Genomic DNA, 576,716 nt, shown 5'->3' with positions numbered 1-576,716 from the left:
TACAATGAGGGCAACGGAAAATATATGAAGTGTTAGCTAGGTGACTCTTACAAATGAAGCTGGCTCATGTAATTCCCATTGCTATTAATTATTTATAAACATCATTCGCTGTGCAGAATTGGGGTGAGAACTCTCCTCTCCTCAGCATAGGAATCTTGCATGTCCTGAATGGTGTTAAGAGAGTGGTCTAGGGTACATCTGAGAAGCAATGGGAGGGCGATTCTGCAGGTATATGGAGAGAGAAGGGTAGAGTTCCAATGCAACAAGGTGGCCATGAAGCTGTACATTCTTAGAGATTTGCACCTCTTAGAGGGAATACTGTTCTTCCTGAAGAAGGTGACAGAGGTTGGAATTAATTTACTTTGAATCTCAAAGGATAGAAGCACTGACTGTTATACCTACAGCATGGCTGAGATACAATAGTTCCTTCCATATGGCCTACTTCTAAGCATACATGAAAGGTCACATACATACTTGCTTTTTAAAGTAAATGCTATGCATTCTGTCAAGTACTTCCAAGAACACCAGTCTGTTCCATGTGCAGGGCATGAGAATATCATGTTGAACTCTCACTATTGGCAACCTTTAAATGGTGGAAATGTGTATTATATATACATCAACTGTCATCTGAGGTGAGAAAACGTAGCCTATATACAAGTTGGTCATGGTAAAGTCTTTCTGGGTAGTAATTGTGAAAGACCTAACCAAAGGTTTAAAACTATAAACTTTATCAAAACAAAAATAAAAGCAAGAATCAATCTTACTGAGGATTGATTATAAAAAGTCCAAGACACTTGCTATGAAAATCTCTATAGTAATGAATTGCTTGACAAAATATTGTCACACTCTTGTAACAAATAATGTAGCAGAGACATTTAAGTAGCTTCCACAGGAGTGTTTAATGGAGTGGTAACTTGTTATAAAGAATGTGAATTATAATCAATAACGTATGTTAGTTAACACTTCCATTTTATAAAATCATGGGTGTATGAACTTCCATACTGTTTTCTGTAATGGCTATATGAATTCCCTGTGGGAGCCCGTTTTTGGGTTCCTCGTGGCTTTACCCAGCATGTCTGCATAGAGGATGATGAAGACCACGGGCCTGAGTGCAGGTGTCTGAGATGGTCTGCACTTGGCTGTCCTGGGGAAGAGGCCTTTGCTCCACCCCTTGGAGTCTCTATAAAAACCCTGGGGCAGAGACAGTCGCGGCCGTTGGAAAAGGTTTCAGGCCCTCTCAAGGCTATCTTTTATTTTCTATCTATCTCTGCAATATAAATCCTTCTATCTAATATTTCCTGCTGCTCACACTCAAGAAAACTCCGGGGAACTGTGGGGTTGGTGGGTAAACACCCCACAGTTCCTGCAGCCATTGACTGCATGGAGGGGTCCCTCTACGGAGCCTGTTGGTGGGGTTTAGGTTGACATTAGTATGTGTAATCTTGGAGTTCCAGAATATAGACAGGAATGGCTTGGAGTCTTGCAAGGCAAACTCCAGTTGGGACAAAGCTTATGTCATTGGCAGCCTTTTTTATAGAGCTACAGGTCATGGATGAGAATTTCTATTCCCTAGGAATAAGCTAGGGTGACTCTTGGGAACTGTGTATCAGCATCTATAAGTCTGGCAGCCATGAGCTTGGAAGAAGACCTTTATTAGTTCTACTCAGACTAGTTCAGGTGATATTGAGGATTAGGGTCACTGATGCTCATATTGCTTGAGCCCCTAGCCATAGCTGGGATCTTTTCCAGATTCCAACGGACAGGCAACAGTAAAGTCAGAGCTTTGCTATATTTTCAAAGAGGTAGGCTTGGGAGGAGACCTTCCCCAGCTTCCATGGGACATCTGAGAGTAGAACCTAGGCTTATGTCTATGGTGGCCACTGAAGCTGTAGATATAGCAGGCTGCCATCAGCCCACTGAGGCACAGTTTAGCCCTTAGCTTTGGAGAATGTCAACAGACCTTCTAGGCAGGTGGCACTGGCAGAAGAATTGCTGTAGCAGCTTGGGCTCTGGGAGCTGGGGAGACTCACTCAATGTCAGGACCAGCCAGATCCCAAACTGGATTGGAAGCTGGTGAGGACTGCAGAACACCCCTGTAGTTGGGCTGTCTGTGGCTGGCACTCTTTGTTTTATTTTTTTTCCTAACAGTATGAGGGTTTCCCCACAGGGGTGCAGGATGGAAGCCATGCTCTCCATCCTCTTTCTTCTAGGCTGCCTTTTTAATTCTTCATACAGTTCAAGGTTCCTGTCACTTCCTTGCTGATTTCTAAAATTCTCCCTCAATCACTCTCTAAGAAAGAGATATTCTTTTGTTGCTTTACTTGCTCTCTGTGACAGTCACTGCCTAGGGCACCTCTACTCTGCTTTTGGCTTTCATCCACCTGAGGTAATTGCTATTAAAATGCATAGATTTATACATATTTATAGACACATTTAAATATATGAATACAGTGAATTTAAAATATAAATTGGAAATGCATTTTCTCTGTGACTTTTTGTCTCAATATTGTTTTTCCTGCCGGTTATACCGGTTCATAAAGGTGTGCCTTGCAAAAGGAATGCAGATTGTTTTCTTTCCTTGATGGGTTAGAATTTGTTCAGTTATCTATAGCTGGATATTAGTTGGTTTGGGTGGCTTGAGATTATTTTTATACTGTCAATAATATTTGTATTTTGAACAATTTATAGTACTTAATTTACTTGATTATGTGCATGGTTTAGGGACATATCTCTGAAAGATTTTTTCCATTTATCCTGCACTTATTCATGTATGCAGGATGGGTGCTTCTTGAGTCAATTAAGAGTATTTATTTTGATGAGGCCTTTCCATGCAATAATTAAGAGAACTTCATGTTCACTTAAAAATTCATGGAACAAAACAGAACAGAACTGGGTGATTCACTCTCTTGACAAACATCAGGACTCCTTCACAAATTTATGATGTGAATTTCCTCTGACTTCTTCTAAGTAAATGCAGTATTTTTTTTCTTTTTTAAATGAACCCTACTTCTCTCTTTTAGTGGATATTATCAGTGTTTCACCTTTAAAAAATAAAGTATGTTCATTTTAGGAGTGCAAGATCATTTTTCTAGATTGCTGAAAAGATAGTTCAGCTGGTTTTTTGTCATAAAAGAATGAGGTTCTGCATTTGGATACCCAGAACCCACATGAAAAGCAGGACACAGAGATGCATATGTGCAGTCTCAAATCTGAGCAGGCAAGGGAAAGCCAGTTGCTAGAACTCAATGGCTCTCCAGCCTAGCTTTATTGATGACTTCCAGGTTCAACAAGAACACTGTCTCAAGACAATAATAACAAATTGGAGATCAATTGAGTAAGACAACTGATATAAACCTCAGGCCTCCTCAGGCAAAAGTTTACAGGCCCAAAGCAAACGGTTCCATACCCCCCCCCCACACACACAAATCCTCCCTTTAATATTGGTCCAAAATTGATGTGAAAATCTATCTTCCTGCAGGGAACAATTGATTGATCTTAATTATGATCATACATGAAAAATAAAACATACTTGGTTAAGAACTCTTCCCTGAATCATGTTTCACATTCCCTATGTTTTTCACGCATGAAAATCTTAAAGACAAAACATTAAATCTGCACCAAATTTTTTTACAATGTTTTCCCAGAAACCCTTTGGAAATTCATATCTTTGGCAAGATATTACTCACACATTCTTCTTAAATTTTTAGTGTTATTTTTCATTTATGTATATGGGTATTTTATCTGCATGGATGTCAGTATACTATGCACATCCCTGGTTTCTGCAGAAGTCAGGAGAGGGTGTTGACAGCCTTGCCATGGAGGCTATTGTTGTGGTTCATGGATGTAGCAGCTAGGCAGAGCTATTGATGGCTTTCCTCCTTTGTGCATAGAACTTTCTGGTACTATGGAAGGTAGACCATACAGGAAGGAGGCTTTCAGGTTAGAGCTATCTCAAATCTTCTGAGTCCTGTGTCCTTAAGTCTTCTGTATCTTCAGCAACAGGGACTTCTGTTCAGGCTCTGAAAGACAAACCAGGGGCAACAGCAATATTCTATACTGCTTTGGGAGTTACTTAAACTCTCCAGACCAACAACCCCAAAAGAAGTTTTTCATGTCTGGTACTGGGTTTCTGTTATAGTCTTGTAGCTGGAGAGTTTTCTCTCCGGGTCCCATCAAGCCCTGGTAGTCCCTTAACCCACTTATAAAATAAACATACAGACGCTTATATTATCTAAACTGTTTGGCCATTAGCTCAGGCCTATCATTGTCTAGCTTTTATTCTTATACTTAGCCCACTTTTATTAATCTGTACTTTGTCGGGTGGCTCGTGGCTTACTGGTGCCTTACATTTTTCCTGTCTTGGTGGTGGCTATAGTTTCTCCCTTACCTTCCTCTTCCCTCAATTCTCCTCTTTGTTAGTCCCACCTATACTTCCTGCCTGTCTACTGGCCAATCAGTGTTTTATTTGATAACCAATCAGAGCAACACATTTGCCATACAGAACATCCCACAGCATAGTCTATGTCTCTTGCTGGGATCCTTTTAATGCCAAGTAGCATCACTTCATTCATACACATACTCTTATAATTATTGTAAATGATTTGTGTAAATATACAATAAAATGGTTTCTTGAAGCTTTAATCAAACCACCATGGTGGTATTTGTTCCTCCTCCATTCCCCTTCTGCATTGACCTCCCTTCTCCCTAATTTAAGCACCCCCTCCCCAGATATTTCCCATTTCCCCTTTATATTTCCCAGTTTCTCATGCCTATATTTTTTCCTGCTTTCTTTTGTACTTTTATTTATTTTTGGGCCCCTTATCCCCATCTTATGCAGAATAAACTCTAGCTTCCTAGCCTTCTAAGTAGGAGGATTATGTACGACTACATTTAGTTTTTTTTATTATTTACTTATTATTCTATATTTATGGTTTTGGTGATAGTGATGTCTTGTTTTACTCGTTTGTATCCTTCAATAATTTTATTTTCATTACATTATAGCTACTTTGTTCTGTGTTTGGTTTTTGTTTGTTTGTTTGTTTTTCCTCTTTAAACCTTTCTAAATCTGTGGAATTCTGAACAAAAGCTAGAATGGGGGTAAAGAGATTCAATTGTTTGTTTTATTTAACAGCTAGTAGTCTGTTCAGAAATCTTTCCCTCCTGTCTATCCTCTCTTTTATATATTATATTAGTTCTTTATATGTTTTATATAGTATGTTTCAATCTCATTCACTTTCTCCCACAAGCTCTTCCAAAATTCAACCGCCTCTTCCCTACCTACCCATTTTTATGTCCATTTTTAAAAAAATCATCAAGATCAATTCACACTGTGCAAATATTATTGGATGTGTGGTTTTCAACTGGAGAGTGACAGACTTACCAGGGGCCTATATCCTGAAAGGAAACTGTCTCTATCCTTGCTTCAGTTGCTAACAATTGCCACTAACTTCACAGCTTAGGGTGAGATTGTGTGCCTAATGTTCCACTCCTTGCCAGGATTTGGTCTGTCCAGAACGTGCATAGGTTTTGTAGATAATGCCACAAGTACTGTGAGTTCATCTATGTAGCTGCCATGTTGTATGTCTGTCTACTGCCTCAGGTTCTACACATTTTCACCCCCCAACCTTTCACAATAATCCCTGAGCCTTTGGGGGGGGGGAGATGCAACCTATATATTCTCCTTATGGCTCAGAATTCTACATTCTTATTCTCTGCACTTTGTCAGATGTATAGCTGCTAAACATTTTCCCCCATTCTATAGGCTGCATCTACACTGGAATTGTGCTGTCCTTTGCTGTAAAGAAACTTGTTTTAGGAGGTCACATATATGAATTTTGGTCTTAATGCCTATGCTATTAGAGTCCTCTGCAGAAAGTTCTCTCCTGTGCCAAGGAGTTCAAGCATATTCCCTACTTTATCTTTCAGAGTCAGGACATCAGGTCTTGTGTTGTAATCCTTGATCCATGCAGAATTCAATTTTGATCGAGAGGAGATGTGACTATCCAGTTCAGTTCTTCTACATGTGACTATCTGGTTTGACCAGCATTATTGTGGATGGCATTTTGTTTTCTTTTGTGTATATTTTTGGCTTCTTTGTTTTAAAAAAAAGAACAGGAAAGAAAATCAGTAGGCTATATGAGAGTGTGAGCTTATGTACAAGACTCCATTTATATTCCATTGATCAATGAGTCAGTTTTTACATTAGTAATATGTTGTTTTCATTACAGAACCCTGCTGTATAACTTAAAGTCTAAAATGATGATATTCCAGCAGTGTTTTTATTGTTCTGGGTGGTTTGAGTTATCTTGTTTTTGTTTTTTGGTTTTTTCCTTATGATATTTAAGATTTTTTTCAGTTTCTGTGAAGAATTACACTGAAATTTTGATGAGGATTGCATTGAAACTGCAAATTACTTTTGGTAGGATTGCTATTTTTCAATATTAGTCCTGCCATTTCATGAACATGGGAAGCCTTTCCATCTTCTGTCATTTTCTTCATTTTTTTCCTATGTTAAAGTTTTTAAGTCTTTTACTTCTTTGATTAGTCTTCTTCATATTTGTAGATATAATATTTACACACACATATATATACATATATATATATAATTACAAATAAGACTAATATTGAATTTATGATCTTTTTTACAGCCAGTCCTGTGAGTTCTTTTTCTCATGCCTATCTACCTCATTTTCCTTTCCATTTAATAATACTTGGTTTTTAAAATTAATGTTTGGATCTTAAATAGATTACTTTTCTAGCTGATCACAATGCTATTTCTGTTTTCTTAAGACCACTTAATTTTAAAAGACCTGATTCTTCTCTTTGATTCTTGTCTATAGAAGAACCGCAGTATAAATTAGATTGGATGCAGGAACTACTTCATCTATATTATATTTCACTTTTCAAATATGGATTATGAGGTAACACTACATTATATATGCATCCTAAAACACCTATAATAAAAGTAAGAAATAAGCTAATACTTTATATTAATTCTGTACTGAAGAAGAGGTATTTAGTTGGGGCTGAATAGCCACAAATTCTCTGTTGAAGCCTTAATTTCTTGGACCTGTGTCAGCTTTTGTCAAATTGTTAAAATTGTTTTGTTGCCTATTGTCATTGAAATTTAAGGAGCTGGTTATAGCTAAGAGAACTCGATCTTGCTAATTTGGGGAAAGGTCACCAAAAACTTAATAACAGGAAGTGCTTATCGCTTCTGGGCTCCAGGTAAGACTTTAAAATTCCCAGTTCCATGGATTCAGATTCTTTAAGATGCATTCTGTGTATAGTTTTGCTTTTGAGTTGACTTTTCTCAAAATGCTTAACTCATATTTTAAAATGATACCATGGGTCCCTTTTTATGTCATCACCAAGCATTTTCACAATGAGATGCAATTGAAATCAATATGTAACGTTAACTCACAGACCCTCATGTTTCTTACAAAATTGTCAAGGAACACTAGACATCATATGGCACATGGCAAATCTTTAATGTCCAAGATCTCAGTATATAGGCAAACATAAAAACGGGGTCTTTAAAATCACAATTAATGTGGAATATTTTTGTTTAAATATTTAAGTATTTAGGATAAGGTCTCATACCATATTCTGTGCTCACTTGCACCATCATTGTAGCACTGGTAATCCTCAAATTTGTGACAATTCTCCTGCCTCAGCATTTTGGGTGCTTTGATGACAAATGTCCCACCACAACCTGTTTAATGTTGTATATGTAATACTGCTTCCAACCATATACAACTGGTATCCTCATCACAAGAAGAAACAGCATAATCATGTGTGTGCAGAGAAGAGACAAGTCAAACTGGAAGTCAGGCTGCTAGATGTCAAAGAGAGGGACCTCAGAAGAAATCAGATCTACTGACACATGGCTCATCCAGCCACCAGACAGTGAGGAAACAGACAGATAGGTCAGAGGAAAACTTTTCAAAGGCTGGTTCTCTCCTTTCATCATATATACTCTAGGACTTGAATTCAGGACATTGGATTTGGTGAAAGATGTCTTTACCTGCTGAGACATTTTACTATTCTTTAAATTCTTGGGAACTACCACATTGTTTCCCATAAATTATGGTGCCAAAAATTCTAGTAGCACTTAAAAATATATAATATTTTACATATATAAAAAATATATATAAAACCAAATACTGAAAAGTCTAATTAAAAATGGAGAAATATAGGTAATGATCATACATACATACATAAAATATTCACAGTAAAAAAATGAAGATGCCAAAATAATGTCACTATTTTCCTAAGAATTTAGTATAAATTTTTATACATTGCTCAGATTTGAGTAAATTTTACAGCAACGGCATAAAAGGAATGTTCTGTAACTTATGGTTCTGTTTCTTTACCCCCCCTTAAACTTCACTCTAAGCCTATGTCTACCACCATGTACATATTACCACCTTCAGCCAATGTATCAGGAACCTGATTCTCTGCAAGTTAATCTCACGTTCAAGATTTCCAATTTGAAGATAAAAAGATTATTTTATCTGTTATTTATCCAAATTTGCATATTCAAGAATTGAGAAGTTATAACTCAGTTCACCAGGAAAGATGATCTACAAATTGACACGTGTAAGCACTGTACTTTGTAGCAGTCATGTAAAGTAAACACTTGAAGTTTGAAAGGCAGTAACTCAATAGATGTCTTTTCATCATGAGTTAGATTTTTACATTTTTGGTTATCTAAAGGGCTGAATGCTGATAATGGATTCATTAATAAACTAATAGAGCAAGGTTATATGAACATATTTAAAATGATTCCTTCAGTGAATTCTGGAATTCTTTTCCCCACAACTTTTCAAATCACTATCCACCTCTAAAAGAAAATGTTTAAAAAGATAAAAGATAAACAAAGTTCTCCTAAAGAGAAATTAACATTGCAAAAGTAACTGAATGAGGGGAGAGTTATGCTAATGAACTCATGGCCCTTTACTATAGTCTCCTTGAACATGCTCAGGCAAACTCTGCAAAGGGAAAGAAGAAAGAGGTTTGGAATAGGGAGTTTATATTCCCATGGAGGAAAAAGGTGGGAAGTATAAGACAGAACAAGAAATGCAGGCAGATGGGAAGTAAATTAATGTTCAGATTCATTGTAGCATGGTAAAAGGAGTTAGAATGGAAAGCTGTATTCAGTGCCTGATTCCAGATTGTGAGGAAATCTTCTAGCTGTAACTGCTCTTCAGGTGATTTGTTGCCAGTAATGAGATGATTATATTTAAGCTAGAAGTTCAAAGTAGAATAAATCATTGCTCCACACTTAATCAGTGAGATAATCATTCATGGAAGATTTCACCAGGGGAGGTGGAAAACGTATCTCACAGAATATTAAGGAACTAGAACTAGAAGTTTGATTTACTTTTAAAATAAGTCTGTTGGCAATATGACTCTAACATCTGCAACAGTAAAAGATATATTTAAGAGAAATTATGATGGTCCTTCCACCAACCTTCAAAAACATATTCCGCTGAAGTGAACATTTTGGGGAGAAATAATTCTGTTATAATAAGTCTGTATCAACAAACAAACCTCTTCATTTGGAAATCAATACTGTAGGGAAGAGTTTGCCAACCATGATGTGACAGGTTAATATAAGCCAAACTGGATAGGCATTGTTTCTTTCTTTTTTATTTTTTTCCATTTAAGCACTTACTTTCCGCAAATATATCAAATTTGCAGGAAGTACTTCCATGCTTTTGTCTCTTTTGCCCATGTTATTGTTCTTATTTCCTAGTTCCAAGGAGTTTTCTATTCTGTTTTCCTTTGGATCCCCCAAAGGTCTCTGTATTCCAGGCTTGGTTCCAGCTTGGTGCTATAGTGGCAGGATTGGAAGCTTCAGGAACTATGGCTTTCTCATGGCTAAGAAGTAAAAGGGGCTGAGAGAAGGGGTTTATAATCCCCACCCAGGAAATGTCACCAGTACTCAAAAAGGTAAATAATTTGGCTCTGCCATAGATTGCTGCCCCAATCTGCCTTAGGAGGTTCAAAGGTATTGAACAGCCAGTTATAGACTGAAACCTATAAGGCCCGGAGTCAAAATACACCTCTTCTCTGTAGTCCGAAGTTTTTCTGTGTCCCAGCTGGCTGGCAGTCAGGACAAATCTCTCCCACTCAATCCCCCAAGTAAGCACACAGAGGCTTATATTAATTGTAACTGCTTGGTCTTTAGCTCAGAGTTATTACTGACTAGCTCTTACTCTTAATTTAACCCACAATTCTTATTTATGTTTAGCCACGTGCCTTGGTACCTTTCCTCAGTTCTGCCTTGCCATCTTGCTTCCTCTGTGTTTGGTTGGCAGCTCCTGACTCAGCCTTACTCTTCCCAGAATTCTCCTCTCTGCTTATCCTGCCTATACTTTACTTCCTGCCTGGCTACTGGCCAATCAGCATTTTATTTTATTACCAATCAGAGCAACACATATTCATGGCATACAGAACTACATTCGACAGCACTCCTCTTTATAAGTTGACTATCTCAGGTATTCCTTCAAGTAGCATGAAGCTGACTAACAAAGATCTAAATAAGGTGCTTGCTCTATCACACACTGGCATTTCAACACGTTATTAAGACAACATTTTTCATTTCATTTTTGTGGTATGTGTGGGGGGTGTCTTTGTGTCTGTGTCTGTGTTGAATAGGTGCATGAAGGTACTCACAAAGTGAGGAGAGGAGGGTGTCAGATCCCCTGAGATGGAGAAGCAGAAATTAGCTGCTCAGCTTCAGGGTTAGGAACCAGATTAAGGTCTTCTAAAAGAGCAAAAAGCACTCTTAACTGCTGAGCCTCCTCTCCAGCTCCCCAAAATAACTATTTTTAAAGAAATATGATATCATAACCTAGAATGCTCTATCTTAGTGAAATGGAATCTTTTAGTGTTTATTTATTTTAATATCTCATTACATGAAAAAATAAACACAAGTGGCATAAATCAGAAAGTCTGAGAAAAGTGCATTTATGGTATAGATTCTTAGACAAGAAGGATTCTTCAGGACTGTATCATAAAATTTAAAGGTTTGTTTATAAATTCAAGATAAAATTTAATCTACTGGTAGGAAGGATTTTTCTAAAAATGTCATACTGTCCCTATGGAAGTAATCAAATGATACATTTATACCTATTTACTGGGGAAAACCAATTACTAACAATATTCTCTTAGGCTCTCCCTTATTAAAAATAAAAAATCTGTCTAAATCTTAACACAACTACATTCAGTCAAAGCCCTAGATGAAACTCTAAAAATCAATGGTTTGCTTCTTCTATTGTTTTGTCTCCTCTGTTGAGGATGTAATATACTAACAAACATGGGATTTGTTTCTCAATTTTTTTTTGTTGTGTTGGCTTTGATTTTAGCTGTAATCTCTGGCAATAAAATTCTACTGCTGAATTATGTTCCTATCTCCACTTCTCATGTGCTGAGATTACAGGTGCATGACACTGTACACAGCTCAGGTAGAACTGATTTCTATACTGATTACATGGTAATACTACCCATGATATTTATAAATGCTTAATATGGCCCACATCTCATGTATGAGGAGTAAATGATGTTATTACTTATGGTGCAGCAAGCCAGACTAGTACCAGTACATTTTTGTCTATTATCCCTGGTCACAATGGGCTGGGTGTTATACACATAGTGGCATGAATTGGAACTGAGATCACCAAGCCTGGGGAATCCTTATCTTTTGTAGCAATCAATGCCAGTGCTTTGAACCTGCTGTAACAAAACAACATTTCGCTGGGTACACATTTAATCCCAGCAATTGGGAGGCAGAGGCAGGCGGATCTCTGTGACTTCCAGGCCAGCCTGGTCTACAGAGTGAGGTCCAGGACAGGCACTCAAACTACACAGAGAAACCCTGTCTCAATAATAATAATAATAATAATAATAATAATAATAATAATAAAAAATAATAATATTTCTTTCTCATAGTCCCAAATATTGAATCAGCAGTAATATAAATCAAGTTAATGATACTGTAGCTGATTGATCACTGAATTCATGCAGTGACCTTCTTATCATCCTGTTATGACCAAAACAGAGAGAAACTCTCCCAGGTTATCAAGGTAACAATTTCTTTCATAAGGAATCCACCATCATTATCTAGTCAATTCTACCTCTACCTTGGGGATTAGTATCTCAACATATGGACTTGCTGTAGCCAAAATTATTCATTGCTTATGAGAAAGAAAGCCTGCTGTTGTCTAGCTAATAGGTAACCTCATCACCAGAGCTGTCAGCTAGGTCTTTAAAAAATCAACAGTAACTCTGATTACCTACGTGCAATCTTCAATCATTTAGATGAAGCCATCTTGATCTTGGTGAATAGACTTTTTAGTCTGTTTTTTAATTCAGTTTGCAAGTATTTTATTGAAAACTTTCAAATCATATGTTAATAAGGAGTATTGAACTATAATTTTCTTTCTGTTGGGTCTTTGTGTGGTTTTAGTACTAGGATAATAATGACTTCATGAAAAGAATTAGGCAATGTTACTTTAGTTTCTATTTTACAGAATAATTTGAAGGGTGTTGGGTGGTAGTTCTTCTTTGAAGGTCTGGTAGAATTCTGCATTAAATCCATCTGGTCCTGGCATTTTGTTGTTTGGGGGAGTTTTTCTTAGTGATTCTATTTAACTAGGGGTTATGGGCTTGTTTTAGTTGATTATTTCATCTTGATTTAACTTTGATAATTCATTTACATCCAAAAATTCAAGTTTTCAAGTTTGATAGAATACTGGTTTTTAAAATACATTCTTATGATTTGCTGAATTTTCCTTGGTGCCTGTTCCTTTCCATCTCAATTTTATTGATTTAGATCTTCTCAATCTATCTTCAAGTTAATTTAGCAAAAGGTTTGTCAATTGTGCTGATTTTCTCAAATCATCATTTCACTGACTATTTCTTCTTCTTCTTCTTCTTCTTCTTCTTCTTCTTCTTCTTCTTCTTCTTCTTCTTCTTCTTCTTCTTCTTCTTCTTCTTCTTCTTTTTCTTTTTCTTCTCCTCCTCCTTCTGCTTCTGCTTCACCCCTGGATTTGATTATTTCTTCCTGTGTACTGTTTTGAGGTATTATTTATTCCCACTTTTTCACACTGTCTCTAAGTATATCAACCACACTCCAGGGCAGGCCCCATGGTTTTACTTCATGGTTTTACTTGTTGTTGTTTGTTTGTTTGTTTGTTTGTTTTACTGAGGGGTGTGTGCGTGCACGCGAGCATGTGTGTGCATACTTTATGTTTTTGGTTATTTATTTATTTATTTTTGTCTTACTGATTTCCATATTTTTAGTTTGCTTGTCTGTTGTGATTTTCTTTCTTTTGTTTGTTTGGAGATTTTGTAATTTTTTTTCCTATTTTGAGTGATATATATATATATATATATATATATATATATATATATATAGAGAGAGAGAGAGAGAGAGAGAGAGAGAGAACATGAGATTGGATAGGTAGGAAATTAGGGAAAATCTGTGAGGAATTTGGGGGAGTGGAGCAAATATGATCAACTATATTGCGTATAAGGTTTTCAATAAAGACTATTTTAAAAGGAGCTTCAATTCTCACAAAAGTAAAGACATGAAAGACCATGAGGCCCAATGTAGGCAGGCTATCTTTACTATCTGTCCCTTCAAACCTAGCCATACAATAAAGAACAAAATGGGAGAGAGGAGGTCTCCATAAAAAATGTTGAAGCCCCACCCTTGGCAATATAGCCTTGTTGATTTGATTTCATTGTTTTTGTCATGTTTTTCAACTTACATGTCTTTCTCATTTCAACTCACAACTGATTTAGATCTCTGCCCGGAGTGGTCTATTTAGTTTCTGACTGCCTTCTCACCTTTGGGTCACGGTCCATATGGGCTTTTTTCATAGATCACCTTATTGCCTCTCTGCATAACTTTGTTACTGCACATTGTCCAAGCCCCTATTCTCCACCATACTCACCACCTAATTTCCTTTAGAAAATGTTCCAAAATATGAGCTACACATGCATATGGTTGTTATTTGTCTGATTCTTTCACTAGGCTCTTAGCTTGAAGCTGGAGAGAATGATGTCTTGTTTTCTTTTGTGTCTGGAGCCTCTGTATTGAACAACACATCCTCGGTCAATGCTTAGTGGATAATGAGAAAATAAACATGCAGTAGTAATCCATTTGTGCATCTAGAAACAAAGATGAACAAACTTATAAAATTAATCACAGGAAAATCACTCTTCTGTGTTATTTGGAATTGAGAGATAATGAGAAGTTGGAGGAGGCACTTTCTAAAACAAATCTTTTGGAATTTGGCCTGGCATTTCAATGACAATACTATTCCAGCATTTAGTCTGAATTGGTGTATTGCACTTACTTCAATGCAATCCATTCAAAGGATTACTAATTTTAAAACAGGAGAAAGTACAAAATAAATTGGGACTAGAGTGGGATTTTAATGAGTCCTGGGTTTTATTTTTCTTCTTTTCTGACTAACACTAATAGATATGAAGGAACTGCTGCTGCTGTTCCTTCTCCTCTGCTGCTTCCTCTTCCTTCTCCTCCTCTTGTTTTTAGCAACACTCTACTAACTATATCCCAGGCTAGCCTGAAATTAATTTGCTAGATACCTCAGCCAGGTCTTGAGCTCAAGACTGATCACTTTGACTCAGTCTCCAGAGTGCCAAGATTACAAACACACACCAGCAAGTATGACTCACAGGTAAGGCTTAACTTACTCATTTTAATTTTCATGATCTTCGTCATTAAAAAGAAGCACTTATCAGGGCTTTACTGAAGTTTTGATTTTTTTTTTCTGATGATTTAGCATTTATCTTCTGGTGTATTGTCCAATAATCGATTCACTAAAGGAATAAAAGAGGAAAGTATGTAATTAGCATGATTTTCTATATATTCAGAGTTATGTTTAATTCATCAAGAGGATTACATGTTTGCACATTCATGTATTTGAATCTATTTTCCTTTCACCAGGTCTCAGGTATGAACAACCGAGCTTCTTCCAGGTTCTATGATTGGTGACAGAGCTTAGGAGCTGGTGTCATGTCCCATCTATATCTATATACACTGAACAATCACCTATTGTTTATCTATAGTTACATTTGGGCTCATGGTCCTATGAAGGTCAGCCTTTCATTTTTGTGAGATAATTCTTGAGATAATCAACTTATAAGGAGGGAAGATTAATTGAGACTCGTAGATAAGCAGGTAGATAAGCAGATTTCATTCAGGGTAACTTGGACTGAACATTTTATGAAAGCACTGTATATCAAGGAAGGAACATGCAACAATGGAGATCAGCTCACCTCATGGCTGGATGTAGCAAAGAGAGACAAAAGGTGCTGTCTCCCAAGAGCTCTACTGTATGATTCTTTGGAATATAGTTAGCATCTTAGCTGGGATGACACAAATAGCCCAAAACAAGACTTGTTCAAGTTGGTCATCACAAGTAAATTGAGATTGCTAGAAATTACTTATGAAGGGGTACAACCATGGACAACTCCATTTTTCTGAAACTCCCATTCCTTACTTTCACCTTTACTTATCATACTTCTCTTTTATACGGTTCAAAGTTTACAACAGAAATATGAAAACTTGCACTCAGTCTACTACATATTAAAGCAGTTGAGCAGATGGCAGATACAGACAATACTGAACTCTGGAAACTTAGACATAGATGTGGACTCTCTCCTTGTCAGGGAATCTATTGTTCTTTAAAAAAAATGATCCTGTTGTGGAAAGGACTGTTATTTCACTAAAGCCTAGTATATAGAACAGTCAACTAGCAGCTTGTAGAAAGTTTGATGTCTTCTGAGACACCCTTATAGAATCATGTGTTTAAAATCATGGTCCTAGATGTTGGTAACATCTTGAGACAATGTGGAACTTTTGGGAGAGTGGACCTAGGTGAAAGAAGTGGATGAGTGTAGGGTGGGTCATTGAGATTTAAAAATCTGGCTCCAGTTTCATCCCCAATTTAAGTTCCCTGACTGTTGTTGAAATGGTATAGCTAGCTTCCTCATTTTTCTGCTGCTACTGCCCTGAGCCACATCTGCCACCATGAGTCACTTCTGCCACCATGATGCTCTGGCTGAAACAGTGAGCCAAAATAAGTCTCTTCTTTCTTTAACTGTGTTTGCAGAATATTCCTTTACCCTGGGTCAAGAAGCATCACTGTGATTTGGTTTAATAAAGAGCTGAATGGCCAATAGCAAAGCAGGAAGAGTTTAGGCAGTACTTCTGGGGACAGAGAGGACTCAGGGAAGAAGAAAGGTGGAGACACCAGTGAGATGAGGAGGAAGTAGCATGAGTAGAATGGAGAGATGAGGTATCAAGCCATGCAACAGAATGTAGATTAAAATAAATTGGTTAATTTAAGTTAAGGCCAAACTTTCACAATTAATAGTAAGTCTCTGTGTCATTATTTGGGAGCTGGTGGTACACAGAAAGATTTGCTACAAACTGTTTTTTGCTGGATATTTGGTCATAATAAGAAAAATAAAAGTAACTAATTCAGAACAGTGGTACCAGAAAGTAGGGCCATTGCTGTGACTACCTGCCCATCTCCTGCTTAGGCCTTTTATGGGAGGAATTTGAGTGAGTTTTGACTGCTCTTTTAGAGAAGTTGAAGAATGTTATAAAAAGAGATTAAAGGACCATCCTTGTAAGTGTGTAGAAGGCCAGAATACCAACAGAAATGTAGAAGTTTTGGGTCATGAATAATCAGGAAAGAATGTAGGCCATTTGGGGAATAGGACTAGAGGCCATTGATGCTGTATTCTACTGACTGTATTCTCACCATGTACTGAGTAAAAATGAATTAGAAAGTAATAGTCTAATGTGATTGGTAGAGGAAATTTTGAGTTTATGGTACTTAACTATAGTACATTGAGGGAATGTGATTGGTAGAGGAAATTTTGAGTTTATGGTACTTAACTATAGTACATTGAGGGCAAGTAGCAAGTAGAACTGAAAGAAAGAAAAATGTACAAGTTGGTGAGAAAAAAAGAGCTGGAAAAGTTTAAAGTTGCAAAAAAGAAGGTTTCAGAGAAGCCATCTACAATTTTTAGAGAAATCAGCACAATTAAAGGGAAACCTCACTTTGCATTGGCATAATCTTTTTTTTTTTTTTTTGGTTTTTTGAGACAAGGTTTCTCTGTGTTGCTTTTCGCCTTTCCTGGAACTTGCTTTGGAGACCAGGCTGGCCTCGAACTCACAGAGATCCACCTGCCTCTGCCTCCCGAGTGCTGGGATTAAAGGCGTGTGCCACCACCGCACAGCAGCATTGGTATAATATTACAAGAATCTTCAGGACACGACCTCACTCAGTGATGGTGCCAACTCGCAAAAAATAAAGTTCATTTGAACAGGGGACTAAACTGAGAATGACCCCATGAGAGTTCCCCACTTGAATACAACTACATGGAAAGTTAGTTCCTGGATTTACCTGTCAAGAAACTCAGAAGCTGTTACAGATGTTGCAGAAGGGGGTCAGACTACATTTTGAGCTGGTAGCATTGACTTTGTAGCATCCTCTTCCTAATACTCAATCTGCAATGCAAAATTCAAAAGTGGAGGTGGTGAGTGAGACTTACAGGAAAGTTCCAGAAAGAAGTTGAGGACAAATAATGTATTACAATGTTGGATTTTTCTGTAACAAGTTTCAAAGAGCTCAAAGAAGAAACTGTAAAGGTGTGAAGATGAAGCCTGAGTTGGGATGGAGATGCCAGGATACTGAACATGTCAGTAATGAGTCATCTACAAAAGAATGCTGTAGGTAGGCATAGAGTGGAGCTAGCCTAAAGAAAAGAAATCCCACCTCCTACAAGGTCCACCACCTCACAACATTACCACACATAGGTGACTAAGACTTTTGTAAGCAGGCCTTCAATGGATGCTCAGATTCACACTTTAGCATTATCACTTTAACCTTATCATTACTAGAATACACAGTTCTTAGGAGATGTAGATCAAGGATTACATTTATTCACTCCCTGATAATACCTGTTAATAAGATTTGACATCTATTTCTTGTGACTTAATAGTTTCAACAAACCTAAATCATTACATAAAGAAGTTAAAAATAAGACCGACTATTTCATCTGATTCAATCATTAAAGCATTTATTTAAGTAAAATAATATTGTATTCATCTATGTTTCTTGCTAAACTTACAAAGTCCAGAGGGATATCAGTATCCTTTACATTAGGTTATTTAAAAGAATTGTGAAATATCTCCCATTATCATATGATGATTAAACATCATTCATCTGATGATGTGGTATAAGGGGTCTATACAAAGAGAAATAGGATCATTTGAGGATGAAGCTGTCCATCACTTAAGAATTGAGAATGAGTTGCATTATATGCCAGTTTTATTTTTTTTATTTTTCAACATATTTTTATTGATTATTTTGGAATTCCACATCTTGTACCCCAATCACATTCACTTCCCAGGCCTTTCAGGTCTACCCTCAACTCTTGTCCCTGCCCCCCCCCCCAAAAAAAAGGAAGAGGCAAAAAAGAAAAATAACAAGACCAGTTTGTTATTGCCTATATACTCACTGGAGCATGGTCAAACTCCCAGCAACCAGTCTCTTAAAGAAAACAAGCTCTCTCCACCTGTACCCCACCCTGTCCCTGGAAGCTATTATCTTCCATGACTTTCTGTCTAGGCTGTTTCTTTTGGGGGGAGGAGCTGGGGATAGGGTTTGTCTTTTCGACTGTGGGTCCACAGCCATTGATTCCACTGCAAAAGTAGCTTCCTTGTCTTTTATAGTCAGGGGGGTGTAGATCATGGACTTCTACATGGTTTCTGGCAACAGCACAGACCAAGGACATTCACGTGGTCTCTAGCATCATCACGTGCCATGGACTTCAATATGGACTCCCGTATCAACATCAACATAGCCCTTGGCTGCATCATGCACTACAGACTCCATCATAGCCCTAGGCAGCTGCACAGACCAAGGCCATCAACATGACACAGGTTATTGTAGATGTAACCAACCGTCTTATTAAATAAGAAACACAGAAACAATGTAAAAGAGAAAGCCAAGAGGTCAGAGCTCAGAGCTAAATCTCACCCTTCCTTCTGCTGTCCCAGCTTCGCGAAAAAGAGACCTACTTCCTGTCGGTTAGTTTTTTTAAAGTATGTTGTTCTGCCTTCTCATTGGTTGTAAACCCAAACACATGACTGCCTCGTCACCGTCTGAATGTACAGCCCCCTAGGTCTTAAAGGTATATGTCTCCAATGCTGACTGTATCCCTGAACACACAGAGATCTTATGGGATTAAAGGCGTGTGCCACCACCGCCACACTCTTGCTATGGCTCTAATAGCTCTGACCCTGAACACACAGAGATCTTGTGGGATTAAAGGCGTGTGCCACCACCGCCACACTCTTGCTATGGCTCTAATAGCTCTGACCCCCAGACAACTTTATTTATTAACATACAATCAAAATAATATTTCAGTACAATTAGATTACCACCACAGGTTATGATGTGAACTATGATCATTTAAAGCAAAGCACACTTGACTGTATCTATATCTTCACTTAATTTTCTAATCGAGACTAATAAGGCTTTTAAGTTGCTTAGAGATGAAATCAATGGCTTGCAAAATAGCCTCAGGTTAGACTAGATCATGTTTATTATTACTTCAGGGGCATTTTCTTGGGTTAAGTCCACATTTAGCAAAGACTTTATTTTCAAATCTAAAATATTAAAAATATGTTTATTGGAACCATCGTACATACTTTCAACTTTCTGGCAGTTTTCTCATTCCTTCCTCAAGGCCATAGCAAAAGATCAATGGTGAGAAGTTTACAGGAAAGAGGTCAGAGTAAAAGTCTACTTTACTCCAAGAGTGTAATATGGTACAGGCCAGATCCTCACCCATTGGAACTATATGAGACAGTTGCTATTAATATACCTGTGATTGAAAAACACAGGAATTACATATGGTTCAGACAAGTAATATTCATCTCAGACAAGTGATTCTAGTCTAAGGGTTGAGTATATGAATCACAGCAAGGGTCCTCCTCTCAGGGGATGACAAGAATCTTGACCAATAGAAGGAGGAAAAGGTCATGAAAAAAAATCATGATGGCAAGATTAAAGATGGGGAAAAATCAATTTAAGACCTTTATGGAATAAGAAAATGAATAGGTACAAAAGAAGTGCTTTTTGCTTCTCTTTATAGGAAACAATTGTTAGGGGGGATGTAGTGATATGATGTTTTATTCACTCAAGACAAACCTATGTTAAAAGAACAAGTATGTAACATAATTAAAGGACTAATTAAAATGAATAATTGGTTAGGTTTGCCATAACCACACAGAAGAGTATTTTCTACTGATAGTTTCTAAAAAGTTCTGCATTTAATTATTGTACATGAGCTGTTAGTAACTGGACATGAAGAAGTGGAAAAAGCAAAGTCTTTTAGACAGATATTAACATAATTGGACAAGGAGGGTGTTCTAAACAGATTTTAAAGACAGCTATTGGTTTGGACCTAGAGCTAGCTGAGCAGTTAAAAATCACTGACTGCTTTTCTAGAGGTCCTGGGACTAAGTCCTAACACCCTCCTGGAAGTTCCCAACTATCTGTACACTACAGTTCCGGGGATCCATTGCTCTCTCTGGCTTTCTTAGGCACCAGGCATGCATACGTGTGTTGACGTACATGTAGGCAAAACAAAATAAAGGCACTGGGTCTATGGAAACAATATGCATCATGAAAAAATAGAAGAGAAATCTGATAAATACAGGCCTGATTATGTGAAGTCATTGCACTCCACTAAGTTATAGAAATGTACTCTATTGAACTCCAGAGGCTCTTGATCTGCATTTCCTCCTTTGCCCTGTTTAGAAGAGCTGCATTTGCTGTGGCCAGATGGTTGTATTCCCTTGCATTTATACTACTTAAGAGCATGTGACAAGTTGTTGAAATGTAATTTTATTCATATTCATACCTCATACTATTAAGATTTTTATTATATTTATAAGCAAATTGTAGCATGAATCTTAAAAGTTATTATTGATAAAATCAAACCCAAGGCCAGTTATTGGGGTGAATACTGGAAGGTCAGAGAGACAGAACAAGCCACAGCTATCTCATCTTGCCAATTCCTCAACTGGTACTGTTTCCTCAGGTTGGAAGCCTCTGAGTCCTCATCCAGAATGAATCTCAGCTGAACCGTATTGCTTCATAGCCTGAAAGCCTAACCAGTCAAATGCTTAACCAGCCAAAAATGCTTCTAGTTTCTGGTCCTCACGCCTTATATACCTTTATGCTTTCTACCACCACTCTCTGGGATTAAAGGCATGTCACCATGCTTGGCTGTTTCCAATGTGGCCTTGAACTCACAGAGATCCAGAGGGATTTCTATCTCTGGAATGCCAGGATTAAAGGTGTGTGCTATCACTGCCTAACTAGTGGCTTTTCTGTTCTCTGACCCCAGATAAATTTATTAAGGTACACAATATTTTGGAGAACACAATACCACCACATTTCCTCTCTTTTTGTCTAAAATTAAAGAAAGCTTATAACTAATACAAGAAAAACTATCCAATAAGTATATACAATATATACAGCCAAAAATTACATTAATGATGTCTAGTCCATTAACATTTGACAGATTCAGATAAAAACTCCATTATATATAGTAACAATGTCCAGTCCAGTAACATCTGATAAACTCAGACCAAAAAACTTTCATTACTTATCTTATTTAAAACAAGTAGTTCCTTTTTAAAAGTAGATTCCATAATCCCCCTTTTTATCTTATATCCATATTCACTCTTTTTTCTTTTCATAATAGATTCAGTAGTCTACCTTTTGTCATTTTTATATCTTCTCCCTTCAGTGTAGATTCAATGATCTACCTATTTATCGTATTATTTCTTTATCTTTTCTCTCAGAGTAGATTCAATGATCTATCTCATATCTATATTCTCTTTTCCTTTTTGCTTTCTAGGGGTGAAGATATCTTTAGGGAATCTTGAAAAGAAAATTTTGGGGTTAATTGTCAAGTCCTGTATCATTTGTCCAGTCTCTGCATAAAAGGAAAGTTCAGGGTTTGTTTCAAGTCCTTGTTCAAGTAGTCTGTCAGGCTGGATCAATTCAGCTAGCCATCTCAAAATTGTCCTAAGCAGTTTGTAGTCCAAAGCAGATCTTTCCGTGGTGTTAATCAGCTTAATGGCTTTACCATAGTCCTTTTGAAGATTTCAAAGTTGCTGTTAGGTGTGGTCATGGTTCCATGCAGACTTTTTTTTTTTTTTTTTTTTTTGCCTCCTCTGTGGTTTGGAGCAATCACAGTCTGAGAGAGAGAGCTATATCCTGTCTGTCTGTCTTTTTATAGTATTTTGTTCTGCCTTCTCAGTGATTGTAAACCCAAACACGTGACTGCCTGGTCACTGTCTGTATGTACACCCCTCCCCCCAGGTCTTAAAGGCATATGTCTCCAATGCTGGCTGTATCCCTGAACACACAGAGATCTATGGGATTAAAGGCATGTGCCACCACCACCACACTCTTGCTATGGCTCTAATAGCTCTGACCCCTGGGTAACTTTATTTATTAACATACAATCAAAATCACATTTCAGTACAATTAGAATACCACCACAGCAAATGGGTGTGGGACAAAAAAAAAAAAAGAAAGCTATCTGAATTGACATTTCACTTTATAGGTACCTTCCGGGGAGAAAAATTCTTCTGGATTTGATTCAGCATTTAAGGATTTATGTTATACTTATCAAAGGATGTCAAACTAGCTTAGTAAGTGTGAGTGAATGCTATTCACACAGCAGCAGACATGATCTGGGAAAGCTCAAATCTGCGTTTAGTACAAATTGAAGAGAAAACTGAAGGCATAAGTTTAATGATCCATAGATGTGCCACTGTCCTCATTAAGAGCACAAGGACCTGTCAGGTGCATGTACATAGAACGGCTGGGCTGGAACATGATTTGGATTAGAACATAATGGGCTCCTGTTGTGCTATGGACCCCCAGGACAGGTGCACTCTCGAAAATAGTCTTCCCAGAATATTTCCTGTAAAGAGCAGTGTGGGAAAAGGATAACTCCAACCACTGTCAACAATGTATCACAACCGTCCATATAGCCTACTCTAGTCTTACATGTACAAAGATTTGGAAGTAATTTCTGTCAGAAGCCAATGGGTTTCTGTGTAATACTTGATCACTGTAAGTGATCATTTCGCCTTGATTACATTTTTCACTTATTATTAAATGTGGGAGAAAAAATTAGAGACAGCTGTATTCTTCCATTATATGAGAAATATCATTCATGGAACTTAGATTAATGTTATGTTTTGAAGCTACTTGAAGCAACTTCAGCCTGTCTCTGGTATCACATGGAAACCTTTAAGTAAAACTGTTTCCCACCATGTACTATCATTAGCATTCTCTAGAATGCATTGTAAGAAGATACAGAATTTTTCTTTCTTTGGTTTTTTTGAGACAGGGTTTCTCTATGTAGCTTTGGCTATCCTGGAACTCACTCTGTAGACAGGCTGGCTTCAAATTCACAGAGATCTGCCTGCCTCTGCCTCTCAAGTGTTAGAATTAAGTGTGTGCCGCCACTGCTCAATGAAGATAAAGAATTTTTAAGTTTATATTTTTATTTGTTTACTCTCCTCTCTCTCATTTTCTCTCTCTCTCATTTTTTCTCTCTCTCTCATTTTCTCGCTCTCTGTGTTTGAGTGTGTGTGTGTATGTGTGTGTGTGTGTGTGTGTGTGTGTGTGTGTGTGTGTGTGTGTGTTATGCACACACATATGCCACTGCATGCTTGTGGAGGACAGAGGACAACTTGCAGGAGTCAGCTCCCCCTAACATGTTTTTGAGAATTGAACTCAGGTCATTAGGCTTCTTGGCCACAGGTAATTTGACTCACAAGTGCTTGTTTATTTATTTATTCATCATGTAATTTTTTTCATATAATTTATTTTAATGTCCTTCCCCTTTTCCCAACTCTTCCAAGATCCCTCCCACCTCCTTACCCACCCAACTTTCTGCTCTTTCTCTCTCTCTCTGAAGAAAAAAGTCATAAACAAAAATGAAAATCCAAACAGATGGGTACTTCAGAAAATGAAAACATCTTTTGTAGAAGGCAGGACAGAAAATTACCAGTTTGTGACTTTCTTGGTTCAGATACTCAGTACTCCTTTTCTTGATGTTTTTGATTCTTAGAAATAGGCTTTACATTAAATATACCCTAAAAATCACTCATGAAGCAGGCTTGAAACTGATTTTTCAGAACTCTATTATTAATAAGTGATAACTGTGCACTTTTAAATTAATGATTCTTCATTTAAATATAACATATTGTTTATGTAAAGAGAGTTACAGAAACATATTTCCAAATAACTGCAAGGTGAATGACTTTCATGAGCCTGATATTCTTTTAATCTAGACCTTTTGCCGGGCGGTGGGGATGCACGCCTTTAATCCCAGCACTTGGAAGGAAGAGCCAGGGAGATCCTTGTGAGTTCGAGGCCTGCCTGGTCTACAGAGTGAGATCCAGGAAAGGCACAAAGCTACACAGAGAAACCCTGTCTCAAAAAAACAAAACAAAACAACAACAACAAAAAATCTAGACCTTTCATTATATTCCCAATCATTTCCTTGTCTATAGTTTCTGGAATTTTCTTTGTTTTTTTCCCCAGCAGAGGGTGCAAAATATTAAACCTTGGAAGCACTGAAGAAATGGATAAACTTGATGAGAAATGGAGACAAAAATAATTCTTAACTTCTCAGGGAATTGAACTTGATCATGAAGATGAAAAATGATAAGTACTGGTGCTCTGAAGAGATGGTCGTGATTATCAGAAATCATGAGAAGCTTACTTTTCTAAGAAAATGTAAAAAAACAGGAAACCTACTCATACAATAAGTAGTAATTAACAATAAAATAAAAATGTTAAATATATATTAAATAAATGTAATTGTAGTACAATACAATAAATAATTAGTAATTAATAAGTGTAAATAAGTACCTTACACTCAGTGGGCAGAGCACACAACACTTTGGCATACACAAATAAATATTTTGTTTTCAGTGAAGAAAAGAGACAATTCACCTGACATCAATTCAGAAAATTTTCAAATGTGATTCAGTATAAAACCCTCGTTAGCCCTTTTGGATACAAACCACAGGTATCCTACCATATATAACAGCTAAATTAAAGTATACTGATATGATGGGTTGAAATGTTGACCACAATTCACTCCTGCCTATATCTATGCTTTTTGCCTGAAGATTTTTCTGTTTTCTTCATAGAACCAATGTCTAATCTTATCAATACCCTTGAGTTTAGTCTTTGGCACTTTGCTTTCCTTTCTGTCTTTTGTCTTCTTCTTTCCTACACACAGCTAGATGTTAATATCATGGCAGAAGCACAAGCTTCAGATGTGTTTATGTAAGAAGGTTTGCTCCTTGGGACCTCTGCCATCACTGTGAGAAAAAGCTATCCTGAGTAATTGCTGTATCATCAGCCAGATTCTCAGAGTCAACAGGAGGAGTACAGACTGAGCCAAATTCAGTAAGGAGCCAAGCCCAGCCAGAACCACACTGGAAGCATTGCTCCCTAACTAAACACAGCTAGATCAACTCAACCACAGATATGTGAGCACAAATAAATGATTTTTTAAGCCACAATGTCTAGGGACAAGTTTTTACAAACTAATAGCATAGTTATAGTTAAAAAATACAATAGAAACCACCCATCCCTCTGTGATATTCACTCACGCATCAGATTGATATGTAATTGAATATAGTTAGTTTATATTCAATATACTACATCTTCCATTGATTTAATAAAAAAGGATAGCCCCAAATCTATGATCAAGGAAGTGAATATAAAATGCAAGACATTTTAGTTCTTGCCTTTGAAAGGACTCCTGTTATATATAAACTAATAAATGACACTATTGTGGACAGTTCCATCTGACTGAGAGTCACTGAGTGCTGGTGAGAACTATTTCTCAGAAGTTGAACTCTGTGGAAGTTTATGGGAATCAAAGTAAAGTGTGAATTTCATCATTCACCACTGTAGTGGGTAGCCATTCCAGCTTTGATCTGGAAGTTCCAATCCCCATTGAGACTTCGATAACTGTCACATCTACAAGGTGGGTCCAAGAGAGGACCCTGAAGACCAGACATGTGGATGCGCCGGCTCTCTTGGTTCCTGGACCCTGGACGCTGGAAGTAGACAGAGCAGAGTTCTCCAGAAAACACCACCGGACTGTGCTACACCTTTCCCAGACCCTGCAACCTATCCCTTTACTTGTAAGTTACCCCACAAAATAAACCTCCCTTTTTAACTACGTGGGGTGGCCTTAATAATTTCACCAATACACCACTGTTTAAGATATCAAGATACACAGATGAGAAGGCTGAATTCTTTTTCAATTTAAATTAAATTAAAATTTTGACACAGACATTTCCAACACAGCTCTACAAGGAAAAGTTCATGTCAGTTCAACAAGAAAGAATAATGGACCTCCTTAGGGCTCAGATGCCTGTGCTGGGGATTTCACATAATCTAAAGATCAATAAAATACAGATCTGTCTTCTGAGTGACCTTGAAAGTATTGGAAGGGTTAAACAAGTACAAAATAAAAATATTCCACATATATGTTTATACAAGTCATATATGAACTCAAGAGTTCTTGTCCACAACGACAACTAAAGCATACACAGAAACTTGAACTCATGGCCAAATGGAGTGAGTCCTCCTACTAATTGAGACATTAGTGGAAGGAAGCACTCTGGCAGATTTAAGAAAAAGACAGAGGCTGGCGTGGAGAGGTGGCTTAGCAGATAACAGTACTTGCTGTCCTTTCTGAGGACTGGAGTTCTGTTCCCAGCACCAGCATATGGTCTCTCACAACCATCCAAAAACCCAGCTTCCTGTGATCTCAAGTCCTCTCTGGCTTGTGCAACCACTCACATACATGTGTGTGCATACATTTACACAGGCACATATACACAGAAACATAAGTAAATATAAAACCCTTCTTAAAAGAAGAGAGAAGGAAAGGGGTGAAGTTAAGGTCTTAGGAGAGGAAGAAGAAGTTTTTGCTCCCCCCACCTTTTTTTTTTTTATTCAAGGATATTAAAATAAAAAGTTCAACTTCAGGTTGAAAAGAGCGTAGTGCATTTTAAGCATTATTCCTTACCAAACTAATGGGAATGACATAATTCAGAAAAGCAATGTCTATTTGTAAAAGTTTAAATTGAGGCAATTGTGTTAAAATACTAATGAGATATTTTGTGAATGTTAGACAGTAATTAAATGGTCCTCTAATCCATCTGTCTTAGGTGTCCTTCGGGATGATAGTTTGGAATATGACAGGGGAAAAAGGGGAGATAATATGGGACAGGACCTCATTTGCATTGGAAATGAAACATGAAATGATTTTTAGAAGCTTGCAACCTAAGGTCAGCCTCCACACTGGTGGTACTGTATGAAGGGCTGACAAGGGCTGATCATGGAGAAAATAACATTAAAGATAACTCCAGCCTGCATTAGAATCTATTTTGAATAATTTACTATTGTTCAACTGGGACCCTGATTGTCAGTTGTCTAGGACAGACATCAGTAGTGACCCATAGGAATGTGGTTATAGGGCTGAGGTCTCCTGTCAGGTTGATTCATGGAAGGTAGGAGGAAAATCCATAGAAGCACTTCACTGCAGAAAGACAAGATATTCCCTGGTGATTTTCCTAAAGGAACCCATGAAAATAGATTCCCAAGGTGCCTGTGATAAATACAATCCCCAAGGTGCTTGTGTATCTTTATGTATACTTACTACTTGACAGCAACAGGGTCCTACCGTCTCCTTATAACAGTGGTTCTCAATCTCCTTAATACTTCAAACCTTTAATACAGTTCCTCATGTTATGGTGACCTCCGACCAAAAAATTATTTTCATTTCTACTTTATAACTGTAATTTTGCTACTGTTATGGATCTTAATATAAATATTTGTGTTTTCTTATGTAAACTATTTTCTGATGTAAAGATTTTTTTCTTAATGTAAATATCTGCATTTTCATATCGTATGTGTTTTCCTCCATCTTCATATCATGTTTAATATGATTTTCAGGAATATAAATTATCTTGTAGTTTCTTAATGCACACTTTGTTTTGCTTTATCTTTCCCCTAAACTTTCATTTCCCCATTAACATAACTCTAATATCCGCTTCAACTTTTCAGCCTCCAGTAGGCCCCTTTTCTACTTGATGTTCACCAATATTCTACTATCCCCTTTATCTAAATTGTGTTTATAACAGTGTTGGGAATAGTCACCACTGTTATCACCAGTACAATACTAAGGAAAGAAAATCCTGAAGCATTTAATGATTGAGATTCCGGTGCTAGCCACTGTCTGTTAATGGCTGTGATGGACTATCAATCTAATGCCACAAACACATAACACGAGGTGTTAGAGACTCTCCCAGTATTGGGAGTATCTGAGGTTCTGTACTTCCTAATATATGTCTCAGTGATGATGATCCTATCTGTCCTCAGACCAGCATCTCAGGAGCAAATATCTAAAGAAAGTCTGCCACATCTGTTTGTTCAGTTCACCTCTGAAAGAAAGAGAAATGGGATTTAGTCCAAGGATCTTTCTGAGTCAAATAGGTTTTATTGCATCCTATTTTCTTTTGAGGGGATCTACAGATTAACAGACTACATGTGTTTAAAAATAGTCTTTTCATAAGCCAGTGAGGGAGGCAAACATACATCATACTGAGATTTGTATTTGACCACTGCATCCTGTGAAGCTATGAAGAGACTAATTAAAACAGGAGGCTGCAGGAGTTGGAAGCACTAGATTACCATCTGTATTTTGGGATGTTAAATATGTCACTGAACTTATATTAAACATATGATGTAGCATTTCAGAGGGGCCAGAGCCAATGCAACCCTGGGGCAAATTTTAGCCTCACCATAAGAGAGGTCAAGTCTCTGCTAAGTCAACCATTCTGGGGAATGAGACCTCATTTCAAGATGGAGTTTTTGTTTTGTTTTGTTTTCTTTTTTCTTTTTCTTTTCTTTCTTTCTTTCTTTCTTTTTTTTTTTTTTACTAACAACTGAAAGAAAGACTTACTCAAAATCCTAAATGATCAGCTGCCATCTTAGGAAGGGAACTGTCATAGTTAGGGTTACTGTTGCTGCAATGAAACACCAGGACCAAAAGCAACTTGAGGAGGAAAGGGTTTATTTCACTCAGAGTTCCATATGACAGTTCACCATCAAAAGCAGCGAGTGCAGGAACTCAAGAAGGGACAGCAAGCTGGAGGCAGGAGCTGATGCAGAGGCTATGAGGGGGTGCTGCTATTGGCTTGTTCCCTATGGCTTGCTCAGCCCATTTTCTTATAAGACCCAGGACCACCAGCCTGTGGATGGCACCACCCACAATGGGTGGCCTCCCACCGGCATCCCATTGTTCACTAATTAAGAAAATGCCTTATAGATGGATCTTATGGAGGCATTTTCTCAATTGAGACCCCCTCCTCTCTGATGACTCTAGTTTGTGACACATTGATGTAAAACTAGACAGTACAGGGACTAAGTATCCTCACATTGGACCCAAAAGCTACAGCTTCCACCCAGGCCCAGGAAATTCCCCACCACAGTCTCTTCCACCTCAAAACAAGAATGATTTGGAAACAGAGTTGTTTGATTTTTGTTTATTCCTCCCCACCCCCACCTCACTGGTGGATAGAAGAAGAAAATAAAAAGGAAAAAAAAATGCATGCTGTGGTTTCTGGAGGAAGCAGGTTTGGGGCTTTATACTTTTTCCTAAGGATATCAGGTACAGTAGGTACAGTTGACTCCATGACTTATTTGAGGTAGGCAATACTGACGCAGTGTTGTTGGTCACATCTTCCTCTCTCTGAGCTGGCAGAGAATGGTGCAAGTATAGCAAGAATTCTAGGGTAGACTGGGGACTCTTTGGACATCTTTTGTTCAAATCTCTGTTGAAACTGTTGAGAGACAGTCTCTGTCTGATAGAACAGCAGCTTAGAGCGTGTAAGCCTGGGAGAGCTGGGGGTCAACAGTGGGGAAAAGGTAGCTGATACTGAATTCAGAAGAAAGAAAGAAGAAAGCTTTCCAGTATTGACAAGAGGATTTGAGGCTCTGCATCTAGAGTGTTTGAAACAAATGTCAACTCTGGGTTTTACATGTCTGTGACAAATAGGTTTTCCTTTGTGTTTGGGTATCTATTATTTGATATCAAAGGCTTGGCAGCCTTGAGTACTAATGAGAGGAACCAGAGTGTTGAGTTGCATTTGTATTTAATTTAGAACATAGCTGCAAGTTTCCTGAACTGAAGATGTGGAGTGGAGTATGGAAGAGGTGACAGGCTGTGAAATGAATTTGCTATAAGTCAATTGTAGTTTACTTTAAAAAAATAAAAGAGGAAGACAGAGTGACATATGAGTGGATAATAAGAAAGTTAAATGAGTAAATAAAAGAATTTTCTCTGGACATAAATGGAGTATTGATTAAAATACATACATGCCTTTTGAGTCATTTTTTATAGCTTGATTACGTAGGTAGGTGAAGAATGTGCAGGAGGGAACAGAGGTATACAGTTTGTAGTACATATCCCTGAAATAATTTTTAATTGCATGTGATCCCATTTAACACTGATTCAGAAAGACAGCAGTGCTTTCCAAATATCTAATCTACCAAACATTGCAACAGATGCAGGAGGTTGGAGGCTTTCACAGTTCTCTTTAGCAAGCAGTAAAGGGAGAAATAAGGAGACATATTTTTCCTTCTCTCATGATTTTAATGTCCAGAATACTTCTTGACTCATTGAAGCTCATATGCCTCTACACTCTTATGGTTCAAGCTCAAATATTTTGTTCAAAAATCTAAGGTAGTCTAAGCAAGAGATTTTCTAGTTTCAGGATGAAAGACTCCCTTAAAAGTCACCAATCATTTACAAAAATCATCCATTACTTCCCCATGGGTCTCATCAGTAAACAGATGTGCATTGAGGAAATGTCTGTATTTTCTGGCCAACTGTGGCATTTGAAAACACAGTTTTCCAGTAGAAAGAAAAAAGTATCACCCATAATCTAGGGGAAAAAATGGTCTTTAAATGATATTTATATTTAAATATGCACTTAATTAGGGGCAAGGGATAAATGATACATGAAATATAATAGAAACATCTCTATGTGGAAAACACACTCTCTTTCTATCCCTTAGCCTTTACTTTATAAACACATTAATTTGCTTTCAGAAGTGGGTTTTGTTTTTGCATTGATGGGTCTCAGTCACTGATGAGAGTCCCTATGACTATTCATTACTTGTTACAGCTAAACCTCTGGTGAGGTGTGAATATTTATGAAGACTTGTTCCTTTTTGATTGGCTCTGATCCTGGTAGCCTTATTAAGAATAAGGTTTACAGGAGATTTGCACACTTGGTAAGAAGGGCAGCATACCAAATATGGGGTAGAGTTGAAGTGTTTTCCACAAAGAAGCACCTGGGAGTATTAAAAACTGGAAAAGTCTGTATACCCCCAAGGCTGCATTCTTGTAATGTATGCCAGTTTTGAGATTCTGCCATTCCTCGCTCAAAGTTAATGATCTAAATTTTAATGCAAGAACCCTAGTTTTTAAAATAAAGTGTCAAGAGGAAAGTAGACCAATATTGAGAAAGAGGCAGGTTTATGCTCTCAAAGGGCCTGTCATCAAGTAGCAAAGAATACCTAAGAAACTGATCATTTATGAAACCTATAATAGTTATTATTCAAGAAATATGCTCTAAAATAAATGATGATATTAATTTTAAAAATAAATTATCCAGTTAAATGTTGAGTATTTGTACAGTTATACTGTTACCAATTATTAGCAATTACCTGCAACTTGTTAAATAAAGAATGCATAGGGGTGAATTGTTAGATAGTATCTACTATGTAGTCACTAAATAGCTACCAACAGAAAATTTACAGCATGAGTCCAAGAAAGAACACAGGAAAATGGAAATGTAACTATATGCTCAGCTGGCATATATGTGTCTACTTCATATAAATAAAAGATTGGTCTTTATTAAATACAAATTTAGACAGAGTACCTGAAAGGTAAATGAAAAGAACTTTAAAACAAAATTGAAGTACCTATTAACTTGAATGTCTTTAACTATCACTCAAACTTTAAACATAACTCCTGAATATTAGTGGAAAGACGGAATTAAATTTGAAACTCTGATTATATGTTGGCATTTCCCAAAAGGCAGAGCCTTCCCAATTCCATAAAGAAGTAGTTCAGAAAAGCCCTAAGTGCATTTTAAACCTCTGCTGCCACTGCCATGAGATTATTTCTAAGGGTGCCTTTGAACTTGTGTCTTATCAGTGAAATTCAAAAGGACCATGAGTTGAGCTTGAGTGGAAATTACATGTACACACATCAATATGTCTGATGCTCCTTGTAAGTAATTTTCTCAAAGGCCCCTGCCTACGATTTTTGATGCATTGGTTCTACATGTGAGAACTCAAGACAAATGCATGCTGGGATAAACCTGACAAACATCCAAAGAAGCCATGCTTTCCATGCATGCTTCACTTGCAGAAAGAGAAGAATGGTATTACATGAAATATTAAATGACTGGGAAGCCTTCTTTTATCTTCTGTGGTGATATATTGTGTACCCCAATAAAGCTTGTCTGAGGATCAGAGGACAAAGCCAGCCACTAAATTAGACATAGAGGTCAGGCAGTGGTGATACACACCTTTAATCCTAGCATTCAGGAAACAGAGATCCATCCAAATCTCTGTGAGTTCAAGGCCACACTGGGAACAGAGCCAAACATGGTGGCACAAACCTTTAATCCCAGCACTTGAGATCTCACGCCTTTACTACCAAATATTTAGAAAACACACACACCTTTAATCCCAGCACAGGAAAGAAGTAAGATGGCAGGGCACAGAAAGGCACATAAGGCATGAGTAAACAGGAAGTGTCACTCTTGAGGCTGAGGCTTTCATAGAGGTAAGAATGTGGCTGGTTTGTTCTGTTTCTCTGATCTTTCAGCTTTTACCCCAATATCTGGATCTGAGGGTTTTTTTTCTTATTATTAGTAAGAATAAGATTTGTGTTTCTTGTTTGCATTCCTTCACCACTAATTTGAAAATGAAAACATAGAAGGACATTGACATCCAGCTATACATAGTTCTTTTCCTGTCAAACATTGCTTGCTCTTTAGTAAGATGAAGATAAAGAGAGATTGTGGGTGGAATATGTGCATGCAAGGTTATATAACAATATCTGAGTTATCTCAGTCCACCCTTTCTATTGTTTATCATCAGAACAAAATTTATACAACATAGAAAGTTAAAAATGAATTGTTCAATTTACACTGGCTCTGCATATCATAAAGATGAATGAGAAAGTACATGTTAATAATAATTATTTTTAATTGTGCTTAGAAAGACAAAAGTACAAATAAAAATACCACAATCCAAGAGACAAGTGAAGAAAGGAAAAAGGCATGCATATACTTTTCTCTTGCTTAAGGACTATGTTTTGGTTGATAGTTTCATGTATTTATATAATGAATTTTAGTCATGTTCATTGACCCCATTTTTATCCTTCATGCCCCTCTCTCTCTTATGACAAGTTTTTTTTTTTTCTTAACAAGTGTCTGTCCCATTTTTTATGTTTTTTTTCTCTGTGTGTATGGTCCACTGAGTTTAATAAGAGCTACCTGCCTATGTGTGGGTGGGATGTTATTTAATGAGCAAGAGTAACTTACCTGTGGCTACACCACTGAATAAATGACATCCTGTTCCCAGTTGCTGTGAAATACCACTATTCTCTTTGGGAGGGATGAGAACTCATGGGATCCTCCCCTATTCGTATTGCAATGTTGATGTGCACCATCTTGTCTAGGCCTTGTGCAGATAACTGTAGGTGCAGTGAGTTCATGAACGCACCACTAGGCAATGACTAGGGAGATGTAGTGCAAAAAGAGATGTCTTGTTTTCTCGTTTAGGATTCCCCATTCCCATTAGGCACTGGACACCTTAAATTCTATAGCCCTATGTATTCTTGCTTTCAGAGGGGAGATAAACTTCCATTTCAGTTACTTAAGGACTATTACCCTAATCCTCATTTTTCTTATGTTGTGTACTTTTTCCTGCTTCAGGATTCTGATAATTTTAAAGCTAGAAATAGCCTCCCAAAAATTTTTCCTAGAGGTCACAGTAGGATGATACTAATAACAAATAATGGTTATTTATGGGAGTTGCAGTCTCTCAGAAAATTTATGCGTTTACACGTACATGGATCTTCATTTAGGTTTCCTCACATCAACCATATACTTTATTAATTGGAGTCATTCCCATGGTTCTTCCTGTAGGCATCAATTTTGTTGGCTGGAAGCAGGATCATTTCATCAGCAGTTTATTACTAAGTTGCTTGTCCATCATTTTGAACAATGCATTCAAGCAAAAGAGAGCAACTTCTGGGCTGGGGACCTCAGTGGCTAAGAATACTTACTTCTCAAGCATGAGGACCTAAGTTAGAATTATCACTACTCATATAAAAAAAAAACCTGGGTAGAGTAGCATATGCCTATAACCCTGGTGGTTTTGTGTGTGTGTGTGTGTGTGTGTGTGTGTGTGTGTGTATGTGTGTGTGTGTGTGTGTGTGTGTGTGTGTGTGTAGAGACAGAACAATAGCTGAGGCTTGCTGTCTTCTTATGTAGCTTCAAGTTCAGTGAGAGATCCTGTCTCAAAGAAATATGATGGGAGTAATAAGGCATGAGAGCACACCCACAAACATGTGAGCATATACATATCTTACACACACACACACACACACACACACACACACACACACACACACACAGAGAGAGAGAGAGAGAGAGAGAGAGAGAGAGTATGATTTTTAGTTATTTGCTTAAAAATGATTTGATTGTACCTCTTTTATCCTAAAATACTATAGTTGTAGTAAAGTGACCCACCCACACTTTATTTTGTAGACCATGATGGGGAGTGTGTGAGCAAATAAAGGCTTTGAATAGCACATGGTGAAATCTAACTGCTGAAATTATGATCCAGATAAACGTGGCATCAAAGTAGGTGTTTTGAATTTTCCCATCTTAATGAGAGTGTCAAGGCACGAAAAAAGGATAAGAGGAGGATAAATATTTATTTTGTCCTAGTTAGTGAAAATGGCTATTAATTTAGAACCACTCACTAGTTAAACTCCATGGGCAAATGTGTCTGGAGGTGGAGAAGGCGGCTTTACTTACTGAAATTGTACCTTCTCCTTGGATTAACTAGGAAGTGCTGCATTCATTTCCCGAGGCTGCCATAACCATTTAACATAAACCACACTGCTTAAAACAACAGCCATTTATCCTCACAGTTAAGAAACCCAAGAGTCCAGAATCAAGGTCTCTGCTTAAGACAAGAAACCATCCCATGCTTCTCTCCTAAATTCTGGTAGATTCTAGAAACTCTTTCAGGTTCTTGACTTGCAGGTGCCCCACGCCAGCCAGCCTCAGGCTCCATTCACCCTCCATGGTCACATTTCTCTTGTGGTCTATCTCAGTGTTGCACAGTCTTTTTTTCATCTCTGTTCAAATGTAAAAATGAGCTCAAGAGGTGCCAGTAATTAGACTTAGGTCTACTGTAATCTAGTGTGATTATAACTTAACTTTATGAGGTATGTGTGGAAAAATCTTGTTTGATAATAAAGTCACATTCAAAGGCATGTGGGGCTCAGCTTTTAACATATCTTTTGTGGAAGAAACAATTTATCCACACCACAAATGCTTTTCTTATGCAAGTCCACATATATCTCAGGGACTATGTGAAATAAAGCAAAAGTTCTTCATGCCTGAGAGTGGCATAAGATGCTAAAATCAGCAGTGTTAGCTGAAGCCAGGCAATCTTTCGAAGAGTTTCCTTGTTTCCCAAGTGATTTGAATGTATAGTAAAATCTCAGTGCCACTAAAGATTCTAGTTAGCTGTTTCTCAAGAAGATATTTTAACATAAACGGATCTCTTCCAATGAGATTTTTTTCTCCTTTAATCATTTTGATCAATATGAAAAGAAAAATGTCAAAAGCCAGTAATCTAAATATATTGCATATATTCCAAAAGAATTTTTGAAATCCAGGCAAGCTTTGTGTTTGCTTTGAAGGAGGCTGTGCAGAACCATTGATATCATGCCTCTGGTCAACTTTAGGAGGAAGCAAATGATCATTTTACTTTGGTGAGTTGAAGTTAGGTGCATAGAGTATCTGTCCTCAAAAGTTATTTGCAAATAGTGGACATGGACATTATTTATTTATAAAAGGTGTCCAAAATGAGAAATTCCTACAGCTATGTGGGTCGTTGAATTGTTGTTGGCATGAGCATGGCTGTGTCAAGAACCCCAATGTTCCAGACCCATGAGAGTGGCAAAGCCTTACCTGGGTGAGGGTCAGAGGAATGGCAAAGCCTTCATCTGGTCCTAGTGCAAATACTGGCAGTATATGTAGAAACTATCAATTACAGTTTCCTCCTGATCATTTTAACCTGAGGTTTCTTTCATACAGATAGAAATTTTTTACCTGGACTAGCTAAGCCTGTCTTCTTGTTCAGCTGTATATAATAAACCCATCTCCTCAGTTCAGATGGATAAAATGAATGCTGAGGTTCCCTGCAACAGTTGGTGCCCTCCATCAGACCAAGAACAAGCAATCTGATCCCAGTTTTTCTCTTTGTGAATCCGTGTATTCTTTTTTCATTCTCTTGTAGACCCAGTTAGGTCAATCTCTGAAGCCTTGCAGAGGCTCCACACAGCTATGACAGAATTGATTCCTTCCAATATTTTATATCCCTGGCTACTCATATTAAGGCTGCCTCAAGTTATTATGGAAAACCATGTCCATAGCAGTAAACTGGCCAAATTAGAAGGCATCCTTTTGACTCTTATTCAGAATAAAAAATATTCATTTGCCACAGATCCCTACTAATGTCAAAAAACATTCTACTTCATGACCCTGGAGCTGTGAGGAGATAAACTAACTCAACATCAGCACATTCTCTTTATTCTTTTGTAATCTCTACTTTGTTTTCCTGTTGCATAGCATTTTACCTTGAGTTTGATTTGGGTCACTGCTGAGGACTGAACATCTATGTCCTTAACAGGTATACTGAACTCCTGCCCATAAATGTAATGGTGTTAGGGACTGGTACTTAAGGTAAAAAAGGCCATGGGCTTCCTATAATGCCCACCAAATAATGCCCACTAAAAAATTAGCCACTATCTTGATGCCATTGGGAAGTGGTGGTGCCTTTAAGATCTGAGGTCTACTGAAGGTTTTAGGTTATTATGGACATGATCTTGACAGGGATTATGGGGCCTTGCTCTCTCTGTAACTCTCTTCTGTATCCTGCCAGCAAACTGAGCTACTTGCTTCAACAGTATGCTCACAGGCATGCTTCACCAGACTGAAAAGCTGTGAAACCACTCAGTTATTCATAGACCACACAGACTGTGCAAGAAAATAAACCTTTCTCTGTATCAGTTGATTATCACAGACATTTGTTACAGTCCTGGGATGCTGACTTGCATAGTGGGGTTTCATCATGAATTAGTGCCCTATGAAAAAGGAATCACCAAGGTTGCTCTGTTAATTTCTGTTCGCTGACCCACAAGGATACAATTATAAAACAATAATCTATAGAACTAAAACAATAATCTATCGAAAAGAGGGCATTCACAAAGCTCCATCTTCCTTCCTCCCAAGTGTTCTATCCACCACTGAGATATATACTAAGCCACATGATTTTCATTCTATATACTTTTTAAAGATCTTTTAAAGCTAATATTAGCCATCCTTACATAAAGATCCAGTGGTTCATTTTTCTTTTTTCCTCAAAATACCCTGAGAAGAACTTTCTTTTAACTTTAATTTTAGAAAAAAAAAAAAAAAACCTTTGTCTCAACATATTAACCAAGATATATTTAGCTGCATAAAAATTTAAAGCTACACAAAGAAGAGAAACCTGGTCTAGAAAGCCACACATTTGGTATTATCAAAGAATTATCCTCACAATAACAATGTGAAGGTTTAAATAGAGAATATGGAAGGGATTTTTTTTAACATACTAAAATTTGAAAAAAAAAAAACTTCATATTTAATGATAGAAAGGTCATCATTCTTGGAGAGAACATTCTAAATAAATGTATAAAATGAGTACTCACTGAATCCCACAACCACATATTCTTTTGACAATTTCGTACATGTATATAATGTATTTTGAGTATATATACCACTCTCATATTCTCTCTTATTCCACTCACTCTGAACCTCTTCTTCCCAAGTTTATTACCTATTTTTGCCTTTTGTGGGTGGAAGTCCACAGGGGTTCTTAGGGGTCCTTTCATAAGCATGGATGAGTGTTATTTCATAACTGTCCTTCCTTGGCAGTCATTAACTGACAACAGGTACTGAGGGATGGGTTGGGCCTCATGAGCTCTCTCCTCTCTGTGATAGAATGTTGAAGGGGCCATTCTCATGCAAGAAGGTTGAATGCAGGCAAACACAGTTGGTGTGAGCAAAGGCCATGTTATGTATAGGATACACAGTTTTACAATGCTCTTCCCCAACCTCTAGCTCTTACATTCTTTCTTACCTCTCTTCTGTGATGTTCCTTGAGCCTTTGAGGTAGACATATAAATAGCAGCATATGCAGGGCTAAACATTCAATTGTCATTTACCCTCAGCTCTGTGACCAAGGCTGCATTAATCACCACCCACTACAGAGAGCAGCTTCTTGGTATTGGGTATGAGATGCATTGGAACAGAAGAACTTTAGATGTTGTATTGTTCAGTGCATTATATGAAAGATAGTTATAGTGAAGAGCTAAGAACTTCATAAGATTGTCTTCCTTCCTTCCTTCCTTCCTTCCTTCCTTCCTTCCTTCCTTCCTTCCTTCCTTCCTTCCTTTCTTTCATGATCTGCTACAAATTCATCCTCACCAATTTGTAAGCAATAACCACATTATGAACATTTTGTTTGCTAACTCTCTTAACCTTAGCCTGTTGCCATTTAAGATTTCCTTGAAATATACCTTTAAAAATCCAATAAAGACAAGCCAGTGTGTTCTGGCCTAATATAGAAGAGAGCAGGATTTAAAACTTGCTGCTTCCTACCTCAAATCTTATAAGCTAGGGAAGATTCCATTACCTTATTACCTTTTGCATCTGCATAGAAAATTAAAATCTCTTGAGAATTCACTCTGGACTAGCCATTGTTGAATATAACAGAAATCATGTTAAATGGAATTATGTAATTTTATGATGATTTAGGTAATCACAAATAGTGTATTTCACTTCTATTAACTCAAATCCCTGAGGCTTAGTGTATGACAGGTGCTTTGTATATTAACACTGAGTGTTTGGATTGTAGCCTGCCTCCTCAAAGTTCAGTCAGCTAGCAACACTGGAATTATTATCCAGAAACTTGGTAGAAATGCAGAGTCCCAGGCTACACCCTAGACATAATAGTATCAGAAGAGGTGTTTTAGGCAGATTTGCAATTTCTGTGTACATTAGATTCCCATAATCATTTGATTAGATGGTTGACAAAAAGTGCCTTAAACTTGAGGTGATGTATACACTAACGAGAGTTCCTAGCATCCAGGCAAGGACTACAGCTGGTATCATCTTGGAAGAGTGAGTTTCTAGAGTTCACTTTGTGTATCTTAGCATTTATCTTCAGAAAGCTTACCAGAGCAGTGACTGCCTGCAGTGGCTGTGAGGATTGTCAACTGTCCTCAATAAGTACTTTTTACAGCACCAGACACATTGGAAGCTTGCTCCATTACTGAACAAACATTTACTGCAAACCCATTATGTGTATGCCACAGACTGCTTGGAACTCTACATGGGCCAGTAAACAGAGCAAACTCCCTGCCTCGTGAAGCTAACAATCTAGCAAAGGACATTGGTAATAAAATAGTAGACACATGAACAGTAACACAAGGAAGTCCTGTTACATAGTGATCTACAGGATGGCACCAAGAGAACAACAAAGAGGCAAAAATTCAACAAACATCTTCAGTGTAAACAAAATTAGCAAGTGTTTGAGTTTTCGATTATGTTAGTATCCACAGCTAAGTTCCAGCCGGAATAGGGTATGTAACCACAACTTTTATATATCTTTTTCAGAATCCTCTCTTTTTACCAGAAATACAAAGGACTTACTCCAATAAAGATAATCAGTGGCCCTTTAGTCATTCAAGGCCAAAAAACGTCATTGCCAGGTTTTGATTGCTGCTGTTTTAACAAACTGATTTCCTTACTTCAACTTGGTTGCTGAAAAGTTATTGCAACTTATTGTCTGATTCAAATAAAAAGACAAACAAACAAACACAGCCCTCAGAGACACTCAACCCAGCAGCACAGACAGTATGAATATCCTCCAATTGGTATCCAAACAGAAACAACAACACTGAGAAAGTAACGCAGCAAGTCTACTAGGTCTTGTCTTTGCAACTCAGGAAAAACTCCACCCCACCTTCAAAAGAACAGATGTGTTTGTCAGTAGCTGGCTGTGTTCCAGTTTGTCTTCTTGCCTGAGAATTCCCGTCTGTGGGTTTTGTAGATATTTTTCTTCATTTTCTTTTGTTACACAGTAAACAAGGAAACAAACAAGTAATATGTGCTATCAGTAGCATGAAATAGTTTCTATCTTTCCACACAGATGGCACATCTTAACAATGGGAAGATGATCTCACAGCTAAAGAGCTTTGATATAAAAGGTACCATAGGAAAGGGAAGTTATTATTCTTAGTTATAATGCCCTAAAAAGAGGATTTGCCATCTAAATGCCTGCTGAAACTTAACTGCAGAATTGCTTATAATGCTACAATCAGTTGAGGCCAAATTCAATAAAAACTCCATCCGGCATTCACACTGAGAAGATCCACATGTGCCTTTAATTCTTTTTTTCTTTTTTAATTTCCTGGGCTTCCGGCCCAGAAATTGAATGGAAATTTTATTTAAACCTGCTCTTGTGTATCAACTTCTGGTAAATATCAGGTTTTCAGTTGACTCACTTTATGCTTTACATTCTGAGCAAAGGAAGGATTTGAAATGATGAGTGCATCTTTATATGCACTTTATATACATTTTATATACGTTTTACTTATGCAACCAGAAACTGGGGTTCATGCTTAATGTCTGTCATGGCTCCTGCAAATTTTAGCATGCCCCTACCTTCTTCTGCTGTAACCATAAGATTCAAGATTCCATACACTGCCTTGCCAGTACTAATCAGCTTTCACCAGCACAGGCAAAGCAATCTGAGAATGGAAATGACAAATTATGTGGAGAGGACCACACAGGGTTAGAGTGTAGATTTCTCTTGGTCTAATTTAAAGAGGCTTCTCTGCTGTCTTTCTCACTGTTGTTTTGGTGCCTAGGGCCAGCCCCCTCCCCATTGTTAAGTGCCCTTCTTATTCAGAATAGATAGGACATATAGATGTATTAGAAGCAAAATGCATTATGAAATTGCATTAAAAAAAGAGGCATGTCTATGATAGATGTAGGTATGACAGTAATTGCACCTGCTAGGTGCAAGGCGTGAGCATAATTTGCATGTAAAGTTTTTTCTCTGATCCTTCCAGAACATACCAGTTCTGCCCAATAAAACATTTTGTCACACTCCGGGGGTTTGCCAACATGTTCTCAGATTGCAAGCAAAGAGATTATTTACAGTAACCTATAACAACTGCTATGACCATAAACCTCCCTTCCTTACCTGCACTATTTTTTTTTTCATTTGCTAAGTAGAGAGACCCCAAGGAGTGCAAATTTACTGCAATTTAATTCTGATGGGAGAAAGCACATAACTTTTATTTATGGCACTGTCTCTATTTATCGTCGCCTCCCCAACTCCTTTAAAACATAAATAACTCCACATTTTATTACTATTATTTTTTAAATCCAGCCATTACTCTTATGGGGACGAGCAGTTTCCTGGTAGTAAGAGACATGGCAAAAGTAACCAACATGTGGGGAAGTTGGAGTGTCTATGCAGGAGGCTGCTGTCTGTTGACAGGTAAGAGAGCTTTACTATTGAAGCACTTCAGGGATAGGAGAACTCACCTGCGTCTGAGAGTGCAGCAGTTGGTTTTTGATTTGGGAAGGGGCCAGGAAGCTAGGGGGAAGCAATACCTCGCACCACAGGTGACAGAATGGGTCCTATTGTCTTTTAAAGCCCCTCAAATCTCCCCAGAAGTTCAAATTTCTTTCTGAAATGCAGGTAGCCAGTGACTGTCTCTTGGGAGAAAGTGGAGAAGAATGAAAACTACTCCCCAGGAAGCCCTCTTTCAAGTCTGATTTGCCAAGAGAGCTGTCCTGGATACACTCCTGCTTAGTTCAGTCTGCAGGAGCAGAACAGAAGTGGGTGGGGAGTAGGAATCAGGGCTTTACATGCTCCAATCAAATTTAACCAAGAGGAGTACTTTCTTTCTTTCTTCTTCTTCTTTTTTTTTTTAATATAAAGGGAAAACAACCTGTTAATACAAATTAAAAACAATGTAAATAAATATAAAACGGTAAATCTCACTCACAGGAATTATCACTACAAAGCATATACTTGCATCTCATCAGGGTGAATACATGCAACGTGTGTGTGTGTGTGTGTGTGTGTGTTTGTGTGTGTGTGTCTGTGTCTATGTGTCTAGAGAAGCCAGAGTATTGCCCCGCCCTCATTTTAAGACAGGGTGTTATTCTTTAGTACAGGTTTGCGTTGAACTGTTGAACTCACTAGTCCTGATCTTCTTGTCCCTATCTCATGCCACCATGTGGAGCCTAGGATTTTCTCTTGAACTTATAGATGCCAGTGATACTGAATGACTCTGCTCTGTAGCTGCTAGACTATATACTGTTAGATGTCTCTACTCTTTTTTGTAAGTGATTTACCAGATGACTGACAGGTATACTTTGTTTTCACTGACAAAAAAAAATGTACTATTTGCACAGGTTCTGGGTTGAACTAGGGGTTGAACTCGAAGGCTTGGGATTTCAAGAAGTTTATGTTTACATCTAGATTATCCAATCCAATTCTATGTCTTATACAAATAAAAATGATCAGGCTGATTTCATGGGTTCCTTGTAAAAATAAAATTGGAATTAGTTTCATAACTGACCCATTGATATCATAGAAAATTAAAGTAAGTCCTTATAGCACAGTCACGGAACAAGAATAAAGTTAGGGTTAGTCTGGGAGTTGAACTCTTGTAAATACCGCAGTCCACTACCTGGATTGTCTATCCGTGATTCCTGCCTTCACACCCATCAGTTCATCCATCCATTATGTATCTATGGCGAGCCCTTAATAATTACGTTTTAATGATAAAACTGGCAATTTTGCGCACGTGTGTGTGAGCTCAGCTGCAGGAGGATTCCTTAGAAATGCAATCCCTGCTCTTAAACTGGTGCTACCCAGAGGCCAGCTGCGAAGCAGGAGGCCACCCAGTGGTGGCTCGCTGATGGCCGCCCATCCTGCTCCATTGGGGCCGTGCTGAGGCCGGACACACGTGGGCGAAGGCAGCTGGGGCTCTGGCAGCCTCCAGTGGCGGTGGGGCACGGAGGCTCAGGAGGTGGGTGGTGGTGCGAGTAGCGTGAGGCGCAGGACTCTGTTGGCTGCGCAGCCGCTCTCCCCGCCCCTTTCTCCCACCCTATGCCCGCTCCCTTCCTCCCTCCCTTCAGGGCTCGCGCTGGAGCAAGAGCCCCAGCTTGAGCAGCACAGGCGCAGGCAGCGCTCTTTCGGCGCCTGCAGCAGCCACAGCAGCCTGGCGCGCGGTGGCGCCGGCGGCGGGCGGGCGGGCGCCGCGGTCCGGCGGGGAACTGCGCGGAACCTTGCAGAACAGTGCGGACGGGGGCGCTGCGGCGAAGGCGGCGGCTCGCACCAGCGCGCACATCAGCCCCCCGGGCCAGCCAGCGGCGGTGGCGGCGCCGGCGGGCGGGTCGGCGGGGCGGGCGCCTTGCAAACTGGTGCAGCTAGGTAGGTGTCGGGGTTGTCCGCTTGCTTACTGCAGCAGCGGCACTGGGATGAACCTCTTGCCTTTGAAAACTTTACCCACTGGCTTTAGGGGTCCTTGACCGATCTAGAAAGTTTGTTAGCCGGGGAGATGCATTTGATGGGTAGAGAGTAAACGATGTTTCTAGGGGCTGGTTTGCCAGGGGACATTATTTCCCCAGGCTGGGTCTTGGATCGATTTGGGGATGGGACGCCTTCTCTGGCTGAAGCGCTGGAAAAATGCAACCAATGTCTCTGGTGTGTCTTGGGAGCAGACAGTTTGGGCAGTGAAAGTTGGGAGAAAAAAGTTGGGAACCCTAAGGATGCTGAGGGAGAATTCCAGGGCATAGTGCCAGGGTTAAGAACGAAATGCGTTTTCTACCTGAAGCTGTGGTCCCGACTCCCAGATCTAAACAAGCCAGATAGAGGATTTAGTCCCCAAGTTTTGCGGGCTGTATTTTCTTTCCACTCAGAAATCAGCAGCCTTGAGTGGAATCGCTTGGTGCGATTATTTCGTAGGTTTGTTCTGGCGGATTGTATGTAGTTCTGGTGCCTTGACTTAAGAGCTGGCTGAGATCTGGCTGATTTTATGTTCTCAGGAGCCCTGAAAACCTCTCACCAGACTACCAGAAGCAGAAAACCAGGAAGTACCAGCCCTGCGCCGCAGGTCCGAGTCTTAGCACCTTCTAGAAGGAGTGCTCCCCACTTCCGATTGCATGAAATGCCAGGCTTATGGGCTTTCCTTGTGTAGAGCTCCTCTCCACAAGAGCTCACCAATCCCTAAGTCCTTCCCAGGATTGCGTTCCCTTATTGATTTACAAGGAGGGGTGTGCAGAGGAATGACTCAAAAACCAATGGTGCCGGCTCTGATGAGGACAGAAAACCTGCATTCAGAAAGGGATGGGAGCAGATAGCCCTCAGAAAGCAAAGGGGTAGACAGTTTCCTAACCCCAACCCGATATGTACTGAAATGGCGCAACAGAAACAGTCAACCTGTCCTGTGTGTGGTGTGGGAAGTTGGCCAGAAACTGCAGCTCATTTGGAGAGTAGGTCAACCCCAAAATAATTTAAAAATGATTAAGCAAGAATAACTAAACGCACACACACAATACCGGAGGATATGTGCCATGGTTTCTGTCTACCCCCACAGAGATGAATATCACACTCGCTGAGAGGAAAAAAAAAAAAAGATCCTGGTCTGTAAATAGATTAAAAACGGGAATTAAAAAGAACACTGAGTCAGAGCCTTTCAGAAATTGAAAGGGGGAGTAATTGCCTTTCAAAGAGCTATTATATTTAAATAAAAAGTCAAACCTGTTACTTGGTTCTGCAGCACTAGCTGTTTACCAACACTAACCTGACTTTGTTTGCATCCTGGTGGGAGGTTTTAACCCTTTGCGTTTCTATTCCTGTTACTAAGGAAGAAGTCTTAAGGTTAAAATCCACATGATTTAGTGTAATATTTGTAGAATGTCTAATATTTACATGTCACCACGGGGTAGTTCTTGTAAATGTTCATAAAAGATATTTGATGGGATTGAGCCCATGGGGGAATGTAAAGATCTTTGTATGCACATAAACTGTAGAGTTGGGATCTCTGAATGCCTGCCTGACCTCAATTGAGAGTCAACAACATGTGGTTTAAAGGGGGGCACTATTTTCTAGCAAACTGCTAAACTCTTTTATCAGATAAATGGTGAAGTTGCATGTAAGCCGGTGCTCCTCCTGTGTAAAGGTGGCCGGCAGGAGACAGAGCAGATAATTGATTTTCAGGCTAATAGATTCAGGCAGTGGCCATCTCTGACAATGGCACTCAGTTCATGTCTCCCGACTGTCCAGGTATCACAACTGTCTGTCTGAAGATGTGAAGGCATTCTGTCCATTTCTCCAGAAGAATTCTAACTTTAAATATCCTCCACAACACAAGTGGACAGCCCAAGTGTTTCTTAAAATAGCAGCAAAATATTTAATAGGACCAAAGTGCCAAGCAATTTCAAGTAGAGCAAAGATTAGCTACAGACAACAAGCTGTAGCCTTTCAGCTGCTGATTTATCTTCAATTTTTTCTCTGTCACATTTCATGTATGCCTAGTTATTACAAACTAATAGCCTCTTCAGTCTGCTAGCAAAATATGCACCTTTCCCATTTATAAATGCCTAGCTCCTTCACATTCATTCAGTGTACATCTTCTAGTTTTGTTTTACTGCATAATTTAAGTGTCCAACTTGAAGTTCTCATTAACTTCTAATACGTTTTGTGCTGAAAGAGTATAGATATAATTGGCCCATTCAGACTGCCAGATCTGTATATTACTGTATCGTAGCAGAAGCCCAGAAAGGTGATGGTCTGATGGCTCCACACTTTCTTGTTTCCCAGTCACCATTTAGTGTTCATAGCAGTGAAAGGTTACTTGTATGTTGTAGGAGATGGGGAGATGAAAGGGGAACTTTCTGTGTTTATTTGTTTGTGGTTTCTGTTTTGGTTAACTCCAGTAGTCTATGCCTATGGAGTGGTTTTATCTTCACCATTTCTTTTTGTCATTGAAAATGAACAACCCTAAGGTACTTCAATATATGTTATATGTATAAACATGATCTTAAGATGCATATATAGTACAGTTGCTAGCCTTGATGGATGATTTCTTATGCTTGGGAATCATGCCTTGGATAACATTAATTTTGAAAAGTAATAAGAATATGGACTGTCAGGTAGTTTAAGAATTTCTTTGAAACTGGGAATTTCTTTGATTCTCAGTTTCAGATCTTGAAAGAGCAATGGTACTAAGTGGCTTCTGGTTAATAATGTCCCCCTACCCCCAGCTCCCATGTTTCTATACTCAGTGGGAACATGTCTTGGGAAATTTGTTCCCATAGAAATGCACTCGACAGCTGAAGCTTAGTATGCCAAGTTTCAATCTGTAGTACATTTTTATTTTCCTCCTTTTATGTACATGTTATAAACAAGAAATAAGGGTTGGTAATAGAAATGCTGGCAGAACTTTACAGCACTCCAAACAGCTCTGCTATTTGGAATGTAAATGTTTGCAGAATCTTTACTGTCCAAGAAGCTGCCTTGCACAGAATGAGAAAGAAACTCCACTGATTTATTAAGTAGGATAAGATAATTCAGAAGGTATGTATATTCCTCATTGCAGACATATTGGCATTTGGAAGAACAGATTATGTCAGTTACAGCAATTCCTCTGCATTCTCTTAGGTGCCGTTACATCTCAGACTGTAAATTTTCTATGTTCTAAAGCAGAAGAACAATTTTCTCCAGTTTATTTCTAAGTCACTTGACTTTGATTACCTTTCATCTGTTAAGGCATGAGATCTGTGCAATAAACCCAGTTTGATTACATTACTGATAAATGAGCCTGGTGATGTATTATTTTAATAGAGTAAAGAATTCGTAGGACTGCTACTTTACTTCAGATATTCCTGCCTGGAGAAACTGGAACAGCAGTTTTCTTCAAATCCTTTGATTTGAACTCTGAACTATTTTTCAAATCTGTTTGCCTTCATCCATCTCCACCTGTATCATTCTTCTCTAGATCTTCATCTTATCCCCTCCTGGGACCACTGAATCAGCTTCTCTTTTCTCTTTTCAAACATGGTTCTTTATATCATTCTACCCAGCTGGAACACACATACATACACATGTACATACATACATATGTTAAATTAGTACTCTCCTATACATAATGTTTAAATGATTAATGTTTGTGCTCAAAATAAAATAAAGTCTACTAAACATCATCTGCAGTGCTGTGTAGATTTAAACACATATCATGCTTTGGGAGCGAAAACATCCTGAGTCACTTTCAATTGTTCACCTTTCTTTACCACTTTTTCAGCTCTGGAATTATTGTGTACTTTTTTTTGGAAGTCCTTATTTGTAAACATTTGTGTATGCACACACTTAGACCTATGGGGTTTTGATTGCTGATCAGCTCTTAGGTCACAGTTTCAATACCATGGACTCACAGAAGGCTCTCTGGTTATGCTTCTAACGTATGTTAGGAATCCTCTCTAGATATTGTATGCTCGCTTCTCCCATAGCATTTCTCATCACATGGAACTGTCCATTTCTTTGACTCCCAGTGAGCATCTTGCAAGTAGGTATTGTTTCTGTCCTATATACCTCTTCTTACAATAGCTAACTTCTAACTCACATTGGTGTTTGACAAACCCATGAGTATTAACACTTTGGGATGGTGAGTTTGCAGCCTATGCATCCTTCTGGCCAAAGGTCTTTACAGGGTATTCTACATTCAGCCGAATTCTGGTGTTGATCATTGCAGTGTTCTTCCTGTCTCATTGATAGAATATCTTATGTCTCTTGGATATCTGCTATTTTCAAACTCACCATGTTTATTATTATGTATCAAGTACAGTTTATTATTTTCAGCTCAGCTTCAGTGATCCCTTCTCTCCTTGTTTGCCATAGTTATCTACCCAGGTGTTCTCAGTATTCTGCTGAACTGTCTGCTTTTTTTTGTTCTTGTAACCATCAATAGACTGCAAACACAGCACTCTGTGTTTCTATGTTACTTTGTATTAGGCCAAGTTCTATTTTATACCTGGCACCAAAATGAATTTGATGAAGAAGTAACTACTTTCATTGGTTGATTTTGCTCTTTTCTCTTTTGGGGAGCCTGACACACCCAGCTTCCAAATAGATCACACATGGAGGCATGCATATTCCTAATTATAAATGCCTGATCTTAGCTTGGTTTGTTTCTAGCCAGCTTTTCTTAAGTTATCCTGTCTACCTTTTGCCTCTGGATTTTTTACCTTTTTCTTATTTCTGTATTTCTTGCTTTCACTCTTACTCCGTGGTTGGCTGTGTGGCTAGACAGATGGTCCCTTCTTTTCTCACTCCTTGTTCTCTTGCTCTTTCTTCTTTTCCTCACAGCTTTCTTCTTTTATTTATTCTCTCTGCCTGCCAACCCTGCCTATCTTTTCTCCTGACTTGCTAATTGGCCATTCAATTCTTTATTAGACCACCAGGTGTTTTAGACAGGCCAAGTAACATAGCTTCACAAAGTTAAAAAAATGCAACATAAAAGAATGCATCATTGAACAAATGTTCCACAGCATAAACAAATATAACACATCTTAAAATAATATTCTAGCCGGGGCGGTGGTGGCGCACGCCTTTAATCCCAGCACTCGGGAGGCAGAGGCAGGCCGATCTCTGTGAGTTCGAGGCCAGCCTGGTCTACCAAGTGAGTTCCAGGAAAGGCGCAAAGCTACACAGAGAAAGCCTGTCTCGAAAAACAAAACAAAAAAAATATTCTATAAACTTCCTCCACACTGTGTACTGCTCGTGGTCTTTCTGATCCATGGAGCTGTGTTAAGCCATGAATGCAAGCACTTGAGTCACTGAATACAGCTGAGGTGAAAAAGGAAAGTGCTGTTGATGTAGCCTCCTGACTTATGACTTCTTTGTGCTAATTCCACCCTCTACTTAGCCTTCTGGCTGCAAGGGGCTTCTTAAACTTTCCTCAGAACTTAAACAGTTTTTTGCTTCTTGTTCCTTTTGTGTGTCTAGACCATGTATGACTTCCAGCCTGCTGCACTTATCTCCCATCTCACCTTAGGTTAGTGTACCTTCTGCAGGAAAGCCTTTGCCTCCAGTCCTGCCATTTGCCAGATGATGCTGAACCACCCAGTCTCCTATTTAATCTGCTCCTGTGTAAAACTACTGAGACTTCTGCTTTCAGGCATTTTTTTTTTTAAGGATTTAGTTTTAAGAAAGATGGATTGGAATTTAGTGTTGTAAAATTGTTAAATATCTGCCTTTTCTAATACTATGGAGCAATACATCCATAATAGGAATTGGTTAAATATCCGTATAATCTAAGTCCAATCTCTTTCATTGACATGAAGTTCTGTTGTAGTTATCTGGGAGCTGCTTGAAGTCACTTACTTATATATTTGTCAGATTTTTATTTATGCAGTTTTTGAGTGATAGATCATGAATTGACAGTAAATGATATGATTAGATTTTAGAAAATTCTATGGCAAATAGAACTTTCTTTAAAGGAAGAATAAGCTATAGGTTCTAAGTCCTGGGTATTGATATTAATATAATAATCTGATTTTAGTGGATTGAAGTAATTCAAGAGTCCCCAAATTCATCATTTTATTTTAGTAAAACATGAACATCTGCAATAAACAAGTAAATGACTGCATCATAACAAATCAAAAGCATGTCTTGCTAAACTGTAAACAATTATTTAGGAATGAGTGGAGGCTTCCTGGATATCAGTTGCTTCATCAGTCACCCATTCAAGGGTAGCTCTGCATCCTGCAGAAAAGCTACATGCCTCTTCTCACCCCCTCCTACATGTTTGTGTGTGCAAGTACACATGTATACACGTGCATGTAGAAGCCAAAGGTCAGTGCCAGATGTCTTCCTCAACTGCTCCCCATGCATGCAGCTCCCACATGAAAGACTTTTTTTTTTCTTTTCCTGAGACAGGATTTCTCTGTGTTGTTTTGGTGCCTTTCCCGGAACTCACTCTGTAGCCCAGGCTGGCCTGGAACTCACAGAGATCCGCCTGTCTCTGCCTCCCGAGTGCTGGGATTAAAGGTGTGCAACACCACCAGCCGGCTATGAAAGATATTTTTTTTTTTTTTTTTTTGACATGCAGTGTCTCACTGAGCCTGAAGCTCACAGATGTGGGTAGACTGGCTGGCCAGCAAGCTTCAGGATCTTCATATGTTTGCCTAACCGAGTGCCGGGCTTAGACACACATGCCTTCTGGTTGGCTTTTATGTGACTGCTGAGAATCAAGCACTGTGCCTGCTGAGTTGTCACTTCAGCTCCTGTTTTCTCCCTGCAGAAGCATGTTCCTGTTCTGCTGAGCTCACAGATTCCTCAGTTCTTTTAGCACCATCTGAATCATCTCTGGGGCCAGGCTCCTTAATCTGTATTTTAACTTAAAAATTTTATATAATTCCAAGAGAAAAGTAGCATATGTCAAAACATGAGTTCTGTCTATTTTTCAGTTGGCTTCCTCACATGGATGCTGTTAACCAGTCTATAGGCACGACTCAGTTTTCACCATTTTTAAAGCCTGAGGCTCCTGAGTGTGTGCACAGCATTCTGTCTCCTGTACAAATTCTTATATCTAAGATTTTGATTTAAAGAACAAATTTCTCAAGAGATAACATTTCCATGTGAGCAGTTGCTGTTATATATTCTTGCAAATGTCTTCTAGGTGTGGAATAATCTATTTCCATATATCCTTTCCATGGAAATGATTCTGGTTCTTACATTTCATGAATTCTTTCACCTTGAAGCTGCTGGATGTAAGAGTCACCGTGGAAATGAAAATTGCAAGAATTTTATCAACCAGGACATGGCATTTGGGTGGTTCTCTGGGGTCATCAGAGTGCGACTCTGAGTTGATTTCCCAAGCTACATTTGTGAAGTTCTACAGGTAACAAACATTTGTTTATACAATCAGACTTGGGTAGGTTTTTCAAGTCACCAAAGCTGGAAGTCAAACTGAATATTTCTCTACATGTTCTTACAGGATTGCAGTCCATTTTTATTTCTTACATGGAAATAGGCACTCTCTAAAATAACTTAGCACATTGCAGAAGATGGTAATGACACTTTTCAGGCAATTAAAATCAACCCGAACAATATAGCTAGTGATCTAATCTGATGTATGTTACTCACTTGGCCTGGTCCTGTCCCTGAATGTAAAGCAGCAGAGAGTGGCTGATTACCAGGCATCGCCCTTAATTCTGGTGAATATTGGAGAGCTGTGGAATACAGATAAGGCATATTTGTTCCAGAATGGGGTGTGCATGACAACATTTCCTTGCCTCTTCCCTTCTTAGCCCCTCTGCCTATAGAAACGCTTACATTTGTATGTATTAGACAATTTAAGTCATTTTTCTCTGCTCCTCTCAGTGAATACTTACTTGCTAAGGTTCCTTTTTATTTTAAGTACAGAATACTGAAAATTTCATGCATCGCTGCATGATTTTGAAGCTTAAACACCAAGACTCTACTTCTTATTCCATTAAATAAAAATGTTCTCCTGTGCCATGTAAAGACGAGCATGTTCATATTCAGTATTGATCTATTAGATTATTATACCAGTATTTAACAGTGTTTTCTTCTGTTCAGTCATTTGGATAGTATTAAATGGCATTATTGGTTTTGAAAATAACAGAACTCTCAATATATGAGTTTTGTTGTACCATAAAAACCAATCACATATGGTGTGAGGATGCTTACAAGGAAAGTGCATATTTCCATCTGATGGAGATTTCTAGAATATAAGGCTTGTCTCCTTTTAATTGAACAGCATCATGATTGTTGCTATAAGTAGTTTTATGGTCATTGGAAAATGGCTCTTCTTAATTTTGCAGAAATTACTCTTGAGGTTTATCTCCTGAGTCTTGAATTTATACCTGAAATCTTATATCATGATTGTTTATTTTGTTTTCCTTTCTGCTCCATGCTGATCTTCTGATGCCTGCTCTCCATTTCACCCACTCATACTTATCCATGTACATGTGTACACAAACATAATGCACAGCCTAGAGATAAGAATGAAATGGTGTTAACTCCAAATCATAGCATTTCTAAGGTAAGATACACAGACATTCTAAAGGGTTCAGATGGAAGAGATTCAAAACAAATGATGAGGTGACATTTTGGATGCTTTCAGGAATCAAACATCCCCGGGATGTTTAAAGTGAGTCAGTTTCTAATTCCTCTGATTCTTTTGCCTCCCCTTGAGCTGACTCTCCCCTTCCTTTCCATTTTTTTAGCTTTTCTTACTTTAGGGTCAAGTTTTAAATCACTCCTTCTGTACTAACCCCTAGAAGGTCCCTTATTTTGGTTTTCTCTTATTGAATATATTGCATGTATTAGTTTGTATGGCTATTATGGTGGGGAAAAATGGGAGGGAAGTTTTTAAGTTCATTCTTCAGAGAAGCATACACGCAGTAAACAATGAAACACATACCGGCTTGGTGCAGGCCGCTTGTAAAGACAGGGCAGGGATAACTTCCTTTCCCCTTTGCATGATGGAGTGTCTCCTCTTCCTTGTCTACCTGGCCACTTGTGAATTCCTCATCTTCAGGTCCTAAGAGACCTGGTAGTTTCTGTTGACAGAAACAACCCACTCTGAGTCACCTTGTACGTAGCCTTGATAATCCTAGTGTAGTCTGCCAATACCTAGCAAACCGTTAGACATTAGAATGAGGCCATCCACCTGAGCTAAGCTCTCACGTGATGCGTAGCTTCAGTAAAGGCACAGCCACCAATCAGACTGCTTTGCTGAGCACAGGTTGTATCTAGAATCATGAGAAAGTGTGTTTGTTTAAACTGCTAAGTTTGGGAGGTGTTTTAGGCAGCAGCAATACACGTAAACACCTTACTTAAAAGTTTTATTTTATACCTTTAAATTTTATGAAAACCAAATTGTGTATATTTATCAACAGCATGTAGTTCTGAAAATGTACATGTAGTACTGGATAAATTAAAGTAACTGGCATGTAGCTAGAAGTTTTCTCCAGGCCTGCCTGGGCCCTGCAGTCCTGTGGCCTGCTTATAAAATAATCACACAGAGGCTTAATGTTAATTATAACTGCTCAGCCATTAGCTCAGGCTTACTATTGACTAGCTCTTACACTTAAACTCATCCCATTTCTGTTAATCTATATGTTGCCACATTTTCTGTAGCTTTACGTGTGTGCCATTACATGCTGCTCCCTGGATGATGGGCTGGTGTCTCTTGACTCAGCCTTCCTCTTCCCAGCCATCTCATTGTCTGATTATCCCACCTATACTTCTTGCCTGGCTACTGGCCAATCAGCATTTTATTTATCAACCAATCAGAGCAACACATTCACAGCATACAGAGCGACATCACCCATGACTAGCATGTATTGCATGTTAAACATAATTTTGTGATAAGAAAACTTAAAATTTATTCTTAGTAATTTTTAAGTATACACTGGATCATTTTTTTAAAAGTTGCTCTATCCTATGAAAGATTTCTTAAAGTCATTCTTCCTGTCTGACTGGAATTCTTTGTTTTTTTTTTTTTTTTTTTTCTCTTTTACCAAAATGTCTTCCCCATCTCTACTCAGAGCCTGCTAACCACAGGCTTGTTATTCAGTTCTTGTTATTCAGTTCTTAACTTTCCTATGCTTGATGTACTAAGCCAACACTTTTAAAGTTTACAGATCTTATATTCATTTTGTGCATTATCATTTCACTGTCTTGAAATTGTTTTTGGCTGTACAGAATTTTTTTTTAACTGATGTGGTCCCATTTTACTATTTTGGACTCATGAAGAAAAGTATGCCATTGCACAGCCCACTATGTCTGAGGTTTTCTCCTAGGTATCCTGTAGTAGTTTTGGGTTTTGAATCTTATGATTAAGTCCTTGACTCATTTTGAGTTGATTGTTGTGTGATACCATTGGGCCTAATTTTGTTATTACCTGGGTAGATATACAGGTATCTCAAGCCATTTTATGGCTACATATCATTTGATTCTTTGTGGGAAACTGAGTATTCAAACTGCTTGAATCAGTTCCATGCTTTCTTATCTATGTAGTGTTTCTGCATGTTGGTTTTTATAAAACACAGTACCGTGTGTTTATTTTTGTAGCTTTGTAGTATGTCTTTAAAGTCAAGTAGTTTGATACTTGCAGATTTCTTCTTTGTGAGTAAGATTGCTTTGTCTATTTGGGGGTCTTTTGTAGTTTTCCATAAATTTTATGGTCTAAATTTTTATGAAAAATGTCATTATGCAATGATGATGAACATTGTGTTGAATCTGTGGACTATTTTGCATAGGTTACTTTTTAGTATTATTATTCTTCATACTTAATAATACTTTTCCAATTCATGGAATTTAATACTTTTCTCTTCCTCCCTCCCTCCCTCCCTCCCTCCCTCCCTTCCTCCCTCCCTCCCTCCCTCCCTCTCTTTCTTTCTTCAATTTCAAGCAAATTATGATATAAATGATGTTTTTGATGGGTGTAAGTATTAAATTACTTGATGTCATATCTCTTCTTGTTTTGTGGATATATATAGTACCAGTGTTGCCTCAATTCAGACAGCTCTAAATGGTCATGCCAGTGTTTGGATGCTCTGCTTGAACTGCATTAAATCTCAGCATCTCCCTATGCCCTTTCATGTGTTTAGTTCCTTATACTTCTTACAGATGTTTCTTAAAAACAAATGCTTCTCAGTCTCATCATTTCCTTTCCTTAACTTTCTTCATTTCAGGGTTGGTCTCTGCAGAAACCATGTTAGGAAAGACCCTGATCTGGGATGTGCTGTTCTCCTTGCAAAGGGCAGAAACCCAAGAGACTTAGTTAAGTAATGCAATTGCATTAGAATCTTGAATTAGGAATAGTTGTTTACCAGGCACATTTTCACACAGAGAGGGTAAAAGCAGGGAGAGTAAGAGATTTTTTTTTCTTTTTCTTTTCTTTCTTTTTTTTTTTTTGAGACAGGGTTTCTCTGTGTAGTTTTGGTGCCTGTCCTAGATCTCACTCTGTAGACCAGGCTGGCCTCGAACTCACAGAGATCCGCCTGGCTGGGATTAAAGGTGTGTGCCACTACCGCCCAACTAAGCAAATATTTCTAACAATTAATATAGTCTTGTAAAGTCTACCCCTGAGTGTCAGACATACAAAGTACACTCTTAGTCATATATGCAAACAATACACTTGCCCACTCAGTCTCAGTCTGTTTGATGCTGCTATAGGCAGAATATACGGTACTGGGTGATTAGTAATAATTGTAGAGAATGAGAAGTTAAAGAATCTACATCTTATAAGAGGTTCTGCTGCTTTGATTCATGACAGGAAATGGACAAAGAGTCAGTGTGAACCAGCCAAAATCCTAGAGGCAGGCTTGCCTGCTTTATAAACACCTGCTCTTGTGGTAAGGACTCAATGGCCTGAAAAGTAGGAATTAACTCAGGATTCAAGACACTTTTCCATCTGCAATACTCTGCCCCCATAATATACCAGGGCCCCCTTCCCAGGACCAATGTACTGAAATTTTATTTGGAGAACAAAACTCATTTTGAGGCATCAGATCCTGCCTGCTATTTCTGGACTGCTAAATTCTCATCCTATCAAGAGGCTACAAGTCTTATGCTTCTGTTATATATTCTACATCTAATGGCAGATTTTTTTTTTCTGGATGACACTAATATAAACCATTGGTAATGCATCAAAGTTTCACTCTAATTTAAAAGAATGGAGAGGACCATGAGAGTGGTTCAGGGGAGAGGAGCCAGAGGGGCTGGAGGGAGGAAAAAGAGGGAGGAAAGTGATGCAACTCTATTTCAATTAAAATACACTAAAAAAGCACCAAGCCTCACTGTGTTGCTTGGGCTAACTTAGATTCAGTAGCCTCCAGGTTCTACCTCCTATAGAGCTGACAATATAGACACATGCCACCATACCTACCTCCTAGGAATTAAAGCTTCTGCCTCATTCTTGAATATGTCTCACACACTGCGAAACTGCAAGGATTGTAGAATGACCAGATCACAACCTACCTATGTGAATTCATTATTACCACTATAGTCCTGCACAGAAAAGGAATCCACACATGTCGGCAGCTTCACCTGAGAAATGTGTGCACCTCTCTTGCTGTTGACTGGGGTGACACTGCTAAACTCAGTTGGGTTTGATTATATTTTCATGAGTCAACCAAGGTTTCAACTGGACTGGTTTTCTTCGTTCAAGCCGCAGATGTGCCTGGCTCAGCTGTTTTCACCTGGCTTTGGTCTGTGGATGGGGAAGTCCTCTGATGAAAATCTTTTTCATACCATTTACACAGACAAAAGTGCAAATGGTACAGATCTTCTTATCTTGCTTGCCGTTGGAATTTAACCACTTTGACTCATTCTGCTGACCAAGAAAAGTAACAGGACCAAATTCTAAGTCAGGAGTGGAGAACCATCCTCTTTTTTAGTGGGAAGAACTATAAAACATGTGGCTAAGGACATGAATATAGGGAGGAATGAAAAATTTAGGCCAATAATGCAATCTGCCATGCCACTAAACCTCATGTCCATTAAGCATTATAAATGACCCCTAGATTGTAGTTGCCCTTAAAATTTGACAGGAAATGCAAAATGTCACTTTGTTGCTCATGAATGTATTGTTACTTTTTAATTGCTTCCTAAGTAAAGGAGACATCTACAATAAGGAAAATACTGGGTCCAATTAGAACTGTCTTTTTCTTTCTTTCTTTTTTGTATCTAATGATGTTTTGCTTTGCAGTAATGTGCATACTACTTAATACAGGCAAACTGTGTCTGTCACTAAATAGTATACGTGTCTAGCTTTTTATGTGGGTCCCGGGGATCTGAACTCAAGTCCTCATGCTTGCACAGGGAGTACTTTACCCATCAAGCCATATCCTCAGTCTTTCATTTTCTTTGTCCCGTCTTCATTTATATGTAGAATCTTTTTAAATAGGTTCTGTCACATTTGTACCCATCTTTTAAAACACCTGGCTGTTTATTGAGATTCTCTTTAGACATTAATTTACTTGCCTAGTGGTCTGGATCTGTTTATTCCTTTGTTGGCATGGTTACTATTCTGGAGTGCTGGGAGAATATGACTCTGTACTGCCCTACTCATGGAAGGGTTGTTTGGGTGATTTGCTTTGGCTAATACATGTGGGCTTTCCATACAGAATGTCTTCCTGTTGTGGGTTGCTGCTTGTTTTTCTACAGTGCTCAAGCTGCTGAAGCCAAGTTTTACACAGTGTCTGGGAGCCTTGGTCCTGAGTGGCTGCAAGAAGCAGAATCCTCCATCAACTTCCTGTAGGCATTGAAAATAAGGAAGACATGAGTGTCATTTTCTCTCATCAAAGAGATTCTTTAGGCTCCTAGTTCCCACAACATTGAGTGATTTATGCTCTGCCCTGATACACATATCCAACCCGTGGCCCACAGGTCGCTTACATCCCAGGATAGCCATGCATGCACAACAAATTTAGAGATGACAGCAGAACATAAAATGTTAAAACAATAGGCACTCCTGCTGCAGTGTGCCACTGTTTCCTGAGTGTTTCATAACCCTTCAGCTTTAATGTATAGACAAGAGACCTCATCAACATCCTTACCAAAGTTACATTCTTTAAATCATTGTTTCCTCTACTCTCTCCAAAAGACAGCATCAGCATGGAACCAAGGCAGCAGGGCTTGTGATTTTTTTAAAATCTTTCTTTATTTAAAAGCATGTAGAATTAGCATGCAGATATTTTTTTCCCTACAGAAGAAATAACTCCCAGAAAAAACAAAACAAAACAAAACTTTTTCTGCAGCTTTTGTTTGAGGATCTTCATCTATGCCATCCTCATCATCTGTCTCAGCTGTTACAGAAGCTTCCATTCTTGTTTCTCCTGCTTTGTGCTACATTCTGGGGTTGTTTTTTGCTTGTTTGTTTTGTTTTTTGTTTGTTTGTTTGTTTTCCAGCAGTATGAGCGAGTGACCTGTGGACACTGCATGTAGGAAGCAATTGCTCCACCACTGAGCCACAGCCCTGCTCCTCATTCTTTATTATCTTCGTGGTCTTTCAATAACACGGTTATTGCTTGTCTTTTAAATATTAAATCCTTATAAAACATCAGGACATTTAAGTTGATCTTTAGGAAAAGTCCAGATTACTTGATGTCGCTGGTCATGCTTCTATGATATAAATCCCACCATCTCTGGATTGTTACCCACACTGTCAGAAATTCACTAACCTTTCCTGAACAAGCTCCTGTATACAGCCACTCACTGGAGCATAGTTCTACATATCCCCGATTCTTACTTTCACGCTTGCCCATCAGCCATTGCTTTCATCCTCTGACCCATCTTACAAATTCAAATTAGACGACAGATCATTAAGCAAATGCTCTTCCTCTCTTGATTACTCATTACTCTTATTGCATGTCTGTTTCTCATGTTGAACGGGATGTGAAGAGGAAGCTTAGCTTTCCCTAGTGCCTAAGTGCAGGGAAGGCTACAAGAAGTACTGAACAAAAGCTAGCAAGATGGGTCAGCAGTTAAAAGTCACTTGCCACACCAGCCTAATGACACTTGAGTTTGATCCCTGAGTCCAGGGTTGCAGTTTGACCTCCACGTGTTTGCACTCGGAAGTACACATCTGGGCGTATACTCACACACATAATGATAATAATAAATAAGACAAAAAATAAAAATATTGAACAAATGATATAAGATGAACAAATAACTCATCAATTATTCCCAGTATTTTCTGGTCTGGGGTCTGAGCTCAGGGAGTAGTTAGCACCATTTCCATGAGGACCAATTCTGAACTAAATCCAGTGCTAACCTCTCCATTGACACCTCACAGCAAGTGAGTCACATCACCAGCTTTCTTATGATGCTTGTTGTATTGCTTCAATGTATTTCTTGATTTCAGAGATACTTTCTTGGGTTTTTAAACTTGGTTATGATAGCGGTTATATTATCTTTTCCTTCTACTTGCCCATGTGCCAATTCTAAACCATAAAATTTCCCTGAGTACTGGTTAGCTGTGTTTGACACACTGCCATGGTTTTAGTAGGCCCTTCATACATATTTCATGCACAAATAATCAAGTATTAAGTGGTTGATATCATTATAATTATTTTATCTTATTGGCTAATGCATGACATTTCCATTAAGAAGTGCTTTATGGATGAATAAGCAATGTATGTATGTTATGTATGTTATATTAGTAAATTGTCACATGCTTCTTATCTCACACTAACCCCAAGAGGAAGATAAGCCCCTTAGATCTCAGATTCAAGTATGTTTGTCTCATATGCTCCCAGAACCCTTTTCTGAACACACTGTCTGCTCCCACCCCTTGCCTTTGTGACAGGGAGAAAGGAAAACAGAAAACCGTTAATCATATTAAAAGCATTGTATCCTTGGGAAAGACTAAAAGAGACAGGAGGTAAGCTGTGGTGGTATTGTGTATTCTAATAAATTTATCTGGGGTCAGAGAACAGACAGCCACTAGATACAAAGGCTAGAAAATGGTGGCACTCACACCTTTAATCCTAGCATTCCAGAGATAGAAATCCCTCTGGATCTCTGAGTTCAAGGCCACATTGGAAATAGCCAAGCATGGTGACACACGCCTTTAATCCCAGAAAGCCAGCCTTTAATCCCAGGGAGTGGTGGTAGAAAGCAGAAAGATATATAAGGCGTGAGAACCAGAAACTAGAGGCATTTTGGCTGGTTAAGCATTTTGGCTGGTTAAGCATTCAGGCTTTTGAGCAGTAATTCAGCTGAGACCCATTCCGGATGAGGACTCAGAGGCCTCCAGTCTGAGGAGACAAGACCAGCTGAGGATCCAGCGAGGTGAGATAGCTGTGGCTTGTTCTGTCTCTCTGATCTACCAGCATGGACCCCAATAACTGGCCTCGGGTTTGATTTTATTAATAAGAACTTTTAAGATTCCTGCTACAGTAAGCCATTCCCCACAGGTTACTATTGTTTAGCCCACAGTGTGTAGAAATGATTGCAGTGGGAGCAAGAAGCCGGACGCTTGTCTATAGAGAGAATGCTCTACTCTTCCTAGGATTTCTCCCTCAGGAACTCTGGCATAACTCAATAGGGCTTCCCCAGTCAGTCTCTTGTTATAATGTGCTGAATGCTATAAGTACTCAATTTGATGATGTTACTTTTGGTCTTTATCTGCTACTTGCCGTTTGTTCTTATACTTTTTTTTTTTTTTTTTTTTTTTTGCTACATGCTTAATAAATCCATTCATTCAAAACCAGTAGCATAGCTCTCATGGATCATTCCCCATGTGAAGCAGTTGCTTATTATATTGAGAGATGCAATGTAATATGCAAATTGCACTATGTAGAATTAATTTATAAATGTATCCATTATCTATTGCAGATACAGATACACAATATCTGTATCAAACTGTGCCCCAACTTAATGGTTTACAACATTTATTTATCATTTGTGTTTGTGTTTGGGTTAGGGATTTGAATAGTCACTTCAGTAGCAGCTCATATAAAACTCCTAGAGGGGACAGGCAGTGAGAAAGCAGAGCCAGTGACAAGGAGAGACCCAATTCACACAGCAAGCCTCTAGAGGGGAAATAATTTTGGGAATCAGTTTGGGAAACAGAATAGCTGAGACCTTTCTGGATTGCTTCCTCCCCTCCTCTATCATCCAGTAATTCATGTTTGCTCTCCTTTCTCTTGAATTCCCAATAGTGGAGGCTCTCTAAAACCTTTTTATGGCAGAAGTCTGGGTTTTCCTCTCTAACACATTCCGCTAATTTACTCATGTCACCAGGGCATTCCAGAATATAGAGACAGGGTTCAGATCCTGCTGGAGGCTAGTGGGGCTAAAGGAATGGTTGGCTTTTACCTCTACCATCTTCCTACTCTCAGGAAACTGCTTGAATCTGTACATGTTTTCTAGAGGGCTTCATGATACCTAACTGAGTATTAGAATGCATTTCCTGCTAACACTTCTGTCTTGTGATTTACTGCAAGTGAATATGGCTTGTAAACTTGAAGGAAATTCTAATTTCCTAAATTATTATCCATCAGATTTTCCTCAGCACCACTGCATTTATTTTTAGTATTGCAGAAGTTATTTAATTTTTATGATCAAGAACAATAAACAGAAATTAATCTAGATGAGAGAATTAGGATAAAAAGTGTCACCTGCAAAGATGGCTTTTAATAGTGCCAGCTTGTTTCCAACATGTCCTGATGATGTTTGATTGGTTTTGAAATTTACATATGCTAAGTATGAATCCCCAAGAAAGAAAATCCCCTGACTGCCATGATGCAAACCAGCAGGAAGTCTTCTTCTTTGTGAGCATGCTCTAACTTCATCTGTTTTTAAAAATAAATGCTCTGATCGATATCATGAATAATTAAGTGAAAGGAGTTGTGGGATTTGGGGCTGTTTTCTTTTTAGTAATTGTAAATTCTATTTCACAAAGCCACAGCACAGTAGCTAGGAGGAGCGAAGTCTGAGTTACCCTTTATTCATTAATATATATATATATATATATATATGCCTAATAAATGAAGCTCTAGAAAGATCACTGCTCAGGGGAGATTCTTGCTTAGAGTGTGATTTTTTTCATCTGTATTAAATCATGTAAAGGTATATCTGTCTAATACACTCATTATTGTAAGGATAGTGATAAATGTCTTAAAATAGTCATAAAATATGGTTTTCTGGTTTAGGGACAAAGCTAGTATTAAGCCTGATTATATGATCAATATCAACTTTTTATTAATAGATTCCTGATGTCAGACCCGTGAATGAAGATCTGATAGAGCATTGGCTGGTCTCAAATGAACTAAGTAGCCAAAGATGTCCTTGCTCTTCTGATCGTCTTACTCCCTCACCTCTCAAGCGCTGTTATTACAGATGTGTACCACATGCCCAGTATGTGTGAAGTGCAGAGGGTAGAACGCAGGGCTTTGTGTATGCTCAGCAAATGTTCTGATTGAGCTACTTACTAAGCTGCATTCCCAGCTGCTACCGGTTCAATCCTTCACTAAGCTGTACACTTAGAATCCTTTATCTATGGAATAGATGGACTGTTTCCTCTGAACTGCCATGGTAATTAGGAATATGGGCAGAATGCGATCACATTTCAGAGCACTGTTTTTATTTCTCAAATATACAGGGATTTCTGCAGGCCCTTACATATCTGTGGATGCCATGTTGAAGGAGTTGCATGTCTGCCTCTCAGACTGTAATATTCTCTAATGGCAGAAGTATACCATTTCCAAATGGAAGGACATTTGATGCTCAGGTCTATTGCATCCTTTGATTTTATATTCATTATTGTACTTGTGGACTTGGGTAAGAGTTTTACTAATTAAATTTGGTCATTCATTGTGGACAGTTTTGGTATAAATTGTTTAATACTATTTTCTGAAATACAAAATGCAGTTTTGAATACTAAACCAAAATGCTATGTATTTAATAGTGCAAGAGACGGGTAGAATTATAGCAATAACCCTATCATCTGGCCGTCCCATATGGCCTCCACTGGGACATGGCCAGCTGATCTCATAGAGTGTGCCTGTACATTCCTTTTCTCCCTAGGCATGACTAGGGGAACAAAATGCACCCTTTGCAGTACAGTCTTTCACATTGTCAACATCTTTCATTCCACAGACCACCCTTTTCCTACTTCCAAATCAAACTTCAAACTTTAATTTACCATGTTATCAGTTGCTTTATATTGTGTGAACAGGACAGGGGTGTTTGGAGAGAATATATATATATATATATATATATATATATATATATATATGTTTCTATGAATGTGATATTTCCTTTACTATAGTATTGAAGTTAGTGAGAAGTCTCTCATTGGCAAGGTGAGCTTATTCTCTATAGTAGCAGTGTCTATAGTAGTAGAAGCAATAAACTAGTATTAATACAATTTTTTGAACAGTCTCAACCCGAAAAGAAGTCTGAGGCGAGTTTCTTTTTTACTCAGTTCTGCACCCTTAATTCTATAGTCTTAGAAAGTTAAACTTAGTGAGCTCCTTTACTCATTTTTAGAATCTACTTCTCATGTCTCTGATGAAATGAAAGCTTAAGACTCTTCCTTGCACAAGAGTAAGCTGCTCATTGGCAGCTGTAACTAGTCTATACAAATAAAAATAGTACCTTTGCTGGATTAATGAAAATAGTGACCATGTCCATGCAAATGCAGAAGTTCTATTGTCACTTGGAATTGAAGAATAGTATGATTTTGGAAATGTAAAGTTGCATGTGACAGGTCTAACCATTGTTCGCTATTGTTTATAAGCAAATCACCTTTGCCCCAGAAGCAATTCAGGAAAGAATATAGAGTTTCTTTTCTCTCATCCCCTGACAGGACTTGAAATGCTAGAGAGATGATTCAGCAGACTCTGAGATGGAGCCATCACAAGCTCATGTATTATGTATGTCAAACCACAGAAAAGTCATTAATTAGCCACAGTGCATTATAGACTCCTGTTCATAAATTGTTCTAAAGTCAAAACAAATTTGCTAAGCTATAAAATTCTCAGTTAATTTGCTAGTCAGAATTTGGGTGACATCTTCCAGAAACAATAGAAAAACTTGACATCCAATAATGCATAAATTAGGGTATTGACTCTATTTGCATATTCATTTACATTTTGAGTTTATTTTACAAGTTAAGCTTATTTTAAGGGTGTATTTATGTTTGGAGCATCCTAAGAATGTATTAACTGCTGGTTTTGTGAAGTAATGCAAGGTAGCAATTGTTGACTTAGTAAATTCCACAATCTGTATTGTGTAAGCTTACCCAAAATGAATTTGCTAGGGAGAATGTATGATCAAGCAGACACATAAACTCTAAGTTTGTTTAACATTTGAAAGAATAAGCTACCCCTTGACATCCAAGGGAGTAGATAGAGAGAGTGCTTGTGTTGTTTTGTTTGGTTTCTTTAAGTAAAAATGATTGGCTGCACAGTGAGTCTTGATTTCCTTTTTGCAAAATGATATTTAGAAGAGATACCTTTTTCCTGAGACTCATCTGAGCTCCTTGTCTCATCGAGTTAGCATTTCTCATCAACTCTATGAGACAAGTAAGCAGTGACCTGCAGTCTCTTTAGCTGTCCTCATTCCACTGAGCTGGACAGGTGGCCCGTGCCTGCCTTTCCCTCTGCCCATGCTCACTGCCTTCTCATCTGCCCACTAGAGAAGTGGCATTCCTGAGGGGCACCATTAGCTTTTTGATGTCAAGTTCCGAGTCTGTTCTTTTCCTGGTTCTTCCCAAGCCTCAAGAACACTCTCTGCTGCCCTCTGTCCCTACTTTCCCCCTTTGACTTTCATCCTCTTGGACTTTGGATTTCTTTTCTGCGTCCGTGGCTGCCCCTCTGTCTGGCTGTGTTTTATCCTTCACCTCTCACTTCCTTTCATGAAGGGCTTATTGGCCTCAGTCTTGGCTGCCTTTTCTTTTCTCTCTCTTTTCCCTTAGAGGGGATGTTCTCTGTGGATCCGGTACTTTTGTCTCCTATCACGCATCCTCAGCACCCTTGGGTGGAGTCCTACATTGACAACCATATTCCCTATTGTTGATGAATGTGTCCCTATGGAGTTCAATTCCAGTCTTTCATCTTTCTTTCCAAACAAGGCTTATCTCATCTTTTCTTTATTTCTGTCTCAGGACCATATATGTTCTTCATCAGAGAAACCAGAACCTTTGGAGTTACCACTGATTTGTATTACCCTCCAACCCCAGTCACTTATCACAATGAAATCTTTGCATTGATCCTGAGACACAGCCTGTCACCTATCATCACTCCCCTTCCCCAATACATTACAATGACCATAGCAGGTGCCAACCATGCTTCTATTTTCCTCATATCACCCTAGGTGATCCTGTATGAATTACCATAGAACACAGCTATCTTCACACCATTTTCTCATTGCTAAACTGTAATAGCTTCCTGCTCTTTACAGAGAAACGTGAAGAAGTGGGGGAAAGCTGTTAACATGGCATTCAAGGATTTCCACATCTCAATGAAAGTATTATACTTTGTATTGCTCTTAGATTCAGGGGTCTCCAAACTCCATGCACTTATTCCATTACTGTAACACACATAAATGTATATGCATGCACACACACACACACACACACACACACACGACAGAGTACTATTTGAAATAAATAAAAGAAGTAATGCTTTGTTGTTTCAAAACAGCCAAAGCGAAGCACTAGACATTATACAGGTAGAACTATAAGAAAATTAATTTGAAATATAGTCTACTGTTTTGATCTCTGAGTGGTTGGCTATGACTTTCCCAGAAGTAATTTATTGGATTACCAGGGCTTTGCAAATCCATTGTAATTTAGCTTGGATTTGAGAAAGTAAGATTACAGTCAACAGAAATAAGACTTTTCCCTCATATTTGACATTTTAAAAGGATAGTTAAGTATGTATATCTGTATATATCCATAGTACCACTGTGACTATGATAGCTAAAGATGCCATCTAACAATAGAGTCAAGCTGCTGATCAGATTCTTGTTGCAGGTCAATTTACCATGAGTGAAATTGTTTGTGAAATACTGGGAAACTCTTAATGTCATCTGAACATTGATACTTCAGTCTTCCTTTGATTGACATGGGAGTTGCATCCTCATATATTAATTCTGTGTAAATATCTGTGAGCTCTGAAAATGATAGATTTATCACCCTATAGAACATCTCACTTGAAGGCCACAAGAAAATTGTGTTTTGAGACACCTAGCCTCTACAACCTGCACTCTGTAAAAAGACTGAAGCAGGCTAATGAATTGTTCAACACAATTGTGCCTGTTGTCTATGGCAGTATCACCCTGAATATGCCTACCCTTATCTGGAATGCTCTTGTATGCTTCCAAAGGCAGGAAGCTTCAAGAACCATGCCTCAGTAAGGTGGTGGTGGTACATGCCTTTAATCCCAGCACTCGGGAGGCAGAGGCAGGTGGATCTCTGTGAGTTTGAGGCCAGCCTGGTCTACAAAGCAAGTTCCAGGAAAGGCGCAAAGGTACACAGAGAAACCCTGTCTCGAAAAACCAAAAAAAAAAAAAAAAAAAAAAAAAAAAAAAAGAACATGCTATATACCACCCAGACATCTATGCATTTCCTTTTCTTCTTCCTACCTACCCTTAGCTGGGTCAGGTCCTCAATCATTTGTCTTCTTCTCCATTCCTAATCTATACCTAAAGCTTGCTCATTGAGTTCTTGTCTGCTTAAGTGCCCTGTAGTGATTAAGCGTCTGTATTATAGTTATGTGTGTTGATACTTCCACATACATACAGTCTATTCCTGTCTTAGAATATGTGTCTGGTAGCAAATGTCAACTATCTGATCAAGCTCTGCTCTGTGCCTCTCATGCACTGGCCCTCTTCATTAAAGAATTCAGGATGAATGTCACTGGATACAGTGAGACCATGGAGTTTAACAGTGGTCATTGGATAGCTTTGGATCTTAGTCATTTCTGTTCTCTTTGGCCAACTGTCAGTCAAGTAAGGCTAACTAGTCAGTACTGCTGTAGATGAATATGATTAAAACTGATGTTTTTATTATTCTGCATATCTGATGTGCCTGGTGAAAACTGCCTACCCTAGTTACTCAGAGACCCATGTTGACAAGAAAATCCCCTTCATTGAGATGCTGTGGAAAGGGAACACTGCAAAGGATACAGTTGTTTTCAGATTTCTGCTTCCAGGAGACACAGGTCACTTCTGCTCTCCATTTATTAACAAAATACACTGAAATGACCATGATTATGATCAAAGTCTCAATAAGAAAGAAAACCAGGAGACCATGTTATATACAAACAGTGACCTGATGCCCAGATATGATACAAAATTGGGCTTTCTTTGTGTCATCCTTAAGGTTTTGAAGGTCTGTCCTCAGATCTTTAAGATAGGAGGGGAAACCAGAATTTCTCCATTTGAGACCCAAGGCTACCAGGCAACTAGTAGGGATAATTCATCTACATAATAATAAGGCAGGCAGTCTGTTTGACTAGGAAACACCAACCGCAGGCCCTTCCAAATTACATTTAAAATTACTTAAGGAAAGAAAGCTAACACCCCACTCCCACCGTTTATGTTTGGTTTGCCTAGGATAATATTCAATGCAAGTATATTTTTTGTTCCTACATTCATGTATAAGATAATATTAGGTAAAGTATTTGGCAAAGGCAATGTGTAACAGGCACTTTTTTGAATGAATTCATTGAATCCCACAGCCACCTCAGGGGATAAGGATCCCTACTTCCTCTGGTCAGAGGGAATTCAGGCTTAGAGAGATGAAGACTGAACTAATATCTCAAAACTAGACAGTTCTGTAGCAGGGATGTAACCTGGTGAGTCTAATAACTTGCTGTCACTGGAATTACTTAGTAACTGTTACTTGACACGTTTTCTTAACAAGTCTGGCTTCACGCTGCTTAATAAGTTGCCCATGCCTAAAGCAAGTTTGAAGACAGAAGGCATATTAGTCCTGCAAGTCTAAGGAGCTGTTTTTGGCAGTCTATCCAGGTAAGACATTATCTGGGTATGTATATGTGTCCATATATTGAGGTGACTATTAGTTATGTACATGTGTATGTATATAAATTAACATTCCCCATCTACTCTCATTTTATTATTCCTTTTTGTTTTTGTGTATTCTTCACTAAATTACTCTTCCATGTTCAGTTGGAAACTTTCCCTGTCACTACAGAACAGAAGTTTGATAAATGCTTGTCTCAGATCTGGCTTCTATAGAAAAAATATTGCCCAAGGCTACACACCCGACTTTGCTTGCTGTCTCCTCCTGGTCTGGCAAGATAAGGATATTTTGTTTCCTTTTCTAGTTAGAAGACATCTAGCAACTTGTCATAACTTGGGAAATCTTTGAGGAAATGAAGTCTGAATGCCAAGACAGTCATCTCACCATTATCCCACTGGCTTGTATTCTACTTGATACATTGTAATTTTAACAAGGAAGTTACAAGAAAAGAATTTCATCCTGTGCCTCTGTGGAAAGGGGAAATAAAATAGAATACAGTTCTCATTTGTTCTGCCATAGCTCATTTTGACAGCTAAGAAAGCTGTCTTAGATGGGCAGGAAGAGATCCTCATTTATCTGTATTTACCTGACATTTAAATATATATTTGGCTTATTTCAAATGGTAAAATACTAAGTCAAACCACATATTGGTTGGCTACTCCCACAAGTTCTGTTCTACTATTGCGATAGCATATTTTGCAGGGAGGACAGATTGTAGGTCAAAGGTTTTGTAGCTGGGTTGGTGTCCACATTTCTTTTTGGTAGTCTGCAGAGTATCTTCCTTCACCAACTTAGGGATGAACCCAAGTAGGCACCAGCTCAACTTTTCTGTGTTCAATGAATTGTGTGGGTGTTGCCCTCAGCAGTGGGACCCCAATGTCAGTTTGCAGAGAGCATCCTTGTGTCTTAGCAACCACCTGTGTTGTTTGGGGATTTCCATGGGAAACAACTTGGCCAACGACTCAGTGGAATGCAATCCAGTCCTGGTACTGGAAGCCTTGCCTGGCTGCAAGGGACGAGTTGAGACTCCATATACCTCATTACTAAGAGTGCTCATTAGAATTACCTTCATACATTCCAGGAAGTTTCCATTGCACTAGGTTTTCACACCAACCTGGCCCCCACCCCACCCTGCCAATTCCAGTTGTACCTTTCCATACTCTTTCCCTCCTGTCCCACACCTGATTGCCCAGCCTCCTGCTCCTGTTCCTATCTGATTCTAGTCTGCTCAAAAATATCTATTTTATTTCTCCTCCCAGGGAGATCCATGAGTACCCCATAGAACCCTCCTCTCTACCCAACCTCTCTGGGTTTATGGATTGTAGCTTGATTATCACTTACTTAAAGGCTAATATCTACTTATAAGTGAATACATACTATATTATCTTTCTGGGTCTGGGTTACCTCATTCAGGATGATTCTTTTCTAGTTTCATCCATTCTCTACAAATTTCATGATGTCATATTTTAACATCTGAGTAATAATCCATTTTGTGAAAGTACCACATTTTCTTTACCCATTCTTCTCTTGAGGGGCATCTGGGTTGTGTAGCATGAATCTTAAAAAGTCTTATTAGGAAAAACAAGCCCAGAGCCAGGTATTGGGGTGAACACTGAAAGATCAGAGAAGCAGAACAGGCAACAGCCACCTCACCTCATTAATTCCTCAGCTAATCTCATTTGCTCAGACTGGAAGCCTCTAAGTCCTCATCCAAATAGATCTTAGCTGAAATGCTGCTAGAAGCCTAAAAGCTTAACCAGGCTAGTTCCTGGTCTTCACACCTTATATACCTTTCTGCTTCCTGCCATTACTTCCTGAGATTAAAGGCATTTGTCAGCATGCCTAGTTGTTTCCACTGTGGCTTTGAACTCACAGAAATCCAGACAGATCTCTGCCTTTGGAATGCTAGGATTAAACATGTGTGTGCCACCATTTTCTGGCCTCTATATCTAGTGGCTGTTTTGTTTTCTGACCCCAGATAACTTTATTAGGTTGCACAATATTTTAGGTAACACAATATCACCACAAGGTTGTTTCCAGTTTCTGCCTATTGTGAATAAAGCCACAATGAACATAATTGAGCAAATTTCCTTTTGGTAGGATGGAGGGTCCTTTGAATATACTCTCTAGAGTGGTATAGCTGGGTCTTGGGGTAGATTGATTCCCAATTTTTCTGAGGAATCACCATATTGACTTCCATAGTGGATGTATAAGTTTGGGCTTCCATCAGCAATGGAGGAGTGTTCCCCTTGCTCCACTTCCTTGCCAGCATGAGCTGTCACTTGTGTTATAAATACTAACCACTCTGACAGGTGTAAGATGGAATCTCAAAGCAGTTTTGATTTGCATTTCCCTGATGGCTACAGATGTTGAACATTTAAGTGTTTCTCAGCTATTTTAGTTTCCTCTATTGAAATTCCTCACTTTTAAATTGGGTTATTTAGTTTATTGATATCTAGTTTCCTGTGTTCTTGTTATGTTTTGGATATTAGTCTTCTACTTGATATGGAGTTGGTAAAAAACTTTTTTCATTCTGTATGCTACTTCTTTGTCTAATTGATGGTGTCCTTTGCCTTACAATAGCTTTTCAATTTCATGAGGCCCTGTTTATTAATTGTTGATATTAGTGCCTTTGCTATTTATTTTCTGTTCAGAAAATCTTCTCCTGTGCCAATGAGTTCAAGGTTATTACCCACTTTCTCCTATTAGCTTCAGTGTATCTGGTTTTATGTTGTGGTTTTTGACCTACTTGGACTTGAATTTGGGGCAGGGTGATTAAATATGGATCTACTTGTATTCTCCTACATGTAGACATCAAGTATTATCAGCACCATTTTTTGAGGATGCTTTCTTTTTTCCCAGTGAGTATTTCTGGCTTCTTTATCAAAAATCAGGTGTCCATATATGAATATATTTATGTCTAATTCTTCAAATCTAATCCATTGATCAATGTTGTGTTTTTATGCCAATACCATGCGATTTTTGTTAACATAACTCAGTAGTACAATTTGAAATTAGGAATTGTTTGACCTCCAGCATTTCTTTCATTGTTCAGGATTGTTTTAGCTATCCTGACTTTTTTGTTTTTTCCATACGAAATTGAGAATTGTCCTTTCAAGGTCTGTAAAGAATTGTGTTAGAATTTTGATAGGGATTGATCTGAATTGTAGATTGCTCTGATTGGATGACCATTTTTACTACATTAATCCTAATGATCAGCATGGGAAATCTTTCCATCTTCTGTATCTTCTTCAATTTCTTACTTCAAAGACTTTCTTGTTTAGAGATACTCCAAGATATTTGTACTGGCTAGACTTATGTCAGCTTGAAACACAAACTAGAGGTATTTGAAATGAGAGAACCTCAATTGAGAAAATGCCTCCAAAATATCCAGCTGTAAGACATCTCTTTTTTGTTCTTTTTCCTTTCTTTCTTCTCTTGTCTTCCTTCCTTCCTTCCTTCCTTCCTTCCTTCCTTCCTTCCTTCCTTCCTTCCTTCCTTCCTTCCTTCCTTCCTTCCTTTCTTTCTTTCGTTCAAGACAGGGTTTCTCTGTGTAGTTTTGGTGCCTGTGCTGGATCTCGATCTGTAGACCATCCTGGCCTTGAACTCAAAGATAATCGCCTGGCTCTGCCTCCCAAGTGCTGGGATTAAAGGTGTGTGCCAACACCACCTGTCCAGACATATCCTTAGTGATTCATGAGGGATGGCTCAGCCCATTGTGGGCTGTTGGTCCCAGGTTCTATAAGAAAGCAGGCTGAGCAAGCCATAGACAGCAAGCTAATAAGCAGCACTCCTCAATGGCCTCTGTATCAGCTCCTGCCTCCAAGTTCCTGTCCTTGCTTGAGTTCCTGTCTTGACTTCCTTCAATAATGTGCAGCAATGTGGAAGTTTATCCCAAATAAATCCTTTCCTCCCCAACTTGCTTTTTGGTCATAGTGTTTCACCACAGAAATAGAAACCCCAATTAAGACAGTATTTTATATTATTCAAAGCTATTGTGAAAGGGATTGCTTCCCTTTCTTTCTTAGAATTTTTTTCTCTGTCATTTGTATGTAGGGGGTCTAGGTTTTTTTTGGGGGGGTAATCTTGTATCCACTTACTTTGTTGAAGGTATTTATCAGCTGGAGGAGTTCTCTGGTGGAATTTTTAGGGTCACTATGTTTACTTACATAGATGCATAGATTTATATAATCTACAAACAGCTGTCCTTTGACTTCTTTGTTTCCAGCTTGTATCCCCTTGATCTCCTTGATTACATATGGAGAAAGTGGACAACCTTGTCTTGTTCCTGATTTTAGTGAAACTGCTCTGTTTCTCTTCATTTAATTTAATGTTGGCTATGGGCTTGCTGTAAATTGTCTTTATTATGTTTAGGTATGTCCCTGGTATCCCTTAACTCTCCAAGACTTTTATCATTAAGGGGTCTTAGCTTTTGTCAGAGGCCTTTTTTGCATCTAATGAGATGATCATTTTGTTGTTGTTGCTTATATGGTGGATTGCATTTATTGATTTTTATGTATTGAACCATCCCTGCATCTGTGAGATGAAGCATACTTGATCATGGTGGATGATCTTTTTGATATATTCTTGGATTCTGTTTGCAAGTATTTTCTGCAAAGTACTTATAATTTCCCTATGTTCATATAGGAAATTGGTCTGTAATTCTCTTTGTTTGTTGAATTTTTTTTATGTGGTTTGTTTATCAGGGTAACTTGTGGCCTGATAAAATGAGCAGGACAGTTTTCCTTTTGTTTCTATTTCATTGAGTAATTTGAGGGTATTGTTAACTCCAATTTGAAAGTCAGAGTGCTTGACTTAAACCATCTGGCTTCTTCCTACCTACCTTCCTTCCTTCCTTCCTTCCTTTCTTCCTTTCTTTTCTTCTTCTTTTTTTGATTGGAGACTTTTAATGACTGATTCTATTACACTAGGAGTGACAAGGCTGTTTAAATTGTTTATCTCATCTTGATTTAACTTGGGTAAGTGCTACTTATTGAGAAAATTATTCATTTCTTTTAAATTTTCCAATTTTGTGGATTAATTTCCCAATTTTATGGATTTTGTCTTCATGATTCTCTGGATTTCCTCAATGTCTAATGTTATGTGTCCCTTTTCTCCTAACTTTGTTTATTTGGATATTCTCTCTCTGCTTTTTAGTTAATATGGATAAAGGTTTGCTTACCTTGTTGATTTTCTCAAACAACTCTTGGTTTCACTGATTTTTTGTATTGTTCTCTTTGTTTCTATTTTATTCATTTTAGCCTTCAGTTTGATTATTTCTTGCCATCTACTCTTTTTGAGTGTGCTTTTTTTTGTTGTGTAGATTTCAGGTGTGCTGTTAAATTGCTAGTATGAAATCTTTCCAATTATTTTATGTAGGCATTTAGTGATATAAACTTTCCTCTTAGAACTGCTTTCATTGTGTCCCATAAGTTTGGGTATGCTGGGTATTAATTACATTGAATCAAAGAAAGCCTTTAATTTCTTGCTTTATTTCTGTCTTGATCCATTTTTCATTCAGTAGAGAGTTGGACAGTTCCTGTGAGTTGGTAAGCTTTCTGTTGTTTCTGTTGTTGTTGGTATATCTAACTTTAATCCATGGTGTTCTGATAGGATGCAGGGAGTTATTTCAATTTTTTTTGTTTCTGTTGAGACTTGCTTTGTGTCTGATTATGTGGTCAGTTTTGAAGAAAGATCTATGAGGTACACAGAAGACATATTCTTTTATGTTTAGGTGAAATGTTCTGAAAATATCTGTTAGGTCCATTAGGTTTATAGTGTCTGTTGCTCAAGTATTTTTCTGTTTAGCTTTTGCCTAGATGTCCTGCCTGTTTGTTAGAGTAGGGAATTGAAGTCTCCCACTATCAGTGTGTGAGGATCAATATATGGTTTAAGCTATAGCAGTGTTTTTCTTACAAACTTGGGTGTTCTTATCTTTGGGGCATAGTATTAAGAATTGAAATACCATCTTGGTAGAAATTTCCTTTGATATGGATCTAGTGTCCTTCACTATTTCTTGATTAGTTTTGATTTGAAGTCTATTTTGTTACTGATTAAAGTAGCCACATCAGCTTGCTTCTTAGGTCCCTTTACTTGGAATATCTTGTATCAACACTTTACTCTCAGGTAATACCAATCCTTGATACTGAGCTGTGTTTCTTAGATGCAGCAGGATGGATCTTGTTTTCATGTTCATTCTGTTAGTCTGTGTCTATTTATTGGGGAATTGATATGGTTACTCCACTAAAAGGAACCAGTACTCAATGCTGCTTGGGTAACCAAGAACCAGACACTAGATATCCCAGAGACCTAGAGTAAAAACCAATTAAAATTGTTCTAAAAAAATTAAATTAAAAAGTATCAATAAAATGACTATTAATGATATTCTGCTATACTCATAGATTAGTGTCTTAGCAGGCATCATCAGAGAAACTTCCTTCTTAAGCAGATAGATGCAGATATCTAAGCCAGACATTACATGGAGTGTCTAAATTGGAGGTCTTCATCAAAATTACCCCACACAGAGCTCAGGGAATCCCTAAGAAGGGGAGGCAGATAGATTGGATGAGCCAGAGGTGAAGGAAGACACCAGGGGAACAAGGCCCCCTGAATCCACTAAGCAAGGCCATATATGCTCACAGAGACTTGAAACAGTAAACACAGGGCCTATATGGGTCTGCACCAGGTGCTCTATGCATATAACTATTAGCTTAGTATTTTTATGTGACTCCTGAGTGTGAGAATGAGTGAGTCCCTGAAACTTGATCCTGCTGTTGGGACTCTTTTCCTCCTGTTGGGTTGCCATGTCCAACTTATATATGACAGTTTTTGTTTCATCTGATTATATTTTATTTTGTCTTTTGATTATCTGAAAATCTGTCCTTTTCTAATGGGAGAAAGCCACAGAGTGGATTCAGAGGTGGAGGGAGGTCAGGAGAACTGGGAGGAGTAGATGGAGGGGAAACTATAATCATGATATATTATATGAGAAGAGAGTATATTTTCAATAAAAGAAGAAATACCTGGTAAAATTTTTAATTTTTTAAGAAAAAAACAGCTATTATTATTTTAAGATGATATATAAACAGATTTTGTGAAGTGACTTGCATTTTAATTTTATAGTATGCCTTAAAACGTACAAAGTCTTAATATTTAATTATCAAATTAGCATGTAGTATTCTGATATTTGGTCTATTTTTTTCTCTCGAAAAAAATGTTAATCTGTAAGATTTTGGTTCAAATTAGAAATACAAAATTTGATTCACTTCATTTTATTCTAAAGGATAAAAAGGTTGTTTTTCTCACCTAAAATTTGATTTCAGATTGAGAGCTTGAATGTAATTGAAGCCCACAATGTAATTAATGATTAATTCTTTAGTTTCCAAACATCTTAGTCACACAGACCTTACATAGATAGAAAGTCCATAGTTTGGACTTCTGTTTGGTTATTCTTTGGGACGTAAAGTAATAATGAATTAGTTACCCCGACTTTTGGTCCAATAATCCAAAATACTGATACAGACTTTACAACTTAATTTTGGATTCTCTCATTAACTCTAGCTTGGCTTAATTTGTATATTCAAACACTGTGACTCATGGGGACTGACCCATCAATATGCTTAAATCTAATCATGGTCCTTGCATATATGGATCTTAGCTAAAATGTGGTATTAAAGCTAGATGAACCACTTCTCACTTCTTTTTCCAATCAAACAAAACAAACAGAAGAAGGAGAAGAGGAGGAGAAAGAGAAAGAAATGGAGGGACACTTATTACATGATTGGTTAGATTAAAATGAGACAAAAGAGGCCTACTTCTGGACTTTGAACTACTCTGAAGATGAGATGTTGGATCTAGTACAAACATTTTGCATTCATGGGGATTTTACCAAATCTCCCTGACTCCCTGGAAACAATAAGCAGAAAGAAACAGCATTTATAGTGACAGTGTTGAAATCCTGGCTCTACCAGATGTCTACCTTGATATCTTGGAGGCTGACACTTTTATATCAGTTCTGCAGCCCCCCAAATGGGAGTAATAAGGTCTGTAGCATAGGCAGACTGTAGGGATCACATATTTTGATGTGTGTCTAAGCATTCAAGTGTTGTGCAGGAGTTCATGGCTTTTGTGAGGCAAGATCATAGTCCTGTGTTGTATAGAGTATGTTTGAAGCAGTAATCCTACATATAATAGCACCTGCTGACATCATATCTATGGTCTTTGCATAGTGATAAAGTTGCCTATAATGTATCCTCATTGTTAAGCAACAGACAACTTTATTAAAAGTCATGACATTTTCCTGTATGCTCTCTAATTTGGGCAGCAGCACCTGTGCCAGGTGTCAAAGATGAAGCTATATAAGGTGTGATCTGGTGTTGCCAGAGTTTTCCTGCCTTGCCCACAGTCAGGACAAATCTCTGTCACCCGCCAGTCCCACAGCCGCTCAGACCCAACCAAGTAAACACAGAGACTTATATTGCTTACAAACTGTATGGCCGTGGCAGGCTTCTTGTTAACTGTTCTTATATCTTAAAGTAACCCATTTCTAGAAATCTATACCTTGCCACATGGCTCGTGGCTTACCAGCATCTTCACATGCTTCTTGTGCTGGCGGCATCTGGCAGGCAGTCCTTCTGCCTTCCTGTCCTTTTATTTCTCCTCTCTGTTAGTCCCACCTATTCTTCCTGCCTAGCCACAGCCGATCAGGTTTTATTTATTGATCAATCAGAACAACTTGACATACAGACCATCCCCCAGCACAGCCAAGTGCAGACCATCTCAGACACCTGCACTCAGGCCCATGGTCCTAATCATCCTCTATGCGGACCTGCTGGATAACGCCACAAAGAACCCAAGAAGGGCTCCCACAGGACATACAGAACATCCCACAGCAATCTGGTTTTAAAAACATGAAATACAAATGTATTGTGGTGCAAAGGCATACAGAATTTAATTTAATGTGATGTTCTGTATGATATAGGTTTTTACAATATTTTCACTCATAGTGGCTTTGCTACTGTACCTTACATATGGCTCCTCATGAGAGTGTAGTGCTGCAGTGTTTATGTGGGGAGATGGTTGGCTCTGTTTTCATGTGAAAAAGCTAATGCTTTGAAAGACCACCATCTTTGATAAAATACCCTGCAGATTTTAGGACTAGAAACACAATGACTACAATCTCAGTCTGTCTGTCTACAGATCCTGTCCATGAAGGGATTGCAGTTAAAAGATTAAAATGAAACATAAGATGTAAAACTAGCCAGAGTTATTTGGTACTTCAAGTATAGTTTTTTCCTGTTTCACTTTCTAGGTGTTGAAATGTAGTTAGTATGCAACAGAATGACACTGTTCTTTATGTATGTGGCTATTTTGATAATTGATTACACTCAGTCACAGACAGATTCTGACAAGGGTTGCAGAAGAGTTCTATCCACTCAGAAATGTCTCTCTTCATCTAGTTAATTCTGTCTGCTACTCCCATCCCCCATGAAATTAAAACTTCAAATTCTTAGTTTTATAGATTTTGTATATTTTCAGCCCTCATATGAACAGAAATGCAATTCTCTATCTTTTGGAAATTGACTGTTTTTATTTAATACACCTTATGAGAATGTGTAATACCCTTCCACCAGACATCATGAACATTGCTAAGATGGAGATCATCTACACACATGGAGAGAACTGTTAGGCACATAGGAAACATTCACTATGTTAAAGATGACAGTTTAGATTAATCATGGTGTTACTGAGGCAACAGTTGACTTTTTCATCTCTTACTTTTTTCTAAAGTTTCTGTAGGCTAAGTTCTATTCCACTTTCAGGAAGACACAAAGCTGATTGAGTATACCTTCTCTTATGATGCCCATTTGGTTTGTTTCAGAATTGGGTTTCTATTGCTCTAAGCTTTCTTGGATTCTGTAGCTGTCTTTTGGGCAACCAATTAAAGAGTGGGTTTTAGATGTGTGCACTAACCTGTGATCTAGAAGCAGTTCTTCTAATCACTGCCTTTATTTAACTCTCAGACACCACACCAGCCTTCCACTGGGGCAGATCTTTGAAAGGCTTTACCAGTCAATCAGGGACAGTTCCTGAGCCCTACTGCCCAAGATCTTGTCCAGAGGTGTTGAGGTGTCATGCTTCAGCTCCTTTCCAGGGCCTACCTTGCCTGTTTCCAGGGAAACTCCTTTGTAGACTGTATCTTCCATCTTCAGACCAGCTCTAGCACTTCCCATATTGCTGTGGGTGTTATCTAGGGTTCATGGGAAACATAGCAAATCTTTAAGTATATTAGCATTCTCCTGTCTTCAGTTACCTCTGTAATCTTAGAATTCACTAGCATAAATGCATTTTTAGAAATGAACATTCTGTAAATATCTTTACAGCAAATGTTTGGTTGACTCATTTGTATTTATCTTGACTAAATGCCTATGTATAAGATTTGTGCATTGTAGCTGGGCAGTGGTGACACATGCTTTTAATCCGAGCACTCGAGAGGCAGAGGCAGGTGGATCTCTTCTTGTTTGTGCATATATACCTCTTCTCACATTCCCATATCTATATATAGCATCCGTAGATATCCACAGTGGTTGTATAGTTTTCTGTTTCCATGAGCAATGTTTGGATTCAGGACTGTCACCAGCACTTATCAATCTTTTCTATTTTAGCCATTCCAAGTGAGAAAGTGCATTTTTCTTTTTAATTTGCATGACTAATGATGTTAAGCATCCTTTCCCATGCAAAACTATCATTTATCTATCTTCTTTGGGGAAGAGTTTGTTCAAGTCTGTTGCCAATTTTGCTTGTTCTCTTTTCATCATTTACTTTTATATCCAGCATTAAAAGGACAGTGAGAATATTTTTCCAGTGGTGCTCTTACTTGTCTGCCAATTTTCTTAATGATATTGTTATGAACACAACTTTTAAATTTGGGTAAATATTAATTTATCATTCTTTTAAGTTTTGAAATGCCATTTTGCTTTGCATTTTATGGTCTTGGAAATACTCTCCAGTGGTTTCTTCTGAAGGTTGTACAGTTGAATATTTTATGTTCATGTCTATGATCTATGCCAGAGAAATATTTGTGTATGGAGTATCACAGGGGTTGAGGATAATTGTTATAGCATATTCTTATTTTTCAGCAACTATAATGAAGAAGACTTTTTATCTTCATGCCACTTTATTTATTACTTGATTAAAAATAAAAGATCCATATGAATGGGACTATTCCTGAACTCTTTATTGTATTTTCTTGTATCAATGTCTTTATTATCTTTATGCAATACCATATCATCTTGGTTGTTACAGATTGAAATCTGTTCTTTTAAAGATTTCTAAATTTGTTCTTTAAAGTTGTTTTTGTGTCTTTTAAACCCTTCATAATTGTTTGTGAAGTGTGGAAGCATCTCATCTGTTTCCTCCAAAGGGCCTGCTGAAATTTTTGGGAAAAAAATCTGTAAGCAAATCTGTATGAAAAAACATCTTTACAACATTGAGTCTTTCAGTCTCCTGTTGGTGCATCTGCCACTGTCCTAAACTGTATTCTTGGTAATGCCATTGACGTCTGGTGTAGGATGGGCTGCTTAGTTTGGTATAACTTAGGATCACATGGGAAGGAGGAACCTTAACTGAGGAATTGCCCAGATTACAGACCTGCTTTGCAGGTATTTTTTTCCCCTTTGGCTTACCCTTACATATTTGATGTTTTTGCATTCCATCATTTAGTTTAAAACTCTTATTTTCTAGTTTTCTTTACTATGTCCAAAAATCTCAAGGGATTTTTTTTTTAATGTTAGTGTCCCTGTACTCTTCAGCATCACTGTTATAACACTTACCATTTAAGTAGCATTTTTCTTTTGTAGATTTTATGATATTTTCAGGCCTTCAATAATTTTGTCTGTGAAAAATTACAGGTTAGGTTTTTTTTTTTTTGTTCCTCTCTTCTTGGAGTGCCTTGTGCTTTCTTAATTTGCTTTATCATCCAAGTCCTAGTCTTGAGTTACAGTAGTACAGCAAAGAGAAGAGAGTAAATAGTCTCATCTTCATGATGGTGGTTTAAATGGTTTGATTTTGAACACTAAAGATGGTGTTAGTTGTGGAATTTTCTTGGAAGTACTTTCTGTCCCAAGCACTTTAAATCTCTAGCACTTCTCTGACAGTTTTTATCATGAAGGTGATGTTTTTTGTTATTTTTTTTCATGTGTTAAATATAGCTATGTGTTTTCTCTTGATTTTTGTCCCTGTGCCACACAATGCTCTTCATCAGTACTTTTAATGTTTAATCAGTCTTGTATTCTGAAACACACTTCATAGTAAACAATAAATGATTGATTTGCTGATTTCATTTTTACTTTTCTGGTACTTTGGGGGATCTTTAGGAACATGAAAATTGCTTTGCCAGAAAACATTGTCTTAGGAATTCTTTCTTTTCATAGTGTTTGTTAGATGTTTTTGCATTGTGCTAACACTGGTATCTTAAAGTGAGCTGCGAAGCTGTCTCCTCCCTCTATGGTCTGAAGGAGTTTTCCTGTTATTTCCTAATGTTCCGTCACTTATAAACTCTCTAGCCTGAAGATGAAACAGTTTTGACTTGAAATTCAATTTCTGTACCTGGTCTGGTTTATTTATTTATTTTTCTCCTACTCTGCTCAGCAGTAAGTGTGGTGATCTGCGTTTTTGAAGTGGCTTGTCAATTACATCAAATTTACTGAAGCTCTTGGTATAATTTTTTCTCTTTTTATTTTTTCATCTTAATGTTGGTCTGATCTTTTATGATGTTGACCTTTTAATTCCTGCTATTGAGTGAGAGGTATTGTGTAACACGAATCTTAAATGGTCTTATTAATAAAAACAAACCCGGAGCCAGGTATTGCGGTGAACGCTGAATGATCAGAGAAATAGAACAAGGCACAGCTACCTCACCTCACCAATTCCTCAGCTGATCTTGTTTCCTCAAACTGGAAGCCTCTGTGTCCTCATCGGAATGTATCTCCACTGAACTGCTGCTAAAAGCCTAAAAGCTTAAAAGGCTAAATTTCCTGGTCCTCATGCCTCATATCCCTTTCTGCTTCCTGCCATCACTTCCTGGGATTAAAGGCATGTGTCTTTCTCAAGCAAAGACATGAAATCTGAAGTGCCGGGATTAAAGGTGTATGTCACCATGCCTGACTGTTTCCAGTGTGGCCTTGAACACACAAAGATCCAGATGGATCTCTGCCTCCCAAATGCTAGAATTAAAGGCGTGTACTACCACTGCCTAAACCTATGTTTTATATAGTGGCTGTTCTGTTCTCTGACCTCCAGTAAAGTTTATTGGGGTGCACAATATATCAACCACAGTATTGCCTGTGTCCTGTTAGCCTTACAACCATGTTAAAGGAACAATAATTAATTCGCTCTGGATTTTCTTGTTTGTTACTTCAAAAAGTCATGCAGTTGATGCCTCAGTGGTGAATAGCACTTCCTGCTCTTATAGAGGACCTGAGTTTGGTTCCCTGCAACTCCATCAGACAGCTTACAACTACCTGGAACTCTGGTTCTAGGGGATCTGATGACTTCTTCTGGCTTCTACAGATAATGTACCCTGTACAGGTAGAGACACACACACACACATCCCTATGACCCCACACAGGCACATAGACATGTCACTAAAAAATAAAAATAAAGAATTCATGCATATGCTTTTTTGAAACTACACTTTTCCATATTTGAGTATAATTTCTTTAAATTTGAATGATTAAACTGTTGGTTTTAAACATTTTTTCTCCTTATGTTGAGTTAAATCCATAGACTTTAAAATTTGCTTCCCAGGCATGGAGACATTGCTCAGTATTTAGAGCACTTGTCAGTCTTACAGAGGACCGGGGTTCAGTTCCTGGCAATTACTTGATGGCTCACCATCATTTGTCACTCTAACTCTAGGGAATTCTGCTTTTTATTACAAATGTCTATTGGTATGTAGTACATAAGCGTACATTCAGGCAAGACAATCATACATGTAAAATTAATGCATCAAAAATCAAATCTGAAAATTAGTTTTTATGCAACATGCAACTTACATGTCAGATTTTCATTTTTTTCAAAATATTTTAATATTTTATTTCGTTTACATGTTTTGAATTATTTAGCAGCACAGTGTTTTTTTCTACTAGACATGATAAACTTCCAAATACTAGAAAACTAATGTATCATTTGCTAAAATGTTTAAAGATTTTTTTTTAAGACAGAACCTCATGTGCCCAGGTTGAACCTTTGATTCTCCTGCTTCAGACATAGAAGTTATTAATTTCCAATTCATTATATTTATTGTCAGAAGACATGGTCTTGATTGTTTCCTTCTTTACAACTTATTCTATTTTTCATTAGTATATGTTAGTTGCATGAAGTAATGGGTTTATGATATTTGCACATATGTATATGATGACTTAGGTCACATTTGTTCCCACTGTTACCCTTTTTCTTCTCTGTCTCCTGTTCCCCCTTCTGCATACCTATTAGGCCTCCTTTGCCTTTTGTGTTCTCTACCCCCTTAGCGTGTAAGAAGAAACACTCACTGCTTGACCGTGTGCAACTGTTTAATTTCTCCTAATATGATCCCTAATTCCATCCCTTTACAAACCAAGAGTATAATTTCTTCTATTTGGCAAACACATTGTCATTGTGTATGTATAGCATATGTTCTTTATCTGTTCCCGTAACGAAGGGAATTTTGTTTAATTTCATAATTTGATAGTTGTGAAGAGTCTATGGACATTTCAGTTATGTGCTGACATTGTTCTTTATGGATCTACACCCAGTAGTATATGCCTTAAAGCAGTGGTTCTCAACCCGTGGATCACAACGCTTTGGGAGTCAAATGACCCTTTCACAGGGGTCAACTAAGAGCATCGGAAAACACAGATATTTAAATTATGATTCATAATAGTAACAAAATTACATGTATGAAGTAACAATGAAAATAATTTTATTGTTGGGGGTCACAACATGAGGAGTTGTATTAAAAGGTCGCAACATTAAGAAGGCTGAGAACCACTGGTTTAGAGTAAAATCTGGATCTTCAAAATGAGGGGAAGATTAAGATCTAGTCTTAATGCTTTTACAAATAGAACTCTAATAGTTCAGGATAATAGCAAAAAATAATAAATAGGATTTCATGAAATTAAAAATATGCACAGCAATTACATCTTTCATCAGAAAAAAATATACCTAGGATAGCTATATGTATATCATGTATACATATGCTAGTTTAGGGGACCTCACTGGGCAACAACTCTAAACCTTCAGATCTGTGAGTTTGTGATTCCTATATTTTGAAGCTCTGTTGCCAGGTGCCTATAGATTTAGGATTTTTTTTTTCTCTCTAGAGACATGGCCTTTTCATAATTATGGAATGTCCTTTTAATGTTTTATGGTTCTTACTTCAGAGTTCACTTTGTCTGATAGTAGTTCATAACATTAACTTTACTCTTGGAATTTGCATGGGTAATTGTTTTACCTGAATTTTGTCGACTTATCTTTACCCGTATTTGAAGTATGTTTATCATTAAAGTTACAAACTTGCTTCCTTTTATTCATTCTAATAATGTCCTTGTATTTACTGTAGTGGGTATTTTGTTTTTTTTCCTGTGTAGGTATTAATATGCTTGAATATATGTTATGCATCAAGTATTCATACACAGTTCAAATAGCTCTTAAAAATTAGTTTATCTGTCTGTATTTTTGATGCCTGATTTCAAGTTAAGTTACTAATAAAAGTTATGTATTACATCATTTGATTCCTGTTTATGAAGGGGCATAGTTTATGTGTTTACAGGTAGTGTTTGAAAAACCAAGAATTTGCCCTGTTTTCCAAGCCATTGCCAGAACACATCGAATCTGTACTGTGTCATGTGACACACAGACTTTCAGGAACATGCAACTTTATCCAACTATATGTAGTTAATGGTTCCTATCTGTATGATCTCTCTCTCTCTCTCTCTCTCTCTCTCTCTCTCTCTCTCTCTCTCTCTCTCTCTCTCTCTCTGTGTGTGTGTGTGTGTGTATGTATGTATGTATGTACATATGTATGTTGTGTGTGTGTGTGCATGTGTGGAGGGGAGTAATGAATAAATTTGCAGAGTGGACTAATAGAGACCAGAAGTCCATATACATCTGAGTGGGAAAAGGCCTCCTTTCTCACTTAACAGGAGCTGAACTATCAGAATCTCACACAACTTGACATACACATGCATGAGACTCCCGTTCAGTGCTTGGAATTTGAATTCTTTTGGCACTAAAATCACATAGTGAGAAGTCTTGGAATATTTCATTTGGTATTATGCTGCTGAATTTCTGCTACTCTATGGTGTTTTCATCACCTCAACTTTTTTTTTTTTTACATTTTATACCCAGACCCTGTATATTGATAGTTCCTATCTGTTAATAACTTGCTGAATAAAGATGTGACATGTAAGTGTACAGCCATCTAGGTTTTCTTTAATGAGTTGAGAAATAACAACTAATCTCACATTGAAACGAAATCGCTGTCTTCAGTGTTTGATTTGAAAATTGGCAAAGGTTGACCAAAATCTAATCAGATGAAAATATGGGATATTGAAAACTAAGTATATATCTCTTTAAAATTTAAAATGAAATTGCCATCTGTTAGACATTTATTTGTTCATTTAATAAATATATATGGCATGCCTGGATTATACCAGGCATGCTTCAAGATGCTGCACACTGCTCACATTTCGGCAGTGTAATTAATATGGAAATACCTGTGTATGGCTTTCTGCCAGTAACACGCATCATTAGATCAGGATGGGACATTTGGCTAAAATTAATGTGAGCCACACTTTAGCTGTTGCCCATATTGTGGTGATTAGTTTTTGCAGAATTCAACATTCTTTTCTTTGAAAGAGAAGAGAGAAGACATAAGTGCTCCCAATCAAGAATGGAAATGCCCCCCTTTTATTCTTTTGGATGAGTGAGAACATATGGGTATTACAGAGAAGGAGTGATCATGAATAATTTAGAGTAACTTGAGACCTTGTATGGTAGAAAAGATGAAATATGCATTGATTAAATGAGAGAAAGCACTATGCTATTTGGGTTTGAGGTCATTTCTGTACCACACATGTACTATAATTCTTTTTTTCCCTCACTATTCTTACAGTGTATAATAGAATAAGCAATGCTGCATAGCCAATTGAAGAATGAATCCAGACATATTTTAACATAATCACTTGAGAAGTTTGAGCAGTCAGAAATCAAAAGGCACTACTGATTTCATTCGGGCTAACAACCTGTTTTAGGGTACCATCTCTTCATTTTTATAGTGCATGGAAGCATTTGATACTGTGTGATAATAGTTATCCATTCATCTAAAGCACTGTTGGCATCACTCCCTGAATGGCATTTTCCCTAGGTCCTCATGACTTGGTTGTTGTGTTCTCAGTGTCATCGCTACATTGCTCCCTAGGGAGGGAGGGATGCCCTTTTCTTTCTTGAAGGAAACTCAAGCTCTGTAAACTCTGGGGAGATTTTTATTGACACCACCCTTAGATCAGTTTACTCTAAGACTGTAGCCCCCATAAGTCAGCTGTGCTCCAGGGGAAGGCTACATATCAAAGAAGATTTTGGGCAGCACAAATTGGCTTTGATGGGGAGAAAACAAAAAAGAGACAAAGTTGCGTGGGAAGGGAAGTGGTGATGGATCTGGGAATGGTGGGTGGAGGGAAGGTTAAAATGTTCTAAATGCATATGAAATTCCCAAAGAATTAATCAAATCAAAAGGAAGAGTGTTTGGGAATTCATGTCATGCCCTCTTTGGAAGGCTGGTATTGATCTATCAGCTGATACAGGCATTGGTGGCAAATATCAGGAGAAAAAGTAATATTTTAAGTGTGAATTTAAACACTGTCTGCAGTAGGTTTATTCTGTAGAAGCAGGTACAATTATGGGAAAAGGTATGTAGAAATACTTTAAACATATTCTCTATAGTAAAAGAGCCTACAGTTATACCTTAGAGAATTTTCTCTTTTCTTTTTTTTTAACATAGTGTAAGCTTATAATTAAAATTTGAAAAACACAGAAACCTTTCTGAAGAATGGATATAATTTAAGGGAATTCTTAAGAGAATAGTGTTTAATCTTTCTGACTTTTATCTGAGCCATATGAAAAGTGTTCTTCTGTTTGGGTATGCATGTAAATGATTAATGTAATTTCACTTCTTTCTGATTTATGAAAGTTTTTTTTTATTGCTTGTGGCTGTGTTAAGAATATTTTTTTTCACTGCTTAGGAAGTTGTGTGGGAAACATGTTTTGGTTTCTCAGTTTTAGCAGGACATTCTGGTTATAGCACCAAGAAGAATCACAAGGGCTGTTGACATTATGAAAAGGAAAGAATGGTGTGGGAAAAGCTCACAGAGAATCACAGAGTGGGAGGCACGTGGCTGGGTGGGAAGGCCATGTACCATGTAGGTAAGTTGCATATGGGGAACCTGGGTGGCCAAGCTCCCAGGATTCCACCTGTCCAGGCCTACACCTGGAAAAAGAAAAGATACTGATATCCAAGGATGCCTTTGAGCTGGGATGGTGGGTAGTTTTATAGTAGTGGTGGGCAGAGAGGTCACCTAGAAAGTGTTGATATTAGACATGACTGTGAAAAATGGAGGTGGGTGAGTGGTGGTGGTCAAAGTGGTCAGTGAACTTTTCCTTCCCCTCAATGGAAAGATGATATTATGCAATTTGAAGGTGTGTGTGTGTGTGTGTGTGTGTGTGTGTGTGTGTGTGTGTGTGTGTGTGTTAGGGATAGAATGGGGAATAATAAATTATAATTAAATTTCTCAAAGCATTAATTGCTTTGTCTTTAGCAGACCGAAAATGCTTTGGAGGAAAGCATGCTTTCCACTCCTTTGCCATGAGCAATTTCTTCTCTACAGGCTCAAGTTCACTTGCTTACTGGTATTGTTCGAGGTGACCAAGGTCATTGGAGGTGATGCAGATTCTTCAGCAGAGGCTTGGTAGGAACTAGAAACCCTAGATGTTTTCCCAATAGTTTTCCAAATTGGAGCTTGAGGTTCGGCCAGCTTGGTTATATCTAGTTTAATGATAGCTTCTGTCAACCAGTGTGTGTGTGTGTGTGTGTGTATGTGTGTAAAATATATTTTGGGAGAAGCATGAATTCCACTAGCAAATGGCAAATGTTTGAAGTGGAATTTAAATACCATTGATTTGGTCACAAAAACATGTGAAGCAAGAGATTTAGAAGTTACATTTCAGTTATTAAAAATGTGATGTGTCCGGGTGATGGTGGCACATACCTTTGATCCCAGCACCTGGGAGGCAGAAGGAAGATCTCTGTGAGTTTAAGGTCATCCTGGTCTGTAGAGTGAGTGCCAGGACAGCCAGAGCTGTTACACAGAGAAACCCTGTTTTGAATAACCAAAACCAAACCCAAAAATGTGATAAGCAGGTTTTCTTTTGAGATACAATTCCTTTACTAAATGGAATGTAACATATTCAAATGGTTGTACAACTCTGCCCACTCTTTGATCCCAGAACATTTTTATCATCCTAAAAGAAATGAATTAGCAACCACTTCCCATTCTCCCCTCCAGCTTACTAACACCCAATGTACTTTGTATTGATATCCTTGTAAGTTAATTTCATATAAACAAAATTATTTAATATGAATGCTAGAATGTCTTCCTTAACTTAATGCTATCTACTTATAGCATGTGTCAGCATTTACCTTTTTTACGGATGAGTAATATTCCACTGAATTGATATTCCACCTTTTGTTTAATGTTTATCAGATGATGAAAACTGATCTCTTCCTTTCTTGTCTTTTATAAGCATCATTGCTTTCAACTTCCAAAATTTTATACAGCTTTTTGTATGAACCTTTATTTTTCATTTTCTTGAGTGGGAATAAGAATGAAATTGCTAGGTCACATGTAAAATTAAATTTTAATTTTAGAGTAACATAATTTGTCTCTCCAAAGTCTGGTCTGTTCATAACCTTCTCAGAAATATAAGAGGATTAGATTATAATTTGTAATGCTTCTTTACTAATATCATGGTAATGAAGTGATCTCTCCTGTTAATCTTGTGTGAATTTCCTTAACGCCCAGTGCTCTGGTTTGGATGTTGAATGTACTTGGAAGGCCACATGTCTTAAAGCTTGATCTCCAGTCTGTGATTATTGTGATATAGAAGATCTTTTAGGAGGTGGGAACTAGAGATAGCTTCTTGAGTGACTGCGGAATTGTCCTTAAAGGTTCTAGGTCCAAAATAAGGGGACAACTGAGGTTGGACTATACCCAAAAATTGTGAGTCAGTAAAAACCTTTTTAAAAATACATTAATGTTCTCAGATATTTTGTTATTGTTATGGAAAGCTGAATAAAAGAAGTCATGGTATTGAACTTTATGTGAGCTTCTTGACTAATTGTGTATATTCTTTGGAGTATTTTGTTTGTTTGCTCAGTTTTCAATTGGGTCATTTGTCTTTCTTGCATCAAAAATTTATGTAACCTGTATATTGAACCCTTAACAGATATGTGATTTGTGAATATTTTATCTCGTTTTCTGGTTATTCCTTCGTTTATTGATAATATCCACAAAAGTTATTAATTTTGATCAAGTCCAGTATTTCATTTTTTTTTCTTTTGTTGTCCCTATTTTAAGGAAGTGTGTCTAAGAAGAACATAACTGAATAAAGGACATAATGGTTTTCTCAAATGCTTTCTACAGAAGGCTTTATTAGTTCAGCTCTTACATTTTGACTTTTGTTCCATTTGAATTTATTTTTTGTACATTATTTGAGGTAAAGATTTAAAGATGCTGATTTGAATGTGCGTATCTCATACTGTTTGATGAAGAGGGGTGTGCCCCCTGACATCTGCATTGTCTTGACTCCTGAACTAGTTAATATAGATTGAGAGCTTGAAAAAATCTTGAATTGTATAAGATATAAATTCCTGGATGTAGCTGTGAGGAAGTTGTTAGATTGAATTCAATGAACTAGGGGGAAAGAACCATTCTATAGACTTGGCTCTACAGATACACAGGAGAAAGCACACTGGATGTTGGCATGCACTGGTCAGTTCGTTAGCAGCAAATGCAGTGTGACCAGCTGCCTCATGCTCCTGCTACCATGCTTTCTTTGCCATGATGGACTATGTCCTCAAACTGTACTTCAGAGTAGACCCTTTCTTTAGTCAGATGTCCTGTCTCAGCAGTGAGGAGAGTGAGTAATGTAACATTCTCATCGAAGGCAATCAGCTTGGGTGTGGTTATTTAGTTTTGGGGTCTGACATATTCCACCATCTGTTTCCCTTATGGCATTACCACTACTGCCATAGCTTCATTAGTTGTTGATCTTCTACAGGCATGTCATGTTACATTAGATGTGGATACTGCTGGTGGACATGCAATGATTACCAAGGAATATATCTCCATATTCCAATATGGGAAGAATCATTTTACCATTCTGATGAATGAAAAATAGTTTGTTCTTTCCTGGTTTAAGAGCTGGGTGCCTGAAATGGATTATGTACATAGGTTGGTGAACTTTTGTCTCACCCTTGTATGCTGCATGTTTAGGTAAGAAGGGTGAATGGCAGAGGAGACTCAATTGTTATTTACAGAGCTCAGAAACACTAAATATGTTGATGAGAATTGTTAAAGAACCTTGACCAGTAACAGACTGAGGGCAGGTTAGAGGTCGTTTAAGATAGAGGGCAATATATGACCCAAAGACAAGGGTGAGATAATCAATATTACAGGATGACTGGTAGCAGAGAATGAGTTCCAAAGGAATGTGAATGTTAAAGAGCAAATAAAAACCACAAAATTGGAAGTCAGGCAAGAAAAGAGTGACAAATACTGTTTACAGGGTGTCCTTGATTGATGTTATGAGACCCATGCTCTGTAGGTTTTGTTTCGAAGTTTCTAACTACACAACAGAGGCTTCTGATGTATGTTATCTAAGTAATTATGGGTTGTTTTGACAAAAGGCACCAGTAAATATATGACTTGCACATTTCTCATTGTTGTAGTTTTTAGTATGCCTGAATAACAGCTGGCACTTAGTGAGCCTGTTACTGCAGGCACATTGCCAACCGCATTGCTTAATTTACATAATTTAATCTTTAAAATAAACTGATAGAAGCAAGCAATGGGACAGTAGCCATTTTCTGGATGATGGAACATCAAAAAGCAACATACCCAGTGTTGCATAACCAGTGAAAGGTAGAATTAGAATCCAAGTCTTGGGTCTTTATCCATAAACTTTCCTCTTTTATGAAAGCCCAGTGTCTAGACCACACCTCGGACCAATCTTGTGAGAATCCTGTATGTGAAGAAGGCATCATCCAGGAGTGATTTGAGCCTCAGTACTCTGTATATGTAGTAGAGCTAGCATACTTGCTTAGTAGGTAAGGTGCTTGAGGCATAAGCTCAACAACCAAGTTTGAGTCCCACAGACACATATAATAATGGAGTGAGAAATGGAGCACACCTCTAACCCCAGCACTCATGGACAGAGATAAGATCTCTGGGCCTTGACAGCTGGCCAATATAACTGAATTGGTTGGATCTCCATTCAATAAGAAACTCTGTCTCAAAAACAAAAATCTAGGGAGTGATCAAGAAAGACACCAACTTTGATCTGTGACCTCTATATGTACCTGCATGTACTTGTGTATTCATCCTCACACTCCTGTGCACATGCACAAAAATCATAGTTAAACATATTATATGTATTGAATCATTTTCCAGCTATTCTTTGTGCCACTAGAAGCAAGAATTTGACTTTATGTCATTGCCAGGCACAAGTACAGAAGAGCACTGTAATTCAGAAATAAGGGGACATATGACAGCGTTTTGACTATAGTATGTTGTGTTTTCATTATCTCGAAAATGCTTCTAATTCAAATATGAGTTTTGTTGTGGAATGCCATTTTAAGAAATGTTACATTTATTTATGCTGTGGAACATTTGTTTAATAACGCAAAGATGTGTTGCATTCTTTTATGTTGCATTTGTTTAACTCTGTGAAGTTGTTTGTCTAAAACACCTGATGGTCTAATAAAGAGCTGAGTGGCCAATAGCAAGGTAGGATTGGCAGGCAGAGAGAATATAGGGGAAATCTGGGAGGAAAAGATCAAGGAGCAAGAACAAGGAGAGGGGAATGTAAGGGGCCAGCCACCCAGCCACACAGCCAGCCATGGAGTAAGAGTGATAGTAAGATATACAGATGTAAGAGAAAAGTAAAAAAAAAAAAAGAAAAAAAAGAAAAAGAAAAAAAGAGGAAAAAGGTAGATAGGATAATTTAAGAAAAGTTGGCTAGAAACAAGCAAAGCTAAGGACAGGCATTTATAATTAAGAATAAGCCTGTATGTGTGACTTATTTGAGAGCTGTGTGTTGGGCCCCCCATAAGAGCAAGAACAACCAACAACAGAGTTTTCTTTCCATTATTATTATGATCTCAAGAAAAAAAATTGACCTCTACAAGTATAATCCCTGTAGAAGCTAAACAGGAAATGTATTCAAGATCAAATGAATTGATTTCTCTTATTATAATTTTTTTTTTGTCTTCAGCTACCAATTTGAAATTTCTAAGTAAAACTAGGAACCTAAATCCAAAAACTTGTCTAATGTATTCTAAGCAATGCTTCAGAGAACTCATGATTCTTCAGCAGTTCCTGAGAATAAAAGCTCAGAAATTGAGGCCAAGGCTTTGATGTCCTTTGCTTTTATGAGCCAAAGAGGTAATATAATACATAGGATTATCACGTAGCATCGACCTCAACATGACATAAACTGAGTGGAAAAATTAGCCAGAATTTTTTTCTCTAGAGCTGTCTAACATCTAATATCAGAGTGTTCAAAGCATGGGGGGTGTTGATAGCGAGGATGTTGATTTCAGTTTTTACTACAAGATTTTCTACATGAACAAAACTCTGATACTGAGAGATTAACTGTATTTACTTACTAAAGCTGATACCTGAAACTATACCTCTGCATATTGAACTTCCTAGATCAGGAAAGGACATATAGGTGCGATTGGTTTTGTTGCAGGATGCTGAGGTGTTGAGCATCTGTGCTTTCTGGTGTACATATTAACAGGGATGGCACTCCATCTTGTGATGTTGTTATCTTCCATAGCAAAAGTAAGGCTGTTCTGGTAAGTCTTATCTGGACTCAGTGTGCCCTGTAAAGGCAGAGCTTGTCCTCTCTCCACTATCTTCCAGAGGGACAGGCTAGGAAAATGAACTTTCTTTGGCCCATAAGAAAGCAAATATTTATTTTGTTAATTGCCTCTGGGGGCCTCAGAAGGAGGTTTGCAGGTATCACTGAGAAGCTGCATGTCATGTCAGCTGCGCTGACAGCTGCTAAGCTAAAGATGGGCCCTTTCCTTCCGCCATGAGATAGGAATGTTTCCATACACCTGAGACAACTTCTCTGAGGATCCCCAAGCCTCAGGTGAGCAAGCTCTGGAACTTCGATCCTGAGCAAAAGTTCTAACTAAAAACTGCAAAGACCCCTGACCCCTGGTGATATGAGATGATAAGTAAGTGTGTGTTGTTTTAAACCACCAAGCCTATGGTCATATGTAATGCAGCAATCAAAATCTCACTGAAGATAGCTTTTTCTTTTCTCTTGAATTACATCTTTATTTTCACTTTCTCTCTGGATATAGTGTTTCTCCTCTCATTGAAGAGTTTTACTTCATGTATCAGAGATGTTGAGACATCTATTTTAAAATATATTTTTAATTTATGTATACTTATATGTACTTATTTGTCAGTATAGGCACCATGTGTATTCAGGTCCCTGTGGAGGCTGTAAAGAGTGGATTAAAACCTTTGGAGCTGATGTTAAAATGGGTGGTGAGCTTCTCAGTGTAGGTGCTGGGAACTGAACCAGCTTTTTCAGCACAAGCTGAGGTGCTCTTAAGCACTGAGTCATCTTCAGTCCTTGTTGCCTCTTTTTAAGGAGTCAGCAAATCCATCTGTCTCCTTTCTAGGCATTTTCCTTGTCCTTCTGTCCTGTGCTTGAGACTGCTATTGATGCTCACAAAGCTTCTATTTGGGAACAAGCAGAGATCAGTATTTTTATCCTAGACTTCTGAGCTGTGTGACTCTCTGACATGTTCCCTGGGGGCTCAAACATCACTGAATCACTTATTGATAAATCCTGCAGTGAATCATCATGTCACCATTTGGGAGCTTTTTGTGGTCAGAGGAAAAAACTTCAGGGCTTATCTTTCTACATAGTAGCTTCTCTACCTTGTAATGTTACCTAGGCCTGGTATGGTTCTTTGCAGCATTGCTAAAATGCCATTAAAAGGATCCAACAGTTTTTTCATGCTCATCAAACCTAAATGAGCTAGAAAAATAGTTATAATAAACTTCTAGCAGCCATTTTCTTCCCAGGGTTAGCCGACTCTCCTTAGTTAACAGCTGCAACCCATTCTGAAGAATGAAGCTGCCTACCTTCCCTTTCTGGACAGCATCTAGTACTTCCTTCTACCACCATCAAGATCAAGGTGCCCATGCTTTTATGGTGGCCTGTGTCATTTTACTCAGTTATTGGGGATGGGGTATGCTAAGTTCCAGGCTTTATCAAGCTTAGGGAGTAGATGGGGACATTTTGATAGTGACAATTTGAGGAAAAATTCTAGAGAACAATGGTAAGGTAACAGAAAACATTACTGGAGCAAGGAAGAGGCCGTGCAACAGGTGGAACCTGGCAGCGTCTTGATGGATACTCAACTCTGGGACCCCTGTTTTATTTCAGTTTGTGTTAAGGAGGCTGAACTCCATTGAGAAATTCAAGCCAAAACGGTGTGATTCCCAGAGTTTTCAGTTCTATGCTTGTAAAGGTGGTGCACTCCAATAAGACAATGGCATATCCTTTAAAGGAGGGCATTAGTAGAGCATGGAGAAACTGCAAGCCAGGCACCAGGAACTTGTAGAAGAAAGGTTCAGATGAATTTATTTGGGGTGCCCAGATTTAACTCTCAGGTCTTGTTCCCAGTAACCACATGTTCTACCACTTATCTATACTCTCAGTCAAAGGAATCACAACATATCAAAATGGTATCCCTACATTATCCAAGTTCAAGATTCATTATACATCCTGAGACTTACATCTTCTTTTCCAGGGCACCACTGATTAATTTGCCTCATTTCGGGCATTTTGTATGTATGCACAAATGCTCATTTTCCCTTATCTGCACACTAAAGCCCAGGACCCAAGGTGTCCTTAGAGCACCATATGTTTCACCATCTTGGATGCTTTGGCATATATGTCACAATACACAAAGACATTGTATAAAAGTTAAGATGCAACAGTGGCATGTATACCATGGTAGAAACCAACAGTTTTCTAAGGGGACTTAAGACTTACTTAACAGCAGGAAAATCATGCCTGATACTGGGAACCTAGCCAACCCTCCAGAGCTCATGAAATCATGGATCTGGGAGAAGAATCTCAAACCACCACTTTACTAAACTAGCATAATATTTAACTCCATTCTAAATATTTGTCATTATACCCAGAGGTAAGCATAATGCTAATGCCTCATTCAAGAAACTTCTCTTTGCAAGAGACATATATCATCATTACAGAAAGCTACAACCAATAAAAATGTGGAGTTGTGGAGCCCAGTCCCAGTGAATAAATCTATGCATCCAAGGCTGAGGGAACACTGTGGAAGATTCTGAAAGCCAGAGGATCAGAGAGTTTGCTGAGTCTATGCATTCTAGTAATTGTTGTGGGATATTTGTATACTGTATGAAGGTGTATTGCTGGGATTGGTGTAATAAAACACTGAACGGCCAATAGCTAGGCAGGAGGTATAGGGAGAGAGAGAGACAGAGAGAGAGAGAGAGAGAGAGAGAGAGAGAGAGAGAGAGAGAGAGAGAGAGAGAGAGAAGTAGATGAATCTAGGCTCCAAAGAAATGCCAGGAGACAAGAAAAAAGCAGGATGGACAGTATGTGACAGAATGTAGATGAATAGAAATGGGTTAATTTAAATTATGTCGACTACAAATGATGTCTGAAGGTATACCCAGAAAGTCTCACTAACATGATTGCCTAAACACAGGCTCACCCTGGACAACAACAGTAGACATGCCAAAGTGCCTGAGGGAGAAGATCAGAAGGCCCCAACCCTACACAAAGAATTACAGGCAACTAAGGAAAGCTGAGAGTGGAAGAAACAGTGTTTCCCAGGAAAAGTTCACCAGTTGGTTACTCAATACCAAGTGGTCAACCCAGAAAACTTATGAATAAACAACATTACACAGAATGAGAATATATAAATGTATATATACATATATGTATATGTATACATATAAATATATATGTAGATGAATTGCTAAACAGTCTTATTAAGTACAAAACACAGATACAGGGGTGAAAACCTGAGAGATCAGGGAAATGGGGAAAGCCACAGCTAACCTCACCTCACAAACTCCACAGCTTCCAAAGAGGAGCTACTTCCTGTCTACCCATGCCTATATGCCTTGCTGTTCTGCCATCTGATTTGCTGTCTCTGTTCAGCTACATCACTTCTTCTTCCTACCCAGCTCTGTCACTGCCTGTCTGTCTGTATAGACCTCCATAGCTAACTAGTGTTGGAATTTAAGGTGTGTGCCACCATGTCTGGCTCTGTTCCCAGTGTAGCATTGAACTCACAGAATTTCAGACAGATCCCTGCCTGCCAAGTGATAGGATTAAAGGTGTGTGCTACCATTGCCTGACTTTTATATAATGGCTGGTTTTTCCCTCTGATCCTCAGGTAAATTTTATTGGGAGACACAGTATATTGAGGAACACAATACATTACCACACATATATGGTACTGTAGCTGGAGTTTTCCTGTGTCCCACCTGGTCCATGGTCAGGACAAATCTCTCTCACCTACCAGTCCTGCAGCTGCTTGGACCCAAGTAAACACACAGAGGCTTATATTGATTAAACTAATGGCTCAGGCTTCTTGCTAGCTAGATCTTACATCTTAAATCAACCCATTTTTATAAATCTATACTTTGCAATGTGCCTCATGGCTTACTGGTATCTTTACATCATGCTTCTCATGGTGGCAGCATCTGGTAGCATCTCCTGACCCAGCCTTCCTGTTCTCAGAATTCTCTTCTCTCTTTGTCCTGCCTATCCTTCCTGGCTGGCTACTGGCCAATCAGCACTTTATTTATTAACCAATCAGAGCAACACATTCACAGCATGCAGAGTGATATCCACAACATTCTACAAAATATAATATAATATTGTGTGTGTGTGTGAAAATGTGAAAAGAAGCAAAGAGGGGGCTATTGGAGCCATCACCGTTCCACTGGCAGAATAGGTTCTTTTTACTAGTGGGCACACTAAGGCCAAATAAAGGCCCAAGCTTGAATGCATTCTCATTTGGTTTTACTAAGTGGTTAGAAATTTCTACTAAAATGCTACATATATTTTTGAAAAAATTAGAGATGGAATAAGAGTTTCTGTATTGGACTACATAAATCTGCCTTTTAGAAAATATGAGAATTTGGGTGAAGAAGTAACTGAGTCAGTAGAGTACTTGCCTAACATCTGTGAAATCCTGGATTTGATTCTCAGAACCACATAAAACTGGTCATAATCTGAGTACAAGACAGGGATATCAGGTGTTCAAGGCAATCTTCAGCAACTTAAGACATATGAGAAAGGCTTGGGATATATGTGATTCTTTATAAAAATAATTGATGGTGACTTTTGAAATAAACATTCCCTTATGCTTTGAGTTAGAAACTATGGAAAGTACACTTAAAGTTTGGCAGCATAGTTAGTAAATCCTAGTTTGCAGAGAATTGCGGAGGGATGTTAGAATGATTAGATACTTTTAAAATCTTGCTAACACAGATTTTTCTATATTTAGTGTCTATAGATTACAAAGTTTTCTTTACAGAGTGGGAATGCTATAAATTATAACCATCAGAGTGTTGAACTCAGCTATTGTTCCCTATTTTGTATTCCTGTTGTTTTTGTTAAACTGTCTGTCTGTGCTTTTCTGAACATATTAAATATCTGTACCCAGAAGCATCATTAGGGAATCATTGGGAAAAGTGGCCATATAGAAAAGACTCTCCACTTTATCTTCCTAAGATTTGAAATGGACTCTTCTCTTGGATGATTTGTAGGTGCCTTCTACATCCTAAGAACTAAGCAGTCTTCTTGCAGATTTGGCCATCACTGTTGTACTTATGGTGCTATATATCACACAGTAGAACCTCAGAACATGCTGAATTGATTGCAACTATTTGACAAACATCTCACAGAGACTCAGAAGCCACTTAAGTATTTCATTCTTAAAGATTCCCTATCTTTGTGCCATAAGCTTCACAGGCAGTTGTGAGTGACTTTATGTACTTGTCCCAGCATAGTTCATATTCTTCACCACAGCTGTAAAGTATCCAAGGAAGATAGGATTCTCACAATTGGAGAATGCCACCTCATGATGTGGAAGAACATTCTTCTCTTAAAAAAAGAAAAAAGAACGAAAGAAAGAAAATGATGATGCTACCTGTCCAAATAGAATGGCAAAAGTCCACTCTATCTGTAATAGCGTTAGGGTAGCTGCAAATTGGATTCCATTATTACTCCATAATAACACAGTGAAAACTGGCACTTGTGGATGTCACCTTTCCAGTAGGCATATGTCTGTTTTAGTTCTCACAATCTGAACAGTGAATATGAAATTCCCCCCTGCTCCCCCACCCCCAATGAGTTTCAAATGAAAAAGGCAGCCTGAAGATGAGAGATGAGAAAGCAGAAACATCTGTGGTTTGGCAAGCAAGAGAAACACTGAGAGTATTTGGGGTGACTTGTGGATTGTATAGAAACAAATAGAGTGCGCCTAGCAGCTGCAGTGGGTATGCTGTTTAAAGCCATTCCCCCAGAACAGGAACCGTGGGACAATCCGTTACTGAGTTGCATGATGCATTGGAATGTTGAGCTAATCAGGCAATCTAATTGAGTGAACATCTGCTGCTGCTTTATCATTATTCTCAAATGGGCATTATCTCTTTGCATGCCAGGGATGGCTAAGTATCTCTCAGCCTTTCTAATAGAAGCTGACTCTGGGGTTTATGTTTCAACTGCTTTCAATTGCCCTGAAATTCAGGTGACCCAATTTAAGGTCAAATACAGCATGTTTTTTCTTTTGATAGAACTGTTTTGAAGGAAAGGATTAGAAAATTTGATGTCTAGGTGGAGTGGTGAGGTATGAAGGTCTTTCATTGATTGGGGAAAGGGTACTTTTGAGTTGTGCTTCTGTCAAGAAGGCAGAGTTACATGTTGAGCTGTGGTAACAGACAGCAAACTGTGGAAGAAGACTCGAAAGCCCAGTTTCCATGATTATAAAGGCCCTCACACAAGTGCAGGCGATGCAGCACAAGCATGTGCTTTCCTCCTTAGTCCCTCCTTCTCTTGCTGGAGTGTTTTACCTGGATGTAATCTGTGCCTATGCCTGAGTCCTTTAATTATTTTCAACCATCATGGTCTGTTGCCATAGAATGCTGTTGCCATAGCATCCAGCAGAAAAAGAAAAAAAATAATAATGTTTGTGCTGTTTTAACTCTAATTAAAACTCAGTGGGCCACACACAAATATGTGAAAATAGGAGGGGGGACTTGTTGAAAAGGGATCTTGTGGGAGAGGGAGGGAAATGCAAGAAGGAAATGGAGGTGAACACGACTAAATTTCATTATGTGAACGTATGAAACTGTCACTAAGAATTTAAAAAGGAATACAACAACTCTAAATGAAAAATGTGGGAATAAAGTGTTTTCAGTCATAATGAAAACACCATCACTGCAACACATACAGCTTTTTAGAGTGACTGCACCAAACTTTACATGCATTTATTTTTGCAGCTAATGCTAGGATTGACACCTGCAAATATGAGCATGTTTTGCTTGTTGTCAATCACTTCTATTAGGAATAAGAATTTTAAAAAATGATGGAGCTACTACAACTATAGAGTGAGTTCCAAGCAGGTGCTGGGGCTTAGATGAATTATTACTGTCTCAGATGAACCAGGTTTGAGAGGAAAAGCTCACTTTCTTTCATAGCTTTTGTAACTTTTTTTTTTCTGAAGTTTGTGCTGGTCTGGATTGTGAGTGCTCATTCTGGATCATCTTACCCCTGCCCCAAATATGTGATTATTACAACTGAAAATAAAATCTTACAAAAACATAACTGTATGTTGTTTTGGGTGTATAAGAAGATATTTCCTCATGAAAAGGGGCTACAATCATCTATGCCTTTGCCAGTAGCTGCTAAACTCTAACGCTCTTAAAGTTTTATAGAAAGTAGTCAGGATGGAATAGTGGGACCATATCTCATGAAGTTTCCATTTGGCATGGAGTGGTAATTGAACAAAGGACAATATAGCAAGGTTTTGATAAGAAGTTGAGGAGAAGCAGGACTCTTCTAAAAGGGAAGGATTTATGGAGCAGAGACCAGGAGGTTTGAGTGGAAAATCAAGTTCCCAGAGTGTGAGAGAAGAAGGGCTGGGGAGCTACCCTTAGCCAGTGCAGATGTGCTTAGGAGGGTATAGAATCGACTCACCTACAGCATGCAACTGTGGCTAGAATAGAGTAAAGGCATCTGGAGGAGTAGGATGGCCCAAGGGAGGGGCATAGAATAGCTTTTGTCACACAAAGTGTTAAGTCTGTGTTTTAGTTTCTGAACAATGGGAGGCCATTGATAAGATTTTCTGATCCTTCAGAAAAGAAAAGGTCTGATGAAAGTTTTAAACATTGTCACTGTAACCCCAGAGGGGGAAGCAGGTAACTGAACTACATGACAATTTCAATATCCACTAGTTTAGCCTGGGATAATAGCTTGGAGATGGAAAGCTGTCAGTAGTAAAGTATTACTAAATTTCTATACAAATGTGAATGTAGATTTCATCATATGTTGATTTGAATTTGTATATAAAATTGAAAAATTAGAAAGTGTTTAGAGATAATTAGGACAGCTAAAGGACATAAAATTACTTTCTAATTTCTGTGAGGTTATGAGCCATTCTAATAACTGCCATATGGAATGATCCTAATAGGCTCTCAACATGGTCTTGGCCCAGCTTTCAGAGCTCTATAGGTATCAGCTCAGTTGAGCCTCCAGATACAAGGCCATTGGTTTAGAGTATAGCACTTAAGTACACATGTGTATGAAGTTATATAACCAGAGAGAACATAACAGTTCTTGCTTCAACTGAGACCATAGTTATATGCTTAATGGTACACAGCCAAGGGGCCTCATCACTGTGATCGTCTCCAGAGCTCTCTGGTCTCATTGCCAGAGCAGCACTGCCATTGTACTGCTGTGGGATGTCTTTCTGTATGCTGTGAATATTTGTTGCTCTGACTGGTTGACAAATAAAGCCCTTTGGCCTATGGCAAGTAAGGTAGGAAATTGAAGAGAGACAGGAAGAAGAAAGGAAGAGAGGAGAGCCAGTACTGCCAGGAGAAGCAAGATGTAAAAATACTGGTAAGCCATGACCATGTGGCAGCTTATAGATTAATGGACATGGGTCAGTTATGAGCTAGCTAGCAAGAAGCCTGCCATAGGCCATGCAATTGGTAATTAATATTAAGCCTCTGAATGATAATTTTATAAGCGGCTGCGAGATTTGGGGGCCGGGTGAGATGGAAGAAACCTTCTGGCTACATTGTATATTTCCCTCCCTATTGGGCATTCATTCCTTTTGGGCAACTGGACACTTAGTTTGAGTCTTGAGTTGCTACATTGAGTATGCAGTAAAAGATCTTAACTTCTTTGGATCAGTATATTGTAAACTTGGAAACATATTTTGTGTTTAAAGATGTTAACAGTGTCCCATTGTTCAGATAGTAATGACTTTACTGGTTACCTCTTATTGGTTTATGTGTATGTGTGTGTGTTAATGACATGTTCTTTGATAAACCAAAAATCTGTACTTCACTATGCTAAGTAGTTGCATAGTATGAACAGGAAGGCAGAGGAGGTATAGGAGGAAATCAAACATCAGAAAAAGCTTCCATCGTCTTTTCTCCTCAGAGGGCTGTACTTCATCCTGTTCTCATTTTCTCTTTGAGCAATCACAACCCATGAACTTATGCTCAGCTGTCCAATTTGGGTGGATGGTTTGTGGGGAGTGGTTGTGGTTATATATGTCTTCTTCTCTTTCCTTTCCTTTTTTTCCCTTTTTCTCTTTAGTTCTGTCAAGACTGACATTCAGGCACAAAGCTCCCTGCTGGTCGAGGTAGGCTGAGCATGCACAAGGTTACTCAGTGACTGCCACATGCCAAAGCTCCATGGAAAGAAAGCATCTTCTGAGCTGCCTGCAAGCAGGTCTCTAATGAGGCCCCAAAGGAGCTGGTATGGCCATAGTTTCCCCTTCACTGCAGAGGAATTATCAACCTCTCAGGGGTTGTTAGTACCCAAAACCCACCGACGGAGATCATTCAAGTTCCTGCATCTAAAGAATCACAGCTTTTGGGAGCAGAGAAATAACAACTTTCGGTGGGCTTTGTTCATTTTGCTCCTAAAGGAAGACCAGAAAACTTTGCAAAGATGAGACAGTCTTAGACATGGGGCTTAACCCCTGTTGTGTCTGCCTCTTCCTAATGACGGTATATTGATCATGACATTGACTATAGGTAACTTCATTGAGCTTCCTACTGATGTTTACTATTTTCTATGCCTTATGTTATTTAGATATGAAATGACCTTCAAGTATAGATATCATTGTTCATGCGTTATAATAAAAAATAGGATTTAAGATGTTAATTTATCTAGAGATGGTGTACAAATTGCAAATCTCAGGCTGAAATAGGAATTCTTACATCAATACTATGTGAATCATATCTGTGTTGTTCTATTACACATTTCATTCTTAAAATAATACTGCAGTTTAAAATTATTAAGAAGTGCTTAGCATACTTCAGATAATTTTTAATGTATACATATAAGTTGGATAGGTATGTATTCTGTTACTTACCATTGTGAAAAGTGTTGCCAATATTTACTTCTAGAAACCAGAAGCTTCTTTAGCATGCATTCAATAGTAAACAGCATAGAGGAAGGTTTCTTAGAAGTATCCTGTAAGAGGAGGTGGGAAGTGAACCTGGGAGGCCATACCAGTTGATGAAATCATTATGACAAAGCTTCAGGTTCTTCTGTCAGGATGACTGAGATATAGGGACCCATCTCAGCTCTCTAAACTTGGAGCAATGGAGTGGACCTTACTATGCCATGAAAATTTTAGAAATCATATGCAATTTATATTAGAAGATGAAAGAATAATTTTAGTGAACTTTTTTGACTGAAGACATTTTCTAGAGAGAAACCCAACTGAAAGTCATCAACCACCTATATTTGTAGCAGTTGAAACAATGAATATTTCATTCAGAAGAGGAATTGATATAGTCTGTCTTCTGTGTAGCACACATCCACTTGTATACCACAATAGGACTTGGAAGCTTTTTGCATTTTTCTTAGTCTTTCTTATTAGAAAAACTTATGAAGTGACAGAAAAATGAGACAGTGTTTCCCACTGTAAATCACTGGACTGATCTGGATGGAAATGCATAATTACCTTCTCTCCCTTGGTGTCATATGGTCATTTGTCAACTTGACATATCTAGAATTACCTGGGAAGGGAGTTTCAGTGAGGAATTATCTACATTAGGTTGGTCTGTGGATATGCCTACAGGGAGTTTTTTTAATTGGGTTAACTGAGATGGGAAGACCCACACTGAATATGGGTGGCATCATTTAATGTACTAGACTGAGAAAATTGGGACTTAAGCTGACCATTACCATTTGTATATGAATTCATTGCTATCTGCTTGACTGTAGATATGATATGATCAGTTATTTAAAGTTCCCAAAGCCTTTACTTTACTGTAATGGTGCAGTATAACCTTGAATTGGGCAGCAAACCAACCTCTTCTCTCCTAAGTTGATTCTTTCACCATTTTTTTTGACATCAATGAGAATAAGAATAGGAACTAAGAGAGTATCCATTCTAGAGTCTCTGTCTGTCCTTCTTTGTGTGTTGAACTTCTGGTCTAAAAATCCTGCAACATCAAGATTGAAACTATAGCATGAAGCTTAATGGACCCCTAGCTGTGTTTCCTAATGGAAAAGATTGTTCTGTGGAAATGAAGATGTATATTTCTTTAACTTAGGTTTTTCTAAATTTAAGAATTTATTTTATACATAAGCTCTCTATTTATGTAATTTCAAACTCTCCCGCCCTCCAACTTTTCTTGTGCTCCCTTCTACTTACTCTCAAATTACTTAACTCTGCTTCAGCTATTATCTGTGTGTGTATGTGCGTGTGCATGTGCGTGTGTGTGTGTATATATGTATGTGTGTGTGCATACATATACAGTTATATGAAAATATCTATATATAACATACTGAGTCCATTTACTTTTGCTCATATGTGCATGTATTTAGCACTGGCCCTTAGGATTGGATAACCTATCAGGGAGAACTTCCTGGAGAAAACTTATTCTCTGTCTCTTAGCAGTCATTGATTGTCAATAGCTCTTTTATCTAGGGGTGTGCCTTGTGAAATTCCCCCTTCAGTGTTGGCATGACAACTGGTATTGTCATTATGAAGGTGTTTTGGCAACCTAATTGTTGAGATTGCATGGTTAAACTTCCCTATCATGTCTAGAAAACACGGTTTGGCAGAAGACATCCTGGTTCTCTGACTTTTGCCATCCTTCCCCTATCTCTCCTGTCATTTTCCCTAATCCTTGTGTGTAGAGATTGTGTTACAGATATACCAAGTGGGTTTGATCACATGACAGTTGGTTGTTCTCTGAACTCTAGCCACTTGTGGATGTCTTCAGTACAAAAGGGCTCACTTGATGAGACTTGAGAGCTAAACATATATGCTGTCACATGAGAGATGAGTAATGGGGACAGCTCTCCCATGCTTACAACTTTGAGGCTGGCTCACCACACCTCTGACAATGGGGTTGGCTCTATTTTGGTGCCCAGGCCAGTTACAAGGCCTGTTCTTTTGAGTGGTACAGGTGTGTGTATGTGTGTGTGTGTGTTTGTGTGTGTGTGTGTGTGTGTGTGTGTGTGTGTGGCTTTTGCTATTATTTCTCACTTTTTGAGGTCTTTGTATATTCTAGATATTCATTTTCTATTGGGTGAGTAGCTAACAAAGATTCTGATAGACTTACTCTTCATTCATTTGATGTTTTCTTTGTTGTAAAAAATGCATTTTAGTTTTATGACATCCCACTTATCAATTGTTGGCCCTAATTCTTGAGTGCATGGAATCTTATTCAGAAAGTCCTTTCATGTGTCTTTTATGGTACTGACTATATTTTCCTCTAACAATTTAAGCATTTCTGGTTTCATTTTGAGGCATTTGATCTATTTGGAGTTGATTTTTATATATGGTAACAGATACGGGTTAATTTAACTTTTTTACACATACACATCCAGTTTTCCTTGAACCGTTCATTAAAGATGCTTTTTCCAATGTATAATTTTAGTGTCTATGTCAAATAAGATGGCTATAGTTTTTCTGCATTCATGATGGATCTTCTGTTTTATTCCATTGACCTGAATTTCTGATTTATGCTGATTCTCTGTTGGTTTTATTACGTATCACTCTGGAATATAGCTCAAAACCTTTAGAACTGTAACTTTGATAACTGGTGTCTTTCCTTTTCTTCTTGTTTTGTAGAGGCCATTCATGTTTTTAGTTAGGTTATTTCTAGACATTTTTTGAGGTTATTGTGAACATGAGTATTTCCATGATTTCTTTATTATGATGTTTAACAACAGTATCAGAATATTTTATTGTGCCATCAGAATCAATAAAGTAAGTTCTAAAAGCTTTGTAATAATATTTACTGGCAAAATATCTGAAAAAGTTCACTTATCAATCTTCCTTTAGTATGTTGATAAAGTAAGGATAGAAAGTATTTGGAGTGCTGGAAGGCTGACCCAATGGTTAAGAGCTTTTGCTGCTTTTGCAGAGGACCAGTATTCAGTTCCTAGCACCTACATGACAGCTCAAAACCATTGGCACCTCCAATTTCATGGCATACAGTGCCCTCTTTGGGCCTTGGCAGGCTGCAAGCATGCAAGTGGTGTACATTCATACACATAGGCCAAGCAGTCATGTCCATGTCCATACAATAAAAATAATTACATCTTTAAAACAAAAAGTACTTAGATAACCAAAAATACTAATGAAAAAATTAGAAATCTCACATGAATTTATTGAAGTTATTAACTTTTAAGATTAGGATCAAGAAAGAGACCAGGGGACATTTGAGTTTTATTCTTTTCCAAGTTATACTCGGAAAAAAATCTTCATGTTTGACATAAGAATAGACAAAAATAGTGATAGACTGTGTTGTAAAATTCAGAGGTAGAACTTGGGGTATGTAAATAATTTCAATGATAGTACTTCAATTCAGTGGCAGATAGTAATGTTCATTGTAGCATTAACACGTGTTATTGGTATAAATAGCTATCCATTGGGAATAAAAGTTGGTGGTTCCCTTATTTTATAACACATAATGAATTCTGTATAGCTATAAGGATTTAAATGAATAAAACAAAACCTAAAGAGGGCCATTGGCAGATGACATATTTAATTTAGTGGTGGATGAAGCATTACTTTTCAAAGAAATTTATGTATTTTTATGTGCATGGATATGATCATCTGTGGGTATGTTATACATATGCAGGTACCCAGAGAGCCCAGAAGATAAAGATGGATCTTTCGTGATTGTGGGTTACAGGAGCCTGTAAATTACCCAGTATGGATGCTGGGAACTTAAACTTGGGTCCTATAGAAGAGCAGTAAGTGCTCTTAACCACCGAACAGTATCTTTACTCCTGAGACAACACATTCTTAAGATAGCCACTGAGAAAATATAAAAGTATTTACTAAGTAAAATTTAAGCCCTGTAGTATAGAAACTAATATCATAAATAATATCAGCAGAAGTATATTAAATACACTTTGCAGAGTAGATGAGAAAAAAAGAATCAGTGTCTATGCTGAATAAATGAATGGTGTCAGATGTATTTAAGGTAGAAAAGAATATAAACCCAGAAAAATCAAATAGAAATGTGACAACTTGTGATGAAACAAAAAACGACTGAATGTTGTTTACAAAGTGTTCATTATTGGTTTTAGTGAATCATAGGCACCAATAATCTGTAAATTTGTCCAAGGATGCTTATATTCATGACAGTTATAGGAAAAGTAATTTGGTCATGATGATTGCTTTCTAAATAGAATTTTGAAGTCTTACTATTTTCAAGTAATTTGTGGCTATGTATTAAAATATAAAAATTGAATATTCAATATAATTTCATTAGGAAGCCAATCCCATATAAATGAAGATACCAGTGTGTGCTGTGCATGCATGTGCTCCCATGTGTATGGTAAATAACACCATTCAGAGTATTAGAGTTCAATTCTCTCTGATAGTCTGCCCATGCTGCATTCCACTGCATTGAAATACGAGAGTAGAGCCATCCCCACTGACTTGGAGACTCTTTATATATGAAGAATAGCTGATTACAGAAGAAACAACATTTGTATATTTTATAGATCATTAGAATATCTTTTTGTTTATGTATGTATTGATATGTTCAGATACTCCCTTATTTTAAGCTATAGTATTGAGATAAGAAAAATTATTGTATTCTACTAGTTTAACTTATTGTTTTTGTTGCAGGGAATACATAGGTTTAAATGTCAGGGTCATTTTTGGAAATGGAGAGGACAGTGGCATTGAAAATAAAAGCAAAAAAAGTTTGAAGAATTAACAAAATAAAAAAATTTCAGCAAATAAAATTATGCACTGTCACTTTTGAAGTCATGTAATATGTAGTGAAAATGTGAGGAATTGTGTACTGACTGCTTCAAGTATCAAAAAAGGCAAAAACTAAATTTAGAAATTTGAGAGATTACTAAGATTGGATAAGTGTGAGTGTTTGAAGCAGAAATTGGCCCTATGTCCCAACTGCATTTTTAAAGATGAGACCTAAAGTAAAAACTCCTGAATGGTTGCCTTTTTTGTTTGGCTTTTAATTTACTAGTATTTGAAGGTGTGTGCTTTTGTGTTGTAGTAAGCTATACAACAACAACAACAAAGTCAATTTTCCTTCTTTCAGTGACTATCTGGGTGTCTTTAAGAAAATGAGTTTCATATTTAAAGATGGAATCTTCTGTAAGTTTTCAAGAAATGAGAAATCAGAAATTGCTCTTGAAGCACAATTTAAATACATGAACTTTCTCTTGACATTGATGAGTATACAGCTTAAGTCAATCAGTCTACTTGAGCTGTGACTGTGTAAGATAACTTCAGTGGTCCTGTGAAATACAGGTAGGGTTTTACAAATGACAGACATGGTGATGGACTTTGGATTTTGTAAAAATGATACTGACTGGACTTAGAGGTATTAAAATATTAATCAGATTTGGAAGAAAAGAACAGCGTTTTAAGGTCTTAGAAGTCTGATAGACCAGCAAGATGGTTCAGTGTGTAAAAAAAGAAGTTTCCATACAGTCCTGAAAACCTGAGTTCAGGACCTAGAACTCAAAAGTGGAAAGAGAGAACTGACTCTCAGAAGTTGTATTATAATCTCTACACATGAAAACTGACTCTCAAAAATTGTCCTGTAACCTCCATACATGCAGTTTCTCTCTCTCCCTCTTTCTCTATCTCTCCCTTCATCCAACCCTCTCTTACACACACACACACACACACACACACACACACACACACACACACACACACACACACATACACAAACACACACACAGAAAGAGAGAGAGACAGAAAGAGAGAGAGGGAGGGAGGGAGGGAGAGAGAGAGAGAGAGAGAGAGAGAGAGAGAGAGAGAGAGAGAGAGAGAGAGAGAGAATGAAAAAGTGAGTAGTGAGTTTGTAGGTAGTTATATAGAATAAAACTGCTGAAAATTGTTTTGACAGTGTTCCAGAACTTTGTCTCATCAGAATTCACACACATTAAGGCACTTTTCTTTGTTTTTGGTGTTGTATAGATACATATTTTTAAATATAGCAATTTTATTCTTTGAGGGTTTTATAAATATATTCAATGTATTTTGATAATATTCCTTTCTCAACTCCTCTCAGATCTCTCTTTGGCTCCCCTGCCTCCTTCCAACTTCATATCCTCTGCTTTATTTTCTAGCCCACCAAATCTAATTTGTGTTACTCATATTCTTATGTGTGTGAGGCAATCCACTGGGACATGGTTGATGTACCAAGGGCTACATCCTTGAAGAAAAGTGAATCTCCCCAGTAGCCACCAGGCTCATGATCCCCTTCCTATTTCATGTTGGAATGTTGGCTGGTTTGATCATTTTCAGACACTTTTATCATCTTGTGAAGGCTTCTACAGCTATAGTGATCTTGTCATGTCCAGAAGACACTGCTTCTTTTTGGTCCTCGTGACCTCTGACTTTTGCTATCCTTTAGCTTCTTTCTTACTCCATTATGGTCTCTGAGCTTTGACAGGGGAGGGGATGATAAAATTTTCCTACTTATGACTGAGTACCCTACAGACATTAATTCTCTGTACTTTATAGAAGTGTGAATTTATGTATTAATTGTTATCCACAAAACACCTGTCTTTGATGAGCTCTGAGAGCTTCACTGATATATGGGTATAGAATTTAGAAGGCATTTTGATGCTATGTCCATTTAGCAAAATAATTGTTCTAAGTTCACCCCTGGAGACTATGATTTCTGCAACCAATGGTACTTGATCAAATTTATCATTCCTGGTATGGTTTTTCTTCTATGGAGCGAGACTTAAATATAATTAAATAAAACCAGAAAACTGTTGGTTACTCTAACAACATCAATTACACTATTGTACAGAGGGACCTATCTTACCATTCTGGTTATTATTGTAGTTCACAGTGTTTATGACTGGGTCCTATTCCAGAAGACTACGTAACACCCTTTGGTACTATGAAAGCTTGCCATCATAGAGTAAATTTCCTGGTCAGTACCAGATTGATTTCTCTATGTCCTATGACTGAACTGTGTTTATCTCCAGCTATAGGGTTTTATCAAGTTCTGGTGAGAAATAATGATCAATGGCAAGGGTTTGTGTTTGTGTTGATCATGGGTTTTTCAGGATACCCCTGACCAACAATTGAAGAGGAGCTGTTCCACACTTGCCATGAGCTTTTTATTTGGCATTGTATGGCTTCTTGGAGGAAGAGTATCCTTTGGTAGGTTAACTCTAATTTATATACATACATTTAGCAAGGTTAGAAAATGGGTTTCTAAATAGCCCTTTTATACATTCTTAATGTAAGTTACCCTTCCTTCACCCTATCTTCTGCCATACCTGGATCCCTCTCATCACTTAAACTTCTGTCACTGTTGTTAGCCACTTTTCCTTCATGTCAGTTCTTTTCTATTTAAAATTTTTAAAGCACATAATAGATACCATTACCGTTTAGAGCTGTAGTTACTTAATTACTGTTATTTAACTAGTGGGGTTTTGAGGCAGTATACCTGCCAGGCAAAATCCCAGTAGCCATTTACTGGAACATTGGGTGTTTGTGTGCCATTTGTTCTGTCCCTGTGTACTAGCTTCACTGACACAGGTGTGGGAGGAGACCTCCACCTTCTCACTGTTTTGATATAGTCTGTCTTTGAACATGGAGCTCACTGTTTCGGCTAGCAAGCCCCATGTGACTCATTTGTCTTCACCCTGACACCCTCAGTGCTAGAGTCACAAGCTTGGACTACCACACGCAGCATTTATGTGAGGGCACTCAAGTCTTTATTCTTGTCAAGCTAGTACTTCACTAACGGAGCTGGAACTTGCGTTTTTTAAGGTTTTCTTCTTCCGTGCCTCATAATTGTATGTGAACAGTTTTCTGGTAGTTCTCACCCTTGCTGCACCAGCACTTACCTGAGAGTACCTCCGAAAAACTGTAGATTTCTGAATGCCATCCTAATGCTCTCGTCCTGGCAACCCAAGGGTAGACTGGGTATCTCTGTAATTGTCTTTAGAAATGAATTCCCTCCAAGGGAATCTTCTGATAGTTTGAGCCTTGTCATCTTAGAAGTAATCTTTCTGTTTATATATTGGATTAGAGATTGTATTTAATATCCCAGGTTTTAGGAACTTTGTTAAATACTTGTAAATGTAAATTTCTTGGGTAAAATAACCCAATGATGTGTGGATATATACTCACTATGAAAGTTTCTAGCATTCCTGGTACTATATCCTAAATCTTCCATTAAGAACAAAACATGCTGTGCTCAGATAAAGACTTAACAAGGTGACCTGAAAAAAACAGAGTTCTTTCTAACCTCTTTTCTCAAAGCCAATCATGTTCTCTTCTTGAATGTTTGACTGTACAATATCACATCACTTGCTTGTGATTGCACATCATAATTTATTGAGAGGACATTCTAATAATATCTTTCCTCTTCCAGTGCCAGCCTGACCTCCCGTGTCAGTTCCCCCAATGTGTTTTCTACCTTGTGGTCTGTGATCAATATCAGAAAAATCAGTTTGTGTTCTTTCTGAGTCTCGTGTGCTAGTTCCTGATTAATTTAGCTCCAATGACTCCATAGACCTGCCAGGGACAAACTGAAAGTTTAGCTTGAACCTGTCCGTCAAATGTGATTAATGACCATTTGAGGGGGAAAAAAAGCACTTTTTTATGTTCTTTTATTTCTTTTTACCTGGTCAGCTCATAAAGTGGGGGAAAAAAAACTCTCAAAGAGTTTGTTAAATGATCAGCAAGTTGCTTCCTTCCCAGGGTTGCGTCTGCACTGTGTTCATACTTTCCGCTGACTTTGGCATCTCTGTGGTCTGTCAACAATGGAAATACGCTGTGTTACTTACCATGAAAGCAATCCTATTCCAGTTACATGTTTGACTATATATTGTTCATATTTATATAGTTTTTATATTTTATATATAAAAATACTCCTAAGAGTATTTTTATACTCTTAGGAGGCCTTATGAGGGTCATTAGTGAAAGAGGGTAACATTATTTACACATAAAATATGTACAGATGTAGGTAAAACCTAGAAAATGATATTGAAGACTGCATGTATAGCAATGTGAGGTTCTACCAGTGTAACTTAAATAATATTACCTGGATAGTATTTTTGCTTATTCATATCTATTCATTTTTCCTGAGTCTCTATTTTCCTCTTCCTCCAGTCTAAATCTCACACCATTCTAATACATTCTTTGTAAGAAAACAGAGACAGAGATTAAAATGAGAGCTTTCCCTGGAGTGTTAAAATCACAGGCTCTAAAGTGCCTAGGATCATTTTGAAATAATCTCTGAATACCTGTTTATATAATATTTATGTACTAACCAGAGGATTATCAATTCCCACCATAAACTGTGTGTTAGAGTGTAACTCTATATTCCCCTATCACATTGTCCTTTTAAATTCTGTGAGTTACCATCTGCATTGCTTATGTCTCCCTTTTCTACCCATTACATATATGCTTTGCTTTTGAATCCCTAGACCCTTCCATTGTGTTTTTATCTGTTAGATAAATTTGAATAGCAGGCTTTTAATTCTTTAAATAAGATAGGCTGAAAATTCACTTTTTTATCAGTAACTGTTATAAAGAAAATGTAAACTCAAAAAGTGACTTTTAAAATTGTAATGGTCAATTGGAATAAATGGGAGGGGCAGTTGGGACACATTTTAAGTGCTATTTGGATAATAGGTATCATTAACCAATTTTTATTGACAATTCTATTGGGCCTAATCATGTGAGAGTAAAGGCTTCATTGTTTGTGAGTCATCATGTTATATGTTAGTATTCAATCCATCTTAGCTGAGTGGTTAACAATAGCTCACATCATGATTCTAAAAGTGCCTTTCATATCAGAATTGCATTAAGAAGGTTTTTTAACACCTTGCTCAGCCTTGGTGCAGGAGGGAGGGGCTTGGTCCTGCCCCAACTGAATGTACTAGGCTTTCCTGACTCCCAATGGGAGCCTTTACCTTTTTGGAGGATGAGATGGTGGGTTGGTCAGGAGTGAGGGAAGGCTGGGAGGGGGAGCAAGAGGAGAGATGAGAGGGAGATCTCTAGTTGGTATGTAAAATTAAAAAGAAATCTTAAATAAAACAAAGTTTTTTTTTCTTTTTTCTATTCTTTTTTTTTCTAATGTAAATCTATTTTAAAACTTCAAGTATTAGAAAAAAATCTTCCTGATAGTTTTATGGATGGGGAGAGAACACACCTTTCATATCTCACCTATCCCAACCTTATCAATATCCAACTTTACCAGCAATTATGGTTCTTTTGCTCCTGAAGCAAAATAATAAATAAATAAATAAATAAATAAATAAATAAATAAATAAATAAATAAATAAATAAATGAATAAATAAATAACCTAAGTTTTATCTCAGTAGATGAGAGAGTGAAACCACGTGGCTGGACTGAGCCAAGTGACAATGTTGCCAAGCAGCTACCTCTAGTATCTGAACTTACAAACTTTCTCTGCCATTTCCCTTCCCCTGGCCCACATTTGGGGTAGTTTGGGGATGGTATATCTCCTGAAACAGGCAAGGCTCTTTTAGAACCACCTTTCAATCTAGTTTGTTACAATGAGAAGCTTTAGATGCAGGGATATGTATAAAGACAAAACTACCCATAAAGTTAGAAGTTTAGGAGGGGAAAGGTGCCAGAGGCCCACCCCCCTTAACTCACATCCACTTGTAAGCCTATTCATTCACATATCTCAGTGTTCCCAACCTTACCATTTTAACTTCAGCATTTTCACCCTGATTTTTGTTTTACTTGAAAGAATAGAGTTGCATTATTTCAATCCTCTGATTTATCTTTGCATGATTTTGTGAGTTGCTACTTTGCAATTTTCCAAAATTATTTCTCTAATTTCTTGGAAAAAAAATGTTGTTAAGCCTTTGTGCCTCTTCATCTGCATGATAAGAAATTAGCAGTTTTCAGTTTCATAAAGCTCTTCTTCTTCCTCAACAGACCTTATCATAGAACATTTTGTAGTGAGATATGATTGACTTTGAAGATGAAACCAATTTGTCTCCTGTATTCTACTTGGACTCTGTTCCAGTCTATGACTTTGTAGAGTTTAGGAAACATATGTTAGTCTATAAATATTACATGCATGCAAAATCATGATTATACAGAATTAATCCAATGTAATTTTAAAATACTTAGCCCATACTTTATGAAATGGAATACTCTTGATGACTTTGAACCAATCTTATATTTTCCTTGCTCAGGTCTCTTTGGCACAGGGGTTACAAGTGTTTCAATCTTACTCAAATTATTTTCTTTTTTAATTTCAGTTTCATTATGTATTCATGGAATTCTACGCACCTGCTAAGTTTCACATTAAAAAAATCCTGAAAATAGTATTGTACTCTATTTTCTGAAGTGTGCTTTTCAATTTAACATATTTTAAATATTAGACTGTGTGGATATGTAAAATGTACTTTGTCCATTTCCTCTGCTCAGTAGTCTTCTGTCAACCAAATCCACCATAGGTCATTTATCCATTACCTTCTTGAAGATATGGCTTGTTGTTTGGCTTTGCTGTTACTATGAAGGCTGTGGAGTCATGCTTGTACATGCTGGATGTGCACATGAGGAAGGGTGTCTCTAGTGTGTGTACCCAGGATACATGCTGCTGCTGTGCCTTGAGATCTGGAAATGATTGGCACATTGTTATCCCACCTATTGAAGCTAGATCCTACAGAGAGGATATATGAACCCCCTCTCTAACTGAATTATCAAGAATTAGCATCCTCAAACATTTTACTTTCTGCCAATAACTTTACTTAAATTATTAGATTTCTAAATATCTTGATATTCTCCTCTTTGGCTTTCCACATTTTAACTGGTAGATTTCTAATTTAATATTCAATGTTAAATTAGAACTAAAATTTTAAAATGTTTTGGTGGAAAATGGACTGTGTAACAGTTACATTTTGACTGTGTTGCCACTGTATAGATTCATAGAAGATAGAGTGAATAGTTATTTCATTTGTATTGCTAGATTAAATAGATATCTTAGTATTCTCACTTGTTCTCTGCATAGAATGGTTTCCCTACATTGGACTCTGTAAAGCAGGGAAGTAGAGAGGTAGACTTTTGTGGATCTTCTTATTATGTGTTATTTGATGAACCTCATGTAAATTGTTCAAGCTCCCAAATTGTAATTTCTTACCTGACAATTTGTCTAAGAGCTATGTCTACTCTGTTAGTGTGAAGATTAGTTAATGTCATCCACCTAGAGCATTGTTGCATAGAATAAATGCCCAACAAATGTTAGTGGGTAGTTTCAGGTGACTTTCTAACTGCTTGAAAAACTGAGACATAAGTAATAAAAATAGAAATGCAGAGAATCTGTGCTAAGTGCCAAAGGTTAGACAAATCCACAATTTATAATCAGCTAAGTATTCGTATCAAATGTTAATGATTAGAAATACTAACTAGTACATGTAGTGCAAAGGAGATCCTTCAAATCAAAAATTTGAAACAGTTCACTGTCATCTTTTCGCACTTTTATTTAAAAACAAATGAGAGAGACTCCATGAAGAAAATTTTGGAAAAATATAAACATATAAATATAAATCAATAGAGAACAGTGGGCTCACAGAATTACCTGCCAGTGCTTACTTCCTCACACAGAGACAGCTGCATCCATGAAGAGGGCTGGCTTTGCTACGTATGCACTTTCCTAGGTCTTAGAAGCAATGCTCCCTGGAGTGGTAACCTTGTAGAAGCCAAGCTTCTGTAATAGAATGTGCTGCATGACACGTCATGCAGGTCCAGATTTTATGTATGTGGTTCTGGAAGGCTCTCTGCCAGGTCAGTCTGTCAGCTCTTCCTAGCATTTGGAGTTCACATTCTGAGCAAATACAAAGTATAAATGAGATGCAATGCCTTTATGTTCAGATGGTGTCACGGGGCCTTTCTTGGCACTTACACACTCCTTTTAGCCTACTCACTTCCAATTTTGTCCATCTTATCTGCTCATCCTTTCTAGAATCTTAAAGGAACAAATTGCCTGTCTATTATCTTCAATGCAGAAACATGAGAAAATTATATTCTGCTTGAAATAGAACTATACCAGGTTTCCAGAGTGCAACTCTAAGAGCAAGTACCTAGATGTTGTAATAAATGGTTTTCATTTCGCAACTTAATGGATTCCTCAAAGAGATTCATTTTTATTTTTAATTACATGTTATGTGTGTATATCTGCTTAGGGGTTTGTGCACATGGATACAGTTGCCCACAGAGGCCAGAAGAGGGTGTCAGATTTTCTGGAGTGGAATTACTGCTGGTGTTAGCTCCTTGACTTTGGTGCTGGAATGGAATTGTCATCTTTTGCAAGAGCAATATGTTTCTTCCCCTCTGAGATGTCACTTAAGCCCCCAGAACTCACTTTTCTAACTGATTAAGAGGCATACATGTACTCCAGGAAATGGACAGAAACAGCTAAATTCCAAATTTGGAATGTACAGCAGACCTCTGTTGGTTACCTGGGTGACAGTAAACAGATAACATCATTGCCCTAAACTTTAATTTCTGTCTTTAAAAAGCCATAATACCATCTTCATATGTCTGTTAGGAAGATCAAATGAGCTCAGTGCAGGGCATATGATAACCAGTAAAGGACACAGGTGACTGTGATAAGCTGCCTTTGAATGCCTTAAAAGAAACATTTCTTAGCAACAATATTCGATATTGAACACTTTAAATGAATCAGACCTTGAAATTTAAAGCAAACAGTTCCTCTTCATGTAGCACATTAAATGTTTCCATGTCATTGTCAGCATCCATAAGGTGCTATAGACACTATAATTCATGATCAACACCATCCATAGGAGATGGTGAGAGAACAAACATCTTTTTACCTATTGAAATGAGTGTGGAACTTTAAAAAGAATATTAACAAAATCACCTTTATATGATAAAAATATACTATTCAATGAGCCAGCAATCATACTTAGAATATTTATGAAGGAACCAGGCACTGGCCAATCCAGAGAGGCCATGGCTGAGCATAGATTGTGGGCAGTTGGCACACCAGTGTTCTATATACCTGCACTGAAGACCAGCTTAGAATGTCATAAAGATCAACTTGGATTTTGCTGCAAAACTTCAGCAATTTCCTGGATTTTAATTCTCAGTCCCAATAGAAACATCAGCTTTGTTTTTTGTTTCCTTCCTCTACTCCTGCCCAAGGGAAAAAAAATAAATACAAGGAACCCAAGTGTCAAAGCATCCTTTTTATCCTTTATGTAATAAAATCTATCTATTTTTAAAAATGTTCCTCTGATAGTAAATGTTATTTATTCAAATATGCACACACCAATAAAATAAAGCATTCTAAAATGGACATGAAAAAGACAGACTAAATAGGAATCTATATTTTTGTTGTTCCTTGAGAATAAATCTCAAAGCAACTCTTTGCTAAATAAAATAATAGTTCTCCAACCCTGCAAATAATTGGACTCAGGAGAAATACACGTGGAGAGAATCTTGGCTTAAGTTCAGCATTCCTGGCTTTCTTAGCTTATGATAAAACCTTAATCACTCTCCATTCAAACTACAAAATGAGAAAGTTATGTAACCAAAGGAAGGAGAATTCCTACTGTGCTGGTCTAAGTGTCTCCTAAGCAGTTATTAAGAAATCTACATAAAACCCTTTTCAGCTAACTACTACCTCTCCTAATTTGTTTGAGAAGCCTTGATATAGATGGGCATTATGGGTTCTCAGTCATGGCTTGTTCTTTCCAGTATCACTAGACATCATGTTTTCTAAATTTCTAATTAGTCAGCTTAGTGTTTTCTGTTTTGGATAAATGTCCATTTTGTTTGCAAAGCCATCCTGTTTATTTCAGAGAATTTTTGCAAAGTTTATGAATTGTGAATGGAGTGAAGATGGGTAGAGTCTGGAGGGATGAGTCACAGGTCATTTATCTGCCCAGGTTACCTCTATCTACCTATAGTTCTCTTCGGACTGCCCTCTGTTTCTGGAATCTTAGAATTTCTTCTCCATCTGTCTCCTTTGGAGATCTTTATAACCATTTTTCTTTTTCAGTTTCACCACTCCCCTGTGAACCTTTATCCCTATGGTATACCTTTTCCTTTTTCATTTTCAAGGATATTTGTTTCTTTTGCCATGTTTCCTGTGGAGGCTTTGGTTGGTGGGTGCAGAAACCATGTATACTTTTAGAATGAACTCATTTGGGAAGCAATATGAATTTGCTTTTTTTCTAGCCTCAACTTTCCCCAGAGTAGAGTCACAAATAAAGCAAAAATGGAAAAGAAATTCATGTTAAATACAGTAAGATGTCACCATCGAGTCTTGTCACTGACAGCTAGGACTAGAGTTTGGAGGCTCATTATGTCATAGTCTACAGTTCTTGGGAGTATGTATGATTCTGCAGCAGAATTACTTGGGGATTTTTTTTTTAATAATACAACTTCTGGGCTTGGTGCCTAGGAATTATGGTTTAGTGGACTGAGGGGTCTCTGTTTCTGCATAGCTCCCCAGATGGTCTAATGTGGAGCCAAGTACGGTAACTACTGCCTGAAACCTAATGTTGATTAATTCAACACATATTGTTTTGAGTGTCTGCTGTGGGCTGGGGTCATCAGAGGCTTTTGAGCATAAAGGGGATGCCTGAGGAAGTGACCACGCAGTGTGTGGAAAGAACAGAGCGTATCTTTGAGGACAAAACTCTTTATAATTTGTACTTTATAGTTTGTTTATGATTATTATGTGTGTGGTGTGGTGTGGGATGGACAAACATGTGTATGGTTGGGATGGACATAACATGTGTGAAGGTGGTCAGAAGACACATTTCTGGATGTAGGTTTCTCCTCCACCTTTCTGTGAGTTCCAGGGAAAGAATTTAGATTATTTTCAGGCTTTCACAGCAAATGCTTTTTGTCTCAGGAACTGTCTTACTGGGCCCAGAAGGAGTCTCTTAATAGACCATGTATTGGTGTTCCACTATTTCTCCTTTGAGAGACAGTCATATAGAAGCCTCAGATTACCAGACTCTAGGCAACACCTTGTTCATTGGCTGGTTGTCTTAAGCTCACTCTTTGATTTGTAAAAAATAAAATACTTTCCAATTTAGAGAAAAAATGTGGCAAGTTAACAACTGTCTAAAACCAAAAAGTACCACATTTTTATTTATATTTTATTTTTGTAGCAAGTAGGCAATCTGGCAGCTCATTTGGTCTCTGCCTGGCCCTCATCACTAGCTTACATACAAAATGATGCCTGCCTTGTATGTTAGCCTCATTTTCTAGGATATTTATTGAGAAATTTGGATCATATGTTAATAAAAATTTGCATTTTCTTTTTGTATTGCAAAATGTGAAGTGCCATTGGAAGTAACTTGTTCTTTTCCTTCAAATTAAGATAGGGGTTCAAATGATCAAAGAGTGACAACTTATAGGAGAGTCTGAGAAGCAGAAAGGACTAGTGACACATGCTCTGAACAAACTGAAAGTCACTAAGTCCATTCCCAGAAGTGCAGCTGCAATAAATGGATGTCTAGAAGGATTTGAGAAGCGGAAGGACAGCAGGGTTTTCCGGTTCCCCCTTTTATCTGCTGGGACATGTGCCTCCTTCATAAATCCATCTCTATCCTGTAAGTCAGGCTTAGGGCATGTGGCAGTGAGCCCAAATTTATGATAGGTATAGGAATAAGTGTGTAGACTCTTAGTTCTTACTTTAGATTCCCCTGAGATCCTCAAAATTTCCCAGCCAGTACTTATATGTCTCCTGAGTGTCTTGCAAAAGATTTATACCAAACAAGGTAATTTTTTGACAAGATGACATCATGAGAAGAGAGGCTCCAGTAGTCTGAGGCTAGCACAGAGCTGGGCAAGTCACTAAGAGGGGTATAGCATCTGATTCCCTCTGGTATTTTGTTATGGTTTTGCTGGTTACATGTGCATAATTTTGAGGGGATTAGAACTATCGTTTTGAATAAAACATGAGTGCGTTTTATTGCAATAGGCGTAACAGACATTTTGTCCTATGAAAAATGGAGAAGCTGTTACCAACCCCCCATCACTGTCAGACTTCTCTCAATGGACATTTTAAGAAATTTTGCATTGTTACTGTTGCATTTTTCTCCAGCAGCAATGGTGGTCACTTACACTTTTCATTGCCTTAGATAGAAATACTTTGCGGCTAGAGGTTTCAAGATAGCCTTCCTGTGAGTAGTAGATACATTTTGATTGACAGAACTATTTTAAGTTAGTGTTTTAAATAGTTGCTTGCTAGCAGTTAAAAAACAATAACTCATACAAAACTTTAAAAATGTAGGGTCTTCTAACTGTACCGGACTGTTGAGCAGGCCTGAACTTTGTGTGTGTGTGTGTGTGTGTGTGTGTGTGTGTGCTTTTGTGTGTGTGTGTGTGTGTGTGTGTGTGTGTGTGTGTGTGTGTACTACTTCCACCCTCAGATTCCATGTTCATTCTGGTCTGATGTACTCAACTGAATAATTTCTTATTTATGTGAAAGAAGATAGAGGCAGAGGCTCTGCTCTCCCCCTTCTGCTAGGAATTGTGACTATAGGTATAAATTCAAGCTGAGTTCACAGTTTGCCCCAATTTAGATTTACACTTCTATGTTGATAGAGGGAATGTTTTACACACCTAGATACAGCCCCTAATAGGTGTGAATTCTAAGCAGATAACTATTCATAGTCATGATTAGCATTTCCAAAGGTGTCAAAATCACCCCATTCACTGTGATAAAGCAACTTGAAAAAACACAGCTAAGCTGAACAAGTACAGGTGGTGGTGTTGTTTTCTGCTCTCTCTTTTTTATGATGTAAGCAGTACAGAGCTGTTAGCTATTCCCTTTAAAGTCAGTTAGAGAACCATGCTTTAGTACATTCATTATTTATAGCTTTATCTTGAGCCAAGGTACCAATTACATTGAGTTTTTTGGAAATTGGAGCAGTAACAATCATAATTGAATACCGGGGAGTTAGCTTCATGTATAATCACAATCTTAATTTTTACAATAAACTACTTTCATAATACATACCATTAATATTTTATAGATGTAATATTTGAGAAAAAGGGGATTAAATCTTTGTAAACATTGTATATACATATTGTATATGCACAACACATTTAACCATACATCATTTTGTCTCTTAGACATTTTGAAAATTATTTGTGATGAATACTTACAGTACGTAATACTAAATGTTTTAGGACTCCAATATTTATACATGTAGACAAAGCACTACTAACTATTATTAAATTCAGTATATCTTGATAGCTTATATTCTATTTCATTTTTGGTATAAAAATTAACCTAAAGAAAAATCCAAAGCTACCAGAAGTTGCAGTTTGCAAAACAAAAACTTGGCAGCTCCTTGTCAGGAAAGCCATTCTCCTCAGGGAATATGAGAGCAGAGTGAAGGGCTATTTGGTAAAATGAGGCCCAGTCAGAAGGGGTTTGTCTTAGAATAATTCATTAAGCTATGCACCTCTTTATATTCTCATTTTGTTTTTTATCAAAAAAGTAGAAAGAACTTTGCTTTTTAAAAACAAGTATACAATATATTATACCATTAATTTAAAATTCTTTAAACACTAACCAATGAGCAGCTAAGATTTGCCCATTTCCATGGCTATAAATTAACACCTAAAACTAAAACACATAACATAAAGGCCGACTGTACTCTATTCATGGTATTCTGTGTTAATGTTCACAAAACACTTAGAGTCCTGCCCTGAACTCCTTTAATACTTCATATCTCTACCATTGTCATCTGTTCTGAACCCACTGAGCCTGTTCTGAGCTTTGGATATCTGAGGCCTGAGAAATTTTCTAAGTGCTGTATCAGAGCCATATTGAATTGCTAGTGTTGCTAAATGTGTGTGAGTGCTTGGAGAACATTTAGTGTGAGCTGGCCAACTGAGCAGTACAGACCATAGAGGGAGATAAGTGGAAGTGGAGCCACTGGTGTTTAGAACTCTTCCGAGGGGAGTGACTCCATAAAATCACACCGCAGCTTCTAAATTTAACCATGAACATAAAATACAACCACAGGATGTAGTAGTGCATGCTGACTGCCAGCCTGGCAGGTATTGACATTTCTGTAACCCTACCCTGGAGGCACATAAGGAGCCAGAGACTAGCCTGGCAGTCCTCCAGAGAGGAGCTAACCAGGACATCTGAAAATGTCTCTATCCCACAGTCTGTTTCTTCTCTTGACCACTAAACAGTAGTAAATCATTGATTTTCCTTTTTAGGACCATTGTGTGTGTGTGTGTGTGTGTGTGTGTGTGTGTGTGTGTGTGTGTGTGTGTGTGTGTGTTTTGCTAGGACTGGAACACATGGCATTCTTCATGCTAGGCAAGTATACTTCCCCTGAGGAAACTCCCTGCCCATTGACCATCTATCGCCAAATTCCAACCTGAGCCTTGTGATTCTTTTTCTTTGGATGGTTTTCATAACTTCCTTGCAGAACAGGTCAGTCTTTCACCTTTACTTGTGTGATGTAACTGCAAGTCTCACTGTGTCCCTTAGATGTCTTATTCATTTGCCCACACTTTATATTCTAAACTTCATGAGGATTCATACTCATTCAACTCTGGTCTACTACAACCTTTTCAGTTCTTTTTATGACATCCCTCTTGTTTCTCTCTTGTTCCCAGTTTTACCCAATAAACTTCTGATAATGCTTCTCTCACAGGATGATTTCAATAAAAACATTTCCTAAGCACACTGTTTTCTCCAGGGAAAATTCCTTTCACCAGGTTTTGTACATCTTTCCAGGAATATCTTGTGTATATTTAAATGCATATGGACACACTTTTTAATCCTGTGGATAAAGATAATATACTTAACACATGCACTATTGCCCCTATGTTGTGACCTGGTAGATCACTGAGAAGTTTTGATTAAATCTAAAACAGGGTTGCTGCATGGTTTTAAATTCATATCTAGCATAGAGATGATAAGCTGTTTTCCAAATGCTTAAAATTAAGTTTTAAAGTCATTTACATAAAGAGTCTAACTCTCTTTCTGGAACAGAAAAACTGAAAACTAAAGAGTTGACACTAATATGACTAGTTCCAATGACCAGTTGCATTTATTTCTATATTAGACCTGTATATGAAATAATCAGATTATGCTTTGGTATTGTCTAATGATCATGTTTGAGCTCTCTGTTTGGCACCTATTATCTGACAAAAAAATGTTAAAAATTCAGAGCTTCTTTGATCTTTGTTTCTCCTGGACAAGTTCATCAACCCAACTGTCTTCACATTTCCTTTTCTGAAAAATTAAGTTGACAAGTGAATAATCACCATAGATTATTAATAGGATGAAAGGGATTCATCCAATGAAAGCTCTTAGAACCATGTCTAGCAACAAGTACTCCATAGAAGCCAATGGTTATTAAATTACTCCTCAGTTCCTTCCTGGCACTCTAAAAACTGCCATTGTAGAAAATCATTTCTATATTTCACATTACTTTATCAAAATATTTTTTACATTATAAGTAAGCACAAGACATCAGGAAATATTGTGCAGATGTAGTTAAGGTATATTATTCCTCCTTATTATGGAATGAGGTCTGGAATATTTCCTCATTGGATAAGGGAGAAAGAAGCAAAAACTGTGACCTGCACAGTGCTTGGATTAACCTGACTCCAGCATCTGGGAATAAACATCAGACCCAAGGACAGAGTATCTGGGGTTGGGTGGGCTGTGCAACTAATGGTGATATTCCAGCAGCCTTGTAACTCAGCATGTTTGTTGTATCCAGCTGACGGAGGAGGCACATTAGGTAATCTGGATAGGGGGTCTCATAGGGGAGCAGTCTCAAGTTGTAGTTATCTGGGAGAAGAAAGCGGTGGTTGGTATTTTCGCCACACACTGTCAACATCTCTATCTGACCAGGAAAGCCTTGTCATTCCTGTGGGTCTGAAATTTTGGAATCCTTGGCATGGTCATGCACACATGAACAAAACACATCCACCCAGGACTTCATGAAGCCTCCACAGGCAACATTTAAATAATTTCTGAAAATGACAACTATGCCATGCTTTTTAATTTAGAAGATGAATGTAAAGTATACATTATGAAATTTATCCTTCATCTTTCTTTCATCATTAAAGTAAGTCCTCAAAATCTATTTGTGCCAAGGTTCTTTTAAAGAAAAGTGGGTCATTTTCTAAATTCCCAAGAGTCCATGAAGTTTGGCTCCCTTGGAGACTCATTTATGTTGTTTTTTTAGGACAAAAATTTACTTTGAAACTCTAAAACGTTATCGAAAATTTGGATTTGCTTAAAAAACAAAAGCCTTGTCTTAAAACATGCAGTTAGGGTCACAGTCACATGTCAGTATGAGCTGTCCCTGTAGTCCAGACAGCATGCCCTGGAAATGGACAAGTTAAGTGAAGCAAAGCAGGAAAATTGAAGTAAAACTGTCAAGTGGACACAGGAGGCATTGCCATTCCAGCTCATATTTTCAAACAGGTCATGGATTGGCATAATTTGATAGCTGTGTCTTCTCTTTCAACTTGCACTTGAATGAAACTAGTGGAACCCATTAAAAAATAGCCTTTGTCTCCTATTCCTTGTTCTCCCTCTCTTTTCTTGATCCAGCTAGGATCTCCCACTCTCTTTCCCTCGACCCTCGCCCTTCATTGCTCCCACTCATGTCCAGGCTGTTCATGTAGATCTCATCCATTTCTCCGTGTCTTTCTTGGGGTTCTGTTTTCTAGGTAGCCTTCCTGGTGATGTGAGTAGCAGTCCAGTCATCCTTGTTCCACATCTATCATCTTCCTATGAGTGAGTACATACCATATTTGTCTTTCTGAGTCTGGGTTACCTCACTCAGGATGATTTTTTCTAGATCCATCCATTTGTCTGCAAACCTCATGATGTCATTGTTTTTCTCTGCTGAGTAGTATTCCATTGTGTATATGTGCCACAATTCATTTATCCATTCTTCAGTTGAAGGGCATCTAGGTTGTTTCCAGGTTTTGGCTATTACAAACAATGCTGATATGAACATAGCTGAGCAAGTGCTCTTGTGGTATGATTGAGCATTTCTTGGGTATATGCCCAGGAGTGGTATAGCTGGATCTTGGGGGAGATTGATTCCCAATTTTCTAAGAAAGCACCATATTAATTTCCAAAGTGGTTGTACAAGCTTGTATTCCCACCAGCAGTGGAGGAGAGTTCCCCTAGTTCCACATCCTCTCCAGCATAAAGTGTCTTCAGTGTTTTTGATCTTAGCCACTCTGACAGGCGTAAGGTGGTATCTCAGAGTTGTTTTGATTTGCATTTCCCTGATGATTAGGGATGTGGAGCAATTCCTTAAATGTCAAGAAAAGAGAGGGAGAAGAAGGAATAGGAGACCATGGTAAATGAAGACCACATGAGAAAAGGAAGAAACAAAGAGTTAAAGAGGCCCACAGAAATCCACAAAGATACCCCCACAAAAGACTGCTGGCAATGGTCGAGAGACAGCCGGGACTGACCTACTCTGGTGATGGGATGGCCAAACACCCTAATAGTTGTGCCATAAACCCCATCCAAGGACTGAGGAATCTGGATGCAGGCATCCATGGCTAGGCCCCTGGTGGAGCGCTGGGAGTCTAATTAGCGAGAAAGAGGAGGGTGTATATGAGCGAGAATTGTTGAAACCAAGGTTGGATAAAGCACAGGGACAAATAACCAAATGAATGGAAGCACAAGAACTATGAACCAAAGGCTGAGGGGCCCTCAACTGGATCAGGCCCTCTGAATAGGTGAGACAGTCGATTGGCTTGATCTGTTTGGGAGGCATCTAGGCAGTGGTACCAGGTCCTGGGCTCGTTGCATGAGTTGGCTGTTTGAAACCTGGGACTTATGCAGGGACGCTTGGCTCAATCTGGGAGGAGGGGACTGGACCTGCCTGGACTGAGTCTATCAGGTCCATCCCAGTCCTCGGGGGAGACCTTGATCTGGAGGAGGTGGGAATGGGGGGTGTGCTGGGCGGAAGGGGAGGGGGGCAGGAAGGGAGAGAACAAGGGAATCTGTGGCTATTATGCAGAACTGAATAGTATTGTAAAATAAATAAAAAATATGATTAAAAATAGCCTTTGTAATTTTCACCCTGACATTTTATCATTGACATTGTTTTTGCAAGGGTGGAGCATGCTAAGTTGAAGACAAAGTAAAAAAGGTTCTGAAATAAATGCAAGGCAACTCAAAGTATGCAGACAATGTATTTCGTTTTTATAACTGGCACACTAACCAGTATACACAGACTGATGATGTGATTCTCTTTGCTATGGTATATGCATAGGTTTTTGCTAGAAAGACAATATGTAAAAAGTAATAGGATGCTAGCAATGACATGCCTCACAGGAAGTTTAGGCAATTGATAACTCCATTGTAAAACTCTTGGTGCTAGACTTCTTAGGAATGTTCTTTTTTTTGTTTTTGTTTTAATAAAATTTGCTTTGAATAAATGACAAAATTTAGATTTACTACAATTTTACAAAATTTCTATTTTTATTTTTCTTTCTAAGTTTATATTAATTTCTATAAGAAAAAGAAAATGAATTTCTGAATATGCAGAAATGTACCATGAATACATAGATAAATAAATATTATGTCTAGGTAACAAATTATTTTCAGTTTAAAGAATTCTGGAAACAAAGTTAGCTGAGTTTCCTTTTGTCTAGTGTAGTGGTTCTTAACCTGTGGAACCACAACCACTTTGGGGGATTGAATGACTCTTTCATAGGGATCACATATCAAATATTCTGCATGCCTGATATATTTGCATTATAATTAATAACAGTAGTAAAATTACAGTTATGCAATAGCAACTAAAATGATTTTGTGGTTGGGATCACCACAACATGAGGAACTGTATTTAAGGGACATAACATTAGAAAAGTTAGAACCATTGCTCTAGTGGTGGGAATGTGCGTATATATTTGGTTGGTGCTGAAATGGGAATACTAGCATACAAAAAGTTGTAAATCATAGTTTTTGCAGATTGCAATGTAGCTCATGAGTGATACTATAGCTTTTAAAATGACTACCATCAACAGTGTTGAGATTCACAGGGTAAAAGGAAGGAAGCTGAATTGACACAGATGTCCTCCAGAGCAGAAGATGACTTCTGTTGCCATTTGCCTTGGTTATCATCTGTGTTGCTCTAAATATAGAACTGCTGGTGTCAAAGTTCACATCAAAATGAGAACATTCTGGTTTTCAAACTGTAGGATCATAAGGGAAGCTGTGAGTGACCTTGGACTTGTAGCCCAGAGCTTTTGTACATGTCCTCTTAACAATCAGGCTGGTTCCAGCAGGAAGAAGTCAAAGTTAGTGTGCAGAGGGGCCAAACTGTCTTTCTGGAAGATGTGCAGGATATGAATGAATGAACAGATGATGGTGATGATGATGATGATGGTTGTGATAATGATGTTGATGATGATAAAAATGGTGATGATAAATGAAAGCAAAGTAGATATAGTATACTTGGTTTCTAATCTGACATGACCTATTATAACTTCTTCTTCTTCTTCTTCTTATTATTATTATTATTAATTTTTTCAAGAGAGTGAAGTAACTAGTAGTCAATCCCATGAGTTTGTGGTTAAGTTCCAGGAGAGGCAAATGATGTACATTCCAAAGCATTCACAGTGTGACTAGTTCTCATAGAAATCAGTCTTTTAAAATTTTTATAGTATTTTTATTTTATAATGAACTTAATTTCATATATCAATGGATTCCCCTGTCCTCCATTCTCCTGCCCCCCTATCCCTCCCCTCCAATCCACCCCCCATTTCCACCTCCTCCAAGGCAAGGTCTGCCCTGGGGAGTCAGCCCAACTTGGCAGACTCAGCCAAGATAGGTCCAGTCTGCTCCTCCCTACACCAAGGCTGTGCAAAGTGTCTCAGCATAGGCCCCAGGCTCCAAAAAGTCAGCCCATGCACCAAGGACAGGTCCTGGCTCTACTGCCTGGGGGCCTCCCAAACAGTTCAAGCTAATTAAATGGCTATTTATTTTACTGTAATAAATGTCTCAAGCTTTCTGAAAGGTATGATTTGTGTGTGTGTGCGTGTGCGCGTGCACGTGTGCGCGAGTTTGCATGTGCATGTGCACAAAGCAAGAGAGGAGCAAAGAAGGAAAGAAGGAGAGAGAGGAGTTTGGATCAGCATATTGATGGAGTTTGAGTCTGAAAACTTGAAACTGACTGTGAATGTGAGAGGTGGTGATGTTATGTAGTTCTTTTATAAAAAAAAAAAAATGCTGTTGACTACTTTATCTTTGCACCTGAAGATGTAAGGTATTTATTACTGTAGTAGAAAAGAAGTCTCATTGTTTTCATCCAAAAGAGGCTGAACTTTGAGCATTTTCAAAGACAACACTCAAAATTGTCTGTATACATTTGAAATTATATATAAATAAATATATATTTATATGTATAAATATTTCATGATTCACAGTCTTAGTAGCAATTTCGTAAAGTGGATGACAAAAGCCACAAATGTCTCTTTCTCCTTTTAGCTCAACCAGGAACAACTATTTAGAGCATTTTTGTTTTAAGTCCAAGGTATTGCATTTTTTAGTTCAGCTGACATTAACAATTACATTTGTCAATATGCATTAAATTTGGGGGCTATTTAAAGACTGTCATGGGGCATGTGTTGTAAATACACAAACTTTATCCTCCCATGCAAATGACCGTTAGCATGGAAAATTCTGAAGGGTATCTGTTTTTTTCCCCTTTGTTTTAAGATTCCTGTGAAAAGTAGACTATTCTTATTGTAGCAAATGACATTTTTTTATTGTATTTATCTTACCTCAGTAAATTCTTTTGTATTTATTTTAGCTTTATGATTTCAGAACTGGGATGAGTTGTACTGTGTCTCTTCTCTTTGTGACAATACTTGGCAATTTGCAAAGGCATTGTGATTTTTATTAATTGCTTTAATTATTTATAAAGTCAGCGGCCAAATTTAACAAATGATTAGAGAGATAAGCAACTTAATTTAAAAAAGAGTCTTCTGGAGTGAGATGAAAAAAGTCATCAGGCTTTATTTAATATTAAATATAGATGTACATATGTATATTATATATGTGTGTATGTATGTACTAACCCATCTTTTCTCTTGTCTTATAGTTTATATATGTGTGTGTGTGTGTGTGTGTGTGTGTAGTATCTAATTTCTATGAATTTATGATCTAGACTAAAATTGCAATACTGAAAATGTGTTTGTAACCTTTGAAGATAAATACAGCTCATAATATTTGTTTGAATGTTTGTTTAAAATCTAATTATACTCTCCCCTGTAAAATTGCACTGACTTTTCAAAGGGCTTTTGTAGCAGGAATCTTAAAAAGTTCTTATTAATAAAATCAAACCTGAGGCCAGTTATTGGGGTGAACACTGGAAGATAGAGAGACAGAACAGGCCACAGCTTCCTCACCTTGCCAGTTCCTCAGCTGATCCTGTTTCCTCAGACTGGAAGCCTCTGTGTCCTCCTCCGAATGGGTCTCAGCTGAACTGTTGCTAGAAGCCTAGAAGCTTAACCAGCCAAATGCTCTGGTTTCTGGTCTCCACACCTTATATATCTTTTTGTTTTTGTCATCACACCCTGGGATTAAAGGCTCATTTCTTGGGATTAAAGGCATGTGTCACCATGCCTGACTGTTTGCAATGTGGCCTTGAACTCACAGAGATCGAGGGTTTTCTGTCTCTGGAATGCTAGGATTAAAGGCATGTGTGCCAGCATTTTCTAGCCTTTGTATCTAGTGGCTCTCTGCTCTCTGACCCCAGATAAAATTATTAGGGTGCACAATATTTTGGGAAACACATTACCACCACAGGCTTTATTCTTTTGTTAATAATTGTTTTGAGAACCTCATACATGAAGACTGTATCTACATCATTCTTGCCTCTCTCTCCTGCTCTAACTCTTCCTGTAAACCTCCAAAATTAATTATTCTTACTGCATGTCTATACATATGTGCATATGTGTATCTATAAACCACATGTGTATATATTAAATACTAGAGCCCTCTGCTTTGCTCATATGTACATATGTCCAGGGCTAAGCTCTTGTGGTTGGACAATCTTTATGTGATATTATCCTAAGAGACCAATTCTACCTTTCTAAGCAGCCCTTGACCATCTGTAGCTCTTCATCTAGGGGTGGGAGCATATGGAGCATCACCTGCCCAGTGGTGATGTAATTAATCTGATCATCTTCAGTCAATATTATTTTTGAGACTTCATGAGTTCAGCTTCATTGTCATATATAGAAGAAGCTATCTAGGAGCAGGTGTCCTAATGTTCTGACTCTTACAATCTTTCTGAGCCTCCTCCTTCTTGGATTTTTCCATGAGCTTTGGGTATAGATGTTACGTTGGAGATATAGCAGGTCACTTATTCTCTGCATTCTCAAAAGGTTTGGATCTCTGTAATAGTCTCCATATTTTGAGAGAGAGAGAGAGAGAGAGAGAGAGAGAGGCTTCTTTGATAATGGGTAAGAGCTATACTTATTTGTAGGTATAAAGATAAGTTAGAAATTATATTGGTTTACAAAAATGGCATTGTAAGGTTCTCAGAGTCTATGGCCTCTCCAGCCATGGGTAGTTGACTAGATTTGCAGTGCCAAGAGTGAATTCTCTCCTGTTGAGTGGAATTAAAGTCCAAACAGACAGTGATTGATTACATCCAGGATATAAGTGCTACAGTTACACCATTGTGGATATTTTTCCAGGCCAGTCATTGTTGTGGTTAACAGGCCTTAGAGCTGGGAAGATGTATTAGTTACAGTTCTACTGCTGTAACCAAGCACTATGACCAATGCAACTTATGAAAGAAAGTGTTTAACTGGGCTTATGGTTTTGGAGGGTTAGAATACATAACGGCAGACAACTGGCAAAGAGATGGAACAGCTGCTGAGAGCTCACATCTAACAATCAAAAGACAGAAAGTGCACAAAGATTGTCCCAAGTGTCACACTTCTTATAATACTAAACCCCTTAATCTTTCTCAAACTGATCCATCATCTCAGGACAAATTAGTGGAATATATAAGCCTATGGAGTACATTCTTATGCAAATTAACAGAGTAAGACTACAGATTGCTTTTCTCCCTTGGCAGGTTGCATAAACACTTCCTATATATTTGAGCCAGGTCTCAAGGAGAAGACATCCTGATCAGTTCCAAGTTGATTTTTTGAAGTTTTATTTCCTAAGCATGTGGTGTCTGCAACAATCGGTCTTAATTTCAAGTTCTGGAAGGCAACCATGGGTAAAGGCAATAGCCTATACTGTTTTGGAAGTCTTTTTTTTTTTTTAATTAAGAAATTCTTTTTCATTCATTTTACACACCAATCAAAGATTCCCCTTCTTCCCTCCTCCTGCCCCCCAGCCTTCCTCTCAACCCACCCTAACTGACCCCCACAAGAAGGCAAGGTCTCCCATGGGGAGGCACATCCAGTAGAGGCAAGCCCAAGTTCCTCTTCTGCCTCAACGGTGCATGAGGTGTCCCATGATATGCAGTGGGCTCCAAAAAGCCCCCTCATGTACCAGGGACAGATTCTGATTCTACTGGGGGGGGGGAGGGGTGGGTAAGCAAAACAAGCTACACAATTGTCTCTCCATGCAGAGGGCCTAATCCAGTCTCATGCAGGCTCCACAGCCATTGATCCAATTTTCATGAGTTCCCACTAGTTTGGTTTGGATATCTCTGCAGGTTTCTCCATCATGATCCTGATGCACTTGTTCATAGAATCCCTCCTTTCTCTCTCTGACTGGACTCCTAAAAATCTGCCTGGTGTTTGGCTGTGAATCTCTGTATTACCTTCATCCATCATTTGAAAAAGCTCTGTGATAACAGTTAGGGTATTCACCAATCTGATCACTGAGGCAAGCCAGTTCAGTTCAGGCACCTCTTAACTATTTCTAGTAGTTCAAGTTGGGGTCATCCTTGGGGATTCCTGGCAACTTCCCTAGCACTATGTTTCTCTCTATCCCCATGATATCCCCCTCCGTCATGGTATTTCTCTTATTGTTTTACCACTCCATCCCTGTTCCAGGTCGACCATCCTATTTCCTTATGTTCTCATCCCCCAAACCCTACCCTCCATAGCCCACCCCTCACCCACAGTTCACTCATGGAGATCTCAACTATTTCCTCTTCCCAGGGTGATACATGTGTCTCTCTTTGGGTATTTCTTGTTAGATAGCTTCTGTGGAGTTATGGGTTGCTGTCTGGTTATCCTGTGCTTTACATCTCGTATCCACTTATGAGTGAGTACATACCATGTTTGTCCTTCTAAGTCATTCAAGATGATATTTTCTAGTTCCATCCATTTGCCTGCAAATTTTTATGATGTCATTGTTTTTCTCTGCTGAATAGTACTCCATTGTGTATATGTACCACATTTTCTTAATCAGTTTTTCAGTTGAGGGACATCTAGGTTGTTTCTAAGTTGTGGCTATTACAAACAATGCTTATATGAACATAGTTGAGCATGTGTCCCTGTGGTATGATTGAGCATTCCTTGGGTATATGCCCAAGAGTGGTATAGCTAGGTCTTGAGGGAGATTGATACCCAATTTTCTGAGAAACCACCACACTGATTTCCAAAGTGGTTGTACAAGTTTGCACTCCCACCAACAGTGCAGGAGTGTTCCCCTTGCTCCACATCCTCTCCAACATAAGCTGTCTTCAGTGTCTTTGATCTTAGCCATTCTGACAGGTGTAAGATGGTATCTCAGAGTCATTTTGATATGCATCTCTCTGATGACTAACGATGCTGAGCAATTCCTTAAATGACTTTCGGCCATTTGAAATTCTTCCTTTGAGAATTCTCTGTTCAGCTCTATAGCCCATTTTTAAATTGGATTGTTCATTATTCTGATGTCTAATTTCTTGTGTTCTTTATATATTTTGGAGATGAGCCTTCTGCAGATGTGGGGTTGGTGAAAATCTTTTCTCATTCTGTAGACTGTCATTTTGTCTTATTTACTGTGTCCTTTGCCTTACAGAAGCTTCTCAGTTTCAGAAGGTCCCATTTATTAATTGTTGCTCTCAGTGTCTGTGCTACTGGTGTGCTTCTTAATTTTAGGAAGTGGTCTCCTGTGCCAATGTGTTCAAGACTACTTCCTACTTTCTTTTCATCAGATTAGTGTAACTGGTTTTATATTGAGGTCTTTGATCCACTTAGACTTGAGTTTTGTGCATGGCTATAGATATGGATCTATTTGTAATCTTCTACATGTTGAGGTCCAGTTATGCCTGTACCATTTGTTGAAGATGCTTTCTTTTTTCTGTTGTTCAGTTTTCGCTTCTTTGTCAAAAATTAGGTGTTTATAGATGTGTGGGTTAATGTCAGTGTCTTCAATTCAATTCCATTGGTCCACATGTGGGTTTTTAATGCCAATACCAAGCTGTTTTTATTGCTATGGCTCTATAGTAGAGCATGATGTCAGGGATGGTGATGCCTCCAGAGGCAAGTTTGTTGTACAAGATCCTTTTAGCTATTCTGGGTTTTCTGTTTTTCCAAATGTAGTTGAGTATTGTTCTTTCCAGGTCTGTGAAGAATTGTGTTGGGATTTTGATGGGGAGTTTATTGAATCTGTAGATTGCTTTTGGTAAGAAGTCTCTTAAAACCCATAATCAATGATTTCAAAGGAGGTTTTTCTATGCTTGGTGTCACAAGTTTTGTTATATATTCTATGGCATTTGTGGGGAGCATTATTATCTCACATGAAATAACTTCATTCCAACATTTTATGTTTATATACACTTATGTCTACTATATACTGTTTTCAATAAACATAAAACAAAATGTTCTTCTATGGCTGTTTTAGTAATATTTGTCATCATTTTCTTTTTTCCCTCCCTCTTCCTTAATGTTTTATGCTCTTTGTCTTCCAAAGATAAACTCCCTTACTCCTAGTTTTTCCAATTTCTCACATAGTAGCTCCCATGCCCAATAATCTCTTTATCTATAGCTACTCCCTACACCAACATCCCTGTTGACTTTTCAGGTTTCTGTGGTTACTTGAGGTTATATATTTTCACCTAAAGACTTGGAGCTGGGATTCACAAATAAAAGCGAACATGTGGTGTTTTTCTTCCTGGGTCTGGGTTACCTTACTCAGTATAATATATTCTAGTCCAGTCCATTTATCCACATGTTCTTAATTTCATTTTTCTTTACAGTTGAATAGAATTCCATTGTTTATGTAAATCACATTTTTCTTACATGTTGGTTGAAGGATTTTTAGGTTGTTTCCATTTCCTTATATTGTGAATAGAAAGGCAATGAAAATGGCTGGGCAAGTATCAGTGGAACAGGATGTTGAGTCCTTTCAATTTATGGCAAGGAGTGCTATAGCTCTGTCATATGGTAGATTTAGTTTTAGTCTTTTGAGAATTCTCTACAGTGATGTGGAGTAGCTGTACCTGTAAGAGGTCAAGAGTGCCAAGTAACTAGTAGTCTTAGAGAGCAGTACTCATGTGCCCACCGTGAGGTTGAACATATATAAGTACCTTATCTCCTTTCTGCTTTAGTAGGCGAATATTTTAATGTCTTTCAGGCAGGTGTTCATCCATTGCAGGCTGAACTTCTTGGTTTCCCCAGTGGCGTTAACTGAAGTTGCTCATAGTTGTGTGGCAGGAGGTTTCCTACAGTGGTCGATGCCTTCCCTTTCTTCCTTCTCTTCACCATCCCTGAATGGTTTTCATCTTTTAACTTTCACATAAATAATTTGCTCTTGAATTCATTGTGCAATGTTTACGTTAAGGGAAATCTCAAAGGCATCTGTCATTAGCAATAACGGAGTGGGTAGTAAGAAGAAATCAAGGTCACATGATTAGTTTTCCAAACCAGATCTTAGAAGACTTGTTCTCAGTTGCATTTCTACTTGATCAAGATTCTCAGATGTCGGTGGTGGTACTTGTCTTTAATCCCAGCACTCAGGAGGCAGAGGCAGGCAGATCTCTGTGAGTTTGGGGGAAAAAAAAACAGATTCCCAGATATATACAAGATTAGTGACCATAATCCCTGGAATCTGGGTAGAATTACATATCTTACTTCTCACCTCAAAACTTTTACCATATGCATACACATCAGTGGACATATAGGAGGGGCTGGTTTAATGCACTAAGTACACAATGCAAGTCTAATGTTCTCTCTTTTGACACAATAATAGTTTGGAACACAGTATCTGATTAAGAGATATATCCCTCAGAAACCAATTGTTGAGAGCCACTGTACAAAGGGACCCAGGCTTCCTTTCTCTGTCCCAGTGATATCTAGAACAACCCAGCCAGGAGTAGCAAAATCAGAGTTGTTCACCTCCTTGTTAAAGTGGCAGACTCTAAGCTGTTGGTTCTGCTGCTTGGGACAAGTTGAGTTTCTGAGTTCCTTGGTAAAAGGGTTGTCTGATTTTGTTTATTTATGTGGGTATCTTACCTATTGATCATTAACCAGGCATCTTAGTTTCACAGGGCCATTCAAAATAATAGAGGGCTTTCAGATAATTACTTCTCCACAAGTACATGCTAGTTTAAGAAAGTTCAAGAAGACAAAAGTGTGATACTGTTTACAGGATTCTCAGACTGAAAAAGCTGTTTAATTAGCATTTCCATAAGTTTTGTGACACACAAACATATATGTGTATAGGTATGTATGTGTATAATGGGGGACCTTTCTGACTTGTCTCTGACATCAAAAACATGCTTAAAATGGACTCTGACAGTATTTTGTATTTATTTGTGTGCCTGGTTATGGATTTAGAAATTGAGACAATCCTTGCTTCAAGAGATCTGCTTATCTGTCTCCTTTAGTCTTACTAAAATTTTACCATTAGATAAAATGAAAGAAATTTGAATTCAGGTTAATATTTTATTTGTTGCAATTATCTAGCAAAAGATTTAAAATTTAATGTGTTAATAGTTAATATTTTATTGCTGGTGAGTTTTTAAATTATACAAACTGCTTGCATTTTCCTGTCAGTTGTATAAAGTGTTTAAGTATCTGCCTTTAAAGCTTTCTCCATTTTGAATAACAGAAAAATATTTGTTTCATCTGAGGATGTGATTTTTCTGTGAATGATACAAAGTTTAAAGGAAATAAGAAAATGTCTCTTTAAAAGGAACTGGTTTTTAAAAGTCTGAATTCTTTTACATTTTTTTCAGATTAAAGGATTTACCTAAAGACAAAGAATTCTATTCATCAGAGACTAGACAAGAGTTACTCTTGCTTTTGGCAATTAAAGATGATGTTGTCATGGAAACAGTTGATCCTGCTTTTGTTCATTGGCTGCCTGGCAGGTAACAATAAGCTATATTTCGTATGAATTATTCTGGAAGTCATGTGCTTAAATACTTTGCTTTTGTTTTCGAGAAAGGGTCTCATGTAGCCTAGACTAACTGCAAACTCACTATTTTGATCCTGATCATCCTGCCTTCACCTTGCAAATACTGGGATTACAGGCATGCATGTCTATGTCTGTTTATTCTCAAGTTCTTTTTAAATGTTGATGTGAAATTATACCAGTGTTAAAGACAAACAGATCTTTTTTCTCAGAAAGAAGATTCATATTCTTTATTCTGATAATTAGATTCTCATGGCTCTTCTCCCTAATTTTTATGAGTCAATATAGTCCCATAGAAACTGTAAGACCATTTGATATTAATACTATATTGCTGAATTTAGGAAGAGTTCCCAGTGTGACAACCTAAATTTGAGAATGTTCATTTATGTCCATTCATTTTTCTAGAGAATCTGAAAATGAGGATCTCCCTTGTATGAGGAAAATTCACTTATTTTCATTGTATTTTATATTTACATATTTATTAGCATATATATTGATAAATTTGTTAGTATGTATGTAAATGTGAAAACAAATAATGAAAAAAAAGGAGCTGGGGTGGGCAGAAGAAGTTTAGAAGGAGAAGAGGAAAGGGAAGAAATTATGTAATTGTATATATGTATTTAATACATTTTATTTTTATAATTAAAATATAATTATGTCATTCCTCCCCTTCTCATTCCTCATTCCACGTTCTCCATCTGACTTCCCACATCCCCTTCAAATCTATGATCTTCCTTTTCTTCAAATATATTATATACATATATCTATATGTATGTATATAGTATATATGTGCATTTATATGTTGCATATATATATATGTATGCCCAAACACAGTCATTTTGGTGTTTTGTTATTTTTTATAATATATCTGATTTGAGGGCTGACAATTTGGTATTGGATAACTAATTAGGCGGCTTATTTTGGGGGAGAACTAATTCTCCTCTCTCAGCATTCTAGAGGTGGCTATAGTTCTGTGTCTAGAGGTAGAGTCAATGTGAGAGGAAACATACTTTTTTGAATATTATGACATTTTCCTATCAAGTTCTTAGAATTTTTCTTGAGACATTTTGTTACAGTTTCAGCATTTTTTTTTACAAAGGTAGACAAAAGAAAAATGTTTCCTATTTATACTCTATGAAAGTATTTTAATTTATTTGATACTCTTCCATTTTGTTCACTTTGATGCCATTGTGGAGGAGTTGGTAAGAAAATAAATTTTTAAATGAAGTATAATATAGAATATGAAATATGGTATTATGTTTTTGTTTTTTCTTTCTTTTATGTTATAAAACATCTAAGGGATACTACATATAATAATATGGTGAATAGGAGCATGTCATCAATTTGATGTGGTTGTTGTACCATTTGGCCATGTGTGTTTTGTCTGTTTGCGTGTGTGTAGGCATTGTTTCCTTTACTCATTGTTCATTTACTTTCTCTTACCCATTTGAAAGTATATTATCATAAAAAAAATTACTTCTTGCCATAAAAACAAATCAACACCCGTCTTCTGGAACCTAGGAGTCACTTTTCTTTATGAAACCTAAAGCTTAACCAAGTGTAGCATGTTTTCTTTTCCAATGAATGAGGCAGATTTGAATGATCAGTAAAACACAGAATTTACATGTATAGATATATTAGAGTAGATGTCTGGGCTCTTGTATCAAAAGTAAAATATTTTTCATATATTTTAATGATAAAGTGTAAAAATTCACAAGCAATCTTGGATTAGAGGTTTAAACTTTGTGAATGAATGCCCCCCCATTTTTATGTTTTCCTAATATAATTAATTATATTTCTAAAACAGTTTCTATAACTGAAGATAAAGATAATTATTTTCGAATTTCAGATTTGTGAAACAGAGTTTGGAGAAAGATCAATACAGACATACAAACTAAAATAATAATTTTCTGTTTAGTTATTTCACAAAGTTTTGGATTTTCTTGTTTTTGTAGACAGAGCAAAATGATAGCTAGCCCATATAAACAGGTTATCAGGATGGTAACTTTTGTAGAAGTCACCTTGAAATTTCACAAGTGGGAAAAAAAAAACTCACATACTGAGAAAATGAAAGTGTTGTATGGTTAAGGAAAATGGGACCATTTTTCAAAAGTTTAAAATCTTATTCTATTCTATACAAAAATATTATTCTATTCCACATAAAAATTGCAATACACATGTGTCCAAATTTTGACATCTTCATGTTTTACACATGATAGTTTACAGAAAAAAAGCAGTGTTCATTATACTAAAATGTGAAAATACCTTTAAGAAAATTAAATATCAATTTGAATTTATAGAAATGGTATTTAAAAGCTGTAGAATATTCAAGGAGAACTGATTTTTTTTTGTCCAACATATTCTATGTAACATACTGCTTTAGAGAATTGATAATCTTCATAATTATACTATTGGAATGATTTGGCTGTTTTTTGTGTTCTAAAAAATATTAAATTCAGGATATCATTTATGTATTTAATATCAGCATTCTTTTTGTATTAGTAAAATTGATAAGGTTGGTTTCTGAGTATGCTAATCTACTAATAAATATTTTGGTGTTTTTCATATTTTGAAATAAATTTTTAATTTAGGATGATACCAGCCATTTTTTATATGAATAAAAGCAACTGAATGCCTTTAAACATGTTTAGCAGAAGATACACAGTATATGCAACTAGTGCTGTGTAGTTTTCTATCTTTTCCCAGTAAGTTGTTTGCTCTCCATTATTTTTTTGTTCTTTTTTTTCCTCCTTTTCTCTTTTGTTTTGACAACTTGACACTCAGCACTAACCATAACAAAAGCTGAGACAGTTTTAGGTAGAGCAGAGCAAGAAAATAGAACATTTGCATTCTTAAAATTCTGACAGGAATCCAGAAAAGGAAGGAGCATTATTAGGGCTAGAGCCAGAGCAACGTCACAAAAATTAATACAATTGATATGAAGGAGTAGAAGCAAGTTAACTGAGTCCAGATGGTGGGAATGGCACTCCTTATTCACTAGTTAAGGTAACTGAAATAGTCTGTAGGCTCGAGTCTAAATGACTTTTCCAGTCAGTGTGGTTACTATAAGATTTCTATTTATTTCTGAAGTAAAAGGATGAGTTCACTTCCTGAATCATTTCTTTGTGGAATAAAAGCCATTGGCTAGGAATCAATAAGAACTCAAGGAAAGCATTTTTCTACTTCTTCAATACCTAAATATTAATCATTTAGCTGTAATGGCTGGAAAGGTGGCCCAGTTGTTAAGAGTACTTGCTACTCTTGCAGAGGACCTGTGTTCAGGTCCCATCACCAACTGGTGGCTTATAATCATCTGTAACTCCAGTTTCAGCGGGTCTGATGACGAGTTCTGGCCTCTCCAGGCACTAGGCACATACATGCATGCAGGAAAAACACGCATGTACATAAAATAAAACAGAAATTACTTGTTCAAGACTCGGGTATTTGCTGTCTGGTATGGGAACCCTTAGTCACTGGTGAATAAGAACACATGGAATGTGAGTAACCTGAGCCCTTCTGTCCCAGTAAATAAAATTCACCAAGGATTTCAGAGATAGTTCATCATTTTTAGCTCAGTTTTCTTACTGATGATAGGAGAAAATAGCATTATTTATCTATTTCAAAGTTAAAATATTGTTAATGTAGATTAGACCTTTATATTGTAATGGTCAAGTTTTTATTAGAAAATTGGAAACATATGTGCCTCTTGCATTATACTGTGGTGGTATGGCACAGCTCCATACCTGTATGGAATAGGAGCCTGGTCAGTATGCCAGGTTATATATATGACCAGAGAGAAACAAGATGAACTAAGATAATGGAGACTTTTAATTTTCCCTTTGTTTATTATATGTCTGTATATATTTTGTGGGTGCTGTACAGCTGTGTGAGGGTGCCTCAGGAGGTCAGAAAAACGTGTGTCAGATCCTCTGCAGCTGGAGTTATTGGCATTTATCAGTCACCTGACATGGGTGCCAGGAACCGAACTCAGGTCTTCTGAAACTGCAGCAGCAAGCACTAATTAGCTCTTAGGCAATCTTCCCAATGCTAGATACTAGAGATGTTATGATGTCACGTAAAAAGTAGTAAATGTCCACCGGGTCTGTTTTATCAACAGGCACTGCGTATTTTATTAAATGAGTCCAGGTTTTTATGTCTTTGTGGAGTAAACATGGTTAAGTCTTTAATCACTCTATGTGGGAAGTCTAAACTTGTCAGATAGCATTCTATGTGTCAGTTTTCTAGAGGGAAATACTTTGGTGGAATACCCATTGCTAGTGAAAAATATTTGTGAGATCTATTTAAAAACATCATTTAGAAAGTTGCAATTTCCTATGAAAGTTATGAAGCATTTTTATTTTACCAACTTTTCATAGAATGATAGTGAATAATTGATTTATCATCATTTGCTACAGTTTTGGTAATATTTGAGAATTATGTGTCAATGTGAGTAGCCACTCATCCTGAAATGGATTGGTTTTATAAGAGTAGACTGTTGGATTTCTTTTAGTATATTTTGTAGTAGGATTTCCAATGCAAAATCTAGTTGGCAATTATGGTGAAGCCAGGCAGATTCTAAGACTGACTCTAGATAAAGCCCTTGAGATGGACCTGCTCCATTTCTCCCAGTGACTGGCCTAGTCTAGTTAAGTAATGACATTTTCCCAACAAGATTTTCTTGGCTCAGGGACCACTCTTTGCTTAAATTATATGGAACATGTCATACATATTTCACGATGGATCTTAGTGAATAATCATCAAATCTAAGTTTCTCTGGTGGCTGTTCTACAGTCATTTAGCAAGTTAAGTTCAGGAAAATCTTAATTTGGGGAATGTGGTAAGACAGGTCAAGGGCAAACTGGCTGCTTCTTGACAGTTTGCTGACCTGGTGCCCCTGCTGGCTTAAAATACATAAAGGTTCTATTGGTGACTTTCTTTCACTGAGAAAGAATTTAAAGAATAGCACTTTTTTTTTTTTTCAGTTCATGGTTTCAGTGGTTTGGTCCCTGGTAGCCTGTCTACATGTTTGTGTGCCTGTGGTGAGGCAGAGCATTTGACAGGAGAGCTTTGATCCCTTCTGATGGGAAGTGGAGGAAGGAAATGGAGGAATGGATCAAAGGTAGAACATGACTCAGTGACATACTTCCTCCAAATAGGTATCATTTCCTTCCAATGATAGTATCATGTTATGCATCTGCCAATGAATTAATTCATACACAAGGTCCAGGACATCATATCATGATGACTGGAGAAGTCTTCACAGATATGCCCAGAATGTGGTATATTCCTAGAAGATTTTTCAGTCTAGTTTCCCACAAGATTAAACATGTATTGTGTAACAAACTTTTCCTGGGATGATAAAACATGCTTGTTTAGTCACCCCAGATAGGGAACCCATGACAGACCCAATTACAGATACCACCAAAGTCCAACTTGATGAACCAATGAGTTTTCTTGTAGTTACTTAAACGAATGTAGGGTTGAGTTTACTACAGGAATATGGGTGAAGGGTTATTTACAGGAGCAAAAGTGCCTGAAACATGACTGTTCAACCCAGCATGTTTGACAGCTCACACAAGCTGAGAAACCTGGACACCAGTGCCCAGCCTGAAGGCAGCTCAACAGGTTGGCAAGTACCCTTTCCAGGTGCTTCAGTTGGTGGAAGTCTCTCAGAGTCTTCGCAGTTTTTCTCCTCTGATAGTCTTCTGTGAAGCTCAGCTTGTTTTCCCTCTGAGAGTGTGTAACTTTCAGCTTTTACAGTTTACTCTGGCAGGGAGGGGCCTAGTGAGTCTGGTCAGTTTCAGTGAGTTCTTGATGCTATTTTTTCAGTTGTTTGCCTACCTGCTTAAGGAGCTCCCCTGCAGGATGGAGTGTTTTAATCTCAGAGGAGACTGTGACAGAAAAACATGATAGACAATAAATATCCCTAAGCCCAGAAGTGAATTTTTCAAGCTTTGACCCTTGAACTTTCTATTTGCCCATTTCAGGTATAAGGAAAGCAGTGGAAGCCTATGTATGTCTGCTTGTATGTATGCCTAAAGCTATTGTTAACCCATTGTTATTGAGGTTAGACAGTACCTTTGGAAGAAGTGTAGATGGCATTTTCTAAATAATTTTAATAAAAATTATACACTTTATAATTGAATGTGAAGTTCACAGACACCATAGTCGAATTCAGGCTTCCTTCGGCATTGTGTATGTATTCATGGGAAACATGTGCAGACTAAATTCACAGCTATAGCTATGTGGGGAACTCATCATCTCTATTTTTCTTATGCCGGTGGTTGTGTTTCTTCAAACAGTATCCACATCTACGGAAACACATCTTTATGTGCCTCCAGCATATTGTCCATTGTGTTCAATCTTGCTATAACGCAATTAACTTGCTTTGTTAGTTTTCTGTCCACACTGTAATTTCATAATGATACGAGAGTAAAATTAACTTTTCAAGTTCTCCCTCAAATCAATGTATGGTATTATTTTTCAATTGGTTTTAGTAGCACCACACTTGTCATCACCTAGAAAATGATTAAGGATGTTTACTGGGCTACAGTTAACCTCAAAATATTTTTAGAACTGTCCGATTTTTCTTGTTTGTTTTTGGTATTAGATGTTATACTTCAAGAAAGCTGTTGTTTTAAGCAGAGATGGTTCTCATGTCTTCTGTCCTGTGTGTGAATAGTGTAGTATAGCTTGATAGCACTGAGACAGGTAAAATGGAGAGGTCACTGTTCTCTGCCCATACATCCTGATGGCCTCCATGTTTTTACAGATAAATTTATTTCAGGTCATCCTCATGACTGCAGCTGCTGACGTCTAGACTTGTTTTTCATTAATTCCATTTAAATCTTCACAGGCCAGGCAAATATGCTTGTGAGCACCAGTAAAAGATTTAAGCATGGTTGGTACATTTTGTTCCCATAACAGTCATTAACTGTACATGTTGGAGTTTTCTGTGTTTGATGTTGACTAAGAAAAGATTAAGTAAACTTTGAAAACATGTTTTGAAGTATAATTAGAGTTCAGCAAACATATAATTTAAATAAACCCCCACATTTCTGTTTAGCTCTTAAAATAGCTATTGTCACAAAAATATCCCATAATTAGTCACTAACTTTTTCAAATAAAATGCTCATACAAACTGATTTAATTTCTACTACCTAAGTGTTAAGCTGTCTTAAAGTACTGGTCACATAAAAGCGTTTTAAAATGTGCCCATGTATATTATGCTTTTCCATAAATTCAATCCTATCAGAAGAGCTAAATGGACAGGGCTCGCCATTAAGAGTGCAGTAGTTAAGTATTAACTCATGAATATGAGGCAAATGCATATACACACCCAGTCACATACAGACACACACATGCCTGCATTCATATGAACCACTGTTGATCTGAAGAAATAAATTGTATGTGTAGAGTGTGTCCCCAGACAAAGAGAAGGCAGAATTGATGACAGGCGCACTATGTGTCCTTGTCCTTTTCCTCTTCCCTCGCTCCTCTCTGTCCTTTCAGTGGGGAGCTCTGGTCTTTGTACTCTCTCATCTTGTAGTGTTGCCCTAACCTTGCTCCTCATGCTTCTGCTTTATGTTCCTTTTTTTTTCTTCTGTGCTTCCTACATGCTGCAAACAAGGATATCTTTCTGAAGAGCCATTAAGTAGGCTGCATACTCAGCACCAGATTTGTAGAGGTTATTGTGAGAACTGAAGTGGAGGAGTCCAAGATGAATCAGGCTGTGGTCAGTGTAGGAAGGAAAGGAGGCTCAGGTAAACAATAGAAGGAATGATGTTACAAGAGTCCAATTTAGCAAAAATACATCTGGAGTAGTGGAAGTTATCTCTTGTTTACTTGGAGAAATGAAGATTCAGAAAACAACAATGGAGAAGACACCATTTGAGTAGGGCACCCCAAAATTACTCTGATGATTTTTTGAGCCCTTACTATTCCTGAAGCATCATGCTAAGGAATTTCTCTGAGTTGTATCATTAATTCTTTAGTTAAGTCTCTGGCCCTTTCATTATTTTTAACCCTGTCCTACAAATGAGGAACCGGGAGTCTTGACACGTTAAAAAAAACTTCATAAAATTCACATACTTAAAGGATTCAAGCTTGAATTTAGAATCTAAGAATTAGCTTAAACAACTGTCTTCCATATCCAGAGGGCCTAGTCCAGCTCCATGGGGCTCCACAGCCACCAGTCCTCAGTTCATGGGCTTCCACGAATGTGGCCAGTCATCTCTGCACGTCCTCCCATCATGATCTCGATGACCCTCACCTACAGTATCTCTCTTCTCTCTCATCAATTGGATTCCCATGGCAAACCTCGATTTGGGGGATGTGGGGATGCGGAGTGGCTTGGGAAAGAGGGCTAGGGGGTGGGAGGAGGGAGGAAGGCAATCTGTGGATAGTATGTGGAGTGAGTAGAAAATTTCTTAATAAAGAAAAATGAAAGAAAAAAAGAATTAGCCTAAAGATGTGGCTTTAGAGTATTTTCATAGAATTTATGTGCAAGATCCTATGTTTAAATCCTAGTATTTTAGTATAGAATCCTATATGTCAAATAAGAAAACACAAACATATTTACCAAACAAACAGTCCACAGCATTATCATCATATAAAAGCTAGACATCATTTAAGAAAATATGCCTAAGCCAGGCAGTGGTGGTGCACACCTTTAATCCCAGCACTCAAGAGGCAGAGGCAGGCAGATCTCTGTGAGTTTGAGGCCAGCCTGGGCTACAGAGTGAGTTCTGGGTAAGGCTCCAAAGCTACACAGAGAAACCCTGTCTCAAAAAATTTAAAAAAAAGAGACAATATGCTGAAAAGATAAGTTTAGAGAAAAGTGTAACACAGGCTTGCCTTCTTCTAATTTATACAAGGCCATCATGTGCTATTTGTTTTTATGTTCCTGGATCATTTCAGTTAACATTGAGGTCTTCCAGCTCTACCCATGAATATGTTAATTTACACCAAACTACAATCCTTTGAGATTGATAATTTTCTTGTTACCTCATAGGCAGCAACTGAGGTACAGATGTGTTATTACTTTGTCTAAGGTTATCACCGTTATTAAGTGGAGCTTAGGTTTCAAATCCAGGAAGTATCTTTTTTATTATTATTCATTTATTTATTTAGTGTGTGTATGTCTATACATGAATGCTCACGAAGTATCTTTGAAGGTCTCCTTTTACTATTGTGGCAGTTACTGGCCACCTGTGGCCACATAGAACTTGGAATATCATCACACCAAATTGAGATTTACCATAAATGTAAAATGCATCCTGAATTTCAAGGATATATATTTTAAAAAGGCAAAACATACATTATTAAAAGATTTTACACAGATTACATGTTTAAATAATAAAATTGCACATTTGAAGTTTTATATATATAAACTCAGTTGTTTTCTTTTTAATTAGAAAAATTAATATTGTCTTATATCATGAATAAAACTACAGTAAGTAGTGTGGATTAAAAGAAAGATATCAGGCCTAAATATTGGTGTGTGTTACCATTTTAATTTTGCTCTAAAAATTTTGTACCAATGGGGAGTTAATAGGCTAGAGCAGAAGGATAAAAGACAGAAGTGATGCTTGGAGGGTACTGTTTTACATCATCCAAGAGGTAAATTATATGCTTGGTGCATAACTCTTCCTGGGGAGGTATAAAAAATCCTACTGATCCCACCTAGGGTAGTGATGACAGATCAAAAAACAGTCTCATCCAAGTTTACCTTGGTGAACCTCTGAGTTTTTAAAGTTACTTACAGGAAGATGGATAACTCAAAAGCACCTTTATCACTGAAAAGTCTAGCCCAGCATTGGTAAGGAGCTATGAAACCTGGATCTTTATTTGCAATCAGCTGCACTGAGAGTCTCTTCCCCTTAGCATGTGTTTTTGGCATGCATAACCTTGAAATGGGACCTTCTGAATATGCCACTTTCTTGGCTCCAGAGCCTTATAAGTTTGATAGCTTCCTGAGTTTTCAGTACAGCCCTCCTTCTCAAGGACGAATTGTTTCATTTCTCAGGAAATAGCTGTACAACAATGCCCAACCAATGGCAGTTAGTTGGTATAGAAAGATAATACTGAACAGGAGAAAAATGAGAAAGTGAAAGCTGAACAAATGTGACAAGCAATTGCATGGCTATTCTAAGTGAGGGAGAGGACTGCTGAAGGGAGTTTTTGAGGTCTGAAATTCAGTGGGAAAATAATGAAGCGATTAACAGAAAATAAATGACACAGAAGGAGACAGGGATTTGGAATTGCTTAAGACATCCGTAGTGTTGAAGTGGTTGAAGCGTGTCTGCATGACAGGAGCTGGGGTCTATCTACATCAGAAGATTGGGACTCTGCATCAATATCAGCATCTACTGTGCCATGGCAGGGGATCCAGGTGGGGAGGTCTTTATATAGTGACTACAATCCATGACACAAATTCAAGTGAGATTTGGAAAATTAAATAAAAGGAGGAAGACCAGAAACCATGCTCTGATGGAGAGGGGAAGAAGGTCTGAGCAAAGACTTGGGAAGTTCCTCAAGACAGCAGGAGGATGGCTGAAGACGAGACCTTCTCATTGCAAGTAGAGAAATAGAGTAAGAAAATGTACTGGAGCTTGTGATTTGGAAGCCCTACACTATTGGAATGCATAACTTCAAATAATATAACCCTGCATGTGTGTGTTTGTTGTATGTGTATGTATGTTCACATGTGTTCATTTGTGCACATATTCTTGCGTATGGACAATGTTGATATCAGGTGTTGCAGGGCCTCTCTGTTTAACCTCAATCTTAGAGATTTGGTTAGTCTTAGCTAGCTAGCTTGCCCCGGGATCCCTTGTCTCTGCTTTCTTAACACAGGGGTTACAGATGACCACCATGCCCACCTAATTTTCACATGGGTCTTGGGGTTCCAAACTCTGGTCTTGGTTTTTGCTGTTGTAGGGGAGGTTCTGTATCCTCTGACCCATCTCAATAGCCCCTTAAAGAATAATTCTTGGTGAAGAAGATATGAAACACATTAAGGCTCATAATACTTTAATAACATTGAGTAACACTTAAATGAATGAGTGTGTATGTGTGTGTGTGTGTGTGTGTGTGTGTGTGTGTGTGTGTGTGTGTGTGTGTGATTCTGGAGCTGCCTGTGTTGAAATGAAGTGTACATGTTTAGGTGCTTGATCTAAGTCACACAGCTAGTTATTAGCACAGGGGGGACTTTCTCTAGATTGTCTGAACTTCCATTCTTGACCTTTAAGTTACACAAAGGTTTTTATGAATATTGTGTGCTCTAGGCACTTTTGCAGCAAAGTATTGCATGACTATTACTTGATGCTTGGTAGAGAAAGAGGTAACTTACATAGAAGAGAGGAAGCTCTCTCTTTCTCTCTCTCTCTCTCTCTCTCTCTCTCTCTCTCTCCCTGTGTGTGTGTGTGTGTGTGTGTGTGTGTGTGTGTGTGTGTGTAGACCTCAGTGTATATGTGTATACACATCAAAATATCAGGAAGTAGACTTTTGGAAATATATTTGAGTATGCTCACTTCTGACTGCTTCCAGGTGAACAACCTTACCTAAATGGACAGAAGCAGAATTTCTGTGATAGCGTAGGCTATAGATGGGAGGCTGTTCCTTGTAGATGGAGCAGTTCTTACATCAGAAAACTCAAAGTTCAGTAGGCAACTGGCTATGGTTTTCTTTGGTGTGGCTTATAATGAAAGACCCCCGAAGGTAGTCTTCCCTCTGGAGAGACCCTCGCCCAGAGATCACACCGAGACCATAAGTCAGATGCAAACAGCAAGAGGCTTTATTCAGGAACACGGGTACCCGGGGCGACACAGTCACTCAAGAGGCTCAAGAGACTGGCGCACCGATGGGCTGGAGTGGAGGGTTTTTATAGGGTCGGGCAGCAGAAGGGCGGGTACAGAAGCGAGAAGCATGGTTTACAGGGTTCTGATTGGACGATTCATATGAGGCCAGGTTCAAACTCAGGACAGTTCGTGGTTTTTCCCCGAGCTCGACACGCCTGCTGACTTGGCTTCAAGTTGTTTTTCTGACCTTTAGTGCCCTGTTCTGGGGCCAGGTGGCCGACCGCAGATACCCTGTTCGTTCCCATGTCCTCTAACTGAACTTCCCCGTACTTTTCAGGCCTTGCTCAAAATGGTGTTAGGCTAAGCAAGTATGCTGGGGTCTTTCAATAAGAAATGTCCAACCATGGCCTGTAGTCCGTATACACCACAAGATAGCTGTGATACAAACAAAACAAAGCATACTTACTCAAAACATTACAAGATATTTTGGTTCTGCAGAACTACCTGAGACAGAGAGGTGAGTGACTTTTCCAAGGCACTCACTGATTCCTCCAGTGCCTGGATATCGGTATGCATGGCAGCCTGGAGGTGTCTGAACTGGTTGGTTTCTATGAGGGCAGTGGTACCTGTGCCTATTCCGGCGGCGACTCCTCCCATAGTTAATCCACCTAGTATCAGGGCCAGAGTTAGCGAGACTGGCTCTCTTTTTATGCGGGGGACCCCTGTTTCATACCGGGCATAGATATCTTCAGGTGTATGGTAGACTATCTTGGGGTACAGTTCTATGAGCACACAATAATCGGCCGTGTTGGCTAGTATTGAGGGGGAGATGCATGGTGTAAGTCCAGTGCTACAGGCCCAATAAGTCCCGTTGGGAGCCGCGAGATAGTGGGGTCCTGGAACAAGTGCCTAGGTGCGATTACACAGGTGTTGGTGGGTGTGGGGTACTGTCCCCAGACATAGTCCTTGTCCTGACACCTCAGAGATTGTGAGTTTATGCTGAGGTGTCGAGGCACATTCTGACGGGGGTGAAGAAGAATTGGTGAAGCTTCCGACCACGGCCACCCCCTCATAATAGGGAGGTGTGGAGACTAGGCATAACCAGCACTCCTGAGTCCGATTTGGGTTGGTAACATTGAGGGCTGAGTAAGCGCCCTCTATAAGATTCAATAGCCGGTCTCCTGTCCCGGGCCGTGGCGCCATGGAACCAGTCAGGATCCCAGTGGGCGTCTGGGGAGTGGGCATAAATCTGGATGGAGGTTTTTGATCCGCAAGGACCGAGCTGGGCCCCACAGAGTTGGAGCGGATGGCGTCTACCTTGAGTTTGATGGTGAACCGTAACCCTCGATCGTAGTCATCCTCATATAGCCTGAGCCCCCATGTTCGACCCTGCTGCCAGCCTACATAGGCCTTACCTGGGGCGGTGAAGGTTATCTTCAAGGGGAGTGAGAGTCCAGGGGTAAACGTGTCCTGCCCTGAGTTTGGGCGGAGGCCGGACTTGGGTGCGCAGAACCAACCGCCTGTGGCTCTGGTGAAGTTCCTCTCAAGTTTAATCAGGTCCCAACTGGAGCTTATTTTTAAGGGGTTTCTTGTGCGGCGCACTGTCCATGTTGATTTTCTGGATCCCGCTGGGTCGGGTTCCCTGGCAGCCTTCACATGAGAGGCGTGGATCCATGCAGCAATCCCGTCGACCTTGAGTGCATTGGGGGTGGTCAGCAAGACAGTGTAGGGCCCCTTCCATCGTGGCTCTAGGTTCTTGGTCTGGTGGCGCCGGACCCAGACAGAATCTCCAATCTGGAAGGGGTGGGGGACCACAGGCCTGTCCAGCTGCTCCTGATAGGCTTTAGCCAGTGGCTTCCAGATTTCCTTCTGCACCAGCTGGAGGGCCTGGAGATGTGCTTCCAAAGTGGGGCTGGTATTAAAAGATGAGATATCAGGGTGAAGAAAATCTACAACAGGAGGTGGAGCCCCAAACATGATCTCAAAAGGGGTTAGGCCGTGTGGGCCAGGAGTATTTCGGGCTCTGTAGAGAGCCAAGGGGAGTAGGAGCACCCAATCTCTAGTGCCAGTTGCAAGCGTTAGTTTGGTTAAAGTCTCCTTGATTGTTCTATTAGCTCGTTCTACCTGTCCTGAGCTCTGGGGGCGGTATGCACAATGGAGTTTCCAATCAACCCCCAATAGTTTGGCCACCTTCTGACTTACCTGAGAGACGAAGGCAGGCCCGTTATCCGACCCCAATATTTGAGGCATCCCATACCTGGGGAAGATTTCTTCCAACAGTTTCTTTGTTACCACGTTAGCCGTCTCATTCTTGGTTGGAAATGCCTCGATCCATCTAGAAAAGGTGTCCACGAAGACCAGGAGGTACCGGTACCCGTAGAGTCCGGGTTTTACTTCTGTAAAGTCTATTTCCCAATGAACACCAGGACGATGGCCTCTTTGGCGGGCCCCCTTGTTTAGATGAACCTTTCCTGCGTTGACTTGAGCACAGGCTGGGCAGGTAGAAGTTACCTGCTGGAGTACCTGATCCTGGTTCAGCAGCACTGCCCAGGTGTTTTCTCTGTCTAATAGGGTCTTCATCTTGTTTTTGCTCAAATGGGTCAATGCATGGAGGAATCTCAGCATATATCGGGTATGGGAGGTTGGCATGACCATCCGGTCCCCTAGTATATATGCTTGTCTTCCTTGTTCCCAGTCCGCCCCCATTTTCTTTGCTAGCTCATGGTCTTCTGGGCTATAGGGCACGGGGTCTCTCTCAGGCTGTGGTTCTTGTATGGCCATCAACTGGCTGCTCCCTGCTGGCTGGGAAGCTACTGTTCGGGCAGTCAGATCCGCCAGCCGATTCCCTCTGGCTACCACAGAGTCATCCTTTTGATGCCCTGGGCAGTGGACAATACTGAGTTGGAGCGGGAGGAACAGGGCCTTTAGGAGGTCTAGGATCTCTTTTTTGTTTTTGATTTCCTTACCCGCGGACGTCAGCAGGCCTCTCCGTCTGTAGATTTCCCCGTGGACATGTGCAGTGGCGAAGGCATATCTGCTGTCAGTATAAACTGTGAGCTTCTTACCTTCTGCCATCCGGATAGCTTGGGTGAGCGCAATCAGTTCTGCGCGCTGGGCCGATGTCCCAGGTGGGAGTGACGATGCCCATACCACTTCCGATTCGGTGGTTATAGCTGCCCTGGCTCTGCGTTCCCCCTCCTCCAGGAAACTGCTCCCATCTGTGTACCAGACAGCGTCTGGATCCTTAAGCGGCTGATCTGTCAGATCAGGGTGGGTGCCATGTGCTTCGGCTAGAATCTGGAGGCAGTCATGTTCCTCGGAGGGGCTAGGCAGTGGCAGCAAGGTAGCAGGGTTAAGGGAAACTGTCGGCCCAAAATTTACCCGGTCTGAGTCCAGTAGTAAGGCCTGATAGTAAGTCATTCTGGCGTTAGAAAGCCATCTGTCCGGTGGTTGTCGGACCAAGGCCTCCACTGCATGGGAGGCCAGCACAGTCAATGGCTGTCCCAGAGTCAGCTTTCCGGCATCCTTGAGTAATACGGCAATGGCTGCCACCATGCGGAGGCATGGAGGCCATCCTGTAGCCACCGGGTCCAATTTCTTGGACAAGTACGCTACAGGTCTCCTCCAAGGTCCCAGTCTTTGCACCAGTACCCCTTTGGCAAAACCTGAGTTCTCATCCACAAACAGCTCAAAGGGCTTGGTTAGATCTGGCAGACCCAGAGCCGGGGCCTCGAGTAAGGCCTTCTTGATCTGTTGGAACGCTTTCTGATGCTTCTTGGGGCACTCTCGGGCCCAGTGTCCCTTCTCCTTACAGTAAGCACATTGATCTTTATCAAAGGGTGGCCTCCTTCGCTCTCCCGACCTATCTCCCTCTCTCCGCTGTCCCTGAGACACAACGGCGGCCAAAACCTTTTTCATTTCCCTATGCTGTTTCTTGTCCCTTTCTTCTTGTTTCTGCCATCTCCTTTCCTCACGCTCCTCAGGAGTTTCTCTCTTATTGAACACTTTCTCTGCTTCCTTCAATAAGTCTGGCAAACCTAGCGCCTGTAAACCTTCCAACCGCTGCAATTTGGTTCGGATATCTGAGCTAGACTGGTAGATAAATGATAAGATGACACCTGGTGCTTGCCCTGGGTCTTCTGGATCATACGGAGTGTACATCCTATAAGCCTCCTTCAGCCTCTCTAAAAGTGCAGCGGGTGATTCTTCCTTTCCCTGTATCACATTCCTTACCTGAGCTAAATTGGTAGGCCTTCTGGCGGCCGCTCGGAGACCCGCTAAGAGCAACTGGCGATAGAGACGTAGATGCTCCCTATCTTCAGGTGTATTGAAGTCCCAGTCTGGGCGGGTCAAGGGAAAAGCTGCATCGATGATATTTGGGAGTTGGGTTGGCCTCCCGTCATCGCCCAGAACCTGCTTCCGGGCCTCCAAGAAAACTCTCTGCTTTTCCTCTATGGTTAAGAGGGTCTGCAGGAGCTGCTGACAGTCGTCCCAAGTCGGCCTGTGAGTCACTAGGATGGACTCAATTAGGCCGGTGAAGGCAACAGGATCCCTGGAGAAAGGGGGATTATGTTGTTTCCAATTATAAAGGTCTGAGGCAGAAAAGGGCCAATATTGTAACTGATGGTTGGGTCCTTCCCGAAGCGGGAAGGCTTTGGATTCAGTGGGGGGCCGGCTCGGCGGCCCCTGAGGCGGCCCGCGATGGGGGACTGGACTGTTTCTTCTTCTTCCTCCGAGTCCTCAGCGAGCGGGGTCATCACGGGGGGCGCAGCCGCCGGGGAGGTCGCAGCCGGTGTCGCGACTAGAGCCACAGCGGGCGCAGCCGCCGGGGCCGCGGGTGACGCTGGGGGGGTCGGCTGGTAGGGTGGCGGTTCATCTGTCAGAAGGTCTATGAGAGGAGAATTACGATCAGGGGGAAGGACAGGGGGCTTGGAAGGCTCCCTGCGGGGAAGGACTGGGTAGAGAGAAGAAAGGGGGTTAGGAGGCGCCGAAGGCTGGGGAGTGAGAGGTTGTGGGAGGAAGGGCTTGACCCAGGGGAATGGGTTTTCAACCAGGGATCTCCAAATGGCGATGTAGGGAACCTGGTCTGGATGCCCATGGGGGCTGGGGGCAAACACCTTCCCCTCAACCTGTGAAATGAGAGAGAGATTAAATGACCCTTCCAGTGGCCATCCTACATCCATCATGACCCATTCGGCCTCACAGAGGGTCATCCATTTATTTTTCTTGATGACTACACCTTCATCGCTCCCCCGGCCTTTGACGTCCGACCAATGGTCAGTAGTTAGGCTCAAGGGGGTAACGACAGTCTGTTCCATATTAGTTCCTGATGGAGAAGGATTAGACAAAGAACACAAAACAACCCGACAACACAAATAAGAGACAGTTGCGCTGCGCGGCTCCGGTGTAAAACCGAAAGCAAAAACTCAGATGGATTTACGGAGTACTTGAGATCTCCGTCTCCTACCAACACCACGTATCCTTCAGATACGAGGGTGGCCCCGAAAAACCGTGCCCCAGTGGGGACTTCAGACACCCGTGGAACGTCTTCCAGGGTTTCGGTGGGCGAAGTCCGAGCTCGTCAGCTCCTTCAGCCCCCACCGACTCAGACCTGACTTAGGACGCCCGACGAAAACGAAAGACAAGTAGACAGACTGAGACAATACAGACAGACAGTGGCCGGCCAACTTACCTCCTGACAGTGGGTCGGTGGTCCCGAGGTGGGGGGTCTCCGATCCCGGACGAGCCCCCAAATGAAAGACCCCCGAAGGTAGTCTTCCCTCTGGAGAGACCCTCGCCCAGAGATCACACCGAGACCATAAGTCAGATGCAAACAGCAAGAGGCTTTATTCAGGAACACAGGTACCCGGGGCGACACAGTCACTCAAGAGGCTCAAGAGACTGGCGCGCCGATGGGCTGGAGTGGAGGGTTTTTATAGGGTCGGGCAGCAGAAGGGCGGGTACAGAAGCGAGAAGCATGGTTTACAGGGTTCTGATTGGACGATTCATATGAGGCCAGGTTCAAACTCAGGACAGTTCGTGGTTTTTCCCCGAGCTCGACATGCCTGCTGACTTGGCTCCAAGTTGTTTTTCTGACCTTTAGTGCCCTGTTCTGGGGCCAGGTGGCCGACCGCAGATACCCTGTTCGTTCCCATGTCCTCTAACTGAACTTCCCCGTACTTTTCAGGCCTTGCTCAAAATGGTGTTAGGCTAAGCAAGTATGCTGGGGTCTTTCAATAAGAAATGTCCAACCATGGCCTGTAGTCCATATACACCACAAGATAGCTGTGATACAAACAAAACAAAGCATACTTACTCAAAACATTACAAGATATTTTGGTAATCCTGTTGCTTGGTTCTTGAATGTGAACTTGATGTGTAAAACTGTCACATCTTCATTTCTAAAGTTTAGACATAGCTGAAGGATGGAATTAATTTGATAGTCAAAAGAAGTTCATATCAATAAGCTGTCCTCATGGCTACTTGCACACTTCCCTTGACTTTCCTTCTTGAAGAATAGACTTCTTCAGAACAGTGAGAATGTGCTATGTATTGCTCAAGTAATTCTTGCTGATACATTCCACCCATTAGTCAAAGATTTGAAGACCAAATACTTTAAAAATATAAGATTCACAGTAACCCAGATGGTTTGGTATGCTATGGTTTTCATTTTCATTTAATACTCTGTTTTTATTTTCTACTATATTTTCTTCAGTGAATCATTCAATGTTCAATACTTTGTTGTTTAACCTCCATGGGGTTTTCTATTTTCTGAGATTTCTTATGTTAGATAAATGAGATTAAAACTTTGGTAAATTTGTGTTGAGTGTTCTGTTAGTATTTAAAAAACTGAATGCTGAATGCAAATAGTGTTTTTTTTTTTTAGACATATATAGAATTCTTGATAATCCTTGCTTAAAAAGAAGGAAATCCTATTCTTATAGCTGGCCATTAAACTTACTATCTTTTTTTATTTTGTCTGACAAAAGAATTAAGACTAAAGAATTAAGCTCTTGTCTCTATATTTGGGTTTATTTTCTCTTTACACCATCTGGGCTTAATTGTTTTTCATCAAGATCCTGGAAACAAAGCTAATATTGATAGCTCTTGATTAAAAAGAAAAAAAAAATGTGTGTTTTAACTGAAGGTAATGTTAGTGATTTGATTTTTTATAAAAGTGAGAGAAATCCCTATGTACTCAAGCTGATCTGGGCTCTTGGTCACCCGGGTGTCTTTGTTATGTGCTTTCATGGCAGGGTGTACTGTGATTCAGTTCTTTTTTTGGGGGGTGGGAGGTTTGAGATAGGGTTTCTCTGTGTAGCTTTGTGCCTGTCCTGGAACTCATTCTGTAGACCAGACAGGCCTCGAACTCACAAGGATCCATCTGGCTCTACCTCCCAGGTGCTAGGATGAAAGGCGTGAGCCACCACCACCAAGCTGATTCAGTTCTTTTACTTGACCCTATTGTATGATCATAGAAACCCCCAACTTCTTGTCATAGAAGATATTTAATAGAAAGAAGTGAAAGTTTGCTTTTTGGGGATTTGTCACACTGTGCTGACTCATGAAATTACATTCTCTGAGGCTTTTGACTCTGTTCCAGTTTTTTATCTGGATAGGTTCACAGTGTGATGACTCAAGGGCTTGGTTGTTTAATCTGCCCTTATAAATTATTGTTGATATTTATATATCATTTATTGTAGGGATGTGAACTCTACCAATTTCACATACAAGAAGGAATGTTGAAGGTTGCTAATGTTGAAGATTAAGGCATCCAGGCAGTTTTTGGATCACCCGCTACCTTTGTGACATTGATTAGATCACTCATAGGCATGAGAGCACTAATAAAATTAATGCATCACTCAAAAAGCACATAGATTCCAGGCATGACACTTCCTTGTTCTACATTGGCAACTTCAAGGGCTCATTCTGTTCTGAGAATATTTCCAACATGAACAGCCATTTCATATGCCACCCAAAGAGCTTCAAAGGCTCATGGCAGCATTTATGTGTGCTTTTATATTAGTTCTAAGTTTTTGAAGTAAGGCTCCCAGGTTTTTAATCTCCAAATAAACTTTTATTACTGTTCTTTTGCAGGTTCATACAGTACTGTAGTGACTCCCAGATGTATAGGAAGCTGAATTTTCCAGTCTAATAACATATGTACATATGGAAGTGATATTCAAGTTCAAATATGTGCAAACATATAGTGCAATGACAATAGATACAGTGTAATTACATGAGCAATGTGACTCATTGTCTATTGAACAATTTAGGGAATGGATTCTTGAGTGAACATCAGATTTTACCTAAGAGATATATTTGTGGCCATACTTGACTTTCTAAAATTTGCTTTATTGTGCCATGTAAAGAATCAGAATATTTAACACCGTGACCTTAAATTATTTCTATTTTTATAATTATTCCTATCTTAGGAGAATAGAGAAAATAAATATTTAGCTAATAACAATAATAATAAGAATATGTATATTTCCCATGCTTGTGAGGTCTTTGAAAGTTATTACCTGTATAATTTGTTGAGTTTCTATAGTACTTTGGATATAAGGTGAAGACTAAATCCTTGTTGGAGAATTTTTCCACTGAGAACAGTTGCATGCTGTATTATTAATATCCCCACCCCATACAAAGTTTCTACCCTCCACAGATTGATAGCCACATTTTGCCTTAGGCATAATACTTGCAAGTAATCACTAAATTAGATAACTGAACACAGGTACCAGTGTTCACAACCAAATGAAGAAAAGCACTGTTTATTCTATACTTACTTTTCTTGCCATTGAGATGCAGAGCTGTGATGAATAAAGCCATTTATTACACTACTTTCTCATAAATTACTTTTCTCAGATATAATTCAAAATTTGATGCAACAGTAAGCAAAAAATATGCACTAATGTCAAATTCCATTTATTTCACAGCAAAAGTACTGCTAGTCTTTGCACCAAAAACCTCATCCTAGTCACATCATTTCTATACTCAAGAACTGAGTGTTCCAGAGATATTGGCTAACAAGCCTAAAGGTAGGGAAATATTGAGGGAAAATCATATCTGTTTTGATCCAATATTATGATTGCTTCTAGCAATAGACCCATTCCTTCTAAGTAGAATGATTAACAGACTTATTCACCACATTCTAGATAATAGATATTTTCACTAAAGGCTATATGGCCCTAGACGTACCTACTCAATCCCATCATTGTGAAAGTTTTATGTGGAACAAGTAACACATGAGTGTAAATGAGCTCCAGTGAAACTTGATTAATGGACATGGAAATTAGCAGTTCACATAATAGTCAGATATCACTAAATATTATCCTTTTGATTCATCATGGTCCAAAACCACATGACATACTTTTTTAACACTCATGATAAAGCATGACTACATACTTTTTTAGTTTTTTTTTTGAATAAAGTATTTATCATGTTTTCAATTTCAAGGTATTTTTTAATTATTCTGGGATAGGGCACAAAGGACATAGATTGAAGAATAAAAGACATAACATACACCCAAATTATATACAGCTGAGACTTTGAGATATGTATAATACAATTTACTGAACTCAATTCCTGATAAAGTTGCGTTATTTTAGGATTTAGTCTCAAAACATATCTTGTGCTTGAAAAAAAGTAGGCAAAGAATTTCAGGCATAAAACAGAATAAATCAGTCCAAGATAACTTATTTGATAAAGACAGTCATTTTATCAGTCATTTGAGGTGAATTGCTCTCTGATTTCCATGCATGCTGCACTCTCTGTAGGCCTTAGGTCTGTGGAAATAGAGTCCCGTCCAACCTGCTGAGTTGAGGATTGCTTAGTTCCTGCTTGGAAGCCTAAATTTGCCTTTGTGCTCAATATCTTCAAATGCTTAAATGGACATTCTGCAATCCGAATCTGAGTCTTAGGATAAATGTGACCCAGTGGCCTAAAGTTGAACCTCTGCAAACCAGTTTCTACACACTGGTGATAGGTTATAGTCTTTTCATATCATCGTGAAATTTCAAATTTGAAGAACCATTGAAGGACAGTCTAACTTAGCCCCATATCTCAAAACATGAGATTAAAAAAAAAAGCAAACATGGGATCTGGAGAGATGACTCAGTGGGTTCGAGTACTGGCCTCTCCCCTAGAGGATCTGGATTCAATTCCTAGCACCCAAATGGCAGTTCAAAACCATCTACAACTCTAGTCTCAGGGTCTCTCATGCCCTCTTCTGGTCTTAATTGTCCTCTATAGTACTGCAATTACATGGTTGACAGGCATAAAAGAAAGCAAAACACACATACACATAAAACTAATTAAATAAATAATAAAAAGAAACAATAGGGAAATATTAAGGCAGTCAGCTGGTTAGTTTGAATATTGCCATTTTACCCTAACTTCAGAACATGTACCCTAAAGTAAGAATTGCAGGAGAGCTATGAACACCAGATACAGAAGAGCTGCCTACACTCCAGTTAATGGCTCCACACCCAGTCACATTAACACTATGTTCCAAAATAAAGAGGACATGAATTGGGAGTGGAACCTTTTGGGGGACATCCAAGGGCAGTTTGTGGGGGAAAATCAGTAGTGGGCAGTACTGCATTTCATTGGGTACACTCATGGAATAATCAATTTAGAAAATAAGTCAATAAAGGAAGATTGGATGTCTGTTGCTTTTTAACTCAGTTCATGGTTCTCATAATTGATTTCTTGAGAGTTCCCTGTATATTTTCAAGACCCCATGTTTACTTCACTTCAGGGAAGTAAATAGCCACAACAGACTTCCTGCAAGGTCTGTCCACTGAAGCAGCCCAGCGGAGAAATGCAACCTCTCACATTCTGTTTTGTTTTAATGGCAAGGGCAGCTGCTACTTTCAAACAAGTCATTAAAACCCAGAAATGGAGCTCTGCCTCAGCACTCTGTTATGCACTGGATTACTAGTGGAGTGCTGTCGCTATTGAGAGTGCTATTATGCGTGTGTTCCAGAAAAGCCACTCCTGTGTAGTACCGCATTTACAGTACTCAGAGGGGAGTGGATTGGGTGTGCGTGACCCAGAGCCTGAAAACTGACAAACAGAAACAACCAGCTAATAGCAGTAGATAACTCTCTTAGTAGATTACATTTCCTTTTCTTTCTTATTTTTTAAAGAGCCATACATATGACATTTAATTAGCTTTTCTATGTAAGAAGATAATTTTTGCCATGAATTATTTTATAGTATAAGACATATATTTGCTAGAGGCACAGTATCTGCTTAGAGTTGTACTCTGGAAAGTGCTGGTCAATCTTGGATCAGGTTAAAAAATTGTAATGGTGCTGTAACACACACAGACATAAGGGGTGACTTCCAGTCTAATGATAATTAACCAATATTTCTAATATGTACAGCTTTTAGATGTGTAGCTATGTCTGTTAGATATGGTTACTATCTTCTGCAGGCATGAAGTCCAGGGATGGACCATGAGAGTAAAAAAAAAAAAAAGGTGATGGAAGTATATAGTAATAAATATGTTGTAACTTTTAAGGTGTATAGCCAGCTTTCTAAGAACTCACAGTGGAAAGAGATGACTACTGAATGGTAATTCTAAGAAAGGATACATGTGAGAATGCAAACTAGAGCTTCCTAGGCTCATCTCACACTCCTCCTGTTGCTCATGTGTTATTGCCCAAAGGTTCTCCAGAATAGGAAAGTATATCAAGCTTCTAGTTGAATTTTCTTTGTAGCTCCAAAGATCAATTATTTATAGTCTGTGCTAATATCAAATAAAGCAATATTTTTTTAAATAGGAGAGTTTTATTTGAGTGGCTTTGGGTTGGTTGACTTGAAGTTGGGTATGGGCAATACTGATGCTTGAGAGCATGCATGTTCATCAGCCAAAAACATATTGAAGAGGGACAGTTCCATACTGTGCAGTAGTGAGAATTAAACTAAAATGTTTCTCTCTATGTGACAACTTTGTAAGAACCCACAAGAAATCTTTTCTCTCTAAGACTGCCCAGGAGACAGCAGATCAGTGGTTTCTTGTATTTGGGGACCTAAAAGGCTATTTTCAACTTGCAGATGGTTTAATATTTTTATTCATTGCTGTGATTTCTTTTATTCATATATAAATCAATGTAGAAAATATATTGCAATATTACCCACTCTCCTAAAGCACAATAATAATTGGTGATAGTGTAGGCAAGAGAAGCATGTATCTTAACCAGTGACTGTCAAACTGAGAATGAGAAGGTATCAATGAAAGTGTTAGAGAAATTGTTCAGTGAATAAGACTGCTTGTTTGAACACTTGAATTCCGATCTCAGTAACAGGTGTGTCTCACATGCACCTGTAAACCCAGAATTGTAGGGGCTTAAGGCAGGAAAAATCATGGGACTTTCTGTAGTGTAGCACTGAGTTCAGTGAGAGATCCTGTCTCAAAGAAATAAGGCAGAGAGTGATAAAGCACAGTGCCCAATGTCCTCTGACATCTACATGTCAGAGATATACACACATATTTGTGTGCAAACACCTCCCCCCCACACTATATTTACATAATAATAAAGAACATATTGGTGAGTGGTGATATTTATTTTTATTAATTAAAGTTATTCATTTATTACATCCTAATCTCAGTTGCCTTCCCCGTCCTCCTCCAATTTACTCCTTCCACTTCCCCCACCACCCCCAATCCACTCCTCCTCTGCTAGCCTTAAAAAATAAAAAAAGATGAAGGAGGTTGGGTGGAATAACATATAGTATGATTGAATAAAAAAAGTCACTGTTCAGAATGATTTAAAGTTTTTATTGTTTTAGGAAAAATATTTTATGAGCTATGTGTTTTGCTGCATATTAATGAATAATGTGCATAAATGGGTCACTTAGAAACCTGGAAGCAGGGGAGTCTATGCATTTTGAGAAACTCCCTTCTCACTAGTTGCAGACATAGTTTGGGAAAGTCTGCCTTTCATGTCATTTTCCTTATATCTTCATCCTATCCAATATTGAACACAGTTTAATCCCCCGCAGGAATAGAAGAAATATGAACGCAGATATCTATGGGTGAAAGAAGTGATACGAGGGGAAGTAATTGCATTTTAAGTCTAGGAAAATGGCTCAGCAGGATCTGGGGTTGGGTGAAAACACTCAAAGGAAACTAAGTTCCAATCCAGCTGTGGCTGTGTGTGCATGCACCTGTAGCAGGGGAGTGGGGGGGAGGTGGGGCAGACAGGAGGACAGTGAGGTTGAGAGACCCTGTCTGAGAGGAGAAAGAGGGTGACAGAGCAGGACATCAGACATATTCTGATGTCTTCCATGTGTACATGTATGTGTACTTCCAACATGCACAGGTGAGAGCTGGCATTGCAAATGCTCAGATAATTAGAACATTACAAATAAAAGACGGACTTCCATTGGCTTGCGATGATATTCCTTTGTAGTATAGCTTATAGCTGCAGAAATACAGCAAAATGTAACCACCAGATAGAATGTCCTCTTAATCATTACTCTATACCAGCAATTTATAATAGGAATTCTTTTCTGTATAATTATTATTTTCATAGACACAATGACCATGAACTAGAGTTTGATAGAAAACATTATTTCTAAAATACATTAAGGGAAAAGTGTGAAAGCCCCCAAAGCTTTGACCTAAAGTTGTTGGAAAAAGAAAACAAAAACCATAAATGTAATCAGTTCCATTAAAATCTTTAACAGTAAAATTCTAAAGACATGTTTCAAGAGGACCTGATTAATGAACTTTACCCACATGTCATGAGACACTTGTGATGAACGTTTCAAAGATCCTCAATAAAGGCTGGTATAATAGCGAGTGAGAATGGATGTTTTGTTTTCTTTCTAATACATAGACCATGGTTTGTGTTCTGTTGGTGTATCATACACATTACACACCTCACAATAGCATCCTTTTTTTTGTTGAAATTGCTGTTAAACCACCCAGTAAGAAAGAGATAATTCTGTCCTGGGAATTGTATGAGGGTGTCAAAGGAATGAGAAACACTGGAGATCACATTTATAATACAATGGGCGCAAATTTAAAAAAAAAATGCACAGACTATTATGCAAACATTTAAGTTTACAAAAGCTTCAACCTATTTCTTCTCAATTTGTTGTCCCTTTAAATTCATTATTTATATCTTACAATGTAACTCTACATTGATTAGCATCCTTTTATCTCAATTGTAAAGAACCTTCCCATAGTCAGAAAGAACATTTGAATTAAAATAATATGATGATTGGCATTCTCAGAGATCTTGCACATTCTTTAACTCTACATCACTATTGTTCAAATTGAATATCTATAGAAATAGATGAGACCTTTCATAATTTTACTAGGGCAGACTACGAGCATCGTCCAAGTATGTATCCTCAGTATAAATGGTTATGAATACAAGGTTATAGTGAATTGGCATTTTTTTTTTAATTTCAGCAAACTTTGATTAAAAGATTAAAGCGATTCTTGATGAAAAAAGGTCATGTGTCAAAAAAGCTTATTTTCATTTGAACCTTTATTTTTAGCATTTGTGAAGCTTAACCAGTCCTTTACAATTCCAATTTGCTAATTGTAGAATGTTATTCCACATGCAGTTTGTGTCTTCCTGTTGATGAGCAGAGAAGGACATAAAGATTGACAGTTAATTTAGCAGTTTAAAGAATTACTACTTTATATAGGGGCCAGGTTTGCAAACTGTTGTACACAGTATATGCTACACTACAGCAATTTTCCATTAACCTAATTGCTTTCTAACATTTCCAGATGTGGGAAGTAGACACATAAGTTAATCCTGAAAAGCATTTTCTTTTTCTTTGTCATCTTTCTCATCTTGAACACACTGCATTGCCATGCCATTTCCCCTTCTCCTAGTATGTTGGTTACAGTATACATCTTAAATATATGTGTTCATGTATACATATATATGAATACATACCTATCTAAGTATGCATACACCTAAATGAACACACATACACACATATATATGTGTGTAAATATATATATATATATATATATATATATATATCCTTCATAGTATCTAAAAGATGCTGCAAGTTCCCATCAGTTCCTTCTTATTTCACAGATTCTTTATAAAAAATAGAGTAGTCAGGGCAGGATTTCTTCAAATTAAAAACAACAACAGCAACAAAACACCACTCCCTACCCCCTTTATTCAATACTGTGGTCTCGCCTGTTCACTGTCATGTACTGGAGCTTCCTGTCCCTTAATCTGCAATGTATACAAAATGCTCACCACAAGTACCTATTAATGTGACCTTCTTGGCAAATGGCATTATTCCACATATAAATCATTATGGTCAGGTTGCAAGGTTGTGATCCAGTCATCACAAATAATGTCCCAGTAAAAGGAGGAAGTTTGGGCTTAGAGAGACACACACACACACAGAAGATAAGAAAAGACATAGAGAAGAGATGACCTTATGCAATGCCAAGTATAGATACAGAATAGATTCTTCTCTCATGGCCCACAGAAGAAGCCACCTTGCTCTTAGGCTTATAGTATCAGATTTTGGACATAGCCGATGCCAGAGGCCAGTTGAATGTAGGAACTTTCTATCATGGGTAGTTGTTTCACATGCTGCATGCACCTTACATTCAAATATCTATCATAGATGTGAATCATATAAGACTGGCTAGTTTATCCTCCCATAACTCTGAGGTAGTATATAAATGTGTATTTTGGTCATTCTTTTTCTTTTCTAGCTGTATACTACTAGTATCCAAATAGATAATGTCATATAGCTAAAAAACTATCTTAATCTTTATTTTTTTTCTTCTGTAGAATAATTTGGCCCAGAATAGCTCTCATCTAATTAACAACAAACTCTTTTACTCTCTGTAACCAAAGACAGTGATCATTATGTTCAGGTCTGGAATCTAGAAAGTAAATGGAATAGTCCAATATTGATGTATTTCTCTTGAATTCTGCCTTTAGTAGTACTACCTCCCTGATTCCTTTGGAGATTTTTTTGTCTTCATTTCAAAGTACTCCACTATCTTTTTTTTTTCTTTTCTCATGTAGATATGATATAAAACATCAGGGCAGGAGTGGGTATGTTCTCCTTTCACCTAGGAATTTAAAAGGTAACATTGACTCTCTTTGAGAGATTTTACCTTTTTCAGTGAAGGAAATGCAGCAGCATGAAATCCCTTACCTGTTTCTTTTTGTCAGTCTTCATAAAAATTGTATGACGTGTGACCATTAGAATTGATCGGGTACAGTTTGATCTTTTACATGACATTACCTTAGGAGTCTGTAAAGTGTGTATTTACATTCAAAGGCAGTTATTCCTAGTTGCCTGTGGCAGTTATCGGTCTGGGGCAGGGAGAGAGAACACTTTAGGATTGAATTTTTAGACTTCTTTGTCCTATTCAGTGGTGTTATATATCCTTTAAGTTGTCAAGCTAAAATGGGTCTTTGCAACCAGGCTAGCATATTTTTTAAAAAAATGTACCTGTCACAAAAAGTCAAGTTCAACATCAATCTAAATGTTACTTTGAATATGTTCAATCAGGCAAGATGCTACCTTCTGTGACACATCAGGTTCCTTTAGATTGTTATGAGTATCCATGTGGATAAAGGCTACATCTTTTTGGGGATCAAAATTCATTTTGAAAAAAATGTTGCATAATTCCTTTATGGTTGGCAAAGGCCAGCATCTGCTTCTTTTAAGTTTGTTTTGCTGGTGAGAGGTTAGAGCACCATGTCCCAGTATCTCTCAACACCTAGTAGCTTTTGTCTTTTATCTGAGCATGAAGCATGGACTAACCTGTCACATTGGATTATTAATTTCTTCTTACTTTTAAAGATTTGGAATGCCGGGCTTTGGTGGCGCCGGGCTTTGGTGGCGCATGCCTTTAATCCCAGCACTCGGGAGGCAGAGCCAGGCGAGTCTCTGTGAGATCGAGGCCAGCCTGGACTACAGAGTGAGTTCCAGAAAAGGCTCAATGCTACACAGAGAAACGCTGTCTCGAAAAAAAAAAAAAAAAAAAAAAAAAAAAAAAAAAAAGCTTTAAAGGTTTGGAAGCTTCCTCATGGCCACTGATAGTCTCAAATGCCTTCGAGGTCTTTAAATTGTAGACATGTTGGTTGTGTTCTACAAGTTCTTAATTCCAGTGTCACCATAAGACACTGAAGTTGAAAAAGCAGGCTAAGGGATAGTTTTTGCCTAACTATATTTAGGACAGAATGGTTTCTGGGAAATAGACACAAAGCAAAGCCGTGAAGTTTGGTATCTGATACCGAGTCTCTCACTGAGAATCTGTATTGCCATTCCTGGGGTGACTTAGCCTCTCTATGACTCAATATGGTTTGAAGCCAAACCATATCCAAGGTAGGTAGGTAAGACTGGGACTTAAAATCTTATTTTAATAACCACACATTTTTAAAATGGGATTTTCCTAATAGAAAGTTATTGTGAGAAATATAAACAATTCACTAGAATTGTTTATACATAACAGACTAATATTGAAGGTATACCATGTGACTAGATTATTAACAAGCAAACCAGTATCTGCTGACCTATGCTGAGTGATATGATGCACTGGTAAATCCACTGCAAATTGAAAATGCCCCAACACATCATCCCAGTGAACATTCTGGCATAGGAATGAGATAGAGTATGAATTATTTAATCTTGGGATCACACTTGAGCCTCAAAGGAAGGCTTGATATTGAAGCTCAGCTTCCTAAAAGATCACAATCCAGAATTCCAATTGTGATTTTTACTGCATACTACATACATGCTGCTTCTGTTCTACAGTAAAGTTGAAAATGTGGGCAGTTTGAAAGTTGGCACTGTCTGTAGTGTATGGGTAGTAACTCCATGTCTTATGCTAAGACAGTTTTCATATTTGGAAACATGTCTGTGTATTGTACTTTGTCTATGCCAGTAGAATAATATCTTGAATACAAGAAATGTTTAGCATTAGAACCATCCAAAGTCTATCTTGTAGCTCATCTCCATATCTATCACTTTCTTTCTTTTTTGTTGAGACAAATGATTCTTTTTTTTATTTTTTTACATCTTTCTTTCATCTATTACATCCTGATCACAATTTCCCCTCATTCCCCTCCCCCCAGTCTCTTCCCTTCACCCCTGCCTCTTCCCCAGATCCACCATTCCTCTATCTCTCCTCAGAAAAGAACAGGCCTTCCAGAAACATCAACCAAACATGACATAATATGTTACTATAAAATCAGGCACATACTATCACATCAAGGCTGGATGAAGCAAGCCAGTAGGTGGAGGAAGGTCCTACAAGCAGGCAAAGGAGTCAGTGATTGCCTCTACTCCTACTGTTAGAAATCTCACTAGGACATCAAGCTACTCAGCAATAATATATATGGAGAGGATCTAGGTCAGACCCCTACAGGCTCCCTGATCTATGTGACCCTCTTGAATACCAGTCAGTTGATTCTGTGGGCCATGTTCTCATTGTATCCCTGACCCCTCTGGATCCTCTGATCCTTCCTCTCTCTCCTCCACAGGACTCCCTGAGCTCTGTCTAATGTTGTTTGTTTGTTTTTTATTTTTCATTCTTTTTACATACCAACTACAGTTCCTCCTCCCACTCTTCCTCCTTCCCGCCCCCCCCCCCCCATTTGACCCTGACCCACTCTCCCATCTATCATTTTCTTGAACTAAATCATAGTGTTATAGACTTGGAACTTAGATGTAGTAGTATGAGTGGCTTTGAGGCCCTGTTATGTTGGTCTGACTAGTGATTACATAAATGGCTGAATTCAGTCTCCAGATCAGTTTGATGTCCGGAGACTCAAATATTTCATGTATAATCACATGGTTGGTCTTTCTGGTGTGTCCAGTCTCCAACAAAAATATTGGCTAGCCTAACTCACAAATTGAGCATAGCTATCCATACCTGTAGTGGTTTGGATCAGAATGTCTCCCGCAGGCTCAGATTTTTGAATACTTGATTCTTAGTAGGTAGCACTGTTGGGGGAGGTTTAGAAGGTGTGGTATTGCTAGAAGTACATCATTGGAGGTAGAATTTGCCATAACCAGTTCACTCTCTGATTTGTGCTTATGGTTGAGAATGGGATCTCTCTCAACTTCCTGCCCTGACTGACATGGCTGCAGCTTCTTGCCATGCCTCTTCATCATGATGGATTCTTATCTTTCAAAAACCATGAGCCAAAGTAAACATTGTTTTCCGTAAGTTGTCCTGGTCACATTATTGTATCACTGAAACAGAAAAGTATGCCACCTCAAATAAAAACCCACTGGTTAGCTATGTCATGCATTATCTCACAGAAGCCTAGGGCTGTTCTTAGAATTAGGTAAATGCCAAAGGCTTTACAAAAAGGGCAAAGATGAATCTTTACACAAGCCCTGCAGTGACTGCTCCTGTACTGGACATTGACATTCTGAAATGGTGGGTGGACAGATTTATGGACCCATGCTTAGGCCCAGCTTTCTACTTCTGTACCCTGGACAGAGCTGTGGTGTTCACACGTAGAACAGCTTCATGATTAAAGAGCATATATGGGCATGGAGAATTTACTCTGAAGCTTAGATACTGATGTGTCCATCATCTCAATGATTATTGTGGTTTTCATGTTGTGAGTTTATGATTTACCTTGTTGTGGTAAATATTCCTATTTGTGTTACTACTAGCTGAAGTATATAAGAATGCAAGTTCTTTTCAGAGGCTTTTGAAACTATTCAATCTCATTTTCTGTGTCTCACATTTCACAGATTCTCTTTGTCGTTTTGATCATTTTACCCTCTCAGCTTCAGTATAAACTCCTCTTCAATTTGGCAGAGCATTCCGAGTCAGGGGAGTAAAGAGTTCCCTTTTCAATTTTGTTTCTGTGAATTTGTTTTTATAAGTGTTCTAACAATGGTTACACAATTTCAATTGCATAACTGTTTCAGGATAGCATTTTCTCTCTCTCCTTTCCCAACATCTAGTACAATTAGAGTTTTATTTTTGTATGTGTGGATATGACAATTACCTTCAGAAAATATGTCAGTTATAAAGTAGGAAAACTTTTTGAAAGACACTTGAACATTTCTTTATCCTTTTCTGTCATTTACTATGAACAAAATGAAAATCCCAATGATCATTTTTGCATCCTTTTATGTCATTTACTATGAAGAAAATGAAAATCCCAGTGAACACTGGGTATTTTTTCATTGACAGTGGCAAAATAGCATAGACAGCCTTGAACTGCACATGTTATTCAAATGTTATGAGAAGAGTGATGGGTTTCCATTTCAGCTTTAGTTTTGCAAAACGACTTGGATAGAAACGATTTCCTGTAATTAATTTATTCTCCAAAGACCATGTATGTATAGTGTATGGTCATTGTTGTGGAAAGTAAACATTACAACTTTATTTGCAGACTGGAGTGATTTTTATTAATATGTGGTGTTTCTTGCTTCTGGAGGGGGGTTCATTCCCTGTTGAGAATGGATTGACAGGTGCTCTTTAACCAAGCAATGTTCACACAGCATGCTACTTGGTAGGCAGTAGGAGCACATAAGAGCAAATGATAGTTGCTATTCTTCATCTTCAACTCTAGGCTGTATCCTTTATAACATCTTTCATTTATTATTATTATTATTTTTCCTTCCCCTTTCCACACAGGTGAGCTTGTTTTACAAGGCCCCGTGTTTATCAAAGAGCCCAGCAACAGTGTTTTCCCTGTTGGTTCAGATGATAAAAAAATAACTTTAAATTGTGAAGCAAGAGGCAACCCTTCACCTCGTTACAGGTAATGTGGAAATGTTGAACATGGAAATGAAAATGTGGCAATTGTAACAAGTTTAGCTTCATTATATTCTGCTATCTGTAAGGTGTGATAGATGCACAGTGCTATAGATCTGTGGTGTGTTCAACAGAACTGATTCCATGAACATTTAATCTTTAAGGAAACAAATCTGAATTAAAGGAAAACCATACATATGATTTGTCTTTTCACTAACTTATAGTGTAATTGAATTTATAATGTGTTTAGATTACAAATTAAGTTATAAGATATCAAGAACACATTCCTTATTGGCTTGAAATTAAGTGGTGTTTGAATCATTTTTTAATACATTCTTGTCCTTCCTTTTTTTTGCTTATATTGGGTATGTGTTCAGAGGCTCAATAAATGTGAAAGAATTAAATACATTTTTGCATAAGTAATTTTAATTATTTTAAAAGGAAAATTGTTCCATTCATCATATTTTTTAAAAGCCATGTTGAAATCTTCACTTTCAAGATTATGTAAAAACTTGTTCACCGAAACCTTCAACTGTCAGAAAAAAAATGTATAAGTAGAAAACGCTTAAGATAAAAATGTCAACATTTTGGAAAATGATCAGGATTATGTGATAGGATGAGTATTTACTTGATTAAATAACACAAGATTAACAATTTTTATTCAGTAATACTTAGGGCACCCAATTTAATGAAGAGATAAATTATTTATAATTAGCATATGCTGCTTCCCTAGAAGTGGATGGGGGCAGAGTGTTCCAGACACCTTCACAGCAGCATGCACTTCCAAGTGCTTGCTGATATCTTCATCAAAGCGTTTTACACAATTCCTGTACTTCGCAGAAAAAGCACCTTCCTCCTACATTAATAAAAGCCTATAGGTTCAGAGTCATTATTTAGATACTATTGAACCTCTATTGTTCTCTGAAGCCGTATAAATAATAGACGCCAACAATCCTTGTTAAAGTGGGTCAGGCTTGCTTTAGACAAAGACTTTCAGTTTTATGCATCTGGAAGTAATCAGGTCAGTCTTTTCAATATATTAACAGTCTACTTATGGAACACCTACTATGTACTTTCAGCAAAATATGCATTAACCTTATATGTTAACTGGTGTGAATTAGCAGAGTCGAGGCTACAGGGTAGTCTTTTCTCTGTTTCTACTTCTTACTATAAAAATAAGAACAGTATTTAGAAAATGAGAAATGATTTTATGACTTAGATGAATATTTGCACGTGTTAGTAGATAAACATTTGGAAATATTCCTTCTTCTTTGGAGGAGAATGAACAGATGATGATGATGATTCCATTTTGGAAGTACTGATTCTCACACTTTTCTAAGGATTTCTGATACCTTATTAAGACTATTTCTGCCCATAATAGAACACTTTTATATATAGGGCTTTAAATATGATGATGAATCCATGTGAATGATAAGCATGCATGTTTTTACTGTTGTTGATGGGGTCGTATCCTCATATTTATCTTATGAATTATTTGGTGATAAATATATTCAGTGAAGAAATTGTCAAGACACAAGATTTTGTCACAGAGGAATGTATTTCTAAATGAGAAGATTAATTATGTTTGTAGAATGTTATCAAATATCCAGATGTCTTGAGCTTGGAAACCTATAAATCTTTTGCAGTAATTATATCTTGTGCACTAGGTATTCAAGGCAATGCTGTGGATCTGACTGTGAATATATTAATTGTATGTACAAAATTTGGTGGAAGAACTTTTGTCATTTGACAGTGATCCTTCTATTTCATTGTATACTCTGGAATATCAATCTAGTATTTGTAATGTTTCAGTTCAAGCAAAATCTATATCTGAGGAGAGGAAATACATGGTTTTCATTGATTTGTTGGCATGGTATTTGATAAAAGAAGTATTTAACATGCTACATATTGTTTCAAAATCCTCAGTTGCCAGCCAAAAGGAGCAGACACTTTTATCTTAGATTTAAAGATTTTCTGAACTGAAGGTTTCTAACATATGAAATTTTACTTGTGCTAACAGTTTATAATTACTGTGACTGAAGGCTAGGAACACAAGAGAATCTATTCATTCTGAGAGGCACTATGCTTTCCTATAACAACTCCAAAAATGGTTTCTGTTTTTGTGTGCTCTCTGAAATAGTAGATTGCACTTGAGTAGAAGGAATGTAGAATAATGTAGACCATATTTATAACTCTTCCTATCTTACCCAAGTTTTGCCTTTAATAGCACATTAATTAATATACCTTACTATTCTTTTGGGTTTTTTTGTTTGTTTGTTTGTTTGTTTGTTTGTTTGTTTTTTTCAAGACAGGGTTTCTCTGTGTAGCTTTGCGCCTTTCCTGGGACTCACTTGGTAGCCCAGGCTGCCCTCGAACTCTCAGAGATCCGCCTGGCTCTGCCTCCCAAGTGCTGGGATTAAAGGCGTGCGCCACCACCGCCCGGCTCTTTTTGTTTTTATTTTGGGTTTTGAGACAGGATTTTGGGCAGTAGTGGCACACACCTTTAATCCCAGTACTTGGGAAAGCAGGGACAGGTGGATCCCTGAGTTCAAAACCAGCCTCATCTACAGAGCTGATCCAGGATGGCCAAGGCTACACAGAGAAACCCTGTCTCAAAAAATATCTTATCATTCTTAAAATGATTCATAAAAGAATCATTCTTACTTTCCATATTCTTTTTTTTTATTTCCAAGCATTTTATTATAGAGACAATCACTTGTGAATTAGATAAAGCTGGCATCAGCCTCCCAAATACATGTTTTCCTTTTCATTCGGGAAACTCTCACAAAGTTCCAAAGTTAACCATGTGCTGGGACTGTATTGACTTCTGGTTCTCTGTTTTCAGAGGAGATCATATTTTTCTTGACCCTAGTTAGCTTGACCAGACAGTGTTCACGTGCTCTGCCTCATACCTCTGCTATGATCTGTTCATCTCCTGTATTGAAACTCTGTAGTGACACTGCAGTATGGGCTCCTGTGGGAATGTGCGCAGTATACAGGCAACTGAAAAGGGTGGCAGAGTGTCAGCTTTTGACCATTGAATATTAAGACTGATATACAAATACTTCCTTCTTTCTATCCATGAGCAAATGGGATGAGATGCTTTTCATGAAGCATGTTGATGATCTGGAGGGATTAACCAACTCCGACAGTAGTCAACTTAATAGTACATCCTCACATGAACTCCCTCCCCTGCTTCTCTGTTTCTTCTCTTCCTCCCATCTCTTCCCAGGCATCACATTCCTCAATACAGTCCTCATATACACAGGCTGTGTCTCAAGCTCTGATTCCTAGAAAACCCAGACTGAGACCCTGATCTCCTTGGAACAATGGGGAAGGAGAAAAATCTTCTGTGGCCAACCCCAGTTCCCTCATTTTATTACAGAAGCAGGGGGATTACCAATTGGGAGATACAGGCAGATTTGTTGAGATCATTTGATGAGCAGAAGAATTTAGGTGCAGATACCACCAACCTTTAGAAAACAGGAAGAACTTTCCATTTTCTTTAGAAATTACAGAGTTTAGACGCAGTATAATAACAAAAATGAGTATTTTAATGAAGCAATAAAATATTATTATATATCATATAATTATAAACACATAGGTGGACAAATAACAAGCCAAATTCTGAACCAAGGAGGGAAATCACTCATTGAAAGTGATCCAGTCATGTTCCTGACGATTCAGAACAAAGCTTAAGTGTCTGAAGAGAATTTGTCCTTTAAAAGCACAAAGAGACTGTCCTGAGGACTGGAGCAAATCTGCCTCATGAGGGATCCTGTCGATGTTATTTCCCCTTTGGGTAAAGATAACTCTTAATTGGCCATATTAAAATTCCAAAAGTTCAGAAATTCTCATGAGAAATTACTCCTTTAAAGGTCTAATTGAGAATTTTATTCTTTCTCTTACATTTCCCTGCCTGCACCCTAAAGCCCATATTTAAAGGTTAATTAGTATTCGTCTGACTGTAATTGCTAATGGCGCTGAAAGTGGTTACCTTAAGAAAGAAGTAATGTAAAGGACTTTTCTCTTATTTCTTCACTGGGTTCCAAATGCCTAACATTGGATGAAGGTGTCCACTTGGAAGGATCCCTGTCATATCCATTGATACCATTCTGTACTTAAAGAACCATAGATATAAGATAAATAGGAACACACACACAGAGAGAGAGAGAGAGACACAGACACAGACACACACAGAGACACACACGCACACACACACACACACACACAGAGAGAGAGAGAGAGAGAGAGAGAGAGAGAGAGAGAGAGAGAGAGAGAGAGAGAGAGAGAGAGATCAGGCAAGTAACAAGTCAAATAAAGTGGGACTGCCCAAAGGCTTTGTAGATTCATTGGTTAGGTACTGGAAATGCATACATTCAGCTATAAGCCTACCAGATGGATTTGGTCTATAATTACTGTCCACAATCTGTCCAGTTTGAGCATCAACTCTGCTTTTTATATGTACTATAGGTTGGAAAAAAAAAGTCCTAAGGCTGAATGTGGTTCCAGGGCTTCTATGTATTTTTATCTCTTATACACATGGAAAGTTTCTATTTAAGATCAAAGCATTAATGTAAATTTTCACTTTATCAGTCACAAAAACCCCATTTCAAGTGCTTGGTGGGCACATGTGACTAGTTGCTGCCATACTGGAGAGTATGGATATCATATCTATATTTCTAGAGTACCCTATTTTGTGCCATTGATTCACATCTACCCTGGGCTTTACAACATACTCTTACAGATACTCTTCCATTTTTCTCCCAAGAGAACAGACAGAATATCATTCTCATTGAGCTCTTTCAAATAGGTAAGATATTTTAATGAGCTACAGTGTGAGGTGTCTTGAAAGTATAAGATCTAAGGTAAGTTTTGTCCCAAAGTGGAGATGTTTCTGTTTTACCTTAAACAGGATTTCAAGGGATGAGCCCACATTCTGCATGTGTTTAAATTATTAGGGTTAACGAATTGTACTTAGTATAGAACATGGAAAAAATGTTTTTTATTCACCATTTATTCAAAGAATAGATGTAAAAATGGAAGTTTAAGTTTATTTCTTGTCTGTTCACAAACACACAAACACAGAGTACTAAACAGTAGTATCCTTTTTGTAGCACTATACTTGGCTGTATGTCTATGGTATATGTAGATGATATACAATCTGTATATGTACAGTTATATTTCATTTAGAGATTATAAGTACATACATGGTATATGAAATATATTACATATGTTGTTTATTTGCTATCTGCTACTTATTATCTACCAAATCACATAATAAATGACATATTTTAAGTGTTAATTTTAGTTTATGCATTATATTCTTGCATAGTTCCTATTACCATAAAGATCTTGCATCGCTATTTCCTATTTTATATCGAAGGCAAATAAGAGCTATCTTTCCACTAAATTCTCAGGACCCTTAAGTCTCATATCATCACTTCTGCCAGTTTTCTAAACCTGGACCCTTAGGCTCAGCTCTGTTTGAATTATAATCCTTCCAGCTACAGAGCTCTGGTCCCCACACTAAGAGCAATGAACAATTCACTGAAGTGGTTGCAAAACATTAAATACTTGATCTCTATAGTTTCTGAGGCTAATAGAAATAGATGCCTTGCACAAGGTATTTAACACCATCCTGCCCCCGAAGCCTTCCTGGTATCCTCATTCTCAGCTTCTTACTGCAGTACTGTGCCTGACCATGACACCTTGACATGTGAATTTTGATTGTACCTCCCCTAGGTTGTCACTCTCCTAGGATAATGGTGTTCACTATAGCTCCCTAGCAAACAGTAAGAGCTTACTTAGCTTGAAAAAGATTCACAATGAAACTGACAAGATGAAAAGAAGGAATTTAGAAGGAGATCGTACTTCAGAAATCAAAAATGCCATTGCAGAACTACAGCTTCAAAGTGGTAGTTTATTCTTTTCTAGATGTTAGAGTCTGGATTAAGTCTTCCTTGTTGGCTCTATTTGAAGATAGTTTATCTTGAGGTATCTAAGATGGCTTGCAGGAACCTAAGCTTCCTGATAGCTTCCCCACAATATCATGTCTTATGAAAGAGTTCGTCTTTGTTGTTAGTGTCATCAATTGTCTCTGCTCATATCAGAAAAATGTGAAATAAAAACACAACCAATATTGTGACCAGTTCATATTCACAAGGAAGATTAAAAATTAGCTTTCACACATTAAAGGTATCATGTAACCCAATAAATCACATATTTTTGTTTTTTTGTTATACTTTTTTTAAGTAGGATGGGGAGAGGGGATATGAATCACATTGATCAAAATTAAAATCAATCAACTGGGTCACTTTTGCTTGCTTAACCACTGACTAAGGCTTGGGGCATTGGATGTTCTTATTTCCTGTGCCAGAATCACATGGCAAATAGCATCTTCAGAGGAGAATAAGGAAGCTCTTACCAGAAAATTTAAAATTTATACAGGAAAGGCAAATTTTCTAAGCACATTGTGTAACTCCTAGAATACTTAAGATAACCACTGATAGATTTAAACTAGTTTATTACCATTTAACCTAAATAGCAGTTTTAACTGATCATACCACCAATCTGTAGTGTATGTGTGTGTGTGTGTATGTGTGTGTGTGTGTGTGTATGTGTGTGAATGTACATTAATATTTAAGATGTATTAGTGAATGAGAAATGGGAGCCTGCATCATGAAACACATTTTTACAATGATTTAAAAAAAAAGTGCATATCAACTTAACTCATTTCAATTATTGCTGAAGCCTAAATAGTTATTTTTGGATAAAGTATTGAATATGTATATTCATACACTCATTCTTTCAAGGGCTGCAATTATTCTCATCACTTCAGTAAACACAATAACAAACATTGCAGCAAACACAAATGCATTTGCTTATTAACTTGAAAGCTGCTTCTAAAACCACAAATTGCTTCTGTGATTACATTACTAAATTTCCTGTCAAAGTCCAAATAAAGGATCGCCTGTTGCCTTAATAAGTGCTTAGCATGGGCTTATTTCCCAAACACAACTCCAAGCCTCCCAAGATTCTGGCGTTATTTGATTGTTTTTGCTTTGTTTTATCGTGTGGGCCAAAATGTAAAGTTTATTTTTCTCCTACTTGTTGTTTATGCTTGCGTTCCACTGACCAGATTTTGTGTGATAAAGCTGACATCTCAGAGGACAATTATTTCATGCAATCCACTGTAAGGTTAATTATATATTGTGATTATTTTTTAAACTACTCAATACCATGTACTTTGTTATTTAGGTCTGTTAGTTTCAGTTCCAAGGGATAAGGCTCCCTAACTTCATAACCAAGTTGAATTGGCAGACTGTTAGACTTTATTGCCTTAAATCACAGTGACAGCAAAATATATCCATGTTTGTATTCCCTGCTGTTAGACCACACTTGTGTGTTCCTGTGTAAGAGGTTGTCATATCCAATCATAACAGGAATGGCAAATAAATCATAAGTAGTACTGTATATGAAAAGCGTAGTTTATTCTCTGTTTTGTGTTTGATTCTTGGCATTGACCATACCCTGTGAAGACTTCGGGGAACTTGCATATGTGTAGGATGATAGGTTAAATTTGATTATTCTATTCAGGAAACTTCTGTGAATACTTTATCAATTGAGATATGGTGCCAGATCTTATAATTTTAAGAACAGATATGGTCACCATGAAATTGAGCTTTTATTGCTAAAACAGTACCATTAAATCTTGAAAAGATAGGCTTTTTTTTTTTTCGTAATGTAGTATTGTTTGAATTTGTGGTCAAACACACACACACACACACACACACACACACACACACCACACACACACACACACACACACACACACACACACACACACACATTCTGTCTTCCTACCTCCCTCCAACTTGTTCAATATTTTGGAAGGCAGTTATGCATATATTTTTGCCCACTGTTTTAGGTTCTTGAAAATAACATTTAGAGTGTTTATCATTTAGAAATAGTCACTACCCATTTTGAAATGCTTATTTATGCCTCATAGTATAACCACAGAGAACACTGCCCCCCAAGTGTGTAGCTGTCCTAAAGAATTGTCTTCAGATAGCAATCTGTATTCTACTCCACCATTCTGTTGCCTGATTTTCTCATTCCCTTTACTTTCTTAGCAGTTCTCCTGTTATGCAGAGGAGGTAAATGATTACAAAAAGTGTATGAATCAAATATATACTTCATCAGTTAGGCAGAAATCCAGTAGCTCTAATTTTAGCTCCCAAAATAATCATTTCTAGTATTTGTTCAGGTCCAAATTGACACAGAGTTGGGTTCAGAAGTGTTCCTCCACTGAGAATCAGTCAGCTCCTGATGCAAGGAATGGTAAACTGTGCCACACTTACGGATCATACAAAGCAAACTAACCAACGTAGAAGGAACATTTGAACACTGAAGGCTGACAATAAACTTGTAAGATCATTCTAGGGTGTTACAACATGATTATACAGAGGTGCTTAATCTCATGACATTTACCACATGCTAAAGAAACAAGGTTAGTTAGCTTCTGAAGCACAAGGTAAATGTTATATGATTGAAATTTTGCGGTGTGCAGCCCAAAGAGCCATGACTCTGGCTGTGTTAGCTCCAGATCCTTGGGCTGAGGCTTCCAGAATATAATTAAGTGTGCGAATGCACTCTTGTGAGGCTTTAAAGTATGCCCAGACTTCAGCAAGATTGCATTCTGATACTTGAGTGCTGTTTCTTTTTTATGAATTTTAAAATTCCTTTTTTTTTTTTTTTGGTTTTTGGTTTTTGGAGACAGTGTTTCTCTGTGTAGCTTTGCGCCTTTCCTGGAACTCACTCTGTAGTCCAGGCTGGCCTCGAAATCACAGAGATCTGCCTGCCTCTGCCTCCCTAGTGCTGGGATTAAAGGCATGTGCCACCACCGCCCAGCAAATTTCTTGATCAAAGGGAAAATCTGAAAGTTTTACACAGAATTATGAATTTGCAAAACTGAAAAACCTTATCACATTTTAAACAGTTCTCAAATCTGTGACCTTGATGTGTGATGTAACTCCTGTGTTTACTTTCAGCTGTGACCATTCTTTAGGTATTGAAACTCCCTGGGATTTGAAGTTCACACTCAAGAACCACACAACTGAGTTTAAAACTTTGCAGAAGCAATTTAACAATGTTTAAAGCAAGTTTAAAATTTTGTTTCTAGCCTCATTCATAGCCATTCTTAGCCACATGTAGCCCATGGGCTGCAAGTTGGACATACTTGCCAGTTTATTGTATTGTTCTGAACTCTGAAAAATGAGATTGAAATTTTCAGCAAATAAAATGAGTCTGATTTACAGATTTATTTGGTCATATACTTTATTAAGAAGGAGCTATCATGTCTTTAGTTTTCTAGATTATTTCCTTTTAAAGGTATTTTATGTCTTTTATTTATGAGTATGTATGTGTGTTCTTGTATGAGTTTGTGTGAACCATGTGCATGCAGTGCTCACAGAAGCCAGAAGAGTGTGTCTGCTCCACTGGAACTGGAGTTACAATCAGTTGTGCGCTGCCTGATGTGGGTAATGGGAACCAAACCGAAATCCTCTACCAGAGCAGTCAATACTCTTATCCACCAAGCCATCTTTCCACTCCCAAGTTTTTTTCTATGCAGATGAAAATATGTGACATATCTAGAAATCAGTCCCAAATATAAATATTTTTGCCTCATGATCCTGGGTACACACTTTCGTTTCTCAGAATAAAATGACATTTGGAATTCCAATCCCAGAGCTAACATATGCATCTCAGAGTTAAAACAAAGAAAAAACTCTTGAATACATATAACTTTCTGCAAGTGAAAAATATCAATATTTAATAAGATATTGCGATATTTTCTATCACCAGGGGATGTGATCCACTGAGTGATGGGGATTTAGTGTTTAGAAGGAGAAAAACAATTATGTTTTGTGAAAATTAACAGTCTCCCATATAGCTCGAGAACATCTTAGCTCTGAAGAGTGCATCCAGGCACGTTTGCTGTAGCAGAAGCATATTTAAAAGAGAAGCATTCTTATTTTTGTGCATAGTAATCTAGCGAATGTGTCTATATGATGAAAAACCAAGGTAAAGGAAATATGAAACATTTATACATAATAGAACAATCTTTCCCATTTTGGTTCTTTACTTGAAACTTAGGAATGATAGCTTTTAGATTGTATACATTTACTGAAATAAAGTATTGCCCCAAACATTTTATGATCTCTTAAATCTTTCAAGCTATTAAATAGGCAAGAGGAAGTGATTCTCCATATTTTTATTTATTTTTATAGTTTTTCACACAGCCATTGAGCCTTTATTATTCATTAGCTAAACATAAAAACATAGTTTTTAAATGAAGCCATTAGGCATGTGTAGGTTCCAAACATTCTACATCCCAAGTTATAATGCTGCTTTTTTTTCTCTCTCTACAAACTGTACTTTGTAGGTAATAAAAACACATATATGGCTGGTAAGATAACTCAGCCAGTAAAGTGCTTGCCTTGCAAGAAAGAGGCTCTAAGTTAGATTCCCCCAAACCCATATAAACCCCTGAGCATGGTGAAGGGTCTTGTAGTCCTGGTACTGGAAGGTAGAGCCACTTGGCTCCCTGTGGTTCCCTGGCTAGGCAACTTATCCCACTTGGCAAGTTTAGGCCAGTAAGCAGTGAGAGACTTTCTTCTTTTTCTTTTTCAGTTTTAGTGGCCAACCAAGGTTTTCCTCTGGTCTCCATGTATGTGTGTATATATGAACCTGTGTGTGCACATATATACCACACAACATGCCTACACACACACACACACACACACACACACACACACACACACACACACACACGGAGGGAGGAAGGAGAGAAAGAGCAAGCACAAATACCCTTTGACATAGTCTATGATTCAAAATTATATAAAAATTAAATGTATCTCTGCTAATTTCAGTTTACATTTTCTCCATTCAGTCATTGAGTTAGTTGATTCATAGTTGACAAACCATATTTATCACAAAAAATAAACCCACTTACTTGGTTTACTATCAGATTTATTCTTCACAAGCCAAGTCTAGCATGTGTTTCATCCTTCTTTCAATAAATTCTCAGGGAAGGCACACATGTTGAAACCATATGTTCAAGTCAATCTGTTCCACATGAGAGAAGAAGACCAGGAACATGGGAGAGAGGAGGCAATGTAGAACTCCAGGTGCTTGCTGGGAATATACTAGGAAGAAAGTACAGGGGCAGAGGGTCATGTGGCCATGACAGGAGCCACTTCCCATGTTGACAGTGATATCTATCCTCGGAAGGAATGCCTGTGCCTAGCACCTTTGTATAAAGTTGTCTCAGCAAACCTGTTGGAAACTTGACATTCTGTCTCCTTCCCATGTGAAAGATTATGGTTCGGGGAAGTTGGCTAATTTTCTCCTGTTCACTTGGCTAAGAGAGGACTGACCAATCTTGTTAGGAATGGATCATGAATTGCAGAGAAGTGACCACAGCATTCAAAGTATTTTGGCAAAAACTTTTGCTTCTGTACAAGGGTATACAGCTTTACAAAATCAGTCAAGCAAACACATTCAATAGAAGGTCCTGTGGGTTTTCAACCTTAATCCAAGGGGTCCTGTGCCCAACCCTGACAGGTCAGAGTTCCGCTTCATATTCGTGCTACAGTTGGCTAATTCAAAAAGGCACTGTTGCCAGGAGAAATACCATTTGAACATGTATTTTTATTTGAGAAAAATGCTGACTCAAAGGAGATTTTTTGCAAAATGATGTCTTTACATTTTTCTTTAAAGATGGCATTCTCTTTGTCTTATTTAACTCTTTAATAGAAAAGACTACATTTTGTTACATTTCCCATAAATTTCCCCCTCTTTTACAATACACATTCTTTCTTTTATTCAAATTCAATTTACGGTGCCTGACATTTCTCTACCTGAGGTATACTCACAGTAACATTTTCATGTGATGGCTGTCTCAATGCTAACTCTTTGTGAGGCAGGGAGGTTAGAAGCTCAGGCCCCACTGCCATTTTGATGAATCTCAGAATTCTATGAAGCATGATCTTCCTTTTCCAGAACAGATAGCCTAAGAGTATCCCTCCTATAAGTCTATGTCCCTTCTGTTTCCAGCTACAGAGGAACTGAGACAACCCCAACTGAATTTCCAGCTAATGCATTGGGAAATGCAGTTAGTCCCTGAAGAGAATTTGTGATACTGCAACCAGGGGCCACATTATTAGGAATGCAAAAACAACACTGCCCACCTCCCATCCCACAGAATCATACTTTTACTGCTAGCATCATGCCCTGGGCTAGTCTGCTTTCCCATGCAATTCTCAAAGCTGTATCCAGTTGATTTGCTATACCTTGATAGCATCCCTGATGTGATTTACAAATCTTTACTGGTTGTAATATATGTGTCACACACACACACACACACACACACACACACACACACACACACACATACACACACACACCCCTCTAGCTATCATTTATCTATCTCTCTATCATATATTCATACACATACACATTCAATCATGTATGTCTCAGTATACATTTGTACATCTTGTATATATGTATAATGAATATATTTTATATAATTTATAGAATGTACATTTTCAGTTATGGTAGACTATTCGAGTAGCACTGACTCAAATACTGTTTGTATCCTACTTTTAATTCATTAGGGATTCCTCATAATATTCCTGTTGAATCTATACAAATAGGATCAAATGACCCTCCTGGAGATATAAGCTCCCTTTTTTGAGGAAACAATTTAGGTTGAGCTTGGGTAGCTTGGGGATATTCAGTGGTGAAAGTGGTAGCCAATTGGACCAAAACAAGTCCCACTCCAAATGACCAATAAGCTCTCCAGTGAAGGTCCACCACAATATCACCACAATGCCCTGGCATTATTAAGGTTAGTGTAGTATTGCTTCTTCTCAAAGCCTCAAAGACCATATATCCAGGTACATTTCCCCCAAATTCACATTCCTGTCCCCATCTTTCAAGTCAAGAGGTGTAATTATTTCTTCCCAAGTGTAGTGGAATATTTGGGGGTTGGGGTTGCTTTGGTTCCTTTGTGGCTAGAAATAGAAGGGACATAGACTTATAGGAGGGATACTCTCAGGCCGTCTTGTCCTGGAAAAGGAAGATCACACATTCCTTCATAGGATTCTCAGATACATCAGAATGGCAGTGGGACCACTTGAGCATCTAACCTCCCTGCCACACGAACCAATAAGTCACTCATGTTTAATGTGATAGCAGAATATTTGACCCATTCCAGCCACACATTTAACTGTTTTGTCAGCTAGTCTGTTTCCATGTGCTCCAAAATTGTGCCCTCTTTTGTGCCTAGGAATGCATAAAATCCTAATTCATTCATGTAGTTGTAAGGTTGTTAATTCCTGCGCAATTAATTGTTTGTATATCATTTATTGCCCTTTGCTATTAATTGGCCCTCTTTCTAACCAAAGTTTTCTGAAAGTATGAATTTTTTGGAGGCATACCAGAAATTCACATATAGAGTCCCCACCTTTCCCTTTAAGTTTTCAAGGACCTGGTTTAAGGAAAACAAATCACATTTGTACTGGTCAGTTATCTGTCACTTGTTCAGATTATATAATTATTAATTGAATTCCATCAACCACAGAGTAATCGTTATGTCTTTTCCCTCAATTTTCTAGCAAGAATCTGTAAATAGTTGGGTCCCTAAAGAAAGGGAGTCTCTCTTAGGTTGAGGTGGATTTTGGTTTTGTTCAAAAGGCACAGAATGAGTCCTTCCATTTAGGAACTCAACAGGGTTTAAATAGTTGTTAGTGGTTAGATTTAAATCATCTTTGTCTAAAAGAATAGCTTCATATTTTGGGATTCTGGAATCTGTTATCCACCTTCCAGCCTTCTGCTGTAGGCGCGTTCTTATTGGTGAAGAGTGCTTATACTTAGACTCCCCCCTAAGGTTAACTTTTATATCTTCTAAGTGAGAAGGGCAGTGGCAGTTTCTAGTTGAATGTGTTACAACCTTCCCCTTAAGATGGAATCTAATGGTTTTGACAAACAGACTACCAGCCACATTTTGCTCTATGATCCCAAGTCAGTGGCTTCAGAAACAATAGCATTTGTCCACACTTGGAAAATGAAAGGACTTGTCAAAATATAGCAAGACCGATATGGAACAAATATTAATTCTTGGTTTGGTTTAAGACTTCAACAGCTTAAGCTTTTTTTTTTTTTTTTTTTTTAAACCTCCTACAGAAGATCTGGCTCCTCATCTGGGAGTTTTGCATTATAGTCTTTAGTTTAGATATCGTAAGAGTCAAATCAGAGTTTAGAAAAGCCATTGAACCCAAGAATTTTCTAAGTTCTCCTGGTTTCGGGCAGTTGGCTATTAATTACTTCACTTTTTCAGGACTCAACTCTTCGCTCCCTTTACTAACCAGATGACCTAAGTATTTACTTGTGGTGATATTTGTAATCTAAGAAATAAAGCTTGCCTAAAGATTAGAGGACAGAACCAGCCACAGTGTTAAACATAGAGGTCAGGCAGTTGTGCCACACACATTAATTCTAGCACTTAGGAGGCAGAGATCCCTCTGGATCTCTGTAAGTTCAAGGCCACACCGGGTTACATGAAATTGATAAAGTCTAAGAGAGAAACAGAGACAGGCAGTGGCACATATCTTTAACCCCAGTATTTGAGAAGTACACACACTATTAATTCCAGCACTAGGAACCTTGAGGTAGGAAGTGAAATGTCTGGGCAGAGAAAAGTATATAAGGTGTGAGGAGACAGGAACTACAACCCTTTTGGCTGAGGACTCAGGGACATTCAGTCAGTGGATTCATGGAGACAGGATTGGCTGAGGACTTGGCAAGGTGAGAAGTGGCTGTGGTTTGTTTCCTCTGATCTTTCATCATTTACCCCATCTGTCTCTGGTTTTTATTATAAGACCATTTAGGATTTATGCAACATTTACTTCCTTCCCTACAATGTGTAACTTCTTTTTATAAACTTTGAGTCCCTGATCCCCAAGTAAATATAATAAGGCTATTGTTGATTTAATAATTTCATTCTTTTTCTCTCATGATTAATAAATCATATGTCAGAAGAGTCTAAGAACCAGGGAAATTGTAAAATGTCTTCTAAAATTTGGTTAAACAAATCAGGGGAATCTTTGAACTTTTGAGGAAGGACAGTCCATCTGTACTGTTCCTTTTTTCTGGTCTCTGGATCATCCTGTTGTGAAGCAAATACTTCTCTGCTTTCTTCTGCCAAAGGACAATCCCAGAAGGCATCATTGAGAGTCTATTCTCAAGAAGACCTTTAATACCTGAAGTCAATCTTTTTTTCCCTCCCCAGAGGAGGAGTGAAGTACTGTTTCCTTCTAACTATGTCCCCTCCCCTAAGGTTTTAGGACTGCTTTCAATAGGAGTAATCATTAGCACTCTCCCTGTGTCCTTGCTCTACCCAAACCAGGATTTCTTTCATCTTACGGTCTGAAGTTAGGAGTTGTAAAGAGACAAGGTTCAGCTTTGACTCTCTTAAATCCTATCCTCAACTGAGTCATTTGGTTTCTTCTTGCCTCCAGGATGAGAAACAATTTGATGTGAGTGCCTCTCTTTTTATGCAACTACGTTGCTCTCTATTATAGGTACCCTAAAACTACCACCTTTAACTCCCCAAACTTGTAGGTATTGTCCAAAAAATAAAATAAATAATAATAAATAAATAAATAAATAAATAAATAAATAAATAAATAAATAAAACCATGAAGTAGAGGGGAAAAGACAGGGAGGAGAAACATGCCCTGAAATCTAATAGTAAGGGAATTTATACCTTTAGTGGTCCCACTTCTAAATTTACTAAGGGCCCTTTGTGGGATCCTTCTAGATAATAAAGCATCTACCCCTTCATCACTCTTTGAAAGTCAGTGTTTCCTGTTATCTGTATAAAAATGGCCGTCCCCTCTTTGAGTGTCCTTTCTCTTCATGTTTATAACAATTGCTCTTTCATTTCTCTCTGGAATCCTCCCCTCTCTCTTGGTCCCATCGTGGGTTCTTCACTTAATGACTTGGACTTTGAATTTCTGGGTCCCTACCTACTTTCACAGTCTGGTTTATGTTGCCATCATTATCTTTGACTCTTAGTTTTTATTTTCTTCATCTCTTCTTGAGAGACCCTTCAAAAATTCTTCCATATTTCTTGACTCCCAGCCCTCAATCTTCTGTAATTTTCTTGCTCTGCCTGGCCAGCTGTTAGTTGCTAGGGTAATTTCTGAACTGATCTTTTAACTTTTTCTAGTTTCTCTGAAATTTGTAGAAAGTTTCCTTGTTGTATGCTGAAGTCCTCTTTCAACATACTGGAACGGGAGTACTCTTCTGATTAAAATTTAAAGAAAATCTCTCATGTGAACATGAGAGATTTCTATTATTATCTATGCAGAATTGGTTGGGTAATTTTTCATCTGTTGCCACTGTCCAGGTGGATATTCTCTTTTACAGGTTGCTGTCCTTCTTTTCACCCCCTTTTTTCCTAAGGAGAGAACAAAATATTCAATATTGACATTAACCCAAGCTTGGTATAGAGTTGGCACCCAAGGAACTGATCCAAGTGATCAGTCACCCATATGAATTTTCTATCAGAGGCTTCAATTCCCTTTTTAAGCTTCAGATCTCTGCATTGTTAAGGGGATGTGGTTGGCAAATCCTACCCCTGACACCTAAGTGAGAACATAAAATCAGGAGGTTCCTTTTTTGAGAAGGGAAAATATTGACTATCATTCTTATATCATTCAAGTTCTTCTTTTAAGAGGCAAAGGGAATTGAGTTTCAGGAACAGGAGGGAGACCTTGTGGAGAAAGAGGGATGCACAGGAGTTGTAGTTAGAACTAGGGATCCTGACATGAGAGGAAGAGGGGGCAAGTGATCATAGAGACCCTATTTTGAATGTGGGCTCTCCTCCTCTTATTTATTTTGTTATGTTGTTTCATAGGAAAGGGGGTCCAGATCCCTTTCTCCAGTAAAGAGCACAATCCATCTCCATTTTCACAGTGCTTTTATCACTAATACACTCTATGAGAAATTCATAACACCCAGTCATCTTTAGACCTAACTTTTAGCCAAGGAACCACTGGTTTAAGAATCCACTCCTGGATCCAAATAAAACCACTCTCTTTAATTCTGCTGTTTATTTCCCATTTTGTTTAGGGATTGTCTCCCTAGTGCTATAGCATGTGACCTACAAAATATCAGGAATTTTTATTTTAATTCATCTCAGATTTTTTATCTTTCTCCTGACCCAGAGAAGACACCTGATTTCCCATCCCTAGCTGGGGTTAGTGATATCTTGGTCAGAGGCTCAGCCCTCACTTCCTTTTCCTATTGTGAAAACCCCTGGAATGCCTTACAGAGACCACTTGTGCTATTGGTGCATATATATCAACTGCCCCCTCCCCCGCAGGAGTTTGCTACTGAACCCATCCATGCAGTCCACCTCCTGTCTCATGAAGGTGTCCTCAAAGTCATTCCTCTTTTCCAGTTAACCTTTTCTAGTACTCTGCCTGAATCACTTCCTCAGTCTCAGGCCTAATGAGTGATTAGAACTGTGGCTGAGGAGTCAGCATTTGCTTTGCCTTTCAATACAACCTCCTCCATCACTCTCAATCACAGGACTTCTAGGATGACTCGCAAAGCAAGGTGCTAGAATTTTCAGAGTTTTCCTACCTTGGTTTGTGCTGGAAAGTGTTCTTGCTCAGGACCCTTATAGCTGCACTGTCACTCTATCTTCAATTTTGAATTACAATTATTAGTAAGGGAGATTAAATATTTTGCAAATTAGGACAAGATTTTTTTCCATGTTCAACAATATAATTGAGGAACTGTGACCTACAATTCAAATGAATCCCTGAGGGTGTTTTGGAACTGTTGACAACTCAAACAACTATTGTTAGCCTTTGTAAAGCATGCATTTTTAAAACCATTTTCTCAAAATTCCTATGCTGAGTAATTAAGCCAATCATTTATCTATCTATCTATCTATCTATCTATCTATCTATTTTTGGTTTTTCAAGACAGGGTTTCTCTGTGTAGTTTTGGTGCCTGTCCTGGATCTCTCTGTAGACCAGGCTGGCCTCGAATTCACAGAGATCCTCCTGGCTCTGCCTCCCGAGTGCTAGGATTAAAAGGCATGTGCCACCACTGCCCAGCAATTAAGGCAATTATTATAATAGGCTAAACGGTATAGGTAGTATGTTTCTATGATCAGATTTTGATTGTCTAGGAAGTGAGTGAATTAATTTACAACATGGATGTATGCTTGTTATCATAGCACATGTGTGGTTTTTAATGGAGAAATCTACTTTGGTGTACCGAGTTTACCTAGTGTTTAAAAACTTGCACTTTTGGTTAAAATTTAAGATAAGACTTTTTTAGTTTTCTTTTTAAAAAAATCTGTTTTGCTTCCCATTAATGAGTATGTCCCCTGGGTTTATTTCTTCAATTTTCAGCCCCTCAAGTGATGTTAGGGTCTTTTTACTGCAGTGCACTGTTGTGTAAATAGTTCTATGGAGGTTTCAGAAAGGGGGAGAATGAATGCCCCAGGACAGGTCTTTACTCAGACAAATTGAAGTGGAGAGTTGAACAGTTAGCAATTAATTTATTAAATGTGCTCAGTCAGGCCAGATAAATCAAAGAAATGTGCTACCCCCTCTTTCGGTGTCAGCATGAGATTGGCCTGAAGTTCCTTAGATAATTACCTCAACTTTCTGCTTCATCTTTGCTCACATAGACCCAGCCTAAATTTTCCCCTAGTGAGCTAGTGAGCAAGCTAAATTATCCCCAGCTCTTCAGAAAACCTTTAAGCACCTCTAACTTTGAGATACTACTGTTTTAATTTCCACTAAACTTTACTCTCTGCCTCTCAAAGATACATATTTGTTGTCTTTGATTGTTTTTGAGATGGGATTTTATTAGATAGTTATGCTGACCTAAAGTTTGTAAAAAAAAAAATCCTCCTGTTCTCAGACTCATGAATGTTGAGATTCCAGTCTTCAGATATTTAAAGTGGAATGTAGAGCACTGATCCATTTATTTAAGCATAGGCCTGGTAAGGAGAGAAATAACCTTGACATTTCCTTTTCAGATGGCAGCTGAATGGCAGTGATATCGATACAAGTCTGGACCATCGTTACAAATTGAACGGAGGAAATCTCATAGTTATTAACCCCAACAGAAATTGGGATACAGGAAGTTATCAATGTTTTGCCACAAATTCGCTTGGAACAATAGTGAGCCGAGAAGCCAAACTCCAATTTGCCTGTAAGTTTATGTTTGTAAATAGATCAAAACCAATATTTTTAAGTGCATATATAAATCTATGTGGATATTTTTGAAACTATTTTATAAACTTAAAAACTGATTGGGATAAGTGGGCATTAGTTTTGGTCCCTCCTCGGGTTTCTCTGGAGGAACAAAACAGATAGAATAAATTATTTATGTGTATTTATTAGAATGGCTTATTGGCTATGATGTGGCTAGTGCTACAACAGCTGAAGAACAAGGCCAAGAAAGTGGTAGTTGTTTAGTCCACAATGCATGTCCCAGCTTGTCTCTGGTCTGTGTTGAAATCTTAAAGTAGATTTTCACACCACCAAAGGGTAGATGACCTTGCCAGGGAAAGTGAGGGCTAGTGGATAGAAAGGCAGAAGCAGCGTCCTTTTTGCTGTTATATGGAACCAGAAAGGGTGGCCCAGATTTAGGGTTGTTCTTCTGAGCTCAAATGAACCAATTAAGAAAGTACTCCATAGGTGTGCCCAGATGGTTGGATTTTAGTAGACTGCAGATGTAGTCAACCAAGATTAGATAACACATTCCCAATCTAATATAAAATTTAACTACAAAAACCTGTATCTGTGTGCATGTGTGTGTTCTATATTGATATTTTTCAAAAGTTCTTTTCTAAGACTGAGAAAGAAGGCAGTTAAGCTGTAGTTACTCAACAGTGACTGTGTTTTGTACTGAGCTAGAATTAAAAGGAGTATGAAGTCCCTGTATAGCCCCTGTGGCCTTTATTCTTGACCATTTTAATTAGAAATGCACAGCTACAACCATGAACAACCATTAACCCTTCCATTCTTTGCACCCAGTTTAAGAAAAATATGAAAAAGTGACAAAGCTCAAAACACAAAACACATTGCTGTTAGCTCAAAATGTGTCAATTCTTCTTCTCTCCCTACCCCTCCCATTTTCTCTTCTTCCCCTCCCTTGTTGTCTTATCTTACTATTTCTTGGTAGTGTCTTTACTTTGCTAAAGTGGGCATGAACCACATCAGGATACATTTCGGAACTTAGACTCAACTCCAAAAGTGCTGATCTGATTGGTCCCTGGCACTTTTTCTTCAGCTTTCTCGTCCGCCTTAAAAGTTTTAAATGATCCAACCAGGCGGTGGTGGTGCACGCCTTTAATCCCAGCACTTGGGAGGCAGAGCCAGGTGGATCTCTGTGAGTTCGAGGTCAGCCTGGTCTCAAAAGCGAGTTCCCGGAAAGGTGCAAAGCTACACAGAGAAACCTGTCTCGAAAAAACAAAAACAAACAAACAAAAAAGTTTTAACTGATCCTATTCTTGGCATCTGGCTGCTTATCAGTCTGGGTATACAGTGAGATTCTTTTGCCTTGTGATATTTTATATTTTTTGGTGTTTCCCTGACTGATTCATTTGGAAGATTCACAAAGCAGTCTTGCTCAGAAACCTCATAATACATTACACCAATGAGATACAAAATGCATTTATTTTAATTAATGTGGTAGGGATATAGATTCTTGTAAAGAGGTTAATGAAAGGGGGTATTATTAATCACTAATTATAATAGAGGTAGAAGGTATTTAATAATTATGAGAGTAGATTACCTTAACTTGGAAACAAGGACAGAATATAATGCTAAAGTATAAATGAATGGAAACATAAAGGCAAGGACCTTTGTGTGGACAGGATGCTGGTTACTGTAGTTCAGAGAAGTCCTGACTGTCTTGAATGAAGGGAAAGGCATGGTAAGCATGACCACAGAACAGAATTACTAAAACTATCCTGTCTAGGCTACATTGTATATTCTTATGTTGCACCACTCTGTTTCCCTTAGCAAGGTGAAAAGTTCTGCTGTGCCCAGTGCACATAAGTGAATGTGTGAAAACATAACCACTGCCCCACTTTAGAATGGATGAAATACAAAGATATTTTATTTTCAATGTGCTTTAAAATGCCATTGGTAATCAATTTAAGACAAGTTGTTAATAGTCCACACAGCCAATTTTCTTTGGAGATTGTCAGTCCCTTTCAGTAGATTGTGGAATACTCAGACAAATCGACCGAAGAAATACAGGAAAGAATATGTGAATTTTACACATTTTCTTAGTTGTTTGTTGGTATGTTAAATGTGTAGTTTTTCATGTTGATTGGAGGTGTTTTCAAAACTTCTTAATTCTATCCACTGAAAGTTTTAAGGTGTTGTGTTAAAAAAAAAAAAAAAAAAAAAGCCCAAGTTTGCTTATTTTAATGACTGGTTTTTGCCTTGTTGTGAAATAATTCTGGATTACAATTATTTTCAATTTTAACCATGTTTGAGGTGCAATGTGTTTTAAAAACCATAAACTATACTAGATGTACAAATGGTATGAAGAAAACATGAGGAATATCTGTTACCTGCCACTTACCGCTTAGGATTTGAAATATTTGAAATGTCATTCATCCTCCTGAGAAAAAATAACATACTGAGGATCCATTCTTCCTCACCACTTATATCATTGGTTACTGTTCTAAAATCAATGTGTTTCCTATCTGGGCACTTTTTTCCATGTTTTTGACTACATGTACATGTACTTCTAAAAGTATCCTACTGGTTTAAATTTCTTAATGGCAGTTAACACAATGTATATATGTACAACTTCAAGGCTGTGCTTGGAAATACCTGTTGATAAACATCCTTGTGAATACTTGCTATTATCAAGACTTTTAATGTTTATAAAGGTGATGAATATGAAATTGGGATTACTTGGAATATTTCAGTTCCATTCATATGACTATAAAATTTCAGGAGCCTTTTAATTTATTGATTGTGTTTCTGATATTTGTGTACACTTCTACCCTATGACAATCTTTAAAATGTAGTTTTTATTCTTTGACAACTTCATATATATATTTCATATATATACATATTTAGTATATGTATATGTATATGTATATATATATATATACACATATATATATAGTGTCTTGATGTCCACCTCTACCTCCACAATATCACTTCTCCTAAACCCACTCAATACAACCCTCTCTCACCTTCAAGTCTTCTTTTATTTTTTATAAACCACTGAGTCCAATTAATGTTTCTTCCATATACATAGTGTGAGGATAATTTACCTGAGCATGAGTAATCAAGCGGCTTCCACATCCTCCAGAGAAAAGGACTCCACCCCACCCGCAGCCATTAACCACCTAGTTCCTAACTCCTCACCCCTATTTTAAAATGATGTTCCTCATGTGTTGTTAATGATTCCTTAGTCATTTTTGCATGCTACAGATATCATTTGCTTGTCAATGGCTAATTCTTTCATTAACACTGTCAAATGAACAGATTTCCTTAACTTTGGGTTTTAAATGATGTCTTTTTTTCTGTAGCTGTCTTCTCTGATTTCTTTAAATTGTTTTTCTTCTTTGTTGTGAAATGAGTTATTCTCTTGAAGCACTAATAGAAGTGTTAATAGTTTTCTTTCTACATTAAAGCCTTTAATCATCTAGACTTGATTTGCATGCCCTGTGATAGAGCACCATCCATTTATTTATTCCAGCACTCCAGTGAACTACATCAGAGGAACTGCTTGGCTAAAGTCAATACCTACAGATTGGAAGGATGTCTTGAAATTTCACTTTGGACTTGCTTAGTTTTTTTCTGTTTTAAGAAAGGTTTTATTTGGGAGAATTTGGGTTCCTTTTCAACCCTTGATCTGCATTTATTCTAGGTAGATATTTCTAGGTGGAGACTGAAGAGTTGTTCTTGATTGAGGAATGTGTAAATGCCATTGCTGTTTTACTATGTGATAGGCTGTTTACCCTAGATTTAAATATCTTTTCTTTAATAATTATTTTACTTTTAAAATTGTGTGTGTGTGTGTGTGTGTGTGTGTGTATGTGTGTGTGTCTTTACATGTGTACATATGTGAATGATGTGACCACAGAGGCCAGAAGAGGGTATAGGACCCCCTAATGCTGAAGTTACAGTGAACATGAGTACTACAAATCCAACGTGAGTCCTCTGCAATAGCTGAGCCATTGTTCCAGTCACTATTCTAGATTTTATAGATACTCTTGATCAGATATTTTTCTGCCACTTTTGTTTTTATTTCAAGTCATTTGTTCTTTCACAGCGGCATAATAACTGTATGGGAATGTTGCTGTTAGTTCCTACCTTAATCCATCTATATGGAGAACATTCTCTAGTATGATGAAGAGGAAAAAGCAGAATTGGGGAAGAGGAGGCAGATGTGGAGGAAAGGGAGAAGGAAAAATATTTTCTTTTGTCTTACACAGAAGTCTGCCAAATTTAAGGGACATTTTTCTGGATACCCTCTCAGATTCTGAGCTGCATCAGGTACTCTATCCACTTTCTAGGGCAACATGCCCTAAAGCTGTTTGGGATGCTCTGTGTTAAACTGGTTTTCTCACACAGCAGGGGTATATCTTCCTAGAAGACTGTTTTGTGTACTTTATGGCCTTAGGTCTGCTCTTTTTCCTCATTCCTAATGTCCATAATTTTGGAGTACCCAGAAAGCATAAATTATACAGTCATCTGCGCTAGATTGTCTGCCTAAAATTGTTATATGGGGGCACTGACTGAAAGACAGCCATATACTTAGAAGTCATTTCCTTTGGAATATTAAAGCTGCTTCTACTCATTGACGGATTTCTGTTGCTGTTCTTGGGAAATCTGATGCCATTTTGATTGATAGCATTCTATGTAGAAGGTTCCATTTTTCTGGAAGAAATCTTGTGGGATTGTCTCTGTATGTAAGATTCTGAACTTTCATAATAACTTATTTGGTTCTTGGAAAAGTTATATCTCACATGCTAGTTACCACACAGGTTTGAAGCCAGGAGTCTTGGTTGGGAGATTTTTATGCTTTCCTTTTCTTGTTTTTACGAGTATTGTGACTTACGCATTGAGCCACTGAGATAGGATATTTACTCACAACCTTTTCCAACCTACCAAATCTATTTCCCTTTGACATTTACATATACTTCTTGGTAGATTACCACCTCCTTATTTGAGCACTTCCATTCAGATCTTAATATCTGTTATGACATTTCCCCCTAGCTTGGATATTTATTTCTCATTTGTAAGTCAAAGCCCCTCAGTTTTAAAATGCCATTATTTTATTTTAGGAGCATTTTGTAGGAAGTAAGTTAATTGCTTTATGCACTTCAAGTTATATTTGGGAACAAAATCTATGCATACGTTGCTTATTGATTAAAATTTGTTCTCTGAAAATTTCATATTATCCATAGTGTATTCTGCTTACTTTCTCCAAGTACCCCTTTTCATGTCCCTCCTATCTCTTTTAGCCCTCAGTCTTCCCTATAGGTCATTTTCTGCTGTGGATATCACTCTGTATAAATAAAACACTGATTGGCCAGTAGCCACACAGGAAGTATAGGCGGGACTAGCAGAGAAGAGAGAGCAAAAGGAGAGGAAGGCAGAGGGGAGAAGACACCAGCTGCTGTTCAGGGAGCATCATGTAGAGGCAACAGGTAAAGCCACAGAACACATGGCAACATATAGATGAACAGAAATGGGCTTAGTATAAGAGTAAGAGCTAGACAATGGTAGGCCTGAGCTAATGGCCGAGCAGTTTAAATAATATAAGAGTCTGTGTGTTTATTTTATAAGTGGGCTCCAGGACTGGCAGTACTTGGCGGGAGCTGGAGAGAAATTCTCCAGCTACAGTTTTCCCACATCGATGGTGTTTTGTTTGGTTTTATGCCCCTCCAATTTTAACTAGAACTGTCTATGTGGTCAGGGGTATGGAACTATATTGGAACCTGGTGGGTTCACCATTTAGTACATACCTGATGGTTACCCCTTCTATAGAATGCATCACTTGCCAAAAGTTCAACATTCTCATAATTTAAGATATTTTTTTTCTTTGAAATTTCTTTTTCTGAGATTATATCTGTATTTGGTGATATCCATATTGAAAATATGAATGATTTATTTCTTTAACAGTAAATGGTCTTCCTTCAAAAAGACTCAGATTCTTGAGTGAGAAAATCAATCCAGTTTCCTTTTCCTGTGGGCCAAGGACTTCACTAGTATTCTGTGACCTGAGTGAGAGGAAAGGCCTTAAAGATTGTAGTGTCCAGTATACATAAATGTATTTAATCCACCTACTTCTTCATGGGACCCCTTACAAAATGTACATAATAACCTCTAGAGTAGACAATATTTTCTTACCCGTTTACTCTTTGGGCATGGAATCTAGAGCTCCCGTTTTCTTACATGGATGGGTTACAGGATATATGAATAAACACTGTGTGAATTCTCTCTTTACCATGCCTTTGCTTCATTTCCACCCTCTGATGTGTTTGCTACTCTGTAACCCAATGGACTCCATCCACACTTTGGCTCACTATTCTTATTATAGTTTGGAAAGTAATCTCTCTGTTACCAAAGACTTAACCCTGTCATCTCTCTTTTTCAATGTTCGCACTTAGCCTATATTCTTTTGTCCTGTATTGGTAGATTTATGCCTTCAAAACTCTTTTGCTACAAGCAAGTCAGTTTGGGGGCTATGTTAAGAGTTAGAAAGAAATTAAATGTGCATTTTACTTTAAGTTTTTGTTGTTGAACATAATTCACGTTCTTTGCCATTTATCCTGCATTTACTGTCACTGTCACTTGTGCAATCTTCTTGCATTTGGGGTCATTTTCCTTCTTTGGAATGTTCTGATGGGGAGTTTTAATTGTCAACCTGAAACAGTTGCGACTACCTTGGAAGAGAGTCTCAATGAGGTGCTGCCTATGTCAGTTGGCCTGTGGGCATGTCTTTGGGACACAGTCTTGGTTATGTTAATTTGTGAAGGAAGATCCAGTATACTGTAAGTGGCAAGAGTGGAGACAGTATGCTAAGTTCAAGAATGTATACATCTCTTGTCTCTCTTCTCTTGGCTGTGGATATAATGTGATGAGCTGATTTATGTTCTCACTGTTTTGCCTTTCTACAATGCTGGACTATAACCTGAAATTATGAGCTTAAATACATCCTTTCTCCCTTTAGTTAGTTTTATCAGGATGTTCTATCACAGCAATATAAAACAAACCAGGACAGATAGTTACTTTAAAAAAATGGTTTCAGTACATTTATTCTGTGTGTGGTCAATAACATTTCAATGATTACCTCCTTTACCCATTGGTCTAAGCATATACTTCTTTAACCCTCATTCATAAAAATATTTTGTTTGAAGTTTAGTATCAAAGTTCTAAGCACTAGAGCTAGTCTATCTAGGATTGACCCCCACTCTGCTCCTTACCAGCCATGTGGTTTTGGGGGAAATGCAATCCTTTGTGCTTTAGTAGCCTTATCTATAAATCTAAAATAGCAGATTCTTTTTTGTCAAGTGTCAAGAGTAGAAGTTATGCATGTGAAGCAACTGGAGAGTGCCTAGTGATCAGGAGGTATAAAGACAAGACACTGTGATTTCTGTAGGATTTATAGATTGTCTCCTAGGAGGTCTCATGAAACCTAGGGAAAACTTTCAGTGAGTGCTTTCCATTTTTCTTGTACAAGAATTCCATCTTTGCTTCTTTGGGCTTCCCTTTGAACACATTCCAAGTATCCTCATGGTCTCTTCTATTTCTTTTTTACCTTCTTATTTTCTTCTCTTCTTTCTTATTTTCTTCCCTATGCCTCCATGGTCTGTAGTCACCTCCTTAGCTGTAATTTGTACTCCATTCATTATTTTCCCTCTAACATCTGCCTGATTTGTTATTAAACCAAATGTCAAATGTTTAATTCTAGTATGTTTCTCATATCTAGACATTCTTTCTTGTCATTTTCTCATGTTCATTTTTTCTATTCAAGCTATTTTATTTTTCCTTTGATTTTTCCCTTATTATTTTAATGTGTAAATTATTAATATAATTTTCCTTTATAGTGATGTTTTCCAAACTCAGGAAAATTGTGAATGGTGTTCTGAGATATGTTGATCTTCTGGTTCTCATTTGTGTTGAATATTTTTGCTTTTATTGCTTTAAATTTGTACTTCAGTACAAATTCTGACTGCCTATGAAAATATGTGACTCGTTATTTTTGGTTGAAAGAGTATCCTAGCAGCTGTAATTGCTGCTGTCAGGAACCTCAGGGATATAACTAAGCAGGGAGTCATTTCATGTTAGTATATTGGCATCATGTAGCCAACCATGTGGTCAGTCTTTACCCAGCTTATAGTGTACAATTATTGAAGTTGCAAGTATGGAACCATTGATCCAAGGATTTCCCAATAAGCCTCATGTCATTGCCATCATCAAATAGTACATAACTTTGCATTGTTTAGAGACACTCTGATTCATTAACATTGAATTCAGGTCTAATGGCAGTGCATTTCATTTAGGAACAAAGCTTATCTTTCATTTTTATTTTCTCCTTGAGATACTACACATCCACAACCATGTTTTCACATGCAGGAACATTGGATAGCACTTCCAAGCTATACCAGGAGGCTGTATTAAATAGTGAAATTACCAGTAGAAAAATACTAAATATATAAACAATGTGGCATTTGATGTATTAATAGAGGACAGACATTCCCATTGTGAAAAGTGTAACAAGATAAGAGGACCATGCCCTTCCCATTTATCTGGAAATACCCAATAAGTCGACTTAATGTCTTGTACTCTTCACATTCAAAACATCTGAAATACTAAATTTTAGGCCAGGTATTTTATTGAGTAGGTCACTTTCTAAGTGTGAAGTTGATGGATAAGAACACTGATTATATGTTAGATACTTATGGAAATCTAAACCCTATGAGGTTTAGGTTTAGCAGAACAACACCCTGCTGGAATGCAACATCCCTTCTTTATTCAATTTCATTTTACATTCTTTTTAGTTGCTTATGGTCAATCATAGTTATATGAACAATCCAAAAAGTAAGAAAGGCCTTAGTTTTAGATTGTATGCATATTATTTCCTGTAGCATAATGAACTCTCTTGCTTCTGTATTTGGTCTGATCTTGGTATGAATTATACTTTTGTTCAACATATCTATATTATAATACTATTCAGCCACTGGTAGCTGTCTTGATCATTATATTAACATTTGTCATATCAAGCTGCTTATGTTCTTACACATACTAATCACCACAAGTGAAAGAATGATGATGTTAGAAAATCTGATAGGCCAAGGAAAAACTGGCAGTACTTTTATAAATGAGAAGATGAAAGTTTATCATAGCTTTATGCATATAAGAACAACTTGGCATATACAGAGTTTAGTATTATTTACAGTTTCATGGCTCTACTGTGACACACGTTTCCACCACAATCCCGTTTCAAGGACAACGATATGGACAAATGTTCTAATTCTTGCCCTGGGTCCATGACCTGGTTTAACAAGGAGCATAGACCTTCAAGGATGTAGGATGTATGGAGTTCTTGAAAACTGAGACCACACCTCCTGTTTCCACATAGGCAATTAAACCTAAGCCACCATGTACCAAAATGATACTGTCTTCCTCTTTACCCTCATGACACTGCCTAGCAACCACTGTCAAATCTCTACTTTCTATGAGTCAGCTTTGCAAGTTTTTTTTTTTAAATCTTAGTTATTAATTTTAGATCTAGCTGGCATTGCTAGAAATACCATGAAACTACTAATCTGTTATTTCTTGAGACTCTTTATATATTTTAGGCAGTAAACAATATTAGTAAGTAAAAGCAGGCCTTGTGTAAAAATTAGTAGGTTTTTGAATATGTTGGAGAAGACATGTACTTCCTAAGGAGTGCACCTATGATTCGGCTTTCTGATTTTGTCATAGTTTAGGCTTAATAGCTCTCCTTCTTTCTGCTCTCAAATAATTAACTCCCACCTCTGCATCATCCTATATCAATGACTATTTCTGGTTTACCTAATCTCAACTCTCTTAATAAATTTGATCAGGTTTGGAATCATCCACTTTGGTTAAAGACAGATTTTTGGGGTTGTCCAGGTCTAAACATCAGTCATTATTAAATTGTCATTTTCTGATAATGATCACTTTTCATCAATTAACCTTATTGCTTTGTTTTCCAACTTCAGCCAGAATCCCACTCTTTCTCACTGTCTTCTACCAGCTTTTGATGACATCAGACTTGCCTATCACATCCTCTGCCTCAGTTTACGACTAACACATTCTAAACATTTCTCTTTTCACAATGTTGCCCTCCTCTATTTTTCTCTGGCTTCTATCTAAGAACCAGACTGAATCCTTTAATTTTATTCTGTATAATTCTGACCCTTCCTGTGAAAAAACAAAAATCTCTAATGAAATCTCTAATCGCTTTATGTGAGAATCAGAATGAATTTCATTCATTTCCTTGGTTCTAAGGTTCTGTCTTGCTCACCAGAGGTGGTTTTCTAACTTTTTCCTGCCCTGGAAGCCAGTTTAGTAGCTAGCCCTTCATTCTAGTACTGAGAATGTCTTCAGGGCTTTTGCTGCCCACCCCTTTCTCTGTGGTTTACTCAGTTCATTCAGGTCACTGTCAGTGTCACCTCCTAGTGAATACTTATTGCCCTCAGTATTTTCACCAAAACCTTGACCCTTAATACAAAGTTTTATATTTTTCTCTCTACTTACATGATTTAAAGATTATGCTGTTCACAGCTGTAGTCCTCGAACCTGGTGAATGGCCTGGAATTTAATAAGTGTTCATTCAATACCTGTATAATGGGTGAAATAACGAATGAGAAAATGAGGACCCATGAAATCAGAGCTCATCACTTGCCAAGGTAAAGCAGAGTCTGTGCTTGCCAGAAATACCTTGGCTTTTCAGTTTACGAGCTATAAAACGCAACTTGGTCTGTATTAAACCAAACCAGACGCAAAGTGGGACATAGCCCAGGGCTCACAAGTCGGAGAACTATGACCTAGACACCTAGAAAAGACACATATGGGGTTTAAAAGGATTATATTAATTACCACCCCATGCTCTTAACGAGGTATGTAGGACAGTATTTGCTGAGCCCAGAGGTATTTTTTGTTTTTCCTGTTCCATCCATTTGTAATCATTTTATGTAAAGCAGAAATTGACCATGTGCCCTGACAGATGTCTTTTTCCCTTTCTGGTAAGGGGTAGTACATTTTCTACTTGGATTAGAGTATAATATTTAAAAGCTAGTGAGACTTGGAAAATACAAGTTGGAAGAAAGCTTAAACAAATGCAGAAAGTTTAAAGGTTGTCCCCCACTATGGCTGGCTGTTATCTGAAAAGAAAAGATATGGAAGACTAATTAGCTAAACTCAGGTTATAATTAGTTGGAGCTCTGTTCTCTGAGAGTTGTAGGCAACCCCATTTCTCAGAGATAAACAATGCCCTGAAAACACACACATTTTGGCTTTGAACTTAAGTGACTTTGATGAAGTTCAATGCTGCTATGCCCAACTGGTCTAAAAGCAAGTTAACTTAAAGGATTACAACTCACTATGGAATTCATGTATCACTACATTTAAAACTTTTAAATGTTTTAATTAAATAGATATTTTTAGTCCTATCACATAGGAAAGAAGTGGTTTTTGTTTCGTTTGTTTGCTTGCTTATGGTTTGTTGAGACAGGATCTCATACTGTAGTCCAGGCTGTCCTGGGACTCACTCTGTAGCCTATACTGGCTTTAAACTCTCAACAGTCCACTTACGTCATCCTGTCAAGTGCTGGGACTACTGATGTGGGCCACCACCTACCCAAAGTTTTGATTTTTAAAAATATTTTCTATAGAATACAATATGTTTTAATTGCTTTTTTCATTTTTGTGGTTTCCCATGTATGGAATGCCTTTTGTGCTTTTGTTATTTCTTTTTTGAATCATATAAATATTTGTAAGATGTTGGCAGATATGATGTTCATGAGATAAAAATAATATATCAGGTCACAACTATGGGAACTATTTAATTGAGGATATTCCACTGACATATTTATTTAAATTTCTACTTAGTATTTGTGTGTTCTCACATATTCTTAATATACAAATATTCATGGGAAATCAAAATAGACATTTCATATTCCTACTATACTCTAATTAGTCAGAATGGTCATTTTCTCTAAAAAGCATCACATGTTTCCATCTGAGGACACTGTTATGCAGGATCCTTTCGAGTAGAATGCCTGGATTATGGACATTAAGTTTCATTTTTGTTCTTCTTGGGCCTCTATGTGTATTATCCCATTCATAAATCAATAAGTGGCCCAATGGGGATAACAGAAATAATTAAAATGTCTTTTACTATGACATCATAATAATAAGGGTAAATAATCAAAAGAAATTATAGATTTCAAGAATCAAATTTATGCATGTATTTGGTGACCACCCTTTAAGTATTTCTGAGTACCAGACACTTCACAAAAACCTGAGCATCTAATAAGGCCCTTGTTTAATAGAGCTGAGTGTTTAGTGGGGAGTAAGATTTAATCAGATTAATATACAATTATATTCAAGTTATAACAGATATAGTAAAGCAAGGCAATAGCTTCTTCTTTCCTCACCATATGTTTTTTGATACTAAAATTTTTACTAGTCTTCAAGCTTATTCAGAATAAGGATCCGGTGTGATGTAAAGGAGTGAAGGTTATTCCAGTGTAGGTCAGGATGACATCAGATAAGTTGGCAGAATGTCCTCACGGGATAGATAGTTCAAGTATGTGAGCCTTTTTTAAGCACTTCAGAGGAAACTAAGCAGAGTGAATTGTTTGATTTATAGAGATTGCTGTTTGGTAATTAAATCAGAGGGGAGAAATCATGCAAACATGAATACTAAGAGGAATCTAGGAAATGATAACTTCACTTATACAGCTGTTGCTTGTTAAGGGAGAAAGGGAACACAGAAATAATAATTCAGTGTGGTAATGGATTGGATATGGAAATATCAACTATTTTCTCATAGCTTTGGGTGGGTAGTAGTGTAGCTTATCAAGATAGGTGATGTTAGAAAATCAGATTTATTTGTAAGGTTTTTTTTGTTTTGGTTCTTGGAGAGAGTAGGAAGAGGAGGGGTCATCAGGATGATGTTTATTATTAAATACATTGACTTGGTAACCTCCTTGTCTTAGTTAGGATTTCTCTTACTGTGAAGAGACACCATAACCATGGCAACCCTTACAAAGGAAAACATTTTATTAGGGCTGGTTTACCAATATGAGGTTTAGTCCATTATCATCAGAGTGGGAAACATGGCAGTGTGCAGGCAGACATGATGCTGGAGAAGGATCAGAGAGTTCTATATCTTGATCCACAGGTTGCAAGAGTCTGTGTGCTATGTTGACATTAGCTTGAGCATAGGAGACCACAAAGACTGCCTCCACAGTGACACACTTCAGTCAACATGGTCACACCTTCTAATAGTACCAAACATTCAAACATATGAGACTATGGGGGCCATGCCTACTCACTCCACCGCATTCTACTCTCTGGACCCCATAGGCTTGTAACTATAACTTAATACAGGAATGCATTCAGTCCAACTTCAAAAGTCCCCAAAGTCTATAACAGTCTGAACCCTGTTTAAATTCCAAAGTTCAAAGTCTCTTCTGAGAATCAGGCAATCTCTTATTTGTAATCCCTTATAAAACCAAAATGAAAAAGTAGACCACATATTTATAACATACAACAGCCCAGGGTATACATTACTATTCCAAAAGGTAGGGAAAGGAGCATAGTAAGAAAGTACTAGACCAAAGCAAGACCAAACACTAGGTGGGCAAACTCCAAACTCTGTATCTCCATGGCTGATATCAAAATGCTCTTCAGATCTCCAATTCCTTTCATCTTCGTTGAATACAGCACACTTCATTCTCTTGAGCTGGTTTCACTCCCTGTTAGCAGCTTTCCTAGGCAGGTAACCTATGACTCTGGCATCTCCAACATCTTGGGGTCTCCAAGGCATTCCTTGTTTTACCTTCAAAACATTACAAAGTGGCCTCTGTAGGCCTCCAGGGAAGGATACCTCTGACACATGCCTGACCTCAGCAGTTTTCCTTAGTCTCATAAGGAGATTCTATAACCCCTTTCTTCTATCCTTGATTCTAATGCCAAAACAAATTAGCTAAAGCTACCATGTTCTGCTGCTTGCTTAGGCTGGAAACATGGCCCCCTTGTTCAATTACATCTTGACCAACCTTCTGTTTCCTTTACTGCCTAAATTTGGCTATCCTGGAATTTGGTCTATATCCAGGCTGACCTTGAACTCAGAGATCTACATGCCTCTGTCTCTTGAATACTGGGATTAAAGGTGTATACCATAATGCCTGGACCTAACCTAATATTCTTTAATTCATTTTCACAAATTGGAAGCTTACCTGAGTGGCATTTTGCCCTGAGGTCTACACTCCCTTTATTTCATTTAACATCAGGCTTGTTGTTAATCTGTTTTTCTATTTGAACACAGGATTTAGCTCCATTCCACTTCCTAGTACCCCTTTTTTCTCAAATTGTACATATTGTACTTTTCCTTACTTAGCTTGTTCCTTATGACAGTATTAAGCTGTTTTGAGATTTCTTTTGCCAATGTAATCAATCTAAAACTCTTCACTTTAGAAATGGGCAGACTTTTTGGGCAAAAAGTCAGCCACATTCTTGCCAAAATATCTGGAGAATAGTCTCTAGGCCACATACTAAAAATCTTTTCCTCTAAAACCTCTTGAGGTGAGCTCCCACAGCTAAAATCACCCGCAGCACCACTGTCTTTCATGCTTCTTCTCCTTCTAGTATGGCCTATTAAGCCCTACTTAAAGCATCTGGTTTTATAATCCCAAATCCTAAAGTCCACATTCCTCCAAACAAAAACATGATTCGGCCTATCCTGGTACCAACTTCTATCTTAGTTGGGGTTTCTGTTGTTGTGAGGAGACACCATGGCCATGGCAACTCTTATAAAGAAAAATATTTAATTGAGGCTGGCTTACAGTTCAGAAGTTTAGTCCATTATCATCATGGTGGGAATTGGCAGCATGAGGGCAGACATGGTGCTAGAGAAGGAGCTGAGAGTTCTTCATCTTGATCTGAAGGCAGCAGAAGGAGACTGTCACACTGGTTATAAACTTGAGCTTATAAGACATCAAAGCCCACCTCCAACCATCACACCTACTCCAGAAATGCAACACCTCTTAATAGTGCCACTCCTTTTGGTCCAAGCATTCATACACATAAGTCTATGGGAACTATTCCTATTCAAACTACCATACCTCTAAATTAGTACTTCCTTTTGTTAATGGTTTACTTGCTACCTCCATTCTTAATGTTTGCATGGGCCAGATTCTGCCTGTGGATTTCCAGTTGAAGCTTACTACCATATTAATTACTTTTCTTACTACTGTGGCCAAATATCTGATACAGGGCAATGTACAAAAGTAAGAGCTTGTTTTATTTCATGCTTGCTAGTATAGTACTTCCAGGGTAGATCAGGCACTATAGAAACAGCTTGAATTTAGTCATCTTTCATCCACAGTTGGACAGCAGCAAGAGAAGATCGATGATACTTAGTTTGCATTAGTCTTGTTTTCTGTTAGATTCAGTCTGGGATATGGGCCTTTAGCATGGGCTTTCCCTCTCCTAGTAAAACTCTTTGGATACTTGCAGACACACCCAGAAGTAAATTTTCTAGACCATTCTAACTCTTGTCAAATTTACAATGAAGATTGCCCATGCTATCTACCCAGGCCTGTGTTATTGAGGGAGTTATGCAAGAAGGGCCAGCTTTCAACTGCTACCCAGGGAAAAGAACTTCAAGTATTCCTGTGTATTTAGCACTCGTCTCATTATTAGCTTAGGATAGTATAAACTAGGAGGAGGAAGGGCATGTTCAGATAGTTTGTTTTGATATAATTGTCACAGACCCTGCAATTCTCTGTTTAGAGTTTATAATTGCATGGTTTCTACTGTGTTCAGAGCTGTCCAACTGCCAGCACAGATAGGATGTCTTCATTATCCTTCAAAGAACCTGTATATCTCTTAGCTGTCACTCTCCATTCCTGTCATGACTTCTATATTCATTGCTGGGAACCACTAATCTCTTTTATATCTCTGTAGATTTGCCTGTTCTAGATATATAATATAATATGAGGAATCTTACAGTTGTCTTTTTACACCAAGGATACTCCATTAGAGAATTATCCATGGCTTAGCACATATTGTTACATTTTTTCCCTGTCTATTCATGAGTAATATTCCTGGATTCCTCTATTATGCTATGTGTTCTTCATCCTTTCTTCAGCCAGTGGTGTTGACATATGCCTACTTTCGTAGTATGGTGTACAATGCTGCGATAATTTTTTTATAACTTACTGTGTGGATATACTTTAATATCGTGCTGTATATATAATTCTCTATATTCAACTTTTAAAATACTATGAGTTTTTTTTTTCAAAAACCAATACACTAAGTTATATTTCTATCAGAGATGACTGAGGGGGTCTATTTTCCTTAAACATAGTCAGCATTTGTCATTGCCTCTTATTCTAACTATCCTATTGCCTATGTCTGCCCTGGAGAAAGGTAGTCTTAGAGCCCTGTGTTAGTTCCTTTCCATTATTCTTTCCTCTAATTTTCTGTATATACTATTTTAAATATCTGAAGTCTGTAAATAGAAACCATAATTAATTGACTTGTGACAGTGGGTTTCAAGTTGAGATTCACAGCTGCTGTGACTGTGAAATGAAAGACTGCAATAGTCACACCCATGATTAACAGTGGGCACACTTCCTTCTAGGCCTGACTTAGCCAGTGAATAGCAGTTGTTTGATTTTTTTTTTGTTTTGCTTTGTTTTTGGTTTCACGTCTTTTCATTTGTAGGGAAGGACCAACAGGAATATTATTTTTAAAATTCTCTTTTCTACCTTTTCCTTCTGTTTTAGGAGTTAAGCTAACATTTAGGAGTGAAGCTCATTTAAATGGGTCTAGATTGGAAATAGCTGAGAGCTTTCAATGACATGTTATTTGGTCTCGGCGTTATTGTGAGAATTTTTCCAATATCATACCATAACAATGGCCTTTAGAATTCTCTCACCATATTTTTTTTTTCCTTTTCCTTCCAGGCAGTGCTTGTTGAGACTAACAGCTAAATGACAGGCTTGGAAACTCTATTTCTGTAAGACGATGTAATTTAAGGATTGGAAAGTAATATTTAAACTCCAAAATCTGTCATCTCTCACATGTCTGTAGATGGTGATCATGAGAAGTGGCACTTGTTTGCTGTAACCACAGAGCTGTTACTTTTGATAGTGTAGAACTCCCTCCTCCTAGTCCTCTGTTCTACTTTAGAGGCATTCAGTGACACTACAATTGATTGTTCGATTGTTGCTTTTTTTCCTTTGTTTTTAATTATAGCTTTGTCTTACCTGAATGATTTTATCCCAGCCAATTCTACCAATAAGAAAACAAAATCAGTTAATTCTAGAGATTGAGAGAAGATGTGTAGCTGGGAATCCTGGTATTGGAATGGGACCACTTCCTTAAATATGAGTAGTCTGCTTACTGTATGTAATATGTTGGTATAGTCAGTCTCCTAGGGATCTAGAGAGTATATTCCGAGGGTCTAATCAGATAAGAGGTTTCTGACCTCATAATAACATGCACATTTTTAATTTTTTTATTGTGTCATTAACATAATTCTGACATATGACATACATAGCAGTGGCTACTTAGTTTTAGTTGACTTCCCTTTCTGACAGTTATCACTCATAGGGACTTCTAAATTGAGATTTTTAGTTGTGATATCAACTTAATTTTATTTTAGCTTCTGATGACTTTCTTTTATCAATGCATATTGGGGGGGTCATGGCAGTATGAAATAGAAAAATGCTGCTTCACTTTCACTTTCTATGAAACTTATCCAATTTCTTCTAAGTTGGGTAAGATTATAAAAAAATATGAGTCTCTAAAATCCCCTTATTGTAGTATCTAGTACCCTAGACACTTGAAAATTTTCCTGAGGCCACTGACGCTATGAACCTATCTAGCCCTTTCATTATCTGGTATTCTTCTCTGTGGCTTTTTTCTCCTGTTCCAATATAATGCCATTTGAGTGGAAGTAGATTGAATGCTCTTCTGGATAGATTAGCTTCATTTCCTTGAACCCCAGATAGCATCTTACTTCGAAATCATCCACTTGTTTTGTTTCTCTCCTCTATTTACTCACTGTAAGAGTGTTTCTTATTGCTGTTCTATTGGAATTTTAAAAAAAATCAGTTCATAAGAATTCTAAAAGCAATTTCTGGTCTGTAGTTGAGCAGTTATGGTTTGTATGTAGAAGACAGACTTGCCTGGTAAAGGAGTAGCTGGCTGCTTGTGTGAAAAGAGAAAGGTAAAACCAAATGACTCATGACAAGACCTGAATTGGGCTCTACTCTTTGATAGGAACAAAACTACTATTATATGTGTGTGATGTTTGATAGTGTACCTGTACCATAATTTTTAGGCTGTCGTGTTCTCCTGCTGTAGGGTACTAAAAATATTCTCTACTTTTGTCTTCTATGAGAGCATCAATTTTGTTGAGTCCTGGTGTAATATTCATCTATTACATGGCTGGGACTCTATTTTCAAATGGTGGAAATGTCTATAAAATCATATATGAAATCTGTAACTTTTCAGAGGAATGATATCTTTGGAAAATTATCCCACTCCTCTTTTTCATCTGTGTTTGTTAGACCTGGAATTATGGCTGTAAAATACAAAGTGGCTTTGATAAAGTTGATATTTGCATCATTTCCTAATCCTGCTTCTGGAAAGGAATATCTTGCTTAGTAGTTCAATTCAGGATAATTTTTTTCTTGCAAAAGACATCTGATATCACTTGTAAGCTTTTTTTTCTTCTTCTAGGGTTTTTTTGCTCTAATTAAGTCTGCGAAAAAAAGAATATACTACATAAGGGTACTTTTTTTTTGTAAAGTTTTGTTTTTTATAAATTATACCTTGGAACTTTCTATTTCAAAATCACTAAAATATAAAGTGGACACTTTCTTCACCTTCTTTATATAATTAGTGGAATTATTATAAAAATCTCCTACAGTGAGCACTAATCAGACTCTCTACTTTATTTGTGGCAACTAACAACAATGTCTGTCATTTTCTCACTAAATATTTATCCTTTTTTACAAAGTACACTAATATAAGGTGATTTAACATCAAGAAATATATTCAACTCCTTTGAGTGTATTTTATTCTTAGTATTTTGTTTATGACTTCCAATCAATAAGTTCACAAGAAAGTTTGTTATAATGGGTACACTAAAATGTACCCTAAAAATATGTACTTAGTCACGTAGCTGTAGGTTGTCATATGGACAACTTAATAGACTGCTTCCTTCAGCTGAGAATTATTGGACAGATTTTTCTCAATGACAGCTCACCTAGGCTTTGCACTTCCATTCAAATAGATGCTAATAATTAAATGTATAATTATACGTGGTCTATGATTTCCCATCACCAAAACTGTTGCATCTCCAAATTCACCATAGTAGTTTCAGCATTTAATTTGGGGACTTGATTACATCCCATTATCATATTCTTTCTTTTTCTTGAATATGACCATCTTTGTCATTGGTGATTTATTCATGGATTTACAACAGTATTTTTATGGTGTCAGCAACTCAAACTTTGTGCCTTGAGAAGATGCTCAGTCCTTTTGCAAAGTATCTATTGCCCATAAGAGTAATATACTGTTCAACAAACTTATCTGCTCTGTCTATGACTTTCTTTTCACTCCCACTTGTGCTGAAGAACACTTTCTCATTTTCTCCACATTTCTTTCCTTCTGTCACACTGCTGTGACTCTGATCAGCCTCTGTTTCGTTTATTGTGAATTATTTTACTGGTGAAACCAATAACAAGCACGAAGCCTAAAATAACTCTAAATCTCAATACTGAAAAGTCCCAGGTAAGTTAGCTGCAGCCTTTACTGGGCCCAACAGTTCAACTGATGCCCTCAGTTCTTAGTGACTGTCCATCCCTGCTTTCTTCTCTGATACCTCTTTGTGGGGCTACTTTCAAATATTAGTTGGCAGTATATGACAGGTAGCATGCCATGTTTGGCCCTCTTGGGAGACTAGAACTTTGTTTTGTTTGAAGATTCAACTACAAATTCCAGGCATTGTCTTAGGTAGAATATGAACTGAAGACTTCTATATCTCTGGACCAATTGGAAGATTACAAGGATTGGTTGATTCTTATTGGGTGCATATGCACTAATGAGGCTTGTGCAAGGGTGTCCTGCTAGTAAATATGCTATTGTGGGGTAGGGTAGCTACCATACAGGCAAAGCAAATACCATAACTTTTTTTTCACACAGAGGAATGCATTAGTATGTCCGCATCCTGGAAAGATGTCAGAGGAGGTGTCATACATTGAAATAATCATTACTTCATAGTAAGTCTTTCTTTTTTTTCTTCTATCATAACAGCAGGGGAAATTCTCTTTAATGCTGGCTGGTTAATTGATATTGGGATCCAATAGTCTCCCTTTTCTTTTAATCATTTTCTGTCTATATATTTTGTTTCATTTTCTTTTCTTTCAGTTATGTAGCAGTCCTACACACTAACCAGCAACTGAAATAGCAATGGGAAAGGCCTTTTTATATACTTGTTTTCTTCCTGGCTGCTCTCACAATTAAGATGTGTTCCATGTGAAAGTATTTAATCTTTGTATTGCTCAGTGCAACCCCATGAAAAAATAATTTGGGGAACGAGTTACCAGTTACTGAAGGACAACTGAGTACCAGCTGCTTTCTTCAGTATTGTGGAAAGTGTTTAAGACCCAGTTAGTTTTATTAGGAAACTAACATTTTAAGGAGATTTTGAGAAATGTCTGTTTACAAAGACTGTTCTAATGTACTTTCTATTGCTGTGAGAAGCACCATGACCAATACCAGATTGGGAAGGAAGGATTTACTTGGTTACATATTGTGGTTCATCACTGAAAGAAGCCAATGTAAGAACTGCAAGGCAGAACCATAAAGGAATTCTGCTTATGGGTTTGCTCCCTGGCCCATGTTCAGTCTTGTTCTTCCCAGGCTCACCTGCCCAGAGATAGCACAGCTCACAGTGAGATGGGCCCTCCTACATCGATTGGCAATAAGAATATGCCTTATAGACATGCTACAGCCCAACTGAAGAAATCAATTCCTCTGTTGAGGTTTCCTCTTACTCTCAGTTGGTGGCTGAAGATAACTATGGCAATGTCCAACACACTCATGGGTCGTGACAATAAAACCGCATGCATAAACTCCTGGCCAGCATCCTGGAGACTTGCTTTTTCAAGTTCAATAATTGTAGTACATAGATTTATGACATAATATGGATTTTTTTCCTAAGCAGTCACTTTTCATAAAGTGTCCTCTGGGTCCAGTAGCTGCTGAGGAAGTGTTTTTGATTGAACTCTGGATGAGGTGAAAGACCTGTGGATTTTAAACTCACAAGTTGGCTTTGTCATTATTTCATTTCAATCCTGCACTTGCTTCAGCTCTTGCCTTGGCCTAAGTTAGTCACATTCCCATTCTTGTATGTGGCCTCTAGAATTTGAGCAGTAGAGACATGAAAATGTGCTTTCTTATGTTCCATAGACGTTTATTTAGCTACCAGTAGATAGTAGAGTCAGTTAAAAATGTTAACCACTGAGAATTAAAAGCACATATAATAAGCTTTTTGTGTGTGCATTTTTGAGATTAGGTACATAATACCCATCGAAAAATTATTATGGAGTGAGAAAAATACCTGTATTTTTATTTATTTATTTATTTATTTATTTATTTATTTATTTATTTATTTATTTTAGAACTTTATTTTTTTTCTAATTTTTATCTCCCTCTTCCTTCCTCCTGCCCCTCCAGCCTCCCCTTCCCAACCCAACCCCCATTACTTCCTACAAGAAGGCAAGGCCTCCCATGGGGAGGTACATTTAGTAGAGGCAGGTCCAAGCCCCCCATTCCCGAACCTCAAGGCTCTGCAAGATGTCCCATCATAGAAGTGGGCTCCAAAAGGCCTTCTCATGCACCTGGTGCATACCTGTATTTTTAAATAATGCACTCATATAACCTACTCCCTACTCAATGGCTTAATGATTTCATACAGAATAAAAGGGCAGTGGGGTGACTTATTTTTTCATCATGCATCTACATGTTAACTATTGCATTTATTTAGAATCTGGTCACAAAGACATATTGAAAACATGTAGGGCAAGTGAAATGTAGTAAACAAGCACTGTTGTGCAAGTTCCGTTAGGAAATGACTGTTTACAAAATTCACTCACATCAACTTTGTAATAGAAATGACAAAAACAGCTACACATACTCTTTGCTAGACACCACTTTTCCCCCCATGGGTTTTGTTTTAAAATGTAGTAGCACCATGACATGGATTGATTTAAAGCTGCTGGTAGACAAGTCAGAGCTTTAGACAACAGCATCAGTTCATTAGAGAGGAACTGAAGGGTTTGAGTGAGACATACTAGCTCTCCAGGAGGTGTTGACCTGGGAACACAACTACAACAACAAAATCCATGTTTTTCAAGTTTTCTCAACTGAGACTGACCAGCACACCAGCCAGAACAGTATTACACTGGAAAGGTAGCACTTATAAAACAGTTATTCCTGCTGTGAGATATGTCTGCATGAGGTACAAACTCATTTGCTATCTTGTGTGGGGAATCTGGGATCCAGGAAGCCAATTAGTCCCTCGTAGAGGCTTTAAGTAAAGGTTGTGAATGATAATGAGAAAAGAAGGCATGGATTGAAACAGATGGAGGCTTGCATTGGTATGTCTCACTCCCTATTCTATCCCCACAAAATTTATTACCTGCATACCCGGATTTTAATCTTCCACTTTCATCTACTAACAGGAATTCATTGTTGGCTTATTATTGAAGTTATTCATCAATCATTTTTAGATATTCATAAGCATTAAGTTCTGTTGGAGAGACAAAATAGATATACCACAAACTCATGAGGCTTCTAATGGGTTTCAGAAAAGAGACACAGGATGTGAATGATAAAAGTCTAGGCATAGTTGCAATCAAACAGATCAGAGTTGTTACAAATTTTCATTGATCCTGTCATTATTGATCTCATTTGATGCTTCATTATTTAAATTAGTAACCCATTACTGAGAAAAATGTAGATCTTAGTCACCATGATGCGGTAAGAGGTTCAAAGTCATGCTCAGTGCCCTTAACTGACCCATCGTTTAGTGAGAAAGACATGTAACAGTTAGAATTAATGATGGAAGCAGGAGGTAGACAGTGATTGACAAGCAGGGAAGGGCAGAAAATACATCAAATCAGAGATGAAGAAAGGTCCTGGATTCTATCTTTTCTGTCCAGGGCTGATTTTCATAGCCTGCTAGTGTGTCTTCTCTTTCTACCTCGGGCACAAGTTTAAACAGGCTTTTGCAGCTTCAGCCTGCATCTGCTTCCTTGTTTTGGTCCATTTCCCCTCATCCTCCTTTGCTGTACTGGTCTCCTCTGGCTTTAGTTTTGTCCAGGTTGCCTTCATTTCAGATCCCTTCTCATTTACTTGCAACACTTGTTGGATTTCAGAACATGCAGCTCTTCCTTAAGTAAGGAAAGCAAGGATTGGCTTAATCCAAAGGATATTAAGGGGATACAAGATGAATTAAGTGATTTAACTTTTGAAAGTGTGTAGAGTAGAATAAGGAATGAAATACTGCTGTAACTATTGAAGAAGGAAGGATGGACTCATTCCTTTGATGACTGTACAGAACTATGGGGGTTCAGTACATGGCAGTTGATAAAAGTATTATGAAGAAAGTGGCCTGGTAATTACTTTACTAAAGCAGGATGAGGCTTCAGAGAATAACTTTTCAAAGCACTCCCCAAAGTAAGACTTCCTGCTTCAAGAATATAACATTTTTTGCTCTTAGTGACTCACAGGCAATGGAAACATTACATACTGATGCTGTCCTAGATTTGGGAGGTGATTATAATATAGGTAATAGTTCTTTTTAAACAAAGGCAGAAACATCAAAAATAAGAGCAAATAGTTTGAGTAAAGTATACACAATGGAAAGTGGAGAGGAGTAAGGTTGAGTGGCATAATGTGGGGTGTGCCACCAGAAGGAAGGTGAGACACATTTTTAGGCAACGAGGAGCTGCTAAATGAAAAGATGATCAAATGTGATGGATCTGTCACCTGCCAGGATTGCATGGTGACCTGAATTTGAAGAAGCTAGGAAAAGAAAGGAAGCTACTAGAAGGTATATAGAAAGGCAGCAGATATAAGGCCATCAACTTATATCTGTGATAAACATGTGCAGGATAGACTCTACTAGAATTGTGTAAGAAGAAAGAATCAAATACATGCAGGAGATGCTGATGAGCCCTCTGGCAATATTAAAATTTCTATAACAGCTGGAGTGGAAATGAGTGGAATAGTTTTGTTGTTCTTTTAAGTAAGGTTTGCTATTGTATTCAACAGCCAATATTTTTATTGTCATATACAATTAGTAAAGAGACAAACAAGTCCTTGTGTAGTGCATTGCTGTGTGGTGGTATTGTGTTCCCCAAAATATTGTGTACTCTAATAAATTTATCTGGGGTCAGAGAACAGACAGCCACTAGATACAAAGGCTAGAAAATGGTGGCACTCACACCTTTAATCCTAGCATTCCAGAGATAGCAATCCCTCTGGATCTCTGTGAGTTCAAGGCCTCATTGGAAATAGCCAAGCATGGTGAAACACACCTTTAATCCCAGAAAGCCAGCCTTTAATCCCAGGGAGTGGTGGTAGAAAGCAGAAAGATATATAAGGCGGGAGGACCAGAAACTAGAAGCTTTTGGCTGGTTAAGTTTTTGGCTGGTTAAACATGTGGCTGGTTAAGCATTCAGGCTTTTACGCAGCAGTTCTGCTGAGAGCCATTGGGATGAGGACACAGAAGCTTCCAGTCTGAGGAAACAGGACCAGCTGAGGAACTGGCAAGGTGAGATAGCTGTGGCTTGTTCTGTCTCTCTGATCTACCAGCATGGACCCCAATAACTGGTCTTGGGTTTGATTTTATTAATAAGAACTTTTAAGATTCATGCTATATTGCTGTTTGCACCTCTCTGCATATTCTCATTTAAAAAGAGGAGTCAGAGTGGAGAGTGAGAGAGATTGGTGATTGAACATTTGAGAAGTATAATTGGTTGTAATAAGAAAGTAGTCAGCAATGAACCGAACAATTGTAAAATCATTCCATTGAAATACCCCTCCTTACCATGATTATCATACCAGATTAGCTTTTTTTGTCTTTTGGTCAAGCTATTTCAGTTATTATCTGATGTTATACCCATGCAACAATATTATGTGAATTATATGACATAAAATTAATAATTGCAGTTGTGGGCTGTACAGATGGCTCATTGGATAAGTGTACTTACTGCTTTTGAAAAGGACTTGGGTTCATTTCCCAGAACCCATGTGGTGCCTCACAACTAACTAGAGCTCTGCTTCCAAGAGATCTGATACCTTCTCTTCTCTATGGGCTCTTGCATGTATTTGATGCACATAAACTGATACAGTTACACATATGTATACATACATAAAAAATTTTAAAATAAAATTGTTAGTTTCAGCAAAGATTCCATATGTAGAGGTTCAAAAAATAGTAGATTTAGATCTGCTGGTTAGTACTAAAACTACTGAAAAAGTGGTGTACAAACTTGGATGCCTAATTATTTGATAACATAGAACACATCACCAAGAAATGACTTTTAGCTTAAATAATAATTTGATTCTCATCAATCCTCCAGGTCTAAGCACCATTATATAGTGTAGACCTGCATGTTAAAAGGCACACAAGATGCAATTAGCTTAAACTATAGTGTGAGTCTTCAAGGATACAAATGACAAAATGACAGGAAGAAAGAAAAGATAGAAGATAAAGAACTGCCACAGATTTTTAAGTTTGAGACCTATTTCAGTTGGGAAATAATATGTGCATCTCCTTTATAAGTACAACTGTTTATTGGAGGATAGTGTAAGAAACAACAAGAAAAAATGTGGAGTACATGGGGGAGCCATGGTATAAAAACAACAGAATGCATCCTTCTGACCCCCCCCCCCCAACATGAAGATAACCTACACCAAGACATTGCTAGGTACCCAACCATCTTGGGTTGAGTGAGAATTTTCATTGCAGTAGAACTAAATAACTAGAACAAAGGGAGAATCATAGGAGATTTGACCAAAAGTACCCAGCCAGGGCAAGAATTCACCATCTACATATCCTGAGATCCTCTTTCCTTTGAAGAGACCAGGGAACATTGGGATGAATCTAGCAGTGTAAACTAGTCATGACATGTAAGAATTCCATTTGATTGGGTGATCTGTTTCTACTTTCCTTTTCTAGGGGCATTCTAGTGGGGGCAAGTACTAATAGAGGAGTCCTCACACAATAGGCACCACAATGAAGATGTGACCTGTTTATATAAGAGAGATAGCACCCACTTTGGAAACCTGCATATTTTAAAAAGTCCTTTCCCATTAGTGAGACACCTTCCTATTCCCTGTATAGAAAATCACTCCTGTTCCCTCCACAGAACTACTGGGGGGAGAAGCAGACCCAGTGCAGAAGATAAACCATCCAAACAGGAATACATTTGAACTCTGAAAATGAAACTGATCTTATCTGAAAGATAGTTGGATGCAAAGAATATTCAATGAAATAATGACAGAAATCACCACAGAGATCTGGGAATCTGAGTGAACAACAAAAAAGAGAAACCCCAACTGTTTCCATGCCAAACCATGCACTTATTGAGCTTCTGTCATATAAAGACAAATAGCCCAAAGGCCAGAAGAAAGAAATCACACATAAATATATAAGTATAAAAGGTTGAAAAATCAATGGGGTTGAAAATAGAAAAGCAATGGGGGAAATGTCAGTGAAATAATAGTTTATTTTTGAAAAGAAAATCAAGAAAATTGATGAACCACTAGGATAGCAGATTAACAATAAAAATAAAGAAGAGAGAAATCACAACTCCCCAGAGTAAGATAAGTGTTATTACTACAGGCCCTGATGCTATTAAAAGCCAGGAAGGGAATACATTCATATCATAAATTACACAACTAGATATTTTAGGCTCTTAAATTCAACAATGGCACAAATGATCCAATTCCTTGAAATTTGTTTTTTAAATCTACAAAATAGCACTCTGTCACTAAAGATATTAAACTCACAATTAGAACGCTTTCTCTCTCTCTCCCTAACAGAGAGGGGGAGAGGGGAGGGGAGGGGAGGGGAGAGGAGGGGAAGGGGAGAGAGGGAGAAGGAGAGGGAGGGAGGGAGGGAGAGAGAGAGAGAGAGAGAGAGAGAGAGAGAGAGAGAGAGAGAGAGAGAGAGAGAGAATCTTCAGAACTCTCTCTGTAGAGATTCTACCAAATACAAAGATTTTCTTTCTTGGAATAAAGAAGAGTAATCTCATCAGAGTTTATATTTTAAAGTCAATACTAGTGCCAATATCCACCACAGTGATCAGAAAACAAAACAGTACAAAACTTCGGACTGTTGTTTCTCCTGAACACACATTTATAAATGCTCAATAAGGTATTGACAGAGTATCCTGTAAGATTCAAGCAGATTTATGTAGCAAGACCAACTTAGTTCAAACCAAATTTATACTGAGAATGTGAGTTTGACCAAACATTTGAAAAATCAATCATCATAACACATAATTTAAATAAAAAGGACAATCATATCATTATATTACATGTGTGAAAGTATTAGAGAGTTCAAAAGATGGCTCAGTGGTTAAGACTTTGATTCTCAGCATCCACCTGATAGCTTACAGCATCTCTAAAACTCCCATTCCATGGGATCTGACACCTTCTTTTGGCCTTTGAGGACATCAGGCACATACATGTTAGGTATACGTACATGAAAGCAAAATGGTCCTACACATAATTTTTTAAAAAGGCATTTGACAAAATCCTAATGTTTATACATGATAAAATATCTTGTTGTATATGGAAGATAATTATCTGAAGTTGAGAGCAGCATCACCTCCAATGCAACTAAAATTAGTATCATGTTTAATAGTGAACAACTGAATCTTTTACCTTTAAGATAAGAAAAAAAGAGCTTATGGAATACTTTCCCTTTGAGGTAAGAAAAATTTAGGCATGCCCATGTTTTTCACACACTAATGGGAATTCTAGTCACTACAACAGAGCATGGATAAGACATGGAAGATAAACAGAAAACAAACTTGAGGTGATCTCTCTGTGTAGGTGATGCCTTTATGATATATATATATATATATATATATATATATATATATATATATAATATACATATATATGTAACTAATACATTCAGACTCAGTGTAATAAAGATGTTCTACATTGCCAAATTGGAATACAAATTTAAGGCAACACCTAACAAAATGCTGGTGAGTTTGGTTTGTTTCCACTGTGAAAAATAGAAAGTCAAAAATCCCAAGCTGGTGGGCTGGCTCAGTGGGTAAAAACATTTACATTGCAGGCCTGATAATGTGAGTTCTATCCCAAGAACCCACAAACAAAATTGAATGTTGGTGGCTGGTGATTAATCCTAGCATCAAGCAAGGTGGGAGCACAGACAGGAGCTTCTGCATTTAGCCAGCCTGAAGAACACAGAAGGCAGAAAAAATAAGAGAGCCCCTGCCTCAAAAGCTGGAATGAAAGAAATTATTCTAGATTGCTCTTCTTTGAACTCTATCTGTGTACCTTGTCCTGTGTATACCCTCATGTGCACACACACACACATGCAAGCATGCACACACAGTGTGTATGCGTGTGTTTGCAAAACAAGAGGTGTGTATGAGCACCTGCATGTATGTCTGTGCATCACATGCATGCAGTAGCCATGGAGGCCAGAAAAGGGCATCAAATCCCCTGGGAAGTAGAGTTACAAATGGATGTAAGACACTGTGTGGGTGCTGGGACTCAAACCCAGACTCTCTGAAAAAGCAACAGATGCTCCTACTCAGTGATCCATAGCTCCAGGCTGATACTGGTTGCCACTTAGAGTAAGTGAGGAGTCAGAGTTTAATTTCTGATTTAAAAAAAAAAACTCTTAAAAGCAGTGGCTCAGCCTAACCAGCTCAGCTACCACCCAGACTCACGTTCCTGCCCTTGTGTTAGCGCACCCTAACATCTACCCCATCTATGATCTCCTGGAGTGCTTGAAGGGACTGGTCCTGCAGAACAGTAACTTGGGGCAACAGCTGGATAGCCAAAAGAAGTTTCGTTGAGGATCCAGTGATGGTGGTGTGCCAGAGGCCTTGAACCATACCACTGACTCATTGCAATGATGATTTGTGGGTGAGGCTGATTGGACAAAAGGGATACATTGCATGACACACCCTAGCTCCTGATGTCACTGGGATGAAAGAAGAGGCATTGCAAAGACAGAGTAGGGGGACAGTTTTTTTTTTATTTTTAATTAGTTTTTTAGAGGGGTTCTATGAGGGGTATGCTGCAGGAGTGACAGGCAGATACACAAGGACTAGGAGATGAGTGGGACTGGGGTACGTGATGTGAAATTCTCGAAGAGTCAATAAAGAATTATGTTATAAAGAAAACCTCATATTATTTACTGTTATATTATTTGCAGTTTTCAGTACTTTTTATGTCTTTTTTCAGGAATGCTTTACCATGAATTATTACTTGACACTCCAATTTCCATAATATCCATAGAATCTACATAAAAATCTATGAATTAAACACTGATCTATAAAAAATTAGGAGGAAAAAAATTGCAATGTAAGGCTATCTAGCACAAAAGCATGGTACATTGAAGGATCACACACACACAATTCCCTCAAATTTTTAAGCAGTCTGCAATCGAAAAAGCATTGGCATAGGAGGAAAGGGCATTAGATGTTGGGAGAAAGTACTTCAAAACACTATGATAAGGAAAACACTGTTGTGTTAACTGGGGGGAAGTTACAGCTGCTTGGAATAAAGTGTTTATGGTAAAATAATGAGCAGCATGAATCTTCTTTGAAGCACTTCATTAGACATATAAAAACAAGAATATATGAAACACAATTAGAGGTGTGATTGGAGGCACTAAAAGGAGGTTATAACCTTGATTGTGGCAGTTAGGCAATTTAGCTTAAAGGCTAAAAGAAGCTTTAACTGAAAACAGAAGGATAAGTAAAGGAAGAAGATGAGAGTAAAATGTGGAGCATGTAAGCAGAAAAACAGCGTATACTAAGGCTAGGTGGTAGGAATGGTAGCCAACATGGGACATCTGAAGAATTTCTAGAGAGGAGTGAAGAGTGATATGAGAAGACTGTCTGGACAGAGTTCTAGCGAGTGTTAGAAAGGTCTTTCAGAAGCACTGTGTGTATTAAAAGAGGGAGCTGGAAGTTAAGTTTGCATCTGGGAGACTGCTAGGGTTACTAGATAGCATGGATTAATGAAAGTGGTCTGGATAAGGATGATAGCCTGGAGCTGAAGGAGGTTAAGATGCGGGACTAGAGAGATAAGTTAATGGATAAAAAGCACTTGATGCTCTTATAGGGGACTGTCATGAGCCTAACTAATATCTATAACTCAAATTCCAGGAGATGTAACTTTCTCTCTTTTGGTCTCTGTGGGCACCTGTACACATGTAAACATGGAGTGTACATGTTTGCACACATATACACATACACAAATATGTAAAGATTATAGTCATTATTTTTAAATTATGCACATTTTCGTATGTGAATGGGGTGCACATCAGGGCAGGTTCTCATGGAAGCCAGAGATATTGGATCCCCATGGAGTGGTCACTACAGGCTGTTGTGCCCATCCGATGTGAGTTATGGAAAATGAACTGGGATCCAACACAAAATCAGTGCATATTCTTAGCCTCTTAGCCATTTTTCCAATCATGCATAATAAACCATTAAAGAAAAGGTGTACTCAGGAAGAAGGTATAAATAGCTTGCTGCAAGTTTGACTTACTGTGAGGAAGGAGCAAAGAAAAATGATAATGGGGACCCTCAAGTGTGGGACGAAGACAGTAGATTCCGTGTAGTTAACTGCCTGGAGACGCAGGGAACCAGGAGCACCACAGAAGCCCCAGAGAGTCTGCCCATTGCACTAGTCTCAGCAACAATAAAGTGGGAAAGGCTTTGCCTGTCCTTCACACGAAGCAGGTGGATCTACTGAACAAAACACAGCTCTTGTTTAAAGACACCTAAATTGAGAAGTGGATTTGCCCTTTGAGGATCCTCACTGGAAGAAGACTGAATTGTATGAATGTGTATGACTGATGAGACTGAAGACAAAAAAAATACCTCATTTGGGGGTTTATTCTTAATGATATGTGATGAAATTGATATCAGTTGTTGTACAGATCTTCCTGTAAAAATTACATCCTGGTCATGATCAAAATTAATAATATTAATTAATAACATTTCCATCACTCTGAAACATTATCTCATACCTTCTGATACTAGTCAAATTCACGATTCATTGCTGGTAGCAGTCCTTGTCATTGTGTGTTTTGCAGTGGCCATACAAAGTGGGGTACATAGCTTTAATTTTTAAAAGAAATATTTAATTTTAATCTTTACAAAAGTAAGTTATCAAATTTATCCCCATCCCCCTGTCTCCTGCCACACCCCTGTCCTCTCTACCACTATTCCTCCCCATCATTGTGTCTTTCTTTTAACACACAGAGCTCTTAGTGCTCCTCAGTGTGTGTGTGTGTGTGTGTGTGTGTGTGTGTGTGTGTGTGTGTGTGTGTGTGTGTTGCTTGCCTGTATATGCATTGCCTGGGTTTTTAGTGAGCCCCAGGGATCTACCTGTGTCTTCCTCCCTAGCGCTGGGATTAAAAGCATGTTTTGAAAGTTTTGGAATTTCAGTTGCTAATTAACAACTGAAACCCAAGCTTTCCTTCAGCAGAGACTATGGTACACAGACGTTGTATTATCAGCTCTTTCCTTTCTAGGCCTATGTATAATTGATGGGCTTGTCATTGGTGACTATCTGGCCCCATTGTTATGGGACACTTCCATTTTGTATCTCTCTGTCCTTGTCTCATGTCCTGTGCATGACCATATTCATAGTCAAATTTATCTTATTAGTGAAGATAAATTGTATTGTCAAATCAGGGTGAGCTCATCAACCATTGTAGAGTAAGTCACGCCTCATATATGGGCTGTGGATTTATCTCCATGACAACAAAATAAGTTTTATGCAGACATGTAGGTCTCCATTTTTCTGTGTTTGTATCGTGTATGGTAGTGTTTCTTGAATATTTTGAACAAAACCAAAGCATCTCTGGGTACTTCCTGTGTGAATCCTATACCCACATTTTTATTTCTTCCTGAACCATTCAGGAAACTTCCTAACTAAATTAAAATCCCTTCATAAACTTCAGTTCTGCTTGAGAAAATGTTTCTGATGTGTATTATGTAACTAACTGAATACACTTTTTTTCTGAGTAATTTCCAAAATTCTCAAAAACTGAGAAATATGTTAGGTAAATGTCAATCCTATAGACTTCATGTGCTTTATGCTCCTGTGTTGACAGTTTGAAGTTCTTTGGTTCTTCTGATTTGTTGCTTGTCACATTTGAACTTAGAAATACTTGTGGCTTGCACAAAACCTTTCTTTAAAAAAGTAAGATTCAAACACTTCATGAAATTTGCAGTCTATGACATTTTCTTTATGATGGCCAGCTGAAAATGATTTGTTTGTGTAACTAGAATTTTTCTGCCTTGCCCACAGTCAGGACAAATCTCTGTCATCCACCAATCCCACAGCTGCTCAGACCTAACCAAGTAAACACAGAGACTTATATTGCATACAAACTGTATGGCCGTGGCAGGCTTCTTGCTAACTGTGGTGGTAATCTAATTGTACTGAAATGTGATTTTGATTGTATGTTAATAAATAAAGTTGTCCGGGGGTCAGAGCTATTAGAGCCATAGCAAGAGTGTGGCGGTGGTGGCACACACCTTTAATCCCATAGATCTCTGTGTGTTCAGGGATACAGCCAGCATTGGAGACATATGCCTTTAAGACCTAGGGGGCTGTACATTCAGACAGTGACGAGGCAGTCACGTGTTTGGATTTACAACCAATGAGAAGGCAGAACAAAATACTTTAAATAGACGAACAGACAGGAAATAGGTCTCTTTCGGAAAGCTGGGACACCGCAGGCGGAAGGGTGAGATTTTAGCTCTGAGCTCTGACCTCTCGGCTTTCTCTTTTACATTGTTTCTGTGTTTCTTATTTAATAAGACGGTTGGTTACATCTATAGCTAACTGTTCTTATAGCTTAAATTAATCCATTTCCATAAATCTATACCTTGCCACATGGCTCATGGCTTACCGGCATCTTCATATACTGCTTGTCATGGTTGCGGCTGGCAGTCTCTCCCTCCACCTTCCTGTTCTCTCCTTTCTCCTCTCTGTTAACCCTTCCTATACTTCCTGCCTGGCCACTGGTCAATCAGTGTTTTATTTATTGACCAATCAGAGTAATTTGACATACAGACCATCCCACAGCATGTTTGTAACAGTACTTGTGCATGTGGCTCTCACTTCAGCAATCAGTGACTTCTTTTGAAATAGTAATAGGGTGATTCCACAGCTTTCTACAATTCTGTATTGTCCTGCAAATACATTTTAAATTATTTTCTTCTGTTAACAGTTGATGTCATAGGCTTCATTGTAGCATCTTCAACCGTATATGACATTATGCCTTGTTTCTGTTCAGTCTGTGCCATACTAGTCTTCCCATTCCCTCCGACTCCATCATTTTCATATCCTTGTCTACCTCAAGCAGCTCCCCTCTGCTTTCAGAATACATATGTCCGGTTGTCCTCTCCTCACCTTTCTTGTACTTATCCTCTGCCATTGTCCCCATTCTTGGGCTTCTTTCCAGAGGGGCAATTCGGATGGTCCTGTTAAGTGTTCTGAGATGAATGTTATTTTTTATTATTCTATTATTCTTATTTTACTCTTGGGAAGACTGAGTCCCTGAGAGCTGAGGTGTGCATTGTCATATGCTCATTAATGTTGATAAATTGTAAGTGCAAACATTAGCCACTTTCCCAAAATTCAAAGCCCATTAACCATTTGCCTAATATTACTAAGCTCTAAAATTATCTCTTGATTTAGAATTATCTTTCCATAGCTGTATTAATGTCTAAATATATTAGAATTTTGAAAATAATCAAAATACATTTAACTGTTCTTCCTCTTATACTAAGTGGTTTCTTCATTTTTATTTTGCTAAACTCGGTTGTAAAATATTATTTCTTAAAAACTATCAAATACCAGATATTAATATTCAAATAAAACAGGTCGTTACTGAGGATAGCAACTTCATCATGGAACTTTATAAAATATTACAGTTAAATGATATTGAAAGGAATTCTGCCATTAACAGTTTATAACAAGTTTGTAGAAGACATTTTATAGGCTTTGCATTTATTGGCTTTCAGGATTATTTTATTTGCTTTATTTTTATAGTGTGTAGATCATATATGGAACACTTCTTGGTAAATAGATTTTATGCTACCTTTGAGTGCACTCTTAGTAACTCTTGTTACTTCAACATACAAGGAACATTTCCAGCTCACAGCCAGATGAAATGAACCCATTTTCATCTGCCAAAAAAGTTTTAAGATAAGTCATAACAAGAAAAATTCAAAAAATTAGGGTTTACTTTTTAATTGCAAATGCGAATTAGCTGCAGCAAGCTTCTTTCCAGGCAACAGCTTCCTATTTAAAGACATGCTCACCTATCCCTACTGTTTTAGACAATTTGCCTTCCACCCCTGGAGGCAGTGTGAATATCAGGTGCTTTCCCCAGCCCATGCCACCTAATGGGAAATGGCAGATTATCTTGTGTTTGTTTTCAACTGTTCCTACACTGTGACATTATGGTACTATTTTAGCATTGCACTTTACTGCTCTAAAAAGAAATACCTCATTTCTCATATATCTCATCCCTTACTCTTAGCCCACTGAGGCCTTCCCAAGCAGTGTAGACATGAAGCTGGCTTCTGGGTCCTCTGACTTTCAGAGTTTAGACTATTGCAAGAACTCTGAAGTCAGATGCTCCATCCTAGGAAAATGATAAAAGTTTAGGGAATGACCTGCAAAGCTGTTTAAGTGAATGTTCTTAGCTGTTCTCCACCATTTTTGCAGTTATTAGACCATTATTAAAAATAATGTATGACTGTATAAAGCATTGAAGATACACTGGGTAGATAGTATCTCTCCCACTTCTAGTACCCTGAGCCATTGGTTAGCAGTTTTTATATACTTGTTGTCTTTCTTAAGGGAAGCCGAGGTGCAGACTGATTAAGGAGCAGATTACTTGAGATGATCAGAGTTCCAAGTAAGGAAAACACAAAGTGTCAAATCAGAGCATATGGTCCAAGGTTTTACGTGTTACAAGAAAGTTCTTTTGCATGCTTTTTTTTCTTGTTGTACTGTTTTGGTTTCTATTTTTAATTTATATGTTCAGAATTTCATGCATGTATAAATGTATTTTATTCATATCTGCCTATCTTACTCCCCAACCAACACCTTCCAAACCCCCCAACACATCTCCTTCCCAACTTCAAGTTGTCCTATTCTCCCTCTTCCAAGCTGGAATTTTTACATGGTTTGATCTGGTACAAATCTTCTGCATGTAAACCATAGGTGTTGGGAGTTCATAAGTACATGGCCATGTCATATACAGAGGACAGCATTTGATAGCACTCCTCAGACCTACCTCCCATCTTTAACATTCTTTCCACCATTTCTTCTGTCATGTTCTCTTAACCATGGAGATAATGGGTGGCGACTTAGATGTCCCCTGTGTGGCTGAGCTCGCGTAGTCATTTATTCTTTGCCCTTTGATCAGTTGTGATTCTCTGAATTAACTTCTGCCTACTGTAAACAGCAGCAGCTCTGACCAAGTTGAGGGCAGCACTAATCTATAGATAGGTAGAAACAAAACCTTCTAGACAAGAGTTTGACATTATAATCTTTTATCAAATTGGCAATATACAAAATTTAAGATGTGTGTGTACATGCATGAGTAAGTATGAATATGCGTGTGTATGTGTGTGTTCATGCATGTGCATCTGTGTAAGACATCTAATCAGAAGGGAGTATAGAATTAATGGATAAGGAACAATGGATCAAAACAGGATAATAGGTCTGAATAGGGGCAGAGTGCAGTGAAATAATATATAAAAGCACCATAATGATACTTGTGATTTTGTATGCTGATTTTACAAAGGAGATTTTAGATCTGGCAGAATAGAGAGCTGTCTTGTAAGAGGGATTGTGTAGCTTAAGAAGTATCTTAGAAAGATAAGCTAAGAGGGAACTATTAAACACTGCAAGAAAGCAAGGGAGATGGGGAATGCATGATTTTGGTATTTATTTCTAGTATTAGAATGCTTTTTACAGTGAAAACTGTAGCTCTGTGCAGATGAACCTTGCCATTCAGTGAGTTTTGGCCTGGTGGAGTTTCCCTACATGTTGGGAACATTTGCTCATAGTCAGGGTTTCTCTCAGGTATAGATGGCTAACAAATGGCTGAAATCCATCCTTTCCACCTGAACATTTAAATATCTATGTCTGCTTTATTGGTTTATATTACCCTCTTTCACACTCCTTAAACAAACATAAATGTGGGTTCTTTAAAATACTAATTCAAAGTAGAGTGTGCAGTTAGACAAGAGGTTATTTATTCCCTGTCAGAGCATTTTCACTTCTGTACCTGTGGAGGACAGTCCACGTTTTGCATTGGAAATATTTCAAAACAGAATCAAACTCACCTGGGCAAATTTTCTGGATTCTCGTGTCCCACATCAGCCCTTCTGCTTCTGACTCTCTAGGGTGGGATGAAGCACGGATGTGTCAGCAAGACCCCAAGTAACTCAATGTGTACTGTAGCAAAAGAACCATGGCTTCACATTTGACCCTTTGTACCAAGTTCCACTGGTAATCAATGTGGATTCATTCAAGCCTTTTTCTGGTTTGAAATAACTTTCAAATGAAGAACTCTCTGTGTGTTTGGTTCTCTCTCTCTCTCTCTCTCTCTCTCTCTCTCTCTCTCTCTCCCTCTCTCTCCATGTGTGTATGTGTAGATAACTATACATTTAAAACTACTTTTCAAATTTATATCAAAATATATTCCCACCACTGACACTTGAAACTCTACTTAGTATGATTGATGTTGTTTTCCATGAGATTTACTTTCATGGTTTTGTAACCGTTGTTTTCAAAGACCTTTTTGTTATTTTACCTCAAAACACTTTTTGTAAAGTATTTTGAATTTCGATAAATCAGAATATAAAAGTTTCTTTACAAGGGCAGAAATATGTGAGAGCCTACCATGTCTCACAAGCTTCAGTGATGTAATCTCCTAAGCCTGTAAACATAATTCCCACTGTTTAGCTTTGGATGTAAGGAGGAGAGTCTCAGTACTATCCATTATCTCACTGTGCAAGGAGTGTCTACAGACTATCATAGCAAAGTAGTATAAGGATAAAAAAATGTATTTAAGCATGTTTTTTTTTTTCAGGAAAATGTAATTAAATTGCATTATGTGTATATAATACTCCTGCATTTTTTATTTAATGATAAATAAAATATTTTAATGATAAAAATATGTTTGAAAAATATTCTTCTGAATGCTAGGGTGCTGGATAAATATTTTTGACTTAGCATAATGAAGGATTTAGCTGTTCATTTTGAATTGTTGATAGAAAGCCAATTGAGAGGCAAATGACTTTTGGCAAAGAACTGCAATGACTTCAGTGAACCTAGGCTTACCTTCTAATTAGTACTAGCTTGTGTCATGGGGATTTAATGAGTGTCCTTTAGGCTATATCCTTCTTCAGATTCAAAACATGTAACCCTCAAATCACTGACCTGACATCTGTATTATTCTCATCATGTATGAGATTAAAAGCAATTCATTTATTTATTTTGTGTGTGTGGGGGGGGTCAGAGAACACCTTGTGGGAAATAGTTTGCTCCCTCCACTCTGTCTGTCGGTAGTTTTGAACTCATATTGGAAGGTTTGGCAGGAAGCTCCTTAACCTGCTTATTCATATTGGTGGCCCCATAGGAGAATTATATTTAGTAGATCCAAAGTTTCCTCCCCATCTTCAGAATCAACTGTTTTTAAGAGTAAAGCCATGGAGTCTGCACTTGAAATATGTTTCTCTGCTAATTTGAAAAATATTAGGGTAGAGTTAGTTATTTTTATTAAAAATGATTGTAGGAGCTTAGGTGATGACTCTTAGCAGATACAATACTTGCTACCCAAGAGTGATGATCAGAATTCACATCTTCCCAAGAACCTACATGAAAGTCATACAGGCACAGGCTAGCCGAGGTGCTCAAGGCCCTGGTGGTGGGAAGACATCCATGGGCTCACCTGGCACCTTGTAGAGCCAGGCAGGTGAGCCCGATCATGATCAGCAGATCCATGGTAGAGAAATGGTGAAGGAAGAGAAGCAGAATGGTTCGTGTGATGTGCAGAGAGGCAGAAATGAAGAAAAGAAGAAGGAAGATAATGAGGAATAGGCTGCTTCTGGAGCCCTGCTTACTACCTGGGGCCATGATGAAGGCGGTAGAGTAGGGTGATAGACGAGGTCTGCTTGTTACCTGAGGCCATGATGATGTCCAGGCCAGGCTGCTACAAAGGGCCATGTTTAGGTCCCTGGTCCTCTAGCAGCCAGGGCCTGTGTCCCTGGCTCCTGTGGTCTTCAAGAACCATGCTGATTCCAGTGGTCTGGGCCACAACCTGGGACTGTATTGAGGTTCAGGGGTCATGCTTCCACTGGGGCTATGCCAATCTGGGTAGCCTTCAATGCTACCCAGAGCCATGCTGACAACCAGACCTAGGCTGCTGCTGAGGACCATGTCTGGGTAGATGGTCCTACCACAGCTGAGCTCTGGTGTCCATGGCCCATGTTGCCACCAAAGGCCACACAAAGGCTAGGGTCTTGGCTGTAACCTGTGACCTTGTTGGTGTCCAGGGGCAATGTTGCTGCCAGAGCCATCCTAATCTGAGTGGCTGGGGCTACCACCTGGAGCCAGGATACCAACCAGCTGAGCTGCTGCCTGGGTCCATGTCTGGGTGCATGGTCCAGCTGCAGCTTGGTTCTGTGTTGATGTCTGTGGCCCAGGTCACCTAGGGTGGGCCTTAGGAACCATTCAAGATGAAATCAGAGAGCCATGCTGAGCCAGCCCCACCCTTTACTGGCCCAGGGAAAGCAACCCTTGCCTCTGGATGGACACTGCAGCAAGAGAGTTGGCCCCTGAACTCTGGAGAGATGGCTCCACCTCTCACCACAAGCTAGGGTGAACTGAACCTGAGGGTATGGACTTAGGGGAGGTGATTCTGCCCCCTTGCTTGAGATGGGTAGCCACAGTGGCCAGGATTGATCAGCTCAGCTAGCACCCTGGCCCACACCTGAACCTTGGGTTGGCCCACCCTAACATCTACCCCATCTAGGACCTGCTGGTGCTCTTGAAGGCACTGTGGCACAATACCCAAAGGATCTCCAAGATTCGGCAACAGAATATCCCAGAGGAATTCCAGTGAGCATCCAGTGATGATAGTGTACCAAAAATCAGAGGCCTTGAACTAGACCAGTAACTCATTGCAATGAACATTTGCTAGTAAAGCTGATGGGACAAAAGGGTATACTGTTTGACCCTCCAGAGCCCCCAGTGCCACCAGGATTAATGAAGAGGTGTTGGAGCTAAGAGATTCTTTGCTTTTGTTTGCTTGTTCGTTAGTTGGTTGGTTTTGTTTTTATTTTTGTTTGTTGCTTACTTGCTTTGTTTTGTTTTCTTTTGTGGAGTGGGCACTGCTGGGATGAGGGGAGGATTTGGGGGACCAGGAGGTGAGCTGAATTGGGGTGTGTGATATGACATTCCCAAAGAATCAATAAAGTTAAATTACAAATAGAGAAGGAAAGAGAGAGAGAGAGAGAGAGAGAGAGAGAGAGAGAGAGAGAGAGAGAGAGAGAGGAGAAGGGGAGGGACTGAGGGACCGAGGGTGGGAGGTGCTGTGGATATCGCTCTTTATAAATAAAATGCTGATTGGCTAGTAGCCAGGCAGGAAGTATAGGCAGGACAAGCAGAGAAGAGAATTCTGGGAACAGGAAGGCTGAGTTAGAGTGATGCTGCCAGCCACCGCCATGACAAGCAAGATGTAAGATACCGATAAGCCACAAGCCATGTGGCAACTTATAGATTAATAGAAATGGGTTAATTTAAGATATAAGAACAGTTTGCAAGAAGCCTGCCATGGCCATACAGTTTGCAAATAATATAAGCATCTGTGTGTTTATTTTGTAAGTGGGCTGTGGGACTGCCAGGGCTTGGCGGGACCCAGAGAGAAAACTCTAGCTACAGGGAGGAAGGGAAGGAGGGAGGGAGGAAGGAAGGAAGGCAGTCAAGCAGTCACCTACAACGTAGCACTCAGGAAAAAGACACCCAGAAGATTCCTTGGGCAAACTGGCTAGGCAGCCTACCCAGAATCAGCTAGCTCTAGTTCAGCAGAAGACCTTGCCTCTGCAAGTAGATTGGAGAGCAGTCAAAGAAGACACTGACATGTACTTTAGGTCTCCACTCACAGGCATCCACTTCTGCATTTGCACCTCCCATCCCAACACAGGCAATGTTCCCACATGCAAACACACATATACTACACACACACACACACACACACACACACACACACACACACACACTGACTGCAGTTTTTAGCTAATCAGATATGAAGTACTTAGTGTTTGTGATGGTTAGTACAGGCAACCTAACAAAATTAGAGTGACCTAGGAAGCAAGCTCCTAAGAAGACTGTGGGATGGATTGCCTAGATTAGGTTAGTCTATGTGGGAATGATCTAGATGAGCTTAACTCAGAATGTGGCAGTACCATTCATTGTATTGGTGTTCTGGACTGCATAAACGGAGACAAGGAGATGAGTGTCAGCATTCATCACTCTCTGGCCCTCTCACTCCTGCCTATGGACACGCAGTACTAGCTAGCTTAAGCCCTTGCTGTCAGAACTTATCCCCACAATGGACTGTATCCTTGGATTGGAAGCTGAACTAAACCCTTATTTAGAATACTTTGGACAGATACTTTTTTAAAGCATCAAGACAATAACTGCCTAAAGTAACAAATAGAGTAAACTAGTGGAGAAATGATTCACATTTATATTATTTGTTGCAGAGGTGTGATTACTTAAGTCTCAGACTTTACTCAAGGGAAATAATTTAATTTTCAGTCTCCACTGTTACTTCCTATTTCTTATGTCAAGATGCAAACTGGCAATGAGATGGCCCAGAAGAGGCACAATACAAGGCTACAAAGAATATACAATAATTTGTATTATATCATGAATAGATATTTCTTTCTAGTTTATACTGAATTGTTTCTGAAAAGCCTCCAGTTGACTTACAAAAGAAGATTAATATAAAATGGGACAAGTGCAGATAAAAATAGAAGGAGACTGTTTAAAAGGATTAGAGGCACCTGGGAGATGTTAATTCTAACAGCTGGGAAGTGTCGAGATAGCTAAAACCAAAATGGTTTATAAATTTTTCATCTTCAATGTAAAAAGCTTATGCAGTTATCAGCAGAGGCAAACTGTTTCTGAGAATCAGTCAAGGGATGTATTTGTTTTGAAGTTACAGGCAGTGTGTAACTAGAAAACTAGGTCTGTTTGCCAAGAGATACAGAAGGATTGCTGTGAAATTGGCCATTCTGAGAGACTATGGTGGCATTTTGTAAACTCTATCCATGAGAAACATTTCTATTTGGATCTATACCTTAAGATTATAGTAAATATTTGGTGGGTTATTTTGCTCTGTATATGGTATTTCATCTTTGAAATAGCTCAATAAACATATACACGATCATTTTCTGATATGTATTTGAAAAATCTTAGGTGTGTGCATAGAGGCTATGTAATTTATAACTTCCACAGACTAGACAGTAGAATTTTGACTTTAGATGTTATTTTGGCCTCCACACTACAGAATTGTCAGTTCTCCTGAGTCGTTTGCTTTCTTGTGATATGAACTAAACAATAAATAAGACAAACATGGAGCACAGGGTGTTCATATTTCTGTTATTGCAGTTTCTTTCATTTTTGAGGCCACATCTGATGACTTAATCACTTTTGTACTGTACATAGAGATCCCTGATACCTGCTCATTCTGTTTACAGGGCATATTGTGAAAATAAATGTAGACACTTTCATGTCTTGTTTGTACACCACAAAATATGTGCTCAGCATGGAGGTAAACAACAGGAGGAAAGATGAGGTTATTTTCCTATATTTCCCTAGACACATGGCTCTTTCCTTCCCTTCCAAGTGCATACAATTCATAGAATTACATGGACATAGAATGAGTAGGTTCTCCATCCACAGATGATCCATAAACCTCATTGAATAAATGCATGAATAATTGGTTAAAAATATGAGAGTTCTGCCCCATGTTACATAGAAGACAAAGCTGTAACCTGGAAAATAATAAAACAGGTGTTCCTAGCCAAGTATCTCATCCATAAAATGACATCAGGCAGTGATCTACATCTGCTTTTAAGCTACATCCTGATGGGTCTGCCAGGAGGAATGATTTCCCAAATTAGCTTAAAATACTGACCTGTTCTGTCTTTCATGTCTATTAAAGGATGGTTCCTGTTTTTAAATAGAGCTGTTTTATGTTGGGTCCAAAATATTACGACTTCTATTTTGGTAACAACTTTCTTATAAACTCTTCAGGGGAATATAGGTTCTGCAGTTTAGACTTTTCTTCAGATCAGAGGATCAACAGTACCTTAAACTTGAAAATGGCACAGTTGGTAAGACAATTACTGTGACATTGCTGAAAACAGAAAGTGAGGCCAAAATCTTCAATTTAAATTTCACATGTTTTAGTGAACATTTTACTAAGTCTTATTATTTTTACATAAAACTATTACATTTCTATTCTCATGGTTGACAATAGTCATCTTTCAGAAAGATCAAATATACACATGCTAAATGTCTTCCATCTGTCCTTCCCAGATTCACCTTCCATCCTGCCTTATGCCCCAGCAGTCCCATATGGAAACACCAGAGTGTCCCCTTGCATTTTCTGACTTTGGGTTGCTAGGGGTAATGGGGATATTAGCAGGGAACCTGAAAGTGGAAGAGGAAAGGTCAGGGTGTTTATTGGCTTGACTTCCTTCTTAGTGGGATGCCATATGTTGTCTGTGGGTCTGATGTACACAGCTGCCCTCTGAATTCTATGAGTTTCTTCTCTCCTTAACTTTAAAGCCTAGTCATGAAGAGACCAAACATATAATAGCACATCATGTCTGCTGGCTACATTAGTCCTTACTTTTTGTCAGACTCTTATCTAGTTGCTACACTGAATATGCCATACAAAGAGCATGATGAGCACAATTTGACAAAACCATTTTAATCAGAATAAACAAAGAAAAATAGTTTTAGAACTATTTTAACCAAATTTGTGCTCCACTTACATATTGTAAGACATGGTAGGGAAAATTCTCACACAGGTTACATGATAGAAGTTTATGGGCAAACCCTGTATTATATGTCATTCAGTATAAATCCAAGCCATATTCCAAATGACCTTGATCTCTGAGAACATAGATATGAGTATTTTGGCTACAGAAAGCAAAATACTCTGCAGATAGTGCTGTCCACTAGAAATGTGATATAGGTAAGGTATGCAATTTAAAACTTCCAGTGTTTAGAGTCTGTAAGGCAAGGCTACTTTAAATGTCTTATTATTTAACGTGTAATCTATGTTGCATTATTAATTAGCTATGTTGCTCTTTTTCCTTTAGTACTTCCTGAAATCTATTACGTGTTTCTTTGGCATATAGCACACTGGAGTCTATACTACTCATATGTCAAGTGCTCAGTAGTTCTATGTAGCTAGTAGATACTTCAACTGATGTGTCTGGCTCAGAGTTTATAGCAAACACACATACCACACCACACCACACACACACACACACACACACACACACACACACACACACACACACACAAGCATATTTTGTATAACTGCATTATCAAATAGGTCCCCACCAACCTAACTAAACCTAAGTGGTGGGTGTAGGTCAGATTTTTCCTCATCATAACAAAATACTTAAACAACCAGCCAACTTAAAAGGAATTAAGAGAAGAGATGGCTCAGAAAGTAGGGGCACTTGCTGCCACATCTGACAATCTGAGTTTAATTCATGGAACCCAGATGGTGGAAGGAGAGAACCAACTCTTTCTTGTAAGTTGTCTTCTGAGCTCAACACTAAATAAATGTAAAACGTAAAAGAGAGGCAGATTATGTTTGGGCTCACCATTTCATAGGTTTTGGTGTGTAGTCCTATGTTGAACAGAACATTCTGGAAAAATGAGCTCCCAGAAGTAGAAGAACATTGATCAATAATAGAGGATCAAAAGCTCAGTAATGAGGAAGATATTTGAAGCAAAGTCTGTCTTTTCAGGATACGGCCCCAGGGGCATACATGTTCAGCTAGACCCAGCTTCCTGATTCCTACTACTTTTTACTACAGCCAGCTTGTTAGCAAGCTATGCATGCCATAGCCCTTGTGAGGTAGTCACTTTGCAAATAACACTCTAACAGAAGCCTCGATAGCACTTCATACCCAAACCACAGGTCACTTGTAAATCAATGTTTCTTTTCCGCCAGAATTAATGCAGAGCACTCTCAGCACTGCTTGCTGTACAGTAGCATGTTGTTCATGTTGTATTTTTTGTCAGCTGTTCTTTAAAGCCCCATTGAGTATTCCAGGGTAACCATTAACTCTCCATCTTATAGGCAAGGAAATTGGGCCATAGCAAAATAAGTACCAGCCCAAAGTTTCAGAGTTAGTCAGCAACAGATCATGATCCAATCCCAGTTCTGATTCTAAAACCAAATGAATGAATGTGCTAGAAGTGAGGCATGGGCATCTTACCAGTTTGAGTCTTGATTGGCAGGTTTGTTCTGTAAGAGAATGGAAGTGACCTTCAGATCTGATATTTGCTTGTTCTTGTCATGGTCAATAGCATGGTGAGTTAGTGGTATGTGATGTAAAGATCAAACCTGTAAAGGGAAATTTCATGTCTTACATTTATAACTGGACATGGTACTTGTCTTAAGAATGCCATTTAAATCATGTCCATAGGAAAAGTTTTGCAATGTGCAATACATGAGCTATATAACCTCATTTGGCAGCTGTGACGTCAGGATAATTTGTACTTACCCTCAGTTTTAAAATTACTTTGTTTTCCCTATATCTCCTCATATACAATTGAGGAATATTTGTTGGTACCATGAGCCTTGTATTGTCCTGTGAATTTTTTTATATTTAATTTTATCCATTACTGAAATATTGTGTTTTTATCTTTTATTGCTTAAATTTGTTTTTTGACAATTCAAACACGTATATATTATGTTCTGTACTTTCACCCCTTGTCCTGTCTTATTCACATCAATTCATCAATCCCCATCCTCTCCACAAATCTCTTTCCCATTTCATGCATTATTACTACTACTAATTTATTATTATTATTATTATTATTATTATTATTATTTGTGAGTCTTTATAAAGTGTGTTTGAGTTCAGATGCTCACATATCAAATGTCACTTATGGAGGTCACAGGACAACTTGGTATAGTTGGTTTTCTACATCACCCTCTATGTGGATTCTGGGAATTGAACTTGTATCAGTAGGTTTGAGCAGCAATTACTTGTATGTGGTAAACCATCTCACCAACCCATTGTCCTATGATTCTTTTGTTGTTGTTTTTTAATTTCCTTATTCTTGAGAATTTCATGCAACTATACAATATCACATATATCCCCATCCTCTGGTAACTTCTCTCATATTCCCGCCAAAAAGATATAGACTATATATATATATATATATATATATATATATATATATATATATATTAATACTTTATCTTAGGCAAAAGACTTCAGAGTCATAAACACACACACACACACACACACACACACACACACACACACACACGTGCATGCGCACCCTTGCAGGCACACAAAACCATGTCTAGTTAACAGTTAGTGGTGCTCAGCTGTTCATGGACATATAAATGTGGGGCCATCCACTGGAGAGATGTATTAAAACACACACACACACACACACACACACACACACACACAAAGAGAAGAAAAAAAATACATGGAAGCCTACTATGTCCCAAACCAGTTAAAATTAATAATTGCAAAAATAGTAGATTACAAATGAAATGAAAGAGGAGGGCAATCAATGGTGAAAAAATTATTACAAAATGATGGGGATAGGGCACAGATGGGAGCATGGTTGTAGTTAGATAAAACAAGTCTAAAGATTATGAAAAGCTTTATGGAAGCCCACTAGTTAGTAAGGCAATTTCAGTATATTTTTTAAAACATAAAAGATTGTGAACAAAATTATCCTATGGGTAGACAATGTTTCAAGGGTTATGAAATGAAATCACACTACAATGCATAGGATCCCTTCTTATGCGGGTTTTTGTTTGTTTGTTTTTGTTGTTGTTGTTGTTTTTGTCAATGAGGCCCTAGAGGTCTCTAAAACAACATAGGCTACTGTCATGACTGTTATGGGGTAGCTAACTGCTCTCTGATTGGATTTCAGGCCTGCACCAATGGAAAAAAGTTTCAAGTTGGATACTGCAATCTTGGTCAAAAGTCCGTGATTTGGGAGGTCATATGCCCTAGGGTAGAACTTTCTATTTTCATTTTGTTAAAACGGTCATGTAATCTCATGATGGGGAAAGCCACAGAGATAGCTGGCACAAGCAAGTGGGAGCTCAAGGACTCTGTACTGACAGCTAGGGAGCCTCCATGGGACCAAACTAGGCCCTCTGAATGTGAGTGACATTTGTGTGGCTTGGTCTGTTTGTGTTTCCCCTGGCAGTGCGGCCTGGATTTATCTCTGGTAAAGGAACTGGCTTTTTGGAGCCCATTCCCTTTGGTGAGATACCTTGCTCAGCCTTAATGCAGGAGGGAAGGGTTTGGTCCTGCCTCAACTTTATATGCCAGGCTTTATTGACTCCCCATGGAGGCCTTATCCTCTCTGAGGAGTAGATAGGGCGGGGAATGGGGGGGGCAGGTGGGAGTGGGAGGAGAGGAGGGATGGGGAACTGTGGTTGGTATGTAAAAGGAAAAAAAATCAAGTAAAAATTAGTCAAGTGGACAAGTTGTCTTTTAAATATTTACACATATGCCCTTAGACCTGGACTGTTTTCAGTCCTAGTCAGTGAAGCTGCTTTGTAGAGTGGGCAGCAGTGAATGGAGTTGAATAACTCATCAAAGCCCGCCCCCCCCCCCACACACACACTTTCATGTGTATGTATTTCTGGTATAGGCCAGAGGAAACCTTAACAGGACTTGGTTCTCTTTCTTCATTTTCTGGGTCTCAGGGATTGAACTCAGATCATCAAAGTTGGCCACAAAGTGCCTTTCCCCACTGAGACACCTTGCTGGCCCTCTGCTGTGATTCTTAATGACAGGACACACTTTTCCCGGCCCAATTCCAGCATTCTTCATTTTTGTTGCCCTTGCTTTAGCAATACACATTAAGAGGCATGATACAATGAGTTGCCTTCAAGCTCCAGGCCTTGGTAGCATTCCTTTGGCTTGCTGTGTGACAGCTCAGTACCAGCATTACTAAAGCACTCATATATAATTCCACTAATTGTGGTAGAGAACATTTATAAAACAAGAGTCACTTTCATGTCTCCATGTGTTATTGTTAGAACACCTGGACACATGACAACCTGTTACATGGCTATGTAACCTCTTAACTAAAATATATCATGATTGTATTAAATATTATGAATGCCTTTAGTAGCATTAAGCTTCCTGAATGGCAATATTCATCATAGTGCCGTAACATGATAGTTATCTAGATACTATATACTTTATTGCACCCATTCTGTTTGCCAATGTCACGAAAAATAGCTCTATTTATTTTTTAACTCAACCATTTTTATCATCTTTCCACATTAAGAGGCATGCCACCATGGATACTACACTTTGGTGCCAAGTAAAAATGTTCATCTTCATTTATATTTAATACTTGCTAATGTTATTCATTTGTGGATTTTAATAAAGAATTTAAAGATGGTTGATGTTGTCCTTTAATTGAGATATAAAAGAACAGGACATATTCAGCAAATACCCGACAGGTTTATAATTGAGAAAATTGAGGTTCTTGCTGAAAGTACCTCAATTAAAGTAGTTTTCCTAAGAGTATATCCAAAATTAAATTGATAGCTGGAAATGAAGCTATGCCAAATATAGTTAAGCATTCTAGTTAGGGTAAGGGCAGGATGCACCAAGAAAAAGAGTATTTGCTAAAATCTGGAATGTTGGCATTTTTAGATATAGTAAAAGTCCAAAGAAGTCCTGCTCTTAAAGCTTGTGATAACTCTCTTGGTCTGTTCTCAGACAGGTGAGAGTTATGGGAGGATAAAGAAGTGTGTGTTTGTAATGAGTCCTTTTCTGTCCCTCCAGATAGCTCACAAATAATGATATGGAGATTTCTTATTAATAATGAAAGCTCATCCTATAGTTTAGGCTTGTTCCTAACTAGTTCTTATAACTCAGACGAACCCATTTATATTAACCTACATTCTGTCATGTAGCGTTTTCTCTCTTCCATCTTGCATCTCCTGTTTCTTCTCTGTGTCTCATGGCATCTCCCGCACACCTAGCTTCTCTTCCTCTTCTTTTCTCTTCCCAGAAATCCTCCTGCCTAGATATTGGCCATTCAGCTCATTATTAAAACAATCAGAAGGCTCCTTGGCAAAGACCTATCTTCACAGTGTACAGATATTCTGCAACATATATTCACTTATGTACGTGCACATTTACATATGTGTATTTGTGTGCCCATGTGTGCACGTGTACACACACTTGTTCATGCATTTCCAAGGTCATTCCATCACATGAGGTGGTAGATCTTTGGATACCAAGGGACAATTTCAGATGTCAACAGGATATCTACTGCTTAGGCAATAACCTGCTTAGCTGACACCTGCTTAGGGTCTGTGGCAAATGCTGAACTATTTGTTATCTAATCCACCTTCTTCCCTTAATCTAATCCCCCTTCTTTCACTTACTTTATTTACTTAAAATTGTCATTGGCTCACAGTAGATTGGATTTATTTCCACAGACACACCAAAAAAGTTTAGCTGAAGTACAGATGTGTTATGTAAGAATGTGGCTGTAAGCCGGGCGGTGGTGGCACACGCCTTTAATCCCAGCACTCGGGAGGCAGAGGCAGGTGGATCTTTATGAGTTCGAGGCCAGTCTGGGCTACCAAGTGAGTTCCAGGAAAGGTGCAAAGCTACACAGAGAAACCCTGTCTTGAAAAACCAAAAAAAAAAAAAAAAAAAAAAAAGAATGTGGCTATATTTAGATAGTGTTATAACTGTGATAAATTCATGGTGTTCATGGCGACATAGATGGGACCTTAAACAAACATCAAAATAACCAGTGTCCTTGTAAGAAGGTATACTAATGAAGATGAACCACATTTCAGTGAAGGCAGACAATGGAAGCTGCAAATCAAGGAGTGTCCAAACTGGTCATGGGGCTAGCAATAGAAAAAGTCAAAGAAAGAAATGTCCCAATTTCATCCTAATTTGTATATATTTTTGCACTTCAAATCTTTAAACTAGAAACCCCTCTCAAGTCCCTTAAATGCCTATGTGGAGAGTTATAAAAGACTAATGGATCCCTGCCTCTGTTAGTATCATGTGTAATGAATGCACTTTGTAAGTATAAAAGTGAATGCTTGTCTTTATATATCCTGGATTTTAGGAAAACTCATAAAGAAAACAAGTAATATAAGCTGTGCTTATTTGATTCACCAGAGAAATGTAAGCATCTGCATATTCACAGTTACAGTGATTAGACTATTTCCATGGTAACAACCAAGCTATCAAAATATTTATATCTATCTATTATGTTTCATTTGTTTTACAGAATTGTGTTAAAATGATAAAACTGTATGACTTTGTTTTCTTAAATAAATTTATATTAGTTTGGGTTTTTTGTTCTTTAGTAAAATATTTTTAAAGGCTTAGTTCATACAATGTAACAAGATGTCATATAAAATGTCATTTTAATTCCTCCCTATAAATTATGACTTGCATAGCTTTCCTTATTTGCCATAATTTTTAAATTGAGACACACGACATAGTGACTTGGACTCAACATTAGAAATGCATGCATTTTCTACGTGTCACAAGTATATTTTATTATTCCCCTCAGAAGATGATGATTCTTAGAAATCAACTGTTCACAGTAGCAATCTAAGATAGAGTTGATCTCTCACCAGTACAAATCATTTGTTTTGTATGTTAGCAGAGGTTGCTAAAAGAGAGAAAAAAATTTCTTACTGAGATGGTTCAGTTGGTTAATTGTTTGCTAGGCAAGTATGAAGACCAAGGTTTGATCCACAGAACAAATAAAACTTTCTGATTATGGTGGTGTGTATTTTTAGTGTCAGTACTGAGGATGCACAGAAAGGCATGAGGTTTCCTGGAAAGCCAACCTAGCCTGCTTGGCATGACTCAGGTCATAGTCAGAGAAATCAAAGTAGGAACTTGAGAGATAGATCGGTGACTACAGTCCTTACTGTGCATCCAAGAGATTTGAATTTGAATCCTCAGAACCTTTGCAGAAGCTAAGAGCAATAGTGTGAATCCATATAGTCTCAGCATTCTACAGTAAGAAGGGAGTCAGGGCCAGGAGATTTCCAGAAGCTCATCAGCCAGTTAGCATGATCTATATGGCTACAGTGAATAATAATAATAATAATAATAATAATAATAATAATAATAATAATAAATAGAGACCTTGTCTTAATGTGGAGGGTGAGACCAACATATGAATAATGTACAATAACAGACACAACCTTGCTTTCCCGAACAGGAACGTATGTGCACACACATCTTACGAAAATATATCACACACACATACACACACACACATACATAAACTAGGATTTTGAGGTGAATTATGTCTGCCACATAAATATAATTTCATGTGAACATGCCACACACAGAGATCTTTCATTCTTTTTTTTATGTAAATGATCCATGCCAGACACTAATCTTTGTGCTCAAAATATAACCTGTTTCAGAAAAACTGTTATAGTCTTAGTAGATTACATATTAGTGAGTATGTATAATAGTAAAGTAATAAATTATATATAGATTATACTATAATACATAATTTTATGGAATTACAAAGCTACAGATAATTACAGAAATGATGACTTCTAGAAATCTGTTTTGGCTGATTAGTTTTTGTGTTCTTTATGCAAACTAGAGTCACATGGAAAGAGAGAGCACCAATTGAGGAATTGCTTCCACTGTATTGACCCCGAGCATGACCATGGGTCATTTTCTTTATTGTTAATCAACATAGGATGGCCCATCATACTGTGGGTAGTAGCATCCTTAAGTAAGGATGTGTGCCTGGGCCATATAAGAAAAATACCTGAGCAAGCCACTAATCAACGTTCCTCCATGGTATCTGCCTCAGTTCCTGCCTCCAGGTTTCTGCCTTGAATTTCTTCCTTGACGAGGGACTGGCAGCCAAATAACCCCTTTCCTCCAAGTTGTTTTGGCTCAGTGTTTTATCACAGCAACAGAAAACAAACTAAAACATTATTTTACCCAAATAGAGTATTGTCACATTTTGAAAATTCTCTCATTGATCATTGCCTTCTTTCCTGTGATCAAACTCCACAGGCTCCTGAGTAGGTGATTTAGTTGAAAAATAAAATAAAACTTTTCATGATAAGGAGTCAGTGATCAGAGGCAGAAAGCCAGAACATAAGCCTCTTACATAATCATGGAAGCACCTCAGAAGATCTGTTGAAAACTCATTGACTGAAAGAATCCACATACTCAAATAAGACTTTGTAGTAGGATACATATTATGATCATGAGCTTCTTAGGTGTGAGTTTCCAAGATTAAAGGGGACTCATTAATTTGGATGGGGAAACCTAGCATTGACTTTTCCTTCTTTCCTGGCTTAGACATTGAATGCTTCCTGACACTGTGACTAGGCTACATTACGTTCTCTTGTCATTCATTGGTTTGCTCACACAAATTTAAGAATAGCTCCATCAGTATGACCCTTCTCACAAATTATGAGAATCATGAGATGAAATCCTTGTAACTCTCCTTGGTCATGCACATTTAAATCATTAGGAATGAAAAAAAAAACAAGCAAACAAATAACACTTCAATGGTGCAATATTTGGTGCTTTCATCTTGGGGACAACTAACAGTTATCTAATTGGACTTAAGGTTGCCTCAATGGAGGAATTTTATGCCTAGTACTGTAAGCTTCAATAACTACCTATGACAGATCCTGAAGGAGAACATTCTACTGCCAATTCCCTAAGCAAATATCATTTTTAACTATATTCTAAATACTTATACTTAAAGATAAGTGTAGCTCTTATGCCTCATCAAAGCTTATTTTTATAGTATGTAGAGACGATTTCAGAGATGCACAGCTGCTCAAAATGAAGAGAATAAAAGTTCTTGGGATACCTAGCCCCAAGTGATACATCTACAGCTCAGCTCCTACAGCCAAGGCTCAGGGAGAAGAGAAGGTGGAAAGACTCTGAGCCAGAGGACCAGGATACCTGCTGCTAGTGTCCGTAAGAAATGGCAAATGAAAGGTACCCACGAAATAAACAATATGTTTATCTGAATAAGACCTGTATAATGACAACACCGGTTGCCATATAATGACAACAGGCCAATGTGAATGGGGAGATCCCACAAGGCCTCACTCCTAGATAAAGTGCTGTGGTTAATAGCTGGTGAGAGATGGAAAATCACTTTCTTGATGGGTTCCCTCCCATATACGCTGTCCATTGAATTCTTACTAAGATTATCCAATCCCAAATCCTCATTCTTGGACCCAGGTACATATGAGCAATGCTAAATTTACTCAATTGGTTGTAAATTCATATGTTTATATATATATATATATATATATATATATATATATATATATATATATATATGGATATACACACAAAAATAAACATCTATAAAATGAGGAAAAATCAAGGTCATGAATTTGGGAGTGAGGGAATAGTAGGAGTAGGAGTTGGACTTTGGGAGATGAGCTGGGAGTGATGTCGATGAGGTTGACCCAGAATTCCTGTATTAAATTATAAAAAAATAAATCAATAAACATTTAAAATATTGACTCTCCATTTCTCTGGAATTATAGGGGTATTTCTTTTCAGATAGTTCATAAAATAATCTTTAATGGCCCTCTCTATCTCAATGAAGACTTTTGGTATAAATAGATCATTTAATTAAAGAAAAAGTAAATTCTCATTAATTTTGTATGCTAACTAAAGAATAGTTAGGACAGAAAAAAGTAAACTCAATTAGATCCTCACCAGGGTGCTCGCTCAGTGCCAGCCCATAGGAGTTCTAGCCACATGTCAACTATGCTCTTTCTCCAGGGTGCTGCGGAGTGAATCATTAAAGAGAAACTACCTCTTAGTAAGGTCAGGGTAAGGTGTCTTTGTCTGACAGTGGTGCATGGGTATGGGGTGTAGAGTTGGGAGCATCACTGCAATATGCTAATTAATTTTGGTTTCCATTATCTCTGGATGGTCAGAAGTGAGGTTTTACCATAATCATCTTATATCTTTCCTTAAAATGGCATGAACAGACAGCAGCTATCAGGAGCTTTAAGACTCATTTCATAAGGTGTTGAATTCAGCAGATATTATGTAGTAACTACTTGACTAAGTACAAGGAAAGAAGTAATATTTTTGCCTTGAGGGAGCATATAATAAAAGATAGAGACAAGCAGTTGAATCCTTCAAAAGACATAAAAATTAGCATGCAGTGAATCACAAATAAGTCTGGCTAGACTGTGGTTAGGGTGAGACATAGGCTTCTCCTTGCCTGGAGAGGGGAAGCTGTTTGCTGACATTTATTGATCCCCTAAAGTGTTCCAAGAATTTTGTGTTGATTTTCTCATACAATGATCTCAGCAGGCCTCTAACACTGACAAAAATATCTGTATATTTTGGACAACAAACATGATATCAGAGTCTGAGAAGTCTGTATGAGGGACTAGGACTAATTTTCATGGTGCATATTTATAGTGAAGCAGGACTTCAGACACTTTGCAAAAGAGCCATTGAGACATTTTAACCTCGCCTATTAAAAAGCTTTTTAAAATGTTTGAGAACATAATTAAGACAAATGTGTTGTAGTAGTGTGATCTGCTTCGATTTTCAGAATAATGTCATTTTATACAATCTCTTTATTTCCAGATTAGTGAGTAGCTGTTACTAAGTGAAAGGGCCAAGTACTCCCTTCTGTAAATGACTGAAAATTTGTTCAGGCAGCATAAAGTGCCACAGTTAGATTTCAAATGTGGTATTCTAGAATAGTTTTTTTAAAATACAACTTCCAGTGATAATGTGGTCTGTAGCTACACCACATTTTTCTATTGCCCCATAAAAACTCAAATTGATGTTTCTTCCCCTTCTTTTTCATTTTGAGACAGAATCTTGCTGTGTAGTCCAGGCTGGCTGCAAAGTCTTGGTTCTTTCTGCCCCAGTCTACCAAGTGCTGATATTGTAGGCATGTACCATAATGATCAGTGTTCAGCTAGACTTTCAAAATATGGTCATCACTGTTGTTTTACAACTATTTTCAACCTTATCTATGCTGAGATATTTATTTCAAAGAAAACAAAAATCATTCCTTGTATTTCTACAAAAGAAAGGATGAATAGATTTGTTTAGCTAGAATTTTGTTTGTATAGAATTGTATGCATATATGTTTACTATATGTGAAATAAAAGAAGCCATTAAAAGGTAAAGATTTACTTCACCTTCTTTTTACATTAACTATGTTTAAAAATTTAGTGTTATGCCAGGTGGTGGTGGTGCATGCCTTTAATCTTAGCACTCTGGGAGGTAGAGGCTGGTGGATCAATCTCTCTGAGTTTGAGGCCAGCCTAGTCTACAGAGTCAGTTCCAGGACAGCCAGAGAGACAAAGAGAAACCCTTTATCGAAATACCAAAGAGAAAATTTATTGTTATTAATGTAATTAATATATAGCCCAATGGTTTATGTGTGTGCACATGCACACATGTGTGGTTCTTTGATTAGGTGCATGATAAGAAGAGAACTACCAAAACAAATTTAGAACGTATTTATGATTTACTGACTGCTGCCTAAGAGGGGGGTTTATTATTTTAAAGTGTCAGAATTAACTGTCAGTTTGTTAGTGGAATATATTCTTTTAAAACAATTATCCTTATTTGTTTTTCTAGGCTGGTTGATATTTTCTGATAACTGGATGTTACCAGTGCAACGAATATTGTTAAGGGATAGAACAACTTGAACTAAAAGCAGCAGAGATGTAAATAGAGAGTGGCTAATCAATCGATTGGAGCATTGTATTTGCTAAGGATTACAGTGTTTATTCAAAATGGCCAAGGACTTGGCTTAAGGCATGTCATCTTTTCTGAGCAGGTACAGTAAGAGGTAAATGAGAACAACAGAAAAAAAGGGAGGGGACCCCTGCACGGACCTTGTTGAGCAGACCAACCTACCATAATAACATTCAATTACAGTAAACATCTATAGTGCTCTGCAAATATCTCTTTCACATAGAGGTGATATTTTTAACTAGTCTTTAAAAGCAAATGTACTGAATGTAATTTGAGAGAAGGAGGTTCGGATACAAGAAAAATTTTATTCTTTGAATTACTCAGAGTTGGACATCACACTCTCTTGTGTTGTTACAGAACACAGGCATATGCATATGCATGAGTATGCATATACATCTGTTGAAGCACTGAATAAGGACAGAGAATGTGAATGTTAACATTAAGGCATTGGGGATTCAATTTTAATGTTTTAGCCATTGTTTAAATTTGAGTATCTGTTTTAAGAAAAAAAAGAAACTCAATATTATGTGTGGAGAACATGGATTGATTAAGAAGTGAGAGACCACAGGGAATGAGACAAGATGAAGCTTATATGTAATCATTGTGTAATATAAAAGGACAAAAAGAACAGGACTTGTTAGCAGTGGAAGTGCATGTAAGTCTTGTTTCTGTCACTTACTGTGATACAGTTTGTCCAGAATATCTTTGAGCTACAATGCTACAGAAAATGTAAAATAATGCATTTTATTAGAGCTTTAATATAACTCAAAGAAGATGAATTTCAGAAAATACCTATCCTAATGCCTCACAGATCCATCTACCTATTAATTCTATATCACATGCTCACTTTATCAGGGCTGAAGAAATAAACATTTTGGACACTAGTGATGCTAAAAGTGTCACACACAAGTATAATACATGCAACATGAATTTATATAAAAAAGATTTTACAGCTGGGCGGTGGTGGTGCACGCCTTTAATCCCAGCACTCTGGAGGCAGAGCCAGGTGGATCTCTGTGAGTTCAAGGCCAGCCTGGGCTACCAAGTGAGTTCCAGGAAAGGCGCAAAGCTACACAGAGAAACCCTGTCTCGAAAAACCAAAAAAAAAAAAAAAAAAAAAAAAAAAAGATTTTACAAAACATTGATATGGTTAGTAGGAAATAATTTGGAGTGAAAGAGGGAGGGTGTGTTTTATAGAACAGTGAACATGAACTGTGGTGATACTGTGAGAGAACAGGGAAAAGAGACAAAGTGGGCATAGGAGTCTGCGCAGGAACTGTAATAAAAAATAAGTTAGAAGAGAACTGTAATAAAAAATAAGTTAGAAAGTACTGTGTAAAAGGAAGATGCAGTGTCAAATAAAAGAGGTCAACTAGTTTTCCCATAAGTATCTGGAGGACATGCAGAAAATGAAAGGCGAGTTAAAAATATGTTGGACACATCACTTGTGTAGAAATAGATGTAGGAACTTGATGCTTGGAGAAGTTTCCGAGAGAATGGAAAGAAGAGAAGAGCCGTGCTCACGTACTTGGCATTCATGTATCAGGAGGTGTTTTAAATAATTTGCAGAATATAGTTGCTGCTATTATATTCAATTTTTAGATGAGATTCTGTGTATCCACAAGTTCCTGGCCAGAAAAATGTGTGAACATTAGAAAGGAGTTGTATCTAGCTTTGTCTCGCATCAAAGTACAAAAACGAATTCAAACTCAGATAAATTGTGAAAGAACACAAAGAGATGGTCATTTATCTGAGGCTAAAGAGTGTTAGGCTTGAGAACCACTGGAAAGGTAGCCAGTCTTCTATTATTTTTCCTTTAACTTTTAAGGTTTTGTTCATTAAAATATGCCATTGACAATTTTATCTATATGTGTATATATATATATATATATATATATGTGTGTGTGTGTGTGTGTGTGTGTGTGTGTGTGTGTGTTATATAAAACACACACACATATATATATGTTATATTCTGGTCATACTTGCCCCTGTCTTCTTCTATCCATCTCCTACCACCAATCCCACAGTCCTACCAAGTCTCCATTCCAGTTCAGTGTCATTTAAATCCCACAGTTCTACCTACACCTATGACTCTGGTTAAACCCAGTAGGTCCCAAAGCAAAAACACAGTTTGCGTCATTTTTAACATGCATGGCTTTTGCATGTGTAAAAGCTGTGAAGGAGGGTGGACATAGGCTGTGTGTGCCTAATCTCAGCTATTTAGGACTGTGAGACTCAAGGATCTCATGAGTCCTATATGTTCCAGGCCAGACTGAGAAACAAAACTCGGCCCTTAATAAAATGAACAAAGAGACAGACAAACATTGGTAGTAGAGGGCAGACATAGAAAGAAGTATAGTTTTGAGACTGGGGACTCAAAAGAAATCCTCGAGTCTCTTATCTGTCACAAGGGGCCCATCTTTGACCTCGTAGTTGCCCAACAGTTTATCTTGCAAAATGCTTCCATATCTCTGATACGGAGAATCATCTCTCAAAACTAACTCCTTGTGATGTTCAGAGAGTAGGGAATTTTCCAGTGCACAGATGTCAGGCATGTGTGATAAGCTGATGTGCCTCTAGTCATAAAGACCTGGACCTTGGCAGCTCAGCTCTCAGACTCCCATATTCTTATTGTCGTGTCCTTTTTACCAAGTTACACTATGAGAATATTAAGCAATCTGCAGTGTTAGCATCCAGAATTTAATTTTGGCCTTGTGACTTGTCACAGAGACCCCAAGGGAAATAAGATGATAGATACAAAGTCTGCTTATTTCAAAGATCCATAGGTTACCAGTACAATGTCAAGAGATAGGCAATGAAGAAAATTAAAATTAATTTTAAAAATTACATGGCCAGAAACTTGGTGGAGTTCACAGAGGGAACATATGAAAGTATAAGAAGTACAAAATGGGTAGAATGCAAGTGATTTTATTAATTTCAAGAAAGAGATATGGCTGGAGCTAGGTTTGAAGATGAATAACAGTAGACTATACCAATACCAGCATGTGTGCAGTGTGCCTGGAGAAGCCCATGGATGTTGCTACTCTCTGAAGTAGTGTGGCTGGGAACTTGAATTACTGGAGCAATGTGATATTGGGTTTCCATCCATGTGGGCTGAAGGGTTTCGTGCCTTTCTATTTCTACCTAATGTAAAAATGGAAGTAATAATTGAATGACATAAAACAAGGTTCATGGAAATAGCTAGTGAAAGATGAGAAAAGTCTCTGTTTAATAAAAAGAGATGCAGAAGACTGTCAGGGAGATGGGGAGAAAGTGGCAAGAGGTCTTAAAGCCATAATGGCCAAATCCATGTAAGCAAAATGAAGTAAATGAAACAAAAAGAATAAAATCTGTTGATCTCCTTCTTAAAATAAAATAAAAATAATAGAGTATAGTAAAATGTAAGGACAAAGTTTACAAAATAAATGTTTTAAAAGCCACAAACCAATGTATCTTCTTCCTGAGTTCTTCACTGTTGGAGCCTGTAGGGTGGGAAAAAGGTAGTCCAATGGAAATTGGAAATGCTTTGTCCTAGTGAAGTGGTAGTGAGCTGGGAGTGCTTGAGGGTCAGTGGTTAATGCAGTGATATGGTTATTTCAAGGGATACTGTTCTTTACATACCTGGAGCCTCTTTGGACACCCTTAGCTTTGCAGCCTATGGGCAAGAAGGTTCTCATTTATTTGGGAGACTTCCAAGTTGAACTTTGGGGTGGCTAGTGTCAAAATCAAGAGTTGTGTCTTGGGCATGCTATGATGGATGAAGGCAGATAGAAGGCTGAGATCTGCTACTGAGGACCCTTCTCTGTAACTCAAGGCACTGGAGATAATTTCATGTCTCTAGAAGTTCCCAAGCCTCGTATTTTTCCAATTAAATAATTTTGTACTTCTTTCAAAAGCAAGTTTTTGCTTTGGGGGTCATAATTGTTGGTGTTCTCTAGAGGAGCACAATTGATACAGTAAGTGTATATTAAAAAAGGATTTGTCAGATTGGCTTAAACAGTTGGGTTGAGTAGTCCAGCAATGGCTGTCTATACACTGGACAGACTGAGAACTCAGTAGTTGCTCTTACCAGGAGTGTGGACGTCACAACTGTCTGATCATCCTGGTGCTAAAGACTCAAAAGATTTCTAGAGAAGCTGCTTATTCTCAGTCCTTGTTGGAAAGACAAAGAAGCTGGATTCCAATGTCAGGAGGCAACAGTGGCAACAACAAGGTGACCACATCAGCTAAGGGTGAAGGTGGGAAGTCAAAAACAGTGTTGTATCCCCCAGACCTCTTTATATCTGGGCTGACAGAGATGCTCCCACCCATAGACCTACCCAACATTTTGTCCTTTAGTTGTTTTCAGGCACATTCAAAAAAGATCAACCTTCAGGAGATTTTCCCTTCTCCCATGTCCCCCTGGGGTCTCAACGGAAGAAAGAAACTCTGTACCTTGACTAATGTTAAGTCTTAAACTCTCAACAAATGGCTAACTTATTTTCATATCAAAGCTGACAGAACCTGGCTGCTGGGTTCTACCAACATCCCTCAGTCCCTACCTGTTACGGAGTCTTCTAGACTGGTATACCTCTCCCGCCTGCCCCCATCCTAAACTTCCCCAGTCCAGAGATAGGGCTGGGCTGCCCTTACCCTACTGCTCTTCTCTATAATCTCAGCAATTTGGGCTACCAGCCCTTTTGGCCTTTTGGCTTCTGGCCCTTGGCTGCCACTCAGGGTTCTCTCTTCCTCTCCTCTCTCTACTTCCGCCTCTCCTCATATAGCTGGACACAGTTAGCCAGTCATGCTCCAGCTGAACCCTTCCAGATGCCTCTGGTTTTGTTCCCCCTCATATCTACAATAACCATTCTCCACCACCATACCTAGAAGCAGCCATGCCTTCCTTCTATTTCTTTTTTTTTCTATTTATTTATTTATTTACATTTACCTATGGCATACATGTTTTTATGCATTTATGCTTTTGGTCAATCTGAGAAAATATGTACAAATGATGTCTTTAATAAAGAAAATATGTCTAGAATAAACAAGACTTCTCAAAACTTTCTAGTAGAGAACTATACACAATTAAAAAGTCGACAAAAGACATAAACTGGCACTTCACTAGAGATAATATATAGATGAAATATAAGCATATGGAGAGAATCTCATCATCACTTGCTTTTAAAGTGATACAGATTAAAACCACTATGAGTTATCTATATACCTGTTGGTACTTACATTCCTGCATCACTCAGCTGTGTCCTCCACTTTGATGCATCTCTCACACATTTTTTAAGTGTCCATGCATAAACATCCTTGACATTCAGTGATTTCTTGACACATTAAAATTAGTTATTGTTATTGTTTGTGTGTATGGATGCTTTCCCTATGTGTACTTATATATGTCATGTACATGCAGTGCCAGCAGAGTAGCTCCCATTGAACTGGAGTTACAGAATTTATGATCTGCTATGTGGGTACTTAGGAACTGAACCCAGGTCTTCAGCAAAGAGCATCAAGTCCTCTTGACACTGAACTATCTGCTATACCCTCTTGTCACACTTATTTACAGGCACTTTCATTAATTCTTTAACAATTGAGATATTTAATTTGGATCAAATCTACATCTCAATAGCAATAAAATCGTAAATACAAGAATTCATTTGCTTGGTGTACTGATTTATGGTGCTTGGAATACTTCTAAATGTCTATAGATTAAGGTTTTATCAATTCGAAAATAAGGCCTTGTCTTTTTATGTGTTTCAAAGGAATGTTGAAGTTTTCTGAATTTTGTTCCCAAAGATATTGTCTGTTATATATTGCAATGTACGCTCTTAGACATTTTATAAAATGCTTAAGAGCTAAGAAGTGTGTGTGTGGGGTATGTGTGTGTGTGTGTTAATGTGTATGTATGTAGTGCAATTTTTCATATATAGATGGTAAACTGTATAATTCTCAAACATTTTTATTTGAAGTTAGAGAAACAGATCTTTCTTCCATTTATTGTGTAGACTTAATTAAGCATTGTATTTTCTAGTGAGCCAATGAGTTTATTGTGGTATTTGCTTGGAACACTGATAAAGAATAACAATTTGTATAGACTTCAGCTATTTAAAAATGGAAGTCAATAGTTCTTTTGCTCTGTGGTCAGTTAAGCTAGGAAGTCTAAATCTATATGTGTTATCTTGAGTTGTTATTGGAAGAAATTATGCTTTTACTAAAAAAATTACTGCTAATAATAAAAATAGTATTTGCCATTGATTTATTTTTTTAAAACACATTATTGAATTCTTAAAAGTCATCCTTTGGGTTATTATAGAAATAACTAGTACTTTTTTGCGGGTATAAATAAAAGTAGGCATATTCATTTAATTTATTGCTGTGTTCTAAGTTCTACTTATGTACCTTCCATACAGCCCTTCATGATATTAGACCATGCTACCTGGAAACTATTAATTTTTAAGTTGTTCAATAAATTGAAATAATTACAGGTAGAGAATAATGTTTATACATGATGCTTATGATCAGGTATTATAAGGTAGGAGTTTGGGAGTGGATAGTCAGACAGTGGGGTTCACTGTCTTTAGGATGTAGTGAGTTACTGGGGTGGATATGGCCATCAAATTTACCTGGCAGGATACTTCAACTGTTTTCACTGAATCATATTATGTGGTTATTTTAATCTCAGGTACACTTTGCTATTTGCTATTTTGGATGCCCCAGACCATTGTAATCCCATTACAGCAACATAGGATCAATGGGCACATATTTGTATTGTATTTATACAGCTGATTTCCAAGAAGGCTTCATAAAGACAACAAATCCTAACTTTCTTCCTGAATGCAAACATTCTCTTGGAGTTCCTTGGGAGAGATTTAAACATTTGTCTCCAAAGAAAGAGAACATGTTGGTTTTTTTTCTGAAATGTTATTCTTCCTTTTGTTTTTTAAATTAGATCTTGAAAATTTTAAGACCAGAATGAGAAGCACAGTATCAGTCCGTGAAGGTCAGGGGGTGGTCCTCCTCTGCGGCCCCCCACCGCACTCTGGTGGTGAGTACTATTCCTTATTCTGCTTATTATATGCATGAGGTTCCAATGAAAGACCTGTGTTTCACATTCCAGGGTTGTTTCTGCAATTTACCCTAAGAAGCTGGATGATCAGCTTTAGGTACTCTTGGCTGAATTGGAACACAAGGGCCAAAAACTGTTGGCTAGGCTCCATGATTGTACTTTAAAACATCTTGATTTATTTCAGCTTTTGGTGGTGGCATATAGTACTTTCTTTAGTATTAAAGCACATCCATGAAATAAATGTGTAAGTCTGGTTAGATTGTAGGTGAAGAAGAAAAGAAATTTCTTCAAATAATACACATTAACCCTCAAGATATGTATTAGTAAGCAAATAACATAAACAAAAGAATGCCTTTGTCAATGCTTTATTATACAGAAAGATGGCCAGGGCCAGGTCGGATTTAAATGTAGAAGATGCATTCTTAACTGATCCAGATCTCCTCAGTGCTGAGACTTAATCCCTATCCACTGTCCTGACATATTGGTTTATATATTACTGTAGCATAGGCCTAAGCCAGCATTTATGTTCTGCCCAATTGCATAGCACCAAGATGCTTTATAACAGGAAACTAAGTATCTGTAGAACACATGAACATATTCCTGAAATAAAAAATGTTCTAGATTCAGAAAATTTAAAATGCTTTTGACAAAATATCCACTGCTTTATTTCCCAAGACACAGCATTTAATGAATGTCCTAAGTACCAACCAGACAGGCACAGGTGCTTAGAGATTTTTCTAGAGAGAGCTCTTTCTATGTCAGCTGTTTCATCTGCATGGGGATAACTGAGGGACTTTAAGTCTGTAGAGGGTGAGATCCAGGTCTCAGAGCACCTAAACTGTGAGTGCAGGACTTAGCAGTGCAAGCAATGAAGGCATTTTCAGAGTGCCCATGGCCCTGGCTGAGGCCACTGAGGATTTCTTCTTTGAAATCCCCACAGTCCTCTCCAGACATAGAATTGTTCTCTTTCTTCACTCCTTTGTGTTATTTTTGCTTATTTTATATTACTTCATTTCCTCTTCGTTCTTTCTCTGTGGTTAAAATACTTAAAAGCATTAGTTTTGGTGAGTAAAGGAACTATCAAATCTGATTCACCTCTAATATTCCCTCTTACGGGACCTAATGAAGTAAGCATGAAAAAGAAGTAATCATCATGGCAATAATATTAGTTTTAATGGCTTCCATTATTGCGTTTTCCTTGGATATTAAGCAGTGTCCTGGTAAAATGCTTTACAGGCATTATTTGCAAGTGAGAGTCTCTTGGTTATGTAGATGATAAGGATGAATCTCAGCAAGGTAGCATATAGGAGCTCATTCCTGGAAATGATGAGAATGACATCTTCACCAGAAATGACTCATGTGGCTTAAGGTAGGAAACAACCTTATCAGATATCCTTCCCACCCAGCTTATATTTGGGTTGCAGGATACGAGTTTTCAAAGTATTGATACGAGGACAAATAGCCTATCAAGACTTTTAGAGTTGTAAGTAGTAAATTTCAAGCATGTTGCTCACTCCTGACCATGGTGAAATGCTGTAATCTAGACCCTGTAGCCATTTTCCAGAAGAAAAGACACAGGGTGTTCTGTAAGAGCAGCCCAAGTCAAGGACTTCTGTAATTTCAAAAGTGGAGAATTGGAGGCAATGCACTTATCTATGGGTACAGCAATGTGTCATTAGGAGTTATTTTATCACTATATTCATTTGCCAAAATAATAGTAATAGGTTTTCCCCTGAGCCAATGACCTATATAGTTTTTAAGTTCTTTACATCATTAACAGCATAATACGTGGGTTCCATCTCATGAACTTGGACTTAAATCCAATTTTTATAAAAAGTGGTTGGTTAGTCCCCTACCATTGGTGCCACTATTATATCAGTAGGCATAGCTTTCAGGCAGGTTGTTATTATAGCTCACAGCTCAGTGTTCCTAGATGGATGAAATTGTTGATTGATTTTCTCCTCTAGTGTTTGTGCAGAACCTTCTAGCACTATTCGTGCTAGCCAGTACAGGTGAAACTTGCAGTTCAGTTACAGCTATATTTCTCCTTGTTCATTACTGTAAGTATTTGGTTTCTTCAGCAAAGGGTTCTTATCAGCAATGACCAATAAACAAGGGTAACCAACAGCATTGGTGATAGCCTTTAGTCTGTGGGGGATATAAGGAGCCTCTTCGGACAACGATTCGAAAAGATATAACTCACTTCTGGTATTGTAGGTTTTATTTGGTAGCATATGATTTCTAGTTGAGATATTCTCTCTTCCATTATATGGCAACTCCATTTAAATTACACACACAAACACACACACACAAAATGAAACTTCTACAGTAGTGAGTTTCATATAGGTATTAAAAATCCCTTAGTTATCCCTCCCCACACTCTATCCTCTATTCTGGCCTCCCATCTCCTAACTGTTTTAATTATCCTTTTCTGATTTTCCCCCCTTATCCCTTAAAAATTATAGGCAATGGAGTTAATGGTTTTGTTATAATTTCCATGCCTATTATTTTCATTTAGATACCAGCACTAAGTAATGTTTTATGAGCAGACACCTTCTCTGAGTTGACTCAAAGGCTGAGTTCAGGTATCCTCTGGCACATTGCATCTGAGACTGACACTTTAATTGCAAATTAATTAACCCTAGTCTTGACATAATGCAGGTTCTGATCCAGGGGGTCTTCATGTTGTGTTTCTAAGAGGCTTTTCTGAGAAGGTTCCATAGCTAGTCGGTGGACCACTCAGCAGCACAATTTTAACTGTCTCTTGCATTTTGCAAAGTCCCTGTTTATCTCATTCTGCCCTTCAGCCTTCTTACCTAGCTGTTTTTCTTAGCTTCCACTAGAATGCATTTAGCTCATTTGGACAAAATATTATGTTTCCACTGAGAATAGCCCACCATCCACCTCACATTCGAGCCTGAAGCAGTGTCCTTAAGGTACTCTTCACCCTGATTTATTTCATTGTTTTGTGGCCTTCTAGGTCTCTAACCGATTTGTATATTTTTATTGTCTCATAAAACTCTTGTCTAAGTCCTAAGGCTGAAGTTATATAGCTGGCCTTTTAATGATGATCACAGAGTCCAAGAAATAAAAGGGACCATGATTTTGATTCATGATTCTTGATCCCAAAGGTGTAATATGAAAGCAAACATGGTCTCTAACACAGATTTGGTTTATGTCTCATAATCAATAGAAAATGACTAAAGAGTTAAATTCTATGATACATATGGGAATGCATGCAAGTCATCAGTAGTTTGGTGTTTTACTCCACAAAATCTATGAATGTCTCAAATCTCTATTAACATGTCTTCTTCAGCGGGTCACAATAAGATGGAAATAGAAAGGCATGAAGAAACACTGAATTATATACATAATGTATCCTTTAATCATAGATGGATGTCATATAATCCACAAGACCCTTGTCATACCCACAGTACTATCTCTCCTCATCTTGTAGAGAACCCTTGAGGAGTCAGAAATTGATAACTATACAGATATTGCTCATTTGATAATTTTTAGGTTATAGATTTCAACCAAATGCCAAAGATTTTTGTTTGTTTGCAATTGCTCTTGGCTTGGATCTTCCTAACGTCAGCATTCTGATCAGAACGAACTATAGCTCTGCTATTTATTGACAGTTAATAATTCTCTTCTCTCTTTCTTTGCAATTGTTCTTTCCTTTGTACCATTTCTCCTAATATTATTGGCCGCAGTCAAGTTGTATTGAAACTTGTTGTTTGGGCTTGAGATGTAGGTCGGGGGTAGACTCCTTGTTAGCATCCAGAAGAGCCTAATGGTGCCTGAATTTTTTTCTTGTGTTCATGAGGTAAATTACTAACTTTTTAGTTTATCTGAATAAATCAATAGTTTTCTATCTAAGTAGATTGGGGAGATGAACTAACAAATCTCAAGTTAAGAATCCAGTGTTTTCCATACTGCAACCTGAGTTGCTTTGATTGAGCATTATCTAATTATCTAATGCCATTAAAGGAAATTTCCCCCATGGTTGGAGGAAATTACAAATTGATCCTGGGTCTCCATACATCCACTGATCAGAGGAATAGTTGTCATATGAGAAATTTCTTAATCTTTCCTTTATTCTTTTATGCCTTCTGTCATTTTCAGTTTATTCCCTTTCTGCAGAACAATCCAGAATCTCTCTGAAAATAGAGGAAGTAATGCTTTATGCTACATGGAGAGCAGCAAGATGACAAACCAGAAATAAGACACTCAACATAGATTTCCTATAGAGTAATTTTTGAACTACTTTCCAATAATTTGAAATACTGATAATTAGTGCAATTTCCATGTAGATGCTAGCCATTATAAAATCATTAGGAACTCTAATGCATGAGAAATATCACCCTGTTACAAATAAGGTTACAAGACTGGTGTCTAGGCACCTCCTGCTAAAAATATAAATTAGACAGAAATTCACAGGTTAATCAAGTTATTCCATGCACGTATTTTAATCAAGAGTTGGTATTGTCCAATGATGGCAGGTAAAATTTATTGTATATGGATAAAAGACTCAATGTCTCCTAGTGTTTCATAAGCAAACTGGTCTCTGCTGTATCTTGCCATGTCTGTACAACATGCAGGCATTTGAACATTCAGTTCTGTAGAATGCCATCCACTTCCAACAACACAGCCTTTGGGATGTGAAACAGGGGGTGTGAGGTGTCAAGCAGCAGGTAGTAGAGGCTGAAGCATCTTTGTGCTAAAAATTGCTGTGTAAAGTGTTGGTGTGACCAAGGCGAGAACTGAAGCTGCACAACCAGATGGTGTGGGATTTACACCCTGTAGAGCTACATCTTCATGATTTTGTTTCTCCCAAAATGAACGGGCCAAAATGTAAAAGTTATCTCAGGTAGCGTAGATGGCACCAAGTAGAAATTTTCATCTCTATGTGAATTTGTTGAGTTAGTGGAGACATTGGCAAGACAGAAAGACCCATCATCTAGTGTGAAAAGGCACATGATTCTTAACCATTAATTTCCCAGAATAATTTTATTTGGAATTATACCTTCCCCTTGTTTTGTGAACTCAGTTTTCCTAAACTACAATTCACTATTTATAATGCAGTCACACCTGAAACAGGAGCTCTATTTAAATGTTAGAGTCCAAAGCCTTTCTGAAACTCCTCATAGTTTTCCCTTAAGCAAGATGTAGACTTGATTCACTTCAAAACGAGTGTCTTCTATTTCCATCAAAGCAGAAACCAAGGCAGAATGCCCAGCAGCTGCATCATAGTGTTACTATCCTCATCAACACCAAAACCAGAATTAAGAAGCTGATAAGTGTTCGGTTATTAAGGTTTTGTCATCTAAGCTACAGAATATTGCCTCAAATCTATTGCTTCTTGCTAAATGGTAGGTAAACAAACCAAGGTGAAGAGGTAGAGAATCTACTTGTAGACTGAATGGATAATATATCACAATTATATAAGCATTTTAAAAAAGTTTTCTGTCACCAGGTGCCAGTGGCACATGCCTTTAATCCCAGCACTTTGGAGGCAGAGCCAGGTGGATCTCTGTGAGTTTGAGGCCAGCCTGGTCTACAGAGCAAGATCCAGAAAAGGCACCAAAACAACGCAGAGAAACTCTGTCTTTGTAAAACAAGACAAAACAAAAACAAATTTCTGTCAATGTTGATGTTACCATTAACATTATTAAGAGTCAAAAAATCCTAACTTATCCATAATGACATCCACACAAGTATATTCTGAATTAGTTAACATGTGAGCCTCAGCTGAAATCATAGGGATTACTGTAGAGCTTTTCATCTCTAAGTAGAAATAGTTGGTAGAATTAATAGATCCAGTTGCTGCACATTCATTTTATAGTTGGTTATGGAATCCTGTGTTACTATAAATTGCTTAACTGTAGAAACTATGAATTAAAAGTATTCATTGAGTTAGCCAACCTTTCTTTTATCCATCTTTCCTTCTCTCCTTCCATTTGTTTATCTATTACTCGATCCATTAATCCATTTTGTTTGCATTGCTTTACAGATAAATCCAACAATTAACTGGGTATGTGCACTACGTTATACATCTCAGAACATTTTTACTGTTGCATCTGAAAATACTTGATATTAAGTAGAGGAAAACCTATGAACACTCTGCAATAAACTTGATTGAGATATATTCAACTAAATCATTACTGAGCCCTATCCAGAGCCAGCCCCTAAGTGTTATTTACGGGCTCACTTTGCAAAATATTACAAGTTCATTATGAGTTTCCATATTCTCAGGATGTTGGGTCACTTGAGATTACAAAGGTCCTCCAGCTTGTAACTAAGTAGCCCTGGGATGACAGTAACAGTGCTGATATTCAATGTGATATTGCATCTATTTAAAGAGATGAGTGATGCTATTTTTTAACCTTGGCAAGCTGAGACTCAAGGTGATTATACAATTTACACAAAGCCACACAGCAAGAAATTTCAGCTTCAAATGTAAAACTAATACTTTTTAAAATTGAAAATATGAGAAATTTTCTTATGCACATATAAATTACAACCTCTGAGTGTTTTGATGAAGTTGTTTATCTCAAATTGCATTATTTTTACATTCTTCAAATACTTTTGATGGATGGCTGGGTCTAACTAAAATATTTTTAAACACCATCTTACACACACACACGCACAAAAGTTATAGAGAAGCCATAAACTAGGGTGGTGCTAAACCATTGGAGTTCTAAATCGCACATTTTGAGTATATTCTAATCTGAAATATAGAGCAAGTTTCCTAACTTCTGCGTCCCTTTCTTGTGAGTAGGTAAATCATAATCCATCCTTAGATGATCATTGTGAGGATTTAAGAAGGCAGCACACATGAATTGTTTGTTTCCATCTTATTTATATATGTACCAACATACCACAGTCCTAATATATTTATCATATGGCAAAGCATGAAATTAAAACTATTTTATGTGAATCCTTGAAGAAGATTAATTATGTTGTCTCTACTACACCAGGAGGTTTTGCTCCCTGAAAATTTTGTCCCCAGATTTGGACAACATCATTCCATGTTTCTCTCCTGTTCGAGTTTTCTTGCTTTTGTTTATTTTTACAGCAGAATCTTATTATGTATCCCAAAATGACAACAAATTGTCATCCTTTTTCCTTAGCCTTCCCAGCCCTAGGACTGAGACACGCACCAAAATGCCCCCGCAAGACTTGCTTTTTAGAATAAAAACTACCTGTAGATATACAAGAACGAGGATGCCTTGAGATGTCCACCCTGTGCTAACATCAGTGCTAAGGCAGGCTCCCTTGCCTTCTTAAGCAGAGCCCACAGCTACTTTTTCTGTCTGGCTTCAGGTGAAGGAGTATCTCTGTCACAAGCTGGACAAATTAGATGCTTTATTGAGGTAATTTGGTAGTTTGACTTGAAAGCATACAATTTCAAACTTGGGAAGGTAGAATAGTTTCTATATATCTTCCACATTAGGCATCAGGGAATGCTGATGCCCAGGAGTGAGACATACAACTCTGTAGAGACAGATAAATGATCTGTGGGGAAAAAAAAATTAAGGACTGAGGAACTAGAATATTTTGCAATGTATACCCACACATTGCATTCTCACCCTTGGTTGTGGTGGGTAGTGTTTGTGTGGATGTGCGTGCATATGAGTATTTCTGTTAACAAAATAGATGTAAGGAGAATAGGAAATTTAATACAAGAAATGTAGAAACATCAGTCCCACATTTTGAGAACTCCCCTAGCATCCTTCTTTAATTATTGTTATAAAGATATCAGAGATAATAGTAGAAAGGGTCCTGAGAGGCAATCTGAAGTAACTGTGAACTTACTGATTCCTCAGTACAATCTCCATTTCTGTCAATGTGAGAATCTCTTATATTTTTATTGTGAACCTAGCCTTTAGTAGCTGAGCCATCTCTCCATCCCAATCTCCTCAGATTTCAGATATGCCACTGACCTGACCATTCCTCATACATCTTCTATATATACCAAGACTCCAGACTTCCCCTCACACTACAACCTCAGATCCTTTTAATGTCCAATAAAGGATGATGAGAAACGAGGAATTTGTTTTCTCCCTCTCCAGAGGCAGCTGAGTTCTTCTTGTGATCCTTTTTGTCACCCACAGGCAAGAGTCTGACTAAGCATGAAACCCATCAAAAATACACAGGGAAAATTAGGAGTTTGAATCCACCAATCAAGAAATAGTTCTTCAAAAAGATTTTATTTTAAAGCTTGGGTTTCTGGCTGATGCCTATAAAAGGTTGTGAATTTAGTGTCTCTCATATATAATAAAACTTTGTTTCTTAACATTGCACCCCAGAATTGAGAAGAAACAATGCCTCCAGTATATCAAAGCTAATAATTACATTTTATATTATCTTAGAATAGATAAAACAATGGTTACTTTGTAATTATATAAATGTTGTTTTTTATTTGCTTTAATTAAGCTCTGTGTATCTCTCTCTCTCTCTCTCTCTCTCTCTCTCTCTCTCTCTCTCTCTCTCTCTCTCGTGTGTGTGTGTGTGTGTGTGTGTGTGTGTGTGTGTGTGTGTGACATTCTTGTTATAGCACATGTGTAGAGATGAAACTACAACTTTTGGGTGTTGATTCTTTTCATCTACCACATGTGTCTTAGGTATCGATCTCCTCTTGATTGTCAATCAAGTCAGATTGTCGATCAAATTCTGGTTATCAGCTTCGGAGCCAGGCAGCTTTACCCACTGAATCATTTTGTTGGCTTGATCTTTGTGTTTTAATCAAGTCTAGAGAACCTGTGTGCATAAAGAAACCTAAAAATGCACCAACTTAACTCGAAGAGCAGTACGTCACTCAGAACCATCCAGATCAAGTGCTTCTGACCTTACCTACCCTTCATGCATTTATGTCCTTCCACCTAGACAGATTGCTTGAAGATGAAGAAACAGGGAAAAGGAGAGAGGAGTGAAGCTTTTAAATAGGCCTGGCTTGAACTTCATCTATGTGCCAGCACGATTGATGTAGTTCTCTAACTAGGACCTAAGGAGTTGAGGATATTGACTAAGTTTCCTGGTGTTCTCTGCCTAATAGGAAGTGGAACTGAATTGCTACAATGATCCAGCTTCTGCTGGTTTTAAGTAGACAGTCCTTGCATAATTAAGTGCTTTGGGGGCTTGTGGACACACAGCTCCTAACCTGTGTGTTAAGTACAATGTTCTGTGACTTTGAGCATCTGCCTCCTATAGCTGTTTGGAAGACATGCTAAAAATGGGTGCTGTAGACCCAGTCCCCAGCTCCGACCCCAGGGTGCAGTGTCTTTTCTAGAAATCTCCATTATTCACTCATGACTCTGGGGAATTTTGATCCAGATAGTCTTGAAGTCACACTAGCCATACTTTGTCTTCAGGCCACATGATTTTAAAATTTTTGAGGAAGTATAAGAGGAGAAATGTTTTAGTGAGTGAATTTGAGTAGTCATTTTGAACTGAAATAGCAAAGTAGACTACTTTGCACAGAGAATTGATGTTCATTTATTTATAACCCAGGCAATTCCCAGTCAGCAGAATGCTTTCTTCACTAACCTCAGCTGAATTGGAGACCCAGGTTGCTGATATACTGAGTGATGTAGCTGAGAGTTCCCTGGCATGCGTCCACCTGCCCAGGAGTGGTGTAGCAGATAGATAACCAGTCATGAACTACATCTGTGTGTGCTCACAGAAACTCAGCTCATTTCCCAGCAGTTGAATAAGTTTGGCTATTATAACTCTGGACATTATAGGCACCACATTGGGGGGAATAGTTTAGATTTGTATCCTGTTGTATCTGTGTTTGTTGTATCTAAATGGGTGGAGTCTGCCTAGAATAAAAACCAGAGGAATCTTGTAGGGATGGAGTTTCAAAACTTATGTACATATATTTCAGACCTTGCTTTTATTTAAAAATGTCTTTTTTGTTATTAAAATTTGAAATGATATTGGGTTTTAAAGATAAATCATGAAGTGAATCATGTTTTAATAAAGATTTCCATATTTTGTTTCTCAGACTATTCATAAGAAGTTCATAATGATCACCATCCTTTTGGGGGGTTCTACAGGGTTTAGCCAAGTAACATAAATGAATGGCATGCTTTATTATCATTTTAACTTATTTATTTCCCTTTTAAAAAACAGATAAGTTCTCAGATATAACAGGTAGGCCTTGAACTTGATATGTAGTTGAGGATGATTTTAAAAAATTGATTTTTTTCATACAATATATTCTGGTAATCATTGCCTTTGAACTTCTCGGGTCCCTGCCACTACTTCTGAGTGCTAGGATTTAAAGTGTACACCACTATATTAGGCTTATGCCATGCTAAGTATTAAACTTTAGAGTTTGTGAATGCTAGGCAAGCATTCTAACAACTGAACCACATTGCCAATGTTATTTGCATTTATTGAACATAGAAAATGTAGCAATTTTGAGTTAAGTTTTTTGTCTTATGTATATCTCCTTAGCTGGTTTTAATTGGTACCATGGTTTTCTGCTAATGCACTCTTAAGTTCATTAGAGACATGGAGACATTTTGCATACTTCACACAGAGGTAGCTATAGATAGGAAATTTGTCCTCTTATCTGTTAGCATCTGGTCATAGTGCAGCAACAAGTGATTCCAAGGTCTCACTGTCTTAGGAAAACAAAGGTTGTTTCCTTTTGTGTCACCTGAGTCTGAGAGTCATCTGCTGTTCAACTCCTTATGACTTGTCCTGGCTACATTTCTTGTGCTGGGATAAAGTACCCTGAAAATGCAACATCAAAGAAAAATAATTTATTTAGTGTCTTACAACCCCAGATAACAGTCTACCATTGCAGGGAAGTCAAGGCAATAGAAACTTGAAGCAGCTAGCCCTCACATCTCTGCGGAACAGGGAGAATGAATATATGCATGTCCACTACTCCACTCTTAAACAGTCCAGGCCCTTATGCAGGGAATAGTGCCACCCACAGTTGGCTGAGTGTTTCCATATCAGTTAACATAACAAGCAAAATCCCTCATAGACATGCCTGCTGGTGAACCTGTTTTCCTTGAGACTCCCTTCCAGGTGATTCTACATTGTGTCAAGGTGACAATTAAAACTATACCATGACTTCTTGTTACTTTGGTAAAGATTGATTCTTACTTAGAACATGTCATTTTAACAATGGAAGAAAAACTTGCTTTAAAAGGCTTCTTCTCTTCAACAACAGTCTAAGCATCATTCTTGCACCTGTTTCTCTTTTTGGAATAACTCTTTTCCAGGAGATGACCAAAGGAGCCCCAAATACCCTGTCAGAAAGATGAATAGCAAGTACTTAATTCTCCATAATAGCAAACATAAGCCTAGAATTTTCTTCAATATCCAAAGATTAGACAGACTTCTATACAGTAAATGGTTTACTATTTTGTTACACAACCAGGAAGAGAACAGAAAAACAACATATAGTTTAAAACATCATCCATCTTGGACCTGGAGGAGCTTTGGTCAACAAAAATTGCTCCATCCGAGGACATACGATGTTATTCTTCTCCAGTTCATTGTTGTCATGAGGAAAGTACATTCTGGAGCTGGAGAGATGGCTCAGGGATTAAGAATACTTGTTGTTTTCTGCAGAGAACCCAATTTCAGTTCCCAGCACCCATGTGACAGCTCCCAAACCATAGAAACTCCAGTTCTAGACATGCTGATGCCATCTTCTGACTCCTGTGAGAATTGTACATATATGCATGCAAATAAAAAAAGTAAATAATGAAAACTATATTCTTAAAATTTTCCAGAAAAGCCAGAAGCTATTTGTTGGTCAGTTTGTCAAAACTGTTCTCAAAAATTGGGTCAAACAAAGCATGACTTAAAGGTACCTCTAGCCTGTGCACTGCAGTTAGAAGTCTTTCTTTTAAGAATATTTAATTAGTTCTAACTTAAAAAAAATAAGTCTCATTCACTAAATGTTATTAAAGAACACAGTCTCAGAGACATCTAAGTTTATGGTTTATAGTCTTGAAAATATACTTCTATTAAATTTGGAAGTACATAAATTAATTCCCAACAAGGCTAATTAAAGTAGCTCATTATAGGATCCTGGAGGCCTGCAGTACTAGACAAGAGCATCTCAACCCTTCTGGAGTTTTCCATATTTGTTTTACATACTTCTCAGAACTAATTAAGCATCTCCCCTTCTAGCCTAATTTACATCATTACTTTCCTTTAGCAAATGTTTTATGTCCCCAAAGTGAGGCTAAATCAGTCAGCTAAATACAACAAAGTTGTGGGAGAGTAAAGACTGGGGACTTATTAGGCATAAACACTGGTTCTGTAATGTTTGCATTTGATTTTATCTGGATGAAGATGAATTGGAAAGTTAAATGACATATTAAAGTCAAGTGTGTGTGTGTGTGTGTGTGTGTGTGTGTGTGTATGCTGTTCCTAATATATATATATATATATATATATATATATATATATATATATATATGCTGTTCCTACTAGGACAAACAATAATCAAGCAGCAATTCATTTATTATAGCTGTGAACAAATGGCTTGATTTGTCTTGTAGGAAATTTTATGTAAGTCTAGAAAGTTTGTAATTTTTCTATCACTCAAGATTATAGCCAGCTCCTTGGCAGGCTTGTTCAAGAAGATTGTGAGGGGGAAGATAGCTCAGGATCCAAGGTGGAGCTCAAGATTATCCTGGTCATCTTCATTAGCCACTGAATGAAACTAAAAACTGAAAAGAAGTCTGAGAACATAGGTCTGTCTGTGGGAGAGTGGACACCTACCATGCTAGAGGTTTTGGTTCTATCCCAGCACTCAAAAGTTTTTCTCACACAGGAGAGAGACAGAGACAGAGAGAGAAACAGAGATGCAGATACAGATACAGGGACAGAGGAACAGAGACAGAAAAAGAGAGATACAGAGAGGCACAAAGACAGCGACAGAGACACAGAGACAGAAAATGACAGAGACAGAGAGATATAGAGAGAGCTCGTTTTATTTCTAGAACACTCGAAATTTCTAGTACCCTCACAGTGACTGCAGATATTGTCCTTTTTGAGAACCATACCTGTGAGTTTATAAAATTCCCTTTGAATTTCTTTTTTCACAGCTTTTCATGTATCCTTGGCAACAGCAATACCACCCATCATTTTACCACCAATTATAACATTGTTCTGCACATCCGCTGTAGCAGGATTCTGGCCAGTGGGGTGGTGTATTAAGTCTAGGAAGTAAAGGTGCAAAGTCTGTGCTCTATAGACCCTGTTTTCTCTAATGCTTTTACAGTCTCATGAGCCTGTGCTATCCAAAGAGACCAACCACTTGGTCCGAGTCAGCAGCAATTTCACAGTGTGTTCTTGTTAACAGTGTGAGATTTAATAGAAAAATATGAACACCTTTTCCCTCTAAAACCTGTTCTAAAAATGCTGGAGAAAATACCTTTTATTTCTCAGAGCTTTATCTTGGACAATGTTGTATTCCTATATCTAAAGAGAGAAATATAGATGTGGTCATTCTAAGAGAGAGGAGAAAGCCCTTGTTCAGGAAGTGTTGCAGGACAGAGGTGCTTAGAACTCCAGACAGGAAATGGCTACCTAGATGGAAGATAGACTATAGCATTCATTTTCAAAATACACTAAAAGACATTAGTGGTATAACTTTGTGCCACAGTCCTCTAACTTTTATACCTAACTAACTTTTTTATAACTTTTTAAAACTAGCTAACAAACCTTTAATTTTTATAACTAACTTCCTCTTCAAGTATTTTAAATATCATACTTATATATGAGTTTTATTTAAAGATGTAATGCAGTACTGAGGAAATATAAATGAAAATTAAAGCATAAAGGAAGACAAAAAAGGAAGGAGGGAGGGAAGAAAGGAAGACAGAGGGAGAGAGGAGGCAAGGTTCTTTTTTTTTTATTTCATCTAAGGAGAAATCCTCTATCTTTCTGAATTTGTTCAGAATGAGCATAGCTATAGATGTCTTAATATGTTTGTGGGTAGCTTCTTCATTACATCATTATGAAATCTGGGGGAGAAAATTAAAAAGTTGTTTTGACTAGTTAATATATTTCTGGCATTTTGTAAATTCAATTAATTATGTGCAGATCACATTTACATCTGTTCTAGTAATAACAACAGGCTGGTGTTTGCTGGTAGGGAAAGCAGTCCATCAATCATCCATAATCATTGATCTTCAGAAAAGGGGGCCCACTCTGGCAGGCATTCAGTAACCATGGTGTGTTTTCAGCTCTAGTGCCAAAGCATATTGCATCCCACAAAGCTATTATGAAAGCCTGTTCTGTTTCCACTTGATATGAATTGACATCTGAAGTGGTGATAGATGTACACTTAAAGCAACTTTTTCCAACATTACAGTCTTTAAGCACTACTGACATCCCTCAGGATGTTTTGACCTTTTCTCTCAGTATTCTGCTTTTTGACAGCTCAGAGAAAAGCAGTGTACCTGACATCTGGCATAAACACGAAATGTTAATTCTTAGCACAGTTTTAAAACTGCCATCCTTTTACAGATGCTCATGTGATAACTTTTCCCCAAGGCTATAACAGAGTCTGTGAGTTTTCTTAACCCTGTCCTAGAAGCCATGAAAGTTATTTTTGGTTTCTAAAGCAGATTTGAGTGTCATGTTCATTTCTGTAAGTCAGAAACAGGTAGAGTTTGAATAACCCTGACCCACCCAGTGAGAAGATTTTGTTCTCTGTTATAATTAATAAGAATTTAGGGACTATTGTTACAAGACATACATACTCAGGGAGGATTTTTAACATCCATGGAAGGGAGTAAATAAAATATTCTGAATCTTTTGTGAATGCAGTATAGGAACAAAATCCCTTATCTCCAAAAGTCATGGTCTCACACTATATCTCATAATGGATATAACAGAATCTATAGATTGTTTCCGATTCTTGGTGGACTTATGGGGATATATAGTACAAGCTATGAAGAATCCACAAGAATGATTATTTAAATAGAAAGGAATACTAGTGTGCTAACACCAGGATGCCATGATCACATCATCATAATGGAAGGAAGGGGTTGTTGAGTTGTAGATCAGGGGTAGAGTATTTGTCTGGCATCTGTAAGTCCCTGCCTTGGGTTGGGTCCTCAGTATAAAATCAAACAAACAATCAACTTTCCAGAAAGTAAAGCATAGTTGATGAGATTACAAACTAAATGAGCCATCAAGTTTAATTATGAAAACTTGATTGAGAAATCTTTGGATGGAAATCTTGTGTTCAGATTAGGTGAAAATTTAGAACCCATCAAATTACTTTGCACAATGAGTAGGAACTATTTATCATTTTGTGAGCTTCCAGCTTTTGTGCACTTAAAAAAAAACAGATTTCTAGGAAGAATTGTAATACGTACTTGAACAACTGTAGGTGGGATAAAGGAATAGTTTAAGAAAAACCTTTAGACAAAGTGGACCTGAGAAAGCTTATTTGTACAGGGAAAAATTCATGAATAGGGTGGCATTCAAACCTGGAAGAAGTACAAAGCACTCTACCCTAAGCATTGTGAATAATCAGCTTTACCAGGGTAAACATGTGCCTGAATTTGAAATGTCAGCTGAATGATTATTGTGATGTCTTGGTCTTATTAAACTTTCATTAGATGAAGCATTTCTCTCATTTGACTATGATCCAATAGGAACCCTTTAGTTATGTAATCCATCAGCTGATTTGTTATTTGTGATTGATGAAAGCTTGATCTTTTGTTTACCTTTTTAGTTTTTAGTCAGTTATTTCCAAGTGAAGTTCCAGCTTGTATACATAGGACCACAGGTTACAGAGCAGTCTCAGGCTAATGGCCTCCCTCTTACTTTCCTGGGACTGAGATGAGTTCTCCTAATGAAGGACATAGCCTACAGCCTCTGTGTATATACAAGGTTCTTGTACAGATTCTTGTCATGGAAGACTTGGCAGGGCTTCTTTTGAGCTAGACACAGTGTGTTGGCAAACAAAATAGCAAAGCTTTTAGGGTTGGGTAGAGTTGCATATGTGTACTCACATATTTGGTAGCCAGGGGTCTTTCTCAAGTGCCATCCACCCTATTTTTTCAAGAGAGAGTTTCCATAGGGACCTGAAACTCATGCATTAAGCTAAACTGACTACCTGATGAGCCCCAGGGAACCACCTGCCTTTGATTCCACAGCACTGGGATATTTGCATGTTATCACACCCAGCTTCATTACATGGATTCTAGGAATCTCCAGGGACCAAGTTCAGGTTCTCTTGTATGAATGGCAAGTACTTTACTGACAGTTATCTTTACTGTCCAAACCAGAAAACCTTCAACAATTTAAAGTTAATGAGTCTAATGAATTTGAGAATTACATGGTCAGTTATATTCTCCTAGAAGAAGGCTTATAAGATTAGGGAAAACATCCTTCAAATTGTCTTTCCAGGACAGTGTTGAGACTGGATTCATATATACAATGAGGGATGAGCTATAGGGATATATTTTGGAATCAGAATTTTCAAGCATACATGCTGCAGGAGAAGCACCTTAATGAATTAAGAGGTGTACCTTACAGAATGAATATACATTTTCATCTATAGACTTTAGGACATGTTCTAAAATATACCAAAAATAATTTCAAAAGATCAGTACAGAATCTGCTGTGCATTGGGGGACTGAGTGCAACAAATTTATAGTTGAGAATTATCCCATACTTAGCTTGTTTTAGAAAAGAATTTTTTGAAGAAAGACACACTATAGCCAGAAGTTTTCCTGTGCCCCACCTGGTCTGCAGCTGCTCAGACCCAAATAAACACACAAAGGCTTGTATTATTTTTAAACTATGGCCATGGCAGACTTTTTGCTAGCTAGCTCTTATATCTTAAATTAACCCATTTCTATAAGTCTATACTTTGTCACGTGGCTTTTAGCTTACCAGTATCTTTACATCTTGCTTCTTCTGGCAGCGGCTAGTGGCATCTCCTCTGTTCTTTCTCTTTCTCCTTCCTCTCTCCCTAGTTGGAATGTCCTGCCTAACCTTATTTTGCCTCACCATTGGCCAAACAGCTTTACTTATCAACCAATCACAGCAACACATATTCACAGCATGCAGAATGACATCACCTATCATTTCCCATTTTCTTTCTATTCAAAAGAAAGATTTTATCATTAACATAGTAAAATTACATATAACAAAACAGTTATCAAGCAAGAATTATAGTTATAATATCTAGTCTATTTTTATTTGGCAAAATTAAAGAAGATATCCTATCTATTCTATATTTGTGAATCTAAGTTTTCATATCTAAGTTATCTTTTATCATAAACACACACACACACACACACACACACACACACACACACACACACACAAAACACCCCCAACACTGCATGCATGCCCATACACACACAACTTAGCTTGTTTAATAAATGAATCTTTTGGAGAAAGAACCATCTCAAACACCACATGGATGCTCATACACACATACAGAAGACAAAGAAAACAAATATTTTCAGGTCTCAATCATTGCTTCTTCAAGCACAGGGGACACCTTTCCAATCTTACTGCATTTACAAGATTTGAAATAAACTGCCTCCTGAGCATTCTCCATTCTTTCTTATTTCTTTGGTGTCTTTTAACAACCAACCACAGCTACTGTACCCAGAAGGTAATGCAGGAAAAAAAAAAACCTTACTCAGCACACTTTTTATTCAAAGGTTTACAACCTCATATTCTAGAGAATTCTGTTGTCTTTTCTTAAACACAGTTACATCAGACTTTCAAAAGCACATCAGAAATATTTCTATTCTTAAATCCAGGGATTAATATAACGAAGTTGTAAGAACAGTGGGGTAGTAATTTGCTTCAGTGCAGGTTACCTTGAAATTTGCTCTGTCCACTCTGAAGCAGAATGTATTCAAACCTTGTTGATGACCTACCTCTTAATGTTATACCTACCAGCATTATAAGCTGACTGCAGGAAGACAGTTATTGCCCAGAAAATCCTTCCTAAGCTGGAAAATAACAGAGTAAAGAAAATCTAATCAAAGACCCTCAGTACTGCTCACAACCACCAACACTCACTGTAGAGGCCATTGTTATATGGTCTCTGTGATGCTCTTCTTATTAGAGAAGGAGAAAACGGTTCCTTAAATGTTAATAGGTCATTAGCATTCATTAAAATGAAATTTCTTATAGTGAGGTCAATACTGTTTATGGTTTAAGTATTTATCTGTATTTTCCAAATATGTTACTTGGACATATTTTTGCATGAACAAAGGTTGTGGGTTTTCTGCTAAGAACATTTGTCATACTCAAGATTTACCCAGACCTTTGTTGACCCTCAGTTGTAATTCTCCTAGTACCTAGAGACAAATGCTTGCACTACTCAATGTTTCTCTGAAGTTCTATAATGTTTTTATAAGTATTAAATAGATAAACAGAAAAAATGCTTGTTCTGATACTGACATTGAAGACTGGGCATTCAAATCAGAGGAAGAATGAAGCATTCCAATTCATCATTCTTTAGGACTGCAGGTGTAAGAAGTGACTGAATGTCTTCTTTTGTGTAATCTTCAAGATACAGTGTAGCAAAGTGGAGTTGCTCTTTTAGTCCTTAAAAGAATTCATCAGCAGACATTCTCTGCTATAATTCTCTTCCTACCTTTTCATTCTTGCTTCTTACTCTAGCAGAAATAATATAATTACATGCAATAAGAAATAATGCTGCTGTTTTTTGGATGCTGACTGTTTTTATTGCACAAGTGTTCACACATACATTCATGTGTACCATCTTTCCCTTTTGGTGAAATTACAGTTTTGTTAACGAAGACATCACTAGAAGCTAAGGCAAATTGCACACAGAATAAAAAGAATTCCTCAAAGTGTATAGCTAAAGTGAGTAAGATAGACAAATTAAGACTTCAAAATGAACCTTCACCTTTTCCATGGAGATATTAAAAATAAACAGGTCAGCATGTACAGGGCTCCCACAAGTCTGCTCCAGATCTTCTGAATATATATTATGGCTTCCAGTGTGTGTCAATGAGTGGATCTCCTAGTCTTATGCCTTCTCTTGGGCTCTTTTCCTTCTGTTTGTTTGTTTGGTCTAATTCTTAAGTATGAGTGGTTGTTTATCTTATTATATTGTATTTTATTTTATTATTATCCCTTAAAAATAAAAGTGAACAGGTTGTGGTTGTTCTTTCATATGATTAAAGTGCTTATAAAACACATGAAATTAATCTCTTGAATAACAAAGACAAAATCATTCATATTACCATAATGCCAAAATAAGCATCATTTGACCTACTTATTTTCTCTTTAAATTTGCTTTCTTTTATATTAACTTTACTTTAGCATATACAATAATGGGTCTCACATGAGTGCTTTTGTACTTACATGGCATTATACTTTGTTCTTTTCCTGGAATTGAGTACTACCTATTGCAACCAAATTTATACATTTTCTTATGTCTTCTAAAGGGAATTTTCAATATAATTACATTCCCTTTCAGTTATTCCTTGTGTTTTATGATAGTAAATATTTTACTTCTTATAATGGCATGTTTTCAAATCTTTTAATTGTTAACATTAAATATACTATACTTTCCTCATTTACCCATTTTGCATGTGGAATATTAAAGTCTTACATCATTATATCTCTGATATTTATATTCTTTTCTATCTGTGGTTTTGTAGTTGTCTTATCTCTACATATAAAATATTTCCCCACATTTTAATTTTAGTCATTTTAAATTTAATATATATATTTACATGCATTTTTCCTTTTGAAATTTGATATTTTGATGTATTGGTAAAATTCAAATGCTCAGATGTTAGATTCTGATATATTTAAATCCTAATCCTGAATCTGCCCTCACAAGTTGCTTTAACCAGACAATAGCATCTGACTTCTCTGAATTTCAGTTTATCATCAGTGTAAAATGGGGGAAAGGGAATCTTAGTAAGATTTCTGTGTAGAATACAGACAGTGATGCACATAACCTACTTAGCATAGCACTTTTTCTTTAATAGACATCCAGAAAATGTGAACTGTTTAAGTTAATTACACACACAAAGTTAAATTTAAGTTTAAAGGAAGGGACTTAGCATTTATGCCAGGTACATAGTTATCCCAATGTGGTCCTCACTGGCTAAGCAGCTCTGTCCCCAACTTTTCCAAATGTCATTTCATCATATACAGCCATCACTTAAGTAGATTGATGTATATATTTTTCTATGAATCAACTTTAACTGTGTTTCTATACCAGGCCTCATTGGATACCACAGGCTGGCCTCTCAATCCTCCTACTTGACCTCCTGAACCCAGAGATTTTAAGTGTGCTCAAGTGTGTACTGAAATGTTTGGTTACTTTATTCTGTGTCATTTTTCTTCTCTAACAGCAATGCTATGACATTTAAATAGCATGTCTGTTAATTCTTATCATTCCTTAGCAAAATAGTCCAGATTCAGCTTACTTAAAGATATATGAACATGCGTTGACTCACATATGTGATGCCTTTCAGATACTTGTTTTTCTACGAGATTTCATTACACTTCTTAAATAAGATATTGTAAATATTTTTAACTGTGAAAAGTAATATATTTACTACATTGAAGGTTTACTTTTGCAATTGTGGTTTACTTGTTCTTCAAAAAAGTCATAATGTTTTGCGGTAAATTGTTGTTTATTTATGCTTAAATTACATCTTTTTAAAAACATTGCTGTTAAATAGTGGTGACAGTTACACAGAAAGAGGATTCAGAATTCCATATTTATTCACAAAGTTGTGGGATACTCTTTTTCACTGACTCCTTGAACAATGTGTATGAGTTCTGAGAAGATACTATAAAAGCCACATTTTAAGCACTTTTAAAGACTATCAGAGGACATGTACTTCATTTATAATAGGACTGTCATCAGTTGGGTGTACCCATTATCTCAGATAGGATAGAAATCACATATGGACTTATTTTGAAATAAGAAAAACACAGGACTGTAGAGGTGGCTCAGTGGTTAAGAGCCCTGGCTGCTCTTCCAAAGGACCTGGGTTCAATTCCCAGTACCCACATGGCAGCTCACAACTGTTTGTATCTTTAGTTACAGAGGATACTAAACTATCCTCACATGCAGGTAAAACATCAATGCATGTAAAATAAAAATAATAATTAAAAAATAAAGAAAAGTACAAATTCATTATTGGAAGGTGGGGCGGGTGCAGGTACCCACAGGGAGTACAGTCAAGGGTAAGGATGCACCTTTCTTGCTAAGGCTTTGGTTATTCATCTCTTTTCCTTGAAAGAGAATGGACTTTCAGTGTACATACATCACATTGTGCAAAATGTGCCCAAATTTGTAAGCACATTACAGAGAAGGTATAATGAAGCCCAGAAGAAGTTCTTGATCATCACAGCAGTCACTACTCTTGACCAGTATGCTCACAGTTTGTTTTCTTTACTTGCCGTATATGGCTGCTTTAGCCCAGATTGCTGATTCTCCAGCCTACTATGCTTGTAGTTGTAAGAACTATCCTTCATTTTTGAGATGATAGGCTTCAATTTTCCATTTTTCTACTGATGATCATTTTCAATATTTGGGCTTTTGTTATTGTAATAGTACAATGTGTGTATTTGAAGATGAAGCTCTGATTGCATTGTTCTTAAAAATGTTTGAGATTTGACCTTCCCTTCTAGAGCACACTCAGTTAGGGCTGGAAATGACAGTCCTATACTTGGAATAGGGTCCATTTATGTCCAATCGATCTTCCCCACACTTTCCTCTACTCTAAGATGCCCCAGGGAACAACAAGAAAAAAATAGATATCAATATCTGTGAAGTAATTATCATCATTTTATAAACTTTTTGCTGTTTTGCAGCAGGTGTTGAGCATCAGACATCTTATAGAAAAATTTAGTCTTGTTCCTCTATTTCATAGGCAGGAAACAAAGGCTTTGATAGGTTACATGAGTCAGGAAAAATCACATGGTGTATGGTTGTATGGTAGGGCCATTCTTAATCACATTTTCCTAGTAGCAAGTCTTACTTCTAGCACTGCATGTTATCTGAAGACATGTTAGATCCTATATGAAAAATATTGTTGTTGAGAGTTATTCTGAACAGAGAATGGGTTTGACATTCTGTTGAGAGAGGAATGTGAAACTATAGACAAAAGACATATAAGCATAGAAATGAATGGTCATTCATGAGAAAGGTACCCAAGGTAAATCAGCCACAGGATGAAACATTGAGAAGACTTAAAGGATGACTCTATCTCTTCTCTTCATTCTGTATGTGTGGCATCTGTAGCATATTACAGAGTCAAAATAGAGAGTTGCTGAATGAACAAATGTCTGTATGTTCCCTTTTTATTGTAATTATATAAGAAATTTCCTGATCATTACCACTGTACTCTCTAAAGATTAGCTTGGCTCCACTGTTTAGATGATTGTTTATTCTCTACACTGGCATGTATTTTGTACCTAGTATATTTAGAAGAACATTTTCAAAGAAAAGAATTCTTTCAAAAATTACTTGGAAGTAGTCTGTGACATTCAAAGAGAGATTTCGACAGTGGTCTTTGTAAGAAAATACTGAGCAGAGAATCCTACAGGAGCGAAATGGAAGATAGTAAGCACAGAGAAAGCCAGACATTAGGGGGAAAAAAATCACATGATAAAAAGAGCCATGCTACGGTGAATGAAGGCCTGAAGGGATAGAACAGGGAGAGTCGTTTAGTCCATTAACATAGAGGAGCTGAATTAGTCCTCATTCTCTCTCTTCTTCTTCTTCTCTCATCTCTGAGTTGATTGACTCCCAATGTCTGCCTTCCTCTGTGCTTAGTGTCTTCCATTTGGCTTCTGTATGACTCAAGGCCAGCCTGGTCTGTAGAGTGAGATTCAAGACAGGCTCCAAAACTACACTAAGAAACCCTGTCTTGAAAAAACCAAACCAAACAAAAAGAATAGTAAAGGAGTCATAATGTATCTTAAGACAAAGAAAGTTCCTTTTGGCTGCAGTATCAAATTGCACATACTCCTGTCTCTTATCACAGCTTTACAAAGACATCTTCTCTTAAAATTTAAAAGCTACAAATTTAATATGTTGGTCACAGACTCCTTCATAATGTGGATGTAAAACCTTAGCGCCAGATCTGCTTGTGGAGATCACAGATCCCCTTCTGTCTCTTTCACCTCCTTTTCTAGAACGATCAAAGATACCTTTGGAGATAAGTTAATGTGATAAAGTTTGAGCCTGGAAAGACAATGGACTTTAGTTTACATATATTACCTTGTTCTGAATGTGCCCAAATTTGCGTTCTAGGTAAACTTGTTACAGAGAAGGTATTATGAGGCTGAACAGAAGTCCTTAATCTGATTCATGCTCATCTCAGAAGTCACTAATCTTGACCAGTGTGCCCAGTTTTCTTTCTTTATTTGCTTGCATATGGCTGCTTCAGCCTGGACTTGCTGGTTCTCCAAGCTACTACCCTTGTAGTTGTAACACATATCCTTCATATTTGGTGCATGAGCCTTCAATTTGTCCTTTTTCTAGTGATGGTGATTTGCACTATTTGTGCTTTTGCTATTTTAATACGATAATGTCTGTGTTTACATCTTGATTTGTCTTTCTGGTACTTTAATCTTTTAATAGGTGTGATCTGTTACTTCCAAATGTAAATACGAGAGTTGATAAAAATGCACACAAATCACCATCTTTCCAGGATCTCTCTCTTTCTGATCTTGACTAGAGGGACCAGTCCTTGAGTTCCCCATCCAAAGAAATAAAAGAGACAGGAAAGTAAAGTATAAAAGATAAAAAAAAATAGTTTGTTATCAAGAAAAGTAGGGCCCTCTCAAGAGATGAGATTAAACAGTAGTATAAATGGCCATTATGGAGCAAGACAATCCCAAGGGGCAAGAGCCCACAGTGGCCAGTGAGACCACTCTGGGCAAAAATACTCTGAAGGGATTAGAGCAGACAATGGCTAGAGAGGCCATTTTATCACCGTATGTAAAGAAGCTTAATACTGTTCTTGGGTTTCTGTAACAAATGGATTCCTGATATATTTTTCTGTCCAATTAAGGACTTATTTGAATTAAATTTAAAGGTTTTTATTTTCTTTTTAATATATTTAATAAAATTATATCATTTTCCCCTTCCCTCCATTCAAAGACTCCTCTATATCCTTCCTTGCTCTCTTTCAAATCCACAGTGTCTTTTGTCATTAATTATTATTTCAAAATAATATATTTCAATATATTTTCCATATATGCATATGAAAATACATCAGTGTTTCCACTTATAACCTGCTCAGTCTTTATAATGCTGCTTTAAAGGAGAGTATAATTATGGTAATCTTAAGATCTTCTAGGTTTGGAATCTTGTTTCCCATCAGCCCTCAAGAAGAGATTACATTTTTTTTGACTAGTAACCCAGTCGTATACTTTCAGTCCCTGGTTTTACAAGTAGATGAATAGGGGTATATCCTATATGACTTTAATGCCTGCTAATAATATCCAAGTAGGAATCTAGAATGATAAGTTTGATTTGTAAGCCATTGATAGAAATAAATAAGCAATTGTTTATTATTATTATTTAATACTTTTTGGGGTTTTTTAATTAAGAATTTTTTTATTCATTTTACATGCCAAAGTTCCCCCTCTTCCCTTCTCCTGCTCCTCCAACCTCTTCCTCCCAACCCACCTCCCATTCCGTCCTACAAGAAGGTAAGGCCTCACTTGAGGAGGTACATTTAGTAGAGGCAGGTCCAAGCCCCTCCCCCTGCCTCAAGGCTGTTTGAGGTGTCCCATCATAGAAGTGGGCTCCAAAAGGCCTGTTCATGCATGAGGGATGGATTCTGATCCTACTGCCAAGGGGCCCCTTAAACAGATCATGCTACACAACTGTCTTGATATGCAAAGGGCTTAGTCCAGTCCCATGCAGGCTCCATAGCTGTTGATCTAAATTTCATGAGTTCCCACTAGTTTGGTTTGGTTGTCTCTGTAGGTTCCCCATCCTGATCTTGATGCCCTTTGCTCATAGAATTCCTCTTCTCTCTCTTAAATAAGCAATTGTTAAAGCCTTCTGTTCAGTTGTCAAAAGCCTTGTTGTATATGGCACATATCTATACCCTAGCCTTTGTGGATCTGTGTTTTTAACTAGGAAGAAAAAGAAAAACCTTAGACCTTGGAGGATGTGGGATATACCCCAAGTGCAGCTACTATAAGCAGAGAATTCCTTTGAAGCTCCTGTCTTTCTTTGAAGATTGATGCAGCTTTTGCATTTTTTTAAACAAATTAATGCATCCATGTAGTAGATTAGAAGCTCCAAAGCAGATTATTTCTGAACCCCAGTACCTTACACATCCCAGGCTAAGGGAGTATGCCCTACAGACTAAGAAAGAGAAAAGATCTGAAATCCTTTCCAGAGTAAATTCTAAGGAGGAAATTGGCTTCCTGCTTCAGTGTTTCCAAACCGAAGCCATTTATTTAAAACTGGAACAAAATGTGCACAGATAGAAAAGTTTGATTGTTAAAGAATGATGGAACTTGTTAGAAGAATGATTGCTCTGGGGAAAAAATGAGTCACTGGATAGCAGAGAGCTAAGAGATGAGAGAAGGAGGGAAACATGAGGATCAGGAGCACTCCTTGGTGTGCTTAGTGGCCACTGGATCCTTTTCATTTCTGCTGATTTCAGCTATGGACTACATCAGGATGCTTAAAGCCAACATCATCAAAGTTAAACTATGTTCCTCAGATTGTATTTACTAAGAGAAACAAGGGTCTCATGTATTTTAGAATGTGTCTTATTAAGCACTCAATTAAACATTATTTTACTGTTTCATTGATATCTTAAATTGACTCATTCATGATCATTCTGAGGAAGTAGATGGAGAAGATAGAGAGTGAATGAGCAAATGAGCAGAGATCATGTAAGCTCAACTGGAGGGAGATGCTTTTCATTTCCTCTTGTGTTCTGCATAGTACTCTGCTGAAATGAATTTTTATTTTAGTTAAAGCAACTCGAAAAAATTTAATGTGAATAGTTGAGGTTAAAGAAAAACTCACCTTGTGGGTGATTCAGATTGAAGAATAAATAAAAAGGAATAATTATTACATTAAAATACCCTTTAATGTCCCCCTCCCTTTCTTCCTCTCTCCCGTGTGTGTGTGTGTGTGTGTGTGTGTGTGTGTGTGTGTGTGTGTGTGTGTGCCTGTGCATGTGAGTACATGCCTGTGTGAATATACATGGGAGGTGCACATCCATGTGTATGTGCATGTATGTAGAGGTCAGAGGATAATATCGGCTGTTCCTCTTGAACCTTCTCTGTTATTTTGAGGCAGGCTATCTCATTGTCCTGGAGCATCTCAATTAGGCTAGTGTGGCTAGCTAGCAAGCCCCAGGCACCCATCCACCTGTCTTTGTTTTCCCAGGGCTGGGGTTACATGAGTATTCTACTATGCCAACTTCTTTTTCGAAATAGGTTGTAAGGATCAAATCAAGTCTTCATATTTGCCCGGCAAGCATTTTCCTAACCCTCTTTGGACACTTTTACTAATTACTCAATTTGTGTCAGAATGAACAATCAACCATACTTAGTCAGTTAAGAAGTATTTTTGCCAAAAAGTCACATATTTATCCTTTTTACACAGGTGTTAGCACCTTTCAGTACAGAGATCAGTATCAAGAGGATGTGATGAAGCTGAATTCCAAGATTAAAGAATTTCTTCTTTTCATCTTAGCTCATACTGTGCTACTTTTTTCATTGGTGAAAAATGACCAGAAATACTTTAGAAGCGAAGGATTTGCTTGAACTCACTTTTGAGGTACAGTCCCCCATGGTGGGGTGACATGGCCATAGGAGGTAACTGGCCACCATGGCATCAGAAGTCAGGAAGCAGAGGTGGGAGCTGGAAGGCTGCTTTCTCCTGTGATCCACTTCATTAGTTCTGGTACTCCCACACCTGGGATACTGCTGCCCGAGAAAGGTTTTCTTTTCTTACTCAAACCCTGTAAAGATCGTTACAGAAATTTGTTTCTTGAGTAATTCCAAGCCCAGTTAAAATGCCAGATTAACCATTGCCTAGTAAACACTGCTCCACAATGTAAGCAACCACAGGTACTATGCTAAAATAGTTTTGGTATACAATCAATGTTCAAAGTGTGTTATTTACTGCTGTATCATTGATATGTGCACATATACCCGTGTGTACCAAGGTTATTGCCAGCACTGATTTATAAAGCTTCCGTTCTATCCTTGTAAAGGTCAGCTGGTATAAAAACTATAGCAGTCTTAATCCATAAATAGCCCTCTAATTCCTTAAAAGTAAACAGCTAGAAATATCTTGTTGCCATAGTTGCGGTGAATTGTTGATCACAATTACTCCTTTAAGCCTAAAATGGTGCAATGATTTTCATAATGGCATGCAATTACAAGTCCACATAAAACTTTCTGAAATAAGTCTTTCTCAAATGGAAATTTCCTACTCTGGAGCCTACAAAGGATGCTTATTTTGCAGGCTCAAGCAAATGTGTTAATGACTAGGAAGCAGATTATAATTGAAAGAGTAATGGGAGATGCCAGATTTCTCTGTGACCCCGACTGGGAGACTGTTCTTCCCTGAGAAAGCAATTTAGCAGCAGGTCTCAACTTCAGTGTTCCCATCTGTTAAATGGAGATGGTGAGGGACACCTCCTGTGTTTGAAGATAAACCAAGAAGAGGTAAAAGAAGAAGTAATGGGATCTTTGAAGAAGAAGAAAGAGCCTTATGATGATCTGGAAAATCTTCCCTGTGCAAAGTTTATTGACAGACTTTAATTAGACACATCATTCAAAAATTAATTTTTGATGATTTTTAGATGCATTTAGCATTCTCCATGCAACACTGGCTAGCCATTTAATTTGTACAATACAGCTAGGCATATGCAGCTGTATCATGACTTTTTATTTCAATTCCTTTTATGTAACGAGTTTATTTTATTCACCATTTCTAGAAACTGTGTGCTAGACATCAAAGGCTACAAAAGTTCATGAGCTATGATGATGGATTTCATGCTGCACATCATCTAGTGGGAACAGGAGGCATAAGAAGGACTTGAGCTTTTTGCCAACTGGCCAGTCAGAGCTGTAAAAGTGGAAAGTGAACAAATGGGAAGTACAGGTTAAACAAGATGCTCATCGTTCACCTCAGCTCATACCTTTAATGCATTTCATACAAGGAAACTTTTTACAACTGTCCAACACAGTTAAAGTCAGACATTTCAGCCACCTCATTAAGTCAGTTTTAAAAGTTAGTCAAGAAAGTAGGAGAAAAAGTCATTTCTAAAAAATTATTGCATTGATTTACTTAGGATGGTGGGGGTAGGGATGAGTTTGTGTGTGAGTGTTTGGACACACATATGGGAATTGGGTGGCAATTTGGGAGACTCAGCTGTCTCCTTCCACCTCATGTGTCTTAGAGCTAGAAGTCAGGTAATCAAGCTTGACAGAAAGTGCCTTTACTGGTAAGCCATCTCACCAGCCTTGTTTTTATTTAAAATTTACACACTGAGTAATTTTATGATCATTTTCAAAGTTACTTCTGGAAACAACTACATGAAATATAGGACGTGTTGCCATTTCTACAGAAGGAGTTTCCAAAATTAAAATAACTAATCTAAGTTTGGCTCTTTGATAGTTAGCTTGACCCAAGTACTATTTTTTTTTTTCAAATTTCTTATGAAATTTTTAGTAGGTGTGAAGACCATCCTAAGTACATATTAATTGGAAATGCCAGGTTCTGGATGTTTTGCTAAGGCCTTGAGGGTTTTCTGTTTCCTAACTGTATAACAGGTGGTGTGAATGCTTTGACATACTGATGATTGTGCATCACCTAAATCAAGCCAATTTTGATCACATTCACCAGAAAGCATGTATTGCCTGTTGCTGTAGTTAGAATGGATGAGTCTGTTCATGAATTCTTCCATTCCTGAGCTTTTAAGTCTCCTCACACTCTGGAGACAGAAAGAGAAAGTTGATGTTCTTGTCTTATAGTTCTAGAACTGACTCAAACACATAGAAAAAGCCATAAAAACTCACTGAGAATGAAGTAAATACTGTGAATATATGCAAGCAAATATGTAATCAAGTCTTCTAAGGGCATTCAGTTAATTAAAAATTTTAAAACTCATATCAGTTTGAATTATTTGCATTTTATCTTATCACAATATTCATATATATTCCATTTTCCTTTTATATTAACATTTTCAAACATTTCTGTGAAACAATGAATGTCCTATATTTATACAGACTATCATGACTTCAAAGCACTTCTATGCACATCACATTATTTATCAGCACAGCAGAGTACCAAGAACTGATGAAAAATCTTATCTTGTTCTATAATTTAAAAAAAAAACTCACAAAGAGTTGAAAGAAACCAGTGGTTTTCTTGTTTGTGGTGGATTTTCAAGATTTATCATAAAGGCTAAGAAAGAAGTCTTTGCCTAGGTTTGCTCATTCTATATATCTTAAATCAAATGAATTTACAAACTGATCCTATAGCTGGAAGGTTTCTCTGGCCCCGCCTGGCCCGAGGTCCTTCAGCCCTTATAAAATAATCATTCAAGGGCTTACTATCATTTCCAAACTGTATAGTCTATGGCAGGCTTCTGGATAGCTAGCTCTTATAACTTAACCTGTTTCTATTCATCTGTAAGTTGTCACGGGACTGTGACATTACCCGTCTGCTGGCATCTTGCTGCTCCTTAGGCAGTGGCTGGCATCTCTTTCCTCCACCTTCCTCTTTCCTGTATGTCTCCTTGGATTTCCCACCTGCCTTTAAGCTTCCTTGCCACATGCCAAAGAGGCTTATTTATTAACCAATGGGACTGACATCTATTCACAGTGCATGGAAAGACATACCACAGTATGACCCAGTTTCCTTTACCATGTCATTTTTTCTTATATACATAGTTCAGCATGAGGATGGTTACCTCTGTTCTTTTCATCAAAAATTTCGATGACTGTCATCATCATCATCACCATCATGCCTATTTTCTAGTTAACCAAAGAAACTAGATTGTTTCTTTGAGATTGTCATATGTAGCAATAAAATGTACACCCTTCATATCACTTGAGTGACATTCTTTGACAGTGTTGTCTACACTTGATGAAAATATTAAACCTTCTATATCCATATTTTAATAGCTTTATAATATTATGCTTCATCATTAGATATATTTTGCATGCTGTATGCTGTGGCAAGCACTTAATTTAAGAGACTCACCATATAGTATTTCCAGTGATCCGGTACAATCTTTTTATAGCAATTTAATTTACTGCTCTCAGGTTTTTTTTTGTGTAATAATTGAGATTTTTTCCATAAATATAAAGGTATCAAAATCCCATTATTTTGTAGAAACTCACTTTTATATTACTTTGGGAAGAGCACCTCTATGGACTGTCTAATTACCTTAGTTTATGATTATTATTTTTGTTTATTTTCCTATAAGGAATAAGCCATTTTCCAAGTACTCTCATCTGTCTAAATCTGCTCCATGCTATATCCTCTACCTAGTATCAAATATTTTACATTTTGATATTGAGATTTTTTTGCATATTGTAATTTTATATCTCCAAATACTGCAACAATTGAATTACAATTACTAATGTAATTACTACTGCTATTAACCTCTTAGAAATATACAAGGTACCCTTGTGGCTATCATTCTCTTTCCTTTAACTGACTATAAAAGATCAGGTACAACATTAATACATTATGTAAATGAGACAAGGAACTTTGTACCATCTAGCAGATTTGTGGTCTCAGAACATGTTCTGACCCTTATCTGCTCACTGTGCACCAAGTTCACCCCCCTGCTTCCCACTGCATTCCTGCTGCACTGTCTCTCTTGTCTCTTCCTCCCACCTGGCAACCCCAGGCTACTGAGAACTTTTGTCCTATATGTTCACTGGAACTCAGTGATCTTTCTCCTCCATCAGAGGAAAGGGTCCTTTCTCCATTTCATGTTACTTCTTTCAGAACAGAATACTTTAAATTACCAACAAAGGCAGAGCACTTGGTTTTCACAAACGTGCCTGAGAAAGAACACTGAATACAAAAATAAGAGGAAATCAAATAACTTTAGAGTTAGATGAACTGATTTTTACGATTATGGGATAGTACAGTGTATGAATTTAAATCCCAACAAGAAGATGCATACCAGTATTTGCTGTATTTTGTACACATGCTAATATGCAATCTTGTATTGCTTACTCAAATTATGAAAATATAGTCAGAAAGTGGCTTTCTTCTGCTAGTCCTTATTAGGACAAAAATGTTCTTATTAATTCAGTATGGACTGATGTTGTAAGGTGTTCCCTCTGGTATTAGTTGGGTGATTTTAATGTGGAAAGTAATTCATATTCTATTCCTAGGGTACAGGGTAATTAAAAAGGGATAGATGTACATTATGAATTAAAGAAATTAGAAAACATAAAAAAGCATGACAAAGCTATACCTTAATGTAGAACACACTAAAAATATAATGCTATAGTAAGAGATGTGTACTGCAAAAGTCCTTATGTAAAAGCAAACCATAGGAATACACAGCTGGTCCCTTGAGATGGGTGCCGATTGTTCAGCTCTATATCTATTAACATGGTACAATGTGTTTTAAACACGTTCCATGCTATTGGTAGGGATTTCTTGTCAGTCAGAGCAGCTAAGATAAAAAAAAGTTAGAAAATGCTCTTTTGGGTGTAGAAAGCAAAACACTTACTCACTGTAGTTAGGAGTTCAAAAACCAGCAAAAGACATTAGTGTAGAGGTTACCCAGAAAACCAGAACTATGTCTGCCATGAGATCAGCTGTACCACTCTTGGGCATTCACTCAAAGAGCTATATCCTACTTTAGTGATACCTTCTTGTCCATGTTCTTTGTTATTCTATCTAAAATAGCCAGGAAATGTAAATAGCAAAGATGACCATTAGCTGAAACTGGTGAGTGGATAATTAAAGCATGGCACATTTACACAATGGAGGATTACTAAGTTGTTAATAAAAAATAAAATAAATACCTAGTGGTGTGAACAATCATTTTGAATGAGATAACCCAAAAAGACAAATGTGACAAGTTTTTTTTTTTTTCATATTTGTGGGTGTTGGCTTTGAATCTTCAGATATCTGTGTTTTGTGTGGACTACCATAAAGGACAGAAAATTAGTAAGGGCCATGTTGAAGGAAGGGCTTTAAAGGAAGGAAAATATAACTCAGCAGTATAAAAAGCTAAAGTCAATGAGAGAAGAAGGGTTAAATTGGGGTACAGGAAATGAGGGAAGGGTAATAGAGGCAATGAAGACTAAAGATCCCTACCTCCAACCAGTAAGCTATTTGCAATTGATGCCTGCCAGGAAAGAGAAAATCAGTTTCCTGTAATGGAGTATCACTGGGTATATCAACCTGACTCCAGGATAGGCCCAGTAGTAGTCAAGACAAAACAGATTACTAGCTTTTCTGAGTGATTTTTGTTTTGTTTTGCTTTGTTTGGGGTATTGCTTTGTCTCATTACATTTTGTTTCTTTGTTGCTTGCATGCTTGCTTTTGTTTTGATATTATTTTGGGCGGGGAGGGACAATATGTGTGACAGAGAGATGAAATTAGGTAGGTATGAAAGTAGGAAGGAGTATTTAGAAACGAGTCAGGAGAAGGAAAAGACTATGATCAAAATAGATTGCATGAAAATATTTTATATATTTATATAAATAATTTAAAGCAAATTGGACTACTCTAGGGATACCAAAACAGCAACAGTGAAAACAATGAAATGAAACCCATGACTACAGAAGCTTCCTACATATACCCACACACATATGCATTAAGATTTTAAGTGGAATTACTCTGTAATAGGGCCATAAGCCCATAATAGATGCCAGAGGTTATCAATAGAAAGTATGGTGTCAGGAATGTCCTTTTAGAGTTGTTGGCAGTGAGTCACCATAAACTTCCAAACAGTACAGGCAATTGACAGTGTTCTTGGTTTCCCTTCATGACTTCATGGTAAAATCCTATTGCTGAAGACCTTACACACTGTAGTAGAACATGGAGAAATCAAGCTGATACTCAAAGGGAAGATTCATCCTTGCTAGACAGATTTCATAGTGCTGAAAGTTACTGTGCAATCTACTTGAGGAGAAGCAGTCCCCAGTATTACCATCTGTGAGGTCTGAGAACCATGATAATGATTAGCCTGGTAAGGCATTCCCACTGGTACAATATTGACATAAATGTCATAACCAGCCACTTTCTCATTGTATCAAGGCCTTCCTCACAAAATGAAACCCATTCCTGGCACCATTATCAGGGCAAAGAACAACGTGACTCAGCAGTCCATAGCTGTTATTTGCTAAATGGTATAGTATTGGACCCACTTCTAATTACTTATTATACTAATACATTAGTGAATCACTCAGTTCTTATCAGTTAATCCAATTTCTTCAGTAGACGATAATTAACACAGAGCCCCACAATTGGTCAAGGTGCCAAAAGTAAGACTGTGGAGTGTCCATCCCTAGAAGGGGCATCTATATCACATCTCCTCCTCTCAATAATTACAGATAGTTATAGAAGAGGAGTTAAAAAGATTGCGAGAACCAGAGATAATGAATTACAACAGGAAGCAGTGTGTTCTACACATAGCAGGCCACCATGAACTCACTATGTGAGATTGTGACATTGTGCACAAAACCTTCATAAGTTCAATCCAGAATAAAAATTCAACACAGAGAAAGGAGGTGAGCACAAAGACCCACCCATAATTGAGGAAATATTGGCAGTTGGTAGCTGCTGGGAGAAAGACAGGCAGTGGTCCCTGATAGATATATCACCCTCCAATGGAAGGCTGTGCATCTAATAGTATTTGGGCATCACACATTGTACTTGCATTTAAAGAAAGAATAAGACATAAAGTTTTGTGTGTAGGGAATAGGGTTGTATCTTTGAGGAATAGGAGGAAGTTGCCAATATAATCAAAATACATTGGACAGAGTTCTCAAAGATCTAATAAAAATAGTATACTCTTTTTCTGGCTAAAAAGGCTCTGTTGGCAATGGTTACAAACTGAAGCCTATCCTTATCTATCATGAACCAATCAATTCCAGCCACATTAACCTTTCAAAATTATCTTCATAACTTTACTCATAATTTGATCCTCTTTAATATGCATTTATGTGCCTGTCAATCAACGGGCTATCTCTGACTACCTGAATATAAGATGCTGAAGTGGAGGGATTCTTTTATTTCTTATTCTGCTGGTGCACAGCCAGCCTTAGTTCTATCAGTCTTGATCTGTAGCACAGTAATGTTTCTACCTAATACCTAATCCTTTGCCTTTTTGTAACTAAGCTTTTCTTTTAACATGTTCCTTTTAGGATATTAGGGAAGAAGGCTTTCTGACTACTGGGATGAAAAGCAAGAGAAGGAGATCTGAATAGATTATCCCTGTGTTCTGGCCTTGCCACCTCCAATTTCCCTCACTAGTGATCTACCTTTTCCTAAGTTTTTCCTACTCCATTAATGGAGTGCTCCCTAGTCCTCTCAAATAAATGCTTAACGTTCAAGATCCTAGTTTGCAGGCTCTCATTTATTTGACTTTTCTCACCACTCTCCTTCCCTCTACTTCCTCAGATAATAATTATAAATCTCATAACTAATACCATTGAGAGTTTAAATTCACCACAAGTTTACAGCATATCATCCTGAACATATCATATTTTACCTTATATTTGCCATAAAGATGTACTATAGAGACACTAAATATTTATTCATCACATCATCAGCATTGTGATGGTTACTGTCAACCATCAGTTTTACAGGGTCTAGGGTGACTTGGGAGATGGTTCTCTGGGAATATCTGTGGGGGATGATCTTGAATGCAGTTATTGAGATGGGAAGAGCTGGCTACTGTGGGTAGCACCATTCCCTGACTGGGAGGCTGACCTTTATAAAGAAGGAAGGGAACTATGCAGGGGCATGTATTCACTGTTCTCTACAACGCCTGCTACCTGGACTTCCCAGCCATGGTGGGCTTTGTACTTCAAAGTATGATCTGCAATTAAACCTTCTTCCCTTAAGATTCTTTTGTCAGAGTATTTTTTTTATTGTAAATGCTCAGCTGATAGCTCAGGCTTGTTACTAGCTATATCTTACATTTTTTTAAATTTAATTTAACCCCCAAAAGAGAACATTTTCTTAGGAATAAATGTGCAGTTAAACAAAGTAGAGGTTACTTGTGAGGGAACCTATTTCTGTCAATCAAGCTTCTTGACTTTCATGTACATCTCTAGTTGATCATGAATCTTTACTGAGCTGGCAAAACCAAAGTTATTAAAACCCTTTCATTCCTATTATAAATTGTTATGTGTTTAATTCTTCTGGTAAGACACATTTCCAATATTCATGGCTAGGAATGGGATCTTATTACAATTTGATAAATAAAAGAATGTCACGGAAACTAATTAATGGGAAAGAAAACAGTTTCAGTGTATGTGATGTCTTTTAGTTCGGTCTTTCTACCCAAATTAACCTGTGCATCATGATTCTGATTGCCCAGTTACATTAGCCCATCTGTCTGAACAGTGCTGAATGTGATGTTTATTATTATTTAATTGCTATGCTTATTATTATTACATTGATCCATTTACAGTGAGCATTGTAAAAACATTTGCAAGTGTTGTATAGATACGTGATGGGCATATGGGTGTGTGACTACCATCAGCAAGGAGCAGTGTCAAGGTTCCCCTGATTTACCTGCCAGGCTGTGCCTGGTTGCCAAGATGAGGTCAGTGTCCATTCCTCTGGAGAAGGAGCACTTCATGTGTGTGACACCAGCATGCTATCCATCTTTCAAACTGTGTTGTGCAGCTCCCAAATGGGTTGCCTATTCCTTGGGTTTTTTTTTTTTCTTTTCTTCTCCAAAGTAGTGCAAAGATTTCTGCAACCTAGACATGGTAGAAGTGGCACAGAGCACTGTGAAATCAGAGCCACAATTCTGTCATGAATTATTTTTTTCTAGAAAAAAAATCAAACTTTCATAAAAGTATAGAGTAGCATGTTGCTAGAACTGTTTAACATTTTCTCTCTTATTTGTGACAAACCCTATAACAAAAGCCTATTTTTGTGCCTTAGTCCCACCCCAGTGCAATACTCTAGGTTTGAGGGATATGGATCTAGTAGAGCTGAGAGTCTGCTGATAGAGTCAGGCCCCTTGAGGAGATAGCTTGGCTAACAAATGGTGGGTTCTGATCTTAATTCTTCTCAGAGTACATTTTGAAGCTCATTTAATATAATCCTCCATACCATTTAACCACAGTGAGAGCAGAGAGGGCCAAGTGGATACGGGATATGTATTAATGAAGCTATCTAAAGAAAGCTAAAGGCTTAGTCTGAACTCCTACAAATTATCAGTGTGCTTCCCAAGAATCTTAATTGTGTCTTTCAGGAGTTCATTATTTCTTTCAGACAGAATAAGGAATTTGTGGTCTCTGATTCTCCATTTTGTCTTTGCCTTGCAGACAAGGGAGAAGGGAATAGTGCAGGTATGAGTGATTGAACACAGAACTTGCTCAGGATTTAAGAGCTGGGAGTTAGGCTTGAAGCCTGGATCTGAGTGTACTTTCTCCACTTACATGTATATGATCCCATTTAGCCTTCAAGGAGCTCAGTGCTATGATCCATGCAATGAATACAGTGCTTCCTGCGTTATGAGATGGTGAATGGATGATTGGACATGTTAATGGTATTAATGCCATATCTGTAAAAAACTGATTTTCTTGAAATACTAGTTATGGTAACTACAGCAAGTCATAGTTTCTATTACTACTGTTAAGTAATCTCTCTGTGTAGTATGAATTCAAAATGATCTTATAATAATAAAAAAACCCTAAAACCAGATAGTGGGGTATATGCTGAGAGATAAGAGAGACAAAGGAACAAGCCACTGCCACATCTTACCTCTAGGATTTCTCAGCCTGAAAAGCCTTAGTTCCTGTCTCTTCGTGCTTTATATACGTTTCTCTGCCCAGCCATCACTTCCTGGGATTAAAGGCTTGTGTGCTTCCCAAGCAAGGGCATGACATCTTAAGTGCTGGGATTTAAGGCTTGTGATTCCTAAGTACTGGAATTAAAGGTGTGTGCCATCACCGACTGGCTCTGTTTCTCTCCTAGACTGAGTCAATTTCATGTAGTCCAGGGTGGCTTTGAACTCACAGAGATCTGCATCCTTAGTGCTGGGATTAAAGGTGTGTGCCATCACTACCTGGCATCTATGTTTAATCTAGTGGTTTGTTCTATCCTCTAATCTTCAAGCAAATTTTATTAGGTATACACTATATTACCACATCTCTGTCTGAGATGGCCTTTCAAATGATAGCATATAAAACAGAAGGTACAAGGTATCCTGAAGAAGAATGACAGCAGCAACTGACATCCGGCCTCCACATTCACCATCAAACACACACACACACACACACACACACACACACACAGAGAGAGAGAGAGAGAGAGAGAGAGAGACAGACAGACAGACAGACAGACAGACAGAGACAGAGAGACAGAGAGATTCATGCTCATCTCATGAGCAAAACATTCATTTTATCTGTGTACCAAAATAGCTTCCACAATTAGTCTAACTTGTTAATTTGGTGACAGTATCATTGTGATTTAGTCTCAATTTTTTTTTCTGGAAGTACAAAAGCTGATCTTATTCCATGAAGTCTGCCTATAAATGCATGTGGTATCTGAGAGATAAAGGTCAATGATTTCTTATAATTAAATTTCATTTTAAGTATTCACTTCTATTTCTCCCCTCAGTAATTTGGACTCAAAGTCAGTGTAAGCTGTTGAGATACAGAGCAGCAGGGATGAGCATCAATAATTAACTTAAAATGTGGTAACAAACATGAAAGATGGAAAATGGAAAATCTAGTGGAGTAGCTGTCTCAAATGTACATCACACCCAAGTTCTCTGATTTTAGCCAGGTCTTCCTGCTGTGCAGACTATCGGTGGTTTCTTTGTTGAGGTTGTAAAAGGCCTGTCTACTTTTCTCTGGTCCACATGCCTGTAAGCAATTCTGTGGGATTCCCTGTGAAGCCATAAAGCCAAGAGGGTCTGACATATTGTGGACCCAAACATTATTGTATACACCGCTTACAATATGATTTTTCAGGAATGATTGTCAAAAATATGAGTGTTAATAGACGTTCTCTTGCTAAAGAATTACTTTGAAAAAATAAACATGTTAATGGATCTTAATAGTTATTGGATCTGTCCTTTCCTTTTTAGAAGTAATAAAAATTTTGGGTGTTTGTGTGATACAAATTTCCTTATATTTAGTTTTTTACTCATTTAAAAATACAACCGTCAATTTGAACATCAGTGATTTGACAGCTGTGCAATTAATTTGTTCCATTAAAAAATTAAGTAATTGATGTGTCTTGAGTGTTTTAAATGCACAACAAACTTCTAACCTATTAGGGTCTCAGTGAGCACTTGTAGTATACACTTTTATGTAAATATCCTCTTAAATTCATCAAAGAAAATCCTGTTTTGAACTACCTGTTCTGTGCCAGCCAACCTTCGGAGAAATAATTTTAATAAGTGAAAACTGTGTGTGTGTGTGTTCACATGTAATGCATGTATGAGGAGTGAATGTACGTGCTAGGCTCATTATATATGTTCATGAGTTCAGGTAGGTATGTGCTCCTGTGCCTGACCCTTCGGAAGCCAGAGGGTAACATTCACTGTATCCCATATTACTCTCCACCTTCTTGTAGGAAATAAGATCTCTTGCTAAAGCTGAAATTCACCCTTTTGCCTGGACTAGCTGTCCAGCAAGACCCCCCCCCCTTGTCTCCACTTGATGGGATTACACATGCACAGACCAGCCACACATAGCTTTTATGTGGGTACTGGAGATTTAAACCCAGACCCTCTTGTTTTAATAGTAAGTGTTCTTTCCCACTGAATCCTATCCCCAGTCCCAGTGAAACTGACTTCACCAGAAGTCAGCTAGCACTGCTATGAGCTGTTTGGCTGTGAAGAGCACTAGTGTTGGGATGTCATGCCTCTCCCTTTAACCAGCGTGACCATTTGAAGAGAATACATGTTTAAACATTACTTTAATCCATTTGGTTTTGAGAGTTTCATACGTGAATGCTGTATTTATGTCATCTTCACCCCACACTCTGTCCCCACTCTACTTCTTTTCTGTGTTCTGTCACTCCCTCTTAACTTCATGACCTGACCTCATCTCCTTTAGTAATTAGTGGTGTGTGTGTGTGTGTGTGTGTGTGTGTGTGTGTGTGTGTGTGTGTGTGTGTGTGTGTAAATACAATGTGATAACTTCATAAGATATTGTTCATATGTATATGAGTTTAGGCCTGACCACTGGGGATTGGGTAATCTATCAGGAGCCTGTCCTCGAAGACTGATTCTCTCTCCCTCAGGAGCCATTAATTACTTGTAGCTTATTCAACTCCAGGATGAAAATTCATCAAACCGAAGCCAAGGGAAGGGAAGGCCATTATAAATTATCTAGGTCTCATTTTCTGTGTGTGACATTAGAATGTCAAACACAAATTAAATTTCATTTTCCTACCCTGTTCCATATGTCATTATTGCAGTTCTAAAGTTAAGTTGAGTAGGGGTCTTTCCCCTCATTTTCGCTTGTTATCTGAATCCCACTCAAGACAATAGTGTGGAGGCGAATATTTCAAGAACCAGCTGTTCTGGTTTGAAAGGCAAAGCAGTCTTTCGCTGTCTTCAGAGGAGTGCGATGTGTTTCTATGAAGATTAGAGACAGCCATCTGACACTGAGACACAAGTGTTCCCTTTTGTAAGTATTTCCAAAAGCAAGATGGAAAGAGAAGCTCAGATCGTCCCTAGCTCTCGCTGCAACTCGGAGAGCCACAGGCCGACTCCCCAGCTCTCGTCTGCCACCTGTACTGTGAACCCCTGCCTCGTCACTGCTCTTCACTCCATCACATTAATTTAACAGCCACACTCAGAGTTCAGCTTTGCTCACTTTCTATTCTGAGAAGACAAATTTTTCTTGTAAATTTAGATTGGCTTACAGGCTTTCATGGATAAAGTTTTATTTTATGTTTTCTGTATGAACTTTTCTTTTACTTTAGCCATAAATATCTGTTCATTTGGTCGCTTTGATGGTAATTTATTCTTCCCATGATTTATTTCTATTTTTTTATGTATAGAAAGAACTATACATGTGATAGAGTTTATCACATTGTCTCCTCCAGAACTTCCCTGGGAAATAACTCCTGTTGTTCAGCTTGGTTGAACTCTCTTTATGGCTTCTTGATGTGAATGAAGCAGAGAGTCCTTATTGAGCCACATCTTCCTAAGCTTGTTGAATTTGCTCCCTGGCTTTGCCTACCCTTTAGTCTTTGACTCCAAGAGGGATTGGAGGCTGTGGTTTAGGTTATCTAACCCCAGCACTCAACTTCTCCCACAAAAATCTATATTGTTAATGGTTGACATTTTTGTAAGATCTCTACAAAGGACAGTAAACAAAATGGTAACAAACTGAAGACAAAAACTCCGACTACGTTTATTTAATGCACATTCTATCATGCTGACTCTATGTACTTTGTACATAAAGTTGGCTCTCTGAATCCAAGTGCTCATTTCCATGGATTCAAACCACCATGTATCAAAACTATCTTATGAGGAATGTGTCTATATTGACCATAGATAGATAGATAGATAGATAGATAGATAGATAGATAGATACATACATACATACATACATACATATAGATAGAGATAGAGATATTTTTATTTTGTCAATACTCCCTAAATGGTAGACTTGTGATGGCTCATTGCAGAGGAGTTTTCAACTTTACCATAGTGTGAAAGCTGCACATAGTCAATAAAAACTCAACTTCAGATTTTGAGTTTTGTCCTTATTCTTGCCTGTCAATATGCTGAAACACTATACAGCCCTCTCTTTCTCAGTGTGGAGCAATGTAATCCAGTCACATCTACCATCCAGCCACCTAATCATGAGAGAAACAGCACAGTACTGTGTTGCTAATTACTGGTATCTGGAAGGATAGCTGAAATAAATGCACTTTAAATTAATGACATCTCCACTTTGCATTAGATTCATAAAGACTTAGCCTTATTTTAAGACAAGGACTATCTGTACAATGCAGCAGCTATTTACATATTTTCATGGTATTGTGCATTTTAAGTAGTTTAAAGACTACTTCAACTACACAGAAGGGTCTATGTAGGTTACAAATATATCATATTATCTGAAGATTTTGGGATCTATGGGGATCCTGGAAACAACCACACAGACACACAGAAAAAACTGTGGTTCCTTACACAGCGCATGGAACAAGCTCATACTAATGGGTATTAAAAATTGTCTTTATTTTCTAAATAAAAAAATAGGCTTGAACTATTTAGGATGCCCCCAGGCATTTCGACCGGGACCTGTCCTTAGTGCATGAGCTGGCTTTTTGGAACCTAGGGCCTATGTGGGGACACTTTGCTCAGCCTTGGTGCACGGAAGAAGGGACTGGACCTGCCTCAACTGAATCTACCAGGCTGGGCTGAATCCCCAGGGGAGACCTTGCCTTGGAGGAGGTGGGAATGGGAGGTAGATTGGGGGGAGACTGGGGGGGAGGAGGGAAGATGGGGGAATCCGTGGCTGATATGTAAAATTAAATTAATTATAAAATAAAAATATTTATAAAAAAAGAGAGAAAAGTTTCCTCTATCTACTTAGCTACTTCTCTAGCTCTAAAACACAAATTTTCTGAGTAGAATGATGGAATCCTCTTTGCATGGTCTTAACTGACTTACCTTCAAAATAGAGTAATAAATAAGCTAGTGTGTATAAATCGTTAAGGTCACTGTGTAGCTCAAAGTAAGTCATCAAATTTACTCTGCTTTATATTCAATTTTTGCTAGTTACTCTACCACTGAACTTCACTTAGCCTTATTTTTTTATTTTTACATTTTGAGAGAAAACTTAATTACATGATTCCTCAAGGTATAATGACTTTATTCTCTTTATAATGGGATATATGTGCTAGTTGTTTTAATATAGTTAACACATCACAAACAGAAAAGCTTCATACATTCTATATGAGAGAATTTAAATCCTCTACCAACTACAGCAGGCATAGAGATACTCCAAATTTCATGGTAATTACACATATCCTAAGGAATCCTGTCCTACGGGTTACTAACCAAAGCTGCAATCTTTGTATTTTTCAGTAGGAATAAAGGCTGAGATCTGAGAGATTAGGTAAATTTACCGAAGCTCATCCCTAGAATATGAACTTACTCCTAACCCTAAAATCCTGTAACTCTAAAGCAAGCATGTCTACTACTTCCAAAGATGCCCTAGAAAGCATATTTTAATTTGTTTTTGCAGTAAAAAAAGATAGCCTAGTGAAGCACAATCTATACTGAATATTTGCGCTTTCTGAACTTGTTTTATCCTACATTGTATGTAATCTTTTTTCATGTTAGGTGATATAAAAAATCCTTTCATATCTCTATTTATAAAGGATCAAAAATGAACTTAGAGTGCTATTCCCAGCACCATTAAAGACTCTCTAACCATGCGGGAGTTGGTTACCAACTTGTTATCACTAAGATTCTCACTATTGTCTTACTTTCCATTTCCTCAGAACATTTGGTGCAAACATAGACTCTTGAACTCAAATTTGAAATTACTCTAGAGAGAAGCAGTGAAATTTATTACTCTCAGATCTCAGCGATGATAAGTGTCTATGGACTTCAAATACAGTAGAGCTATGAGGTCATTTGATGTAAAACATGGTGCTTCAAATATCCCATGACTTAATGCAAGTTGGAAACCAGGAAATATTTTCATTGCATGCCAACCATAGGTCAGCTAATTGAATTAATAAAATAGAGGATGGAAGATATAGAGATGCTCATAAATTTACCATCAGATACACTGTTGAATAAAATACAGCCGAAAGTAAGTGTGAGTACTTGAGACATTCTAATAACACAACATGCGGCTTGAAGAAAGACAAGAAAATTGTCTAGATACACAGGACTGCAGTCTCACAAGGCAACAGACACAGGTGCAGTTTTCACCTAGAACACATTGCTGCCATGAGTTCACAGGGCAGGAGAGAGATTACGCTAGCTGAGATGATACTAATGAAAGCAGTTAAAGCATTATGTGGTTTGTTGTCAGTACAATCTTGAAATCAACAACTTGTTTCCCAGACATTTATTTGGAATAGAAAAATACTATACAGTTAGGGAGAATTCGTTAAAGATGTAGTATTGAGTTAGTCACTGGCAGGATAATGTTCCCACTCCTTGCAGTTGAAATAGAATCAATGAACACTTAGGTCAAACAGATTAGAATTCCTAGGTGAGTTTATGCATGACTTTAATCAAGGAGGAATGGAATGCTTCTCTGCTGAAAATCTACATATTTGCTACTGGCAGGGAAAACTTTTCATCTTGCTGGTCAGAGAACACTCACAGGACTGCTGTTTTCTGCTTTCCACAGTCAGGCCTGTTTCTTTTATTAGAATCTCTCTATACAGAAACATCTGAAATAGGTAGCAGGTGGTTCCATGGAATTTCTTTATTTTGTTTCAGGTAAATACTTTTGGAGCCAGAGCAAGGGAATAAAAAGAGAGAAGCTATATATTTAGAAGTTCTATTTTAAGCTGTGTCTTTCAGGAAAGCTGAAAAGAAATTTAATCGATTCAGTAAACATCAATTCTACTACAATTTAGGAATAACTCAGAAGAATTTCATCATTCTTGGATTATAATAAATAATTGGATGAGTTTGAAGGCTAGTTCCCTTTTAGCCAGTTGAGTGCTGTGATGAGAAATTTTTGACAGTTCTCAATGGAATGAAAGTTGTGAAACTAATGGTTTTAGTTGAATCAGAGCACATTTTCTTTCCATGACTTTGGCTCTACCTGCCTCATTGGTTCTTGTTGTACAGATTTGAAAATCTCAATGAGGCCATGATACACTAGAATTTTTATATCAGAGCATGAGTCTGACTATAATAATTGCACCCTTTAAAAATGAAATGAAAGACAGTAACCCAGGAAGCAGGTATAGTGAGTGATATTAGCATAGCAATGAAACACTGGAGTCACAGAATATATTAGTTAAAATGACTCCTCGACATAGTTTACGTAAAGATGCTACTATTTCATTCTTATAATCAACCTTTAGTGGCAAATAGAGCATACATCTGTTACTGAAATCATGTGTTAATAAATACTAAGGCTGAATGATGGAAAGTGGATGTATTAATGACCATCATTGGTGGAGCTACACTAGAAATTAGGACTCAGCAGTTAAGACCCTTTGCTTTGCAATCATGAGGACGAGAATTCAGATCCTAATATCCATTTAACAAGCTGGATATCCTGCAACTGTCCATACTATCAACTCCAAGGGATCTCATGCTGTCTTCTGGCCTCCTCATTTACAGGCATGCATACACTCACTCTCTCACACACATACATACACACACATACACACACACACACAGAAATAAATAAATATTTTAATTATACAGTTGAAAGTGTAACAGCCACCATTTTGGAGGGTTTAAGGGTATGATATGAGCATTAAAAGATCATTTTATTATTTTTCTGCTAATTTTTTTGCTAAGTACTCCTTATTACTTATGCTATGCATTTCCATTGAAAATCTAGAAAAGTGAATGCTTGGGAACATAGAATGATCAGTTACTGAAGTCAGAGTGGTAAGTGGGGAAATATTGATCAAAGGCTTTGAAGATTCAGGTAGAAACAGGAATGATTTTTTATAACTATTGCATAGTTAATTATAGTATATTCTATATTTTAAAATTGACAAATGAGTAGACTTTTGATCATACAATAATAAGTGTACGAGCTAATGAATATTGGCTGGATCCAATCAAGGCAACAAATTATATGCAAGTATAAAAACATTACAGCTTATACCATTTAAAAGACACAATTATTATTTGTCAATTAAAATTCAAAAAATTTAAAATCTCTCTAAGAGTATAATACTAAGAAAATAAGATTTAAAGAGAAAAACAAATTTGAGTAGTTATATTGTGGTTCTTCATGCACTGCCTAAACTCAGCAGAGATTTCTTTTAGCTGAATTATAAAAATCATAGAAAAGGCAGATGCAAGTTTTTTTTTTATTTGAAAGCCTTGTCTTCAGGGTAATGGAGTGGTATGTTTCATTTCACATGTCTGCTTTTCTAGAATAAAAGAGGTTTGGGAAGATAGTGAGGTTGAATCTGTTTATTACCGAGCATAACAAGAGAGAACTTGAGATACTCTGTCTTCCTGATTTCTTTTTCCTATTATGTTCTTTAAAGCTTGCTACCTCCTGTGTAAATCTGAGTTTGAACAGGAGGCCCCTGTGAACTCCAAAGTGTCCTCTGGAATAGAAACTGGCCTCTATTGAGAATACCGCCTGTCTGGAAGTGTGGATGTAAATTACTGTTAATTATTGATGTCTGTACGAATTATTTTTGTGCTTACATTTATTTGATAATCAAGCATAATATTTAATCAAATGCTTAGAATCAGGTGGCTTTGTACCACTTTCATTTATATGATTTATAAATGGAACCATCTCTTTTTATTTTAGCCTGTCATTCCGAAAAGTCAGATCGAAGGTATAAGGGTCTTTGTTGTTGTTGTTCTTTTGTTTTGTGTTTAGTGTTTCCAGACAAGATTTCTCTGTGTAGCCCTGGCTGTCCTAGAACTCACTCTGTAGACCAGGCTGGCCTCAAACTCAGAGATCTGCCTGTCTCTGCCTCCTGAATGCTAGGATTAAAGGTGTGGGCCACCACTGCTCAACAACAGTGTAAGACTGAATTGAAAGATTTGATGTGCTACTGATATAAGTAACAGCAACAGAGGTGTGTGTGCGTGTGTGTGTGTGTGTGTGTGTGTGTGTGTGTGTGTGTGTGTGTAAGAACAAAAGAAAAAAGTAAACTTCAAGAATTTGTCCAACTTCCTGTGTAATTATGTATCATCAGTGCCAAGAAGTCCCTTATAGATCTGAGGACATGGATCAGTGATTATAGAACTCTCCATGGAAGCACAGAGCCTGAGCTCATATGCACAGTACTCCTGTAAGTGCCAGGTGTGCATGGCAGGCTTCTCATTCCAGTACTCTGACGGTAGAGACAAGGGATGCCCAGAGCAAGCTAGCTAGCTAGACTAGTGAACTCTGAGTTGGTGATGAATAGATGTCTTGATGAATAGAGTGGAAAGCAATTCAAGCCTACATGCACACACACACACACACACACACACACTTACACACACACACTTACACACACACACATACACACACACCACATGCCATACACACACATACACACACACACACACCACACATACTACATACATGTACACCACACACATATACACACACCATACACACATATACACACCACACACCATACACACACCACACACACATACACACCACACACCATACACACACCACACACACATACACACCACACACCATACACACACCACACACACATACACACCACACACACACCATACATACACCACACACACATCACACATACACACACAACACACACACATCGTACACTACACACATGAAAGAAAGGAAGAAAGGAAGAAAGAAAGAAGGAAGGAAGGAAGGAAGAAAGAAAGAAGGAAAGAAAGAAAGAAAAGAAAAGAAAGAAAAAGAAAGACCGAAAGCCTTATCGTACAGTAGGATGACTTCATCTTCTAATGATCTCATTTCAACTTAGCACTGTAAATGGACATTTTATTTTGTTTTAAAAGCCCAGGCACATAGAAGAGAGCAATCATGTTCCCATGGCATTCTTTAAAAGGAGAGTTTAAAATTTCATAAATGAAAAATCAGACCTAATGAGAAATGGGTTACATTTTGTGATGCTGTTCCTTGATTCCTTTGCCTTTAATTATTTCAGCTATTTTATTGCACCTTTTCATGACTCTAGGGTTCTTTTGTAGCATTTGAAGCCCTGCAAAGCCCCTCTCTGGAATTAGCCTCTTAGAGTTGATGTGGGAATTATAACTCACAAGCACCACCTTCGGATTCATTACAGGGAAGGCTTCCTGTAGTTAGTTTGTTCTGAAGAAAATTTCCATTTTGCAAGGGCAGTGTAAATTTTGCATATCATTTTAATAGCAAGGTAGGTCAATCAAGTATAATTGGCTCCAATTAGCGCTCCCATGAGCTGTAAGGTTTTTTATATCTCCTAGACTGCACTTAAAAAGAAAATGCTGTTTACTGCCACTAAAGCCTTAAGAATTGTCCACTAGTTACTGTGAGTGATGAGGAAAGGGGACTCCCAAGACATAGCACTCTGGCAGATCAGCATGCATATGGCATGAGGCATTGTCATGTGATATTTTCCTATGACAAATCACTTTCTTTTCACTGTACTAGAAGGCTTTGGTTATGAAACCAATAATTTCCTGCATTAGTTTGGAACTAATCTTAAAATTGCTTTCTAACATTTTTTCAAGGTCTTTGAACTCTTATATAATAAGAATGGAGAAACAGCAAATTCTATCTTATATACTGTCATGGTGATATATAAACATGATTGGTTTAAGAAACACCTATCTAGAAAGGATTAAGTGAGGCAGAAGACCTACCATGAATGTGGGTATCACGGTTGGGCTGGGATCAGAAAAGGGATGAAGGAGAAAGCCAGCTGAGATCAAGAATTCTCCCTTTTCTGCTCCCTGACTCCCGCAGGATGTAACTGGCTGCCTCCCACTCCTGTTTTCATGGTTTCCTTTTCATGACAGTACCTAATATGGTGAGTCAAAAGAAATATTTCTTCCTTTGAGTTGGTTTAGCGAAGTATTTCTTTGTCAGAGGTGAGAAAAAGGAATACAGATGTTTTAACTGTTGTTCTGTGGTTTTCTTCCCCAACATCATGCATACTAGAGATTAAGTTCCTGGAAGAGTCTATCTGAGGCCTAAACGACTTACATTCCCCCCTGTTGAAATGTAAACTGATTTCTTTGGCAATGACATGCTTTCACCAGCCTTTTGGGAGGAAGGATGTCAGTCAAAGCTTTGCAATGATTTTGCCACTTCTCCTTGGGTATCAAAAGCCACTGATGGACCACGGGATTACCACTGAATATGGTTTCAACTTTCACCCTCTTGACTTGAGATCTCCTTGGGGAAAAAAAAGGAAGAATAAGGTCAATCCAGTGTAAACAGCCTGACATGGTGATTGGACCGGGGACATTTATTGAAAATAGCATGAGAAAACAAATGCATATCACAAAAAAAATAGCAATACACAGTGGCTTTTCTAGGTGCCCTGAGCATAAGGAGGCAGGAACCCCATCATATCAGTGATATTAGCAATGGTACCAGAGAAAAGAGGAGGCAGCTGATTTAAAGAGAGAGAAGGAGAGGGAAGGGGGAAGAATGCTCCAAACTAGTTTACAGGCAGTTGAAAATTGGGCTTGACTCCCAACCATGCACAAGATCCTAACTTTCACCTTGGGGCTAACCTAAAAACATAATTTCAGGCCTTAATACAGTTCTGCTTAGAAACTTATAAGTCAGACTTACTAGGACTCAAAGTCAAAATGGATTGAGTAAATATTCATAATCACCCAGAGAAACCTGCTGTATATGACAACAATTTTTAAAACAGCTTTTGAACAACAGCTCCCAGCCTCTGGTGCCTCATGCCAGCTCCTAACCACTGACCATTCTTTCTAGTTTTTACCTTGTTTTAGTTTGTGGGATGTGCACTCTATCCCAGACTGTCAGCCATGTAGCATGACCTGTAAACCTCAGAACATAATTTTATTTTCGATTGTGTGAATCGCTGCTAAAATCTTGAATGACATCAGGTATGCCTCCCTGTACTTTTAAATAAGTCTCATCTTAAAAATAGGTCAGACTTCCCCAGTTGGCACCACAGAAAATGGACCGAGTTACTTTTACAATTTTGCCTAACTGCATTTTTGTTTGGCAGAATTTCTTCTAGAAAATGTCTGGGCTGCAGATTAAATCTCCTTCATAATAGAATTTCATAGTGGAACTAGAAATAAACCCTCAAATGTCAGTAGTATGTGCATTAATATTTCTCCAGGTAAACACCAGAGTGGCATATTTCATGTTAAATTGACTAGTTGTACACTTCAGTGACCTGGGAAGGAATGTGACTGACAAAGTGACATCATCCATCATGGACTACTTTTCAGAAGGCAGAGTTTCAGATCTTTATTCTCTTTATTTATGGCTTTGATTGTTAGACACTCTTAGCTCCCTAGTTAAAAAAAAAGATATTTGCTATTTTTAATACCCTTATAGCTTTGTTAGTAGAAAGCCTAGCGGCCATATTATTTAACCATAGTGTATTTATGATTTCATCAAGAGGTTATGTAGAGCCTAGTTTGTTGGTGTCTATGAAATTATCATTTTAGCATAGCTTCTAGCTTATTTATCATTTTACATAAAATGATGCTGAATCCTCCCAAAGGATACTGAACTGATATATATTTGGCTGTGCAGTACTCAATTAACATTTATTGCAAATGAAGTTTTTTATAAGTAAATTCTCATAGTATCACAGATGTTATTTTACTTTATTTCAGAATGTAGTAAATCGTGTAATTCTCAAATGTTTTTAATCAGACCTATCATCTACAAATTTTAACATACTTATATAGTAGCAAATGCAAACTTGATGCAGATCTTTCCTTTAAGACAAAAAAGTCTATAAACAATGTGGGTGGTACAAACTTCTACTCACTTCTCATGACCTTGTGAGAAGAATTACACATAGATAGGAATCATTTCCCTGAGTCTGTAAAGGTCTACATATTTGTGAAAAGTACTCCCTTGTTGACTTTGAGAGCTCTAATTGATTCTCTATTTTGGAATATTCCATGCCTCTCCTCCTATATATGAACCTTTATAGTTGTATTCTTTAAAGCATGATTTCCTCCTTTGGATCTCTAAATCTAGTATCATATAATCTATTTTCTTCTTATTACTTGGGGAATTGTATTCAAAATATGTAGCATCATGTCATGGTTACTTTTAATTGCCAACTTGACATGATCTAGTCACCCAGGAAGAGAGTCTCATTAAGAAGTCCTCTAGATATGTTGGCAATTGAGCATGTTTGTGAGGATTGTTTTGGGTGCTTTAATTGAAGTGGAGGTCCTGCCCATTGTGGCCACACTGCTCCTTTGGTTTCAGGTCCTGGACTGTGTAAGTGTACAAAGGAGACAGCACTGGTGAACATGCATGCATTCTCTGCTCTTGATCACGGCTGTGGCTAGCTCTTGAAGTTCCCACCTTAACTTCCATAATGATGGACTATAATCTGGAATTGTGGGCTAAAATAAACCCTTTCTCCCCTAAATTGCTTTTCTCATGGTGTTTTATGACAACTGCAGAAGTAAATCTAGGAAACGTAAATATTTATTTGTTGTTGGCTATTATCATTTATTTTGATTTCCCATTATAGCTATTACTAATGCACAACACAGTTACTAAAACCAGCATGAATTTGTTGTGCAACATTAAATTTCAACGGGAATTTCCTGAGATTGACAGCACGGTACTGAGAGTTGCTTGTGCTGAATTCTTTCCCAGAACCTTGGCCAAGCCTTCATGGCCTTTGCTCTTGGCAGTTGCCAGTAGCTGCCTATATTCCTTGGCTCTTGGCCCTCCAGCAAGTAATCACCTCCCTCAGACATCTGCTCATTAGTCAGCCCTTTCTCTGACCTTCCTGTGTGTCTTTCCATAGAAGGATCCTGGTGATTGATTACATTAGGCACGTTCAGGTTCACTGCAATGTCCTTAACAGTATGTGTCTTTAGCACCATCACATGGCCAGGTATGTGTGTACACTACCCCACTGCTACATTGACAAGTTCCTGCAAACATAGTAACACGGATAGATATACGCAAGTCCAGAATCAAATTATCAGTTTAGTTGGCTAAATGTCAAGATATAGGCAGATACGTATTCCTGCTGTTCTTTTGGAGGCTGAGGGGAGCCCCTGTCACCTACCCTGTATGGCCTTTGCAGGTTACCTGCATTCACAGCCTTTTTCAGAACATGGTATCTTAAAAAAATATCTGTCTGTGATAGTGGAAACTCCTGCTTTGATGGGCAGAGGTTCTTCTCTTTGTCTGTAGCTCTTCTGCCTCCTGCTCATTATCATCCTTACAGTAACTCTTGACCCACTCAGATAACCCAGGAGAATCTTCCCGTCTCAATACCCCATGTTACTTACATCTGCAGAGTCCCTCTTGTGTGTCTACTGACAAACATATCCCTAGGTCTGCAGGGCTGCATTTGGAGTACTGGGATCAGTATTCTGCATAATACACTAATATTCACCCAAACTCTTGAGCTTTGATTTAGATATTTGAAAACCTTATTAAGTATGTATTTCTTCACTCCTTACTTGCATCTCAAAGTCTATTTTAAGTATTTCCTCTTTAAGTATTTTCCAGCTACAAGGGCCTCCTCCTCCATACTCCTATTTCTTCTCCTTGTTTTCATTTGTTGGTGGTCAAGAATCATTATTGTCTGGATTTTTCTGAGGTGGTACTAGAGAGGAGCTCTATTTTATGATTCACATCCATATAAATGAGTGCCTAAATTTAACATTATATAATCTGTACTGTTGGGATATTTAGAGAAAGGAAGTGCTTATGAAACTTTAAAATCACCCTTTACAGTGTAAACTATTCATGATGCATTGTTTAATGAAGATTGTGGATAAATTAGTACTGAGTGACTGTTTAAGGTTGGAGTTCATCTCGGTAATTTAGAGGTCGGTGATTGACTTCTATGTCTACCTGATGACACTAACTTCTGAAGGGAGAATATGAATCCTCACTGCTGCAGATAGCAGCTTCTTTTCATTAGGCCTTTAGATTATGAGGGGTTTTATTCCTTCTACCCACTAATTTACCTCATAGAGGCAAGAGTTGCTTTAAAAGTGAACCAGCTTTCTCTTTTTTTGGTGTCAGGGACAGAGAGCCTTATACTGTTTCTCACTGGGGTACCGAAGAGCTTTGCTGATCTATAGGACAGACGCCAGCATATTTGAAAAACCTGGAAGTGAGGTGAAGGTATTAACTTGATAGTAATTTAAAAGAATATCAATTATCCCTGGGAAAGGAAGTTTATGATCCTGAATAGACCCTCCCTCCTGATCAAAAGAAAGGGACAGTTTTAAATACAGAAAAGTCTCCTGTTCAATGTCAGCAACCAGGTTCATTCCAGGTTCCTAGGAAGTAAACACTGAAATAAGATTAAAGGATCAGATTTGAAAAGGATTACTAAGGAAGACCTGTAAAAGCATAAGGGAGAGGGATTAGAGTGAGGAAGAAGAACAACTAAGAATCAGTTTGTAGCGGTAACGCCCGCATTACCGATACCCGTTCACCATGTCCGAGCGAAGGGCTGTGGATTAAAAAATAGAGACAAGAGACAGCGGGTCATCCATACGATTGGATGTCGAATGCCGTTTATTGAAAGAGGGAAGAAACCTTAAATACAGGCTTACAACACAAATGGAGGATCCCCTGAGGGCAGAAGTTTGCTACCAATGGTCTACATTCTAGACCCAATGTTCTGCATTCTTGCATCCAAGTTGCTTACACCAAATACAGGATGCACCTAAGTTGTTTACACCACAAGCAGGATGTAGGAACAAAGAACCTCTGGTAAGCTCTCCGATGATCCTAAGGTGAGAAGGACACCAGCAGGGAATCTGAATAGGGAGGACACCTGGAAAAGGTCAGCAAGCAAGGCTGCAGCCACTCACAGTCGGGGGCCAGGGCCCATGGCGCCCACATCAGTTCACATATCTGTGGACAAAGAGAAGAGTCACACTGTAACAAAGATCTGAAAATATTTTGGGAATTTCTCTGTGGAGTGTTCCAAACAAAGCTGTCCATTACAAAAACCCTACATGGAGCAGGAATGGTGAGCATTCAGTGAGTTAGGAGGAGTCCAGGTGATTGGGGCCACAGCCCCTGCCTCTAGTACGCATGTAGAGGACATTTATCTACCTCCACTGCAATGGGTTCTCTTTAGTGGGACCTGAGAGGAGTCTCCCAGATCTACCAGAGTATCCCAGAGGTACACACAGACATGTTTGATTTTCCTTCATTAGCTTCCCTAACTAAACCGTTACTATGACAGAGACAAAAATCATCCCATTCTTGATGAAATTAAAATACTGTTATGATGAAAAGAAAAACAGTAAGTGGAGTCATGTAATACATATTATTTTACAATGAGTGTTTTAAATTAAAATTATACTTGTGATATTTCCAAGGTATTACATATACCTATTGCTGATACAGCCTCACGTTAAAATACTTGCTTGCATGAATTTACCATATATTAGGTTTTCTGACCCTTTCACTGAATCCTTTCTTCCAATTATTCTTATTTTGGATAAACTGCAATTTATTTTGATTGCCTAATTTCTATACTGGGAACAAAGTTTTAATCTAGATGGATAATAAAGAGATGACTACTACTGTATTAACTCTGTGTCTTGAGCATTCTAATAAGCAGAGAAAGAATGCTTTGTCTCCATTAAACAAAAATGATGTGGAAGGGGCATCTCAAAGGTGTGGGTTGGCCGAGAGCCACAGGAGGACTCTAAAGAGCCACCACTACTGTAGCAGCCAGTTTCACCAATTGAAGAAGAAGCTTATCCTGCTCGTTCAACATTATTTTCCTCTATGATTTATGTGGTATTGTTATAGGGTGAATAAGCAGCATGAGGGTAAGCAAGAGACCAAAACGGGAATTAGTGTTTGAGGTTTTTTTTAATTTATATTTTCATAAAATTCAACAAACAACTTTGGACTTTCCTATCTGATCATTGACTTAATTAGACCTTCATAAAATATTCCTCGCTCTTTAGGAAAAGAAGGCAGTGTTTGTGAATATGTAACATGCAATGTGTTCCCTTGGTTGAGACAGCATCGTCACTAGCATTCCCATGGATTGTTACTGCCATGGTTTTCAGGCCTTTAGTTACTCTGCTGGCCTTTTATATGCTCTGTGCTCCCCCTGGAGGGCTTTTATCCTTGTGTGTTTGAATGTTCTCTTGATGCTTATGTCTAATCTTCAGTCATGAAAGAATTTCACATCCCCTCCCCCTTGTACTTGGAGCATCTTTCACCCAAACTTCTCACATCATTTCACAGTGCTTTCTATCAAGTGATTGTCCATTCTTTCCAAAAGGAAAGATATTTTATGATTACAATTGTGCTTCAAATCTATTTTTACCTGTATCTCATCAAATTTGTATTGATAGCAAATGTTATCAAAAAATCTTTTAGAAGACCTTTATTGGAATTAACCAGGGAAGTAAGGTTAGTGTAATTACAAAAGAAAACAGGGCCAAGGAAGAAGGAAGCCAGTAAAGCAAACACAGAAACTTTGCCTTGTAACACTTAGCTCTCAATAATTTGAGGATCTAAAACCTCAAATAGAAGCCTAATACTATTTAGATGTCATCCTTGTAGAGGAGAGTATAGTTCTTTAAGAGACAGTTGTTTACACTGGCCCACAATTGGTAAAGACCCTCTTAGTAGATTTTTGCTCACAACTTCTACCATGATGTGTCCTTCCTTGACCCAACAAATGCTTATGCAGGACCTGATAAGGGACCTGATAAATGCATTTAATGTTTTAGTTGCAGGTAGAAATGGAAACAGTTGGCTTAAAACTGATATCAGGGTTGAGGATGTGACTCATGGTAAAGCACTCAGAAGTATGTGCTGCTCTTGGTTGGATTTCCAACACCACAGATAAAATTGAAAAAAATGAGATCATTTTGTTATTACCACAGAGACAATTGAGGAGATAGTCATTACATCTTGGATAATAAGTGCTTACATTAGAATAAACTTTGACATTGCTCTAGGGGTTTGAGTAGTGGCTTAGCGATTAAGGGCACACACTACCTTGCAAAGGACTGGAGTCCTGTTCTCATCACCCAGGTCTGTCAGCTCACAACTGCCTTGAACTCCAGTTCCAGTGGATCTAGTGACCTCTTTAGGCCTCTGAAGGGACCTGTACACACATACACACACACACACACACACACACACACACACACACACACACAGACAATTAAAAATAAAATAAATAATTTTACTGCAAATGGCACAATTTCATTCTTCTTTATAGCTGAAAAAATCCATATTTTCTTCAGTCATACATGTCTGGAAAGGCATCTAAACTTAGTTATTGTAAATAATACTTCAGAAAACATTAACGTGTAAAAATTTCTCTGTGATGTTTACTTAGTGTCTTCCATGTAAATACCCAAGAGTAGCATATATAAATCATATGGAAAATCTTCTTTTAATTTTTTGAGAGCTCTCTATAGCGATTTCCATGGTGACTGAACTAAGTTACATTCCCACGAGCAGTATGTAGAGTCCTTGCACATTTGTGGATCACAGACTTAATAGAGATATGTAAAACCATTATGTGTATATGACATGAAAGTAGAAATGAAACTCCTTAGGAAGGGGACTAATGAAAGGGGAGGGTTGGCACATGTGAGAATATGGTCAAAGTGTATTATTTGCTTGTATAAAATGTCTTTTTGAAACCCAATAGTATATGTGATGAATATATGACTGTTTACAAAATAAATAAATAAATAAATAAATAGAGAAAGAAAAAAAGGAAAGAAAACAAAGAGGGAGGGAGAGACAGAGAGAGAGAGAGGAAGGAAGGAAGGAAGGAAGGAAGGAAGGAAGGAAGGAAGGAAGGAAGGAAGGAAGGAAGGAAGGACGAATGAACAAAAGAAAGAACGAACAAAGGACAAGTAAGACAAAGTCTTTGTGGGCCCAAGAGCAGAATATACAAAGATCCAGGAGCAAGAGAAACCTAGAGCTTCTCAGAGTTTGTGGGAGGGACTTATGTGGTGATTGAGTCACTATGTGTTACTCATAAGAAGCTAAGGAGCTGTGATAAGTTTGATGGTAGGACTTGCTATTATGTGATTGGTAATTTAGGAATATAGAATTATAGAGACACCAACTAAAAGGGAGCAAGGGCGAAGTCAGCAAGGCATATAAAAGCATAACCTAGAACAGGGAGGAAGAAGGAAGCAAAGGTGCTCTGTGCATTAGAATGCCAATCAGCAGTGTTCCCCACGGTAATGTAAAATAAATGTGGAATCATTTCCCTAAGTGCTCTTCTATGACTCGCAAAAAAACATCATTTTTGTAGACTTCTAACTGACTCTGGCATACTTTGCTAAGTAATGAAATGTATTTCTTCTTAACTTTTGATAGAACTATCATATGCTTGGGTCTTCAACGAGTATCCATCATTTGTTGAAGAAGACAGCCGGAGATTTGTCTCTCAAGAGACAGGGCACCTCTACATAGCTAAGGTGGAGTCATCTGATGTGGGAAATTACACATGTGTGGTGACTAGCACTGTAACAAATGCCAGAGTATTGGGCTCCCCAACCCCTTTGGTGCTACGCTCTGATGGTAAGAGACCTACAGTGGAATGCCCATGATGTCACTTGTTTGCATTTTTGTCAGCTTGAAATTGTTTAAAGTTTGTGAGTGTTTTGTTATGAGCTAAAATATCTCACTAAAATAAAATTATAGAAAAAAATTCTGTGGTATTACCTCCCTGATCATTGCTAAAGAGGTATCTGTCAGATTCAGGAGAAAGCCAGTTTAGGAGCTGGGGCTATAGCTTGACAGGTAGCATAGCCCTGGGTTGATCTTCAGAGCTATACAAAATGGATATGGTGGTACAAGCCTATAAATACACAGCTTGACAGGACAATATCAGGTTCAGAAGTTCAAGGTCATTATGGGCTACACAGTGGGTTTTAGACCAACATGGACTACATTTTATATTTGATTTGGGGGAAGAAAAAGAGGTGCCAAGTTATAAGCCTAGGTAGTTGACTTATTAAACTAAATCATATCTCATAGACCATAATGTCTTATATACAAATATGGAAGCACTTTCCAGTCAGTTATAATGGAATCAGAGTGCCCCACATGTTAAATAACCATGGTTTGATTGCAGGGAGCCATTTATTATGTTTAAGTTGGCATCTATGTGATGAGGTTTATCAAATCCCCTCCTATAATCTTTGTACCATAGGAAATTCCAGGAATTATTAATATGTTATGGATGTCAGCTTAAATAGATATGATTACATTTAATATAGCATTTCAATGAATTTTTTTAAAACATTTTGCATGCTGCAGTATTTTTGACTCCATGAATCCAGAGTTCTAAATGTTATTCAGGGTGCATGTTTGGTCAAGGTTAGTACCAGTCAATCATTTCAATCACTGAAAGTGGTAGTATGTCCAAAGTTGAGCCAAATAAAGTTTTATTTAGAAACACAAAATCATACCATAGGAAACACTGACACTAGCAAATTTTGTATTGTGAATTCACAGGTGTCATGGGTGAATATGAACCTAAGATAGAAGTCCAGTTTCCAGAAACTCTTCCAGCAGCTAAAGGTTCAACTGTGAAGTTGGAATGCTTCGCCCTTGGGAAGTAAGTTCTCTCTTTTTTTTTTTTTTTTTTTTTTTTTTTTTTTGGTTTTTTGAGACAGGGTTTCTCTGAGTAGCTTTGAGCCTTTTCCTGGAACTCACTTGGTAGTCCAGGCTGGCCTCGAACTCACAGAGATCCGCCTGCCTCTGCCCCCCGCCTCCCCCCGAGTGCTGGGATTAAAGGCATGCGCCACCTTCACCCGGCGGGAAGTAAGTTCTCTAACAATCCCATATGTTGTTAGAATACTTGGGGACGTACAGAGGGTTCTTTTTTTTTTTCTTCATAGCATAATTTATTTTTATTTATACCTTTAAAATATTTTTATTTTATAGTGTAGCACAAGATATTAGATCTCACTGTAGAATTGCAAATGAGTATTTTAATAGATTTTCCTTACCCCATTTCTCTTCCACCCTCTGCTACACTTGATCCTGACTTTTATCCAATCCCTCTCTTTTCTTCTTTCATGTCATGCAAGTACATTTGCTTACCTACCCTTCTTCATCACCTATTTTTCCCTCTCTTGATCTCCTTTCTCGATTTTAAGACCATAACTAAACTTATGTGTATGTGTGTAGCCGTGTGAGTGTGTATGTTTAAAGACATATATTTTACAGACTAGAATCCATATATGAAGAATATACCTTTTTTGTCTTTCTGATTTTTCAATCAACTCACGTAGTATTATATTTTCAGATCTACCAATTTCTCTACAAATTTCATTTTTTTACAACTGAATAAAATTCATTCTGAGTACATACCACATTTTCATCTAAGCTCTTTGCATTTCTTTGATATCAAAATAGAGTATCAGTAAACATGGATGAGCAAGTATCTCTGTTGTAGAGTATGGAGTCCTTTGGGTATATGTCCCCAAAATGGTAAAATTTAGTTATATATTCATTTTATTTTTGTTAAGCCTCCATACTGATTTCTATATTGGTTATACTAGTTTGCATTTCCACTAGCCATAAATAAGGTTTTGTCTTTCTCAGTATCTTTTTCACTATCTGTTGTCTGATTTCTCTGACAGCCACTCTGACTGGGATGAAGTAGTATCTCAGAATAGTTTTAATTCATACTTTTGATCATTTAAAATATATCATCAGCATTTGTGTTTCTTCTTCTGCTAACTGCCTGGTTATTTCATTATCCATTTGTTCATTGGTGATTTCATGTCATTGGTGTTTAATCTTTGTAATTCTTTGGAAATTTGTAATATTAGCCCCTTGTCATAGCTATGGCTTGTTAGGATTGTCTTCCATTATGTAGGCTGTTTACTCTGTTTATTGTTTCTTTCACTGTGTAGAAGCCTTTTCATTTCATGCAGTACTGTTTGTTAGTTCTTGAGGCTGGTTGCTGGACTTATAGAGTTCTATTCAATGTCCTTGCCTATGCCTGTGTTTTGAAAGACATTTCCAATGTTTTCCTCTAGAAGTGTTAGCATTTTACTTAAGGTCTTCGATGTGCTTTCAGTGTTTTTGGTATAGGGTAACAGATTTGAATCAAATTTCATTCAATTGATTTTCATATATTGATTTTGTACCTTGTAATGTTATTTAAAAGGATAATATAGGGTCTTTTAAGTATACAGCAATGCCATCTGCAGATAGGGATAGCTTGAATTCTTTTCCCATTTTTATCTCTGTACTGTCTTTATCATTTTTATTGTTCTAAGACTGATCTGAACACTATACTATGTAAGAAGTGAGAGAGTCATAGTCTTAGTTAGGGTTTCTATTGCTGTGAAGAGATACTATGACCATGGCAACTCTTATAAAGAAAACATTGACAGAGGAACCCACAGAGACAGCTGACAGGAGCTCATGGGAGCTCATGGACTCTGAACCAACAGTTAGGGAACCTGCATAGGACTGATCTCCTCCCCTCGTGTTCTCTCTCCCTGCCTCATATCTACTCCCATCCCCATCTACTCCAACTTCCATCTTCTTTCAGAAAGGGGTGGGCCTCCCTTGGGCTTGAAAAAAAGCATGGCACATCAAGTTGAGGCAGGACCTAGCTCCTCCCCCTGTATCTAGGCGAATCCATCATGGGGGACAGGTTCCCAATCTCTCTTCTAGGAGCCTTACAAACAAACCAAGCTACACAACTGTCACACACATGCAGAGGGCCTAGGTCAGTCCTAGAGCTTCTACATCTTGACCAGAGGCAGCAGGAAGTCCACTGACAGTCACACTGAGGGACGTTTGAATGAAAGAGACTTCAAAGCCCTCCCTCACAATAACACACTTCCTAAAACAAGGCCTGTATGTAAAATAAATAGAAAAATGTTAATTAAATAAAATACAAATTTATTTACAAATTATACAAATAAATAATAAATAAGAAAGAAAACATTTAACTGGAGATGCTCATTTACAGTTTCAGAGGTTCAGTCCATTAATATTATAACAGGGAGCATGGCAGCATGCAAGCAGGCATGGTGCTGGAGCTTCTACATCTTGACCAGAGGCAGGAGGAAGTCCACTGACAGTCACACTGAGGGAAGTTTGAATGAAAGAGACTTCAAAGCCCTCCCTCACAATGACACACTTCCTAAAACAAGGCCACACCTCCTAATAGTGCCACTCCCTTTGGGGGCCATTTTCTTTCAATCCGCCATAGGCATCCTTGTCTGATGCCATATTTTGAAGAAAATGGTCTCAGTTTTTTACAATTTAGTGTAAAATTGACAATGGGTTCTTTTTATACGGACCTTTTATTATTTTGAACTATGATAGATGATTTCCTAACATCTCCATGACTTTCATCATGACCGAATGCTGAATTTTGTGAGATGCCTTTTCAGCAGCTATCAAGGTGATTATGTGATTTCTGTCCTTACATTTATTCATATGGTTTACTACATTTATTGATTTCTATCTGTTGAACCAACTTTTTATCTCAGAGATGAAGCTAACTTAGTCATGACGTATGACTTTATGTGTTCCTGAATTCAGTTTGCAAGTACTTTGTTAAGAATTTTTTCATTTATATGTTAGTCTGGGGACTTGCTCTGCAGTTTTCTTTTTTGCATGTCTTTATCCAACTTTGGTATCAGGATAATACTGGCTTCATAGGATGAACCTGGTAGTGTCTCTTTCCTTTTCTTTCTTGTCAAACTGCTTGAGCAATGTTAGGATGAGAACTTCCTTAAAAATTTGAGAAAATTCAGTAGTGAATCCATTTGGTCCTGGGATTTGCTTTATGTAGAACCACAGCCAAGCACCAGGCTGAGCTCCAGGAGTCCAGTCGAAGAGAGGGAAGTGGGAGTCTATGAACAAGGGGCATCAAGATCATGATGGGAAAACCTACAGAGACAGCTGAACTAAGCTAGTGGGAACTCATGAACTTTAGACCAACAGATGTGGAGCCTGCATGGGACTGGACTAAGCCCTTTGCATAAGTGAGACAGTTGTATAGCTTGGTCTGTTTAAGAGGCCCTGGCAGTAGGATCAAGATCTATTCCTGATGCATGAACTGCCTTTTTGGAGCCCATTACCTATGGTGGGATACCTTGCACAATCTTGATGTAGGGGAAGGGGCTTGGACCTGCCTCAATCTTATGTACCAATCTTTGTTGACTCCCCATGGGAGGCCTTACCTTTTCAGAGGAGGGAATGGGGGATGGGTTGGGTGGAAAGACGGGGAGAGCGAGAGGAGGGATGAGAAGGGGATCTGTGGTTGATATGTAAAATGAATAAAAAATTTCTTAATAAAGAAAAAATGTATTTATAATATATTCCAGTTTTAATTTTGGTAAATCATGCACATTTACAAATTCATCCATTTCTTTTAGATTTTCTAACTTTTTGAAATATAATTTGTCAGTGTTTACTGCGGATGGTCTGGATTTCATGGGAATCTGTTGTGACAACACCCCATTTGTCTCTAATTTTGTCAGCTTGGTTCTTCTCTCTTCCATTTTGTAAATTTAACTAAGGGGTTGTAAGCATTATCATTTTTTTCAAAGAACTTAATCTTTATTTGATTTTGTAAGTTTTTAAAAGTTTCTTTAGAAGCAAGGGAAAAATCGAATACAGGAAAGTATACGTATATGATGTATTTTGAAGCTTTAAAAGAAATTTGGAGAAATTGAAAGTACCTTACCAATTCCATAAGCTAAGCCAGAAAAAAGATTGTCATTTACTTATTCATTTGTCATATTTTTCTGCACTTAAAGCATAAGTTGACTGACAAAGATAACCAGTTTATTGTATTAAAATATCATCTCAAAGACGTAAACCTGGGTGTGGTAGCACATGCCTGTAATCATCACTCAGAAGTCATAGCAGAAGGATCAGGAATGAACAGCAAGTCTGGGCTACCTAGTTAGACCCTGCATCAAAACAAGAATTTACTCCTGGAAATAGCCTGCATCTGAAACCTGTGTCTTTGGCTCTCTTAACCAAAGCTTTCCGTTTTTGAGTTTCTAAGATTTTCAGAGAACAGCAAATGACTTGACAATTTCCTTATCAGCCCTGTTCCTCAGATTAACTGGAGAAGAAGTGATGGGATGCCATTTCCCAACAAAATTAAATTGAGAAAGTTCAATGGTGTGCTCGAAATCTCGAACTTCCAACAGGAAGATACAGGCTCCTATGAGTGCATTGCGGAGAATTCACGAGGAAGAAATGTGGCAAGAGGGAGACTCACGTACTATGGTAAGCATCAGCTGTGGGGACAGTTGCCTTGTAACTTTTGTTCTCTCATAGCTGTTTTGGTGGGTGAAGGTAGTTATAGCAGAAAACTGGGATTTAATTTGTATTTTCTGTGTTTTATGCTCATTTTGTTAAGCAAAGACAACCATCAGAGTAGGGAGAAATTAAAAAGAAAGGCAACTTTGCCACCAACATGAAGACATATTCCTTTTACATTTTGAAAGTGATTCATATGATAATGAAATCTTTCACTTTTTTTTTTTTTTGCATGACCTTTCTCACACTTAATAATATAATAGACAGCTCTCTCTGGCCGCTTTCTCCTCTAGAAGAGTTTTTTTTTTTAATCTTTACTTGAAAAGCAGAATAAAACTGTTTGCTGAGAAAAATTGCAATTATTACATTAGACAAACCAAATACACTGAAGATGTTGTTCTAGATGGAGATATTCCATGCCATCCAATAATGTAAATAATGAATCTGGAGTCTGCAGCCTTTAATTTGTAATCATATTTGTTTGATGCACTGCTCAATTTGGGGAAGGAAAGAATAATATTTCTTTTATTTAGAGGACTATTTTTTTGAGAAAATGAGATTTTCTTTTTGTGTTTTAAAATTTCTCTTGTTTAAAACATGCCATTAGGTTTTGATGAAAACATGTTTTGGAAAGTGCTAATACGTTACTGTACAAAATACATCTGTAAAATGCACAGAGATGGAAGCTCACTGAATGCATTTGCAATTTAATTATTAGAAACATTGTAAACCTAGTAAGAATTCACCAATTTTTATGAAGGGCAAATTGCATTATAGCCTATTTATTTTAGTAACTTGTAATTGAAACAGCTTTCTGTGGTGGTGCGTACATAAATGCTGCAGGGGAGGAAACTGTTTGCTAAGACAGCTGTTAAAGATGTAGACAACACTGAACAATTTGAAGTTCTAAAATATATTACCTCTGACAAGATAAATGCTTCTTATGTTACAGGGTTTTAGAAACTGTTGGGAACAACATGAAGGAATGTTTTAATAGCACAAGTCATTATGTTTTATAACTTCCCCACCTTGTCTCATGATTAGTTTAATATAAGAAACGATTTCCAATATGTCAGTGGCTATAAGTTGTTGGCATGATATGGAAATAATGGTGGTGGTTGTGGTGGTGATGGTGGTGGTGGTAAGATAAATTCTTCACTCTTGGGGCTGAGTAGCTCTGTGTCCCCCACACAATGGAGATTCCTCATACCCTAGCTTAGCTTCTTCTTTCTGCTAATTGAGGGATCACAGCACACTCAGAAGTGAGCACTATGAGAAAATTTCTGACTTGTTAAATCAGTGGCTCTCAACTTTCCTAGTGCTGCAACCCCTGAATGCAGTTCCTCCTGTGATGGTGACCCCCCCCATCAAAAACTTATTTTCATTGCTACTTCATAACTGTAATTTTGCAACTGTTATGAATCATAATGTAAATATATGATATGTAGATAATTTTAGGCAACCTCTGTAAAAGGGTCCTTTGACCCTCTAAAGGTCAAGACTCACAGGTTGAGAACTGCTGTGTTAAAAGTTTCAGTTTTTAACTCTATGCCCCATAACCGCTGCCCAAATAGGAACCATATACCCTCCTTACCCAGGAAAGCATAACTAAAGCTAAATTGACATTCAAGTATTTAATTAACATCAGGCCATGACTCAGTTTCTCTACTTTTTAAATTTTCTGCTTGAATCATTTTTCCTTTTTCTACATATTAATTGCCACGACAATCACAAGGTGACTGCTACCAATGAGCAACACATCAGGTACTCACATCCTTCTGCTCTCCAAAGTATTTATAATCCCAGGGTTGGGGGTTTAGCTCAGTGGTAGCAAGCACAAGGCACTGGGTTCGATCCTCAGCTCTAAAAAAAAAAAAAAAAAGACAAAATATTTATAATCCCATGCTCAGATGTCCATCCCTAATATCCTCAGTAGCAAGGGAAAGTAGGATTAGACAAGAGCCTCCCTCTGGAAAAGAGTACAAAATCATTTCTCTCTAGATTTTATGGAAAATGTGAACTGACAGAAAAAAAAATGATAGCAGAGTGAAAGAGTGGTGATATTTTAGTCATGAGGTAGAATGGAAAGTGGTGTGCAAGGGGAAACCAACAGCATCAGCTGCACTTAGTCCATTCTGTAGATAATACTTTATGCACCTAAGAAATAAATCATAAGTAAATGGCATGGAGAGTTTAATTGAAGGTGCCTTACAATTTTACCTTAAAATTGTAACATAGCATCAATAGGTGCCATGTATTTTTCTGGTGATTTGCTCTAATATTTCATGGAAAAATGGTGTGATAGAGGATTTGACTATCAGATTATGGTTAAGGGAGAAAAGACATGATTAATGTGGGAGTTCTAATCTGAGAAGAAGACTGTTAGAATATTAGAATTACCCATGTAGATTCCTACTGGAGATTCAGGCCTAGGTCAACAATTCCTGTCCAAATCTAGCTATCATCTCCTTTCAGGTAGGTCTGATGATTCCTGAAATTGGAAAACTGTGTTCAAATGTAAAGTAGGAAGAGTAGGTTGGGGTTAACTGTGTTTCATATAGGAAAAATGATTTTTATACAACAACAAAAACAAAAAAGCTAAGTAGCCATAGTTTCCTTTCAATTTCATTTGGACAAAAAAGCAATTATGGGAGACAGAAAGGAAAGGCAAATCTTCCTGTGGTTGCAATTAAACAAAAATAGATATACTGCTGCTCCATATGGAGCATGCAAATGCAGATCCCGGGGCATACACCACATGCATAATGCAATGTGAAACCTCTAAGAGATCTCACCTTCCAGGTTTGGATCTGAAACTTAAGCTGGGACTTGACTGAATGTACTGTGTATGTTGAGTGGCTTCCATTAGAAGTGGTATGTTACGTTCATCTGAAAAAAGAAAAAGCAGTTTCCAGGTGTCTTGAAAAGCTTAAGTAAAATTCATTAATCTCCTTGATCCAACTGATGTGCAAACATAATTTGAAGTTGCTTTAATTACATCTTTTTTGATAAAGGATCTCATTCACATTAAGGCCACTTATCCATCTTTTGGGGGCTTTCATTTTAATGCACAGAGATGTGTAAGTTGTTCATTACTTTGTGTTTAATTGGGAGGTATTTCTAACTCGAAATAAATATTTTTCTTTAGCCATAGATGTTTCTTTCCAATGGATATTAGTATTTAGCTCATCATTAGGCTCCATAGCTGCTGTCATTTCCTTTGAAGTTGTCATGGCATACAATCTTAGGTTTCAAAAATATACCTGAGGAAAGTATATTCTGTACCTGCATCACTATCTATAAATAGAGTTCTGAAGAGGGTAATCTAGCAATAAGGATTTTGAAAATAGAGCACAATGAAATATGCTTTAGATATAACACATTGCAACATCAGTGTCAAATCTAGAAATGTTATATATAGCCATTCTGTGATCTAAATACAATTCTAATCTAGCCCATGTTCATCCATGGCTTGTAGACTGATACTCATTTATAAGCCATTTATTTTTTTATTTGGTATACGTTTTAAAATTCTTGTCTTTCAATTATCTATTTTTTCCTTTCCTTGATTATAGCAAAACCTCATTGGGTTCAACTTATAAGAGATGTGGAAATAGCTGTGGAGGACAGTCTTTATTGGGAATGCCGAGCAAGTGGGAAGCCCAAACCCTCGTACCGATGGCTGAAAAATGGAGACGCATTAGTACTAGAGGTGAGATGATGTAGCTACTTTATCCAACTCTTCCTGTCTTTTTAATGTATGCTTCCTTTAGCCTCCAGAAACCAGGGTAAACCTTCAAGAAAAGGCTCAGTGGGTAAAGTACTTGCCTTATCAGGAACCTGAGTTCAGTCCTCAGCACCCATGTTAAAAATAATGCTGAGTATGAGGGTGAATGCTTGTGATGCTAGGGCTAAGTAGATGGAAACACATGGATATCTGCCAGTGAAAGACACTGTCTTACAGAAAGGGAAAAGGAGTAGATTGCACCTGAGGAAAGACACCCAAGTTTGTCCTTTGCTTCCCTGAACACACATACATGGACGTCCACAAAAATCTATACATACACCAGAAGGCAGCTTGGCTCCTAGTGTCAAAGAATAGGGTTTCTACAGAAGCAATTAAAGTAGGAAATGATTTATTGTAGTATACAGCTTCAGTCCATCATGATGAAGTCATGATGGAAGGTTATGGCAGCAGGAATCAGGAAGAAGTGTAGGGCTAGGGCTGGAACCTAAGGAGATATCACCTTCAAGTACTACCCACCCCCACATCCCACCTGACCTAGCAAGGCCAGATGTTCCAGAGTTTCATAGCCTTCTTATGTTCAAACACAAGAGCCTGTATGGGGCGTTTTCTACATAAATCACAACACAGGGGAAACATACAAAATCGATCATCCAATCTTTTAATGAGATTTATTCTCCATTACAATTCAAGGTATATTGATGATTTTGCACTGATAAAATAATACTAATATAAACAATGATTTGGGATGTGTGTGTTAGACAAAGCTTTACTTTAATGAAACATGGAATTTAATTTCCTTTACCTGTTTTATGCTTTGGTCTGGTGTCTAGAGAATAAATGAGTCTGTTAATTGCTTCCCTTCATAGATGTGTATTTATTGTCTCATTCACCTCCTCTCTCCAGACTTGTAAATTCTGCTTTTTTGTGTTTATGTGTACTGAGTCAATTGTGTGCCTTTATGTTTCTCTATATAACCATCATAGTTAGAAAAAACCTGGTATGTGGGCTTCCTAGCACTCTGTTTAATGCACTGAATTATAATGTCTTAAGCTCACATAATTAAAATAATATTGGGATGAAAAATCTTTCCACCTCCCAGGATGAAAAGTACATTTTATTTTTCACAGTCTGAATCATTAACCATGGATGAAAATGAAATGGCTGCCACACTTCACCTTTGGCTTTGAAAATTATTTTCTGATTTTTGGTTGTGTATCTGAAACATCTTTTTCCATTTCAAAGAAGAAAAAGGTTACATCTCAGGTCAGACTACCTAGTAGTCTGAGGGAAAATAGCAACATCTTTTGTCCGATTGAAATGATAGTCAGTAATGTTTATTTTAATGCTAAAATTTTATTTATCTGCAAGAAATGTTATTTTTAAATCCAGGAGAGAATACAGATAGAAAATGGTGCCCTTACAATATCAAACCTCAATGTGACTGACTCTGGAATGTTCCAGTGTATAGCAGAAAACAAGCATGGGCTCATCTATTCCAGTGCTGAGCTCAAAGTTGTAGGTAAGTCTAATTTTTTAATTGTTTAATCTTACTTTTTTCCCTTTAATCTTCCATTTTTGCCAGAATATAAAATATTGGCTTTTTATAGTCTATTCTACCACCTAATAGTATCCAGAATATTGTTTCATATTCAGGGTTTCTAATTAGAGAACACACTAGTCTCCCAGGACCTAGGGGATGAATGCAGGAGGATAGCCACAAAGTTGAGGCCAGGCAGAGTTATATCGGGAGTGCCAGGCACTTGACCCACCAACCTGGGTCAAGAATAAGACCCTGTCTAAATAAACAAAACAAAACAAACAAACAAAAATATCCCAACAACAATAAATGCAAATCAAGCCAAACCACAACAAATTTTAAATGATATCAAAGGAAAATCAGCCAGAGTGACCAGAATTAAGTTCCAAGGTTGAATTAAACCAGCAGAAAGAAGTTCCTTCACATCTAATGGACCATTACGCAGTCATAGTGTCCTTGACTAAGAAATGCTTCTTACCAGGATTCTGGTGCTCTCTATTGCTGATCCACAAAAGCAAATGACTAAGTTAGAATCAGTGATATTTGACTCAGAAGCTGCTTTTGTCTTCATGAACCCCATTTGGAGGTCTAGGTGTGGGGTTAATTACACCTTCAGTACACCCCACACCTGGACCTCCAAACGGGGTTTCCATGGAATGCCTCCCAATTCTCTGAGTTTATTACCACATTCAGTTCAGTGGGGGGAGCATGACTTCCTTGTTTGCTTAGATGCAAGTGGCACTACTAGGTCATGGCCCCATGAACCCTTATTTGTGCCATTGCCTATCGTTGACCTGGTACAAATAGTGTGAAGGATACAAGGCTCTTTTACATAACTCAGTGGCTTTCAGCTTAAGAATGTTTTCACTCTGCTGCATACTTTGAAATATTTGAGGGTAACTTTTGTTACTATAACTAGAGTCTGGGGAAAGAATGGAAGTCGTGTGTGCTATAGCCACCATGGCAGAGGATAGAGAGGCTGCCAAATATTCTACAATGGGTGAGAGTCACTCACAACAAAGGAGTATGCAGTACCAAATGCCAAGAGATGCTGAGGAACCCAATATTAAAGGAGAAGTCTCTCGTCTCTGGCACCTGAAGGTTGGATGTAGATCGTGTGTATCAGGATGACTGCCAGGATTGTCAGTGAAAATCTGCCCCCTTTTATCTGTGGCAGAGAAGTAGCATGTTACAACAAAAGCAGGAGAGGATGGCACACAGCTGTAAGTTGAAGTGCATGCTTCTGTAGATTAAAAACTGGCAGAGTTGTAGTCTAATTCCTCTTTTAATAAGATAGATTCCTCCCTATTATGGTGCAGGGCCATTATATGAGAAAGTAGAAGTTGTGTAAATTAAAAATTATATTCAAATATAGATTCTTGTTGTTTTACTGAAACAGTTTTCCAGAGGATTTTAATTTACAAGGCCAACTCAGAATAATGTGTCTCTTTTTAATTAATTAAATGATAATTACATCATCCCCCTCCCGCTCCTTCTAGCTTCCAATATGCTTCCCTGACCCAAGCTCCCTTCAAAATTCACAGCCTCCTATTCTTTAATTATGGTTGTTGCATATACATATAAGCAAATAAACATATGAACATAACCTGCTGAGTCTGTTCTGTGTCATCTACATGTATGTGTTTCTAGGGGTGACCACTCAGTATTATATAACCAAGCATGAGGCTTATCCTTGGTGAAGATGAATTATCCCTCTCTTGACAATTGTTAATTCCTCTTCATCTAGGAGTGAGGCCCCATGAAATCTCTCCATGTATAATGGGAAGTTAACTGTTGGAGTTGTTGAGGTCTTATTTATGCAGCCGTGATGCTAGATTTCATGAATGCAGCTTCCCTGTCATAGCTAGAAGGCACAGCCTCACAGAAGATTTCCTGGGCCACTGCCTCTTAAAATATTTCTGCCTCACTCATGTGTTCCCTGAGCCTTAAGTGCAGGAGTTGAACAAACATATACTCAGTCACATACTATAACCATTATAAAATGCATATGTGGCAAAAAATAAGTTATTTTCACTGGGATTTGCCACAGCATAGAGCATTAGAAGCCAGGTGAGTAGAGGCTGGAGAAATGGCTCAGCATTAAGAGAAGTTGCTGCTTTTGCATACGACATTAGTTTCAAACCCATCACCCACATGGCAGATAATTGTGTGCTGGATACCCAGTTCCAGAGGTCTTCTGGCCTCTACGGGCACTGCACACATGTGGTTCACTATCATACTTGCAGGCAAAGCATTCATATACAAGAAATAAAAAGTATTAAATCTTACTTAAAGAGAGACAGAGAGAGAGAGAGAGAGAGAGAGAGAGAGAGAGAGAGAGAGAGAGAGAGAGATGCAAAAAGAAGCTATGTGTCATGGCATACACCTGTTATCCCCACAGTTGGGATTCTAGGTAAGAGAATTATGACTGGAGGCCAACTTTGGCTAGAAAAGGAGGCCCTGTCTTAATTTGAAAAGGAGAGAACATTCTGTATTTGGAGAGATAATCAGCTTCCCAAGCTTGTTTATACATACGTAGTAAAAGGAATAGTGACTTTCTCATCAGCATATCATTTCATTTAAATGATATCTTACATCTCACTATGTAGCCTAAAGGTTACATCATAGGCTTTACTGGGAAGCACAATGTTTTCTGCACATTATGGCATTAATGTGATATTACATCCTTGAATATTACATCTGTGCTCTGTCTTCTTTCCTCAACTTGGAAGTTAAATTTAAACACATGAGAATTTTATGGAACAACCTGGTGAACAATTAGTTCAGAACTCAGCCATTCTAAGACCTTTGGCCAGCCCTCTCTGAGTGACAGATCATCACTAGGTGCTGTTCCTAATGATAGAGACCAATAGAGTCTCAATAGAGACCAACATGGTCCTGATGGAACAAACTTTCCTAAGCATGCTATTCTAAATAGTTTTCTTTAATAAACTCATGATTGAATTATTTTAAATATCACAGTAGACATTAAAAGATTCACTGTGTAAAGCATTGATCTTGAGATTTAGAACTTGACCCCAAACACAACAGCACAAATTAAATTTTTGACATTGCATTCTTGTGTATGACACACATCAAATCAAGCATCAACATCTCCTGTGCCATGCGATAATTTAAAAACACAGATACAGGGGGCCTTTCAAGTTACAGGGATTTTAAGAAAATATCTACTTCTTATTAAATCAACAATCCATTTCTTCTCTCCCTTTTAGCTTCTGCTCCAGATTTTTCAAGAAATCCCATGAAAAAATTGGTTCAGGTACAAGTGGGCAGCCTGGTGATCTTGGATTGTAAACCCAGAGCCTCCCCAAGGGCGCTTTCTTTCTGGAAGAAGGGAGACATGATGGTGCGGGAGCAGACAAGGTATTCTATCCTACAGAACACTGGTTTGCTTTCTTCTTCCCTCCTGTGTCAATCAGCAAAGTGGGTCTTCAGCATAAAATGTAATACTTCAGCATACTGGAGAATGTAGTGTACAAATTACAAATCAGAACACTGATAGTTTTGTCTTTAATACGCTAATTACACCATTAATTGAGCTGATCAACCTTTCTCTTCATAAAATGCTTTGCTTTGGCAAGAGCACTCTTCTGTGGGCCTCTGGGGAAGCTCAGCCAAAAGGATTAAGAATATGGGGCCCATATGTGAGACTACATCCCAAGACAAAAGAGAAGATGGTAAAATGACCTGTTCAAGAGAACTGAACGTATTGTTTTCTTCTACTTTGGGATAATTTAGCTGTTCCTGAATTTAATTTAAGCAAACACTTTCTTCCTTCATTTTCTCATTATAACATTGGAATGAAGGGACAGAAGGAAGCTTAATTCAATACTTAGATTCTGGACCTGCTCTGTCTGGGTTCATATCTTCACTCTGCATTTTACTGGCTCTATGAAGTGTCCCCACATCTCTGTGTCTTCTTTCTTTATTTGTTAAGGCGATGATAGTAACAGTTAATGCCTCATGTTGAGAATCTTGTTATGGAGATGAAATGCATGAATACTCATAATGCTTGCTGATCGATACCTGCCAGAGAGGAAGCATGTATAGTGGCTACTATTACTATTGACTAAATGCTTGCTTCTTGCTAGAAACTTCCTGCAGAGCTTGTGGTAGCTGAGTAATAGGCCCACAGGGCTCATGCCCTTACCCTGGAAACCTGTGGCTTTGTTGTGTTAAGTGATGTATTAGTTACCTCTCTTGTGGCTGATCTGACATAAAGCAACTTAAGAAAAGAGGTGTTTATTTTGACTTCCAGTTTGAGGTTTGAGGATTCAGCCCACCATGGAGAGAACAGCATGATAGCTGTTCACAATCAGGAAGTAGAAAGACCCCTCAGCTTATTTTCTCCTATTTGAAAGCTCCAAGATCCCAGCCCATGGACTAGTACTGCTCACATGTGGAGTGGGTCTTCCTACCTCAACCCAACCTGGAAATTCCCTCAAAGACATGCCCTGACACTGCCTTCCAGGTGGTTCTAGATCCTGTCAAATCGACAAGCAACAAAGTGACGAAATGAAGTTAAATTTGGAATTAAGGTTGCCAATTTGTCATTTTTCTTTACATTTATTTATTCATTTATGCGAATGTGTGCACATGTCTGGAAGGAGAGAGAGAGAGAGAGAGAGAGAGAGAGAGAGAGAGAGAGAGAGAGAGAGAGAGAGCACATATGTGTGCTACTCTACTCCTGTGACAAATTGGGGCAATCATTTCTCTCCTTCCACCATGTGAATGAACTTCTGCTGACTGAACTCATACTGTCAAGCTTGGTGGCAGTAACTTTTATTCACTGAACCATGTTACCAGCCCTGATTTGTCAATTTTAAAATAGATTTACCTACATAATTAACCTGGGTAGAAGCAAACAAATCACCTGGGCTTTTGAAATTAAATAAAAGAAGATGAGAAAGGCAAACAGATAGCTAGAGAGAGGTGATTATCAAGGAAGCAGGTCAAGAGCCAAAGCAGAAATAGACCCACCTTTCGGTGGGTTGAAGCTTTGAAGACTGGAAGGTACAACAGAGATCTTGTTCTGTAGCTGGAGTTTCCTCTCCAGGTCCCACCAAGCCCTGGCAGTCAGACAGCTGACTTATAAAATAAACACACAGACGCTTATATTATTTAAACTGTTTGACCTAATGGCTCAGGCTTCTTGCTATCTAGTTCTTCTATCTTAAATTAACCCATTTCTATTAATCTATACTTTGCCACGTGGCTTGTGGCTTACCAGTACCTTACATCTTCCTTGCCATGGTGGTGGCTGGCAGTGTCTCCCTCTCTGCCTTCCTGTTCCCTCAATTCTCCTCCCTGTTAGTCCCGCCTATAATTCCTGTCTGGCTACTGACCAATCAGTGTTTTATTTATACAGAACAATATCCACAGCACTGTCCTCATCATGCCAGGGAACAGGTTTCCACCCCTGACAGTCTGGATAAGCACAAATAATTCTAGGGTCTTCAGAAGGAATGCAACCCTGTCACCACCTTACCATGATTTAGCCAAAAAGACCTATGCTGGTATTTCAGGTTGGGGTCTTACATTTGTGGTGATTAATTACAGCAACGATAGGAAACTTCACAAAGACCTCTATACAACTGATCCACTTTTGAACATGCTTTCAGCTAATGAGGAATCAAATCCTTGAGCATAACCACTGAGATTTTTCAGTGCCAGCTTTTGTACAGGAGTCTAGCATCTTGGGGGTGGTCTCAGGCTTTTTCAATCACAGAACTACAAGCGTTACTTTGGGAAATGAGAGGACATTGAGTAAGCAGTAAAATCTTCTGCCATGGTCCATGGATTTCTTTTTTTAAATTCCAACAGTGCCTTATTGCAAATGTACAGCTTTTAGATTACAGGTCTGGAGGTGTTTTCATAAGAGTCTATAAAAAAACTGCACATAAACTGCAGTTTTTACTTTATATAATAGGAGACATCTTTATTAAGATACAAATTCAAATGAACAATGCAAACCCCAAAGTGGGTGTGTCCAACACAGCCCAGCCATACAAGTTAAGCTTAAAGAGGATGTGATTGTCTGACTTGGTGTTGGATTTTGCAAACAGACTTAAACAATTACAGTTTGTGGTCAAAATACTTAGTTATGACTACCCTGGAAGTGAAGACCTCCAATATAACTATGTAAGTCAAGGCCTCCTATGCAACTAACTAAATCAGTTGAGTTATAGAGTTATTTTATTTCCAGGGGCACAATAGAAAGCCCACTTGTCCTCACAGCAGTATTCATCCTAGACAGAGGTCTATAATCTTAATTTTAAATGGGGATAAAAAAAAGATTAAGAGATTTAGCCACAGGCACCCAAGGAGAGTTTTATTCTGCACATTGTACAATGATGCTTGGTGAAAGAGCATAAGTTTGAAATGTAAACAAGAATTTGCAACTTGCCTGCTTGCTAGTATGATGTGATAGGGTCAGTTATGTGACACATCTGAACCTTTGTTTCCTTACCCATTAAAAGAGATATTACCTGTGTGCCTTATCTACTTGCAATGATATAATCATTTAACACACACCTTATACTGGTAGATATGTTGAATAGTAAGAGTTGGTTTGTATTATATGTACACTATTAAAAGAAAGTATAACTGAAGAAGGTTCTAGTTCTCTGTGTGTTGGCTGGATGTTCACTGCTTGGTTGGGCTTTTTTTTATTTAATTTTTTTATTCATTTTACACACCAACCACAGATCCCCCTCTCATCCCTCTTTCTGCTCCCCCCACCCCTACCTAACCGACCCCCCCTCCCCCGGGCTGCCGCTGATCCCTCATCCCCTCCCCGCAAAGGGTAAGTTTTCCCATGGGGAAGCAGCAAAGCCTGGTACATTCAGTTAAGGCAGGACCAACCCCTCTCCCCCTCACCAGCATGCCTCAATGGTGAACAAGGTGTCTTAGACCATAGGTAATGGGATTCAGAAAGCCAGCTTATGCACCAGGGATAGATCCTGATCACACTGCCAGGGGCCCCTCAAAAAGACCCAGCAACATAACTGTCTCTAGTCCCATACAGGTTCCACAGCTGTCAGTTTAAAGTTCCTGAGTTCCTATGAGCTTGGTTCAGTTGTCTCCATAGGTTTCCCCGTCATGAGTTTGACCTCCCTTTGCTCATAGAATCCCTCTTCTCTCTCTTCAACTGGACTCCCAGAGCTTAGCCTGGTGCTTGGGTGTGTATCTCTGCATCTGTTTCCATCAGATGGAGGCTCTATGATGACAATTAGGGTATTCACCAATCTGATTACCAGGGTAGGCCAGTTCAGGCACCCTCACCAATATTGCTAGGATGGAACTAGAAAATATCATCCTGAGTGAGGTAAACCAGACTCAGAAAGACAAACATGGTATGTACTCACTCATAAGTGGATACTAGATGAAAAGCAAAGGATAATCAGACTACAACCCACAGCTCTAGAGAAGCTAGGAAACAAGGGGGACCCTAAAAGGGATACATGGATCACCCTGGGAAGAGGAAACAGAGGTCTCCATGAGTAAACTGGGGATGAGGGACGAGCAATAGAGGGGAGGGGTTGGGGGATTGAGAACATGAGGAGATGAGATAGTTGAGCTGGAGGAGGGACAGAGTAAGAGCAATGAACAAAATGGAGGGAAACATTATGGGGCAAGGGAGAAATCTGGTGCTAGTGAAATTCCCAGGAATCCACAAGGATGACCCCAGATTGGTTGGGATTTCTAAAATTAGCCATTCCTTGGAGATACAGGCTCTTGGTTTGGTACCCCACCAATGCACCACATCAGTCTAGAGGACTACTTGAGCATCAGCAGTCAAGTGACAGCTCTAAGAGGAGCAGGAAAAAGGTATAAATACGGGTATCTTCTCCCTTTTAAAGGACTTCCCAGAAGTCCCATCTGGTACTTTCTCTTTCACCTTACCAATCATAAATTCCCTTATCTACAATTGGAGCAAAAGATAGATGTGTATATGTGTAGTTACTGCAAGGGGTCATGTGCATGACAACTGAGCAGTCTACTTTCCAGGAGAAAGAGACCAAGGGTTACTGCTCTATCAAATGTCAGTTCCCTATGAATTCAGGCTCCTGGCAGCAAATATGCTTACTTAGTCTTTACTTACTTACTTTGAGGTGCTGGAAATCGAACTGGAGACTGACTCATACACATTAGTCAAGATCTGTGTCAGTAAGACACATCCGAACCAGTAAATACGTTTCTACTGAGCAAATAATCTGTAATTAAGGTGTCATTTAAAGTCTAAATTAGACTTTAAAAAGATAAGAGTATGACTTTTATTAATTATATAGGGTGACAAATATGACTGCATAAATCATACAATATATTTACATAATTATATCTACCCAGTTTTTCAGTTTTTGTATATGAGCACAGTGATAGTTTTAGATTTATTAATCAAACTTGAAATTGAATCAAAATTTGTAAGAACCCCTAAACTAGTAAGTCATTTTGAAGTGACTACTGATGCTTTAGAAAATGAGGAACATTTTGTTTTTCAAAACGTGGTTTCTCTGTGTAGCATTGGCTGTTCTAGAACTCACTATATAGACCAGACTGGCCTTGAACACAGAGATCTACCTGCCTCTGCCTTCCAAATGCTGGGATTCAAGGCATGTGCCACCACCACTTGGCAATTCTTGGGCTCTTAAGATCAAGTTTTGTTTATACTTTTGAAAAACAGTTTGATGCATGTCAGGTAGAAGATATCTGCTTTATATCAGAAAATTTCTTGATATTTTTGTTGCTTTTCAGTGGCCAGGCAGGTGATAAAGCAGTTTCATCAAAACTCTATTAGCAAAGCATAGGCTATTCAGAGGTTCCCTGAGAAAGTTCTGTCTCCCCATTGGGGATCAAGTTTACAGAACATCTGTAGCAAGACTTGTAAGACACAAGGGATTTGATAGACAAGGCTGTTCCAACCAGAAGCAGCAGCACGCAAAGATCCAGTGACAGTCGGGGGTGGGTGTTGTTTGAGTCCGTTCCACCTGCTGTAACAGTATGTATTAGACTTGGTAATTTATAAATAATAACTTAATTTCTCTCTGTTCTGAGAACTACATAATAGGAAGTTCAAGGTGGCTATAGAGTTCATAAGGGTCTATGCTCTGCTCCTTAAATAGTGCCTTCAGGCAGCTCCCTTCAACATTTTGCCTAAGAGCAATAATTCCATTTGTATCAGTGGACCCTGCATGACTTATATTCTTCCTCAGTGCACTGGAAAGCAACAGAATAAAACAAAGTGACAGGGTTAAAAGGTCAGACTTCTGTAAAAGAAGACCAACAGTGCTGCTGGTGGACTGATGGAGCTGGAGGACTGAAGACAAGAGTCAGTTATCAGTAACCCTCCAGTCTGAGGGAGAAAGTAGTATGGCCATAGCAACACAAAAAGCAATGGGGGTACAGAGAAGACTGGAAGAGTTGCCAAAGGCTTAACTTGACAGTGCTTCATTGGGTTTGTGATTGGATGAGAAGAAGGATCACAGGGAGGAGTCCTAGATTGTGATTTCTGACACCAGAGATCATGGCAGATGGAGTTGATGTTACAGGGAAACTTACGGAAAATGCAGAGTTGGGAAAAATACGCTGAGTTCATTTTGACACTTGTTAAATTTTAAGTGCTTGTTACAAGGTCAGCTGGATAGTTGGATGTATAGATAGATAGACAGACAGATAGATAGATAGATAGATAGATAGATAGATAGATAGATAGATGTATGCATACAAAGATAAAAAGATAGGATGGATCAAAATACCTAAATAGATTAAATATAGATGGATGGATATAAATAAATGATAGATATTATGGATGGACAGATCATAGACAGAGGAATAGATGACATATAGCTAATAGGTATGTAGATAGAAAAATGATAGGTATGAATAGTTTGCTAGAAAGATAAGATGGTGGATAATTATTTATTAGTTAGAAAAAGATTACATAGAGATAGACATCATTGATAGATTAGAGATGGACACATACATTATTGACAGATAGGTGGATAAGTAGATAATAAAGTATAGATAATTAGAAAAGAGAATGGCATAGGATGGATGGACAAATGAATAATATCAGTATGAAACTGGAACTTATTAAAGACCTGAGGAAATTTTAGCATCTTTATAAATGTAGATTTGATACTTAAACTGGGACAATGTACATAATTATCTGTGAAGATAGATATCATTAAGTGTAAGAGGACATACATTAAACTCTGAAACTCATAGACACTCAATTTATAAGTAGAGAGGCCTATTTTCATAATCTCATCTCATACTTGATTTATTAAATAAAGATCAGCTTCATTTGCCCTGTAACAAACTCCTCCAAACCTCAAAATTGCAAGCATTCAGTATTGAGTAATGACTTATTTCTTCTATCATCTACTACTGCACAAAGCCACAAAAAGCAATTCTTTGGGTAAAAGAAATGCCCTCTCCCTTTTAGCATCCAACAATATTTTACCAGGTTTCAATGTTTTACTGTCCCCTCACTTATTTATTCACCTAAAAATCATATGTTTTAAGAGAGAACATTAAATTGGATTAAATTAAATTTACTTTGCTTTTTTCTCCCTTAAGCAAAGTAAAACTGAAAGCAAGCATTGAGAATATTATGAGACTTGGTTACCAAAAAAAAAAAAAAAAAAAATAACCAGTTGGCATATTTGATATAATATGTGTAGCTTCCTTTCTCTACCACTTAGTGGTATTTAAAGTACATTGGCCACTTATTTTTAAAAATTAAAAATTCACCATTCATGTGAATGCCATTGCTTTTAATAGTAAATATTTTATTGAAATAGCCCAGGTTGAAAACAAAGTCCAAGAATGGCCCATTACTCCTAATTAAACACATTAAAAGTCATTCCAGATATTCTCGGTAGCATTTAAAACTATAGATATGGAAATGCCTTTTAGAGAAAGAATTAGTGAAGATATATCCCAAATATGAATAACCAAAATCTAGGTCGTTTTTTTTAAAAAACATTTTAGCCAATTCTTAATGCATCTTTTTGCACATTGAAAATGTCCTTAAAATTCAGTGGGCTTTACATACTGCATGACTCCATAAACATTACAGCCCTAGAGAAGCTTCTGGTTTGGGGACAGAAAGGAATAATTATTTTGATCAAATAGGGAGTATGACTTTGGGGTCCAGGGACTATTTGGTGGAAAGGTAAATGTAATTCTTGCTTATAATAAATACTACTAACATGACTATATTCATTTGATAGAACTCCCAGGACTGGACATCATGAATGAATTACACTCATATAAACTATATATTAAATAAAATCTACATATAATTTCTTATTCATTTTATCTTACCTTTGTGATTAGTACCAAGTAGTTTAAAAGCCCAAGAAAATGCTCCCAAGTGGTCATATCAAATAACTACTGAGGATACTTACAAGTAGATTCTGACTATTTGGTCGACCAGAATAGTTGTGTAAGGGCCATTTCCTGGAGGCCACAGTCTCTTAATCATGATGTTCCTATGAAAGTCATTGTGAGTCATAGTGGGTCAGGCTGTCTTTCCCCTTAGCTTAAGAGCTTGGCCAAATAGTTTCTATCTCTGTCTCTTCTATATTTCCTCTTGTTTCTTGGCTTCTTTCTGATCTCCCTGGAGTCTTCACTCTTTGTGATGTTCCAAACTTAGAGGGCTGCTCCCCTGACTTTTCAAGCTGTCCATTGCTCCCCTGTACCTAAGAGCCCAGAGTGCTCTCTGTCTCTCTGTCTCTGTCTCTCTGTCTCTCTCTGTCTCTCTCTGTCTCTGTCTCTCTCTCTCTCTCTCTCTCTCTCTCTCTCTCTCTCTCTCTCTCTCTCTCTCTCTCTCTCTTCACTTGTCACCCACCCATTTAAGAGAAGCTCCCTCACAGCTCTCACTCAGGTAGGCAGAAACTCAGCGAACTTCAATTAATCTGCCCTCTGCTCGATACTAAAATCTCAGAGAACCATTTACCTTCTATGTTTTTAACTGCAAATCAATCTCTGTCTACCTTTGAAGAAAAAAAGGGAAAGTTGTTTAATGTCTATGATGCTGATACTTTAAGGATCTAGTTGCTAGTTGATTAGTGGTTGATGTCCCTATCAACCTCTTGGAGGAAAGGCACTTCATGTTGTCCACTAATTTGTCACATCGTTATTCTGTGCTGGGGTGATTGACTGACACTGAGATGAATAAGAAGCATCAAGAGCTTTCAAAGTGGAAAGCTAAGACATCAATTATAGTGAGAGAGAATATATGATTAAAGTGATAATATAATTTATTCTACAAACGTGGATATTTTCAAAGGGAAAGGGTCATTGCAAACTGTTAATCATCAACAGTAAACACAAAAGTGGACAGTTTCCAGACACTGGATGCTGGTTTTCTGTCCATGAAGTAGGCAGTTTTTAACCCACTGCTCTGTGAAGCACAGAGAGGTGAGGGTGTTTCCTCACCTGGGACAAGGAGATAACATTAGAGAGCAGGTCGTTCACAGGAACCTGAAATGAAGCAAAGTAGATTAGGTAAAATACCATCGAAAAAGGAGGACTACATAAATAAAAAGGTAGACTAATTAAATGTGTGTTTATTCTATGCCAAAGCTCATATCCAATCCCCCAAGATAGCTTTACCTGAGTTATTCACAGCTGATGAACCATCCTTCTCTTTCCAAGCAGAGCAACATTAAGTGCCCTTGATATTCTTAGAGAAGATTGAGCACCCTGGGTCAAGAGTCTCGGGGGAACAGAGAAGGTTCTCCTTTTGTGCTTTGCTTTCTTGGCACAGACTTCCATGTCCCCTTGATTTTTGCTGAAAGGATAAGAGGGAAGATCTGCTTTTCTTACACCCCAGCTACCTGTGAGAAAATTTATGAGTGAAAACCTTCAAGTCAAGATGGGTTGACCTAAGACTTTGATTTGCCATGGGATTCCCAGAAAGCTAAAAAAAAAAAAAAAAAAAAAAAAAAAAGCCTTTCTTCCATATTCTGTAAGAAAACACTGCCACAGCCTGTACATCTTCACTGAGTCACAAAAGAACTTGAGTTCCCAGTGTATATGTTTATAGCATTTCTTAAATGAGTTATTTGTGCCTGGTTGCCAATTAGTATAGTGCTGGTTATTCACATTATTTACTATTTAAGAAGTCAAATGTAAGCTTTATCTACTTCCTTATTTAATTTTAGCACATGGAAGCAACAAAGCATGAAAAACCTGGGTCAGATCTTGGTCTACCACCCACCCATGTGATATCAGAACATTTGTGTGACTCTTGAATCTTGGCTTCATTTTTTATAAACCAGAGTCAAGTTTGCTACACTTGTAGCCTTCACCAATCTGTTTGGTAATATTTACTTGACTCTCTCCACAAGGGTTCGGTTGAAAAAATATTATTTGAAAAATTACTTATGACTCTGTCTTCAACAAATTTCTTTCATTCTGGAACTCGTTTCTATCATAAGATGTCAGGTACAATGATAAAAATAATGTATTAAGGCATTATAGTGGTTCATATCTATGATTCAGAAGATCTATCTAATGCAGTGATCACTACATGAATATGAATTGACTTTTTTTTCTTAGTATTATTTGGATATCTGAAAGGTAACAACATTTAAGTAAAAAGAGAAATATAAAAACCCTTTCTTTTTGGATGAATGAACTGATTTTGTGTGATTTAAACCTTAAGGAAACAAATTTCATCACAGTATATTTTATAGGAATTGCTGACAAAAGGTCTCTCATATTACATCAGTTAAATTGTGTGAAGACTGTAGGACTGTTAAACCCATATTTCCAATTAGATTTTATGGGTTATGAAAGTTAAGGGCACTTTAAGAAATCTTTTGTCTGCTTTATGACTTTGGTAAGGGAAGGATGATTCATGAATCTCAAAGTTCAGGATGTCAGAGTCCTCTTCAAGCCAGCCCATTGCCAGAACTGGGTCAATTAACTAAAATTGTGCTCAACCTAAATGACTTACTTATTTACAGTTTTTACTTATATGTCATTGTTTTGATCTGTAGAATTTCTAACTAAACCCCCGAACTCCCATGTGTGCTTGTACATATCTCAATCCATGCTCTGTGTCCCTGCTCACACCTATTGTTCAAAGAAAGAGTGGACTTTACAGCTGCATGAAAGTTTTCTTCTACTAATAAGTTTAAGGTTGGGAAGGGAGATGCTGTATCTTAAAATCATCTTGATTGCCTAACATAGTCACAAGTATAGGTAGATATATGATTGCCTTGTGAATAGGACACGTATGCTACCAAGTGTAAATGGAGGTGAGATCACAGATTATAGGAATCAGTGTTCTCCTTCCACTATATGTATTCCAGGCATAAAACTCAACTGTGTCGGATCTGAGAGCAAATTTCTATACCTGCTGAACCATTTTATCAGCTCCTATGTGAAGGAGAAAGAAATTATTTCCTTCTGCATTCTTCCTATTTTTCTCCTGACATTTCCTCTGATTAGAATCTGTCTCCTTCTTGATTTTAGAAGGTCCACCTTCTCACTCAAGATTGGCTTTATTCCTATGCTCATGAGACACTTTGCTGTAGCACCACAGAAGGGCTGGCTCTTCGGTCCCATGCACACCCTTGCGGTTTATGTCAATTATATAATTGGGACAGTATAATACAGCAACATTTGCAGAAAGGATCTGACTAGGAATCTTGAAGAGCAGCTAACTTATCCCTTTATCCACCTTTGAAGTTCCACCCTCTACTCCATACACTGCAATATGTGTTCCTTCTTCAAATAATTCACTTAACACCCACTGTTACCATTAACTGTCACTGGGGCTGTGGATTGTATCCTGGTTATCCTTTGCTTTGCGTCTAATATCCACTTATGAGTGAGTACATACCCTGTTTGTCTTTCAGGATCTGGGTTACCTCACTCAGGATTATTTTCTAGTTCCATCCATTTGTCTACAAATTTCATGATGTGATTTTTTTTTTTTACTGCTGAGTAATACTCCATTGTGTAAATATGCAACATTTTCTTTATCCATTCTTCGATTGAAGGACATCTAGGTTGTTTCCAGGTCCTCCCTCCTGCCAAGACCCACATCTTAAAGGCTCCATCCACCACATCACCATGCTGGGGACCAGGCCTTTATAGTTTGGATTTTTAGGAGACCTGATTTTCCAGTCTGCAGCACTTCCCAGGACACAGGTTTTAAATTTCCCACAGTTCATTGTTTACTAATTTCAAAGAGAAGAAAGATTTTCTTTCTTTGTGTTCTTTGTGTGTTGGTTTATTTGTTAGTTTTATTTGGGGGGGTTGGCTTTATTGGTGTATACTTGACAAAATTCTATGTACCTACGAAATATGAGGTAAAATTACTAATTACACACTACTGACTGTGTCTACTCTCTCACCTAGGTACAGTGTTTATGCCTGTAGTAAATATACTTATGATCAACTTACATATCAAATTTCAAATGTCTAAACAATATTAACTGCAACTCCCATACCATGCATTGGGGTTTTCAGCTTTTGCATTCTATACAACTAGACCATTATACTCAACATCCATTGAGCTTATTCTCTTTCTAACTCCTGACAATAACTGCCCTAGTCTCTGTTTTTGTCTTACTGGGAAAAAAAGGACAACAAAAACCTCACATGTGTGGTATTATCAATATTTAGTTTTCACCATCTGTGACATTCACTTAGCAAAATATATTGTAATTTATCTATATTACTGTAAATGACAGGGTTGTTTTTCTACTTTTGTGAGGCTGAATGCTATTTCTTCTAATGTATTAACCACACTTTTTTAATTAATTAATTAATTTTACATCCTGACCGCAGTTTCTAAAACCTATATAAAAACCTAATTTGTGTGTGTGTGTGTGTGTGTGTGTGTGTGTGTGTGTGTGTGTGTATGTGCATGCACATCTCTGAATATATATGTGTGTATCATGTGGGTGCAGGAGCCTACAGAGGTCAGAGAGGGAATCTGATTCCCTAGAACTGGAGACACGGGAGGTTTTGGGATACCATGTGGGTGCTGAAGCCTGGTACTTTGCAAAAACAGTAAGCACTTTTAACTGAGTAAACACTTAACTACTGAGCTGTCTCTTCAGCCCTGACCACATTCTCTTTATGCATTAATTCACTGATGAATCTCTGAATGGGGAAGGAAGATGATTTCAGAGTAGCCTTTGGGGTGGGAACCTCTACTATGCCCACCTTGTAAAATGCTTTCTGTAATACCCATCATGTGCTATGATATGTTCTGGGCTTGAGGATCTAGGACACAGGAGAAAGAGATGTCTCTTCACAGAGCATGCATAAGTAAATGGTGAAATGTAAGTAAGTTAAACAACTATGTTCTGGAGTAAAAAAAAAATATTTTTCAGGAGAAAGACTCAACTAGGGCAGAGGATATGAAATGGGAATAAGGTTGAACCGTAGAGAATCAAGGGGAAGGTTAGTGTGACAAAGGAAAATTTTAGAGAATGTTTAATGGAGGAAGGGAGAAAGCAGTGATCTGTTTAGGAGGCAACCTTGGTCATATAGAGCAAGAGTTACAGAAATTTAGTGTGGGGCAAAATAGCAGAAGTGGAGAATAGGATATTATATATTATGCAAGTATAGCTTGATAGATGTTCAACACTGATGTAAATTGTCATACACACTGATTATATTTTATGGTTGGTTATGCATGAACTATATGAATATGGATATGGCTATTAGATTGCAAATTTTTAAAGCATAGGCTCTAATTCTTACTCACATTTGTATTTTTCAAAACCTTTAGTGCATTGTAAGCACTCAACAAATATTTGTTGAAGTTAATTTTATTCTTTCTTGGATAGCTTCCCATATCTTAAAAGAACCTATAATTCTTCACTTAATTGGTGGTAACCATTTCTTGGGAATGTAGAAAATTGATTTTTATGGGTTTCTATTTATGATCATTTATTTAAAATATGAACAGTATTGGATTTAGTATATTTTCCTCTCTCTGAGCCTTTTCAAAAGGGAGGGTAAGTGAATGGACTGAATGGATGGGTGTATATGTGGTCAAATGTTTAGTCCAATGGATGGTTGAGTGGATATCATTTTTACCACACATTTATAAATGGAAACAAACATTCAGAGTACTAATAATTTCATCTCTCATATTCTGGTGCATAAAATTATTCATACTTTACAGTGTTGTTTCAATTCTCCTGAGTTAGTCTACCAAGGGACATTTTTCAGTGCTCAGCAAGCTCAATATTAAAAACACCACCAACAAAATCCACCTTTCTGCTTTTTGACCTGTTTCCTGCTGTGTTAACTGACTTACATATTTCTGGTCTATCTTCAATTCATTGCTAAAGCTGTTTCTGTAGGAAATTTTGTAAAATGACCCTTTTTTGAGTCTAGAATACCCCCCAAAAAATGTATGATTAAGATAGAATGTATAATCATTATATTTTTAAAAGAATTTTTTCTAACTCACTTTTACATGTATTATGTGTGAGAGGATATGCACATGCACTCACAAGTGCCATGGCACACCTGCTGAGGTCAGAGAACACCTTGATGAGTCAGTTCTGTTTCATGACACTAGGAATCAAACTCAACTCAGGCTGTCAGGCTTGGAGGCAAGTGCTTTGACCTGCTGAGCCTTCTCATCGATTTTTTTCCCTAACTTTTCAAGGTTGAAAATTTTAAACAAAGGAATAACTTTAATGTTAACATGGTGTAAGTTTTAGGCATTTTATTATCCATAGTAATTATTAATTTATGTAATTGATAAAATTATAGTAATTTAAAATTTAATAGACTTATTTTTTCCAGCTTACATAATTACAGAACCTTATATTTCATTGTATTTATTATTTATTTCTTTATTACTGCAGCTGGTTTGAATAACTTGGTATTTTATAGTTTATTTATTTGGCTTATGTCTCTCAAAATGTTTTTGAAACAACATGTAAAATATATACAGAGTCGCTGGGAAGATTGGGCAGTGAGTGCTTAAAACACTTCTCATGCAAGCCTGACAACATGAGTTTAGGACCCATATAAAAATCCAGAACCCAAATTGAAGATCTCCATCAGGCCCCTCCCCTGGGAGCACTGGACTCCTGCAGAAAAGGGGAAAGAAGAATTGTGGAAGCCAGAGATGTGTAGAACAAACACCATGATGAGAACACAGCCCACAGAATCAACTAAGCACGGCTCAGGGCTCACAGAGACTGGAGTAGCAATTACTGAGCCTGCATGGGTCTTCTCTATGCTAGGTCCTCAGCAAATACGTTGTAGTTATTAGTTGGTGTTTTTTGTTGAACTCCAAACAGTTGGAGTGTCTCTGACTCTTTTGCCTGTTCTTCAGACCATTTTCTTCCCACTCAGTTGCCTCATCCAGCCTTAATATGAGGGCTTGTGACTAGTCTTATTGCAACTTGTAATGCCCTCCCTGTTTAGTTGATAGCCCTGAGAGGACTGTTCTTTTCTGAAAGGAAATGGAGGAGGAGTGGAGCTGGGAGAGAGGGAAGGTGGTGGGTGCAAATTGGGAGGAGGGAAGAGAGGAGAAACTACAATAGGGATGTATTGTATGAAAGATGAATACATTAGAAGAAAAAAGAAAATAAAAAGCAATCTCACCACCCCCTTCTCAAAGCCAGTCCTTAAACTCAGTCTTTCTCCTTTTTTCCTTCCTTCTCCCTCTCCCTCCTGCTTCCTCTCCTTCTCTATCTCCCATATCTTCTCTCATACTTTCTCTTTCTTTCTCTGTCTCTCATGGTCTTTCTTCTTCCTCATTCTCAGTTTCTATAATTCTGTCTACATACTGGGTTCTGACTACATGCTGTGTTCAGTTGATATTTCTGGGAGGCCTGTTCTTTTCTGAAGGGAAACAGGAGGAGTGGATTAGAAACAGACGGGGGACGGGACAACTGGAGGGAGGGGAAACTGTGGTTGGGAGGTAGTGAATGAGAAATTTTAAAAAGAAAATCGGATTCACTAGAACAGGATTTTGTACTCTTCAATGCCCATGTGGGAGGTAGGACATGGAAACAAGAGAATCTCTGCAAGTTCAAAGAACAGCCAGTCTGGTGTGCACAGTTATGAACAATGAGAGAAACCTGGTTGCAAGTAAGGGGAAGGTGAGGATAGATAGCCACTTTGTCCTCTAACCACTATATATGCCATGGCATGCAAGTACCTCAACCCCGCCCACACACCCACACCTACTAACCACATACAGAGTGAACAACAAAGGAGAATATTTGAGGGGATAAAATTATGTCATATTTCTAGTTGCCTCGAACATAAGTTTTATTTGAACATTATAAATCCTTACCATGGAAATGTTGCTTATTGCAGAGCATGGTTTACTATAGAAGATTTTTTTTTGTTTTTGTTTTTGTTTTCTTTATTTGTTTGTTTTTGTTTTAAACACCCAGAGGATGAATGTCTACAGTTCATTTACAGAGCCTAGGCCCATGCTTCCATTCCTTAATACAGGTACAGAATTTTGACACACAGCTTTGTGTCTACAAATGGACAGAGAAAAAAATTATGGCTAATTAACAGCCACAGTGCCCATATGAGATGTAGCAACTTCATATGGTGATGTACAGCTCTAGTTGAGCTAAGAAATACACATGCATATATCCAAAGCCTGGAGATGCTTATGGAGAGAACATTGTATTATATAGTGACAGGACTCAGCATGGGTAAAATACAACCCACTTCAAAGCTTCTTTTTTCCCCCTCACTATCCAGAAGAAGCTTCAAATATTAAAATGGTTCAACCCTTTTGTGGAATAAATGGAATACACATACCACACCTCATTCAACTAACTCTCCATGAATATTTTTTTACTTATATATTCTAAGTAATCTTCTAACCAAAGCTATTTTAAATGTAAACTCAGAGTCAGGACTCTAGATGTATGTAGAGTCCCAAACTGAGAATGAAGAAGCAAATACTTAAAGAATTTTGAGTTCCTTTCTTATAAGACATGGTAGATCACCAGAACCCACTCCTGAACATTGAGATTGTCATTATTGAGATTATTCTGAGAACAGTGAAAAAACAGCTTCACTGTGTGGGCAAATGTCTTACCCCAAACTGATATACTAAGTGACACAATATTAGCAATTATGCAAAGAAAAATTCAAGGTAACAATCATGAAATGTTTAAAATTATCATAAAGAAAAGAGCCAGTGGGGTTGGGGGTTTAGCTCAGTGGTAGAGTACTTGCCTAGCAAGCACAAGGCCCTGGGTTCAGTCCTCAGCTCTGGGGGGAAAAAAAAGAAAGAAAAAGAAAAGAAAAGAGCCAGTAAGACATAGCTCACCTGTCACTAGAGCATATGACATAAAGGCTTCCCAAACATATTTGCTGATTGTATAAGTGAATCATAGAATTGGTTCCTAATTTGATGCCCATAGAGTCTTAGAAGACTTGAACTATCCTTAGTTGTATCAAAATTGTTGTTATATATACACATATACTATTATATGCAAAGAGACATCAAGATATTTTAAGTGCTTAAAGACCTTTCTGCCCTAAGAATGTTAGAAACACTGAATAAAATTGTAAATGAACCACTTAAATATTGATGAGTGTCTATAAAAGATGATAACCTTGAAGCTGGAACAAGGGGATAAAATGCCTCTATCTGGCAGAACTCAATAGCAGGGTAGGTGATAGAGCACACTTGATGTTTGATTAAGCTTTGTCCTTGTATATGAAAATTGTGTCTGAACTCTTGGTATTTGTTTAGGAAAATGTGTTTATTGAAAATTTATGTACTAAATACCAATTCTTGGTAAGTTGCATCCTTGGGGGTTTAAAAATGCTAGCTAAGGACTTTTATACAGATATTACAGAGTTACTAAATTCCTATCCAGATCCTGTATGGCTGTGACCTAAAACAGCCGAGGGTGCCAGACATTTTGGCAGTAGGCATTGTACTATCTTGTCCCTACCAGTGCTAGGATGAATTAACTAACCATATTTGAATTTTTGCCACAAATCTCAATGCTACAAGGGAGACTCTATTATGCAGAGTTTCAAATATAATTTTGTAGCATATTATAAACACTTCAACAGGATAGATAGCACATGAAATGTTGTTAGGAAGGCAAAACCTTATGATCCATTTCTAACCTAATCTGATTACATATTTTAAAGGGACACCCAAGCAACTGGTACTGACTATAATTTGGAAAATATAACTTATTTTCCATGTCTATCCTTTGGCTACATTAGGACAGATCACTGTGATTCATAGTCCTATCAAGACTGCATAAATTGGGGGAAGAGAATCCCCCCAAAATAGATCAATACTGGTTCAAAAAGAGTACCCATTTAGAGCAGTTCAGATAATCTTACAGTCTAGAAGCCATTGCCTTGATGGAATTCCCCTTGTGTCTACAACATATGCCTCTTTTATTTCAGTGTTATTGTTGGCCATGATTTCTGATCCAGTGTGGAGGGACACTCATAGGAGTAACAGCTCTCCAAGACCTTCCTAGAGAATGCATATCTCTCCCCAGTGTTGGTGAAAGACCCTGACATTGGAGTTCAGTTATTTCCTTTTCATCTTTGATATTCCACCACATAGAATGCCTATATCCGCTAGCTGTCTTATCAGGTGGTAAGGGACTTGCCCCTCCCCCACCACAGAGATGCCCTGTGGTTGTTCCTATGTGACAGCAGGTTAATCTGCCTTATTCTTCTATGAAGTATCTGTAAAACATCTTTTCTCACCTAGGCAAGTTTATATCATGTTATCTACATAGAATAATGAAGCTCACATAATGATTTCTACTTTCATTGATTGTACTCATCTCTGAACTACAGAAGAATAGCTCCTAATATGGAGAACCTTTGAGTCTTAATCTTCTTTGAAGTTTTCTATTAACACACAAGCCATCAGATAATTTCATGTCTCATTTGTTCAAATCTGTGTTCTTTTATTTTTTTCAAAATGTCTGGATATTATTTATAATCTTTACAGATACCCCATTGTAAAAGGACACAAACTGATTCATGCCTGAGTCACATAGATCATAGGATCAGTGGTATCAGTTAGAATGGAGTACTTTTTGGACCACCTGAGTTCTATAGGCATAGTTTTATTTTAGAAGAAAATATTTGACTCAACAAAATTCATCTAGATCCAAATGTATATTTCATATGTCCCAATGTATTTGGAAATATTGAATACAAGTAGAGGAAATGTTCCCAGATTTTTGACGATGTCCTTATAAATACAAGGTCATGTTAATGCACCTGAACTCCATGTGTTTCTACAAGCTATTGATTTGAGCCAAGCTCTCTTATCTCCAGAATCTCATGGACCTGTTGCATGAAATGAACTTCATGAAAAATAAAAAAGCACTTATTAACAGCCCTGTGTTCACTCAAAGATAGAATGATTAACTGTTGACTCTTTTTCATTCCGTTTCTCTATTCCTGAGAGACTTTTCTATCTGATGAACCACTGAACTAATACTGTTGGATTCAAAAGATGAAAGGCCAAATGGTATGGCTAAAATAATGAAACTATAATATTACTTTTTTAAATTCTGTCTGCATGTAATCTTTGAGTCCAAGGGGAAGTAGTCATTTTACTGTGTTGGGGGTGAGAGCAGTTGTAAAGAAAAAAAAATACACTGTCTCCACTTTTACTATGACATTTATTTTTCTCCTACATTCATATCAATATATATTTGCTTTTCTTAACTGTCATTATTTATACTCTAATATATTCGTTGTGAAAACTTTTCTCCTACAGCTAATTGTAAGCATCAATCTTGTGAAATATGTGCTCAGAAAGTACCATCCAAAATAGTCTTGTTATCTTCTGTGTAGCAGTTTAATCATTGTGATCTCATGTGAGCTCATCTCCGCTGAGATGTACTTCCTGACAAAATGTTCAGTTGCAGTGTGTTTGTTAAAACTCAAGTTGAATAAATTACTGTAATATTCAGACCATAGGCCAGGAAAGAGCAATCTTTTCAGAAATTCTGCTTTGTGTGCAGAGGCTCCATACTTTTCCTATTTGAAAACATAGTGTGCTATTATGGATCTTTAAATGACATCATAAAGTGCAGGTCAATGTTGCCTGTACAACAGTATACCTTTTGAGAGAATAGTTTTGCTTTTTTTTAAGTCATAAATCCAATGGCATCCCTGAATCATAGCATGGACGAGTAGAACAGTGTAGAGCAAACACAACACCTATCCCAAACTAAGCACAGACTGCTGAAAGCTAAATGAAATAATTAACCTCTTACTATAAAAGGAAAGGGCAATAAAACATGCACATAAAGGTGTGCTATAGAACTAATCAGGAAGTTCAAATGCCATAATCATTTAAGTCACACATTTCTCAAAGCAAACTGGAGTACCACATTTCTGAATGTAAATCTCATCCACCTTTGTTTAGCTTCTTGTGCTAAGACCAGTGTAATTCATTGATATACACATTTTCAGTTCTAGCCATTTACAGAGAAACCTGTTCCCAGAAAGCAAAGAAAGTAATTTCATTTATAGTGAAGTGGTATAAAATTTTCACTTTGAGTCTCTGTAGGGAAGCCTGGGTTATTGAAGGTTTTCTGTTGAGAAACAATTACTCCATCCATTTACTGAATATTGTTTATTTTTATGTTGTGCGAAATGCCCTGTGAGCCTGTTAGAACTTACTAGAAGAACCAATTTAGGAAGAAAATGTCCAATTAGCTTAAAATTTTATGATGCACACAGAGTTTGCATTCTGTGAGAGTCAATGTGTTTGTTTTGGAGATCCTTGTATGGTTCCTGAGACCTTAGGTCTTGCCTCTGAAATTCTCCCTCATTTCATCATGGCCATGCAGGTGACTTTGCTCAATTAATGTTACTACTGCACATAATGCACTGTAGGACTTCTTCACTTATATTGTTTCATCCCTATTATTTTTTCATGGAGTTGAGACTCCAACAACAGCTGTAACACATGCTAGGCAAACACGAAAGATTTCTTGATGTGTGGGTATTCTATACATTGGCATTAAAATGTGCAAATTCATAGGATGGGACAATAATTAAAATGAATTATCTCTTAATCTTGGTACCAAAACCAGAACCTCTAAACTTTAGCTCAGTTTATCAAATTGATGAGAGATTTTTGCTCTGTTTTAAGACTAATTTCCAAAGAGGTAGGTTCCAGTTACCTTGAGCCTCTCCTTCTAGCTCCATCCTAGAACTCAGAGCATCTGTATTTGACCTCATCTACATGCCATCATGAGCTTTGGATACCTTTGACCAGTGTCTTGCCTTTATGTGTTAGAAATAGCCAGCAAACCTTCACTTCCTTTTTTTAGTAGCAACAATAATTAAAATCAGTTGGAGCAATGCTCTACCCCATTTTTTTTTACTGAAAGGATTAGCAATGAGAGTAATTGGGGATAGTGCCCTTGGCTGAGTTTTCTTCCCTCTTCTGAGTCTTTTCTCTGCAGGAATTTTTACTCTCTTTTTTTCCAGTTCTCAGTCCCTTCATTTCTCCATCCCCGTTTTCTCCATTTCTGTTGATTTCTGCCCTAATAGTATAGTTCTTTTCTTAACCCAGCTAAGTCATTTCTAAATTCTTATCCTATTGTCTTATTAGGGTTTCAATTGCTGTGAAAAGATACTATGACCACAGCAACTGTTATAAAGGAAAACATTTAACTGGATAGCTTACAGTTCAGGGGTTCAGTCCATTATTCATGGTGAGACATAGTGGCATGCATGCAGACATGGTGCTGGAGAGTTAGCTGAGAGTTCTTCATCTTGCCCAGGCAACAGGAAGTGAACTAAGACAATGAACAGTATCTCGAGCATATATGAGGCCTCAAAGTCTGCCTCCACAGTGACACACTTCCTCCAACAAGGCCATACGTACTCCAACAAAGCCATGCCTTCCAATAGAACCACTTCCTTTGGGGGCCCTTTTTCAATGCAACATATTTATCTTCTGTTGTGCATTTATATTTATATATATATATATGTATATATATACATATATATATATATATATATATATATATATATATATAAAGAGAGAGAGAGCAAAAATACAAAACAATCTCATACATATATGTGTTTGTATGTGGATACATGTGTGAATATATGTATATTTGTATGTGTGTAACAAACACTATTGGTACTCCAGATAAACAAACTTTGCATCCATGGGATCTGTCACCTCCAGATCAGTATGTTAAAAGAAACTGATATGGCTGTAAAGATGGCTCAGCAGTTAAGAGCACTGGCTGCTTTTACAGAATATTCAGGTTCAATTCCTAGAACTAATGTGTCAGCTCACAACCAACCACCACTCCAGTTCCTGAGTTTCTGATAACCTTTTCTGTCTTCTAAGGGCACTAGGCATGCATGTTATTCACAGACATACATGCAATCAAAACACCCATACACATAAAGTAAAATAATAATAATTTTTGAAAAAGAAACTTCAGCGGCTTTTTTTCAATTTACTGTGTATAAATTCCATGCATGTGTATACAATGTACTTTGATCAAATACACCCCTCACTCCCTCATCCTCCTCATTCCCCTTCATCCCCCTCCTCCAAATTCCCCTAGGACTCCCATCACATCTTTTTCATCAATTTAATGTGATCCTATTTATAACTATTTTTTTTAATTTTTAATTCGTTTTATGTTTTGCATGTGAATGTATTGTCTGAACATATTTATATGTACCATGTACATACCTGGTACTCTTGGAGGTAAGAAGAGGATATCTAAAGAAAACTGAATTTAGGGATTGTTGTGAGCTACAACTGTGTGGATGCTGCTAACCAAATCTATGTCCTTGAAAGAGCACCAAGTGTCATTAACCACTGAACAACCTTTCCAGTTCTCTGCTCCTTTATTTTTAATGTACCATAACCAGTTAGTGTCTCCCGTATGCACATGACCATGTGATCATCCACTGGGGTCTAGAGAACCCAGCATTGGCCACACTCCTGAAGAGTGGTGAGTTTCCCTCTTCTAGCAACCATCAACTTCCAGTAACTCCTTAGATAGGGTTAGGCCCTTAGGAGTCCTTCCCTCCTCCAACTAGAACATTTAACTAAATATTGTGTAGGAAAGCACAGCTGCTGAGTTCATGTGTGCAACAGCCATGCCATGTCTAGAGGACAACATTTGCCATCATTCTTCCCAATCCTGTGGCCCTAAGATTCTTCATTTCTCTTCTTTTTCCATGTTCCTTGAGCCTAGGACCTGGGAGGCGTGGTGTGGCTTTGAAAACAGATGTTCTATCTACAGCTGTGCACTCACAGTTGCTTCTTCTCAGCAGTTTGAAAAGTAATGAGTCTCTATGCATTGACAATCACAGTAAGAAGCTTCTCTGACCAAGGCTGTACTGAATATGTGCAAACTTTATTTTCTCTTTATTCCCTAGGCAGTGAATACAGTTATTCCTATTGTACTTATGTTGTCTTAACTTTAAGAAGTCTAAAAATAAATTGAATATAAATGTATACCTTTGTTTATAAGAGACTTGATATCCTCCAGGGGTGTCCTACAACCAATACCCAATAAATACCAATAAGTGACATTATTTATCCTTGTGTACATAATGACATTATGTATGTATATATAATGTGTGCATATAGTGTGTATAATAGTATTTAAAGATTGGGTTAAGAATTTCCACTTTAGTCTAATGTCCTCACCATCTCTCCTGCATGCTCTGCTGAATAGGTCTGAAGTTATAACATTTATTGAGAGATTTGAATATGGTACCATGCTGACACTGGGCTGCAAACCTTTGAAAAAGTTTATTTTTTGTTTCTACAGACTCAACACACATGCTTAAATATATGAACCATGAAAGATAAAAAGCATTTAAGTGTGAAATGCAAGGTGTGGTAATGGTTTTAGACATTTAGAAAGAGGGATTGTAATTATGAGTAGACATGTTGTACATTAAAGATATAGAGATCAGACAAATGAGGTGTTATGCTGTCTCATTCCTCCTCCCCAGTGCAAATGAGCTTGCTCTCTTAGAAATGCTACCTAAAGCAATTTTCCCCCTTCATATCACCCTCTCTTTCTTCTTCAAAGTGTTTCCCTGAACCATATACTTTTCACATTTTCTTAGTCTTTTATTGTTTTTGTCTCTCAAGATTAATATTCCTAAAGGAGCACCAAGTTATTGTATTGTTCACACTGTAATCCCAGCACATTACATGTAAGACATTCATTTCAGTTTCTTTAACGAGACAGTTATATGCTACATCTTTAAGATTACAAGTTGGAGCACAGAATCCATGAGTTATAACAACCCCTGGTGTTACTGAAATTCCTTTCAGTAGCTCACAGATGACCACACACACACACACACACACACACACACACACACACACACACTAATTTTTAAATGTGTCTATTCTAGTTCATAACAAAAGACAAACGGTTTAAATTTATGGGAAATTTAAATTTAATGGAAAAGGGATATCATGTCTACCTTTTATTTTCTCTAGATTTATAAGGTTAACCTATTAGTAACTGACCACAATGTATATTTTGAAAAACATATCATACTTATTCAACAAATACATTCCTATAATTATATGTGAAATAGTAATGCATTAAACCAAAGAGGAATAAAAACATCAAGTGAAGTTCAAACTGGTAGAATATCTTTTCTTGTTTGACTCTGAGTGTGTACATGTGTGTATGTGTGCGTGTGTGTATATGTATGTGTGCGTGCGTGTGTGTGTGTGTGTGTGTGTGTGTGTGTGTGAATCTCTTTTTATTTTCTCAATTCACAAAAACTAGGAACTGGTGGACTATACCCTAAATTACTACTTTAAACATTGAATTATAAAATAAACACACCACTTATATGCAAAGAGTGACGATTGCACATTTGGTGTTCTGATTTCTGTTTACTTTAGGATTTCCTTGTTAAATGATGGAGGACTCAAAATTCTGAATGTGACTAAGGCTGATGCTGGAACCTACACCTGCACAGCAGAAAACCAGTTTGGGAAAGCAAATGGCACAACACACCTGGTTGTGACAGGTGAGTGCTTTTCTTAGAGACTGCTTTTTTCAAGGGTAAACTGTATTTCACCAGAGGAAAATATAAACATATGCATGTACTGGCAATACTAGGTAGACTCAGTGGGTTTAAAGGATGTGCATTAAGTTGAAGGAGAAAATGGGTCGAGAGGTGGGTGTAGGAAGAGTTTGAAGAGAGGGAATGTGAATGGATTTGATCAGACTACATTGTGTTAATGTCAGAGTTCTCAACCAATATTTATTTAAAAATCAAGACATTGATCATCGTATGTTTCTTACACTGCATAATGCACTGTGAAATCAGAACCCATGTTTGTTCAAGTGAACAGGTATGATACCTAGACTTTTATTTGTCACAGCACAGGACACATAGACGAACACTGTAGCAACTCTGCTGGCAACCTGGGCCATAAGAGATACAAGTGTAATATTATGATTATCGTTGCTTTGTTCTGTTGAGTACTCCTGATCATTATAACTGGTCTTTTCTAGAGAAGTTCAAGTTCATGAAATAACCTTTGATGTTAATAAGATTTGCTTAAAGTTGGGGATATATTTTGTTCTTTTAGCCTTTCAAGAAAAAGTTGAGCATTTTATAAGATGAGTGCTTGGGGTATGTCAATGGGAATATCAGCAAAGATACAGTGCTGGGAACTTTACATCCTAACACAGGAAGGAGCATAGAGTAGTAAGAAAAAAATGAAGACTATTAAAAAGAAGAAAAATGCAGAAAAATTAAGAAAGTAAAGATAACTGAGGGAAAATTGTGTAATTTGGAGGCAAACAGGATACCTCCAGTTGGCCAGATGAGACATTGGGCACAGATTTCAGGGAAATGGAAGTGTTAACATATTTCTTAGGAGCAGTTATGTAGACATGTTTTAGACTTCTTAAGACTTCTGTTTTCAGTCTGATTTGAAAAGAGAAGCCAATGTAATGTTTCCTTCAGAGAAGTGGTATCACAGAAGTGTGTTTTTCAAACAACTGCTCTCTTGTGAAGATACTGAAAGGATCAAGGTAAGAGGTTGTAAGAGATTAGAAGACATTACCATGACAGCAGCAGGAGGTGACAATAACCAATAACAATCAAAGGGATGGTTCTGCAGGAGTCTAGGAGCTGGACCAGTTGCTCTGTGTGTTGGGCATAGGCTCAGCAGGAAGTGCTATCCAAGGTGGAAGGTTCATGAAGAGAACGGAGTCCAGAATGACTTCATGGCGAAGACTAAAGGCAAAGCTCAGTGACAGTGCTTAGCACACATGAGGTTCTGGGACTGACTGCCAGCACTGGAAGAGGAAGAGAAAGAAAGTGAGGAAAAGAAAGGCGAAAGGGAGAAGGAGAAAGGAAGGAAGGAACTGTAGGCAGAGTAGGTCATTGAGTCTAACAGTTTAGGCTTGAGAGAGATTGAAGAGGAGATTCTGACCCAGCAGTTGTTTATATTAAGATGGATACCTGAAGCCAAGAGATGGATCCCAGTGATTTGTACAATTAATATGTTAATAATTTACAATTTTTAAAAATGACAGGGCTTAACACATTTTATGTAAAGAAATTCAAGAAACAAGGAGTCCTCCTAAGAGGAAATGGGAGAAAAGCTGACTAACTGACACAGTATGAAGAGACTAAGAGAATATGCTATGAAAGAGACCAAGAGAAGCAGAGGGGAGAAAGATGAGAAGTCAAGGTGTAAGAGACCGAAATTTTACCACTGGATATTAAGGCACCGTGTTTCCTGGGAACCCTGATGGTTTAGGTCAAATGAGGGACCAAAAGCTAGACTAGACTGGGTTGAAGAGGTAACACCCTAAGTTAGTTTACTCTCTATATACAAACAGTTATTTGAAGAGTTTTGTTGTCCCAGAGTAAAATGCTAAAAGAAACAGTGGGAAGGTAGGGCTGAGAGAAGTTGAATTCATTATCAATGGAAGGTATCTTAGCATTGAAGAAAATCAGCCATAAGCCAGTGTTTCGGCATGGTGTTCCTCTCACGATTTGTCTTCAAAATCGGTAAACAAGGACAATTTGAGCTTATTTGCATTTTGGTTTGAATACATATGCTACTCATTGAAGATTTGTGAAAACAGGGAGATTCCTATTTCTATCCTTGTATTTCACAAAGCTAGGAAACTAAGGTGAATGGATTTTGTCATTAGAGTAAGTTGTTTTCAGATGAGTTTCTGCTCTGAACATATATCTTCTACACACTCATATATCTTAATTCTCCTAAGAAAACCTTGTGAGGCCAGTAAAATATAGTATAATTTTACATGAAGATGCCACTTTAATCATGAAGACTTTTAATCACATAGGTGTATATATACTCATGTATATACAAACATAAACATTCTAACCCAGATGAACAATCTGCCTATAAAAATTGCTTTCATCACCATTAAAATTTTGTTTATTCATAATTTGTCCAATCAATAGAACCAACGAGAATAATTTTGGCTCCTTCTAACATGGATGTTGCTGTTGGTGAGAGCGTCATTTTACCCTGCCAGGTGCAGCACGACCCCCTGTTAAACATTATGTTTGCCTGGTATTTCAATGGAGCCCTTACAGACTTTAAGAAAGATGGATCCCATTTTGAGAAAGTCGGTGGGGTAAGTTATACTACTTTTCTGATATTCTTTTTATTATATGGGACTATGATAAATTTTCTCTTAAAAAATATCCAGTACTCAGACAACACATAGAAATGCTTGTCAAGTTGGTGAATTTGGCTACTGGCTTCTTGTCTGGTCTAATTTCATTTTTGTTAACCACTAGAAACATTTCCTTCAACCTATTACTACAGTTAGAATTAGTTCATTCTCTATTTATATTTAATATTATTCCTCATAACATTTTTGTGGTTGGTATGTATTGCGAGTATTTTATTTTCAAATAGCCAATTTGTGATGCAATGGGAGGTAGCTTTGTGTTACTAAGTAGTTCATCTAGATGCCATAGTAAATGCAAAACCAAAAGCAATCTTTGCAGATTCATTGGACATTAGTTATAAGGCTCTTCAGTGCACGGGTATACAAAATCACGATTTGAAAAGTGTAATATTCTCTGAGTCATGGAGAGAATGGGTAGAGGAGCTTCAAGGCCTGAGCTCATCTATTTGTCTCTACAATGCAAATACTCTCAGATGTCCTCTTCCTTTCTGTCTCATTTGTGATAGGTCCAAGGTAGAAAAAGTATGAATTTCAAGGAAAAGTTAATAATTGAAGCATGACTTAGAAGTGGGTTCATACTGAATTGAAAGGCTAACCAAAGACTCATAATTGGATGAATATCCAATTGCTCAGTTAAGCAATGCCAGGCTTGTTGATGATTTCTGGGGCCCATTGACCCTGAAGAGGGTCATTCTATTTGGAAAGATGTCAAATCTGAGCCTTATATTTATAAACTTACTGTTTAGGCATCACTAAAGTAGACAACCACACAATGGCCAACTCAATGATATTTCTTTGACAAAAGTTTCTTGTTTAATACATACATATGGGTACAAAGCCGTATTATGTTTCAGGCTTCTATGCTACTTCAGATGATTCTTCTTGTGACTAAACTCTGTCTCCCTAAAAGGTCTGTATAAATCTTAGAGCCCAGTACTTTAGAACATAACCTTGTCTGGAAGTAGGACTGTTGCAAAAATATTCATTAAATTAAGATGAGGTCACCTTGGAGTGAAATGGGGCTTCATTTAATACAATTGATGATCTTACAAAAACAGTGCAGTTTGGATAGGGATACACAAAGACCAGAACACCATGGAAAGACAGACAAGAAGGAGTAAATGTCATGTGATAGTGGAAACAGTGATGTCCCTACAAAGCATTGGATACCTGGGACCAGAGGAGCTGGAAGAGGTCAGAAGACATCAACCCCTAAGGATTCTGAAGGGAACATGGCCCTGTGTGCAATCTTGATTGAAGACTTGTGGCCCACAGAATTGGAAGAGGACATATGTCTCTTTAAGCCACTGTTGATATTTTTGTTGTTATTATAGCAACCCTAAGAAGCTAAAGCATATAGAAGAAAAATAATTAAATGTAATGTTAGATAACAAGGCACAAGTAAGACTAGATTGAGTACCATTTCTGTTTTCCATCATCTGGCTTTATTTAGTTGGAGAAGGACTAGTTTTCTAATTGTTCTCCCTGTTTCAAGGCTTTGAGGATATTTTCAATTGCTAAAGCACTCAGCATTCCTTTTCTCATTCCTTCAAATGCCCAATTGAAAATGATCACCCATGTCTTCCACAGTAACAGGAAAAACATGTGCTGACATTCTCAAATTAGCACTCTCCTGCATTCTGAGTCCCTTGATATAATGCCTAAGGTTGTGAAGAGTCTTGAGAAGAACAAATACCTCTAGTTACTTTCATAATGACCCATTATCCAGTTTAGAAAAGAATTCTCTAAGCAAGTTCTCCTGGTTTAAATTCTTAAATGACGGATTCAATTTGAAACACTAGTTAATTCTGCTATGTCATAAAATTGTTTGTGATTTATCATCTGGATCTTATTCTGTTGCAATATTTTATCCAATACAAGAGACTCTGTGTTAGTTAAGGCTAAATAAATATGCATTGAGACATTCCAAATCCAAAGCAGTTTGATGGTAATGTGCAGAAATGCTTAAAGGCTCAACTGGATAGCTGTTACTTGTGTAAGATGAACTCAGAGTTAAGAACATTTGAGTTGATAATGTAATTTAACTCTCCTGATTGGCACAGCACGAATGGTTTGTGCAGAGGACATAAAGTCATCTCTGGGAAGAGTTAAGTGTCTCAAACGTGAAATTTTATAAATTAATGCAATCACTTGCCACTTTTGTTCCTTCTACAACATGGAAGTTCATGGCCTATGATTTTTTTATTGACTTGTACTATTAGAAACTTAATATCCTCACATCAGTATAAAACAGTAAGCCATACAAAATGGCATTGCCCTTAAGCACAAACAATTAAGTAAATCAGTTTTCTGTTGCATGGGAAGGAAATTACATAGCAACCCTTGTCCTCTGATTTTGTATTCAGTGCAGCATACACAATAATACCTAGACTGTCTGCCTCCCTCCCTCCCCCACCTCTCTCTCTCTCTCATATATTCATAGATACACTGTTTTAAAAAAACAGCAAAATGTGAGCAAAAAAGAGGTGAGTGGAAGAGCTGCCTAAGGAAGGTTCACCACCTAGGAGTCATGTTGCCAGTGGATGGGATAGTTTAAGTTACAGGAAAATTGACTCATGTCTTTCAACCAAATAATTCAGCTGTTTGCTTTTGGGACTACATTAGGTATTGGGAACTTGATATTTATCAAAAAAAAAAAAAAAAGCCCAGATAATGTTCATATGTCAGCAGGCTCTGCCACTGTTACTATATATAGATTAGAATACTAAATCAAAGCATTATAGAATACCGGTCACAGCTTTCTGCAATGTCAGAATAATGCATTCAGAAGAAATTATTAAGCCAAATATCAGAAGCAAAATTGTAGCAAAAGAAGAGAATGTATCCAAATATATGCTTCAATCTGTGCCAATAACACAAACAGAAGTTGCATCATCCAATGATCAGTAAGAGCTTAAGTCCAGTGCACCAAGCAAATAAATCTTTACAAGCAATATGAGATATGAATGGATTTGTGTTCTGTTACACAGGAGGCCTGGGGTATTTCCATTTATTTCGTGACACTCATGAGTAAGTGGGTCACTTAGTTTCCTCTTCCTTTGTTCAGATATCTTCACATCAGATTTTAGTATTTGTTGTGTTCCCCCACTTCCATGAGGTCTTGAAGGCATTGGTTTCTCCATAACAGTTGTTCTCTCTTTTTCTAGCTGTAGCAAGATAGCTTCCTATATTTTGTATACATACAAATAATGTATATGCCCATACATGGTCACTTATGCTTCATGTATGGAGAGTTAGAAGAGACACAGCCTAACAATATGATGTGAGATAACATTCTATCAATCTCATTTTTAACTTCAGATTTCACCCTATGCATGCACTCAGAAAAAGTGAATGACTTTTTATCCCAGTAATACCCATGTATTTCTTGCCTTACATTTAAATAGATGTCAGCTTCCTCTGAGCAGAACAGACAGCCCAAAGGCCAAGAAGAGCAAGAGAATATTGTGGGCAGGTATCTGAAAAATCCATAGGGCCTACCTTTTAGGAACAATCAATGATATTTTTGGTTTCCTTAAAACCTGAAATTTTGGAGTTAAGACATTATATCAGGACATTCTACAAATAGAACCTTTTAAAACTAGACACAGTAGTTATTCACTCTACATTCACTGTAAGATGCTCATATATATATATATATATATATATATATATATATATATATAGTGTGTGTGTGTGTGTGTGTGTGTGTGTGTGTGTGTGTGTGTGTATCAATAAACCCTTATGTGGCCCAGGTGCTTTAGAAATGAAGGATGTCTAGAACCAAACAGAACAGCTTCACGAACATTTTTGTGGAACTGGCTCTGTGATGAATTTGAATGTATGTGGATAAAAGTCCCTGGAAGCAGGAAGGAGAGCAATGACAGCCAATCTGCCATTCATTTAACTGGCTCACTTCACTGTGACTTATTCCCCACAGGCCACAATCTCACTGTGCTTGCAGCCGCTACCTGTGAGCTTAACGCTTGATCGATTCTCCTGCTCTCAGTAGTAGATAAGTTTGTGTTCCATCTTGGTCTTTTCTGTGTGGTAATATCACATGGTTGCTCGGCCTTAATTAACTTCATTGAATTGCTTGGATATGAAAACAGTGGTTATTTTCAGTGTAAAACTAGATATGTAAAAAATATGTGGCTCTTCAATACCAAGGTAAACACATTTATTCCACAGATTATTCAATATGACGTTCCAGTGTTTAAAACATATGTGTTTAAATAGCATTTAAACTCTCATAAGTTTTATGTGTGATCCTATTTCAAAGTTTTAGTTTACTTGAAAGAATCATTAAGAGAATGCACCCACATGCCAGAAACCCCACCCAAGGACTGAGGAATCTGGATGCAGACATCCACGGCTAGGCCCCGGGTGGAGCTCCAGGAGTCTAATTAGCGAGAAAGAGGAGGGTTTATATGAGCAAGAATTGTTGAAACCAAGGTTGGATAAAGCACAGGGACAAATAGCCAAACAAATGGAAATACATGAACTATGAACCAAAGGCTGAGGGGCCCCCAACTGGAGCAGGCCCTCTGAATAGGTGAGACAGTTGATTGGCTTGATCTGTTTGGGAGGCATCTAGGCAGTGGTACCGGGTCCTGTGCTCATTGCATGAGTTGGCTGTTTGAAACCTGGGGCTTATTCAGGGACGCTTGGCTCAGTCTGGGAGGAGGGGACTGGACCTGCCTGGACTGAGTCTACCAGGTTGGTCTTTGTCCTGGGGGAGGGGAGGCTTTGCCCTGGAGGAGGTGGGAATGGGGGGTGGGCTGGGGAGAAGGGGAGGGGGGCAGGAGGGGGGAGAACAAGGGAATCCATGGCTGATATGTAGAACTGAATAATATTGTAAATTAAAATAAAAGGAAAAAAAACAAAAACAAAAAAATAAAAAATAAAAATAAAAGAGAATGCACCTAGAAATGAGTAGAAATCCACCAGAGAAATGGTTCTAATTTCCATGTTCATACTCCATGAGGCATAGTACTAACCATAATGTCCTTGGGGTTAGAAACTTAGGACTTCCCAAACACTGTGTGAAAGTAAGGCATCTGCATCTTGATGTTCAGTTATTTCTATAACTCAGCCTTTATCTATCCACTTAAGAAGAGGTCCACCACCTGCTTAGAATGCCACTGGTAATTCAACTTCTATCTCTTAAGTAAATCGCTTTCCAAGATGAACAGTCAATTCCATCTTCTGGTATAAGTAAAACCTTGTGGGATAAATTCAAATTCACAAGAAGATAAGAAAGCCAATCCAAGCAATGTGCAGTGCATTGTATTAAAACCCTTAAAACAGCCGTGTCCCAATAAAATAGCCATAACTCTAAAGTTGTGAAGGTCATTTTTATCAGACCCAAAACTCAGAGATCATTGTAGAAGAGGGGTCAGAAAAGTTATAAGGCCAGAGGCAGTGAATGACTATAAAAAAAAGGATGTCTTCTAGGCACAGCAGGACAGACTGACTTATGAACTCACAGAGGTTGTGATGGCATGCACAAGACCTGTGCTGCCTCAAGCCAAACCAAATCCCAGTAAGGAGAGCCTGACAACTGATTCCTCATCAAGGAGCTGTTGGCAAGTGAGAGCTGCTGGGAGGGGGAAAGTCAGTTTTCTCTAAGAATGGATCTTCTCATCAAGTTGAGCATGCTTCACTGTGTGGCTGTCTACCCAAGAATATATGGGCAGCACAAGTTAGACTTTACGGGTGGAAGAGGGAGAGAGAGAAAGAGAGAGTGGTAAAGAGAGAGACAGAGATGGGTGACTAGGAAATGGGGTGGTAGATCTGGAAGGAGTTAGGGGGAGGGACTAAAAATGACAAAAACTTGGCCTATGAAATTATCAAAGTACCAGTAAAATATATATATTTTTAAAAATAAAATAATATCAAGGAACATGTACAAATATTTAGTAAAAATGACAAAAAAGGGAAAATAACAAAAGGATAATGTCAAATAGGGAATAATTCATAGCAATTTTTTACAATGTAATTTTACAATGTTATTTTGAATTAACTAAAACATGGGTGAGAGAGAGGAAAGCTAATACAAATAACAGAAATTATTAAGTCAACATATATTAAAATAGTAACAACAGTTGTTTTCATCTGAATGGCTGAGTACCAAGCAGATGCCCGGAACTTGAGACTGTGTGTCTTAGCAGTTGGTATATTCCCAAAGAGGCTTTGTCATGCCAGAGAGACCAAGAGTCCAATATTTGTTCATGTGATGGAGCTGGGTCACAAACTCCTAATGAAATCCTTGAAGGCTCACTGAGATCCTTTGGTACTGAGTCAGCGGTGGACTCTGGAAACACGGGTTCTGATGTCAGAGAGATAATCAGCCATGGCCTGAACAGGGGAGATGAACTTGGAAACAGAGGGAAAGCCAAGTGTGCAAGAGAGGAGAAACGTACCTTCTGCCAGTCTGTCTTTAGCTGAGCTGCTACCTGAAGATGTTGGGATGTGTCTATCCACATCAGTGAAGGGAACCCTGACAATTCTTCAGCTGAGGCTCCCTGCTCATGTGATTCAAATTTGAGGATGTTGACCATAAAACCAAGCAATCCAGCAGGCTTATGCTAACTAAACTGACAGATGACCACCTGATAGGAAAAACCAGAGGGAGGGACACTAAAAACCTGCAGACTGCTGCAAAAGCAGCAGCTGAGAACAAATAAGACTCCTTTACTTGAGGAAAGAGATAGTATAGAATATCGCAATGTTTGCCTATTACAGTGGTACAGTTTTATCTCGGGCAGCGTCATAACTTCAATAATTACTTACATTTTTTTTTTTAGAAAATAATGAGTTCAGAAACATGCTTTATCCCTGAATATATTTAAGAGCTTCATGTATGCTTATCATTCCCTATACCCCCAACATTATTAAATTCCAATTTTACATATTCTGTTATTTTTTTTTTTTTTCCGAGACAGGGTTTCTCTGTGTAGCTTTGCGCCTTTCCTGGAACTCACTTGGTAGCCCAGGCTGGCCTCGAACTCACAGAGATCCGCCTGCCTCTGCCTCCCGAGTGCTGGGATTAAAGGCGTGCGCCACCACCGCCCGGCTTTTTTTTTTTTTTTTTTTTTCTGTTATTTTTTTTTAAGACATTGAGTCAAATTTATTTTGCCATTATGCTCTGCTACACGGCTATCCCTGAATAGTGATTTTATTGGGTTTTAGAAAAATAATGTGACATCTCTGGGAAAAGATATATGTCAACAGAACTGTACCCAGGGTCAAGATGTAAAAGACCTCCACAGCCACCATCACCTTCCACTTGGTGCTGTAATAGACAGGGAGGGATGGCACCTAGACACTGAAGAATACCAGTATGCTGAAAGCCAGGACCTTGGCTTCATTGATGGTGTCAGGTAATTTTCTGACCAGGAAAGCCACAGTGAAGCCCTCTAGGACCAGAGAGCTCAAGTGTCCCAGAACACAGTGGGATCTTCTTACACACAGTGATGATGTGGCCATGTTCTGCGTGTACACGTACATAAATAAAGTGAGCAGTTGTTTCAACAGCATTCCACAGAGAGTAAGTTAGATCAGCACACAGAAGAGAATGATGAACTTAGCTGCTCCTGATACCAGCAATGACCTCATCTTCCTTCCTGGGCCAGTGAGATGAAACGCTATGATCACAATAATGCTTTTAGCCAACACAGTGGAAACACACCAACCACATGCGGTCTGTTGCAGGATGCAGGTGACAGTATAGGAATGTCCGGTATGAACAAGGGGCAGGGAAAGCAAAATTTGAGGGAGATAAGCCATGTGCAGTTTGGTTATTCACCTTTACAATTGGAGTCTCAAATAAAAAAAAAAAAAAAGCTTCTCTTTGGAAATGTGCCTTTGCATGTTGAAGTTATATAAGAAACCATAGTGCCCCAAAAAACATACAACTAAAATATACAATGGCAAAAGCAAGCAAAGAAGTAATGAAAAACAAAATCAGTGTGTAGAAGCTCTGAGTCAGTCTTACTCTTTCAAATGCTGAGGATCAATTTGTCAAAAATATAAATAGACAATTTGATCCTGTGAATAATTGAAGTGATATGCTCGCAAAAATCACCTTATGTAGACAATATCATGTTCTTTTGCAGTTTTTAAACTCTCTCTAAAGTTTATCTTAGAAAAATAATAAAAACTAATATATGGAAATAGAAAAATATGGAAATCTTATGAAATTAATGTAATCTCAAAGGCACTAAGTGATATCTGAAAAGAATTAATGTAATGAAGAAAAAAACATTAGCATTAACCATGAGGAGGACAGTATAAGAGAGAAAAGAACAGTTGCTAAAAAAAGAATACTATGCTCAAGTCATCTCTGTAAAACCCAGTTAGATCTAAAACAGTAGAAATTATCTAAATTGGCATTTAATTAACTTAAACTACTCTATGTGACTATGGTAAATTCATTGGCTTTTTTTCAATAAATGGATAGATATTTATGTTTTTATGTAAAGTATATGGCAACAAAAATGTAAATATTCCCTATTTATTTTATGAAGGCTCGTGCTTTGCATATGTACAAATGTGCACTGTGTGCTTTTGTGTGTTCCTATTCCTATGTGTGTGCATGCAAGTGTTATAGGTGATCACACTCATATGTGTGCATGTTAGAGAAAGTTGGCAGGTGATATTGGGAGTTTTTCTTGATCATTCTGCCACTTATTTATTGAGGCAGAGTCTGTCAGTCAAACCCAAAGCTAGCTAGTCTTACAGGCCAGCTTGCTCTGGTATTCTCCTGTCCCTGTCTTCCAAAGGTTTCAGTTATATATGGAGCAGTCTATGCATCTGACATTTACATTGTTTCTGGAGAACCGAAATCCATGCTATGCTTGCATGGCAAATGCTTTGTCTACTGAGACACACACACACACACACACACACATGTACACACACATATATACATGTACATATATTACACATATATACATGCATACATACATACACACACATACACTTCCAGATGACTTGTTTATTGTCAAGAACTATTTTCAATCTGTCAATGAATGATGACTATTAAGTTGAAAAAAAAAGTCGGTTTGAGGTATATGTCCACTAGGTAAGAATTTTGTTTTGTTTGTGAATATGAAGAAATGAAATTCATGTTTGTGTACATCAGATTTGTGTGCATATTCTCTGTTTTGAAACCTTTCACACACACACACACACACACACACACACACTCAAGTTTTTTTTTTTCTGTCTCTCCCCCCACCTCTATCTCTCAGTCCCTGTGGCTAAATCCTGTCTGTTAGTATTGGCTTCATCACCTTGTCCTTTTTTTAAAAAAAAATTTCTTTCTTTATTTATTTTTTATATTTTATAATTTAATTTAATTTTACATATCAGCCACGTATTCCCTTGTTCTCACCCCTCCTGCCCCCCCCCTTACCCCCAGTCCACCCCTCATTCCCATCTCCTCCAGGGCAAAGATTCCCCTGAAGATTGAGTTCAACCTGGTAGATTCAGACCAGGCAGGTCCGGTCCCCTCATTCCAGGCTGAGCCAAGTGTCCCTGTATAAGCCCCAGGTTTCAAACAGCCAATTCATGCACTGAGTACAGGACTCAGTCCCACTGCCTGGTTGCTGGTTGTGGTGGCACCTTCTCCTTCTTACAAAGACTTATCATTCTATCTTTTCTTCTATTAAAATGTGGGAACTTAGTTTTATTGACTTGCAAGATGCACTTACTTGTTCTGACTTTTCTTTATGTACTTTTTGCTGATTCACAAGGAATACCTCACATGTATATCAATTTTCCATCAACTTTGTATTTTATGTCATTCATAAAAAGACTTCTCATTTACATTTAATCAAGCACATCTAAACATTTCTTTACCAAGATTTTTCATAACTCTTCTAGGGTTGAGTGGGCTCCAGAGAAAATATTTTAGGATCAACATTTAGAGAGTTACAAATGAAAATTATGAGGTGCTAGAAATTATATGCTTTGCAGAGAGACTTTGAGAGAAATCAAACACTTAAAGGGATTTTCTGGGGCATTTCACTCTGGATTTCATTGCATTTCCCCATAGTAAAATCACATCACTTAACAGTTCTTAGGGCTTGACTGATATGAATATTTGTTATTGATCTTAGGGCATACTGATAATTTTACTATTGGACACACTCTCAGCTTCAGTAAATTGGAAATTATATTCACTGTGGCAGAGATATTTTTGCATATTTTTATGTATGATATACTAGCCTATTAAAATCTGGATGCAATAATACACAAGTATTTTAAGTTTTATAAAATTTGAGGAGTCAATAATAATTTATTTGCTAATGTTTACAGTTTTTTGATCCTCTTTTTTATAAAATTCAACACTAGGAATATGCGGCTTGCCAAATACAAAACTAAATGTCACCTTTGATATAGAAGCCAATGTTCCCTGCAAGAGCTACATGTAGTTTGCAATATTGTTTGGTTTCTTTGTTCGTTTGTTTGTTTGTTGTTTTGTTTTGTTTTGTTAGCATAGAAGGATCACATATGTTTATGAGAACATCCTATAGTAGGAGAGCAATGTCTAAAATAAGGATGTCTCTAATAAATTCAATGGTGAAATAGATTCTACCAAATCAAGACAAAAATATTCTGTGCTATTTATTGTTTTACATGTTTGGAATTTTCTTATCAACTTCATTGACAAATAAACTTCAGTGTTGTCAATAACCACAATCAAACTGATATACTTTTCAAAATCTTCCTATTACTCCTGACTATTATCTGTCTCTGAATATTTACACAGTCTAGGCTTTTCATTTAAATTAAATTATATAATATATGGACTTTGTGACTGGTGGATTTTGTAACTTATAAGCTTTATTTAATAGCAAATTTAGGGAAAATTTATAGCAAAATTAAGGGAAAGTAGAGTCTCTGTATGCTCCACATAAATACATGCAATCCTCTTCACCAGCATCTGTGGTGATATATTGTGTCCCCAAATATATTGTGTACACTAATGAAACTTATCAAGGGTCAGAGAACAAAACAGACACTAGATAGACATAGAGGCCAGAAAATGGTGGCACATACCTTTAATTCTAGCATTCAGGAGGCAGAGGTCCATCCGATCTCTCTGAGTTCAAGGCCACACTAGGAACAGAGCCAGGCGTGGTGGCACACACCTTTAATCCCAGCACTTGAGATCTCATGTCCTGCTTGGAAAAGACACATGCCTCTAATCCCAAAAAGTGATGGCAGGAAACAGAAAGGTATAGAAGGCATGAGGACTAGGAACTAGAGGCTTTTTAGCAGCAGTTCAGCAGAGACACTTTTGGGTGTGAACTCAGAGGCTTTCAGTCTGAGGAAACAGGATTGGATGAAGAGTTGTCAAGGTGAGGTTGGCTGTGGCTTATAATGTTTCTCCGACCTTTCAGCATTCAGCCCAATAGCTGGCTCTGTTGTTTGTTTGTTTGTTTGTTTGTTTGTTTGTTTTTAATTAATAAGACCATTTAGCAATTCGTGTTACAAGCATCCCTCACCAGAATTATTGGGATAGTTGTGATAGCTGATGGGATGTAATTGGTACATTATTATCACCCCAAGTTTATAATCTATACTTAAGTTCACTCAACATTGTATACTCTAGTCTGACAAATGTATAATGATGCGGTCGGTTATCATAGTTTCATTTTCTGTTGCTATGATAAAATACATTGACAAAAGCAGTGAGGGGGAGAAAGGGTTTATTTTAGCTCAAAATTCCAGGTTCTAGTTCATCCCTTTAGAGAAATCACAGCATCAAGATCTCAACACAACTGGTCACATTATATCTATAGTTAGAACAGAAAGCAATGTGTGTGTGCATGCGTGTATTCAGCTCACTAGCCCCTTGCTCCTCACCCCCACCTAAGGAATAGTGCCACCCAGAATGGATGGGCGTTCTCATCTCAATTATGTGAAGATAATCCCTGCAGACTTGCCCACAGGCCAACCTAATCTAGGCAGTCTTCATTGAGACTTTCTTTGTAAGTGATGCTAGATTGTTTCAAGTTAACAATTAAAACTGACGTCCACATATGTGTATACCATTTTCATATTGTACAGAAGGGGTTTAATGCCCTAAGGAAAGGTCTGTGGTTTGCCTAATCATCTTCTTTCCTCTCTAACTTTTGATAACCTATATCTCTTTTCCATTCTCCAAGGTTTTGTCTTATCAAGAATGCCATGCATTTGCTATCAGTTGTGTCTAGCCCCTTTTAAATTAGGTTTTCTCAGTTACTAGTATCCATTTAAGGTAAATTTATGTTTTCTCATGGTTTCATGTTTCATTTCTTCTTATCATCAATATAATATGCCACTCTCCATATATAACCAGCCAGTTATTCATTCCTCTACAAGAGGTTATCTTAATCACTTCATTATTTGGGCATTTATGAATAAAGTTGGTATAAACATCCATGAGCAGGTGTTTGTGTGGACATAAATTTTCAATTTATCTGGTTAAATACCAAGAAGTGTATTGGCTGCATCTTATCACAAGACTGTATTTATATTTAAGAAAATTTCTTAATGCCTTCCAAGTGGTTATACCAAGATCAGTGACCAAAATTTGCTACTTTTTCTCCAGTTGTACTGATGCTACATAGTCTTAGTATTCTGAATAAGCATGTACTGTCTTTTATCTGTTTTAATTCAAAATTTCCTAATAACAATCAATGTTGAATCTATTTGATATACTTACTTATAACTTGTACATTTTCTTGTATGAGATGTTTGTTCTATGTTCATTTATTGATTGAGTGGCTCCTTTACTTTTTGTGGAGTTTTGTGTGTTCTGCATAGAAGTCCATCATCATTAAATCTGGCAGATGTTCACCACAGTCCGTGGTGTGACTTTGCATTCCCTTGATATGTTTCAGATAAGGACTATCCACATTGATCATATCCATCAGCCTTTTGTTTTATGAATAGTGCTTCTGCTGCTGTTCCCATAAAGCCTTTGCCATACCCTGGGTCATCTAGATTTTATCCTATGTGATCTTCTGTGAGTTATATATTTTCTATTTAGAATTATGATCCATTTTGAATTGATTTTCCTGCAGAGCATAAGGCCTATGTCTGAATTCATTTCTTTTCATGTGAATATCCAGTTGTACCCATATGATGAAAAGGCTACCTTTGGTCCATTGTACTTCACTTGGGCCTTTTGTCAAATATTGCTTGACTATATTTTCTGGCTATTTCTGTACTCTCTATTATGCTCTGATGATCTTTTTGTCTGTTCTTTTACCACTTACCACCATCCTCTCTTGATTTCTGTAGCTTTAGAATAAATTTTGAGGTTGGATAATGTCAGTGATCCAGTTCTTGTCCTCAAGATTTGAACTGACTTTCAGAATCTTTTGCTTTCAAATGTAAACTTTAAAAACATGTTGTTGGTGTTCACAAAATAATGTCTTAGGCTTTTGCCTGACAATGTGATCAACATGAAAACACAGATGGAAGAAGGTGACATGTAAGCTATTTCCATCTGTTATGTTCTTTAACCTCTCATCAGACTTTGCAGTTATTCCCCATAGTACTTGTGGGTATGTTGTTAGATTTAAGCCTAAGTATTCCAGTGTTTGGAGTGCAGACAGAGATAGTAAGATTTGTTATTTCAAATATCATTTGTACATTGCTGGTCCATAAGAAAGAAAGAACCTCCTGTCCCACATCATTTATTAGTTCTGTGAGATTTTTGTTGATTCTTTCATATATACATATATGTTTGCGTGTGTGTGTATAAAATATATAAATTAACGTCTCATCTGTGACCTAAGGTTCTATTTCCTCCTTTCCATTTGATTTATTTTTTATCTTTTTTTTTTAGTTTAGCTTGATTTTTAGTAACATATTGAAGTTCAGTCATTGAAACACAGATGCATTATTGGAAACTTGCTAATATCTGTTTAAGATTTTGGCGTATTTGTGAAGTATGGCTGCAAAGTTTTCTTGTAGTGCCTTTGTCTAGCTTGTGTAATTCTAACATCATAGTTAGGAAGTGTTTCCTCTGCTTCATCTTCTAGAAAAATTGTGGAGAATTGGTGTAATTTCTTGCTATGATGGGATATACAGAATTCACCTTTGAACCTACATCATTCTGTTCTTTCTGTGTGGAGAGATTCAGATTTACTGATTCAATAATTTTATTTGATATAGGCTTATTTTGATTGTCTCTTTCCTCTTGTATAAGATTTGACAAGTTGTATCTTTCAAGGCATTGGTCCTTTTCCCCTAGGCTATTGGATTTATGGGCAGAGAGTTGTTTAAAGTTCTCCTTCATTATTCTTTAACTGTCTGTGGATGCTTCGTGATGTCCTGTTTTCTATCTGGTAGTACCAGAGCATGTCTGTTTTCCTTTGTCATGTTAGCATGGCTGGAGGCATATTGATAGTATGGACCTTTTCAAAGAACTGCCTTTTGGGTTTTGTTGATTTTTTATATTGATCTCCCATTTTCAATTTTACTGGGTTTTGCTCTGATATTTATTTCTTGTATTCCACTTGCTTTAGATTTAATTTGCTCTTCTGTCTCTCATTCTCTAAAGTAGAATCATAAATGATTGATTTTTATATCCTTGCTTTCAAATAAACACACTCATTGCTATAAATTTCCCCTAAGCATGGCTCTCCAGCCCACAAATTTGGTATCTTGTATTTTCATTTGCATTCACTTAAAATATTTTCATAATATTTGTTTGTATTTCTTACTTGTATTATGTAGATGTATTATTTAATCACTAACAGTTTGAGGAAATTTTTCCATCTCTCTGATTTTGATTTTTAGGTGAATTCTGCTCTGGTCCCAGGGGCAAACGTTATGTGATTCCTATACATTTAATTTTTCTTATTTTTAGTTACCAGCTTTGAGTATATATATGTGTATGTATACTTGTGGATGCCCACATACCATAGGGCACATGTGCAGATTAGACGATACCTTTGTGTGTAGCTGAAGTTTTCGTGGTGCTGCCTGGTCAGGACAAATCTCTCTCACCCACCAGTCCTGCAGCTGCTTAGACCCAAGTAAACACACAGAGGCTTAAATTACTTATAAACTGTAAGACCGTGGCAGGCTTCTTCCTATCTAGTTCTTCTGTCTTAAATTAACCCATTTCTATAAATCTATATCTTGCCATGTGGCTGGCGGCTTACTGGTATCCTTACACCTTGCTTCTCCTGGAGGTGGCAGCTGGCAGTGTCTCCTAACTCAGCCCTCCTGTTCCCACATTTGTGGGATCATATCTCTGCTTCCCACTTTATATAAGTTCTAAGGATCAAACTTGGGTCACCAGACTTGAATGACAAGGAATTTTCCCTTCTGAGACACTTTGCCCGCCCCCTATACTTTAAAATTTATAAAGTATGTTTTACGGCCCAGAATGGTTTCTGTCGTGGTGAATTTTAATACTTGAGGTGAGAAGAATGCATTATCTGCTATTGTTAGATTAAGTGATGAATAGATGCCATAAAATCCACTGGGCTGCTGCTGCTTAATTCAACTATGTCCTCTCTTAATTTCAACTTGCTAGCTATGCATTTATGATAGAGGAATATTAGTGCCTCCGAATATCATAACTGATTTGCCTATTTTTGCCTGACAGATCTATCAGATTTTTATATACATTTAATATTCTTTTCTTAAATACATAAACATTAAAGGTGATTATATCTGCTTGGGAAGTTGACACCTCCTCAGTACTTAGTTGGCTTTTCTACTCCTTGTAGGCTTACCTGCTAATTTCCTGATCACTCCACCACAGTGGGCCCCACATAGTATTCCCACTTCCCATTTGATCAAATATTGGGTTTATCACTTAGCATCTCTGGAGCTTAAGTATGTATTCACAAATGTAATTAAGGTAAGTATTTTATAGGCAATATATGGCTAGGTCTCATCCTTTGTTTCCATTCTATGATTTTTTTGTCTTTTAGCTGATATTCTTAGAATATTAATATCCAAAGAGATCACTGGTAAAGCTGAATTAATATCCATGTTGTAATTACTGATTTCTATTTTATTTCATTCCCATTTTCTCTTCCATACTTGATCTTCCTTTTGTGAAACATTTCCATGATTCCATTTTCATACATTCTAAGATTGTTGTTACCAACTGAATATTTGCAAACTTACTGAAATGTCTTTAATAAACTAACTGCCAAGTTGTTGGTATTAGGAAATTAGCCTTGTGAGATGCTTAGGTTGCAGAGACAGAGAGCCCTTACAAGAGACTCTTCATCCTGATGTCTACATTGTGAGGATGCAGGGAAAAAAGGGTACCATCTCTGACCTAGAAATTTAGCCCTTGCCAGAAACCTTAACTTTGGACTTTTCAGCTTCCTGAGAAATGAATTTCCTTTTTCATTTTAAATTCTCCATTTACTTATTTTATTAGAAGTGTGTATGCGCATCTGGAGATATGCATATATTTTGCAGAACACATGTGTAGGTCTCAGATAACTTGATTACACTTTGTGGGTTGCAGGAATCAAAATCAGGTCTCTAGGCAAGATATCAAGTACCTTGAGCCAATTAGCCAACTATCTGGACCCAGATTTCTATTGCTTATGACGTTCTCACCTCATAGTATTCTGTTGTCACAGCTCAAAGACTAGAACCTGTGTCACTTATACTTTTTTTTTCATATTTCTAAGTGGTTTTCCTACAGCTGTACTATATATTTGTAACTAGTCCAAACCAGTTTTGTAGTGCTTCAAGTCTACTTTCAAGTCTACTTTATAGGTAGAGTTGATAATAAAGTAGTACTTTAGAATACTTTGTAACACAAACCCTCATAGTAGAATGAAGGACCTTATCATAAAGAGCCCTGTATTTCTCCCTTTAGCCCCTTGTTTTACTGTCTTTCAGTTGACTTGCTCATGAATGTAAAAGCATACATCAGCACATATACAGTCACACATATAATTTTACTCATGATCTAATGCATAGTTTCTATTAATTTAAACAAATAATAATTTGTTAAATCAATTATGAATAACAAATTTCGTTTCATTTTTTCATTTCCTATGTATATGATATGTGGGCTTGTGTTTTTGTATGTTCATGTACGTGAATGCACATGTGTGTACCTACTAGAGGTAGTTATCAAAAGGTCCAGAACCTTCCTCAATTGTTCTTCCACCTTATTCTTTGAGGTAAGGTTTCTCAGTAAAAATCTAGGGCTCTGATAAGACTAATCTTGCTAGCTAGTTTTGCTCTGTAGCTCCTGTCTCCACTTCCCAAGGCTGCCACTATAGGAGGCTACTATGCCCAACCTACATTTATAGTGTTTATTTATTTATTTTATGTGTGTGTTTTGTCTGCATATATGTCTGTGTACCATGTGTATGCCTGGTGCCTGTAGTGGCCTTTGGAGAGCATCAGGTCCTCTGTAGCTGGGGCTGCAGATGGTTGGTAACTGCCATGGGGATGCTGGTGATTGAACCCAGTCCTTGATAGTACATTCAGTGTTCTTCACCACTGAGCTCCCTCTACCTCCCCCAATCTACATTCTTATGTGGGTTCTAGAAACCCAGCCCTCTTTCTTATAAGGTCAACTTCTGTAACTCCTGAACCATCTCCTCAGTCCTAAGAAAACCAACTTCATTTTACCTTTACACTCACGTCATTGCTGCTCTTCTTTTTATGTAGATTTAGGTTTCTGCTTCATACATATTTCTCTTCTCTCTTAAAGTGTTTAGCTTTCACTACATTTAGTATGTCCTGAGGAATTTTACTTCCTTTTCCATTTGCAAGAAGCTTTCGCTGGGGTCAGTTGTTAAGAAGGGTGGATGCTGCTGCTGCTGCTCTTACTTTTGTGACATTGGTGGTTTTCCCTAGGTCCTTGAATACTCAGTGAGTGCTCCCCTGTTCTAGTTTCTAAGAAGCAGATGTAATTCTTACTCACTTCTCTATGGGGAAGGAGCATAGCCCTCTACTTCCTAGCTTCCTGCAAGAGTATTTTTGTCAGTACTCTGGGGATTAATATACTATGCCTAGGTGAGTTTTCAGTTGAGTTTTAATTTGTCTTTGGTATTTACCCTGGAAGGTGTCCTTCTTGAGTCCTGCACTGAGTGATCCCACATGCATGAGGGAGAATTTAGAGTCACTACTGTTTCAATGCTTTTCTTTCTCCTGTCTTCTCTCTCTGCTACTTCTGTTCAATGTATGTGACACTTTTTATTTGTATGTCATAGTTCTTGAAAAATCACTTTTGTTTTCTTCCAGTCCATTTAAATTGTGTGTGTGTGTGTGTGTGTGTGTGTGTGTACATGTACATGTCTGCCTATGGATGTATGCACCCATACTAAGCAGGTAGAAACTAGGGGATGATAAAGTGTATTTTCTCTGTTCCTCTCTGCCTTTTTCTCTTGAAACTATCACTGGACCTAGAGCCTGCAATTTTTGTCTAGGCTGAACAGCCAGCAAGTCTCAGGGATCTTCCTTTCTTTACCTCCCCACATCCCACAGAATTAGGGTTATAGGCACAAGCAGCCAAGCAAAGCTGTTTTCCTTTGGTACTGGGAATTCCAATGCAGGTCTTCATGCATGCACAGCAAGCAATCTTACTGAGCTGTCTCTGTAGCACTTTTGCTTCCATTTTATAAATTCTTTTGTTATGACCTTAAGCGTATATATTCCCTCTTGAGCTTCATCATTCTCTAATGAGCCCATGAAAAGTCATTCTTCATTTCTGCTACAGTATTTGAGCCCTGTAACCCTTCTGCCTAATTCTCATTTGTGTGTTCATATGTGTTTATTTTTATCATTGGAATCTTCAGCATATTAATCTTGTTTTCATATTGCTAGTGTGATAATTCCAATGTTCCTTTATATGCAATTCTTCAGTCTCTTCATACTGTGATTTTACCTTCTGGTATGCCACAATGATTATTGTTGAAAGATGAAAGTGTTGTATTGACAAAAGAGACAGTAATAAGCCTTTACTAATGTAGTTGTAAGTTTTAGGGGCAGGTGATGTGTTCTATAGTGTTCTATAGTTCTATGAAAGAAGGTCTCACTCTTTTGCTCATGGACTTCACTTCCTATTTCTCAACATTTTCTTCATATTACATGGGTCTGGATGTCTGGGGAGGAGCACAGGTTGAGTGGGTTCTGATAAACCCAAGACATCAGTCTGATGAAGCAGCGGCTCCTGAAAGCTGACACCCTTAGGAGCAGAAAGTGTTATCATCCCTTGTCCCTAGCCAGAAATTGGGATATTTTTCTTTCCATAATAACTGTTTAGACTCCTGGAAGTCAAACTAAGTTTGTTGAAGGCTACCTTTAACTGGTCTCCTAAAATGTCCCACAGTCACCTGAGTTAGCTGTAAGCACCCAGCAATATGTCAGTTACAGTTCAGAGTTCTTCTGCATGATATTGGTTTCCTTGGAGATTTCAGCTTGTGGGTTTCTGCTCTGGCAGTGATGAACCTCTAGATCAGTGTCATCAGTTTGCACTGTGACCTCATTTTCCTGATGCAGCTAAGAAAAGTTGTTATTTTTTTTTGTTTAAGTTTCAGCTTTTTTACTTGTTAAGATAAAGTGGCAACTTCTTTGCTCCTTTAGTGGAAGAAGCAGAAATCAGAGGTCTGAGTAACTGGCTTGCCTTTTATTGCACATAACACTTTCTTATGTGAGTTGTATTGTCCACATAGCATTAAGGCTTGTGTTCCCGTTTCAGAAAGAAAATCACTTTGCCTTGTAATACTTAATGATACCGTTTAACAGATCTGAACATAACTAAGAAAGGCAGAATAATGAAGAAACAGGCTGTGATGGGAAACATTGTCAACCTGACAGAATCTAGAATTACGTAGGAGACAAGTTTGTATGGGATTATCTAGATAGGCATAATTCAGGTGAGAAGACTCACCTTCATTGTGGACAGCACCGTCCCATGGCTAGAGTGTTAGAATGAGGGAAAAGAAGAAAGCAAGCTGAGCACCGGTGTTCATCACTCTGCTTCCTGACTGTGGAGGCAATGTGCCCACCGCCTCAAGCTCTCCCTGCCATGCCTTTCCCCATCAATTCAGACTACACCATCAGACAGCAAACCAAAAGAAGCCCCTTTCCCCCTTAAGTTGCTTTAGTTGGGGCATTTTATCACAGCAACAGGAAAACTAACTAACGGTAGGTCATTTGGGATGACATGAGCATTTGGACTAGATGTAGAAGTTCTAGGTGGTTGGTTTTATAAGGGTATTATTGTGGAAAGCAGTCTGGTTTTATAATCCTTTCTTTTGGATCATTTTTAAGTCAGAGTCTATTGATAGTCATGTTAATATCAAGCCTATTCTTCCTTTTCTGTTTGAATATGCCTCCAAGATCACAAATATGTAGTTCTGAAGTAGCAGGATGACTGTGGAAATACAATAACCTGAGTTTGTACTGAAAATAGTATGATCTCACTAGGAGGACCTCTCTGAAAAGGGGGTATTGTCTTCTTCTCTTTGAGTCCTTAGGAGTCATTTCTCTGGACCACACACAGAATACTGGCATAAAAGGAAAGGTGTCTAGTCCAGGATTTGGCTATTTTTTAAAAAGACTTATTTTAAGTACTTGGCATACTCAACTCAGAACAGTCTGGCAGGATGAATATTGGTGAATAAATACCATCCATCCACAATTCTTCCTCCCTTGCAGCTCTTCTTGAAAGAATCCAAAGACTTGGCTAAGAATATATGAGTCATTTTTAGGGTGATTGCATGTCTTCTCCCCCAAACACTAGCAACATGGCCTACACTGGCCAGCTAAATTGATGTGGCAAGTGTGTTTTCCAGAAATGGCAGCAACAATGTTCCTTATTCAATTTGTTCTTTTTGCAAAATGATTTTGACATTTGTCTCCACCAAATGGTACAGTCCATCCTTTTCCATGTCAAACTTTGTAGACTGTAGTGACTGCCATAAACAAGCACCATTGGTGTGATGCTGTAGGGTCTCTGAATATAGTTCATAAATACATTCCATCTGCAGTCACTCTGAAAATTCAGCAATGGCAGTATTATAAAACCAAAGTAGGTTGTTCAGAAGTTTACCCAAGATTCCCAGCTTACAGGTCCCGATAAACTCAATAAAAGTCATCCCAACTTGACAGCCATGTGAATCAATAAGCTTCTCAGCCCCTAATCAAGCCAGGTGTGTTAATGAGATATTCCACAGTGATGACTTCACTGTCTTGACTGCAGTTCCCTGAGCAGAATAAATAATCCTTCTTTAAGCCACCAGCTAACTTCTGGATTGAGTTATTGCTTTGCTGTAGTGAGTGATTGGTAGTAGAAGCAAACAAGTGGTGTTTAGCATAGCCTCAGCACCTCTTCACTGGACTTTCCAGTCCTGTGTACCAGAAGTATTACAAAGGACAGATCTGTGCTTGGTGTACTTTACACATAAAAAAGGAAAGACAAAAATAATGTATGTGATCCATGACTTAAGTGGTGCTTCAAAATAAGCTCCTTTGGTTCAGAATACTTCCATTCCATAAAATAAATAACTAATCAATTCAGAGTCACCCTAGAATGATGTAGGTATACATATATAGTATACATATCTGTATATTTGTAAGAACTTACCTTCTTATGATTTATTTCCATCAATTTCAATAAACAATATCAATGCCATCAGCATACAATGGTAGCACATGTCAAGGAGTCACTCTTGAGTTTGGCTCCTACTCTCTGCTCCACAAATATTATCTAGCTTGCCTGTTTCTCAGGATGAAAATATATGTAGAAATGCTTTTAACAGCTTAAGATTTCACCAGAGTAGAGCCCAGCTTAATAATTATTTCACACATTCATTAATTTCGATTTAAGTTTACAGTGTAGAATTAAGTTAAAAAGTAAGTTAATTCTAATTAAGTAAAGAGTTTAGACTTTTAGAGTTGAGGAAGACTTAAGCAGTCATCTCAAACCTTGTAGTTCCCCAAACAGTGGGTATTAGGCATAAAAAATCCCAGGAAATTAATGATTTTCAATCTTGGCTGCTTTTTAGAGCCATGTGAAGTGTCCCTTCTTCCTTGTTTATTCTAACATAATTTCTTGGGATGCAACCTGAACATTTCTGGCAAATTTTAAAGGATTCTTCAAGTGAATTTAAAACAAGCAAAATTAAAAGTTAATGAATTTAAATAGATCATAAATGCAGTAATAACAACAACAATAACATGGCAATAATATCAAAAGAATAATAACCAAAACAGGATATAAGCATTTTCCCTAAAACATAGAGCATAAACTGAATGACAGCATTAAATAATAGCACATAGAACAAATCTCTTGCATTTTCCAATTTATTTCAATAATTTAGGTTAATTATAGGAGGTAGTTGAGTATGGTAGTGGGTTTGGGATTATCAATGTCTAATACTTGAAAATCTTTTTTAGTTAACAGAGCAAAGGTCTCTGTCACAGAAATTTTGACAACACCCAAATAATTTGCTTTTCCAAGATCTCAGACAGTGTCCAACCACATCACTTTCTATTCATTTCTATTAACCTTGATTCTATCAGTTAACTATTACTTGGGTGATCAGATTCCCATTTAAGATATAAATCACATTCACAACAGCAATTTCCATATTAAATTAAGTTAATAAAGTTATTCAGTTTAAGAAAAATTAAACAACAGAACACTAAAATGCCATGGAAGTTATAAAGGTGTTATTTATAAGGGTAGGAAACACTGGGTTGACATCCCTGGAACACAACAGACTAGTTCTTCAGAGAATCTCCATGAAAATTGTGTAAACATGCCACACTGTTCTGAATGGCAAAGTATTCTCTAGTTACTGACAGGAACTTCATGTTTAAAAGCTGATACCTGTGGGGCGACTCAGACACTATGCACAACCGAAAATACACACAAAGTGTTCAACCAAGTTAGTGCACTCCTAAATATGCCACTTGTTCAGAATCCTTAGGAAGGGGCATGCTGAGCCTCTGCATCTTGTAATGGAATGATTATTCTGGTTTCTGGGCACCAGAGAATGTTGAACAAATTTGTATATCTATGGATTACATTCTACCTGCCTTACATATCACCTGTTCAGACAACCAGAAGACAGCAAAGTCATTAATCAATCAGAAGAATTAAGGCTGTTTAACATGGTCAGCCTTGTTTGAATGGCTGAATGACTGCTGATTTTTTGCTTTTCTTGAGTAGGCAGGGTGTGTTTATAAAGGTGACCTTGCTACAGCCACTGGGGATCATGGGGGACAAAATCTAATTTTTTGGCCGTCAATGCAGAGGTTTGTTTGTGTTTCTACCTACTCTTTTAGGAACCTTTAGAGAAAAGAACACCAGCCAGGTTCCAAAAAGCTTCTACAGGATCCATTGTTTTCACAATGCCTGGATATGACTTACATGTCTTGTTAGCATTTGAAAATCACTCTGTGAGGGACTGAATGGTTAATATATGACACTTGCTAATAACAGGCTGTGTACAGTGATAAAAGAAGGAAACCCACTTACTCCACCTTGCCTTCTAAAAATAGCTTTCAGAATATGTTTCTTCCTCTATAAACTGTGAAATTTGTTCTTTGGAAGCCTGGCAGTGGCATTACCATCTACAGTGATTCCTAAGGAATTGTGTATGCTGATAATATGTTATATTCAAAGTTCATACCCAATTGTCAGTATAAGAGGTACCCCCAGTTCAAAAATATATGTTATATATCAGCTCTTAGCATACAGCAGACCAATAATACAATTTTAGCCAACCTGTCATTAGTAGTAATGGTCTGTTTATTACCTGGTGTGGCTTATCACTTCATGTACTGTTTTTCTTATTTTTTGAAGTTATATCAAAATTTTCAATTACATAATTATCTAAAAAAGTAGGAAAGCTAATGATTCTCTTCTGTTTGCTATTTTCTTAATATTAATCTCGAAAAATGATTCTTTCTCTAAATCCATTTATGATGTATGTCAGTAATATGTTCTGGGAATAAGTGTTATAGGGGAAATATATATAATTATCTAAATAATTGAAAGTGATCCTAGAGGTTAGAGTTATAACTCTGGCAGAATGCATGCTGAGCCTTGCATGACCCTGATTTCAGTTCCACCACCATGAAAACCAGAAAGAAAGGGGAGTGGAAGGGGAGGGATTGGAGCAAAGCTTGGGAATGGATCATAAATAAAGCCACTCCAAAGAGAAAAAAAATACTGTTATTAACAACGCAAAGATCAACTTGACATCAGCTACAGTGCACTTTTTCTGGAGTCTTAGCCAGAGTATCTGAAAGACAAGAACCATTATAATGATGACATATCAGAAAGGGGAATTTTCTGGAAAGGCTTACAAGGTAAGGGCTGGTTATTACAAAATGGCTGACCACACTGGAGAAGCTGAGAACCTGATAGCTGCTCAGTCTATGAAGCTAGATGCCCCAGAAGTTTCAATCTGGTATCAAAGTTCTGAAAGAGTTTTGGAAAGTCTCTGGTCTTTAGTTCCATTAGAAAGTTGAAGAAATCAGGTTCTGATGTCAGAGAGGGACAGCAATATCAGCAAGCAATAGGAACAATGGTGTAGACGACACACGTACCAACCCATGCAGGCAGGTAGCTCTGTCTTTCCCTTTGACTTCTTTATATCTGGGCCACCCCTGAAATGTGCTACCTCCTGTAGGGGAAGGGTCTGCTAATTTCCCAGAAGGAATAACTAAGGGCAAACACCTTAGTTGATTCCTTTTCCAATCCAGTGGATGCTTAACTGGCATGCCTGCATGCTAATAATTTGCACATTGTTATACTCCTGTCATCCCCACGCCCTAGATCCATTCAGCTACCCTCCTCTTTGTGACTCACTCCAATAGCTTGTCCCCCTATATGCCTTGGATTTTGCACTTATGCATGTTCCCTGAGGCAGACCATTTCTTTTTCTTCCTTTCCTAGGAAACTTCTGCTTTAATACCAATCTTAGCTCAGCTGTCAGTTGAGAGACAAACCCCAGAAAACTATAGATTTCTTCTGCATGATGTAACCTTTCTCACACTATAATTTTACACCAATTTGTGTAGTCATTTGATTACTCCCTGTTTGCTAGCTGTCAGCTCCATAAAGATAAGGACTGTTTTCCCCACTCAAGATCGTATCCCTAGTAACTGTAGTTGCTTAAGAGTTTTTGAAGTTACCTTATTTTTTTAAAATATGGTGCTTATAAGCAGGAACTCAAATCCGTATGAATTGTGGAACGTTCTCTGATGCTTTAAGCTTCTGTGTCAATCATTGGAACAGACCTAGCCTCTGTTTTCTTATTCCCATAAGCCTATAGATAGCAGTTTTGAAAAATTACTTTATTTCTAGAAAACTGAGAATACCACTGCTGAGCTTTGAGAGAGAAATTTTAAGGAAAATGAGAAAGGAAGTAAAGAAAATGAAGATTTGACACAGAGTTCATGCTATTTGATAAAGAAGGGAAATTAAGAGTTTAGAAAAACAACACAAATGTGAAAATAGAATAGTACAGACAGTATCCAAAGAATATTAATGCTCATAGGAATTTATTGCAAGGTTATCAGTTCTCTGTTTTGCTTTATTTAGTTATCCTATACTCTAGATAATGGGTATATAACTTTTTGGTTTTTGTGGCCATATTAGATAAAGAAGAATTATATAGGCTATACATGGAATATGCAAGCATCCATGAATGCTGACGAACCAAACAAAAGAAAACAAAAGTAAGAAAAATCTGTGGATAGTTTTCATTTCCACTATCACAGATTAGCAAAATATCTTCATACAATAATCTTACTTATGCATTACTGCTGATACAAAACTTTTTAAAATTGTGGAGCAGGTCCTTGACTGCAATCTTTAATAATGAAAATGAACATTTCTAAGTAATAAAACATCAATAATTTTTTAAAATATTTTACTAAAGTAATAAAAGAATAGGGCAATGCAAAAGTAGTGGGATACCTGGCATTGTAATTGCAAACAAATGCATCTATGTCTGGTTTGATGGCAGTACTTGCAGTTCTCAGTGGGTTCCCAAGGTTCTCATTGGATATTGGGTTCTAATTTTGCATGCAGGATGCTTCATTCTTAAAGATAGTTCAATGTGGGTGCTAACAGAAAGCACTGGTGACATGAATAAGACATTATCATCAAGTGAGAAATGTATGTTTTGTGAAGACGGGTCCTGTACAAGTAGTAAACAGATACGAGCAAATATTTCTCAGAGCTGAATGTGAGACTGAAGCTTTATTCATCCCATTGAAAAAAAGCAGATAATAGATTTATAGAAACTCTAGAGTCACAAACATTAAAATATTTTCCAAATATTGTTCAAACCTGTTTTCAAATTATGTTTATCATACTGAAAAGCAAGGCTACATATCTTTGACTGTTCATAGGTAAGTATTTGCCTGTGTCAAAAGGCATAAAATTGTTTGCCTTAATTTGAGTTTGATCTAATTTAAGTTTCATTAGAAACGCTTATAATTTGAAATGTTATATGACAAGAAGGCTTTCGCCTTGAAAATGCATGTTTAATTAATTTAAATAATTGGTTAATGTGCAAGGGGAAAATTCTTGTAGAGACCCACCCGAAACAAAGAACTACAGGCAGCTAATGATGGCTGGTAGAAGGAAAATTAGCCTCTCCCAAGGAAAAAGTCCCTTATTGGTTGTCCAAAGAAGAGTGGTCAGTCCTGAAAGCATTTGTGCACAACAAAACTGAACTCAGCAAATTGTATTTATATATATATTTGTGCATACACACACACACACATACACACACACACACACACACACACACACACACACCAAATCCGATATAATAATAATCAAAGAAAAAGCTATCAACTTGAGAGGGGTAGGACAGGCATGAGAAGGATTCAAGGGAAGGCACCTTGGAAGGGCTTGAGGGAGGAAATGTGGTATAATTCTATTTCAATTAGGAATGTATTTTTAAAAATCAGGCAAGTATACCAAAATGCAAAATCTGAAACCCAGGTATCATCATCAAGTCTGTCATAATTTTTTTTTTTTTTTTTTTTTTTTTGTCAGCACAAAGAAGTTTGATTACCCCAGAGGAGAAATGGGGGTTGGGGACTGCCTCTGCTCAGACAAAGACAGACAGCAGATGTCTCTGTAGAAGTTGTTTTTAAAGGGAAAGGGGGAAGTCTTTGTTAGAGTGAGTGGGTAAGTCCTGATTGGGTGTGTTAGCCAGTGTAGCCAAATACTGAATTTTGATTGCTGGACCTTGGGGTTTTGATAGGTGGACATTGGAGTGTTAGGCATTGGGAAGTGGCCAACAAGGGAGAGAGAAGGGAGTGGGCAAGACCTGCTGGGGCCATGTTTGCCATGCTTGGGCCCGTCAGACCCCTACAGTGTGTATTGGTGTTTTTGCCTCCACAAATGTTTGTGTAAGGGTGTCAGATTCCCTGGCTCTGGACTTATTCACTTGATACTGTAATGTAGCAAATCATAGAATCTTTTTGCATTATTCCTCAACTTATTCATCCTATTTCCAACACTTTTAAGGATTTCTTGGAATTGGTGATCAATCACTTGGCTCTTATTAAATTCACAGACTTGGCGGTGATTTGCATGTCTTTATTCATTTCTGATGCTTTTGTGGACAAGTTTTCTTGATGTACCCTGCAACAATACATCAATAAATATGTGTTTGGGACAATAATTACATTTCCCCTTCTCTTTTACTTACTATGGCCAGGGCATCAGATATATTGACAATTGACAAAGAAAATTGCTTGACTATATTTTTAGCTTCTTTGTACAATTCTCCTGGTTTAATGGTAACTTTAAAGTCATTTCTACAAGAATGTTATATTTGCATCACTTGTGCTATTTAATAATGGCAAATTGACCCATATTTGTAATATCAGTGCTGATATCCTTTGGCCAAGCATAAAATTTTAAATTAACAGCAAATTTCTTTCTGTGGATGTTCCAGTATCTTGAAATCAACTAGTATAGTCTGGGAAGAAAAACATATTTTACAACTTTCTGGCTTTTAATGGCATGTTGTATCTGCTCCCCCTATACTGCTTCATAAACTTATTATTAAAAATTATTTTAGCTTTTTTTGCTATGAAATATCCTAGCACACAACTAACTTTTATAATAGAATCTGAGCTCTAACTTAAACAAATTTGTTTTGAGAAGACAGACATGTTTTAGTTCCATTCCTTTTTGTTCTTATGATACAGTCCTTGCTATGCAAAAAGTTTTGCAACATGATTTTGCATACAATGACTTCTCAAATAAGTTTTTGAGAGCCTCTGTGGTAGTATTGTTCCCCAAAATATTGTGCATGCTAATAAACTTATCTGGGGTCAGAGAACAGAACAGCCACAATATTAAACATAGAGAATAGGCAGTGGTAGCATATGCCTTTAATCCTAGCATTCCAGAGGCAGAGATCTGCCTGGATCTCTGAGTTCAAGGCCACACTGGAAACAGCTAGGCATGGTAACTCACATGCCTTTAATCCCAGGAAGTGAGCCTTTAATCCCAGGGAGTGATGGCAGAAAGCAGAAAGATATATAAGGCGTGAAGACCAGAAACTAGAAGCATTTGGCTGGTTAAGCTTTTAGTCTTCTAGCAGCAGTTCTGCTGAGACCCATTCGAATGAGGACACAGAGGCTTCCAGTCTGAGGAAACAGGATCATCTGACGAACTGGCAAGGTGAGGTAGCTGTGTCTTGTTCTGCTTCTCTGATGTTCAGCGTTCACAAGATACCTGGCTCCAGGTTTGTTTTTATTAATTAAGACCTTCTAAGATTCGAAGCTACAAGCCTCTAGGAGTTCATTACAAAATTAAACACACTCCTTGACTGAACCAAACTATAATCATCTTTCTACTTTTCATTAATCACTCTTGCTTAATCTGTAATTGTTGTTTTGGGGGTTCTGTTTACTTTTGAGATATGGTAGAAGCCATACTGTCTTTTTTATAGTGTTTTTATTTTATAATTAACTTAATTTCACATATCAGCCACAGATTTCCCTGTCCTCCCTCCTCCCACCCCCTATCCCTCCCCCCAACCCACCCCACACTCCCACTTCCTCCAAGGCAAGGTCTCCCCTGGGGAGTCAGCCCATACTATCTTTTAAGAATGCTAGATAATGAACATGGTTGACCAAGAGTTTCTGACCTAGGTTGTACAGTCCTTTGTATATATGAGCAAGAGTGGCATAAATGAATCTTGAGGTAGAACTTTTCACAACTTCTGAAAGAAACACCACACTGGTTTCTATAATTCCTGTACAAGCTTGCACTTGCACCAGCAATGGATAAGTGTTCCCCATATCCACACTAGCATGAACTATTACTTGTTCTACTGATCTTAGCCATTCTGACTGGGGTAAGATGAATTCTCAAAGTAGTTTTTATTTGTATTTCCCTGGTGACTAAAGATGTTGAATATTTCAAGTGTTTCTCATTCATTTGTGTTTCTCCTTTTGAAAGCTCTGTTTAGATCTGTACCCCATTTTGTAGTTGGATAGTTTTCCTGATGTCAATTTTCTTTTTTTTATTTCTTTGTATAGTTTAGATATTAGTCTTTTTGTCGGATGTGAAGTTGGTAAAATTCTTTTTCCATTCTATAGCCTGCTGCTTAGTCTGAATGATAGTGTCCTTTGCCATACAGAAGCTTTTCCATTTAATGAGAACACCTTTATTAATTGTTGTTCTTAGTGTCTGTGTAATGATATTCTGTTCAGAAAGTCTTTTCCTGTGTCAATGAATTCAAGATTATACTTTCTCTACTATCAGATTCAGTGTATCTGATCTTATATTAAGGTCCTTGATCTATTTGGAGTTGAGTTTAATTTAAAAATACATTAATAAAATAAAAAGAATGTTAGATAAGAGACTGTGTTTATTGCTACTATGCAGATTATTTGGCAAGGAAATAGACTGCAAAGTTGTGTTTTTCCTCATCTCAATTCCCAACACAGCATGAAAATGGATTGCCAATTATAAAAGACAATCATTGATGTGTGAGACCTGCCCCAGGTGTGAAGTTCCCTTAATAATCAATTAAAGGAATATTGACCTATCTGCTAAGTAATATTAAAAATCTATAGTTTTCAATGATGGGTTAAAACATCATTAATAATCATTGTATTTCACTTACCAAGTCACCATCAAGTACATATAAGTTCTGAAGTTGTCAGGTGGTCTGCACTTGGAGATAACATGGAGTATTCCACACACTAACATAAACTTGAAGAGATAAATGCATACAAATAGGAAGAGCACACACCTATTGATTTTGTGTGACATTGAAACATGGCTCTGTTGTCTATGTAGTATACTCTTAAGGAACACATGATCAAGTTACAAAACAGTCAGCACAAACAGTTTTGTAATGTTTTAAGTTTGTGGGTTTGTATTGAGCTGCATTCATTGCTACCCTGTGCTGCAAGCAGCCTGCACACTGCAGGTTGAACACCCTTCCCTGGAAAATAATCAGCATGTTTCCAAATAGTCTCTGATATTATGCACTGTTTGATACATATATTGAAAAATAATCTATGAAGTTCAACTTTGCTGAATTTTGACTAATTTTACTTAGGATTTTCTGGACATTTCTATACAATTCTTTTCATCATAGTAAACCAACCACTGTGTTCCCTAAGGGAGTCAAACTGATAGAAGATAGGGTCCCTTTGATATATGTAAATCTTCCCTACAGAATTTCTTTTGCAATTTTGGCATCTCTGGAAATAATTACATCTTGATAAGAAATCTTAGGATATGTGACTAGCACCTTAATTTGAATTATGATTATTAAATATTACATATTATGAGGAAATTAAAGTTAGGAACTACAATCTTATTATGTGAATACACTGACTTATGGTTTCACTGAAAGCCAAGCACTTAGAAGTCTAATTGTACATAATTTTAACTATCTTTTGACAGCCATTATTTCTCTACCAAAGTGTGAAATCCAATTACTTGCCACAAAATAAACCCTCTCATATAACCCAAACTGAACTCAAGCAGCAGAACATGGCTCTCATCCCTATTATTCCCATGATCCTTCATTCTACCTTTTTACTGAGACTGGTAGGACAGGCCTATACTCTCAGCTGTTTCAGCAGCTGAGGCAGGAGGATTGCAATGCAAATTCCAGACCAGTCTGTGAGATGTATGAAGATCTTGTCTCTAAACAAACAAACAAACAATGGATGTGATTGAGGGGCGCAGTTCGCACTGAGCACATGTGAGGCCCCACATTCTACTCCTAGAGCTAGAAAACTGTCACAGCAAAAGCAAAAACAAAAGACAATTGTACCCTAAAGCTAACCATAATCTGGACCTCTCATGTGATGCTATATCTTGTATCTAAGATTTATGTGTCTTAGATTCAACCATATCAATCTATATGTATTGTTCATTTATTTATGGCCCGATAGTATTTCCTTAAGTAAGTCATTTACAACCCATTTTAACTAAGGTGGATGCAAGGTTTCTTTTTTTTTCTTTTCCTTTAGTGGATACACACATGCATTTCTGGGGTGTAGCATAAGGAATGGAATTAATGGGAAAAGGGTTGTACATATAACCCTGCCTTAGTTGGTATTTGAAGTAATTCAAAGAGTAGCTGTGTAGATTTCTTGTCCCAACAGCAATAGCTCCAATCTTATATATGCAGCAGGTATTGAAAGTGTCTCATCTGTATTTGTCTGTACATGTTGTGTGCCATGTGGTTTTATTTCACCTGTACTGTACATTCTAATTCCTAAACATAGCTTGTTGCACATGTGCATGTCTTGTGACTCAGGCTTGAGTATATGTCCCAGAAATGGTGTTAGATGGGACTCTTTTGTTAGGTGACTCTAAAGTAAGTATTATATGTGGTTTTATTAAGGAGAATCTCACTTACTTCTAGAGATCTGTTAAATAGCAACACATAGGCTGAAGACAAAGCATTAGAAAAGGAACAGTACAAGCAGATTTTACTGAAATAGATGAAAATAAGATGAAGGTCCCTTTTAACTTTTGCAAATTTTTATTTGCCAATTATAAACTTCTTCACTTGTTTTGTGTTGGTCATGATAAAAACAGTCAATGACTCCCATTGTCTCCACAGCTTAGCTGCATCTTTTGTTCTATTCTGTAGCACAAGATGATTAATAGTTTTAGGGACTGGAGGGATGGCTCAGGAGTTAAAAGAACTTGCTGATCTTGCAAAGGACCCTAATTTAGTTTTCAGCACCCACATAGCAGCTCACAACTACATGTAACTCCAGCTCCAGCTCCAGCACACTTTTCTGGGCTGCACAGACAATATGCATGGTGCACATACATACATGAATGTATAAGGTATTCATATACACATCAAATAAAAATAAAAGAATTTTTTAAAAACATTTTTTAAAAATTTTTTTGATCTGATTTTTTTTTTTTTTTTTGGTTATATATCCTCTGCAGATGAATCTGACTGTATTTCTTTGGGGAAATATTTTTGGTGTTCAATTTTGTTTTATGCTTAAGATTAGCTATTTCTCTTTCTTTAGTCTTCAGTGCCAAAAGTCAGCTGAAGCCCAAGTTCCCTGCACCAGTCTCTTCCTTACTCATTGTAGAGCCAAAAACAGCCACAGCATCTAAAAGGTAGATCCAGATGACAAAGCAGATAGGTAAAGTCCAGCTAAATTCTCTCTAGCCCAACTGTTTCAAAATTAGAAAGTAGAGACAGAAAAGAATCAAGGCCTCACCCAGCGCCTTTGTGGCATTTACCACCAAGTCACAAGGCTTCACAGAAAAGAGGAGATTTCTATGGAAATGATAATCACCCTCCTGCGAGTATGCGGGGCTCATAAAACCAGAAGAGTTTGGAAAGGTCAGCAAGCAGGGAGAGTTATCTCCTGGGGAAAGATTTCTAAATAACCCTGAGGAAAAAAAGAGGGAGGGAGGGAAAAAAAATAAAAGCTCACCTCGAGGAAAGTAGAAATGTGCAAACTGAACAGTTTCTGGATTATCATTTAATTATCACCATCAATCACCTAGCAGCCACTTCTCCCAGTATCCCAGAAATCCCATCTAAAGCCATATGATCCAACCAGTGGAGAATACACAGCCCATTAGCAACCCTAAAGATGGGGAGCAATGTGGAAGATATTAGCCTGAACAGGAGTTTAAGGAACTACCTAAAATTAGAACAGTCCAGTCCCTCTTGCCACAAATTCTAGGCACATGCGAGAGCAAAACTCCTTTTAATTACCAAGATAAGCAGTGTCTCTCTTCTCCCAGGTTGGATGTGAAGTGGTGATCGTTTCCGAAGGGCTCCTCTTTCCAGATGCTCTTATTTCAGTCTCTATTTTCACTGATATGGGGAACTGACCTTCGGTTAGTCATTTTAAGAATGTGAATTTATGGTCTCTTTAAATGAGGACCTTTTTAAGTTGAACATTTAGATACACATTTGTTCCATTAATTAGTATCAGGGGATGCCAACAAATGTCTTCTGCATAACTGTTATTTATGAGATTTAAAGTGTTTTAATTTCTTTTTTTTTTTTTTTTTTTTTGGAGGGGGTTCCTATTTCCTTGCTCTAAATTCTGTAGCTTTTTTAGGAGTTAGATGACTTTAGTCTTTTAAGCTCCAGTGTGTTGAGAAAAGAGAAAAATGTTTCAGCGGTGGTAATCCCCCCTGCCATGCTGTATTTATCTCCCACTAGGTACCCAAATGCTTCCTCCTCTTCTCAGGCAGATAATTGCAGTGGGGTTGCAACCAGAGAGAACTGAGCTGGTGCTAAGCAGTGGATATAAAAAGAAGTGTTGCCTGGTGGAAGTAAATAGAATCTGAGACTGTAATCTCTGCCCTCATTTCTTTTTGAAGCCATAAATCCCCAGAGAAATGCTTTATATGCATACAGAAATGTGTCTGCCGTCATGCATGGTTTTGAACTTGTCTTAGTTTCCAGGCATTCTACGATTTCAGTCTCCTGACTGCTTACCACATTGTTTTCTCTTAACACGGATGGCCTGGCCTTCAAGATCCTTTGTGTTTTTAAATATAATAATGTTTCATTACGTGATTCCCCAACAGAGTTCGTCTGGCGATTTAATGATCAGAAACATCCAACTGAAACACAGTGGGAAATATGTGTGTATGGTGCAGACAGGGGTGGACAGCGTTTCGTCTGCAGCTGAGCTCATAGTGAGAGGTAAGCAGTAGTACCTCCTATGTTGCCTAACTCAAGGCTTTCTATGAGCATTACTCTCTAGAGGAAAGCCATGGTGAGACACTATGCAAAAATGCAAGCCATACTATGGAGGTTATCCCTGACACCTATAAACCAGAAGATATTACAATAAGAATGTGTTAATTCAAAGAAATGAAAACCTCAACTCTGTGCTTCAAATAATTCTTGCTGTAATTGGCATTCCACAGTTACTGCCAAGCCAATGTATTTTTGAGCATGTCGTTAATTCAGCAAATGTATTTAATAGGAAAGAGAATGTGATGCATGTGTGCCTTCCCCAAAAAGAACAGGCATTATCTAGAGCGATGGGAAAATTCAGCAACCTGGGTTACCATCTAGGGTACTGATTCACTGCTAGGCTTAAAAAGCAAATGTCCAAAGCATATCACAGAATAAAACACATCAAGGTAGCAAGCCAAGTTGTGTTTCACAGAAGGGCATTCCACCCAAAGCAGAGGACAGTGAATCTGGAAAGATGTAGAAGATGCTGAATTTAGAAAGGTACTGGGATACTACTGAATAGAGTCTCAGTAAGCAGGTGCCACCTGTAGTCACATAGTGTTATGAATCACTACTTCCTATCCAGATCTCAAAGCTCACAATGGGACTGTGGTAAAAGTGGTAGTTTTACTGCTAGTTAAATGGCCTCTTTCCTTAAGTGCTTTTGAAAGTGGTATCAGTTGGAGGTATTAGAGTGGTGATGTGAGCCTCTTGACTTTGGTAGCGGAGGGTGACAGTTATGGGATGCTCTTTGCATTTTTGCCTCCTTTAGGTTCACCTGGACCACCAGAAAATGTGAAGGTAGATGAAATTACAGACACAACAGCCCAGCTCTCTTGGACAGAAGGTACAGACAGCCACAGCCCAGTTCTATCCTATGCAGTCCAGGCTAGGACACCCTTTTCCGTGGGATGGCAAACTGTCACAACAGGTAAAGTTGATGGGAGAAGCAGAGGGAAGCTACAGAGAGAAATGCATAACAATTGAGCACTGGCACAGGCAGGCTCTTACCTTTTGAAATGTTCTTTGTAGTACCGGAAGTCATTGATGGCAAGACACGTACAGCTACTGTGGTGGAGTTAAACCCATGGGTGGAATATGAATTTCGAGTAGTAGCCAGTAACAAAATCGGAGGCGGAGAACCCAGTTTACCCTCAGAAAAAGTAAGGACTGAAGAGGCAGGTTAGTGCTTTTGTTTTCTGAGTAATGGGTTAATAGATTTACCTGGGTATATATTTCCATTAGCTTTGGTCTCCCAGACACCAAGAGATCTGTCTCAATAACCCATTGTTACAATGATATGACCTTTCTAATGGTAGACTTTGCCATATAGCATTTATCAAAAGAACCATGTCAGTGATCCTGATGTAGTGTGACATTTCAAGAGTTCAGTCAGTCATAGCCAATCATTAGTGTGTGTTGAGTGAATATGTTTTTGTCACTTAAGGTTATAATTACTATCTGACATAGTTCCCTGTTAGCAGGGGAAACATTATTTTCATTTATAAGAAGCACTGACAAATTGGCCTGATAATACCACTGGGAGCTATGCTGCTGAGAAAACTCATTCTCACACCACACCAGCAAATGCATGTAGTCAACTGATGAGTGTACATTATGGCTCCATAAGTGTTGGATTAAGAAAGCATCATTTTAAGAATTTATATGAGGTAACGATTAGCGTGTATCACAAAGCTACTTTCACGATTCGAAAATTATGTTTTCATTAAAACTCAAAGGTAGCAGGTAAACCTGCCATTCCTTTAGAGAAGCACTCATGGGGAGATCAAGACTTCCCTTTCCAGTATCAATAATATTAATTAGAGTGAGACATGAGATACAGCCAATGTATCACTTCAAGCACTAAGCCAAAGGGGTATGGAATATGTTTGCACATTTTGAATAATGCCCTTTTCCTCAGGACAATACACCTAATGTTTGGTCCAGGTATTGTGGAACATGTATTTTGGTGCTCTTCTTCATTTGTTCACAAAATGTGGGTTTAGGGTCCATCTGTTGTGCATCCAGCAAATACAGCAGAGCTCATTACAAAGGCACTCTAATGAATTTATGTTCTAGTTTTATCTTAGGATTCACAAACCAAAATGTTCTCAGTGTGTGCGAGAAAGCTGATATCTGTAGGAGTTTTATCAAGAACACTTCCTAGCAGGACCCCACAGTTCCCATCTGTGTCACTCTTACCAATGTGAGAATTCCTTCTCAGTCTGAAAGAGTCCATGCTAAATCGATTCCCTGACAATCCTTGGAAATCACTTCTCCTCATTTTTCTGTTACCTTAGTGGTGAAGTAGCTTTCACTTGGGTTGTATTTTTTTCTTACTGTTTCAGAAACTTCTGAATCATTTATGATTTCATGTAAATAAAATAATTTGATAATTTTACCAAAATGTTTCACAAAAGCATGTGAAAAGTTTGATGATCTTACTAATGAGATATATAAATATACACATGCATCTATATAATGTTTTATAGTGTGTCAATGATCAAACTCTTAATGATATCTCAAATGAGTCTCCTTTCAAATATTACTGTATAAAAGTAGGGTTTTGTCTCTGTGTCTCTGACCCACACAGCTCCAGAAGTGGCACCTTCTGAGGTCAGCGGAGGAGGTGGAAGTCGATCTGAACTAGTAATAACCTGGGATGTAAGTGTTTGGGCAACATCTTTCCCATCATGGTACTACTTTTCATTCAAGTATCTCAACTTCCTGCATTGTACTGATATTGATGGTGATGATGGTGGTGGTGGTGCTGGTGCTGATGCTGGTGGTGCTGGTGGTGCTGGTGGTCATGGTCGTCATGGTTGTCATGGTGGTGGTGATGGTGCTTTTGCTAGTGCTAGTAATGTATAGATGCTGATGACACTGATGCTGCTATTGGTGCTGGTATTGCTAAGTGATGCTGATGGTGACAAGACAAGCATTATTGCTAATTTTTGTGTTCTTGTGCTGGGGGTAGTACTAGTGTTTACACAGGGAGGTAGTATGGAGCTGCTGCTGATGTCACTGATAGGATTACTATTGCTGCTGTTGATGACACTAATGGTGCTAGTGTTTGGGGTATTGTTGGGTCCGGTGCTAGTAGCAGTACAAGGATATGGTGCTGCCACTTATGCTGGGAATGGTGCTGATGGTTCTGGTTGTGATGATCATTCATAGCGTCTGTGCCAGTGATAGTGTTCATGTTGACACTAGTGCTCCTGTTGATTTTAGTGATTCAGGCGATACTGGTGCTGATCTTGATAGTGATGGCACTGTTGGTGGCATTGGTGCTGGTAATGTCCATAGCACTGGTTGTACTGGTGGTAGCAGTGGTGATAGTGTTGATGGTGCTGGTAGTGGCAGTAATAGTACCGCTGATGGTCTTAGTGGCGATGCTGATAATTATGCAAAGTATTAGTGATGATGCTTCTAGTACTTCTGGGATCAGAGCTGGTCACATTGATTCTGTCACTGGTAATACTGACAGCATTGGTAGTTCTGTGCTGCTAGTGGTGCTCGTGGCATTGGTGCTGTAACAGTAGTTACATGGCAGTACTGGTGGTCATATAGTGCTGGAAATATCAGTCCTGAGAGTGGCCGTGCTCATAAAATCAGTGGTTCCACTAATGGTGGTGGTGTAGCAATGATGCTGCGGCTTATCCAAATGATGCTGTTTCCAGAAATAGTGCTCTCGGTGGGTGGTGATACTGGTATTGATTCTAGTGGTACACATCTTGGTGATGGTACTTGTGGAACTAGTGGTGCCTCTAGTGGCCTAAGTCACAGTGCTTCTGGTGTTGGTTCTATTGATGGGTATAAGTGGTAGTCGGCCTGGTGCTGATACTATCAATGTTGGAGGAGCTATGGATGTTGCCTATGATGGGATTGGTAATGGTGCTCACAGTGTTGCTGGCGGCACTGTTTTTTTGGTGATATTGGTGGTACTGGTATAACTAGTATTGTTGCCTGTAGTACTAGTGGTTCTGCTGGAACTATCAGTACTGATTCTGGTAGATTTGGTGGTGTTGGTGCTGTCAAGAGTAGTGCTGGTGCTGGTGTCTCTGTAGAGCTAGCAGCATTGGTGATAGTAGAATGTCTAGGAATATGGATGCGGATCATTCAGAGTGCTCTTACGAGTGCTTTTAAGAATAGATGCTGCTGATTCTTGGAATTTCCAGCACTGATGGCAGTGTTGGTGCTGATGTTGGTGGAACTCCCTCAGGGAGTTGTGCTGCTAATTTTGGTGTTGTTAATTCTGATTGGAGTGATGCTTATACCTCAGATAGTCCTGGAGCTGGTCCATGGGGCTACAGCTAGTCATGGTGGTGCTGGTCATAGTGGCATTGATGCTGTGGTACCGTTGTTCACCCAGCTGCATTCTGTGCTAATCACTCCTCCTCTCATTTACACTTACTATTTTTGTTCCATACTTACAACGTGGTATCAGTGAAAATAGCAAGGCAAGGAGACCATAAATAGTTTGATCAAAATCACTTGGTTCTTGAATGCAGAACTGAGAATCAGGCACTAACAGGTGACTCTTGTTCACTTGTAATTTTCTATGCAGCTCTGTGTGTCCTATTGATATCACACAGAACATCGTGTGCTTGGGTGTCTAGCTTCTTCCTGGCTATTCTCTTAGCCTTAGCTTCATGTCACAATTAGGAAATACTATAACAATGAATTTAACATTTAAAAGACACTAGAACTAAATTCTCTATGTAAATTTGCAGATAGTGATTAACAAGTAAAATATCATTTTCCTGTGATGGATATAAGCAGAATCTTTTATGTAAATCACATGTAGCTTTGAATTAGTGTGTTGTACTCACTTCCTCTTTCTCTCTAGTGTTTTTGTTCTGAGTCATAATATCCAGGTATGACCTTTTCTGTAAAATTAGCATTTAGGGATTTGATCATTTTTATTTGTCTTAAAAAAACAGGTGTTTTTGAATGAAAGTTTGTTATTAGAAACTCAGACTTGGACCATGTGATATTCTGATATCTAAATAATCAAAGAAAATGCAACTTCATTATCTAGATGCCTGTGAATGAGTGACGTGACTTTGGCTGTCGAAAAGCAGCTCATGGGTGCTTTTCTCATTTTCAAAATACATCTGCTTCCATATAGATCATCGTTTAATGACTTTCAATTCCACAAATGATTTCTCTATCATTTTTGCCTGGACCTTATAAGTTAGGATGACTTAATATGTCTTTTCTTTGTAGCCAGTCCCTGAAGAACTACAGAATGGTGAAGGTTTTGGGTACGTGGTTGCTTTCCGCCCACTTGGGGTTACCACCTGGATCCAGACAGTGGTGACATCCCCAGATAACCCAAGATACATCTTTAGGAATGAAAGCATTGTGCCTTTTTCACCATATGAAGTTAAAGTGGGTGTTTACAATAACAAAGGTGAAGGTCCCTTTAGCCCAGTGACAACAGTATTCTCTGCAGAGGAAGGTATGGAAAATACAAAGGCTTTAGTTCCAATCTAATCAATGCATTGCTTTAAAATAAAATGTCTTGAAAGTTCTTTGTGACTTCAGAGATGTATTTTTTTTCAAAACAGCAGTCATCAGAGCTGTTGTTAGATTACCAGTGCAGATAATAATGATCAACTGTACCTGACTCTGAATGTTAAGACTCACTGAATAGTAACAGAGTGTAATGATCAATTACAACTGTTCATGAGGCACTCCCATCCTGAGTTTCATATTGTGAACCATGGACTACTGTCATCTCCTAAAGTTCATTTTTCTTCTTGGTGTAAAAATTAAGCAATCCTTCAAACTACCCTGACCCAGTGCTGTAAACACTATTTCCTATGGCCTCAGCAAAGGACAGAAGCGTGATGGATAATGAGAACCAGGAGTTTGACATTTAAGAGATGTAGAGTGTCTATCTTTGAAGGATGACCCCAATTGTTGTAGACACTTGCATACTTCACCGAGAACCTGCTCAGTCATTCTGACTTTCTTGTACACCTCCTCAAGAAATCAAAATATAATGTTTTCTTTCAAGCCCTCTTGAGAAAATGCAATGGAATTAGGAGAATCAAGCAAAATTGCCACCTGAGGTATTGACAACTGAATGCTAACCCTATTACCACATTCTATCCCATACCATGTTATATGGAGCACTCAACATCTGCCAGGCACTGCCATTTTGAATTTTCAAATAAAGGTTGAAACATAGGTTCAATTATTACTCTCCATTTAGACGTGAGAAAATGGGAAATTGATGAAAGATGTGAAAGAATTTGCTAAAATATACTTAGTAAATGGAAAAACCAATTTCACCCAGGGAACTTTGGCCTTAAATATTCTGAACTTATGAACAATGATAGCATATTGTTTCCCCTACATCTCAGACTGGGTAATAAATTATGAAACATGGTTCAAAGTTGGTGATTCCAATGGTAATAAGTATAGTCAGCTCTATTAAGACTCCCACCTCTAGTCTTATATTTTCATTTTCCATTAATGGGTAAGAATAAAAATTGTTGTAAAAATCTTTTCTAAAGAGTGATCTTACTGTTTATAGCCAGACCCATTTTCCAGAAACTATCAGTACTTATGGCAGACCAGGGCTTAGGCAGTGATGAACCAAAGAGTCTTTAGATACTGCCTACCCATGCACCTAACACCTGAGTGTTGTTGGTGGAAGGAAGAGACATCCAGACCTTTCTACATAGTCTTGTATTGCTCACTTCCTCTATGCTGTTGCTGTTCTTGACCCACTTGCAGTGACATATATACTAGAAATAGGTTGCTTTGACTCAGTGAGTCAAATTAAAATCTGCTCAGTGAACCTCATAAAGAACCACAATCCAAGGGTCTCAGAAAATCTGCTGATGCTCTAGACTGCAGTGCTGAATTGATTGGTTCTAAGTTTTGCTGGCATCTCTGCCCCAACCCTGAAAGTCTTTAGATAGAAAAATCACTGTGCCCATCCTTAAACCCTGATTCTATTTCAGCCTCATGTAGTCAGGGCCTAGGATCAGAACCATTTAATGCAGAAATGGATGTTGAAGAGGAGAAATGTCCGCTGAGAACCAGTATGCTGAGAAAAGCAAACCTCTGTGAACCCCATAAAACCCAGGAATAAGTGCTACAAAGAGGATTTCCTGGTGATAAAATGGACATGTCTACTCTCTCCTTTGATAGAATTTGCAATCTATCACAGTTAAATCTCTGTTCCCTAGAAACTGCGCTCATTCAGTACTTATGAGCCAATTACCTTGACTTGACTTTGGTCTTTGCTTGACATGATGTCAGTAACATTTACAGGTAAACAGCTGGTGTGGGATGAAGGAAAGGAAAACAAAGACAGGATGGAAAGAACAAAAGGATAGATTGAAAAAAGGAAGACACTAAGAAATAAGTCCAAAGAGTGAAATAGAGGTTGTTATGGCAATTAGGCAATGAAAACCTAGTGACTATGAAGTCACCTTTTCCTAAGCAGAAGAGTAGGATCTATATTTTCAGGACATGGTAAATGGTTTCAAATACTTTTATTATAAGCTCTTCAACTGATCAATATTTTTATTATTATTATTTAAAGATTTCAGCCCAGTTTGATGGTACATTCGTATAATTGCAGTCCCCTAACACCAAGGTAGGATGATTTTTGTGAGTTCTAGGCCTGCCTAGACCACATGAAAAGTGCGAGACCAGCTAGGTCTACATGACAATACCATGTCTCAAAAACTGAAACTGAAAATTTTTAAATTTAGAATTTCAGATGATTTGTCAATTTAATGCCCAGCATCATCACTGTATTCCAATTTCTGTTTCTGAACAGAGCCTACAGTAGCCCCATCCCACATCTCTGCCCATAGCCTGTCTTCCTCAGAAATTGAAGTTTCATGGAACACAATTCCCTGGAAGTTGAGCAATGGACATTTACTTGGCTATGAGGTAATTGCTTTAGAATTAATGTGTGTTTGCATGTTGCTACAATGTTTTATTTTAAATTCTTCTTAACATCAGCATTTTAGACAAATAGCATCTTCAGCTGAAATTTTCTTACTGGTAGGCACATTGCCCCATCTGAGTATTTTTACTCAGCCAGGTAGATGGAAATAACCATTTGGGTGGAGAAGGCTCATACAATAAATATGGAGGAAAGTCGTAGAATCTAAATCTTCTATGTGGCTTCTCTAAAATAACAAGAATGAGATTGAACTATAGTACTTAGTGTATATAATTGTTATGTTACCAGGAAAACACATTCCCCAGGTTTTTGGTCTATTCTCTTGGTGTTCTTGTTACATTGTGAGATTTTCTTCTAGTCTCTCATACACATAGCAGCCTGTAACATAACTCTCACTTGCAGTGATCTCTGTATTTGGTGAAATAAGAAAAATATTTAAAGAGAGGATATTGTAAGACTGAATAAAATGAAAGTCAAAATAAGTCAGCAAGAGAAACAAATCAGTTTGAGTGGAATAGAACATGCCATTTTGATAGGATCTACAAGGGTAGGAAAGCTTATCCAGGAAATTAAAGGAAAAGTAAATAAACTTGGAAGAAGTATAACATTTCCCACTGAGCATGAATGGTGTAGACATCGCTAAAGAGGATCCACTGGAGAAGGGTGACTTCAGAGTGGTGTAGTAGAGTCATTTCACAAATGTGCTGAATGATAAAATGATCCAATGTTTAATAAAAAGCAATAGAACTAAGAACTAGAAAAATGAAAAAAACAATATTAAGATTTATTTAACAACAACATTGTTGGAATGATACTTATGATTTCTACTTTACCCACATCTGTCTTCTTAGGAACCTCACTGTCTTAGGGTTTCTATTACTGTGATGAAATTTCATGTCACAAAGCAACTTGTGGAGGAAAGGGTTTATTTCACCTTACAACTCTTGGGCCACACTCCATCACTGATGGAAGTCAGGACAGGAAGCAGGAACTGAAGCAGAAGCCATGGAAGAATGCCACTTACCAGCTTGCTTCTCATTGCTTGCTTAGCTTGCTTTTTTGTACAGTTCACTACTACCTACAGAAGGGATGACATCTCCCACAGTGTTCTGGGCCCTTCCATATCAATCATTAGTAAAGAAAATGACCTACAGACTTGCCTAAGGCAATCTGATGGAGACATTTTCTCAATTGAAGTTCCTCTTCTCTGACAACTGTAGCTTGTGTTAAGTTGACAACAACAGCAACAACAAAAAGTAGCACACTACTTCTATGGGCAACCAGGCGATTTGGCCAGACTTACATGGGCATGTTAGCTCCACACAGCCTTTTCCCCTTCTGCTTTTGAGTCCAACCACAGGTGTCGGTCCCAGGGTGGTCACTTGATCGTAGGCAACTGATCTATAAAAAGTCCATCACAAGCAGTAGGGTTCTTATTTGACATATTTAAGTAAGTAGGGTAGCCATCGAGGTGCTGTGTCAGATTCGCAGCTTACTTCTATTTTGTAAGCTAACACTCCAGGCATGCTGGGCAATGCTGGTAAGATGAGAGGGAGCAGATATATTCCTGTGTTGCCCTGGATGATAAAGCAAGCAAGAGCTTATAGAACTTCAGAAAGAACAAATAGAAGAGCCATTTGATAGCTACGTGAATCTCAAGTAGCCTTGAGATTTGTTGCCACTTTGCCCTTCTTCTCATTAAAGTCTCTTTGTATTTGAACAGCTCTGAGTGTCTCCATTCCTTGTAGCCAAACAAGGCTTGACTTAAATAAATATTAACCAGTGAATTAGAGAAAGGACAGGCACCAGAACAGTGATGCTTAAGATATAAGCTAAGGGCCAGTTCCCCAGAATTACCTGGGGCTATCAGTAAACATGAACTCTGTAACTTCTCCTTAAAACCACTGGATGAAAACATGTAGGTAAATGTACACATTTTAGTAAGTATTAGAAAGGTGACAGCTTTTGTGCTTAAACATAAGAAGAACAGGTTTCAATAGAAAAAGACCAAATCAGAAACAAGTGACACTCACTCATTTAAGGAAATGGAGGTGGAGGGTGAAGAGCGTGAAACACCATAAAAATACAGCAGGGACATGATCAGCCTCTGAAATGAGGCCAGAGTAGAAAGTAGGAATCCAGACACCTGATTCTTCGAGGTGGATGTAAGCAGTGGGCCATGATAGGGCAGCAGCAGCAGCTCCCAAAGGCTAGAGCACTGACTGTGACAATGACAATAAAGCTCTGTTGGCTGCAAGCAGGAGCATGGCCGGCCGCAAAGCAATGAAGGGAAAGCCAGTCCCTGCTGTGTGAGCAGTTTCATAAGCTGCATGCTTTCAGGGAGCTGGACAAGGTAACATGTGGAAGGTATTTGTCATAACATATGGCCCATGAAAATAAAAAGCCAGCTGGAAACCATGTCTAATGAGACTATTTAAGATGTTTATTTGCCAATTTTATTCCAGTAAATAGTCTCAAGCAGACACTGAGTCCTAAGCTTTCTTGCTTAAAGAGAGCTTGAGGAAACTCGGGAAGAGTTGAGTCACCTGGTCTGATACCTGATACCTACCTGATGCCTTCTAGAATTCTTTCCATAGGGTAAGAAACATCAGTAGATAGTTCTGTGTGTCTTGGAAGGTGCTGAGAAGGAAAATATGGAAAATTTTGGATCTTGGTGGGAAACATTTTTGAAACTCCCTAGCAGTGCCCAGCCAGATTTATGGCAAGACCACAGAAAGGAGCAGCTGTGCTCTGCCATGCAGCAGTGATTTCCCATTCACCTAGAATAGCCAGGCACGGGTACACCTAAAGGGCTAAAATCAAATGTCATAAAAAGTTACCTGTCCCAGCTTTGGAAAATGACCCAGGGAGTGACTGTAATTGACGTTCCCATAAGATGAGCAGGACAAAGGATTCAGTTTTCAGTCAAAACTAGTCAAGGAAGATCAATGTACATATTTGACAATCTTTGGTGAGGAAATAGAAATGCATGCCAACCTTGAATGCTTTTGCCCTTACAAACAAAATGCAGGATCATAAGTCCCAACATGGCTGTACCTTGTGATACACTTAAATGAAATAAATGAGGACATCATTCTGGACTTGTGGCTTATAAAACATCTTGAGAGTGTTGGCTCTTGGGAATTGTTAGCACGTGATATTTACATGTTATGGATATGTGTGTACACATGATTGTAGAGGCCTAAAGTTGATGTTGAGTGTCTTCCTCTATTTCTTTCCACCTTCTATTTTTGAGACAGGATCTCTCACTGAACCTGGAGTTCATTAGTTCAGAAAGACGAGCTGACCAGTAAGCCCCAGGTATCCACTTGTTTATGCACCCCTAACATGGGGTTTTAATCCTACAATAAGTATGATTAAAGAAATAACAGACACCAGAGCTGCACCAACTTTTTGCATTTAAATTCTGGGGATTGAACTAAGTAGGACACATGAGTTCTGAAATGACTGTGCCATATCCCCAGCCCTGACTTTTTAAATGTATAAATTTAGCTGCTGAAGAGTTATTCAGAAAAGGTCATTTTATTGAAAATAGATTTCATGTAGGAAAAAGCATGTGAGCATGTGATTGATAGAAAATTAAAGAATCCTAGCATCTCATAGAGGTTACACTGTTTTCATGCAATCAGATTTTCCTGGGTGAGAAGATAGGCCCCATATGGAATAGAGAACTTCACTTAATTGTTTGTTCCTGTTTCCCAGGTCCTCAGGGTAGTATGAAAAAAAGATGACTAAATTAATACAGTTTGGACTTTGCTGTTTGGGGAGTGAGCTCCAGCATATTCATAAAGCTTTCAAAGGTTCACTTAAAATAGAGATAATACTAGCCAATAACTCAGAGCCTTATTTTAGAATTAAGTGAAAGAAAGCATCTTGCCCGTCCATAATAAATGGGGAAGTGTTTAGTCTTACTGTGACTTGATATGCCATGTTTTTTTGATACTCATGAGAAACCTGCCCTTTCCTGAACTGAAATGAGTGGGAGAGGGTTTGAGAGGTTGGAACAGAAAGGGTTGGGGAGAGGGACTGGGAAGAGAGAAGGAAGGGAAAACTGCAGCTGGGATGTAAAATAAATAAATAAATTTATTTGTTAAAAACAGCAGCATTTGTCAGAACTGCCCAAGGAGACTTCCAGCTTCCACTTTCTGTTTTGAATGTTGGACTTTGGATTCAAATTTCACTGAAAAAAAATAATTAAAAAGAAGGAAAGAAAATTCAGGGAATAAAATAAGTCTACTGTGCATCAAATATGTGACCCCAGAGCTGTTGTTCCTGTTACTGGTAGGGCAGGGGGCAAGGGATTGCAAGAACAGTGATAATTCAACTTTCTATATAAACTTTTGGGTTAGGAAGTGTTTGCATTTTTCCTGTTTGTGCAAAAAATAACAAACAGGATCTTCAAATGTAGCACATACAGTGTATGCAAAAGAAGCCATGATTGAAAATGTACTCTACAAGTGTGTGGTATGCACAAAGAAAAAGAAAATGAACTAAGAGATTCATGAACTGGTGGGGAAAATGTTAAGAATTCATTTATGTAATTTTAGACTGATAAAAATATACCTTTTCTTAGTTTCAGCAATTATTTCAAAACTAACCTGGAAGGATAAATGACTTAGCCGAGTAATTAATTATCAGTCATGTGGCTGAGTTTGTGGGTTGCAGTTTCTCAAGTTTGTCTTTGAACTTGTTAATAGCTCCCTCCTCTCTCTCATCTCAGTGAGGGCTGATCACAGCCCATGTGGCAAGCTGAGCACATGTCGTCATTAGCATCAAGACTAATTTTCTTTCTGATTTGACCAAGCGTTAGTTGAGAAGCTCATTTCCCTGGGCTCCAATTTATTTCATCTGCTAAGCAGTTACACTTGGGCTGTCTTTCCTGGTGCCCTTTAGAATATGAACAAGAGAGGCAGACATGATAAAGAAGAGGCAGAAGCCTGTAGGGGTATGGAGATTGGATACCTGAGGAAGAGAACACACAGTTATTACATGGTGTATACTAATAATTTCCTCCTCCTCCTTCTCCTCCTCCTCCTCCTCTTCCCTCTGCCTCTGCCTCTGCTACTACCACTTCTGCTTCTTCGAAAAAAGATACTTTGACAATATCATACACATATATAATACATGATGATTACTCTCATCTCCTACCCTCTTTTATCTCCCTCCCATCCCTATGAACCCCATCCTCCTCCCTACAAATCCCTTTTCCACATCATGTCTTCTTTCTTTGGTGAACTACTGAGTTTAACCAGGGCCATCTGTGTGAGCATAGGTATGAACTATTCATTGCAGCCTGGAGGGCTAACCATGAGGACTACCCATCCCTCCAGGTAACAGTTAAGGGAGGGGTAAGGGACACATGTGCTCCCCCATCTATGACTGACTGTTGATGGCAAGCCTAGTCTTGTGAAAGCCTATTACAGATAACTGCAGCCACTGTCAGTCCTTGGTTACAATGGCCATATTGAGAGCTAAGCACTCTACACTCACATATTCTTAGCACCTTGAGCAACCATGAGTCTCTGAATTCACCATGATCCACTGCAAAGAACAATTTCTCTGATCAAGGCTGAGAGTAGTATTTTTCTGTATGTGTATGAGTATAAGACAATTTAGGAGAGCATGGGTAGCCTCATTCAAGGGCCACTTGAATTGACTCTCTGGAACCTACTGGTAAAGGGGTGGTACATCTACTATCAAGATAGCTAACTGCCTTCTTATCATATTTGATTCCTGCTCCACAGGAGGGAATTCACATTAGGTACTGTAAACCTAGTCAAAGTCCCATGACAGGGAGGTCAAGGGCTTTAGTGAGGAAACTATTGTTACCGCTTTACTAAACAGACATGGTATACCTTTCAAACTCCCTTCTAAATAAATGGAATATTTATACCCAGAGAATAATGGGTGGCTAGTAGTGACTGCAGAGACTCAATCTTGATCAAAGTATAGAGATAAATAATTGTCTAATGCCTGGCTATAAATGGGGCATGTCTATCATCCCTCCAAAGCTGAGAGAACACCACAGAACAAAGGACAGAAAGAATGCAAATGCTGGAGTGAAGTAGGAATCAATATGGAATGCTGACTTTAAAGCATGGCATAGGTTGGGTATTCTTGAACTTGCAGCAGCTTTAGTTATCTGTGCAAGATCTTCGAAAGTTTAGACCAGTCATCACACTGTCATGGAAGGGAGAAGGCTCATGCTTTATGCCCACCAGAATTTATAAGCAGATAAAAGTTGATATCATTTATAGTAGTGTAGCCATTGATAAGTTACACATTATCCTGTAAACAACCTTAATGAAACTCATTGGGTCACTAAATGAGTTAATAATAAAAAAGAAGTAGATCTATATAAAAAGAGAAAGGGGATTAACTTGGGTGGCATTGGGAGAAGAGAAGTTAATGGTGGTGGATACAAATGAAGCACATTATGTAACTGATTGAAAATATCATAATGGAACTCTTTATTATATGCCTATTATAAGATCTTTAAAACACTGCTTTGACCATAAAATTCCTTATCTGGAAGTCTTCAGTAACCTTAATCATTCTAGGTGCTTTAGATGGAACCTGAATCTATGAACAGAAATACAATGTCAAATTCTAAATTGACGCCAGCTGAATTGTGAACTTTCTCAAACAATATTTACCTTCAATAAAAATTGTTGATACAAGTATGTAAAAAAATGGCTCTCCACTTCCCAGCAGCTCTCAGTTACCAATAGCTGCTCAGCTAGGGGTGAGACATCCTGAGTCCCTCCCTCATCCATGTTCCATTGAACTTCTGCAGGTCTTCTGCATCCAGTCACAGCTGCTGTCAGTTCATATTATTTATAATAACCTCTTGTATTTGTGTGTGTGTGTGTGTGTGTGTGTGTGTGTGTGTGAAATTAGAAGAAAAGTTCTCATAGTAAAGAGAAATGATAAGGAAATTCTAATTACCCTAGTTTGAGCAATGTATGAAATATACAGACACTAAAATGTCACACTGTATGACATTAATTTTGCCTTAGTTTCTTTTCCCATTGCTATGATAAAATACTTCAACCAAAGCAACTCAGGAAGAAAGGATTTGTTTCAGCTCAGAGTTTGAGGTTCTAGTCCAACCTGGCAAGGAAGCCATAGCAGCTAGTCACATTGTGTCCCCAGTAAGGAGCAGAGAGCAATGGATATATGTTTCTGCTCAGTTTTCCTTCTCCATTTATCCATTCTAGCATCCTAGACAGGGAATGATGCCACCCACAGTTGAGTGGGTCTTCCACCTCAGTTAAATGCAATCAAGATAATCCCCACAGATATGCCCAGAGGCCTATCTACCATTTAATTCTACATTCTGTCAGATTGACAACCAGCATTAACCATAAGAAGTATGTATGTACAATTAACACATGTTAATAATTATTTTAATTTAAAAAAGAGAAGAAATAAGCTCATACAGAATCATTTTTTCTCAGTGTGTGAAATAAACCTATACATGTGAACGCAGCATATTTAGGGAGAACCTGATAGACTTTTGTTTTAAGTCTGGCAGAGGAGTAAACACAAAAAAATGCCTCACTGAGACTCCTTGATGTCTTCATCCAGCCTCCTGTTCTAAACAGCTGTACAGAACATATTTAGTCCCTAACATTTTCATTTGACTGAAGAAAAATATCAAATATTTGAGTACCTTCTCTGAGAGTATGGAAGCAAAGGCATATGCCTTTATGCTCATTCCTTGTTACTGAGCAAGGAATTCACATAGGAAAATGAACACAGGAAAACTGGACACAGACAATTGAGACATATTTGCATAAGGCAGTTCAGGCAAACTTTATTTAAGTGAGTAGGTGCAGATTTTAAGAGAGGGTAGAAGACAGAGTTTTGCAGTTGAGGCTGGTTGCAGTGACCCTTCACAGGGGTGGAGAGCAACGGGGACTCTTGTGCAGCCTTGGCTTTCAGCCATATAGCTGTGAGAACAACTTTTGCTTCCCAGGTGTACTGTGGTTTTACTAGACACCCCCTGCAAATGATGTCCAATGAGAAGACAGCAGGAAATGAGCCAGATTGATGTGTGCAGTTGTTCCACATGACTCTCCCAGGGCCAAGAACAGATTGACCATGAGGGAAAGATAAATGTGGACTTGTTTTCCTAAAATAGCTCAATGCATTTTTTTCATGCCTTCTGTTTATTTCAGTGTGTTCAATGTAACAGCTATGTTAAAAATATTCCTCCTTTCGAAAATCGCTAAGCATGCACATAACCACTTTCATCTATTTAAAAGTATTCTTGATTTAATACCTGTTCTTTAGTGGCTAAGCAGAGGTACCATTTTTCAGTGCAGCATGTTTATGTACTGCATTTCAGTTATACTTAAATTAAGTGAAATCTCTGCTACAGTGATAATAAAGAGTCCTCGCAGCAGGAGTATTACTTTTGAGTAACCAAATTACTTGCAGAAATAGAGATAACATTCTTAATCGTGACATTCTTCCAGTTTGTTTCTGTTTACTTATCCAGATTAAATTGTATTGACTGGCAAAATGGTTTTATGATTCAAAAGGAAAGCAAAACAAACTTGTATTATCTCATCAGCAAATTAAAGCACTACGTTTCATAGATACTCAGAGAAATGGAATTTAATACCCAGCCTGGTGAAGGAAGGATGGAAGTATTAAGAATACCTGGTGTTGATCCAAGTCTTCTCACAATTCAATGATGTTTTGTTCCAAAGTCTCAGGGGAATTCTGAAACTATTGATAATAAAGTTTATTTTATGAGTGATAGACTTAAGAGATTACTAATAATAAAATAGATCACATATGACAGCATACTCCAATAACAGTTATTCTAATGTCATCTCTCTTTCTTAAAATACCTTTCTCTACAGAAGTTGCAAGAAGTTTGTGGTCCACTGAAGATAACTGAAACTGTAGAGAATGAGACTGTGTTTAAGGAGGAGACTTGCTCAGCAATAGAGGTCTGAGAACAGTCAAGTCATGTCCTATGGTGTGAGACTGCCCTTAGCAATGAAGTAAATGAATCACACATGCATACACACACACACACACACAGAGAGAGAGAGAGAGAGAGAGAGAGAGAGAGAGAGAGAGAGAGAGAGAGAGAGAGAGAGAGAGAGATTCCTCTCCAGCAAACCCAGGTGTAATGGCTCACTACCATTATACTATGGAAAGTAGCTGAGAAGCACAGTTCACCCTTAATCACCTTCTTCTTTCATATGGTTTTCCATGTTATTTTTCCCACAGTAAACTCTGAGTGGATTTACAAGATGAAGGTGCCTATGCCCATTAAATTCTGTAAACACTTATCCATGTGTCCTTTGAATGTTGTTTTTCCCTATCTCTTTTTCAGGACTCTAGTTGGAACTACATAGCCCATCTTCCATGTCTCTTAGCCTCACTTTCAGAACCTTCTTTGTTTGTTTGTTTCTCTGGGCCATGTTCTGGACTAATGTAGAAATATGTCCACCATTCATCTTCAGCTACATTCTTATCAATGATTTTATTTTTTTTTATTTCTTTTCAGTTATAAGAGTTTCACCTGCTACTTTTCAAATTTAGCTGACTTTTTATCTATTGTCACATAATGATTTTATCCTGTTTACAATACACTTGGGTATTGTAAAAAGGATGACCTTTTAGTCTACTATAGTAGGCTGGTAGCAAATATCCCACCTATGACTCGTGGTACAGTTCTCGTTTATAACACTTGAGTTTCTGCTCCTTTTTTTACAGACACTGCCCTCATGTTCTCCCAACTTCATAGCAGTTCTTTTTGGCACACATTTGCAAAGTGTTTCCCCCACTGTAGACACTTTTCACATCTCTGTGTTTTAGCTGCACCTTTAAACTGTACTTCAGCGAGATGATATTATATTCTCTCAGTGGGAGTGCTGTTACTATTTGAATCTCAAACAGAACCCAAGGAAAAATGGAATAATGCAGATTTATTTAGCAGCTAGGCCTGCTGATACAGCTAACTCAGGGGGACTGACAGAGGAGCATTACTAGTTCAAGGCCATCCTGGGTTGCACAATGAGTTTGAACTCAAGCAACTTAATGAGATTCTGAAAATTAAAACTAAAAAGAGGCCCGAAGCACCAGGGTGGGCTCTTCAGCATTGCCCTTGCTAGTTCACCCCTTACAGCAATGAGCAAGGGGCAGGGCCAATTTTCCTGCCGTTCCATCCTCAGAATCAGTTCTCCCACACCTACGCCTTCAGGGCTAACTGTACTGTGTTGCCCAGGAAAGGTATAGGGGCCACTCTCCCAAATGGTGAAGATGGTCTAGAGCTGGTGGGCTGACCAACCCAGCAACTACTCAGGCCCAGAACCAGGGTTATGAGTTGGCCCACCCCAACATCCACACCATCTCTGATCTGGTGGAGCACATGAAGGGGCCAGTCCTGCAGACCCAAAGCTGCAGGATCTCTATGACACAGGGCAACAACAGGATATCCAAGAGGAGTCCTAGTGAGGGCCTAGCATCAATAGTGTATAAACCAGAGGCCTCAAACCAGACCAATCACTTTGCAATGACCACTTACTTGCACACAAAGATATATGGATAAAGGGGTCTACAGTGTGACTCATAGTGTTACATTACGGCTTCCATGATGAGATTTTTCCTTTCTCTCTTTTCTTTTTTTTCTCTTAAATTTTATTTTATTTTGTTTGTTTGGGGTGGGGGAGGTTACAAGGGCAGAGGGTGACTACGAAGGGACAGGAAATGAATGGGATAGAGATGCATGATGTGAAAGACACAAAGAATGAATAAAAATAAAGTTTTTTTTAAAAAAATCCCAAAGATAAATAAAGCGTAGATAGACCCACTTATACATACAAGGCCCTATGTCCCAATTCCTAGCTCCACAACAAACAAACAAAACAAAGAATAAATAAATTTTTTATGAAAAATATTACAGAACATATTGGAATACTTACAGAAAACTTGCTTATAGGAAATTTCTAATTTCTTTTTGTTTAGGTTCTGGCTATCTGTGTATTTATTCAACTCTTTACAGCTATCTAAGAAGATTGTCAGTCTTCACTGACTAGTATTATGTTCAAATTTGGCACACATTTTCTCCGTATTTCTAATATTCATCAACTATGATCTAAAGATAAATTTCTCCAGTCCTCGGATATGGGTTATAGTACTTTAACATGTATTGTTCACAAGAACTTTCAAGATAACTTTCAAACTCTGTAAATGGGTTTATAAAAGTAGACTTCGTGTGCCAGTTGTGAATTATTTTTACTTCTTCTTTACATCAGTCTCCCAAGGCAGATTTTCTTAGGCAGCTCACACTGAAGTAATTTGATATCTCACAGAAAGAATGACTCATGGATTAGAAACTAACAAGAGACCAGAAGTTAAACAGGATCTTGATTAAGTTATCAAACTTCTCCGTCCCTCTCCTGCGTCATCTGTTAAGTGAGGATTATTATAACGCAGATCTATGTGATACTTTCCCCAACCTGTGCTGTATCCCAAGCCACAAGCTTTCCGGCTGTCTATAACATTTTATTATAATTATTGATTAGATGTCATTCTTAGAAAATAGCTAGACAGTGTCCTCAAGGACAGGTCATCTAAACCTCACAGTACATACAGTGTTTGGTATTGGTTATATAAGATTTATGTCTGCTAACACTTTGCTTATCAGTGGACTGGCCTTATAAAGAAAATCATATTTACTGGGTTCAGATACCCCATCTGAGGTTCTCATGAAAATTAATAACTCTTTTGCAAGAGAAATGCACAGAAAGAACATCAAAACAGCATGTATGGGGTAGGAGGAGCTTATAATACAGAGTGAGGTAGAGAATGCAAAACTATTTAGTTTTGCAATTTAGAAACATTATTGTTAATATATATAATTTACATTGGGCTATTATTTTTAAAGAATAAATGTATAGGTGATCATTTGGGAAAAAAAAAAACATAGTAACTTCTAAAATATTTTTGCTTGGAGGGCTAAAACCAATATCCTATCCAACTAGTCAGTATGATTTGTTTGATCTACATAGTATTGTACAGAGCATTTTAAAACTGGGCAATTTTACTCAATAATTAGAGTTCTGCATTTTAAATATTTCACTTTTTATCATGTACTATCTGTAGCCTAGGCTAGCCTTGGACTTGCTTTGTAGCCAAGGATAACTTTTAGTACTAATCATCCTGCCTCTAGTTCCAGAGTATTGAAGGTGTGAGCCAACACACCCAGGGATGCTGGGCATTGAGCCATGTGCTCTGTGCATGTTCAGTGAGCATTCTACCAACTGAACAACCACAGCTAGAAACACCAAATCTGCTGATTCAGACAGAGCTAAGTCCATGAGTCCAGAGGTAGCCTAGTCTACATAATGTCCCTTATCTTCAGGATTGTGAGTGTAGAGATCTGTTGCTAATTGTGTTGTGTTCAAATTAAAGACAGTTTTGGAGTTATAAAACTTATTTTAATAGTTATATTTTATTATAAAAGTTTTAAAAATGAATGATGCAATAAAAGGTTGTCAACTACAAAAAAGAGAAGGGCAAGTGTATTTCTTTACAAAAGTACAATATGTACTTTTTTAGGTGCCATCTTTTTTATATCTTTATGTTAACTTCATTATTTATGTTAAACAATCAAATGTTAGTAACTGTTCTTATTCCCACTCAACATGTGGTTGTGTTTTGCATAGGCTTTTTATTTCCATATTTCGTCATTATTGATTTGTTTTTAAACTAATGAAGACTCTAAACATACGAAGAAAGTAGCATTTTATTGCACAAATGGAAAATATTTAGAAAATATATGTACATATATTTCATTTATGTTTTAGTGTGTGTGTGTGTGTTTATGTGGGCGTTTGTGTGTGTGTGCATGCACATGTATGCGTGTATGAGTAGCATGCCTATAGAGAACAGAAGTCAATGTTTGTTATCTTCCTCAGTGGCTTTTCCACCTCATTTTTTCAGACAGGGTCCCTCACTTACCCTGGAGTTCACTGATTGGCCTAGACCTACTGGCCAGCAAGCCCCAGAGGTCCTCCTGTTTATGCACCCAGAACTCAGATTATAGGTACATGTCGGCACAACCAGTACTTGCCGTGAGTGCTAAGGATCAGAACTGCGGTGATCCTGCTTGTGCAGCAAGCACTTTATCAACTGAACAGTCCCCACAGTGCCCAGACAACGGTTTTTGCATTATCATTTATTACATCTCTTTCTCCCAAATATTATCACTGGTTCATATTTGTATCCTTATAGCATGTATGCCTATGCCAGTTTAATAAATCTAAAATCATTTTAGCACATTACAGAATAGCAAAATCCATGTAACATATTTTAACATGTTTATTCTTAAAATAGCTGCTTTGGCTGCTTCCTGCTTCTTGCTGCAGATCTGCAGGCACAGGTAGAATTGGTGACATTTGAGCATCGCTGTGGGATGTTCCAGGGGCCAGTCTCTTTTCTCAGCTCTTCCCCCTCTAACATTCCACTTTCTTCCCAGAAGGAATGCCCACTTTCCTGTGGAGTTTATTCATGCTTCATTAATGCATTCCAGCACTGCAGTTCTGGGCTTGAGCTAGGCTGGTAATGGATGGGAATGGGAACAGCTTGGTTTTGGGTGTGTTTCTCCTCTGCCTTCCCACTTGCAATTTTGTACTCTGCTGCACTCACATCCTGAATGACTCTGCTTCATTTGTTTATGTAACTATTATCTAACTCTTCTTCATTCCCCTTTTCTGTATACCAACAGCTGTGACAAGGTTGAGGGCAGCACCTGGCACACAGTGGGTCTCATGGGAATGCTGGTGGAATAAACAAGAAAATGCATCATAGCACCCATGCTAATGAAAATGACTGAGTTTTGGAAAAGGCAATATTTGGTCCAGCTGTTTGCATGTTTTATGTCTGCTGTCCACCAGGTGCGGTACTGGAACAATGGAGGAGAAGAAGAATCATCCAGCAAAGTGAAAGTGGCAGGAAATCAGACATCAGCTGTGCTCCGGGGCCTAAAGAGCAACCTGGCATATCACACAGCCGTCCGGGCTTACAACAGCGCAGGCGCTGGTCCCTTCAGTGCCACAGTAAATGCAACCACCAAGAAAACCCGTAAGTAGCTTCTCACTTTTCCACTTTCAGAAAGGGAAGAAAGGGACTCTGCAATATCAGTGATGGCCTCCTTTATCACCTAAATGGATAACTTGTCATTAACCCCACTGAGTGATGGAATCCACTTCCACAGCTCACAAACCCAGAGGCCTGTACATTGCCACCTTCACAATATCCCTAAATCCTGGGCTGGAGAGATGGCTCAGTGGTTAAGAGCGCTGGCTGTTCTTGCAGAGGACCTTTGAGTTCAATTTCCAGCACCCACATGGTGGCTCCCAACCATCTGTAATGACATCTGGTGCCCTTTTCTGGCATGTTAGGCAGAACACTGTATATGTAATAAGTAAATCTTAAAAAAAAAGTCCCTAAATCCTTAAGTAGACCTTCCATTTGTACACAAATGTACATTGTTGAGAAAATGTGTTTATGGGTCAATCTAGTCTACTTTTTAAGTGTGGTAGGCTTTGTTGGGTCAACCATTGTGCGTCTTTAGTTCTCTGAAGCTTGTGTTAAGCATAAGTAACTGGAAGCTGATGCCAGCACCCAGGAGCCTGCTTTCTAAACCTTTCTTTCTCACATGTTTTAAAAGATTCTGACATTAATTCAAGAGTTATAATAATCAGATAGTGAGGTCCACATAAATATATATACACAGTAAAAATTCTAACCAGCAATACCAATATTGTCTTCCAAGCTGAGTTTCTGTTACCTATGTATTCACAGTTTAGCTCATGAGCTGTGGTGATGTTTTAATTAAACTAGTCATCAAGAAAGTCAGTTATTTGCATTTAGTTACTTTCTCTCAACATATACACTCTAGTTTAAACTGTTTCCATTATTGTCATCATGGTCATAGTTAAAAGTGGTTGAGAAAATTCATGTTCCAAGTACATGATGATCAATCCCTTCTGATTTCAATTCTAAAGGTGAGGAAAATGAGGCATGAAGGGGTTAAGTTCCTTAAGCACATTGGTATTTTTGTTTGTTCATAATTGTCTTCCTGATGTATTTTCAAAATTTACGTGAGTAGACCTCTATGTTTCACTAAGTTCACACAGAAACAAGATAACTGTTGTTCTTGGTTGGTGCTTGAACCATTTTGTTTGCAGATTGCCATGTCCAAACTTATTTGAAAGCATACACTCTTTGCCTAAACTGCTAAGAATGCTGGAAATATATAGATGAATATATAGGCAAGTGGTATTACAATACTGGTAATTTAAAGTACACATGAAGTGTAATCTTACTACTTTAGATGTTAATTAACCACTGTCATTTGATGGAGAAAATTTGTATGTTCATCCTTGCATTATTTATAAAAAAGGAAAAGTGTGGCTAGCAGCTTATTAGCATAATGAACACTGCAGAGCTACAGTGTAGCAACAAAGCCATTTATTCCCTTCCATAGCATCCATTTGTAAGCAACACACTAATGTGGGGATTTAACATTATCTTTGCCTAATTACTAGGGAAAGTGTGGCCCATCCCTTATGAATAACACATAGTTAGACCAAGAGTGTGCTATTTGAAAATACATAAACTGAAAAATGATCTGCATTTATAACTTTTCAGTAAAGATGTTTGGTTCTCTTGATAATAATTCAGCATTACTAAGGCTTACATATTCTTCATTATTTACATGTTCAAAACCATTATCAATCAAAAATGCTGGTTACAAAAATACATTTAAGTAAGTTTACTTGACTCTTTGCTCTACCTTAATAATCAATGTAATTGCTTACTAGGAAAATTTTAAAAGACAACATTATGGGCTGGCAAGATTGCTGCTCAGTTGGTAAAGGTACTTTCTTCTGACCTTGAAGACCTGAGTTTTATGGAACACACATGAGAACAGAAAAGAACTAACTCTCTCAAGACAAGTGTCCTCTGACTTCACAATGTGATGTGGCACATTCATACACACACACACACACACACACACACACACACACACACACACTAATTAAATAAATGAATTATGAAAAATAGCTATGATATCAGAGGTATCAGTGGTGAACTTAGTGTAGTATGGAAACAAAAGGGTAGCCATGTGTTAATAAGAATATCTCAATAGCATACAGTGAATGAAATGAAGTTATAAAACATAAGCCAAACCCCTTTATAAAGGAGAGACAGCACGGAAAGACAAATGTACACATAATGATGATGATAATTATGGTTTTAAGAGCTAACACTGTGAGCAATTTTTGCTCACAGTTCCTAACACTGTTCGTGTTCTGATTCCTAATTCTCATGGCAACACTGACTTGAAAGCTATTTGTGTCTTCACTTTAGAAATGAAAAGGCTGAGCCACAGGAAATATAGATTCCTTCAAAAAGATGGTGGAGTAGGTGATGGGACAGTCATTCAGAGTCTGAAACATTGTCCCCTCCTCTCTTCCAACCACATATTAGAAGGTCCACGTCCCTTTCAACACCAGTGTTTATTGAGATTTTTTTTTTTTGCTCTGTGTTTGGTGACTGCATAAGATGGCCAGAGGTAGTCAGGAATCCAATGCTGGTGCAACTGAAGTTTGGTGAGAATTTCCCCAAGTGAATTAAATCTCTCATTAACATAGTGCTCTCCCAATGCTGTAGTTCACCTAGAGTCTGCACACTGTTCTATAAATGCTGTTAACAAAGGTTTTCTAAATTGTATGGGAAATTCCATAAATTCTTCAGTCATCTTAAAAAGTGCATATAAAGAACATGCATTCTTTTTAAAAAGTTGTGCGAGTGATTTTTAAAGCATGTACCAAAATAGAATAAGATGGCATCTTTCATAGCTATTTCTGATGTTGTTACTGGCAGCTTTGAATAATCATCCTAGGCATTGATGAGGTTTAACTTCAAGTCCTATTTAAGAACTTTTGGCAAGGCTTACATGATTATCATTTGAAGAAATCATCTGTGTGCCGCAGGTATAAAGAGCTGAGATACCATTTGATTCCTGGTGTGGTCTCTGTTTTCTCCTCAAGTTGATGAACTTTACAGAATCCTGTGTGCCATATTCAGCCAGACTCTGTGCCCAGTCCACTCCCAGCCCATGTCAGGCTCTCATTAAATGCTGACTGGATGACTGAGTGGATAAATGAAAGCCAAAGAAGCAGGCCAGCTTGAAGTACTATTATTAATCAAACATACTTCCTCCTGACTGCACATTGTGAATTCAAAATATATGCTGCAGCCTTTTATGGTCTAGTTTAAAATTTGCAAGCTGTGTGTCCTTGTAATCATGGGATTCAGCATGTGAGAATTTCCACCCATGTAGACTGTAGATGTTGTTTCTGATTTAAAATAACAGAAGGATTCTTAAGCAGAGTACTGTAGCTTCCATTAAACACTTAATTTTTGGTATCCAAATACTTGTGCTTCCTAAAAGCATCTTTAACTTAACAGTAATTAGCCTCTTCAGTAATTGAAGATGGGCTTCTGTCACTCAAATCCCAAAAAAAAGGTAACTCTTATGATCATCCATCTAATGAGACTAATGAGAAAAATTTGCAGATGGCCTGAAAATGATAGAAAGTGTTGATTTCTAAAGGGAAGCGTATTGGCAGTCTCATGTCCAGAATTCATAAGAATGAATCTATGGGACAGATACTCAGCAGCCTATGTGATAAACCTCCAATAGCAGTTCTGATTGCAGTGTGGATGGATTCAGATCAACAACATCTTCCAAAGTCTTCTAATAGGATCTGAGTCTGAGTCTTTCTTAAGCTGAGTTCTCCTTCCCGTCCTTCATCTTAACTCTTATCCATTATCACACCCCCATTTCAGCAAACACAACCTGATGATTTTAGTCCTTCGGCCCCAAATCTCAGGCACACTTGACTCTTACATTGTGTGTGTGTGTGTGTGTGTGTGTGTGTGTGTGTGTGTGTGTGTGTGTGTTAATTTATTATGTGGAGCATGTACAGGCCACAGCCCATGTGTGGACATACAAAGAAAATTTGCAGAAGGCACTTCTCTTCAACTTTTGGAGTACTGGGGATTTTACTCAGGTTAGGAGGCAAGTACTTCACCCCTGAGCCACCCCACCCCACCCCACCCCTGTGCTTACTCTTAATTTTGGCCCCTAAAACTGACTTGGAATTGACTTCTGATTTTATCAAGAATCTGCCACTTCCTGTGAGCTGGGGAATGACTCAATGGGGAAAGTGCACCCTGAGTCCAAGGCCGTTGAACCCACAGAAGACCAGATGTGATAACTCAGGTGCTCTACAGCAAGCTGGGAGGCAGAGACTAATAGCATCCTCAGAATCTCTCGACACACATACCTCCCCTTAATCGGAATATCAACTCCTTTGTGGAAGAGAGTTTTGCTTGCCTGGAATATGCAGGGGCAAACTGAGGACTATTTCAAACAATTTGGGAGGAGAGAGGCCCTACACCAGAAGTTGTCTTCTAAACTCTATAGTGCTTTATAGTATGCACATCTCTGCTCATCTGCTAATGCTCTCTCTCTCTCTCTCTCTCTCTCTCTCTCTCTCTCTCTCTCTCTCTCACACACACACACACACACACACACACACACACACACACACACACACTGTATTGACAGCTGCTACTCTGGAGCAAGTTGCTTCTGTCCTTCCTGGGATCAGAAGTGGCCATTCATTGTTAAGCAGGGCTTGTCTCTCGTAAGCCAGGGTGATCTTGGGACCATCGCTCTACTGTTCATAACTTTCCATTCACTTCCCATCCATTGCAGACAAATATTAAACCATTGATCATCACCAAACATGCTCCATTTCATATGTGTTTATTACTTTTTAGAATTGTATTTTATTCATTCTGTATGCATGTGTGAGTGGATTGTATGTGTAGTAGTACTGCAGCTTACATAGTGAGATCAGAGGACAACTTGCAGAATTCGGATTTCACCTTCTACCAGGTGAATTGAGGAGACCGAACTCAAGTCATCAGCTTTGGCAGTAAGCCTCTTTGCCCACTGAGCCATTTTGCCAGACCTTAGATATACACTTATTTTACTGTTACCTCCCCTTAACCGGAATATCAACTCCTTCGTGGAAGAGAGTTTTGCTTCATTTCATTATTTATTTTATTAGACCTTAAGCTCTGTCTTCATTCTGATAGTCATAGTTGGGCCCAGTATCTACTGGTTGACTCTATGACTCCTGCCACTGTTCATAGAGACACCATTTTAGCCTAAGCCGTTCTTCTGCATAACAATGTATCAACTAGACTTCTCACCATCTGTGTTTGAATGGTCAAACTCTCAGAAAAGTAGGCTCATCATTCTTTCTGGTGACTCCATTCAGAACTGCATAGGCTTCTTACTGGCTTCTTAGGTTAATGAAAATGGGTGAACCAATTGTCAGACAACCAATTTCCCTGCCTTGAAAACCACTGGCAGACCTGCAGAGAGCAAAGGAACTTATCAGTTACTTTTCTCTTGGCAGTGACAAAATGCCTGAGAAACCTAAGGGAGGGTTTGGTTTGTCTCAGTTCTGTGGCTGGTAAGTTCCCTCTGTGCAAGAGGATAGGCACATTTCATTCACAGTCAGGGAGAAGAGAGAGATGTATGCTGGTGTACAGCTGGCTTTTTCTTTTTTTCAGTTTTATTGAGTCCGGGACCACACCCTACAGAATGGTGCTGCCCACCTTCAGAGTGGTTTTTCATGACAGTTAAATCTCCTTGGAAACATCCCCATAGGCGTGCTGGTATTGTGTTCCCCAAAATATTGTGCACCCTAATAAACTTATCTGGGGTCAGAGACAGAACAGCCACAATATTAAATATAGAGTTTAGGCAGTGGTAGCACATGCCTTTAATCCTAGCATTCCAGAGGCAGTATCTACCTGGATCTCTTTGTGTTCAATGATACAGCCAGGCATGGTGACTCACACCTGTAATCCCAGGGAGTGATGGTAGAAAACAGAAAGGTATATAAGGCGCGAGGACCAGAAACTAGAAGCATTTGGCTGGTTAAGCTTTCAGGCTTTTGAGCAACAGTTCAGCTGAGATTCATTTGGATGAGGACTCAGAGGCTTCCAGTCTGAGAAAACAGGATCAGCTGAGGAACTGGTGAGGTGAGGTAGCTGTATCTTGTTCTGCTTCTCTGATCTTCCAGCATTCACCCCAATAACTGGCCTCAGGTTTGATTTTATTAATAAAAACTTTAAAGATTCATGCTACACATAGGCACAAACATATGCATAATTAAAAATAATTTAAAAATAAGCTGGGCAGTGGTGGCACATGCCTTTAATCCTGGCACTTGGGAGGCAGAGGCAGGCAAATCTCTGTAGACCAGGCTAAGGTCCAGGACAGCCAGGGCTGCAGAAAGAAACCCTGTTTTGAAAAAAACAAAATAATTAAATAAATCATTAAGAAAATTTCCTATGGTATGATGCATTTGTCCCATTTGTAATAGTTTCACTGATTGAGACAATATGTATCTCAGTATTAGATAGAGAGTGGCTTCAGGTTATTTCATTTTTTCACAATACCACTTGTTTAACCAGCCTAATTAAATTAAATCTAAAATGGTGATGATCTTCTCAAGCAACGTCTAAGTGCAAAATGTCCTTTTCAGGTACTGGCGCTACCATTAACTTATAGAGAAATCATCTTATTATCCTCAGGTCGCCAAGAAAAAGAGTTAAAAAAGATAGTTCTTTATAATTGACCACAGGAAGCATGAGCTCTTAAAACTCCATATTTTCAAAGGATATGCCAGCATCACTATCACCATTATGGAAACACCATCCTTGAAAACTGCACACAATAATGTCCCCTATGTCAGCAGCCTCTATACTGTATCATACCAATGAAATCCACTCACTGTAGAAAATTTGCAGAACAAAATCATGGAGTAGACAATAAGAGCCAACTATAATCCCATAACCCCAAAACATCATCCTCAGAACCTCATGGGATGTGCTTCCTGGATTTCCATTCCACAGATGTTCTCTCTTTGGCTGTAAGTTTAGTTGCCTGTATATTATAAAAGCATGTATGGTGGTTGGTGTTAATTGTCAATTAACACAATTTAGAATCACCTTGAGAAAGAGTTTTGTTGATAGAATGTCTAGCTCAGGTTGCCCTGTGGGCAACTCAGGTTGGGGAGTGGGGCATGAATATGCAGCATAAAGGTAAATGGTACCATTCCCTAGTATTGGGTCCTGAATTGTACAAGAGTAGAGAGAGCTAGCTGAGCTGAAGGCATACACATGTTCGTTTCTCTCTGCTATTGGCTGGGGATGTAATGTGATGACTTGCTGCAAGTTTCTGCCTCAGCTTCCCCACAATGACAGACTGTGACCTGAGACTGTGAACTATAAACTATTTGTCTCCTCATTGCTTTTTTTTTTTTGGTCAGGGTGTTTTATCACTGCACCCAGAATAAAACCAGGGCACCATATATGTGTAGTATCTCACCTTGACAACCAGCCACCATTCATTTGGCTCTCTTCTCATTGATAAATATGTCTTATGCCCTGGCTTCACCCAGGCATAGTCAGTCACTGTCATCACTTCTTTGTAGAGAGACATCTACAGAACAACTGGAATCTCTAATAAAGCTGATGTTGAAAAGTTAGAAAACCAAACACAGGAAATATCATGATGGATGCTTGAAGACAGACCACCCTACTTGGAATAATGCTACTTTGTTATATGATATTTAAATTATTTCAGGGATTTTAAGACCTATCACTTTATGTTGTAATATAAATCCAATTAAATATCACCTTTAAATGAAACAAATTAGTTTTTTTCTGTTATATCATACTGTCAAAATAGTAGTTTATTTGACAAAGAGAAAAAAATCTGTAGGCTTCAAACCTGACAAGTAATTTTAAAATATAGACTACCTGTCGAGTTAAGTCCAGTAGATCTGGCCTGTGTCAGGCTGGTGTAGATTGTACTTTCAGATGGGGGGGAAACACCACGCATGAAGTTAGAAGTGCTACAAAATACACTGTCAGTCATCTCAGGAACTTTCTCTCTTCATTACTTTATCCTATGCCTTCAAATGTCTATTATGTGGCTTTGAAGTTGTATACATTGCTGCTTACCAGAGCCACATTAGGCTTTGAGTGTACAGTTAAATAGTACCAACTGTATGGACACTGCTGTGTGAACCATCATTAGAATTCTCTTTCTGTCCCTGAATTTCACTCCTCTACAAGTCTCACACAACAGACACCTTACTATATTTGCAGGGCTGGTTTATTTCACTTAGCCTAGTGGCCTCAAGCTTCGTCTATGTTCTAGCATATGTTAGATCCCTGGTTGCTTTTAAGGTGAGCAATATCTTTTCCATCAACCCATTTTGTTTATCCCTTCCCCTGTGCATGGAAAACTGGAAGTGGTTTGTCTTCATCCTTGGACTGCTGTGAAGAGAGATGCTGTGCACACACGTGTGTAGTCTCTCTTAACTCTCTGGGTTGGGCTGATTACAGAAATGAGGACCACTGTGGTGCAGCATACTGAAGATTAAATAACTCACATCAAATCACATTCTATATTGCCTAACACAACTCAGGTAGTTACTCAGCACTGGTGTGTAAGCTAGGAGCCTGGAAGAATGGTTCTGTGGTTAAGAATTTCCCAGTGTTGCTGTTACCAGTGGTAGCAAGAGAGCTGGTGGGTAACATTTCTAACATTTTAAAATTTTAAAAGGAGCCATTAGCTTCATTTTAGAGTGTAGACAAAAATGTGACTAGCATATCAAGCTGGCTATTGTTCAACTATCATTGTTTGGAACGTGGCTAGAAATGATGTTTATGATTTTTTATTTTAGTATTTTTTTAAAAAAAAAAGCAAAAATGGGGGCCGGAGAGGAAGCTCAGCAGTTAAAAGTGCTTGCTGCTCTTCCAGAGGAGGAAAGTTCACTTCCCAGCACCTACATGGGGTTCAGTAGTTTACAATACCCTGTAAATCCAGCTCCAGGGATCCAGTGACTTCTGACTTCTGTAGGTACCTGTACATATATAATACATGCACACATAGTCCAAAATAAAAACACATAGACATACACATGCATAAGTAAAACTGTACATTTTTTAAAACTTAAAAAATTGACCAAATCAGAAAACAGTGTAATAAATCAGGAAGAATGGTCATACACATGCCATGGCAGGGGGTGGAATTGAAACTCACATTTTCCTTAATTTACTTCTTCATACTTTTTCTTTCTTTCTCTCATTTCCTTACTTACTTACTTCCCTCCCTCCCTTCTTCCTTTCTTCCTTCCTTTCTCTCTCTGTCGTTTCAAAAAGCATTCCTATCAAGAGAAACTCATTTACCTCATGTGTTTTGAGATTCATACAAGACAACTACCATTTATACTCATTTCTTCTCTGAAGCTGGTTTTGGGGTAGGTAATGCTTCCCAAATGACTGGAGCTTTCTCTAACCTGTCAGCACACATATGTTGATAGAACAATCCTTGCTGAAGGATATTATCTGAATTGCATCAAATCAAACCTGCCCTTTTATATACTGCTGTCAGCCACAGAGATAGCAGACTTCAAGATGATGTTCTTAATTCATTCATGACATCTGGATAGAGCAACACACTGATTAATATTTCAACCCAAAGTATCTGCCATTGATCTTGTTATCACAGCCTTGCAGCTCACATTTAGCTGACTGAAACTCATTGTTAGTATCCATACACAAAAACGTTTAAAGCTATGTAGAATCATATTAGTGGCAGCACAATAAACCAAAGAATGCATAGGCAATACCATTTGGTGTGAGGTTATTCATCCCATACTGTATCCTGGAGCATTTCTCATCTTTAAATCTAGCTGTATTTCCGTCATAGCCTGAGTCAATGATGATGTTCAGAATTTTCTGCAGAGAGGCACTCTGTTTCTGTTAGGTCATTTTCCCATTGCAAGTCCAGTTATCCAAATCTCATCTTACGTTTCAATCTACAAGGATGAACTGTTTCAGTACTACTCTAGACAATTGTGATGCTGTTGACAAATGAGTAATATGTCTGTTGTTTTGTGATTGTAAAGAATCGGACATTTTAGTGTCCCTTCTGTTCTTCTACAAACAAACAGAACCTGCCACTTTCTATGTCATCCCACACCTCCACACACACCAACCCACATATACCCACTACCGCTCACAAGTATAATTTTCCTATCTTGTGGTCTTGTGGAAAAACTAACTGTAAATTCAAGTCTATAAAACTCAGAGAGTTTCATTAATTCTCTAATGTAATTCTCATTAACTTTTTTAGCCTTTGCATTATTTTTCTCAAAAACTTATTTAAACTTGGAAAATGAAGACTTTAAAATATGGACTCTCTGCTGCAATTTTTCTTGTGTGTAGCTATTACTTCATGAGAATGAATCTGAGTAATCCTGATTTTTTTATTGCCTCTCGTTTTTCCCATCTCATCATACGAGGAGACTGGCTTAAAAATCATCCACACTTCATTTCCTGTGACTTTAATCTGCTATTTGGCAATCTCTCTCAGCCTCTAGTATGTGTCAAAACAAGTCCCATGGCTGCCCTCCATGCTTGACTCAGCAACAAGCAGCCCTCTGGTGGTAGATAGAGGAATTGCCTTTCTTCTCCTTTGAATGTGTTTTGGTATGGTATGGTATGGTATGGTATGGTATGGTATGGTATGGTATGGTATGGTATAGCCAATTTTCTCATACTTTAAACACAGTAACATTTTATAAAGAAATATTTTAAAGATCCTCCTTAGTTTTTCCCATTCCATCTCTGCACCATGATTTACCAGGGATAGTCCTCTCCTTCCATGAGCCTCCTAGAATATTAAATTGTCTGCTTTATCTGAAATATGACTTCGTGCATAAATCCATTTTAATTTCTCCTTTTGTATTTCAAGCTCCCAGTCAGCCACCAGGAAATGTTGTTTGGAATGCTACAGACACTAAAGTGTTACTTAACTGGGAGCAAGTGAAAGCAATGGAGAATGAATCAGAGGTAACAGGCTACAAGGTCAGTTGTGATTTAGACTATGTTTCTCACCTTTGCAAACATACTCCAAGGAAAGCTAAGTGGAAAGGGAATTTTTTAAATGTTAATGATATGGTTTTTTTAATCTAATTTTCCATATCTATCAAGCTTTTCCTAAAAGAGCATTTCCTCAAAAATATCTGACTTGTTAAATACTGTTATATGAGATAATAATCTTGCTTACACTGAATTCAAACATGATGGTTATAACTTGTATTATTTACTTTCAATGCTCACCAAATACTATCTTAAAAAAGTGTTGCCCATGATTTCGTGCCTGCCCCAACAAAAGACACATTCCACATCTCTGTTCTATCCTCAGCATAAGCATTTTGGAGGAGGAGAGGCAGGAGGTCAGCCTTTATAACAAATGTAAATGGTTCAAAATTTTTGCTTCAAGACTGGAGATAGGCTTCAGTCAGACTCCGGAGCAATGGTCTTCTCCTTTCACATGTCCATAATCTTCCAGTATTTCTATCCTGTACCACTCAACAATGCCCAACCTAACTGAGGTTTTCCATGGAAAAGGTTCAGCATTCACCCAGCCTCCTCAGTTTTGAAAACATAATGATTCCACTATGTTTACAATATATAAACTTAGCTTGGAGTGCACTTTATATTCTAGGGGTGTAGAGATATAAAGTCATTTTGGAGTGACAATTTTGTAAAGGACATAAAATCTGACTGGATAAAAAAGTGTTTGCTTATGTTTTCTAGGTGTTCTATAGGACTAGCAGTCAAAATAATGTGCAAGTACTGAACACAAATAAAACATCGGCTGAACTTTTGCTGCCTATCAAAGAGGACTACATTATTGAAGTTAAGGCCACCACAGAAGGAGGGGATGGCACCAGTAGTGAGCAGATCAGGATTCCAAGAATAACCAGTAAGTTGGCTGAACTCATTCCCTCCTTCCCTTTCATGAGTGTCATTGGACTCTATAATGAGTTAGTGATTAACATGCTGCCTATCTATTTTTCCCAGCATGCCTTTGTTATACATGGGGCATCTACTATAAGGATGGGAGGAAAACATGGGAGAAGAAAAGGCATTAAACACTATTCAACAAAATGTCTTTTTTTTAATTCCTTACTTTGAGTTCTCCTTACATTTGCCTTGGGATTAACTTCCCAAGCCCAAATTCCCTAAGCATTTCTCAATAGTAGCATTGAGCCACACAGAGGTTTTCACATTTTTTTAAATATTGCCAGGTATGGTGACTCAGGCAAATAATCTCAAGACTCAGGAGTCCCAACGAGGAAGATCCTGAGTTCCAGACCAACCTAGGCTACATCATTAGTTCAAGGACAGACAGCCTTGGTTACACAGTGAGGTCCTGTCTTTTTCAAATTGTTTGTCTCCTTTTAATTGCAGGCAAAATATCAGTTCTTTCAATAGAAAAGTCAACATTTGTAAACTCATAATCCAATTATATGTACTGGACAGAAAGACAAGATCTTAACGTATCTATTTTTAATTTCACAGTGGCTTCACAACTAACTTTTCCTCTGAAAATCCAAAGAAATTTTTTCTACTATAGAAATTTCCATTTCTGACTTTAGGGAAGCAGACTTGTGCATATGTATTTTCTCAGTGAGAAGGCAAAATAGATTTTATCTTTCCTTTTACATCCTGTCTGGAGTTCTCCAGCCTTGACTGAAGTACTATAAAGCCCATCTTGTTGGACTTTGTCCTGTGCTTCTCAATGATACAAATAGAATGGCTCCATCTTTCCATGTATTGATCTCAACCTTGTCCGTAGCACTGGGCAATCAAGACTGCAACTATAGCCTTTAGTCTTTAAAATGAAGTAACTGCCATTAGCAACTGAAGAGGGGAAAATTCGACAACATGAGGAAATTTTATTTTCTGTGAAAATATCTTGACTAAACCACACAAATCCAATTATCCTAGGAAAATGGCAGGTAATGATTTCAGCACTTAACTGTGCAAGTTCATCTGTAAAAGCCATTTCAGGCTGGGGACTGTCCCAAAAATCTGCAATTCAATAGAGTCTGTTGAATAGACCAAAAGAGAAACTGATTTACATTTATTATGAGTACTGTACGTTTGTTTTAAAGATATTAAAAGTGTGTGTGTGTGTGTGTGTGTGTGTGTGTGTGTGTGTGTGTGTGTGACTTCACGTGCCTCTCTAGGCTAAAAGGGGATGCCATTTGGATTACCTGGAGCTGGAGTTAGATAGTTGTGAGGTTTTGAACAACCTGACATGGAGGCTGTGAACTCTGGTCCTCTCTAAGAGCAGTGCTCTTAATCTCCAGGCCATCTCATCTCTTGCTCCCATTGTTTTAGCTTTTCAAATAATACACTCTTATTATTCTTTAATAGTGTGAGGTGTAGAGTTAAAATGACAATACAGACAATGAGACTGGTAATATGACTAAGCACTGTGCTTCTTTAGAGAGAAGCATAGAGGGATTTGAGTTTAGGGAGACTCTTCACTCTGCCTGCTCTCTCCCTTCTATCTACAATAAAAAATCCCCATACTTCAGGAGTAATCATGTTTTCCTTCTTTTATTCCATGTTTTCATTCAGCCACAACTGTCTAGTCTAGAGCACTGACCCTGCCTTGTTGCTGATCTTGTGCAGTCAGGTGACTGCAGAGGTCTCTCTTTGAAAATGGAGTTTCTATTGATTCATTTTACAGAGGTGATATTTCATATTGTGTATCTGCATAGAGACAAGCAAATTTTCTAAGCCTTTATCCCATGAATCTTTGTTTAATTAAAATATCAAATTATCTCACCAGTTGTTTGTAATCAAGTCTAATCATTTTCACAATGATGAAGTTGTTTTTCCAATTTCAATTAAAGTTTAAGTATATGAAATGAACAGACTGGAGCCATTTACTAACACTTGGACATATCGGTGACTTATAGGTACTCCTAGCAGCCAGAGTATGCTACTGAGGGAGATAATAAGTAACTGTGATCCTAGGTTAGACTTGTGTGCTAATATAATTTTGAAAGAAGAGGCATTACTTTTGTTCTTATGTGTCTTAGTTCATTCAAACTACTATTTTTTTTTTTTTAGGGAGGAGGTTAAAACAGGGTTTCTCTGTGTAGCCCTGACTCTCCTGAAACTCATTCTGTATACCAGGCTGGTTTTGAACTCAAAGATCTGCCTGTCTCTCCCTTCAGAGTGCTGAGATTAATGGCATGCACCACTACCACCAATTTCAAACTACTTTTATAAAAGTGTCATAAGGCACCTGCAGATTCACAAACATTTTCAAAACATTCCATATCCAAATTTTACCACGGAAACTGAGATTCCCTTTTTGGGTTCTTGTTTCATTAACAAAGGAATTTAATGGACTCACTACTTCACTTGAGTGCAGTTTTATTAGAGTTTAGGAGAAAAACAGTAGGGTAGGCAAACTGTCAATCTGGCAGCTGCCAAAAGGAGGGAGATGAAGAATAGGAAGAAGAAAAGGTCATGCTTTTTGCAATGGAGGCCAACAGCTTCATGACAAAATGATAACAATAAAAAGGATATTAAGAGCCTCAGAGAATGAGTAAGAAAGCCCAGAGGGTCTGGGAGTGTTTGCTTAGGCTTTTGGCCAGTATCCAAAAATGAGACAAAGAAAAATAAGAAAAAATAATTAGGACTCAAAAGTAAGCAGGTCACATGGCTAGCCTCCATAATGCTGCCTGATGGAAAGTCTGCAAGTGTTTTCACTAGGGGCTTCTGAGAAGTAAAAGTATATCATCTTATTCAGGGGATAATTATTCCTCCCATCTTAGCATGACTTCAGATGATTCAGCTTTCCTGGGGGAGTAGACTCCTGGCTATATAATTAAATGGCCCAGAGATTGTGATATAATGTATAGTCAATTCTTTTGTCTAGGAGAAAGTGTATCTGCCCTAAAGAGCCACAACACAGCCCTGTTGCCTTGGCCTTTTCACATGATAATTTAAATCTAAAGAATATCAAAGCTGATGTTTAAGACTTTTGAGTTACCATGAAAGTCTGGGTTGGGGGCCAAAGCTTCAAAGGCCTACAAGGCTACTACTATAGCATGAATATTATTACAACTGAAGTCAGGATTTTAGCATGATTCCAGAGAGAACAGAAACATGGCAGTCAATCATGTCCTGATCACCTTTACTAATGAACTGTTTATCATCTTTGACAGGTATGGATGCGAGAGGATCTACGTCAGCCATTTCTAACATTCACCCTGTGTCAGGTTATATACCAGTCCTACTGTTCTTTATTGTAAATGCTTTGTGGTGATAAGCTTTTTTATTATTTACTGGAAAATTAATTGGTTACCCAAAAAAAGTACTTTCTGAAACAGTGATTATGCATGTTTTTTCAGCTGTGTGTTTTTAAATTTCTACTCCATTATAGGTAAAATATGAATATAATAAAAACAGTAAATCCTTTTAGAGGAATCTGCAATGCCTTAATATTTGCTTGGTAAACCAAAGGAATTTGCAATTTACACACTGCAAACTTTTGATATAAATATTCCTATGTTATGAGTTTAAGCGGTGCCTATGTGAGGCACATACAAACACAGGATACACAAAAAAATATAGTGCATACATGATATGTAAAAACAAATAATACATATACAATATACAAAGAGATATGTACAAACACACACACACATACACACACACACTAATACATACAGTTTTTCTATACTAAAAACACTTTTTATTTATTCCAAATGTTCTTTTCCCATTATTACAGTATCACCTATCATTTCAAAATTACCAATTTGAATTCCTCAGAGTAAAAAAAATAATAATGCATTTAGTTATGCTGGGAGTGGCCTGTGATTCCATAGGGTATTATTAGACAATGCTACTCTGAGCTTGGGCAAGGAACATTTGCTTCAGTGTACTCTATGACTGTGAGATTCCCCTAGTCATTTTGTCCTCTCATCTCTGTTATTCGTTCCATGAAATTAGGTGGTAACATTTCTCCTATCTGTATTTACTGCAAGAATTAGTTGTTTAAAAAAAAACACACAGAGGGGAATATGAATAGCACAGTTTCCTCCCACATGCAGTGTTCCTGTGCAGAATCTTACCTGAACTTTCTAAAGAGGCATGCAAGCCAGGCATTTTTTTAAGCTTACTAGCATAGCATGCTCTCGGTGAGATTATCTGTCTCACTCAAAGATGGAAATTGAACCTGAGTGAATATTGTAACATCTTTTGTTTTTGTTCATATTTTTAAAGAAAAGATGGTACCTGGAAATGAATGCATTTCATCCTGTCTCAGAATTAAAATGAAATTTATTAAGGACTCATTCCCTCCCCATGTAAAAATAAGCTTTCAGGGTTTTTTTTTTTTTTAAAAAAAAAAAAAAAAAAAAAAAAACCCAGTAGAGAAAATAAGGAACAACCTATATTTTCACTCAAATATGAAACAAAATGCACACAATTCTTCATTTCCAATTTCTGATTCCATTAATGGGGGACCTCTCTGTGTTTGGATGGTAAGGATGTTTCTTTAATGAAATCCCACTGTCTGTCTCATCAAGTCAGGCAGACTTTTTCGTTCCTGAGGTAAATTTGTAATAGAACATGGTGATGCTGCTGGCTTTGATACGGATGACTCAGCCTTTCAATATGTGTTTTTTTCAAAAGCCTGTGGAAGACATGACTTCACAGCAATATGTAAAAAGTATATGAAAATCAGCAGATTGAGTGCTAGACATTCAAAATCAATTTTTTACCTCTTGCCTACCAATTTCATATTTTGTTGGAATTTGCTCATATTATCAAAGTTAGCAAAATTAGAAACCAATGAGGTAGCTCTCAAGAAACACTAAAAATTCGCCAGAGTCTGATACTATTTTAGTGTACCACCCTTCCTTCAGGGATTCCATTTAAGACAAGGTCACTATGTAAAAAGGAGAATGACTTTTTACGATTCTCTGTAGGGTCTGTATATATTGTACATATCCAGAAGAAATCTGAATGACTAGTTGATTTCATATGACCATTGTTATTTCCAGTCAAAAAGTGGGAAAGCACTTTCTCCAATCCCTATGCTTTACAGTACATGTAACAGAACTATACCTTTTTATTATCTGATGACTCCTAGAATTTGTTCCTATACTTTTTTTTTTTTGCAAGATGGTAATTCTCTTTTTTCCTGTTATTTCTATCAGTATATCTCCATGAGATGTAGACACTGTTTCATATTGAAAAGTCTAAATTTTACTCTTTAAATTCCTGTGTGTGTATCCTATGGTTATCTGTATGTATTCTTTTCTATTATTCTAATAAAATTTATAATAATAAAATACTTCTGCATTGTTCATTGTGGTTTGGTAGAGGGAAAGATCCTCATGGGAAAGGAAAGAGGGGGACCCATTAGAGTGGCACTGTTACTGCCATTCCTTACATTGTTTCAGTCAACATTTGACTTTTTTTGTCTATTAGGGGAATATTTTAAAACTTTTGTTTATGCTCTACTAATTCAATAAAATCAACAATTTTTTGATACAATGACTTTTACCTTCAGAATAATTCGTAGTGAATCACAGGGCTTGATAGAAGAAACGGAAAAGTTGCCTAATAGGTTTATGATGGCTAATTTCTTCTCACTTCATTTTTTGATGAGTAAAATCTCACAGATTTTTGGCAAAAACAGTTTTGTGTTTGTTTGCTTGGTTGTTTTTTGTAGAAACATGGTCAATGTACCACATTCTACATAGTATTTTCTCTTTGGAATCAGAGTATCAGAGTTAGACTTTACTTGAAATAATCACTTTGATATAGAACATTCTAAATATTTATAAAACTGAATAATGATTCAGCTTTGAAGTTGTAAACAATTTCAAAAGTTAATTTTTGTGAAAGGAAAAAGAGAACAAAGGATAATCTAGTTTTAGAAGAATTAAGGAGGAAAACTCTGTAGGGTGATCTCCCCCCCCCCGTGTGTGTGTGTGTGTGTGTGTGTGTGTGTGTGTGTGTGTGTGTGTGTGTGTGTTTGGTGTGTTTAAATTTAAGCCCAGTTGAGATGGCTGCATTACTGTCTTCTAATTAAAGGCAAATACCGAGAGAGGATATGGATAGAGATTTCACCCTCAGCAGTCCTGATGTCCTGCTGATAGGCATGGAAGGAATAGAGGCCAGCTTTGCATGATACTTCTGCCAACTTCATAGCACCTTCATTTGTCACTGATTATGGGCTCTTGCTCAAGTTCCAAAGCCTTGTTCCCTGGCTGAAGAATGCAAGAATGGCAGAATTCCCCTTATAGAGCTCTGTCTTTGAAAACTGTTTAGCCCCTTGGTGCAGAATATCCTGTTGTGTGAGCTGAAGCTGTTGACACTACCCACTTATGAGTCAGGAAGCTAGTAAGTTAAATGGTGTGTGCAACTCTTCTAGAGTCATACTGTTATCATTATCTCCATAGGTGGGAAATAATCACCATGGAGAAGAAAAGACCTCCTTCAGAAGGTAGTTTAATGTCTCTCTTTTAATTTCATTGTATTAAAGACAAGGTTATATGATTCTAAGAGCTATTAGAAGAGAAGAGAAGTGATTATGGAATTCACTTATTCTTAGCACAAATTTAATATCATTCAAAGTTTAATATGTTCTGTAGATGGATTTCTAAATGGTCTTGTTAAATAAAAAACACAGAGCCAGATAAACAGATAAAAGCCTGGGAGAGATCTGGGAAATAGGGAAGGCCACAGCTAACCTTACCTCACCAACTCGGCACCTTCCAAATGTGAGTTACTTTCTGTCTACCGACACCTATATACCTTGCTGTTCTGCCATCTGATTTGTTCTCTCTGTTCAGCTACATCACTTCCTCTTCCTGCACTTCCTCTTCCTGCACAGCTCTGTCACTTTCTGCCGGTCTGTACGGACCTCCAGACCTCCATGGTTAACTAGTGTTGTGTGTGCCACCACGCCTGGCTCTGTTTCCAGTGTGGACTTGTACACACAGAGATCCTGCCTGCCAAGTGATAGGATTAAAGGCGTGTGCTAACATTGCATGACTTCTGTGTTGTGGCTGGCTTTTTCTGCTGATCTCCAAGCAAGCTTTATTCATTAAAGCCCAAATAAAATATCACCACATTTCATCACAAATAAAGTATCACCACATTTCCCCCTTTTTTGTCTAATAAAAAGTTATAACTAATATAGGAAAAACTATATGCAATAAGTACAATAACTATATACTATATATAAGCAATAAATACATCAACAATGTCTAGTCCATTTGCATTTGACAAATTCAGCAGAAACATTCCATTCTCTATCCTATTTTGGTGAGTCCAAAATGCACCTAATTCACTTTCTATTCTATCTTGTATCACCAACAGAAAACGATCTAATAGTGTCTTTCAAACTTATACACTTACCACCTCTTACTGGGTTTCTTTTCTGAATTTCTTAACAAGGAAAACTGTAACTATAGCTATCCAATCTTCAACTCCCTCCGACACCTGAGAAGGAAATACTATTACCCAGTAATTCAGGAAGTGCAAACAAGCGACTTCCAAAAAATGAGTTATGACAGAAGTAGCCAGGTTCCTGGACAGTTATCCAAGGTTTCTCTGTAATGCTGGGGCATCATCTTTGGCCTACAGGCTTAGCATATCTGACAGACTCATTTGTGAAGTAATTTGTACACAAGGCCTACAGCTCGATCTCACATTCGGTGCAAGTATTCCATGTACCAGATAAACCTGAATTCTGCCAGAGTCATGTCATGATTCAGGATTTTAAAATCTGAAAATTTCTGGTGTTTTTGGAATTCAGCTTCCCATTCTTCTCGGCTTGTGGGTGGTTTCATCTCCTTTAATAAATGCCAGTCTACTGTTGAGAGGTTAAACTCCGTCAGTCTGCTTACTCCTCCAAGAATAACTGTTCCAGCTACTGTTCCACTCCACAGCAAGAGCCATCAGCCCACTGCCTGTTCCGCTGCCTAAAGGTGCATTGTACCTTTTCTGGATTGCAAAGCCATTTTAGCAATGGTGCCATATAGCCCTGGCCTCAGAGTACCCCTGTTGCCAAAGCTGCAACGGCACTTGTCTTTGGCAAGGATTGGTAGTCCTTTGTTTTATGTCCTGCTTGTCCATTTTGGACAGGATACTGTCAGCAGTCGATGAAGGGCACTTTCTTGCCCAGTGGCTAACTTTTGCCACAATAAAAGTTAACTCCATATGCAGTTTCTTCATTGCCCATATCCTCTCTGAAGTAGATTGGTGCTGTCAGGAGCAACATGGCTCATAATCATAAAAAAAAAGAAAAAATCTATATTATTAAAACATCTTAAGTGTCATATTCTGTAGATCTCTGAAGGATTTGAAGATGACCTGTGTATCTAAAATATATCTCTTCTTGACCTTAAAAACATACTTAATATGACTACAAGTTCAATTATAGTGTCTAACTACTAACTTTCATTTTTTTTATATCCTAATTGTGTTAATAATAACATTCAAGGATTAGCAAATAGCATTACATTGTTAAATGAACTGTATAGGTATAATATCTGGAACAAGATTAAAAATATACATACAGCATTTTCTAACAAAATCAATCTCAAATTTGTATCAATAGATATAATTTGTATACAATATACAAAAATCCAATCCAATGTAAAATATTTAAAACTAGTAGTTGCTTTCTAAAGAGTAGATTCAATAATCTACCATTTTATCTAAATCATATCTATATTCTCTCTTTTTTCTTTTCAGAATAGATTCAATAATCTACTCTTTATTCTATCATTTCTAAATCATTTTTAGAGTAGATTCAATAACCTACCTCTTATCTATATCTTTTTTCTTTTTTTTCAAATTAGAACCTTAAATCTAATCTCCTTTGTTTAGCTTCTTTCCTGACCATTAACAATAACAACTTGTTAACAACTATCCTAAACAATGACAATTATTCCAAACCCAAAACCCATTGAAAGACCAAAAACCACATGACTCACCTCTTGGGAATGTGGGCGTAGTGTTCTTAAAATTGTTTTTTGCTGTTTGTGGGCAAAGGAATCTTTAGGGGATCCTGAAAAGAAAAATTTGTGGTTAAATGTCAAGTCCTGGAAGAGATAGCTGTATCATTTCTTGTTCAGTCTCTGTATAATATAAAAGTATAGGGCTTATCTCAAGTCCTTGTTGGAGTAGTCTGTGAGGCTGGATCATCTCAGCTAGTCATCTTGAAATTGTCCTGAGAAGTTTGTAGTCCAAAGCTGATCTTTGGGTGATGTTTGTCAGCTTAGTGGTATTATTATTGTCCACGTGGAATCATAGTTGTGGGGCCCCATCATCTTTCTGGAGACTTCAATGCTCAAAGTTACTCGTTTACTCTCCTTGACACACTGAATTAACCCTTACATTATGTCATTAGTTAGGTCCAATGAAGCCCATTTCACAGATGATGAACAGTTAGCAATTTGCAACAGGTACCCCTATGACAGGCATAGTAAAATGCTACTCAATGTAATTCAGTTTCAACCTTTGAACATCAAGTGGGATGAAGCTCTTTGTCCCTCTTAGCACTAGACACATCAGGCTGGAAGGCCTAAGTCTCTCTGTTCGACTTCATATGGACTTTGTTCCTCCTCTATTGAATACATAATCAAGGAGCCTAAATATCCTGAATTAATTTTCATTATACTTTTCTTTTAAAACTTTTGAAGATGGCACCAGTTGATTTTCAATCACTTTGCCACATTCAGTGAAAACCAACCAGCATAACTCAGTAAGATGAAGAAAATGTGAAGTGATTAGAATGTTACAGATTCTTCTTTTCCAATTAAAATTCCTCCTGCTGGTTCCTATTCCCACAATGCCAGCTTTTTATTTAAAATTAATCTTAATTGGGTTCATTCTTTCTAAAGCATTTACCCTTTTTAAAAATGAAAAAAAATGTGGATATTCATTGTAATTTGGACATACTTCAGTAAATATTGGAAGTAAAACCAACCACAACAGCAATTATGAAATCAGCAATTAGTAAACTCTGCCATTCCCTTGAACGAAAATATGTAAACAGATTTACACTACAGTGCACATCAATCATTAGATTGTTTTTGTTTTTATTTAGACCTATACCCTAATTTAACATGCCTTGCTTTACACTAAGGTAATAATTACCTCTTGGACTTAACAGAGAATCCATACACTGATAAGAAAATGAAACTTGCAAAGGATGAACTCTTCCCATAATTATCAGCCTTTATTATTTTATTCCTACTCCACCCTTTGAAATTATCTTAGCTCCTCTGATTCTTTCTTGATCATCAATACTGCAGGGAAAAGAGAGAATTAGGCCCTATGTAATTGGATATTACCTGAGGAAACACAGAAAAGACAGCAACAAATGATAAGGCTGGCAAATGAGCACATTTACTCTGGTCTCAGACAGCAGAAATTGACAGTCACAAAGCTCCTTTAAAATGTACATTGTGCTTGGCTAATGAGGAAGTGAAATGTCCCTGACAGTGTGATTCTTGCATCAGCATTTCCATGTTTCCAGAACATCCTCAGAGGAAAGGTTTTTGCCAGCTTGAAGTTTAAAGATGAAGACACAGAACCTCCATTGGGATGATAATCACTGTACCACACTGTCTTTGTGAGAGGCTCCTCTTTACCAACTTGATGAAATAACCAGCCAGGTTTCACCATGTCCACTTTCTCTCTCTACCTTACTTCTTTCATTTTTTTCCTGCAGATGATAAATCATGACCATTAGGAAAATAAGGGGTGTTATACAATGTATATGAATCAGTTAAAAGTAGCAGCCACACTGTACTGAAGAAGTTAACACATCTGTGAAGAAAGTAGCTAAGGGCATTCCAGACAGAGTTGGAACAGAATCCTAACCATGCCCCTTAAAGAACTATGTGACCTTTGGTATGTAGGTTAATTCTTCCAAATGTCTACAATGACACACACATACAAAGAGACCTGACTAGTAAGTCTGTCATGGAAAATACTGGATGTGTTTGCAGGAGTCCTTTATCAGACTTTGGCTCATGGTTACTCAAAAAAAAAAAAAACTGTCTAAAAAATGAATAATCTTGACTGTTCTGTTATTAGCAATTAAATTTTGGATTATACTTTAAGGGTCAGTAGATCCTAACCAGAACAAAATGTAGCACAAATTGTGGTGCATTGACTCCTCAGTTTTAGGTGATTCTCTGCCATCTGGGTTAGAGATAGAAAAGAGCCTCCTCTTGGGTTCTCACACTAAAGCAGGGAAAGAGCAATGGAAAATGTGAAAGGAAAAAGAAATCATAGAGTATATGCACTGAGACCTCAATGGAGCTTCTGGCTTAATGGTGCTTGTTGGGCACATGGGACAATTGTAGACACTCTTGGCAAAATTCTTAGTCACTCACAGCAGGATCCATATGCACATAAAGATGTCACAGGTGAAAACCAGAGGAATTATTCAGAAGATTCCATTCACACAGGTGTGAAATTAGAAGCTGAAAGCTTGACTTTGTGTTTTAAGAGTGTTGAGTGTTTTCTGTCAATAAAGCCTGCATATAAGTCAATATATTCCTCAGGAATTGTAGTTATGGAGTTGAAACAAGAGCCACTTGACCTGGCAGAGCTGGTCTATGCTTCTGAAGAGTTTAAGTCAGGAGCATGAAAAGTTCAAGGCACTGAGGAACGTTCAGAGTGTGGACTCAGGGTAAGTATATTGACCCAACAGGATTTACCCTTCAGAAGTCACATGGGGAGTATAAACTCCAGACCTCTTTTGAGAATGCTATATACTGTTTTGTATTTTTCCATAAGACAAATCCCTTCACACTTCCAAGTCCACTACCAATGAGTAATAGGATAGATCTTGCTGGGACTTAAGTTCCTGAGAAGGCCTCACTGGCTGTTGCTACAGAATGAAAAGGCCATCTCCTGTTGAATTTAAACACACTTATTTATCTTTCTGCCACTTCTGCTTAGGCTTTTTCAGTAGAAAAACAAACAACCAGTCTTCAAAGTCTCTCCTCTTCTATAAGAGATGATAAAAGATATGGATAGAGCTTGGAGACCAAAACCTATTTGCCTAATAGCACATATTGGGAAATATTAGTTTCACAGGAATGACATGTATCTTAAAAAGGAAGAGAGTATTGTTCAAGATCTAGGCCTTATGAAGAAAGGAAAGGAGCTATTTTGGGAAGAAAAAATGAATAACAGAAAAAAGAGTGGAAAAGACAGGATAATAGGAATATGATAAAAGTATATGGGTGTGCACATACATGTGTATATAAATAATATATGTATATAAGTATAAATATATAAAATATAAATGTACATATATATATATATGTGTGTGTCTGTACATATATATACAGAAAGAGAGAGATACCTCAGTAGCAGAAAATGTGCCTGGCATGCAATAGTCTCTAAGTTCAATTCCAAAAAGAAATATTTCTCTTGAAAATATTAGGGTTTAACCCAATACTTCTGAAAAAGTTAAATAGTTATGACTGTTATACAAATCAAAAATAAAAATCCCCTGGTTTCAATAAACTCAATCTAAAACCATGAAAAATATTTTGTGGACCAAATCCCTTCTTAAATCAATAGTGAAGGATAATGGTAAAACAAATAAAAAAGGAAAGAAAGTATAGATAGTTAGGGTTTCTATTGCTTTGAAGCAACATCATAACCACAGCAACTCTTATAAGAAAACATTTAATTTCTGGCTTACACTTTCAGAGGTTTAGCCCATTAATGCCATGGCAGCATGCATGGCAGAACATAGGCTGACATGGAGTTGGAGAAGAAGCTGAGAGTTCTGCACCTTGATCTGCAGGTAGCAGGAAAAGACAGATCCACAACAGGCCTTGCCTGAGCATCTGAAACCTCAAAGTCCTCCATAGTGACACACTTCCTCCATCAAGGCTACACCTACTCCAAAAAGGCCATACCGCCTAATAGTGCTACTCCCTATGGACAAAGCTTTCAAACAGGAGTTGATGGGGACCATTCCTTTTCAAACCACCACAGTGGTTATGTGTATTTTCCAGTTAAATAATGATTGAAAATATTTCACTCCTTTCAGCACACACCTGCCTTTCACAGAAGTCAGCCAATGGCAATCTTCCTAAAGACTGAATTGCACCTCCCTCGGGTGAAGTAAGTTAATTTTCAAAGCAGATCATCTTTGCTACTTCATGAGGCTTGAAAGGTGGCTAACAAGCTATGGGTTTTGAGGAAGCTAGCTGAGCCCCAGCTGCCCAGCCAAGAGGCAGGGAATGCCAGTGTTCCCCAGGAATCTGGAAGTGACTGGCTGCATAAGGGAACTTGCCTGAAGGAAGCTTTGCCAGATCTAAGCAACAGGTTGGTGGGAAGGAAATTATGCAGAGCTGCAAGCTCAGCAATCCACTCTTGGTAGTTATATATAAATTGTACTTTTGGAGTGACGATGGAGGACATTTGGGGAAATCACTAGGATTATGTGCTTTGGAGTGAGCCAGCCAACAAGGCTGAGAGCTGCCATTCAATGCTTAGTGGTTGCAAAGTAACTAAACTAACTACTCTAAATTTTACACACACACACACACACACACACACACACACACACACACACACACCATTCATTTTTTTCACTATAAATGCCTTATTACATTTGAATTCCAACATACAGATTAAGTAATTTAAGAACCCAGGAGACACAGGTGATTTCGGTTAATCAAGGTGAAGGTAGTTCTCAAAGCCTGGGTTTTGTTTTTTTGTTTGTTTTTTTTTAAAATATATTTTTAGATTTATTTGAACTAAAACAGAAAACCTCTGTGTAGTCGCAATGTACCATGTAATGTTGCAATATAATGTATATTGTGTAATGTTGGTAGAAGGTTAAACATACATATCTTCTCAAGCATTTGTGATTGTCTTACTGTAGGAATGTTTAACATTGCTGTATCAATGGTGCACCACATCGGTGCTTTCTCTCATGCAACTGTGACTTAGTGTGCTTTAAACAACCTTCCCTGATTCCTTTTCTTTCTTCCCTCTCTCGCTCTCTGGTAACTTTCTTTCTCAATTTCTGAGATGAGCTTTCACAAATGTATTGGCTAAGGTTGTACTTCAGTTGCTGAGCCTGGCTTATTTTACTTACAACAATCTCCAGATCCATCTCTGTTGTGACAAATAACAGGCTTTCGTTCTTTTCATAGGTGAGTACTATTATTATTCCTTGATAATAGCTTTTCCTACTGCATTGAGGTGATATTGTGTTGGATTTGGCTTCAAATCTTAATCATCAATATAGTTTATTTTTCATATACATGGTCAAAGTTTATCTTCTCAGAAATGTGTAGCAAGGTATATGTCTCTTAACTAACTTTCCATTGATGTGAAAAGACATCATGACTAATAAAACTATGAAAGAAAATATTTATTGGAGCTCATGGTTCCAGAGAGAGAAATTCCACGGTCACCATGGCAGGAGCTCAGCAGAAGGCAGGTAGGCCTGCATGGTGCTGAAGCAGTAGCTGAGAACTTACATGCTGAGACAGCCACAAGGCAGAGAGAGAAAAAGCTAAGTGGGAATGGCATGAGCTTTCAGGACCTCAAAGCCTACCCTCAATGACACACCTCCACCAGCAAGGCTAATCCTCCTAATACTTCCCGAATAGTTCCACCAACTATGAAACAAGCATTCAAATAGATGAGCCTGTAGAGACTGTTCTTATTCAGTAAATGACCCATTTCATATCAGGTTCTTATCATTTGAAATATTTTCAGTTCCTTATATGTTATGGATGCCAACCCTTGTCAGATGTGCACGTGGCAATTATTACCTACAGTTCTGTAGTTTTTCTCCTCATTCTGTTGTTTCTCTTGCTGGATCCAAGATTTCTGATTTGATATATTCCTTTTTTTTATTTTGTTTCCTGTGCTTTTGGGGGCATTGTTCAAAAAAAGAATCTATCATTCCAGTATCCTAAAGTATTCCCACTTATGTTTTCTTTCAGAAGTTTCATAGTTTTCAATCTTTTCTTTTCTTTTTTTCTTTTCCTTTTATTTTATTTTACAAAGCCATTCAGTTCTACATATCAGCCACGGATTCCCTTGTTCTCCCCCCTCCCACCCCCTCCTGCCCCCTCCCCCTCCCCGCAGTCCACCCCCATTCCCACCTCCTCCAGGGCAAACCCTCCCCCGAGGACCAAGATCAACCCGGTAGACTCAGTCCAGGCAGGTTTCATAGTTTTCAATCTTACATTCCAGGCATTAAGCCATTTTGAGTTGATGTTTGTAATTAGAGAAAAGTGACAATCTAATTTCCTTCTTCTGCATGTGAATATGCAATTTTCCCAACCCTGCTTATTGAGAAGTCTGTCCTTTCTCTAGTATACATGCTTAGCACTTTTGTGGCTAATCTGTGTATAAAGATCGCTGGGTTTGCTTCTGTGTTCTGTGTAATGACTAATCTTCTGAACTTTATTGGAGTGGGATATGTTGAAGAGATCAGGTAAGGACATCTCCAAGTGTGTAGCTGAGGGTATTTCCAGGTATGAATGATATGTGAGTCAGTAGATGGGGTGGAAAGTACCACCATGAATGTTGAGAGTGTGGTCTAAGGGTCTCAGATGGAATAAAAAGGAGAAAGGAGAGAGCCTGCTAACACAGACCTTCATTTTGCTTCCTAGCTATAAATCCAGGAGCTCTGGGCTGCCATGCACTTCCACAATGATGGACTGAAACTTACAAAAACCTTGAGCTGAAATATACTTTTCCTCCCATACATTGTAAGTCAGATACTTTGTCAGTGAGGGGAAATCTGATACACTGTCTGATCTATTTCAGTGGACTTTTTAAATATCAAATATCAAGCTATTTTGATTTCTGCATCTTTGTATTATGTTTGAAAGTCAGGTAGTAAAATGCCTCCTATGTTTTTCTTTTTGATCACGGTGGATTTGATTATTCAGGTTTAGCAGAGGAGTCTATATAACTTTAATGAGTTGGGTTTTTTTTTGTCTTTTCAACTAGAAAATAGAAATTCCTGCCTCTATTTTGTGAGAAATAGAAATTATACAATGTGCCAGGCAGTGGTGGCATGACTTTAATCCCAGCACTGGGGAGGTAGAGCCAGGCAGATCTCTTTGAGTTTGAGGCCAGCCTGGTCTACAGAGCGAGATCCATGACTGGCACCAAAACTACACAAAGAAACGGTCTTGAAAAATGAAAGAAAGAAAGAAAGAAAGAAAGAAAGAAAGAAAGAAAGAAAGAAAGAAAGAAAGAAAGAAAGAAAGAAAGAAAAAGGAAGGAAGGAAGGAAGGAAGGAAGGAAGGAAGGAAGGAAGGAAGGAAGGAAGGAAGAAAAAGAGAAAGAAAGAAAGAAATACAGAAAAAGAAATTATACAATGCCCAGTGCTCTAGAAGCTGAAGCAGGAAGATATTTAAGCCCAGCCTGGACTCCACTGACAGACACTGTTCCCATCTCCATGTTGCAGCCCTTCCCTTCACAAGCAATGACCTGTGTTTGGTCCTCAGCCCTGCAAAATAGATAATCACTATTACCATAGGGGCACTTGGAAAGTGTTCATCCAGAAAACAAGGCACAAGGCTCTGACTTCTCCTTTCCTCCTCTTTCAGAATCCTGTAGGAACAAAAACTTGACACAAACTTCTGAATACTTAAAAGGCTTTGTACATTTAATCCGTGTGTTATATTACTTCCTGTGATCCCATTTGCAGTTTTGCTATTCAAGGTAAAAACTGAAGGAACAAATTCCTTGTTGGAAGGAAATGCCCACAGCCCTTTCTGAGACTCAAAGGGATGTCAGAAGGGAGAAAATGCCTTTTTGAGTGTTCATGAGTCTTTCACCAAAATAATCATATGTGAATAATTTCATGGCCATGAATCCCAGAGCATTCAACACTAAATACCCTTCCTTGAGATTAAATATTTCTGTAGTGTTCTGGGGCCTCAGTGTTTTTGTTACCTTAAGTCCTTTGTATATGCATGAAGACTAACCATGGCTTTCAGAACAGGAATAAAACTTACATGACATCTTAGCACAGCATTTGGCTTCTTTGGGGGTAGTTTTGAGAATTTTGGCCCAATTCTTATATGACAACAGAGTTTAATCTTGACATTTTGACTTGAAGAAAAAATCCTTAATTAAACATACAGATGAACTTGAGATCCTTTGTCACATCCTGCAAGATCTGTCACTTTCCCAGAAGCAAAAAGTCTCAGAAAGCTTTTCAACCATTAAACTAAATGGGAATAAGATGTCTTTGAAGTCTTTCTTGGCAGCTTCTAGTAAAAAGCTTTGGTTTTAATTGACAGATATAATGTATATGTTCATGGTTTACAAAATGATTTATGATACATGTATATGTTTTATAACAAATCAAGCAAATTCATACCCATCACCTCTCATGCTCACAGTTACTTTGTCATATGAGTATTTGAAATCTCAATTTTAGAATATTGCATATAGCACTGCATTAACTATGGTAACTGTGAGATAAAATAGACTTAGTGAAATAACCTGTTCTGAAACCTTGTGCTCACTGACATTTATCTTTCTCTTGCTCTGAGGGTTTCATGAGTCCCATGATTCTCAGCCCAGTGGGCCCTATGTGTATGATCTCCAGAACATTTAGAAGATCCTTACTGTCTTGGGGGCTTAGAAGTACCAGTATTTCATACAATTTCCTGCCTTAGAACATCAGAGGTGATGAGCTGAGCTACTGTCGCCTTGGTACCTGGAAATGGCTTGGAATGAGAGTTGCATTCGAGAAAGTTTTCACAGAACAAGGACTATTTCAAGCTCTCTATGCAGATATTGGGTCTCTCTGCAGCTACTTTGAATCAGAATCACAGGAAGTCAAGAAGGTACAGGTTTTCAGCTGCCCCGTCAGATGACATATACAGAGGGGAAACATTATGGGACATAAACACTTCTAAACATGATAGATAAAGATACCATCAGACAACTTTGATTAAAGGCAATGAATGAAATAAACTTAAAGGATTGCGATTTAGTTTTAAGAGTTCACTAAAGGTTACATGTACAGCCAAATAATTGGTATGAAGGATAGTCAGTCTTTTCTGGTCTATGAAAGAAATATTTCAGTGTCCACCAGAAATATAAGGGAGGAATTAGATATAAGTTTATACTATAGATTAGTGTATGGTTTTTAAAACAATCTGTTAGGGAAGATTTGAAAGGCAATTGTTAAAGGTAAATTTTAAAAGAGAATAAAACCTGTTTTAATTTACATGAAAACTTTAAATGATATGTCTATATATTATTTGTTGGAAAAACACAAATAAGTCTAGACTGGAAACACATTAAATGAGCAACAATGACTGTGAGGTGAGATGTCAGTATTAGAATTAGGAGTTGGATTCTAGTACATTTAGGCTTATTCATACATTTTTCTTATTAAACTAACCTTAATTAAAATAATATGTTTTAAGCTTTATTGTTTGCTTGGGTCTATAAAGAAAAACAGTGGTATAATAGTATTATAAAATGAAAGTGAAAAGCAAGATTTTTAGTAGATGAGAAAGCATCTTAATTTGGTGACTAAAATCATAGCTGTTGACAGTTATTGCCTAGCTTGTATGGAGTCCTGAGTTCCATCCCCATCACAAACACATGTACACACACACACACACACATGCACATACACATATACAAATGTATATACAGCCTTGCACAGACATACACTCACAGACATACACATGTACACAAGACATATATATATATATATATGTGTGTGTGTGTGTGTGTGTACATATAATACATATACAATCATATATAAGGTTTTACTACATCAACACTTTAAGTACATCTTGTAATATAGAGTCTCTATCCCTAAGTATAATTTCTGGAAATTCCTGTGGCATTTCTGGTCACTTTCATTGTATAAAGTGTCCTCATTCAACAATTAACCTTCCTAGCATTAATTCTAACAAGGAAGGCAGTATCTGTCTGCCTACCTTTCTCAGCTCAGCTCTGTTGCAGAATGTCGGTAAAAAACCTGTTTCAAAAAACCAAAAATAGTAAGGAAGGATGGAAGGAAGGAAGGAAGGAAGGAAGGAAGGAAGGAAGGAAGGAAGGAAGGAAGGAAGGAAGGAAGATAGGAAGATAGGAAGGAAGAAAGATAGGAAGGAAGAAAGATAGAAAGGAAAAAAAGAAAGATAGGAAGAAAGAAAGATATGAGGGCTCTTTTCCCCCCCACCCCCTCACATGATGAATAGCCTTAGCTCTTTGACTAATGAAATACGGCAGAAAAGATTCAGGACTAAATGTAAGCCTAGGCTTCCAGAGAACAGACTCCTCTGTGATGTCTCTTGGATTCTTTCATTGTCATAGACAAAGTGGCTTCCATCATTTTGTTGCTAATAACAGAATTCTGTTCTTTATAGACAAATTATATTCTAATATATATTTATATTTTTTGTTTATTATATGTGCATGCCTTTTTAATTTTTGTTCATTCTATTTCTGTATATCCAGGATGATTCTATATCTTAGCTACTATGAACTGTGCTATGATAAACATGGCTGTTAAAGATACACCTTTTGGTATATTGATTTCATTTCCTTTTTTAACATACATACATAGAAGTGGGGTAGCAGTATCACATAGTACATCAATTTCCGTGCTTTTGAGGAACCTCCATACTGTTCTCTTTTTTCCTGATTTATATTTCCACCATCATCGTGTAAGAATTTCTTCTCCACATAACTATACTTTTCTCCTGTTTTCTTTCTTTCTTTCTTTCTTTTTTTTTTTTTTTTTTTTTTTTGGTTTTTTGAGACAGGGTTTCTCTGTGTAGCTTTGCGCCTTTCCTGGAACTTGCTTTGGAGACCAGGCTGGCCTCGAACTCACAAAGATCCACCTGCCTCTGCCTCCCGAGTGCTGGGATTAAAGGCGTGCGCCACCACCGCCCGGCATAGCTCCTGTTTTCTTTAACAGTCATTCTAACTGGAGTGACACCTTCACAATAGAGTCTGGATTTGTGTTTCCTTTATGATTCACTGAAGAGTGTGAATGTCTTAACTGTCAATTCAAACATGAACATAGGCTGCTTTACATTGTGTGTCTGCATGTCTATCTATCTTCAATTTCTGTCATCATTTATGATTTTTTGTTGCATCACTTTTGATTCCTTGATTATACTGATTACTGAGTACTTTACATTTCTTAGAGAAGTGGGACTGTAGTTGTGATATCCTTTTTTAGTAAGCACATCATTTGTGTTACCAATTCCTGTATGTTGATTTTGTATCCTGGAATTTTAACAAATTTATCAGTCCTTGTCTCATCATCACTTAGTAGAAGTTTTACACTTTTACATAAAGAGCAATATCTTCCTTTCTTATTTATGTCTTTCATTTCTTTCTCTCTGGAAAATCTTAAGGGATTTCTGTACTCCTGACAGCATCAAATCATCAATATAGACTCAGATAAGATTTAAAATATAATGTTTGTTTTCTAATTGATTTACATATGAAAATGTTTAGTGACATGTGCACAAAGCTTTCCCTTTTGAACTTGCACTCATTCTCTGATTCAACTGAGACAATAACAGTCTCTTCATTCAAATGATAAAATATATGATAAGCCAAATGTTCATCTGTAGGAAAAGGAGGTAAATGGAGACATTTGCTGATTAATGCAAAGAGATCAAGGAGTGATGAGATGCTTTCTTGGAGTAAGGTCCTAAAAGGACATTAAGCTTAGGCAGAACTGGAGCAAAAAAAAAAAAATGTGTTATGTGAATCCGAATATCACATGCAGAGTTCACACATGTATTCATTTACCCTTTCTTTCTTCTGAAGAACACATAACTTTTATTCTATAAATCTAGAATTGTGATAAAATGGATAAAAATAAAATAGAAAAGAGCATTTTGCAATCTGAATTTATTTATTTATTGAAATTTAACTACAGTTCATCAGAAAGGAGGAAAGTAGGTCCCAGGGAGAGGGAGTCATGGTGATGCCTCAGTTAGTAAATTACTGTCCTCAAAAGTGAAGAAAATGAGTGCAGGTCCCAGAACCCATCAAAACAGGCCAGTGTGGGGTCAGAAGCTTATAGCCCTGGGGATGCTGAGATGGGAGGTGGAAACAATTGTATTCCCAGAGCTGACTGGCTAGCTACTCTAACCTACATGGTGAAGTTGGAGTCCTTATCACAAACAAAAACTGGAAGTCACCTAAGGAACAACACCTGAAATTGTCCTCTGACCACCAGCTGTAAGTGTATACTTCTGCTTGTGTGCACTCCCACACATATGAGTGCACACACACACACACACACACACACACACACACACAGTATGGGCCTATATAGTAAATTTTGTCCAATGACTGTGAAAGAAGAAAAACGTATTGAACTAAAGAGTAAGAAAGGGAACACAGTAGTCTATAAATGTCTTAAGTAAAAAATTCTAAAAATTTCAAGGATGGAAATACATTTGTGTGCAGTAGGGTCAATTTTTATTTCCAACAATGCTAATTTGAAGTGATCTTTTTTCAATTTGACTTACCAGTTTAAACTATCACTTAGGTTATAAGACAACTGACTGTCAACTGTATTTTATAGATATGCTGGGCATGTCTTAGCTGTGCAGTCTACTGGATTCTTTTATCCTTAAGATTTATTGGGAATCAAATTTATACAGTTGCTTGGAAAAAGGGAAGCCTTGTCTCTCTCTACTGTCAAAATTTCAAATGTTAAACCATCTGTCTGGCAGTGACACTTAGGAATTAACATTTGGCAATCAGCAATGAAGGTGTGCATGGCAGGAAGCATTAATCTGAGAGATTTGTGTCTCAAATAACAAGGTGAAATGGGTAAGGAAAGCAAATAGGTTTGTAAATAGTAAACTCTTTAGAAAATAGATTTTGTTTCCAAACTTTATATATATATATATATAATTTAAATATATATATATATATATATACATATAGATAGATAGATAGATAGATAGAGATAGATAGATGTGAATGCATGTGTGTATATATCCAACTGGAAAGTTTCTGAGTGCATGTATGTATATACCAAGCTCTCTGACAAGATTGTATTGATATTATTTATTTAATGAAGTGTACCTTTCACTTTTCTTTGCTACCAACCTTACATTATGTAATGTAGTGTATTTTGACCCACTAACTTACTTGGAATTTCAGTTTATTCTGCACTGTTTTAATGGTTTTCCTTTAATAGTATCTTTTATGAAAGTTATGAGTGTTTTTACTAATGATTTACTTGACCTAGATGCGACAATATCTCTAAGGCAGGGCATACAGTGAGCTCATTTTGTATTTCTACCATGTAACATACTTCTCGGTAACTGCGTGATGCACTGATCTATGAGAATAGCAATGTCTGTCTTCAGGAGTCACTTTATTACTATGTTTCTTTAGCAGAATAATAGCAGTGGGTTTTCTCCTAAGCTGACGATCTATCCAGTCTCAGGTTATTGGCTATGGTAACAGTGTCAGGGATGAGACATAGCTCTAGGAGTAGGGCTGAAATCCAATTGTGAACAGTCCTTGGTTACTCCTATAGCATTTGTGCTGCTACTGCACCAGTGTATACTACACGTATGTCTTTGCTGGTGGTCGGAAGTTTTTGTAGCTGGGTGAAATTGATGGTTAGTTTTCTCCTCCAGCAGCATCCAAAATACTTTCTAGCACCATGAACACTAGTCAGTTGGGGTGAAGCTTCTAGCTGGATACCAGCTCAATTTCCTTTAACCAAACATTATAGTTTCTCTTTCCTCCAACAAGAAACAAAAGCTAAGATTCATACATGCTTTCATACGTCTGATGTTCTCCATTGGTGATGGAGTCATCTAATATTTGCTAAACACTCCTCTATAACAACTTATTCTGATAAATGTTGAACTAGCTTTAATAAAACTATTTGAGTGAATCCTTAACATTTCAAATCATATTTAGTTAAAAAAAAAGAATAGGTCGATGACATTGATATTTTATCAGTTTTAGCTAATGGTGTTTAAAAATGAAATGGTGTTATATTGAACCACTATTTGGTTTTAACTTGTCTAAATACCAGAAAAAATGTGCAAGCCAGCATTACAAGTTGAAACTGTAGCTTGAATGCCCTTTTACTCCTGCATAACACAATACCAAAAACATTTTATCTGCCAATATGTGATTTCTCTGGTGCCCTTTGACATTTTTTTGAGCATACATTCTCATGCATCATTAGGGGCTCCATGTTGAGTCAATAACACACTTCTTTGTTATTTTCAGATGTCTCCTAAAGCAAAAGGTTAATGATCAATAAAGTGCACTGGAATGATGCTTGCTGTTGCCATAGCTCATCTTTTTCTCTTTTCACTCACTCTCCACTTGTTCTTAATATTTCCTGAGCAGCTTTTGTTTTTCTATTTAATGAAGAGTAACTAATGTGGTATTTTCTCTTTATAAAGTAGCAGTATTTCTAATAGACCTCTATCCACAGGGACCAATGATGCTCAAGATGCCTTTCATCTGTCCTGTGACAGTGGTTAACCCACCATTTGACAATTGTATACCTTTAAAAATTAAAGGTCAGGCATAAAAATCCCTCATTTGCATGAGTTCATGTAGGTTATAAAATTAATATAAATGCTGTCTGGCTTAGGGAACTATGGCATTAGTAGTATTGAATGATAAGAAATGAACTAAAATAAGTCTCAGAAAATTATTCTTATTTGCAGAGGACATTATCCTATACTTAAAAGACCCCATAGAATCTACTAGAAAACTCTTAAATCTAATAAATAAATATAGTAAAGTCACAGGATATAAAAAATCAATATAAAAATAGTAGCCTTAATATTTGCTAACAATGTGCTCTCAGAGAAATAAATTAAGGAAAATATGTCATTTGCAATAGCCCCAAAAAGTAAATCCCTAGAATAAACTTAATCAAAGAAACAAAAGAACTCTATAATAAAAACTTTAAGATATTTAAAAAGGAAATCAGAGCCAAGGGATAGTAGTGCACACCTTTAGTCCTAGTACACAGGAGGCAGAGGCAGACAGATCTCTGTGAGTTTGAGGTGAGCTTGGTTTACAAAATGAGCTCCAGGACAGCCAAGGCTATACAGTGAAAACCTGTCTCAAAAAAGAAAGCAAAACAAAACAGAAAAAAAGAAAGTAAAGAAATAGGGAAAGGAAATAAAAGAAGACATTAGATGATAGAAAGGGCTTCTGTGTTCCTAGATTAGCTGAATTAAATATCTTGAAAATGGTTATACTACCAAAATTATATATATAAAATATTTGATGTAATGACCATCATCAAAATTCTAATGTTGTAATTCACAGATCTAGAAAACACAATACAAGAATTCACAAGGAACCACAGAAGACCAGGAACAGCTGAAAGAGCTCTAAGAAAGTATCACTGTAGACGAATTTCTAAACAGTCTTATTAAATAAGAAACACGGAGCCAAATACAGAGGTCATAGCCAAAGAGATCAGAGAACTAGGGAAGAGTCACGACTACCTTATCTAACCACCTCGCTGCAGTCACTTCCCCAAAGAGTTACTTCCCATCTAACTTGTGTCTTTATTGCCTTCCTGTTCTGCCTTCTCATAGCCTCTAAGCCCAGCCACATGACTTCCTCGTCACTGCCTGTCTATAGAGACCTCCTGGTCTCTATGGTTGGTACTAGGATTAAAGACTCAAGGGTCACCACCCTTGGCTGTGTCCTTGACCACACAGAGACTCTGCCTGCCATGTGACTGGATTAAGGGCATGGGCTACCACCACCTGACTTCTATTGCTGGCTTGCTAATGACCTCTGATCTCCAGGCAAACTTTATTTATTAACATACAAATAAAATCACATTTCAGCACAATTAAAATATCACCACAGATCCCCATACTTGGATACCTCAAATTAAGCTAAAGAACACTAGAGACAAAAGCTTCCTGGTACAGGCTCAAAGCAAACAGACCAATGGAGGTGTGTAGAGGACCTGTGTACAAACAAACAAAATACAAAGTTTTGGCCTCCTAATTTTTGTCAAAGGTGTTTTGAAGCCATGCAGTGGGAAAAAAAAGATTAGCCCATTTATAAAATATCCTTAGCAAGTCTGAATATCTACATGCAGAAGAATGAAATTAGATTAATATCTTTCATCTTGTACAAAAATCAATCTGAAATGGAGCAGAGACCTTAATTTAAAACTTGGACTGATGAAACCACTAGAAGGAAACTTCAAGAGCACTCTTCAAGACATTGAAGTGGTTAGGACCTTTCCTACCGGAATTTCAGTAGCACCGAAAGGAGTGGCAAGTATCAAAAAATAGGACCCTATGAAATTATAAGTCTCTGCACTGCAATAGATGCCATCAGGAGAGCAACTACCCCCGCCGAATGTGTGAAAATCTCTAACGTCTATGCTTCATATAGAATTTACAGAGAACTACAGAAACTACATACCAAAGCAATAAAATTGGTAGTTAACATGTGGGCTAATGAAATAAACAGACAGTTTTTAAAAGAAACACAAATAGGCAATAACCATTTTGTAAGTGTTCAACAGGGGACCAAAGTGATGGCTTAGAAGTTTAGAGCATTTGTTGCTCTTGTGGATTTGATTTCCAGCACCCACATGTTAGCTCACCACCATCTGTAACTCCAATTCCTGGTAATCCAGTTACTCTATTGACGATGATGGGCACCAGGAATGCAAGTTGTATGGAGACATACATGCAAGCAACACATCAGACACATAAAAAAAAAACTTTTAAAACATTGTGTTCAACATCCCTATATATCAGGACAGTTCAACACTGCTTTGAGAGAAAACCTCATCCCAGTCTGATGGCTGTCATCAAGAAATCTGATAACAAAAGGTGATGAGGATGTGGAAAAAGAGGAGTGCTTATTCACTAGTGGTAGGAGTTAAAATTAATACAGCCATTATGAAAACGTTTGGAGGCTCCTAAAAATTTTAAATATAGAGCTACCATACAACCCAGCTATTCCTCACCTGTGTATATAGGGGATGCCATATCCTACCATACAGCTATTTGCACATTCATGTTTATTTCTGCTCTATTTATTTATCAGGGAAATGGAAGAGACCTAAATGTCCATTAATAGATGAGTAAATAAATGAAAATCTCATTCAAAAATAAACTGGAATATTATATAGCACTAAAAATAAAATCATAAATGTGCAGTATAGTGGATGGATTTAGATGGAATGATATTTAGAGAGGCCACCCAAACTCTAAAGAACAAAGAATTTTTAAAAACCATGTGATCTTCCTCATGGGAAGATCTTAGCCTATAGTGTATGCATATATATATATATATATATATATATATATATGTAAACAGATGTAAGTATATATATAGTGAAACATTTAGAAAGGATACCAAGGAAGAGTAATATTAGATGCTGAGAAAGGATTGAATGCAAGCAAATGAATGCATGATTCATGAAAAAAATATGAAGCTAACTGTTTTTTTTTATTTTTAGTTTCAAGTCTATCACTATCATAGATTTTGCTTTTTTGTGATGAATAAGTCCACAAAATTGTAATTGATAACAGAAAAGTAAAACCCTAAGCTAAGCTCAGTAGCTTCAGAGAGATCACTCTATGTTATACAAATTCACTGCAATACATGGAGTCAATTAGAATAAAATTATTTAAAATAATGCTACAATTAAATTTAAAAATATATGCATCCTCGTGGTATTGAAAAGAAATGTTTTTAACCTATTATACTATAATCAATAGATATGTCTTTCTAAAGAAATGGTAAAAGAAAGACATTTTCAAGTTAAAAAACAAAACAAAAAAAAAAAACTATGGCCCTTTCACACAATTAGCCCACAATTTGTTTTATAAATAAAGTTTTGTGTGGTGACATTGTGCTCCCCAAAGTATTGTGCACCCTAATAAACTTATGTGGTGTCAGAGAACAGAACAGCCACTAGATATAGAGGTCAGAAAATGGTGGCACACATGCCTTTAATCCTAGCATTCCAGAGACAGAGATCAGTCTGGATCTCTGTGAGTTCAAGGCCACACTGGAAACAGCCAGGCATGGTAATCCGAGCCTTTAATCCCAGGAAGTGATGGCAGGAAACAGAAATGTATAAAAAGTGTGAAAACCAGGAATGAGGCTGGTTAAGTTTTTAGGCTTTTGAGCAGCACAGTTCAGCTGAGAAGCATCCAGTCTGAGGAAACAGGATCAGCTGAGGAATTGGCAAGTGAAGTGGCTGTGGCTTGTTCTGCTTCTCTGATCTTCCACAATTCACCCCAATACCCAGCTCCAGGTTTGTTTTTATTAATAAGAACTTTTAAGATTCTGCTACAGTTTTGTTGTAATACACCCAAGTCTACTTATGCACACATCCTCTATGTCTGTATGTATGCTCCAGTAATAGAACTAAATAGCTTTCATATGTCTAATATGTATTTTCTTGTTCTACAAAGGGAAAAAAGTAATTATTGGTTTAAATAAAACTCATTCTATTTCTCTTTTGAGAAAAAAGTACATATATACATGGTGATATATAGATCTTGTCAAAATCAATATTCTATAATTGGGAGACTACAAAAGTTTCACCTTACAGATCAAAACACAAACTAATGTCTTTTAAAATTTTACTGCTGAAGTTAAGTTGGTGGTTGAACATGCCTCAAACCTATGTACAATGTAAACATGTTTGTACTTGGAGAAAAAAGGATTTTTGTATAATGCTGGAATGTGCTACTATAGGCATGTGTTATATTCATATGTTTTTCTTTTAAACATGTGGGTTGTTGGCAAAGACTATGCCCTTCTTTACCCTGTTACAACCTATTGTAGAATCAATAATATTTAGTTCACTATATCAGGTAATTATTTTTGTGATTTTGTTATAATTCATTAAATAATGATGTCATGTTTACTGCGAAACACAAGGGCTCTCAGAGTCAGCATTTCCCTTGAGCTTCATTCTAGCCCAATATAAGGGACTCTGTCATTTATCCTGGACAGCAATGGTGCTTCCATGATATCAGTCTTGTGTGCACATACTGGCAAAGATACTCATGGCTAGTCACCCTGTCTCTGATGTTCAGGCCATGACTTAAAACAATTTAACAGGTTGCGTCTGTAATCCTCGGTTAAAAGAAGAAAAGAAAACACACACACACACAAAAGGAAGAAACAACCAAAAATAGGGATGTGAATATTTAAGTTTTAGAGCCATGCATGTTTTTTTTTTCATATGTTACATCGATCACAAATACCTCTGACCAAGACAGTGTGGTGCCTCCTGGTAGTCTGAGAGCACTGGGCTGGAATGAATTGATCAAGAATGCTGCACCTATGTCTGTGGACGAGGCACTGTATCATTTCTGTGCATTTGAAGAATCAGTAAAATTGATCTTTCTATACACTTCATTCATATATATATATATATATATATATATATATATACATATATGTGTGTGTATGTATATATGATCCTCCTTAGACACAGAGTACATGTTTTTTTTTTTTTTTCACTTGGTCGTAGCAAAAGGCTGAGAAGCAAGAGAGAACATTTTTTAGATTCACCGATTAATTCACAATTTTCACTTCCTTGCCATCCAGAAATACCTACTAAGCAGATCATTTGCTTTTTTTTCTTTGGTGTGACAGAGGACAGTTTTCATAAGATGATGTTGTGCATTGCTATTGATTGCATTCTAGTGTTGTCTAGCTATTTCTTCCAAAATGAAGCAGTCCCTCTGGGAAAAGGGCTCATAAGCCCCAATAAGTTCACAAAGTAACATGAATTTTCGAGCTCAGAAAGTTATAAAATCCACCAGGCCTCTCCCCAACATTATGAGATCAGTAAAGGATTGCTTGTGGAGAGGGGAGTCTCCTATGGAGCTGCCATCAGGCAAGCAGGGAGCTCTGAGGATGCAACTTTCCTGAGCCATCAACCATACTGGAGTAGGCCTTTTCATGATGCAGGTGCCTTTGAGTCACCCAGGCTTCTTTACGTATTGCAGATAAAGTAGATGACTCATCAACTATACTTCTATAGACTAATCTCTTTGTCTTTGTCCTATCTGGAGTGGATACATCTTTGTTCACATCTGCTAGAGGCAACGTCACACACCGTCTAGGAAAATGAGATTGCTAGTGCACAAGATAGACATTTAATATTGAAAGATACTGCCAATTGACACTTCTGAAGTGATTCTAACAAAGTATAACTGAAATACAGTATTGTGTCAGGAGAGTCACTTCCCAGTGTGGTTTTTATTGAGGCATGATATTATTATACACATTAATGTCCTTGTTAATTAATATTTCACAGCAGTAACCACAAGGCCTGCATCTTACTTCCGTCAAGATTTTAGCACATATGTCTTCTTGTCAGAACAAAAAATGTAGCTCATAAGTAAATACAGCTAATAGTCATTCAGAGACTGTCTGAGAGAAGTGTGAAGTGGGCCTTGTATAAGGAAGCTCCTCTGAACTGTCCTTCAGGGAACAAGGCTACCCTGACTTCAGATGCCTTGCCTTCACCCTTTACTTTTTTTTATATTTAATAGTATTGTAATATTTAATAGCAGTAAAGGATATAATATTACAGAGTAAAAATTTTAAAACAATAAAGTACTGGATTGCACCTCCCTGTGATCATGTGTGGCCACTGGAGAAGCAAAGCCTGACAAGGTAATTGAAGGTGCCAGGAGGATACCTGTATATGAGGGAACTCTTGGTAACATTCAGGAAGCTTAAACATCCATCCTCACACTCAAGAAGCATGCCAACCTGGCTCAGTGGCTTCTTTATGTAGTGCCAGGATACTGGGCATGTGGTGAGGAAACTGTAATGATTACCCTCCTTCACACACACAAGAAGAAAGGCACCCTCAGATTCAATCATTTGGGTTCTACTCCTTAACCGGGAATCCTTACATACTCCCACAGTCCCAAGAGTCCTTCAAATCCATCTCCCAGTAATATTTCCCTGAGATGAAGCTCTGTGATCTCCAGGAAGCAAAATAGAATCCAGCAGAATCTACAGGTTTATCCTTATGGTGAGGTCTGAAGTTGAATCTTCTCATGACATTAAATAGGTTCATCTTAGAATGAGGTACGGTTATGCTTTCAAAGAAAATGTGCACTTGGAACTGGTAGTAACTTTCAGCAGTCCAGTGATGGGTAGGGCATTGAGTTGTGGTTAATAGCCTGGGGCATGCTCAGGTGCATTGATTCACTCCTTCTGAACATGTCATCCAAATCCTGCAGCAGGACCACATATGGCTCCTGGGGCATTGCCATCAGCTCCTGATACATTTCTCTTAGTTGTTTGTTCTTTTGGACCATCATGGCTTCATTTATCCTGAGTTTCTCTAAAACACATTGGCCTTCATTTCTCATAGGCTTGATGTGTTGCACTTCCTCATCACAGAAAAGTGGGTGCAGTTTTGTATACTCTGACCTGATCATTTGTTCACACAGTGTCAGGTAGTGTCTATCTTTGAATTTGAGGTGTGTTTCTTGTATAAAGCAGAATGATGGGTTCTGCTTTCGTATCCATTCTGTTAGCCTGTGTCTTTTTATAGGTGAATTAAGTCCATTGATGTAGCTGGAGAGATTCTCTCCAGCTCCCACCAAGTCCTGCCAGTCCTGGAGCCCACTTATAAAATAAACACACAGACTCTTATATTATTTAAACTGCTCAGCCATTAACTCAGGCTTGCCATTGTCTAGCTCTTACTCTTATACTAAGCCCATTTCTGTTCATCTATAGTTGCCACTTGTTTAGTGGCTTTACCTGTTGCCCCTACAGGATGCTCCCTGAACGGCAGCTGGTGTCTCCTCCCCTCTGCCTTTCTCTCCTCTTGTTCTCTCCTCTCTGCTAGTCCCACCTATGCTTCCTGTCAGACTACTGGCCAATCAGTGTTTTATTTATACAGAGCGATATCCACAGCACATTGATATTAAGGGATATTAATGACTAGAGATCGTTCATTCCTGTTATTTTTTGGTAGTAGTGTATGTGCACTTCTCTTCTTTGGGCTTTATTGCTGTGGTGTTATATATTGCCTGTGTCTTTGAGGGTGTATCTGACTGCCTTAGGTTGGAATTTTCCTTCTAGTGCTTTCTGTAGGGCTGGGTTTGTGGATAAGTATTGTTTAAATCTGGCTTTGTCTTGGAATGTCTTGTTCACTCCATCTATGATGACTGAAAGTTTTGCTGGGTATATTAGTCTAGGCTGGCCTAGACTGGCATCCATGGTCTCTTAGTGTCTGCATTACATCTGTCCAGGTCCTTCTGGCTTTCAAAGTCTCCATTGAGAAATCAGGTGTTATTCTGATGGGTTTGCCTTTATAAGTCACTTGGCCTTTTTCCTTTGCTGCTCTTAATATTCTTTCTTTATTCTGTACATTTAGTTGTTTAGTTATTATGTAGCAAGAGGACTTTTTTTGGGGGGGGGGTCTAATCTGTTTGGTGTTCTATAGGCTTCTTGTATCTTCACAGGCATTTCCTTCTTTAAGTTGGGAAAGTTTTCTTCTATGATCTTGTTGAATATATTTTCTGTACCTTTGAGTTGGTATTCTTCTCCTTCCTCTATCCCTGTTATTTGTAGGTCTTTTCACGGTGTCCCAGATTTTTTGGACATTTTGTGTTATAATTTTTTTTGGCATTGGTATTTTCTTTGACTGATAAATCCATTTCCTCTATTGCATTTTCTACACCAGAGATCCTCTCTTCCATCTCTTGTATTCTGTTGATTATGCTTGCATCTGTGTTTCCTGTTTGCTTACTCAGATTTTCTATTTCCAGCATTCCCTCTGTTTGTGTTTTCTTCAGTTTTTCTATTTCCCTTTTAAGGTCTTGGGCTGTTTCCCTCATCTCTTTCACTGTTTTTTCATGGTTTTCTTTCAGGGAATTTATTGTTTTCTTCTGCTTTATTTGTCTTTTCCTCTAGTTTTTTTTATAGCATTCTTCCCATTTTTTGTTTGACTTTTTATGTTCTTTATTGATTTCCTCCACTTTTTTGTTTGTCTTTTCCATTTCATTTTTTATTTCTTCTTTAAAAGCCTCTAGCATCTTCATGATGTTGTTCTTAAGGTTGCTTTCTTCTGCTTCTTATATTTTGTAATGTTCAGGTCTAGCTGTTGGAGGAGAGCTAGATTCTGGTGATGCTGTATTGCTCTTTATTTTGTTGTATGTACTTCTGCCTTGACATCTGCCCATTTCCTCGTGGATTCCTTCTTGGTCTTATCAGTGCTCTTGGTCCAGACTGGGCAGACAGATTTAGCATTTCAGGAAGCCTCTCTTGGTCCAATGAGAGGTGGCAGATTCTGCTACTCAGAAAGCCACTCTTGGTCTATTCAGGGGTGGCAGATTCCCTGTCTCCTAAGTTTATTCTTGGTCCAATGATAGCTCTTTGTCCAATGAGAGTGCTCTCTTTCTCTGGGCCAGGTGGGAGCTCTCTGGGCTAGATGGGAGCTCCCTGGGCCTGATGAGAGTTCTCTGGGCCAGGTGGGAGCTCTCTGGACCAGATGGGAGCTCTCTGGGCCAGATGAGAGCTCTCTGGGCCAGATGGGAGCTCTGGGACAGATGGGAGCTGGGGGCTGGTCACCAGGTCTCAGGAAGTGGCAGGGATCTCGGAAGAAATGGGTTTGGGGGCAGGGCATGTAGATTGCAGGATGTGCCGGGAGGTCTTGGGGAAGGGGAACCTTCCTGTGGGGGCACTGCCTGATGGCCAGAAACTGGGGCCAAGTTGGGCAGGTCTTCCCTGGGAACGGCTGGTGCCCAGGAATGGGACCTAGGATTTTTTTTTTTTAATAATTTTGATCTACTCCTTTTGGAAGGAAACAGAGTAGAGGCCTGGTCTCTCCATTGCCCTCTACTCAAGTGAGGATACTGATACTGTCTGTCTTGTTCACTGACATATTGTAAACACAGCAGCAGCTGCTTGTGGTGGGAGAGTGAAACCAGTGTAGTGCTTTACTCTGTATGTGTAAATATTCAATAGCGTAAACAACACTGCCATTCAAGTATAGATCTTGGACATCAACACATGGCAGATGTGATAAATACAGAATTGTCTGAAGAAGGCTCCTCCAATTTTTAGCCATACACCAAGCTAAGTTTTAAAAGAGAATGTTTTATTTTAAAAATAACCTCAGATGTTTCTGAATTTAGTCATGACAGTACCTAGAACCCAACATTGCAAACAACTATAGCGACAGACACATTCCAGTTGGCATTTTAGGGAGCTTGAACTTATAGCCTCAACTTTGTGGTTACTAAGTGGATAATAGATGACTAAGCTACCGATACACAGCAAATAAATTAGTCTCCTGATCTTTAATTTTTATTCGTTGGTTTAAAAATAACAATGTTGTTTCAAACATTCGTTTACTCAATAGAATTTGAGTGGGGAAGAGATGTATATTAAAGTAGTATAGCCACAGTAAGGTTTTCAAGCTTTAACACCTGGAGATTCCTAGGATTTTGGGAAATAGAGTTAGTGTATGGGGCAGGGCACCTCATGCCATGGCCTGGAGGAGACTGGGGTGCCTGTTGTATTAGCAAGAGCAACACCAAAGCATAAAATTACCTTTATTGCTTTGGATCTTGGGATTTTGTTCTGCCCAAGCATCTTTTCCTTATTTTTCTAATTAGTAAAACACTGTTGAGCTTAGAGAAATATTTTGATTCCAAATTTTAAAAAAAAAGCCTTTGTTTAAGACATTAAGTGATATTCAAACTTGTTCATCCCAGATGCTTTTATGATCTATAGAAATACCGTTCTTTTCTCAGAAGGGAAAAATAAACTGAAGTCAATTAATTTTGTAGAACATTTCCAAGGTGTGAGGATCTGTTCCAATCTATTGAGAGCAGAACTAGCTGTTGGAGGAATTGACAGGAGCTATAGAGGTGCTGTTAGCTGTTTGTTGTAATACTTTAAAACTACAAATCCACAACATAGTTAACTCATTCGGTGCTTACTTTATTTCCTATATAACTGACTGAGCATTAACACTCTTAGATGCTAATAAGCACAATATTTTCAAAATATATTTCGTAGGATTATTTAATATATAAATTCTTATCATAGAAAGGCCCCTTTGACTAAGTTCAACATTTACACAAAACTCAGAGTTAAGCATTTAGCCATGTACCAGGCATCCAGTTTAAAACAGGACTTAGCCAAACTAGAGGAAATTTCTTCCTTTCTTTCTTCCTTCTTTTTTTTTTTTTTTTTTTTTTTGGCAAGGGCTGTATAAAGAATATTTGATTAGATAGTTATTAAAATCCTACCTTTTCGGGCTAAACATGAAGAAGTAGAAATAAGCTATGAGGTTACTCTGTTACACTGCAGTGAGTCTCCTTTGTGCATTAAAAGGTTACATATAACCCTGAAAGGAGAAGCTGTTCTACTTGCTGAGCTAGAAAAGGCAAATCATTGAATCCCATGTATGCCTGTCAAGTACCTGCAATAATCTCGAGTGCCGTATTAAATAGCAAATGCTTTAATTAACCGATGTTAATTCTTCCAAGTGGCAATAGCGAGTTTTAATGTAATAAGCATCACCAACTTTAGCTCAATTTACAAGACAAAATAACACTGGAGTTACTTATAAACAGGAGTTTCTGCTATGAAGCCAGCCCTGATATTAAATCGTATATTCAGCAGTCTGGTGGTTGCAAATTAGATTTTAGTCCTGAAACTTCCTCTTTATTTTGACTTAATCTTTACTTCCATGTATCACTCCTGTCTACTAGTAAGGAATTATAAGAAACACAAAATTTTCCCTTGGGGCATTATTAACGTTTTGTAACTGAGGTCCAGAGAGATGATGTGACTTGCCAAGTTTGTAGCATTTTTATCATGCAAGAAAAGCACTGAATGTAATTCTCCACATGGTCATTCTCAGGAAAACCCAAGTGTGCCAGCTAGACTTTATGCCAGTTTAACATCAGAAAGCAGGGATGTCAATGGAGAAAACATCTCCATGTTATCAGACCGGAGACAAGCCTGTACATCATTTGCATGATTGGTGAATGATGTAGGAATGTCCAGGGGTGGGGCCACCCCTGGTCTGGTGGTTCTGGGTTGGATGGGAAAGCACACTGAGAAAGCCATGAGCAGCAAGCCACCGTTATGCAGCACTTGATCTCTGCTTCAGTTTCTGGCTCCAGATTCCTGCCCTGTTTGTGGTCCTGCCCTGACTTCCTTCAGTAATAGACTGTGATATGGAAGCAGTAAGCAAAATAAACCCTTTCTTCCCCAACTTGCTTTTGGTCATGGTATTTCATGGAAGCAATAGAATGACTAAGACACCAAGGACTCACCGTGATAACAGAATAAGAGAACAGTGGAAACAGTCATAGGGACACTCAACTTTACCCTGAGTGACTTAGATCCCTATGACCATTTCCCACATGAATTCCTCCATTTCCTTCCTAGTTGCTCACACCTCACACTATGTAGCCCTCTAACTCTCTGTTTAACCCTGACAGTAATGCTTGGCTGCCCTTTGCCCTCTTCCCCCTAACCACTCATAAAGTCACCCTTATCATCCTTTTCCAGTCACCACAGTGACCGTCATCACACTGACCCCCACATCAAGACATCTACCCATTTTGCTCCCAGCTGATGTCTTCAGCTTGATTTCCTTATAATGAGAAGAGCCACAACTTACTAAGTTCAATCACAAAAATCTTGTGGCCAGTCAGTGAATCTTGAAGCAAACTTTTATAACCTTTATATAACAGATTCTCAAATAGACTATTTCTCCTCTTCTTGGTCTTCCAGGTCCTGTCCAAACCCTACAGCCTCCTTTGTCTCTGAGGAAACAACTGTGGTACAGATGTTAGAAAGAAATGGGTAGTAGATGAGTACATTAATTCACTTACACACACCAACATATCACTCCAAAACAATTCTACATTTTTGCAAAGCAGTTTTCACTTCAGTGATGTTAATCAGATGATGCCTTATGAGATGAGGCTACTGTTCAGGACAGCATGGTTCGTTGACAGGAACTGACATTGACACTGGTGGGCTGATTTATTTCAAGTGCTTTCTCCTTAAGAATTTCTACTTGTCAAATTTCCAGAAATATAGACATGTATAAATAAGAATATGTCTTCAAAAGAAACAAGTATGTAAATGCCTACAGAGTCTTAAACCTTGGCTGGAGTATATCGTGTCGGTGGTATAAAGAGACATTTAGAGGATTTCAGCATGCTGGGCTTGGTACTGAAGGATCATGACTATGGCAAACACTAAAGAGGAGAGAACATTCCATAAGAAAGTTTAGTAATTGTGGGTTTGACAAAACGGGCAATGCCTGGTATGTTTCTGGTGTTTTGTTTTGATTTTTTGACTGGTCTTATTTATTTATTTATTATTGGTTAGGAAAAGTATCTAATCATCCTTAGCATGTCCACATGTTAAATATCATCTTCCTCTCCCTACTTCCAAGAACAGCATTTTAAACTTGGCTATATTTCTGTGAAATTTTCATTTATAGCTAAGGCTGTTCAGCTCTGATATTGGAACTGTTAATATCCAGGTTTCCCCTGAATTACATATGTCATCTTCTGGGTGGAAGAGAAACTTTATGCAAGTCCACTTCATTACACTACACCATGTGAAATTTCTAGTATAATTCTTTTTTTAATACTCAAAATCATTATGGAAAAGAAGTGCATTAAAACAATACACACAATGAATGAGGAGTGTGGTTTTCAAGTTTTAGCTCTGTACTCTTCTGGCTTGCAAATATGTTAGGCTGTTAATCAATTTCACTCACATACAAAGAGAGTCTATTTGAATATTTCTTGATTATTTTTGGAAACATAACTCCGGTGCTTTAATATAAAAATTCTCAGCAGTGTTGCTGTATTTTATTTTGGCTCAAAAAGGGGGAGAAGATGGAGATTTTCACATTCTCATATAAATACGATGAAAAATAGTGCCTGGGATTTATTAGAATGGCATAGGTGATGCCTTTTTCTAAATAATTTACAGTTGGAAAACGAACTGAATGTCTTGGGGACTGGTGATTTTCAAAGACGAGTATTTCAGTGCAGTGCAGGCTGCTGCTCACTGGGTTGTTGTATTTCTCAGCTGTTGCCTTCAGTCTGAGAAAATGTTTCTGCAGTCTTAAGAGACTAAGCTTTGTGCATCCTGGGCATAAAGTTCATGCACTAACGCTTTTTGAAGACGACCTTTTCCATTCTGTTTCTTAACTTAGATCCTTTGTTTCACAAGGGTAAACAATTCCAAGAATTTCATGATATCTTATACAGGAATGATTCTGAAAGAGTTCCTTCCTTTTAAAGTGAAGAGCTGAAGGGGGTATATACCTTCCAGTGCTCAAGTCTCATCAGTGCTGCTTAACAGCTGGATGACCATGATTATCTGGTGTTAGCATAAATTTCTTTTCACCTTTACCAGTTACAACAAATACACAAACATATGTTGTATGTATATATTATACAATTATTTATTTATTGATTGATCGATTGATTGGTTTTTCGAGACATGGTTTCTCTGTGTAGCTTTGCACCTTTCCTGGAACTCACTCTGTCGCCCAGGCTGGCCTTGAACTCAGAGATATGCTTGCCTCTGCCTCCAGAGTGCTGGGACTATACATTTATTTTCAATGCAAAGTATTAATTATATACTTACAATATGAAAGTAGGTGGATATGTGTGTAGCTCCCACCTCTTAAAGTGGTTGAGAGTAAGCTACAGTGCACCGCAAAGAATATGTTATCATGGACAAAATGCATCTTGTAAGTTCCCAGTAAAATGTAGTGCTTTTTTAGAGTGATAGGGCAACATGAATTCCTTCAGTCGGGACAGAGAGATAAGCAACATTATCTTCCACATTAGAGAGCATGCTTTATAAAATGGTAGCCTCTTTAGTAATGCACCTTAAGATGTTCTTTCCCAAATGGATGTTTGCTCTAATCACTCTGTTCCCCTTTAGCTGATGGAGATTATCTCTCTCAAGTTAGTATGTACAAGGAAACCACAAGGTGTGTACAAATATGAAAAATGCAGTGATTTTCTTAGCATGAAATGGATTCCTCTTAGTTCCTGGTTGCAGTCTAAGCATTTTAGTTATAGCTTCAAACTGCCATGAAATGTCACTTTGTAGAAGGGGCTCACAATTCAGCTGATAACATCATTGTCCAGGTAAGCTGATCAGAACATAGCACTATTACCATGTTGACTGCTGCTATAATCACATACAATTTTACAGGGCTGGACTATAGAAATAATTAACAAGGGTGCCAAGTAATTAGAGTAAAAACCAAAATACATAAAGAAGTCTCCAAAACAACACTGAGCTAGTATTTGTTTTGGTTATTGATCCATTCCTGCTTACTCTAGCCATCTGTCTGTCATCTAAATCTAGTTAGAGTTAAGTGGAAATCCATTCTGCCTATTCCTTCCTCTTTCTAGACAAAGACCAGGACAACCAGAAGACTAAGGCTATTATAGCTGTACTCAAGGATTAGAACCAGAGAATCCTTTTAGAAAAGGCAACTGCAGACTTGCCTGCAAAGCTCAGCCTTTCTTTTCTGGAAGATTCATCATGTCTTTGGTTCTATCCCCATGCATTTGATATAAAGACTACTCTAACCACTGTGCAGTATTTCCTCTGTAGACAGCATTGCCCAATGTGGTTATAAATCAAGTCAATTTTTCTGAACTTTAGCAGAGACCTGAATATTTCTGATGTCTGCCTTGGGATGAAACATGAACATCTCATAATTACAAAAAAAAATGCTTTCTTTGTCCTGGGAGTACATGAGGCCATCATTCACACTTCTGATCCATCTCCTTCAGTCTCCTGTAGTCACTTTACCACTTCACACCACATTATCTTGATCTGAATAATATTAATTCTGCTCCCAATGTTTCCACATTTAGTTTCATTGTGGTAAGATAATCTACCACATATCTGGCCTGTAATCCTTCATTGCTTTGCTTTCTCCTGACTTCTCTGAAGTTCACCCTCCACACCTTGGCCAATGAAAATATTTTAAAAAATCGCGTTTGCCTGTGCCATATCTAGATTGCCACTCTTCAGATGGCTTTCTTTGTCCTTAAGATGGAGCCCAGTGATTCAAGGTCGTGAATATTGCAGCTTCTAAATCTCTCATTTTCTGATCCATATACTTTGCAGCATATAACCCAGCCTCCTCACACTCAAAAATGTAATTGCCAGTCTTCCTTTATATATTTGTTGTTGTTTCTTGTCTGTGTAATTCACAAGCTCATTTGTGACCCTGTCTCATACCCTCTTTTACACAGCTACATTTTCCTCTCAAATTGTCTGTGCCATAGGAGATCAATGGCCTTATGTTCACCTGGAGCCCTGATTACTAACCAGTGCCTAGAATAAGTGCTTAATTGAGGAAATAAATGAGAGAGAAAGGAAAGACCAGGTGGTAGGGATTTTTACATCATTAGTTTCAAATGTAAGGAGATTTGATGATATATATCATTTGTTTCTCTAAGGACCAGAGAAGAAAAAGTGATTAAATCTGAATTCTAGTAATTAACATATAAAGAACCTAGCTAAGAGGGACATGAGAAAAATCTGTCAAAGATTTGAGTAATATGTTCCCTTGGATATCTGTATTAGTGCTGCCTTCTGACATCTCAGAATCCAATAATGATATAAAAATACATGGAGATGATAGTGATGGCAAATGCTTGTACATTAATTACTATGGCACATATGTCTTATAGAACATGTTATAAAATACCAGTAATATTCTCACCTAGCTGAGTGTTCAGTAATACTGCTTCTCAAATCCTCAGTTGGTGATACCACTTTTGGCTTAGCAGAGGCAGTCTAGAACCAGGACATTCCCTCTTACCAGGGGTGCTTTTTCGGGGTGAATCCTTTGGTCTCAGTGAAGCAGGCTTGCTAAATGTGGTACTCAGGGATTTACAGCATGTGGAAGTATGTCCATGATCCAAAGTTGCATATGAACAAGCTTGCCCAATCTTTTCTTTAATCAAAACAAATCCTCAGCAAAGTATGGTGATACATACCTGTAATCCCAGCACTTTGATACATACCTGTAATCCCAGCATTTACGAGGCTCAAGGATTGTGAATTTGAGTTTGAGGCCGGCTTGGAGTAAATAGCTGATCTTATCTCAAAAGCAAACAAAAAGCTCAAACAAAATGTGATCATTTGGGGGCTATAGATAACTTCAGTAGTTAAGAACACTTAATGCATTTGCAGAGGACGCAGTTTTGGTTCCTGTACCCATACCAAGTGGCTGACAACTTCCAGTAACTCCATATCTAGATGATCAGGCATCTTCTTCTGACTCCCCTGAGCACTTGCACACTTGGGAGGCTCATAAACTCATGCAGGTATACACATACACAATAGATAGATGATAGATAGATAGATAGATAGATAGATAGATAGATAGATAGATAGATAGATGTTTTAAATGATCATTTTATTAAAAAGAAAAAGGAATCTTTCTTTTATCTCCCTATTTGCTTTCCTCTAAGACAGGCTCTAACCCATTTCAGAGTAAGTCAAGATTGTTATTCCTATTGTGGTATTCCGTCAAAAGCCCAAGGCTGAGGCCAATCAAAGAGTCTGAAGGTTCATATTATGCCATGTATCAACTCAATATTGTATTTCTTTGACTGGTGGGCTGATGAAAGTAAGGTATGTTGGGATGGAGTAAAGGTACTAGTCTTATAAATAAGTGTTTAACAGCATGGACAGAAGTGTCTGTTTGAACAACTTTAACAGTTCCTTGAAGACATAGTTCTTTTAACTGTTAACTGTCTAACAAATTGTTTCAGAAAAACTACCACTATTGTCCATTTAGGAAAATTTTCATTGATTTTTTCTTTGCATTATATTTTGAAGTTTTAGTTACCATTTGCTAATGATATAAAACGGGCTTTATCCTTCATATCAATGATTTTCAAATAATACTAACACTGTGTACTTTCAGTTTCTATGTTGAAACTATTGGGATGGGTCCAGTCCTCTTTTAAGGACTGTTTAACAATAATCCTGATGGATTGAAATCGCTGCATTAAACCATCTGTCACCTATATATGGATCAGCATACACTCACTTTTGATAATTTTGTGAATTGACTTTGAACCTGGGCTAAAGCATGTAGGTGTTTATGAGTAGCAGAGCTACTGTATAACTAGACAGCTTGGTCTCTTAGCCAGGTGACTTACTTCTGAGCTTTCCACTCCCAGCAGCTCCCAGCAGGCAATTTAAATCCAAGTCTCAAGGAAAATTATAAGTGAGTATGTGTCATGGGCATTTATAGTCACTAATTGTCAAAATCATAAAATATAAGCTTATGAATGTTAGCAGTTTGCTGTGTTCATTATAAACTGTTCAGTTGGAGATTCAGAAACAGGTTTTAAAGGCTCAATAATTAACAGGACTTGTGATTACATTCATACTGAATTTTTATAAAGAAAGTCAATCTATACAACTGTTTAAAGATTCCTTAGATGTCAGAGATTATTTTGTCTAGGGAAAAGCAGATCAGTAAGCAAAATAAATCATGGCCATTATGTTTTTGAAATACTCACTTGATAAATTACATACAGAAAGAATGAGATAAGATCCAATTGCCTTTCAAAGGAAAAATACAGATAGTTTTGCATGTCACTTTTTAGAAATTAATCTTTTTTTGATAATGTCATGTACTAATGCAGCTCTGATTACTCTCTCCATATGCTCATTTCTCCATCAGGTTCCCTTCCTCTCTACCAGACCTTTACCCACATTCATGATTTTGGCTTTGTGACTCATTTAGTTTAATTAAACTAAAATATGTAGTTTCTAAAAATTAAGATCAAGTCATGCATATGGCTGGTATTTGAAAAAAAAGTCAATGAAATAATTCCTAATGATATTCTGCTATACTCATAGATTGCTGTCTAGCTCAATTGTCATTAGAGAGACTTCACCCAGAAACTGATGGAAACAGATGCAGAGACCCACAGCCAAACATTAGGCAGAGTTCAGAGAATCCCATGGAAAGGGAGGTAGAAGGATTGTGAGAGCCAGAGGGGTCAAGGACACCACAGAGACTGAACCGCCAACCAGAGAGTTTTCACAGTATGACCTAGGGCCTCTGCACATATGTTACAGTTGTGTAGCATGGTCAACTTATGGGAGCAGGGACTGTCTCTGACTCTCATACCTGCTCTTGGGACCCTTTCCTCCTACTAGGTTGCCTTGTCCAGCCTAAACAGGAGAGGAGGTGCCTAGTCTTACTGTAACTTGATATGCCATGGTTGGCTGATATGCGGGGAAGGCCTGCCCTTTTCTGAAGAGAAAGGAGGAGGAATGGATGGTGGAGGGGAAGTTGGGGAAGAGACTAGGCAGAGAAGAGGGAGGGATGAGAAACTGTGGTTCAGCTGGAATAAATAAATTAATTAATTAATTAATTAATTTAAAGAAAGCATTGGAAAAGAGGGATAGACCTTGCATGGCTTGAAAAAGCTGTTTCTAGAAGCGGTGGGTTATTAAATTCCATTTCAAATGATGGCTTAGCTCCCTATGAGCTGGTGGTCAGTGTAGCCCCTAAAGCCCCCCTCTTGTCAGTCCTCTTGGTTGCACACTGGAACTAGATGGCAAAACTGTATTGTTAGGCTGGGTGGTGGTGGCACATGCCTTTAATTCCAGCACTTGGGAGGCAAAGGCAAATAGATCTCTGTGTGTTTGAGGCCAGCCTGGTCATCCACAGAGTTAGTTCTAGGACAGTCAAGGCTATACAACCCTGCGCGCCCCCCCCCCAAAAAAAAAAAAACACAAACAGACAAACAAACAAACAAAAAAACTATTGCTGAAGATACGACATATCTTGTATGCATGATATACATAGGCTTCTTCCTAGCCAGGTGGCTTTCATGGTCCTGGAACATGCTAAGCAGGCTGCTGGAGGGTAAAAGGCAGCAACAGTCTTGCTCATCTGTAAACCCTAAAATCTATGACATAATTATTTCTGGTCAGTTGTGCCAGCATGAGAAATAGTGACACTAGTTGTTGGGTAACCAACCACGTTCTGATTAGATCTGAAGCCCTGCTGCACAAGAGAAAATCCATACTTGTTAGAGCAAACCTGATCAAAATTTCACTTTTATTTTTGAAAGATAAAATCTACTACTATTTTATCTGTGCATTAATTTTTACATGGGAATTCTAGTTTAACAGATCATAAAAAATCATAATGAGGGGTTCCAGCATTTAATACTACATGGAAAAAAACAAACATGGACACAATACTAGATAAATATTCTCAATCCTAGATGTTAGTCACAATTCTTATTACTCAGGGGTATGAGAACTTTTTGAGTATTTTGTTTTAAAAGACTTTGTTTCTTTATTCAATTTTCTTTTTAATTGTGCAGATGTTCACCTTCATTGTATTATAGTTAGGTTACTTTTTATCTTCATGATTTTCATCTGTACTTTGCCATCTTAGAAGGAACTACATTGCTTCAGTTTCAACTAGAGCGTCACCTCCATTGTTACTTATTACCCTAAGACACCAATTCAGATCCAGCTATCAGTCGTCATTCTATTTGTCCTTTGGAGTTTGTGGTGAGCCCAAAAATGTATTGGTCTTAGGACTTACTATTCTAAGTCAATTGTATTCTTGTCTTTCCTTGTATTTTGCTAATACTAGCACCCTAGTAACTGGCCATGTTCTGTGAAGACAGATAAGATAAGAGGGAAACATGAGCTGGGCGGTGGTGGCACACGCCTTTAATCCCAGCACTCAGGAGGCAGAGCCAGGTGGATCTCAGTGAGTTTGAGGCCAGCCTGGGCTACAGAGTGAGTTCCAGGTCAGGTGCAAAACTACACAGAGAAACCCTGTCTCCAAAAAAAAAAAAAAAAATACACAGAGAGAAAGAGTAAAACATGGCTGGATTCTACCCTCTAAGCCTTTACCCTAAGGGTAGACTATGGTACCCATAGAAAAAAGATTCTTTTGAATGTATCTGTCCTGAAAAGAGGATCTATAACAATCTCTTCAGTAGAAAGTGCTCTGTGTCACTTTCACAGAGGAGTTGAAAGTACTTGGCTTCCAAAGTAGTTTGTGTTCCTGCCTTTTGTATAAAGGAGGCTCATGTTTGAAAGAGGCTAAATGAGAGCCTGTTGACTGCAAATGTCAGTGAGAAATATTTATTGTGTATGTTCTGTGTATATACTGGTAACTCTGCTGGCTATTTTAAATCCCCTTCTCCTTATCATCACCCCATACACCTTTTAGATGAAGAAGTACAAATATAAGGGAGTTTAATATTTGGCTATTGTTTCTTTCTCCATAAGAGCGTGTGTCATTGAATAGAATATTGTACCCATTGCTAAAGAGTCTTGGTACTTGAGCTCTAGCACAGAGCCCCTAACCTTCCTAGGACTGACTGAAAGTGTGGGGATTGAAGAAAGATTTTCCATGTATCAGCTCTCAATAAAATTTTGAGAAAATAATGGGAGATTTTGTGGTAATTGAGTCAGTACAGTGGGCTATATCTAGTACATTTACTATAGTGATGGCCATTCTCATCTCATGAATGAAAATAAAACTTAACGCAGACATAAGGAGGTTATTTAGTTTACTATCGAAATAAATCAGAAGTGTTTGGATTTAGCTTTAGATGCCTTTCAAAAGAGCTTAACTAAAAGAAAAAATCTTTTTCCCTCATTTGGAATTCAGAGTTAGGAGGTCAAATATGGTCTGGTAATTCTCCAAGGTTTAAAGGGACCTTGTCCTGATGCTGGGAGAGGTACATCTTAAGCATATTTCTTCATGTTCCAAGCTAGTTTCTTGGAGCCCTGTTCATTATATTTGAGATCCAGACCTTAGGAAAAGATGGATAGGATAAGAATCATGTAACTCCAGAGAGGACTCCCATCAAGAACACATGGGAACACACTTTTTGTGGTTCTCTTTGGAGTTAGTCACATGTTAATATCTAGGTCTAAAAGAGGCTGGGGAATACAATGCTTAATTGGAGCAAAAGAGTCCAGTCAATGGAACATGTTTTATAGAGAAAGAAACAAACTATAAATCTTGGAAAACATCTCACCAGCTCTGGCCAAATGGTGTTCCCTTAGGAATTTACCTGAGCCTGGACAAGGAGCTAAGCTGCTCAACTTGGAGTGCCTAATTAAAACTGAAGGTAAAAATGTAAAAATTGAGACTACAATCACTTGCTGCAATGGTACAAAACAGAGTCTAAAATAGCAGAAGGAGATACATTTGTTCCACAGACCAGTTCAGGCTCACTGAAGTCCAACTGGATCATCACAGACCTGGATGCTGACTCATTATTGAGGGAGCTCAGACAAAAGGCTCTGCCTAGTTCTAGTGACTTTGAAGTAATGTACAAGGGAGAAGGGATGGGACAATAAAGCTATTTGTATATTGGAGGGCTACTACAATTGAAAAACAGGCTGAGAGAGAAATCAGAGATACATCACCCTTTACAATAGCCACAAATTATATAAAATACCTTGGGGTAACTATAACTAAGTGAACTTTAAGTCCCTGAAAAAAGAAATTGAAGATGTCAGAAAATGGAAAGATCTCCCATGCTCATGGATAGGCAGGGTTAACATAGTAAAAATGGCAAGCTTACCAAAAGCAATCTACAGATTCGATGCAATCCCCATCAAAATCCCAACACAATTCTTCACAGACCTGGAAAGAACAATACTCAACTTCCTATGGAAAAACAAAAAACCCAGGATAGCCAAAAGAATCCTGTACAAAAAAACAGCCTCTGGAGGCATCACGATCCCTGACTTCAAGCTCTACTATAGAGCTACAGTAATTTAAAAACAACAACAACATAGCTTGATACTGGCATAGAAACCAATATGTGGACCAATGAAATTGAATTGAAGACCATGACATTAATCCACACACCTATGAACATATAATTTTTGATAAAGAAGCCAAAACTATACAATGGAAAAAAGAAAGCATCTTCAACAAATGGTGCTGGCATAACTGGATATCAGCGTGTAGAAGGCTGCAAATAGATCCATATCTGTCACCATGCACAAAACTTAAGTCCAAGTGGATCAAAGACCTCAACATAAATCCAGTTACTCTGAACCTGCTAGATGAGAAAGTAGGAAGTAGTCTTGAACGCATGGGCACAGGAGTTCACTTCCTAAATATAACACCAGTAGCACAGATACTGAGAGAAACAATTAATCAATGGGACCTCTTGAAACTGAGAAGCTTTTGTAGAGCAAAGGACATGGTCAACAAGACAAAGTGACAGCCTACAGAATGGGAAAAGATCATCACCAACCCCACATCTGACAGAGGGCTGATATCCACAACATATAAAGAACTCAAGAAATTAGGCATCAAAGTGCCCAACACTCCAATTAAGAAATGGGCTATAGAGCTAAACAGAGATTTCTCAAGAGAGGAAGCTCAAATGGCTGAAACACATTTAAGGAATTGCTCATCATCCCTAATCATCAGGGAAATGCAAATCAAAATGACGCTGAGATACCACCGTACACCTGTCAGAATGGCTAAGATCAAAAACACTGAAGACAGCTTATGCTGGAGAGGATGTGGAGCAAGGGGAACTCTCCTCCACTGTTGGTGGGAATGCAAGCTTGTACAGCCACTTTGGAAATCATATTGGTGCTTTCTTAAAAAATTGGGAATCAATCCTCCTCAAGACCCAGCTATACCACTCTTGGGCATATACCCAAGGAATGCTCAATCATACTACAAGGGCACATGCTCAACTATGTTCATAGCAGCATTATTTGTAAAAGCAGAACCTAAAAAAAACCTAGATGCTCCTCAACTGAAGAATGGATAAAGAAAATGTGGTACATATACACAATGGAGTACTACTCAGCAGAGAAAAACAATGACATCATGATGTTTGCAGGCAAATGGATGGACCTAGAAAAAATTGTCCTGAGTGAGATAACCCAGACTCAGAAACACAAACATGGTATGTACTCACTCATAAGTTGATACTAGATGTAAAGCAAAGGATGACTAGACTGCTACTCACAACTCCAGGGAGGCTATCTAGTAAAGAGTACCCTAAGAAAGACACAGGGATTGCCCAATGACAGAGAAATGTATGAGATCTACATGAGCAAACTGGACGTGAGTGGGGGGTAATGAAGGGCAAAGGTTGGGGGAAAGAGAGCTTAGCAGAGCGGGAGATCCCAGCTGGGTCAAGAACAGAGAGGGAGAACAAGGAATAGGAGACCATGGTAAATGAAGACCACATGAGAATAGGAAGAAGCAGAGTGCTAGAGAGGTTCCCCCAGAAATCCACAAAGATACCTCCACAATAGACTACTGGCAATGGTGGAAAGAAAGCCGGAACTGACCTATTCTGGTGACTGGATGGCCAAACACCCTAACTGTCATGATAGAACTCTCATCCAATGACTGATGGAAGTAGATGCAGAGAGAGGAGGGATTATATGAGCAAGAGATATTGAGACCATGATTGGAAAAAGTACAGGGACAAATAGCCAAACTAGTGGAAACACATGAACTATGAACCAATAGCTGAGGAGCCCCCATGTAACTGGATCAGGCCCTCTGGATAAAAGAGACAGTTGAATAGTTTGAACTGTTTAGGAGGCCCCCAGGCAGTGGGACTGGGACCTGTCCTTAGTGCATGAGCTGGCTTTTTGGAACCTAAGACCTATGCTGGGACACTTTGCTCAGCCTTGGTAAAGGGAGGAGGGGACTTGACGTGCCTCAACTGAATCTACCAGACTGAGCTGAATCCCCAGGGAAGTCCTTGCCTTGGAGGAGGTGGGAATGGAGGCGTGGATTGATAGGAGGGTGAGGGGTGGGTAGGAAGAGGGAGGACAGGGGAATTCGTGGCTGAAATGTAACATTAAACTAATTATAGAATTAAAAAAGATAAAGCTATTTGATTCTGACTGAGGAAAAGTGTCTTCAAGATTCTCTTCTACACAATAAGGAAGACCTAGTGGAGGCTCCTGAAGAAAATCTCCAGCAAAGGAAAATGAGTCCTAGTACTCCAAAGTGGAAGGTGCCCCTCTGTTCATGGGGGGAACATGACCAGTCAAAGATCTTAACTCATTAATGTGTTCCCTTAATTGACTGCAGAGCCCTGTGCTGTCTCTGAGACTGAGTTTGTGAGGGTAGCTCACCAGCATGAAGCTGTAAAGTCTGCACAGTCATGTAGTCAGCTAGACTCCTCAATAACCCTGGCTTTCTTCCTAGTCTCCTCTCTTCTTTAATATTCTGCCACATGCATTCAAAGCTGTGCTTTAATTAATAAGCAACCTCTTAATTAATTTTCTCTATAATTATTTTTTTAATTTCATTCTCCTTAGCCACTAGAAGGTGTTACCACTCTGTTAAGAGAGGGTGACCAGTCTATCAATATCACCTATATATCACCTCTTTCTTGATCTTGTTAGCTTCTCCTATTGATTATTTCCAGATTCCACCACTGACATTTTATAGAAATAAACTGCTGATCAAACTACCACGTTATAGTATGTAAATAGAATTTCTATCATCTTCCTTTTTGAGAAGATCCTTTGGAGTCTCCTTCATGAGAAGTAGGTGTCCCTTTTGGTCATAGTGCTGAGTAGTTGTATATACTCCAAGACAGGTGTTGGTTTAAGTAAAGATCATTTATGCTTTAAAAATATCTGAAATCCCATAAGAATAGGAATCTAAGTTATATAACACACCAAGCTATGCATCACTACATCCTTCAGAATTCCAAAATCAGGAACACGAATTCAAAAAAGCAGTGAATCATTTTCCCAGGCACTTAGTAAACTGAAGTAAAACCAGTTGCCACAAGGAGGAAAGAGATAGTTTTCATTTCTCATTTCCCCTTTTAACTTTTGCATTTGGAGGGGAAAGGGTTACAGAAGTAAAGCTAACACACATGGGTAGTTGGATATAGAAAAATAGAAGATGATGATTAAGGCTGGCATAATCTGTTTCTTTACATGACCCTCAAATGCATTGAGCATCTTCCACACTGATATAATACAGCAAGGAAGTGCTTTCCATGACCCAAATGTGTATACGAGCACTGAGCATTGACTATGCCTTTATCTTAGAGTTCTTTGCCTCAAAAACTGTGAGAAATATATTCTAAGGCACCCAGTCTGTGGCATCTTGAAGCAGTTTTGGGAAGATTTCTAGGCTGGTCCTTGCCCAGAGAATGCTGTTACAAGTATTGCAACATAATTTAGATTTCTTCTTTCATCTTGTGGGGGATCATTCCAAGCATGAATTGAAAAAATACAACAGCAAATGAGAACATTTGAGGAGAGGAGAAATAGACTGTAAGACTAATTCAAGCATGCAGAATCTTAGGTAAAAATCTTGTGTCAGAAATATGCCAGAAAGCAGTTTTCTTTGTGTGTGAAAATTAAGAGAGCATAGGTCTGTGGGTATTGACTTGCATGATTATCCAATTAATGATTACATGATTGTCCAATTAATGATTACAATTACTGTGGTAAACACATATACACTGTAAACCAACTGCCACCTCACGTGCACAAACAAAGTCACTGAGTGGGAAATACTAAAAAATATAGCTTTGTCTTACCTAGACACTGAAAAACAAAACCATGTATCATTTGCTAATGGAGGATGAATGCCCTAGAGATGCTAGGAGCTTTATAATACTTAGTCTACAAAGCAATGAACTTGAAGTAGGGCCATGAGTTTTCTTTTGGTTTGGTCGGAGGTCACATCAAATTTTGACTTGATAGTATACCCCAAAGAGAAGCCAAATTCTAGAGCAAGGCAAATATGACTTAAAAAGCCATGTCTTACTTGAGAATAATTGCAATCAGATAGAGTAATTGCCCAGGAAAGAAGATGCACTGGGGGCTGAATAAAAGAGGATAATGGGCAATGATATATGCTTGGGGTTCACTGATTTAAGAGAACAGAAATAACATTCAAAAGAAACACAGTATTGTTTCTCTGCGAAGAAGTGCCTTATCCATTCTCTTGCTTTAGAATAGACACGCTGCTGCATATCTCTTTAAATAAAAGAGGAAGTTCGTGGCATATAAGGTGTTGCAACAGCTGCCAAATGTTAAAGTGGTGATTGATGCAGCTGGTATCTATGCAGGTCTGTGTGTTCCTAGAGAGCAATCACCCCCCAGCTCCTAGACCCAACCATGATGAGGACATTCCCTCCGTCAAGCCATTGTCATTTGTGGGACTAGACTAGTTTATTACATAAGTCATTTGTGATCCTGGCTTTCCCCAAATTGAAAGTTGTTTCCAGTGGCTCTGAGCAATGTGTGCCATTTCTTTTTTTTCCTCTGGAGTTTGGTTGATCTTATGTGATAGTCCAGTGTGACTCATTTGTATCTGAAGAACATTGTATTGTGGTACTCACCACCTTGAGTTCAAAACTCTTGCTGTTCATCTTTTCTTGCTTACCAGCTTGTAATTTACAGCTTTTGTCAAAGGGTCAGTAACATCCAGAATTCTCAGAATTTCCTCTGTTTGTCTAGTTGTACATCCCTATACCCATCCTCCACAGTGACTGCTAGATTATATTGGAGTCACAACACTTTTTAGACAATGGAAGTGTTACAAGGCCAGGATTAGAAATCTTGAATATTTAGAAGCACTCTTTAACTGTTCTTTATTTCCACCTCGCTCCTTTAGGAAACCCAGACCAAATCACTCAATATCTGTTTTCAGCAAAGACCTCTGTCAGTATCAGACTTAATATTCATGAAAGTCAACATGTAAGTTCTGAGGCTAATAACATTTTTTAGACTTACCCTAAAAGTAAAGTGAAAAGTCTTGTGCTTCAGATGAGAATTTCATGACCATGAGCACCACTGTTTTAACATTGTAGTAATGTCATCTACTTTTCTTTGAGGTGTAAGAAAGCAGCAACGTATTTGCCTGCAGGGCAGTGTAGATGTCTTTTTTCATCTAGTGAGGGAAAAGGAAACTTAACAGCTGCCTTCTTTGAATATAGCAAATACGTTTGTTTCTGAGAGATGAGTAGTATATTTCCTCTATTGAAACTTAAACATAGACATTGGCAATTTGAATGGTTGTCGGCTACAACAGACAATATCCCATTCCAGAATTATTCAAATATGAAGAAAATTCAAATACATTAGGATGGATGAATTTATTTTTAGAATAACTAATAATAGACAATTTGTGTGGAAGTTAGATCTTGATTTGTAAAATGCATCTAATCAGGTTTTAAATGCAATGTATTAAATCTTATAATACATTAGGCATTGGATAAAATGTTGAATTGTAAAAGAATAAAAAGAAAATAATACATGACAAAAGTGAAGTTTTCTAAATGGCAAAGGAAACTACAGGGAAATATGTATTTGAATAAAGGTTAACATATTCTATATGAGAAATAATTAGATAAAAATGAGAAAACTTTATGTGTATTATACAATAGAATTCATATCCAGACTGGATAAAGAATACAAAAACTATAATGATAAAAGATGAATGACTTTCATAGAAAAATGAGTCAAAGGTATGAATAGAAGACATTCACAGAACTAATAAATATGAAAAGTGTCAAGGCCAACTTCACTAGTGTTCAGAGAAATATATATTAGAAGAACACACTGCTGTAATTTTTAACTGATCAAATTGCCAAATTCTTCCATTGGTACTTAAATAGAAAAAAAAAAGATCTATTATAAACAAGTCAGAAAACTTGGCATGTTAGATGTCTATAAAAATGACATATTGTACTTCCTTCAGAGTGGCTTTTTCCTAGTGGGATTTATGGGAGTAGTTTAATCTATTTTTAATAACTATTTTCAAATATACAGAATAAGTAATACGGCACTATACCCTTCAATACTCATCAGTTAACCTGAGCATTTATCAAGATTCTCAGGCAGTTTCTGTAGGTTTATGCATGTAAATATTTGAGTATTTGTATTTGGGTTGCATGTGTGTACACATGTTTGTGGATGTCAGCTTTGGGTGTGGTTCCTTAGGAATTGTCCACCATTGTTTGGAGACAGACTCTCTTTGGGAACTGAAGTGCAATGATTAGGTGAAGGTAGTGTGGTCATTTGAATGAGACTGGACGCATAGGCTCATGTACTTGAGTATTTGGTTACCAGAGGGTGAAACTGTTTGGGGAGGATCAGGAAGTGTGACCTTGTTGGAGGAGATGTGTCACTGGGGGCAGATTTTTAGGTTTCTAAAGACTGGAGCCATTTCCAGGATGTATGTCTCTATTTCTGCCTTCTATTTATGGATTAAGAAGTAAGCTCTCATCTATTGCTCCAGAACCACACCTGCCTGCTTGGGAACATGTTCTCTACCTTCTGAAGCCATAAGCCCCAAATTAAATGATTTCACTTCCAAGGTGCCTTGGTAATGGTGTTTTATCAAAATAGAAAACTAACTAAGGGAGTTAGTGACCTAGCAAGCTCCAGGGATCTCTTTACTCTGTTTCTCTAGCATTGGTATTACAAGTAAACACCACAGCTAGTTTTTTGCTTGTGTTAGGGATTGAACTCTTTTAACAAAACCTTGAACATTTAAAAAAAAATGAGCTACTCTCTGATAGGATACACATAGATGATCTACACCAAAATTCTTATATATGACCAGGTTGATTTTAAGCTTTAAAATCACTTTAAGCTGTTCTTTTTTTATTTTCTTTTTTTTATTTATTTATTTTACAATGCTATTCAGTTCTATATAATAGCCACAGATTCCCTTGTTCTCTCCCTTTCTGCCCCCCTCCGCTTCTCCCCAGCACACCCCCCATTCCCACCTCCTCCAGATCAAGGTCTCCTCCGAGGAATGAGATCGACCTGATAGACTCAGTCCAGGCAGGTCCAGTCCCCTCCTCCCAGATTGAGCCAAGTGTCCCTGTATAAGTCCCAGGTTTCAAACAGCTAACACATGCAACGAGCCCAGGACCTGATACCACTGCCTAGATGCCTCCCAAACAGATAAAGCCAATCAACTGTCTCACCTATTCAGAGGGCCTGATCCAGTTGAGGGCCCCTCAGCCTTTGGTTCATAGTTCATGTGTTTCCATTCATTTGGCTATTTGTCCCTGTGCTTGATCCAGCCTTGGTTTCAACAATTCTCACTCATATAAACCCTCCTCTTTCTCACTAATTAGACTCTCAATGCTCCACCAGGGGCCTAGCCGTGGATGTCTGCATCCAGATTCCTCAGTCCTTGGATGGGTTTATGGCACAACTATTAGGGTGTTTGGCCATCCCATCACCAGAGTAGGTCAGTCCCGGCTGTCTCTCGACCATTGCCAGCAGTCTTTTGTGGGGGTATCTTTGTGGATTTCTGTGGGCCTCTTTAGCTCTTTGTTTCTTCCTTTTCTCATGTGGTCTTCATTTACCATGGTCTCCTATTCCTTGTTCTCCCTCTCTTTTCTTGATCCAGCTAGGATCTCCTGCTCTCTTTCCCTCGACCCTCGCCCTTCATTGCTCCCATTCATGTCCAGGCTGTTCATGTAGATCTCATCCATTTCTCTGTGTCTTTCTTGGGGTCCCGTTTTCCAGGTAGCCTCACTGGTGATGTGAGTAGCAGTCCAGTCATCCTTGTTCCACATCTAGCATCTTCCTATGAGTGAGTACATACCATATTTGTCTTTCTGAGTCTGGGTTACCTCACTCAGGATGATTTTTTCTAGATCCATCCATTTGCCTGCAAACCTCATGATGTCATTGTTTTTCTCTGCTGAGTAGTATTCCATTGTGTATATGTGCCACAATTTATTTATCCATTCTTCAGTTGAAGGGCATCTAGGTTGTTTCCAGGTTTTGGCTATTACAAACAATGCTGATATGAACATAGCTGAGCAAGTGCTCTTGTGGTATGATTGAGCATTCCTTGGGTATATGCCCAGGAGTGGTATAGCTGGATCTTGGGGGAGATTGATTCCCAGTTTTCTAAGAAAGCGCCATATTGATTTCCAAAGTGGTTGTACAAGTTTGCATTCCGACCAGCAGTGGAGGAGAGTTCCCCTAGTTCCACATCCTCTCCAGCGTAAAGTGACTTCAGTGTTTTTTATCTTAGCCATTCTGACAGGTTTAAGGTGGTATCTCAGAGTTGTTTTGATTTGCATTTCCCTGATGATTAGGGATGTTGAGCAATTCCTTAAATGTCTTTGAGCCTTTTGAGTTTCCTCTGTTGAGAATTCTCTGTTTAGTTCTAAAGCCCATTTCTCAATTGGACTGTTGGTCATTTTGATGTCTAATTTCTTGAGTTCCTTATATATTCTGGATATCAGTCCTCTGTCAGATGTGGGGTTGGTGAAGATCTTTTCCCATTCTGTAGGCTGTCACTTTGCCTTGTTGACCATATCCTTTGCTCTACAAAAGCTTCTCAGTTTCAAGAGGTCCCATTGATTGATTGTTTGTCTCAGTATCTGTGCTACTGGTGTTATATTTAGGAAGTGATCTCCTATGCCAATGCATTCAAGACTCCTTCCTACTTTCTTTTCTAGCAGGTTCAGAGTAGCTGGATTTATGTTGAGGTCCTTGATCCACTTGGACTTAAGTTTTGTGCACGGTGACAAATATGGATCTATTTGCAGCCTTCTACATGTTGATATCCAGTTATGTCAGCACCATTTGTTGAAGATGCTTTCTTTTTTCCATTGTACACTTTTGGCTTCTTTGTCAAAAATTATATGTTCATAGGTGTGTGGGTTAATGTCAGTGTCTTCAGTTCGATTCCATTGGTCCACATGTCGGTTTTTATGCCAATACCAAGCTGTTTTTATTACTGTAGCTCTATAGTAGAGCTTGAAGTCAGGGATCGTGATGCCTCCAGAGGTTGTTTTATTGTACAGGATTCTTTTGGCTATCCTGGGTTTTTTGTTTTTCCATATGAAATTGAGTATTATTCTTTCCAGGTCTGTGAAGAATTGTGTTGGTATTTTGATGGGGATTGCATTGAATCTGTAGATTGCTTTTGGTAAGCTTGCCATTTTTACTATGTTAACCCTGCCTATCCATGAGCATGGGAGATCTTTCCATTTTCTGACATCTTCTTCAATTTCTTTTTTCAGGGACTTAAAGTTCTTGTCATGTAGGTCCTTCACTTGCTTGGTTAGTGTTACCCCAAGGTATTTTATGTCATTTGTGGCTATTGTAAAGGGTGTTGTATCTCTAATTGCCTTCTCAGCTTCTTTGTCCATTGTATATAGGAGGGCTACTGATTTTTTTGAGTTGATCTTGTATCCTGCTATGTTGCTGAAGGTGTTTATAAGCTTTATCAATTCCTGGGTGGAATCTTTGGGGTCACTCAAGTATACTATCATGTCATCTGCAAATAGGGAAAGCTTGACTTCTTCCTTTCCAATTTGTATCCCCTTAATCTCCTTATGTTATCTTACTGCTCTGGCTAGAACTTCAAGTACTATATTGAATAAGTATGGGGAGAGTGGACAGCCTTGCCTCCTTCCTGATTTTAGTGGAATTGCCTTGAGTTTCTCTCCATTTAATTTGATGTTGGCTGTTGGCTTGCTGTAAATTGCCTTTATTATGTTTAGGTATGTTCCCTCTATTCCTGATTACTCCAAGACTTTTATCATGAAGGGGTGTTGGATTTTGTCAAATGCCTTTTCTGCATCTAGTGAGATGATCATGTGGTTTTTTTCTTTGAGTTAGTTTATATGGTGTATTACATTGATGGACTTTCATATGTTGAACCACCCTTGCATCCCTGGGATGAAGCCTACTTGATCATGGTGGATAATTGTTCTGATGTGTTCTTGGAGTCTGTTTGCCAGTATTTTATTGAGTATTTTTGCATCAATGTTCATGAGGGAGATCTGTCTGTAGTTCTCTTTCTTTGTTGCATCCTTGTTTGGTTTAGGAATCAGGGTAATTGTAGCCTCATAGAAGGAGTTTGGTAATGTTCCTTCTGTTTCTATTATGTGGAACAATTTAGAGAGTATTGGTATTAACTCTTCTTTGAAGATCTGGTAGAATTCTGCGCAGAAACCATCTGGTCCTGGGCTTTTTTTGGTTGGGAGACTTTTAATGACTGTTTCTATTTCCTTAGGGGTTATTGGACTATTTAAATAGTTTATCTGGTCTTGATTTAACTTAGGTATATGGTACCTATCCAGAAAAATGTCCATTTCTATTAGGTTTTCCAGTTTTGTGGAGTAGAGGATTTTGAAATATGACCTGATAATTCTCTGGATTTCCTCAATGTCTGTTGTTATGTCCCCCTTTTCATTTCTGATTTTGTTGATTTGGATTCTCTCTCTCTGTCTTTTGTTTAGTTTGGATAAGGGCTTGTCTATCTTATTGATTTTCTCAAAGAACCAACTCTTTGTTTCATTAATTTTTTGTATTATTCTCTTAGTTTCTAATTTATTAATTTCACCTCTCACTTGATAATTTCCTGGCGGCTATTCTTCCTGGGAGACTTTGCTTCTTCTTGTTCTAGAGCTTTCAGGTGTGCTGTTAAGTCACTAGTGTGGGATTTCTCCAACTTCTTTACATGGGCATTTAGTGCTATGAATTTCCCTCTTAGCACTGCTTTCATAGTGTCCCATAAGTTTGGGTATGTGGTGTCTTCATTTTCATTGATCTCTAGGAAGTCTTTAATTTCTTTCTTTATTTCTTCCTTAACCCATTGGTGATTCAGTTGAGCATTATTCAGTTTCCATGAGATTGTAAGTTTTCTGTAGTTTTTGTTGTTGCCGAAATCTAACTTTAAACCATGGTGGTCTGATAGAACACAGGAGGTTATTCCAATTATTTTGTATCTGTTGAGATTTCCTTTGTGGCCAAGTATGTGGTCGATTTTAGAGAAAGTTCCATGGGGTGCTGAGAAGAAGGTATATTCTTTCTTGTTAGGATGGAATGTTCTATAGATATCTATTAGGTCCAATTGGGTCATGACATCAGTTAAGTCCTTTATTTCTCTGTTAAGTTTCGATTTGGGAGTTCTGTCCAGTGGTGAAAGTGGGGTGTTGAGTTCTCCCACTATTAATGTGTGGGGTTTTATATGTGTTTTAAGCTTTAGTAATGTTTCTTTTACATATGTGGGTGCCCTTGTGTTTGGGGCATAAATGTTCAGAATTGAAACTTCATCTTGGTGGATCATTCCTGTGATGAGGATGTAATGCCCTTCTTGATCTCTTTTGATTGATTTTAGTTTGAAGTCTATTTTGTTGGATATCAGGATGGCTACACCCGCTTGTTTCTTAAGGCCATTTGATTGGAAAGTCTTTTCCCAGCCTTTTATTCTTAGGTAGTGTCTGTCTTTGAATTTGAGATGTGTTTCTTGTATGCAGCAGAAAGATGGGTCCTGCTTTTGTATCCATTCTGTAAGCCTATGTCTTTTTATAGGTGAATTAAGTCCGTTGATATTAAGCTGTTCTTTAAGATTTAGGATGTTATTCTAAAGCAATAATATTGAGAGAAATAATGATTTATATTGCAAATGTTGAGAGTGATAGTAGAAGATTTTTTTGTGTTGTCTTCTTCTGAAAGAACACTATGCTACTTATGAATGAAGGAGAAAATAGTTGTTGAAACCAAGGTTGGATAAAGCACAGGGACAAATAGCCAAACGAATGGAAACACATGAACTATGAACCAAAGGCTGAGGGGCCCCCAACTGGAGCAGGCCCTCTGAATAGGTGAGACAGTTGATTGGCTTGATCTGTTTGGGAGGCATCTATGCAGTGGTACCAGGTCCTGGGCTCGCTGCATGAGATAGCTGTTTGAAACCTGGGACTTATACAGGGACACTTGGCTCAATCTGGGAGGAGGGGACTGGACCTGCCTGGACTGAGTCTATCAGGTCGATCTCAGTCCTCAGGGGTGGCCTTGATCTGGAAGTGGTAGGAATGGGGGGTGGACTGGGGGGAAGGGTATGGGGACAGGAAGTGGGAGAACAAGGGAATCTGTGGCTGTTATGTAGAACTGAATAGTATTGTAAAATAAAAGAAAAAAAAATAAACAGGATAAAAAAAATAGTACATTACTAATAGTGGGTTGGGACTCAGTCCACATCATTAGACTCCTAGAATCCTGGTCCATTTATCACTTTTTCTCTAACCAAAAGGTATGATGATAATAGATGGTTCATGCTAGTGATCAATGGCTTAATAGTTTTTACAACCATTGATATTTAATAAATCCTTAAAACATACTGAAGTTGATGCTATGGCTACCTCTATCCCTCAGATGAAGATGAGTAAATTGTCACCATTGTTATGTCACAGTCATGTAAGGCTCTGGGAATCTGAACTGTAGACCTTCCATTTTGATGCACATTTCCCAATATGCTATGCTAAAATAAAAATATAGGACCACTTAAAAACAAATAAATACAGAATCTATCCAAAATGATGATGAATGTGCTCACTGTTCATTTTCCTTCTGCATGATGTGTGTTTGGGAATGCATGCCACATCATGATGGTAGAGGTCAGAGGACACATTTGTGAGGTTGGTTATCTCTTTCTACTTTTATGTGAGTTCCAGGGATCAAATTGAGACTACCAGGCTTGTATAGTCTTCCTGGTAAAGCTATGCCTTAGATAAATTTTAAGAGCAAGATGATTTGCAAAATTTAAGATCATTTCTTATGTAGGTTAAACTCTCCACAAGACTTTTGTTGTTTATTTTTACAGTAAAACAGTTATAAAACTTTAAACATTATGAATTAAAAATTATTTCCTACTGTTTTGTAATTAGTAGTCTAAGAAGTAGAATTGTCTAGCTATCCTAAAGTTCTTTTCAATTGTAAACACTTTCTCAGCCTATACCTCATCATTACTCTATCTTTACAATGTTTTTTGATTCTTCTTTCAGCATCCAAGTGCATCCTTATGCACATTAGTTTTGTCTTATATATTTTAATAAGATATTTGTTATGTCTCTTAATCTACGGGTTCTCCATCTTTCTCCTTTATATTTTATCAGCATGATATCATTTTTGAATTATCCTTTATAGTGATAGCAGTCTCTGCCTATAAATAAATAGATCTAATGAACATGGAGAGTTATTATATATTCAGAGATGCCTTCATTGACCTATGAACCTCAACAAATAACTCTTCACTATCGATCCCTTGATATGTATATTCCTCCTTTATTTATTGCAATGCTTTTTCTTGTAGAGAAATCACTTCAGAATTAAATTTAAAAGTTTATTATATTTTTGAGAAATTGAAATGGCTTTATAGATGAAGTGGAGCTTTCTGGTATCTTCTAATTGCAGGGACTACAAGCTCACTGAGGTTGGCTGGAGACAGATGACATGCTTGTCATGATTCCAGAGTGTCACAGAGTATCAAAAGGTCCACATGAGGGTTCATCAATAATAATGTATAAGTTTCCATATTATACATTAATGTACATGAATATGATACAATGATTTTACAAAAATTTAAGTTCTGATTAATAGATCTAAGGTAGAATTAGAGGATATGCCCTTCTAATGACCTCTAGAATGAGCAAAATGATGTCAGTCCATGGACTGCCCTTTAAATAGTTATGGTTCACTCACTCATCAACTGAGGCTAGCTAACTGTGGTCTTTCTCTTGGTATCTATGTTCTCACTATACTTACAAAAGAATTAAAGTGTACATTAATTAAAGTGTACATGTGAGTGGAATGACAATCACACAGACTATAAATCATATGAGGCAACAGGCTTCCATGTAGGATGCCAATATAGAAACCCAAAATGAATTTTGGACCAAGTCTGGAGATCTCAACCCTGAAACTCACCATCCCTTTCCTGACAGCTCCACCTAATACATTTCTAATATCCCTGCAACACACTCTTCCCTAAGTCTGCCCTGCTCTTCTAGAAAATAAAATTCATAATAAAGTCTGGACTCTGCCCTGAGAGAACAAGTGCATTTAGTCTATTGCTCCCTCTGTAAATGAAATCATCACTCCTTAAATTCCTTGGATGGGAGAGAATGTTAAAAGCATACAGAAGCAGGGTGTGGTGGTGCATGTCTTTAATCCCAGTACTCGGGGAAGAAGCAGGCAGGCAGATCTCTGAGTTTGAGGCCAGCCTAGTCTATAGAGCAAGTTCTGGGACAGCCAGGCCTACACAGAGAAACTCTGCCTTGAAAAATAAAAATAAAATAAAATAAAAAAAGAAAGAGAGAAAGGAAGGAAGGAAGGAAGGAAGGAAGGAAGGAAGGAAGGAAGAAAAAAAGAAAGAAAGGAAAGGAAAGCATACAGTAGGCTGTCTTGGGTTTGTTATTTAGTCCTAACTCTGTCTTCTAATTATGGGTGCATTGTTAAATGAGGTAATACCCAGTCTTAGAAATTACCAAGCAGGTGTTTAAAAGATGTCAGTAAGCATTTCTACTCTAGTCTAATTAGCACTCTAATACATTTTAAAGTGCATAGTCATCATTATTTCTTCTTCATTAGTTGCTGATATTTTATATAATGCATCTTATAAAACTATTCTTAGCATATTACAAAAGTACAGCTGCATGCCAAGTATGCGGGTTATGAATGCATCTTCATGAAAACGCACATCTTATATCCACATATAAAACAATTTGTAGTGTAGATGTGATGTTTATTTACATATACTAATGTAAATTAGTAAATATTTATGTTTGCCCAATTCTATTTACTGTGTATTGTGGTAAGGTACTTCATACAACTAGAACAATGAGTTTAATCATTCCCACTGTTGACAGGAAGTTATAAGTAAAGTAAGATCCACTGTTTGCATTACTTTAGGATGCTTCTGGGTAGACATTTTAATAAAGATGGATATCTGACTTCAAGGTGGGAAGCCTTGAAAAGGTAGTCCAAAGGTATGAAATCAGCAGGGCAAAGCACGCTGCAGGGCTACACAGTAATTAGTCCTGGTTGCCAGGGTTACTCAGAAGGTAGAGTGACCTGTCTGACTCCAGATCCTTCATGTGAACAACATTCAGTCACATTTTTATAACATCTGCACTTTACTTGCTCAGCTGTATTGTGTGGTCCAGCTAGGCCAACTTGGGAGTAGCATCTCCATAAATAATAAGTTACAGTGGTTAGAGTGTTTTTGAAATGATCAAGTCAAATCTTAAGTCTTTGAAGTGTTTGAAGATTACCTACCTAATTGAAATATGTATATTGAAATATGTATACCTAATTGAAATATGTATACCTAGAAAACTTAACTGACTATAAGTTTGATTATTATAGATGACTAATTATTAATCTGTATTTAACTATACACTACAATTTCAAATGAGTTGCACTGCACAAACATAATACCCCAAACAGGAGTGGAAATATATACAGTATAACAAAATCATCTTCAAATTTGCATCAATAAACCAAAATCCATAGCAACATCAAACATTTTAAACTAGTTGCTGCTCTTTAAAAGTATATTCAACAATCTACCCCTTTATCCTATCACACTTATATTATCTCCTTTTCTTCTTTAGAAAGAGATTGCATTTATAATCAACCCCCTTTAATAAAAATAAACATTTATAAATAATTTTTTGGAAATTTGGGCATAGCTTCTTATACTATTTCCCACTGGTTGAGGGTACTGGCAATCTTACGGGGATCCTGAGAAAATTAAGAATTATAGCTAAATCTTGGCTGTAGTAGCCTGTGAGGCTGTCTCTACCATTCAGAGTGTCTTGGTTGAGTAAACAATATTAGACTGGGAACAATCTATAGGTTCTCATCTTCTGTGGAAACAAAAGCAGAACCTCTTTTCCAAAGCAACATATACTTAGACACAAATTTTGAAGTAAAGATACCTTTAAAATATATATATATTGGTTTAACTGAGTAACCCCTACAATCAAATGTCTCTCTGCAGTTAAAAATCCCAAAGATGCTGGGTGGTGGCAGTGCATGACTTTAATTCCAGCACTTGGGAGGCAGAGCCAGACGAATCTCTGTGAGTTTGAGTCCAGCCTGATCTACAAAGTGAGATTCAGGACAGGCTCCAAAGTTACACAGAGAAAGTCTGTCTAGAAAAAACAAACAAACAAACAAACAAAAATCCCAAAGACAATATAATCCAGACTCTCTGGGTAATTTCCATCTTTATGTGGCTTATTTTTTATATTATTTTATTCTCCTATGTAAGGACTTTATTTTATTATTTTAAAACTATATATTTCCTTTTTATGATTGTCTATACCTTCTGACCATGTTTTTATTAAGAAATATTTTTATTCATTTTACATACCAATCACAGATCCCTCTCTTTCCTCCTTCTACCCGTCCAGCCTCCCCACCCCCAACTCACTCCCCTTTGCCGCCTACAAGAAAATAAGGCCTCCCATGGGGAGTCAGCAGAGCCTGATATATTCAGTAGAGGCAGATCCAAGCCCCTCCCCCTGCCTCAAGGCTGTGCGAGGTGTTCCACCATAGATAGTCTATGGGCATATCACCCGAATGAGCCTGATCTTATCTGACCATTGTTTCTGACAGACCCCTCACGGGCATCCTAACAGACGGACCCCTCCTAACAGACGGACCCCTCTCGGGCATCCTATGACAGGGGGACCTGTGAGGACCCCCGCGTCCTGATGAGTGGTTGGAACGTCTTCCAACTCCTCCAGGGTCACCTTACAGGCACGTCCGCCAAGGTGAGCCTGTCAGATTCAACCGCTGGCTTCGGATAAGAAAATGAAAGTAAAAGGAAAGCAAAGACAAGAAAATGGAGTGCTCTTACCGATCAGTGCAGATGAACCTCCGGAGCTCTTAGGGGTCGCAGCGGGGGGTCTCTGGGGATCCCGGACGAGCCCCCAAATGTTGTGCCCAGATCGCGACCCCCAGAGAGACCACCAAAGACGAGCATGCCGGAATGCAAAAGCAAGGTTTAATTCTGGATATCCAAAATCAATACAAGCCTAGGCAGGAATGTCCTCTCCCTGGTTTCCAGGGTAACTGACCACAGAAATGCCCCCACCTGAGGGCAGCCAATGAGAATGGTGGTGGGCAACCACTCCCTTAGAAGTAATTTCCTGGAAACCAGGGAGAGGACATTCCATAGTCTGGCAGGCATTACCTTGTGACTATCTTGTGTCTCTGTACTTTTACACTTCCTGGTTTCTGGAATCTGAACTGACTGGTTTCAGTAACTAATGGCCTATTCATAAAAAGAGAAATCTTAGACCTTAGTTTTAGGGTAAAAGCATTTTGGTCTTATTTCTAAGATGGCTCCTTTTGGTTTCACACAGACACACACATACGCTCTCCCACTGTTAAGAGTCCTACAAGAACTACAAGATACACAACCATAACACATATGCTGAGAATCTAGCTCAGACCCATACAGGCTCAGTGATTGCTGCTTCAGTGTCTGTGAGCCCCCACGAGCCCTGTTTAGTTGATTCTGTGGGCCATGTTATTGTGATGTCCTCAACCCCTCTGGCTCCTACAATCCTTCCTCCCCCTCTTCTACTAGGTTCCCCTGCCTCAGCCTAGTGTTTAGCTGTGGGTCTCTGTATCTGCTCCCATCAGGTGCTAGATGCTGCTACTCTGATAACAATTGGGCTAAACACAGATCTATGAGTACAGCAGAATATCATTAGGCATCATTACATTGACTTTTTGTTCCGGTCATGTTAGATTCTATCCTGGATCTCTAGGCTGTCTAGCCTCTGGTTTCTGGCCATCTAGACAGTGTCAGTGATAGGTTTGAAGCTGGACCAGTGATTGGTTTGCTACTCCCACAAATTCTCTGCCACCATTACCCCAGCACATCTTACAGGCAGGACAGATTCTAGGTCAAAGGTTTTGTATCTGGATTGATGTCCTAGTGCCAATACTAGGAGCCCTGCCTGGTTGTAGAAGATGGCCAGTTCAGGCTCTGAATCCCCCATTAGTAGGAGACTTTGATAGGATCACTCTCTAGATTCCAGGGAGTTTCCATTACATTCAATTTCTACATTACACCCCCCAGGTGCCCCCCAATTCCAATCATCTCTCCAAGTACTCTTTTCCTCTATTCCCCCTTGCCTGATCCCTTCTGTTCCCATTCCTATCCTCCCCTAGCCCACCCACAAAATCTATTTGATTTGCCCTTCCCAGGGAGATCCATGCATTTTCCCTTGAGCCCTTATTTCTTAGCCTCTCTGAGTCTATAGATTGTAGCATAATTATCCTCTACTTAACAGCTAATACCCAGTTATAATTGTGTACATACCATGCTTGTCTTTCTGGGTCTGCGTTACTTCACTCAAGATGATTTTTCTGGTTCCATCCATTTGCCTGAAAATTGCATGATGTCATTGTTTTTAACAGCTGAGTAATACTCTATTGTGTAAATATACCACATTTTCTTTATACATTCTTCAGTTGAGAGACATATTGGTTGTTTTCATTTTCTCACTATTATGAATAAAGCTGCTATGAACATAATTGAGCAAGTGTCCTTGTGGTATGGTAGAGTGTCCTTTGGGTATATGCCCAAGAGTGGTATAGCTGAGTCTTGAGGTAAATCATTTGCCAGTTTTCTGAGGAACTGCCATATTGATTTCCATGTGGCTATACAAATGTGCACTCCCACCAGAAATGGAGGAGTGCTCCCTTTGCTACACATCCTTGCCAGTGTAAGCTGCCACTTGTGTTTTTGAGCTTAGCCATTCTAACAGGTATAAGATGGAATCTCAAAGCAGTTTTGATTTGCATTTCCCTGATGGCTAAAGGTGTTAGCATTTTTTTCAGGAATTCTCAGCAATTTGAGATTCCTCTGTTGAGAATTCTCTGTTTAGATCTACGCCCATGTTATGCTTGGATCATTTGGTGTGTTGATGTTTAGTTTCTTTAGTTCTTTATATATTGTGGATATTAGCCCTCTGTAAAATGTGGGGTTGGTAAAAATCTTTTCCCATTCTGTAGGCTGACATTTTTTTTCCTATTGATGGTGTCCTTTGTTTATAGAAGCTTTTCAGTTTAATCAGGTCCCAGTTCTTGATTGTCGATCTAAGTGCCTGCGCTATCAGTGTTCTGTTCAAGAAGTTGTCTCCTATGCCAGTATGTTCAAAGTTATTCCCTACTTTCTCTTCTATCAGGTTCGTTGTTTCTGGTTTTATGTTGAGGTTTTTAACCCACTTGGATCTGAGTTTTGTGGGGGGTAATAGATATGGATCTATTTGCATTCTTCCATATGCTGACATCCAATTAGACCAGCAGGATTAACACAGTAAAAATGACCATCTTACCAAAAGCAGTGTACAGATTCAATGCAATCCCCATCAAAATTCCAACACAATTCTTTGCAGACCTTGAAGGAACAATATTCAAATTCATATGGAAAAACACAAAAACCTAGGATAACTAAAAACAACCATGAAAAATAAAAGTACAACCAGAGGTATCACCATTCCTGATTTCAAGATGTACTGCAGAGCTATCTATAGTAGTAAAAACCACATCGTATTGATATAAAGACAGACAAGTAGACCAATGGAGAGGAATTGAATACTCAGTTGAAAATCCACATACCTCTGGATACCTGGTTTTTGATAAAGAAACAAACAAAGAAAAAAACCACAATGGAAAATAGACAGCATCTTAAAAAAAATGGTGCTGGTCTAACTGGATGTAAGCATACCCTATTGCTAACTTTAAGAAGTACAAATCTTGCTAGGTAAGTTTTTATCCCAGCTTTCAGGGGTTACAGCTGGGTATGACTGTTGGTATCTTTTCTCTCAAGACAACCTGCCCAGTACCTTGTAGAGCTCTGAAAGGTGCCCATCAGGGAGAGGGCTTCTGATTCAATATCAGCTTGGTGTCTTCTAGTTTTGTGACCAAAGTCCACTGTGTCTTTAGCAATAGGGTATCTTATCCTCAAGACCCTATTTTGGTGGGCAACCAAGTGCAATGGCAATATCTTTGTATCGGCGGGGAGGAAATTGGGATCTCTTGGACTCTCTGAACAACAACATAAAGGGAGCTCTTTCAACCTGGAACTAGGTTTCTTACTCCTTTTTTTTTTTTTCTTAATTATACTTTCCTAGAGGGATATTATCCCTCCCCTCCTTTCCATATGGCTTTTCAAATATCCTTGTTTAGATTTATCCCTCCCTCTTACCCCTGCTGCTTTACTCTTCTGTCCCCCCTCCTCCTTAGGTTCCTCCCTCCATTCTGTCACTTTGTTCCCTTCTTCCTTCTGACCACCTGCATTATACCCTGCCTACCTCCGCACCCTGCTCAGCCTTTCTCTTCCCCTCCCCCAGTGCACCCTTTCTACTTCCCTGGCTTCCACAGGTTGCACTCCCAAATCTCGAGATCTGGAGAGGTGCACGTAGATTGCTGCTTTTGCACTATCGATGCCCAGAGCTGTTTTGCATACCAGTTACCTTAACCTCCTTTGTGTTCTATCTGCGACCTCTTGCTTATGTTTACTGTTCTCTCCAGTTCTGAGGATTCGTTCCAGTATTCCCTGTAGGGCTCTTCTAGTGGATGTGGTTTCCCTCAACCTATGTATGGCACGGAAAGCTGTTCCTTCTCTCTTAACTAAGGCAGATAGTTTTGCTGGGTAAATTAGTCAAGGCTGACATCTGTGGACTTTCAGAACTTGGAGAACATTGAGCCATCTCCCTGGCCCCTATTCTGCATTTCCCACTTTCACAATGGCTTATCCTTCTGATTCAGTAAATTCTGTAAATCCTGTTTCGAAATACAGATTAGGTAAATCACAAAATCATGAGCAGTCACAAGTTTATTTATCATAGTAAAGGAAGATTAAGCCTGAAAGTTTGGCTTTCACTGCTGGATAACATGGCTACTGCTGTGATACATAATAGAGGTAGTGACAACTTTCCTGTCTTTTTTTTTTTTTTTTGCTTTTTGCTTTTTGCTTTGTGAAGACAGAGTTTCTCTGTATAGCTTTGGAGCCTATCCTGGAACTTGCTCTGTAGACCAGACTGGCCTAGAACTCATAGAGTTTGGCCTAGCTCTGCCTCCTGAATGCTGGGTTTAAAGGTGTGAGCCACTACCGCCCTGCTATCCTGTTATCTTTTTTTGAGCAAAATTCAGCTTTACCCTCCATATCCAGCTGCATGTCCTCTCAGTCAGGAATGGGGTCACAAGCCTTCGACTCTTACAGAAGACTATGGTATTTTTAAATTGGATTAAACAAAATATTTAGGATGTGCTGTCTCATTTTAGTTTGTTATTTACATTTGTTTGTTTTGAAATATGGTCTTACTATATAATTCTTAGTAACCAGGAACTCACTCTGTAGACCAGGTTGGCCTTGAACTGCCCCCCACCCCTGACTAGGATTACAATCGCACCACCACCCCCAGCTAGCTCTCATCCAGTTAAACTGCCAGATCTCCTGCTTGAGTGTGTGTGTGTGTGTGTGTGTGTGTGTGTGTGTGTGCATGTGCCTGTGCATGTGTGTGTGCGTCTGCATCTGTGTTAGGATAATAATGTTTGGTTTGCAGCCTTCCCAAATAATTGTAATGAATAATTTTTATTTCTCTTCCAAGAAAGAATGATTATTGGAAAGAAGAAAATGTTAGATGTTTCAGTAGGGAAATTGGTTGAAAAGAAAAACACATTAATACATGTAACAAAAATTTAAAAGTACTTAAAAAGTAAACCTGAGTTTTGTATTTTATAGGTGTGTCCTATTTATGAAGGTGCTTTAACTAACATGGGCAATTAGTGTTAAATATTGAAAACATTATTATTTTTGAAAGTATTTTATTCCAAAATTTTACTTTCCTTATTTTTCAATGGTTAATGCAAAATTATAGTATAATAATAACAACAATTAAATAAAAGTAAAAATTCTTTTTGAACGCTGAGGAAAATTAATTATTGACTATGAGTAACTGAAACTTTATGTTTAATTTTTCTTGCAATTACTTTAGCAACGTGTCATGACAGATGTTCAAGTAGGGTAAAAACAAACAAAATTAATTCTTAAGGATGACCAAGAAGTTCTATTTTATTTTATTTATTTATTTTTGTTTTTTTGAGACAAGGTTTTCCTTTGTAGTTTTGGTGCCTGTCCTGGATCTTGCTCTGTAGTCCAGGCTGGCCTAGAATTCACAGAGATCTGCCTTACTCTGCCTCCCGAGTGCTGGGATTAAAGACGGGCACCACCACCACCCGGTCGAAAGTTTTACTTTTTAAAGTAAAAATTTTATTTATTATTGCACTGTATCATCTAGCATATAAATTATGTGATCACAGTTCATTGCATTTTTCTAGAAAAAAAGGCCTACCCCTGTATCCAATACCCAGGCCATTATCAGCACCCACTAAGTCTGATACTCCTCCTCAATGCTACTTAACATCATACTTTTTTAATAATACCTGTTAGCCTTGTTATTTGAACTCCAAATGAATAAAGCTCTGCATGATGCAGCTTGGTGAGTGGCCACTTTAGTTCACTATTTGTGTAATTTACAGCAAACATTTTATGTTGTTTAAATTATTATACAAAATTTTTTTAAAGATTTATTTATTATGTATACAGTGTTCTGTCTGCATATACACCTGCAGGCCAGAAGAGGGCACCATATCTCACTACGGATGGTTGTGAGCCACCATGTGGTTGCTGGGAATTGAACTCAGGACCTCTGGAAGAACAGCCAGTGCTCTTAACCGCTGAGCCATCTCTCCAGCCCCCCCTTTTTTTTTTTTTAATAATTTACTTAATTTTATTTCATGTGCATTATTATACAAAATTATATTATATAGATTTAAAATAATAGTGATATAAGAATATCTCTCATGTAGTGATGGGTCTTTTGTATTGTTTTCACATTTTTTTTCCATTTTGAATATTCTATTACACACAATTTTTGACAAATGTATACACATTTGAGTTTGGCCTGACCCCAGACCTAGAGCCTGTATTTTGCTCTTATGGAATTTGTTAAACAGTTTTCCTAAATGAATGAACAATTTAGAATCAAACCCCTCAATGTGGAATGTGATTGTTTTGCTTCCTGATCAGTACTCATACTGTTGAAGCTCTGTTTCAGTTTCAGTTCTTAGTCTCTCTTTGTGGCATACATGTGGATTTTCCTGTTGACAAATGAAGTGAGTCCATTTTTCAGCAATCTGTGGAAGATTTTCATGTTATCCTTTATTGTACAACTAAATTTCACATGACAATTAGTATCCATCACATATACTCACCGTAAATTATGTCTCTTTCTTGTATGCATGCATATGGCTTTCTTGTATCTTATTACTAAAAACATCCCTGATATATACCACACCAAGTTTCATTTGAAGAAGGTGTTGACAAATTAGTGGGTTTTTTTCCCAATGGATCGGGGTAGAAAGATGATATGTATTTGAAATCATTGATTCTGATCCTTATTTATGAAAAGGAAGAAAATCACAATAATTGTAAACTCTTTTCCAGTGAAGAGTAGTTTAAAGTTTTAGAAATACATATTTAATGGTACTGATTTTAGAACTGCCTTTTTCTGTGCTTGTTTAATGCTGGATGAGCAGCAAATACAGATATGCTTGTCCTTTGTATAATGTATCAACAGAATTATATCTCCATTAGAACTGGGTGTAGTAGCCAACACTTATAATCCCTGTTGAGATGGGTGGGGCAAGAGTTCAGCCTGAGTTACATGGTAAGAACTTGTTCTAAAAACTCTCTCTCCCCTTACCCTAATATATTTGTAAATGTATATTATATATATATATATATATGTATATATATATATATATACACACATACACACAGCCTTACAGAGATATAGACATAGATATAGACCTACTGCCTTCAAGAGTACAATAATAACCATGTCTTACTTCTCTTTATATGTCTGTGGAATCTCTATATATCACTAACTGATATATGATCTGGTAAATTGTGTGTCCTCATGTATTTTTGGTTCAACACATGACATGGATTAAAGTCAGTTATCTACTACAATACAGGTATTTAAATAACCAGAACAGTTCTGCCCACTACTGTCTTCTTGCAAGTGAGGTTCTTATTCAGCATATCAACTTTACAAAGTGCACATTCAATTTAACAAATATAATTGTATAGTAAATTATGGAGAGTGGTTATAAACCCTCCTTGACAAGTAATAGTAATTACTTAATAGCAAATTGTGCCTCCTGCTTTGAATTTTTCAACCAACTATCTGTGTTTCCTTCTAAAGTCTTTTCAGTGTCTAGTCTTACCTCTCCTCTAAATTACACATTTAAATCCCACTAATTGCTGCCAGGAACTTTCTTTTATGCTTGCCATGGTCCTCAGTGGCTAAAGTCACTGCCTTAGTTTAGGCTTTTTCCACTTCAAATAGATCAGGAAGTGTTTCATTGACATTTATTCTTCTCACATTATTGTTTCTGATCCACTGTATTTTCCATACCACTAGATGGAAACTGAATTGCGCTTATGTGGTCCTTAGGATGACCTCAGAGCTGTTAGATGATTACACTGGGTGTATATGTCCATCTGAGACATGATATTGCTGGATTTATGCCAGTCAATATACAATCATGACATCTTGGTCTAATATAGGAATATTGGAGTGCCTTTGAGAATGAAAGGGTCTTCCTTTGGAAGCTAGGGTTCCACAAACTTGATGGCCACCAAAGCTGCCTTGAGACAGTGGCATTCAGGTTATTATCTCACAAATTTGAAAAATAAACTTCACAGACTACTGACAGTTGAATTTTAGAGAAAATTTATTTTGAATTCATGGAAGGGGAAGAGAGGGTCGCTGTATAGTACAAGAGGTTCACAGAAAATTACAAATCATCAATCTGACCTATTAGTCTAGAAGTGTTGTAAAGTACTTATGGCAGAAACTGGGTGGTGTATGGTGAGTGACATGAGCCAGTTGACCTAACCATGAGGTTTCCAGGTGCTTCTTCTCAGTTCTAGTCCAGAAACAGGAAACAGAGCACTCTCCCGGCATTCCTAGCCTCCAGAGTAAGGACTGTCTTGTCACTCTGACTAGGGTCCCTGCCTTACTTGACTGGCTTCTATCTCCTGTTCTCACTAGTTCTTTATTATTTGTCAATAAAGCTCCATGGGATCTGTAGCTCCCCTCAGTCTTGGTCACCATCCCAAATTCTCTGTCTTCTTCTACTCTCTTTACACTCACAATGCTCCCTCATAACTGCCTTTACCAGCCCTTTTACAGACCAGTTATGCCTCTCCACATCTCTCTAATATTGACATAGCTCACTTCATTATCTGCTGATCTTTGCTGAAATGCCACCCTACCAAAAGACCATTTCAGATAATCTTGTGTTAAAAAGCTTGTTCTCCTCATCTCTTTACACTGTATTTACCTTTCTTATTTTTAGATGAAACCTACACCCAATGTGTTATGTCTATCATTTATTCACTGCTTCTTCCTATTAGAATGGGAATTATGAGGCCAGGCAGTGGTGGCACACGCCTTTAATCCCAGCACTCAGGAGGCAGAGGTAGGTGGATCTCTGTGAGTTTGAGGCCAGCCTGGTTTACAAAGTGAGTTCCAGGAAAGGTGCAAAGCTACACAGAGAAACCCTGTCTTGAAAAACAAAAACAAAAAAACAAAACAAAAAAAACCCCAAAAAACAAAAAGGGAATTATGAGGTAGATGTTGTTGCCTTCTACAGACTGCTGTATTTCTAGCACATGTGATCACACAGTGGTTCAACTACACTTGTTTATTTAGTAATTAATTATCTAATTAATGGATTGATGGGTTGACATTCGTACTGGTCAGGTTTTTTTGTTTGCTTGTTTGTTGGCTTTTTGTCAGCTAGAGTCATCTGGGAAGAGGAAACCACAACTGAGAAAATACCTCCATCAGATTGGCCAGTAGACAATCCCATGGGTGTGGTGGTATTATGTTCCCCAAAATATTGTGTACTCTAATAAATTTACCTGGGGTCAGAGAACAGACAGCCACTAGATACAAAGGCTAGAAAATGGTGGCACTCACACCTTTAATCCTAGCATTCCAGAGATAGAAATCCCTCTGGATCTCTGTGAGTTCAAGGTCACATTGGAAATAGCCAAGCATGGTGACTCACGCCTTTAATCCCAGAAAGCCAGCCTTTAATCCCAGGGAGTGGTGGTAGAAAGCAGAAAGATATATAAGGCGTGAGGACCAGAAACTAGAGGCATTTGGCTGGTTAAGCATTTGGCTGGTTAAGCGTGTGGCTGCTTAAGCTTCAGGCTTTCCAGCAGCAGTTCAGCTGAGAGCCATTGGGATGAGGACACAGAAGCTTCCAGTCTGAGGAAATAAGACCAGCTGAGAAGTTGACCAGGTGAGGTTAGCTGTGGCTTGTTTTGTCTCTCTGATCTACCAGCATGGACCCCAATAACTGACCTCGGGTTTGATTTTATTAATAAGAACTTTTAAGATTCATGCTACACATGGGGCAGTTTCTTAATTAATGATTGATGCAGGAAGCCCCAGCCCAAGAGAAGTCGGAGCAAGCTTAATAAATCATGCACAGCAAGCCAATAAACAACATTCCTCCATGGCTTCAGTTTCTGCTTCAAGGTTCTTCCTTGAGTTCTTAGAATGACCTCCCTCTCTGGTAGACTGTGATGTGCAAGTTTCAGCTGAATAATCTCTTTCCTCTCAACTTTGTTTTGGTCATAATGTTTATCACAGCAACAGAAAGCAAACTAGAGCAGCATTGGTGATAAAGGTAGCCTTGTAGGTATTTATTATAGTATATCACTAGGTATTTAGTGATGATGGGTTTTTGGTTTTGTTTAGTATGAGCTAGATTAAAATAGTAAGCAAGAGATGATGCTCTGTATGTGGGAAGCTGAAGCAGATAGAAGCAGGATTGAACATGATGAATGTATTTTGTGAGTGAATTCCTTTCCAAAGTGATTCTTTCACATCACTGCCTTTTAATTCAGGACTACCAAGAATCAAATATGTGCTTCCTTTTTCCTCTTTACATCTTAACCAAATTGCAAAAGTTATTTATCCAAGAAAGATGAAGCAGACACTCTACATTAGATATCTGATATCAGAATGGCTCTCTATTTCAAAGAAAGAAATGAAAATGTGGGGAAAGGAATAATTGATGTGACCAAGTATGTCTATATCAACTGTTGCTATATACACTACAAAGGGAGCAAATGGAAAACAGAAATTCAGTTTAAGTGGGTGAAATAATCTTGAATATTCCACTGTCAGATGGGACATTGAAGGTGAGGGGCAGGCCCACCTAACTCAGGTTTGGAATGCTATCTTTTGTAAGACTCTATAAATGCTTAGAAAAGCACATTATGATTAATTTTTAAATGCTTCCAGTTTTGTTTTTAGTTTTCTAGTAGATTGATTGAGTCTGTGACCCTGCATCCTTGCTTATTAACTTACCACTTTTCTTTTATTTATTTATTATTTATTTATTTAATTTATTTATTTATTTATTTTTAAGGTTTAGATCCTTTTTTTCCCTTTTATTTTATTTTACAATACCATTCAGTTCTACATATCAGCCACGGATTACCTTGTTCTCCCCCCTCCTGCCCCCTCCCCTTCCCCCCAGCCCACCCCCATTCCCACCTTCTCCAGGGCAAAGCCTCCCCTGAGGACTGAGATCAACCTGGTAGACTCAGCCAGAACTGACCTACTCTGGTGATGGGATGGCCAAACACCCTAATAGTCGTGCTAGAAACCCCATCCAACGACTGAGGGATCTGGATGCAGACATCCACAGCTAGGCCCCAGGTGGAGCTCCGGGAGTCTAATTAGTGAGAAAGAGGAGGGTTTATATGAGTGAGAATTGTTGAAACCAAGGTTGGATAAAGCACAGGGACAAATAGCCAAACGAATGGAAACACATGAATTATGAACCAAAGGCTGAGGGGCCCCCAACTGGATCAGGCCCTCTGAATAGGTGAGACAGTTGATTGGCTTGATCTGTTTGGGAGGCATCTAGGCAGTGGTACTGGGTCCTGTGCTCATTGCATGAGTTGGCTGTTTGAAACTTGGGGCTTAGGCAGGGTCGCTTGGCTCAGCCTGGGAGGAGGGGACTGGACCTGCCTGGATTGAGTCTACTAGGTTGAACTTACCACTTTCCTAATTTTGCTTGTTTTACAAATTAATGAAATTCTACATTAAAAAAATACATTTAAACTGTTTGACAGTCTCCTACACTTACATGATGAACTTTCATGCCCCTCCCCTTCTAACTCTTTTACCCCATCTCTTCCTTTCTTCTCAGCAAGTCCCCCACTACATTTTCATATTTTCCTTTTGGGTATCACCCACGGAACTTAATGAGGTTCCTGGAGCAACTATAACTTAGCAGTGGCCACAGCACTGAAGAAAGTGACGCCTTGTCGTCTAGCAACTGCCAATGTCCCTGATGGAGGACTGGAGACTCTTGGGCCCCTTTCAGCCATGATAAACTACTGGTGGGTCCAATCTTATGCAGGTCTTCTGTGGAAGATTATCTGGACTATGTAAGACTATCACACAACATAGTCTTGTTACTACCAGCAATCCCCAAACGTGGAAATCCGGTAAAGTGAAAGTCCAGTAGAAATATTAATGGTGGAGTCAGAATCTTAAAAACAGGGTCTACTCTCCAAAGCAGTGTTGCTGAAGATAATGACACAGTTGACTAGGTAGGAGGTGACAGGTTGTTTGGTGGGTTTGACAACTTGCTAAAATGGGTTGGAGAACAAGAGAGCTAATATTTGGTCTTGAGGTTTCTCATTTCAGAAAGCTAAGATTGATAAGGGAAAGCATGACACTACATAAAAATGTCACTCAGTCAAAACGAAATCTGAAATAGCCATTTGTTTTGACATATATTGGAGACTGAAGAGTAACAATTGTTTGTTCATTGTGCAAACTTTACTGAGTGATGTCAAACAGTGTAATACCAGGGTAGAATGCCAGAAAACCTCCTGAGAGACGTTTGATTGCCAGGAAAGGAACTCAGGTACATTTAGAGTACGGAAAATGTATTTGTTTAAAAACAATAAAAGAAGAAAAAGGAGGCAAACTGACCTGAAACTAAAATAGCATTGTGTAGTGGGCATTAGAAAAAGTAGTGTAAGGTAATTACTATGAAATGTTCAACATTTGTTCTTGTACAAAGAAACATTGCACAAAGATTTAGCTGGCAGGACATATGAAGTGCTCACTCTTACCTCTTCCCCCAAACTCTGTCTCTGCCTAAATGAAAGAAATATTGACGATTTCTCAGTGGGAGTACTGCAATCTATAATCAGAAGAGAGTAAAAAATAGTAAGGAAGTATATCTCGTGTAGTAGATACTATTTTAATTCATGGGCCTTATTTCTCACTTGACATATTGGTCGTCCTATATACAATTAGCTGCGTGTGAGGTTTCAATTTGTGCTTATCAGGAATGTTGTTGTCTCCATGCAGAAAGCTGATTGACCTATTTATCAACTAAGTGTGGGAGGCTATTGGGTTTTATGACCTCTGCAGTTATGTCCATCCATGTTAATGAGCCATGAAGGAGGGCTTGAAAACCTATTGAAATGTGGTGCAGTGTTACCTGAATGACATGGTAGATACTATAATAAATGACCAAAACCTCAAATATTGAAAATCCCCTTGTAATACAGATACCAGAATAGCTGAAAGGGCAATTTCTGTCATAAACAAATTGGTTAATATTTGAAGCTCATTATTTTATTACTCATACCAAATATTTAGAAATGTGTGATTTCAGAAGCTGGGCATTCCCTGATTCAAGCCAATTCGTTTTACACAATTAGAATCATTGAGGGTAATGACTTTCTCTTGGAGGGATATGCCCTCCCACTCCCCTCCTGGGGCAAACTGAACGCTATATCATGTGGTGCTGCTCCCATTTTTCTTCACCACCCTCTCTTGAGTTTTTACTGGGGTCTCTAATTATGTTTCTTTGTGTCCTGGCAACCCAGGATCATTAGTGAACTAACTGTGTGGGAGCAGAGGTTGTAGTACCAAGGAGGTTTTGATCAGGAGTTCCTAGCCAGAGCACATTTTACCTCTTGTGAGACCTTGAACAGGTTATTAATAACACCCTTCTCTACTGATACCTTGTAGCGACATACCTGGTGTGACCACTGCCCCTTAAAATGTAGGAGTTCATTTTTATTTCATAATGTTTCCCATTAGTACAAAAGTGGTGAATGGTCACATTGACTAATTCAGAAGCACAAAATACAGAAACAAGGAAAACACACTGTGTTATTTTCACAGACCCTGACCCCCCTCCCCAACCTCTAGGGTTGACACTTACACAGAAATTGACTAATTGGTGACCTGGTTCCATTGGCTAGCATGTATTAAGGCAGAAGTGCTATATAAGTGTGACCCAAGTAAACCAACATGATGTTCCTGGTATTTTTGGAATCAGAAATAAGAGTCAGCCTTCTTTTGACAGCCTGAAGTAGGAAGGTGAAGCTGGGTGTTGTAGGGCATTTTTCATCTGCGGTATACACTTAGAAACAGTTTATTGATGAGAATAAAGGAAACCTTAGAATACACACAAGGCTGACCAGGACATTCTGAGAAAAAAGGGAAAGGGAATAAGTATGTAATTGTCTTATTTTCCAGTAGTTCTCCATTGCTCAGTTCCCATCCCTAATGGGCCCCGGGTGGGCCTGGAGTAACAAGACAGAAGACTTCATTTAGAATGAATTGATTTCTTTTTAAATTAAATTTATTTATTTCACATCCCAACTGAAATTTCCCCTCTCTCCTCTCCTCCCATTCCCTCTCTCCTCTACCCCACCTCCACCTCCAATTCACTCCTCTTTTCTGTTCAGAAAGGGGCAGGACTCCCATGGGTACCAACAAAGCATGACATATCAAATTGTGGTAAGACTAAGCACTTCCCGTTGTATTAAGGCTGGGCAAGGCAACCCAACATGAGGAGTAGGGTCCTAGAACCCAGGCAAAGCATTAGGGCTAGCCCCTGCACCCACTGTTAGGAGTCCCACAAGTAGACCAAGCTACACAACTGTCACATATATACATATATACATATATATATATACATATATATGTATACATATGTGTATATATACATATTCAGAGAGAGAGAGACAGAGACAGAGACAGAGACAGAGAGAGAGAGTGGGCCTAGACCAGTCCCATGCAGGCTCCCTGACTGTCGGTTCAGACTGTGTGAACTCCTATGAGCCCAAGTTAGTCCTTTCTGTGTGTTTTCAAACTTGTGGTGCCCTTCACCCCTCTGGCTCATGCACTCCTTCCTCCCTCTCCTCAGCAGGATTCCCCAAGCTCAGCCTATGTTTAGCTGTGAGTCTCTGCCTCTGTTTCCAGCACTTGCTGGATAAAGCCTCTCTGATAACAATTGGGCTAGGCACCAATCTATGAGTATAGCAGAATATCATTAGGCATCATTATATTGACATTTTTGTTTTCTCCAGTTATGTTTGGTTTTATCCTAGGTCTCTGGGCCATCCTGCCTCTGAGGTCATGGCATTCTGGGGATTGTCAGGGGTAGGCTCACTCTCATGGCATGGGTCTCAATCTGGACCAGTCATTGGTTGGCCACTCCCACAGTTGCTGTGGAATGTTCTGTATGTCCCGTGGGAGCCCGTTCTTGAGTTCCTCTTGGCTTTACCCAGCAGGTCCGCATAGAGGATGATTAGGACCACAAGCCTGAGTGCAGGTGTCTGAGATGGTCTGCATTTGGCTATGCTGGGGAGTGGTCTGTATGTCAAGTTGCTCTGATTGGTCCATAAATAAAACCTGATTGGCCAAGGCTAGGCAGGAAGTATAGGTGGGACTAACAGAGAGGAGAAATAAAAGAACAGGAAGGCAGAAGGAGTCACTGCCAGCCACCCACCAGGACAAGAAAGATGTGAAAATGCCGGTAAGCCACGAGCCGCATGGCAGGGTATAGATTTATGGAAATGGATTAATTTAAGCTATGAGAACAGTTAGCAAGAAGCCTGCCACAGCCATACAGTTTGTAAGCAATATAAGTCTCTGTGTTTACTTGGTTGGGTCTGAGCGGCTGTGGGACTGGCGGGTGACAGAGATTTGTCCTGACTGTGGGTCAGGCAGGAAAACTCTAGCTACACACAGCCTCTGCACTATCCTCAGCACATCCCATAGGCAGAACAGACTGTAGGTCAAAGGTTGTGTGGCTGGGCTGGTGTTTCAATCCCTCCACTGGTCACAGGAAATGACCAGTTTAGGATATGTATCCACTATTGCTACAAGTCTTAGCTGGGGTCATCCTTGTATATTCCTGGGAGTTTCCCTTGCATCAGGTTTCTACCTAACACCAAAATGATACTCTTTCCAGCCATCTCTTTCAGAACTCTCCCCTATATCCACCCCCTAACCCAATCTCTCATGTTCACATCCCCACCTACCCCAAGTCTCTTCTATTTCCCCTTCCTAAGGAGATCCATGTGGTCCCCTCCTTGGGCCCTCCTTGTTACCTAACCTCTCTGGGTCTGTGGATTATAGCATAGTCATCCTTTACTTTACAGCTAATAACCATTTATAAGTGATAAGTACATATCATGCTTGTCTTTCTGGGTCTGGGTTACCTCACTCAGGGTTTTTTTTCTAGTTCTATCCATTGCTTTCAAATTTCATGATGTCATTTTTTTTAACTGCTGAGTAAATACTCCATTGTGTAAATGTACCACATTGTCTTTATCCATTCTTTGTTGATCTAAGTTGTATCCAGGTTCTGGCTATTAAAAATAAAACTGCTATGAACATAGTTTAGCAAGTGTCCTCATGGTATGATTGAGCATCCTTTGAGTATATGCTCAAGAGTGATATAGCTGGGTCTTGAGGTAGATAGATTCCCAATTTTCTGAGAAACCACCATAACCCTGACTTCTAAGAAACCCCTTGAGCCTTATGATAACCTCCACCTCTAGGTGGTTAAGCCCATCCTAATAGGTTTCTATTCCTTATACCATAGCAGAAGACAGAGTGTTTGCTTACCTCTCTAGTCTCACAATACAGTCTGCATAGGTACCAGATATGTGGAGACTTGCCCTCACACACTGACCAGGCATTAAATTTGCAGTGTGGCTCACACACATGTATTCAAGATATAGTGGTGTAGCATGAATCTTAAAAGTTCTTATTAATAAAATTAAATATGAGGTCAGTTATTGGGGTAAGTGCTGGAAGGTCAGAGAACCAGAACAAGCCACAGCCAACCTCACCTCACCAGTTCCTCAGCTGGTCCTGTTTCCTCAGACTGGAAGCTTCTGTGTCCTCATATCCAAATGGCTCTCAGCTGAACTGTGTTGCTCAAAACCTAAAAGCTTAACCAGCCAAATACTTAACCAGCCAAATACTTCTAGTTTCTGGTTTTCATGCCTTATATACCTTTCTGCCTTCTACCATCACTCCCTAGGATTAAAGGCGTGAGTCACCATGCTTGGCTGTATCCTTAAACAGATGGATTTCTGCCTCTGGGATGCTAGGATTTAAGGCGTGTGCCACCATTGCCTATCCTAAGTATCTAGTGGCTTTTCTGTTCTCTGACCCCAGATAAGTTTATTAGGGTACACAATATTTTGGGGAACACAATACCACCACATAGTGGTCAAAGTCCAAGGTGTCTCATGCAGAGTTCATTCCATAGGCATGCTTGTTAATAGGCTGGATGCAGAAATCCTATACAGATGGAGGGAAAACTGAGTGTGTTTTAAATTTGTCAGTTAGCCTTCCCTTCATGATGCAGGATAGGACTCCTTCTGAAATGGGGAATTTACTATCAGACAAATAATGTCAGAAAAGAGTGAAAGAGATTACAGTTTCTATGATTGACTGTAGAGAAGACAAATTCTGGGTTTTATGAACACCTAGGAGAGGGAGTTATGGGCCATGAACTTTAGAGTAAAACCAAAGTATGTATGTATGTATTATGTATGTATGTATGTGTATGTATCTATATATATGATACATGCATACACATATATATCATTATCACATAATCACAACAGTCTTCATAAAGAAATTTCTAGAATCCCTTCATCCAGTGATAACCAAATTTCTCTTTTTGTGTGTGCATTAAAATAGCCTTATAGGGAATCACTACTTGTCATGTCCTACTTTATATTATACATACATGGTGGAGTTCTTCCTATCTCATTGCAAATTCTCCTGTGAAAACATTTTTAAAGGTTTCAAACTCCTCTGTTGTATAGTTCAGCAATAATTTATTTATTATGTTTTCCCTTAAACATTTTGTTGCTTTTAATATTTTAGCATTCTAAATTATATAGAAATGAATGGTTTTAGAATGCTTTGCTTGTTCTCAATACTTAGTATTTCAGAATTGGTCTTGCTGTTTCAAGTAGTCCAGCATCTTTTACTCTGCAGCATGTTGCCAAATTCCCACCGGAACGTTACACTGATGCAGAAGCTCACCAACCCTTTTGATTTCTTTAGGCTCATGGGAGTAAGCCTAATGTGCTCAGAGAGGCAAGTAACTCACTGAGTTTTTAATGTATGGACATATGCTTCATTTAGATTTTTAACTATCAATTAACTATCAGCGTTATGATAATATGAATGTAACCCAAAGTTGCCTATTGATTTAATTAGACAGCCTCGGAGTCGAAGATAAACTCTAGCTATACCTCTATTCTTGACCTTGTCCTCAAAGCAGGGTTAATCATTTGGACTTACAAAAGACATGGTGGAGATCAAAGGAGAACAGGAAGTAACCCGGCTGATACAGATGTCTAACCAGTCATGAACTTCAGTTTTAAAAGATGCTGATCTATTTATTATTGACAGAAATGTTTTTAGATAGGAATACAAATATCTTTTCTAGAAATTCCTGTGCTTTAGGAATGGACTGATTATGTACATGGTTACTGTATTACATCATTCCTTCATTTCATTAAACATAATGATTTTGCTAATAATCAATATTTCCACTAGTTACTAAGCTCTCTTTCTTTCAAAATAATCAAGCTTTTGTTGGAGTGGACGCATTTGGTTAGAAGATTATACTTTGGTCTTAAGTGAAGACCTTTTGTGCAACTTATCTCCCAATAGTTCCAAGCATCATTTCCTGAGCATTCACTCTATTAAATCTACATTAGCTACAAGGCTTACATTCAAGTGTGCAGCTTGGCTTCACTACATTAGTTACTTCATTACATAATGATTCTGTTATTTTGTCCCAATCTTTGCCAGCTTCCAGCGACTCTTTACAAATGGAAAAAGCATATTACAAAGCTCCTCACCACAGAACATCTATGCTTTGTGTGAGATGAAAAGTGTGTAAGTATGTCTTAGAAATCTCAGGAAGGTATTCTTTTTTTAATCATTGAGTAGATGGGTATGCCTGGACAACTGCCAAAGTTAAAATATGAGATATGTGCACTGGTTTAGTCCAAAGTCCTACATTCTCACTCTTGAGCTGAGGGAAGAATTTAGTAACCAACAGCAAAGGGGGGTATGTGTCAGAAAACAATGTCAATATTTCAGGCAAGAAGAAGCAGCAGGTGTTCACTGCACATTAGTACTCACTGTACCATTGGTAGTTCATGGCCAATGCATGAGAAAATAACCACATAAGGTTTCTCTAGTCCACTCTTACAGTATTTCAAATCTTACCCATCCTATCTCCTTGTCTTTTATGTTATCTTTTCTCTATAATCTATGAATGTGAAGATCACCATGTTTTCCTTTGATCACTGCATCCTGTCTGATTTCTCAGTACCCATATCTTGTCAGTTTTCTATGTTCCAGCCACAACCATGCTTGAGAAAAGGATCCTTGAGTGATAATTTCCACCACTCTGCTTAAAATCCTTTCATTTTTCTGTTGGTACTGAAGCAGAATCTCAGAATATAGCCTTAGTTTTTTTAATGACATGATCCCACTCACCTTTGCAGACATGTTGGCATATGTCGATTCCATTCCATTCATTCTGGCTGTTTTTTTCCTCTCACATACCTCTCAGAGATAATTTCTTGTGCCATATTATACATAGGAGTAACTGACTCTACCCTAAACCTGTTTTAAAGTAGAAAGGCAAAGTAGACTAAGAAATTTAATTAGTATAGTGAGGCCAAGGTTTGAACTCAGAAATCAACTCTTAATAGTCTTGACTATTATACTGTACTGCCTATAGTAAAAAATACTGTACAGCAGCAATAAAATAATAGTGATAATAGACTGAACTTTACCAGGTTCAAGTCTGCAAGATTCCCATAATATTTTAGATAAGTATACAATGACCAAAGAACAAAAAATAAGGAGATTTTTTTCATAGATCACCTTCTCCTCACATAGAGGTTGAGGGTTACAGATATAGAATAGGATAAATGAGGGCAAAGTTGAGACTAATGAAATGGAAATGGAAATAGAAATGACATTGCTGAGCATAGGTGTGGGAGGGCTTTTAGGAAATCCGATATAAGTTCTTGTATCTTCTTTATTGATAATTCTTGTAGTGGTGCCTGGTAAAAGGAAGATGGAGGTTAGGGAGATCTAAGTCATGTTAATTCTGCATTCAAATTCTAAATGAAACATTTCTCAAACACTCCACAGGTGCACACAGGACTTGTTTAATAGAATCTAACTTGAACGGTTAAGGCAGCAAAAAAGACAAATATATCACAAAGCTAAGAAGCCAGCTATCTTTATTTCACTCTTATCCAGGTCGTCTACTTGATCGTTGCAATTTGAGTAAAGAAACGTTTTAGGAAAAGTGGCCTTAAGTTCCTGCAAAGTAACCTTGGCAACATTATCCCAGTTCACACTTCAGAGAACTATTACACAACTCAGAGGTGAGTAATAATGTTATGTCAAAATATATGACCTCTAAAATGGCACTTTTAGGCCAACTGCCAGCTAATGAAAACAGATACTTTTTGTAGATTTTTCTTTGGTAATATCAAACAAAAGAGTTATTATAACGGGAACATGATTATGCAATACTAGACTTTCATCTGGGGCTTACTGGGGACATTTCATGGGATGAAGTTTGTTTTTTTGTTTTTTGTTTTTTAGTAAAAATAAGACTAATATCTACTTCATAAATTAGAAGATCCTTGGGTCATTCTGGAAGCATGGTAGATATTCAATAAATATTTGTTAAATAATAAATTTCTGCCAAACCTCCTGTTTGAATGCACAATTTTAACTCAATACAGTGGAGTTTGAAATGTTGTCTAGGGCCCTCAGTGAAAAGATTTAGGAATTAATTCTTAGATAGATGCCTGGCAAACCTGATCCTGTTTACCTATTCTTCCCTTCCTTGAGCAAGCCAGTCTTCCAGATAAAGGACAGAGGCAACTGGCCATCTCAATGAAGAACCTCTTGAACATTTCATCATGTGAGATATATTTTAATATTGCACTATTATTTGTAATAGCCATGTAGCAGCCTCTTTTCACTGAAGTTTTTCTTTAATGTATAATTTCAAGTACAATTAATGCTTAGTGTTTTCCCAAAGTTGTATTGACCAATGTCTAGGGTTTCTGATTGAGATTAAATAAAAGTTGTTTCCATGTAGATCTTAATCAGTTCATGCGAAAGAAACATAATAGTGAGAAAAAAATAGCCATTAAGAGTTAACATTTTGAAGCACTTACCATGTGTCAAGTATTGTGCTCAGCATTTCATATTCATTCTTTAATTATTATGTTGACTGCAGCACTGAGATTGTTATTAACCCATTTTGAAGAAGAGGTTGATAAGAGGCTGATTATTTTGTTGAGAATTACTACTAAGCAGAGAAGGCAGAATTTTAATCTGGACAGAACTGAAATCTTTTTTTTTTTTTTTTTTTTTTTTTTTTTTTTTTTTTTTTTTTTTTTTGGTATTTTGAGATAGGGTTTCTCTGTGTAGTTTTGCGCCTTTCCTGGAACTCACTTTGTAGACCAGGCTGGCCTCAAACTCATAGAGATCCGCCTGCCTCTGCCACCCAGCAGAACTGAAATCTTAACAATACTGCATTGCAATTTCCCACCATTCAGCATTTTACTTATTTAAATGTCATTCTTGCCATTAATATGTGATTGCTATTACATTCATAATAGAGTAAAGCAGTCCACTGACCTTTTAATAACAAGAGAGTCTGAATGCAAATGTGCCATTCTTGCTATATTGAGGGTGCTGGATTTTGTTACCTCTCATTTCTGATAATGATAGCTGGGGTTTTATCTAGAGAACTCTGACCTTCTTTGCCATGATGTTCTGTGGTGATCTAATTCAATACAAATATTTTTCCATATCTTGAGAAGTGGATCTGGACTCAACCAAAAAAAAAAAAAAATAGGCTCTCTCTCTGACATTTGATCATTGGATCACTGATCCAGAGCAAAATAAATGGTCCAAAAAGTTGTATTCCAAAGGTGACCCCAAATCATACTAATTGTAGTGCTAGTGAGAAACATGGTATTGCCTTCATCCATGTCTCTTCTAAATGGGAATCATTCTTTGGTTCTGTACATTATACAGTTTGCCTACCACTGAGATAAATGTGTGTGTGTGTGTGTGTGTGTGTGTGTGTGTGTGTAGGAGAAACTCTGTGACTTAGAAACAAGAAAATCATATAGCTGGGCCTTCTTTCTGTCAATTCTCAAATTTTCCTTTATGTCCATTCCCTTTGTTTGCATGAAGCCCCCAAGTTTAAGCCAAAAACAAAACAACACAGAGACAAAATAAAGTACACAAGAGCTGATCAAAACCATTTAAATATAATACGTACATTCTTATTTTCAGATTTATTATTTAAAAATTATAGAGCTACCTTACTTACCCCTAAAAATCATATGTCTGATTTTGTTTTTCTTTAAAAGTTTTCTTAATGTACAAGATAACGGTTTTCATTATGGCATTTTAATACTTGTGCATCACTGTACATGTGGAATTTTTAATTCGACAGAGTCGAAACATTTTTTTCATGCCTTTATCAGTACACAACTGGGGCTCTGAAAACAACCATGACATTTTTAAAACTGGACATGAAGCTGTTAATTTCAGCCCCCTTTCAGAGCATAACAAAGTTTCTCAAAAACCAAACTTCCTCAGCTGTAAGAAGAAAAGTGCTATCTTATGAATTCTACTTCAAATACTAAATTACAAGCGTGCTCATCAGAAAAAGAAAATCAACAAAGAACCACCTAGTGTGAAAAATAGCAATGGTTTAGGGCCAGGCTTGCTCTATGGAATTTTAGATTAGAGAGCTGTCTGTGTGTGGCCTTTTCTCCTGTGAATCAATTATCAGATAGTGTTGTGCTTATTTTTCAATAATAATTAAACAAGCTCTTTCCCCCAAATAAACCACCATTTTTATATTTGTCTCATAATTTAACCAAAATCCCTTTGTCCCTTGAAGTGGATTTGTTTGGCTGTAAAAGCCAGTAGCATCAGTATAATCCCTAGAATCTAATAAGGATTCCATCAGTGTAAAATCGTTATCCTTAGGCAGAAAAGAGAACCAATTCAATTATGATGTTGGTTGAAAAATTGAAAGGCTTTTTAACTTGAGGGTGGAAAAGTTGTAGTACATATTAAAATGGTTAGAACAAAATCCGTGCATCTCAGCTAACAAATGCTAATACGTTCTTTTGTTACCCTCTAATTTATATGATTCATGTAAGCCTCCAGCCAGCGAAACTTGTACTAAATTTCATGTGCATTAAAAAAATAGCAAAGCAATGAATTGTGAAGTTATTAACATTCGTGCCTGCTTGCATTATTAAGCCGTACACATCAAATCTGGTAGTACAAGGAGAGAAATGTCATAATGAAGTACAACAGCATTTAATCAGGAGTTTTTCTAAAGGTCATCAGGGCATTATACTATACCCATCCATGCAGAACAGAAATCTGAAACAGATATCCAGTGTGGCACAATAGTAGTAAGTTGAACAGTCATCTACATGCTTTATTTACTGCTGATCATACTTACCACTCTGCTGTAGGAGATAAAGCTGAATCTGGTCCCAAATCATATATGCTGCTCCTGAAATTAATTACAGATTAACATGGAGATAAGAGTGCCAGCACAAAGGACATTTGTGTGTTTATTTACCTTCTACCAGTGAGCAGATGACTGATGTTCCCAATACAAGCTTATAAAGAACTCTTTGGCTCTTCATCTAGGGAAGCCACAGGCTGTACGATTTAAGTAACCTATCATTTATTAATATTTTCTTACTCAGAATGGAGTTTTATGTGCTTCGGGACAAGAATTCTCATTTTAATACTTAAAAGCTATGAGTATTTGACCCCTCTAAATATTTTGCATTATGATTCTAAGGACTGCTATGCTTTCCCATGCGTTTGGGAAGCTTCAGTGAGGAAGAAAAACAAAATAAATGTCCCCATAACTGCCTCATGGTAGATAATAGTTGTATGTCTAATTCATAATTTTTCAGATATTGGAATTTCTTTTAAGGCGATTAGAGCTTGTGCAATTGAAAAGAACAAGAGAGGAGCTGAAGGCAATTTAAGATGGTTAACGTTGATTGGTGCCTGGTACCACTGTTTACTACAACTGTCACTTTCTATTGCTGTCCTTTACAGTTAAATTTGACCCCATAGCTGCGGCCAAAGAAAACCTCCTTCATTCCTTTATAGACTCATGCCTGGCTCAGCTATCTTTTGTTATCTCCCAAGAGACTATGATGATACAACCCTATCAGTAAACAAGCTCCAAATCTCCTGAAACACTTTCATTTACTGATTCCATTTTTCTGAATTCCCCTTCCTCATTCCCAAAGCCCTGCACCCACACTGTTCTAATGCAAAGGCCATTGGCATGCAGCTTCTCTCTGCATCTTTTTCCCTGATCTATAGCAAGAGGGTGAAACTCTTGGATGGTTTTTCTTAAGGATTCTAGAAATTCTAGTTAAATAATGTCAGGATTAGAGGGCTAAATGTATGAAGTTGGATATACAAAGCAATGTTTTTGATTCAATAAGACAATACTTAATTAAGACAATTTGCCCTGTAAAGTATATACTTGGTGGGTAGCTTCTCTATCCATGGTGAAAATATTTGCCATCTTACCATGCTTATTAAAGCACTGTGTATGTGTAAGTATTGGTGTTACACCTTAAGAACACAGTGTGTATCTCAACGTAAACAATTGTGTAATCAATACTTATAGCTTTGAAAATTATTGTGTTAACAGTCTCCATAAAATCTCCAGAGAGTAGATGTGTATCCCACTGCCAATTGTGCTGAATTTTAACAGCACAAAATTCTCTCTTGTTCTGTTTTATGTACAGGGATTCATCTAGTATGTTCTTTTGTACCTGATTTATGTTGCTAACATTAGAAGACTTACTCACGTGGAGTGCTGTTGACTATTTATTCACCTGGCTGGATAACTCCTTGCTGTGTGAGTGCACATTTCCACATACACGCAACTACTAAGGGCACTTTGTTATCGCCCACAGGGGGGCGGGGGGGCGGATAATATGGATGAGGCTGCTAAGGATCATGAACTACATGTCCTTTGTTATATGTATGAACATGTGCATATAATTTTAGCAAAACTGCTGTGTCGTGAGCTATGTAGTAGATACAAAAGCAGGAATAATTTTAAGGTATGTGTATACCTTAAATCTCTTCAAGGGTAATGTGATATGGAAGCTCAGATAAAATGTCAACTGGGAAAATACCATATGAAACATCAGTTATTGTCTTAGGTGAAGAATTAGGATTTGGACAAAAAGTAGTTGTTCAATTAGAGTTACAGGGTCCAAACCCTGGCTCTCTCAGTTTATGGACTTCACTCACTTCTCTGTGCTTTATTTTCCTTGTTTACAGGCAGAGAGGGGTGGGGCTTACCTTGCAAGCAAGTGGTAAGGGTTAAATGAGATGATGTGTTTGAGCCTAAGGTCTTAGGAGAATGCACAGGTTGAATCAAATGGTTGGCTTGTTCTTTCTTTCTTCCTCCCTCCCTCCCTTCTTCACTCCCTCCTTCCCTTCCTCTCTCTTTTTCTTTCTTCTTCATTCCTCATTTATTTATTCATTTATTGTGATACTAGAAATTTACCCTAGGTTCTCATGCATGCTAGGCAAGAACTTTAAAACTGTGCTTTTTATAGACAAGAACTGTTTACACAATGCCCTCCATTTATGTCATTTGGTCTATGAGTTCAGAAATCTTGACTCTAGGGATGTCCTTGCTGGGTCCCGTGTCTCATGCCACATAGCACTCTCTGGTATACATTTATTATCTCTTTCCTGCATTTATTGTACTGTAATTCATAATTCACTCTGTCACTGTCATTTATACTCATAGTTTTCTCCTTGGAGCAGTTGGAGTGTGGACGTTATGTGTTCTACATAGAATACATAAAAGTATATAAATGTCTGAGTTTTAAAACTATGAAAATTTATTAATGTTTTGTAACAAAATTGTTCTATTTGTTATGTTTCAGGGAGAATCCTTGGTGCTAAAAGTTTTAGTGGAAAAATTGTCATTAAGGAAATAACACTACATTTTCCAGAAACTTTTAAACATTTTAAAAATTTATATCTAGGCCAGGTGTTGTGATGTACATCTCTAATCGCAGCAGAGGCAGGTGGATCTCTGTGAATTTGAGGCTAGTCTGGTGGTCCACACAGAGACTTCCAGGACAGTCAGGACTATATAATAGAGAGACCCTGCCTCAAAACAAACAAACAAATATTGATATCTACCTTTTTTTATTTTGTGTATGTTCATGTGTACACACACATGTAGGAATATCATGGTGGTCATGGAGGTCAGAGGGCCCTTTTCAGGAATGATGTATCTGCCTCCACCAGGCTAGGTCTTGAAACAGAACTCAGGTCATCAGGTGTGGTGGTAAATACCTTTATTCACTGATACATCTCACCAGAACTCATACTTTTTAATATAAATAACTTATTTAGTGACTTTTTATACTTTAATTAATACTATGTATTTCAGGCATATCAAGAGTTAGAGTTGTGTAAGCTACCAAAAGCACTTAACAGTGTTAAGTGAGAAATGTCTCCACCCATGGAAGGAGCTGCCTAAGAGTCAAACAGCTGCAATGCAGTTTATTTATTTATAATCAAATTCTGATTTACTGTATGCACTAGAAAATCATTCTTAAACTGAAGGCAATATTTGGGAAATAAACTTACACCCCTCAGTATTCTGACATTACGGCATGATCAGGAATGTCTGAGAAGGGTGGCATGCTATTATTCAATAGCTTTTAATTTTGCTAGCCTGGACTCAGTTGATGAATGTGCATCTGTACACACTCTGAGCCCTTTGAAGAGCATACACAAGCCTCAGAACTGTGGGCTGACAGAGCTGAAGACAACTGAACTAGCAGATTCAGCGTGCTTGTGGTTTATTTGCTCCGTGGCACTGAGTATTGATTAATGACATAATAAATCTTTTCGAGTCTTACTTTCCATTGCCAACATAGCATCCTGAAATGAGAGCTGCAAGCATGGGTAGAGATGAAGAGACGCATGTCAAATAAGATAAGTTGGTTTGAGCTCATGACTGATGAATAAATGCATTGGGGGAGGTACCTGCTAGCTTTTCTTCATCCTTAACCTGTAAAATTGTTTCTCAAAGCCTTCCTCGGAAACTTTCATTAGTCTGAATAGCATTTATTTGGATTTAAATTTTTCCACCATGCCAATATAATGTGAGGAAGAAATTCAGAAAGTTGAGACTATAATAGATAATTCTATTTACTCTGGGGATATTAATTTTAACTTCATGTTATCTATGGGTATTTATAAGGGATATTATCAAAAGTAGGGATGGAGACTTGGGAAGACACACTCAGATCCTGTCTGTGGTTGTTGTGTGACTGCACTAAATCCCAGTTTCCTCTTTTGTAGAATGAGATTCTGTCATCACATGTTAATTGAGCATTGCTGAAAAACATCTGGCATAGTGTTTTGTACACAGTAAAGACTCAGTACATTGGGACACATTTCATATTACTCTTTTTTAATAAAGAATATAGTTTCTGCCTCCAAATTTAATTGATCTTTACTATTCATGAAATACCTCTCATATGCCAAGCTATAAGCCAGGAGATAGATTATTACTTAATAAATCAAATGATAAAATATAGTATTTATACAAGGATATAAGAAAGATAATTTGTACTTAACAACAAAGTGTTTTAGAATATCTCCCAGCTCTCAAAGAATATAAATGGCAGAGTAGTGGATTTTAGAGAGAAAGATAGCATTTGATAAGAATAATCGCACTTATTATTATACTAGGATCCAACTCGTCTCCCTGGCATATAGTGGCTAGAGATCCTTTTACAAGTTACAGAACTAAATCTCAAAAACCAAAAGTTATCCACCCTATGCCATTCATGCCTATGCTGGGAATCCTTAAACTACATGAAGGAACAAAACTTATATACAGGATCAGCACACAGTAGATATCCCATAGGAGAGGTTTACAAAAGGGACAATTTAGGGTTGTCATCATCATGGCCATCAACATAACTGAACCTAGTTATGTTCCAATAAGTCTTAGTCCAAGACTTTTCCTCATAAAGTCATGGTATGGGGTATGATTAAAAATGTGTTCTATAAGTGAGAAGGCAAGGTACCATTGTCATTGTAGTAAGTGTAGCATGAATCTTAGGTCTTATTAATAAAAACAAACCCAGGGCCTGGTATTGGGGTGAATGCTGGCAGATCAGAGAGACAGAACCAGCCACAGCTATCTCATCTCGCCAATTCCTCAGCTGGTCCTGTTTCCTCAGACTGGAAGCCTCTGAGTTCTTATCCAAATGGATCTCAGTTGAACTGTTGCTAAAAGCTTAACCAGCTCTAGTTCCTGGTCCTCACACCTTATATACCTGTCTGCTTTATGCCATCACTTCCTGGGATTAAAGGCATATGTCACCATGCCTGGCTGTTTCCAATGTGGCTTTAAACTTACAGAGTTCGATGGATCTCTGTCCTCCAAGTAATAGGATTAAAGGCGTGTGTGCCACCATTTTCTGGCCTCTATAGTTAGTGACTGTTTTTTTCTCTGACCCCAGATACATTTGTTAGGGTGTACAATATTTTGGGGAACACAATATCACCACATTTCCCCTTTTTTTGTCTAAAATTTTAAAAAAGTTTATAACTAATACAAGAAAAACTATATCCAATAAGTATATACAATATATACAGTCAAGAATTATGTTAACAATGTTTAGTCCATTAACATTTAACAGATTCAGACAAAAAAGCTCCATATATATTAACAATGTCCAGTCCAACATGGACATGAGTGGGAGCAATGAAGGGCGAGGGTCGAAGGAAAGAGAGCAGGAGATTCCAGCTGGATCAAGAACAGAGAGGGAGAACAAGGAATAGGAGACCACATGAGAAAAGGAAGAAACAAAGTGCTAAAGAGGCCCACAAAAATCCACAAAGATACCCCCACGAAAGATTGCTGGCAATAGTTGAGAGACAGCCGGGACTGACCTACTCTGGTGATGGGATGGCCAAACACCCTAATAGTTGTGCCAGAAACCCCATCCAAGGACTGAGGAATCTGGATGCAGAGATCCATGGCTATGCCCCGGGTAGAGCGCTGGGGGTCTAATTAGCGAGAAAGAAGAGGGTTTATATGAGCAAGAATTGTTGAAACCAAGGTTGGATAAAGCACAGGGACAAATAACCAAACGAATAAAAACACATGAACTATGAACCAAAGGCTGAGGGGCTCCCAACTGGATCAGGCCCTCTGAATAGGTGAGACAGTTGATTGGCTTGATCTGTTTGGGAGGCATCTAGGCAGGCAGTGGTACCAGGTCCTGGGCTCATTGCATGAGTTAGCTGTTTGAAACCTGGGGCTTATGCAGGGACGCTTGGCTCAATCTGGGAGGAGGGGACTGGACCTGCCTGGACTGAGTCTATCAGGTCAATCTCAGTCCTCGGGGGAGGCCTTGCTCTATAGGAGGTGGGAATGGGGGGGGGCTGGGGGGAAGGGGAGGGGGCAGGAAGGGGGAGAACAAGGGAATCTGTGGCTGTTATGTAGAACTAAAAAGTATTGTAAAATAAAAAAAATGTAAGTGAATCTTAAAAAAAATAACAATGTCTAGTCCAGTAACATTTGATAAACTCAGACAAAAAAATTCATTACTTATCCTAGTTAAAACAAGTAATTCTTTTTTAAAAGTAGATTCAATAATCTCCCTTTTTATCTTATATCCTTATTCTCTTTTTTCTTTTCATAATAGATTCAATAATCTACCTTTTGTCATTTTATATCTTCCCCTTTTTTCTTTTTAGCGTAGATTCAATGATCTCCCCATTTATTCTATTATCTCTTTATCTTTTTTCTCAGAGTAGATTCAATGATCTACCTTATATCTGTATTCTTTTTTTCTTTTTTAAACAAAAACTCTGAATCTAATCCCCTCTTCAGCTTTTTTCTTGACCATTAACAATTAACAACTTGTAACCAACCATCATAAACAATGACAATATTGATAACTCATTAAACAACGAAAAACCTCCCATCCCACCTCTTGGGAATGTGGGCATCATTTTCTTAAAATTACTTCCTGCTTTCTGGGGGCAAAGGCATCTTTAGGGAATCCTGAAAAGAAAACTTTTGGGTTAATTGTCAAGTCCTGGGAGAGGTAGCTGTATCATTTGTTATCCAGTCTCTGCATAATGGGAAAACGTAGGGCTTGTCTCAAGTCCTTGCTCAAGTTGTCTGTGAATCTGGATCATCTAAGCTAGCCATCTTGAAATTGTTCTGAGCAGTTTGTAGTTCAAAGTCTGTCTTTCTGTGGTATTAATCAGCTTAATGGCTTTATAATAGTCCATGTGGAATCATCTTTTGGGGGTCCCATCATCCTTTTGAAGATTTCAAAGTTGCTGTTAGGTGTGATCATGGTCCCCTTCAGAATTATTTTTGTGCCTCCTCTGTGCTAATAAATGTCTTTCTCTCAGAACCATGAACATTATTCCCTAGAAGAGAAAGTCTTCACGGCAAATTCTCCCCACCATTTGTCTTGCCAAACTTTTCCAAACTGAACTTTGCCGATGCTTTCTTGTAACACTATGATCCTGGCAATTCTTCTCTGAACAAGCAGTAGTAAACCCTTCATCCCAGGTAGTAGCATCAGCACAGTCACCAACATGATGAGAAGCAGCCAGCAATTCAGAGCAGCGTACACTGCCTCCATAGTCCCACTGCCACAGTTTGTGGCCTGGCCCCTGGCAGAAGCTTCTCCTTAGCAAGCTTCCTAGGCTGGTCTCAAACTCGGGATCCTCTTGCCTTTGCATCCTTCAGCAAATCCTACCAGTGTGCTTCACCACAACCGGCTGAGGGTAGCTCAGGCCAGAGCAGGGGCCCGAAAGGTCACAGGCAAGCAGCTTTTTTGTGAATTCATACCACGAACGTTGGGCACCAGATGTAGCAGGAATCTTAATAGGTCTTATTAATAAAATCAAACCTGATGCTAGTTATTGGGGTGAACACTGGAATATCAGAGAAGCAGAACAAACCATAGCCACCTAACCTCACAAATTCCTCAGATGATCCTGTTTCCTGAGACTGGAAGCCTCTGTGTCCTCATATCCAAATGGATCTCAGCTGAACTGCTTCTTGAAAGCCTGAAAGTTAACCAGGCTAGTTCCTGGTCTTCGTGCCTTCTATACCTGTCTGCTTTCTGCCAACACTTCCTGGGATTAAAGGCATGAGTCACCATGCCTGGCTGTTTCAAATGTGGCTTTAAACTCACAGAGATCCGATGGATCTCTGCCCTCCAAGTGATAGGATTAAAGGTGTGAGTGCCACCATTTTCTGGCCTCTATAACTAGTGGCTGTTCTGTTCTCTGACCCCAGATAAGTTTATTAGGGTGCACAATATTTTGGGGAACACAATATTACCACATTTCCCCTTTTGTCTAAAAATTAAAAAAGCTTATAACTAATACAAGAAAAACTATATCCAATAAGTATATACATTATATACAGTCAAGAATTACGTTAACAATGTCTAGTCCATTAACACTTGATAGATTCAGACAAATAACTCCATATATATTAACAATGTCCAATCCAGTAACATTTGATAAACTCAAACAAAAAAATGCATTACTTATCCTATTTAAAACAAATAGTTCCTTTTTAAAAGTAGATTCAATAATCTCCCTTTTTATCTTATCATATCCATAAGTAAGAGCTGAGATGACAAATGACAGTGCTAGGGTTTGAACCTAGGAAATTGGTGTCAAAACCTTAGTATCTTTACTGTTATTCCAACTTTGCAAAGGCTGCTGGGTGTAGCTAGAGTTTTCCTCCAGTTCTGCCTGGCCCACGGTCAGAACAAATCTCTCTCACCTGCCAGTCCCGCAGCCACTTAGACCCAACTGAGTAAACACAGAGACTTATATTGCTTACAAACTGTATGGCCACAGCAGGCTTCTTGTTATCTAGTTCTTATATCTTAAATTAACCCTTATCTATCAGTCTATAAGTTGCCATGTGGCTCGTGGCTTACTGGTATCTTAACATCTTCTCATGGCAGTGGCTGGCAGTGTCTCTCTGCCTCAGCCTTCCTGTTCCCAGAATTCTCTTCTCTCTTTGTCCTACCTATACTTCCTGCCTGGCTACTGGCCAATCAGTGTTTTATTTATTAACCAATCAGAGCAACACATTTAACATACAGAACATTCCACAGCAGCTGGGAGCTCTGCTGACAGGAAGGGAAGTTTTGGGGAGATGAAGAGTCTGAAGATCTGCAGTGTGGTTTCACTATAGCTGTAATGTCAAAGAGCTACAGTTTCCAACAAGGTAATCAGGGGTTTTCTAATTGCACAGTAATTTCTATGTGCCTCTTTATCTTTAAATTAATATTATCCTTTTATTAAGCATATACAAATGTTTTAAGAGGCTATCTTTTTAAAAAAACATTTTATAATTCTTTGAGAATTATAAATAAACATAATTATAAATAAACATAATTTTTAATTATGTTTTGATCATATTCAGCCCCTCCTCCAACTCTTCCAAGACCAGTCCCCTTTCCCCATCTACCCAACTTTGTGTCCTTTTATCCATCAAGACCAATTGGTGATGCCTAAATATTCTTGGATGTCTGCTTTCCACCGGAGTATAGTCAATTTCTCAGGATCTACACCCTCAGAAAAAACTGACCATTTCTCTTCCAACAGCTAACAATAGTCAATAGCTCCAAGACAAGGTGGGATTTTGTGTCAAATTCCTTTCTTCATGTTGGAAATTTGTTTGGCTTGCACAGGTATTGTGCACACTGTTAGAATCTTTATACATTCATAGGTGCAGCTGCCCTGCTCTGTCCAGAAGATACTGTTTTCTTGTAGTAGTCCAGTACCTTTGACTTTAAACTCTTTCTATCCCTTCTTCCACAATGATTCTTGAGCCTCAGGAGTCCTGGGAGTGGAGGAGGGGAGTACAGTGTGTTTCTTTTAGGGCTGTGCATTCTGCAGTTTCTTTCAATGCTAAGAATTGAACTTAGGATCTCACATATGTTAGACAAGTCTTTTTTGACCAGGTGAGCAAACTTTAAACTGCTAAACTACAGCTGGGTCCTCCATGTGGCTTTATTGGCTGGCCTTTCCCTTTTCTAGGTTCATGAAAGCCAATTCTAAAGCTTGTGGCCGGGTTGGAGGTATGTTTGACCAGGAACTGCTTTCAAACCCCCCAGTTTTCAAATGCTAGTGTGCTTGCACTGTGGCTGGCAGTTTTTACTTAGTTTTTTGTTTCTACTTAATGTACAGAGTGCTGAAGAGTTCACTGTCTGGCAGAAACTCTTAAAGGAGCCATATCCTCTATTTTTTGTTTGTTTGATTTTTAATCTTTCTCAGGTCCTAGGTGGATATTTGAGCCTCACATTGGCACAGCAAACTGTAGTTTGTTTGGTTGGTTTGTTTTACTCTTTATTCTTTTGCTTTTTTGGGGTGCCCATCACCCAGTTCCCCCACCCCAAAAATACACACATGGAGGCTTATCCTTTCTTATGAATGCCCAGCCTTAGCTTGGCTTGTTTCTAGCCAGCTTTTCTTAACTTAAATTATCCCATCTATCTTTTGCCTCTGGGCTTTTGTCTTTCTCTATTTCTATATACTTTTCTTTACTTCTTTCTCCATGGCTTGCTGTGTAGAAGGGTGGCTGGCCCCTGATGTCCTCCTCCCCTCCTCATTTTCTCATATCTCAATCTTTTCTTCCCAGACATCTCCTCCTATTTATTCTCTCTGCTTGGCAACCCCACCTATCCTTTCTCATACCTTGCTATTGGCCGTTCAACTATTAGATCATTAGATAGATTTATTAGATCAGTCAAGTGTTATACACAGGCACAGTAGTAGTAGTACAGCTTCACAGAGTTAAACAAATACAACATAAAAGAATGCAACACATCTTTGTATCATTAAAACAAATGTTCCACAGCATACACTAATGTAATGCATCTTAAAATAATATTCCACAACAGTGACTAAGGTAAAAGTAGTGCAAAATTGTATGTATTCCAGTTTACCTCTGACAATGCCTTGTATTTTCCACACTGTAAGGCATACCTCATATACTAGTATACTTATATACTATAAGAATGTTACAATAAGGTACCTCAAACTAGGCTTTGGCAGGATCATGCCTCTTCTGAAATCACTAGGAAATGACCTTGCTTTGCTCCTGGTGTCTTCTTCTAACCCCAGCTTTTCTTGACTTGATTGCTGCGCCAGCCCAATCTCTACCTCTGTGCTTACATGTCCTTCCCTGTGTATCTCTGTTTTTCTTCTCTTCTTGAAAGAATACCAGTTACTGAATTTAGGGTCTGTTCTAATCTAGTATGGCCTCATCTTAACTAATTACCTCTCCAGTGACCGTATTCCCAAATAAGGACATACAATGAGTTTCCTGGAAGACATTGTTCAGGGAGAGGCATATCTATACCTGACATCACATATGAAATGAGACTGTTACATGTGGGCTGCACATGCAGGAAAGAATGCTTTTACAAAATTGTAATTTTCAGCATTGGCATCTTTAGGCACTAGAATCGAAGGCCGTATAATGAAAGACTAAATTATCATCTGGAGGACTTGAACCTATTCATATTAAAATACCTATTGCTGACATGATAAGCAAAAAAAAAAAGAGCAGAAAAATGCCAGAATTGTTTGCCCTCTTTCTTTCCTCTCTCATAATTAATTCCGTTCAGCTAAAATGACATTTAACACATTTCCCAAGAAAAATATGATGAATCATTGTAATTATTTTACCTTTTGTGATTTTTACCTGTGCATCTAAATGTTCCTATTAAGTGGGGTATTATTATTTTAGCTAGATCAGAATGTTTTAACCTTTGTTTTGCAAATTTTGAGGTTTTTCTCCTGCTGTTTCTCATTATGAGATCCCTTCTGCAAATTTAGGATTATCAGCATAAACTACTACGTTCAGCTGATACTCTATCAAAGCCTTGTAAAAATCTCAAGTTATTCATGGAAATGATGGTTGTACACATTAATATTTTGAACTTTGTGGATGTAGGAGGGTAAGAATAACCTGCATGGGAAAGCCATTGGCTAGGCAAGGAAGAAGCTAACACAAAATCGGAAAGGCAAGAGACATTTCTGAAGTGCATGGTAGTGCTCTACAAAAATCTGCTTTTGTCCACAACAGGAACATTCACAAAAACAGGAAAAATTAACTTTCTCAGGTCTCAGAAAATTAATCAAAGTCAAGACTAATAGATGATCCTAGATACTAAAAGCCAAATGGTAATGGTTTTGTTTTATTATTATTTGTGTTGCTGGGCCTCAAAACCAGGGGCTTACACATGGTAGACATGTGATCTGCAACCAAATGGCATCTCCAGCCCCCTCTATGGATTTTGCACATACCCTCCTCTATCTCTGGTAGCCTTTGAACCACCTGCTTTGTGTTCACCATATATTGAAAGGAGGCTCAGTACCATCTGCAGGAGCAAAATTAGTTTGGAGTACATTATTCTCCAAATTCACATGCCCAGAGATCTCTGAGTGCTTTATTTGCCTATGCTCATAGCAAAATCAAGAGAAATTATAAAATTTTGCCTCTGCCTGACACAGGATTGATAGCTTACCACTAGACACTGGTCAAGAAGATTTCAACAGATAAGCAAACAAATAAAAGAACACTCAGATGAATAACATGTTCCATAAGGTTTTGAACAACTCTGTCATAGTTTAGATGATCTTGGAAAACCTTTCACATACACAGAGTTGAACACATGTCTGGAAAAGATGCAAAAAGATATTGTTTCATCACCATGAGACCTTGAAGCTCTGCACAAGGAGGAAGAGAAGGCTAGATAATGTATTGAACTTCCAAGCTTTAGAGGATGGGTGTGTCCCATCACTTTGTCCCTTGACAAAGATCAGGAAACTTGTTCATATAGCGCTGTCAACAAAATATTTAATCACTGTTTAGCTGACTGTGAAACTAACATAACTGTGACTTCAGTGCTATATGAAAAAAAAAGGCAAATTTTGTGTAAGTAGTCCTGATAAATCATTAAATTAAAAAATGGCTGGAGAGATGGCTTAGCAGTTAAGAGTGCTTGCTGCTATGGCAGAGGACTTGGCTTTGGTTCCGAGTACATAACTGCCTATAACTCCAGTGGTATCTGTCACCCTCTTCTGGCCTCCTACACCCCTATGCTAGAGTTCACATATTCACACCACACACACATGCATGCATGCACACACAAAAATACATTTAAAAAATACAAACTGTTCCAATAAGAACCACAACAAAAAACAAACCTTGAAGATGGGGCATGGTTTCCACTCTAAATTACTTGAAGCATCCTTAGTGCAAAAAGGCTGCAAAAGGAAATCGGAAAGTATATACCAGAAAAGTCTATCAGGAAAAGAGCCTCAGGAGGCCAGGCCAGTCTTAGGTCTTTCAACTGATAATTTGTTTGTGTCATTAGTACAAATGACAAGAGGAAATAGTCTCAGTGACAAAAGACTATTTTTGAGTTCAAACATGAAGAAACAATGCAAGCCATTAACTAAGGAGATGTTCCAGAGAACTGAAAATCTTCAATGGATTAATTTGGCCCTTGAGAGTGAACAATAACCTTCAATTGATGCATACATGATCAGCCATAGTCTTACTTCTGATGTCATTGGCTTTCTTATTAATGTGTAGCCTTTCTTGTCAGTCCAGACCTGGGTATCACAATGGCCCCATTACTTAGGTCTGTATGCTTCTCCTACAGGATCTTGTCATGTTTAATTTTATAATCTAATTCTATAGCATCTTGTTTTCCTTTTTTTTCTCATGAACATATTCCATTCCCATTAAGCAACCAATGTCTACTCTTAAATTTGAAAGTAAATTCATCATTTCATCACTTATAAAGCAGAGTAAAAATCTCGTATCCCTTACAGAAATTAAAAAGATTATATAATTTAGTGTTTCATTGTACCTGGCTTATCAGCTCATTCATTCTTAGATATGGACGAAGGTCTCTCTTAGAGATGTATTAGTAAATAAAGATCCCCATCTTGGTGGAGCTTACACTCTGCTGCTGGTCAGAACTAATGGCATTAGCTGTGTATGTCAACTTTCCAGTGAGTAAGATAAAATAAAAAAAAAAACAGTCATTTGTAAAGTTTGACTCTCAAACACGTGGGAAAGGGAGTGGCTGTTGCTTAAAGTGCTTGTAGGTAGATGCAACTAAGAATTTCACATTGGACTCAACTGACTATTCTTGACACCAGTAAACTCTAAAAATGACAATACAATGACTTCCTGTAGAGTTGACCTTGTCCAGCGGTGCAGTACCATAGGGATGGCACAGTATCTTTTGTGTACCCTGTGTGGGAACCCTGGAAGAATTTAACTGACCACAAGATCAATTCGAGGAAATAGCATGACATGGATGCATTAAAAGCAGGAGCATTTGCTCAGCAGTTTTAAGGCAATGGTGAAAATGTATATTTCAGAACAAATGTGGTGATACTCTGGGTCCATTTTTTTTTCCTGACAGAGCTTGCCTATCACCACACTTTCTGAAAACACTATTAGTGAACCATTGTGTTGCTAAAGAAGAGCAAACAGAGAATAAACTTGTGAGAATAGAATGTTAGATGGTAAAAGAGAAATTCTTTAAAAAAAAGTTCAAATTTTAAAAAATTCTATTTTATTTTTGAGATTATAATATAATTACAAAATATCTCCCTTCCCTTCCCTTTCCTCCCTCCAAGCCCACTTATATACCTTTCCCTATTCTCTTTCAAATTCATGGCCTAGAAAGAGGAATTCTAGAAAATAAAAAAAGGGAGTCTAAGGATAAATATGAGCTGAAAATAGAGTGGTGAAGACCTGTGTTTATGCAACTTTGCTCGGAATCCTGAACCAAGGAATGAACATAGATAAAGGCAGGTTTACATTGGATGTAAATAAAGGAGTTTGACTTATGTACCAGAATTTACTACCCTGGAATAGATGAAGATAAGCCCTGATATGTTTTCCTTTGGAAAGTCTGACACTTTTAACTTTGGTTGCAAGTGCAAGATTTAACGGTGATCTTTTTTTTTTTTTTTTTTTTTTTTTTTAGCAAGTTCACGTAGACTTGAAATGTGTAAGTGTAGGCAGATCAAAATAAACATAGGTCATCTTTAGAAGTGTAGTTTTATTACTACTGTTGCTGGTGGGAACTCTCACTGCCTCTTGGGAAAACTATCAAGAATGCTGTTGTAAGTTGACTGACAAACTTTGAAATTCACTGTTCCCTTTCAAAAACAATTTGCAGAGTTATGATGAATTTTTTGCCAAGTCACCTGAAGTCTCAATATACTTGAGGATTGAAGTTGAGAGGCCCAGAACTCTGGTTCACTTTGTGGCATGTATAGTTTGACTCTAAGAACTCTGAAAACAATGGATAAACTACAAGAACTAGAAAAGATGGCCCCTCCCTTGAAAGCTGTGTTGGCACTAGAGATGAAAGATAGGTCTCTTCTTTTAGATCAATGGTACCTGATTTGAGGCAACTTATTGACCATCTGAATTTACAAGGATTCTGAAGCAGTGTTTTTCATCACCAGGGAAACCCATCGAATGTATTATTCACTCTATATCGTCACATGTATTATTTACCATTGGCAGAAGACCCTCGGTGCCCCTGCCAGGATCAAGAACATCACACATCTTAATAATGTCTATTGAGTTCTTGTAGGTTTCACTTTCTCCTGGACTTCACGTTGCATTAAGCTTCCTCTGAGAGGCTGACCTACCTCACCTGAAGCCAGTGAGGTCCAATTTCATTTGCAGAAGTCACAGACTTAAACTGATCTTCCTATCTGCCCCCACACTTGCATCAACTCCTATCCCATACCTGGATTACAGTATATCTCTCACTTATAGAAAAACACTGACTGATGCATGGGAGTAAAATTATGCATGAGATGGGAATTGTAATTTATAATGTATTTTCTGTTAATTTCTAATAGATATAGGTAACTGAGAAAACCTCACCTCTGTCCCTAATAGTCTCACTCTTTCTCCTTTCTTTCATTATTCCCTACTTCCTTCTCTCCCTCTCTTTTTCTTTTTCTCTCCCACAAAAAAAAATAGGAAAAATGCCCTTCAATTAGCAAACTAAGGAAACTGTCCATTTGCTAGGATGGAAATTTTTATTAATGCAGTTTTCTTCCTTTGCCCAATAATGTGGAGTTTACAAAATAGAAATTCTCAATTTCACCTGAAGCCACTGTCAAAAATTTCCTAAGAAATAGCAGTATTTTAGCTTGCGTGTCTGCAGCTCAATTTCTACAGCTAGTTTGAAAAGGATGCCAAAACCTATATCTGAGACGAGATAAATAATAGTTTTCCTATTCCAGAAATGTGTGCATAACTCAAACTCAATTTTGACTGAGGCATGGAGATGGAATTCTCAGCTCACAGTGAGTTTATTTCACGAAGACAGCAACTTTTCCACATTTTCAACTGTATGCTTAATTCCCTCCTTTAAAATATCCTAAACTGCATCAAGAATCAACCCCTGCTGACTAGTGACAAGTTTAACACAGAGTGCCCATAAGAATCCCATTTTTTTTTGTTTTTTTTTTTTTCTCCAGGAGCCCTCTTAATTAAAAACAGGTTGATTCCTTTAAGTAGCTTGAATTGCTCTATATTAAGAGCACCATGAATTCTAATCCCCTATAGGAGGTTGCTGAAGAGAGGAAGAGACAACTGCACAAAAGAAAACAGGGCGTTGTCTTGAGTACACAAGTACAAAGGGAATTTAAAGATAAGAGGTTTCATGTTCTTTTGATATTCTGCTTAGAATTTGGTTTTACTTTGATATTTTCATTTCTGATGGTTTGTAGGACTTCAGGATGCTTAAGAATTACCTGTGAAACTCGGTAAACAAATGTTTCTTAGTCTTCTAACAGGTAAACTGACTCTAAATTAAATCCTAAGAATTTGACAAAGTATTTCAGACGTGATTGGACACAGTAAAATTTGAGCATAGTGAATGACAGCTCCCAAACCCTATATACCAGTAAGCAGCTAACAGAGTACTATGACACAGTTATAGAGAAGAAGTCCCTGAACTCTCAGCAGTATTGGTAATCCATTAGGGAAGAGGGGTCTTCAAAAATCTCAAGCTATTGGAGCTTGGATCAGATGCCTGGGCCTTAGTTTTCTTCCTTATAAATGTTAGTCGGTGCATTTGGCCTGGGACCCAGAAATGGCTACCATTAGCCCATGGGATTCTGCTAGAGGTGGTTTGTGTTGGATACACAGGGCATGAGTGGGTGGACAGTTTCTACTGAGGAGTGCTTTAGTCACAGTATTGACCCCCCCCCCAAAAAAAAAATGCAATCTGACAGCTCAGTATGGAATCTGATTTGATAACCTTCTTAACCCTGAGGGAAAGGCTCTTTTCCTTAAATGTTATTCGATGAAATTTTACATACTTCTGTAATTGGGAAAAATATTTATCTACTGAAGGCTGCTGACTTTGTTTCTTATGAAGTATGTGAGTACTGTGCATTTCTGTTAGGAACTTCCTAGAAAGAAAACTTCAGTTCTTCTATAAGCTAGTTCTCTCTCTCTCTCTCTCTCTCTCTCTCTCTCTCTCTCTCTCTCTCTCTCTCTCTCTCTCTCTCTCTCCCTCCCTCCCTCCCTCCCTCCCTCCCTGTTTAAAAATAAAAAACTACTTGCCTTAAGAATTGACAAATTCTAGTATTATTTTTATCTTCACAGGTCAGATTGCTTCACCCAGACTGTTCCTCCTCATTCCTTGCCTCTCTTTTCTGCATGCTCACTTTTCTCCACTGATACTAGTCTCCTGACTTCAGTAGCAAAGATGATGATTGCAAGAAGATCTTTTTACAGTGTGTTGAGTTCAACTTCAGTGCAAATCCCATCAGTTAGTTCCTATGGCACCCTGGGAGTTACTCTAATTGTGCAAACTTAGGTCAGGTTGTCAGTGAAACATGATAGTATGATTGGCTTAGTCTTGGTTCATGCTGGGGGGAAACAACTCCTCTGAGACTACAAATATTAAGTGAGGAAAAGAGATGTATGAGCTTGGTTGAACTAGTTGGTTGCTGTAGATTCTTCTTACCAATTAGAGGAGGGTTGGGTCTGTGGAGAGAGCTCCAACCCAGGTGATATCCACCAGGATACAATGTGCACACAGATGCAACCTGAAATCATGTTCAGACTTTCTTCTTCCAATATTACCAGGGGACTGGTTTGAAAAAGCTAATATGGTATTTTGGACAGTCTTTCTGGCAAACACTGTAGAACAAAAACTACAGATATCAGTATTGGGAGCTATTTTTTATGTTAATAATTGTCTTCATGGGATGTCTCGTGTGTACTTCAACTCTCAGTCAACCACATGACGTATGCATAGGCTGTCTAAGGTATGTGTGGTGGTCAACTTCCTGTTACTGTAGCTAGGCCTGGAAATAATTAAAGTTTTAGGGAGGAAAAGTTTATTTTGCCCATGCTTTCAGAGGTCTCAGTCTGTAGTGTCTCTGCCATACTGCCTATGGCCTTGTGGTTAGGCAATGAATGATGACAGAGGATGGTAGAATATGCTGTTTGCTTCATAGTGGCTCTGGAGCAAAGAGAAAGGAAAAGGAGGGATCAGGGTCCCAAGAAACTCCTTAAAACAACTCCCCGGTGACGCAGTTTGGCTCCACACTTCTCCTTGTCCTCAAGGTTGCACAACAGGTAAGACACCCAGCCTTTAACACATAGGCATTTGTGTTAAACACTGATCCAAACCTTAGCAATATATGATATATATGTAATCCATCCTTTGAGACTTTAACCTTTTCTTGTACAATAGACCCCTTTGAGTAGCTAAAGAGGCCCATCCATCCCTCATCAGAGTAATTTGTTTAAAATCATAAATTAAAACCCATAGTATTATAAATTCATTATTTTTAATGTTATCATCAATGTATCATAAATAAATTTGGAAAGATGTGCTCCTTCAATAATGCATTCAGTCGTTCACTAAAAGAAACTAGTTTTTTTTTTTTTTTTCCATTCCTTTATGCTAGTTGATTTTACAGACTTGTGGGATTATGGAGGGTGTCCAGGGACTACAAGTAAGAATTCTTGTCATGTAGATCCTGGTAGCATTTTAATAAAGATGTCCATGTAATTCCCTACCTTTAGTCAAGATTCCCACGTACTTTCCCACCTTAACCAACTCCAGTCACTCTCAATTTCCCCTGGGATAAAGTCAAAAATGTTTAGCCCATCACACAGGCCTGGGGACAATCTGCCTGGATTTAGGGTCTCAAGCTCCCACTTTTTCACTTTGAGCTCAGCCCATGCTGAGGAAACTGTGATTTCAGGAATTAACAGTGCCTCCTCATCATAGGGACCTAGCTACATAAGCTTTGTCCCACTGTTTGCTGTTTTACCTGCAAACCCACTGACTGTCATCTTTTAGGATTCAAGCTTCCTTGCACACAGGCTTACTCCTAAGCAGCACTTCTAGTATGAAAAAGTTGTTAACCCCCCAAAAAAAACATACAGGGGAAAAAAATCAGAAAAATTATTGGAACATAAATTTCTCAGATACTCCTAGCAAGAGTGAGAGATCAGACAACCCTTTCTGTGAAAGTTAAGTTTAAATATCAAATTGCCACCACAAAAAAATCACCTGGGAGGAAAGAACCTATTTGAGGAATTGGTTTGTCTAGATCAGGTTGTCCTGTAGGCTTGGCTCTAAGTTATATAATAATGATAATGACAATAATAATAATAATAATAATAATAATAATAAGCAAGTTGAGCATTAGCAGCACCAAGCAAGAAGTATGGATGCATTGATTTCTTTCTGTTCTTGTGGATGTGGTCTTACTCTATGATTTTCCTGAAGTGATGGACTGTAACCTGGGATTGTAAACTACCCTTTCCTCTTCAATGATGCTTTTTGTCAGAGAATTTTTATAGCATCTGAAATTAAAGTAAGAAATGCTCCATTATAAAGTCAGTGCCTATATTACTAAAACTGTTTGAACGTGTATTTTAATTCTACATCAAATATGAATGTAAAAATATGATTTAAAGAGGTTGATTATTGAGTCAGAAAAAAGTGAAACTTCCATTTATTTATGTATGTTTTAAAACACATTATATTATTATACTGATATCAATAGTAAATACTTTTGTTATTTCCCATTTATTCTGTCCAGGGAAAAGTTTTCTATATGTTTTTATAGTATCCTGTTTAATATAGCTAGTATAATTGTCCTTGTGTTATGACACCAGAGTTGAAAAAAGATGAAAATTTTGCTCACTGTCATAAAGCTGGTAAAATACTTTAGTCCAGGAGTAGAGTCAGATCTCTCATTTTCAGCTGATGTTGCTTAATAAGTTTGGTCCTCATCAGTAAAATCCTATTTCAAAATGTGTATAATGGATATATATATATATATATATATATATATATATATATATATATACCAGAGATGTACATATGTAACTTGCATGGATTGTTTTTACGTTCTGGTTTTAACTCTTGGTTGCTTTGTAGAACTGGTATTAATAATTACTCATTATTAGGACTTAGAAAACTTTTATCCAGAAATGGTTTGTGAAAAAAATGCTATGTCTCAGTCATTGGTTATTTTCTTGCCCATTGAGATCTCAGTTTATCAGTTTTGATGAAGATATCTTATTATTAATTAAATTTATTCATTTATTTTACATATCAACCAAAGTTTCCCCTCCCTCCTCTCCTCCCATTTTTCTCCCCTACTCCCAACCCAATCCAGTCCTCCTCCATTCCTGTTCAGAAAGGGGCAGACCTCCCATGAGTGTCAACAAAGCATGGCATATCACGTTCAGGTAGGACTAAACTCCTCCTCTTTTATCATCTTGATCTAATGATAAGATGGAAGTTCATGTGGGATTTGAAGATAATAAACATTCATTAACTGTTATACTTTAAGACCTAATGACTTCACATTTGAAGCTCTTCATGGTTAAAAATAAAATTGAAGCCTTGCCAAACATAAAGCATAGAGAAATCACAAATTTTAAGGGTGTTTTAATAAAAATATTTCCATTCTTATTTTCATAATTTATCATGTTTGTATGTGGTGTGCATGTGTGGGTTTTCATGTCTCTCTCTCTCTCTCTCTCTCTCTCTCTCTCTCTCTCTCTCTCTCTCTCTCTGTGTGTGTGTGTGTGTGTGTGTGTGCACACCTGTGTAGGTGTGCACTTGTGCAGGTCTGAGACTGATGCTGCAAATCATCCTCAGTCACTCTTCTACCTTCCACATTGAGGCAGTCTCTAATTCAAACTCAGAGCTTGTGGATGTGGTTAGCTTGCTAGCTGGCTTGCCCTGGAACTCTCCTATCTCCACCTTCTAGGCCAGACTCACAGGTGGACTGCTCTGCCTACCTAGCATTTCCCTAGATTTCTGGTTAATCCTAACTGAACACTTTAACCCACTGAGCCATCACTCTACTCTCTTTATTTCATTCTTCTTTCATTTTAAAACTTTTAAATTATAGCCTGTGAAATGGATGCTTCCTTCAGTTTGAAATATGCTAATTTCTTTTAGATTTTTGTCAAAATGTTCTCTTGTCTATACTTCTAAGAATAAAAGAGTCATGAACAACATTCAGCTCTCCATCACTAATGGAACTCCCAAACCAATCGATTTATGAAGATAAATGGCTTTTTTTTTTTGTCCACAGTTTTGAATGTTCCCATGCATGATGGCCCCATTACTTTGGGCCTTTGATGAGGCCACACATCAGGGCAAAAGCACAATACACAACCCCCCGCCCCCATCCATCTTATCAGCCAGGAAAGAGAATAGAAAGAAAGGGATTAAAGTCCCAGAGACCCACTGTGGTGATATTGTGTTCCCCCAAAATATTGTGCACCCTAATATACTTATCTGGGGTCAGAGAACAGAATAGCCACTAGATATAGAGGCCAGAAAATGGTGGCACACACACCTTTAATCCTAGCATTCCAGAGGCAGAGATCTGTCTGTATCTCTGTGAGTTCAAAGCCACACTGGAAACAGCCAGGTTTGGTAACAAGAGCCTTTAATCCCACGAAGTGATGGCAGGAAGCAGAAAAGTATTTAAGGCGTGAGGACAAGGAACTAAGCCTGGTTAAGCTTCTAGGCTTTTGAGCAACAGTTCAGCTGAGATCCATTTGGATGAGGACCCAGAGGCTTCCAATCTGAGGAAACAGGATCAACTGAGGAATTGGCAAGGTAAGGTGGCTGTGGCCTGTTCTGTCTCTCTGATCTTCCAGCATTCACCCCAATACCTGGCCCTGGGTTTGTTTAATTAATAAAACCTTTTAAGATTTGTGCTACAACCCATTAGCCAAATATTAAGCAGAACTTGGAAACTCACAGAAGAGGGAGAGGAAGGATTGTAGAAGCCAGAGAACACAGGCCACAGAATCAGCTACACAGGCCTCATAGAGGCTCATAGAGACTGAAGCTGCAACGGCCGGGTCTCATTGGTTCTGCTCCAGGCCTTCTGCATACATACTGTGCTTGCTGTGCTTTTGTGGGACTCCTTACAGTGGGAGTGGGGGTGTCTCTGACTCTCATGCCTTCTTGTGGGACACTTTTCCTCTTACTGGGTTGCTGCATCCAGCCTCAAGAATTATGCCCAGTCTTATTGCACCTTTTTATGCCACATTTGGTTGATGTTCCTGAGAGAACTGCCCCTTTCTGAAGGGAAACGAAGAAGCAGTGGATCTGGGGGAGAGAGGAGGTGGTTGGGGGACTGAGAAGTGGAGATTTATGTGATGGGGGAATGCAGTAAGCCTGAGCTAATGGCCGAGCAGTTTTAATTAATATAAGCCTCTGTAAGTTTACTTGGGTCTGAGCAGCTGTAGACCAAGTGGGACAGGAAAACTTTCAGCTTCATGTATGGGAGGATTGGTAAGGATGTATTGTATGACAAAAGAATAAAGAAAAAGAATATGCCCCCCGAAGAAAGTCCCACAATCCCCCTTGGTGGCAAGCCCACATTGACTTGATAACCTCTCACGAATTCCTGTCTCTCAAAGATTCAACTGCCTCTCAGTCACATCGTCATGGGGACCAATTCATTAGTAAATGAGCTGGGATGGTATTAGGTGGCCAGTATACATCCAGTACAGCACTAAATTTATTTTCTGAGCTTTGTCATTCCTGTCTTGCCTTTACAAATTTTTATTACATCTCTGTATGACTTACTCAGAATATTACTACTTACTTCTAAGTTGGCTCGAGTTTTCTGTAATGTATTAAATCAAATGGTAATTGTGTAATGTCTGTCAACTCTCTGGGTCAATATATCTTTGTTTGTCCACGTTAAGATAAATGAAATGTACAGAGCATTGACTAGAGATGGCTGGGTCTCAAAAAGTGCTGTGAGTGCACACACATCCTTCAGGAAACACACTGCTCAAGGCTCCACAGGACTAGCCATCTGCCCGTGTCCTATCTAAAGTGTGTGGCATGAAAGGGGGTGCTCTGCAGTCTGCAGCTTATGGATTATACATGCAGCTTCCACCCGTGGCATTATGTGTGCACATGTGTCAGCCTCGGTTATTGTCAGGTACTGAGGGGAGGCAAGCCCTTGGCAAAACTGCACAATAAAAGTTATCATTGTCACATCACTCTGCCTCTTCCTTACCCATTTCTCATACCTCTCTAGAACTGCAGCCTCCCACGCTCAGCTTGCTCACCCCTCACTGAATGCCCAATTATGGCTTGTCCTGTATAAGCAGAAATCTTTCTTGGGAGAGCTCATTTTCTTCCGGCTATATTCCTTCATTACCTCTGTTTTGCCTCAAAACTATAACGTAACTTTCCTGGTTAACATTCTCTCAGACATGTGGTTTGTGGCCACCTGATTGAATAGACTGCTTCTTGATGAATTTTCTAATTGGGGAAAATACGACCAAATATTTTAGTCCTAGCAAAATATGGCTTTGAATGTTAATGCCAAGAGTGGTCTCAAGCCATGTTTTGGTTCTCTAATAATGTGTGTTTACAAGAGTCTAACATTTTCACTCTGTAGTTACTTCTTAGGTAGAAACTCCTTCAATAGCCCTTAAATCTCACTACAGAGTCTAGAAAGTCTAAATCATTGGGCAACAAAGTCCCATTAATTTCCTTATGGAAGAATTTGGGATCCTTAAATGCAAAATGAATAAAAACATGCAAAAATTTCCTTTGAAAATTAAAAAATATCTCAGCTCTGAATATTTATGAAAATATACCCAGAAATTAGCTGGAAGTACACTGCATTGCACTACTTATTCATTTTTATTTTTAAATGAGAATTCATATTTTGCTCAGACTATTAGCAGAGGTAGTCCCATTGAGAAGCAACCATGGATGTGCACAGGCAAACATAATTATGAAACAAAGGACACAGAGCTAAACTGCAGGACAGTTTATCATCAGTTGTTTAAGCTCACCTTTGCTCAGTCTAGCTTACTTCCTATTATTCCTCCTCTTTTCCTGAAGGACACTGAAGGTGAATCTGCTGTTGGAGATCAGGCTGAGGGCATGCTGTAGTGCCTTTATAGTATGTCATTGTATGTAATTAAATTATAACCTTGTGTGGCACATATTTCTAATCCCAGGACTTGAGTGGCAGAGGCAGGCAGATCTTGTGAGTTCCAGATCAGCCTGGTCTATAGAGTGAGTTCCAGGACAGCCGGGATACACAGAAAAACTGTCTCAGATAACCAAAAACTAAATTATAAAGTTGTGACTGGCCATTCCAGTTCATGAACAAGCTTCTTTCTTTATTTTTCTTATAGTGAAAATAGATTTTTTCTCAATATATCCTGATTATGGTTTACAGTTGCCCTCTCTCTCTACCACACCCAGTTTTTTCCCACCTCCTCTCCCATCCAGATCCACCCGCTTCCTGTCTCTCATCAGAAAACAAACAGGCTTCTAAGGGATAATAAAATAAAATAAGATACACCAAAAACTAACACATCAGAATAGGACAAAACAAACAGAAGAAAAAGAACCAAAGATAGGACACAAGAAACAGAGACAGAGACCCACTCTTTCCCATACTTGGAATCCCATAAAGTCACTAAATAGAAGCCATGATATATACACAAAGGTCCTGTAAGATTAAGAAAGAGAAAGGAAGCCGGGCGGTGGTGGTGCACGCCTCTAATCCCAGCACTCGGGAGGCAGAGCCAGGCGGATCTCTGTGAGTTCGAGGCCAGCCTGGGCTACCAAGTGAGTCCCAGGAAAGGCACAAAGCTACACAGAGAAACCCTGTCTCGAAAAACCAAAAAAAAAAAAAAAAAAAGAGAGAGAGAGAAAGGAAAAAATATGTAAAATCACATTAAATTAAAAAAAAAGTCACTTCAAAAAAAAAAAATCCTTGACATGACATTATGAGACAAGAAACTTCCAGAGATGCCATTGAGTTTGTTTTCTTTGGCCATCTACTGCTGAGCATGTAGCCTACCCTTAAGAGTAGTTTGTTTCCCCAGTGAGACTCCCTTAGAGGAAATTAAATTTCATTTGAACGTGGTAATCAATTGGAGATACTATCTGGGCTAGGGATAGGGGCATATGTCGCCTTCTCCTTTCAGCTCTGGGACCCCATCTGGTGCAGATCCATGCAGGCCATGCACATGCTGCCTTAGTCTCTGAGTTCATATGTGCATGGATTGTGTTGATTTAGAGGGCCTAGTTTCTTTGGTGTTCGCCATTCCCTCTGATTCTTACACACTTTCTGCCTGCTCTTCCACAGGGTGCCTTGAATCCTGAGGGGAAGGATTTGATAAAGACATAACATTTAAGACTAAGTGTTCCAAGGATTCTCATGCTCTGTACATTGTCTGGCTGTAGGTCTCCATATTTGTTCCCATCTGCTTGTAGAAGGAAGAATCTCTGATGATGGCTGAACAAGGCACTGATCTATGAGTACAATAAAATATCATTAGGGGTCATTTTATTGTAATATCATTTTAGTAAAACAATAGTTTTTGGTTTTACTGTAGGTCCCCGGGCTGTCTAGTCTCAGGATCTTCAACACCCAAGCAGTGTTGGGTTTGGATTCTGTCTTGTGGAGTAGGCAAATCAGATATTGATTGGTTATTCCCATACACTGTGCCATGATTACTCTAGCATATATTGCAGGCAAGACACTATTATAGATTAAATGGTTTGGTGCTGGGTTGTATGTTTCTCTTTAAATAGCATGCAGAGTACTTTCCTGTACCGAAGACACTAGAATGTAGGAGTGAAGGCTCTTTGTAGGCACCAGCTCACCTTCTCCATGTTCAATGAGTTGTGTAGGTGTTGTTTACAGCAATGGGACCTTGCTTTCAGTATGTAAAGAGCAACCTATAGGCTTGGCAACAGCCTAGATTGTTTAGAGATTACCATGGGACTACTTTGGCTAATAGCTCAATAAGATATAACCCATTGCTGATACTGGAAGCTTCACTTGGTCACAACAAAAGTGCATGAGGTGGTCTGTCTCCCTGTTATTTAGTGATTTCATTTAGGTTGCCTTCATATATGCACACATTTTAGGAAGCTTCTACTGTATTAGGTTTCCACACTACTCAAATGATTATTTTTGTTGTTATTGTTGTTGGAGCTGAGGACTGAACCCAGGGCCTTGCACTTGCATGCCACTGGGCTAAATCCCCAAGCCCTCAAATGAGTCTTAATTTAAGCTGTCTCACCCCATATTTCCTTACTCATTCCCCCTCTTCCCTCCCTCTCCACTTGCTCCAGGCCCTCTCATATTTCCACAGCTATCTATTCTCTTCCCCTTTCCTATGGTGATCTCTCTGCCCCAGCTGGCCCCTTTCTATACCTAACTTCTATGGTTTTACAGATTGTAGCTTGGCTATATTGACTTAAGAGCTAATATCCATGTATAAGTGATTACATATCTGTATTTCTCTTTCTGTGCCTGGATTACCTCACTCAGGATGATTTTTTTTCTAGTTCCACCCATTTACCTGTAAATTTCATGATTTCATTTTTCAATGGCTGAATAGTATTCCATTGTGTAAATGTACCACATTTTCTTTATTCATCTGTATGTTGAGGGACATCTTGGTTGTTTTCAACTTTTAGCTATTATTAATAGAGCAGCAATAAATATGGTTAAGCAAGTGTCTCTATGGTAGGAAGAAGTAGTCTTTGGATATGTGCTCAAAAGTGATATATAAGTGATTGATCTTGAGGGAGATCAATTCTCATCTTCCTGTGGAACCACCATTCTGATTTACATAGTGGCTGTACAAGTTTGTACACTCACCAGCAATGGAAGACTGACCGATGAAATCAAATTGAAGACCCAGACATAAATCCACACACTTATGGATATCTGATTTTTGTAAAAGAAGCCAAAAACCCACACTGGAAAATATACAGTGTCTTCAACAAATGATGCTGATCAAACCTGATAACTGCATGTAGAAGAATCCAAATAGATCTATACTTACCACCCTGCATGAAATTCAACTCCTAATGGATGAAAAACCCCAGCACAAAACCCAATATATTGATCCTGATTGATGAGAAAGTGGGGACTAACCTTGAACTGATTGACACAGGAAAAGACTTTCTAAACAGAACACTGTTAGCATAGACACTAAGATCAGCAATTCGTAAATGGGACCTCAAGATACTGAAAAGCTTCTGCATACCAAAGCACATCATCATTTGAACAAAGGGCACCCTACAGAAATGGAAATGATTTTTACCTACTATACATCTGATAGAGACCTAATATCCAAAATTTATAAAGAACTAAAAAACTAGATATCAAGAAACAACTAACCCAATTTAAAAATGGGGTACATAACTGAACAGAGAACTCTCAAATGACTGCACAACACTGAAAGAAATGTTCAATGCACTCAGTCATCAGGGCAATGCAAATAAAAACTACTTTGAGATACTATCTTATACCTGTCAGAATGGCTAATATCAATAACACAAGGGACAACTCATGGTAAAGAGGATGTGGAGCAAGATGAGTGATTTCTGTTCTATCCTGATTGCTTGTTTCCTTGCCATTTTTAAAAAGAATGCAATGTCAGATTTTTATGAAAATATTTATAAAATATTATTGATTTTCCTTGGGTTATATAAAGTGTGTATTGTTTTCAGCTTTATAATAGTCACAGTTGGTGGTGACTTTTCATTTAAAATTAATACCTCTTTTTAGATCTGTTTTTATATTGGTAATCTTATATGATTCTTAAAGGCAAACCTTTAAATTGGACAATTTGTAAGCCATACATTTCGACTTTCAAGTACAAGCTATTCAGTTATTGCCTCTCCCATGTTTGAAGCCAGGAAAACACTTCAGTAGCCTTTGGCCCTTAAAAAACTAGTTCTTTAGCTATATTTTATCTCAAAAATTTTTATCTCTGACTATCAACTGCTTGTTAGTATGCTGGCCATGGGTTTAAGGCAAATTTCCTATGTTATTTACAGCTTTCACCAACAGCCACTTCAGTAAGATTGTATCCCACAGTGACACTAACTCATTTTCCATTTTTCTCCCAGGAACTTTTGTTTCATTGCATTTATCCTTGGAGGACGTCTTTTAAACTAGTTCCCTCAATACTCAGTTTCTCTCTCTTTGCTTTGGAACAAACTCCCAAAGCCATATGATTTATGTTGGTGAAGCAGTTCTCTGCTATTATACCTGTGTGTAAAAAGGAATTTTTGTTTTGTTTTGTTTGGGGTACTTAAAGATTTTCCTATTCAAAAATCAGTGTGCTCATCTAGTCTATACCAGGTTCATATCTGTGACTGCCTATGTGTTTGTTTGTAGATGCTTCATCAGGATATATATGGCATTGTGTGTACATATATGGCATTGTATATTTTATATATATGGCATTGTATATATATATATATGGCATTGTATATTTTAATATCAGTTTCATTGTTAAAAAAAATAACTTTACTTTTCAGTTCCAACTTTCATCATTCCTTAGGCTATGGATTTAAAAACATCTGTTTTACTAATTCCATGAACTGATGAGTCTCCCTAAAGTTTCAAGATGTTCCAAAGGTGGTTACATACTAGGCATTTTACCAATTCCTCTTCAACATTCGTTTACATTGACAAAATGCAGTTCTATTAATTTAAAGATACTAAATGATTTGTTCAAAATTGTGTCTAGACTCTTATTTTTCTTCATGTTTCCACCTCTTGTTTGCTCTTATCAGTGGTCATAAACAATGGTCAGAGTGGATATTATCCGGCTACTTTGTATGTTTGCCTCTGAAATAAATCTCAATAAATATGTTTTCAATGAAAATATATTAACTTAGCTCAATCAAGTTTAACCTGAACTTTCAGTCCAAAATTTGTTGATGAAAGTGATTTTAAAATTATATCTGTCTATCGCATTGTGTTAGCATGGCATCTTTGACATGATTTAATTAAATCTAATTTAGTGTTTGAACATTTTATTGCATCTCTGGTCATTGTTCTGATCAATTCTAACTGTAAACCATTTACAGGAACTATAAATGTCAAAAGGACAAGGTCCAGTGCTCAATAACTCCAGAATTAAATTGGAAAATTTTTAAAGTCAGATAAAGCCTATTCTTCATTTCAATTTTTTCTAGTAAATTGCATAGACTTAAGGATTCTATCAATTATTAAAGGTGTGAATACCAGTCAGAACTTGAATTTCTATGACCAATTTTGCTAGATAACAAATTTGCTGTCTAAGCTACATGGGCGTAGTATTGGTTTGAGTTTGCATCCTACAAGAAAAAGGTGATAGGAAGTTCAAGTAAGTGTAGAGATCCATGCTGGTTTTCACTAGGCAAGGTCAAATACCTGGGTCACAGCTACTAGGCCGACTTCCCTCTCCAAACATCACAGCTTTAAAGGGCTTTACATTTAGGTGGCACTTTCTTGTTACATCTATCATTTGAATTTATTCCCACTATTCCCCAGTGTGATGAGAGGACATGCTTGTAAGACGAATTGCTAAAGAATCTTATTAATAAAAACCCAAGAGCCAGATATTGGGGTAAAAACTGAGAGATCAGAAAAGCAGAAGGAAGCCAGCAACATTCTTACCACATGGAAATCCTCAGCCAAAAAGAGATACTTCCTGTATACCCGCGCCTGTATCCTTTCTGTCCCTGCCATCTCACTTCCTCTCTCTGCCCAGCTACATCACTTTCTCTTTCTGCCCAGCTCTGTCACTTGCTGTCTGTACAGTCCTCCAGACCTTTATGGTTAACTGGTGTTGGAATAAAGGTGTGTGCCACCATGCCTGGCTCTGTTCTCAGTGTGGCTTTGAACTCAGAGAGATCCAGATGAATCTCTGCCTCCTGAATGTTAGGATTAAAGGCATGTGCTACTATTGCTTACATATAATATAGTGGCTGTTTTTTTCCTCTGATCTTCAGATAAGCTTTATTGGGGTGCACAAATAAAATATTACCACACATGCTATATTTCTTTTCTACAAAGATAAAATAAATGTTCCTGTATGTTAATATCTACATGGGGAAATAGTTACTCTCGACAGTAATTCCATCTATTGCTTTAAAATGATACACTGAGGTGTGGAGCATTAGCTTTGTGGATGAGAGCACTTGTTGCACTTGACAGCATCCAGCACCCACATTGTGGCTCACAACTGTCAATGACTCCAGTTTTAAGAGACCCAATGACCTCTTCTGGCCTCTACAGTCACTATACTCTCTCTCTCTCTCTCTCTCTCTCTCTCTCTCTCTCTCTCTCTCTCTCTCTCTCTCTCTCTCATTGAGCACTCATATACACACATGTATAACATTTATGAACATAAAAATAAATAAATCATTTTTCAAATGGTACATTGTATAGACTTGTGTGGAATTCAATGTCTCAAAGGGTCAATGAAAAAAATTAGTTGTCCCTTGTGGTTTATTCATCCAAGTTATTTTTGCTGCTTGGATCACATGGGTCTTTGCTGAGATTTAAACAATACCTTACAGATCTTGCCTTTACCAGCCCTTAGGTCTTGACAGATGCTCTTGAGTTAAAAGTTTTATATTGCGTTGTTGCAACTAAAACTTTCTGCACTATAGAGCCTTAAGTATTTATATGTCTTCATATAGAAAACACTTGCTAAAGCCTGATCTTTACAAATATGTATGTATATCAGTGCAAGTACCAAGCTCAGTTTCTCATGGGAACCATTTGAAGCTTAGAAGTACATATGTATGCACAAACATTCATACATGTGTACACATACATATTCCCCAATGCATGTATCAAAACTTGTTTTATACCATATTAGGTAAAAAAATATTTGAAGGCTGGATGTATCACATTCATATAGATAGTATTGCCAAGAATGTCCTTAGTTTAATTCCTTGAATAATTAAATAAATAAATAAATAACTAAATAAAGCAATAATTTCATATCACTGCATGTAAATACCTTTACTCTTGACTTTTATAATTGCTCCACTGATTGTGTTTTGGATAATTTATGTAATTGCTTATTTTAATTCTCACAAGATCTTGTTTTATACATGCAAATAATAAAGCTCAAAATTACATGACCTTGGGTCAACTACCAGATGAGAAAAGAAAGAAAGAAAGGAAGGAAGGAAGGAAGGAAGGAAGGAAGGAAGGAAGGAAGGAAGGAAGGAAGGAAGGAAGGAAGGAAGGAAGCTTGAACTCTTATGCCTCTCACTTCAGAGCCTGGATAGTAGTCATAAGTAATCTCTGCTATTCACAGAGCATTTACAAAATTGGATAACACTGTTCATTTTCATTTATGTGCCTCTTCCATGTAGAGGTGAGTATGACTCATTTTGTAAGGAAAGTGGCAGAATCTCTCTCTCTCTCTCTCTCTCTCTCTCTCTCTCTCTCTCTCTCTCTCTCTCTCTCTTCATTGATTTTTTTCAAGACAGGGTTTCTCTGTGTAGCTTTGGTACCTATCCTGGAACTAGCTTTGTAAACCAGGCTGGCCTCAAACTCACAGAGATCTGCCTCCTTCTGCCTCCCGAGTGCTAGGATTAAAGGTGTGCACCACCACCACCCAGCCAAGTGGCAGAATCTTAATCACCATGTATTACGAGCATATTCAGATGATGATTTTATGCTTCTAAGCATGGGAATCTGGATCTTACAGACTCACAGTCATCCTTCTCTAGGATGCATTGCAGAAGATCTTGAAGGAGCCATAAACCATATTGTCTACAGAGAGTAAATAGTGACATGGAGATGGGTTTTATTGTAATCCTTACATGGTATTTTAGTTAATTTTAAGTTGCTGTGACCATAAAGATAATGGAAGCCATTTAAAGGAAGAGAAGTTTATTTTTATTTGTGATTCATGGGATATAATCCTTCAAGGTGGGGAAGGCACAAAAAACTGAAGCAGTGTAGTAAGTGATAGCGGGAGTTTCCCATGTAGTGCATTAATATCTCAGTAGATCAGGAAGCACACAGCTTGGACTAGAAGTATCAACCCCTCCAAGGCCCATCCCCAGCAAGCCAAGTCACTGTCTGAAATGTTTCACAACCTTCTAAGACAACACCACTACCTGGAGACAGACTGTTAGAACCCATGAACCTGTGTGAGGCATTCTACATTCCAGTTACATTCCAATACCATAGCTCACAGGATCAACAGAAACTTTCAGAAGTTGGAATTCTGAAATGAAATGAAAATTATGTTTATAAAATTAACCTGGATAATTGATGTGATTTCTCATGAGGTGTAGCCGGCAGTCACATGGTTCCTCAGCAGGCAAAGTCAATGCTTTCTGTGGGGCTGTTTGCAGAGCCCAAGAGATGAAAGCCTCAGCCGATTTTTAGAAAATGTGTTGCATATAAGTAGGTGTTAAGTATTTTGCCTTTTCCTTCATAGCAGTCACCTACTCAAGAATTCTCTATACATAATGCCACGTGCCCACAGACTATTTCAAATCAACAAATCCTTTCAAGGTAATTTTGGCCATTTTATAGCTTTCCCTGCCCAGCCAGAACAGGTCTTTTTCTGAAGCATTACAAAATACAAGCAGGCCTGTAGACGGCTCTATGAATAAATCACTTTATGTGCAGGATGGACGGTCTGAGTTTTATCCCTGGGACCCACCTAAGGGTGGAAAGAGAGGACCAAATTCCTATGAATATTGTGGGTTGTACACATGCACACACAGTAGTAATGAAAAATAAAGAAAAAAACACAAGAGATCAAAATTTATGAAAAATTGCCTTACTACATAGGGGAACATGACTCTAGTCTTCAGGTAGCATCCAAATTAAAGAATTTTGAGGCCATTATGTGATTATTAATAAAGTTGTATTTTTTGAAAAATGAGAAAAAATCTGGCACATGAGGCATTGTATCATACCATTTAATAACATTTTGGTTAAAATTATTTCACAGTCGAAATAGTGATTTCATTTAGGCATATGATTAAAATATTTTCTCCACAGCTGTTGATGGAAGATTAGCATAAAACCACCTCTTCTCTACTCACACATAAGAGTAATGGGTTGTAGTTATCACAATGAAAAGCACCTAACATGTGAGATCTTTGTAAGAGTTTCAAAGCTCCTCTAGGTATATCTTTCCTAATCAAAACCAGCAGACTTTGAGAAATATGTTTGCTTTTCAAAAATAGCAATTTTTCTATAAAGCACTTGAAATATCAGTGACAATTCAAAAGTGCACATTATTATATATAAACCATGATGTTGTCACAATGTCATCAGAAATTACCTTTATGTATTGCTTGGCCTTAATTTTAAAGTCATGATGAAACTGGAAGAATAGTCTCTTTAGCATTTTATTGTAATGTAATTTTTAATCTTTTATTTTTGGTGTGTGTGTGTGTGTGTATGTGTATTTGCCTGTATGTATGTTTGTGCATCATGTGCTGCATACAGTGCCCATGAAAGACAGAAGAGGACATTGGATACCCTGGAACTGCAGTTAAGGGTGATTGTGAGCATCTTTGTGGATGCTGGGAATCAAACCTGCATCCTTTGGAAGAGCAGCCAGTGCTCTTAACTACAAGCCCTCTCTCTAGCCCTTGAAATGAACTCCTCATGATCTCCTATCATTAAAAAAAAATGTGAAATGAGGCAGCTACATTAATGCCACTAGGCTATTGAGTTTCAAGTCACTGTTTATAAAAACCATTGCAATGTTACAAGGTAAACATAAGGAAAGCTCTATGTCTATGCTACATGGTTGTTGTTCTAGAACCCGAAAAACAGAATTCCTCTCCAAAGAGAAAATTAACTGCTTAAAAAGAACTCTAACAAATCACATCTTCTCTCACACAGCAAATTTCAGATGACCCTGTTTGGGCCATGAATTGTGAAGATTAGAAAATAAATTTCCTAAGCCAGTGTTGAGAAACCCAAGCTCATAGTCACAAGAGTGAGAAAGTTATAATAATACCTTTCAGCACAAATATGTCAGGATTTTATATTTATTGAAATGATAGCCCTGATGAACACAGTCAAAACAGAACACCAATAATTTCATCTGAGCTCACACAGAGCCCGCAGGGGCTTTGAAATCCATGGGAGTTTCAAAACACTCACTCTCAGGTAAGCTGGATACCCACTTTTGTTAATGAGTCTAGCACAGATGGTGTAGTGGATACCTGATAATCCAGGGTTCACCTGCATTTCTGAGGGTTTTTTGTCATCAGACTGTGGCTACACTCTTACTTATATTAGGTTGATAATCCTCAGAAAAGTATAAGTGGATTTAAGACTATAAACAATTAATAAAAGACAATTTTCTGCTCCCTCTTTCATATGTGTACATATGAGTGCATGTGAATATATGTACATGCAGGTGGAGGCCAGAGTTTTATGTTACATACCTTTCTAAGGTGCTCTCCACCATATATATATATATATATATATATATATATATATATATATATATATATACATATACACATATATATATATGTGTGTGTACATTTACATGTATATACATGCATATATGTATATACAGTTGTATATGTATATGTGTGTGTGTGTGTACATTTACATGTATATACATGTGTATGTGTATATACAGTTGTATATGTATATGTGTGTGTGTGTGTGTGTGTGTGTACGCGCATGTGCATACACGCTGGCCAGAAAGCTTCAGGAATCCTCCTGTGTCTCTGCTTGTTCAGCTAACACTGTGCCCAAATTTTTACTTTCTGCCATTTCTATTGCTTTTAATATCCAACTTTAATCCATTGTGGTCATATAGAATGCAGGATATTTCAATTTTCTTGTATTTGTTGAAACTTGCTCTGTGTCCAAATAAACAATAAATTATGGAGAAAAGTTCATGGGCTGCTGAAAAGATAGTATATTCTTTAGTGTTTGTGTGGAATCATCTTTAGATGTCTATTATGTCCATTTAATTATCTAACTCCAGAGTCTATCTACTGAGATTTTGTCTGGATGACCTACATGTTGGTGAAAGTGTGGTATTGAAGTCATCTACCATCATTGTGTTAGGGTTGATATGTGCCAGTGCTACATCCAACCTCCAGGCATGGCTCACGGGCTGCATCTTGTGTGCTAGTACAATCTTGTGAGTTCCCCAGATCCTAGTTTGCCTACATTATATTTGGCCTCCAGGCCTAGCCAAGTTCAGACACTGGTAAATCAATGCAGCCTGATGAGTGCCTGGGACCTTGCCCTTCTGCACCATCCCCACCCCTCAGGCCTAGCCTCGGCTACACAGACTGTATATTGTCCTACTTTGGCAAGTTTCCAAGACCCTGGCCCTCTCACACCACCCTCACACTCCCAGTCCTAACCCAGGTATCACAGCTTGCACAAGACCCGCATAGATTACGCCTTTTGTTTCTTCTGCATGATTTCTTGCTTACTACTAAATTTAAATTGTCCCATTCATCCACTGCAAAATCAACTGAGTAAAGGGCTGACCTTCCAACTCCTCATACTTGATTTAAAACCAACCAGACTTGAGCAAGAACAAAAACAAAACAAAATCCACTCAACAGAAGCAGCCTAGAATCTCACATCAGACCACAGCCAAGGAAAGAAGTCCGGAAGCCAGGACTCATTGTAAGAACACACACACATTGTGGAGAGACAAGAGAGGACACCCCCACACACAAATCTACTAGTCCAAAAGAAATTTTCTCCACCAAAAATTACCTAGATAAACCCTATGGTAAAGAACAATCATAGAGGTGGAATTATGTCTCAGCATTTAAGAGCACTGACTGCTGTTCCAGAGGTTTAACTCCCAGCACTTGGATTATGGCTCATAACCATCAGTAATTTTCATCCCAGAGGATATGATGCCCTCTTCTGACCTCCCTGGTCACCATGCATGCACATGATGAAAAACAAAAATGAAAAATAATAAACTTCATCAAAGAATTAAAGGAGTTTAAAATAGACAAGAACAAACAGCTCCACAAACAGAGAAAATACCAATAAATACCTGAGTGATTGACAAGAAGACAGAAAAAAATATAGCTGAATGAAATGTCAAAGATAATCCAGGATTTGAAAAGAGAACTATTGGAGAGAGCGCAAACTGAAGTGAAAATTGAATTGAAAGACCACTAACTCAATTTGAAATCATAGGTGAAAGCCCTATAAGTAGAATGGATCAAGTTGAAGATAGACTACCAGGACTCAAAAATAAAGTAGAGGAATTGGAACACTCTTGAAAAGTATGTAAAAAATTAAAATGCATGCACAAGCTTGTGTGCACATGTGTGCATGCATGTACACACATACATGCACACTGAACATTCTGGAATTTTAGATACCATATAAAGACAAAAATCTTTAAATTACAGGCATAGAAGAAGAATCTCAGGTCAAGTCATAGTGCAAATCTTCAAGAGGATCACCGAAGAAAACATCCTAAAATAGGTGTAATCCCAGCACCTGGGAGGTAAAGTCAAGAAGGCCAGAAATTTAAAGCTAGCATCAGCTATATAGAGTATTTGAGGCCAGCCTGTTCTTCAAGAGATGCCACCAGAAAAACAAAAACAACCACAACAACTAAAATAAAACAATCCAACAAGAACTCATGTGATGAGCTTGGACTCAGGATTACAAAGTTATTTCCAATGGTTTCTGAAATGGCCCTAGAAATAAACATTTATTTGCTGGTTGGTTTGTTTGGTGTGTGTGTGTGTGTGTGTGTGTGTGTGTGTGTGTGTGTGTGTGTGTGTGTGTGTGTGTGTGGTGCCATAGTGTATGTGTGTATGGAAATCAGAGGACAGCTTGCAGGAGACATTTCTTTCCTTCTACTATATGGCTCCCATGGATTGAATGCAGCTCTGGTCCTAAGTGCATTTACCTGCTGAGCTATCTCATCAGCCCCAACTTTTGCCCCTTTTTATTATGTATTACATTAAACAGCATTCTCAGCACTGACATTTACAAAATCAAAATATTGATGTACCCTGAAAAACATTGAAGATGCCCTATTTTTTACATTATCTAATAGTCAGACAAAATTTAATGAAAAAGCAAACATACAAAAGAAATCAAGAAAGAGTATATGAGGAGGTTTAGAGGAAGGAAAGGGAAGGTAAAATGATGTAATTGTATGATGATCTCAAAACTAGAGAGAAATAATGAATTAAATGAATATATTTATCTCAGTAGCATGTTAATTTGCTCTCATCTTTACTAAACTGTACAATTCTATGTATAAGAAAAATGTTTTAGAATAAATTTCTTTATAATTTATTGTAAGAACAGGGTTTATTTTTATATCTACTTTATAATCCTACATACCTTGGGCGCATTAAAAAGTGTCTTGGGGGGTTGTGAGTAGAAAATGTTGAAGGAACTCTGATAAATCATGCACAAAGCAGTGACAGCAGCCAGAGTGATCTGGGTTCTTCAAGTGAATCATAGAGCTTTGGAGAGTGCTCGGGAACTTGGGAACTATTTCCCTGATCCTAGCTTTCAAAATTGACATTGCTTGGCAGACTTACATGCATTCTGTAGAATGTCACAGAGCATCACCTACATAATAAATACCATGACAAAAACCTGTGAATACATTTGTAGGTAGACATAACTCCCGCTTTTCAAAAGTTTTATTCAACAGGGGTAAAACAACAGAATAAAATGAAGCTGGTTGTATTTTATGTTCATCATGCCTTTCCCTCTTGGTTGTAGTGGGAGACATGCCGCTACATGCTGTATATAGAACAGCAATTAAAGGCTTTAATACGTTTAAAAGTCACTTTGCCAAAATTTAGTGCCTGGTTTGTTTACTTTAAGCATTATATCATAACTATATGAATGTAAGTATTATGTGGTTTTTATTTATTATCATTTGTATATGTGTGCATTCATGTGGAGGACAGAGGTCTACTGTAAATATATTTCTAAATAGCTTTTCATCATTTTTGACAATTTTTCACCAAACCTGGAGTTCACTAATTGAACTAAAATGGTCAAACAGAAAGCCTAAAGCCTGTCTCCGCCTCTCCAGTGCTGGGAATACAGATGTGTACGATTGATATCAGGACATACATGCTTGGCAAGGAAATTATGCTTATTAATTCTGCATCCCTTCCTTGTAGCGATTCCTGCTGGCAGATTTTAACCGCTCACCTGTAAGCACATACGCGTGATATCTCCCTCCCTATCTGAACCTCCTAATGTTCTCAAACCTGTCTTTCCTATACTTTAAACAATGCTTTTTCATTGCTACTCCACTCCTGCCCTTCTCCAGATACGACCGTATACAAATCGCCAGTATGCTCCCTTCCATGTTTCTCAATATCACCACCCATCCCATATCCACTCTGCCTTGTTTGCATGTGGCAAGGGGTAGGAAGGTGGTGAGCAGGAGAAGTGATAGTGACAGAGAGCCATCTCTCGCCGTTGGTATGCTAATTGAAATAAACATATGGTCCTCTCAATGAAATAGAAAAGTCTTTTATCTAACAATAGTCTACTCATCTTACTATCAGCCAACACACAAACATTTAATAAACTGAGTTCCCTCCGTCACCGAGCTTTCATCTGACTTCTCACTACTTCATAGCTTAAGACATATCTCAGTTATCTCCCATTCTGGTAGAAATGAGCTTGAGGTGTAGAATAGTGCACTGTCTATTCTTCACAACTAAGATTTGCAAATACAAAAACGACTCGAACGGACTATAGCATTCCCACTCAGACATTAATCTACCAATGCTCGTGTCTTGATCTTTCTTGGAGTACAGAGTATGCTACGCACAAATATACTGAAAGATCGCTATCAACAACAAAAGAGAACCAGATGCAGAAAAGCAAAAAGCAAACCTATAGGGATCTGCTAATATAGATCTTTACAACAACTTTCAAACGAACTTATTTCTAGAACACTCATAGGTCAGTATAAATATTTGAAATGTTAAACATCGGGCCCATTTCCAAGCAATATAAGAGATCATTACATGTCAAAACAATAGCTTATTTACCTCTTTGGAATGTATTATAAAACTCCTGCAAAATCTGGACAACTATATGAAATTTTTCAAATGCCAACAAAAAAACTCTTGCCGCAGCTCTTCTGTGAATCTTTTCATCCTACATAGTTATGCCAATCTTTGTCTCCAGTTCTTTATTTTAGATGTGCTTAATAACATATGAATCAGATTTAAGTTTTGGTCTTCTTAATCTGTACAAATGTGGCTCCAAATTGTTCTCTGAATTTTTGTGTCAGACCAGCAAATAATTTTCTACTCTAAATCTACTTCAGCTATGAGGGTTGAAAAAAAAAAATAAAACTAAGCACTTTAGAACAGGAATAAACTGTTCCTTCATGATCTCACATTTCTTTCAATTTTACTCTGAGATTTATACTGGAATATCGTAAACATATTTATTCTCCTATATCTCATAATGCTCACTCATTACATCTCCTGTGTTTTGTTGGGCTTTAGTAAAATCTCACACGTTAACACATATATGAGTATAGAGTGGCCAACAGATTCAGGACAGAAACTGGTGACTTTTGTTGACAGGTCTCTGCGCCCACGGAGTGGGTTGGACTTTTGACTTATATGTATCATTATGTGCAGCAATGATTCTAGCATTATTGTAATAAGCGACACCTAAGTCTAGCCTCGCTGATTTTGTCCCTAAAACACCTCTCTGACAGGTTGTGTTCAATCTGCCCCATTAGAAGTATACAGCAAAAATGCTCAGATGTGTCAGTTTCCCCCAATACATTAATCTCCAGAGTCATGATGTATTTAAAGAGCTTGTAATATCTGTGTACCTATTTGGCTGTTATTGAATATTCAGTAATTTTATTTAGACGTTAGAGATTTACCAGCTCAATGCCTTAGTTCTCCAAATGATATCAAGAGATACATCTCTATTAAGCAAATTAGAAACAATTATCCAATATTGAAAAACGTCGGTATGGAAGCTCCTCATTGAGCCAAAGCAACTCGTAGATACACATAATCGCATATCTCTGCCACTCAGAAGAAGATTCAGGAGCTCTGAAATGCCTCAAGCTCTAATAACAGATATAACAACACATCCCAACACTCACACCATCTAACATTAATTTAATGATTTACTAAACCTCACAAACCAACTCTCATCAGACTTATAGTTTCCTGAGAATTACTTTTTAAGTTAATAGTAAAACTTATCATCTTTCGCTTTGACTGATGATGTCAACTACATGTTGGTTATAGCTGAATGTCTAAAGCAGAAATTCTGTTTTGTTCAGCACTTACCTAACTTGATAAAAAAATCATGTCTCCATGACATCAAAGTGATTCCAAGTACCATAACACCTCGACACTAATAACTTTCAGCAATACAAGAAATACAGCACCTTGGCACAGAAACAACTAGAATGAAAACAAGCGACTGATTATTATTTATTGTTTATTCCATTCTGAGAGCTAGCCCCCCACCCACAATCAGAGTGTAAATTCATTAACTTGATTAACTCAAGGATACAGAATATTTGCTTGGATTTTACTTTTTCGATACTGAGCTTCTAATTTCCTACTATCAGATCTCTCATCTCACAATTGAATAAAACACAATCATTCTTCCATTCTGCAACAACTCCAATCTCAATCTTTCCATTTATGCATATGCAATCAGCTGCCCCCCAATAATTCATGACTTTGTTATACTGATTCACTAACTACAAAAATGTTTAGCTAACGATCGATGTGGTAAGATTTTGACACTACAACTGTAAAACCCACGCCCCCAAGTACAGGCCTAACAGCCACGGAGCGGCACACATTAAAAAAGACACACACACTAGGACGGACACAAGACCGACAAACAAAAAAGACCCACCCCCACCAAAAACCCAGCAACAACCACAAAAAGGAAGCGAAAAAAACAAACAAAAACAACAAGAAAGCAAACGACAAGGCAAACACTAAACACGACCAACAAAACAGTGGCCGAACAAAAAAAAAAAATAAAAAAGAAGAACAACCAATCAATGAAAATAAAAAAGCAAATAATCAAAAAAAAAAACCACAAGCACACAACCAAAACGAAAAAACACAACCAAAAAACCACCCACCAAAAAAAACCCCCAACTCACCCCAGTACCCAGCCCCTCCAACGCAACCCCACAACACACAACCACACACACACACACAACAACACAATACAACAAAACACAAATCTTGAACATACACCTGCCCAAACAGCCCACCACACGAAAACCCTCCAACCTATTCACCCACCAAACGATCACACGACACCCACTAAACAACCACACACCAAAAACTTACAAGCACCACAGCATACAACCCACAAACCCCACACTCATAAACGTCCTCAACCATCATCCCCCATGCAACCAAAAATCAAACACATCAACAGCCCGCCTCAGAATCTGCAGATCTAACCAAGAATACCCAAAACCTCCCAAACAACACATAAGGAAAACGAACAAAACGACCCCAGACAAGTTGGCCTTAATGTGGAGAAACAACAACGAACGACACCAACCCCGAGCGCAACCCAAGACAACAGCCGCCAAGATACAGATTGGAAGATAAGCCAACCATACGCGCCACTCCACCTCGATAAACGAACTAAAACAAACGTATACATCACGAAACTCACCAACAAAACAATGTCTGACACCCAACACAAAAACAGCACGCCAAAAAGCGAACAGACTAAAAAGAAACAATACAACTCAAAAAAAAAAAAATTATATCCAAGATTTGTTATTATGTACCCGATAGCCCATATTTTTATCTTTTTTTGAATAATGCTGACCAGAAATGCCATGTTCCGACTAGATGCATTTTATCATCCAATATGTATATTCACAAAACTACATTATCTCTAATTGTGGTGCTTTGCTAATATTATTCCCTAGACGACATTGTTTTTCTTTCTTATTGGCTACAGTTACTTCTATGCTACTCATTATATCTTACCTTATTTCTTATTCCTTTAGCCAGTCGTCATACACCATGTGCCAAAGATATTTCTTAGTCCTTATTTGCCTCGCTGTGACCCTGTCTTCCTTCCTCGCTTAACTCCCTCTAACAGACTTCTTCTGAATGATCTTGTTCCACTTTCTGTCCCATTCCTTCATGTGATATTGCTCATCTGAGACCACGCTGAGACTCTCTATACATAAGGTGCTGGCCATGGCACGCTGAGTCATCCAGGTGGGAGGCTCTAATATCGAGGAACAAAGAGACACAGCTTACCTAGCAGTGGACTTCAATCCGATGCGGCATACCCCGAGTCTCTGTAGTGCTCGGCACGGTGATAGATGGCGAACCCACATAGAACGACGAGAGATGAAAAACTACAAAATATTATAGACCAGTTCAACCTATCGATCAAGAATAAGGAGACTCGCGCAGCTTCCATAACACAACATACGACTCGGATTCCATTGTCAGGTCCCATAAATTTTTAATAACACATGATATAAAGTTTAGACACAAAAAAAAAATTAGTTTTAATCGCGACAAGTGTTCAATTTAACAGCTGCCCCAGTGGCAACCGCGAAACTGCAACGAGTGAATAATATCCATCATAAATATTGATTCTTCAGCACATCGGTAATCAAATTCTCTTCCTGAAGATGCTACGCTCTCTATAGAGACCACATGACTCCTTGTAAAACCTTAACAGGAATCCTGACTGTACATAAAGCGTCTAGACTAGGATATCATAGCGGACTCTACTAACAGGATATACATACGTGTAGGTCGATACTCTGAGCTATTAGCCACCTTGATTGGTATGTGGAGCTGCCGAGAGTATTACTAGCTTATACAACACACAAATCGTAAGAGTCACTTAAATCTAGTCTAAATCTAATTAGAAACAAAAAATTATGAATTAAATCTGATAAAATACTAAAAAATAAAATAAAATAGTTTAAATCTCTAATTTATGGTTCTATAATAAACTTGACATAGAATTATAAAAATAATGTAAGAGTCACTTTACATCTTAATCTTACGACTTATCTCTACGGGTCCTCGTTGTAGAGCCAGCAATGATAGTGACTGGAACAATAACCAATCAGGAAAACAATGCATATTCGCGTATAGCTATTAATTCACGCTCCTCCATCCCAGGCTTTCTGAAGGAAAGAAGCAGGAGGTTTTTTTGGGGAAGGCGAGGTGAGAAGCCTTTGTGTTGCCTGCTCTGCACATTATGCTCTCTTACATCTTTTTCACATTGAGAAACTGCAATCCCTGTCTCCAGAAACCCCTTATACCTCGACAAAATTCTCACCATATGTGCATCTAATACATTTACTGTGTTTTCTCTCTGCGATCTGCTCTATACCGCATATACGTGATACACCTACGAAACCTCTCATGATTGCTGCTTTCACAGACATGAGGCTTAAATCACTGAAAGAAAGTGACCTCCTTTCTTCACATTATCATCAACGATTTAACTATCCAATAGGTCCTTCAGAAGTGATGATGAATCACACCTTTGGCTTATGAAACTTTCGTCTATTATCATCCCGGTCTAAAATAATGTTGATGCGCATTAAGCCGACATCTTTGTGATGGATAACCACCGTTTATAGTGAGTTTCTTCTTTTATTGTTAGTGCGCATTAGTTGTCAACATTCTCATGATCCTAATCAAACAAAGAAGACACGTTTCATAGCATCCGATCACCAGACTATGCCTCTAAAAATCTATTCTACTCCTACGGTGAAGTAATTCCACTGACGTTCCATTGGTTACTGTGTGTGTGTCTGATGATGTCAGTGCCGACGTTGATGGTGTGTAAAGTGTCGTGTGTCGTGCAATATAGAAGTCCCTATTTTAGGACCAAGCCACTATAGGACCAAGCTATAGTTTGATCTTATTATTTACTTCTTTAAGATTTGTGTTTTCTGTCTATTATACCACGTGGATCCACTTATGAAAGAAAGTTCTCTAAGACCTGAAGATGCTATATATTCCCTATCATTAATTATTAATTGTGGGTATAGAAACTAGTTACACACGTCTTGTACTTATAAGTCAATTTGCAACCAATAAACTCGCAAGTATTATTCAGCGCATACACCAATGATTACATCTCAGGTTCATTCCAGTGTATGTCCATACATATAGCTCTCCCACTTCCTGGCTCTCCGCTTCTCTTTTTTCCAGTTCTGTCCTTATACTTGATTACAGCTGTTCCTCTTTTGAACATTTCCACAAATGTTGTAACTTCTCGTAGTGGTTTGCCCACGCATCTACCATACTCTACTTATTTTCATTTACAAACAGGGATGATAATCTACATCAGATTCAGTACATTCTGTGCCATTTCAACATTATCTTGTCAGTGTATTACATGATAATTCCACCAAGCATATACTTATGATTCAATGGTGATTTTTTCTCCCCTATCACGATAAATTATATTTTTATTTCACTCCATTAAAAGCTAATCCATTCACTCAGTAATTGTTGCATTTCTTCCTATTATTACTCTTCATCATATCACGTATGTACCACCATTCTTTGTGTTTCAGCATGTTCATTTCCTTTTCTCAAGAGTTTGATATTGTTCCACATGTACCCCGAATCTCATCATTACCGTTATCTCCTTTAGTTTTTTTATTATCTTACCGATCTCTCATTTTCAAATACGTTCGTCATCTCCAACCAACTCATTTCACTTATTTTATAATTCTAATACCCTTTTCGTTAATCTTTTTAATACCTATTTCATTAATTCTACTTTTAATTGATTATTTCTTTTATCGCGCTCTCCTTAAATATCAACTCCCATTTTCTCAACTGTTCTCTACATTTGTTTTTCCTTCCTCAATTGGCTCTTCCCACTTCCACGGGATTCTGAACCCAGATCATTCTCCCACATACCTATTATGTTTCTCCATACAGCCTCCAGCTTTGACAAGCCCATTCACAGTCACCCTTTGAAGCCTGTGACTCCACTACTGACACAAGATCTCCTCTAAGTAAATACAGATACCCGAGCGAAAAGACTAATAAGCTCCAACAATTCTAAGGTTTCTATTCAAACTCTTATGGCGCTGCCAGACAAAAAGAGAAACCTTGCATTGCAGCTAAAATACTACTATAGTAGTAATGTTTTCACACCATCATGGAATGCTTCGGAGTTAAGAAACATCTATAAAGTCACAAATGGTAATTCCAAACGACTCTATACACAGGGCTAGTCCTGCTCTAAAAAAGCTAGCCCTTCTAGAAATGGGCTTACTATACTCGCATCTCACCTTAGTACAACGCCACAGCCAAGATCCGCATGTCTCCCCTTCATCCACTTATAGCAATAAACCTCAGATAGAGAACCCATCTGAAGCAACTACAATGTATCCCAACTTATCTGCATCCTTGTTTATTTCCTCACATATGATTGACTACACAGCCTCCTCCGTCAATGCTATCTCAACCATGTACTCGACCCACACCCTTTCCTCAAAACCACCATGATCCATTCTAGCTTCTTGCCTCACTGAATGTCCTCCCTATATCCATTCTACCTCCACCTTTCATTTTAACTTTTAGCATACATGAGACTATGAAGCCACCAGCAACTGACCATCAAACAGCTCAGTGATTGGTTGACTTCAAAATAGTCATAATTTTTCCTTATACTTCTACCAATCCCATACCAACACTAGTCTCACGGCTCTCACACGCCTGATCCCGCCCTTTATCTGCTGACTCACTCACACTGCTTCCCTACCCTATAAAATTTTTTTGCATTATGCTCATGAATCCTTAGGTGCTTCTACCCAGCTCCACCCCACAATCTTACCTCATCCTTATCCAGCTCAACACACTAGAGGTGCCTCCTGACTCTCCCACAGTAGGCTCACACCTATCCTGATATTTCCAATTGATTGTCAGATAGAATGCTATATATTGCCATCATGTATAAATCAAACACTGATTCATAACTATCAGAAATATGGGGGCAACAAATAGAATAGAATTCGGAAAGTGATGGGCTACGGAGGAGATCCTGGACCACGCGACATAAGAAGAGTAATTCGACAGTAAACACGAACCATGAAATATATTAATATGAAAGGTCTGAATTTAGGAGTAAGAGCTTAACAAACAGCCACTCGAGCAATTACAATCAGTCTAAATGTATAACTCGTATGTTATTTATATTTCAGGGAGTGTCAGGGGCTTAATGAAACCTTGAAAAAAAATCCCACACAAAAAACTACGATCTTTGAAATATGCATCACTTGATCTTATTAATATGAGTGTGGAAGGGCAGATTACAGCTTTGATCACTAATCCGGTGAATGTAATATTGATTCCAAAGTAAAATTACCCCAGCACATGAAACTAGAAAATGGTGGCAAGTATGAAATATGAAGGAAAGGAAATAAGCTATGATTTTATTCTGTTAACTACTCATTTGAACACATGAAGAATTTTCTTATAACTATGAAGAAACTAGCTTAGCAGCGTTTTATGTAACAAATTAGTTTCCTTCATACTTTATAAGAAATCGAAAAAACTAAAGAATCTAAATAAAAATATTAATATGAAAAAATCATCTAGTTAATTAAAACCTAATAAGGAAAACCCACAATAACTTGGTTGTGATAAACTATGCTTTCCCCAGATCAGATCTAGAATGAAGCCTGAAATGTAGCTTGTCTCATTGCATTTGCTAAATCTCATCAACTCTGTCCCTTTCAAATAAATTCCCACAACTGTCCCATGAATATATTCAATCTTTGCTCTTAGTATAGTGCACTCATGAATCACAGCCGAGTCTATAAATCTTCAATTAACCTGTAATGATACTGATCATTCCACCTTCTCACAATACTCACAAGAGCACCGTCAATAGTCTCAGTTATCCTGGTTCAGGCTACTGCTCTAGATGGTGCATGAACAAAGTCCCCTTATCTGACTCACACACCACATTCCATGACAGCTCTTATTCTAAAAACAACACACTTTTCAAACAGAATACTCAACGGCTCAGACCCTTCAATCTAAGATTCATATAAACTGAACTTATCTTCTGATCAATCAGAGAAAATTGAAGTCTACGAGACATTTACCTTCACAGTATGCAACATACCAGACAAGTGTGTTGAGACAATACATTGATTTATTTCAAATACCCACGATACCCTGGAGTGCTCAGATGTGCTCCACATCATAAACCCTGACTCATTCCCAGGCAACCAACTTTAGGGATAGCAACACTAGGCAATGATTATAATAGTAATTTTAAATTAGCAATTCAGCCCCAACCTATGGGTTGCATTGAAAACCTGTAACTAATATCCCACTATATAGTATCAACATGAACATATAAAGTCTCGCATCTCGTTCCTTCTCATGTCCTTGAAAAAGTATCCTTATTTCTGAACAAAGACGATGCACTGTCTTATAATCCATAGACATTATCCTCTGTGATCACCTTCATATGTTCGTCCATCTTTAAAATGCAAGTTATAAACATACCAGGGAAATTAAATTAACATCTCCCATGAGAATGATAAGAAGGAATGCCACAGGTAATCAAATACCCGTGCTTAAGCAGACTCAAAAATTAGGAGTTCCTAAGAGAGAATAAGTTATACAACAGATACAAGGGATTGCATAGACTATGCCTTAAACCATATGCAAAGTCAATATTGTATCGTTTCACTATAAGAGCAGACTTTCTCAATTAGGTCTACCGAAAAACCAACACCTTGTGCAATCTCCACATCGTGTGTCTTGAGAATTTTCCACCGATTCTCGCTCATACTTCATAAAACACAGAACACTAAGAAAACATGGAAATCAATTATCTCTCTCCATTACAATATATTTATGCTGATAATGCTAAATTTGCTATCTCAACAATGATGCCCGGATATTCCCTTATCACTAATTCTTGTTTCTTTGAAATGAATAAAAGGCACACACACAGCCAATTCAGAAACTTAAACTATAAAACTAGCTTTGCATCCTTACCCTAGTTCTAACAGATGCACAGTAATCACATTTCCATCCACTTTCTACTTCTACAGAAATAGCATAAAATAAGATATTACAGTCCGGTTTGACGAATAACTGTCTTGAACCTAGTCAATTCCACTAATGGTTATATAGCATCTAAATCAGGTTTCTAGATTCCACCGCTTTTCGCAAACAGGCATCTGTGCACATAATTCCGAGAGAAATAACCTATCTATCATTAAACTTGATAATAAAAAATGAAACAAAAGGACCCATTATTACATATTAGAAAGTAACGCGTAAACGTGCAAGGCCGATGATTCTTACTTTCAGGTTTCCCCCCCGCCGGTCGGGAACCACAAGACGCAGGTCCCGAGTACTTAGAGCACACCAACCACCATTCAGTCGAATACTTAGAGCAACTTGACCCCTCATTAGGAAACGCAAGCCAACACCCGCTCCACATACATACATGGAAATGCAGAAATAAAAGCCCGAAGAAACAGAAAAAGCGAATGCCTAAAAATGCCACGGGCACAACAACAAAATGGATATGGAGTCGAAGGACTTGAGCAAGTTGCTAAATGGCGTTTGAAAGCGAAACACGAGGGAAACACAGAGGGACCACTCGCCGGCAGGGACGTCAGGTCTACAGGCATCCTGCTCATACGATGGAGAAACAAGAGCTTTGAGGGTAGAACAGAGAGAAAAGCCAGGAGTAAAGGCAGGGAACGAGACCATAAGGGGGCTGAGAGGCAGTCGCTGGCCACACCAGCTCGCAGCTGGAGAATAACGCCAGGCAGCTGCCGACCACAGACGAAGGGTCATTAATGTTTAACTTGAGAGTCACAAAGCACAGATGCAAAAAGCCACAGCCCCAAACAGGGTATGCCGCAATTATGCAGAGTGACAAAACTCACGGCAAGACTACAGCCAGTTAGAAAGGGTTCGGACAATCAGTATAGGTTCAAGTATTGTGCCAAGCACACGAAAGAGGAGGAGAGATGGCGGTGATGGATTTTCAAGTCCAGCGTGAATCACAAAAGAAGCAGACCCGAAGCTGGCACAAGCGAAACCGAGGCGGAGCAAGCAGGCCGAAGAGCCGTAGCAAAAAAAAAAAGGAATACTGATAATAAAATATGAACCACACCATGTCCACAATCTATATGATAACGCTGATCACACACTCAGCCCATGATAGAACAGAAGAACTGAGGAAGAACACGACGCGTGGGCGCCCGGGGAGCTGGCTACTCTCGGCCCCAGTGCCGTGTGAACTCGGCTCGCAGGGATAACCGTATGGACCCTGTCTAAGCATAACAGAATGCAGCCAACACGGTCGAGACAGAGAGACGACAAGCCGAGCAGTCGGAAAAGACAAGGGAAGGTAACCAAATACGCATCTCGCCCTGACTCCAAAGCACCAATGCAGCCGCAGCGCACCACCCCGCCAGCACAGACAGAGGAATGGTCCAGGTAAATTAGGTAGCACCCTAGGTCAAGATTTAATAAAATTGCAGAAGTGGGTGAGCAGATACTGGCGCACCATGGTAGCACCAAGCAATGCAAAGACCCCACTGCTAACAAAGATACAACTTGAATCGACGCCACAACAAATTAATGAAAAACAAAAAGAATAAGAATCAGTGAAAGAACACAAATACAAGCTCAAAGTCGACGTTCTATACTGAACAAAACAGAGACTTAAGAACCCGACACACACACCCACGCAAATACAACACAAATAAAGAACAGATACACACTACACAAAAGAAGGACGGGAAGATGCCACGTGCCCGCCATCACCCCCTCGCACAGCAACACAGACAATGGACACCAAACACAGTTCCTCCATCCGCACAAAAAGTCAAGATTGAAATGCACATAAATAACGTCAGGCGTTTCATGGTTCACACTTTCCCGTACCCGAACACTGGCTACCAACACCAAATAAATGAGATCCCAAACACAGCTAGAACACGCAGGGAACATGCGGCAGAAAGTGACAAACAATAGTAATCAGAACACAACCGCCTAACGATTGCTTTCTAAAAACAGCAATTGCTGCAGAAAAAAGCAAACAGCGCAGCCAACAACCAGAAAAACAGATCACCCGCTCCCCCGAAAAACACCAAACCGAAAACAGTCGCGCCTTTAAAGATAAGAAAAGGACGAAAAAGGCAATAAAAAACACAAACACCCTTCTGCCTTTGAGAGAAAAGGAAGAATGGAGGAAAGGAGAGAAGAGATCACAGCGAGAAACAGAAGAAAGGATCTGAAAACCAGAGCAGAACTCAGGAAAAAGAAAAAACCCAGAAAACACAGCACAAGGCACGCCACTCCCTTTTGGCCCTCTACCCTCTGTGGCCCTCTCCGTATCCGACTATGAATCTCTAAGCGGCTCGTAGCCAGTACCATCCTATCACCTCGCCCAGTAGAGCTACCAAATCTTAAGCTCAAGGCAAAAACGAAAAGAACGTTCCTTTCCTACACAAAAAGAGGGCCGCCCAAAATCTCACTGGAATGGGCACCCATTAAGGAGGTACAGCTTTTTTAAAAGATGGGTCAAAGCCTATGTCGAGAGAATGTTTTTAGTGGGGATTCTTGTGGGGAAGTCAGGTCTTTGAAGCGTCTTTTCATAGATGCTCTCTACGGAATAACCTACCAGTAGAGATCAACAACCTACTGTACCATAGGGTATTAAACAAAAAAAAGAATTCCCAAAGGTCTTTATTCACTCGGAAGGAATTCTCCCTTGAAAAAAATGTTGGTTCCAAACGACGGCATACTTTCCAGTAACTTTAAATAGAAAAACAGAGGAAGAATTTCACCAAGGCCCTCATAACAAATACAGGATAAATTGTCATGATCTCTATGGTTATCACTTTTTCCAGATACTTTCTCCGTCTGTTAGCAAAAAGTTTACTTCCTTTTGCCTGCAAGATGTAGGACTCTCAGCTCCAGCACCACATCTGCCTGCATGCAGCCATGCTCCCAACCATGATGATAATAGACAGGAACTCTGAAACTGTAAGCAAGCCACCACAATTAAATGTAAAATGAATAAAAAAATCCTTTATAAATTTTTTGTTTGTTTGTAAGAGTTGTTGTGGTCACAGTGCCTCTTCACAGCAATAAAAAAAAACCTAACTATGACATACTGCATGTGGGACCCTCCTTTCAAACTCATTTTTAAAACTATATTTTTGATAAGCTTATATGATGATAGTTTCCTTTTATGCATCCTTAGTCTTAGTCATTCTTCCCCTCCCCCCTCCTCTGCCTTACTCTCCCATCACCCTCCATATATCCTTTCATTATTCCCTTTCCCACCTTTGTATCACCTGCAATGTGCTAGTCCCACCCCCTTACTGCCTTTACTTTGCTAAATACTTCATATCTGAGTCCAGGAGAAAATTTTGCTATAATCTTCCTCGTAATGTCCTCTTTAGATTTTGTGTTCCTGTTTTGCTGGTCCTATAAAATGAAGTAGATAACATTTTCCCTCTTCCTGTTCCTCTGTGTGATCCCTTTTTTCCTTTTTTATAATTCTTGCTTATTTTAGTAAGTCATTGAAGAACATACTCTTGAAAAATTCAAACATATGGGTTTGAATCAGATTTGATAATGAGTAATTTTTTTTTTTCCGAGACAGGGTTTCTCTGTGTAGCTTTGCGCCTTTTCCTGGAACTCACTTGGTAGCCCAGGCTGGCCTCGAACTCACATAGATCCGCCTGCCTCTGCCTCCCGAGTGCTGGGATTAAAGGCGTGCGCCACCACCGCCCAGCTATAATGAGTAATTTTTAAGAAGTATGGATTGTTCATCTATATTGTTGTATCTGTCCTTAATGCCATATTTTTCATTTCCCCACTTGGAATTACCTTAACTCTGTTGTGTTTTTTTTTCTGTTTTACAGAGTAGATTTATTTTTTGATTCTCAACTTCTGTAGTAGTCTAATAGAAACATTTTAAGAGTTTAATATTTCTTTATACATTATATCAGCTACATTAAGAAATACTTGATGTGTTGGACCATTATTTCCAAAAGATTTTGCTTCACTTCATGAGCTATTTCTTGAGCATATTTTAATTATTTAATTTTCAAGAATTGGGTGGCATTTTAGTTATTTTATTATTAGGTTATTTATATTATTATTTATATTGGGTTAATTATATTATATCCCCAATGTGATTTAGATCTATATTATTTGATCTAGAACATTTTATAGTTTGTTCATGTGAATGTTCATTATATACTCTATTTGGTATATAGCCTGTGTACATTCACAAAAATATGCATTTTCATTTTGCAGAGAAATATTCTACGAAAATTGATTATGTGAAGATGATCAAAATTGTTCATGTGCTCTTTTGAGACATTGCTGCTTTTAGTTGTTCTGAAAAGGAGCTCATATATAGTCAGTGATTTGACCTACTTCTGGGTTGACATTTCCACCTCTATATTTTCATTAATTATACTACTTAATTTTGGCAAGAATAAATTCTTCACAAGCAAGATGATGCTTGAATATTGAATCTTAATATCAAACATTGTTCCCTAGAATTTATACTTAGAGTGTTTTAATTGATAAGACACCTGGGTTTTGTTTACTCAATTAAACTTTTTAAGATAACTTTTTTGTTTCTCATGAGTTATTTTCTTTTTGTTTACCTAGAGATGAGTGAAAATTCCATGCTAAATTTTGTTTCATAGAATAATGAGTTAGTGTGTGATAATGAAGATGCCTGATTATGCTGAAATTGGCAAAGTAAAACAGACTAGTTTGTGGCATAACAGAGCTTCATTAATCATAAAAAAAAAAGAACTAGGCATCTTCTTTTCCTAAAAGGGTCCTCAGAGGTTCATGAAATGGTAAGTGAATGAATGAGCTATATAGTCCAGGGTTTTCAAATGGCAACAGTTTTGCGTATAAGTAAGATAAATACTTCACGTCAAACTTGTGCTGTGATCTAGGAACCACTGAGGTGTTTGATATGTGAATACTCCAACAAAAAAAAAGATATAACTCACCTTCAAACAGGCATGATGAAATCTAAATGGTGGTGATTTGTGAATGAACCAAATGGGACCCATTTCTAATAGCAGAACTTTAAATGCCAGGCCAAGAAATTGTTTGACTAGTAAATATCTACTTCTGCCTGAGACCAAACTGTTGTACATGGGCAAGGCTGCCACAGGAGACCATGTTGATGTCTGTGATCCATGCTGCCACCAAGGACCATGTTGAAGTATATATTTCATGCTGCTTCTGCCTGAGGCTTTGTGGATGTCTGTGGTTCATGCTGCTGCTGGAAACCATGTAGAGGTCCATGATCTATGATGCTGACGGCTGTTAGCATTGGGGATGCTTCTTTTGCAGTGGTAATAAGGAGATCTAACTCATAATTGAGAATGAGAAACACTGGAGGCTTCTGTGACAACACCCCCACCCCGCAAAGAAACCATTAAAACAGGGTGCTATTGCAGAGAGTCCTTAAAAATTGGGACAAAGATGCTGAAGTATAGCTTTTCACAGGTGATGGCTTCTGACAAGGGTGTAGGAAAGAATTCAGTTATCTTTAAGGGGCTTGCCACTGGGAGCTTGACCATGCTCCAATGAGTATATGAGCAACACAAATTGGACTTGAGCATTTTTTCCTTTTTGAGGGAGGGTATAAGGGTGGAAGGGTAGACCCAGAAGGAATGGGAAGAGAGTGTGATTGGAGTGCATGTATGAATTCCCAAGTAGTCAATAGTGATATTGTGTTGGGGGAGCAGGAAGTAAAGAGAATCATCACACACACACAAAGTTGTATTTAACCTGGACATTCAGAGGTCTAACTGTTGTCTTTGTGTGTAGATTTGGAAGGTTCTTGAAAACACAACTCATGCTGATTATGTGAATATATATATATATATGATTTATATATATATATATATATATATAATTATACATATAATGTCACATAATGTGAATATACATGCATGTGTGTAGATATGGAAATTATAGAACAGCATTATCATAAATAATATAAATTGGTTTTTGAAAATCTGATATACTCACATGTAAACTATTTAAAATAATAAGTTATTTTGGTTTGGTCATTTGTAACAGAAAAAAATATGACTCTGCTCACCATATCCATGAGCAAATGTGAGGAAATAGTATAGTTGTCCTGTGGCTCAGAACCGATTTTAAATCTGATGTTTGTATTTGGTTTGTGTCTTTTGTACAGTCCTATTTGGGAATATTAAAGTTGTTTTTTGTTTTCTAAGACCAGTCATCTACTGAAAGAAAATTAGGCCTGTCAGAATGTTATAATAGTCTTTTCTTATCCTTTCCATCCTGGAATCTCCTGGTCTTTGAAAGTAAAGAGTTAGAAGCAAGAAGTATATATATGTATTCAAACCATTTTGAGTAATTCCTGAGAAATATCAGTCATCTTCAGCACTTATGGCCCAGTAGTCTTAAAAACAATAAGTCAGTCTTGGTTGTCTCTATGTTACAAAGCTGGAAACTGAACTGATTGTATATTTTTTATGTTCACAAAATGGTGAAATGAAAGTTTCATTTTTGCTTTTAACTCAGTTTCTGTAAGATTCTCTTCAAGCACTCTAAGCTTTTGAGTGATGTGGAGAGTCTCTCTCTCTCTCTCTCTCTCTCTCTCTCTCTCTCTCTCTCTCTCTCTCTCTCTCTGTGTGTGTGTGTGTGTGTGTGTGTGTGTGTGTGTGTGTGTGTGTGTGTGTAAAGCATTACTGACATATGCTACCAACTCAGTTTTTCATACTGGACAGTTTTCATACATATTCGCCTAAAAGAAGGTATTCTTTGATATTCAGCCACAAACCATAAGGTTTCCATGAAAGAAATTTAACTTTCAAAGGCACAGGAACACACTAACCCCATTCCTGATCTTAAAACAGTTATTTTAGTTTCACTTCATAGAATTGGTCACCGTCTGTATTTCATGTTCTTTTATTCTGGAAATAACGACTGATGCTCCCTCTATATATACGAATAAAAATGAATTAAGCAGATGTCCTTTAAAAGAATTCTTTATGGGAGCTGCAGTGCCATGGTTCATTAGCCTGTGTTTTGTAATGTGGCAGAAGCTTATGCTTTGAAGAGGATACCACTTTACTTTTTATCTTAGGTAAAGTAAAAATCATCAGGAGGAAACAGACTTGTTTTTTAAGCCTACTAATTAATTTTAATTTCTAATTAGAAGGAAAATATCAATATGAGTTATTTGATTCTTCTTTCTTAGCTTCTTTAATTTTTTTGTATTTTTAATTTTCTGTGTATGGGTGTTTGTTGTACATGCATGTTTGTGTGCCTGTTTGTATGCCTGGTGCCCACAGAGGCCAGAAGGTGGCATCAGATCCTCTGGAATTGGAGTTACTTATAGTTATGAGCCACCATGTGTGTGCTGGGAATAGGACCTGGGTCTACTGGGAGAGAAGCTAGTACTCTTAGCCACTGAGGCATCTCCCATTAACTTGCTTTTATTTTAAAGAGAATCTTATTTTATGTTAAACTCCAAGGCTGGGACACGACATCATGTTTGGTGTGCACATCTGCTTTAATGCTTTTACTATAAAATTCTGGTATTCACAGGAACTGTTGGAGGAATGGTATTATATCAGGATTAAAGCCTTCGTCTACTAGTATGTGGTCTGCTCATGTGAGATTCAGGGGTAATCTGTGCTTTTCCCCCTATGTCTTTATCATTTTATATAAAAATATACAAAGATGGATGCTGTGATACAAATATGAGATTCAATTAATACTCTTTCTAAAACCACTTAATCAGGTTCTTGGTAGCAATTTACCAAATTATTCTGATAACTTCTGAGTCATTATCTAGGTTGTGTGTGTGGAGTAATACATTTTATTTGTTTAGTTTCTTTTAAAAATTGAAGCTTATTTAAAATTAATTACTCCATGGATGTAATAACCGATGAAACATATTTAAAAGTAGTTATAAAATATACAATATAACATTTACTTTGAATGTTTTCAATGCACAGTTCAGTGGTGCTGGTGCAACCATCATGTTTGTCCATTTTAGAAGTTTTTCATCAAAATAAAAAGCAATTCTGTATTCGTTTGTATTAGTAACTTTCATCATAGCAATAACCAAAGAGCCACTGAAGCAACTGAAGTGGGGAAAGGCTTATTTCACTCATGTTTCATGGGGTTCAGGCCATCATGGTGGGTAAAAAAGGCCCAGCAGAGCAGTTCACATCATGGTGGTCTAGGAAGCAGCAGAAGAGGTGACCAATGTTCATCTGGGTTTCTCCTTTTGTGTCTTATTCCAGGTCAGCCCCCCACCCCCTACTGCCCATGCAATGGTGTTAACCACATTCAGAGTGCACCTCTGTTCTCACTCATTACATGTTTGGAATTTTTTCAGAATTCTATTATCTTTATTTAAATTAGTAGCTATGAATTTATTATGTAGATTATGTAAAATAGCTACTGTGACACATATTTGCACTCACATACCCAGAAATGTGCTTTAGTAATCTCTTAATTGATTCTAAATTCAGTTACAGTAACATTAAAAGTTAAAAGTAGATAAACTCCCCATATCCCTTCCCCATAGCCCCTGACAGACTGTTCTACCTTCCACATTTATTGGTGTGTCTATTTTTTAAGCCTCATTGCTAAGGACTGAACAGTTTGGACCTCTAAGTTTGAGGTCAGCCTGGTCTACAGAGCAAATTCCACGTTAGCCAGAGCTAAACAGGAAAACCTTGTCTTAAAAAACAAGCAAACAAACAAAAAGTGTTCTATGTCACTTCTCAAATTCATATTTTGGAATCACCTACCATTTATGTCACAATATAAGAGATTCTTTTTTTTAATGGGTGAGGTCACTGCAGTGAAATATCATGAATGAGGGCAATGCATTCACAAGGATGCTTTAGGGCTCTTTCGTTCTGTGTCTCTGTGTCCTTTTGTGTCTGGCTCTGATTTTCTCTCCTTTGCCATGTGACAAGCAAGAAAGGAGGAGGCCTCACCAGACACAGAATCTGCATGGACTTAGATTTTACACCTCCCAACTTCTAAGACTATGAAAAAAAACTTGCTGTTTAAGCTTCCCCGTCTTAATGCATTTGCTACAACACCTCAAATTGACTAAGACAGTCATTAAAGGAGGAACACACAGCATTTGTCCTTTTGTGACAATATTTCATGTTGCACAATGTTGCCAGGATTTATCCTGGTAATGTTATGCCATCCTTCAGAAAGCCTTTATCTTTATTTAAATTGGTATTTATGAATTTTATTATGTAGATTATGTAAATAGGTACTGTGACACATATTTGTACAAGCCTTTTAGACAGTGGCCTACAGTTGGGAAATCAATAAGAGATCTAAGTGCTCCCCTAGGTTTTCATACTGAAGTTTAACAGGACAGGGTACTCACATGACCTTGGTCATATTTCTTAAACACGGGGAGCTATAATACATTAAATATCGGTTCATCTTCAGACCTCCAAAGCACGGTTCATAGGAGCAAAGTATGGTTCATAGGAGTCCTGGCTGGAGGCTAAGGACACAGAATGAACAGCATCTGAAAGGCTGTAAAAGCATAACCATCGAGTAGGGAAGGCTAGTTTGCAGAACCTGCTTTTGCTGTGATGGTAGATGCATATAATTCCAATGCCTTCACAATTTAAATAAAACTCATTTGTTATACTTTTTTTCTATATACCTCCTTGATGAATCTTGAAAAAGAAGCCAGCCACATAACATAAATTCTAACCTCTTGCTGAATTCACGATGAAACCTCCCAAATGGAAGCCTGACCATATAAATAGCATGAGTTGAACAAAGGCTCTTAACCTCTAATCCAGTTAAACTGGATGAAGTAAGATTGAAAATGGCTACCTTGCAACTTTCTTGAGGTCTCTTTCTCACTAGAGTTTAAGGAGGCCAATCTTGGTAAGAGATACCATGGTAGACCCTATCTAAAAAGTGCTAAAGCACGAGGAAGGTAACTTGACTGCTTTGGTGACTACCATAGTAACAATGAGATGGCATTGGAATATCATTCTTTCATTCTATGGAATGCCTGGCTGTGTTCATATACCCCCCAAAGAGCTCCATGGTGAATTACTGATATAAAAAGAAGTTACACTGATATTGAGGTAGCTATGTTTATCACCCTTCCACTGACACACCCTCATCTGGGTGGGTCACCGCACCAGTTGCACTTGGCTTTTTAATTGCAGGTATATTTGTTGTGCTACTATTTGATGCTATTGGCTGTGCATAAACAGGGGTTATAGAATTTGAGTATTCTGTAATTGTTGCAAAAGTACTTAAAGCCTGACAATTTGTACCACCACATGCTGGGACAGCTGCCTCATCTCATCTGGCACTGAGAAGAATAGACTTGGTAACTGCAGACTGTTGGTGAAGTGGATGTGTTAAGAATACCATGTGCCCACTAGGCAGTGGGGCCAAGTCCTGTGCTCATTGCATGAGTTGGCTGTTTGAAACCTGGACCTTATGCAGGGACACTTGGCTCAGTCTGGGAGGAAGGGACTGGACCTGCCTGGACCGAGTCTACCAGGTTGATTGCAGTCCTCGGGGGAGGATTTGCCCTGGAGGAGGTGGGAATGGGGGGTGGACTGGGGGTAAGGGGAGGTTGTGGGAGGGGGGAGAATAGGGGAACCGGTGCCTGATATGTAGAACTGAATGGTATTGTAAAATAAAAAAAAAAAAATACCATGTGCCCAAACAGCCCATGGTTAAGTCATTGAAGTAATTCTAACTCATGAATCAGGGGGCATAACTGTTGGTACCAGGCATGAGAGATGATGTTTCAGTTCCAGGTGGCATCATTCCACCATTGGCATCATTATGATTTTACTGCAAAATACCTGGATATATTTCCTCTGAAGGTACAATCCAGGTACATCTGGAGGAAATACTGGCATGAGTGGAGGAAAATCTAGCAATAGCAGAGGGATATTCCTGGAACTCCTGAACTGCCAGCTGTCCTATTGAGTCACTGGTGGGATACAACCTTGTTCGGTTGAACGAGCTGTGGTTGAAATGAACTTGAGATTCTTGTCATTATAGCCATCAGAATCATGTTGTTGCTGCTCTTCCCCCACTGGCATAGCTTTTATCATCATCCTCTAACTCCTGCTTCTACTTTGACTTAATCTTGTGTTTTCCATAGAAGAAATTGCCATCTTTCATCATTGTTTTCTTCATATACCTTTTTACTACCTGCTGTTAATGGTGTAATGTTTCTTGTCTCATTGTGAACCTATGTGTGACTAATAATAAGATTCATTCCTTTTTAAGAGTATAAAATATCACAGTGTATGCATTTATTTAAATATATATGTGTGTGTGCATGTGTATGTCCATGCATGTGTATGTGTGCATACATGTAAATTTATGTTTATGTAATGATAAGTATATAGATTTCCTTCACTTACTGGCTGGTGTGAATAAGGCTGCTATGAGCATTGATGCATTAGTACATGCACACATACACCACATAATATACACACCACACATATACACATACCACACACATATGAACACACACACACACACACACACACATACACACACAGAATTGATAGACTATATGGTAATTCTCTTTAGCTGTTTGGTGATCCATCCCAGTGAACTATAAGAGAAGCACTGTTTTGTGTTCTCAAAGGAAGCAAACACCAGTTCTAATATTCAGTTTCTACTTTCTCACCAATAGCTACTATTTTCATAATTTTTAAAAAGCTTTCTTCAAAACTGGAGAAGTGGCTTAGTGGTGGTTCCATCCCCAGCTCTCACATCAAACATCCCCCCAACAGTCTGTATCTACAGTTCCAATGGAACTGATGCCCTCTTTAGGCCTCCATGGGCATTGCATGCTTATGGTGCAAATAAATCATATAGGCACACACATAAGTAAAAATAAATAAATAAATTTATTTGTAAAACTGCTGCTGTTTGTGAACCTAATTTGCATATCTTGAGTATTTATTATAGTTATTTCAGTTACTTCCCTTGTTGCAACAAACCACCTGACCAAAGGAACATAATTTTGTTTTTTGCTTAAAGTGTAATTGTAAATCACTTCTGGATGTGTGGGCATCCTGACAAAAGGAGAAGACTACTGGAAATATTGTGCCTGCAGTCAGGAATTTTAAGAGAGATATATTTTGGTGCTTACCTTGCTTTATCTTTTCATGCAGCCCAGGACCTCAGCCCATGGAGTGGTTCTGCCCACATTTAGCTTGTGTCTCTCCATCTCAATTAACCTAATTTAGAAAATCCTTCACCGTTGAGGCCTAGAAATTCATGTTTGTGATGATTCTAGAGCCTATTGACAATCAATATAAACCACTCCAAGTCTACATCTTTTCAACTTGACTTATATACATATCACTCTTAAGCCGTTACTATTCACTTGTTCCCTTAGGTTCAAGGCCATCTCATAATATATCATATATTTAGTCCAACTTTAAAAGTTACTGTAATTGTTAACACTGTTCAAAAGTATAAACATGGAAACTCTTCTGAGACTCAGGCATCTGTGACCTCTGAAGCTCCACAGGGGAAAAATTACACATTTGCATATATATGATGAAAAGAATACACATTTTCATTCTAAGAGGTAGGAATGGAGGCACAGTAAGAAAAGATGAAAAGAAATTAGTCCATTATTATTATTATTTTTTTTTTTTTGGTTTTTCAAGACAGGGTTTCTCTGTGTAGCTTTGCGCCTTTCCTGGAACTCGCTTTGGAGACCAGGCTGGCCTCGAACTCACAGAGATCCGCCTGCCTCTGCCTCCCGAGTGCTGGAACTAAAGGCGTGCGCCACCACCACCCGGCATAGTCCATTAATTTTTAATGCAGTCTCACTCAATTTATTTGAATGCTGAGGGAATGACTCTATGTTCTTGTCTAGAATACAAGAAGAATGGCCTCTAGTTCAGTTACCAATAGAGCTGTCATTCATTTCTGCAGCCTTCTAAGTTGGACCTCTACTACCTGCAAATCTCTCAGCATTCTGGTTTCCTTAGACATCACCAAATTTGCTCATTGAACACTGTTTACAACACTATAGGGCTTTTCTCAACTAACATTCCAAATTCTTCCAAAACTCTTTCCCCTCACAAATCTGTTCCAAGTGCTGAAGACACATATGGTCACATATATTGCCGCACCAGCCCCACATTTACTATTTATTTTATTTTAATTATTTTCCTTGTTGTTGTGATAATACACCTAACCAAAGAAACATAATGAAGGAAAATTTATTTTGCCTTATTGAGTAATGGAAAGTCCACAATTTTAGAAGAGAAAAGACAGAAGGAATAAGAGGTTGCTGGGCACATTTGTCCACAATTAAGAAACAGAGAGAGAAAGGGGGAAGAATGATAGAATGATAGAATGATGCTTCTTAGTTTTTTTTTTTTTTTTTTTTTTTTTTTTTTTTTTATCAGTCTAGGACTCCAGCATATTGAATAGTGATGCCCACATTTAAGGTAGGTCTTAGTACTTCAATTATTATAATCTATGCAATTTCATACAGACATATTAAAAGATGTATTTCCAAGATGATTGTTGAACTTGTCAAGTTGACAGTGAATATGAACCATCACACTGGTGTAAAACATCTTTTCCTGTTCATTGCCCAACTATGTCTTCAGAAAATTGTCACTTCAAGTCCTTTGCTTTTTTTTAATTTATGCTTTGAAAAACTAAACACAAAATCACTGTATTATGCCAAACATTTTCTATAATTATATGGGTTATCTTTTACTCTTCAATTTCTCTTGGCATACAAAACATGTTTTAATTTTAATAATTGACTTACCTGATTTAAGGGGAGGAGGGTGTCTGTGATATTGATATCAAATCCAAGCAATCATTTTTAATGCATTATAATCAAGATTTCCTCCATGTGTTCCCTAACAATTCTATAGTTTAGCCTTCCCTTTATTAAATGTTTGTTTTGGTTTTAGTTCTTTTTGTATATTGCTTAAGATCAAGAGTCAATGTTTGCATGTTTTCTGAGTAGCTAGTTGAAAAAATTATTTTCCCATTAAACAGTCTTTGCACTGTTGCTGAAGTTGCTGTTCTTGTTTACCTCTGTATGGAAAATTTAATTCTGAGTTTTTCATTCAGTTTTACTGATCAATAGTTCTATTTTTAATCCTAAATACCACACTGTTTTGAATATTGTAACTGTGATAAGTTCAACATCAGAAAGTGTTAGCTCTTCAACTATATTCCTTCTCAAGGCTAAGGATTGATAAATCTTTAAGATTACATCTAGATTTTTGGATTATTTTCAGTTTAAAAAAAACCCTCTTGGGCCGGGCGGTGGTGGCACACGCCTTTAATCCCAGCACTCGGGAGGCAGAGGCAGGCAGATCTATGTGAGTTCGAGGCCAGCCTGGGCTACCAAGTGAGTTCCAGGAAAAGGTGCAAAGCTACACAGAGAAACCCTGTCTCGAAAAACCAAAAAAAAAAAAAAAAAAAAAAACCCTCATTGGAGTTCTGGTGTTGACTACATTGAACTTGTAGATTGCACTGGATTCTACTCTCATCATGAAAGTGTCATGTTTATCATCAACAACCAATGCTACCCATTGTTCTACTTATGTCTTCCATAATTTCATTCATGTTTTATGGTTGATAGTTTCAAGTCCAGGACCTCAATGCTTAAATATAGTCTTGAGTATTTTCTTCTTCTTTTTGAATCTCTTGTAAAATTTTTATTTCTTTTTAAAAATAATACTTAACTCATTCTTTGAAAATTTCATGTATGTAATGTCTTTTGATAATATCCATCCACAATCCCATCTCCCTCCAAATTTCATGTCCTCTTTTTATTGTTATTATTAATTATTAATTATTAATATTATTGATAGTTCATTATTAATATTAATAGTCCCAAGTTCCTTTAGAGCTACTTATATGCATGTGGGGGTGGGGCCATCAACTGGGACATAGCCAACAATATGAGCCTTTCTCCCTCCCCCTCAAAAATAACTCTTCCTCCCTTAACAGCTATCAGCTGCCTGTATTCATGAGATAATCAAGTAGGGTCCTCACAGACCCTCACCCATCTATGCTCAAATTATGACTGGCTTTATCTTGGGCATGTAACCAGTTGCTCTAAGTTGATGTGAGCAATAGTCAGTTGTTGAGTCTAGAAGTCAGCATTTTACAACTCTCCTCCCCATCTATTAGCTCTTAAGTACCATCTATCCCTCTGTCCACTACGTTCCCAGAACTTTGGGTAGCAGAGGTTGATATAACTTACCCACCTATAGCTAAGAACTATAGCTGAGAACTCATGATTACTTATAGTCAGATCTTTGACCAGTTAGGAGCCTCTGCATAAACCACTCCCCATTTCAAAAAGGATATTCTCTCTCCAGAATTGAGAGTAGCACAAATATAGGGGCATTAACATAAATATTTAGAAGGCAGTTTCATAGCATGACCATTTAATAAAACAGTAACAGTCAGTTCTTCCCTAGAGCCTATGATCTCTACAGTCACAGACCTTTGACCAGGCATGAAATTCTTCCTGTGAGGCGGCCTCATATCCAATCAGAAGGCAGTTAGTTGCCCCTATAACTGCCATGACACTGTTGCATAAGTGGGTACATTTTGCCTCCCAGGTCAGCATTGTAGTATGTAAGGTTATAATCGGTGTATAAAATGAATTATTTCTGTGTGTAAATTACATGATTTTCGCTTTGCCAAATATATTAGAATTCTCCTTCTTTCTCTCATTTTCTCACTCTATACTATTGAGAAAACACTGATATAGTTTCAAAAATGACTTTCTGCTTTGTTTTTAGAGGCATATTTAAAGTAGCAGTATTTACGATCTCCTCTTTCCTCTTAGTTTGATGCATTCCTATTTGGTGATATGAATGGAGAACAGTGATAAATAGCATTCGGCACTCAAAGAGTCTGCCTAGTCTTAACACAGCATTTCCAGCACTCTCAGTTAGAAATCAAAAGCATTCTAAGAAACAATACTTAGCTGAAGTGTGATACTTTAAGCCTTCAAGTAAGAGAGATTTAAGGAAGAAAACCAATCAGTATGAAGTGCATTCTGAAGCTTGTTTCACCAATTGGCACTCTTGAGCTGAGATTTTGGCATATGGAATTTTTATTTGAGCAACAAAATGCACCTAATTGTGTAATTTGCATATCTTTACTAATGCATGAGGAAAATCACAGTAAATAGAGAATGTTTTGCTCCTTGAAATGAAGGATAGTAGTGGCTCCTTTAGGCACTGTTTCCCAGGAGTTTGCACAGTTTAGATTACATTAAAGAAATTGTTAAAAGATAAGAAATTGGGTTAACTTAATAATAAATGATGTAAGAGAGTACTTGGAAGTATTTATGTCTTATTAATTATGTGTATATGTATGATAAAGATGTGAATTTCTTAAATTTAGCCCCAAATTATCTTTATTACTAAATTTGATCCTTTAATCTAAATTAAAAATATAACAGTATCATGAAACAGACTGGGAGGCTTTTTAAATTACATACATACATACATACATACATACATACATACATATATAGCTTTAGATTATATATATATATAGCTTTCTCTTGAGTTAGACAAAGAAAATATCTATATTGGAAGGATAGAATTATGTTACTTTTGCTATATTTAAGATATGATGGAAAAATGCTTTCTCAAATTTTTTCTTGAAGAATCTCATTCAGGGGTTAAGGGAGGTAGCTCAGTAGGTAAAATGCTTACTTCAAAAGTGTGTCACCTTGAGTGTATATCCCACAGCCCACATATACACAGACATGGTGGTAGTGTAGATGTGTAATCCCAGCATTACTATGATGAAATGGAAAACAGAGACTGGGGATTCACAGAATCTCATGGGCCAGCTAGCTTTGATAAACACATCCACACCACCTACACATGATGGGAAGAATCTTGTTTAAACATACTGAGTCATACATATTACTACATAAATAAATATCAAAATGTGCTTATTACCAGTCACAGGCATGCATGTGTTTAAGGTAGTGGTTTCTGAACTTTTCTATGATGAACTGCGATGGCCTGGACTAGAGGGTTCCCTTCACAGCAGCCATTTCACCATTCTTCACTGAGAAAAGCAATGTGTCTTAGAAATTGCATTACTTAGCCCATGTTGTACATCAGGCTGACTGTACAGCTAGGTTTCTGCTAATGAATTGAACCCAATGGAATTTACCGAATGGAACTTGCAAGAAGGATGTTTATAAAGAGAGAGCAAGCCGGGCCACGGTGACACACACCTTTAATCCCAGCACTCGGGAGGCAGAGCCAGGCAGATCTCTGTGAGTTCGAGGCCAGCCTGGTCTACAGAGTGAGATTCAGGAGAGCCAGAAATACACAGAGAAACCCTGTTTCAGAGAGAGAGAGAGAGAGAGAGAGAGAGAGAGAGAGAGAGAGAGAGAGAGAGAGAACACAAATTCAGAAAGTGGGAAGTTTGTCTATGGTGACTGTCTTGCTACCAGTGTTCCATAAACATGGTGAGCAGAGCTCTGCCCATAGGGGTACAACGTGTCAAGTCCACATTCCCTTGATATATAAGAACACATTTTAGCTTCTGTATCTGCCCTACACACATTGCAGGAAAATAAAGCCAAGTCCACTAAGTTGTTCTTTGGGGGATATCCTGCCACTCTTTAAATGACATTTGGAATCCTGTATTTCTAATCTTATTTTGTTAATAAATTATACAAGCTTTTTCATTTTCTGAATTCGCCATGGAATGTGTGCTATTAAGAAATGCTCTGCATATGAAAAGCTCATGGCAAACATGATATTTAATGATGAAAGACTAATGGATTTTCCAACTATTCGAAAATTACAAAAATACTGCTTTTGCCATTTCTCTTTCACATATTATTAGAAATTATCCTGAGACTATTTAGGCAACAATGGATTAAAATAGGAAAAAATTGTATCTATTCATCAATGAGTAACTTTATTTAAGGACCATAACAATAAGCATAAACCAAAATATTGCTTATTATATCTATATACTTCTTAATATAGTTGTATCTCTTTTTTTAATATAGCTCTTCATCTAATATGTACCCATGAAGAAACATAAGTCATTAACACAGAAATTTTTAAAATTGCAATTTGTTTGCAATTTAGGCAATTTAAATTAGGATCTAAATTCTATCACTCTAAAGAGACAATATTGGTCTCTTTTGACAACTTGGTGTTGTTTGACAACCCAAAATGTTGGTTATTTATTAAAGATGAATTGTTGTTTAAAACATGAAATGATGCTGATCAGGAATATTTTAGCACAGACTAAATCTGAATGTGTTTGTCTACATTCTTCAGTAATAGGAAAACATTTTTTCAAATAAATATAAGAATAAGCCTAATCAGAACAAGCTGACTAGCTAGACGAGTGGAATGAGGAATCTCTGGATTCAGCTGAAAGATCCTACCTCAGTGGCTAGTATACAGAGAAATGATAGGAAGACTCCCCATGTTGGTCTGTGGTATGCATGCCCATATAGCCTCACAACACCCCGTGAACACACAGCATGCCACAAATGCACACCCATGAGAAAAAAAAAAGTTTGAATCATCCTACAAGATGTTTCACTGCAAAGCTATATCTATTTTAAGTGCCTCTGTTTTGTACAGAAATCTACCTGACCTACTCACCCATCTAAGAACAGATATCTGTCCCCATTGGAAATGATACTATACTTTTTCTTTGAAATGTTACTATACTTTTGTGTTGTCATTCCTGCTCTGCAGAATAAAAAAATACGTAAAATTTAAAGTCAAAGGAATGCTTTCTGAAATTGGAAATTCACTGAGATAACTTATAAGAAACCAAAGTAATAGAATCCTCACAGGTTGTAAGAAATTAACATGATAGATGGATGATAATTTTCATATTTTATTGTCTTGTCTTTTGCAGTACCACAGAGCAGACAGTGCCTTGCACATGGTAAGCAAACATTCTCCCAATGTATCACCAAGCCTAGGTGATATATTTTTACACACAAAGCATAGTTTGTGAGCCTGATATTTTGCTATATTGACAATCTATTTTTTTGGAGGGTGGTTCCAAGATAAGGTTTCTCTGTGTAGTTTTGGTCCCTGTCCTGGATCCTGCTCTGTAGACCAGGCTGGCCTCAAACTCACAGAGATCTGCCTGCCTCTGCTTCCTAAGTGCTGGGATTAAAGGCGTGCACCACCACTTCCCGGCATATATTGCCAAATCTAAAATGAGTTCTTCTCAGTAGTAATTTGATCATAATTTAATGAAAGCAAAGGAAACATTGCTTAAGGCAGTAGGACTCCTAAATTTCAGGAAACTTTCTGACAACTTAGTATAGTACAAGTAAGTGGACACAAGCTTGCCAAGAAGCAATGTGACTGGCTCTTAGGAGTCACCCTGCATTCTGGGCTCTGTCATCCTCTAAGTTGAGAAACCAAGGGGAACTCCACTACGAAGTTCCTTATTGTTCTACAGGTCATAACTAATTATTCAATATTATTAACGATAATTATCCCCTTTCTAATGAGCAGTTCCCTTTCAAAAAGCAACCTTTTTTTTATTTGCCTGTCTGAATTTTATTTACTTATGCCCAAAGACACCCTATAATAGAAATGCAGTAATTATAAAAATAAAATATCAGGGGCAAAAATAATCTTCTATAGTCCATTTGATAAAAGTCCTTGATCATTTATTCATTCATTTACACGTTCACTTTCTTACTCAGTGGGCAATGCCAGACAAATGTTGTTTCTAACTTTGTGGCACTTAATAATTTTACACAGCAATTGCAAAGATAACAAAATGGTATATGACCTACAAAGGGACACAGACATGGTAATGTTTCCAACAAAGAAACCCCTCCAAGTTCGACAGGTACTATTTTCTGAAAAGTAACATCTAAGATGAGAGTCAAGAATAGGGGAACATTTTCTCTGTGAAATAGAGGAGGGGGAACCAGTGTTCTCTGGACTCTGAAGTGGGGAATATTGGGACCCCAGGTGGAGGAAGTCTGTTGAGCAGAGGTGACTTCAGTGTGTGTTGAAAGGAGCATCCAGAGCTGATTCTCTGAGGTCTGGAGGCTGAGTTCCAGGCTTGAGATCCTCTTCCATTCTGATTAAAGAGCTGTTGAAAAATGTTAGTCTTCAAAGAGGCAAAAGAGAGTTTGCATTTTAAAAGTGAAGTCTGCTTATTCTCTGGGGGATATATTGTGGGAGTAAGAATAGAAGCCATCAGGAGGCCATGACAGCTGCAAGATAAAAAATGATGAGACCGTGGGTGAATTGCATGAGGTAAATGCCATGAAGATGGAGCTGGAACAGTTTGGAGGCACAATCGGCATGAGTCGTGTGTATAAATAGGTATACAACCCACTGTTGTCTGCACCTATCAAGTGTGTCGGTTTCCAAGCTGTTCCGTCTGCTTTCTTCCCTTGTTTCTTTGAAATACAATGTTGGCATCACATGGTCTTGCCTCTGTATTACATTGGTGACTCCTAAAGTTTTCACTGGACTAGAGGACTTATCAGAAAATCCCTGTTCCTGTAGAGCAGTGATTCTCAATCTTTGTAATGCTGCAGACTTTTAATACAGTCCTTAATGTTGTGGTGACTCTGAACCACAAAATATTGTTGCTACTCATAACTGTAATATTGCTACTGGAATGAATCATAATGTAAGCTTCTGGTATGCAGGATATCTGATATCTGGCCCACGTGGAGATCTCAAGTCACAGGCTAAAAACCTGTGGAGTCTGCTCTCTATTGGAAGGAGCCTGACTCCTGAGTGCTTTCCTTTCTGCTGTGTCTTAGCATTGGTATCTTAGGGTGTGACAAGGACTGAACAAGCATATTGGCCTGAGAGATTTTATAGGTACTTCAAATGTGGCTACTCTCTCTTGGTCACACAACACAGAGCTTGTGTTACTTGATATTAAATGGCTACTGCCTGATAGTGAGTTTTGTTTGAAGAGTCAGAATGTTTGTGACACACACAGACAGATGCTGTACTCTGGAGGAGCTTAGGAATTTTTAACCCAACAGCATTAAAGCAAGCTGAGCTTAGGACAGGGACCAGTGTGTATTTGACTGATGTTCTCTGTGGCTCACTGACTTTTTAAATCTCATCCGTCATGGGCACTGTTTAAAAGTCTCACAATGCAAGTAATGCTGATGTTAGTACTTAATGTCCTAGTGTAGTTTCCTTGCATTTGTTAGTTCTGTGACTGCCAATGAGACTATTGTCTGTGTGTACGTAAAACTCTGTGTGTGTGTGTGTGTGTGTGTGTGTGTGAGAGAGAGAGAGAGAGAGAGAGAGAGAGAGAGAGAGAGAGAGAGAGAGAGAGAGTAGGCAAGAAGTCATTCTTGGGCATCATTCTTCAGGGGCTGTTCATCTTGCTATTTGAGAGAGGGTGAAAGAGAGGGTCCCTCACTGGTACTGGGACTGGACTGGTTGACCATTAAGCCACCGGCCTCCCCAGTTCTGGGATTACATTTGCATGCCATCATGACCTACCTTTTAAATAGATTCTGGGACTGTATTCAAGTATTCCATCTTATGCAGCAACTATTTTGCCATAGTCCCAGCCCAATACTATACTTTTTTAATAAGGGGGGAAAGTTTACTTTATACCTTCATATCTCCCCTTGGCATTTTTACTTTTTCTTGGGGCTTCATTTCCTTCCACTCAAACACCTTTTTTTAATTCTCCATTCTACATCAAACTTTGTATCTTTATATTTTTCCACTCTCCTCCATCAATTGTCTGTGCATCTGTTGCCTGTTGACTAGCTTCTCCTGGTACCTCCCAGTGGTTAATTTCTGCACTGAAACCTTACCCCAGCTCTAGAAGGTCAACACCCCTGCTTTTGTGGATTCTTGTAAGGATTTCACATCTTAACTGTCTCAGTGTGATACAGTTCTCAACATATGCATGTAATTTTGTGGCTCAGTGATCCAGAAATAAGGATAATGGAGAATATCAAATTGTCAATTGATGTAAAATTCACATTTTCACCTAGGTTAATGTTTGTGGTAGAAACTGCTGGCTGCTTCACAGGTCCATTCTGGCCTCCTTACATAATATAAGCTCTTAAACATATGACGCCTCCAATAAAAATTCTATTTGCTAGGCTTTTGAAAACAGATACATAGATATACATTCTTCTAAGAGGAAGACATGAGTGGGATGTCTAGGTCATGACATTTAAGAACAGTGAAATGATTGCTTCATTATTACTTGGTGAAAAGTAAAGACAGAGTTGAGAAATGGAGTAATTTTTTTTTTCAGATTGTGACATGGAAGCCATTTATTGAGCATGACAGCACACGAAGACCAGAATTAATTTGATTTCCAACTGGGAAGCAGGCCTACGTTATTCCCATCTAGATACCTCATGAATCCAGTTATTTTGTTTGGGATTGAATAGCTCAATGTTGCTTTGATGGATTTCTGCAGAGGCTCTTACTGTTCATTGGGTCCACTTTTACATGTGATCATTCAAAACATCTAGTTAGTAGCAGCAGAGCTTTATTTGTTTGTTTGTTTGTTTGTTTGTTTGTTTGTTTGTTTGGGGGAGGAGGTCCTGTGTGGTCCAGACTGGCCTCAAAACTTGTGATCTAGCATCAGAAGATCTTAATCTACTGGTCCCCCTACCTCTACCTCTCCAATGCTGAGATTACAGGTGTGGCACCTGGTTTAAGTAACATATGGTGTTAGAGTTAAAACCCACAGCCTCTCGCATCATAGGCTAGTGCTATATGTACTCAATCAGTGCATCTGAGCATCCTCTTTTATTCATTTGCATTGATGGTTACATAACCTAAAAGGTTAGCATTCTTTCTAAAATGTGTTCTCTTATGTAAATGAATAAAATCTCATGTGTACTCATTTATCCAGTGTTCAAACTCATCATATGACTATTATAAGCCACTAGTATTATTGTCTCAAACTACATAGAAGTTTTGTAGCCATTCAGCATGTTCATCTAGCACACTTTCATAATTCCTGTGTGGCTCATAAGTGGGCTAGATAAATGCATTAATTTTCTACAGCAACCTAGGTTGTCTCATAAGAGATCTTGTTAGCTTGTGGCTCATACAAGCTACCATTTATATATCTCCCTTGATGAAAAAGGAAACATGAGACTACCCATGTATCCAGGGGAATTCTTGTTATACTTGCCTCTCTAGATTAGTAGTGAGATAACTTTTTTTTTTCCAGTAAAGGGCCAGAAAGCAAATGTTCTAGGTCTGAGGAACATATGGTCTTTTGATGTACAATTCATTTACTCAACTCAATGCTATTGTCATAATACAGAAGGTTTTATACATAGTGAAAGTATATGGGTAACTATGTTTTTGATTAGACCTTTATTTGAAAGTATGAGTAGCCGGCTGGTTTGGCATGTTGGCTTAGATTGCTGACTTTTGCTCTAGAGTGTTGTTCTATGTAGTTAAAGATGGCTTCCTATCCCATATATATTTTACTCCTCTGAAAGGAAGAAAGAGAATCTAGGCACCAGGGTGGTATTGATTAAATGAGGGAAATCGTGATCCTTAGGCTTCATTGGTAAGATCTTAATCATGTTAAATAAAAGATACAGAAACATAGTCAGTCTTGTGCTAGGAACCCTGGATCTTTCTAAAAATATGAATGATAGAGGCTTGGTTTAAATGTCAAAAAGAAATAAAAGGGTTAGAACTAAACCATTTGCTAAAGTAGATTTGGCCTTGAACATCTTGTAGTTGACCAAGTGTTAAGAGTCAATTAACCAAGTATCTTTCATAATGCATAACTAATCACACTGCTATACATATATACCTCTATAAGAATCAAAGTCATGACCTTGATTTATGTTTGTAGAGGGGAACAGAAAAGTCAAAGTAGAGTGAACAGGTCTCTGAAGGCTAAATAAGCATTCCTCAAGAAAACACAGGGTGGAAAGCAATTCCTCATAGAGAGAACTATAGAATTGCCTCAGGATAGACAAGTTGAGCTACCAGACTGCTACAAAAGACTGGTGACCAAAAGCTTGTTTGTTTTCCTGCTGATAAATGCTGGTTTAAGTGTTCTGGCTTGTTTTCTGTTTCTCTGAGTAAAATACCATTACCAAAAGCAGCTTGAGTAGCAGAGGGTGCACTTGACTTACAAGTTACAGGCTATCATCAATGGGAGACAAAGCAGGAGCTCAAGGCAGGAGACAGCAGGGGAAATCTACTGACTGGCTTGCTCCCAGGGAAGGGCCAGTTACCTTTCTCTTATAGGCCAGTCCCACTTGCCCAGGTGTGCCACCACTCTTTTGGTGTGCCCTTTTATGTCATTTAGTAACCAAGAAAATATCCCAGAGACATTCCCACAGACCAATCTGATGGAAGAAATTCTCCAGTTGTGATTTCCTCTTTCCAGGCATGTCATGTTAACAACCAAGATTAGCCATCACACTCAACTCTGCAAAAGCTCAACATTTCTGGAGCTAACAGAGTGTCTACCATATAGAACAGAACCAGTCCCAGCTGAGGAAAGAGGCTTTGAGCCCTCTCTGGATCCTAAAGACTTTTCATATGAATTATATGGAATAATGTTTTCCTCATTTCTTTATTCAAAGTAAGTATCCTTGGGTACAGCTTGACTCAAGAAGGCAAGAAAGTGTGAATTTAACAAGTATCTCAGGGAGATGAAGGGAATTATTGTGAAGCCTGATGTCAACCACAGTTATTAAAGACTCCGAGAAGAGTGCAGGGGAATCCAGAAACTTCTAGAAAGTGAACAGCAGAGAAGTTGTGTTGCAACCCTGAGCTAGCAAATGGGCTTAAAGAGGCAGCATCTGCTTGAATGACAGTGGTTATAATAGTTGGGAGAATGGACTAAAACAGGGAGAGATGGGAAGTAGGGAGTAGATGTGAAATGTAGTGTACAGAAGTCACATACAACACACACACACACACACACACACACACCAAAACAAAACAAAAACAAAAAACATCTTTTCTTCTTCAGAGGCTGAATAGGAATTTCTGGTTTTAAAATAAGGGAATATAAAGAGAATGCAAGAAAATCAAGAACATAACACAAATCTACACATTTATGATAAACTGAAAGAGGACCAAAAACACATTTCCATAAAATATGAATAGGGCTGGAGAGATGGCTCAGGAGTTAGGAGTGTTTGCTGCTAGTCTAAAGGGCCTGAGTTAGGTCCTCAACACTGTATCATGTGGTTCACAACCATCTGTGACTCCAGCTCCAAGCAATCCAACACTTTTGACTTCCACTGGCACCTGCACAAATGCACACACACCTACATATACATGGTTAAAAATAATAATAATACATCTTTAGAATACTGATGAAGCATGAATAAGATTTTTAATTATATTAGGTCAGCTTCCTGTTTCTGATATTATATGACAGTTATCTGACATGTAACTTCTATTATTTTGAAGGAAAACTTGGAAAAATCAATGACTCTAATGTTTTAAAGTATTAGTCATTTGCATTGGCACAGTCTTTATAACTTTCCTCCACTTTACAGATATCAGCCTACCTTCCTCACAAGGCCAAGATTCTAAATAGGTGGTAATTATTAATATCTTCTTTGTGTAAAAAAAAATGTTCTGTCAGCTCAGTAAATGCCATGTACTTAAGATTAAAAAATATACCTGAAATTTTATATAAGAGGAGCTTTTCAACTCTTGTGCCTTTTTGCATACTTTCGAATAGGATATTGTTTGGGAAAATGGTGAACCTTGGATATATGCATTCACAAAGCAGTGGACATAGACACATATCGTGGTCTCTTGAAGATGAGTTGGGTATGTTTCTTAGTCAAGCACAGTAACACTATTCTACAGCACAGGTAAAGAAGGCCCAAGGTTTATTCCTACTCTTCTTAAATCATAACATGGAAAATCTGTAGGTCTTAAAAATGTTTAAAAAGGTTATATATGTTAATGTTGAAGATGTACCTCAGTGGTTGAGAACCTGCCTGGCATGCAGAAGAACCTGTCATGCACACAGAGGCACAGAGACACACACACACAGAGACACACACTCATACACACACACACAGACAGAGAGAGAGAGAGAGAGAGAGAGAGAGAGAGAGAGAGAGAGAGAGAGCAAATGGTTACTTCCAATTGCTAATAATAAATTG

General features: G+C 38.0%; 1 protein-coding gene across 1 annotated transcript; it reads left to right on the top strand.

Annotated features, from left to right (window-relative positions):
- The first annotated feature begins 124,046 nt into the window (after nucleotides 1–124,046).
- Nucleotides 124,047–420,958, top strand: Cntn3 (contactin 3). The gene is made up of 23 exons (XM_028872712.2): nucleotides 124,047–124,086; nucleotides 135,467–135,601; nucleotides 168,076–168,202; nucleotides 187,331–187,506; nucleotides 249,897–249,992; nucleotides 306,384–306,587; nucleotides 307,527–307,629; nucleotides 312,106–312,290; nucleotides 315,899–316,035; nucleotides 317,461–317,590; nucleotides 320,842–320,992; nucleotides 345,540–345,667; nucleotides 348,095–348,270; nucleotides 382,388–382,505; nucleotides 383,317–383,475; nucleotides 383,577–383,726; nucleotides 385,138–385,208; nucleotides 387,774–388,008; nucleotides 390,352–390,467; nucleotides 404,430–404,616; nucleotides 415,466–415,578; nucleotides 416,314–416,482; nucleotides 419,754–420,958. The coding sequence occupies exons 2-23, from the start codon at nucleotides 135,547–135,549 to the stop codon at nucleotides 419,852–419,854; spliced, it is 3,087 nt and encodes a 1,028-aa protein (XP_028728545.1). The 5' UTR covers nucleotides 124,047–124,086; nucleotides 135,467–135,546; the 3' UTR covers nucleotides 419,855–420,958.
- Nucleotides 420,959–576,716: the final 155,758 nt, after the last annotated feature.

This window comes from Peromyscus leucopus, chromosome 3 (assembly GCF_004664715.2).
Source record: "Peromyscus leucopus breed LL Stock chromosome 3, UCI_PerLeu_2.1, whole genome shotgun sequence".
Classification (NCBI taxonomy): Eukaryota; Metazoa; Chordata; class Mammalia; order Rodentia; family Cricetidae; genus Peromyscus; species Peromyscus leucopus.
Note: the sequence above shows the minus strand (reverse complement) of the source record. Positions and strands in the feature narration are given on the sequence as shown.

Coding starts and splice junctions, on each gene's coding strand:
- Cntn3 (XM_028872712.2), top strand. CDS start 135,547: ATGATGTTGTCATGGAAACAGTTGATCCTGCTTTTGTTCATTGGCTGC. Junction 307,630..312,105: donor GAATGCTTCGCCCTTGGGAA/GTAAGTTCTCTC, acceptor TTTCCTTATCAG/CCCTGTTCCTCAGATTAACT. Junction 416,483..419,753: donor CAGGATTCCAAGAATAACCA/GTAAGTTGGCTG, acceptor CATCTTTGACAG/GTATGGATGCGAGAGGATCT.